The sequence below is a fragment of the Nylanderia fulva genome, unplaced genomic scaffold, assembly GCF_048542155.1.
Source record: "Nylanderia fulva isolate GAGA-0341 unplaced genomic scaffold, ASM4854215v1 Scaffold20, whole genome shotgun sequence".
Taxonomy (NCBI): Eukaryota; Metazoa; Arthropoda; class Insecta; order Hymenoptera; family Formicidae; genus Nylanderia; species Nylanderia fulva.
In genome coordinates, this window is record NW_028190264.1 from 2852616 (window position 1) to 3405303 (window position 552688).

The 552688-nt window shown below is 34.8% G+C and overlaps 29 protein-coding genes and 3 long non-coding RNA genes across 48 annotated transcripts; 20 read left to right on the forward strand and 12 right to left on the reverse strand.

Moving 5' to 3' along the window:
- Positions 1-1358: 1358 nt before the first annotated feature.
- LOC114944186 (uncharacterized) lies at positions 1359-194211 on the forward strand. The gene is made up of 7 exons (XR_003822126.2): positions 1359-1516; positions 7720-8145; positions 11081-11280; positions 11657-11856; positions 11999-12040; positions 110172-110323; positions 191848-194211. It is a non-coding gene; the product is annotated as an uncharacterized LOC114944186 (long non-coding RNA).
- Positions 3659-4839, reverse strand: LOC114944196 (cytochrome b-c1 complex subunit 7). Its single transcript, XM_029319993.1, has 2 exons — positions 4592-4839; positions 3659-3848 (listed from the first exon to the last, which is right to left on the reverse strand). The coding sequence occupies exons 1-2, from the start codon at positions 4837-4839 to the stop codon at positions 3659-3661; spliced, it is 438 nt and encodes a 145-aa protein (XP_029175826.1).
- Positions 9808-22020, reverse strand: LOC114944173 (5-oxoprolinase). The gene is made up of 22 exons (XM_029319961.2): positions 21852-22020; positions 20438-20626; positions 20120-20305; positions 19725-19963; positions 19439-19601; positions 19243-19328; positions 18959-19160; positions 18499-18759; positions 18254-18364; positions 17926-18127; positions 17590-17809; positions 17378-17516; positions 16968-17245; positions 16614-16874; positions 16372-16477; positions 16130-16297; positions 15733-15980; positions 15304-15415; positions 15010-15234; positions 14389-14570; positions 14055-14214; positions 9808-10362 (listed from the first exon to the last, which is right to left on the reverse strand). The coding sequence occupies exons 2-22, from the start codon at positions 20600-20602 to the stop codon at positions 10138-10140; spliced, it is 3939 nt and encodes a 1312-aa protein (XP_029175794.1). The 5' UTR covers positions 20603-20626; positions 21852-22020; the 3' UTR covers positions 9808-10137.
- On the reverse strand, positions 22674-36195 carry Fatp3 (Fatty acid transport protein 3). The gene is made up of 13 exons (XM_029319964.2): positions 35774-36195; positions 28824-28974; positions 28110-28347; positions 27303-27534; positions 26624-26825; positions 26008-26200; positions 25609-25752; positions 25211-25348; positions 25056-25122; positions 24759-24849; positions 24423-24576; positions 24261-24316; positions 22674-24189 (listed from the first exon to the last, which is right to left on the reverse strand). Exons 1-13 carry the CDS (start codon positions 35893-35895, stop codon positions 24094-24096), a joined length of 1884 nt encoding a protein of 627 aa, XP_029175797.1. The 5' UTR covers positions 35896-36195; the 3' UTR covers positions 22674-24093.
- On the reverse strand, positions 38055-40872 carry LOC114944181 (vesicle-associated membrane protein 3). 3 transcript variants are annotated; one of them, XM_029319970.2, is made up of 6 exons: positions 40672-40872; positions 40514-40563; positions 40133-40183; positions 39582-39814; positions 38534-38609; positions 38055-38224 (listed from the first exon to the last, which is right to left on the reverse strand). In XM_029319970.2, exons 1-5 carry the CDS (start codon positions 40735-40737, stop codon positions 38572-38574), a joined length of 438 nt encoding a protein of 145 aa, XP_029175803.2. In that variant the 5' UTR covers positions 40738-40872; the 3' UTR covers positions 38055-38224; positions 38534-38571. The 3 variants fall into 3 exon arrangements, with proteins under 3 accessions (XP_029175803.2, XP_085338480.1, XP_085338481.1); XM_085482354.1 differs by having other exon boundaries at positions 38534-38625; XM_085482355.1 differs by lacking the exon at positions 38534-38609.
- Positions 41425-82246, reverse strand: LOC114944174 (uncharacterized). Of its 3 annotated transcripts, none has more exons than XM_085482264.1 (8): positions 82019-82246; positions 79654-80934; positions 77384-77536; positions 69517-69694; positions 52643-52842; positions 49984-50096; positions 47325-47517; positions 41425-46974 (listed from the first exon to the last, which is right to left on the reverse strand). In XM_085482264.1, exons 2-8 carry the CDS (start codon positions 80630-80632, stop codon positions 46694-46696), a joined length of 2097 nt encoding a protein of 698 aa, XP_085338390.1. In that variant the 5' UTR covers positions 80633-80934; positions 82019-82246; the 3' UTR covers positions 41425-46693. The 3 variants fall into 3 exon arrangements, with proteins under 3 accessions (XP_085338390.1, XP_029175796.1, XP_029175795.1); XM_029319963.2 differs by having other exon boundaries at positions 49984-50075; positions 81937-82246; XM_029319962.2 differs by having other exon boundaries at positions 81937-82246.
- On the forward strand, positions 62584-68825 carry LOC114944185 (uncharacterized). Of its 2 annotated transcripts, XR_003822125.2 has the most exons (3): positions 62584-62713; positions 63413-65778; positions 66143-68825. It is a non-coding gene; the product is annotated as an uncharacterized LOC114944185 (long non-coding RNA). The 2 variants fall into 2 exon arrangements; XR_003822124.2 differs by lacking the exon at positions 66143-68825 and having other exon boundaries at positions 62600-62713; positions 63413-64214.
- LOC114944178 (arrestin domain-containing protein 17) lies at positions 87272-93518 on the forward strand. The gene is made up of 8 exons (XM_029319966.2): positions 87272-87610; positions 89282-89437; positions 89574-89788; positions 89965-90150; positions 90295-90503; positions 90804-91045; positions 91240-91368; positions 91453-93518. Exons 1-8 carry the CDS (start codon positions 87493-87495, stop codon positions 91467-91469), a joined length of 1272 nt encoding a protein of 423 aa, XP_029175799.1. The 5' UTR covers positions 87272-87492; the 3' UTR covers positions 91470-93518.
- lolal (longitudinals lacking protein-like) lies at positions 91909-242523 on the reverse strand. Of its 6 annotated transcripts, XM_085482373.1 has the most exons (7): positions 242318-242523; positions 240890-240966; positions 240462-240501; positions 173896-173930; positions 103931-104085; positions 96938-96969; positions 95866-95893 (listed from the first exon to the last, which is right to left on the reverse strand). In XM_085482373.1, coding segments are annotated over exons 1-5 (171 nt in total). In that variant the 5' UTR covers positions 242319-242523; the 3' UTR covers positions 95866-95893; positions 96938-96969; positions 103931-104067. The 6 variants fall into 6 exon arrangements, with proteins under 6 accessions (XP_029175807.1, XP_029175808.1, XP_029175806.1 ...); XM_085482372.1 differs by lacking the exon at positions 242318-242523 and having other exon boundaries at positions 240890-240999; XM_029319974.2 differs by lacking the exons at positions 96938-96969; positions 103931-104085; positions 173896-173930; ... (1 more) ...; positions 240890-240966; positions 242318-242523 and adding exons at positions 91909-94597; positions 95353-95566; positions 96524-96584 and having other exon boundaries at positions 95660-95893.
- Positions 100389-103987, forward strand: LOC114944179 (slow border cells). Its single transcript, XM_029319968.2, has one exon. The coding sequence runs from the start codon at positions 100975-100977 to the stop codon at positions 102022-102024; it is 1050 nt and encodes a 349-aa protein (XP_029175801.1). The 5' UTR covers positions 100389-100974; the 3' UTR covers positions 102025-103987.
- LOC146723395 (uncharacterized) lies at positions 116688-118111 on the reverse strand. Its single transcript, XR_014924600.1, has 4 exons — positions 117665-118111; positions 117516-117575; positions 116848-116896; positions 116688-116760 (listed from the first exon to the last, which is right to left on the reverse strand). It is a non-coding gene; the product is annotated as an uncharacterized LOC146723395 (long non-coding RNA).
- LOC114944180 (cilia- and flagella-associated protein 276) lies at positions 206968-208667 on the forward strand. The gene is made up of 3 exons (XM_029319969.2): positions 206968-207174; positions 207250-207390; positions 207467-208667. Exons 1-3 carry the CDS (start codon positions 206968-206970, stop codon positions 207704-207706), a joined length of 588 nt encoding a protein of 195 aa, XP_029175802.1. The 3' UTR covers positions 207707-208667.
- On the forward strand, positions 226453-257394 carry Ptx1 (pituitary homeobox homolog Ptx1). 2 transcript variants are annotated; one of them, XM_029319965.2, is made up of 4 exons: positions 226453-229081; positions 243634-243828; positions 244933-245186; positions 256591-257394. In XM_029319965.2, exons 1-4 carry the CDS (start codon positions 228757-228759, stop codon positions 257392-257394), a joined length of 1578 nt encoding a protein of 525 aa, XP_029175798.2. In that variant the 5' UTR covers positions 226453-228756. The 2 variants fall into 2 exon arrangements, with proteins under 2 accessions (XP_029175798.2, XP_085338497.1); XM_085482371.1 differs by having other exon boundaries at positions 226454-229078.
- Positions 257395-257624: 230 nt separating this feature from the next.
- Positions 257625-259775, forward strand: LOC114944183 (uncharacterized). Its single transcript, XM_029319976.2, has one exon. The coding sequence runs from the start codon at positions 257641-257643 to the stop codon at positions 257944-257946; it is 306 nt and encodes a 101-aa protein (XP_029175809.1). The 5' UTR covers positions 257625-257640; the 3' UTR covers positions 257947-259775.
- Positions 259776-276438: 16663 nt separating this feature from the next.
- LOC114944040 (progestin and adipoQ receptor family member 3) lies at positions 276439-285911 on the reverse strand. The gene is made up of 8 exons (XM_029319759.2): positions 284768-285911; positions 281550-281732; positions 279283-279437; positions 278997-279153; positions 278769-278921; positions 278319-278598; positions 278014-278178; positions 276439-277648 (listed from the first exon to the last, which is right to left on the reverse strand). Exons 2-7 carry the CDS (start codon positions 281694-281696, stop codon positions 278039-278041), a joined length of 1032 nt encoding a protein of 343 aa, XP_029175592.1. The 5' UTR covers positions 281697-281732; positions 284768-285911; the 3' UTR covers positions 276439-277648; positions 278014-278038.
- A 1475-nt stretch (positions 285912-287386) lies between these two features.
- On the reverse strand, positions 287387-290864 carry eff (ubiquitin-conjugating enzyme E2 eff). The gene is made up of 6 exons (XM_029319761.2): positions 290524-290864; positions 289105-289168; positions 288819-288850; positions 288380-288457; positions 288184-288289; positions 287387-288090 (listed from the first exon to the last, which is right to left on the reverse strand). The coding sequence occupies exons 1-6, from the start codon at positions 290545-290547 to the stop codon at positions 287951-287953; spliced, it is 444 nt and encodes a 147-aa protein (XP_029175594.1). The 5' UTR covers positions 290548-290864; the 3' UTR covers positions 287387-287950.
- Positions 290865-291727: 863 nt separating this feature from the next.
- Positions 291728-292643, forward strand: LOC114944221 (uncharacterized). Its single transcript, XM_029320027.2, is given in 2 exon segments — positions 291728-292334; positions 292336-292643. Coding segments are annotated over 2 exon segments (678 nt in total). The 5' UTR covers positions 291728-291827; the 3' UTR covers positions 292507-292643.
- Positions 292644-292922: 279 nt separating this feature from the next.
- jvl (javelin-like) lies at positions 292923-357840 on the forward strand. 3 transcript variants are annotated; one of them, XR_014924609.1, is made up of 5 exons: positions 292923-293873; positions 349851-351305; positions 351386-351484; positions 351604-353318; positions 354973-355037. XR_014924609.1 is itself a non-coding variant. In XM_085482394.1 (5 exons), the coding sequence occupies exons 1-5, from the start codon at positions 293829-293831 to the stop codon at positions 355285-355287; spliced, it is 2670 nt and encodes an 889-aa protein (XP_085338520.1). In that variant the 5' UTR covers positions 292924-293828; the 3' UTR covers positions 355288-357840. The 3 variants fall into 3 exon arrangements, 2 of the variants coding, with proteins under 2 accessions (XP_085338520.1, XP_085338519.1); XM_085482394.1 differs by having other exon boundaries at positions 292924-293873; positions 349854-351305; positions 351604-352362; positions 354973-357840; XM_085482393.1 differs by having other exon boundaries at positions 292925-293873; positions 351604-352362; positions 354973-357840.
- Positions 295034-301381, forward strand: LOC146723396 (uncharacterized). The gene is made up of 5 exons (XM_085482364.1): positions 295034-295186; positions 295935-296097; positions 296217-296426; positions 297406-297604; positions 301189-301381. The coding sequence occupies exons 1-5, from the start codon at positions 295034-295036 to the stop codon at positions 301340-301342; spliced, it is 879 nt and encodes a 292-aa protein (XP_085338490.1). The 3' UTR covers positions 301343-301381.
- Positions 357841-359059: 1219 nt separating the features above from the next.
- On the forward strand, positions 359060-367302 carry LOC146723397 (proton-coupled amino acid transporter-like protein pathetic). 2 transcript variants are annotated; one of them, XM_085482396.1, is made up of 9 exons: positions 359060-359582; positions 359659-359766; positions 360961-361111; positions 361392-361598; positions 362105-362547; positions 363840-364018; positions 364096-364277; positions 364620-365640; positions 366052-367302. In XM_085482396.1, the coding sequence occupies exons 1-8, from the start codon at positions 359572-359574 to the stop codon at positions 364689-364691; spliced, it is 1353 nt and encodes a 450-aa protein (XP_085338522.1). In that variant the 5' UTR covers positions 359060-359571; the 3' UTR covers positions 364692-365640; positions 366052-367302. The 2 variants fall into 2 exon arrangements, with proteins under 2 accessions (XP_085338522.1, XP_085338521.1); XM_085482395.1 differs by lacking the exons at positions 359060-359582; positions 359659-359766 and having other exon boundaries at positions 361105-361200; positions 361314-361598.
- LOC114944189 (proton-coupled amino acid transporter-like protein pathetic) lies at positions 366251-377949 on the forward strand. The gene is made up of 8 exons (XM_029319980.2): positions 366251-367302; positions 371252-371314; positions 372211-372303; positions 372827-373184; positions 374333-374608; positions 374701-374879; positions 374966-375135; positions 376801-377949. Exons 2-8 carry the CDS (start codon positions 371259-371261, stop codon positions 377046-377048), a joined length of 1380 nt encoding a protein of 459 aa, XP_029175813.1. The 5' UTR covers positions 366251-367302; positions 371252-371258; the 3' UTR covers positions 377049-377949.
- Positions 377950-378406: 457 nt separating this feature from the next.
- Positions 378407-389390, forward strand: LOC114944128 (uncharacterized). Its single transcript, XM_029319906.2, has 6 exons — positions 378407-378838; positions 379442-379594; positions 383947-384191; positions 384469-384758; positions 384879-385170; positions 385256-389390. The coding sequence occupies exons 1-6, from the start codon at positions 378698-378700 to the stop codon at positions 385530-385532; spliced, it is 1398 nt and encodes a 465-aa protein (XP_029175739.2). The 5' UTR covers positions 378407-378697; the 3' UTR covers positions 385533-389390.
- Positions 389391-390991: 1601 nt separating this feature from the next.
- CPR19 (cuticular protein 19) lies at positions 390992-392115 on the reverse strand. Its single transcript, XM_085482387.1, has 3 exons — positions 392101-392115; positions 391664-391921; positions 390992-391466 (listed from the first exon to the last, which is right to left on the reverse strand). The coding sequence occupies exons 1-3, from the start codon at positions 392113-392115 to the stop codon at positions 391026-391028; spliced, it is 714 nt and encodes a 237-aa protein (XP_085338513.1). The 3' UTR covers positions 390992-391025.
- A 4953-nt stretch (positions 392116-397068) lies between these two features.
- On the forward strand, positions 397069-399200 carry LOC114944218 (uncharacterized). Its single transcript, XM_029320023.2, is given in 4 exon segments — positions 397069-397117; positions 397475-397577; positions 397831-398075; positions 398077-399200. Coding segments are annotated over 4 exon segments (903 nt in total). The 5' UTR covers positions 397069-397105; the 3' UTR covers positions 398620-399200.
- Positions 399201-402063: 2863 nt separating this feature from the next.
- Positions 402064-406546, forward strand: LOC114944220 (uncharacterized). The gene is made up of 5 exons (XM_029320026.2): positions 402064-402110; positions 404197-404326; positions 404592-404828; positions 404909-405194; positions 405457-406546. The coding sequence occupies exons 1-5, from the start codon at positions 402099-402101 to the stop codon at positions 406142-406144; spliced, it is 1353 nt and encodes a 450-aa protein (XP_029175859.2). The 5' UTR covers positions 402064-402098; the 3' UTR covers positions 406145-406546.
- Positions 406547-409809: 3263 nt separating this feature from the next.
- LOC114944222 (uncharacterized) lies at positions 409810-412003 on the forward strand. Its single transcript, XM_029320028.2, has 3 exons — positions 409810-409943; positions 410889-410934; positions 411117-412003. The coding sequence occupies exons 1-3, from the start codon at positions 409848-409850 to the stop codon at positions 411659-411661; spliced, it is 687 nt and encodes a 228-aa protein (XP_029175861.2). The 5' UTR covers positions 409810-409847; the 3' UTR covers positions 411662-412003.
- A 13516-nt stretch (positions 412004-425519) lies between these two features.
- tll (nuclear receptor subfamily 2 group E member tailless) lies at positions 425520-433688 on the reverse strand. 2 transcript variants are annotated; one of them, XM_029320001.2, is made up of 4 exons: positions 433427-433688; positions 426948-427184; positions 426521-426741; positions 425520-426176 (listed from the first exon to the last, which is right to left on the reverse strand). In XM_029320001.2, exons 1-4 carry the CDS (start codon positions 433488-433490, stop codon positions 425520-425522), a joined length of 1179 nt encoding a protein of 392 aa, XP_029175834.1. In that variant the 5' UTR covers positions 433491-433688. The 2 variants fall into 2 exon arrangements, 1 of the variants encoding a protein (XP_029175834.1); XR_014924603.1 differs by lacking the exons at positions 425520-426176; positions 426521-426741; positions 426948-427184 and adding an exon at positions 431559-431640 and having other exon boundaries at positions 433427-433491.
- Positions 433689-452614: 18926 nt separating this feature from the next.
- LOC114944188 (uncharacterized) lies at positions 452615-489262 on the reverse strand. The gene is made up of 2 exons (XM_029319979.2): positions 488636-489262; positions 452615-456647 (listed from the first exon to the last, which is right to left on the reverse strand). The coding sequence occupies exons 1-2, from the start codon at positions 488690-488692 to the stop codon at positions 454824-454826; spliced, it is 1881 nt and encodes a 626-aa protein (XP_029175812.1). The 5' UTR covers positions 488693-489262; the 3' UTR covers positions 452615-454823.
- Positions 489263-507125: 17863 nt separating this feature from the next.
- Positions 507126-510665, forward strand: CPR27 (cuticular protein 27). The gene is made up of 4 exons (XM_029319912.2): positions 507126-507204; positions 507747-507844; positions 508079-508483; positions 509158-510665. Exons 1-4 carry the CDS (start codon positions 507193-507195, stop codon positions 509381-509383), a joined length of 741 nt encoding a protein of 246 aa, XP_029175745.1. The 5' UTR covers positions 507126-507192; the 3' UTR covers positions 509384-510665.
- Positions 510666-515402: 4737 nt separating this feature from the next.
- Cpr97Ea (cuticular protein 97Ea) lies at positions 515403-519809 on the forward strand. The gene is made up of 2 exons (XM_029319951.2): positions 515403-515495; positions 517586-519809. The coding sequence occupies exons 1-2, from the start codon at positions 515475-515477 to the stop codon at positions 518462-518464; spliced, it is 900 nt and encodes a 299-aa protein (XP_029175784.2). The 5' UTR covers positions 515403-515474; the 3' UTR covers positions 518465-519809.
- Positions 519810-525233: 5424 nt separating this feature from the next.
- LOC114944219 (uncharacterized) lies at positions 525234-541329 on the forward strand. The gene is given in 3 exon segments (XM_029320024.2): positions 525234-525342; positions 536943-538580; positions 538582-541329. Coding segments are annotated over 3 exon segments (1713 nt in total). The 5' UTR covers positions 525234-525324; the 3' UTR covers positions 538639-541329.
- Positions 541330-547171: 5842 nt separating this feature from the next.
- LOC114944091 (uncharacterized) lies at positions 547172-551484 on the forward strand. 2 transcript variants are annotated; one of them, XM_029319835.2, is made up of 3 exons: positions 547172-547204; positions 547736-547915; positions 548496-551484. In XM_029319835.2, exons 1-3 carry the CDS (start codon positions 547184-547186, stop codon positions 550449-550451), a joined length of 2157 nt encoding a protein of 718 aa, XP_029175668.1. In that variant the 5' UTR covers positions 547172-547183; the 3' UTR covers positions 550452-551484. The 2 variants fall into 2 exon arrangements, with proteins under 2 accessions (XP_029175668.1, XP_029175669.1); XM_029319836.2 differs by having other exon boundaries at positions 548631-551484.
- The last annotated feature ends 1204 nt before the right edge of the window (positions 551485-552688 follow it).

Here is a 552688-nt window from a genome sequence, read left to right on the forward strand (position 1 = left end):
CAAAACTGAATTTTCTTCTTGGGAAATCTCAATAAATATTACTTGATCAAGAATAATAAATGTACTATATATATTTAATTTTCTTAGATAGAAAAATGTTGAACTTACCAAAAAGATTTATCATTAAAAAAATAAAGCTGAAGAAGACATAGGATATATATATATATATAAAAGCTCTATTTTTTTAATGATAAATCTTTTCGTTCAATTTAAAATCGACTTTTCTGTAGAAAAACTAAAGTTTCAAAATCTTACGCATATTATGACTAAACTTTAAATTAAAATTCTATTAAACTTAATTTAAAATAAGTTATTGTTAAACAAGTATTTAGGCGTCTACGCAGAAATTTGTGCGCATATATGTAAACATCTCGTTAAACGGAACTCTTCCGGACCTTGTTTATTAATAAATAAATTTTTTTCTGTCGTAAATAATCTAAAAGTAAGTAACCATACTCATAATTTTTGGTACCAAACACAGGGGCGACTGTAATAAATTGTTAAACGAGTATTTAGACGTCTACGCAAAAATTTGTGCGCATATATATAAACATCTCGTTAAACGGAACTTTTCCGGGCTTTGTTTATTAACAAATAAATTTTTTTCTGTCGTAAATAATCTAAAAGTAAGTAACCATACTCATAATTTTTGGCACCAAACACAGGGACGACTGTAATAAATTGTTAAACGAGTATTCAGGCGTCTACGCAGAAATTTGTGCGCATATATATAAATATATTGTTAAACGGAACTTTTCCGGGCCTTGTTTATTAACAAATAAATTTTTTTCTGTCGTAAATAATCTAAAAGTAAGTAACCATACTCATAATTTTTGGCACCAAACACAGGGACGACTGTAATAATTCCATTCTACACAAATAAAATTTTGATTTAAAGTTTGTAAAGTTAATTCGAAAAAGAACTTTGTCTTCTCGTTGTAATTATTTATAATATGCACAATGTTGACATTTTGACAATAGTAAAAAAATGTTAAGTGTTATTCTGTTTAATTTATAATTTCTTTTCCTTAGCAGAGAAAAATATGCTTTATTTTATAATCTCTGCTAATGATTTCGAATATCAGGATTCATTGATATCTCCTCTTTCCTTTAAGATCTCTTTACCTCTAAGAGGCTAAAATCACTTAGCCGAAATATTTCAGAGAATCGATAGCTGCTGCTTTAATTTGACATGCCTTGCGCTTGACGCGAGCCGGACAAAGAGCCGAATCAAATGAAGTGAACGCAATTGAAGCGAACGTTGTCAGCGCGATTATCCTAGGCGTCATCGTTAGAGCTATCGAGTTATCAAATGAGAGCTGCGCTCTCAGAAATGCCTTAGTAAAGTTCCGGTCGTTGAAAGCGTGGCGCGTATTAAGTGTCCGAGAGATCCGGGGATTAACATCGTTCCGCGTTGTTTCTGACTGAATAAGCGCGCAAATTTTCTCATTCGGCACTTTAGAAAATTATTCATACTCATGTCATTTCGCTCAAGAAGAAAAGAAGAGAACAAAAAGTACGAAGCAAATATCACTTTATTTTGCAAAATCAATTGATGGCTAGCTTACGCGAGCTTTATTTTTAATTTATTATTTTATTGATTGTTTATTCTCATTTTCGTTTAAATACTACATTTAAACTTTATCAATGATAATAATTGCAAATATAGCATGTGACAAGTAATAATACTGTTATTTTTCAAAGCATGCTTTATAACAAATATTATAAAAATAAATTGCAAAAATTAGGTAAAATTGATTTGAACAATGTTACGTAAAAAATGACAATGACTACATATATACTCTTTCGCGATTTATGCAATGTCTTTTCGTGAGAAAAGTCGCGCCACTCGCAAAGTGAATACGATATCTTAGCGACAAACGCGTTTTCACGTTTCCATTCATCAGGCATTTCTGCGAGGACTCGAGATCATAAAGAATTCAGAACGCGATCTGCCAAGTATCGGCTAACTTATAGTAAGAGGGCGGGAACCATCGCGACAAACTTTTTAACTTGCATTCTCGCAAAGTCAACACTGATCGTGCGTTACTGCGATTAACTTGAATCTTTCTTGTCACGGGAAAAAAATTAAACGCAACGCCATGACATTCGTGATCGTGTTAAAATACAAAGTAAATTAAGCCTACTCCTAATCAAACATTAAATATGCTAATATCAGGATTGCTTTCATTTTCACATCCACGAGAATAAAGAAAAGTTTACACTTTATGAAACGTTTGCCTATCAAAAACGCGAGAAATTCGTTTCTAAAAGATTGACAATATCTCGAGGAAATATTTGTTGTAAAAAATAAACCAAATGAGATAGATTTATTTAAATTCTCTGAGCAAAGTCTTCGATGAAATATTATAACGAATTATATTAACGGGTCAAGGATAAATACAAATTATAAAATAGTAAAAAAGATATATGCAATTTGTAATAAAAAAATATATACAATACATATGTGTATAAAATGTTTTTAGGTATTGATATCGAAAAAAAATTGTCATGAAAATTTTAAAGTTTTAAAATACATATCAGATATAAAAATATAAATATATTAATAAAATAAAAAATATTTATAAATCATTTATTTTAAAATAAATTGATTACGCACATGCTACGTGTAATGCTTTGGTCGAAATGACAATTTTCCGATACGCTTGCGAAAATAAAACGCTCGGAAGTTCGGAAATCAGTAGTTGCCAAGTATACGTGACATCGATTTATTTTGCTATGCAAAACGAAGTCACGTTTTCCTGCCATCCATCGTAAACTCCGTGTAAACAGATCCGTGGATTATACATTTCTCGATGTAACATGCGGATGCAAATGAAGCAGCAAAGCGTCATACGCGATATACGCTTTTTTGCGGTCAGTAAATTGCATATTACATGTTTTTTCAGAGATATGCTTTTTTGATCAAATTTTGTCAATAAAATAGTTAGTTAAAATAAATGAGTATGCATTTACTTCGTCTATTGTAATAAGTATAATAAAAGTCGTGAAGTAAAATAAATTGTATATAGCAAACCTAAGTAGACAAGTTATTGCACGATAACGTTTGAAAATGTGTTTCATATTTAGAAATCAGTCAATTGATCGATTTTTTACGTTTAATATATTCCAAAATGGTATTACTGATACAGCATTACATGTACTTGCAGGTTGAAAAGTAATTACCAACTTTTAACTAACATCTCTATAGACTCGGATCAATAATTAAAACCAAATGTATTTATAAATGAAATTAAAATACATTGGAATCAAAATGCGGAAAAACTATTTTAGTATACAGCAGTGAAATAAAATATCTCTATTCTGTATATTAATTTCATGTGCATATTTATTCAACAAAATATTTCATCACCGACTTTATTTAAGAAACTTGCATGTACATTAACGTATTTTATTATTTTGTTATTTTATTTAAGTAAACATTATGTTTTAATATGATTTTATTCAAAACTTTTGTATGAGAGAGAAATTATATATTATATATTATATTTTCAACAAATTAATTTGTAAAATTAGCAAAAATTAATTTGTAAAATTAATTTACAATGATAATGTAATATTTGATTTACTGATATATATCAAGAAAGAGAGAGAAGAGAGAGAGCGCGCGAGAGAGAGAAAAATCAGAAGTTTTTTCTTATTTTACTTTGCTAGCCAGCGAATCGTCGTAATTGTGGCAATCAAACTCATTTATCTCAGCTTGTTCAGCCTTGATCTCTTCCATGTACGTACTGAGGTATCGATACTCCAAATCCTGCTCATACGTGACCCACTTTTCTTTAGGCAGATATATCTTCAGAAAACTCAGTTGCAGAGCACGTATGATCCTACAAAGCGTACAAAACTGCTGTGTCTTTATTCGATAAGCTCCGAAAGAGCTTAATTGAAAATCGGCTACGTAGCCGGAAAGCGATTACTCCCAAGGCTTGTAATACAAAAAACAGCATAAGAAATTCTTTCTCTTTTTCTTCCTTAATTCGCACGTAGACAGTGAAAAACAGCAATGTGAAGCAATTTTGAAAAAGCACGCACCCGAAATAAAACAACGCGTCACAAACAGGTATAAAAAATTTCTCGTAGAATACAAGCGCTGCGACTATCAAATTAAGATCTCGTTAAGCAAATTTAGCACTTAATAAAAGTGGCGTCTTAGCAAGTCTTTGAAACGTCGTGCAATACGCTGACGCATCTGACGGCTTTCTCGTCTATTCCCGGCTATTCATGTTCGAGATAAATCTTAAAGAGTCTATATACATCCTCGAAGTAAAGAGATCTCTTATAGAATATTAGCTAAGATTGTAAATTTCAATTATAAATTTTAAATATTAGTGAGATCAAGTTTTGCGATTTACAATCGTATAACTGTATTGTAAAATATTTTTAAAACGGAATATTCTCTCGTTTTCTTTTTCTCTTTTTTTCAAACTTTCGTAAATTTATAACTTGACGTATAAAATTGTGTATGATTTATATTTATTCTTTATTTTATTTCCTCAATTTGAGAACAAATATCTTGTCTTTTTTATTACGGAGAGAATCCATACTATAAGTCCACGATATATTAAAATACCTGAAATTCCTAGCGTCCAGTATATCCATTGGTAATCGACGCAGTGCTTTATATACTACAGGATCGGTGTAATCTATGACGTCATGTGTGTAAAGCCCGTATTTGTTGTATCCTGACCATTCGAATGCGAATTTTCTCACATTAAATCTCCACCTTTTTTTACTTTCGCACTGATTCTGTGTGAAATTTTGCCTTGATAACTGCAGATTTTTTATTAATGTCCAAGGAAATTTTATTCTGGCAGACATTTCCTTATCAATCTTATAAAAATAGTCTTATAAATTCAGCAACAGAATACGTAATCGAATCATTAACCTCTTAATGATGACTACACATGCTAGCCTGTAATGTAGATTCAAATGAAAATCATACATATCTCTCAATTGTTTTAACTTTTTTTAATATATGTAAAATTATTTGTGCCATTATCCATTATTGTCAATTACTTTTGACTATTAAGACGTATAAGTATTAATATTATAATATAAAAATATATATATATATATAATAATAGTTATTATTATTAAATATTTAATTACTAAATATTATTTTTAATTTATCCAATAAAAAATGCTTAAATATGTGCAAGTATTTAGCAATATTATTTAGCTGGTGTGTCACAATCATAATTAATTGAAATTATATATATTAATGCATATATTAGAATATTGAAATGAAAAATATTCATATACATTTTTATGATACTGAATATACAATAGTATACGTATATTTTGTTGCTATGTTATGTTATTCTTTCTTTTCATTCTTTATTTTTGTAAAAGCGGGCTTGCGAAACAGTTAGCTGAAAGTGAAGCGGATCGAAAAGCTACAAAATCTCGCGAAAATAAAACTAGGAACACTTTGTCGAATAGTTGAACAATAAAAAAATAGAAGGAAAACGAAGGAAAAAGTCAACGACAGAAAAATCCGCGTAACAATGCCTTGGCAAGCAATACATTTCTATTCCGTTCAATTTTTGTATTCCAATTTCATTTATTTTAATGCATACAAAAGTAAAATATATACATATGTAGAGATATAATAACACGTTCGGTATGCAGAAATTGAATCACGAAAAACAGCTGTGAAAAAGGCAAAACGAAAGAACCACATGTTTTTCTTTGCGTTTTCATGTAAAAAAAAAGGAAGCAAAGTTCGTTGCTGGATTTATGAAGATTGATTTCAAAGATGGAATTAAAATGGCTATCGTCGGTGCATATATTTCCGCAAACTAATTTCTACAGAAACGTACAAAACGTATGTGACTACGATTACATCCATAAATAATATATTACCTTTCGATCTGTTTGCACACAAATGCATACGAAAGAAATACACATATATATACATTTCTCTTTCCCATACTACATTAAATAAATGTTTGCACGCATATTTGTTCTGAGCAAATCGCGAATGCGTAAACAATCGTGGGTAATCTTTTTGTATTGTACTTTTGTATACATTTCTCGTGGAAAGAAGTATTACTTTTTAATACGTTTTCATTTTTACGATACTTCCGTCATGTAATTTATATACATATGTATAGATATGTGCATATATGTATATGTAGATGCAATTTACCAGATGTCCAAGATGTGATGCACGACTGTTAGAATTATTTCAAACGCGAGAGAACACTTTTGCATCCCGTATCGTGCTCAATGTGTTCTAATGAGTTGCATGGTGGTACTGACTCCATGTAATACGTGATGAAACTTTTTGATATATGTATTTTACGTCTGACTATGTTAAAGCATAATTAGATATGTTATTTAGAAACAGTATACACGATACACACACAAATATGAAATTAAATATTTAAAGTTAATGTATATTATATTATTTAGATATGAATGTAAATACGTAAATATACATATTCTTAATACTCTTTTGCAATTACATAATTATTAATCTCTTTTATAGATTAAATTTGTTGATAAGTTTTTTATATATCACATATTTATATAGCAATTTATAAATAACAGAGAACAATAATAAAAATTATTAAATTAATTGTATAAGAACACGCGTTTATATTTCATGGATTTTTAAAGTCTTGAACTCTGTAATTAATTTTGCATATTGACGTAGATGTTTATCGAAACGTGGATACTTTTTATAAACACAGTTTATTTTTTCGATATATAGACATTATTCCTATCTGTCATCCTTATTTCGCGTGATCAATTTCATACATTGCACAACTTTCTAATTTAAAGTAATGAAATTATAAAGTAGAATATAAATAGCATTGCTCAATATCTTTTACGACTGCCGAACAGTAGACTGTAGAGGATATAACATTGTCCCTCAATTCTCAAACGACAGCGCAAGAAGGGACTATCGCATCCATAAAGAGCACGCGGTACCATAAGAGTTTCAAATGGCGAAATCTCGATGAGATGAGATTCTTTTTTTGTGAATATAGCGTCGATTCCAGTAGTGTGGTTCGCGACAACTTCGTAAAAATCGCGCCATAAAAATTTGTTCGTAAATTTTTGCATTTCGCGTGTGCTTTCCCGCCCTACTGTCGAAGTGTTCGCTTCGATTTCCATTTCATTGTAAAATATCGATCGATGCCGGCTTTCGTCCCGAGTTCAGCTATCTTGCCCTTTTTATGAGAGACTATTTTCCGCGTTCTGGCTCGCCTTCTATTCAGCGAGAAGAATAATCACGTCGAGCTACCACGGTATATGTATATATCATCGTACGAAAAACGCTCTCGACGAAGAATACGTTTTTTCTTTCAGTTTTATTCGTTGAAATTGTCTTTCTCATCGAGAGGAATAAATTTATAGATTTTATTCTGTAAAAATATTGCGCGTGTACGATCAAAATAAAATTAGAAAAATAAGACGATATATACATATAGAAATCATATGTATCATCTCTATTTCTATTCTGTTCTGTTCTGTTTATATTTTTTACAAGCTTTGTTGAAAATTTTATACAATAATTTATATATGTATATTTTTGAACAAATTTATTGATTATTTATGAACAAAAATATTCCATACTATATATATTCTATAATTTTATATATGTATATGCATATGTATAATACACACACACACACATATATATTTTTTTAAATTTATTTAATCAAAATACCTCTATGTTTCCATTAGAGTCGCAAATCTCCCCCATATCCATCACGTTGCGCGTCTAGCGCGAGACTGATACGTAAACTCGCATTTCGATAGTCTCGATTCTCGATTGTGAAGGACACCGCTGCGCGGGCAGCTTGTGGTCACGTGGTCAAGCGAGGTACCGTCAAGTGGCGCCATCACTACGCAAAGTCACAGAGTTTCGGGATCGGTAGTGGGGATCAATCTTCCGCGAGATGCGCAGCGCAGTGGATTTGTAGGACGTGCGAGAGAGAAGGACGTTGGGTCCTGTGGTCACGTGGTCAGGCGAGGTGCTGTCAAGTGGCGCCGCGACACGCCACTACGCAAAGCTTCGGTCAGTAGTAAAGCTGTAAGGCTCATCAGACATCAGTCTACCGCAGAAGTGTAATGGATATGTCAAGATGCGTGAGTTCAATGGAAGCACAGGTATTTTGATCAAAAAATTGTTGTAGAAAATTCTATTTTTTTCTCTTAAAGATATAAATATTGACTTTATGCATTGCATAATTAATATATTTGTATGTACGCATCGCAATAATTTTTATGCATGCGTTGCAATTTTTAAGATTCTATTATCAAAAAATAATATAACTTTGCTTCGTGCGCGCGTAATTATATTCGATTAGGTTAAGGTTATAGATTATAAGTTAAACGAAATGAGAGAAATGTAAAGAGATATAAATATGGACATATATATAAAGTATAATATATAACAAAATAAAAAAGCATATATAAAAGGCGACAATGAAAAATTCTCGTTGCAATAATATAGAAATTAATTAACGATAATAAGTTAATAGAATTTAAAAGTGTCATTCAGCAGTAGTTTACTTTGCAGAGCAACAGTAGCAAATTTTTAAAATATTTAATATATTAGTATTACTTTATTAGATATTCATTCATGTCGGTGAATTTCAATTGATTATATGTGTAAGCCATTTGAATATTGCAATATCTGTGAACTGTATGATTTTGTTCTATTATTCTTCCTTTATTCCTATTATTCAAAAGCATAATTGGAAAAATTTAATTCGTTAAAAACATAAAATTAAACTTTTTATTTGCACTCTGTACACAAAGGTTTAATGAAATTTAGCAATAAAATTGTAATTAAAACGCTTTATTTCACTAATTTTTTATCAAATTAAAGATACATTTCAGAAATCTATCACATATACATTTATACATATATGTATAATAGTTACATTTTTAAGCAAAAAGTAAAAAGTATTTTTTATTTTTGCAAAGATCAAAATTTAATTTTTTTATCTTATATCGTTAAATTGATAAATTATGACTTTATTAATTAAAATTTCAATGCATGTATTTCACCAGTTATTGTGAGTACAATAATTATTTAAGATGCTACACATTATTATTAATAGAATTTTTGAGTCATTGAATGTTACGTATAGAATTTTGCGAAGGTTACTTTATGCTTTTACAAATCGATACAAAGTCTGCATGCGTTTTAACTCGTTTCATAAGTTTTCGAATGTATCGATAAAATAACAATAAAATAAATTAATATTTATTTACATCAAATATTCAAAAATTTATATTATTAAAATATTTAATATATACATTAAAATATTTAATATATACATTAATATTTAATGTAAGTAATTTTATTATTATTTTAAATTTCTATAAATAACGTTTACACATAAAAAGATAAATCATTTACTATGTTATCATATTTCGAATGCAAAAATAGAATCTTCTGCCCACAAATTGAAGATCTTGAATAATGTTTTATGGAAATGCAATCATAATTCTGCCACTATGTAGGTCACTGCGATGACATTTTGGTCAGTAATTACTCGTGCCGGAAATGAAACGGCGGCCATCTTGCACCTGCTGCAAATCGAACGGACTGGCAAATCGAGGAAATTAACCACAGCAGATTTAATTCCTCTGGGAATCGACGATTCCTCGAGAGAACGCGAACCAATCGACTTGGAGAAGTAATGGTACAAATCAAATAAATGATAAAAATCTGAAAAATAAAATCTGATTATTGAGATAATATTTTTTGTGGGAAATATTATTATAGAATAATTAGTAATTTAATAATTGGTCCAAAAATAGAATTCAAGAATATCTTTATTTAAAAATAAATGCTTACATGTATAATAAACAGATAGTAACATTCATAATTACCTCAAAAGTATAATATAACATAAAAACATAATTGTATATTAAACAACACCTCTTAATAATTATTTTGCCACGAGATAATTATGAAATATTGATATTATTGCATTAATTTTGATATTCATGAGCATTTTATTCAATGAAAGTTTATTGAATTTATTAGTACATCTCCGTATTTAATATTAGTCACATTCGTTCTTCCGGAATGTGTCTCTTACACCATAATTTATTGTGTTTATGGCAGTGTATCTATTAATCTTATTAAACGGATTCCTGAGCCATACGATACTCAAAAACGCTTCCGCGTTCTGTGAAATTACGCAAACTTTTGTTAGATCTTGAACGTTTGTATTTTGATGAAAATCTCGTTGCTAAACGCTGAGAGTCGTAAACTTTCGAAGATAGAACTGAAGATTTCTTTGCTTGTTCTCTTTTGCCAACGGGACCGTAACCACCACCCCCTGGAGTTTCCATAATGAATCTATCCTGTTAAGAAAATTTTATGAAAAATTGTTAGCTTAACTTTCTTATAACAGTAATTATATGTTATTGAATTACGGTGAAATAAAAATTCTATATTGACAATAGAGAAGCTAAAAGTTAATTTATGTCTTAAGTCTAAAAAAAGCATATTTCACTTTTATTACAGTACTAATTTCTTTAAAAGAATTAACACATTTTATTTTAAAATTTTATTGTGCATGTAAAGCTAGCGCATATCGTTTGTTGGAAAATCGTAAATAATTGAGAGCTTCGGTTTTATTTTCAATAGTTTCTAGAATTCTTGATAGTTTAAACAAATGTACAAATTCTGGCGATTAATCTATAAATGTCTTGCGGATGTTTGTAAAATAACAAATAACTTCGGCCATTACCGAATCAAGCTACAACTACTGTGATTAATTAGTAAACATAATCTCGTTTCTAATCTTTATACTGTAACATTTATCATATTGCATATCGTAATTTCAACGTTTATATGTAGTTATAATTCGAAACGCATATTTTACGAGAAATTCTATGCAAAATCTCTTGCGAACGATCAACATAATCCTGCTGCCTAATCTGTTTTTGCGCATGCAAATGTATTGCGATCCGTAGATATCTATCGTTAATTCAAGTTTACATTGTATTTTTATACTGTGTATGTTAATGCAAAATAATAAGATTTTTTTAATATATATGTATATTTTATTTGTTACAGGTAATATTGCGATACACAGTGTGATTTATAAGTCGTGTCGGTAGCGCCGTGTAAAGTTTTACGTGCCGCGTAAAGTTTCGCGAGTCGGAAGTGCCGCGTAAAGTGTCGGGCGATCGTAATTATTCGTGTTTTCGTGAGTTTTCGTGAGTGCTACGAAGGAGGCCCGGGGAGGCATCGAGTGACAGCGAGGTAACTATGAGGTATGCAAAATAAATATAATTTGTAGTATGCTCAATTTATAATTAATACATTTCTCTATATATTATATATAGGGAAATGCTACTAATGTACAATAATTATTTTAAAGTAATTAATATGCACAAATTTTTTAAAATTATATTATATGCAAATTTTTTTTGCGTTCTTTAAAGAGATATTTAAACAAATATAACAAAAATTATATGTTTCTTAAAAAAAATATTATTGCGAATGTGTGTAAATTTTTATAAAATATAATAACTATAAAAAAGTCTCTTATATAATGTTACTCGTGGATATATCTATTTATATTGTATATGTTATAATGTGAAATAATAAGATCATTCTAATATATGCATGTATTTTATTTGTTCACAGGTATTCGATGTACGCGAAATATACGTGCTATTTACGTATCGCGTCGGGAGTGTCGTGTAAAGTATTGCGCGTCGGGAGTGTCGTGTAAAGTGTCGGGCGATCGTAATTATTCGTGTTTTCGCGAGTGCCGCGAGTGCTACGAAGGACCAAGAGAGAAGGAAGCCCGAGAAGGCACCGGGCGATAGCGGGACAACTGTAAGGTATGCAAAATAAAGATATTTTTTTAAACTACATTAATATTCGATAGTTTCCAGACTTTCAAAATATTCTGTATATATACCTATATATCTATTAAAATATACATATGTATATTTATATATAATTTGAATATTTTGTTTTCAGATCAATGCGTTGTGTACTACAACTCTGCTGTTGCACGTATCGGTGAGTGAGAAATTGTTTTCTTTTTTACAATATTTCAATAGCGGTGTCATAAAGCATCGCCGACAGTTAAACTTACCATCATTAAATTATAAGTTTATAATTATTAAATGTAGTGAGAAACGCGACAGGCACCAAAGAGCAATAACGCTATGCGCTACTACAGGTTTTTACATGCGCGGCTATGTGCATCACAACTTTTGACCAAACCGCTGGAAACTATTCTATCGAAACTTCGATGCAATATCATACCGCAAAATAACGTCATCAAAATTTTTGGAAAATTGCTTTCACCCTTGCCGCAAAATCATGTCGCATATTAATCGAGATTTATAACCCAAATCACGCGCGATGTAGAAGCAAACTTTAATTTATGTGTAGAGAATTTTCAAATATATATCTAAAAAAAAAAAATATTTTTATACACATTTACTATTTGCTTGCAAAGTATATTATATTATAAAGACACAGAGCATTACTAGAATAATCTTTATAAATAATTTTTAATTACACAAACGTATACAAAATAATATCATAGGCACTTTAATTCAGATAACACAAAACGTTGCAACAAATAAAATTATAATTTTTAAATAAAGTCGCATCAGGAATTCTTTTTATCTTTACTCTTAGAATTATGAATCAATCCGCTCTTAATGAGATGCATCACGAACACGCGAAATATTTTCCGGCGATAACGACCGTAAAGTCGTTTTAAATGCAAAAAGAGATAGAAACTTTTCATTAATGTTTGTTTCGTCCAACACAACGATATGCGGAAAAGATTAAATAAAGAGCGCCACGGATGCGTCGTCTATCTCTCGCGAACGAGCTTTGAAAGAAAAAAATGGGTAAGCGAAAAAAGCAAAAGTAGCGGTAGATTCCGGTTTATACACCTGCATGATAATTGCTATCTATATTTTACAGCGCTACGAAATTTTCGGAAACGTAAATGCACATCCGTCGCCGGCTTTCATGCTCTGATAACTGCGCAAAGAAATTTTTCAGGTGTCGGCTAATGTGCATACTTGTACAGTTTTTATCGCCTCTTCCCTCTACTACTATTTCATCCATCTTCCCTTAACTCGTCTCATATTTTTTACCTCGCTTGAGAAAGCAAGTATTATAGGAATCACAGAAGGTAGGTTTCTATGAATGCACAAAGCTCAGCTTCTTTTAACAGGAGTCGAGAGAAAAATTTGCAGAGCTGAAAGACATACTAAGACATGTCTATGGGGTCTTTTGTATATCTTTTTAAATTAAAACTTCCGATATGAAGAATTCAAGTATTATAATAAATGCGCGCGTAAGAAATTTTCACCGATAATGTTAAGAAAATTATGCATTATGTATCTGTTTGATTAATACCACATGATTTTTTAAAACTCTCATAAGTTTTTTAGAATTAGATCATTCTCAAACTTATAGAATTGCAGAGTTTTGAAAAAGTTATTTTCACTCCTCTCGTTTTATGATTGAGAATGATGTATCGAAATTTTTTCGCTTATGCTGTAGAATTAGCTTAACATGTGGCACTTTCACGACAAACTTAAAACACGACTACTATCTAATAACGCGCACACAGCTGCAAAGGAAATTATTTTACCCCTTGCTGCGTGGCTATGTACAAGAGTACGGTAGACGGCAGATCCTATCTACCGGGATAAAATCTTTACGAGCCGACATAAACCATAGAGGATTTCTCCACTACTAAAGATAGAGTATCTTCATCTCTGCCTATCCCTTAAATTCTGCTACGCTGACTTTAAACTTTATTATGCAATTACTTCCCCGAGAAAACTAATGTACCTAGATCAATTGACCATTCCCCGATTGTCGGTGAAATATATTTTTGAACAATTAAATATTATTTTATTTTTATGTAAAATTTATTCAGTTTTTATCACAGCTATTGTAGCAAAATCTAAATTACTATCTCTTTTATGCAATTATCTTCTATGCAAAATTAATTATTTCCGACATGCATTATAATTACGAAAAATATAAAATTGCTTACCCCTGTATAAACTGGAATGGCAGCTTTCGGACCTAAGTTGATTTGTCTGCCATCAGCTCGCATCAAAATGTTTAAACCACATGCCCCTTCCTCGCCGTTATCAAATCCAGGTGGATGGTGCACCCTCCGTTCGGTTAATACCGATAAGGTCATTGGAGCTCTGTAAACAAACGTTCAACAAAACTTATGAATGAAGGCAACATTTGCCGATACAATGATTCGTCAGCATTTTCAAATTTTATTTTTTTAATTTTATTTAATTTTATTTTTTTCTTAAAAAAAATTGATGCAAGATATTTAGAAACATTTGAAATTGAACAATGTTTTTAATTACCTAAATATCATTTCACGCACAACACCGTCCCCACCAATATGCGTCCCATTTCCACCACTTCCAAATCGAAGCGAGAACTGATTAAGTATAATCGGATAGCGAAGTTCCAATATTTCTGGATCGGTGATTCTAGTATTGGTCATGTGCGTATGAACGCCACTTCTGCCATCCCATGTTGGTCCCTGCGAGAACAAATATATTTACTAAAACAGTCTGCTACGACAAAGTTAAATAATATATTAATTTTTAAATAAAAAAAATAAATTATAAATTAATATAAAATGCAATATATTATGTATATAAAAATTTATATAATACAAAAGAGATGTCTTGCATTTTATTTCAATTTATAATTAATTATTTGAATATACATATACATGTATACATATATGTATATCATTTGCTCTATTTACTAAAACAGTCTGCTACGACAAAGTTAAATAATATATTAATTTTTAAATAAAAATAATAAATTATAAATTAATATAAAATGCAATATATTATGTATATAAAAATTTATATAATACAAAAGAGATGTCTTGCATTTTATTTCAATTTATAATTAATTATTTGAATATACATATATGTATATTATTTGCTCTAAATTTGTAATTATCTTACTGCTCCACTACCACCAGCAACCGTCTCGTAGTAACCCCAGTCTTCGGTGCCAAGGGTTACATTGTTCATACAACCCTGTGAGGCCGCGCAAATTTCGAAAGCTGTTAAGATTACATCAACAATACGTTGAGACGTTAGAACATTCCCGCCAACCACCGCGGCTCCCTCCGAAGGGTCGAGCAACGATCCTTTAGGAATAATTATCTTTACCGGTTTCAAACAGCCCTACGAAGGAAATGACACAAATACAAATTTATCGTTGAATTTCTCTAAGAAGGCTCGGGAGGACGTTACCTGATTTAATGGTATGTCTCGACCGACCATACATCTCAAACAATAAATTATCGCAGACAAAGTTATAGCACGCGGTGCGTTGCAGTTGCCCCATACTTCATAACCCGTGTCACTGAAATTTCACAAATATCGCCTTGCAAATTATTACACAATTTTGGTTCGGTAACGTTGTATAAAATTATTACACATAAACTTGACATACAATATTTCTCACGAAGCAATAAAAATATAAGAAAGTACAGTACTATATTTTTTATATTTATGTACATATATATGTACATAGAGAACAAAAATGTCATTGTATAAAAAAAGAATAGAGAATGTAGATTATATAGAATGCAAATTATATAGATTAAAAAAATAAATATCGAGTAATCATAATTATTATAATAAGTGTACCAATATATTGATTTAATTAGAAAAACGTACCGAAAGTCAAAAACAGCCTCGCCTTTCTCTAGATCGAGATTTACATGTAGTTTGATAGGACTGCCATCGTCGAGATAATCAATGGCATTGATATCGGTTTCTTTATGTCTTCGCATCTTAATTCTCGTACCTATTGACTTTAACATTTCTCGAACAGCAACTTCGGCATTATGTTGAATATGATCCATGTACGCTTGAACTACTTCGAGGCTGTATACGTCGATAAGTTCGTTTACCAGCTGTGAGCCCTTATAAAAAAGAAAACCGACTTATTTGCCAATTCTACTTTCAAAAATATTTCCACTTAAAATAAAATTTTTATTTGTACAAAGAAAAAAAAGGAAGTAAAAATAAGAGAATGTAATGAGTTTTTTATAGAAATAATTAAATATTATACTTTTTGATTTGCTGCAATTTGAGCTTTGATATCACTAATATTATTCGAAAGGTTTCGCGTTCCCGAACTTCCCGGTATTTTGCCTGGTGCCATTAAAGCGTCCGTCAATTCTTTTTCTTGAAATATTCCCTTATGCACTAGCAGAAAACTTTTAAAAACAGCACCTTCCTGTACAAAAATATATTTTTCACATATATACAATTTTTTTTAATCTTTTCATTCGGTGGGCAGTATTCTCATACTTGATTCAGACTCGTTGAATGCGGTGGCATCGAGCCCGGTGTGATACCACCAATGTCAGCGTGATGACCTCTACTAGCCACAAAGAATACCGGCGTAGGCACATTTCTGCATATAATTTGTATTGGAATATTTAACTTTCATCAAACTAAATTTTTATTATTAAAATGTATCTAAAAGTGAGTACGGCGCTCGTATATGTAACATTTTTCAGAGAATTTTTTTATGCAAAAAATATACCGACTTGTAAAATACTGGTGTAATGACTGTCAGATCTGGGAGATGAGAACCACCTGCTGACGGATGATTAGAGAGAATAACATCTCCCGGTGAGAATTTGCCTTTGAATGCCGTTATCTGATATTGCACGGTTTCTTGCATAGCGCCCAGATGCACCGGGATATGAGGCGCATTTGAAACAAGACCGCCGTCAGGACCAAAAATTGCACACGAGAAGTCTAATCGTTCTTTAATATTAGTAGAAATCGAAGTTCTTTGAAGTACTCTATCGAAAATTAAAGACGCGAATATTATATTACAATTTCTAAAAGCACATTGACGAAAATAATATTACTTATTTTTATTTATTGATACGTACCGACCCATTTGTTCAGCGATGCTCATGAAACGATGTGAAAAGATACTGAGTTGAATCGTATCGAGATCCGTGGTAACTTTTCTTTGCAAACCTTTTCCAATTGTGATTTTTACGTCTCCGCGACAAGTAATTTCCGCAGTGCAATCTGGCTCTACTAAAAGTGTGCTCAAACTATCCATGATAATGACAGGACCGTGTAAGACATTTCCAGGAGATAATGAATTTAATTGATAAACGCTGGTTTCCTGATAACCGTCTTCGAAATATACCATAGTAGTCTAGAAAATTTTAAATATTTCGGAATTTTTCTTAGTAACATAATTTAATAATATTTAAAAAATTGAATTAAAATACAGAAAATATTGATTCAATAAATGTAAAATTATCGATACATCTATCAGTTATCTAACCTTTTCAGCTTTCGGAGAAGTTTGTGAAGGAGGTAATAAGGGATCCTCCGGAATTTCAGTTTTACCAGTTCCTCGAACTCTCACATCATTTACCAGAATTTTGCGGTCTGGTATTGTGAAACCAAACTCTGTTTGATATCTTAATTTTAAAAAATTTATAAGTAAATAATATAAAAAGTACGTTCTCAAATTCTCAAAATTAGAGAACTTACCTTTCTAGAAAAGGAGTAAGAAAATCTCCGTGTCTGGTAGAGATTTCTTCTAAATTTTGATTTACAGAAGTGCACATTAAAGCGCAATCGGTACCATCGTAACGTAAGTGTAAAAATGATTCCGTTTTTATTTGAGAATCAGCGAATCCTTGCGCACGGAGTTTGCTTCTAACTTTAACTTCCATCGCATCCAAACGCTCGTCCAAGCGTGCGAAACTTTCTACATAATAATAGGAATAGTATAAAAAGCATAGCAATAGAGAAACATGCAAAATAAAATTATCATAAATTATTAATAGACATATAATTATATTATGGAAAATTGTTATAAATTACCGGGCTTATAAGCTTCGGCGCTAGGCTCTTGTAGCTCCTCAACAACGTCTGCTAATGCCATTCCGTAAGCTGACAATATACCGGCATATTTGTGGACAAAAACAGTGCTTATGCCTAATGATCGAGCAATTGCACAAGCATGCTGTCCTCCGGCACCGCCGAAACACGCCAGAACATGACGGGAAGTATCATGCCCTTTTGCCTGTTTCATGAAAAAACACATTATAAAAAGAATTTGAGAACAATATGACACATACAATGCATTACTACATCAACACATTTTTAGTGCAAGAAAAATTACGAACTGACATTATTTAATTATAGTCACCTGAGTCAAAGCACGAATTGGTCGGCACATAGTCTCATTCGCGACCCTGATGAATCCCATGGCTACTTCATCAACCGACATTGCTTCATCCTTTTTCAGGAATTCATTTATCTGACATTTGAAATCAATTTTAAAAATTTATTCTTTTATAAACACATAAGATTAAATGGCGATATTTTTGCGCGAAAAAAAGAAACAAAAATGTAAATTTGAGAAAACTTTATCTTCATACATCAGAAAATTACCTCATATGTAAGTTCTGTGAACATGCTCAATGTGCGAGATACATCGAGCGGTTCGTTTTCTTGAGGTCCAAAAATCTTAGGAAAATATTCGGGTAGCAAGCGACCCAGTACAAGATTCGCGTCTGTCACAGTCAACGGACCACCCTTCTTGTAACACGCGGGACCAGGATGAGCCCCTGCGCTCTCAGGTCCAACCGCGAAGAGACCCGATCTGAAGAAAAGCATTGATCCACCTCCCGCCGCAACTGTATTGACATCCAACTTCAACCCAATTTTTATTTAAGTAAAAAAATCGAGAAGTGCTCTCTTGACGAGAAGTCTTACGATTTGAAGCAATATTTATGAAGTAAAAAATTAATTATTATATTCAATATATATATATATAATATTTTTTAAATCTTAAATTTACTAAATTTTTTTATATATTTACTGAAATGATTATCTTGAAAAGAATTTGTACCTGTGGGGCTTGTATAGCAATGCCGGCTGTAGTGCTCTCATAAACATGCTCGTAGCTTCCCCCGTATCGACTTACATCGGTCGATGTACCACCCATGTCGAATCCGATCACTGGTAAATCAGTCTCCTTTCCGTAAGTCGTCATTGCGTATCCCACGACACCACCAGCTGGTCCAGAAAGTATAGCACGTGACCCATTAAAACTTTAATGCGTCAACAAAACATAATTTTATTAAATATTGAAACGACGAAAGAAATTTTTTTTAAATAAATTTGAATACTTACGAATCCATAGGTGTTAATCCGCCATCGCTTTGCATAAACAATACGTTTACATTCTTCAAATTATCTTTAAATCCTGAGGAGAAAGCCTAAAAATTTATTCATTAAAATATATTTCTTAAGCGCTAGATTTTTTGCAGATTTCTTATATATATTATATATATATATATATATATATGCAAATATAAAAAAATATTACTTGTAAATAATTTTTAATGTGCGGTGTTAGATAAGCATCTGCACACGCTGTGAAACCTCTAGGAACTATTCTAGCCATCGGCATAACTTCGTGTGAAAGAGAAACTTGCGAGAAACCTGCTTCCCGGGCTAATTCGCCGATTCTGATTTCATGATCCGCATAACTATATCATAAACAATGCAATATCAATATATTGAAATATAATTAAGGTTTTATTTTAAATTATATTATAAGAGATTTTCTAAAAAATATTGCAAAAAAATTTTTATTTGAATGGTTTACTGACGTGTAGCTATGAGCCAGAACGACAGCGAGACTCTCGATTTCTAAATCACGAAGTTCTTTCAAATCTTCTTTCAATTGTGTCTCATCAAGTTCCTGAGTAACAAATAGATCTTCGCCGGTAGAACCTTTTACCCTTCGCCATGATTGATTCTCCATAAGACATTTTCCTGGCAAAGCGGGGATTACTCTACATTTTACCCCAACTACATATTTGTACAAAACTTCTGGCATCGCTATCTCCTGTCAATATTTCACAAAGAATAAATCAAACGCGAGATAGAAGTAAGAAACGTAATTGTACAGTGCCGTAAATTTTGAGATAGTTTATGTTGCAATCTCTGCTAAATTTTAAAACTTTGAATACTAATATTATTTATTAAATTTAATTATACGAACCAAATCAAAAATATTTGGCCGTGATTGATTACCAATATATAAAAGATCCTCAAACCCATTATTTATTAATAGCGCCATTTTCGCGCCTTTTCTTTCCAACAGCGCATTAGTGGCGACTGTCGTTCCCATTCTGATCCATTCTATATTAGAGATATCTACCGCCCCATCCATTTTAATACCAGTTTCCTAAAATTAGTACAACAAAATATATAAAAAATCTTGAAATTATAAAATTAAGGAGATGTTATATAAAATATTTTATATACATATATGCGATGACGCATAGTTTTCGTATTATTAGTACAATATAATACAAACCTCTTCTAATATTCTACGAATGCCTTCTGTCGGTGCATCATTGTAATTATTTGGATCGACTGAGAGTAATTTCATAACTCGGATTTTACCTCCAGGACATCTAGCATATATGTCAGTGAATGTGCCACCGCGATCTATAGAAAATTGGAATTTTTCGTTCTCCATTGCTCTTTGCTGACGTAGATTACACTAATAAAGAGAAAAATTCTTTATGCTGTTATATTGTAAGAATTGCAGTTCTTAAAATTTATGCAAACTATATTTGTTTCCCCTATTTGAATTTATAATAAAAAATTTGATTTTTTATTTTTTTATAACACACAAAGTATATCTTAAAAATCAATATTATTTTAATCTATTAAATATATTAAATATATTATATAATTTAATTTTAAAATCAATCTCTTTAATTTTTTTATTAAGATTTTAAATATACATAAATTTTTATATATTTTTAGAGATACGTATACATACACACACTTGCTTATGCAAAAACAAATATATGCGTATAATGACAAATCAAGTATGACTTCTGATAAGAAATTAATTTATACCGCTTGCGAGAAAAACAAAGAAGATGACTTAATTATTTGATAAAACACTTCAAAAATCTTTAACTACATCGTGCAATCAATATAATAAATATTTTTCCATATCTCAAAATTGTATTATTCACAATCCAGTCAAAAATGATCGGTCGAAAAGACATCGAATCGATATCGATTCGACCAATTCGGCATCTATTTGACATCGATTCGACGGCGATTTAATTATCATTTCTGACTGAAAATATGATATAATGGTAACAAAAATATATGAAACGAAAATATACTTTCTCTTTTAGATTTATAGCTTTAATTCTCGATAGGCACACAAATTTTAACAAGAAATAAGTATACAATAGACTTTATCTTCAAGAGATAATAACCAACAACTGATAAAAATTATGTGTCAAGATTTGTAAGAGACAAATAAACATAATGATAAAGATAAAAATAGAAATAAAAAACACAATTAAGTCACTTATGTCCAAATAATCTGATTGGGAAATGTAAACGTTTGAAATGTCTAAAATATATTTATTACATTCTTATATTTTTGTAAATTAAAATTGTATGTTTTGAAATGTTTAATTATAATTTTATTATATTATATAGCATAATTCATAAAATATACTCGCAACGATTTGATTAAATATGTAGTTTAGGAACACATTATATACACAATATAATTCACATTGGACACATAAGATACTAATAAAATAATTCTTTGAACATAAAAAGAAAGATTTTATTAAATCTTGAAAAATATCAAATATTTCAAAACTTTACAATTCTGGTTTACGTATGCCACACAAATCTGTATTTATATATCAATTATATCTTTATATTAACATTTTATCGATTTTCATTACCAATAATAAATATGGTTGTAATGTATAGTTTTATCACAAAATATAATGTCACGTGATAATATCGTAATAATTTATCATTAACGTTTTGTCTTGGGTTTACTATATTACTAGACGTTTTATACACAGTAGCAGCACCAATAGCAGACTAACACCGACTGAGAATGTGGGCAATCTCAACATCGAATAAGTCCTCATGTAAAGGTTCTCAATCAAAAACTAAAGAATCAACACTAATTATATACACAATCACATATACATGCGTACATAACATATATATATATATATATATATATATACATATACGCACACAGCATATACAATCATTGCAATTTTCTTTACAATTTATAAAAATAATGAGTAAGTTCTTTATTTTTTCATACTAAAACAATTATATGTTTATAAAAATTGCTTAATTAAAAATACAAGTAACAAACACAAAATTACGTAAAATACAATAAAAATCCTATATTTTTTAGTTGTACGATATTTTATTACATAAAAAAATGAAATATTATATATATTTTATATTAACTATTTTGTATTGCACTAATTTTTTTGACTTTGTCTTTAATGAAAATAATTGTTTAGCAAAAAGAAAAAAGATAAAATTAAAAATGAATATTATTATTATAAAATTATTTATTTATATAACGCAATTAAAACAAAATTAAAAGATAATATTTTGACAAAATATACTTGTAAAATATAAGCAATGAGAACCACTGGACAGATACGGCAACTGCGCATCTCGACTCACTGAGATAATATATCGGGTGACCAAACAGTAATATACAGAGATTTTATTGCTATTTTCAATACACCTTTCTTCGAGAAATAGAATTTTTTATTTATAACGATCGTACATTTTCAAAAATAGAAATCAACATTTCTGTAAAATACACCTCTGAATATACATATATATGTACATATATCTTCGCAGAGGCTGGAAGATATTGTCATTTACTAGTATGAGAATATATAGTGTAAATGATACATTTTATGTTAAACTATTTTTAACGGAAGAGACAACATACATATATGACTACTTATATTATAATGAAAAACACAACAACAAAAGTCGCAACACGGATCATTTACAAAATTAAAACTCTGCAGTCAGTATAGTACATACATTGAGTAGCTAAATTTAGAACCTAAACATGTAATTTATGCTGCCATATGCAAACATCAGCTATACGGCCATAGATATTTTTTTTAGATAATACAACATTCATTAAATTGTAATTTAATTAAATTACAATTAAATTACATATCTTAATTATCGAGAATTGAAACTAATGGAATGAATTTAGGAATGATAAGTAAATTATATCAAAATATTATACAGTTAAATATGTTTGTTTACAAATTGTCACTTAAAAATATAATTGCTATATAAGATTATGACATAAATTTGAGAATATTGTGTTTGTACATATTTTCGATGTGTCTCAGCATAAAGCTTATTAACAGCAACACATATAAATCTTAACAAATAAGTAATTAAATCAAGGGAACTTAGAGAATATTAAACCGATATAACCTTAATTAACAAATTATTATTTTGTTTGTGATTGTTATTCTTTGTCACCGATATCCATTAAAACTTCTTATATTCTTTGTGTTATGATAATTATACAATTTACAAAACTTTAAAATTTAGTATACCAAATTTTATCAATATCAAGAATTTAAAAATACATTTGTAAATTGCTATTAAATTCTCTTGCTGAACTTAAATAAGATAACAGAAAAGTATATATAACATTTTAAAATATAACTTTTAACTTTACAAGAGATATGTTTTTTAGGATATTCTCTTTTCTTTTTAACAATTTAATTTTTTAATAATTTAATAAATTCTTATTACGTGTATACATATTTTTTTATACGCGTTTAAATAATTATGACCGTTATGCAAACAATTCACAAATTATAAAATATTAATTTTAATTATAATTATATAATTGAATAATTATATAATTATATATAAAAAATATTAATTTTAATTTTAATTATTGTAATCAAGAATTACTTGAAATGTTCAATTTTTTAAATTATACGTTTTTGTACACGCGTATTTACGAAAGAAGACATACATGACAATTAATTGGTCCACACAATTAGTGATTATCGAATACTCTATGACTAACTAACACACTGGGGAAGCTTTTATAAACTTTTCCATCTATAATACCAAATTGTCTTGAAAAGGAAGTATCTTCGCAGGAAAACGTGTCAATTATAATCGAATTTTTTCTTCGATGATATCATTGTAGATTTTATCAGTCAGCTTCACATAGGTATCGTTGTTAAGAAAATATAATGGATCTTTGACCTGTAAAAATTATTATCGTTATAACTTATCGTTTCTATTTCTACAAATCAAATAGATAAAAGAAAACTTACTTTCTTAATATCAAAGGCTTCTTGTTGGAGATCCTTCTTTTTTAATTTGAATGTTCCTGTTAACAAACGAAACTATATTATTATAAATACATGCCTATTCGCTTCAAATATATCGAGCTATTAATAAAGAAATAAATAATTAATACAGAATAAAATCTTTACCAGTCATTGGCAATTCTGCCAAAATACGAACAAAACGAGGTCTAGCATAGGATGGTAAAACTTTCTTCAATTCTTCTCCTAATTGTTTGAGATTTACGGAATTCTTTGCGTCGTATATAGCAACCATTCCCGTTTTACCCTCGTTTCCGGGTACCTACATACATAATTACGTATAAAAAGAGATGTTTATCATTCTTTTTATTTTGACATTTCCATTAATCGCGTATAAAATAATTATCCATTGATATAAATTGACATTGTGTTTTGTCTCATATAAATTTTGTATTTTCCTCTGATAGAATCGAGTGACTAATAATTGATATAATTGATATTTACCTCGACACCATATACGGTTGCATCCTTCAAACCTATTACGTTACTGATGACGGCCTCTACTTCCGCAGTGGCAACATTTTCGCCTCGCCACCTATAATATTAAAGTTTTAAAAATAACATCATTAATCAATTTTTGTTTATGTACTTATATATATAAAAAATATTTGTAGTTTTTAATGTAATTTATTTTTAATTAATTTAAATTATTTGGTAGTTGATTCTCTTTTACTGAATTCGATATGCTTAAAATTTTAATTATTTGATTATTTTCTGTGCTATATAAATGTGCGTATTTGCCTAAATGTATCCCCGGTCCTGTCCTTGAAGTAAAAATACCCGAGTTCATCCATGACTAAAATATCTCCTGTTCCAAAAAGAATTCATGTTATTTAAATGATTCTCGACACATTAAATAAATAGGTTATGTATTATATTTTATATTAATCACTTACCAGAATTAAAACCGCGATCGCCCTTCTTGAAGACATCGCATATAATTTTCTGCTTTGAAGCCTTTTCATCCGCATAACCAGAGAAATCGTTAATCACTTTATTCGGATTAATCTTGCCCACAAAAACGCCAGGTTCACCTAAATGAATAATACAGCTACAATATGTGTGTGTGTGTGTTTTATCTGATTTATTTAAATATTGAACTAAGATTTCAACGTTTGTCATATTGTAATACATCATTTATTTAATAGAGAAATATTCTTACAAGAATTATTAAAAGAAATAATAAAATATTACTGCTGGATTATTTTATTATTTTAATTATTTTATTTTAATCAGGATAAATTTTAGATTCTCTATCCTGTTTTTATCGATATAAATTTTTGATAATACATACCAGGTTTACATGGTATACAGAGTCCATCTGTTCCCCTCAATAACTCTCCTGTTTCTTCGTCAATTTTTAACAAAGCAACAGGATACAAACGCCCGAGGTATCTTGGTATAAAACCAACAGCACCAGTTTTATTGTTAATATTTACTACAAATTATATAAATATTTATGAAATAACACCTATATATTCGATAAATATAAAATTTGTTAAACTAGCACACAGACATTTATTACTCTAATTGTAAGATATATTCTCACATTTTTAATGTCATAAAACTTAAAACATTATTTTGTTACCTATAAAAATAAATTTAGAAATTATTATTATATCTTCATTGTTTTCTATTTTGAAAGTATATTATTTAGCAAAATTCTAAAATTAATTAAAAGTATGCAAATTACCGATATTTGAGTTTCCTTCGGTGGCTCCATAAAACTCGCCTATTTGCTTTATGCCAAATCTCTTTACAAAAGATTCCCAAATTTGCGGCCTCAAACCATTTCCGAACATTAAGCGTATTTTATGCTTTCTATCACTTTGAGTTGGTGGAACCGTAAGAAGGAATCGACAGACCTCTCCAATATATTGCGCTACCTAAAAAACATTTTAATTTTATTATTATTTAAGAATTTGATAATGCAATTTAATGACATATTTGTGCACTCTAATTCATGATACTATTAACGTACATTGATAATATATGAATATAATATGCAATATGGAAAATGTCTAATTATTGCATTATCAATTTTATTATTAATACTAAGACATTTAAAAATCTCAAACATAAATAAGAAAACAGTGAAAAACATAGAAATTTAAGGTATTGAAAAAATTTCTTCATTTTATAACAAACTTTTTTTTTGTTTCTTTAGTTTAAAAATTAATTTATCGCTTGGAATATTTCTGCCGTAAAACAATTTAAAACAATTATTTTTTAAATAAGTATTACTGAACTACGAGTATTTTAGTAATTAAAGAACTGTGAAATTGTATAAAAAAATAGAGTGATCGTACAGTGCAATCGTAATGGATGCAATCTGACCAAAACTTAGACGCACTGAATCGTCTACGAAGCACGACGGTCACGCCTCGCAAAAGTGTTTGACCTACTCCAATTATTCCACCTGCAGTGTGATAAAGAGGTAGAGAGTTATAAATTCGATCATTGGAGCGTAGACGAAGCATAGAATGTACGCCACATGCTATTAACATGAACCTGAAAACAGTAATTAATTATTAATTCTATTTTGTTGATTTATATGTGAAAAAACATATATCATTCTTTCATTTAAAAGCCATCTCCTTTCTCACTTATTGTTACTATCTAATATCAGAAAAATTATTTAATTATGATATAAGCGTATTGCTATACTCTTTAGTATCTTATTAAATAATCTTTCGTAAAAAAGTGATAGAATCATAGGAGCCCACACAGCACAAAACATTTCAGAGACCTTCGCAAAATTTATTCAAAAATGTTTCATATACGTCTTAAATACGTGAAAATGTCTGCTATTTTGTCACAAATATATTTATGAAAGATCGCATAAATGTTTCAAAAGTTACTTTTTCTATATTATGTTTCTTATTGTTAGATGTTATAATGACGTTTCAGTGTTACTTGAAACTTTTTTGAAACTTTGAAACATTTCTGCAACATTTCTGTTGAATTTTATGTTGTGTGGGAGTTTACCTCAAATTATTAATGACGGCAGCCTTTGGCATTCCCGTCGTGCCGGATGTATAGACGTAAATCAATTTGTCCCGGGGACTGCCATAGTCAAGTTGGACAAGGAGAGGTGCAGAATCGATGCTACGAATTCCCGTTGTGAGATCTAGCGCCTTTTCTAGAATCGGTGTATCCTCCGACTCCGACCATTGGTAAAGCTCGATGTTGGGTATTTTATTCTTAATGTCACGAATCGCTGCACATGATACGCTTCGATAAGCAATGTAAACGAGTTTTAAGTTTTCCACTTACAAATAGAGAATTCATTAGAAAGCTGCATTTACCAAAAAAAAATTTAATGATTATGAAAGTCAAGAGACACGAACTAAAATGTTTAGGAATAATAAAGATTGACGTTAGTATGATTGATCCTTTACGCAGAAGATATGAAACCGTATGATTACTTGTCACAAGTGACAGGTATTATGTATAAAAACTGTCACCGCACAGTATGTTTAAAAAACTTGGATCGTGTTTTGCAATCAAGTCTCTTAAAAAAAATGTAATATACTTATATTTACATCCGGAAAATAGCACGATGCATTTTTCTCGTCAAATTATATAGGACATGAAAAAAGTTTTCCAAAGTAATTCTGTACGATACAGTGTAATAATGATGAAACACAAGACATGTTTCTTGGTTTAGTTTGTTCTGACCAGTGAATAGCAAACACGAATATATGTTCTATGCCTGCAAATGAAATCCTGCCCTTTTTCCGCTTTCGAGTCACGGATTTTAGCCATTTACAATGTAAATGAAAGTAGTCTTACCATCTTTAAATTCGGATCCAAAGATGATAGCTTTACAATTGGCGGCATTGATGCTATGTACGAGCATGTCATGACGGAGATTGGTATTGATGAGAGCCGCTACGAAACCAGCCTTGGTGAGGCCTAGCCAGGTACCGGCGTATTCAGGACAATTTTCCATAACCACAGCTATACTGTCGTAGTGAGAAAACGGTCTGGTGCGAAAGTAACGTCCGATACGGTTGCTGAAGAGATCCAGCTGTATGTGTGTCATTGGGACGTTGTTCATTATTATAGTAATAAAATATAAAAAATATATTTTAAATATAACGATTTTCAAGTGGAAGCAAGTAGAAAACAATATCATAATATTTTATTAATATTATTCATAATATTTTCTTTTATCTGCTATTTTTAATCGCTTTTTTTATTTTCTAAACGCAATGCATCTACAAAAAACATATCTTAAAAACTTGCTAACTTGCTACTTTTAAACTTGACAAATTTGCTCATTTTTACAAACATTGTTTGACTACTAAATTCGTCAATTTTAATCTATAATTAATAGAAAAATTTATATTTATACGTATTGCAACTGTAATCACTACAGCAATCAGTTAATTAAATCTAATAGCTTCGCCTTGACAATCATTGAGACAAGTGCTATAAGTGCGCAGCACAGTGCAAGCGTACGAGTGCAAACGAGTGCAAACTTTATCTCTTGATCGAACTTACTTCTTCGTATGTCCATTTTTTGTCTTCAAAAATAAAAGCGATTTTGTTCGGATTAGCCGCTGCGTATTTTGCGAAAACTTTCGGGACGGTATATTCACGCTTTTCCCACCACCAAAGGAGTATATTAACCTGAAGAAATCGATAAGCTCCCCTAAACAAAATAAAAGATATAAAAATCAACATTTTGATGTAAATTAATAAAAATATTAATTCAGCTTTATTAATCTAAGCACTTAATTTATTCATACAGAGCGTATTTTACGTACCATTTATCAATAGCTTTTTGCTCTAGATAGATAGATAAACATTTATTTGTTCCCCTTGGGGTTACAATTTACAAATTCACTTTTTGCTCTAATAAATATGGTAATCAACTTTATTGTTGAATAGAATGATAATATTCAAAAATAGTTTGCTTATTCAAACTTGTGCAAAGTTTATATTACTTTTATAATAAATTCATTTATCTCTCTTTTTCTCTTATTTCTCTTTCTCTCTTGTTCTTCTTTTTTTAATGTAATGTAACGTATAATAATAGTAATTAATTAAAAAAATGAGAATTAAACAATTAAATATAATTTACTAAGAAAAGAATTATAATTATATATCAACTTTTTGATATTTTTTTTTAAAGAAAATAAGGACTAGTAAGAGATAATATCCTATTTTCTTTTTGATAATAAAAAGAAAATTCATAACACATTCTTTACTCGATTCTTTCTCGTTATATCTTTTTCTCTCTTTGCAATTGATTAATATTGCTACACGACATGCGCATGTCACGCGAATGTACAACCGCTCCATTATTGCTGGCTTAACACCTGGCAAGACATGAGAGATGTGTGAATTCATCGTCGCAATTTTCGCGTAAAATATTTATAGAACATAAAACTCTATCTTTCTAATTTAAAACAGTTATCTATAATTAATTTTAATTTATATTGAGTCTTGTTTTTTTTCAATAATAATGTCGAAGAGAAGAAAATTTAAAGTAACATTTAACCACAATTGCTACTGATTAGGATAGATTTTTTTATATTCTAGATAACTTCATAAATGACTTAAATTGTAAGTCTCATTATTAGAAGTTACAAATTACATTCTTTATGGTTAATTATATATAAAAATATTTTAAGAAACAATTTGTCTTTTATCTATTATTATTAATAGATCTACATTTTTATTATAAAAACTGTTATTTATATATATATATATATATATATATATATATATATGCTATTACAAAATAATTATTCTTTTTCTCGATTCTTTTTCGTTTTTTTATATACTTAATACATACTAAATTGAGAACAAGGAAAGAATTTCATAAGAGAACAAGGAAAGAATTTCATAAGAGAACGAGGAAAAAGTTCAGACAAGTTATTTCTAACAATCTTATAAAAATGTAAAGAATACATACACAAAATATTCTATACCTACTTTATATATTAATATATTAAATAAATAATTATTTTCTTATAAAAGAATATAAAAACCAATATATATATATATATATATATATATATATATATAGCATAAATATTAATAATAATTACATCACATGCATATACCTATATATGTATATAATACACATAAGACAATACGCTCAATGCGCACATAGGAAAATTACGCGATTGATAATTTTAACGATTACATAATATGATTATATAATACATACATATATAGATATAATCATAAATCATAATATACAATGTGATAATATAAATATTATGCACATAATTTCAACACATATAAATCCAAAATAGATTATGTATGAATTATGTATGAGTATCTATAATAAAATATATAAAATATACATAATTATAGATACAGATAATAATACTTATATAAAAGATATAACTTTTCAAAAAATATTTCATGGTAATATCGATATTATCAAAATAGTATTATACAATAAAATTCTCTTTTTGTTTTTATATATGTGTATATAAAAACAAAAATAAAATGCCCATATATATGTGTACATAATATATATATGTACATATATAATTTGATATTTAGATCAATTTCATTTTTACATTTGTAAATTCAACAACATGCACGATCTTTAACGATATTGATATAGACATTAGATAATAAGGAAAGCACAACTAAATTTCCAAAATATACATTTAAAGCAAATTTACAATCTGATAGGAGATTATATGTATATTCAATATTTTAAATATTTCGCCCATTAATTATAAAGCGTTATAAAAATTAATTATTATAATATATTTAAGCGATATAATAATTTTATATTTTATAAAAAATATCTAAATTTTTAAAAGTATTCCTAAAAATTAAAAAAAATTCTTGCAATATAATATACTCTTATTATTTTAAATGAAAAGTTTTTGATTTCAACGACATTTGAGTTCAACGACATTTCTTATTATAGATTAGATAGCTACGTAATTCCTACGTTTGTAGAATTAAATAAATTACAAAGTATGCAATGCATTATGCACAGTCAACAATTGTCAACTATTATAATAATTAATTCTATCTTTTTTTTAAAAAAATAAATTAAATTTAAAAGGTTTGAATTATTACTCATAAGCTACTTAGTTATTGTGGTTAGATTATTTTATAATTATCAAATATTATCAATATATAAATACATCTAAATGTATCAATTTATTATCAATTTATATATAATTTGTATATATGTATACATATATATACCTATATAAATATATATAATATAATTGATAAAATAATAACTTTGCAATGTCAAATAAATTTAATAACTTAAATTTCAATTTTTACTTATATTATTTTTATAATCATATTAAAACAACAATGAGAAGTTGCAGTTAAAAAATAATTTTATTTTAATTAACTTAATAAATTATATACTTGAAAATTCTTATTTTAGTATAGGTATAGTAATTTAAAGCAAAAATTAAAAATACACTTATCTATTTCCCACGCACGAGAGAATTAAAATAATGGTAGGTAAATCTTTTTAATCGCTTAGTGTTATAAATGAAAAACATATATGCGCATCTAACTCTCATAATGCGATCTTTGCACTAATGATACGTAATATTCCACATGACCAATACAATGCATATAATATATGTATTATTGTATACATTATTGAACTGATAGCAATTCGAGAATGATTGATCCGCACGTCATACTCGTATCATATATACAATTATCTTTATTGGAATGTTATGTGTTGATTCGTGCGAAAAATAATTTAAAAATGACAAAAGAAACCGTCGAGAGTAAAAATATGAAATATTATTTAATAATTTATTATAAAAAATATTTTATTTTTATATTTGTTATATTATTGATATATATTAAAACAAAATCTATTTATACAAATCTATACTCTTATTACAAATCTTAAATCTGTTTAAGAACAAAGAAAGTTTCATTTTTTATTAATAATATTTTAATTTCTTGTATTACATGCTATTAAATGATGTTTCAAATATTAATCTTATATGTATATTTCAAACATATTGACACTAATTTATGTATAAATTTCTCTATTAATTATATTAAAAGAAGAAAGAGAAAGAGAAAAAGAGACCGGAGGGAAAAAGAGAAACAGAAAGAGAGAAAGAGAGAGAAAGAGAGAGAGAGAGAGAGAGAGAGAGAGAAATATTAAAATCTTATCTCTTTCTTAATTTAAATAAATTGTTCTAAATTTTTAAATTCATAATTGTTTAAATAGAAACCAAAACTAGATCACTTATAATTTTATTTTGTTAATTAAGATTATTATTTTTATCATATTATATATTTTATCAGATCATAATCATATTGTAATGTTTTGCTTTTATATTTATTTGAATTTATAATGATATAAATTTTATAATTTCATACATCGTTTTCTTTAATCTTAATGATTATATTATTTATTGTGCATATACTTGTAAGCTGCACAGAATGTGTAACATAATATATATTTTAATTCACAGGGTTAGTTTTACGGCTACAAATAAAACTGAATGCCAATAATTACGTAGTTCTATATAATTATATAGTATTAATTAGTTTTAGTTTTTTTATAAAAAAAAGATTAGAATATTACATTATAAAAAATTTACATTAAAGAAAAATTTTGTTAAATTATTTAAAATTGAATTGACAAGTTTAAATGCAAGATAAAATAATTTAACATTTTAAAATGACTATAAGTGAGACTAATCTTTTTACAGCAGGTGCTTTAAAGAAAAAAATTTAAGCTAAGAATATTCTTTTATAAAGCTAAAAATATTCTTTTATAAAACGAAAAATATACAAATGACTTTTATAATTTATAAAGACATATTTTAAAATCTAAATATAGCATGTATGATTATGTAGAGTGAAATACAGTAAAATTTATTTTTTGAACATTAATTTATATAACAATATAGCTACTATGAATATATTTGCTACTGTTATCTTATCTAAATAATGCATAAACATATCATTTTTCTGATATCGACAATGTTTAAAAATATTATCTTTCTTTTATACACGTACGCAAAATTAATAATTTAAACGAAAACCATATATATATATATTAATATTTTTTATAACTAAAGAAATTTTCTTAGTTATTGTATATTAATTAGAGATATATTATTCTTAACAATATCAAATACTTATTGAAATTGCAATAAATTAAAAATTGAATAAAATATAAAGGCTAAGCAACATGTGAAAATAAATGTATATATTTTAAATAATTACAATTTTTATCTCTCTTTAACAGCGTACGTACAGGGTGATCATAAAATTCTTCATCAAAATCAAGGATAAAAAAAATTCTTATAAAACTAATCTAAAAACACTTCCTTCAAGAATTACAATTTATTTAATTATTAATATTTAAATTAAATTAATAATTCTTAACTTTGTTCAATTCGACTTCAAGTTATTTAACTTGTAAATTAAATTAATAATTCTTAACTTTATTCAATTCGACTTCAAGTTATTTAACTTGTAAATTAAATTAAATTAAAATACTTTAATTTTATTTACAGAAGTTGTTAAAAATGTCTATTGTTAACTAAAACACTCTTTCACTCATCTAATCATTAAATTTTTCCTTTTGATTAATGCTTAGCGATCCCAGGAGAAGGTGACCGAGATTGTTGTGTTTTTAATTTTGAAGTAGGTATTGCCTCGTGTGCAGATCATGTTCGATTAAGCTTATTGAACACATTAATTAATAAAAAAGCATAAATCTAATATGATCAAAACTTTGAAAAAGATTTATTTTTCGAAATTGATAAAATTAAATGAGTTGAAACTTTTAAAGGAGGCGTTTTTGGACTAATTTTCATAAAAATTTTTTGTTTGATCCTTATGACAAACCCAATCTAATTCCTGATTTTGATCGAATATTTCAGGATCATCCTGTATAAGATATTTAATCAATAATTGTAAGTCTCAATGATGCGCAAATTAAATTTGATGAAATAGAGTGATTACTCCAATATAGAATATTATAACGTAATAAAAAATGGAAGGTACGTCAAGAACCCTTGCAAGTTCCCCCATCTTTTACGTTGCATTCCGACGTCAAACGAAGCATTAAATCGAATGCAACGAGCAATCATGCAACCCGGGCAATGAACGCAAATTATTAATCCATAACATAATGTAAAGCACGCAAGCCTCCTGCAACTTTAAATGCGGTTATATGCGGTAAAATATTATTCTAAGCATTCATACAAATTTTTTAATATATAATATAATATATATTATATAAATGTATAAAAATATATATATTTATTTTATCTAATTATGTGATATAATATGATCAATTAAATGATCTGCAACAATTATTTTATCAAAAAATTAAAACATGCATTAATATAAATATATAAATATTTATATATATATAAAATATACAATATAAAATTAAATCTATAATATATATTTTATTTTACTTAATTGTATTATTAATATTGATGTATCAAACATCTTGGAGTAAATATTTTCAAAAAGACTGAATGATTATCACCATTTTATACTTCGAATTAGATTTACCATAGAGAAAACTCCTGAAAGAGAGCAAAATAGAAATAGAAAAATATAAATAACACGACTTTTATCAGGACTTATATAAAAAATAATCTCCTTTTATTTCACTACCTTATGTTAATAACTTAGGCGATATCGATCGAATTTTTAAAAATATCGGATTTAATGTTGTTCATAATGTTCCTAAAAAACCGAATCATTTAATCACACTCGGCAAGGATAGACTGCCTACAGATAAAAAAACTGAAGTAGTTTACAAAATTAATTGTAGGGATTGCAACGTGTCAAACATCGGACAAACAAAAAGACATCTTTGTACACGTGTAAAGGAACATTTCAGCAACATTAAAATGCATTCGAGTAATTTATCAGTTATCAGCAAACATACAATTGAATTCGATCACGATTTTGACTGGATTTCACCTGTTATCTTGCATAGTAAAAAACACGTAAGAAAAAGAGAAATCGCTGAAATGTTCTTTATTAAAGGAAATAATAACGCTATTAATTTACAAAATACTGACAATCTAAGTAATATCTACGACAAAATAATAAAGGTCGTTTAGTCTCCAATAACTCGTCTAAGAGTCTTGACGTGTTGTCAAACCGACACTATGTTCGTTCTTGACATCTTAGAATTATAATTTTATTTTTAATTTTACAAATCACTTGATAAGGACTCAAAGAAGGGTCGAAACGTTGTGATTGAATAAATAATATTTGCCAGTACGGTCGAGAGAAGATTTTTACCTTTTTTAAATTCTGTCTAGCGATTCTCAAATATCTACGTTCTTATAAAAAATAATCTCTAAAGTTCTCTAACCTGTTCCCTATTTTGTACATTTGAAAAGATAGCGAATCTAAGCTCGCATCTGATTATACGCTAAATAGAACATATGTATCTGCGTCCTCTCCCGCCACACATGTCTACATTTTTTTATACTCACAGAATATCTCTAGGTAGAGTCTTGTAGAGCATATACATGATCCGTCGACGACTTCCGGTAAGGAGAAAGCCGCCGAGCAGGACGCTTAGCACGGTGATAACGACCTGGTAGAATTCTGTCATTATGATTTTCCGCACGTTTCGTCGTCTTCGTTTTCAACTCGGATAATTAACAGACTACGACTCAGAAATGGCGCCAGCGGCAACCGGTCGGTCGCTCCGTTCGCTGACAAACGCCGGTCGTGAAAACGTTTCGAGTTGATTCCGCACGAGAACTGATAAATGCGGATGTCGCGATACGACTGAAACGGGACTGAGGCGACTTCGACATATACTGCGAAGTCTCTGTCTCCCCACGTCCACCGTACAGAGAGAGCCGTACAACATATGAGTAATCATCGGGACTCGGCCAGCTGCCCTACGAGGCTACTCCGAGGCTGGTGGGAATGATAAAAGCTGATAGAGCACGCTGCTATGCATCACACATGCGCAAAGTCTTGTGCGAAAGCCAAGCTTCCGAAGGCGGGTGCTGTGAAAAACGAGAGAGGAGACGTGGATTAAAATACATCTCGGTCTTCCTTCATTGACATGCGCTACATTCTCTTACAATAATTCCAATCAAATGAATAGCTCTCTGTAGGGCTCTGTAGATTTCTTTTCCGAATATTCTGGAATTACACGAATTCGTCAGAATTTTACATAACAATTTTATATACTTTTAATTACTCTTAGGATTCAGCTTTCTCTGCAGTGAGATTTAATTTAAATGCCACAAACTAATAATTATAATACATTAAAATAATTTTAATATATTATAAAATAATTTGCTGATCATTGTCTTTGCGCTAATCAGCGGTATTAATATCCCGTGAATGTCTGCGGCTATCGAGAAAATACGGTACGAACGTATGACAAATAATTAATACATCGATTACATTCTTTTCTTTTTACATAAATTTGGATCGCTTGATAATATTTTGAATGCTTGTGAGAGATGACAAAATAAAAAATGCTTATTGCATATATTAATACAACATTGAAAGTTTTTGATGTAGACATTGATGATATAACAAATCGATTATTTTGATGAACATGATCATGAATTGCTTCGCACGCCTATTGCAATTTGCAGGTCATTGCATTACATAAAATATCACGTATAACATTGTATCACCTATAACATACTCGCTTTTTATTGCAAAACCTAATGAATTGCATTGATTAATGAAATTAAAGAATGAATTGTGTGCCTAACTTCCTAGTTAGATTGCAATTTTTCTCTACACATATCTCGTTTATACTCATTTACTTTTATATTTATAATTGATATTTAATAATGTTACTTTATATTACTTGATTTTTAATTTGTTTGCCCTCCAAAGTAAATATTAACTTTTTACGTAAATTTTTCGGTCTTTTCTTTAAGATACATAAGGCGAAAATAAATTCTAAAAAATGTATTAATATTGTGATTTGTGTGAAAATAATACGAAAATTAAATAATTATGCACATGTAATTCTATAAAAATATATACATTCAGAAATAATAAGAAATATAGAAGCCACTAATATTTTTTATATTAATTGATATGAAATAATATATATCGCATTACAAGTAATTAAATTTAGATATATATTAGTAATAATTATTAAATTTATAATGTTATTTCTTTCTACAAACATTATACAAACTATACATCAAGTCGCAGTTAATTATATTTAACTGATAACCTTGATATTTAAATATGAGAAATAAGTTGTGTTTCCTAATAGATTTGCATATTTTAAAACAGAATCTTTATAAATCTAAATACTTTATGCTAAAATTTATCGTGCATTACGCTTAAATATGCATTTGCTTTTTTTCAAAAAAATAGAATGTGTGATAAGGAAGAATTATTGGTACACATATTATTTTACGATTATTGATATTGATACTAAGCTACAAGATTAATGTTGAGAAAAATACGTATAATATTGTACATAATACATGAGAATATTCTTCATAATTTTATTGAGAAACATAAAAATAAAACACAAAGTATATATAAAATAGAAAAACTAATTTATGCTACTTAAAATAGCGCTCCTACATAAATAAATACAATCTTCTCGAAGTGAAATAATTAAAGATAATGTATTCTGTTAGTAACTTTTACAGATCCATGTAAAAGTTACAGATAAAATATATTGTCTCAAATTATTATTATATTTTTTGTGCAACATTACTATAAACAAACAATACAATCTTTACGATGATATAATGTATGAAAATGACAAGATTTACACAAAAATAGTAGAAGATATATTTATACAGATTATTATGTTAAATATAAATATACATATAATTAATTTATAGGAAGAAAATATTTATATACAACGATGTAGATAATAGATTGACGGTCCCTCAGGTCTAGGCATCACGTTTATGTATACTTCACGACGATGGATACTAAAAAGAAATAAAAAAGAAGATTAAAGATCCCTCACATCGCACCATAAACTCATTGACGATGATTACATAATGAAACCGCACCTTACTACGCTATTAAAAGACGAAAAATGTAATAAAAAGAAGCGAGCAAGAGCAGAAAATTTTGATATATGTGCGCAGAATAAATTGCAAATTACACGTGAACATTGCGTAACACGATAAAAACACTTTAACGACTTTCAAATGCGCGATTATTACTGTAGCCGATAGCCTCTGAACAAAAACCTTATTATGCGGAGTTCAGGGAAAATGTGAAAAGTCATGTACCTTACAGAGAATGATCGAGGCTCAAAACTTCGTGCTCGCTATCTGAGAACCAGGTAAAGCACCATGATGTCCAAAACTGAAAACGACACGCGCTAATCTAACTAGAGAGTATTTAACTCCAAAGGTTGACTGAATGAAATTAACATTAATTTAATATTTATATTTCAAAGTTTTCAAATCATCGTCACTTGGGTTTAAAAGTGAGCAGAAAGTTTTATACATTTATATATTGTGCCAAAACTTGTGAAAAATTAGAAATGTACAGAATTGGATAGGATAAAATATAACTAATTATGCATAAAATAAGTTTGCAAGTATGATGCGTTAAATTTACTTCAGATGCAAGTATTCAGCTTGTTGAATTCCAGACTTATAAAACAAGTATCTGTCTCTCAATTATTCATGTTGTATAACTTATTTTACATATTTTTTGTTGTTTTTTTCACATACCATACTTTACATACAATCTTTATACATTTATAAATTTAAAGTGTAAGACAGGCAATAAGAGCCAAATAGCGGATGACAGTGCGTTATTCCAACGAAACTAAATTTAAAATTTAAAACAAGATTTAAAATTGGCCGTGACCAAGTAAAATTTGGTTCCTTGTGCGCAGGTATTTAATTCTAACGAAAAAAATTTAGTTTCGTTTGAATAACGCACTGTCATCCGCGATTTGACTCTTATTGCCTGTCTTAGACTTTAAATTTATATTTATATTACAGAGCCTTGTTAAACTCTTAATTTATACATTTACTTTCGACTCACAAAACTGAACCGTCAGTAATTTTAATTCCCCATTATTTATACAGCATGTTATGTACTTGCGTAACAGATCTTATAAAATGAGAAGAAACCAAACAAAAAACACGTATGCAAATTGCGAGACACAATAAAGTCACAAAGTTGCTTAAAAAAATATTTAAAGAGTTATGTAAAAAAGTATATATGTAAAGAAGTTATATGTGAGATATATTACGTTAGCTCTTAGATGAACAAAAGATACATTCCACGCGTTATCGCGTTGCTATTAATATTATTTCTTACCAACAATGAAAAGCACGATTGTCGTAGTGATGCTGATAATAATGATCCTCGATTTGACATTCTGTAGCCACGCTTTTCGTTGTGCTCTTCTCGCCGCTTCTCTAAACTCGTTACCAGCCATATTCAAACGATCACTCGCCTCCTGTAGATCCTCCAGCCTCTCGCCGCGGTCCATCACTTTGTGAACATTATCCCGCATTATGTCTGTCACCTCTTCAATTTGCAGCTTGACGCTTTAAATGAAACGGATATTTACCAATCGTTTGCTTAATTTCACTTAAACATATTATGTCAACGCGAAATAATTTAAAATTAAAATTAAGCATTGCATTTCAAACATATTAAACATGCTGTAATTATATCAGTTAGAGGATACTGATCACAATAAATATAGTTTGACCATGTAATACTTAATTGATAAACAAAATTTTATCTTCTGATTTAAAGCATTTTATGCATTCTATTTGAGAGTATTTTAATTAGATAATATAGTATGCACTTTTTAAATTTATCGAAATTCTTAAAAGATAAGAAGTATATTATTTACTGACCTATCCATTTTATTGTCGACTCTTTCATCCCCATTTGACGTACTCGGCCGACTGTAATTATATCAGACATCAGTACATCTGAATTTATTGAAATAATTTCTGGAAAAATGTGACGAAAGCCAAATTTGTCAGATATAATACATTAATAAACAAACAATAAATTTATAATAAAATTAAGAACTTATATTGAAATTTAAAACAGAAATAAAAATAGTACTTTAAATTAAGGATATAATAATCATTATTTTGTTGAACAGACATTTGTATTGTATTAATTTTTGTATAGTATTTTCTCGAACAAATTTTGGCTCTTGCAACACTTTTACAGAATTTTTTTTAATGAATCACAAAAGTAATTAGAAATTAAATTTGTTATCTTACGTAAATAACATTTCCTCGTCGCAATCACTGTCATGTTCCAATAGCGTCTCCTGCGAAACAACAAATATAGATATGTCAAATTTCCCGCCAAGTATGCCGACATTTCAGGGTATTGCGTGTTTGACGTGCATGCTGGCACATTGATGAAGAATACTCACTCTCTCATCTTTATTCGCAGTTCTGATGTCCTCTTTAGATAAGCTGCGTTTACCGGACGACAACATGTCTCCAGGAAAATCAATCCACGCGTTGCACGCGGCCTCCAAATAATCGATTCGCACAATTAATTAATTTCTTTTACCATTCGCAATTTAACCATCCACGAATACTCAGCCATTTTGACAGAAACCATCCTGTTTTACCGGCTTTGGAACAGCTTGAATACACAGACTATATGGATCAATATACTATAGCAAAGTAGTGTTTTAGAAGTAGTGTCTGTAAGTAATTGACAAGTACAATAAGGAAATGACTACGTCTTTAACGAAATATACTTACGCGAACTATAAATATCTGCACATTTAACTGATCTTTTACCGTTAAGAGTTTTTTACTGTTCACGAATAGTCAGTCATTTTAATAAACACCATCCTGTTTTACCGGTTTTGTAACAGGTGTTCAGTATTCAGACTGTAGATCAATATAGCAGAGGGCAGTATCTCGTGGAGCAATTTACACATGAAAAGCAAAATTAATTTTTCATTATACTCAAACATATTTTATGCTAAATTAAATTAATAATTTTATTTTATGTAATAAAATTAGTTGTAATAACTAATTTTTAAAACATGATACGATGACAGAGTATGTGACATATTTAAGATTTAACGCAGGACTTAGATTAAGTATTAAGAAAATAATTATTTTTTTGTATGTTGCTTTTATTTTGACGTAAACATTTATATTTAATTACAGAGAAATACATAGTATATAGCGCGAACAATAAAAAATAATTTGATTGTCATATAGACGCGCAAGGGTTCGCAAAAAACATTACAGTACAACGAACAAATATTTTCTAAATATTTTACACGATTAAGATATTGAATTAAAACAACTATAATAAAGAGTAAAGTGTAAAGTGTATAGTTTTCATAAAATTATTGTAAAGTTTTATTACTAAAAATAAAATAATTTTTGTGTATATATACATATAAAGAACAACATAAAGAAAACAGAAGACAAATAATTATAAGATATTTGTTAAAAATGTTTTATATAAATTATATTATTATTTAAACTGTGCTTTTAAAAATTAAAGATAACGTTATTTGTATTCACGTCGTCAAATTACAAAAATGTAATGACTTCCCCATGCACATACTAGGAAACTTCCTTAATAAAAATATTTTTATAGTAGAGTAAAAATCGCACCTCACGTAAATATTAGATCACGATAAAGATAGAGAGAGAGAGTATGAGTATATATTTATACATAATTTTATAAAAATAGACGAGCTTTGGCGGGGATATCTTTGTTGCTGAGGTATGTCTATAGTTTCAGTTTCATAAGGTAAATGATACATGCGTCGATATTATTGATTTACATTGATTTGTTATTCTCACGGTTCTCTTTGGAAGAGATTGATATATTTTGCACACACACACACGCACACACACACACAAACACACTGTTTAAGTTCCACTGAAAATTGAAAGTCGGCCTTCACTTTTATATTAACGCACATATTTGCTTCCGAATTTTCTTCTTTTAATATATACAATATAATATTGTACTTTATAGAGGGATATTTTTCCAATTCGCATGAATAATCCAATTTTCAAAAATTATCATGTGAATCCACGTTACGTAGATGGAAAATTCTGTATAAAATTGCATAAAATTGCTCAACGCAAAAATTGCATATAAATTGCACAAATCTTGAACATTGTATTGGAAAAAAAATTTTAAATTACAAAGTTAACTTAATAAATAAAAATTTTAATAAAGTTCAAGTGAAAAAAAGAATATAAAAACACATTTTAAAACTGAAGAAAGAACATAGATTTAAAATAAATATAACAACATTCAATTTAAAGATTTTTCATTGATTGATATGTTTGCATTAACTAAAGCAATATGAAATTACAATATTACATTTTTGCATAATTTTTAGAATGTATTATTCATGCAAAACGATAATTATTCGTTCCTCGTTTCGGCTTCCATATAAATAATATATAAATAATACATTTTCAGTTCAACACGCACCGACCTTAAGATCATAGTAATCCACGAAAAGAATTACAACAGACAAAACATCTAAACTTGAAGCCAAAGTCACACTTCTCGTTTTAATACCCGCATATTGGTCTGTAACTACTTCCATATACACGTTAAAAAAACGAAAGACGGCTCTCTTGATAAGAGTAGCCAGGTGAACCGATATGTGTAGCACCGTTTTACAGCATGATTTTTCGATACGCGCCGCATTATCGCGACGCGATTATAAATACATTACGCTTATCTCAAAATAATATTTACGCAAATATTATAATCGCAATGTCTACAAATGTATGTATATGTACGTATATACGTATATAATTAGGTATATGTGCTCGTCAGAGACGTCTCGGTCTCCAATTCCATTTTTATACGACTTTAGGCCGCGTCTACTTGAACGCATTGTTTTCCATCAACAAGCGTGGCGAATGATATAATTAATAAATTACGCATTGGAACACACAGTCACATCTCAAGAGGGAGATAAAAAGCGAGAGTGTCTCGTCGATAGATCGACATCGCTCTGATAAAGTGCAAAACGTCTCAAATCTTTACATCTATCTAGAGAAATTCGACAGATAAATTTTACACAATAAATTTAGTGCAGTCAAAAAATTATTTTTTGCGTGCTCTCTGTATTAGAGTTGCAAGCTAAATTAATTTACGCGCTTAGTTTATTTATATACGAAGTTCATAAATTAAACTGGAACTTGCGAGCATTAGGAATACAGTCTTATGAGCGATCTTGAAGAAGAGTCTTAAATATATACTTATCTAAAGGACCGATTAATTCGGGATTATAACAACGATTGAGACTTGCCTCTCATTTATATAATTATAACAGATAATTCTTAGGAATTATTGAGTTGTATTAGATTTAGATAATTATGAAGATAAAACACAAAGAAAGATAGAATATACATATTTTATAAAACTCGACAAAAATGCATTTATATTTTCGCTCATATATTCATCAAGATTTAAAATAATAATTTAATTATTTCATCGCTGGAAAATATCAGGAAATTTAATTTTTATGAATAATCGTAATTTTCTAATTTAAACCCGAATAAGTCGTAACACAATAAAAAAATAATATCACTTCGTTTCTTTTATATTCAAATATGAGTGAAATATTATGCACATAAAATTATAAAAACATTAAAAGGAACAATTTACAAGCGCATATTTTTTCTGATAATCTGTATTTGCAAATGTGACAGTATATTTACTTTGCTAAATAGAAGATTATGATGATTAATGCTAATTGCAATGTTGGTGCGCAATGATGAAATACAGATAGCACTTTAGATTTGTTGGAGTGCATTACAACTTTAATTAAGTAATTCCAATTAGCTATTCCTATCTAAGAATATAATCATAGCTGTAAATATATGTGTAGGCAGAGAATGAAAATTTAGGTAATGCAATAAGTTATAAAATAATGCAGCAGAGAAATGTCAGACCTGACCTTTAACACTGTTCCATTTATAAACGTTATTTTATTTTATATGAAATGTATCGTTATTATAATACGACAGATTACATTTTATAAAGTGAAAGACGACCAGCGTCGCAATCGGACGAAACCTGCGTCCAGCGTAATAAAATGATATACATATACGTGACTTAGAACAGTTATTAAATATCATGTGATCATATTATATGGCCATCAATAATAAAGTGAATTTTCACTTTATTCCATTTTAATGATCAATTATGTAGACGACATTGTTTTGCAAATATCTAACGAACATCAGTTTTTTTATCCTTTTATAAAACGCTAGTTGTATATAATTATATACTTTACTTGATTTATTTGTAATTATAATTGGAATATAATTCTGTTATAATGTTTACTGCAATTCGAATTAATATTGAGGCATTTATGTATAAATAATAATAAATGATATTTTATATTTAATTGTTAGTTTATTTAGAAAGTCAAAATATTTAATAGTTCAAGTTATATATTTAGTACTGTAAAATGTAAAGAACGAAAAATAGTTATGGAAATATCATTTCTTATTATTTAAATTTTCGTTTCTCACTTATTTAGTTCTCATATTTTTACTTCCGCTATAATATTCAATGAACGACAAAATACGTATAAATATATTCAAAAAATTCTGTGAGAACGTCGTGGTCATCATTATGTAATTGCGATGCATTTATTTGCCAAATATTCGCTAAATAAAAGTTTCGATATGTGTACAACTCAATTTGATAAACTTCCTGTTGATCAATTCTTTAATTAAATATTTCACACACACATACTGCGTACACACATCATAATTACTCTCTACAATTATTTTGCATCTACAGAACGAGACGCGTTCCGCTATAAGAAAATTAAATTAAACTAATATAATAAATTATTCTAATTCAAAGATTCATTCTACACTAACTAAATAGATTAAAAATTAATCAACTTTTTTTACAAAAACAACGCTATATTGTGGAGCATCAACTCTTTTTTATCATCTCACCAGATTCATTATATTATTAAAAAATTTGTTTTGGAACATCGAGGAATATTTGGCCAGCGATCGCGTCAGTCAAAGGCTTTATTCACGAAACGCAATTATCGGAGCGCCGCACTTGCGTGGGATCGAACACACATGCGACTCTCATTAGGTTCTAATAAATAATCAAATCGCTGCATTGCAGAGTGACGGCACGTCAGTATTAAAAAAATTTTTTTTTTTTACCTGCGCCGTCATTCATCATCTCGCGCCCGAACGAAACAGATCCTGTCCAAGATTGTTAATCTTTTATACTCTAACTTCTAGCTCGTGCGCACAAACTCACATGCACACATATACATGTTGCGGGTCTTACTACTGTAATCACGATAACGTATATTGGAGCTCTGTATCCACTTCGTGCTCAATCGGCTCTCACTGTTACTCTTGGACTTTGTATGAGCATATATGAGAAGAGAAAACGAGACGGCGAAAGTTGAGAGCCCACTTAATCCTTTAATCAGGTACATCCACCTGTGTTCTTTTTCTTCTCGAGGCACGTTCCCAAGGGATACATTGCTTGGGCGTTTTACAAGGCTTAGTATATATATATGTATATTTTAATTCGTAATTTATTAAATCCATCACGAAGACTCATCTATTGCGAAAAGAATAATATTAGATAGCGAAACAAAATAATCTTTTTACCGGCCTTTATTTCTTTTGTACTCTTTTATTATTAAAACCTCATTATCGTATTAAACAAAACAAAATATGAAAAAAATAATTATGCTTGATAAGAAAATAATTTATTTATTATCAAATTTAAATATTTTTGTAAGCTGTCAGAAGTTAAATGTAATTTTACTATCACAAAATTGATATTCTTTGATGTATAAAATTATAGAAAACTCCTGTGATATTGCTAAATGTCATCTTCTTCGCAACGTTTAAAAAAAGCTAGAATGTAAAATTTGTTCGCCTGTATTTTTTTTTGTCGCACGTTAATTCCGATTCATAGAAAATGGAAGTGAAGTTAATGATACACAAAGGAAAGTTCCGCGTGTGTTTTAAATCAGTGCGAATTGCTGCTCTGGCGCCTCTCTGCGCGATAAGAATGCATTGGATAATGTCAGAGGTCTGTTGGTCGGGAACGCGCTGCAAGAACAAAGAAACAGGAACATAGAATACGTAGGTCGTAACAACGGCTCCTTACCAGGATACATAATCAGTGCGCGAGTCGTAAAATCGTTATACGACCTCTCGACTGAAAAAAGTTCTCTCCGAAGTTGGAGTGACACAAAGCTCATAATCCGCCTGGATAAAAAATAATGAAAATATCATGTAACACCTCGCGTAGAAAATCGCCGCGTTTACCTTCTCGATCTCGATTAGCGTTCACGTTTCCGTGGAACAATCCTCGATCGTAAAAAGGAGAAACTCTCCCCTTCGAATTCTGCTTTTCTCTCCCTTTTATCCCGTCGCAATATTTCACAGTACGTGCAAGTTCTCGCAGCTCTTGCTCTTGCTGTCGTTCAAGCACATCTTATTGAGAATTTCTCTAGCGAGGTTCAGGCTCAGAACGGTTTTGCTATTGTGCAACTTCGACAATAGTTTGCCCTTGCTACCTTGACGCCGAAGTTTCTTTTCGCGGGACTCTCTTAGGCGGATTTGCTTCAGAACGCCGACCAGAAGCTCGTCCACATTGTGCTTGAGCCCGCTGGATGTTTCAATAAACTTGCACTCGCGCGACGTGGCCAACTGCTTCCCATCTTCAACAAATTGCAATGATTAATTGAAATTGCGCGCGAAATACCGAATAAAGTCGACTAAAAGTCTGATTACATTCGGCCGATTTTAAATTATTTATACAAAATATAAAGAGTGGTTAAATCCAATAATAATTATCACTTTTAATTAGAAATTATTTACTTCAGTACTCTTTTTGTGCATATATAATATAATTTATGTGAATAAATATTATAATTTATTACAAATTAAATTTCCCATTCTTTAAAGCTAAAAATTATATAAGCACAGACAAATAGTGACAAGTACGTAGAAAAAAAGCGAAAACTTGGTCTGAAAATACTATTTCGTTTTATTCGCAATATCTTTTTACCATTTGCCGGAATTGTCCGACTTCTCGCGAGATCGGACTTGTTGCCGACGACGATGACCGTATGTTCTTGAGTGTAATGTTCTTGCCACAGATAATTTAGTATCTCTTCAGCCACTTGAAAGCTCGTACGTGAAACGATTGAATAAACCACGATGCAGGCATGTGGCTCGTATGTCGACAGAGAGTTTTCGACCTAAAGGGTTTCCCAAAAATTTTTTGTATTTTAATTGACATTAATCACATAAAATGAGATTGAATGACATTAAACGCTTAAATATCATGCGGACGTGAAATATCTGCTTTTATAAATTTAGGAATAATATATATGTATATTTTACATGATTTTCTTTTATTTCTTTTGTTCATTAAAAAGATAATTATTTATATCAAATTAGATGTTAAATATTATGATAAATTAAACTATTAGTTATATAGATGAATAATCCACAAAATAACGGAAAATATTATTCGAAATATATATTTGCAATTGATATTGAAATAGAAGAATAGTATTAAGAGTTTGACAATGTATTCAGCAGATATTTGCAGAAGAAAATAAAAAATAAAAAGTTCAAAATGCGTGACAGAAGATTTTAAAGTTTGACTGACAATGAGTTAAAGCTTTGACCGAATAAAACTCCATAATCTAGAAATAATATGACAAGTTACAGCATATTGTATAGGCGAGAAAATAAACTAGACGTCAAAAAAGTGTTTATTTTTTTAAATTTAAATCAACAATTACCTTTTTAGTTTAATAATAATTTTAATCACGACTTTTACAGCAATGATGATCACAATTTCATCTATTAAATAATATTATAAAGCAATCTGAAACTTTCGAATGTTTTAATTATGATTTATATTATTCGTATATAAAAGCACGTTTTACATTTTGGTTATTAAAAAAATCTCTTTAAATGTTCTTTTCCATATTGCTGTTTATAGGATCTGTATCACGTTATTCTTTGCAAAACAGCAAATTGCACAAATACAAATAATGTAACAAACTTTTAAACTACAATATTAAAGTTACAATCCTCGTCGATTTACGGCTTGGTACATGAAATTCGCATTAATGCACGCTGAGCGGACTTAGATAGGTAGGTAGCTCAACAAATCCCGAGAATGGTTCAGATTAAGGAAGTCGATTTAACATGAATGTCGAAGTACTCAGAAGGGATTTTGTTCAAAACTCAATTATATGAAAGCAAACTTTTAGAGAAAGTTAATTCCGTTGTTGCGACTTAATACAAACTATTGATGTGCATTTATATTTAGTTTCAAGAAATTATATCCGCTAATATACCATTGTAACGTGAAAGTAGAAGCAAGGTAATCAGTAAAAATACATTAGCAATTACTTTCTATAAAAAAGTTTTTAACAACTTGATGTTAAAGGCACTTTAAATTTATACATTTACAAAGGAAAGAATAATTCTTCAATATCAATTATAGAGTGCATTCTTTGTAACAAATTTCTTACAATTTCTTCTACGTATTTCTCTGAGCAATCCAATTCAAAACTTTCATACATTTTAAATTATCCCTCTCTTAATTTTACTCTCTGATCTTTTATTAATCACTTTTAATGAGTTTGCTTTTATCTAGTTTCATAGCAATTACGTAGGATAAACCATTATTGCGATAACGTAAGAAATAATTAAGACATTCTACGGCAAACAAGATGAAAAACAATTTTCACATAATTGCAGTAGCTCTGATTTGTGCATCGACAAAATGCACATGATATATAACCAAAACAAAAAATATTATTTACTTAATCTAATTCGACTAAATTAAAGAAATAATTCTGAAAATATATTATGTTGTAATAAAAAATATGAACAGAATACGAGATAACTTTAAAACCTTTAAAATAAAGATTAGCTTATTTTTTTAGATGATTAATTTTTTCATATATTATTATTAATTAATTATTAATTAATATATTACTTTATAAGCAGTGTAGTAGAAGAGAAAAATGAAAAAGGGACAGAAAAAGAAGATAAAAATATAATTGATAAGAAAAATTTTATACACACGCATACATACTACTCTCTTTCTCTCTCTTTCTCTTTTGTCTCTCTATTAATATTATATTCCTTAATTATAAAATAGCAATTATAAATTACGCCGCGTTAATACAGATTCCCGAGAAATCTGTCTGTATCACAAGAATTGTGAAATACTCGGGCGCAGCAAAATTAATTATTGGACGAGAAGAATCTATTGAGCGATGTTCTCATAACCATTTACATGATAAAAACCTCTAAATGTCACTACGAGTCTTTCATTTATAAACGAATTTATGCATTCCCGACAATACTGTACGCCATATTGACTCAATGAAAAGATTCTGTGTGTTACGAGAAACTGCGTATAGAATACCCTTAAGCTATTAAAACCGAAGCTAGTTTAATATACTAGTAATCAATGTTTATTCATGCTCGCACATAATGAGACTGTAATACCATGCAAAATTTGCTAAGTTATCTAAAACTTGGTAGATATATGTATTAATATGCAGAGGCAAAGCGTCGTAAACAGATTTTTATATAAAAATTCATTAATTGAAAGTATGTGAAATTTATATGTATTGTATATATATAAGACTATTATTTATACATATAAATTTCAAAAATAATGTAATACTTACGCTCATTTCTACGTGCGGATGATCAATAAAGATCATTTCCGATTCCTCACTATCTAACAAAATAGAAACTGTTTTTTCCCCAAACTCGTCATCTGCAACATAAAGGCGAAAGTCTATGCTAAATGTTGTTGAAAATTGTTGAACTTGTGCTTCACGCCATATAAAGAAAAATGTATTATATATTATAAAAATTTTCATTCAATTTTATTTATTTCGTCACAAAAGAAATGTTCTGTAAGTTTAACAATAAAAAAATTTCGTCGCTATTCGTAAAAAATCAACCATTGAGTTGAATTTTATTTCGTGTACTTTATTTATAATGATGGTAAATACCAGCATTTGATGGCACATAAACTTCAAAGAAAAGTAATAAATTATACTAAACAAATACAAACTATATGATTTTAATGCCAATCTTAATTCAGAAAGAATTAAAGTTGCTATTTGTCAAATTTTGTCTATTTTTCCTATTTGTCGTTAGAAGTAATCTTGAATTATTCCTTTTTTTAAGGTAAAACTTTGCCGTATAAAATAATTACCTAATCAGAATTATTTAAATAACTTACATCATAGAAGATATAACGATTGGTTCAAATTTGAACAAGCAATCAAAAGTTTCAAGGAATGTCAAACTAGTTTGGTATAACTAATATACTATGCAAACTCTCTATAATTTGTCGCGTACGAGTTTGAACGTCATTTACGATCTCAACTTACATTACATTTACAAATGGATGCACTTATTACTTTCGATCGCGTAAATATGAATATAGAATCAATATAAATACATTGGATGTTTCGAGACGCTCGTATGTCAAATAGTTTAAAGCCTCTACGATAATTGCTAAATATTGAAATGTCCATTATAATGCAAGTCATGATTAATTAATTTCTACTCAATATTTGTGTTTCTTCTTTATTTTTTTAAATATTTCTTTATCTGAGAGAAACGACCTTTCAGCTGTTTTTCCTTATCTTTTTATATCTTCAGATAGCATTATTGAATTTATTTGTTATAAATTATATGAAGTTTTTCGAATACAAAATAGAAGATAAATAAACACATGAGGGAAAATGTAAGTTACATTTGAGCTTACAGTATTGCAAAAGAGATTGTATAGATTCACTTTATATGAAATATCGAATGCAGAGAAAAATATGTAATAAGTATATATTCTGCTAAGTTAACGAGTTATTAAAAAATATGATTATTACTTAATATTTCTCCCTTGTCAGATTATAATTTTAATGACACTCTATTTTTCTTTTAATATATAGTGTGGAGAAAATTGTCTTTTTTGGAAAAATGTTTTTAGATGGATTAAAAAGATATTAATCTGTCTTTTAATAGCAAAGATATATATTTAATATTGTAAAATAAATTATAAAGAAAATGACTTTAATTTTACCAAGATTTCTCATCATATACAAATTCAGTAGAAACAGAATTCTTGTAGATCACTTTATCTACATCAAGCAGAAAAGAGAAATCTTACAAATTAATTAAACATAAAAACATTACTAAATTAAACATAAAAACATTATTAAATTCAAGACAGCAATCTAATGAAAAATTACTGTAAAAATGAATCTGTAAAAGATTGTTAAAATTAAATTTAGAGAACTTGGAACTTTTACTTTAACCAACTAGACGCGCAAAAATACTTTAATACGAAGTCATTTATAGGTAATTCGACAATGACTTGTATAATGCGAAGCTCTTGAATAATCAAGATTGACTGGATAGAAAGTTGCACATGCGAAAGGGATGCATAAGTTCTCGGTACTGCGCATCGCACGTTCTTACACGTGACATTCACGCACGTGTATGGAATGAATACGCGAAGCGCACAATATTGCGCCTGTGTGCGAAAGCTCGGTTCATATACTGGAAATTATTGCAACGCGAGTCCTATGCAACGTGCTATATGACCGGAATTGCGTGAGGATGCAGAATTGGCCCCTTCATACAGCGCTTGCCGAGTTTCAAAGCCGCATGATTCAGCAACGTGAATTTTTTCTCTCTCTTCAGCTTCCGCGTTATTATTAACTACCTTTGCTTTTCAAAGAAGTGGGCGTAGCGGTGTCTGTGTCGCGCGCGAATTGAGAGATTGGTTACGCCATATGTTTTTAAGCACGTTAGTTTTAATTAAAAGTTAATTAATTAAATCAGAAAAAGGTTAATTAAATGGCAAAAGTTCCATTTGATCGATTCTATTCTCGCGCGCAGTGAGACTGCGCTTAAACATAGTATGAAAATACGACTCGACGAGAGAAGATAAAGTCTTTATCAAAGGACATTACCGCAGGAAAAAAGGGATTTTTCTATAAATTAATTTTCTAACTTCTTTAGAAATATATAGAATATTCCTTTGCTTTTTTTCGATAAATAAAAGATTAAAAAGATAATTAAAAATTTTGATAAACAATTTACACTATGAAAAAAAGAGAAAGGAAAAAAATTCTTGAAATGATTCTCCAATACGTAACCATACTTTAAAGACACATTATATGTGGAATTACGTCAAGTGTCGTGATGCAAAATCCTATATCAAAGGTACAGGATAATCAATCCTTTTAATGGAAAATCTTGAGTTCCCACGTGTCTTGTTCAAGGGTGTCACGGCATTGTTCTACATGCGAGGGTGCACAGACTTACCTAGGCTGGCATCGTACGTGTTTATGTATTCGCTCGTCATGAATTGCGAGACCAGAGCCGTCTTTCCCACGCCGGAGTCTCCCAGCAAGATCACCCTATATTTTGAAATACTTTCCTCAATGTCGCTATCGATGCTAGCGTCTTGCCCGCTACAACAAGAGCCCTCAAATGGTGATCTCTCCCCCGATACATTGCTGTTTCTGAAAACAAAAGGAAAAAGATGTTGCGAATGGCGAAGATTATAATAAAATATTTCAAGTATTTTATAAATATAGACAAGTGCTATCAATGCAAAATTACAATGACAAAGAAAGTTATTTTCTTAATTAATATTATTTATTCGTTTATAAAAAAAAATTATTTATTTATTCGTATTCTCATAAATCGAATTTCATACTCGTAATGATATTAATTTTGTATCACGTATAGTGACCCTTTTTAGCTATCAACAATTATTTTAAAAATGTAGAAAATGTAACTTTTGCATGACAAATCTTTATATCCCTACATTTTACTTATAACATTATTTAAATCCATGCATAATTATTTTCCTCTTGCTTTCATCTGTATCATCGAAAATATGCAAAATACATTCTCGTTTTTCCCTGCCTTCCACATCCCTGACTTTCAGTGAAGTGTTATGGAAATTCGTTGGTAGGAAGCCTTTATAAATATACGATATAATCATATGTATACTTCTAAATACATAAATATATTTATCACACAAATAAGAATTAAAATTAATAATTAAAATACATTAATTTAAATAAACTAATTATCGCAATATTTTCTTTGATCTTCTCAGAATGAAATGTATATGTTGCTTTATCTATTCTTATGTTAAAGGTATAACCATATAATGCAAATTGTGATTGTTACAAATAAATTGTATGTATCCTTTTGAGACTTCTCTCTCGATATTGCAAAAAATATCAAATATATTTTGAATTGCAAAGGAAGAACAGAAGTTTCTTCCTCGCAAATTTTAGCAGAACCATTGTTTATAATAATCTTCTTGATATTAATTTTCTTAAAGTTAAATAATTTAACAAAGCCATCGTGTAATCCTTTACATTAATTTTTCAAGAATCTTTTAAGTACTTTATTGGAATCCCGCAACGATTATATTCCGTTACCAGGTAATATTGTGTACGTTTAGCCGAACATCGATTTGATCGCATAACAAAATACTGTTGGAATAAGCTACCGACGTCTATATGCATTTATATGTACATAGGTTGCATGTAACGTTATTGTTCGACAATACCACAACTTCGAGCAAGCCATCGGCTTTGGTATCGACTGTAATAATTATCGCGTTTATCCGTCCGCCAGTATACAATATCAATCCGGTGGGTTTCGGCGTTCCCTAATGGCCGAACAGGCTGAGCCAGATTAACTTTGATAAGTTCGTAGATTACAAATGTCAATCGTAATATTAGCGTAGGACTGTGATGCATAGTTATTCTTAAATTAGATCAAAATTCTACAAAAATTTAATGGTGCATATACAATCAATGCGACATATTTTATAAATGTGTATTAGTCATGCGAAGTATTTTATAAAATCACTAGCACAACATTATTAATTATCGTTTTCACGTAAAATAAACTAAAGAAAGAGGGGAAAAAAGATATATAGAAAAATATGGTTTGGCTTATCGTTAACTTGCTTGCTCGTTAAAGTTACGGCATGTATATACCCAAGAGTATACACGAGAGCCATCGTTATGTTTAAAATCAGACAATAGTACAAAAATAAAACGGAGCTGATGTTATATCAGAGTTTCCACGCGGGATTATTCCCGACGATGTGCTTGTCTGCAGTAAAAATACAGAAATAGCAGTAAAACATTTGTTATCAATAGAAAGAATCTTGTCAATGGAGTCTTAAATGATTTGTTAAATCATTTGTTTGTTTAAAATTCCTTAAACATACGCATCGACCATTTATCATTTTACGATAGAAAAAGAAGAAGAAATAGAAAATATAAAATTTTTATGTAATATTTAAGCTATATTATTTAAATTATAATATTTAAAATTTAATATAAATTTACAATGTAAGTTTATAATAAAATATATATCAGACATACAAAATATATTTTCCAAATATATATATTTGAATAATTATACGAAAGGATTTCAGTATTTACTAATACTTGCTTATTTAATTGGCATTTATACATATAATGCTCGATGCATTTAACTAAATTATTACACATCTTGTTGCAGTATATACATATTTACTATACAGTAGTGCATACATTTGCAATTTCATATTAGATTTACGGGTGAAACAATATTGCAAACAATAGGTATAATTAATTCTATTATTAAAATTATTTTGTCAACAACAATAAAATATTAACTTCTCTTATAAATAAAACACATTAAAATATAAATATCTCGAATTTAATTAATATAAGAACATGCAAATATTTTCTAAGAATTTATTCTTCAAAACAGAAATTACACTTAATTTTCTGTTGTATAAGGTCAAGACTACAAATCTCGATGAATTTACGCTATATTTCCAAGAACATTTTCCGTCTTATTTTCTGACGTATTTTCCGCCTGTAGCAATATCCAATTACGCGATTTACGTGAAGATAGATCGAAAGATATCCACATTTCTTTAGCAAGTAACAAGGCAAACTCCTATGTCTCTTATCTTCATCACCAATATTATTTCGAGCAAATGAATATGTTGTAATATCTCGAAGTCGCACACTATATGATTTTCTTTAACGTTTTTCCCGAAAGATCAAATAATGTGTTATTTTTCGAAAAAGTATTGCGAATTGTTATAAAATAATACAGATGTAATGTAAATTAATATTAAAAAGTTGAAACTAAAATATAATATTAATTTCTGTTCTGCACAAAAATAATTTTAAAATTGTCTCTTTTTTACTTATTTTTCTTTATTTTCCATATTTCTGCATTATTCATTTTTTTGATAAAATAAAACTTTTTGTAAATAAATAAAAATGAATTTGTAGAAAAAATTTGTATGAAAATAATAATTTATACAATTTATTTGTAATGATAATAATTTATTTTAATTTCATAAAGAATAGAACAGAAACAGAAAACTCAGCAAAGTATAACTGTAATAATTTTTCTAACGACTTCACGTCAATCGATTTTCAGCATCCCTCTCAACATTTCTTTCTCCAATATATCTATCTCAAGACAACCGTAAATTATTCACGCAAATATAATATTATTCATCGCAAATTAATATTAAATTAATTATTAATGTTAAAATATCGGAATTGGAATATAAATGTGTCGTAACACAATTTTAAATAATTTTATATTCTTTCCTTTCTTACTCTATTGTAAAGAATCTATTTGGATAAAAGAAGAATGTAAAATCGCGTCACTTGAAAAAATTAAAGAAAAAATTTTGCAGATTTGAAAACAATTTACAATATATTTCAATAATTTACAAATTCATATTAAATCAATCCAATATTGCTTCGAAAGCGATGTTTTTCCTAGCAATTTAACATCAATGCATCAGCATCGAGATATCAGTGAAGGTCATGATCGAACTGTGCAAAAAGTCTTCAAAATATCTAAATGGCTTGAAGGATAATGATGCGAAACTCCTCGGCAAGATCTTTGAAAGAATCTCGCATAAATAAACGCATCGATCCGATTGTTTGCCACAATTGTGAAATTTATTTTTTCCTATAATTAAATTTTAAGATTGCCAGGTACGTTCAACATCCTCTCGTTAGAAATACGATAAGTGACTTGACAAGAAAGACTAAATTTTTATCTTCGAAATATACTTTGTTATTGTAATTATTATCAAATATGCATATAATGTATGAGAAAAACGCGTCATAAAATATTTTAAAATAATGATTAATATTATGATAATATTTAATACTATTTTATTAGTTATTCATCATTTAATAAATGGAATGATACAAAATATATCTGTCGAACGCGACTATAAAGAAATAATAGCGCGTATCAATGATAATATGAGTTACACGATTGTACGAATATCTATTATTAATTTCAGTACGACCAGAAGTAACGATTTCATCACGCATCGTAAAATAAAATTTCTCGTGAATTTTTCACTATGTATTTTGATGAATTTGATTCGCCATACATGTGTAACACAATTACAACGACGATTGTCTCTTCGACTCCGATCCCAAAATAAAAGAATTCACTTTTCTGTTGGCAAAGCCATTAAATAAAAAATGTTGGATTTATTGAATAGCGTTAAAAGTAGAAACAATTCCTGAAAATTCTCTCTACCGATCGGCTCTGAAATTCAATTAAAAGTAACCATTACGCCATTGAACAAACCTCGTCCATAAAATAGATTAATGTGAATTTTTTGCCTACTCTTTCTCTCTGAGATTTCTATCGAGATTTCCACTTGACATACGTACAATTCTTATTTATATTAAAATCATATTTGCTACTACTACAATGGGTAATAAAAATCTCAGAGCTTCAAAAAAATTTAATTAAATTATTAACGATTTTTGCAAGCAAATTCTAAAGAGTTCATCAGTATAAGCTAAATTCTGTTGATTTTAAAATAAATGGTTCTTGCACAAATTTACACTGTTATAACATTCATCATGCATGTACAACTTTAAAGAAATTATTCAAGCAGCAATTTATGATTGGTGGTAAAATCTGATACTGTAACTAAAGGGATACACGATATAGTTAAATTCCTCCGTATTTCCTCGCTAAGCTCGCTGATCCGTAACCGTGTACAATCCAAAAAGGCTATTACTATAGAACCCCCTGGGCTGGATGGCTCATACGATCGCCAACGTCCGTGACCTGAAAAGGTCGCGCGGTTGATCTATGGTTCGTGAAAGTTACGAGATCTATGTTCCGCGTCAAAAAGCAAACGTGAGTTGAGCTTTTACAAATGATTTGTGCCGAAAGTGTTACGCAAAATAAAAAACTGCAATTTTTTTGCGAGATGCCAAAATAGAAATATAACAAAAAAATCTTTCGAAATATCAAACAGTAGAGTTTTTTTTTATCAAACGATTTTTTTTTTAGCTTTTCTAACTAACGAAAAATGTATGACTTTGTCAATAGTAAATTTAAAAAATTCTAATTATCATACTTGTCATACTCAAAGTACATATGTATCACATATTGAACAGGAATAATGGATATTTGCGAAAAAGTAATTCGAGATGCAAATACTAAAAAATATTATTTTACAATTTTATTTTTCCGGTTAAAAAAGAATCGTACCTTTGAGAATTTCCACCATATAAAGCAAAAATGTTTACCCCGTTCGGATTACAAATTGATTGCGCGTGTCGGATTAACTTTTTTTTTGATACATTATCCTCCATATGAAATAACACGACGAATTGTTGCTTTGTGTAATGTTATCGATTTTCACTCATACCTACTGCTATTTGAAAAGTAGAGAAAAATATATAACGACAAAGAAAAATTATATCATTAGTGCAAAGTAATTAATGATGTTACGAAGAAAATCTTCATCGTTCCGTCAAAGCAACCCTATTATCGAAAGTTGATCTCACTTCCAAGAAACGAGTATGGCTTTCAGAGACGGTCGGAAGTGTCAGATTAATTATGGCTCCAATTAAAACGACGTTGCTCTCCCTATAGACATACATTCAGATCCGTAGCTCATTTTCAGGTCGGGTATAAACGTATATTTCAGCCAAGAACAATTCGCAGCAGTTATGCTTGGCACGTATAAAAATATAAACGTGCATACATGTGCTTAGGTATGTCGAAGGAGGGAAAGAGAAAAAGAAAGAGAAACACACAGAGTGAGAGAAAGAGAGATGGCGACGAGAAAGAAGAAAACAAATGCAAATATTTATCTTGTCTATTTAGAGAGTCATGGAAACACATAGGCAAGAACGGAAAATCTGTGCAATATATTAAGCTTGAAGATAAAGCAGACGTTCAAAAAATTTCTTCCATTTTATCGTTACTTGGTTACAGAAAAATTCTATTTAGATATTTTGTGACAAATCAATTTATTGAATATTAAATTTTTACAGATTCGATCTTTTTCAGCTTTAATTATTCACAGAAAAAGACCATCTTATAACTTAAATTATGTACAATAAAAGAAGGCTTTTCTGAACATAAATCTTTATAATATCGTGCACTTTTTTTTATTAAAAAATGTAAATATACAAAATGTAAATTGCAAAGATATTTATATAAAGAATATATAAATTATAAATAAATTATTCTGTTTTTTTACAGTAAGATATTATGTTTAAGATATCATTGTAAACGAATTTTTTATTCTCCCTTTCTCATGAGATTGAGATCAAATTATAATTTCAAATAGTCAACGTCAAATGGCGATTCCCTTTTTATTCAATGAAATTGGGGGAAAAAAAGCTCATCGAATATTGTAAAATATAAAAATATATATCGTGACATCCATATAAAAGGGAGGATTAATGTGCGATTCCAATATGAAAAAAAAGTGAATGGTAAAGGATCGGACAGTAGAAGAATTTTTTTTTCGTGGAAGCAACTACAGTAAAAATGTCTTTTAATGCATTTTAAGTTAAAAATATTTCTTTTTTTGCTTACAACGAAAAAACCGCTTGGTATAATAAAACTAAGCTTACACCGAGCACCGGCAAAGTCGTGACTATTTTGAGAAACGCGCTAACGAGATGTTACTCATTTCGTAGCGAAGCTGGTGATGCTTGCATACCAGAAAATACAAGATACGATGTGAACGTGACCATTACACATGTAATTTTTTGCGCATTTAAAAAGATATAAAAATAAAATCGTCAAGTGCTTTTTCCTTTAAAAATATTATTTTTACACACTTGTTAAAGGTAATATTGCAAGAGCTGTTAATATTAGCCGGATTTATCGTTTAATCTCAGATTACTGTAAAACCTTGGATCGTGATTATAATAATAAATTCTCCGAACAATGAATATCTCGTCTTTGATAATCTTGCAACATTAATTCTTTACAACACAAATAAATTCGCAACCTTCAGTACCAAGATAGCGCATTGCTACGGCGAGGTAAGCCGAGCAGTTTATCTTACAGTTAGTGTCACCTGCAAATTCCGCCGAGAGAAAATTCACAGTTAGACGCTCGCACGTCAAAATAATGAGTAATTATTATATATTTCACAACGTTGGCCAACCGCAGCCGGCGTCGAAATTCATGCGTCTGCGTCGTAACGCTATTTTGGACGAAATCCACGACAACGTCAAATTCTCTAAGTTAGAAGTTCATGTCTTAGAATTCTAATCTCTGAGTCATCGATGACGATCTTGCTGCGCGAGAGTCTGTCGAGGAAAATTGGCGTAAAACAGCACTGTGAATCATCCTTTCTCGGGAAAGAAGAATGATCAAATCGATGATTACTGAGTCTTTAAATGGATGATTATTGAAATTTTGGAAAGCCGTCTTATGTCAATCAGAAAGCTCATCAATATTTTTATAATTTACTATAAAAACTGAGAGTAGTAGAAGATTATTTTTATTATCGTATTATACCATGCGACGAATATTATTTAGTCAAATTTTTCCAGGCGAGAAAATACAAGTGCGACTATTGATTCCAAAATTTATTATAACCTATCGCCAAGAAAACTGCGAGCACACAACATGAATGATTCCTCAGTTTGAAAAATAAAATGCACATTTCGCACAAAGTGCTCATACTAAAAAAAAAAAAAATAAATTACCTTTAAAAGTGCTATTCACTCTCTACAAGAATAGATTAAAAATGATTCTATTTCTATTCATCAAACCGAGCTTGTCACAAAATAAAAAAAATTTACTAAACGTGAATTTTAATTTTTCATATAATACCACCTCTCTCTTTCCATTTATTAAAAAAAAAACTTTCTATTAGAAATTTTTGGTTAAAAAAGTTATTTTTGCCATGAAGCCATATATAACTTTCCGGAAAACTGTCCGTTGCGTTATATATACATCTACGTGCCATTAAATTTTTAACCCATTATTATCTTGCGAAAAGAATATCTCAGATATTCATATTAGACCTGCAAACTCTCCGGGTGCAGTTTAATTCTCGCGGATTTGCCGTAGTAATGGCCATTTAGCGCGTTGCCTTCCATTCTGTCGACCGATGCCGCAACTTTTCGCCATTATTCAAGGCAAAAGCGTGCTTATCCACGAGCTTTCGAAAGCGTAACAACGCCGCAGCATGTGTGCTTGTTTACCAAAGTGATTTTCACAGCACGCATATGCACTTCGTATACACAATATATCCATATTTTTGGCATATGGCTATACGTTTACATCTTAAACAATTCTATTACAAAAAAAAAAATGAACATTTTAGTCTTATTATTAAAATTTAACCTTATTATCAAATTTATTATATTAGCGAAATTAATACGTCAGATAAAAAAAATCATAATTAATATAGTTAAATTTATTTCTCTCATAATTATCTCGCAGCATTACAATTAAAATGTAATTTCTTGAAATTACAAATTATGTACTTTATTTAAAAGCTCTGGTAAGAAAAATACGTGATTCATTTGCTTAATATTCTACTTTGAAATGGACCCTAATTTTACTAAGATTCTCTACAGGTTGATTTTATATAAAAGTCCAAGCAATTTCTCTTGTGAGATTCCTATTACGGGACAAGCGTACTTTTTCCATGATTTTCATTTATTTCTTGGTGCGTTCTGCACGAAATAATCAAATGTCCTCCCCATGATATTTCTATGCTATCGACTGCTAGCAGCAGAACAGGATTGTGTTGACGATTTTGTAAGGGAGCGAAACAAATCTTATGTCGTACAAAAATAAACTACGCTTTGTTAGCTTCAAATTATAATATTAAAATAATCGATTTTTTAGAAATTTACAGTTTTTTATATCTAACGAATCTCACATAAACGTTGTTGTTGTGATATATATTTTTGTCTATTTTTTCCCTTTTTTTCGTGTGAAACATCATCCGTAATATCATGACACGTTCTCTTTGTAAAAATTGCAAGCATCGTGCTATTTACAAGCTTTACAGAAAAGTACGTAAATCCATTTCTAATCAAATATATATAATAGAATATTTTGCACAAAATATAATTTCAATGACTTTATATATTCCATATACATATACCTATATATAGACATTTTCTATATTACGAGTTACTATATATGCACAAATTATAAAATTCATTAAATTTATTATTTATCAGACATTATATAAAATTTATTTTTACTGAAAGTCCACTTGTAATGTTTGCCCGGGAAACCTTTTATTTATTCATTTTATTCGACAGTTGCGTAAATGTGAAGATTGGATTAGAGAACCCTGTGTCGAGAAAGAAGCAAAGAGATACATATTTTAAATAATGCTCGAATAAATATAGATTAGTATAAATGGTCTAGTATAAAAAATAAATCAAAGAACAAAAATGAAGTTGCGAGCACATTAACGTAAATTATATTATGAAAGATTATACATCGTTCAAAAAAATGCAACAATTATCTCGTTTTCTAATAAAAATTACAAATTATTTATAATTCTCTTTTTTCTCTTTTTACACTAGAGCATTTATACTAATCTATGTTTACTCGAGCATCTCATAAAATATACAATTCTTTAATTTAATTAGATATTAAATAAAAATTATTATGAAATATATTTTTAAAAATTAATTTTGTTCGATTTATCGTGTTAGACGAATTTCGTCTCGCTATATTATTATTTCTAAAAATCGTCGGCGATGATTCGTCGCGTGTCATCATAAAACGTATAAGAGCATTGACTCAGAATTGCATCCACATTGCACGTTGTCACTGGCCGGGATTCCACGAATATTCTACATCGCAATTTTTCACGTTTCCCCCGCTTGTACATCTCTTGCCACGTGATCATAGACTTTCCCTCTCCGCCATCCACTGCTACCAGTTTAGAATAACCCGAAGCTCCGACATCCTTACCATTCGTGAGTTTAATCTTGGGTGGTTCGCATCATTGTTGTATTGTCCTCGCGAGTCCCATCGAAAGAACTGTAAGCTCCATCATGGAAGTTGCCAAAGGTAGGCTCACGATAAATTGGATTTTACATTTCAAGAAGTTCGATGGAAATTATTACAGCTGCATTTTACAATTTATCTGATTCGCAATTATGCTTTTAATTAAAAATATCTCTCTGGCGCTTTGCACTTTGTCTTTGAAATAGCTTTGAATAGCTTAGCTTTCAATAGACTGAAATAAATGGTGCTCAGTCGGAGTTTTCTGTTCAATACGATATGATATTCCAGGTTCACATATTGATAAGAAATATTGTAATTCTTACAACTTACTATATTATAGTGTTATCTATTCTATTTTTGTTCAATTTGGCAAGTCCTCTTGTTGCGTATTTTGTTGTATTATTAATAATAGCTATTTATAGTTTATCACTTAGTTATGATCATTATCATATCTAATATGTATATTGTCTATTGATTTATTTTGTAATTTCTCCATTGTGCTTATTTATTTTATTTTATATCACTTTCACTTAATTATTTTGAATTCACGGCAGATTATACCTTTTCCAATCTTCATATAATATTAACCGAGTCATTCAATTGAAATCAATTAACTGTGTTAATACCTATATTGCAAGCTGCTTAAAATATAACGTATAACAAATAAAACCTTCAATCGAGCTTCCATGCGAGTCATTCGAGAATCTTCAAAGTATTATACTCACAATCCGATTATAGGAAAATTATGCGATATTCTTCCAGTGAACGATTCGAGCAGCAGCCTCGTCGAGCAATCAATGAATGTAACGTCAGCATCAAAATCCGTCTCGACGTCGAAATCCGTACAGAGCGTACAGACGAAGTCAGTCGTGGAGTCGTCGACCTCAGTTAAATCCGTCTCTTCGTCATCCACCAGATCACACCAATCGGTAGAATACGAGGAATCGATCGAGTACAGCGATTAGTGCGATTAAAATAATAGAAATCCTCTCAATAAAAGACATCACGCGGGAAAAAGCTAAAAGACGCAACCAAAATCGGCTCGATTCGATTCATCGTGCATCTTCGGATTCGATCACGCTATTTCTTCTTCGAAAAGAAAAAAATTATGTTCGTGTTGGAAATGACAAATATCACTCGTAAGCTTCGAAGGAAAAAATTAACGACGGAATTCCGTGACCTCTTCTCCAATTTTGCTCCTCGAGGATCCACGATAGATGATCGAGCGGAAACGAGAGAGTCGAATTGACAGGTCAAGGCGTTTACTCGGCAGGATTGTGCACCGAAATAACGAGATAGTCGCATGCACAGTCTCGCTATGCGACGAGAAGAAATACCACGAGTCAGAGGAGACGGATGGAGAGGAAGAAATTGAAAATGTGCCCGCGAAGGAACGCTCGGAAGTCTCTGGCCCTCATCCAATCGATGTAACTCGCCGCCAAATAGCGATTCAACTTTCTTTTTACTTACGAGTTTTTTGTTTTCCTCATCGACGCATCGAGTAGATCACTTGACATGTATAACTACTCATTTGCCTTTGTATAATGAACTTTCTAAGACACTATATTGAAGTTTGCTCATTGACTCTTTCTCTCTCTCCCTCGCTCTCTCTCTCTCTTTAATTATATAGTTTATAATTAACTCTCTATAATAGCGTCGTGTAAACCAAAATTATTACAGAATCCTTCATTTTCTAATTTATCAAGTGCGTATTCACATAAAAAAATTGTTAACATATAACTATTATAATATAAATTAGTAAATATATCATTTTCGTATAATTTGAAGAGCTACGCGTATTTAAATGGAGATTTAAAATAACAAAAATTATTTCCGTTATATGTGATTCTTAAATTTTTAAGTTAATGTAAAACTAGTATGTGCACCAAGATGTATGTGACGAGGCAATTCTAGTCGTGATATTTATCGTATGTGCAATAAAGCCCTGTGGTATTAACCAACACAAAAATAACTCTGAAAAGATTTGGGGAAAGAAGTTTTTGCCACTAAAAATGAATCTCAACTTTCTCATATCTTCTACTTTATTTTCCCTACTTCTCATTCTCCGTATACTTTCTCACAATATGATACCAAAGCGAACTGACACGTGCGACTACAGCCCGTCAGGAAGAACTCCGCTGACGAAAGGAAATGTGGTTTGCGGGAAGACGGATATCGAGGGTGCCAGAGGGTGAGCGCGATAAAGAGAAGTTGCCAGCCAGAGGTGACACCCTAGATTAAACAGCACTTCCAACGCTCTGCGGGACCACGGCAATAAATAATGATGAAAGTTTTAGTATCACGCTAAGTTTGTGTAACGCATGCCTTCGTAATTCACAACGGATATAACTGTTTTCCGAGGGAAAAAAACATGCGTGGCAAGAGAGAGAAAGGAGAGATTGCGATCTTGGCGCAGCAAAACGAGGGTTTCAATTTTCAATATCCTGTCGCTCAGGCAAATGGAGCAAATAGCATATTCATGAAGATATGAGAATTCTCGAAAGCCTTAGCAGTCGCGGAATACGGATCGAATGGTTTGCGGGAAGTGTTTGCTTTCCGCGTCTTATAACGAATTGACTTCCATTCTCCGCAATTGATTTAAAACTCGGAAAAGCTGGCGGAAAGAGACGTTTCTTTGATCGTATGATATTTAGCACTCGGAAATTGTCGTGAATTAATTTTTGATGGGATTCACACCGCCATTTCAGGAATCTGTGATCACATTATTCCACAAAATTCCTTACAAAAGCAGCTGTTGCAAACATTAAATAATAGAATTTTTAAGCAGCCCCTTGTTTCTCTTATTATACTTATTTCATTTATATCTTATGGAACAAAATGACAAGTCAACTATTTTTGCATATACAAATTTTGAAAATAGCGTCAAGAATCATTAAGTTCTCCAATATATATTTTACTGGAATCATTTCCGTCGCGTTTTAATACACTCGCACTCGATCACAAAAGCGTGATGCTGATTTAATCGAGATGGATCATTTACAGGAATCCTCGTGAAAGCAGGCCACATACATCATCGAGACAACCTTCCAATATCCATTTAGAAATCCTGCGCGATGGAAAGAAATAGATCACGAATCGTCGGTGACTCGTTCTATTTGACGCAGAAGGTTATCTTTTATGTAATTCCGAATATTTGGTTGACAGAAGAAACGAGATGACCTTTAGAGCTTGATATTCATTTTAAATTAATGCGAATGGGATCCTTCGGAAAAAGAATCTTCGTAAAGTTTGATACATTTAAGTTAACTTTGTCGTAACCTATCTTATTCGCACTTTGAGAAATTCAAGACTGAAAAGTATATTTGAAAAAAAAGTTTCTCTTTTCGAGGGAATATTACGATTTTCTTTGACGCCTTTAACCACAAGGCAAACTTTTGGGTTTATCATGCGCTGTGAATATAACTTTGAAGGATGATTTCATCGTGAATGTCAAATGAATCCCTTTCACAAGGTATCTATCGCTTGTTACAGAATGAACTCAAGCAATCCATCATATTATATCATAACTAGACAGGATTGTTTAGACAAGAGTATATACATATATAATAGAAGTAAAATATGTCGATAAAAGAAACATTCGACAAAGATAAAATCGATTTTCAAGAAATATTCAATGCATAACAATTTTCATTACAAAATTGATTCGTTGATTCGAGAACAAACAATACAAATAAAAGACAAACATTTTTACTAATTGCAAATACAAGGGCACGTAGAAATTAGTGACCTTGTTCTTTTAAAAATTATTTATCAATGTATTTTTGTCACAATTTAGTAACAATTTCATCTCAGGGTATCGAAATATTGCTCCACAATAAACATCTTCACACATATTTTTGTTTCCCTTATCGTGGAAATCAGGGGTGGATTATACGTTTATTATATATATTTAATATAATTTTGCCAGATTATTTATTAAAATTTTATTTCAATTTTTATATTATATTATAGTTCAAAATTTATAATTTTCGCTTCCAAAAAAATAATAACAGACGAAAATATAAAAGATTGAAGAATGCGATCGCGTTTTCTACCATAAAGTTTCAAAACATAGTTCAAAGCAAATGTAATTTAAAAAGAAACAAAATAGTGATTACAAATTTAATTAATAATAAAATATATGAAAGATATTTTTGACTATAATATTTACTTTTCTCTTGAATTTTTTTAAAGATTTTATTGGATCGATAAGTTTCTTTGCACGTGCGCCAAAGTAATGTAAAACTTGTGCTTTCAACTCAAAATAAAAGTACATGTATAAATCAGTACATTTTTTTTTAACGATAACTTTTAATAACTGTACTTCATCAATCATATAACCAATCACTTATTCCTATAACTGATATAATATTTCACATGCTCTTATGTTTGGTATATAGATATAATGAACATAAAAACTTTAGAAATTTATGCCTGAATTATTTATCTATTTAAATAGTTTTTGTTTCATTAAATGCTACAATTATGTTAAACATTTCCAATTTCATTTATCATTAACACTACGATTATATCACAAAAACTATCATCAATTGTTTTAAATTGTCATTTTCGTAGCAAATATACGTATGTGTAAAAAAATATGGTAACAATCTTTACTATTGTCTTTTTAATTATTTAATTTTATTTTTTATTAGAAATATACATATAAAGGGATATACATAAAAATATTTAAATTTTAAAAGAGTAAACTCGATAAATTTCTCTTAGGCTCATATCTACAAAGTGAGAGAAATAATCACACAATCTTACGAGAATAAACTGCGGCTTTGAGATTTCAAGTTCTCAGGTGACATATCCACATTGTCACAATACTAGATAGTTCCGCGTGGAAAAATTTTTCCAATTTACTGGAGCGCACTCCTGACCTCTTCAGTTGCAATTTATTTATGAGTTATTCCGTTTCCGATGCAATTCACAAACAAAAATGATCTAGTTGCAAAATGTTGTACTCTGTCTGCAATTTCTGTGTAACCTCGTAAAGCACGTTTACTTTAGAACTCGTTTCGCTTAATTTCCTAAGTGGGAGACATTAAAATTTGAGTGCCGGAGATTTATTACGGGAAACGTTGGTTAAGATACTCGGGAAATAAGGAAATTGATACGCGCGTAAAAGTGAAATGCGACTGAAGTGAAATAAAAAATTTATCATAAAAATATAGCAATCTGCTTATTTCCACTTCCCTTAAATTGGTTAAAATTCTTATAACAATGCAGATAATTTATGATGAAAATACGTATATATTAAAATCTCATTATAAAACTACTCATAAAATCGAAGTAATAAATTGGCATAATAAAAACTTTTAGTTATTAATATAATAGCTGATGCTCTCTAACGATACAAATTCGTAATACAGTTACAAAAGTAAAATCAAATTTGACTAAAATACGCATTCTGGCCAATTTGTACACTGTTGCCATGGTATTGAAAGGCTTGGGGAAACTTTGCCGAAGTACCTTTCTTAGTGCAAAAATAAGAAATTAGGCCGGCCTAACAATCAGTCTCCAAATCGCAGGATTAGATCCCCCTCGATGCGAACTTTCAAAGAATTTTCTTTCATTTTCGTTTTGCTTGGGCGCTTCCCCAAATTGGTAGCATCAGAACTGAAAGAAAAATAAAAGAAAAGAGAGAGAGAGAGAGAGAGAGAGAGAGAGAGAGAGAGCGCGATGTGGTACAATAACTTTAAAAATAAGAAATATTTGTGAAAAGCATATTTTTTCAAAGATGGCATCACGTACTTATTACTATATCTTCACGTCTATCATCTGTCGACGCTGTAGAACTTGGTTTGTGCTATTGTATCTTCCTTCCCTTCATATATTGTCAATTCATCCCTTTCTATTTTTTTCATTTTCAGAATAGCATGCGAAACGAGGGTGAGACACGTTTTATCTAATTTTCAATATAAATATTGACGCAGAAACGAGAGAGATAGCTGAATTTTGATATGAATATTTGATCTTATATCCGAAGGAACACGTTTATATACATATTTGTATACATATATGTATGTATATTATACGTATCGAATTTAAGTATGCGTATGTGTCTATCTTACCAAGATTTGTAGCGGATATCATGTTATGAAATACTGAACGAATTATTAAAAGAATTAAATAATATTATTCTCGTAATATAAAATGTTAAAGCAAATTGCATAAACTCTAAGTTCTTATTATCAAAGCAATTTTCTCTAAATCCTTATATAAACTAAAATTCTCTTACAACAAAAATAATGTGTGAATATACTTAAATATGATTAAATTTTATTTTTAAAAAGTTTAGCAAATTCTCTTGAAACTTTACGTGATAACGTGATTACGTGATGTAACGAAAAAATATATTACAGTATTTATAATACTATACTTTATTACGCAAATAAGAGAGATAATTGAGGTAATTATTTAATATCTGATTTTCTGAAATCTTAAAGACATTAAAAATTTGTAATTTAAATTTTCAAATAAAGAATAAAAATGGGATTCTCTCTCTATGGCTAAAATTTATAATTACATGTGCGGCCTCAATATAATCGTATCTCCAACAATACTTATCTTCGGCAAAATAATATATCACGTACTTATACATGATAAATTTCGCCCATTAATGTACATATTTCCCGGTAATATTTTCCTGCAGCTTATCGTAAGATTCAGTAGTTGTCGCATGTGTGTTATATGCTTGCATATTCATCGAGCATAAATACCCAACTAACGTGCTACGCACAACAAACGTGTAGATACTTAGATATGCATGAGCACAGCGAGAAAATGAAATAATTGAACGTTAATTTATTCTCTTTGCGCGTATCGACATCACAGAGAGTCTCGGTCTATTAACTCACCTGCTACTATTGACGGAGGTATTGCTCCTGCTGCGTCTGGAAATGATGGAATCGCCCCGATTCACTACACCCTTGTGAGTGATACTGAAAGCTCTGAGTCTATACAGGTCGTCGCCTGCTCGGGGATTATATGCCTTTTCCGGGAGACTGTGCACACGTGGTCGTATATGATCCGGCACTGTAAAAAAAAAAGAATTGAAATTTATTTAGGAAATATTTCTAATAATTGTAAATATATATGGCATAATTAAAAATTCATATGAATCTATAAAATATGAAATCTATTATATGTTGCATAAAGAAAAGGAGAACGCTATATAAATCCATCTATTAATCGCACTGACAGTATTGATTAATTATATTCACGTTTAATAATCACAGTGGTAGATTCAAATTAAATTTTTCTCGGATATTAGAAACAGAAAAGCGAAAAGGGAGGTGTAAATGGTACCTACATATATTTTTTTAAAATTCTATAATATTTATATTTTAAAAATAATGATTTAAAAAATTCCTCGTTTTTCTGATTATACATCGTAAATGCGCACAAGCGACACGAATCACGATGATAAATGACTTTCATAATGTACCTGATCATATTTCATCAACATTCTACCAATGTTTAAAAGTGATTGCTAGGAATAATCGAAAGCGTATAGCGGCTTATAGCTCGCATAACAAATGTTGCGGCTTTTGATAGAATTACAATCAGTTTTGATTGACCTATAAATCGATATATGTTGACAACTAATCCATGTTGCACGCGTAGCAGGCTACAAATTCGTCGTAAAATTCCCCATCACTAAAAATACCTTCTTCTATACTTATATCCAACGTAATCCATTTAATTACTTAGCTGGCGATCACGTTCGCGTGCATTACTAACACTTATATATCCAACAAGGAGCACTTTACAGCGCATATGACAACGTCCCGACTTTTGTACGTCGTTATTACGTCGCTAACACGACTAGATAAACGACAATCGATGGTACCTAAACCAATATCGTCGAGTTAAATATTCAATTCCATTACCGAGCGATATCGATTCAACGTCGAACTGTATATTGCTCGGTAATAATTTCAGTATGCAACTCGAGTACTGACGATAACGCATAATTACTAGTCAAACACGGGAAACTGAATTTTCATCAAAAAAGAGTTATCAATTATCAGCATGTCGTTTTGATTCATTTAAATCGCTCCTCACGTTTTTGACGTAAAATACGCGCGAGTCGGATGCGGAGCAATGATACGTAAGAGTTTGTGTAAATTGCGGAAATAAAATGAGAATAAAAATAAAACAGGAAGATAGAAGAGACAGACATACAAATGAGATGCCACTCTCGACTTCATTACTTTCGAGCATGCTATTTTGTTGAAATAACGAAAATAAGAGAAGCGGGTCAAACCGTAGGCGACCTCTCGCCATAATTTGTCACCCAAACGTGTCGACGGACTCGGATGATTAGACAGCGAAAAGAATTGCCCCATATATGGCTTCTTTGTCACGAAGAAAAAGAGAGGGAGAAAGAGAGAATTATCACGATATCGTAAATCGCACGGATATATCGTAGCTAATAAATGTACTGTGCAAATTCCGCGATAATCAGTTATCCTACTGTAATGAAATCCTAGGTCGTATAGCGGATCTCGGAAACGTAATATTACCAGACGCATACTAATCGATACCCTTCCCAAACAAACGACATGCGTAATTAACCGAACGCGTAATTATCGGTTACAGTTTTTGGACGCGACAAATATGAAAGTTTTCAAAGACAGATCATTTGGCGTATTCATATTAAATTGTATGCAATAACTGAACAATGTGCATATAGGTATATGCGCGCTGTGAAATATATTTATTACAGATTTAATCGCAACGTAAACATAGAATGAATCAATACAATTTGATATATCTCTCCGTTAGAATACAATTAAATATAATATTAAAACGTGTATTTTATAATCCATTAACGCAAAATTACCGCAATTAACAAAAATTGAAATATAACAGAACAATAATAATTTCAAATTATATATATCTTTCCATATCTTTTTCAGCATATTGTTTTAAATATTTTTACAAATGCCTGCAGAATTAAAGTTCTACTAAAATAAAGTTGATCATTTTTAATGAAAATATTTTACAAGAGCTGGATTTATATTTAAATCACATATTACTTTCTTCTTCACTCACAATTCGGGCTTCCATAGAATTTGATTTCACTTGAATGACATCTCAATCGAGAGAATGAACTAATCAAGACGCATTTTTCGGGATTCTCAAGATTTCATTCTTTTGTCAGGACCGACCGCTGAGTCGAGCAAACAGAAAAATTGATCGACCGATTTGATTTAGTTTAGCAATTCTAATTCGCTTTTATGACCCGAGCGGAGCCTCGATTTGTACGGCTTTTCGAATGAATGACATTGCAAGGCGGCAAAACTGACCTGGAACGAGCGACGTCGGTCATTAGCGGTTCTTAACAGAATGATTTACGGGATCGTTTGTTATCTTCCACGACCGCGTAAGTTATCTGTCATGTACTTTCCACCTTATGCATTTTCATTTCTGCTTCTTCCACGCGATATGCGAAAGTGACACGAACAAAGCGATTAATAAAAGCAGGATTATTCTGTTTAAAGAAAGCCGAAGCTGCAGACTTTAAATCCGCTTCTCTGCTTTTACCACGATGGTTTCTCGCGCAGATTTACCACGCGCTGTTGGCATCGTGTCAAAACATATGTTTCTCATCGTTTTAGTTGAGAAAATATTGTTTATACTCACTGATTCTCAGTATAGTTATTTTAAATAAATCTATTTCTCTTAAAAGCATTGCGCTAAAATCATACAATAATTAAACTAAAACTGCTGCAATAAAATATACGTATTTTACATATTTTTGTTTAAAGAAATATTTTTATTATCTAATAAAATGGATGAAATTTAATCTTAAAGTCAGATTAATTCGAGAAAGCTTGTGCATCGTGCTTAATAAATTTATTCTGTGGATATTTTTGTTCTATCGTCTTTTAAACGTACCTTTAAAATTTCTAATAATATTTTCGAATATTTGCTATGTTTGCGCTTTTCGACATCTTGTTTGACGTTTGTCTGCCATAACACATGAAACACTTAGAGAGGCTATTTTAAACAACAGTTACGTTAATCTCTGCATCATAATAAACAATCAATATAAATAATATACTTATAACTTGCATTGTTTTAAAAATGAGAACGATATATAATTCAAGCATTGTTTAATCGATTTGATGCTTATAATTTCGGCAATTATTAAAAGTATACTTCTTTTTGGTTTATTTTTGTAAATTAGGGCATTTAAATTTTCAATACTTATAACCAATCTAATTATAGTCAATCACATATTCCAAGAGAAATTCCAAAATTCATCAATATACATATCTAATTACATTAATGGCATCGCTAAAAATTGGCTCGCTCGAAATTCCAAGAGGTTTCTTGCCATTTCTAATGAATCATGTATCGGGGTATTTGAATCTTTGATATAGTTAGACTCAACTGAACACTCGAGAAGTTTCAAGCACATGATCCGTGATAAGAAATTTACGGTTACGTCCAAAGTTAGTTGTATAATTAATTAAATTAATTGCTTATGTCAATACATTCTCTGTTATCGAATTTTTATTATTAAGTTTTTGAAAAGATTATTGTCAATTACAAGATAACAAAAAATCTAAAATATGAATAAAACTTAAAATGCGAATATATGTTTTATAACTTTATATATTTCATTTTTGTAATAATAAATTCCGATAATTCTTCAAAAATTTCAAATAAAAGTCAATAATTTATCAATTTATCGCATTTTTCCGTGCATATTTTCTCGTACATTCTGAGCAATATTAAACATACGATTGGTGGAATTTACATTTCAATGTATATAAAAAATTTTTAGTAATCCGCAATTATATAAAATGATTAAAGCGCTACATTTACTTTATGTTTCACTGGAATCCAATCCTGAGAAAAAAGAGGGTTCATGAAAAAACAGTGAATAATAAAACAGCCCATGTCGAAGGCAAATAATTAATCTGCGGAGAGTAGAAAGTATCCTGCCAGAGATGCTTGTAAAGAAGCGACAAATCTTCTTTAGGTATTTTATTTCGTTATACCAAGTACGTTGTTCGTTGCTGAGAGAATTTTACGTAGGACGAAAAAAATGTTATCTATTCAAAGAATGCGTGGGTTTCTGATTTCTAGAAATTTTGCGCAAAACTAAAATTGTGTAAATTCTAAAAGCTTCCAACACTCAGGAAAAAATAGACATTTTCTTAAATAATATATTTTTTCAATTAAAAATCCCAGATACGTTTAATAATAAAAAAATTTTGAATCTCTATATCCTCGGAATTTTTAACTCTCTAGTTTATTTTTATACAACAAATTTCTTTTAAAAAAGATTCGTTAAAATATTCTGATACAAATCATCACATTTTTAAATTTTTAATTAGTCTCTTATTAAGTATAAAAATTATATTATAGGAAACAATAAAAAATATCCTGAGAAACATATTGAAAGAGAATCATTGACGATTAATTTTAATTTTCTTCATGCCACACCGAACGATTTACAATCACAAATTATATTGCAGGAAGTATTATACTGTTTGCATATGACACGAAGTATTTGCAAAGATGACAGGCGAGTAATTAATTTCCGGCGCGTTAGTGCAGCTACTTCGAATACTTGGATAATCTGACAATTTCATGCGGTTTCCAAGTTACATCAGAATCTGAAGATAAATAACATTTCAGTGAGACAGGATCGTTTATTCAAATAGCTGTCGGCTGTGTATCTAAAGTCGGGAAAAAAACTAAATTAAATACTTAAACTTTCGGTTTAAAAGATTTTAAGTCACTCTCCAGTTTTTGAACTAATAAGCGCGCTGATAGTTAATTAAAAGAGACATAGGAAAATGCTCCATATATACTGGCAGCTATTTTAATGTAAAATTAAACTAATCTATTATTTAATGAAACAATCAGCCACGTAAACACAATTTGAACAAGATTGCATTAGTACAATTCGAACGTGTACGTACTTCACAAGATTTCGCAATCTATACGGACTTACTCTACGATGAGATTCAACCGAGCATTTATTAATTTCGTACTTCGCGCACGTATATTAAATTCAATATTTTACGGCTTTCAACTTGAAGTGGCGTGAACGATTAATTAAAGCATCGCAGACGGCGCGCAACTGCAACTTTTGCATTACTGTGGAGAACTTTGGGCGCTTCCAGATTATACGTGCTTATCCTCCTTCAACTCCCGTTTCTAGAAATGCAAATGCACGACGCGTGGTTTTCGTCGTTCTCTCGCGTGAGAGAAAGCTTGACATTCGCACAATTGAATCTCCTCGAGATTGGCTCGAAAGTAGGCCACGTTTAGGGACTAATTAGAGACATCCTCAATCCCTTTATATCAACTCATTATACCGTAAATTTAACACGCGCGCGATAGGGACAACATTTCACGTGCCAGAACTCTCACGTGCACGTCTGGACGCATTAATATTTAATTGCTTTACTGTCAATGTTGGACAATTTGACGCGGCACTATGTATGTTTACATTTATGGTGAAACCTAACAGGCCGTTTTACCCTTTTTACCTTTATTACGCGCAAAGAAAAGATTATCGCGAACTTGACGATGTTAAAGCTGCTTTACATTCGCTCAATATGAAAGTGAAACAATAATAAAGTGATGGATCGCGCAAACGAGAATAAATACCGTTAATTTCCTATTAATTTCCCATATTAAGTCATATACGTGATATCGCGCTATGTTTTATGATCGGAATATAAAAACAGTGATGTAGTGTTATATATAGTATAACGAGATGACAGTCTCTATTATCTTTCTGGTTTTTCTTGAATATAATAGAAATTTAGATAAGTAAAAACGAAAAATTTCAAAAGAGTAAAGACATTGTGCATTAAAAATTAAAATCAGTAGTATGATATTAAAAATTCGACGTTGCGAATACAATTCATTTCCGCACAAAGTCCAATAAATTGCACGATATTTTTGCAAAATGTACATAACAATATTGTATAGAATTGTGCTCACTCTTGAATATTGACAGCGAATTGATCAGCAATCATTGGAAAGTAGTGGACTCTGATCGATATATTGAGCTATTCATTTGGAAATAAACGAAAGCGTTACTTCTATCAAACCCTGTTCACAATACAGCTTATCAAGAGCTGTAATGATTTTATTGTTAATTATCGCAACCGCTATCATGTTTAAATGAAACGACTGATTAAGAATTCAATCAAAATCTATTTTTAAAAAATAAGCTTAGTTTTATTACAATACAAAATTTAAATAAAAAACGCTTACTAGAAACAAAAATTTATCACAACACACTAGACATGTTATAATAAATTGATTTGTTCTTGTGTCAAGAGTATTGCTATAATTTGAGTAGTTACACTTGTGTAGTGTCGGGCTATTTATATGCCACATTAAACATATTAACAGCAATGTCGCTAATCAACGTGTCGAATAAATATTCAGTCATAATTGATGCTGCAGATTGTTACATATTTAGATTTCAAATATGAAAGCTATTGTCGGCCTCTTGTTCAAATCAATCGCTTTAGAAAAGCTGAATTAGAAGTCGCATATTGAGATTTCTCTATAACGATTTTAAATATTTATTATATATATATATATATATATATATATATGTGTTAATTAAAATGTTGTAATTAGTTTTTCTGGGTTCGTTCATAATATTTAAAAAATAATAATTTAATTTAAATATTAAACACGAGAGAGAGAGTTTATACTCGGAATATACTCGACATTCTCAATACTCGGAGCTCTATAATTTTTATATGGATTACTAGTATCAATACGCACAAGTTTTTTTTAATGTCATAAAACAAATTTTATTCGACATCAATCGGCTAACAACTCATGAAGCACTTTTATCTTATTGTCACCGATCTTGCCTTCGATGAACGAACTGTGCACTCGAAGTTTTAACCAGGCCAAACGCAATTCATGACGTCAACGCTTTTGATAAGGTTCCGATAAATGAGAATATATGCACATGGAAAAAGTATGCAATATAAAACAACCTCTGACAATTGATATAAATATCGTAAACTACAGAAAATTAATAGTCTGATAATTGTTCGATATATGTGCTTAATCAAATTGCGTAAGTATCTTTTACATAGCAGATAAATGTAAAGAATAATATAATAAAATATTTATGGAAAAACGTTATCTTTCTAAAAAACATATAAAATAATATGCGTAAAAAATTGAAGTTTCTTGTGCTCAAAAAAACAAATTTTACATAAAATTATAAATATTAATAATTCTTCTTCCTATAAGTTATACTTAAGACAACGTTAAGATTTGTGTTCAAGGAAAAACATGATACTATAATAAGAATATTAAGTAAGAGAACGTACAAAAGGAAACCATAATTAACTAAAAAACAGCAAAGTAAAGCTTTGCCTTTTATATCGTTTTATGTAACATCGTGCAACGCGCAAGAAAAGTAGTTAGCAAGAAATTAATTATTGCAAAATTGCGCACATTCTTTTTCCTAATTTTAACATTATATAGTACATTATATAACTATAACGTTATAGTCTTTTTCGTATTTTGTACGAATCATATAACAAATACAAATGTACTCGATGTTAATGAAATGAATCATTTTTAATTTATCATGATCGTTACTACAATTCTTCAATTTTTGTGACTCAGAAAATATTTTACTTCACAATCTTGAACAATGTAGACATACACATATATAATTAATAAATAATTAATAAATACACTCACCGGGCAGCTCGAGAAAATTCGAAGTCCTGCGTTGTCGACCTCGCGGATGCGCGCTAAAGTTTAAAGGACCCACATCTTCGTTGGTAACATTGGATACGTTGGATATGTTTGAGCATTGACTATCACGGGAGCCGCGTCTGGATGCCAGATAGGCTGCAACACAATCGCGCAACGAGAGTTTCATGAAAATCCAACACATTCCCAGCATTCGCAGCATACATGCATTCAAAAGGGATCATCAAAGAGTAAACCGCATCATGATGCGCCATGCAATCCCTATGTGTTGTGCATCTGTGTGTTACATTACGCATATATCGATATACGATCGATTGAGAGCGCTTGAGGAAGCTCATCACTCGACACTATATGTGCTATTAAACTTTTATAACCCCGAGACCGCTCGCTCGAAAAATAAATTCTCGATGACGAGGAATATGAGGGTGCGACGTCCCTTTTTATGAATACCGACGAATGTATATCAGGAGCGAATTTCAAAATTATTATCGCTATAAACGCGGTAATCCAATTTCAATAACGATGATAATATTTTTACTACTGTTTACCATCGCGATATTGAAAAATATATTTTCATTGCTCGACGATGATAAATAAATTCCCGTGAAATATTTTAACGAAATGTCAGCTCGGTTCAATCTAATCGAGATTTAATTTTCCTCGAATCGAATAATATTTTACGAATGTTTACTACACGAGAAATATCTCGCAAATCTACTTTGGCGTTGTCAAATTTACGATTTTGCACCAACTCTGCGCGATCGTTTTCCCACCAAACCAACCAATGAAACCACCAAACTAATGAAAGGCGAATGGCCAATGATCGAAGAGAATTGGAAGATTAAATCTCAAGAGTATACCGCGGCTCTTTCATTTAGCTTTATTCGGGAGAGAAAAGGCCAAGAAAGTAAGAGATGAAAACAGATAAAAAAAGAACGCAATAAAGAAACTTTAGTAAGTGAATAACAAAAAATTACAGAAAAAAATCAGAAGTAAGAAAAGATTTAAGAAAGAAGTATTAAGATAAATAACACTAGATGAAGAGAGTGGATTAATTTAATTTATCGTCCGATGACGAGCCGATCTCATAGATTCATATCAAAAAGCAATAAGAATTTTTTGTGTGTATATATATGCCTGTATGAATATGTATGTGCGTGTATAAATTACGGATACGTTTAACACGTAAATTACAAAGCTTGCATTACGTTCGTTATTAATATGTGTTATGGATTTTCATCGATAGGAGAGTACTTGGGCGGATTAAAAGAGCCAAACTATGCAAAAGCTACGAATTTCACTCACACGGAGGCCAATTATTATCGATGGCCAGTGTGCACATGCCCGAGATTATCCACGTGTCGTAATTCTTGTTTCCATCCAAATCGATCTGTGTCACGCTCGTTACAACGAAAAAAAAAATCGCGATGTCCCTCACACAAAAAATTCACTATAATTGTGATGATCGCGTGATATCATAAATATTGGAATTGGAACGTGAAATTGACATTTAATTAATATTTCAAAAATTGTTTTGTTTGAATTATATTATTACAATACACTCAAATATTTTTGCAAATATAAATATTAACAATATAATTAACGATAAGAGAAAAATCTTATCGCGTTAATTATAATAATAAAGTCAATATAAATATTCTAAAAATAAGTCAGATAAAAAGATTTTGATGCAATTTTAAAAATATATGGCAAACGATATTTAATTAGTAAGACTCTTCAAGCAATTGTTAAACATTATATTAATTCCTGCTTCGGCCTGATGAGACATTCTCCATATGTAAGTTTCGAGATTAATTTATATATGGAACTTAGTGATCTCAAACCAAGAGATACAGTTCCGAATAATTAATTTTTCGTGCTTTGGCTCTGTTGGCCGATTTAAAAAACATCATATTTATATTCTTAATATTGAGAGCCGATAAAAATATTTCTTTCTAATTATATTAATTGTTAACGCTTGTCGCAAAATGACAGAGTTGAAATATTTTTCAGACATTTTAATATACAGCTGCAGAGCTACGCTTATAAAACCTCTAATCAACGAACCCTCATCAAAAAGACAAACTCTCGAGAACATCAGCTTTCGTTTTATTGCCCAAAATCTGGTCACGAAATTACAGAAGTAAAATACAGAGAAGGATATACGTGAGAACGAGAATTCTCCCTTGTTATAAGCAGGGATATTTTTATCGCGAAAAAAGAAATCGTGGAAAAGAGAAAAAAAAAAAACTCACCCAGACCACCCTTCATGGAGCCTCTTCTTCTGGGGCTGGATAACATGGTGATCTCGGTATCAGCCTCGCCCATGTCCGTGAGATCGCTGGTCGATCGTCGACATCGAGTCATGTTTCTCTCGCCCCTTCTGCGTCTCGAGCATTCCTTTAATCCTTCACGATGATCGCGACCGACTTCGTCGAGACAGCCCTGGCTTTTGTTCTTTACATTTCTCGACCTTTCACCGGGTCTCTCGTCGGCGATGTTTTCCTGCATACCAATCGAACCTTCCATAGATGTCGGTTTCCCTGTATCGTTGCCTTTATATCCCCCAGTCTCCCTGTTCCCGCCCTTCTGATCCACATCTGGGCTTCGATCCGTTTTCGGGCTGGTCGCGTCGTGCGTTACTATTGTCGGCGACATGGGATTATTCGGGCTCATCAGGCCGAAGCAGGAATTTCTCCGGCAATCGAAGGACTTCGGGCTCCTGCGACCGTAACCGGACGACGAGTTGACCGATCTACTGCGATCGATCGTCGATGACGAGGTCTCCGACATCGGGTAACTGGCCGCTTGTGCTTGCTTCATACTCTTCCGCGGACCGCAGAATTGAAAGATGGGCGATTTCTGGCTGGGCGAGTGCAGGATTTCGCTGTTGGGGGTCATGGGACTGCGTGGCGGGCCCGTCATGCGAGCGTAGTAACTGGGACTTCTGGGGCTCCTGGGACTCCTGGATCCGCGCTGCTGCTCGAGCTCGCCGGCGCGCCCGAACTCGTCGAAGTCGAAGTTCGTGTTGGGCGTCTCCGGGCAGTACTCGGGCGGAAATTCGAAGACCAGCGGAGTGCCGGGCGACTTGGTCAATTGGGTGGACTGACTGTGGGTCGGACTCCGTTGTTCCGCGATCGGCACCTGCTGCTGGAGACGAGGCAACGCCGGCAACTGACGAGGACTCCTCGGTGACTTTAGATGGATCGATTGTCCGGGACTGTTGGTCGCCATCTCCGACGCGGGATCTCTCTGACGGATTTACCTTCCTCCCGGATCGCGTTATCTTTGATGGATCGACCTTCTGAGTCGGGTATTTATCGCGGTTCTGTCATTGTCGCGTTTCGCAGAAACGACTCGCCCGAATCAAGCTACGTCCGTAAATCGTTCGCGTAATGCTCGACAACCGTTCTTTTCATTTCAATAGATTTACTGTCAAATTTAATTTCGATACAAATTTATATATGGTCGCAGATATTTATTTATCGCGCAATAAATGCGCTTGATTATCGTTTTGGATAAACAAATCTTCTGGACTGTCAAATAAAGCATGAAATTTAATGTTTATATTAAATTTTAAATAGGAAGTAACTAAAAACAGAAAATTAAATCATGTATATGTATTTTAACAAACATTCTTTTATATATGTATACATATAAGTTTAGTTGAAATAACTTTTCACATGCTTTAAAATTAAAAATGTAACATAGCTTAGAAAAAATATTTGTATCTAACTTGTAACGTTGCCGTTTCTTATTTATTTTATAAAAGAGATTTATCTTTCTCGTACACATAAACACACAAAAAAAGAAAGAAAGAATAAATAAAGAAGTTTAATGTTTACATACACTCAATTTTATATATCTCTTTAGACTTTCAATTTTGTACAGAACATTACCTTAAATAGATGTAATTAAACGAAAAATAAAACTTTATGTCATATTCAATCGATTCTTGATTAATTAATTATGATGGGATATGATGCTACTCTATAATATAGCGCGTGACCTATAACCGCAAGGTTAAAACGCACCTGTGTCAAGTTCACGATCGAAACCTGGCAAAAGTTGTATATTGATCCAAATAAAAAATAAAATAAAAAAATATAAAATATTTAAAAATATTACTTTAATAATATTCTTATTTTAGATAAAATAAAGACTCCATTACAAAATAATAATTAATGTAATAAATAACCACGGAGAGAGAGAGAGAGAGCTCATTCCTAAAAAAAAACAATGTTCAATCAAACAAAAAATTCAGAATTTATTGAATAAATGTTTATAAATGTTTTTTTACTTTAGTCAAATTTTCTGCTTACTTGTTGCCATAGAAAATGATCAAAAAATTCAAATTTGATAACAATAATAAAAACTTTCAGCAAAGAAAGATACCGCTTAGTCACTGACAAAGCCAGTTTACAAATCAAACAATAATATTGAAACAATATTTACCATGCGCAATATTATTGTTCATATTTGATATTATATAATAAATGACAGAGATGATAAATGATACCAACACAACTGTTGCTTACATCGTAAGATAAGCATACACGACGATACACACGAGATTATTGGCCAAAGCGATACGCCAATTAGCCGAGACTAGAGATTAACCTGTTGATCGTCGTTGTCACGAAGAATATCGTCACGTTGTCTAGCTGCGCCAAGACGTCAAACGGTAAACGTTGCGATGTACAAAACGCTGAAATGCGAAATCTCGCATCACGCTGACGGAAGAAAATCTGATCCTAAATGGAAGAAACGCACTCGTGTCGGCTCGGGCCGAATTTGACGTCGTGAGGGGAACGAAACGTCGACACCTCGAAGATGCCACTTCGGCGATGGCCGGCACGCTACTGAGGGGTTGCGATATAGCCAACCCCTCACCAGCTTCGCCGCAAGCCACCCTTCCCGCATCCAGCTCGACCCTGGAGCTTTCTGTTGTTCTCTCCCTCGCACATGCTCTTTCAACAATTCGCATTCGCGTTCGATGTTTTTTACAACTTTCATGATTTTTATCAAAATTTCATCATTTTGAAATATATTTTTTTCTAAGTATATATAATAGTATCATTTTATATTTTTATTTGCTTTATATATTCGAAGATTTATTTTTAAAATATTTTTATTTATATCGCAAACACGCATAACATTTTAGGAATGTTTTCACAGCAGTTTATTTGTTTTTATTTAATAAAAATATTTTGGAAATATCTATTTCCGTATCTAATTTGATTTTACGTACGAATCTCTGTTAAAACTTGTTAAGAATCAATGAATCATTCATAAAATCATGCATGTCATATATGTATATCGAAAAAAATAAATTTAATAAAATCACTGTGCTGGCATTCAAGTTTGTAATTAATATTTCTCCTGGTTTACGCAAAAGGTATCGCCTATCGATAGTCTATCGAAAAAGGTTGCGTTTGTGTTTATGCAGAGAATAAAGGCCTGAAGGTTTCGCGTGCTTGAAGCCCGCAGCAGTGGTTGAAGTCTGTTGTAACAGTATCCAACAGGTAGATGTTTAGTATATGCAGGTACATTATAAAATCTAATATACCTCTGATGTTGGTCCAAACCCGTTTACATAGCATAGTTTGGCCTTTAATCAGTAAGGCACTATAGTAAGGCACTATGAAGGTCTCGCGCATGGAGTAATCTAATTTGGCCTCTTAATCAATCAGTAACTCTGTCTCTTTGTCAGTTTTTGGCAAGAACGATGAATTGCCTCGATGCATCGAATGGAATTTAAATGCCTAGCAGATATTAAATATTTTAGATATAAAAAGGAAGAAGAGAGCAAATTAAATTATATCGAACTTAATTATTGTCAGATAACACTTTCAATCAAGCAACTAATCTCGTAAGAAGCAAGATTGTGTATACTCACAATATATCTCGAACTTTCCTTTTAATAAGTTCAAGATTGATTGTTTATATAAAATAGAAGAAAGTAAATTATCTATTATAATCTCCATGCATTAACTCTCTAATTAAATTTGACCTATTAAAAATATTGAAAATTCGATAGAAGTTTTTAATCAATTTTAGAAAACTGATTATTAAAAAATATGTTATACAATATTACTTTATATTTCTTGATGTTTGAGAGAAAAATTTTATAATTTATTTCAAATAACTAAAGAGTCTCTATATTAAATTAAGATTTAAAAATAATTATCACACACACACACGCGTCATTAATAAGAAATATGCGTATTAAGCTATAAGTTTTTTGATTCCAATTTATATAGAAAATAAAAAATATATATATAACAATTTTATTAAATGCGTTCTCATTCTGTAAATTATTTGTCCTCCAAAGTTAAAACATCAATCAAATAATTTTTTGACTTTTGATTTAAGAAAAGCATTGCATAAAATCACACAATATGTGCTGTATATAATTGATTCGACAAATTGAAATATTTTCTTTTACCACGATAATAATAATACTCCAGCTTTAAAAGAAAATGAATCGCTAGATTTTTTATAAATGTTTCTCATTTTTGTATTATAATTTTGTTTATTTCGTTTGCAAAATATTCTATAATCTTATGATAAAAATTATTTATATAACACTTACAGATATTCACAATTGCAAAAGGAAATGTGTTAAGGAAAATCATGTCAAACGAATTATATAACGTTCTCATAGTGAAATGTCGATAGAAATTGCTTCACGTTTTCGTTTAAAACTTTTTATCGAAGTCAATCAAAGTCTGCCAATTGTACTCATCATATTACATGATATTTCAATTGCTCGATCTCGATATAATTTGATAAGCAAAATCTTGGCCGAAGTGCATTTTAAAGATATCGTTGAAATCGTTGAAAAGTTTGCGTATCGAAGTCGATCGGTCGGATCAATTTTATATCATAGTTTGTTAAATGCCAAGTATATTATCTAAGAAATAATTAAAATAATATTGGAATCATTGGCGCCTCTAATTTCACTTTTTGCACAAAAATACACTTTATATATTGAAGATATCAAATCGATACTTCTAGAATTTAATATAACACTATAAATGTGCCTTATTCAAAATTATTACTGACAGTAAAAAATTTTTATAATAATACGTGATCACTCGACATATTCTGCTTATTTATCTAAAACATGAAAACTGTTTCCTCCTTATTTAAAAAGAGTATTCTAAATTATTTATGTATAAACACCTATTTCTATATTTGAATTTTGCTTATTCGAATTAAAAATTTTATTAAATTTTTAGTAAATTTATTATTGAATTCCAAAAACGTCGATTTGATTTTTATAGATATACTCTATCATAGAAATATAATTACGAATCATATTTCGCAGACATTACTAAAATGCTAAAATATAATTACATTTATAAAAATTATTGCACACTTTCAATCTAAGTTTTAGAAAATCTGTCAGATGAATATTCTTATGTATCTAATATCTTTATTGTACAAAACGTGTTTCATTAATAAAATAATAAAACTCAGCAAGTTTAAGCACGTGTGCCAGTAAATTTTTCGTACCTAAATATCTAATCTTAATTTCTAATATTGTGTATGTGAGAAATATAATTAAATTATATATTTTTTATGCTATAACTTTATATTTTTATCGGATTTTTGTATTATCAATATTTTTCTTACAGATTCCCTTAAAGATTATTGAAAAAAGAAAATTAATCTTACAACTATATATATTAAAATGAAATATATTTCGTACAAGTGATTTCTATTTAATATAAATAATTAATTTATAATAAAAGAATAAAATAAAAAATTTAGGATAAAAAATTTCATAATTCTTATCCTTATTTCAAGCTTCATTAAAAAATTGGTTTTACATAAAGATGCATATCATATATCATATGAGTATCGCCAAGAATATGTAAACTGCACTGGTACAATGTAGTTACCTATGTTTATTTCTTTTGTAGGTATATTACATATAATTTCTTTAATATAAATTTTATTCTCGGTTAAAAAACGAACTATAGTCAAAAAGAAAAGTCGAGTAAAATAAAGAAATATTCTAAATCAATTATTGTAAGAAGATAAAATAACGTAATCATTTAACTTAAATACTGCCTGACTATATCATACGAGATCATGGAAGTTAGTGGTATCGGAAACCGTCAGAGAGCGGATTCGTACAATGAGTTTCAGACGAGTTACCACGAAGTATGCATATTGATAAAAGCCATTATATCAATCGCAATCTATTTCAAAAGAATATAAAATTTGCAATATATCTATATATATAATAATAGTATATATGTAATATATTATAATAATACATATAATAAATATATATACGTATATATTTATAATATATAAATATTATATAGATAAAATTAAAAAAATTATTTTATAATTTATATCTCATCATTGATTATCTGTCAATCGATTAAAAGATAACCGAATGATAATCCGCAATCTGCAGCTCAATAAACTTGCATAGAAACGCGCAACACGCGATATAATTCTGCATACTCATCGATTGACCAATTAATAGGTCTGGCGCAAATTACTTGCGAAAATAGTTGCACATTTCCAACAACTTGACGAAGAACAAAAATACATCACTCGCGGCGATGTGTTCTCAATGAAAGCAAATACACGTGGCGCTAATGCATTAAATCATCTAATCATATCTGCTAATTATATTTACGTTCCCTATTGTTATGTAAAATATTTGGAAATCTGATCTTTGTAATTCTCATTGATAATCTTCATGTCGCAATGACTAATTATATACAGAGAAACAATAACCTTGCATTTTGACATTATTCTACGTCTCGTTATATTAATTAATTAATTCTATGTAAAACGTTGACGTTTTAAAGAGTTTTATTTTTAACTATACTATTATCGTTAATAGTTAAGAGAACAAAACATTAAATTAGTTCCTATAAAATATAAAAAACCGTGAGTCAATGTATAATTATATTACATATAGACGTCATACACATATACGATATATATAATTATACATTGACTCACGGTTTTTTATATTTTATAGGAACTAATTTAATGTTTTGTTCCCTTTGCGTGGGATGACTATTAGATGACTCACGTGTCTTGCAATTTGACAAATACATATTCATATATTAATATTTGTATTAAAAATTACATTAAAACTTATTCTTTCCAATTATTCACACGTAAATTTTTCTTTTTAAAATCAATAGCAATAATATTATTTTTGTTATCGCAGTTAATGGGAGTAATATTTTTTATCAAATATTTTGCAATATAAAAATACTTTATAAAATTATTATTTTTAATAAATTAATTTTATAATATGTTTGATTTATATGAAAATTAATTTTATAATATATATTTGTACACGTCATTATTCTAAAAAGTTGTTATTGTAGTATATCTTCTATTAAATATCATCTATACTAACGTCCTCATTCTATCATACTTACAATTAATCAATACTTTTTGTCAATATTTTGCAATATAAAAATACTTTATAAAATTATTATTTTTAATTAATTTTATGACATATATTTGTACACGTTATTATTTTAAAAAGTTGCTATTGTAATATCTTCTACTAAATATCACCTACGAACGTCCTCATGTTATCAGTTATCACACTTAATCAATACTGTTTGTCAATATTTTGCAATATAAAATACTTCATAAAACTATTATTTTTAATATATATTCGTATACGTCATTTTTCTAAGAAGGTGCTATTGTAGTATCTTCTACTAATTATCATCTACTAACGTCCTCATCATTCTATCATATTTTAAATCTTCGATTTACTCCTATCTAACCAGGAAAAATAGGGAGTGCAACATCTATTATCGTACTATCAGGGAAGCAACATGGCACGCACCCTGATGACGTTTCTAGTGGGGTGCTGATACGGAACCCACCCACAGTCTCAGCGTTAGCTCGACTACTGGCAAATCAGTCAGAACATGCGGAACCAACGTCGCAAGAGGTTTCGCATTCAGTCGTCGAGAATCCGGTTTGTCAGTTGCATCTAGTCTAACGTCTCCCACTTCGGGTCTTAGCTGACGATCACGAGGTCCCTGCCTCGATCCAACTCGAAAAGCGAGATCTCGACATATTTCCAGATGCCGTCGTTGAGGACTTTTCGGATCGAATTCGATCGACCGGGCGCTACTTTTGCCCCTGGTGAAATCGTCACCGGCAACGTCATCGTCGACCTGGCCAGGGAGAAATCTATCCGAGGTAAATAGCGCGTCCGGCATAACACACGTGTCGTGGCACGAGATCAAGTAGTATCGAACGGGTCTGTCGCTGGCGCCGAGTCGGATGAACGTCGGGCGCCAAAGTGCGCATTTGCGTGTATGTGTATGGAAGAATGCGTGCTATGTGGAAACAGTGCCGTGAAAAAGAGGTGCCGAATTTCGCGAGAAATGTGTTATCGTTTGGTTCCTTCAGACCCACTTGATTATCTATTCTATGTGGATGGATGAAATAAATCATTGAGAGGTTTGTGCAGAAAAGGCTCAACAAGTATCAGCACCGTGAAAGGATTCTTGTTTTTCGTAGTTTTAGAAAAGAAAAATTAAAAATTTTAATGAGAAATTGATTCAACAGAAACGTTAATGATGATTATGCAAGAAAAATTCATATATCCAGAATTTTCCATTACATTAGAACACAATTAAGGACGCATTTAAGTTCATTATAAATACAATTAATTAAATTGTGTTGACAGTTTTTGTATGATTATTATAACATATATGTCTTCACGATATGTTTTTGTATATTTTTAATTTTAATATATACATAAGATATATTAAATATAATATTTTCTTTCACTGATGCATCTCTGTATTGAGTTCTGTTAGCCATAACTCCCTATCAGACGCTTAGTATGACGTCATTTACAAACACAAGCTAAAACTACATGTGCCAAATATATCTCTCGAATACTCGCGTTTTTTAGCCCGTGCTTTAATATAGTATAAGAAGTTATGAAATTTATTTACTGTGCACGCATTTTATAAAAATAAAAAAAAATATATTCAAGGATTACGTAACAAATTAAATATATTAAATGTGAAGTGTTAATTAGATATGCAGTATATAGTTATCGATTCGCAGATAAATGTTTATCAGAAACGACATCTTGCCAGCTGAAACAAACAGATCTACTAACATTATATTTCACATTCATTTTAATAAATAATAATTATTTTCCAAGTAATATAGGAGTAAAATACATTAGGATGATATATTTCCCAAAACTCTGATTATTGTTCGTATTTGATAACAAGTCATGTTATTTAATAATTCTATGCATTTCTAAATTAATTTCTTCAATATTGCACATTTAGCAGTCTACATTTCAAAGTCATAAACAGACTAAAAATAAATTTATCAAAATGCGATTCCGGTTTCTATCCGTTACGTTGCACAAAATCTGATATATCTCGCTTTAATATTTGAAACAGCATCGTTTTACCACATTCTCGCATCTACTTTTTACATAACAGCTATAATTGATAGCTGTAATATATAATTGATTATGCAACGCGCGTTGTATACTGCGCATATTCGAGTTCTATTGATGCGTTTTCAATGAACATTGAATTTCGAACCCTGTAAACATAACATTGTTGTGTAATGCACAATTCCCTTTCTTAAATCGTTAATGTTATTTTTTAAAAATCTGTTTTTTATTTTTGTTAAAATCTTTAAAAATATTTAATAAACATATGGTCAAAAAAGAATTACTCTATTTGATGATCGAGTTTATTTCAATATTTAAATAAGAAAAAGAAAATAAAAGAAAGGGAAAATTGATTATTTTTTAATGTATATAACATTTTAATAAAAAAAAATAGATAACAATAAAAAAAGATTGGGGAATACATATTTTTTTTATTGCAGCGCTAAAATTGTCAATTAAAGGAGAAGCTAATGTTAGCTGGGAAAGAAGAAGAAGCACTAAGGATTCTCAAGGACACAATCACACCCACGTTGATCATTTTCGAGCGAATGAACAGTATTTTCACCTGACTTATTATCTATTCGGGAGTACAACAGGTAATATTTACAAGACTATTAAAAACTTGAAAATAACGTTCTGCAATGTAACTATGCAATTAATTCCAAGTAATTGCAAATTAATGCAATGAAGTATTTTTTATCAAATACATGTACATATCATAAATTACTACAGGTAATGGGGAAATACGGATGCCAGAAGGGTTTCACAAATACCCTTTTAATTTTACACTACCCTATAACATACCATGTAGCTTCGAACATAAACACGGTCACATCAGATACACGACAAAGGCGGTTATTGACAGACCATGGAGATTCGATCACGAGTGCAAAATTGCGTTTACCGTGGTTTCATCGTACGATTTGAACATGTTCAGTCAACAATGTGTAAGTGAAATCAGTATGCGAAAATTATGTGTATGCATTTCTTCTATCTCTATATTAAGGAATTTTAACTTTGCTATCAAATGACAACAAAATACGCGAAACAAAATGATATATTTGTGAATAATTTGTGTTTCTCACATATAATATATATATATGTCTGTATGATTTCTCATTAGCTAGGTGTAGACGACGAAGCGGCCGAAAGCTTTTGTTGTTTCTGCTGTTTCAATATGGGCTCGATGAAAACGCGCATTCGAATACCAGTAACGGGGTTTGTTCCGGGACAATCGATAGAAACGACGATCAATTTGGAAAATACCAGCCGTGTCAATGTGAACAGAATCTGCGTTAAACTAGAACGAGTAGGTTTAATGTCACTATCGTCACAATTTACTATAGTTATTCTATATCCACAGCTATAGCTTATCCATTCACCTATAATACACAATTTAATCAAATTAATTTTTACCTATACAATGTATAACTAATATTTTTCTTTTATAAAGTCCTTGGAATTCCATGCGAGATCACCGTATAATACGACGAAAACGGATAAAGCGGTCATAAAAACTGAGAAAACTGCGGGACCATTTGGCCAAATTTCCGAGATTGTGTCCAGATTACAAATTCCACCGATACCGCCATCCCAATTGGAATATTGCGGCATAATAGATCAGAAATATGTCTTACGCATTACAGTTCACGTATCAGGAATGTACGTACATTTCTCAAAAACACGATATTACTTGTGTCTAGTAGCCAACCAAAAATTTCTAATAATTTTAAAGAATTAATAAAAAAGAATGCTCAAGCTATAAATTTATAATATATCCATATAATTATATGTATAATAAATATATAAAATTATACAGTTAATAAATATAAATGGAGAATTCTTTTTTATATTAATTCTTCAAAATTATTAGAAATTACATGGATATAGCTACTTTTAATTGAATTAAAATAAAATTATATTGATTGGATAGTTCATTAAAAAATCGAATTTCCACGATAGGCATTGCAACATCACCAAAACTTATCCGATCTTGATCGGAACAACTCCACTGCGTTCAGTAATTTCACCTGTACCCTATACTCAAGCCATACCACAACCTACAGCTCCTGTAATGCCATACGATGATCCTCCTCCGCCGATGCCGATGTCCCCAGACTATGCTCCACCGTATACGCCTTATCCAGGACCCTCCATAGGCTTTGCGAATCAACCTAGCACCTCGGCTAATCAGTGGGACATACGTGAGTAGATTTTCTTTATGTTTCTTTGACACGCACAATTTTTTTAATCAATATTTGAAAATAAATATATATATGTATATTCATACCGAATATGCGATATAAACGAATATCGCATGACTTTATCTTGGAAGATTAGTTTAATGATATGTCATGTGTATATAAAGATAATTTTTAAAAATTATTATTATATCTAGCACCGCCCTCATATGAAGAGTGTTTGCAAAGAGCGGACAGCATTAAAGAAGAAGATGAATCTAATTATGTGCAAGGTGCCAACGAGCCCTTCGCACCAAGATATCCAGTTTTTAATTTCCCAACGCCATGTAAGCACGAAATAGAATTACCGTTAAATGCTTTATATCATATTTTGAAAAACGATAAGTATACCTATATATATTATTTTATAGATCCACCTGGTAAATAAGGTGAAATATCCATTTGGAAAATAAGACAGCGGAGGAATCCTATGTACTACCGACCAAATTACTTCTATATTTGACGCGCTTTGCCATAATGCAGAAGCAAGTATGCTAGAAAAACGCAGACTCCAATCGCTGCTACCTCATATATTTAAATATATTAGTGTTTTTTATGTATAAATTGTGATTGTGTATATTTTTATACTTTATAACATATTCTATTTACGATTATAAATGTAATCACGTTCTACATCAAACAAATAATACGTATTACATAAATAATCCTAAATAATAAAAAATCCAATTTTATATAATACGTATTTTGTACATCAACGTTTGTTTTATAACAATAATTAGCGCTTTTGAACATTGAAAAAACGTCAGAAGATGGAGATCCATAAAGAGAAATTTATTGCAGGAGCAATAAAAATAGTTACGCGAAAATAGTATATTTACACAATTTATTTTATATTTCAACATCATCATATCATAATCATCATCGAGTCATATAATAGCAAAAGTAACGTTAACAAAGTTTCGAATTTTTTGAACGGATAGATGAAATAACGCATAATTAAAATAACGAAGAGGAGAGAAGAAGGGGAGGATTCATCTCGATAACTTCACAAATCGGTTTGAAATCGATCTACAATCTTGAATGCGGAAAGTGGAGCATGGAAATCGGAGATATAAAGACATGTAACGAAAAAGAGCTTGTGACATAATCGTGAACTTAGCACGAACGGTCACTCCTATATATGTGAAATGTTCTATTCTACAATTGTACTCCTTTACAGTTTTACAGCATAGCAAATGTACATGGTACAACTATTCACATTCAGCCACCAAATGCCCGGCAAACTTATTTCATTGTAGGAACTGAACCCATCCATCTTGAGGCGATTAAATACGCCGCCTTAAATACTGCGAATATATCGAATATCTATCGCACGATGTTGCTATCGGATGATTGCGAAAAACGATTGAAAATGTTCTCATTCCGAGATCTCAAATATCCGCAAACTATTCTTACTTTGCTTTAATACCGCTTACACAAATGATCTTAATTATCAAAACTTATCCTTGTTATAACGCAAATATTGTCGACATCTATATATTTCTTCGATGGGATCATTTTTACAGCTTCTACACTTTTACACTTTCAATTTTATAGAACTGAAGTGTCATTCAGAAACATCCGAAGCAAAATCAGTAAGAAATAATGCGCTAATTCATAATCTGCGAGATATGACTGACGTTCGATGAATGTGTACGATCCTTAATACAGTGTCCATAGGAGTTCGTGCTAATTCAATATAATTCACAATATTGGAGTAATTAGTGCAATAAAAATTCATATCAAATACAAGAATAATTAAAATCGAAAGAAAATTCACAAACTATAGAGATTCTCAATGTGTAATTATATAAAAAAAAAAAATACCTAGCCAAGAATCGCAAGTGTGGGCTTATTTGACAATAAACCAAACAATGCTATGCAATGTCATAAAATCTGAAATTAACGAAGAACTCCAAATTAATATTAAAACATTTAATATAATGCAAAGATAATTTAAAATATTTGTGAACATACAAAGATAAGAGTATCAAAACATTTACAAAAATATTGTAATCAGAATAGAACAACTTTTTTGTCCTTGACTCGATAATGTTTCCTGACTTTCTTTCTAAAACTTTTCAGAGTATCTGGTTGTCGGGAGGGAAAAGGAACTGTGCGCTCCGACTTTACAAAAATTTACTTCGCTTATATTACAATAACCTTCCCTCGATTTAAAACACACACATCATTTTTTTCAACCCTTAATATATTATTATCATAAATAAATTTGGTCTATCGGTAATATTGAATACGCCGGTACAAATACTGGCAGTATTTGGTTAAGTAAAAATCATGATCACTAGAAGAGGTAACTTGTACGGGATCGATTGCGACATTGTAAGAACAATTCTTCTCGTAAGTATTTTTTAATACTTCTTTTTTTACATTTCGCGAGAACACGCACAGATACGTCGTTTTAATGTCATTTAGCAAATTTGACGAAAAAAATTCTGTATTGAATTACGTTAAATACGCACGTTACTACTTCCAGCAAACTTGATTTGATATTCTTTAATTGTCGGAGGTTTCGCAAATCTATCCACGACAGAAGCAGAACTTCCTGATTAAATGCCAATGATTTATACTTTCCTTTGTTCAACTATCATTTATATGAAATCTAGAGTGAAATAGAATCGTTAATGCCCTGTATGATTGATTAAAAAAAAAATATATACATGATCCCCATAATAAAATCTTTACTTTTATAATCGTTTCATTGGAAAATTAATATTTCACGAAAATGAGCTTGTACAATTATATATGTAGATATCTATCAAAAAGATGTGAAAGACTTTCATATTTCGATAGGTTGCACGGATCTCAAATGAACTTCATGATAAGTAATAAGTTGACACGCAATAAAGACAAAAAAAAATAAGGCTACTTCGTGAATAGATCTACCAAATGGAACCGATAGGGGAGTGCTTTGAGTCAAGTAGATCGATTTGAAAAAACGGGCGTTGTAACAGATGTTCTTAACATTTCCAACTTGATCTATCAAGACTGCCCCGGTCAATATATATTGTAAAACTATCGCGACCCACTTATTCGCGCCTCGTGACGCCTTGTTTTAAAAAAATAATCAATGTTGTTGTGTTATTGTTGCCGCTGCAATGTGGCATTATAATGGGTTCAAGACAAACATCAACATTTCGTATCTACTTATGGTGTACCGTCATACCGTCAGTACAATCATTAACATTAAATGAGATTAAGAAAAAGGCATTATTTTACATTGTCATCGTACATATGTTGATCCAAGTCATGAACCAGAGGATACTGGGTTGTGCACATGTAATGTTTATTTTATATATATAAATATATATATATCTACATGTACATATATATGTATATATATAATATATATAATATATACATTATATATATAAAATATATATGTATATGGATTTATGTATGTGTCTCATTGTGTTTATGTTGTATGGTATGTGTTTTGCGCAATCACTTTACATTATTACATTGTTTTTTTTTTTCAGTCCACACGCTTTCAAAGACCTGAAAAGAAAATTACATTTACTCTATTTGTAGATATAATAATAAATAATCATTACACAGTGTATATTAATATTATACACGAGAAGAGATATAAATAGAAAAAAATAAAAGCAAAAGTGTCATTAAAATTATTTTTAAAAAATTAATTGAAAACATAAGAACTCTAATTTTTTTGTATTAACAAAAAAATATATTTAAAGGAAAAATAATATATTTAAAAATATAATTTAAAAAATAAAATTGTTTTTTCCACGCTGTTTTTTTCTATTTAAAAAAATTATTTTGTACAATCTCTACACACACATTTTACACAAGACACTGTTTTTATTAGCTTTTATGAAACTTATTAACTCTTATTTTGTATGTTCAATATATGCTGTAACAACGTGTAGAATAAGGTCACATTTTATTCGAGAATAAAAATAGATTTGCACAATCAATAATTAAACAATGAATTCTTGTGCAGCATAAACGAATGTAATTCCAAAATCAATACTTTTGTTAAGTAAAATTAGCTAAATAACTTTTTGTATCATTATATAAATTCTGTGACTAAATGATTCCCTTTTCTTTCATTACATGAATTATATATGTGATTAAATTTAATTATTAGATATGTACAGTAATAAAAAAAAAAAAGAAAATTTGTAATGTAGTAATAGAAAAATTTGAAGATAAGAAAGCTGTAAAGAATAATAAATTATTCTTTTGGCAATTTTTATCTAAGATTAACTAAATAAAATATCAAAACATACCAAAATTACGTGCGTATCTTTAATTTTCTCTCTTAATGGCACCAGGAGCTTCAGCTAGTCCTTTAACTTTAAGCCGGTCTGCCGTTTTGAGAAATGCTGGTAACTGATCTTGTGAAACATTTACTTCGCCTGCATACATGAATTCTAGAATGGCTTGCAAATGACTGTACGCAACATCCTTTAGAATTATAATAGGATGTTTGGACGGATTTTCCTGTAATATATATATCAAGCAATGAATTAATTCAATTATATACAAAATATGTAGTAATATACTTCACTTAGTGTAATATAAAGAAAATTATACCTCTAACAATGATTTGAAGTAAGGACTACAGGCAGACAAAACCATTTTATGCGCTTTGCAAGTTTGACCATCGCAAGCCAATGTCACATCCGTGAAACTTTTTTCATCTCGCAAGTGTTTGAACGACGACACCATGTTCGACTGAAAGTCGTTCCATTTAAGAAAAAACTGCTGTTGTTCTCCCGCCATTGTGAATGCTGATATTGCCCTATAACTCCTACGTAATTGTGCAGTCTGCAAATAAGATTATATCAAAACATCAGTCAATGCCAATTGTGTAAATATCAGAATCGCCTAAGCATCTTCATACGTTTATATAACAAAAAAAAGAAAATTATAAAATAAAGCAAACAAAAATGAAAAAACCGTCTAATGAAGAGTCGCACATTTGATCGCAAACTATAAAATATGAAATAAAAAATATGCTCGCACGATTAGCCGCTATCGACCGCGATAAATGTTGAATATTAAACAGGAATATAAAGCAGAAAAAAAAAGAACGAACATTGTTTCGAGCTAAGCAAACGCGACAGGTTCTTCGCGCCTTATTCCAAGATATACCCTTAGATAGGTTAAGCCAGAGAAAATCTCGGCGGGACGCGACGACGCGGATCAGCCGAGTTTCGCCGCGAAACGGAGCGTATCATCTCACGACAGGCGGAATATTAATAACGCGATCTGTCAAACGAATATCGAAACGTCTACCGAAGGCGTTAAATTGCACGCCTCGTCACAACATGCGTGCGTCCGTCCGCCCGTCCTATCGAAACGGCGCACACGACGAGAGACCCTCGACACAACACACGGTGGCCCACAACACACTTCAGGCTTGTACGTAAGCGGCAAGGACGCCGCGAGTCTTACTTCGCGTCGTCGACGTGTCCTGGATGAGGCGCCGACGTGTTTACAACCAGCACCTTGCTGCCGAGGGAACGCGAAAAATACGCTGTGCCGAAAAACTTTTTGCGCGATCACCACCGATTTTTTTGTTGTGACTAATATCACACGATGAACAGGGAATTTCGGCCAACCTCGGATCCTTCCGCCGACGATCGGCGCGCGTATACGTCGTACCGACTGAAGTTGCTCCCGAACGCGTTGTTAGATGGCGCGACCGACACGATAATACAGTCGCAGTGCTCTCGTCGTCGCGCGTTTGCGAAGCGCTCTCGGTGAGTTGGAATGTTTAATGAATATTTTATATATTGATATGTACAATTGATGCTGCGTGATTTCGTAAATATTCAGTTAAAGTTAATCCATAACTGATTTATCTACCTTTTCGCTTCGCTCTTCTTTGGGAAATAAACCTAAAAGATATGAAAAATCGATCAAAATGCAGTCAACTTTAACCTACATTTAACGGCCCCTTTTGTGCGTTTATTTTTATTGCAATATATTTAAAATTTTGTTGACATTTAAAATTATATATATATATATATACACGTATGTATAAAATTAAATATCAAAAATATTTTTATTGTATATTACACTGCAATAAAAAATAAGTGGACATAAGATAAAATTTTAGTTGATTATATACATATATATACATATATATACATATATGTATATGTATATATATTCCAACTAAAATTAAAAATTATTAAGATTTATTATACAAATTCTAATATTTTTAAATTTTTGCAATTCTGATATTAAGAAACTCAAATGTAGATAAAATAGATTTTGCGTTTATAAATTTTGTAAGCAAACTTATATATTAAAAAAAAAAAAAAAATATATATATATATATATATATATATATATAAATTTGCTTACAAAATTTTTAAATGCTAAAATCTATTTTATTTACATTTAAGCCATTTGATCCTATAAATTTGCATGAATTCAAAAATGTTAGATTTTATATAATAAATTTTAATAGTAATATTTTGAAAATATTACAAAGAATTTACCTTGAAAATCACGATAATCGTGTGACAATATGGTATTGGAAGAATTTTATACTCAAAAAGAATTTTCTTTTAGAATTTACCCTAAAAATCAGGGTAATCGTAGGACAATATGATATTGGAAGAATTTTGTGAGTTTCTCTGATTAATATTTCCTAACATAAAAAATATTAATGTCTATATAACGATAAGATATGTTCGATTAATTTTATTGTGTACATATTAATATTTTTTATTATGATAAATATTAACTAAAAAAATTTTATTATCTCACATCTCACGATTACCATAATTTTCAGGGTAAATTCTAAGAGAAAATTCTTTCCGTGTAAGAGTTTCTCTGATTAATATTTATTACAATAAAAAATATTAACAACTCTATCATAATAAGATATTAAATATGTTCGATTAATTTTGTTATGTATATAAGAAATTTACTATGTACAAATCAATATTTTTTTCATCAATTTTTATATATTTATTTTTATAAAATTCTTTTATATACCATATTGCCCCATGATTACCATGATTTTCAGGGTAAATTCTAAGAGAAAATTCTCTCCGTGTAGTAATAAATTTACTTCGTATGAAATTATAATTTATTTAAATAAGCTATATATATAAATATCATATAAAATATATCTATTATTCATTAGTTATTTTCCTAAGGTATTTATTACATTATTACTTGTGTGTGTGTGTGTGCATGTGTGATAATTATAATTAATCAGAATTAATTAATTATTTTCTAAATCGCCATATACGAGAAAAATGCGCAAAAATTCATTTAGTAGAGATAAAAAAATAAATAAGAAAAAAATAAAATAGAAAAAGCAATAAATTAAAAAAATATGTGATAAGACATTTTTCATGGATTTTTTATTCCCGTTTTGTAACTCACTGTTATGTAATGTGCCTAGTGACATGCATATATGTATATAAGATGAATTAGAGCGCGTAGAAGAAAGAGAGATGTTTATGATTAGTGATGATGCACAAAAGGATGCGATATTAATCTCGACGGCAATCGCGCACAAAAATTGCTTTCATTTTTTTTGTCTGTCTTAAGAGCCACCAAAGTCCATAAAACACAAGTCGCTGATACGCAGTAACGTGTCTTTTTTCAATTCGCACGATTAATAAACGTCAGCGTGCGTTGGCTCGTATAGATCAACGCACGCATAACTACTGCGCGATATTAAAGATAAAAATCTGTATGTTGATAAACAATCAAAATATGACGCAACAATGACGATCGTTTCTTGAATATTGGCGACTCATCTCGCGTAGAAATCGCACATTGAAAAAAAAATAAATAAACAATCTTGAAAAAAATTATCTTCGATTCAGCAATAATACCGGAAGTGGATAAACGCGGTTCAAAAAGTTGAAAAATTCCGGGGCAATTCCGGAGAAAGTACAGATAAATATTTTAAAACGATAAAGCAATCGAAGAAAGCTAAAGTATAAATAAGGAAATGAGATATATATATTGCTTTAAAATTAAATAAAAACAATTGTAAATTTCTTAGAGAAAATGCAAAGATCCGATCATCAAAATTCGTTTTTTTATTAATCCACTTCAGTAAAACAAGTTAAAGAATCTTTCGTAAATCTTGATTATCATGTCTAAAATTTACGAATAATAATTACATAGCTTTTTTATGATAATTATATAGCTCTTTTCCCAATTTATTCTCATTAATTTTATTTGATAGCTCTGAAATCTTGTTTAAATGCAAATTAAATCTTCGCCAGCTAAAGCAAGGCGCGATATATTTCAGAATAATGAAAATCATTTTCATTTGCAAAATCTCTAAAAATTTCAACAGAGGTAAATAAATGCAACGAATAATTTTTCCTTAATTGATTACCGTCAATTGCGCAATATCGTGCAAACGGTGACATGGTTTTATCGACTGCAACAAAAGTACTGTTAACCGCATTTAATAATGAGTATTATACCGATTACAGCGATAAGTGTCATACAATATCACATTATGCATATTCTATTACACATACATTAAATTTTTAATTTTTTTGGTCAAATACAGAATACAGAATCGATCGAATTTAATCATCGTATATATCCCGCCAATTTTCGTGTCTGATTCAAGTTCGATTTCCATCTATTTGATAATTTTTCATATCGTAATCAATGACGAAAATTTAATTATTAATTTATAAAAAAAAATAATTTTCGGAAAAAAATTCATGCATCCTTAGCGAGTTGAAGCCGCAAACCACCTTTCGTACGCATCTCGCGCGAGCATTTAGCATCAGGGAGAATCAAAGCGGCGGAAAACTTTTTCCGCAGCGCGGAACCGTGACGGAACCGCAGCATGTGAGAGCACTAGGTAGGGCAAGAAAAAGAGAGAGAAAAAAAAACGCATGACGGAATCGGACCGAAGGGGGCACGCGAAAAAGAGAAAGACGGCCGAAACGCGTCGGAGATAGAGAGGGAAACGTGAAAAAAAAAAAAAAAAGGAGGACCAAAATCGGAGGAAAGCGCGAGAGAATAAGAGAAAGAGACGAGTGCGTAGATAACGGAGCGCGAGAAAAGCGAGAGCAAGAGTTAGAAATAAAACAGGGGCCCGCGGAGGAGAGCCAAGGAGCCAGGGGGAAGAATGGGAGCTGACTCGTACGAGGAATGACGGACGAGAGGAAGAGTGCGGTTCGGAGGAAGCTCCGCGCTTGCCTCCTCTCTTGCCGGTCCTCTTTCGGAGGGGACCAAAGCGGAACGTGAGGGAGAAGCGTGGAGGCGCGCAAGCGCAATAACGCACGGAACGGCGGTCGCGCGGGCCGCATTGAAAGCTTGTAACATGCCGTCGCGGCGAACAGTCGCGCGCTAACTCTCATGTGGATTGTATTATCGCATCGAACTCTCCCTCTTTCGCTTCATCTCGTAGCGGTGTCTCTCTCTCTTCTCTCTCTCGCGTGTATTCCGCATGCGGGAGTCAAGAGGTAGAATCCGGAATTGCGTTGTGCGTCAGAATAAACCCGCGGAGAGTTTGACGCGGAGCGGATATACACGCGACTAAAGTTAAACGTCGTCGTCGACAGACGGAACGTGTGACAACGTCGAGGTCTTCGTGATCTCGAAGTATATATATAATCCGTTAGATCCATTAACCAAGTATTTGGAACAGTGTCAAAAACTACGACGCGCGGTTTCAAGAAAAACGACGAAGTCCGTTTATTATCCGCGACGGTGATGGTGTGAATAAATAATATAGATTCACGCCGAGAGGAAGATATACGACCACCTGAAGAGGGAGATAGACAGGGGATAAAAAGGAAAAAGCAGCGAACGTGGAAGCAGAGTTTCCACATAGAGGAATAGACGTTACAGGTGGTTGCGGTGAAGGGGACTTCCATTCTGTGATGTGTGAGTGAACAATGGAATCACCGGTCATGTACGATTCGGCGGCCCATCAGGCCCAGGCCCAGGGTACGGCCGATCTAAAGAAGTCCCAAGTGCTCAACAATAACACCAGCAATCAGAACAACAACAACGCCGCGACGAATAACAACAACTCTGCACTGCAGATCAATCACAATCACAATCATAACCAGCAGTTGAACAGCGCGGTGGTGAGCAAGGTTTCCGCTAGCAAGGCAACCCTACATCAGCAATACGCCGAACACTGCGCCGCAGCTGGCGAACTCACCGATCTCAACACTCCGGAGATCTCGTTGGACCTCCAGAATCTGATCGACGACAACCACTTCAACGACAATCTACTGGACATGCTCAACGCCGGCAATGGGGTGAAACACATGAGAACGGGCAACTACAACACGCGTACCACTTTGGCGTACATGCCGCAACCGGTGCACAGCGGCGCCAACTATCACCAGGGAAGTTGTAGCGACAGCAACAGCTCGACCTCGGACTCGCCCAGCATCAAAGAGGAGCCCCTGGACCCGGCGGATTATCGTCGCCACTGCTCTCAATATCCACCTGGTTACAGCTCAGTGACGAACAACCCGTTCGCCAATGGCGGCCAGACCTTCACCACCCTGACACCATCCGCGTTACAGGGAAATCATCCGGGCACGCCAATTCATCAGCCACCGCCGCGGGGCGGCCCGATAAAGGGACAGGTGATAAACCATCAGCATCACGCGGCCGCTAACGTCGCCAGGAAGCAAACCAAGTCCATCGACAAGGCGAGCGACGAGTACAGACGGCGGCGGGAGAGGAATAACATCGCGGTGAGGAAGAGCCGCGAGAAGGCGAAGGTGCGATCGCGGGAGACCGAGGAGAAGGTCAAGTTGCTCGTGAAAGACAACGATCTGCTGAAGAAACGGATCGAGCTGCTCACCGAGGAGCTGAACGTCCTCAGGTCGCTCTTCGGCAACGTCAGCATGCTGCCGGAGCACGTTCACCGCGAGATCTCGAGGCACCTCGACCAGTTCCAGCAACACGCGGTCGGACCCATGTAGCAGCAACACGCGGACATGGTAGCGCGATGATCATCCCGTACGAGACGGCGTCGTCGTCGTCGTCGTTTATGATTCGCGTCCCTGGCCTATCGGGCCGCTCCGATTGTGAGACCAAGTCGTCATCGCGTCTTCCGCTTCCCTCTCGCGTTCCCGCGCGTAAATCTCTCACGAGAGTCGTCGTCCTCCTCCTCTCGCGCTCGTTCATTCCCTCTTTCTTCGTCTTCCTCCTCTCTTCGACGCGTCTTCTGCGTCGTATCTTATATCTCACTCGATTCGGAGAACGTGCATACGTCGTCGTCGTAGTTCGCGAACGTGGGAGAAGAGGAGAAGAGCGAGTTACTACTCAAAAGCGAAGCCTGCGAGCTGGAGAACACGAGCGATGATTCAATTTCGCGTGTTCGGAGAACAAGTGCCTTCGCCCCACGCAAGTCCCTCCCTCGAAAGGAAGAGTGCTTACTTCCGGACACTTGAGGGAAGGGTGAAAGGGGGCGGAAAATCAAACCGAAAACAAAATAGCAAACCGTGAACAAATCGATCGCGATTGGACCGCAAACGAGCTGGTGTTGCGATCTCTTGACGTAGCCGACCCCGAGAGTCGCGTCAAAAATTGACGAAGAACGCGAAAAAAATGCTGTCCGATCTTTCCCTTTTGTTTATATCTTTTCTTCCTTCGTCTCGTCATTTTTTTTTCTCTTTTTTTAATGTATTCCCCTTACTTTTCCCTTATCCTTTCTTCGCGCTTATGGACGCTCTAAGACTGTCGGTGATACCTAGATAAAAATTCAAATCCCTCTTGGTGAACGCGCAGAATCGCAACACGGAGCTCTCCGAGACTTCGAACAAATCATCGAACAATTATCTCACCTTTAATTATATAATATATTTCGTATACTACTACAGAAACGCACACACACACACACACACACACACACACACGGACACGATTCACCCCAAGAAGAAAAAAACACACCTTCAACGCGAAAGACACGTTAAACACACACGGCGTTGTATTTAGATTTCGGTTCTTAGATAACATTAAATTAAAATAATTAGTAGATTATATATTGCTCTCCAATTACCAAGTACCTAAAGAAAGAGAGTCACGTTGAAAGCATGACGATCTTTTTCAACGTGACTCGTGCATCGATATGTGTATCAATAAGAGAAGTCAATGTTCATTCTTTTCTCTCGATACGTATTCGCTTCCGCGCTCGCCCTGTTCGATATGAAAAGCGAAGTCGAGGAAGGCAAGCACGAGCAATCAATCGCGCTCTTGTATTATAGTTCTTTAATAGTAATTTTATTATTATTATATTCGAAATGTATATATATACATATATATATATATAAATATAGTATATATATATATATAAAAAGCTAATATATTTTGTTAGAAGAGAATGCGCGCGAGTATGTGCGAGAGAAACGGCCGGGAAAATTGTACGTGTGCAAACGCGAGCGTACGTCAACATCTATGTATGAGTACCTGTATGAATATGTGTGTGTGTGCGAATATGTGTGAACATATAGATGTGTAATTCTACGTGCGTGAATGGGTCGATAGCAACGACGATAAACGAATTATTGTAATTACATATTTTATTAGTGTGCGACAAGAGAGATAGAGAGAAAGAGAGGCCTGAATGGGTTCTATTACGTGCTTGCAGTCGTATGTAAAAAAAAAAAAAAAAAAAGAAGAATTTATCTTCACTCGTATATGTAAATCCGATGCCTTCAACAGCGGCAACCGGCTGTATGTACCGTGCATTCGTCACAGTTGCATGTATCGTTACGTGCATTCGCGCGCAAATGATTTAATTATGCGAAGACGCGCGATCGCGGTGTGAATGTGGAACGTTTGGCACGATGTATGACTGATACGTATGATATTAGGGTACGAGATTACCTGTCACAGATCACGGTCATCTTGTCTATGCACAAATATATTTTGATATGAAACGTATCCGCGATGTCTGCCTGGTCTCTGCTTCCTTCTCTGTCTCCGCGTCCAGCTTTCCCTCTCATTTTCGTAAATTTGTGCTCTCATATTTTCGATGCTACCTGTCAACAAAGAAATAATGAATATGTATTAGAATATATACTAGAAACTATATGGAAATTATTTTTTATTTTTTACATTTTTGTCAATGTGTCGTGTGCTACATCGTATGTCACGCACTAAATCCATGCGTATATCTATTTATCGCACGATGTGCATCACGTAAATATAAACATCAATCTTTAAATCATATTTTTCACGGGCAATTAAAAGCTAGACGTGGAAGTCCGTGCGTCAGTTTCGTGGAAGAATTAAATTTCTATTGAAATTGATTCGTTATACGCACTAACTTTCCTTGATGTGATACTAAGAAATAAAATTAAATTAATCTCAATTCAAAATTATATTCCTTTAAGGAAAAACAGACGGATTTATTAAAAATGAAATTTATTTAATCTTCTTGGTATCGTATCAAGGAAAAATGACCTGTACAACGAATCAGTTTTGACGAAAAATTCTTCCTTGAAAATGACGCACTGTGTCTGATTGTTATTTGTCTGTTAAATTTAAATATGATTTTCAAATTAAGAATTTAATTTTTTAACTATCAATCTCTTTAATTATTCTTATTGGTATTTAATTATTCTTAATTTTATTTTTACTTAGCGCGCTATGTTTTAGTTTTGAAACTTTTATCATAGAATACATTCAAGTATTCTCCTTTATTTTCCAGAAATACAAGGTTGATAAAATATATATATATCACTATTTTAATAACTTTATATATTTTTAAATCATTGTTAATACGCATGTTTATTTTTTCTGAGATTTAATAAAAAAAAAAAGGTATTTAAAAAACTGTGCGATATTTTTCCTTGAAATAAGGAGAGAAATTTCATCCTAAATAAAAATGACTATTATAAAATCAAAAATTTACTTAGTTGTTTGATAAGCTGAGAGATCCAGCCAAAGCATCATAAAATATAAATCAAAGTCGAGCGCATTATCGCATTCAAGCTTGATTTTAATGGTGTCACGTGCGCGGTCAAACGAGTTTCGCCTCAGGGAGATTTCTTTAAGGCACAAAATGCCACGTCCATACAAAGGTGGACAGTAGTAACCGACTATTAGTCCGTCGAAAAAATCCATCGGCGTACGTATGTGCACCCATACATACAATACATACACTTATAAGGTATACATATGAAAAGCTATTTTGCGCGCGAATCTAACGTAGCGAGAGTGAGTCAGGAGATAAGTTTGTTGTTAGTCAGATTAAGTAGATTAGCATTATTGTGTGACGAGCGTGACGCGCGTCATGGCGAGCACCGCGGAACAGGATACGACGTTTCGCGTGTATGTACGAACGCATGTGCTTGCATCTGAAATCGCACAACGCGCAGTCGATGCGCACGAGGAAGCGCATCGCCTGCTGCTGCGATGGCAAAACGAGTAATTCTTCATATCGCGATATAAAATCATAACGATCTATGCGGCTAAATATATATATATGTCGATTGAGAATTTAATGAGTTCTTTTGACAGAAATGGTAGAACAGAGAATGTCAAATGCACGGAGATAAAAATATTTAAATTAACTCTTCAAATACTTTAATTTTATATCATATGAAAGAATAGTCGCAGTGACATTATTTCATATAAAGCGTGTATATTTTATTTCTCTTCTCTCCTTTTTATTTAACTAAAAATTTTAATAAAAAAATGGGAAAATATGTTTGATACAATAGTTCAAGTATTTGAAAAATTTTAAATATATTAATGTGTAGCAATTTAAATCTTGAGCAATTTAAATTTGATTTTTGTTTTTTTATTTTGTTATCTCTCAAAAGCTATTCTTAAGGAATATATTCTTCAGGAATACTCGGAAACTTTGTTGTTCTCTGTGCGTACAGTCTCACGTGAATTCGCGAATTGATTAGATGAATCTCCTGGACAATTTATCGTATTTCTACGTGATACAATGCACAACGTTGCATTGTGTGCATTCGCACGCCAATATATTGTCCGGGTAAAGCGCAAAATGCACGCAGGCAAGTGTACGAGAAATGAAAGTGTAATGCCGGGACGGAATACTTCCGAAGAATTGGAATCGACATTAATGCAGGGAAATGCACAAAGTGCTTATATATGTTATACAAAATACAGCGTATCTTAGAATGAATAACTTAAACATAAAAAATGGCATTAGCAATTGTGCAATATGGAAAACCTCTTTCAATAATATAATTAACATAAATTAGATTTAAATTATGCGATAAAAATATTTTAGCAATTATAAATAAAATTTACTTTCGATATAATTTAAGATAAACATCAACCTGATTATAATTGATAGTCGTTTTTTATTCCTCAACGACAAGATTTAAAAAATTCTAAAAAATTTTTTAAATATATAGGTTTTTAAAATGTGATATTTATGATATATTATGTATTAATTCTTGAACGATGCTAAAATTACATTAAAATAATTACTAATAATCTTTTAGAACTTGAATATACTAAAGTAGCGTAAGACTATCAAAATGTATAGAATTTAGAAAAAAGAGATATTTGTAGCACACAATAATATTCTTTAACATTACTTATCTTATCTAAGATAGCCGTATGGCATCTCCCATTTATTATTAATTATTCGAAAGCTAGATAACTAAACATAAGATCGAATTATATGTATAATGTTTCTTTTAAAATACCTTCTTAAAAAAGACAAAGATATAGTTTAACTGAAAGTTAAAGTTAATTCACGTTGATGAATTTGGCCCTTAGGCTCGATTTAAATATTTACGCTCGAAAGAAAATGGAGCTCTCTAAAATATTTATAACTATTAATTTACTGTTGAATCGATAAAACTTATCAATTGAACATTAATTGATAAAGCCATATCAAATCAATTACTGATTTATTTTTATGTCAATGTTAACATAAAAAAATAAATCAATATTTTCTCAATGAAAATTTTTGGATAAGGTAATTGATTTGATATGTCTTTATCAATATGTCCAATTGATAAGTTTATCAATTCAATAGTAAATTAATAGTTATAGAAATTTTAGAGAGATTTTAGAGAACGCCACTTTCTTTCGAGCATAAATATTAAAATCGAACATAAGGGCCAAATTTATCAACGTCAATTAACTTCAACTTTTAGTTAAACTAAACACTTAATGTTAAGTGTTTAATTTGAATGAAAAAACGTGTGTTAGAGTATATTTTCAAATTTGACAATTGCCGAAATAAAAATAAATAACCGATTAACGCAATTGTAAAAAAACTTATATAATATAATATTGCTTTGTAATAGCATTCATTATGGATTGCGTTAGAATTCGCATTTAACATTTAGGAAAAAATTTATTTTTTCTTCGTCTGTTGAAAAATGCTAAATATACATCTATATAATCTAAGAAATTCCAATTTTCATTTCCAGACTTTTGCAGACTTAAACTAATCATGAAAAGTTCTATTTTTTCAACTGTGCATATAATGCATATATTTTAATAAGACATATTTGATTAATAAGACATTCTTTCATTATTTTGTTATTTTTTTATAATTAAAATAGAATAATAAATAGTAATAAATAAATTTTGTAAACTTTTATTATTTCGAACATTTCATATGCAAAATGTAAAGCATTGTATCTTTAAAGTTTGAAAGTATATGACATCATCTTGTGCTATGCTCGTACACTTGTGTAAAGATTTATTTTTATTAAACACAACATTATAAACAAATTAAATTCTCATGATTTGTTTTCCAACATTCGCCGATATTCTCGCAGCAACGTCAGCGGTTTAACTTCGTTGTCGCATTAAATTTCTGACATAATACGCCAAGTTTTGACGCCTAAATGTCTGCATGCACGTGTCGTTGACGATTCTAGTTTTAGATACAAGCTGTGCCAATTTGTTCGTACACGATACGCTCATTTTTCGAACGTTCCTTCGAACTGAACAGCAATTTCTAGAGAGACAAACAAATTCGCCGGGATGATTAATTCCATGCAAACATTTTAACTTTGCTAATACATCTTATTTCAATCTTAATATCGATGCTATTCTCATTATTGTTCACATCAATTCTATTTTACTAAATCATTTTTGTATGTCACATGTAAATTATTTCTATTTTACAAAAATCAATTAATGATTGATGAAACGATTACATTCGCACGTATCTTTTATTTTTATTTTTCGAATGTTATATATATGTATAATACTTTTATTTTTACTAATCTTTCATTCATCTAACATACACACAAACACACATAATATAGATATATGAGATTAGAATTCACATGTATGATACTATGATTTACTATCTGTCATTAGTATTTATTATCAGTATCATTGGCTTCATTTAATTTTTCATATTAACTCAATTAATTTGTTCACACTTGCGGTGTCAATTGGAATAATATTTATTCACGATAATTTTTCCTTTCATTTAACTTTCTATAATTGCTTTTAAAATATAATTTTTAGCATAAATCCAAATTCTATCTACTCTCAATTATTATCAGGATGTTTTTTTTTCAATTGCTATACACACATATACATATACTAATTACAATCACAATTTCTCGATATATCTTATTTATATATGTATGTATGGAAACTCATCATTCAACGAAGAACGCATTCATAATTTAATACAGAAAGCTCTAGTCGCGCCGAATGTTACCTGCACTTCTATTATCAATTGGCTCTTTGTTCTAGCTTGAGCGATCATGGCAGACTGCCAGTTCAAATTATAAAGAGACAACAGTCTTTAATTCGTATTAGCATTATCATTTGCTTCTTTCTAGACATTAAGTATCAGTATTCATTTCAGTTTATCTCTTATAGATATTACATTCCGAAGGAAATAGCCCGATAAATTGGGTTGTTCTATATATTAAAAATAAAGATATAAAATAAAATATTTTCCTAAATATTGATATTATTGTAAAATTATGGCAAAGTTAAGCAATTAAAACTTACGATAGTTTTCCAAATTATTTTTTTTCTTAGGGCCAGAAATAGTAAAATATTGTCAATTTTTTAAATACTAAATAATGCACTTAAGAAGATTGCGAGCTGTTTAAAATGATTACAAAAAGGATATATATATATATACTTGCATATACTAATCGTCGATATATTGTCGAACGATATTTCGAAAAAAAAGTGGAAAAGCATGATAAAGGCGCGCCGTCAGCAACACGATACTTCGACTTTCCCGGCCGTGTTTATAGTTACCTGCGTTCCTATCCGCTCACGACCGCCTGGTCTCTATTCTGGCTACGATGGTATATGGGTTAGGGCCAACTCTGCCAAGACCGCCTCGCACCCACGCGTATTCGTTTCGCGCCCGATTCTCTTTTCGCGCATATATGCACGACAAATAAACCTCACGAAAATGAGCGAGCGAACTTGTATATCTCGCAAATTGCACTGCAATGTTGCGCGAAACAAAGTTGCACTTGCTCGTGCATACAGATCTAGCAAAACTTCGACATGGCTTGCTAAATGCAACAGATGACATTGAGCCGACCGTTGGTTGGTGTTCTTGCGTCTCGAGCCAGATTCGCAAGATGTGCAGCGGAAACGGACTCCGAATTAGTCGCGACGCGTCACCTCGCGGCATCTTAGCCGTCGACATTCGTGACAGAAAATCTTGATCTATTAATTTTAGCTATATTAATGACTGGGAATGACAAATATTATTTAAAATTTGCGATATTTCACGCCGTTCATTATTGTCATTGAACAATATTTCTAAAAGAAAGTGGAAAAGCCTGATAAAAGCGTGCCGTCAGTCAAAAATTATCAGTTATTAAAATAGCATATTTATGCAAAATAATCCATTACTTTAATATTGAAGGATTTTAAAAAATAAAAAATTTTATAATTGAGAAAAATAAAAAAATTAGTCTGTTGTATAATATAAAATTATTTTATGAATTATATAAAAGTCTCATGATAAAAAAATAAGTGATAGAAATAAAGAAAATATTGTAACGAGGTGTTGACAATATGTATATCAACAAGTGTGACATAATATTAAGAATTGAAAATTGGATATTTTTTAGACTTTAATTAATTGCCTTGAAATTAATGTTTGCGTGTAAAATTTCTTGTGCAGAATTTCACGAACTGGATGGAAACGCATCTAATCCGGAGTTAAAAGAGGTCTGCCGTCGATCGGCATCGCGAGACTCAACGCTGCGAGCACGATGTGGGTGTGACCTGGTTTGCGAGAGTTTCACTTTCCTGTAACATCGTTGCACGGAGGAGGTAAGGAGGATTCGACCCCAGAGTTACGTCATGCATTGTTATGCCGGCCGTAACGGCTCGTAGTCGTACGTGCGGAACTTTGCGGGAATGAAAATTAACGAAAGGAACGAGAGAGAAAAAGAGAGAGAATCAGATCCCTCGCGAATCGATCGGCGTCGATGGACTCTGGGGATCTCTTGTATTTTATGCCGTACATTTCTTGACTGTCCGAATGAGTATAATTTGAAATATTTAAAGTCTTACAAAAAATCTAGAATTTGACATCTAGATATATAAAATAAATTTAAAATGATTTTAAATAAAAACCAAATCAACCAATTAAAAAAAAGTTGATCACAGATGCGTTTTTAATATAAAAAATTGGAATTTTTATTTCATAATCAAATTACAAATTATTATATATATATATATAATTTATAAAAAAAAACTATAACTCATTCTTGAAGTGTAAAAAATGAAATGTAACAATTAAAAGATTGACAAGATATACATATATCTACAAATTTACGCTTATATACTTATTATAATAGCATGCTTATTCGAGAATATATCCATGGAGTTTTTTCAGAAAAAAATTTTTACGGCTGTTTTTCCACAATAATTAAATAATCTCATTCTGCCGTGCGAACATGATAAGACATCGCGTCAAACTCACATCGTGTGTTGCTATATGAGTGCCTGTGACTATACGTATACATATATCTTCACTATGATCTTTGAGTGTCGGAGTAACAAGTACATAAAAGAGCGTTCTAGCGTGCGACCTATATTCCACGCCTGCATCGCTATATTAGACGCGTACGACGCATCAGGAACACGCCTGAAAGCATCTCTCTCTTTCTCTCTCTTTCTCTGTTTCACCTGCTGCCAATCAAATCCAAATTCGAAAAGCAATAAATAAGTATATTCATAGCTTCCTTGTATTTAGACGAAGAGAAGAAAGAAAAAAGGTAAGTCAATATTGAGATGACAAAAATAAATATTAATGCGACAATTGAATTATATATAAATAACGAGAAATGAAAGAAAATCATTTATCTAAATCTACGTGAATATCTGAAAATTCATCGGAATCTCAAATTTCTGACAGCCGATGTTTATTATTCTTTTGTGAAATTTACTTTGATGATTTTAAGACGGCGCGTTTTCCCTTACATCGGTATTACAAATAAATAATCAAGAGCGAGGTGCAAAAATTTTCCCCCAAAATAAAAGTGCACACGTTTGCATATTTAATGTCGCGCAGCATCCAAACGACGAGAGCGACAAATTTGTCACAAATGCAATATTTATAGTATAAATTATGTATACACGCGTATGAATAATGACGCGTTCGCTTCCCACGGGAGAGAAATGATGATGATCGTTCGATCGAGCGTTCACGAATTCGGAACGTGCAGCCGGTTCTCGTCCCACACGAATCGACGCGAGTATGTGACAGCATGCGTGCACGCACCGATGCGCGTTTACGCGAGGAAGAAGCCGGAGGATTTATTTTCGTCGCGGCCGCGTTCAAACGCATCACCCACTCGTTCTCGGTGGACTACCGCAGCCACATTCTAAAGGCCACACACCGGTATCTTTATACGGTCGTTTACTCTCCGGGACAACGGTAAAACGGGCTAGAGACGCTGCCTAAAAGTCAATGAAAGCCACTTCCGCGTTGGCATCTCATACGCACGCAATGAGTCATAATTTCATCTCAGGACGCACTCACATGCACTCGATCTCTGAAAAACCCTAATTTTTTTTCATTGCAAAATAGTCTTTATCTCAGCTCTTCTTGCATTTTTATATTTTATTTTATACGTACTTAGGAAAGAAACGTCAAACTATAGGTATAGTTATATTTATGTAAATTATAAATGCATTAAAGTATATATGTAAATCTTTGGACTTGAACTTTGAATCAAAGTCATAAAAAAAGTTAGTTTTTTTAATTGCGAAATAGTCTTTGTCTCAGCTCTACTTGCATTTTTATATTTAATTTTATACGTACTTGAGAAAGAAACGTCAAACTAGTTACAGGTATATTTATGTAAATTATAAATGTATTAAAATATGTAAATCTTTGGACGAGTATTTCTATAAATTTTTCACTATACTTTCAATAATTTAGTGAAATATTCTTACAATTTTTTTATTGCACAGAATATTTATTTGATTTATGATGTAATTTTGAATACACATAATTTGTGCGGATCCACGTTAGATCAATTAAGCACCGAGAGTATGCGAAAAAGTAGACCTTAATTAAACTTAATTAAGGAGGTTACAATTATAGTCGGCTACTATGCAACCTGGATAATCAGTATGAAAACACTCCAAAGATATGCATATCGCTCGCGGCATAAAAGGGTTAACGAGAGTGTTCTCATGAGTGGATTATGCCATTCGCTTAGTTAACGCTGCATAAATCTAGCAAATGACTAGCATAGTACTTTGTGAATTAATGGGAGATAGGAACATTCGTCGTGTCATCACTATAAAACTTCGATTTGCAAGGGAAACGCAAGAAATAGAAAGGATGCAGTGCCAAAGTGCGACAAACATTCGTAATATGCATAAATGCGTATAAAACGCATTTCAGATTACGCATTTAATTCTTAAATCTCGTTTCTGCTATAAATTCTCGATATATAGGAAAAATAGATAATTTTGTGTATTGCTGAATTTTTTAAAATTATTTCTGAAAGTATATATATATCAATCGAATCAATATATATCCCTACGATGTGTTATGCATTGACTGTATTTTTAAGAATGCATTATGCATATCGAGCAATCGATTCGATTGGCGAGAGTCAATATTTTGCAAGCAAGACAGCGCGATATTAATAACCGAGAAAGAAACGCGACAATTCCATATGGCCAACCTAAATTCTATAAGAGCTGAATGTAACTGACACAAGATAAACTAAATAGAGACAACGAAAAGATTAATGCAATTAGACTTGTATATCTATGATACTTTAGAAAATAAACTAACTTTTAAATACACACGTCAGATTTCTGAATAAAAAAATTTAATTTATATAGAAGCTTATTGGAAAATTTTTGTCTTTATACAAGCTTGTATATAATTATTTATGCATATTAACATTATTTCTTTCTATTTCACGAGAATATTATATACAGATAAAACCTTTACTTTCTTCTTATAGAAAACTGTGAAATTAAAGATATTTAATTGGAGTCATTATGACATCGCCCATAAATAATGCAAATATCTACGTTTTGTTTTATGATCGAGAAATTCTTATTTATACGCTGAAAAAAAAGCTATTGAATTCAAATAACTATTTACTTAAATAGTTCCATTTACATTCGATTGAAACAAATAAATATTTATCTGTTTTGAAAAGGATTTCTTATATCAAATAAATATTTTTTCACAGCAAATCAATATTATTAGTTTCAAAAAAAAAAATGATGTATAAAATAGTATTAAAATAAATATTTATTTGAACAATAAAATAATTTTTTTTTCAGTGTACACTGAAAAAAAATTGTTAACTTGACTACATCGTTCAACTAAATTACTATTTTGTTAATTGAGCATATATTGAATATGTTGCATTTAATTTAAATATTTCTACATGTTCATATAATATTTAATTAAACGATTTAGTGAAGTTAACAAAATTTTTTTCAGTACTTATATATACACATTCGATTCGTACGCGATATTGAAAAATACGCGACGCGCGGATCTTCGCGACTGCACTCAACTGTGCAGTCGATGTCCTCTCCCCGTCGAACGACCGCGATCTCTCAGCTCCTCTCATTAAATCACAAATGAATGACATTAGCGGTGCTATAATATCGTGCCGCTATTACCGTGACGGGTATTACGTGTCACGAGGCGTGCGCGCGCGTTCTCTCTCTCTCTCTCTTTCTCACTCTTGCATCCGTCTTGTTCTCTCTCTCGTTCCCTCTCACTCCATCTATCCTCCTCTCTCTCACTTCCTCTTTAGCCTCGCCACTCTCTCTTTCCATCTCCCTCTCTTCTTCTCCTCCTCTCTGGAAACGCTCTTACTGTTGCATGCAAGGAATCAGGTCACTGCGCTGCAAGAAAGCAAAAGCCGCGGCTACGCGAGAGAGCGCGGATTAGTATTATCGAATATACCTATATCCTCCGGAAAGGGACGATGACTAAGGCGCCGTTTCGACAGAACTTTCGCGCACGCATGCACGCGATCGCGGCCGAACCGCGCTACACTCGTCGTCTCATGCGTGAAAAACTTTATCAGTCATCACGCGGTGCGTGAAATACCGGCTCGCAATTGCCTATTTTCAATTTCCCTCTCGTCGATTCGGAAATATATTCAGAAAAAAACTAGATATACTTCGTGTATAATCAAAGAAACGTCACTTTACTCGCCATTAGTTCGACTTAATTATTTATATGTCAATCATCGCAGCATATTTTTCAAGTCCTATAATGACATGAATTAAGAGATGTTTTTTTTTATAAGTTATGTTATTTTGCACGGCAGTTATGAAATTTGTGCAATATTTGAAAAGATAGCTAATAATTGATTAAACTAGAAGCCGGCGCTCCGAATCCCGCGCGATCAGCTGATTCATATATAGAAAGAGCGAAGGAAGGGTCGTTCGCGCAGGTCATGGTTCAATTATTATATGACGCTGTTACTCGAATACGGTGCCGCATCTGCATACACACGGTCATCCTAAATGCTAATGGCGTTCTTCGCGAATCTTTCTCTCGCATATACGCCGAAAAAAAAGTTATTAAATTCGAATGTATATTTATTTCAATACTGTCTAATAAATATCATTTATTTGAAACTATAATAATATTGATTTGATGTGAAAAATATTTATTTGATATAAAAAACTTCTTTTCAAAACAGATAAATATTTATTTGCTTTAAATAAATGATTTATCAGGCAGTATTGAAATAAATATTTATTAATTTATCAATTTCTTTTTTTAGCGTACTCCGCGCTTTGCTCTGTGCACGCGCTTTTCTCATATTGCGCGTTTCGCAATCACGTGTTGGAGCCTGCATCCATTTGTCATTCAAGCGTCTCAACAATTACAACGGTATCTTGTAACATCACTGCAATTAGTAACCGTTTGATTGCGGAATAATCTAAATATACCGGCTAATTCAAGGCACGCGAAGAACACTTTCTTACTAAATAATGTTTAAATTAGAAAATAATGTTTAAATTAGAAAATAAATAAAAAAAAAATAATAAAAAAATTAGAAAATAAAAAATAAAAAACAATTAGAAATAAATAAAAAAATAAAAAACAAAACAAAAATTAAAAATAATAAAAAAACAAAAAAATTATAAGTATAAAAAATAAGCTTGTAAAAGTTGGAAATAATCACACATAAATAAAGTCTGTTGTTTATTATATAATTTTTCTTATTTAAATTTATTGTTATCATACATATTTAGCGCTATATAATTTACAAAAATTTCAGATTTTTGAATTCAAAAAATTTTTTTAATTATAATTATTATTATTAATTCTACAATTTACAAGAGCAGTCGGGAGACGCCGCGCGTCTAAAAACTGTAACGTCCGTTGAGTATCGATATTTGTGTTTGTGTCTATTTATTACATAAAACGTGCGCGTGCGTATATGTCTCAAATTTAGCGCGGCGTCTCCCGACTGCTCTTGTAAATTGTAGAATTAATAATAATAATTATAATTAAAAAAATTTTTTGAATTCAAAAATCTGAAATTTTTGTAAATTATATAGCGCTAAATATGTATGATAACAATAAATTTAAATAAGAAAAATTATATAATAAACAACAGACTTTATTTATGTGTGATTATTTCCAACTTTTACAAGCTTATTTTTTATACTTATAATTTTTTTGTTTTTTTATTATTTTTAATTTTTGTTTTGTTTTTATTTTTTTATTTATTTCTAATTGTTTTTTATTTTTTATTTTCTAATTTTTTATTATTTTTTTTTATTTATTTTCTAATTTAAACATTATTTTCTAATTTAAACATTAAAACTTTGTTGGCAGCAGTCGGGAGTTTTTTTTTTGTAAAAAATTTTATTATTATTTTCTAATTTTTTTATTTTCTAATTTATTTTTATTTTCTAATTTTTTTTTTTCTAATTTATTTTTATTATTTATTTTCTAATTGTTTTTTATTTTTTATTTTTTTTTTGTTTTTATTTTTTATTTTTTATTTTCTAATTTTTTTATTATTTTTTTTTTTTATTTATTTTCTAATTTAAACATTATTTTCTAATTTAAACATTAAAACTATGTTGGCAGCAGTCGGGAGTTTTTTTTTTGTAAAAAATTTTATTATTATTTTCTAATTTTTTTATTTTCTAATTTATTTATTATTTTTTTTTTTTATTTATTTTCTAATTTATTGCTGTTCTTATGCTGTTTCTTCATTCTTTTGTCTCTCTGCTTCTTCATCCTACACATGTAAAAGTTTTTATTATGTAATATATATATTACAATGTATATAATATAATAATAATAATAATAATAAAGACACACATACACTCACCATGTGACTGCAATGTTCTATATTCTTTCCAAATATTTTTCTGCTACAATTTTTTAAATTAATATAATATAATATAAATAGAGAGATAAATAAAAAAAAATAGCTAGATAGATAGATTGATAGATAGAGAGAGACAGATGACAAAGACAGATGACAACAATATCTTATATCAAATACATAAACTTGTACGCAGTTATAATTATGGCTTTGACAAATATATTAACTTTCTTATGGCTATATAAGTTTATACATTATGTAATCACAAGTAAGTTTATATATTTGTATAGCCTTAATTATTATTACATATGTGAATAATCTTTTGTAGTAGATAATTGGCTATGTAAGTTAATATATTTGTCTGCATTGCCATAATTATTGGTGCGCTAATATCTTTGTATAACTATAAATATATTTGTATACATATTTTTAATTAATTATATAATTATTATATAATATACAAATAAGAGAAAAAATAACTATATACATTTATACAATTATATATGTGGATATTTATAGCAATGTGGCTACGTAGCAAATTTAATAGCAAATAAGTGGCTACGCAGACAAATATAAATTCATATAGCCATGTTATGACTACAACAGATTAATTATATTATTAATTATATTATATATTTTTATTAATTATTAATAACAAGACTTACTCGTTTTCTATTATTAATAATGTTTTCTTCTTCAGATATCTTCAAGCGAGTATCTTCTTCCTACATATAAATAAAGAAACAATAAATAAATAATAATAACAATATTCTAAATAAAGAAAAAAACAATAAATATAAAAGAAGAAACTTACTCCTTTATTTATATCTTCTTGAGATATATCCATAATAATACACTTCACTTAATATTGTTGTTGACAATAACACGCAACAGGTGACAGCTAACCTATCCTATCAGTCCCGTCATTATTACTTCGAGATGTATATACCAATGTCACCAACATTCCCTATCCGGATACTACAACGAATCTCATTGGTGAATCATTTTTCCTCTTAGGTTCACACAGCAGCCAATGAGAGACCGTATTGACGAAATAATACTCATTTTTCACTTTTTATTAATAGAATAAATAACGATAATAATACGCTTTAAACCTTCCTTGATTAATAAGAAACTTATGTTCCAAAGTTGATATAAAACTATGCAGTAGTTATCGAGAATTAAGGTCACGACCGATCCGGGCTCGATGAAACGCATACTTCCTCTCTTTTCGCCAACCTACGGTTGGCAGCAGTCGGGAGAAAAAAATAAAAAAATAAAAAAAAGAATTACTTTCGTAAATGGTCGCGCAGGATTTACGGCGACATGTCGGTTTAACTAGAAAGTGAAAACAGATGTTTATATATCATGTTGGTGGAACACGCGAAGCTAGAATATCGCTTTCATAATTAACCCTTACACTCTAACCGACAACTACACCGTATAAATGATCGAGAGATTTCCATCTTTCCGAGTATACACGGTTAATTATAGCATCATCCATTCTGAGTGCACGATAAACAAACTTGTGTTTATTTCTGATACTCGACTAACGCTTAAAAAATTTTTTAAAAATATATATGTATATATATAACAAATAATATATAATTAATAAATTAGAAAAACATTTTCTCTCTACATATAAATAAAAACATGTAATGTGAATTTTTGGAGCATTGAGTGTTCATTCGCGCATCGATCATTCGGATATCCTTTTGCTGATCGAAAAATGCGATTTTTTGGTCTTTTATAAAGACTTTCACCGCTTAGCTACCTAATCTCCAACTAATACGTCATTAATTATAAAACTAATCATTATCTCGCGTGTATCTGAGACGAGCCGCGGACGCATGCAAAACGCGATATAAATTACAGGTGAGTATGTTAAGAAGAAGAAGAACCGACGTATTTTCGCTACGGAATACTACTGCGAAACCATAAGATGGGGTCAGTAAAAGTAGGGCCGCTAAGACGGGTCGCGGTTCAATGTCGTTTAGTTATGCGCGTCGTAAATGCATAATTTGCGACGATACCTATTGAAATGTGCGTATTTCGCTAGGAGAGAGGAAGAGAAACACTGAGATTACACTTCATTATTCCTTCCAACTATCTTGTTTAATGAATCGTAACGAATTAACCATTTGCTTTGTAAGAGATGCACGTCGAATCTTATAAGAGCAAATCGTCGAAATAAATTGTACATTAGAATATAGAAAAGTTTTATAAGAATATAAAATTTTATATAAGAATATAAAATTTTTTTTACATCACTCGTAATAAAATTTGTATCCTTAATTGCCATATGCATATACATATGCCGAGAGAAAGCAGAATCTATAATTATGGTGGAAATTAACATTCGAATGTTAAAACGCAAAACACCGTGAAATATTAAGCGCTGAAAGAGCGCAATCAATTTAATTAACCAGAAGAATGTCTGCTGCTATATCGCTCGGCGAAATTAATCGATTTATCGCATAATTATTATGAACGCGGTTAATTGATTGAATAGATAATTTCGAGAAATATCAAAGAATGGTTAAAATATATATGCAGTATGTGGAATGAAGTTTCAACGTGTCCAATATTAATGGCGATATTAGTGTGCGATGCCGGACGTGTGCGTGAATATATGCGGCTCAATCACGGCCGCGCAAACGCTTTAATTAATTAGAGAATTAAAGCAATTGTACCTCAACGCGGCACGCCGCGTTCCTACTTTCGCAAAGTCACGACTCGCGTAATCGACTCGCTATCACTGCTGACGCCGTTTTAATTAAACGCTATACAGCACATTTCGGGGTGTTCGGACTTCTCATCCTTTCACCTTTCTTCGCTCGTATTATTACGAGATTTTATAATATACATTTCGAGAAATGTGAAGTTCGTTGCGCGTATCACGAAGACGAATAATTATTCTTTTACTTTGAGAAATTTCTTTGACAAGTGAGAAAATATATGGATCGTTATATATAAATAATTTTGAAGTATACGAATGAACATTCTATATTCTGTATACGTAATATTTTTTTCGTTGCAGTTGCTAAATATATTTCTCTTACAATTAAACAAAAATTTACAAATAAAACACAAATTTCTGAAAAAAATTTTTATATTTGACATATACAGGCTATATCATACTTATTATGAGTCTAGTCATATTGCCATGTGCACTAAAGACTTTACTTAATGACAAGAAGTAAATTACATTCACTGCGCTGCATCAGTTTGCGAAAGTAAACATTATGAAGCGCAACGACATTATGTGTATTCCGCGAAATCAAGCTTCATAAGTGAAAAGATTGCATTTTTAAAAATGTATGTATCAAATTTCGCGTATGATAACATTTTTCTTTTTATACATATATTTATAAATAACTTTTCACGAAAAACTTTGGTGGAATATCAAAAAGTTATATTGGACATTCTGCTTTCATAATTAAATTCGACTATAAAACAGAGGCTTAATTGTCGAATCGACAGTTTCCTATTCAACAGTAAGTCAAATGTATTTCATGGTTCATCGAACTACCGATCAATGAACGATGAGATTATCTTTCATCGTATTGTTACCGTTCTAAAAAAAAAAAAAAAAAAATACAAAATCTCATGATAGAAATTGTTATCCAACATTTTATCGTTAAAATAATCGATATGAGTATATTTTTGTGTAAAATGCATTTATATAATATATACCTAATAAATTTATATATTAATAATATTTATTTATATTATTATATAAAAAATTAATATAAATAAAAAATTGTATAAATAATTTATATAATATAATAAATATTAAAAAATATAAATATATGTATGTGTGTGTGTATATATGTGATAAAAACATTGTTAATATTAATATTAATATCAACAAAATTTTTGCCTTTCAAAAAGTTGTGAAAATACATACATGAATAAAATAAATACATGAATAAAATAAATAAATGCATAATAACACATATTAATGGTTCCAATTCAAAAAACGGTTACGTAAACGTAAAAAGAAATTTTCTTATTAATTTTACCGACCATATTCTGCCAGTAAATGTGAAATATATTTTAGAATCGCTAATAAGCACCTGAAGAACGGTTTAAATTCATTCCTTCCTGAATTCCACGCGCGAGGACGAAAGAGTCTCTCATCCTTGGGACCTTCTAGATCTTCCTCGAGCATTAACGTCAAGTCATGACGATGGCACGAGGCCCCTCGGCCGCTTTGTTCCCGCACATCGTTTCACGAGCTTGGAACAGTCGTGCCACTTTTTTTCCTTAGCCCTGCTACTCGTCAGCAAATAGCAGTCGTTCCATTTTCTCGGTCTACGCGATTAGTTTTTATCTGACAATATACGTATGGCGAGGACGTGTACGCTAACTCTCTTTGTTCCTTCATTTATACAATTTTAATTGATCGAAATTGCATATAGATAAAAATAGACCATCGATTAAAAAAATATCGATATTTTTTTTTAAATTCAGAAAATTGTTTGAAATCTTTATTTTATTCTTTTTCACGTGAAATTAGAATTACGTATAATTTATACAAAGAATTATATGTACAAATTAATATATAAATAGACATATTAAAACAATTTTTCTGCCGTCAATATTTCTCTACTCGTAAGGTCTGATAATATCAAAAAGCGATTGGAATGTCGCAGAAATAATACCAGAGATAATACGATAATAATTTTTTTTACGCAACCAGATCAAGAATATCTGTTCTCAGATTAATATAATCGACGTTTTCTCATACTTAGACATTAGTATTTCAAGTTCAGTAAACTGTGCTCATATCATCAACTCATTCTTATCAATGCAACAGGGAAAACTCGTCCTATATTCACTGTTGTTTTATAACACTTTATAAAATGTTAGACTTAAAATTTGAAATACTGTCTAAATATTATACTTTGACTACTACCTGGAAATTTAAGTCCGCGATATGTTTTTTTTTCGAAAATTCAATTGTGTATAAAATCTTTCAAAAATATATAAAACCAAAAAATCATTACATGGCACTTTTAATAATTAAAAAATACGAGAATAAATGTAATGTTTGCATAACTTTTTGTTGAAAAATCGATATAAAGAAAAATATAAAATTTGTCTAAAGTCTTACACTGAAAAAAATGACTAAATTATTAATACATATTTAGTTCAATACTGCCAAATGAATCATATATTTGAAACAAATAAATATTTATTTGTTTTAAAAATAATTTTCTCATATCAAATAAATATTTTTCGTACCAAATAAATATTATTTTCAAATAAATGATTCATTTGGCAGTATTGAAATAAATACTTATTCGAATGAAATAAATTTTGTTCAGTGTATTAGTTCGCGGGGGCTGAATCTTCACGTTCAGAGCGTTCTTAAGCGCCAATAAGCGATTTGCAGTAAATAATTATAGATTCGCGCAGATCGAGTCGCGCGGAAATAGAGAAGGAGAGAAGCCAAACTGAGAAGTCGGTCTGTCATTATTCGTCGCCGGGATTCGCGAATTGCATAGCAGTGACGTTAATCGCGCGCTCGCTCGCGCGATCGCGAGAGTTCTCCGCACGCGCAATTATTTATAATCAAAAGGATAGGTCGGGTTACGATAGTAGCGATACGCGGCGAGTCTACAATTGACTCGCGATAATGACGGCGACGAGCAGAACGGCAGCGCCGAGCGAGCGACGACGATGACGACGGCGATCATAATAATTATTGCATAATGAACGCCGAAGGAGTCCTAGCCACTGGCAGACGTGGTAGCCGGCTACTTTCCTTTTTCAGTGGCCTGGATCATCCTGTCTTCCTCTCTCGGAGCCGCACAAACGCCACGGCTTCGTTACCTTTTACTCTCAGTTTCACCGATTTGTATACTCAACAATGTAGGAACTCTCTGCGAGCGTATATGCTACAATTCAACTACGTGCTCGTTACTCGAATAAAATATGAGAGGCTAAAATTAAAATTTATTTTCTTCTTATATTAACATTTGTGTATCCTGTGGAGATTAAATTAATTTATATCTATAAACTCTATCGTTTTATAATAACAAAAAATATTATAATAATTATTTGAACTTCTTTCGTCTAGTTAATTAATCATTTGCACATATTGTATAATATCCAAAAAATACACAATCAGTGCAAAGTCACAAATTAACAAACCATCTTAGGCTTGAAATTGTGCATATAGGTTTAAATGATATGGACATGAAAGAAAATTGCCACAAAAGATTAGAGACTTATGATTTGACGAGAAAGTCAGGATTTGAATAGAGACGAAAGCAACTTTTGGTGTGGATTGTAAGGGGAAAAACACACATACCGGTTACACGTGTACGGGTTTTATGCATGCGTTGAAACTAGCACTAAGGGATCAAGGTTCAAGTGACGTTGTATATCCAGTTCGCGCTACTCATCCACGTGTATGGCATAGGTATCCGGCACGTGTGTATCTAGGCGTGTACGAGCTATACGCACACGCATATATGCACGCCTTCCACCGACAAAGTCTCAGGAGAATGCTAATGCATGCCTCGTAGCAGTCGCTTATAGCAACAGCGACTCTCCAATGAGAGCTTCCGGTCGCGTGTAGGTTCAATGAAAAATCATACCGACGAACATTGAGGTTTTTCAATTGCAGAAAATATTTTGTCATCGATAATATTATTAAGATCATTTTTTTTTTAATATTTCAGCCTTTAACGATCGATAACGATTCGCAAACGATGCAATCTTTTTCGTTGCCCAGAAAGTCTTTTCATTGTTGTAAATTTATATTTTTGTAAATAGATATATATTAACACGTTCGTAAAATTATTCTTTAGAATCTTGTTTTATTATTTAGATTTTTCTAAATTTGAAACGATGCCAAATATTGCGCGATGCAAATAGCTGAATTGAAAAAAAAATCGAAGATATAAGGGGAGTGTCACACAAAATCGTGTCTGCATTACATCATGCTAAATATTACTTGGTATCGCGTCGGCAGGAAAGGAAAAGGCACAATATTACACAATGTAACCATCAAGCTTAAAGAAAAAGCCAATGTGCCAGCAATATCAGATGTTCGCTTTTATCATGCGTGAAGAGTAATAAATACGTAACTATGTTTATATTATAGTAAATCAGGCAAAAGATGAAAGTACGGCATATTGCAGCTTTTATGTGGGAAAAGCTTTTTCCTTGCTCATTTATGAGATTTAAATTTATTTATTTTCCATCTGCGAAAGTGTCGAACATCGTATTTTTATTTTTATTTCTCATTACTTTATTTTTTTCGTAAGTTTCTCTCAAACTTTTTAAATGATTTAATGATATAAATTCTTTCAGTATATAAATGTCAAATGAATGTTTTACATAAAAATTAAATGCAAATTTTAAATATCAAATTTTATTTTATTTAAAATTAAACAATTTTAATCTAACTAAAAAGATAATACTTCGTTTACAGCAGGAGTGCATTAAAATCTTTAGATATACAATCAGAAATTGCTGGTATCAGCAGTTAAGCGATGCATTAAAGCAACGAACACAATTTAAAAACATACTAGCAACCTTGGATCTGGCTACGTTTTACTCAGCCTTATTTGGGTTATTTGTATTTCTTGTTTGATCAGCAAACAGTCCTATCATAAAAGTGTAACGAGCAGAAGGACATCAATCAAAGCTTTTATTAGGAAACACTGAAAGGATTACCAGTAAACATTGTAACTAATTTCATATTTAATCTCTCTCTCTCTCTCTGAATTATTTTCATATCTGAATTATTATCATTTAGAGTATTTGCTGAAACAATTATTCCTGCTGTTTTTAAAACAAACTGCTATCTATAATAACAAAAGGTGGCAATCTTATGTGGGTACAGAAGAAACATTAGATACATATATATATCTAAAACTTTACTTATCCGCAGAATCATTTAAAGAGTCGACCGAAACTAAAATTTATCGAACATTTATTCAACCCTAAATATATGCCCCACTAACACAGTAACGTTACGTAAACGTTTAACAAACGTTTTTCATTTGTAAACCTGCCAAATGGTTTGTTCCTTTAACGATGAGAACGTCCGTGTAGAACAGTAAAAATCCAGAGACTTGTATCACTCAAAGAATTGTGAGTCTTTATATGTTTTGGTGCACAGAGAATATTGATGTGCCCAATTAAATTTGCAATCTTTTAAAACTCTTGCATAAGCCTCAATAATGAATAAGCATTATAACGTTTGAGACTAAATGGACATTCTCACATGTTTTACGAACGTTAAGGTTCGAACGTTCCTGAAACGCTTATATAACGTTAACGTGTTGGTGGGAATCTCTTTGCGGAATTGAAATTCTGTTCAGATAAAGACCACTCGGATTTAAATACGGAGCTCTCGAGTCCTAGGCAAGGGTAAAACGTAAGCCTCTTTAACAGCGCGCGGCTCCGCGATAGTTAACGACGCAGAGGTTGCTCGCGCTAGAGAGGCGAAGAATAGTTTCGGCTCATCCTTTCCCCGGGACCCCGCGGTTCTCCGTGGTGATTCGAAAAGTGGGTCAGCATTAGATACGAGGGAAGCGCAAAGCAGTTGTATAGGAGAGCCGCCGCGCGTGTTGTCAGGGCAACCTTCGCGACTATTTCGACGCCACTCTTCCCGTTCTCACGTGGGGATGGCGGCGTTTGTTTATCTCCCAGATAAGGCCTGCGACAGATATCTGATCGTATCTATATAGGAATACCATCCCAACAAATCAGCATCCCAACTTTGCTCGCAATATTTCATTTGATATCGATCGATGCTTTCATCATTTTCGAGAAATAATTAAAAGAGAGAACAAAAATAATTTTGCACGCCTGGTTGATGTAAAAAGCTTTAAATTGGAATATATTATTTTTAATGGGGAGAGGATTCATCGTACACTAATAATAAACCATTTATACTTTTCTTTGCATGTATAAGCGCAAAACTTCAAAATATTCTACTGAGGAAAACTAAAAATGCCACTTTTACTTTAACGTAAAATATAATTAGAGTAATTTATCTTCTATAAAGAAGCTTCAAATAAATTAATAAAAAAAAAATAAAAACTAAGACTTGAAACATATGTACAAATTTATTTAATGAAAGCTGCAATAATATTTTTTTCGGTAAATTCTAAATAAATTATGATTGTAGAGCAGATTGAATGAGATCATTGCAATGATATGCGATGATACGGCCTTCTTCGATTGCTTTTTCTGTTGCCCGCCACAACTGCTGTCTTACTTTCGCACTTTTGTTTGTTATTTTCTTCGTATGCCGGCCTCTACATGCCGCAATTTACGTCCGCTGGAACATTATTTGTGTCGCGAAGCAGCAAATTGCTTGGTGGCCTTCCGTCACCCTTGCTCATGCGCTTTTATTTCCAATTAGATATATCACTTTTATTCCTATTAAACCGCTTACATTACAAGTAATAAGCATAACGGTATATGCATACACTTTGCATTTATTTATTAATTATCATAATCGAAACGATATTCAAACTCAAAGTCGATAATCGTAATTATATTGACTGCCTTGTCATACTAATAACATTTATTGAAATGTTAATTAAAATAATTAATAGTCTCGTATATATATCTTTTTTTTTTCTCGTGATTCTCATAATCATTTGTGTATAAATCAAATTTTCAATTGTTAATTTTTATTTCATAAAATAATATGTAATGCTCACACTTTCGCAGACTGATTTCCGGGATTAATTTTTCATAGCGCACGATATCGTTCGGAACAATTTTCCAAGAATTCCGTCTGGACTGATGATACGTTCGTAAACGCATCAACGGTTTCTCTCCGTAAATCAACGGGTCGACGTACGATTTTTCCTATCACGAATATATGGCATGAATTTTAATTACTGCGCAGTAATCGCCGGATTAGACTCGCAAGAGAAAAAAAGGCGACGAGTATCGTCGTCTGTAGAGACGAACGAGAAAGATATATCGGGAGTGGAATAAAGATGATAAGGAACTATACTCGCATCCATACATTTCATACGAATGATGTGATCTCACATATATCACGAGCCAAATTACTTTTGAACTATATACATCTCATTAATTTAACGTATCTTTATCTCAATTAAATAATTATCTCAATTAAATAATTCGATCCATTTTTTTGCAAATTTAAATCTTCTATTGGGAATATCTCAATCAGACTGATATAAATTGACAGTTTATGAATTCGCAGACAACATACGATAATGACAACGACATGTATATAGATAATGCGAAACGTATCTTGTGGATGTTTATGTGGTTACTTCGATATTTCTCTCGTTATAATTTTATATGTGATACGTGATATACTATATAACATATTAAAGATAATTTCCAATTAACTCTTATCAGCGTAAATTTTCTACGTTCACCTTGTTTATCAAAAATATATAATTTTTTTTCTCTCTTTAACATGACACTTTGATCTCATATTTGTGCGCTTAAATTTTTTATACAAAATATTATTACGTCGATATAGACAATCATTGACGTCACGATAATTATACGTTGTCTTGTAAAAAAAAATCGATATCTACACTTCAATCAGATACTTTTCAAATCGAGTGCAATGCTGCAACTTTGTACTTCGTCCAGCTAGTATACCGCAGAGTCAATTTTCTCGCACGTACGATCACTTCTATTTAATGCATTGCTGCCAATTTGCAGCACGATATTGTCACGACCTCGGCAAACTTGCACACGTATCAAAAACTGTAACCCAGAAATGCCCAAGAATTTATACAAGTCGTGAACGTCTTGTCATACAACGCGATTGACTAAAATAAAATTGTGTGTAGATGCAATAGTTTTTATTAATTTTTTTCTTAAGTAAAAAAGAGGCTATTATTTAATTTAAAAAATTCATAAGATAAAATTAAAATTTACCATTACAAATTTATTTTTAATCTGATAATATTTTCCAATAATAAAATTATTCCAATTATATTCATTCATTATTTTGTTTAAATCCAAAATTATTCAAAGGACAAATTTTCATTTACGTTGGCGACCAATGTATGCGTATGCGTTTACGTTTTAATTCATAAATAAATAAACTTTCCGTACGTTCAAATTATTGTTAACATAAATTTATTGTTTATTTGGAAAAATGCATTATTGGTTCACGAATTCCTTCACGCGCAAGAATTTTCTTCTCAGACGAAAATTCGAGCAATGATTCGACTACATACTGCTTGATTTATAAATAAAGTCAATATTTGTTTACGTTCTTAAATAAAGTCAATATTTGTTTACATCTATTTTTTTTCTCTACAAATATATTGAAAAAGCCCCGAAAATATTTCAACGTATTCGACAAGAAATAATTTCCGTCCAAACGAGAAATTTCCTTTACTCTTATGCGACAGATATTTTATCGGGGAACGATAAAAACGCCAATGTTTCTCCAAACGTCGATACACAAACGGACAGGCTTATCGCTAATAATTAAGACTCTAAACAGCTCCTCTGAGCGCTTTCCGGCGTTTATTACTTATATATGCTGTTCAATATGCGATGCACGGACTATTATATATATGTATAGCGAGATATCCGATAATTCTTCTTGAGTAGAGGATCACGATATCTCAACTTATAATAATATACATGTAAATCGTAAATTTATCATTCGCCGGACAAGGCGACGTAAGTTGAAGTTCGGAAGGTCATCTAAGAAAATCTCGTTCTCGCTCGACTTCTCGAAATGATGTAACACAGAAATATTCAGTAGTCAGATCACACACTATTACATGAGTGATTTGATGAGTATATCATATTTCTATTTCTATAATAGGATTTATTTTTGTTTGAAACTATAGATTAATAATATAGAATGTAGAAAATAATGCAATTGTCTATTCATCGAATAAGTTCAACAGAAGAAAGAAAATACGCGTACATATATTTTTACACACAAATATAGCTGCTCGTTATGTTATATGAAAATCACATAAGCAATAATCTTCCAATATTTGCTAATCTGCTATGTTATGTTTGTAAATAACACGAGTGAATAAGCATAATTATTCCAGCCCACTTTTAACGGAAATTATCAATTTTAACTACATATATGCAAATATTTAAAAGTATTTTATAAATGTTTATTTTTCTATAATTTTCTTCAAGAGATAAAATGCAGAAATATAATCAACTAAAAATCATTACGATATGCCAATGAACTTTAGAACTGAATATTGATTTCAATTTCTGATAAAACATACAGCTTTTAAAAGCTCTCAATACAGTAGTTGATATTTGAAAAAGTCAATTATTAATCTCGTATTATTTATATGCACAACATATATGTATGTGATTATAATTATCATCAAAGATTTAATTATAAAGTTTATGAGCTCGAAATATTCATGGTTGATACACGATATCACGAGATATATTTTTACAAAAAAAAAGAAAAGAAAAAAGGAAAAGGAAATAACGAGACAAAAATGTCAGTTATGCAATTTATAATTGCATGAATTAAATGACGATAAATCGGTTGAATTTGTCACATATAATTATAAGATACACGCTGTCACATATATAATTATAAGATATATAGCCTGACTGAAATATTCAATAGATAAACTTTACGCGCGAAAGTGCCACGTGGCTATATTTAATTATATATTTTAGTCTTAATTTTCCTGGGAGGGAGAAAAAATTAATATATGAAACAAATTAACAAGGAATATCGACTATAATTAATTTAGCGAATCTTAATTTTGTTTCCGAGAGAAAGTATCATATATATTAATTCGAGACATCGCTAATTTATAAAAGCATATGTATATATCATTCTTTTTCCTTAATGCTCCGTCCTTAAAAATCATTAAAATGATAGATATAATGGAGAATAATGACTGTCGCGATACAGATAAGTTAACGCGGCGCCATGAGATCTCATTACACGGAATGCAGCTATATACGCACGATGCACCGCGATACTCGGTTGCAAGCAACGCGACGCGACGCGACGCGACGCCGTCACACGCACACACGTCATACGTAACACACGTGCAACATGCGTACTTAACACACATAGCGGCTGTGGACCGTTATTCGCGCGTGCGGGACGCGCGCGGCCCGCAAGGTCGCGCAATGTGCATCGCGAACTGCATTACGTGTACGCACATAGCTAGCATTACGCGCCGTTCACTCGCACTCTCTCTTTCTACCTTTCACTCGATTCCGCTGCAACTCTCTCTTTCTCTTCTCCTTCGGATCTCTTTCTCGCTCTGATTTCTCGCATCGTCCTTCTTGCATCATACTGCATTTCCGGTGCTACTTCTTCTCTTGTGGTTTCTTGTCCTACTTCGACTTGTCTCTTTTTTTTTTGCTTTTCTCGATTCCGCGGATCCACCTGTTGTTCACTTTCGGTCCTTCGAGAGGACGAATCCTCATCTTCCGGAAACTTGCACTTTATGCAATTTATGATGTTACATTTGATAATGTTTTGCGTTTTTTCGTGCAATATCCAATTATCTTTAATTTCAATTTATTGCATCATCTCTTGATTCAATTGGTTTCCAAAAATGCTCTTACGCCTTTATTTTCGTATGTGATTTTAATAAATGCGATTTAAATAAAATTGTGATTTAAATAGATTATTAACGTTACTATAAGCGTGAAAATGTTTTAAAATTTTGCTGCTTGATAAGGATTTATTTAAACGCATCTATATTTCATATCTTTCCGAGTAACTTAATAAATAACAATGTTAAATATGTTATTGGTTTAAAATAATACTGTGCAGTTCAAATATATAATATAAAAATATATACGAACTCAAAGTAAATGTTTTACGAACGTAATTAACGAATATAAAATTCACAAAGTTTTATGTCATCTAGTTTTTTTGAATTTTTATATAAGAAAATGTGACACACACGGCATTGATATTGTTATAAAAATACGATGTTACATGTTGCACAAATGTTATCTTCACATAATATCTCGATAAATTGCACGTGCCTGTTAGCACGTGCTTGAAAGTTGGAAATGGAAATCTGGAATTGCCAGAACTTATGAATCTACGTAAATGTCCGGTTTGAGAACCAATTTGTATCTTAATGATATGCGATGATATCCGTGACGCGCGCACGCACACGTGCGATACGATGAAGGAAAATAATGCTTGAAAGAAATTTGCATATATAGCACAGTGGCATGACGTAAAAGAACATCCTTAACGCATTTATCGCATAGTTTTTCAACAAGCTGTCTCCCGGCTTGATCATATAATCGTATCCATCATTTTTTCGACACGAGTGACTAAAAGTTCTCGCGTTTATATAAAATTCAGATATGCAATTTTTTTTGTCCTGCTTGTTCTAACATATTTATACACCTTGTTATATCGTATAGCTAACAAAAAAAACGTTTTTTCTTACTTTATATTGGAATATCGAACAGAGAGCCTTCTCTTCATATATCTTTTTTTTTAATTTATTTATTTTAAGATAACAAGAAATATTTATTGCTTCATTCTTTAAAAAAAAAAATAAAAGTAATGAATTATTTTATAATATTGCATTGTTATTACATTAAAAATGAATACAATGAGAGAAGAAATTTCTACGAAGAGGGGGAGAGAAAGGATTCAAAGTGTCAATCTTCGTAAGCACACACGCGCGCGGAAGTACACGGTGTCACAATGCAGAAAACTGATAGCATGTCCACGAGCCGTGTAACGTCAGCTTGATAAAGAAAGGAACTGCATGTGCCGAAAGTGACTCATCGAATTATTAAGAGCCGTAGGTGCAGCAAAGTCATTGACCCGCGCGTCATTGATGACCGGACAGCAACGTCGATCACCTGTCGGGTTTGTCGGACACATATCGATAACGACTTTTGCGATAATAACTCTCCGTCGCGTGATCTGCCGTGTCTCGAATCGACCGATAGTCGTTTCATTACGAAAAATTCCTTGCACTCCTAAAATAGTCGGGATCGCTAAAGCAGCTTAATTCTAATTGATCGTCTTGGCCAATGTGAGATTTATCAAGATGCGTACATATTTTATATAATTTTTTAAATCTTTTTTTAATGTTAAGTATGCAGATTTTATATTACAAAAAATTATTCGTCTTTTTTTCTTAGCCTCGATTTTAATTTCAACCTTGATTGGTTTTTACTCCAACATAAATTCTTTCAAGTTTCAAAAGGGGAAAGATATCTGTTTAATTGAAAAACTGATCTTTACATAACTATGAAGTTATAAGCTACAACTTCTTTTCATTTACAAAATCTTTAGTTTTTTATCTTTAAATGATAAATAAATTTAAATATATATCATCGTGCATCTTGCATATTTCTAAGAAAAAGAATTTACTTGGAAGATATATAATATAAGAATATATAAGAACTATGTTTTTCATAATTCATTCAGCTTCATATATATTTTCGTGCAAAAGAAACATTTTAAACGCGACTTTGCCTGGCAAGTTCTATCGATTTAGTGAAATTGCAACTATAAAAATTAAATTGCGATAAATAATTTTACTCGTCTGGCTTTTCAACAAATAAGTCAGAGTAAACTTGCGATAATGTATCTTTAAGAAAAATGTATCGGTGTGTTATGAGTTTCTGTTTAAACCTGATAAAAAGTATGAGGAATTCCGCATGAAAGAATTTCGCTTTATTTTTGATAACGCGAATTATTGGGACGGTAGCAAATCTTTCCGCGGATAACAACGTGTCCGAGAATCTGATACACCAATTAATCGCATTTACGGAAGTCGACCCACGTACTGGCCCACGTATATTTTCTATCGTGCTAGTAATTCAGTCGTCCATAATTTCATCTCTAACAATAATTACTTGACGAGATTAATCTTTCGTAGTTGCAACAAATCGCGAATTTGTCGGTGACGTCATTGTTGAAATTAGAGCCGAGTATCCAGCAAAGATTTAATCACCGTTATATATGAAAGAAAAAAGATTTAATTTTTGCCAGAATTAATAGATCAAATATTTTGATAACTAACTAAGTATAATATAAAGAATAAAATTCACTTGAATCTAAATAAATAAGATAAATTTTCACCCGTGTTAATTACAGTTTGAAAAAATCTCAGTTTATGAAGAAAGCTTTATTTTGTCAATCACCTCAGATAAATATATAATAGTAGATTTATAGGAAATAATATTATGTCTCGAGTTTTAATTCATGAAAAATCTAAATATTCATGAAATCTATAATCATTGAAATTAAGATTGGAGATTTTGTAGAATAAATGTTCTATAGAATAAAAAAAAACGTTTAAGCTACATCGCGTTTTAACACATAATATTAACGTTTAATGATTATCAGCTGTGTCTCTTATCATTTTCTTATTGACATATATTACATATATATTTAGATAAACAATCGCCTATGTGTATTTATGCTTGTACGTGTATATGTATAAAATAGTATACGTACGCGAATAATTATCATACAATTATATAAAAGTATTTTTAAAAAAATGTCTTCATATTATTTCGATATTTTAAACAATTTCAATCTTTTTCGATATATCTTTTTATCGCGTATATAATTCAGTTGATACATTTCTGCACGAATATATAATCCTTCACAATGTAGCTTTATGTGAGGTATAATAAAAAGTTCTCAAGTTTATACGTTCAATACTGCTGTGACGACTTCGCATACACGTGCGGGCATAATTAAAAAAAAGACACGCGCGTAAATAATTAAAAGAAGGAGCTATAACATATGTGTGCGTTCGGAGTATGTCGCGAAGATAATGACTAGAGATATCGCAAAATGTATTCGAAACGAAGTTAACATATTAACGCAATCGATTCAGTTGCGATTTGTAGCATTATTAATGTCGCATTTGACCATTATTAATTGATTATAATTAATGTAATGCGTCGCTATGATAATTATCGCGATTCATCGATTTAATATATTCAATTAATTCTGAGTACATCGAAACAGTTTCGATTTGCTATGCACGTGTGTCATGCGATAATAATATCTATATTTTACAAACTAAAAAAAACGTCTCTTTTCTTATTAGTCTGTTAATAGTTATACTTTAGTCTATCATTTTTTTAACGAGCGAAAATTTGTTGTGAAATGTCTCACAATTATACATATGGACATATCACTTATGAAAGATTATTACATAGATTAATACATATTTTTATTTACGTACATAAAGACATGATATAATTGTCAAATTATAAATTGATCCAAAATATTAAATAAACATTATAGATTATTACAATTTAATGGAAACTTTTGATAAAATTAAGTTACTATATTTACATTTAATTTCAAATAATTCTTGCTCTTTATTTTTGCAATCAGCTGCGCATTTAAATCAGAATCAATGATATATTTTTTTTAATTTATGCAATCAAAAATTCGGCAGCTGTTTCAAAGATGCTATCGAGCAGGAAGTCAAGTCTTGAAAGATATCGAAAAGGATATAGTCAAACAATCGCGGACGACGACTCGAACAAAGTTTCCTCGTTGTTCTTGATGAATTCGCGTATTGGAGTAAACCGAGCGTCGAAGGTATCTTTATGAAACACTTATTCTTATCGAACCCTCTCGCCGAGTATACCGACTCCTCGACGATGCATCGGTAGTTGTTCACCTGTTACGTGCGACGCAATGATAGCTCAGGTAAACACGTTTTAAAAACTGTCCCGACGCGACAGATTAGCGCGACGAGTCATGCTTTTTCTGCGAAAGTTTCGACGCGACAGTTTACTGTACTTTTGGCCGGATAACGATGCGCGGCCAATGACGGGAAAAGTCAATGACGGAGAACGAGTCGGTTATCCCTTATCAAAAATAGAGCGCAATTTTTGATGACAGATAACATCGCGTGGAATATATCTTAATGCCCCGCATATGAATCATTATTGTTAATCTACATTGTATATATGGCAGATATCTTTTTACTCGGAAAAGTAAGTAAGTAGTATTATATGCTATCGCGTAACCAAATTTCGCACAATGATTTTGTTACAAAGATAAATGAGATTGTGTATGCATTGTGTGCACAGATATAACAGATATTATTATTTATAAAAACTTTGCTGGTATTCGTACGACAAAAATTTATACAGCTGAATATTTAACTAGCGTAAAATTAATTCTAGAAAGAAATGCTGTCTAGAGAAAAAAAAGATTAATGACCAAAGTCGCTAAATGACGTGCGTCATTTAAACTGCACGTGCCGCGAGTTTTAATTTTATACAGAGGATAGATCTGCGTAAAATCTCGTTATAATAAAAGCGAATTATATATATATATATATATATATATATATATATTTATTTATAAAATGTTACTATGAAGAGAACGATTGATCGCGTACCGTCTTCGAAACCATAGATATTAATAAACAGAGTTTCGCGCAATTTACGAGGGAACGATGGAAGACGGCGCAAGTTGTGGCGAAATATACAATTACAATGCAATATTCGCGTAGATTTTTTAACCGCAGGATCGTCCTGTGACTAATGGCGGAAATCTGCGACCGCGAACTGCAAATCAGCATCGAAATGGCATCGAACATTGCGCGAGCTATCGACCGCATTTTCGTTTAAGCGGCCGCGCGTGCACGCATTTGACATGACTCGCGACGACGCGTTAAAGCTGACGTTGCGTTCTGTCACGCACAAATTTGCTGACTCCTTATATTTTTAAAGTAAATATCGCGGACCGAACCGATTCCGCTTGAGTAGCGAGCATATATCGATGAGCTCGAGCGGATGTTGTACATATCTCTCGCCTTATTTAAAATTCCATTTAATGCGTATGACATCATTAAGCGTTATATTTTAGTTTACGAGAATGCCTCCGATTATTTTTCCATTAACGCGCACTCAAAGTTACTAAGTAGCCGTATTTTGCGGTTTCTTGTGAAAAAAACAACTTCTTTCGTTTTATCTGTCGTGCCTTTTAATTTTAATGAACAAATGATCGGGAAATTTTCCAACATTCGACGCAAATCGCGAATTTCCACGAACACGCTTGATTCATCGTCGCATGTTAGACGATTTAGCATATATCGAGATAAAAATATGTTCATATTGATTGGAAGAATCGAATGGTCTTGATTTACGATAGCATTATCACATCTTTCACAGTTTTTATCCCATTAAAAATGTATTTTTTCACAAATGTGATATATTTATATTCATTACACATATATATATATTTAGCTCTTTATCCTGATATAATTTATTAGAGATTTAACTTATTTTAAAAACGCCCATAAGATACAATGTAATATAATATTTCTTATTGAAAGAATATTCGAAATTTAAATGAAGAACATAAGGAGACATCATTAATTTTTATTACACTGTTCTACTATGCAACCACTCATCTCCCAAAAAAAAAGCTATAAAAGAAGCTAGGATAAATTAAAAATTTAAAGAAGTTTTTAAAAAAATTTTTAAAAAAGTTTTTCAAGTAGTTTCTAAAGAAGTTCCTCAACAGAAACTCAGAATTTATTTCCATTTATTTTTTCTAGAATCTACAGCCGGCCTTCCTATACGCGTGCGATTCATCCATATAATATGTTTCTGTCCGAAATATACGCGATTACTCCGACTTATCGAACGATGACAGCTCGCATCGTCCGCGCGAGAACGTATGTTACGTACATAAGATATGTGTGTCGCCGACATTCGCGCACGTGTCGGCAGCTCATGAATGAACGTGGCGGCGCGCAAATGCGCGGTTATTTTTAAGTGATGCGCAGACGATTATCAGAACGATTCTCGTGATAGCCGCGGCGACGCGCTTATCATCCGTGTAGTTTGCCCGACTTATAGCACGCATGACTAAGAGAAAACAAAAAGGAGCCACCTCCGCGACACCTCGTCTTGCAGCGGAAGCTCCGCGCCCCATCGCAAGAACGACACAGTTAATTTCGAGCTTGAATTATCTCTTTTATCGATCACTTTCCCCCCTTCCCAGCTTCCCCTCTTAGATCCCCTCGGTCAAGTGCAATCCCTCGGCTTTTGAGGCGTGATAATGATTCGCGATAATGAGGATTTGTTATTTGAGTAATGATATACATGTCAATTAAAAATATTTATATACGCTAATTATGATATGTAACATTTATATGTACACAGAGAGAAGTTTCTCTTCGAATTTACCCTGAAAATCATGGTAATCGTAACACAATATAACATTGGAAGAATTTTTTTAGTTAATATTTATCATAATAAATAATATTAATATATACATAGAATAAAATTAATCGAACATATTTATATCTTATTGTGGTAGATATGAATATTTTTATTGTCCCATGATTACCATGATTTTCAGAATAAATTCTAAGAGAAAATTCTCTGTATAGCAAAATGTCATACTAGACATCACTAATAAAATATTGAAAATTAATTAAAACGCAAATAATAAATTAGAAAGTTAGATATTTTCTTTCCAAGTTGATTCAATCTAATTAGAATTGCCGCTTCGACAAAAAATCTGGAATTAATCAATTTTTTTCGAACCACATTATTCTTGAACTCAGCAATTGGACCTAACGAAAGTGAGCTCCGAAAAAAACGGAATCCGCGAGACTCTCGTTGCGAGGCGATGAAAATCCAATCCGGCCGATTAAGATTTCGCCGAATGAGAATTACCTAATTCGTTTGATTGGCCAATCATTGCATAATGATAAGGCCTCATGGCCCAAAAGCAGGCCCGGTGAAACTCGGTGAAACCACGGCCGCTCTAGTCGGCCCCGAACCGACGAGACTGGATCATGGAAATAGTCAAACTATATAGCCGAAACGCGCGCGATGCCGTAGGAAGGAAAAAAAATAAATTGACAAAATAACCGCGTACTTTCACTAGATCAAACTTGCCGCGCCGGGTCCGATTAAACTCTCTCTCTTCCTCTCTCTTTATACGTCTGTCTTTCTCTGTCTCTCCCGGAGCCCTATATATTAACCCCTCTTGACGCAGGACACACCGTGACAAACCGCATCAAGGTGTATCACGTTTTTTCGCAACTGATCCTTTTTTGCGCGACGCGAGTGACTCACTGGTCCATGTTGATCGCGAGAAAATAGATAAGGTGGGAAAGAGCCCGAGTGACTTATTTCGATGTAATGCATATTGCTTTATGCTATAATTGCTCAGTCGCAGAGAGCGTGGTTAAATTTGGGTAATGTTATGATTATGAGGTCTCTTTGAACGTGAGAAATAACATTCTAATTTATATTAACGGGTTGTAAAGCAATATTGACTTTGTCTTTTTATTTAAATTTTTTCTATGTTAGTATATTAATGTATTTGGATCTATGATCTTATTTAAATTATTGCATAAATAGAATCGGCAGTTTTTCTCATAAAGAATTTTGAAATATTAAATTTTTTTTTGCATATTTTGTACTACATGCTCTAAAAGTATGCAATCTCTTTCTTCTGAAACATATTGTATCTACATATGCATATAGAGTTGAGAGCTTTAATAAAATATGATAAAATTAATCGCACTGTTTATCATCAGAATTTCCGCACGTTTGTAGCTTCCAATTGTCATACTTAGGTATATATTTATTCGCAAACTTCGCAGTATCTTTCTATTATAGTCGGTGAAATTTGCGATAAGATACGATATACACATTTCTCTTTGTTGACCGATGACACGAGTTTCACGGGGGCTTTTATAGTGGGTATATGAGATTATCTGATTAATCTTGCTCACGTGATATTTTTTGTTGGATTAATTTCATCGATACAAATGTCATGGATTTTTATTTATCTAAAGCAAACAATTAAGATGTCATTAAAACATCACCAAGGGATTTTTTTCTTTTTTACATTTTTATCCCTGCTTTTGTACGGAATTATTAACGTGAATGCAACGAATATATAACCATTATGAATGTGCTTTATTTTTGCGAAATATAAGCAGTGGCCGCACTTAAAGTGTCATTAGTAACGACGAAACTTTCCTTCCTTTTATTTACGTATCTTACAATTTGGAGTAAAATGCTTTCGCTCGTCCTTTCTACAAGCTATAACTTATTCTTAGAAAATTTATATGCCTCTAAGTAAATAATTTCTGCTGTATTCTGCAAAATCTCTTCTTAGAATTTTCGAAAATAATTGTTTCGAAAATTTGTTTACGAAGTCAATATCTAATTAATATTTTTAATCTGGCTATAAGAGTTAATTCATCTGGAGATTAAAATCGAAAAAAGTTAAATGATTATCGATATTATCTTCAAAATATCATGTTACAATTCAAAAGCTTGTGTTGCTGGATAACAAGCATTAAATCAGTATTAATAATTACACGGCTATACACATATGTGGGTTCTCGTTTTCAAGTACAGGATGAGGAAGGAAAAGAAAAACGTATGACAGATAAGCTTTCTTCTTAAATGAGATTGATTCGCAATTAAACGACTTGACACGAGTGTATATAGGTGTGACGAGAATCTCACACAACTTGTTTCCCGCTAATGAGATTGTGAGATCAATCGCGGCAATTACAATGTGCCTTTGTTTAGTAGCGGCATCGGATTTTTCATCGCGAGAGAGAAGGTTCGGTATAAATTAAAATTTTTTACTCAACACTGTGCAAATTTTCTGAGGTAATTATATAAATTTTAGAATGCAAATATAATGAATTATATCTCACATCCGTGAATATTGCATAAATCGCAGAATCTTTATTTCAAGATCTCGTGCAACGAAACTCTATATGCATATATTCATGACAGAAGAAAAAATAGTACAAGCGCATTGGATACAAAAATTAATGCCAACTCTCTTGAATATTTCTTCGCGATAAAAAACCGCAGGAAAATCAGAGGAAGAATGCATATATGCAGTTAAAGAAAAAAAAAGAGATCAATGGAGAAGAAATCCCAAGTTAGTATAGAGGACGTTTGATGAACACACATAGTATATGTTAAATCTTTAAATTTGTCGCTTTCTTAAAAAAAAAAAAAAAATCGAGCGTATATTAATAATTTTGAATTTGAAAAGACTGCCGTCACACCGTGCGCGCACACGTCGCGTTTAAGCGAAGCGAGACGAAGCCAGGAAAAGTAAGGAGCTCGCGAGCGGAGGAGAGAAGCGTGCACTTCTGCCTCCGCTGTTATGTAACCGAGCGATTCTCGGAGCCAGCAGCAGCAGCCGACCGACGAGAGCGAAGTCAATTTGTGTGGAGCCCGTCACACATGCATATGCATACATATATATACCCAACACATGATATACGCAAACACATGCATATACGTTCGCGTGTATTCGTCGAGAACGAGAATGAGTTGGAATCAGGCGTAGAACGTGAAAGTGAAGCGGCCAACGTGCACGTGTATGCACGATATAGTGTGTGTATGTGTGTAACGACGAGAAACTGGCATACACGTGGCGTATGCGAGTGTGAAAGTGTGCGTGAGCGGAGCTGCGTGGAGCGAGAGAGCTAAGATCGGCTTACACCATTCACCAAGTCGGCATCACCGTTATCGAGGAAGAAAATGAAAAGGAAGATAATTTATTGGGAATAATACTACATGTGTGACCCGTTCGCGATATATGATCCCTCTAAGGGAGTAATTTATCATAAGCGAGATATAATATTATATATATATATATTGATAAGTCCCTATATAATTTATTTTTCAAAAGAATTGGTGCGAAAATAACGCGGCTTACAGCTGCATTTTCGTCAACATCTGCGTTTACCGGTATCTTAATCACCGAACAGTTAGCCAATTATAATATTATTATCGGTAACAAGCTTACTTCATAACATCAGCAGCAAAACTGACCGAATTTTTGCCCCATTACAATATTCGACAACTTTCACAATTAATATGTTAATTTAAATTAATATACTTATATAATATAATTTAGAGTTGAGATAATTTTTTAAAAAATTCAATTTAAATTTGCCTCCAATTATTAGCAATTATTTCCCTAGCAGAATGATAAAAAAAAATCTACTGTTCGCGAAATTATCGAGCAGGAACTAAAAGAAAAAATCTGTTGAAAAAGACGCGGAAGACAAAGGAGAGATAGCGGAAAGCGCGATCTCGAGAGGTAGGAGCGAGAGCGGATAGGCGCGAGTAGTGAATCGCCGCAACGCGACGTACCCGCGGACTCTCGGCGGAGCCGTGTACGGCGCGGCGGCACGGCGTGGGGTTGCGCCAGTAAGTGTGCCAAGGTGCACTTCTCGAGAAAGCCGGACCGACCGGACCGCTGCCGCACCGCGCCGCACCGATTTGGTCCTATTCCATCTGCGCTAAGCGCGGTTGTGCCTACGATACTCGGGGTATCGATATATCGATATATTCCGTTTCCGACGTGGAGAGTCTTACGGTACTTCGTCATATAGCTCAAATATATATATAATTAGACTTGCGACAATAAGTCATTGATATGTGCAATATATCATTTTGTTTTAATTTTTTTTTATATAATAATGCGAGCATTATTTATTTTAATTGATTTTTATTGATTTATACGCTCGTAGAATACGCCTTGCAGATTTTCTCACCCTACTTTTTCGATCAAATTTTTTAATCCCGCAATATTTTTTTATACATATTTAATTCTTCTGTTACTAAAAATGACTTTGAGAAATCAAGCGAAAAAATCTAGCTGACATTTAAAAACGAACATGTATGTAGGAAGACGTGGGCGATAATATGGCGATACTTCGAGGATTTAGGCAGTAAAAGGGGAGGCAGTAAAAGTGACCGCGGAGGAATAATTGAGACGATTGTGATAATGAAGATAATAACACGGGCTTATACTAATGAAGATAATAATAAAGTTGATCGAAAGAATGTCATTAGCGAAAATACGAAGAATAGCTGTCGTAACGAAAATAATACGGCGAAAGAGATGTTAAATGGAATGCGGGAATTTTACGACCGTAAATTTAACGTGGTGCATCAACTAAAATTAATGCAATCTGCACATCCTTGCAAGCGCGATTCGTCGGTATGTCGTGTTGTTTTTTTTTTTTTTTTTATTCACTGAGTGATAATTAAGAGGCGCTCAGACTACCTTAATGCTAAATTAATTAACGTACAAGCGGATACGAGCTTCTAAATTAATTGTCGTCTTACCATGCTCGCGAGACTAAAGATATCATTGCAGACAGCCGCACAGATCCGTAACGATTTAATCCCACTCCGCGATATATATATATATAAAATACACGATATAAAAGTTGTATCCGTTAATTGCGGGAGCGAGTTAGGTTCTGTATACGAGGCATAAAAATGTCGATCGCGCTATGGCTGCTGACGTAAATCTAAAATCGCGGTATTCCCGACTCGCTATCTATCTACAGAGATATAACAAAAAATATATCAACGCGCGCCAATTAAGACAGTATTTACAGTGTTGTGATTAAATAGCGGAAAAAATAAAGATGCAGAGATGCTATTCGAAAATGTTTAACGATCTTATGTAAAAAAATATGTGTATTGTGATTTTTTTCTATATGAAATATAAAAAACGTCAACTTGGAAACATTATATAATTGCACGCAATCAAACTATAACTTATCGAAAAGAAAGAATAATACGCCTATTGACTCTTAAAAATATAATAAAATGCAAATTATATATATTTGTATCTGATCAAAATAATAGTCCTGTTACCGTTTCATATACAACTCTGTCATTTTCATTCATCTCGAGAACTTTCGACCATAAACGACACCATTCACGATAACAAAGAAACCTGACGATGATATTCTCAGAGAAACGAAATAATACACGCATATCGAGAGAAAAATGAAACAAAGAACAAGAAAAGCGAAGGAAGCTGCACTGACCGCAAACTCTGGAAACGAAACTTCCGCTGTATAGAAATGTCATTCGATTCTTGAAGCACATTATCAAAAATTGACTCCTCCTTCGATCTTTGAGATCCAACTTTATCCCAAGCACGTATCAACTATTTCTTTCAATAATCATAATTTTATACCTGCCTTCAGAAAAATATTTCAAAAATTATTATTAAAAACATCATATATTTGCCCGTGCTTCGCAGGAGGAAAAACGTTCGCCATTTGTCACAATAAGGAGGCGCGAAAATCGGGAAAGAATGAAAGCGCAGAGCGATTTCCTTCGCGCTTAGAAGCACGGGCTTCTAAACTCGATTCTCTCTAAATATATCGAGCGAAAGCTCACGCGCCCGTTTCGTTATTCTTTCTCGATGTTCAAGGCGACCTGTGGTATCCCCTGCGGTGGCCGGTAAGGTTAGTAAACTGATCATTCGCTCCTCCTGACACACATCGGTGGTCCAAGGTGCCCTATACGTAGACGAATGCACGCGCGATGCGTACGTACACGCACACGCGTGATACCTGCACATGTGCGTATACGCGCCGAATATAGATGCCAGTATTGAGGGCACTCGCCCTAATAATAGAAGTTGAGAAAATTTTTAGCCCTTGATGCCGGCCGGCGGTCGCATCCCTCCTTGGAGAGATCCGATTTGGATCTGCGCGACATACAGGGGGATATATACACATACGGTGACGGCAGGAGGAAAATTCGGTCGAAATTGGTAGAAAAATAATGCCGCGATGATTTATAAATATACAGCAATATAGAGACAGAATTCGATGTAATAATAGTGTAGCTAAAGCTTGTTTGAAAATATGTTCTCGCAAAAATGAAATATGAAAAATATATAGAAAGAAGCATGAAGCTTTCATGAAGAGGATAAGTATTATTAAATAAAAGAGAATAATTAAAATGTACAGGAATTATAGAGATTTAAAATCGCGCGTAGGAATGATACAAATTCATCATTATTTAATTTACTAGAAGTAAATCGCATATCATTTACAATTCCTGTCAAACTACCTTTCTGTCATACTGGTTTTTCAGAAATATTATAATCTATTAATTTTAAATATATTGTACATATTATATATGTAATATACGTATATTAAGTTTATGTATAGGTACGTTTTATAACTTTTACTCCGATATTGTATCATATGCACATAAACTTCCACACAAGTCTCGATTAATCATTGCAATTATCGTAATCGTCGGATATTAAAGATTATAGAGAAAAAAAGATTATTGTTGTGACTGAATGTAGCAAGAGTAATGCCGGCACATATCAATATAAGATTATTTAAGAATATTTTAAATAACAATTAACATATTAACACATTTGTGTTCTGATTAGAACTATTTAAGAACAATTTAAAATTATTGCGATAGATTATTTTAATGAAATAAATTAAACGTTTGAAAAATTTCGATTGTATTCCTTATTTCTAAAATACTAATTTCTAGAAGAAAAATCGCATATGAGTTATTAAATTATATCTTTTATGATAAAAAGCTAATTATGAATCATTTAGCCATTATCTTTTCCTGAAAATATTACAAGATTTTTATTGTTTATATTGTTGTACTTGTTATTTTTTAGATAATAATATGACTCAATGCATTGGCACCAGCTTTTATCTTTCTCAATACAATATTTAACATAATAAAATTGTTCAAATAATTTTTATCATTACTTACACGAATATTCTCGTTTTCATTAGATATCATTGATTCGTTTTTTCTCTCTTTTCTCATTTACGTTGCATATTTTATATGTAATGTACACACCTGATTGAATCATATAGATAATATAGCGCAATCATTATTTGACTTTTATAACTCTTGTAAGTGATGTTGCTTGAAGAGTTAGTAACATTTCATACATCTTTACACATATACTAAGTATGCAGATATTGTGTTTGTCTAGAATTTTTGCGATGAAAGAGCCACTACTGCCTTATTGCAATTGTCATTTACCATAAAAAAATATTAGAAGCAACAAGTAATTTTTTCTTTTTATTATTATATTTTTAATATTTTTATATTTATAGTTTTAAATACTGTCTTTTATATCTAATAGTAAAATAAAGAGAAAAGTCTCACAAAAGAATCACAATGATTTTTCAGAGTATTGATTTGTCTAATGACTTGTTCGTAAAGATTAAATAGAGATTGACTTTGGTAAATAGTAAATACAAAATGTACATATGTTTTAATTTAACGCCGCAAATTGACTTGACGATTTTTATTTGATATAACATCGCACGTTTAATATAACATTAAAAAATTAAAGATTTAATTGAGCAATAACTTCCCGTAAAAAATCATTCGATACGATCAATTCTAACGAATTAACTTGAATCTTTATCAATGTATTAAACAATTTTATTGATTACAATTTTGATAATCTTTTCAATAAAAAATCTAACAATCAAGTAACAGCTACAAGTTTACTGATTCTTTAGTTTAGTGATAGATGCTTGATTCATGCTGATTATTCATTAATATTGGAATTGTAATATTGGACGTAAACTATTCTATGTAATCGAAATATTTATATTTATATTATCCCTCATATCAATCAAAATATATATCAACTGTTCAAATATATCTGTCAAAGAAATCTCTTACTGCTACTATTCATCATATCATTCCTGGCATCTGTCAAGATATTTTTTTAGAGAATCGAAAAGATAAAAGCCATTTCATGTTTGAATTATAATATAACAATTTATCATGGATAAACTTTACTATTAATTTTGGAATAATTCTCCGGATTCCTCGTTTGTTATAATTATCACATAATTGCTCTAATTTTTCTGTTAATGAGCGGAGAGATGAATGAGAAGATATAATTCATGCTAAATTATAAGGCAATCGCATGAACGTTTAATTGGGATACGAGTATCGCGCGTTTTGGGCCAAGAGACCTTTCTATCCCTCTCGTTGTCTATTCATAGTCGTACTAGAACTAGATTCGAGGGTGCCGCTGACTTTGATCCGAAAGAGAGAGAAAGACAGGAAGAGAGAGAAAAGCCTCGTTTCGGCTCATATATAATGCGGACTATCATTCCTTTCTGTTGCATTTCTCAACGAAGACATGCTTCACTTGCACGCTAATTCGCGAAGCAAATTACACGTCCATAGATCATTTGCACTATTTCATACGCGTGCGTTCAAAAAGAAAAGGGAAACCAAATTTCAAAATAATTTTCATTTGCATTCATCCAAAAAAACTTATTAAATTAGACTACATTTTTTCACAATATTTAAATTCTATCATTCTATTTTACTTGGCGAAATCATCTTATGTTCCTTTTTTTTTTACAGAATTTATTCGTTAAAATGTACTACTGTTGAGAACACTTTCTCACTGATTATTTCACACTTATAATTAATAGATAAATTTAAAAAATGAATAAATAAAAATAAAATAATAAAAAAAAGTCATACAATTTTTATATTATTTTCTGTATTGAACATCGATTACAGATGCGATCTCTGTACGACAATAGTCGGCATTCGTGCAAGCCTGAATGACTAGTTTTTAAAACAGGTTGAACGCACAATGAGAGCCGCGCGCTAACCCTTTCATCAGAGCCGATCGCTCTGTGAGTTGCGCGGAGAGCAAATGAGTCAGCTATAATTCACTTTCTCGTCCTTGATCGTCCCGGAGAAACATAAAAGCGTCCCGCAAGTTCCGGCTGCTGGCGAACACGGATTTCGTGAGTCAAGGGCTCATGATCGCGGACGAAATCGGATCAGATGGGCAATGTAATTGAAGTGGATCGTGTCTTCGAGATTATACATCGACACGATAATGCTTTGGCTTTAATTGCCGGTCGGTTTCGTGAGACGCGAACGTAGAAGCAAGAAGATAATTATTAATAATGCCAGAGTTATTCTAACACAAGATATATCAAATAATCGAGATTTTTACTGGATTTGTATTTTAATGAATCTTCAGTTTCTTTTCATAATTTTCATGATCGATTCTTTAATCAATGATTTGAAGAGATTTGATAGAATGCTGAAACATATGCGTGATATTAAAATTTTTAATTATAAAATCAAGATCTCAAGAAAACATTTGTTAATAAGTCAGCTACATTACAGTTCTTATAATTAGCACTCTTACAACTCGATCTAATACCTAGTCAACTTCTACCAAGTCTTATTACAGATTTCTGAAATCTTCTTGCAATGAATCACTGCGATTTTACAGACTTTCATAGAATACGCAGAATCAGCCTAAGGCGATGTTATTAGTTATCTGCTAGAAACTGTTTTTAATCAATAAGTTAGGCGTCTCAAGGCCGTTACATGGCGTTCTTCTAATAGCTTATAAGAAATATCATTAGAAAAAAAGCCACTTCGACAATCTAGAATGATGAGAGATGAGAAAATATATTTTTTCCATAATTATTTATTAATGTTTTTATTATGCTTCTTATTAAGAACGCAGAAAAAACAAGGAAGCTTTATTTAATTATAATAATGACAATTTATTAAACAGAAAGAAAATAGAAAAACTGATAAACGTGTAAGTAAGAAAAGGGAATCGAATGTTTTGCTGTAAAATTAATGATCTCCAGAAGATAAAAATCTTAGAATTTTATTTAATTAAATTCAAGTATGTAATAATTTCGTAGTTTCATAATATGATTTTTTTCTAATTAATAGTTTCATAAATTATTCTAATACAACTATATTTAATAATAATCATTGGAAATATTAAGAGATAAAATGACAACTAAAAATTAATCTCTAAGTGATACAGATAAACGAAAAAATGTGTTTATAAATACGAACATTTTGATATATTCGTAAATCACCATAGAGCTAGAAAACGGAAAAGTTCGCAGGCGTCAGTTCTATGCATCTAGAATTGAGAAAACGATGCACGCTAGAAACGCTCTAAAAAAACAACAAACCCTGGACGAGCCGAAATTGTCGCTCGCGCGCTAAATTTACGCCTACCGGCATTTCGACGACCGAGAGAGATCGAGGGTGATGCCATTCAAGTATTTCCAATTAAGTCACTACCGGCGAGAATGAAACCCTTGTAGCGGATCAATCGTCCCTGCTGCTCGAAGCTGCGCGCACGGAAATGAGAAACTGCCTACGTTCTGCGAACGTTGAAAATTAGAAGAAACCTGAACGCGACATGGCGACCGAATGACGAGGAAAAACGTGACGCAGAACGATCAAAAGCTTTTCCATTGGCACTCATATATAGCAAAGCTACCCACCGTCCATCCCTTATTGTCCTTCCTATTGATTCCTATTGTCCCAATTGTCTATTAATATCAGATTTCTTTTCCAAAATTTGTTTAATGTATATACATAATAACTGAAAAAAGCAAAAAAATGCAGGAAGAGAAAAGAAAGAAAAAAACGTGATGTAATGAGAAGTTATAATGAACAAAGAGAGAAGATAAGACGAAAGATCTGGAGATGGAAAAAGGAAGGAAGAAAAAAAGAATGAATAAAGAATCTGATTGAAGTAAATCTGTTAAAAGTATCTTCGCGAATCGGAAACGAAAGAAGGGCAGGCTAGGCGATGGAAAAGCATGCGTGAGCGAACATACGCGTGTGAGCGCGCGGTAATGTGCATTTCCATAATTTCTAATTAGTAATCAGTCGGTAGCTGTGTGCGCGCGCCCGTTTCGCCTTCACCTCATCAACTTCACGCCGCGCGCTCAGGGAAAGAACTGTATATGTATACGTATAGTTGGAGTGCGTGTACGCGTCACGTAGGCACGCAACGGCGACGGGGCAACGCGGGTACAAAGACACGCGTGTGGGTGAAACACGACGTGGTGGCGGCGCAGGCCATGCCTGACCAGTGTGTGCCACTTTCACTGCTTCGTATTTGGGTCATCGCATCCACCTTGCCTGCCTCTCTGGTCGCTCTTCTGGAGGGGTTGTTGGAAAGGATCCGCGCCAGCTGTTCGTGGCGCCGTGCTCGTAGAATGCGTCTTGTATTTTGACAGCGAACGAGTCATCTTCCATTACGCTTTTTCCGGATCAACGTCAACTGCCTTTTCCACCTGTTGCCTCGCATTGTCGCGATCTCGGGAAATGATCAATCAAAGGAAATTAATTCTCGATCAGCTGCGGAGAACCTGGATTTAAATTCTAATTTAGGAATTTTTATTTTCTTTTACTTTCTTTTATATGGTATCTTCAAGAATAATAATACTTGTACACAGAAAGAATTTTCTCTTAGAATTTACCCTGAAAATCATGGTGATCGTGGGAAAATGTATGGTATTGGAAGAATTTTATAAAAGTTTCTCTGATTAATACTTTACCACGATAAAAAATATTAATATTAATGGAACATTTTTTTATCTTATTGTGAACATTCATATTTTTTTATTGTGATGTAAATATTAATTTCGGCGAAATCTTAATCGGTCAGATTCCCGCGGATTCCGTTCTTTTTTTAAGAGCTCACTTTTGTTAGGCCAGATTGCTAAGTTCAAGAATAATATGGTTTAAAAAAATTGATTAATAGGTATCAGATTTTTTTGTCAAAGCGGCAATTCTAATTCAATTAAGGGTAAGCGTTAAATTCAAACGGAATCAACTTAGAAAGCTTAAGAAGAAAATATCTAACTTTCTATTATTTGCATTTCAATTAATTTTCAATATTTCATTAATAACGCCCAGTACTTGTTACTTTGCTACACAGAGAGATTTTTTTTAGCCTGAATTTAGCCTGAAAATCATGGTAATCGTGGGACAATAAAAAATATTAATATCTATCGCAATAAAAGATATAAAATATGTTCGATTAATTTTACTATGTACATATTAATATTTTTTATTACGATAAATGTTAAGGGTAGGGTAAATTCCAAGAGAAAATTCTCTCCGCGTACTCATTTCCGATTATTCTCAATGTTGATATAAGAAGAAAATTAATTTATGGATTTTACTTTCTCTTATTTTGATATTTAATGAATCTTTTATATTATTTTGTACTGTGTGTGAATATTAGTTATATATATTTAAAAAAAATGTATATACCCATCGTAAAATCTATAAGCGTAACTTTATTGAATTTCATGTTTATTGTGGCGCGGCTCGAATTAATCTGACTCAGTGAAAGAAGTTAAATACGCGCGACACGTTCGAGTACTCAACTTGAGCGAGGAACAACATTAAATGCACATTCGCTTCTCGCCTGAAAGACCGCACTTAAGTTATCGCCAATTATGTAGTTACCTCGTGTTGTGCGGCTAAGCACATTATGACGCTACCCGACAGCATGCACGCTCGATTTGTTGTGACTCCGAGACGCTCTTTTCTCCGCTTTTAATTCGCTTACGCAAAAATCGATCGATACGTACATATCCATGCACACACATATATATATATATATATACAGAGAGAGAACGCGAATGCAATAATAATGCGATTGCGGCGTAACCGCGCATTATTATTATTAGCGCTTAGTGGCTCCATTGAAAAGGAAAAGAGGACATAAATCTTTAATGATCGTGATTGGAGGCGCTCTTCAACTTTGCTCGCTTTAGACGAGAGCTCAGATCACGAGAGAACGATCATAAATCTCTCGACGGTGCCATAGTACCTTGCCATAAAGCGGATGCAGTGACACGTATGTGCATATGCATTCGGGAAAAAAATGGATAGCCATTTTCTATAATTCACATTGGGAAATCGCGCAATTTCGAATTAATCTACGATGAACTATAGCTCCGGATCAAATATTTCTCGCTCTAGCATCTACATTTGAATGTCTAAATTTTTCCGATCAGTATTACGTAAAATTTGCGGTCTGCCTCTTATTTATGCAGGCCGCATCAAACCGCATATTTAACATTAAATGTGACCTATCTGATTCACGGTTTATTATTACATTATAATGATATTGCAGTTATTATTGTAATGGATAATAAACTGCAAAGTCAGTTGCTAAATATTAATTATTGATCTAAAAATTAATTATTGATCACGTTTTATATTATATTTAGCCGATATTGCAAACTCTTTAATTAAGTTTAACACAGTCGTAGAAACTGTTATAGATACAATAAATAAATCAACTTTCGTAATTCGAAAACTACCATTTGTAATCAATACAGAGCCTGCCTATAAATTGATAGATCCAATAAATAAATAAATTATCAACTTCGTAATTCTCCAACGGACTTTATCCGACGTCGAAAAAAAATTTCTCCGTAATTGAGCTGACAATATCTCCACGATCAGTGCCTCCGTTCACGCCTCATTGCTAATATATCAGCACGTTTATTATCCAGAAAAGTCGTGGACCAGCCGTCAGACTTTGCAGCCGGTGCAAGACGAGAGATCGCGAAAAATGCAATGACTTGTATTAGTAACTCTATATGCATTTTCGAGACTTTCTACGGTCGCGATGTTATGCTCTCTCTAATGTAACATTAAACATTCTTCATGAATGTTTGTATCAATAAGGTTCAAGTATCTCGAAGATAATTCAAAGGAGATATCAGTTTGAAAACGGACAATTCTAAATAAAAGTAAATAAAAAATATTTCAGAACTGGCGGAAAAATTTTTAATGTCAGATTCCTGGTATCATTTGAAGATACGATTTTTCTTTAGTGAAAATGTTGAGGGAGGCCATCATTTTTAGCATGTTCCTAATTTTTGCTATTACGTATCTTTATAATTAAGTCTCGTATTAAAATTCTATTAAAGCAAACTCTACCTAAAATTAACTGAAGAGTATTTTATTTCCACAAGACTTAGTTTCCAAGAAAGCCTTTATCTTCAACTGTTTATAATTCGCAAATTATTAATGTCTCACATTTTCGCTGAGGAAAAATCGTTTCCGAATGATACCAGGAATCTGCCATTAAAAACTCTTCCACCAGTTCTGAAACACTATATAATTTTATTCTAAAATGACGATGTCTCAATGTTACGTCCCGCAACATAAATTTTGGAGAATCCATCGGTATTTTCGTCGGCTAGTGAGTGAAAGTATCGACAATATACTCTGTTAAGAACTTCAACCGTCCCTACTTAGGACACCAAAATCGTGGTGCTATACTACTCGCCGATGTCCTCTCCACGGTACGGTGATGCAGGCGGCGCAGAATCGTGTGGTTCTCCCATTTACCCAGTTCCTCTCGCTCGCTCGCTCGCTCGTTCGCGCGCGCACGAGCGTACCTTGGTTATGTAACCAAGTGAAAGTGGCACAAGCACCGCCGCCGAGCGGGCAAACCGACGACGACGACGACGACGACGACGACGACTACGACGACGACGTCGACCCGCGAACAGCCGCACACATCCACCGTGATGCATACGTATATTTTTACCACTACTATTTTACACCCGTATTACAACCTCCGACCATCCTGGACCGACCAAAGATATGATACGACTCGTCCTAACTTATTAGAGATTGCGTCGCGTCGTAAATTCGATCCTCGTCCACATCCTTGCGGTCTTGCGCGCTCTATAATTCGATCTAACGTCGTCTTTGCTTCTAATTGTAAATGCAATTGCGACTGACGTTAGATTTTATTTGCTTAGTTTGAGTGTCAGGTTGAATCGAACGCGTTTCACTTTACTACGTACTTTGTACAGCAGCTTTCATTAATGAATATTTAATTAATAAATTTAATTAAAATAATAATGATATAAAACGAAATTAATATCAAATTTAATTAATAAATGTCAGACGGTACATATTCTAGATAGATTAATGTCAACGTCAATTAAAAATTAAACTTCTACGTTTAATGCTATACGCGATTTTTTGTTTCTTGTTACAAATTTTCTTAAATTATTCATCAAATTTATGTAAGATTTTTTAATTAAATTATCTTTTTTATGCGTGAAAGTAAAAAAAAATTAATATGATAGATTTGTATGCCTATATGAATAGAATGCTCGAGCAGGAAATGATGTAAGCTATTACGGAAACTGAAGGCATGAATACTCGTATCGATTTAATGTTTGTCATGTCTTGATTTATTTTAAGTATTTCTTTATTTATAAATTTATATTGAATCTCTTTTAAATGTAGTTTTCATTTCATGCATTATGCACGCAATATCATCCATTTTCCATCTAGAAAAATAATCGACTACGTCAAAATTTATACATATATGCATTCAAATTTGCTTTGCCCTTTCTAATAAAAATTTCCTAATTAATAAAACTTTTTGTAAAATCTGATAATTAAGTTAAAGTGTATATCAGATTTAAAATATTTTTATAACAAATCAACGTCGATTACTTAGAGCTGGAATGCAATAAAAATGCAATACGACCCGAGATAAAAAAAAAGACTCAGGCAAAGTATGCAAGTTAAAGTCGAACGAATACGGGAGAAGTATTTGCATTTATAAAAATTCGAGTTGCACGATTACACTGTAGACTATCGAGGATCGACCGCAGACCGCGGTTACTTCGGCAATTTCTCCCCAAAGGCCGAGCGACCGCTACGCGGCCGGCGGCTACGAGCGAGTCTCTCTTTGCATTCTCGGTCGAAGTGGAAAAACATTTCGTGGCCGTGCGTGTAGTCGACTTCCAGTGTAAACAGACAGTGGCGTAATAAGTTTCTCAGCCGGTCTGGCTCGAACGGCTATCGAGGTGGATGTGTTGGCTTGCTACCACTTTGTTGACCACGTCGCCGAGAGCGAAAGGAATTCGCTGTTTTGTCGCGAGAACGCAGGAAAGAGGGAAAGGACAATCGCGCGATTACCTATGCATTTTGCACTGCGCCGAATACGAAGCGTCGTCCCATTTTATTGCGCAAGAATAAAAAGGCATTATCGAAAAATCCCGTAGAAAATATCTCGACTGATATAGAAAGAAAGAAATGTCTGAATACGATTTTTTTTCTGGCTACGAATGATTAGAATAATTTTTTGTCACATAGTTCTTAAAGTAATATAGATGGTTGAGATAATTTCATATGCAAAATAATGAAGCGCGCGCTGCAATTTCTAAAAATTTTATCCAAGTGCAATCCTCCTCGATGTTATGCAATTAGATATTTGTTCGACGTCATTCCAACGCGAGTAATGAAGGTGTAAATAATCGTTGCTCTAGATATTAATGTTCGACCGATCGTGCGACATTGAACATTTGCAGTTACGCGATAGAAAGAGCAATCGAGCGACCGTGCCGGAGATTGTAGATATCGAGATCTCAGGTGTATGCAAATCTCTCTACTATCCATCTGTCGGATATTCTCCTCTCTCGGTGAAAACGAGGGAACGTATTTCAGAAGCTGCACGCCAGATAAATCGAGCATAATCGCGGCGATAACCGGTTGCGTTAGCGGTGCTGTAATAGTAATGTGCATATACGTAGTTACGTAGACAAAGGTCGTTCGCATTCGATAAGGACGTCATTGAAAACGTCAATTTCATGAAAATTTCAACAAAATTTATCTACATTTAAATTGAAAGCCAAATATACCACAAATTAATCAGTCGATTTCTTTCGGTTAAAAAATAAGCAGTTTTATTTTATTTTTATTTTTTTTTAATTAAAAATCTAATTTTTATTAAAATTATACAGAGCTTTATATTCACTTTTAATTTGCATTTTTAAGTCTCAGAAATTTATAAAAGACGAAAGTACTCCTTCAGTCCACGAGACCAACACTATATTTTTTCCTATAGGATAGTTAGCGATCTGCGTGTAGGAGAGATCGATATAGACGCATTTATCCCTATCTTGGCTCCCTTTCTTAGGAAAAACAAGTAGCAAATTAGCAAAAAAAATTTCAACAAAATTTATCCACATTTAAATTGAAAGTCAAATATACCACGAATTATCTATTTTTTAAAAATCTATTCTTTATCAAAATTATACAGAGCTTTAAATTCACTTTTAATTTGAATTTTTAACTCTCAGAAATTCATGAAAGACGAAAGACCTCCTTCGATCCACGAGACCAAGATTGCATTTATTCCTAGGATAATTAGCAATCTGTGTAAGAGAGATCGATATGAATGCATTTATCCCTATCTTCTTTCTCATAAAAAAAATAGTGGCAAATTATCATGCACCCTGTTTGCCAACGCTATCGCGACACTCTGCCGTGTCTCCCGCGAGCTCCGGTTATATAACGGCTTAATTACTCTGCCCTATTTTCGCGAGCCATTGTCTCGACGGAGGAGGCGCTTACTTTCGAACCTTACGGCGCACCGAGCGAGGCTCTTAGGAGTTTAGGAGCGATTGCAGCCGCGCGACCGCGGCCGCCTTGCGCAACGCTCCTTCACTTGCGCATTTCGTTTCCCCGCATTTTCGGCTTTTCTTTTTTTCTGCCTAAGTCTCTCATCGACAGGTATTCATCTCTTCTCGTTATTTTGCCAAATGTTACTTCCTGTCAAATTTTGCAGATGTTAAAAAGCGATTAGAAATTAAACGATGTCAAATATCAATTCATTAAAAAATCTATCAATTAAAAAATATATAAAATACAATATATAAAAATACATAAAAATATATAAAAAATAAATTATATATAAAAATGTATAAATACAAAAAATATATATTTTTTAAGTTAATTGTCAAAAATCTTGATACGAGAATTTGTACGATGACGATGATAAAATCAGTCACCGAACGAGGAATTCTAAGAAGATAGTCACAAAATAGGTCTACGTGACTCCGAGCAGGATGCAACGCGGTCGGCAATTATAAATAGGGACTCCCGTCATATCCTGCGAGAATCTGCCCGCGCATTTTATTCTCCGGGAAAGTCAGACGTGGGTGATTGAATCATCATGGTGGTTTATAAATCGGTAGAATTTTATTTTCCTTCCTTCGCGCGGAAGGAAGATAGTCGCAGTATCCTGATTCACTTCCAGGACAGCGTGCGGTTTACTTCCGAGTAGCGATTCTGTTGCGTGTCTCTCTATATACATATATATATATATATAAATGTCGTAGAATTACTGTGTCTGTGCAATCGCAATCTCTCACATTTCATCGCTTCCTTTCGCTGTGTCATTATCAGGACGACGTCGTGATGATTAACGATGTCATCGAGGAGTGATTATTTGACCGCTCAGTCTAACACTTTCCTGTTCGATCTGAATCGTGGAGGAGGTCAGTGACGTTTAAACGGACGTGACGTATGCCGAGATAATTCCAATTTGCGTCATCATTACAAAAATAATTAATATCGAATGTCAAGAGAAAATGCTAAATTGCTAATATTATAAAAATAGCGTGAAAGAAGCTGATTCTCTTTTTCTAAAATAATCTCTAGTGATTTATTTATATTAAACATTTTTTCTGTGTATTATTAAGTCATCCACGATTTTCGACGTAATATATGGTTAACATTTTTTGATCATAAATTAAGAACTCGCTCGCTAATCTCAACCTCTTTCCCTGGGAACCATTACGTATTCCTATGCCGAATCGTCATACTTTCTCTAAGAATCGAGTTTTTAACTTCGGCCGAAATTATTCGCCGTTATTATTATGCCGCAGGCGCGTTGCCGCTTAAAACAGGCGCGCTACGAGGATGATAATCAGCAGCTTATACCAAACCGCACATACAACCCGCGTTTTTAATTTGTACGCATTGGTATTTCAAGCCGCCGCAGGTTTACGATCGAGAGCGAGTATCCGCTCGCGAAGCGGTATAATACTTAATTGAGTGCACTTCGCTGTGATTAACATGAATATTGACCGGGATCGCACCAGAGCTCTCACCTTAGAGCACGTATACGCGCCACTCGGCAATAAACGCGATTGCGGAATCGCTCAAGAAACCGACACGTTGCAAGGCTCGATTTATCGTTTCGTTCATCACTCGGTGAATCGCGATCGAGATTGCTCACTTTAAAGGTGTCCGAAAAGCAAGAGAGAAACAGACGTGATAAAAAAAACTCCAAAGATGGATCTTCATTCACAGACAAGTTCTTTTTTAATAAGATGCAACCGTAAAAAATTGCGATTTTTAAATAGCGATGTTAAATCTAGTGGTTTTAGAAATATGGAATAATACACTTGTAAAATAATCGCGTCAGTAGTATCTAATAACGTCACAGCAATATCTAAAACAACGTCATAGCAGTATCTAACAACGTAGAAAGAAATCAGTTGATGTTTATTGCTAATAATTATAAGTCTCATAATGCATAAATTTAAAAACTATATGTCCGATACAATATTACATATATTTTGCTCAGATAAAGTCGAAGGATATGAAATGCTAATTACTTTATCGCACTCTAACATTCTGCTATCCTGACATAAATCGCGACAAACATATGACTCAGCTAGCCATCACAATGAATTTTTACGCTATTGCTTGTGATTTTCATTATAACGATTGCCTTGAAAGGTTGGCCGTTTATCATCTTATTAAAGACGCCTGCCTTATTAAATTATAACGAGCTATTTTTATTTCATTACGTCGAAATAAATGTTGAAAATCGTTCTGACCGACGAGACAGGAATAAATATGCAATTATGCAGGAACGATTGTAAGTGCCTCTAAAAAAAATACAATAATTAAGAAAATAAAAGAAGCGTGCGTTCTTGCATCTAAAAAAAAACTGTCTGGGACAGGGAGAAATAGGAGGATGGGAGGGAGTTTAGAGCAAACGGAGAGGACGAAACGGCATGTCTGCTCTCCGGAGTGAAGGCAAAATCGCTGCGACTGGCTTGGCAGGAGCTCACGATCCGTGACGCTCCGTGACTCCTCGGGATCTAGGCCGATTGTATAATGCCGCGAACGTTTTCACTAAAATCGTTAAATAACAGTCTACTTTGGCGGCAACTCGCCGTCCGGAGAACAGGCGGACCGTCGCGCATCGATCGCGTTCCCTGCGCTTAGTCATCGAGTCTTCCGCTCTCCCGCGTTCTCGCGGGATAATTGAATTTTCGCTCTCGGTACGTCTGCTCACGATTCTCCGTTTACCCCGATCTGATCGCCGGGAAACGGCTCCAAGCGCAACGCGAAAGGAGCGAATCTCGATCTGCGCCGATACGATTCAACTACATAATCGATGTTTCATAGAATAAAAATCTGTAAATTTCATCAAGTCAACAATTTTTCTACATTTGTTTGATTTATTTTTGAACTTATTTCTGTGTAGAAAAAATTTATTAAAATAATCAATAATATAATTCATTAAAAATGTATTGATTATTGTCGGTCATATTTTTATGTAGTTTTGTACATGTCGTATTCTTTCTATAATATCTTTGTTACGTAAGCGACAAAACTGTTCTCGATTTGGCACTTTCCGTTTCGCACGGCGACTTTAGCTAGTCATGCTATATTCCTTCGTTCTCTCTCACTCTATCTCTCTCGTTTTCATCTTCCATGTTACACTCATGGAAAAAGAGACTTCGCCGATCCCACGGCAAAGACGAGGCCACACACGACTTGGCGGTGAAAAGTATTTGGAAAGTGACATGACGTACTCGCTTCCGGTCCTTCAAAGTTCCCCACGAATGGTTCCGCAGTTTTATTCCATCTCCGCTGTCATTTTTCATCTCCGATGTCATTTTTCACTTTAATATGCGTATTTCCCGTCAAAAAAATTAAAATTGCATCAGTGCGTATATGACAAAATAATTTCAAAAAGTGAGAAGAAATCTATGTGACAATCTGGAAGGAATGTTAAATATATTTTACATTAGTACTAATATTTCGTAAAATGGACCAGTCTATAAATTATTTTTCCTCTACAAACATTGGATTAGACATTATATTGTTTCTCACAATTCTCTCAATAAATTAAAAAACAAAATTAAAAAATTCAATAAATGCTTTTATAATTATATAAATTCTATTAAAATTTTTGTTTCAAAATTGAATTTTTTGGATTTTTTTTTTTAATTTAATTTCTGAATCATCTGCAATCGTTTGCAATTTTAAGGATAAACGATGAACGACTAAGACGATTAAGAATAAATATATATTATAAATAAACTTTTTTTCAGCAATTTCCTCTTATTATCACAATCACGCGAACATGGCCGACCAAGCGTTTTTTTCATTCCTTAATTCCAAATCGTAGCATCTAAACAATCGTCTGTCAAAGTCTATTAAATTTCTGTAAAGTTATAACGCAAGCCGTTCTACTTATTTGAAATTTACTACTTCTTCTTCTTCTTATGTTAAAGAAAAGATAGAGAAAGAGAACATAACCGGATTTGTAGAAGATGTTATATAAGATCTAAGCGACATCGAAAGCGTCTACCTTGTTAAAGATGTCCAGGATGATGTTCGAGTAAAACGTTAGAAAGAGAGAGCGGAGTCGATAGATATTTTTAGTTTTCCAATTTTCGTGATTATAGGAATTATGACATTACAAGAAAACGGAAAAGAGTACAGATGAAAGTATTAATATTATTGAACAAATAATATGTACATATTTATATTCAATAGAATCATTGTCGTTCTCTGACCTTATTAATAAATGTATGATATATCAATAAAATATTTTTTATGAACTTGCAGTGAGAAAATATCTTGAAGTATAATCTGAAATATGCGGAAAATTTAATCAGATATCTATTACGGTAAACAAAAAATTCATATTTATACATATTGTATAACTTTGCTCCGTGCTTAGTAATTAATAGTGCGATACAACAATTTATTATGCTCATTGTCAGTAAAGAATCTAGTGCTTTAAGCGGTCGCATTGGTACTCGGTAGACCTGGTGACACACTTTATTAAGCCGACTCACGATTCCCCACGGGAAACCCGTATTGCAGAGAAAGTAACAACACGATAAAACTGGGGAGGAGGGCAGTTCGTTATTGATCGTAATCAACATTATGTCGCCGGCGATGATGATGATGATGATGATGATGATGATACACGTCCGTATCACATTCCGTTGTTATGTACGTGGTATAATTAATTTTTTGTAGAACAATATTTGTGAACAAGCGAGAAGTTGTGTATATTGAGAAAGGTTTAGTTGTCACAAACATGGAAAATCAGATTAATATTTACTGATCGGTGATAATGCACGGATTCCTAGGATCTATATCACAAACATGTAATTATGAGAAATTTATAAAATTTAGATCAAGCTTCATATATATTTAAATTCCGAAATTTATTGTTATCAAGTTCAACGCTTTCCCATTGAATTAATGTAAAGATTGATCATCTCGGTTTTATGTCTCATTTCGCGAAATGTCAGTGCAGATGATGTCTTCTCTCGATTATCGTTACTTTTATGGAAATTCTGTGGAATTGGAGAGAGAGAGAGAGAGAGAGAGAGAGAGAGAGAGAGAGAGAGAGAGAAATATACAGTCTCCAATTTCTACGTCAGGCCGCGTAAAATGGAAAGGCATTTCGTGTTTCTCGCCGTCTCGCGGGATAAGCATTCTCGTTCGATGCGTGTCAGTGGGTCTTTACGGTGTTACATCAGCCACCGGAGGATTCGCTTCCGTCGGCCTACTGTTGCGACTCGACAGGAATGCCGGCCATCGAGTTCTGTTACGCGAATCGCTTCGACACGCTTCTCTCCTCACTTCCCTTATCTACGCTTATCTAACACCTTTGCCAACGTGACGGAGGTTACCAGTTTTAATAAATTGAGATAATGACTAAGCATGTATCTTCCATCATAAACTATGTACATAACAATCTCAATCATGTTAAATAATTAAAAGAACTAGAGAGAAAAAAGATTCTATATGTCATTTAGGGTAGATATCATTTCATGAATACATTAACAAAATTTTTTTAATAATCGAAATCTTTTGAGGAATATGAGGAAAAAGAGAGAGGGCTCTAATCATTATAGGTTTAATGTCTTCATGATATAAACTATGTTCTTAATAATTTCAATCACGTTAAATAAATACAAGAAACAGAGATAAAAGAGATATCCTATATATATATCATTTAGGGTAGATATCAGATCCTACATATATCATTTAGGGTAGATATCATGATATAAATGCACTAGAAAATTCTTTTTAATAATCGAACGAGAAAGAAGAGAGAGAAATCTAGTCATTATAGGTTCAATTTTTTCATGACATAAATTATGTACTTCATAATTTCAGTTACGTTAAATAAATACAAGAAACAGAGAAAAAAAGATCCTATATATCATTTAGGATAAATATCACTTAATGAATGCACTAAAAAATTAGAAAAAAATAATCGAACGAGAAAAGAAGAGAGAGGAATTTAGTCATAAGTTCGATCTCTTCATGACATAAATTATGTACTTCATAATCTCAGTTACGTTAAATGAATAAAAGAAATAGAGAGAAAAGAGATCCTATATAGCACTTAGGATAAATATCACTTAATGAATGTACTAAAAAAATGAGAAAAAAATAATCGAACGAGAAAAAAGAGAAAGGGATCTAGTCATTATAGGTTCAGTCTTATACCGTGACGATTATTAATACATTAAGCGCGCGCGATAGAGCGTATCTTCGTGTCTTAGATCGTAATTTAATATGCAAAGGGACATTATCGTCAAGAAAAGGATTCGAAGATAAACACGTGGAAGAGCGCCAAGTGGCACCTAATGATCCACGTGACAATTAGCACGAGTGAAGGATATATTTGCTTGTGCGCTCGCATGAACAAAGTTTCACTTTCCTTGTTGATTCGCTTCCGTCGGCTATTTTTGTATCTCACGTATCTCTTACACTCCCCCTACATATCGTCGCGATGTATACGTCCTCCCGTGGTGAAAGTTCAAATTTTCGAGGGTCACGGATGTGTTTTCGAGGGCCCGCGTCACGAAAAGAACTCTCTCACGTGGCCTCGTGGATCCCACGAGTGTCGTGATTTAGCTGGATGACGAACATGCTCGATGACTTCGCCACGGATTCGCGCAATCTAGTTGTGAAAAAATAGCAAACACGCGAGAAATATATACGTGTGAGAACGGGCCGAGCAATTGTTGGAACGAGCAACAGGTGGTCGAGGAATCAGGTTTTCCATTGATGGAGAGAACCTATTATAGATACTATAGTTAATATTTGAAGAAAAAGTATATATATATATATATAATTACATACGCGTTTTTTGTGTCTATAACATTAACTAATTGTAAGTTAAAAAATAGATACAGAATTCAATCATTTTTCGCCATAGATCAATCTTTCCTATTTTAAAATAGAAGAAATCTAGAAGATTGCCTCATTTAGTGAGCGGATTGTCACGTGTATTGTATATTCGAAATATGCTGTACTTGGATAATTTGAAAAAAAAATCTACTTTAAAGAAACGTTCTGCTCGCTCGAGCGATTTTTTTTCTACGTCGCATGTAAATCGTCAATGCCGGGGCGATCGAGGCTGCAGTTTAGAACGCTGAAAAGGCGATAGGATCGAGGACGCATATTCGGCGTCAGCTCTTTCAAAAACGAAAGTCCCGGGCTCTTCGCGTATTCCAGGCTCGTGTCGGCCCACGAGTTTCACCGAACATTCGCTACGTGTGCTAAGTCTAGCGCGGACGTCCAAGGAGAGGTCCGAAACTGACTTGATGGGAGAAACGAGAAGAACGAACGAACGACGAAGGGAAAACGGATCGAGTTTAAGATGGAAATGTTTGGACGCGACGATTACGACGCAAATCATCACCGAGTCGATAATAAATAAACCGACGATATTGCCGGGAAGATTATGAATGACTGTGGAAGAAGCGTATCTGTCAGTTTATGCTTGACGCCTAAACTTGATAACATTCATATATGTACATATATGTACATATATGTTAAAATTGATTCCTGTTGACTTCGAGAAATTCGTAACGTTTTATAAAAACAGGTAATTGGGAAAGTATCTGATCGGAGAAAAATTATACAGCAGATGATTCAGGCTTAAGGAATGTTGCTATTAGGTAACTGCGCAAATTCTCCAACCTTGGCGCAACACGAACTGCGTAGTGCTCTTCCAAAGTTTAATCTCTCCCAGTGTGTTTACTATTAAAAAATTCTTCCATCCCTTTCTTGGTGACGCAACTTGAATATTGATCATCATTTCGTACGCATATTCAGGTCTTTGACGAAACAGTATTTTTACATTAATTTAGCTTAACTTTTTGGGATGGTCCAGGTTAATCAAGAGTCAACAAGAGAGCGAACGGCCTCTGATGACTCTGACGACTGAAATATGTCATCGTAGCAGCGAATATTATAGTATATATACGTGTATATTTCTTCTTATGTGGATTTCCGCCCTGACTGGACGCGGTACCGCGATTTCAAACTGAATATACACGTTGAAGAACGCTAGACGAACCCCGGCCAACCTCCGATGGTCGCGGAGCGTGGCTTCGAACGCTGAAAAAGTGAAACTCAGCTCGCTGCGCGTGTAACCTAGAAACGAGGAAGCGGTGCTCAACTCTGCGGGCGCCCGTACATACGCTCGACGACATATACAATGTAATAGATCTGGGCGGATAGCCTTATCGCCTTTTTCCGCGATTAACTTCGATCCGGAGTAATTTGAACCGCCGGAGAAAAAAATGCAGGTCTCAATCCGTGCGCTCGAGGATATACACTCTTGATTTATTATTAATCGAGAAGCTTTTATACGTGACAAACGAATGTCTTTCTGTATCAGAATTGGGAAATAAATTGATAATTGTGTTTTGTCAGATAAATAGATATATAGTTCTTATAAATTTATAATTTTATAAATACAAAATATTGTTTTATGCATGAGCGTCTACAGAGAGATAAGAGGTTTAATGTTAAAAATATTGTAATAAAATAACAAAATAATAAAAAAATTGAATTTAAAAAATTAAGAAAGAATAATAAGAAATAATAATCATACCCTTCCCTGGGAAAATCCGACGGACGCTCATGGTTTTATGTATAATTTGTTTTAAAAAATGTGTAAAATTACATTCTTTTTTCCAAATTAATCAGAAGCTATTTTAATAATTTCCAAAATAAATAAAATATTCCGAGAAAGACAGAGAGAAACTAGAAGACTAGAATTATCCCTGCATAAATAAAAGAATCACTCAGAGACTCTCTTAATAATTCCCTCCGTTAAAAAGAAACGCGAACTCGTATCTGTACCTACATACGCATAGAGAGAGAGTCGCATTCCTACTCTTCGTGCCTGCGGGCAGGAAAGAAGAGCAACGCGCGTACAATTTTATTACAGCGTCAAATCTCTTTAACGGGACCGTTTGATATATAGAGAGATAGTCAAACGAGTGTGCGCGGTGCGGTGCGAAAAGATGGAGAACCGGTTGAGAGCCGCTTCCAAACCCGCGGTTTTAGCTAGGCTCGAACATAATGCGCAAGCTTATGTACATACGATTGTACATATGTATATGTATGTATGTATATATACGTATGTATGAGCGCGCGCGTTCAGGATAGGACAGCACACAGGACAGAGTACTTAGTTAGTGAAAGTGGCGAGTAGTCGGGCTCCGGGCGACTGCAGCACTAAAGGATCAAGGCCGGCCGCTTAGACGACGACTGCGGAACGCATGATAATAAGACGTTCTCCATCGTACCGTTTTCTCTATATATCGACGGTCCACGGAAGCTGAAAGCCACTGGCTGCCGCGCTCAAGTCGGCAGATCGGTCCCGGAGATACACGGGACGAATCGGGACGAATTGGTTCGCGAAATACACGCGGCAGCTTCGGATGGATAAGATGAACGTTTGCGTAATTCCTTATTTGAATGATGAAGCACTCTGGTTTCAATGCGAGCCGAGATAATGGAAGTCGGATGGAGAAAAGTTTGCATCCGAGTGAGCGATCCTGCAGGGTAGTCTATGGAGAGAAACGGGTGGACAACGATAGAAATTATTCTCGGCTTAACAATTGCGCCGGAACGCTCTTATTTGTCTTTGATAACTGAGATGCTTGGTCCACTATGATAAAATTATTGAGATATCGAAATTAATTAAATTAATTATGATTTTTGTTGCGAAATCAAACATTTGTTCAACACAATTTTATTCTAAATGTTGGAATCTGTATTATTTAAATGATTCTAATGCTTTACTGTATTATAATCCGCAGATCGCTTATAAATACGTCCTCCGTAAGGATGTCGTAACAAGCAGCTCGTCTATAAACTTAAATGCGTTCAGAAACGACACTTTGCTCCCCTCCGCAAAACCGCCATTTATCGTAAATCCTGCGTGCATCGATTCGCAACCGATTCCGCTTTATTGCGATTGTATCTCGACAGAGCAAGTCAGCTTTCAAAGACGAAGGCTGTTCAAGAGATTAAGAACTCTGGCAAAACGCACGGAAACACGTCGAATGCTAGCGAGAAAGATTAACTCCCCTGAGAGTCAATAGGTAATACACGTCCACGCATATGAATTATCGCATTATTATTTCAACGGATATTGTTGTTCGCTATACTAATGTTAGGTTTGCTGGACAACACGTTCCGCAACGCGTTTTATTCATATAGTAAAAACGAGCAAGAGGATGGAAAGAAATATCTAGAACATGTCAGAGTTGTTTCAGAATGTCATCCCTTGCATGACACATTATAAATTCGCTAATTAATTTAAAGAAAATTTCTGTTTAACGCAAAAATAAATTTATAAGCCATTGTAGAGAAACTACAAAATCTTGCGTTTTTATCTAATTAAAAATAGACTTGATATGAATATATTTTTTTAATTAAACTTAAGTATCATGGAGTGTATATATATATATATCATGTATTCAAACTCAAGAGTTGAAACAAATGAAAATAAAAAATACATATAGGTATTATTGTGATTAATTTTAATTTAGCTAAACCTTTCACGGTGCTCATTTTAATATATTCATCTAAATGAATAATAAATATAATTGTATGTAAAATTGGCGTCGCGCATAAAGCGTTTGTAGGTGGCCACTCGCGCAACAGTCCCTAACTTAAAAAAATATCGATCCTATTCGTAGTCCCGAGAGGCATGATCAAGCGATCGCGCTGATCGAGAAGAGACCTTCTTCTTTCCGCCCCCGTTCCACACCTAAGACTACCCACGTGTTCCCTCGCGTGTATTACGTAGCTACATGTACCTATGCACGCACGTACGCACGCACGTACCACAGCACGTTCACGTTCAGCGTGAGAAATTAAAGCGTCAAACAACACCACACCCTGATTTCCTACGCATTTTATCATTTCTAGGCGATTGGAGCACAACGCGATACGGCTGACATTGTTATGAAAAGAGTGCCGACTTTTCCGGAAAAATTATTTTTCTGATGCAATAATATGTATTTTAGAAATTTTTCTCTAAAAATTTTCTAGAGGACATACTCTTCTCTATTTTGGATATAATTCTTTATGACATCGATATAAAATATTTTAAATATTTTGTATTTACTATGACTCATACTTTAATTGTATTAAGCATGTTTTGTGTATTATATTATATTTTGTAACAAAAGATGCAGATGTGATATTTACATCCAAAGAAAATATTTAAGTTGCATTTCAGTTACCTTTTACTCATATCTATCGATAAGAGCTTATCTTATTAAACTGGTTATAAAATAAGAGATATATTGTACATTGAACTTTTTCATGGCTCAGATATTTATCAAATCACAGTCATTCATGATAGAACGCATAATATTATTAAATCGTTGTTTTATTTATGTTTTTCTTCTTGAATGAATGAAGGCTGAATACGTTCACCTAACAAAGCCGAAGGCTATCGACTGGATGACAATTAAAGAATAAATTGCAATATGCGTGTCAATTCAAACAAACTGTTTGTAAATATGAATGAAAATGGATTTTTGGAGAGATTACCCAATTTAGAATTATATACATGTACAAAAATACATATAATATTATGATGTCAATACAAATTATGTAATACACAAAGATATAGGCAAACTTTTTTTAAATATCAAAACTGATATCAAAAGTTTATTAATTAATTTAATTTTATGCAATAAGATATCAAAGTTATATCATGCATATATTTGTCAAATTTCTATAGTCTTTATCCGTATAAATATATTAATTCTACGTTCGAATAAAATGCTATTCAAATTAATATTAAAAGATTGAGAGGGATCATATAAGATAAAGTCATGTCCGTAAACTAAAATTTAATTATAAAATACCTCAATTTAATTATGCCTGTCACTTCAAGGGATGAATTCAAGGAAAATTTTTCAGGAATTATGAAAATTACACATTGACATTTTCTAGTTGTTATTCTTATCCTTATAGGATTCTCATGTATAGGATTATCCATGGATTAAATTTAAGAAATTGGGAAATAGAGACCAAAGTTGGGAGTAATACATAAAATAGGCTAATAGATGCGTTAACTGCGACTTAATTTATCCGTTGGTAATGCGTTATGTAAGAAGATTTTTTATACGCGTGCATACGCGTATCCGCACACGCGTGCACTCGCGTTCAAACGAACAGCCGTGCCAAAGGTCACGATCAGATCGCATTTTTCTTTTCGAAGATGCTAAGGCCATTTGCTGGTATCTCTTGTAAGAAGAATAATCGTACGTGACCTATGGCAGCTTGACAAAATGGAATCCCGAAAAAATGGTGTCCCGAACGAGAAGAGTCGCAAAGAAGCGGGTCGCAAATGCGGAACAATGCTTATAGTCTAGCGGAAATGCATTTATCAATTATTATTTTTGCTCATTATCTCTCTTCGTCATGCATTGCGATATTTTTTTCACTGAAGAATTTTGTCACTTGTCATAATTTTTAAATCAATGTCAGACGTCATATTTGCTTCAACAATTTTGACTAACAAATTTATACAATTAAATTCTTATTAGGAAGAAATCGATTCGAAATTTGTCAAAAATGTGAGAAACTAAAATATATATATATATGAAAAGATCTAGTATATCGAGTAGATGTATGTAAGTACCAAGGGAAATTGTACACAATGGCTTCATTTATATTTCTTCTTCCATCCCTATACCAACTTCAATTTTTATAATACCAATAAAAGGGAAAACTCTGAGAATTATAAATTCAGCTGTACAGCTCTGTAAATTTATCTTATATAATGAATTTATCTTAAAAAGAAAAATCAATTTCATATCGTCTGTCTGCTTGCATATGAAATATCTTAACGATAAGATATTTTAAGAAAGTTTTATTTTCTTTAAAATTCACATTATCTATAAGGGAATCTAATATGACCCCTAATACACACATTTTCGAATAACTTTTGAGTGAATTTATTATACTTGTGAATATTTCTCACGAAGACGACGTGACGATAGATAAAATGTTATATCTTCCAACTTTACCAACTTCAATTTTGATAATATCAACAGAAGGGAGAAATTTATCTTATTTATATAATAAATTTATCTTATCTAAGAAGGAAAATCAATTTTCTTGAAATCATTTAAAAAATATATAAGTTACATTGTATATATATATATATATCTTATGATATATGTAAGTTGTATATATATATATATCTTATGATAACCTTATAATATTACTTATAATTTATATTTATGATATACTTGATATTTAATATTACAGTACACATATATGTCTTTTTTCATATCGTTTGCTGTTTACATATCGAATATCTTAACAATAAGACATTTTGAGAATTTTCCTTATTTTCTTTTTTAAGAGTTACATACACAAAACCATCTATAAAGAAATCTAATAAAATCCCCAATATAGCACACAATTCCCAAAAATATTCAGAGGACATTCAGATAATCTTAAATATTTTTTTGAATGTATTTCGGACATGTTATGCTGCTAATATACAGGGTGTCCCAGAACTGGCGGAAAAGTTTTTAATGGCAGATTCCTGGTATTATTTGGAGACAATTTTTCCTTAGTGAAAATGTTGAGGGAGGCCATCATTTTTAGCATGTTCCTAATTTTTGTTATTATATATCATTATAACTAATTGTAAGCTTTGTATTACAATTCTATTAAAGCAAACTCTACCTAAAATTAATTGAAGAGTATTTTATTTCCACAAGGCTTAATTTCCAAAAAAGCCTTTATTTTCAACTGTTTATAATTCGATAATTATTGATGTCTCGACATTTTCGCTGAGGAAAAATCGTCCCTGAATGATACCAGAAATCTGCCATTAAAAACTTTTCCGCCAGTTCTGGGACACCCTGTATATTCTGTAACTGATTACAATAATGTGCAGTTTATACATTTATTTCTTGAGATTCTTAATTTAAACTGCACAAAAATGGTTCGACTTCCTCTATTGTTTAACGCGGATGCTTGGTTTACGACATTCGCCTTTCTCTCATCGCGAATGATTCATCGGCGTTGATTACGGACAGCGAACCGCGAGAGAGCACGAATTCACTTTTATACGCTCACAATAGGTAAGAGAGCCGGAGGGAAACGGACACGCGACAGGACCCGACGAATGCGGAAATGGGGCGGTATATATTCGTGCGCGAATACGAGTGCAAGAGTTTGTTTCACGCGCGTATGTGGGTTGAGTTAGGCCTAACAGCTGTTTCGCGAAACCCTGACCTTGCCTTGGCTTACGGCAGCGTGTGTACTCGTATATGCACAGCCTACGCCGAATGGACAAGTCAGCCCCAATCGGCAACACAGTCAGTCAGTCAGTCAGTCAATCAGTCTGTCAGTCGGAAACAGGGGCAGTTGGGCAAGCGAACGACTTTTCGCAATCAACGTCGTTGACTCGTAGGCTTACGATTTACCGGCGAGACAAAAGCTCCGCAAATCCGCCAGTCTGCATCTCGCCGGATAGAGAACTGCTAGCGCAATCGACGGCGCCGACCGACGCGTGTTATGTGATTACGTTCATTGAACGCGCTCGGAGATACAACAGCCTTTAGGAAAATTACTTACACGTGCATTCGAGTTCATTTTTTCGTTAAATTTTATTATTAAATTATGTAAGATTTTTAACTGGAAAAGAATTCTGTATTCTATATTTTTATGATATATGAAAAGTAACAGAAGAATTCTTTTAATATTTACAGTTTATACCAATTATTCTGTATTGCATTTTTTATTTATCTCGAAAATTAATTATATTAATTACCCGCGTTGCTATAGAGCAATGAATTTTTTTTTTAAATAAGAAAAGAAAAGAATGTATTACACACTCATATGAGAGTCACTGTTAGATGCGTACTTCTTTCAAATAAATCATCTTTCGCCTCTTCACAGCGGAACCGAGTGATTCCATTTAAATGCTCCACTCTGTGTATTACAATCAAGTTGCAGTGTGGGCGACACGATCATCGTCTAGGCTTTAGAGCGTCTAGAGAGGCGCCACGTTTATGCAAATATACACTCGTATGTGTTGTTTGTACGTCCGCTGGTGCATTTATATTTAGCGTCCATTAATCGCGTGCGAATGCATTGTCAGAACTCACACGATTGCCGATATATATTGGTACACACTCGAGACGAGCATTGAAACTGTAAACATTTATTCTCGTTGTGTAAAAATATTGAGAGAGTATATAGACAGATTATTGAATCTTCAGATTTTAATTGCCAAAAAATGTAATCCAGCCGTTTGAGATTATTTTTTTTTAAATACTCTATTTAAAACAAAGACTTGATCCTTTTCCAAATATTATTGCTGTCACATGACTGCTAACAATAAGTCTAACGAGAAACAAATGCAAATACTGGGATTCGTATTTTTATTTACAGTTTTGTTTGTAATTTTGACGAATAATTTCTGCATTTTTTAATTGTATATTAAAAATACGTTCGCTGACTATTTTACTGCTAAAGAGAAAAATATTGAACTTTACTGACGATCTATACATCACTAATACGCAAAAAAATCTGCACTGATTGAAAATATAAACGCGACGTATACTGCCATCTTTTATCCGATGAATCTATGTTTAGATGCGAAAATAAACGATATGTGCACAAATTCCAGCGCTGTGTATTTTTATTATCTTCCTCCACATGTAAAAATGCTCAGTGTGCTATCGTAGGTCAAGAACATCAGACAAAAATAGCTAATATTGAAAAAATTGTAAAACAAATATGGGTTTAATAAGAGATTTCAAACGGAAACAATTATCTTATAGACTAATAACATATTAGTTTCAATTAACGTCTAATGAAACATTTATCAATGTATTAAGTTTTTGTTTTCAATTTAAAATAACTTTAATACATGCTATTTAAATTTCTCTATATTCTTTTCTCATCTATTTTAAAAAATTTTATGTGCAAAACTACATTACACTCTAAATTGCTCGTTAAAAAGCAATTTATTTAATTTGTAGTGACACTTTTGAAATAACTTGTAAAACAGAGAACGAATTTTAGCCTTGGCAAAATAATAGAAAATCAATAATTTCACATTTCCGAAGAAAATTTTAGATTCCGCAGTAATACGAAAAATCCAAGAAAATAACATAATTATAAAGAAAAATATTCATAAAAATATACAAAACACATAAATAACATTACCGTGATTAATTGTGTCCAATGAATTTAATTTTGCGAGATATATATTGCCTGGAATTTACGAACATAGCACACCCATTTGTGTCCGAAAGTATCGCGTTGATACCAATCTCGAATTTGAAAGACGCAATACGAGATGTGCAGGTTTTCGTGAGCCAAACCACAAATATATAGTTATTTTATCGCTTGGGCGCTATAAATAATCATCGTATAGCGTACGCACTTCCGCATTTTTTCGACTCCATCCACGTCGCCTTCCACGAAGACAGAGGGCCCATCTTCTCGCATGATTGGGAATTAGATCCGGCATGGATAAAAGAAAGAAAGAGAGAGAAAGAGAAACGAATAATTCTCTCCGGGAGCGTTTCGTGCGCGTCTGACCTTAACGAGACGTTTCGTTCGCCAAGGTGCGCGCGTGCACGAACATCACCCACACGAACGCGAGTTTATTTATGCCGGACTGAAATTGGCGAGCGCCCAACAAAACCCAAAGCGACTGTACGAAAACTGAGGCATCCGCCAGCCCCAAATTTGCCTTTTGATTAGGGTCCCTACCTGTACCGTGTTATTTCATATCTTTTTTTCTCACGAACTGAAACGAGGCGGAAGCGGCCCCGGCTCTTTGGAGATATTTGACTTCGAGCGAAATAGGGCCGTCGACCCTTTCCCTATTTTCTTCGGTCGGAGAGTTTGTCCGACTCTCCGCCACGGGGATCTACGAACAAAGGCATCACAAAGGATGCCGAAGGAACACTATCCTCGGTTCGATTTCTAATGTCCGCAATATTCCATGTAGTCGTGCCAAGAGTTATGTTTCCCGACAAACGTGTGTTTATCACACAGATACAATATCAAATGCGAATAACAAAATTTGGACAATCAAGATGATAAGTCATTCATTCTCGTGCAAAAATATCTATCTGTGAAATTATGGAATGGGTGGCTAATAGAGATGTCATACGTGTCCTGTCGCGAATCTGCGAAAAGTCATAAACCGCGAAGAGGATCGCTCTAATTCGACCTACTTTATGCAAACACATTCGACGCGGACCGATCACAGTCACGAAGCTGCGTAAGAAAGAAAAAAAAATCATGCGAGTCGTGCACGCGACGGAGCTAACGGAAGAGGAAGAGTACAAGGTGCAGGCGCGACGGGTCGTTGGCCCGCAAAGAGTACACCGGCAGGACAAGCAAAAGCAAACGAGCAGACATGATCTTCCCCCTTGCGGGCCCTCGCCAGAGCTAGGAGGCGGTTCCTCCCATCGCCTTACCTGTACCGAATTCCTAGCTCTCGGGTCGTTGACTCTTCTAGAACACCTCTTGCAGTCTATTTACCGGAATTCGATAGAGTTCAGTTAATATACGCATCAAAATTGATTCATCATCAAAATATTGGATCTCTATGGCTTGAGAAAAACAGAACTTCTATAAAATATCACGTAGTTAATCTAATTCATATCTTTAATCAACAGGAAAGATTTTCTCCGTTAAATTCTCTATAGAAACAATTCCATAGAGTTCAGTTATTAATATACGCATCAAAATTGATTCATCATCAAAATATTGGATCTCTATGGCTTGAGAAAAACAGAACTTCTATAAAATATCACGTAGTTAATCTAATTCATATTTTTAATCAACAGGAAAGATTTTCTCCGTTAAATTCTCTATAGAAACAATTCGATAGAGTTCAGTTATTAATATACGCATCACAATTGATTGATCATCAAAATATTGGATATCTATGACTTGAAATAAACAGAACCTTTATCAAATATCACGTAGTTAATCTAATCCATATCTTTAATGAACAGAAAAGTTTTTCTCCGTTAAATTCTCTATACAAACAATCAACGAGACAAATCTATTTGATATCTATATGAGTAATAATCGACAAAGATAAAAACTTACCTTATAAGACACAATAATATTTACTCTAATTATAATAATGTGAAATTATGTTTGCTGTAAATTTCCTAGATTGTTAATAAAATCGCAACAAGAGGGAAAAGTTTGTTGCATTAACATCCTTCGGACGTGAATAATAATGTCTATTTTTTTCAAGCTGACACTTTCTATAATGTAATGTGATATTAAGTATGCTAAGAAACGAGACGTAAGACGATGAGATACACATTGCACTGTTCAGTTTACATAATTTCCCGTGCATTAAACTGTCATTAAAAGTCGACTCCGAGTCAACTTTTCTCGACTTTTCACAGACGCGGACGTGTAAGAATACGGGAAAGTTACAATTATGTGTCGCCGAGGTTCTCAAAATCAAGTCTCAAGAGAGATGTAACAAATTTTACCGCGCATAAAGTATCGAATCAAGTTCGCGTGATATTGCTAATAAATGCTATCAGATATCGTCATGCAGGACGGCCGAGAGTCCTTGAATAGAACGACCGAACGTCGTTCTCCGCACGTGGAATGATACCAACTAAGAGGTCACGGGTAACGACCTGACCCCGCGACTACGAGCTCGTCCTCATTATCGTCGCTCTATCAGTACAGTCGGTTACGAGGCGCTACTTCTTCGTTAAATATATATATATAGTACACTTACTCGGATTATATAGTGTTGTTCTATGTAATGTCGCGTTCTTAATATTTATCACTAGAAACGCGAAATAAAATTAAGCTGGCTTATGCCAAAAGGAAAAAAATGCAAAATACATAAAAAAAAGTATTCAAACTTGTATATAATAATTTAAAATTTTATAAAATAAAAAATTTAGAGATTACATTTATATGTATTTGGCATTTTTTATCGTAAAACAAAGATTTATTACTCACCGACCGATGCACAACAGCGGAATTTACTGCATGATCTGTAACATACAAATGGAGTACAAATTAAATTATATTATATTATATTACATATTTATATATTACATTATTGTATATATTATATATTCATATTATATATTTTATAATGAATATTGTATCATAAATCAATTTCAAGAAATTATTATTGTACATATTGAATTTTATACTCATATAATAAATAAACAAATATTATATAATAGAATAATTTTTTGAATTTTGAAGAGACTATTTTTATTAAATAAAAATATTTACAAAATTTATATAAAAAGTATAATAAAAATATTCATAAAAATATTTCGAAGAAACACACAAATACGGTTTGCTTTATCGTTATACATATACCTATATTCAGATCTCAATGCAATAAGAATTTGATTAAGCGTAAGATGAAACATCAAAATGCTATTATACGATATCATCAGGACAGGTAGACATTTTCGATACTAACAATCTAGGTAATCTAACAATAAGAAAATCTCTCTTCTAACAACCTAAAATCGACATAAGTAGTTTAGGCAACTGATCAACGCGACAGTGGACGCTAAGATAAGAGATCTATTAAAGACAATCCCACGACAATCGAACAAATAAATTATTTGTACTTGACTGTTATTCAGTTTTTTTCCTACTTTAATTTATAATTACTTTTTATTTTGTAAATAAAGATTAAGCGTAAGATGAAACATCAAAATGCTATCATACGATATCAACAAGACAGGTAGACATTTTCGATACTAACAATCTAGGTAATCTAACAATAAGGAAAATCTCTCTTCTAACAATCTAAAATCGACATAAGTAGTTTAGGCAACTCATCAACGCGACGGTGAACGGTAAGATAAGAGATCTATTAAAGACTTTCCCACGACAATCGAACAAATAAATTATTTGTACTTGACTGTTATTCAGTTTTTTTCCTACTTAAATTTATAATTAGTTTTTATTTCGTAAATAAAGATATATGTGAACATCTTGTTCCGATATTTCTATCAGAATATATCTGTAAGATATAAACATAAAGAAATGTAAACAGAAAAACTTTAAATTTAAGTTATTTATGAAACTATGGTATAAAATATCAATAATTTACTTATCAAATTTTACTTTATTTCCTTGATATTTATACATTTCGCAAACGATAAAGATCAAAACAACATGTTTATACATTATATATCCTTATATAAAATAAAAATTATCATTAAATATTATCTAATCTGAAGCAAGATATATGGTTAGATATATTTTTTTTTAATATACATATGCCAAAAATATAAATAAAACAAACACAAGAAATATTTCTCGCAGCACACAACATAGTTCAGCTAATATATTTCATAAAATACACAATAATCTACTAGTTGTATCTGTTCCATAATTCGCCAACTTTATTTTAATTTCTGTTAATTTGTCTTTTACTGCATTGTTTGACTTATTGTTAGTGAATATTACAAAAGATATGATAGCATTTTATTGTGTGTTAAAGTTGAATTATACTATAGTTACGCTCGCGTTACACGATGTCCCTGAAATAGGTCGCCTAACTTCAACAGTATTCTTATAGAATTCTTTGCCGTAAACAGGAAACGTTTAACTAAAGGTAGAAGAATAATTTTCAGCCCTATGATCTTTCCTTTACATTTTCAAGACGAATATATAAATCACTAAATTTTACAAGCATATAATATAATAACTCGTGAAGTGTAGTGGCCTACTATACTATTGAAAAAAGAGAAATCGTAGATCATAGGGCCAAGAAGGTATTCTTTTGCTTCGAGTTATAAGCATTTTAAAAATGTGTCACTAAACTTTTAAGCGTATAATTTAGTGACCTATTTCAGAAATATTTCGTATAATTATTCGTATATTGAACCGATTGCTTCGAATTTGACGTTGCGCTCGCAAGAACGATATTTCGTTCGGCCGTAGAAAACAACGTGATTTTACGTGATGCGGTGATTCGATGCGATGATTAAACACGCGAATATACGATTAAGTTCCGCGATGCTATTTTTATCTCCGGATGAGTGGAACCGGTCGATGGCGCGTCATCAACGACTATTGCCAGAGGCAACATCGGTATCGTCTTTTGACAAATGGCACATACATAAACACTTTATGAGAATGGCGTCAAAATATTTTTAAATTTAATGTCATTTATTCGAAGATTTTCAATAATTTCAGTTCTGTAATTAATATTAATTACTAGAGTTAATCATATTTAATTTCATAAGATAAATGAAGAGAAGAAAGGTAAAGTTTAGAGAGATAAATCTGTCTTAATATATTTTATGAAACAAATCTATAGCAGTAAGGGAAAAATTAGGAAATGTATTTAAGATGTTAATTAAAATTCAAATGTTGTGCTATTTATTTGAAATTAGTTCACGTCGCAGAAAGTAGTATTTGTTGTATTGCTGTTTTCGAAACTATAAAGATGATCAACGAGTAAAAATGTCACAACACGTTCGACATATTATCATGGAAATTCTCGAGGAAAAATTAACAGGAATCCCCGCTGAATCGCCACTGATGTCAGAGCAATGTCATTACATAATTAACGACATAATAACGCACGCGAGGCGAAGGCCTCGGGCAAGCTACGCTCGAAGGAAATCCCGTCATAATGAGAAAGCAGCGGCGATGCGTTTTTTCAGACGCGAATATTAACCCGAAGATACAATACAAATTGATTATGAATAATAACTTTATGTAATATGTATCTATAATTGTGACTGATGTTTATAAATTTATTTTACCGTTAAAGAGGATTGTAAGAGTTTTACAATTTAGAATTGGGGAAAAACTTTTTCAAGATTTGTTAATATTTTGGGTCGGTTCTCTCGCGCATTTTTGGCAAAATTTTTTGCAAATTTTAATATCTCACGAAAATGCACATTATTGCACAGCTGGTCGATATTTGAACCGGAAGAGAGATTCTTCGTCAGTAAAATAGAATCTCGAATTGTCGGAGTAAACGCGATTATATACGCGCGTGGGATGTGTATATATCTGCGATTCCCTCGGGTATTACCCGCCGATATTATATATATAGAAGCAACATATGTCGACGTAAACACGTATTCGCGTTCGGAAATAAGTATAATCGGCCGAAGAAAATCATCCAACGTAGCCTATATTCGCGGTAAGTCGATGCGTAATAGAAAATACGTCGCCTTGCGTCACTGCTCTGACACACCTACGATTTCTACGCCTCTAAAAGCGCACCTCGCCGAAGCCTTTAATTGCCTTCTCACCATCGGTTATTATACGACTATTATACGTTATGTGTGTATACGGTTATTGCAAGGAGGGGCTATCTCTAAACATTTGCCGCTTATTGTTTAGTCTCGCTCGCGTCAAACGATCGATCGTTTCCCAGAAATACAGAAAGATAATGTGATAATCTTCTCATCGCAGTTTCTTCTACGGTAAATCATTACGGTATCGTTGTTACGCGCGACGATGGATTCATCCTTGCAAAATTTATAGACGTGAATCAATTATCACTTACGTTCAGAAAGACAAGAAGAGAAACAACTCAAAGTTTAGATGTGACGTAGCGTTGATATAATTCGAACCTAACGACGTAAATATAAATTAGAGATGTGCAAATCAAGATTTTCTAATTCGAATCGAATCGAATCACCCATATTTCGAATTCGAATCGAATCAACGCGTATAGAATTAAACGATAGAATTAAACGGATTAACGACCTTCTTACGCGGTTCTTTGATTCGAATTCGAATTGCAGTGATTTGACGTTATCGAATCTTTCGATTTCGAACTACGTCGATTCGATTCGAATTCGAATAATTCGCACATCTCTAATATAAATAGAACATTTTTACACGATAAAAAAATTACTTTGGACTTAACATTGAAATATATTAATAATGTATGTATTATAGGTATGGAAAGAAAAAAATGGTCTGTCACATTTTTATTTTTATTAAATACATCAAAAATAAATGTCATCCCTATAATTTCAAATTGCAGATAAATTAAATGGAATCTCGCCGCGAATGTTATTCGATCGAGCCATCGAAAGGAAAGTCGTTTTGCCGAAAGCGAGTCTCATCGTGAAACTGTGAATCCGTTGCGAGAGTTACATAATCGATCGATTGGCGATACTGGATACCGGTAATACCGGCACCAATCGGCCGTTCTAACATCGAAATGCCATATCTCCTCGCGGGAATATATTCCGTCATGGGAAATTGTTCATATGTATCGGCAGCACACCTGCAGGTGTCATTGCTCATTTATCAGATATATACAGGCTTGATGGAAATTTGCGAAAAACAAATGCAATATATTTACGCAATTTTCAATAAATAAATTCGATATAAAATAAAATACATTTTTCACGTCTGCGTTTAAAAGAAATTAACATTTGGCTCAATTAATTTAAGAAAAATATTTTATTTAATAGAAAATAAAATGTAATCTCCGAAATAATTCTCTGAATGTTATATTCTTGAATTTTAATTTCTTTCACGGTTCTGGTCGAGATCAAATACCAATCGATTACTATATCTGCGATCTCTTTTCGCCGCGGTTTACGTTTTCGCGATCGAGCAAACTGCTGATCGCGCTCGGAAAAATGTGATGATCGGCGCTTTCGCTGGAAACCAAGGACGTGGCGGTCGATGCCTCCCGTATTTGGTGATTTTGATGTCTGATGACAAACAGCGATTGCGATTAATGTAATTATGATTATGCTCGATTAATTAAAATTCATATTAAATTAATCGACACAAAAAGCGACTCTCTCGATATTACGAAACTTTAAAATTGTCAGAATACGCAAACATTTACATCGTTTACAGAAGCTTTTATCCCCAATTATCCATAATTCTTTTATCCCCTTTTCACATCGTCTTCCGAAAATCAATGAAATCAGTGGATTGGATTTGGACAGTTTCACTTCGAGAGTTACTTAATTGTGCGAGTTTCTTGCTATTTATCTTTTTCATTTTCGATTGTTGCGAATGCGATGTCCATTGCTAAACTAATACCGACATGCAAGGCATCATTGAGAGTCACTGCGATGGCGAGGCTTCCTAAACAATACCCGACTCACTTTCACTTTGTCCCCACCGTCATGTCGGCGTCGCTTAGCGTCGTCATCGTCATCATCGTCGGCGTCATAATCGCTTGGTTACGCGCCAAGTGTAACACGCTTTCGATAACAATTAATTACACAGAAAAAATGCAAGTAACGCGCAATTGCCGATGCAATAGATGCGGTAAAAGTGTACGCGCGCGTTTCTTTTCAATAGCACCGAATCAACGTGATTAGATTTTCTTTCAGAGGAAAACACACGCCTTGAGTATAATTATGAATTTAATTTTGTAGCATTGTGTTCTTGCCGCCATTTTGACGGCTTAATACGATCCATAATGGCACTTATGCATATGTATCATTCTTGCGTACTTATGATTTAATGCGAGCATATTTTCTGTTACTTGTATATAGAACGATAAAACCTAATTAGTTCGTCGAACATTGATTACATAATATCATGTGCACTGTATTAATATGCTTAAATTGCCTTAAATATATTATCGTTATATTTTTAACTTGTTAACGCATAGGTATATCGATTTGTTCATTGCACTTTTATATAATTCAGCAAATAATAAAATTGTTACAAAAAATTGCCCAATAGTTTTATCTATAAATATTCATCTTTGCTGTGCCAAAAAAAGCAATATATGCATGACGAAGATAGATATGATGTTTGTAGGACGCGATCGAGATTTGCAAGCAATGCGCAATTAACGGCACTATCATTAACCTTTCCGATTGGAATATTCATCGTGTATTATCTGGCACAATGTAAAACGGATATCAACGTCGAAGTATATGGTGGAATTGAAACGAACGTAATTAGATTCAGAGGAACAATTGTAATAAAGAACAATTGCATATCCGACAAAAAGGGGCAGGAATTTTCACAAATAAAAATTTGCGTTATTGATACCTATTTGATCAAAAAATATTGATAATTAACATTCGATTTCTCATTAATATAAAAATCTGACTTATTTAAAAAAATTAAAAAAAAAAGAAAATAAATTAATCCAGAATATAAACGAACGGAACAGGTGATCACTTGACAGGGACATTCTATATATAATAAATCGAACTAGATCTAATGTAACGTTTCGAAAGTGCAAGAATTTATTTCAGCGCCATCGGCGCGGAACACGAATTGGGAGGGTAAAGAGCGCGAAAGATGAGGAAAATGATAGAAATTCCCATGCGACTTCTACACGGGCGGATTTTATAAGAAATATCTGGCGCCGTTTCGCAAAGCCGCCTCGGCTGGATTTGCAACGTTCGCTCATTGTTGCGCGAACTTTTGTCGAGCGTCGTCTTCCACGAGGCGCCGATTGGCGGGCGCAACTAGATCGGGCCTGGGAAGATTGCAAAAGAAGGAATTCTTAGCGGCCGGCCAACAATGGAGCGGTCGCGATCGTCGAATCCGCTCCAGATTCACGCGGGAGACACAGCGGGGCTCGCGCGAGCGTTCGCGCGACTCGCGCCGCTAATTGCCGTAATTAACTCGCCGCGGTTTGCGCGTCGCGCGCTTTCGTCCACCCTCCCGATTCTAACGCGATTAAGAATGCGGATGTCATTAAAGCACGACCGTGACGATCGCTTGCGACCGCTAAAAATCGAACGCCCGAATTTAAATAAATAATATTATGGTTCGAAATGTAGGAAAATTTGGTAAAATTTATTGTTTTCTTTGAAAAGTTAGCTATTAATATCTTTCGTAGAAAATTGTGGTATCTAATAATTTTTTATTCGTGCGGAGATACTAAGTAATCAACTACAACTCAAGTTGTCAAATAATTTTGGAAAAAGAAGAGAGAGAAAATTCAAACTCATTTTTCTTTTACTTTGATTCTCCTTTCTAACTTACAAATCTGACAATAAATCGTTTGAAATTTGGTAAGACTTGTTCATGTCTACAAAAAGAATATTAATATTTAATGGAGAATTGTGGTATCTAGCAATTTTTATGCCAAATATTCTTTTCATTAATTATTCGTGCGGAGATTAAATAATTAATTGCAACTTGAGCTGTTAAATGATGTCGGAGAAAGTAAAGAAGAACATTAGCCCTCAAATGAAGTTTCTTCTTTACTTTTCCCTGATAAAGATTCTCCTTTCGAACTTATAGATCTGACGATAAATCGTTTGAAATATTTTGATTGTATCTCAAGGGGAAAAAGTCTGAGATCCCGTGCTCTTCTTCTCGACACCAATTCATTTTCTGCGACACACCATATATCAAGATATCCAGCTGTTATCAGCATATCTCGCACGGTTCTCGCGCTACTCTTTTCGCCCCTCTTTTCGTTCTCTTTGTTTTTCCTCCCGCTATAATTCTGCATGGCGTTTTGTCCCGGTTACTCTAGCGGAATGGTGTCAGTTACATAAGGACTCCTGCCGTGCCCAGAAGTGTCGGAGAGGACTGCTAGAGAGGGAGATCCATTCTATAGAGGGGATAAACTGAGAAAAGGAGAGAGGATCCTCGGCGAGCGAGTAAAAACGATCACGCGGGTCGGAAAGAGATGCATTAAATAGAGATTGAAGGGAAAGAGTGAGACAAAGAGAGGTTCAGAGAAAGAATCGGATAAAGAGAATTCTATAAGAGAGGGAGACCCAATGAACGAGGAGACTGAACGAAAATCGACCAATTGCGAGTTGGTACCGCCATGGTACTTTTTAAGAACCACCATGAGAGGGGCGAAGAGGTGAAAAAAGTGAAAGTTTGCACCAACGCTACGAGCAGTCCTCCATCCCTTCTTCTTTGTCAACCCCCGTCCTTCACCCTTCCCTTCCACAATCGATGCTATAGTCTCTCTTTCCTCCTCTCTATCTCGTTCAACATTCGCTCGATTTTCAGCATTTTTTTCTAGACGATTGTCATCTGCGTCACGTTTCATTCCAAGTTTCTTCTTCGAGAATAAGATTAATGTCCTATTCCATGTTCACTTTCTAGCTGTCATTGATTCTTTCATGCTATCGTCATGGATGATTCGCTAACCATTATATAGCGTTTTATAACGCTGGAGAAAGAGTGTGTATCACACGTTTTAACTACATTTTTTAAGAAATATTACTAGCTGTTGTTCGTCGCAATTTTACTATTCAAAAATCAAGTCCAAAATTTTAGAAATTTTTGTTTTTCCAAAAATAAGATTTCGTAATTGATTGTATTTTTTATTGTATAATATACGCGCGTTTTTTATATTTAATATATTTTATATACAGTGATGTGTAAAATCTTTACTTATCATTTCATTAGATTTGAATTTTGAATCAATCTCTGACCTGACTCACTAAATTATGAATCCCATTACCAGAAGATAACAGAAAAAATTGCAAAAATAAAATAGAAACATCGTTGTTATTTCTCGAAAATCTAGGGGACCAAAAACTTTAATAATGTTTTACAAAAAACCAATAACTTTATGTAATGCCGTCATAATGTCACCGGCTACGTATATATTGACGTCGAACGGCTGCAAAAATGTTTCCCGCTCTTTCCATATTACATAGACGGAGTGTAATTCAACGCTTTAAAAAATAGACAAAATTTCCCCACATGAACATTATTAAAAAAAAAAAAAAAGAACGACGATACGTTTTCGTATTCGTAAGTGTGCCTTTCCCTTTCTCAAGTCGAGGTCGCGCGAGCGAAATCGAGTAACGAGATCAACGCCAACCTACTTCCGGCAGATATGCGGGCTACTCAGTAACCGCGACGTGCGAACTGTTTGTTCCTGTCAGCCGAGTGACTTCTCGGCGAAGTCTGCGTCGTCGGCGAACGAAACGACCACGGGACTCCGGCGCCCTCGATTTCACTTTCATTACGAGGCCGAAGCGAAGCGCTTCGCTCATTCACTCTCGTCCGTACGTACGTATGTACACGCGTGCACACGCACCGATATATAAATGCAATCGAGTACGCGCGCACTTAATGCCCCCTATGTTTTATTTTTGTTATCATTGATCCCGTTATCGTAATCGTATACGTAAAAATAGATACGCACCCTCACCGGGGAGGAAATCCGCGCTCGCGAGAGAGAAACAAGTTTGAATTTCGATATCTCGGAGTCGGAGTGCGAGGCGAACACTATCGTAGCAAGTTTGACAATAACAAAAGGCTTAAATATATATTTATCCGTTTTTATATCGTCAATATTTTTCGCATTATGACATTATCCCCTAACAGCACGCATATCTTGAAGATGTTCAGAGAACATCCTGAAGATGTTCGAGTCTTCTCTAGATAGACTCTGAATAGCTTTCGAAAATGTTGTGCTATTAGGGTCCGAACGAGCTTCTGAAAAGGATGCTAAGATTTCCTTGATTACGAGATAAGTGAGACCCTCGGTTTCGCGAGAACTATATGATGCATTCGAAACACGCTATTAACAATCGCGGATGCCCTTCTGTTTTCATAGTAGAAAGGCACTTTCTGGGTTAATGACGCGCATTGAATTCTAAATAGTGTTAGAGCATATCGATCGTACACCAACTGTTGATGCGTCAACTTCGATATTTAAGTGTTAATTACTTTAACCGAGTTAAAATTATTTTAGCGCGCCGTAAATCCGTCTTATCCAATAAATTGAATTGCTTGAAAAAATTCTTAGTTAAAAATCCTCTTTGTTACGTTTTGTTTTCCACGATTTCATTCCTCCGTACCATGGAATTTGACAATTTGACAATCGCCATCGAGGGTAATGTGCGATAAATAACAGTCCTTTGCTAGTATGCTGAAAGTGGCACTTTTCGCCAAGTCATCTAAACATCACTGACGTAATATCATCAAATTCGCAGGTGTCGCAATCTAATTGCAGATTGAAATTTTGTGCCAGCTACAACATTAAATTGAGTTCGAAGAAGATTGCACTTGGAATAAAACTTATAATACTATGTAATATCATCTTCTATAATGCTAATAAAAAAAATTTAATATTTACAGTGGTTTCCTATTTTTTGACAGATATTGGATTTCCAAATAATCTTATACTCTATTAATCCAAAATACTTATATTAATAGCTTCTTAATTATATAGTTAATACATAGTTTGTTTATTTATATATATAAAACTTGATTTGATAATCAGAAAATATTGGTTCAAACATTCTACAAAATATATTTCCATTATTGCAACCTGCAAGAAAATTACTATGGTTTTGATTAACTCGATTCACACCGTGTACAATTTGTTATTGAAAAATAATCAAGAAAATTCTTCGTAAACGTGTCTGAATATTTATCTCAAAAGCCACACACTATTACCATGAAAGTATATCTCTTGTTCTGAAAAGTATTATAACTTGTCTATATCAAATTTTGATAATAATTTATAATTTATTAAATATAATAAGTATAATAATCTATGTAAAATAATAAACAGAAAAATTGTTATGTAAATATAAAAATACGATGTAATATTTTATTTTGTTCGTGTGAGATAATAAAATAATAATTACTTTTAATCTTCAAACGACTTCTTCAACGTTTTAACAAATGATATTTTTTATCGACATTTACATATATTTAGAGAACAATTTTATCTTCTGTGCGTTGTCTTCAGATAACAGTAAATTGTTTCACTGCGCGAAATTTCAGTTATCAACAAATAGTCGGCAATAATCTCAGATACAGTCTTTTTATGACTGTTGAAACGGAAATTGTTCTAGGTAAACCGAGTGCTGAGTGATTTTTATTATTAGCCATGTATGTTTTTTAAACATATTCTTGAACATTCTTAAACATGTTTAAAAAAACTCGTTTCACACCCAAGTCTCAATCTGCCTATATTGAAATATTATGTACGTATTTATGATATAACAGAAATAATTATAAATTTGATAAAAAAATAATCTCTGCATTTAATATTCGCGGACGATATTAATTAATTCATTTGCAATTTTCTAAGCATGGCATATAATCAAGGCATTGTAAACATAATATCAGCGAACGAATTCATTAAGACTGCTACTCCAATCTTTTATTCGACTTGAAGTGTCGATATCGCTATTGTATTAATTAATAGCGAAGCATTTGTTTTTAATGGAAATACCCGTCGTTAAATTTCACGCGCTTGCGTGTTGCTCATTGTACGATCAATATTTAAAAAAATGAACATTATATAAAGTTATAAATTGTACATTAAAAAAATAAATATCCCACAAGTATATTGCTAATTTATCTCCTACTTACTATAAATATAAATATAATATTCGGTATTTTTCTGTTCAATTATATATGTACATATCTATATAATATAAAATCAAACAAAGATTATAAAAATTATTTTAAAAAATATTTAAATTTTTCAATGTAATTTAATTATTTAAAAAATTCAAATAAGATTAATAAAATTTCCAATAAAATCTAAAATCAGATATAATTAGTATATATATAGTTCGAAAACCGAAAAACATTTAAGAGACACGAATAAAATTTGATCGTCGAAAAGTCACACTAAATTGGATGGTGATCGTATAAGGGAGAGAGTGAGATTCTTTCTAATAATAAAACTAACAAAAACAGGATCCGTGCCTAATGCGGCACGATGACGTTAAGAGATGGAGGAGAGAGGGAGAGAGAAGGGAGCATCAAGAAGAATCGACATAATCGGTGAAAGTAACGTGCTCACTACCTTGGCCTTAAGTTAACGGATAAACGAAGTACGTATACAAGCCGGCTTAACGGCTGTATTCCATAACGGGGCATGTAACGTAACGTCACTGTATCGCTTTTACCGCAGGCGCGGACACTTCGCATACGAGCCCGCCTCACAATCGAAATGAATTGGCTCGCGAAACAAGGTTCGCACATGCGATTCGTTTTCATCTTATAATATATATATATATATATTTACGTATATGTATTTTATTCAAAAACGAAGGCCAAGGCCATCGTCGTTGTCAGCACTCAAATGTGTCTCGACTCAAAGGTATTTCTACTATAAAGCCTCCCCCATAAAATGATTTGTACATTGAAAAAATTTTAGTATTTATTTCAATACTGCCAAATGAATCGTTTATTTGAAACTAGTAATATCGATTTGATGTGAAAAATATTTATTTAATAGAAGAAAATCCTTTTCAAAACGAATAAATATTTGTTTCAAATAAATTACTTATTAGACAGTATATTGAAATAAATATTTATTAATTTTTTTCAGTGTAGTATTTTATATGTGCTATTAGCAAATAAAATATATGAAATGAGATAAAGAGACAAGATACTATGAAGCGTGAACAAGAAAAAAAATCATGAAGAGAAGCTGGACGAATTGGTGAAAAGTAATTTCATAGTTTGTCAATTTTTTAAAATTTACGCTACCTTTGGAAAACTTAATACAACAAATAAGATGCTAGAAAGCGGCATTAAATGAATATCTGATATCGCTGAAGTTGTAAGTTTTTGAGTCACACCCCGTCACGTCCTACCGTCTGACTAATAAGCTCATTTCTACTGATTTGGGATCCTCTCGTTTGAGTTCTCGTTCAGAAGGAGCAATCGGATATGTGCAACGCGACCGCGTGCATGATATCTACAACTATAACATCGACATGTCGCTAGTAATGCCGTAACCTTGACTCTGGCTAGCCAAGCAGCTGGCTGGCTAGGCCAGGAATAAGCTCAATGCGCGGTTACCATGTTCCGCTGCTAATATTAGCGAGTGCAGTCGTATGCACTGCGAGTGACCGAATGACCGACGCTCGTGCTCGTTGCATCCATCTCACAATTTCCTTCTCGGAAATCGCGATCTAGATAGGGGATAATCAATCGTGAAAACGATCAAGGGAAGGGTATCGTTCACGACTTGTTGCGAACAAGTCGTGAAAGATATACGAGAAGAAACTATTAATTCTCAAGTGCGTATTTTTTTTTTTTTGTCAAATACACGTCGATATTAAGAAATAAAAATAGAGTTTGGATAAGATATTTGGTTTAAATCACATCGATATGAATTATATCACACGAGATAATTGTTAATCAGTAGAGAAACAATCTTATTAGTCAGATAGTAAATGATGCATTTAAAAAAATGAGATAACTGAACTGTCTAAAAATAAATAACACTTTTAGAAATAATTGATTAAAGCAAATTAAAATCGAATGGAGTATATCACCTCAAAAATTCATAAATGATGGCTCTCAGTTATCAGATGCAACATATATACGTAAAGTTACGCGTAGCATTAGAAGCATTCGTACAGCACATGTCATTAAATTGCATACATAACAACTGATGCAGTTATATAATAGACGCATGATAGATCTCGCCTCATTAGCATACAAAAATATTCAAGAAATGAGAATCATTATCTATTGTGATAACAAAAAATATTTTCCCTACGATGAATATATTTACGAAGAATATGTCGAAGGAAGTTAACATATAGCGGTTTCTATCTGGAATAAAACGAGTTGCGCGACACCATGTGATGGAATATAACTTATATACCGATATACTTATTTTACGAATGGAATTGTCGGAAGGTCAAAGGACGTCGTCGTCTGTGCGGACAGACAGAATATATCTGCTAATTATATTGCTAATTATATCTTATGCTGCACATAATCTATCGCTCATTACGAACAGAGGTCAAAGGTAATTTATTCTTTTTTTTTTTTTTCAAATTTATCTCTGGTTTTATCCGGTTTCCTGTGGAATACGAAATATTTTAAAATTAATATGTTCGTATATTTGTTGTATAATTAAAAGCCTTATTATTGAATACAATTTTCTTGTGTCGTTCATTAAATTTGTAAATTTTTTGATGCGAAAAAATGCGATCAAAGACAATTTTAATATATTTAATAGTTATTTTTTCACGTCAAACAGGCGAACTATTGTAATTCATCTTTTATAAGTTTGATTGTTAAACTCATCATTATACGGATTCACCATTAAAAATAATGTTGTATCAACCAAATTATGGAAGATTCAATATCTCGTGACATGATAGAGCACAAACAGTCTTCTACCGTAAATAATATTACCACGATATTTTCCCAGTCTTTTTGTTCGTAAATGACTCACTATTAGATTTACCAAGTATGTATATGCGAAACAAGCAAGACGTATTAAAATACGATGCAAAGTAATATTTGTTTCGCTTACAATTGACATTTATTCATACAAATTTAATTTAGAATTAGAAATTTCTTTTTTTTCTATCGCGGTATAATTTTTTCTAAAATTATAATCGATCGAAATTCACGCATGGCATAAAATATTTTGAGATGCATTAAATGTCTTTATAATAGCAAATTAGATTATAGCGGTTGATAATTAAATAATTCATAACGCAATTCCGTCGGAAAGAAAAATATGTCTTTCTTTCTAATCAAAATATACGTGTCTCGCCAATCTTATCTGATGATCATATCGTTTCATTATTTCGTCCTGGCCTAAAATCTCATCGCGCAATGTCGAAATTTGCAATGCATCGCGAACGCGAGCGAATCTTCCTGAAACGGATGGCTGATGCAACCTAAGAAATACTTTCCAGGGACATCGATGCGCGCAATCGACGGCATTCGCGAAGGGACGTCGAGACGAAGATTGACCCTCTTCGAAGGGGTCGCAATATTCGCGCCTTCATCGGCTCCTCGATTTATCGCGCGAGTTATCGCCGACGACCGCGATAGGCGACGAAGACGAGAAAGAGGGGCACCTAGCGCCGAAGATTAAGAACGCCGAAGAGAACGAAAAAGAGCAAAAATACGGAACGATAACCCCCAGGGAGCCGCGTTTATTACCGCCAGCTACTGACGCAATGGAAATGAGTGATAGGCGTCGCAGGGGGTCCGCGTCCGATCGTTGTTATTGCCGTTTTCCACTGCCTTGCCTGTTGCTCTCTACCTCCCACGAACGTCCCCGGGACTGATAAACACTCGTCGCCTTTGAACCCCCTTTCTTCCGCGAGATCACGCAATGTGCATTTTTTATTGCCGCGGAATTATCACGGATCGACGTCAAACGTCACACGCGATCTCTCCTGCCGATGCTCGATGATGAAATCTCGAGGCTTAATTGCTGACTGTCTTCTTATACTGTCACATAGTGAATTCGGAAGTGTGAATCTGCTAATAAAGAGAGAGAGAGAGACAAGATACTTCTATATCTTGCACCTTAGAACTTTTTTCAACCGCAAGGCGCTTTGAATTTAATAGTGTGAAAAATATATTTTTTGTATAATAAAATATTACATTTTTTTCTAATTCTGAATGCGCGAGAACGCATAATAGAAAATTATGTTATACGTTTAAAAGGAGAATAAAACCTAATGAGAATTTATAAAAAGACAACTTTAATAACATATTGATCAAATTAAGTTTCTATCTATGTTTGTATCAAATTATTCAATTCCACTATTACATGTATGTTGTTATTCTCTCTCTCTATTTTTTAATGAGACGATATATCGATAACGATACTTAATGTTTAGCTCTGTTGTTCTTTATATACAGATTATGCATATTATTTTCTAGCGTTACGATAATCGTGTGATATGGTTTAATCTAAATCATCCCACGTGCGAATAATCATAATTACACAATAACATTTATATTTACAAGATTTCCGTTAAAGAAACGTGCGTCAACATGTATTATCTTCGATATAACACGTCACAAACGACATAAACGACATCACACCAATGCAAACGCGAAAATAAAGATATTCAATTCTCGAGGCAGCATTTACTAAATTAGTTTTCGCGATATCCCTTAACACTTTTACATACAATGATAAGAATAATTTTAACTTTAAATGATTAAATTATTTTTTATATTATTAATAATTTTTTTTTTATTAATAGAAATGGATATTTTTTTATTTATTTAGAATTTATTTAGAATAGCTAGATTAAAAGTTAAATATTTTTTAATTTATATTAATACAAAATTATTTTCGCACAATATTTACAGCTAAAATATAATTATAAGAAATCTTAATATTAAATTAATCTTATTAATAATTGATAAATAAATTATTAATCGCAAACTATGTTATGTTTTAAAAATGAGTAATATTTAATTTGCATAAGGAAAAACAGTTATAGGAGATACAATGGTATATTTTTGGATAAAAAATAAAAATGATAATCTCGTGCTTCCGATAATTCTTATCCGCGTTGCACGATAACTTTCCAGCCTGAATATAATTAATCATCTATTCTCTTATATCGCGCGCTTTTTTTACGTCTGCACTTGTATCTTTATTTCACGCCTTGACCCAATGCATCTATATCAAATTCGTCTGGTGATTATGTTCAAGCGTTTACTAATAATTTCCAGAAATTTTTGGATGAAAGCTGATGCAAATTTAAAACTTAAAGAACATCAGCAAAAGCCAAATAGAATTTGAACACATGATACACATGATGATTGTTTATTTGTGACGATTATAATATCGAACGTCTGTTGCCTCGTGTCGAGATTCTAGCTTGTTGAAAAAAAAATTTTATCATCGAATATTCCACTGCAAATAATATACAAATACTGATCCCGGAATTAACTGCTCGACCTCTTATTTCGACTCTCAAAGTCTTATATATAGAATGACGTATTAAAAACTCGTCGTGCGAAACTTTTCGTTACGTGTCGATGAAAATCGAATCGAATTCCAGGGAAGTCCTGAATTCGCATTGAAATGGAAGGTTGGCGAATTTAGCCGATGCAATTCTTCCAAGAATGCTTGCTCGTGCAAACGATGACCATACAAATTCCAGAGAATCGGAACGCACTCCGACCCCTCGATCCGAGTCTCGGACCTCGTCGCTCGAAGTAGGTTACGGTTCTTGCTGTTTCCTCGTAAAACCCCCTACGTGCGTGCTAGCACACCTACTTTTATGTAGGCCCACTCAGTGCCTACGTGTTCCTCTCGCACGACGTAGACACGTACACGCTTGTGCACGGTGTGACGAGTCAGCACCGGTTAGAATTTCGACACGAATCTCGAGGTATTCCCTGATGTGGCTACCGCTAATCGAATGCAGCCACTTCGCGTCATCGTCACTTCGATTGTCCTTGACGTTTAAATACAATTGTAGACAAGTATTACGTGTCCCATTGTATTGTATATTGATATATTCATTTGCATTATTATTTCAGCAAACTGATTATTAAAACATCTCTTCCGCTTTTTTTTTTTTTTTTTTTTTTTAAGAAAAAAATTAAAATATATTTCCGCTAAAGAAAAAGTTCCATCCTCTGAATATGCAATACACGGAATAAAAATTTGAATAGTGTCTCTTCTGTAATTAATGCTTTCGGCATTCGAGATGCGATCTATATAAAAAATAGAAATTGATATACGTAATAATGGTTTGGATGAATATTCAATTAGATTATTATCTTATGAAATAGTATATTGATATTTTCGATTTAGCCAAGAACTACGAGGAGAAATAATTGAAAATAATTAATTCAGCGTTAATTATCGATCATTTTTTCGCCTTATTTCCTCTCATTTTCAATCACTTCTCTCAACTCTTGACTAAAACCAGTATTTTGCTTATCTAAATAAAATTATATAGAATATAGATGATTATCTAGACGAAATTTTGGCAACAAAATATAAATTTTTATATCCCTTTTATAATTGTTTTATAACTGTTACATAAGCGGTCTTAAAAATAATATTATATGGAATATAATTTGATCTTTTATCTAGATATATATTTATAAAAAAACAAATAAGATGAGAATTTTCATATTTCCACACTGAAAAAGAAAACTAATATCACATCAATATTTTTCACAAAAAATCAATATTATTAGTTTCAAAAAAATGATGCATAAAATAGTATTGAAGTAAATCTTTATTTGAATGATAAAATAATTTTTTTTCAGTGCATCTCATCATTATCTAGCGAATTGAAAAATCACCCAAGCACCAACACTGACTGAAACGGCTGCCTATTCTATTCTGATTTTCGCGAAGTGGAGCGAAGCTGCGTAAATGTACGTGTTAGAGTCGCGCAGGTAAGTAGCACACGGCGTTGTTATCTAACAAACCGCGAGCGCAGAAGAAGCGGGCGCTTCGCGCGATGAAAGGGAAATTCTGCCTTTTGCCCCGCTTAGCGATCCGCGGAGATCACGATGCGGTTCCGGTCGTTGATCCTAAGTACTCTCCCGCCGCGTCGAGCGGATCAGCTGCAGTTAACCCTCCCAGGCGCGCACTATTACTTGTACTACTACTTTTCTCGGCACCACCGCTCACCTTCACCTCGTCTCTTACTCAACTCAATCGCAAGCGGACCCCCGAGTCTCTCTACCCCCGTTGCATAATCGCCGTGCACAATCATTACCGAGTCGGATCGTCACTCGAGCGGAATAAGTGCGCGCTACGGATCGAAAAGCCGGCGCATTAATCGCGTCGCGTCACGTCGCGTCGGCTTTGTCAGGCGCGAAGTTCAGGATGGCCAAAGCGAACCCGTGACATTTCGACTAAGGCAAATTCTCGAACCTTGATTGAATCTCGGTTCTTCATGTTCCTACAAAATATAGCGGAAGAATGCAAATGCCTTACGTGAAAAACGATAATGAGAGCAATTTCGTGCATTTAGAAAGCGTATTTAAGAAGCCTATATTTATTATCAAACGACAAAGGAAAATAACACCATTTTGGAGACACGATAAGCTTTAAAAAACATGTAACGTACATTAACATGATGAGCTGCATTTTAAAACTAATGTAATACGAACGAATTATTATAAAACGAAGTTGTTGAAAATATTTCACGTGACAAACGCCACAGTTATCGATCTGCTCGTTATCGATTTGAAAGAAAAAAAAAAAAAAAAAAAAGAAACAGCTTTTCCTGTTTCTCGCAGTTTTCGAAAATTACTAATGCAGCATATTTACTCGTGCTTATGCGGCTCAGGGTTAAGATCGCATTGATACAGCAAAAGCAACGTCGGCATCGCGCGCTTATCGGGGCTCGTTTAAGTGCCAGCTGTCAAGGTCTTATCATTTTTCCGCGTGCTAGGTAGTGGCTCCTCAGGCTCGCTCGTATATCGGCTGCAAAAAAATATCAGTGTTTTCACGTTCGACCGTTTCGCATCTTTATCGCCGCCGACATCGCCGTTGACGACGCGATGGCAGCCTTGCGTCCTTGCATGAAATGATGAACGTTGAACCCTGCGGATACGCCGGCATAGCGGCGCAGCCTCTCGACATCTCGCGATTTCTCGTGAATCATCCGTCGTTCGCACATATATTGTCGTTATCTATAAAACCGATTACTGCAATGCGCTCGCTCTCGCGTGCATGCATGTATGTGTTTCGGGTCTCGATGTAAAGATAACGGAATAATGCGCGAAGCCCGTTTAAATAATGACAGCACAGATCGTTCATTACGACCCTTCGTGGAAATTCATATTTGAATTAATAATAGAAGCTATAATTATTTTCTAATATTAATCCATCAGGTGTTTATCTTTTCTCTGATATAAAGATTAATGTAATAATATGAATTAGCAGAAGATAAATATATATTATATCATCTATTTCTATATCTATGTATGTATAGGCCAAGTATTATCACTCTGCAATAACTTGTAGATCACCTCATCTTTCACACTTAAGGAAAGATGAGAAAAATTACGGATATATATACTAAAGAGCAAAAACCTTATTTCTGTATCAATGTAGCTTTTCAAGAGTCAATAGCAGAGATTGTTGATTTCTTTTGTATAAAAAAACAGTTGAGAAATTTTAAATTTTAGTATGACAAAAGTATTGTAAAACGCAAAAACATGTTTTGATCGACGTGGACCATATGAGATCATCATCAAATGCTTTACTTTGCGCGATGCATATTATGCATGTTTTTCTTTGAGAAAGGTCATGATCCTTCTAAAAAAACATACATTCAAAATAGACGTAGACTTTTCATCTCGTTTCTATTATCTCTCTATTTGATCATATATTTGACTCTCACACGATTACGATAGTTAAGTTTACGATTGTACAATTGTGTTGAATAACAAGAGAATTGTCATCATAATATAAAGAGGAAAACGTGTTTTTATAATGTAAAAATAAATTAAGTAATCAAATAAATAAGAACAAAGAGAGAGAGAGAGAGAGAGAGAGTCACAAATAAAATCATAAAATAAAAAAAGATCTTCCATATAAAAATATAAAATTATAAAAATTAATTGCGTCTCTTTTTTTCTTATATGTATGTTTTTTTTCTTTTACATTATATTTATAAGTAGACTTACGTATGTAATTCAGATAGAAAAAATAATTAAAAGGCTACGTAGAAAGAAACAATAAATAATGCTAATCAAAATTAAGTAAACTCGACGTACCATACAATTGTAATCTAAGCGACATTAATTTTAAGCTAGATAATTATAAGTGAAATAATTGTAAAAAATAGATTAAGATAGAGAAATGTAATGATGAATAATAATAAAATGAATTGTAAGTAATCTCTCAATTTCGTATTGTGTAATGCGATCCAATTGACGTAGGCGAGAAAGCGAACAAGCGATTGACAGTTTGGCAGGATGATTTAAAGCGCGAATCATCTCGATTTATCGAAATCTCGCGCAGTACTATCGACTTATTGTGACTCTCAAAACTCGTACTAAAATATACATCTAATTTAAAACGTATATCTTATGATGTAACTGCGCGGATATGATATCTCCGAAAATGTCACGATATCTTCAGGTATAAACGATTATTCAGATAGTTTTCCGATTAAATAATACTTTGTCAATAATATTAAATCTTAAACGACTTCAAAAATTAGAACGTGTCACTATTGATCGAAATAATCTAATGTGAATAATAGAGCTAAAATATTAATTCTTTTTTACGTGCTTATGTAAATAAAAATTGAAATAATAATTATTTAAAATATTTGTAAAAATAATAATATATGATTAACGTATGGAGAATCGATCTTCTTCTAACTCATTTTTATCGAGAGCTCTTAAAGTAAAGAAACTTAATTTAATTTTCTCAAGTTTGTGCAAAATTCTTATTGGACTCTTTGTTGGCAAGAAGATAATTCGAGGGTATCTATCTCACAATTATATATCAATGCTTACGCTAATTATAACCCAATTGACGACAATGACAATGACGAGGAAAGCGGACGAGAATGATCGTGCGCATCTTTATCGTCAATGTGTTCTCCGCTGACAAACATCGGTTAGTCGCCCCACGTGATAATATACACAATTGTTATCGCGGATATGCAAGAATAACGACGTTGTATGGATGGTACGATGGTGTCGACCAATAGGGCTCGCCGTCCTAGTGCCTTACCCCCTTACACGTGACCCCACGAACGTTTACTACGTCATTATCGTGGCTCTGACCCCGCGGGGGCAAAATAACACGTGATATTTAATAGCGCGCGTTGCCCGACCGAAACATATTTTTTGCGCGGGCTATCGAAATGTGACGTGCCCTCGCGGACCGATTATCTCGACGTCCCGTAAATCATCCGATACGTGGGCCGCCTTGCCTCCACGTGGCAAGACGATTTAGGGATGATTACAACGCTCTCGATTCGTACAATTATATAGGACCGAGCCGAATCTAGTAAACACTCATTTTCGTAAGCTGTACGAAATTAGGAATCAGATTTCATGTGTGTATAGAAGATTGGTAAATATTCCTAATTATATACATCTTACATCTCGTTTTCAGATTCTATTGAATAGCAATTCGAACGGAGAATAGACTTATAATAAAAAAAAAAAAAAATATATGTAGAATATACGAGCTAAAAATCGAGAATAAAATGGATGTATTGTAATAGTATTCTTATACTATCGTAAATATGTCTAGATCTTTACTGTTATTATTTTACAAAGATAAAAAGAAGAGAGGAGGAAGAGATTCATCGATTTGATGAATCACATCTTCGAAGAAAAAATCAAAGTCATTATATAAGAGGAAAATCAATCAACATTGAGAATAGACAATCTATTCTATGTAAAAGATGGAATATTTTTAAAATAATAAAATAATACTAATTAATAAATTAATTAATAAATAATCAATATGTTTTATTAATTAAAAAATATTTATAATTTTACTCTTATTAAAAAAACAAAATTTTATTTGCCCTATTAATTTTCCGATTAATATTTACGATGTGTTATTATGTAATACATTTTTATTTTATAAAAAATGAATAAAATCACATTTTATATCACTAGAAATTCATATTACATGATTTGAAATGTATCGTAATACCGTATAGATGCCGCTATCATACGAGATTGCTTTGAAATGATTTTCTGTATTACAAAACAGTAACGCGCCGGTAAAATTGAAATCGTGAACGAATTTACCATTTCCATAAATATATTTTTTGTATCAAGTAAAGAAATTATAAATAATATGGACAATTAAACCCGAATTCAAATACAATATTAATTATTTATTGTAATAAATATCGAATAATGCAATTAGTAATTATAGATAATAATTTTATAATAGTTGAAAAAAGTTGGATTTTAGATATAGAGAGAATTCTATATTACATTACATAATATGAAATAGTTAAAATTGAAAATTAAAAATTGTCTTTGTACAAAATCTAATTATGTTCGATTAATTCAACGTAATAGTTTGATTTCATAAAATTAAATATATTAAGATTGTTTAAATTTTTATAGTTTTTGTAGTTTCGTGCAATTTCCTGTAATTTTATCAAAGCAAATAAAATGACACTTCATTCTAAAATACCAAGTACCAACTTTTAAGTTATCTACTGAGTGTGTAGTATCAAGCATCGATATTTTAGGCATTCTCGAACAGAGCGTTCCGAGCTCGATGTCTGTATTCTGATTCTGGATATGTTATCTACTGCAAGAAGATACTAACGAGAGAGTTAAGAATGTATTGAAAAGATGGAGCATGTGGAAAGTACTTTAAAATTCGCTTTCTTCACGATAGCAATATCGATAAAACTCTACGTCTCGTGTTTAGCAACATAAACGTTTCCATTCGTTACCAAGAAAATTGTCCTTTCGAGCGTTTGTAGTGTGTGTTTCGAATAGAGCAAGTGGTGGTAAACAAATTATTTAAAAGATCATCTTTTTCCCCTGTAAAGGTAAATCTTTTTCCCATAATTTTTCGCTATATAATTAGTCTACTTTTATTTTCGAAACAAATAATTATAACGTTCTGATCTTCCTCTAGTAATGAAATTATCATGTAATAAAATCGAAGCGCATTTATCACGGAAACTTTAAAATATTATCGATATTTTAAATACCTATCTATTGCTAAAATTAATTAAAACAATTCAAAATATTACTGCTTTTAACAGCCTCTTATCAAATTTATCAAAATATTAAATATGATACTATTTTAATTTATTTTAAATTATTTTAATTTTTTGTCAAATAAGAACATTGTATTCATTTTCTTGCAAAATTGATATCTAGTGACATAAATTATTATACGACAGATCCAAAACATTCGCGCTGTCACGAGAGAGTTTAAAGCTAGCTGTGCTTTTCAATTTGTACATACACATATACCAAATAAAATATCGTTGTAATAATAGCAAAGAGTGAAAAGAGCGAATTTATCGAGGACGATCGAATTCCTTATCGCGACTGCTGCGGGCGAGCACAAGTCCCACAGGTGAAATGATCAAAGTTTACTAGACGCCGCACCACTCGTGCCTGTCCACGTCAATTTTCGCGTAATATGTCACGTGGAAGGTACGGAATTGCCGCGGGGCGTCTTTGATCTTGCAACCCATCCCCTCCGGACTTTGCCGTGCCTCTCTGTCCACCTTCCGAAAACCCACCCTTCGAGTCACGCGCCACGTATGCGAGGTAAGGGTGGCCAAATCCAATTTTATTGTTTGCACGCTTAGGCGCAGCCGAATTACACGATTGTAAGCGTAAACGCGGAGAAATTCGCCCTTCTCTGGCGCATCCCGCAAGTAAGGTGCGAAACTTTCTCTCGCCTCCGTGTGCAGCAAAATTTCGAATTTTATATTTAAATGTGTGTGCGCGATACTTCACATGAATAAAAGTGAAGCGTACGTTCTTAGCATAAGTTAGAAACAATACTCTAACTATGTAAATGTATACGTAATTGTGCTATACATGCAATTTGTACCTTTTATTACTTACATATATTTAGATATTTTCACTTTTATTTTTAATAAATACTCTCATAAAGAGAAACAGAAACATTTGTCATCCGCGTGTTCTATCTTATTTTTGTGTAATTCAATATTAATGCATTTTATCGCGGATAAATTTTCTTAGAATCCATTCCAACAATGGGAATATTATCCGAAGGAAAATACAGAAAAAATATAGTAAAAAGATATCATTTTGTGTATCAAAATCGCATAATCTCCTAAACATAGATTGACAGGTCCGGATGTAGCAGAGTTGAAATCCGGATGCAGCCTTGCCTTTTTCGGCAAGCAAAAATGAAACCATGCGTTAAGAATATTTTCACTTTTATTTGTAATAATTACTCTCATAAAGAGAAACAGAAACATTTGTCATCCGTGTGTTCCATCTTATTTTTGTGTAATTCAATATTAATGCATTTTATCGCGGATAAATTTTCTTAGAATCCATTCCAACAATAGGAATATTATCCGAAGGAAAATACAGAAAAAAATATAGTAAAAAGATATCATTTTGTGTATCAAAATCGCTTAATCTCCTAAACATAGATTGACAGGTCCGGATGTAGCAGAGTTGAAATCCGGATGCAGCCTTGCCTTTTTCGGCAAGCAAAAATAAAACCAGTTAAAAATCTAAACAACAACGCAGGAAAATTTTACAGAGGTGCGAGTCTGAGATGTCGATTCGTATATACTCGTAGCGGTCCATAGATCATTCCATTGTACTAAAGGGGGTGTGTACACACACATTATAACAAGAGCATAATGGCAAACGCCGATGTGTACACACAGTGGGACCGGCGGTGACACAGAATGTGCGGTGTTTGGTCTCCATTAATTTCAGATCGACTGGATGGTTGCTGCAGGCCACCTCTCGTATCTCTCTTTTTTATGGAGCCATATGTCTGTCGTATATCGCGTCCCCGCGCTTATTTGTCAGTTTGCAATCTGCCGATCTGTTGCGATTTGATGGCAGCAGTCAAAACACATGGATCGATGTTTTTATTCGCAAACTACAAACTCACCGCGTTTCCGAATCTTCAAATTTTTACGAAGAGGAAAGCAGGTTTTTCGTTCGCGTTCGTAATCATTCTCAAATATACAGGGTGTTCTGCAACAGATGGGATAAAATTTAAGGGCGAATTCTTTGGCTAATTTGGAGACGATTTTTCCTTAGCAAAAATGTTGAGAAGTCAATAATTTTCGAGTTATAAGCGATTGAAAAAAATGGATTTCTTGAAAACTAAACGTTGTGAAGTTAAAAATGTAACATAATTACATTCTTCAGTTAATTTCAGGTGCAGTTTACTTATAATAAAATTTTAATTTGAGGCTTAATTACAAAGATACATAATGACAAATATGGGAAAGTTGTAAAAAATGATTACCTCTCTTGATATTTTTGCTAAGGAAAAATCGTCTCCAAATTAGCCAGAGAATTCGCTCTTAAATTTTATCCCATCTGTTGCAGAACACCTTGTATAACACTAATAAGCATTCATGATTATATTTGAAACACAATTCTATAAAAAAGTAACCGAACAAGTATAGTCGCTATTAATTTATCCAATTGCAAAAGATATTGCGAGAGAAACGTCCAATCGTAATGATCGATAGGTAAAATTTAAAGTTGCTCGTAATTGTTCTAGCCATATATCTTTCCTCTCAAATAACAATCTTCTGAAATCCTCTCACAGTAATGAGAATAAAACGACACACATCCCCCTGATATCGATAAGTCAATGAAGCGTCAGACCGTATCGTCGTCTCGCGGGCAAGAGAGATCGCGTAATGTACGGACAGTGACGTAGAAAATTGCGGTGCTCTGCGAAAAAGGAGAGCCGAAGGGGAAAGTGTTGCATAGAGCGAAGGCAGGGTGAGTAGGAAATACCGAAAGGGCGAGAAGGGTGCAAGCATCCCCATGGCGCGTATAATATCAATGGACGACTGGGTGGCGATGATCGCGTCACATTAGCAGTCGAGCGTTCTATGAGCCACTGCATGTATGTGTGTGTGCGCGCAAAACCCGCGGTGTATATATATATATATATATATATATATTCCGCTGCGGTGGCGATGTGTCACTCCCCAACGGCGCGGTGCCTTCGGATGTAAAATAAACGGCACCTAATTATACGCGGGCCGTCTGCGCGAAAAGGGCCGAACCGATGGTAAGGCACCGCAAGTGCGTGCGAAGGTGGCCGTCTGCTTAATGGGATTACGAAATTACAATTTAGATGGATCGTTCCGCGGGACGATATTTATGAGAGAGCGGAGATAATTTGCGATATTTTTGATATAATTTCCATGATATCGAGACACTGCCAAATAAATTACAATTCCTCCGCGGCTTCAGATAACATTCGTTAAATTATATTTACGATGCTCCCTATACCTTTTTTGTCTCGTTAACAGTGGCAATTTGTTTTATATCGCTTCTGCTCGATTATTAATTAATATCGCGAGAGAATCATTATCATTGGTTATTTCACTGAATTTATGGCAGCTTGATATATGTATTTATTTTTGGTATTAGCACTTCAGCTTCGATAAAATAGGGGTATTAATATTTAATATATATTAGACACTCCTTTTTCAAATTTTAATAGAAAGTGTAAATATCTTTTTACCGAATTTCATATATTTTTCCGCGAATTTACGCAAAAATCTCGCTACATAGTGACGACTTCGACATCTGGATATAACTCGTAATATATGGAGGTGCCTGCGTAACCGCGCTCGTTTTTTTTATTTTTTTTTTTTTTTCGTAGACTACCAAGGGGATGACTCGCCGTGGGTGTGCTGGGCAATGATTAATTAGCGTTTGATGAATATGTATGAGAGAAAGGCGACCGCGACTCTGACGTACGTATGCACGTACAATACGCGCGCATCAGCATTCACACACACATGCGTATACTACGTTGTCGGGCATATCCCTCGCGTTACAATATAACCACCCAACCCCCTTCGCATACCTCGTTTCAACCCTCCCCGACCGACGTCGCTCCGTGTTTATCCTCGGCGGATTCTGCGAGTCCTCCGTGAGCTGTTTAACGATTCGTTTCCTATGCAAGATAACGCGCCGGTTAACGTTACACGATGATCTATCTCGTCTCTATAAATTTGCGTGGAGAAAAAAAAATCACGTCATCGAATAATATGGGGAAAAATGCTTGGAAATAATTCGCGACGCGGAGGTTTGCTTTCAATTATTTTAATTAGAGTTAGAGAAAAGAGAGAAGGAAAAAAGAGAACAAGTTGTGTTCTCTATTTAAGATAATAAATATAAAAGATATATTATTTTTCGTATAATCACTATTTGTACAAAATACGATCGTATTAAAAGAGAAAAATGTTTTCGAAAAATTTGGAGCACACGACACAATGTACTTAGCACAGTGTGTGTGCAACATACTATTAAATTCGGAACATAATTTGATAATCGTTACAATTGAAAATTAGCGTCGTGCTTTGTGGAGCGACTGGATTAAAAAGCCCCTAGATCGATATTTCCAATCGAGCGGGCATTCGACGGACATTCATCACGCGCGTTGTTTTCGCATTCGAGGCGAAATATCATCGCACCGACGGAGAGAAGCGGTCCGAGGGGGTTTAGATTTCGCCAAAACGCGAGGCTGAAAGGCTGCGCGCCGAGCGCGGATTGTTCGCGCCCGGCGCGAGGAGAACAATGCAAACAATGGCCGGGACGTAGCGCTGCGGTGAGCCCAGGCTTATGCGGCGAATACAATTACATTATGAACTCGATTACCATTTAAATGGAAACAAACGTGAAATGCTAAAATACAGCGGCGAGTCTGCCCGCGCAGCGCACGAAACCGCGCCGCAAGCACCCCCTTCGATCATCGGTATGCAAATTGTGCACGAGCATTGTATACAGAATGTTCCGTACTTACCGAAAAATATTTTACGCGCGAACTCTTCGATGAACGCGAGAGAAGTCGATTTTTCTCAACGATAATACTATGCTTGACTATTTCGAGTTTTCCATGACAGTATTTTTTTCAACAAGAATTTCGCGCGATATAATAAGTTACTACATTCATTATTTATGTATTACAAATATTTATATTAATATTGGATGATATACATATATATATATATATATATATATATATAAATTTAATAAAATTATTCTTTTAATAAAAATATTTTTTCTCGACAAATAAAAAAAAAATATATATATATATATTATCATTTTTTAATAAATATATAAAAAGCATTTGTTTTACCAATAGTCATTTTAAATCACGCATAAATTAGATTGATTTAAAGGTGGAGATTGTATGACTGAGCGTTTAAACGTCAGCTATCGGTGCCCCGATTCTAATTATTATGCACTTAACTTCCTAATGAAGCGCGTCGAACGAGGGTCGTGGAAAACTGCGCGCTCGTGCACTGATTTCACGGGCCACCTGTCGCACTGTCGCCTCATCCGCCCTATTCGTTTCGTCGCATCGGTCACGCAGGGTGTAAGACATTATTCTACACGGCGGAGGGTCACGGACCATCCGCACCGTGGAAACTAGTTCTAATTTATCTGCGAAAAAATCGTCGCGAAAGCTTTTTTTCTCGACCGTGATCAGATTTAATCTCTTACTACACAACGCGTTTCACAATCCACCGTGAATCTTAATTCTTATATCTTATAGTCCTGTATTCAATAAAATTATTTATATATCTGTTTGAAATAAAATTGATATACACATATTTAATTATCCGTAATTATACGTGTTCGTATAATGAAATTAATAAAGAACTAAAATTATCAAGATTGCAGAGTTGTGAAACATTGAACAATCTACTTACAAAACCCAAAGATACATTTTTTGTTTCGCAATTTTTGTTCGATAAAATTATTTATATGTCTGTTTGGAGGATCTAATAAATATTAAAAAAATTAGTATACACATGTTTAATTATCCGTAATTATATACGTGCTGTATTAATTAGGATAATAATAAAATGAATAAAGAACTAAAATTATCAAGATTGCAGAGTTGTGAAACATTGAACAATCTACTTACAAAACCCAAAGATACATTTTTTGTTTCGCAATTTTTGATGACACACATTGAAAATTGTTACCCTAGATCCACGCTTGCGACGGGGCGTGTCGTTTGGATGTTTTCCGACAAAACCGCGCGTGTAGTCTTTCCCGACTTTTGTCATCATCATCTGTCGCTGTTGAAGCACAACACCGGCGAAACGACAAATATGTCAGATCGCGAGGAAACAAAGGGAAGCGCGCCGGGCGTCGAAACGCCCCTTGGACTCAATCGATTAGAAGCGTCCATCTTCTCTCGGCCAAGAACCAACTATTCGCGCCACCAGTTGGACCGATTCCCCTTTTTTTTTCTCCCGAATCATTCATCGATCTATCTCTCAAATGGGAGACACCCAATGTCGAAATGATCGTGGAAAAAAATGAAGAGAGTGTAAGAAACGTGTATGTGTGTGTGTGTATGTGTACGTGTATATAAACGAATCTCGACGACTCTCCTTTTCTTCGGCGCGGCATTATCGCGGAACAGACGGTCGTCGACAAAAAGGGGGGCGACTGAGGGAAGGGTAGGTGGATCTCGCCCTTAGATAGATAGGTAGGTGCGGTCAGTGTCACGAGGCCTGACAATGGCTGACCGCCGGTAGGGACGATTCAAATGGTAATCGGCTCGCGCGTCTAATGTACACCGACGCGCCCTATCCAACCCCCGGTTCAAGGGGGTGCGAGAACGGTGCGCAGCCCCTCGGCACACAGTCGAACACATTCGCACCAGAATCAAGCCAAATATTGGCAATATCATCCCCCGGCATTGTCCCTTACCGCGACCTGCCTCCTGCCACCGTCATCGCCGCCGTCGGTGGGAAACGATGTCCATTTGAATGCGCGATTCCATTACCGATGCCGGTATATCGGCCCGAGGATATTACCGGATTAGGATTTAAAGGGAAGCGGAATCTCGACACGGCCGCGGAAACTCGGTCATTCCTACAAAATAAACCCGCGATACAACGATAAGACAGGAAAATATATACTATTCGTTGTCTTTATAGTTTTTACTCATCCACGTGGCACCCTTATTTTTCCAATCAAAAATATATAGTATCGAGTTAAATATTTTTATCTGAGTATTTAAATGAATCTGTATATATATGTTATAAATAAAAATGATAAAAATATATAAGTTAAACATCCAAATTATAAAATAATCTCCTATCGCGTGGGGTGTCACAATGTAAAACATATTGATGAAAATTCACGTAAATCAATTGGTCGACTCGTCGGTTCGAAAAAATATGCGAAATTACGGGGTCGGGTAATTTCCGCGATCACATTTTGCTTAATTAGCGTCGTCATTTCGGTCGGAGCACACTTGATGCGCTTATGATAGTCGGCGATAATCCGATTCCAGGTCGTTGCGCCGATTATCTCTCGTAAAACGGATTCGCCGACGTTTGGATGGACGCGTCCGTTTGACGTTCACGAATAGATCTGTGCGATTCGCGATCGCTGTTGATTCAGGATGTGCTACGTCGCACGTGCGCCAGTGTAGACGCACGCAAAGCTCCCGCAACCCGAACTTCAGCACGCGCCACGATTACGCGATTACGCGATTACGCGTGTCGTCGTGTAGCCCGGGCTGATGCCCCGAAGGAGAGGTCGAACAAGCAATGACGCGGAAGATGATTCGTGGACCCTTCTTCTCCAACCCTCCGCGAGAAGAGGGATCCTACGATTGCGTAATAATAATAAGCGCGCATCTGCCCGCGGGAAAATAAAAGGGCGCCGCAGAGTTTTTCGTCCCGTCCGACATTTATTTAGCTAATGCGAGGATTACGATTATTCAAGAATCAAACGTCTATACGGTTCGTATATATATATATTAAACGTGCTGGAGATGCTGAGAAAAGTTTCGAAATTGTGTCGCTCTCTGCTTTGCTCTGACGAGAAATGTGTTATTTAAGATAAGAATGTAAGAATTTTCATTAACGCGCGGGATGTTATTTTCTCTTCTCGCGCGCCTCAGAATTCGAGGTGTAAGGATGCATTTGGAATGGCATGGGTACTCGCCGGGATTCTGCGCGTCGCCTACGCAGTGCGGCGGGAATTAAAGAACAAGCACAGGAGGGAGTGATACGTACGAGTCGGCACGAGTCGACACGTGGCGGTAGCGCTTTATACAAACAGCATTATGCACGCTCGCGCTAACATAAATTACCGCGGGTTTAATATTGGACGTCAACGTTGGCCCTGACCGACCACCTCCTGAGCACAACACGTTAAACACGGGGAGAAGCCGATGAATGCGAGCGAGATTCTTCGAATCGTTCGAGAGATTCCTCAAACATATCCGAGATGTAGAAATTGCAACAATATTGTTTCGATAAGATTTACTAGCAATGTGTACTTGGATGATTTTAAAATTAGCTAGATAAAGATGAGATAAAAATATCGTAAGTCATCTTAGATAAGATGATTTTGTTTCAAATATATCTAGATAAAAGATAAAATTGATCTAGATAATTTTTATGATTGCTTATATAAACACAGTTATAAAAAAAATATAAATTATAAAAAGGATATAAAAATATATGTATTCATATTTTTATTTATTAATTTTTATCGCTTACTGCTTAAGTTTTACTATTTAAGTATTTTATGTGCTATGATTCTAAACCAAAATTATCTGAAAATTATTCTAGACAATTTAGTAAAGATAATACTTTTTTTCATGTAAGATGCACAGGTATAGATAATATATATTTTTATTATCTATATAAAGATAAGATGATCATCTATATAATTTTATTTAGATAACAGCAAACACTGGATTCTAATACGGAGAAATCACAGAGAAAATTATTTCATTTGACGAAGAAACCCGTACCAAAATTGGAACTGCAACATTCAAGCGGTTTCAGATTTATTTTCCATGTCATGTTTTATTTTTACTCTTTCTTTGCAAAAGAAAACTGCGGAGATCGATTCGTATCTCACTGTTACAAAAAAAATTCGTCTGTCTACAGTCTACAGAATACGGATCGATCAATTGACCAATTAAATTTGAACAAATAGAAAAGAAACGCGTGGGAATTCGAGAAAAGTCTCTCGACCGAATTTCACAGCAAGCTCTTTCACAGCGCGAAAGCATGTCCGTAAAATGACTTCGGGAAGCTTTGAGCGCTTCATCCTTAGAAAAGACCAGAGTACATCGCGAAGGCGAAGAACGATAAGTGGAGAGTGATGCGATGCAGGCCGTTCGTATGAATTAAGATCGTTCTCGTTTATGAATGAGTATCGGAATCCACGCAAGTCGGCTCTCTCCCTCTCGAGTGTTGCTCTTCGGCAAAAGCCACGGCAAAGTCGTGCCTTAATCCCGAAGAAGCAGAGACCGGATACAGCCTCTTGAGTCCCGAACGGATTGATATTGTTTGCTAAGGATTTACGGGAAATTAAAAAGAGCAACGGGACAATCGCTCGTATGAAAGGGAGCATAACAAACGCTTTTGCTTCGATCAATTCGAAAAATATTTTGAAAAATAAAAATATTAAATTAATTCAGAATAAAGTAAAATAATAAAAATAAATCAAACAGAATAGAATAAAAATTAATTTGCACATAAATTTCTAAAACATAGGAATAACCGACCGATATTCTTGCATACTTCACGATGAATTAATCAAACGATTCGTTGACACAAGATACTTTCCAACTTTACTTTAATTCCCGACAGTGCTGTAAAATGTTTCGACCAGAAAATTGACTCGTACATATTCTCAAATAGTGTTGGTAGGTCGCGCTATAACATGGCGCAGGCATTCTACGTACGGAATCCTTATCCTGTGCCGGATGTCTCCCGGGAGGGAGCATGGATATCACGCGGACCCGTGTTGGGAGATAAAGTCTCGCCGTCGGATAGAAACTGGAACGTCAAGTTGAGCGCCCACGAGCGTCTTTTCGCTCATCATACCCTGAACAGCATCCGCAGGGATCGCAGATTCATCAGACCGCAGGTTTGACATTAGGCTACTTTTTGTATTTCATCGCGACTTTTTGTGTCTATTCTATACGCGCGAATATCCTTACAGGTTCCGGACGACGCTCTCGATTTAGCGCTAAACAGCGTTTATACTCACAGTCGAGACAGTCTAGTGTCAAAGCTGTACGTGCCTATGCAACCGGAAACGCTCGGCAAGGAAACTTGGCGCGTCATGAGAAACGAGATTAAGGTATATAATGTATAATCGTATTGCGAAAACTTTGATAAAAAATTCGATGAAAAATAAAATCGATGCACATTTTTAGATTTCCCCGAAGCCGCCTAAACCGGATAGACCGATGCACGTGAGCGGTCATTCGGACGAGGAACTTAAATCGATCGTTCGGGCACCTTTATCGGCGGATAAATCGAGGTGTCACAGCGGGCCAACTTTGCCGCGTAGAATTCATCCGAGCAGCGTGAAATTAAATATCGAAGGTCCTCATATGGACCAATCGAATCCCGGATACAGTCGCAAAATCGACGGAACTTTTTACAGTATTTAAACACGGATTTAGATAGTGTTTGAGCGGGGGCACGCTTGGAGAATATTCGGATTAAGTTGAAACCTGCCATTCGCCGAACAAAGTCCCCGCTTTTACAAATACCATTATCGCTATCGGCATAATCTGCCGAGATTTGCGCTTTTGGGACGCTTCAATACCAAATTCGTCCACGTCAAGATTCCTAATATCTACCACGAAGACGTTTGTACAACGAGATCGCGTCGATTGTTGCAATTACTTCCGCGATTACCCTATCCACGCTTATCTGATTGTGTCGACAAATTTACTCGGTGGCACTCGGGTGCTTCGCAAATCCGCCTTGGCTATCGCTATCAAAGATCTCCCAGTCGCCCCTTTGACAGTCCGAGGCTGCGCAGGCGGATCGACAGAGCGAGTTGGACGGATATAGGAGTGAGTCAGTGCGCACGAAACCGAGTTTCTCACTACTCGGCTCGCCTCGACTCGGCAGCGAACCGAAGGGACAGAATGTCCCATTACCCGGGTAATCCTTGTTTGTAATAAACCAGCGCCCCGCTGCCAGCGGGATGACAGCGGAGCCACCCTTGCCACGTGGGGGAGGAGGAGCCATCTCCGCACGCATATGCTCCTCATGGAATATCATTTATGCTTCTCATCCCGCGCGCAGACGTCTATCTTGCGACCCGTTTGACCCGGCTCGCAACCCTCCGACATCCCTCTCTCCGTCAGACACAGAGAGCTAGATAGAGAGAGAGAGTAGGCAGCACACGGTATCCTTATACATACGTCTAATCCGGCCATGATTGCCCCGCCAACCGCTTCGAAAACTCTACCTCGACTATGAGACGTTGCATGTCACCCTTCCTGTATCTCCGTGTGTGACCCCGTTCTCCCAGCTTCTTTAAAACACTTTGTGACAAACCTCACGACGTGATAAATTTTCGCGCGCTCCGCTTTCCTCCATTATTTCGCACTCTTTTTAAATTAGCGGATTTATTATATTATCGTAGATCCAGTTTTATTCATCCGAATTAATATTATGTACGATAATATTAGCTCGGATTAATCATAATTTATATATAAAGTCGCTTAGATACGCTGTAGCGATTGTTTTCGTTAATCGTAAACTCGGCAGCCCCGAAGATAGTAATTTTTCTGCGGATTACGTCGCGGCGCGTGTCTATTGACGCGGATCCTTTTCCTTTCCCGATCTAGCGACGAAGGGCGAGAGGAAGAGAAAGAGAGAGAAAGAGAGAGACATAGAGGGATGGTATAAGGGTAGAACGATCTCAGACGGTCGTCAGGCAACGAGCGAGGTTACCAGCCAATTACTTGGCTGAGCGGTTTTATTTGTATTTAATTCTTATTTAATTTACTTTTTACGGTCGTGTGGTTTTGCCGCCCCCGTTAAGGAAATGGAAGGTTTCTTCGTTATTGCAAATTAACGGTCGCTAGCCATTTATCCCTTGGAACACAATCAATGTAGATAAAAAGCATCAGTTGCGCGTTATTCGTATAACATCACAACAACAACCAAATTTGTACTCGGTAGAAGCTGCGCAAAGAATTCATTAGTGCTTATTCTGTAATTCAACTGATCAAAAATTACATTGGATCGGCTGATAATATTAAAAGAAATGGCCACCCAATTTTATGTAAATATATTTCAAGCATTAAAGATTTAAGAATCGATTTTAATTGGCAGAGTATCTTTAAAGATATTCTACATCTATATAGGTAATGACATAAACAATGATACATGATAATGCTATACTGTCGTGAAAACCATGCTTAGACTGACTTCACTCTATCTATTCGATTCTTTCACGCGTACACTTTTCCAGAAGGAAATTCTGCGTGAAAGTCGAAGCAAAGTCGCATTGATCCCTCCGGGATGAAGCTGTTATTCCACTGAACTTGTTACGTTATATTTATCAGCGCGGTGCACACTGGCACCACCCGTCGGGTTTTATCGTTCCTTTCGGATCCGTTCTTCCGCCGTCATTTCAGTTAAATAGAAGCCGCAAATGACATAGTGAATAATAAGCAGCGACACTCTAAATTAACCAGACGTCATATGTAATTTTCCATTTTTTAATTTATATCGCTTCTCAAATTATTAAATCATATATACATACGTACTCTAATTATTATATGAAATAATTTTATTAGAATACACGTGACAATTTTATAGCACATAACAAAATGATACTCGATAGAGAGAAAAATGTTAATATTTTTACTAGCAAATACTATTGTACATGATATTTTTTTATGTTTTAAATCGAATTTTCTTCTTTAGAGAATCTTTGACATCTCCATTTTATAATATATTTAACTCTTGACACATTTATTTTCTAAATAAATTTATGTCAATTCATACATGTATATCGAATTCTTTTGTCTTTATATATTTACTTTAACTGTATGTCCAAAGTAAATTTGAAATAAAATCTCATATCATAAAAACCTTATTGGTGTTTAAATAAATGGAACAATATACTATAGAACATTACCCATCGATCTCGATTTATTTTTTCGTTTCTCAGCCCACGCTCAACAAAGAGACCACCCTCCCTTTAACGAGCTAGACCTGTCAGAGAGTGGTAGCTTAGAAAGCTTATTTTTTAATTTTTACACAATATGGTCACACGCGCCGACGTGGTGTTTACTCAATGTTTTAAAGTTATTTTAAAAACAACTCGTCCCACGGGAAAGGGGTATTTCGCGTGGCACGAGTGTCAGGGGTTGACATCGTGATCACGAATGTAGTGGGAACAAACGTTCGCCGTGTTATCATTTCTCGTGCACGAACTTTAAAGGACACCGCTGCCGAACGCGAGAGAAGATCAGCTAGAAATATTTATTTCAAAACTTTATCACGACTTACAAAACGCAATATTTATCACGAACTCGCAAAGATCACATCTTACAAAATTTATTCCAAAAAATGAGTCTCTCCTTATTAGTCCCAAACATTTATTCTGAAATACAGTCTTTTATACAGACAAAATATAAAAAAATTGAAGTTCAAGTTCTTTTGGATAATCGCCGAACAAACGCACACCGCGGTTGTTCTAATCTCAAAATAAAAAAGAGCGAAAGAAATTTTAGTACCGCGCGCAGCCTCCACTTTTTCTTGATCTTCCGCGAGGGGGCGCAGACAGGGAAAGAGAAGAGAAAAGCGGATTAAAACGCGGGGCGAGAAAAGGCGTCTAAACGACGGTGGAAGGTCAAGCCCGAGATTACGACAGCCCCGTGCGACGTTTGCTCGTTAATTAGGGAGTTCTAATTATAGTAAATGCACGAGCCCGGACGCAGTGGTGGCGCGGAGAGATCGTGCCACGGCGGAAGCTCCAGGGATCAAAATGCAACCCTCCGCGAACGAGCCAAGATTACCTTCGAGGGTCCTCGGGCGCTTCCCTCGCTAAGGCTCGACCCACAACCTGCGCGACGACGACGACCCCACAGCTCTCGCGCGTTTCCTCAACGATACTCTCAGATATCACCTAAAATAACAACGTTCTAGAAGCGCGCCCGAGCAGATAGATTTTACTGCCGCTGGTGTATAACAAATGGATTAGTATTTCGGTAGACGCCTAATCCTCTCTCGTTGTGGCTCCGGAGATTAATTCGATTATCCGAACCTGATTTTAGTTAATTAACGCCTTCCATCGAAAGACCTGGTCCGACGAATAATCTGATGCTTCAAACTTATCTTTGATCGTCACATTGATATTGCAAGTACTGTTAACTGTACTATTAATTATTTAGCAAACGAAATCCTCCTTTCTCTGTATAGATGTAGTGAATAAATAATCTAGTTATATTAAAATTAATTTAACGATAAATTTGTTTAACAATTAATATTACGAAAACTCAAAAGTTATTCTCAACGAATATAGATGGAATACTACAAAATTAAATATATAATTTGAATATAACTTATATAATAAAATAATTGGTTTTTCAACGAATAAAAATAAATCCTCCTTTCTCTGTATGAATGTAATAAATAAATAATCTAGTTATATTAAAATTAATTTAACGATAAATTCGTTTAACAATTAATATTACGAAAACTCAAAAGTTATTCTCAACGAATATAGATGGAATACTAAAAAATAAAATATATAATTTGAATATAACTTATATAATAAAATAATTGGTTTTTCAACGAATAAAAATAAATCCTCCTTTCTCTGTATGAATGTAATAAATAAATAATCTAGTTATATTAAAATTAATTTAACGATAAATTCGTTTAACAATTAATATTACGAAAACTCAAAAGTTATTCTCAACGAATATAGATGGAATACTACAAAATTAAATATATAATTTGAATATAACTTATATAATAAAATAATTTTGGTTTTTCAACGAATAAAAATAAATCCTTCTTTCTCTGTATGAATGTAATAAATAAATAATTTAGTTATATTAAAATTAATTTAACGATAAATTTGTTTAACAATTAATATTACAAAAACTCAAAAGTTATTCTCAACGAATATAGATGGAATACTACAAAATTAAATATATAATTTGAATATAACTTATATAATAAAATAATTGGTTTTTCAACGAATAAAAATAAATCCTCCTTTCTCTGTATGAATGTAATAAATAAATAATCTAGTTATATTAAAATTAATTTAACGATAAATTCGTTTAACAATTAATATTACGAAAACTCAAAAGTTATTCTCAACGAATATAGATGGAATACTAAAAAATAAAATATATAATTTGAATATAATTTATATAATAAAATAATTGGTTTTTCAACGAAGCTCCAAATCAATCGCGCCTAATAAAGCTGTCATTTGGCGCGAATACAAGAACAACGACGAGAATGCAACGCGCACGGATTATTTGTGCAGAATTTCGAGATTGTCTGTCGTAGATCGGTCGCGCCCACTTACAGCCGCGAGTAAGGCAAATATCGGTGTAGAATCCGCGCGAGTGAGAAACGTGACGGAACAACGGCACACAATGAGGAGGGTGTACGTGTACGCCGATACGACTCCCCCGGCATCGGCGTTCACGTGGGAACGTGAACACGCGTCCTCGTCGTCGCCCTTCCGTGCGTGCCCCGACGCGACGCAACTCCGGGGGTTGTTTCTGCCATCTCGACTCCCTCGTACATTCGCGACACATCTCGACCATGCAAATTATTATTATGGTGAGAGGAAACGACTGTAAATGTATACGATCGGTTGCAACAATAATTCGCTCAAATTTTTATACTTGTCAAATCGGACCTGCACAAACATATATATTCTAAACAGCCAGGGTTGGGTAATAACTAGTTAATGTTAATTTTTAACTTCGACTAGTTATTTTTGATCTTCAACTTATTAACTTTTTTTCTAAGTTAAATTTTTTTACCTCTGAATACCATTATTTTGTTTTTTGTATTAAAAAATATATTTCTATATAAAAATCCAAATTTCTTTGTTTTTATCAATTTTAAAAGAATTAACAAACGAAATTCTAATTTAATATAAATAATGTTTTTTAAAAATTAACTTTTGATTTAACTTTAGTTAATTTAATCCTAACTTAACTTTATAATTGAGTTAATTTTTTGCTCATGCAACTTTTAACTTAACTAAATTAATTTTATAAGCAACTAATTTTAACTTACAATCAGTTAAAAAAATTCATTAACTTACCCGTATTATTTTATTAATAATTCATAAGCATTTTTATATTATTATTTAAATATTTCGTGTTATCATATCTCTTCGAGATATGAAGTAGATATCCATATCTCGCGTGAATAAAATCGCGGGATATTTCGTTTCCAACCGCCGCGCGGTGAGAAACGCGTTTCGACGGAGATTGCCGCCATCCCCTGCGTGTTTTCACCCCTAAAGTTTTTCCCTACAGTCGCCTATGAAGAGCGCGCGTCGCGTCGACTCACAGACGCGGAAAATCTGACGGATGCGAATACACGACACGAATATAACGTATCTATACGCCGCACACGTATGGCGTTTGGAAGGACGGACACGTAACAATTACCGTAGCCGCGAGGGTGATTGACGTACGTCAAGGTCGTCAAAATGAGCCTGCTTCTTATCAGACGATTACGGACAGTGTCATAAAAGGATAGAAGATTAATTAAAAATTAGCTGTTATGACAGATTGAGTAACGATAAGAGAGATGAGATATAATTAAATGTTAATATTGTATAATAATGCAAACAAAATGATAAAATAAAATTATTGTAATTTAAATTTCATTCATTCTTAGGACAAACGTTTTACAAACTATGTATAATATTTTAATTCGCGATAGCTAATAGCCCATTATAATTAATTAGTTTGTCACATTTGTTGTAAGATACATAGACCTTGTATTCTATTACTTCATATCAAAAACTAGATAAATTTAAAGTCATAAATGTTTTCTTCCAACTCAATGATAAAGACCTACCTTCTTATAGGGTTTTATCTTCCTGTTTGTTTTTTTTATTGGTTTTTTCTTGAGGCTATTTTTTTATTGTGCGTGTCTTTTAAAATAAAATATAATGTAGTGTAATTAAATTATTTCAAACAATGTTTTAAAACTGTTTAATAGTTTTAAATGCTGTTTGAAATTGTACCCTGTTGTTTAAAATAATTACTTTGTTATTATAAAATCATGAAGAATAGGTATTTGTTGTTCTGAATTTATCTGCGATTTGCATTATACTCGTATGCGAGAAATTCAATATTATAATGGGTTATAAAATCGTACACTCACACATAGCCGCCTTGTCTGCTTCGGAAATAGATGCCTCTTTATCTTTCATAATCTTATCGTTGATCGTTGTCATCTGACTCGCGGTTATCGAGAGCGCAGGAAAAATTCATATGCGTATATCGTAACTATCGTCAATGTTTATTATATTTGTTTAGCAAAAGCTCTGCCAATAACAAAATTACTCCAAAAGCTTTTTGGCGGCAAATATAGTATATATCCCCCAAGGATTATTAGAATATTAACATTTTTCTTTTAAAATAACAATGCTAGGGAAAATGGCGATTGTCTCAATATTAAAATATAAATATTCTATAAATTACAAACTAGTTAAAAATGAAAGAATTTAATATTACATGATGAAAATTAGATGTAATAAATAAAATATATACTTAAATATAAATAATCCTAAATAATATATTTTTTTTCTATTTAAAATAAAATATTAATTTTAGATATAATTTTTGTGTGTAAAAAAATATAAAAATAAAATTTAAAATTGCTAAGAAAATGACACTCTTGCTCGTTCATTTTCGGTCAAAAATATATATTTTTTTTAAGAAAATAAAATCAATTCACAAATAAAAATTAACAAAGAATTCGCGAACAAGATGATAATTTCGGGACGCTATGTAATCATTTGGCGACCCGTCGTTTGTTACAACACTCGCAAACATTTCTAGAATTGGCCAGCTCTCGGAGAGAGTGAGATAAAAAAAAGTTACGACGCGCGGTGGAATTTACGTCGAACGACGAGAATGTGTTTGGAAGCTGGCGTGAGGATCGCTCGCATTCTCTTAATGGTTTTTTTCGTATTTACGTAAAACCAAGAGAGAGAGGCGATAGCGTCCGCGGGAGGGGTCCGTTTGCTCGCGCCGAACAACAGATGATAAGGTTTTATGAGTTGTCAATCATCGGCAAGACAAGACGTTGCGCGAGTCGAACGAAATGCACGTACCACGTCGTCAAACGTGCCGACACGATTTTGACGTCACCGCGAAAATAAAGGTCAGCCAGATGACAATTACGCTGCGCGATTCCGATCCGTTCCAATTCTCCATCGAGCAATGATTTTTTATTACCCGAAGAATTAGAACAGAAAAATATTCTTTCGGTTACACAACATTTATATCTCGATGATAATTTCTCCCGAGAAACCAAGCTGTCTTAAATCGTCCCAAATTTGCCAAAGTGGCTTTGTTCCTATCGTAACTTTTTTTTAATCAAACGCGATATCAAAATCTGATAAAACGGAGTTTCCAAAACTGCTAAGGTTCCCGAAATAATCATATTATCATTTTTAAAAGTACGCATATAATATCGAAACTCTTATTTAAATACGTGTAAAATATTTATGTCAGATTTAGCTCTTTTGGTTTTTCAATATATTACTAATTAATTAAAATTAATTTATATCGTATATACAAGAATATAGAAAAAAATATCGCTTGAAATCGTAAAAAATGATTCCCTTTAACAGCACGTTTTCCAAACTGAAATATGTTGTAACGATCTTCGAAAGCGCCTAAATAGATGGTCTAAATATAGGTCTTAACGATACCGTTCGAACGCGCAACGTCTTCGAGCAATTACGTCAGTTGCCAATAGCGGCGGGTTGATTTTGATAAATGAGACCGAGGGTAGTTCCGCGCGGAAGTTTAAGGAACCGATGGTACGGTTCGCATGGAGAAACCGGTTCGCGAGAGGCAACCGAGCGTGAGGCTCTTCTTTTCGGTAGGAAACCGCCGGCAAAAGGCGCGAGTTGACGGCAAACGGGGGTGTCGTTCATCATTTCATTGCCGAGAATATTCATAGACTGCCGCCACCCTTGCAGCGTCGGAATGACAGAGAGATGCGAGGAGCAAAAAAGGAACGTGCGAGAGAAGGAGAACGGAAAGAGCCGTGATATATGAGCGCGTGGTAGAGAGCACGTGGCTTGTTCACACCTTCTTACAATCTTTGTTCCTACTATCTTCGTGGAAAGAACTTATCTTTATGTCGGTCCTTGAATGTATATCCGCGCACGCGGCGTTTGGAGAAAAAAAGTTGCATCTTAATTAATAAGGAAATAATAAGAGAGAATGTGGTAATTCTTTTTTATTTCCTAAAGTATCCCACGAATGTCCATTAAATCTTTTTTGTGTTATACTTCGAGTAACATTTCTCAAGCATTATTTGCCATTATTAGATGCAAATATTCTGATTGCATTAAATGTATGCTATGTACTTTTCAAGTTTCTGCCTCATTAACGCATCATATTTAATAAGAACTCGGGTTTATTCGATTAATATTAAGATGTATAGTGTAGTATATGAAAGACGAGTTAAGCAAAATTGTTGGCCCAAGTAAATATAAAGTTAACTCTGATCATGCGACAGGACAATTGCCTGGAGCATCGGAAAATTCAAGCGCGAGCTCTTAGCTTTTAAGGTATTTATAGGAACATTATCATTGGAGCAGATAGGACGGGGATAATTATTTTAGGCAGGCACTGCTTAATCCGGGCCACGGTGGGAAAATAATTTGCGATATCACCTAAGCCATTATAAGTTATGCGGAGCTTCAGGCCAAATGAATTTTCTGCGGGCAGACGTACACAATGCTTTTCCAGTCATTATTATATCTACATGAGAGATTAGCCGCGCGGTTCACACCAAAACTCCGTTTCCAAAGTCGTCTGAAATCCGGTAATGATATATTATTGACGCACCCTATACACTTGTTTACTTTCGCGTTCAGATCTGGAGAAGAAATATTTTGCAAGCTTCCGAACGAAGATTGTATCCGCGAACCGATATAAAAATTCAGAGGCAGGAGAAAAACAAATATATATATATATTATTAACTACCGCTGATTGTGCGTGTATTCTTCAATTGAATATCATATAATATCGGATCTTAATTGCGTAACTATTATGCAAGCGACGTATAGAATGATGTCTAAACCGCAAGTCATTATACGTTCATTTGCAATATCAATTCTGCGCATTTTAGGGAAACAGATATCTCTAAAATTGGATCACCTCGACCCTTTGATTTTCGTTTAAAATTAGTATAAGGACACATATTTGTCTTTGGCTTCACATTTGCTATTCCATCAAATTTTCTCATTTTCCGTCAAAGACAAATTTATCTTAAATTCATCCGACGCGATTTTCGCCGGAAATAAACTCCAGCGATCGATCAAATTAATCACGTCAAAGAGTCACGTCCAAGAAGATTTACTTAAGAGGGTCAGAGTATCGTGCGACAAGAAGAATTGGTGAATTTCGAGTCGGATTCCAAGAAACGTCGGATATCGAACACTCGGGTGATATCCCTGGGCGAGCTGTAAATTAAGAATGATGCAATTGCGTCGTAGTAGTCGCTTCACCTGTCGCTTGCACTTCACCTCACGTCCGGAGCGACGTGTGGAGCTCTGTCCTTTACCTGGCGTTTACTGAAAAACAATGCTGTAGACGTATCTCTATCCGGTCCGAATTACGTGGGTCACTGCATCGTGAAATTTCTGGCAGTTCGCTGGCAGAGAGAGCGGAGACGCCGCGACAATGAAACGTGCGAGGAACAATAGGTGGAACAGGCGGTATCGACGAGAGACGTACGAAGTGGATCTTCCTCCGCACTGTGTTCCGCCGGCGGACGAGCAAGATGAAGAGCTGCCATGTTGGCCGACACCAAAGGCACCGCCCCGGATGCGCGATTCCATTGGTCGTTCGGCGTTGTTCCGAAGGGGTCTATCTCTATCTCTCTTTCCGTTCCACCCTCTCTTTTCGACCCTCTCTTCATCTATCGCTCCCCGCCAAGCGAGATTCTTCGGCCGCGCGTGTGCGAGACCGATATACACCAGAATACGGGTGTGTGTGTGCGCGCGTGGTATCGACGCACATGATACAACGCACACACTCGTGCGTTGAGTAATTTCGAGTAGGACCAGGGACTCTTTCTCTCGCTTCTTCTCGAGGACCGAATCGAGGGCAAGAAAGCGGTCCCTCCGACTGGATAGATCGTAATTTCAAGTATATTTTGCGGCCTGACGGGTCGTCCGGAGAACCGCGGAGGAGACTGCCGGCTGGATTACGGAAGATTTCTTTGATTTCGGCGGCCCTCGATGTTATTTCGCAAAGTTGAAGCTGGTTTCGGCTCGAAGACGAGACACACATACAAGAGAGTCGGAAGAAATGGAATGATTTTTAGATCCAATCATTTTTCAATGTCGCGAGAGAGAGAGAGAAAGGACAAAGATCGCCAAATAGAAAAGATAAGGTCCTAAATAAAATTAATCAAAAGATAATAGCGAAGTAAGAGTGGATAAATGTTATGCGTAATAATTTGCAGTGATGGAGATCAATACTTCTCATTTCTCGGTCTTTCTGACAATCATGAAATAAACTGCGATATTTCTACTGATTTCATTTTTTATAATTACTCCATATGTAATGATTATAACATCGTCGTAATAATTTGATTTATACTGTCACTATTATATGAAATTTCTTGTTTCTGCGATGGCATTTTATCAATCTATCTATAAGACAATAATTATAAGTGAAAAAATGTGTTTATGGTCGAACCGTCGGCGCCAAAGGAGATGTGTAATTCGTACGATCGTTAATGTTTGCCATCCGCGCACATTTAATATTTCCATTGGCGTTTAAACACAACCAATGCGTGCTGTCCGCTTTCATTAGGATTAGTCACGCACGAGACTCGAGTTTTGCCAATAATAAAAAAAAGAAGAAAAAAAAACTTGCTTATCTTACACGCCTCACTTTATCCACGTAATCCCGTACAACACGCATTGGCCCACGGAAACACGACTGTAATTTTTTGTCATCAAAGTTATCATTTATTTTGTTTTCATCAAATTGTTATTTATTTCGTCGGGCGCATCGCACTGATATTTAAAATAAAAAATCAATCGCGAAGATAAATTGCAGCTATTTAAAAAAAAAAAATGGATCGAATAAATCGATAGATATAAAATTTTTCGCGATAAAAATCAAGATATTCGTAGACTTGAAATTCGACGCGCAGTTCGACAAAGATTGAAAAATATACCTGAAGATTTTCGCGAGCTAAGACAGGTGAACCACAAGTGTGAAAAGGGATATGGTGGAAGATAGAAGAACGAGTATATACGTAGGTAGCTATAACCGGCCAAAGAAGGAGCCGCGATAACCGTGGCGGTGGCAGAGCAGAGACTTCTTTGTGATTGAAAATTGATGGAGTGGAATCAAGGGGGCTGAAGGAGGTCGGGTAAGGGGATGACGGTGCTCGCGGTTCATTTATCAAAACACGCAAAAGGGTGACGCCGTTTACACGCGCGCGTTGAATTTTAGAGTAACAAAGAGAGCTTAGGTAGCGCGGAGAAAAAAAGAATTTTGCGTCCATATGCTCTTTTATACAGCGATGGAACAGTAGATTCTATAGATGTGTGAATCATAAATTAATACATTGCGATAATCTCCTTATTTATATGTATATATATATGACATCGTAATATGAGATTCTGCATTTTAAACATAATTAGCTTGATATCGCTGTTTAATAGATTAATTCCTTTCTTCTAATATCATCTATAATAAATATATAAAGTCTTAATATATTAATAAATAATCATATGCTCTTTTATACAGCGATGGAACAGTAGATTCTATAGATGTGTGAATCATAAATTAATACATTGCGATAATCTCCTTATTTATATGTATATATATGACATCGTAATATGAGATTCTGCATTTTAAACATAATTAGCTTGATATCGCTGTTTAATAGATTAATTCCTTTTTTCTAACATCATCTATAATAAACATATAAAGTCTTAATATATTAATAAATAATCAATATATTTCTCGTCATGAATTATAAATGAGATATCCGCGGATGTGCGAAAAATAAAAAAAGAATTCTTTTTTTTAGACATAATTAACTTGAGGAAATCGAGACACAAAGATCAGACGATAGCGATGTCAAGTTTATTGAGAATCGAATCCTATTTCGAGAATCGTATTTAAAGAAGCGAGAAACGAATCCGCGCGCGAAATCGTCTGCTCCATTGAAAGCTCGTTAACGAGATCGTCGCTTCTAATGCCACTAAGCCGCACTATCACCGGAAGGCTGACCGAGTAAGAAGCCAAGTTTTCGCCTACTTTCCGTCCATCTTAAATAGGATTAACCTTAAACTGGGAATAATCCTCGCCGTATAATCGGCCGTAAGCGGCATAGTCGCAAAGGACCGATCGATCCCTTTTGCATTGTGACTTATTATTCCGCTGCATTTTCTTTTCAATTAATCGCAATCCCATTTCTTACGGTTTTGACCAAAAAAAATATTTTTATAATAAGTAGCTTATAGAAATTATATAATATAATTCCGAAAAGAGAAAGAGATTATATAAGTTTAATATACATATTAATACTGTTGGTTATTCAAATTGCAACACTATACATACATAAATATATATATATATATGTATAATTGTATATATAATTCTGTGCTTTCAATTAATTAATTTCTAATGATTCACAATCATTACTATGGATTCTAAAGAGCTATATCTTCCGTTACTTGTTACACGTGTGTATTTCGATACGAAATAAATGTATTATATCGTTCGCCAAACTCGCGACGGTAGAAAAAAGCGAGATCGTTCTCCCGAAACTATATTTCGCTCTACGTTCTCTAAAAAGACGTATCAGCGATCGCGAATTTTTTAACAAGACAAGACACGAAGCGTTTCTCAATATACAGTTCGTCCGGCGAACTACAATTCACCGGCGCCACCCCTAACGCGGCGCAGCATCCCCTCCTGAGGGTCGTCGGCTTTCCCTTCTACTTCGCACCCCACGTCGACGAGGAAGCACGAGGGGATGCGAACCGCTCCGCCCAGCCACGTGACTAAAACGCCGACTGGCGGGGGTGGCTAAGGGAGGCCGAGAGGGATGATTTGGCGCTTCCCCTACGTCGCTCTCTCGCGCTACTCTAACTCTCTTTTGCTCTCTTCTCTCCTCGGTCGGCTTCTCGACGACTTTATGCCTCATAAAAATGATATAAAATTTGTAAAGACGGCGCGCTGCAACGACCGAACGGCTTGGAGTGGGAGCGAAGGGTGAATCGAGGGAGAAAGGAAAACGCACGAGGGTAGGGATTCCTCGAAAGAACGACCGGCACCAACGGTAAACGAAATCGAAACAGAGAGCAACCCTCCCAGGTCTTTCCTGACAGCAATCGATATGATTCCTTTTCTTACGAGAATAAACTCGGAACGGTTCGCGCGTGAAGACGTATGTTTCTTTTCGTTCATATATACTTGATAAACTTGTCCAAGTGTCGGAATTAATTTGGAAATGATCGTGAAACGACGCGTGGATGTTGTTCATTATCGTGTATTCGAAAATCACCGATAAAAAGATTTTGCTCGAAGATAAACTCTCGGCGCGTCCGATGGACGTGTTTTACAATCGCGAGATAGATAGATTAGCCGTTTTTATCGTGCTAGTTAATCGATATAAAAACAAAAATCAATTGACGATGTTGTAAATTATTGCGTATCTTTTTATGAGAATCATTCGATTTTTCAAAAGTATGAAAGCCTTCACTTTATTTAAATTGAGAGAATCGGTAAGATTTTTATAAACCTTTGTTTTTTCAAAAAAAATTTATTTTATTATGAAGTTTATTTGTTTGGATTCATAAAGCTTAATTATAGATTGCTATTTGATTATTAAGAACTATATTGGCTTAATATTTTCATTATAGAAAAATGTATTTCAAATTTATTACTATGAACACACATAGATAAAGAACAACATATGAGAATTGAAACTTTATATGTCTCAGGTACCCTATCAAAAATATATGCATTTATACTTAATATACATTTTGAACAATTTGAAAATGACAAAATGCAATTAAAATGAGATGATAGTTATTTTTCATAAAAAAAAAAAATGATTTATATATAAGAAAAGAATTTACTTTTCATGCAAATTCGCGGATTAATCTTAAGTAGGCTACATGAATAATATAAAATTTCTTAATCGATGAATCGATTACCCTGTAATAAATGTCGTGAGAAGCGTATCGTTCTGCGGGAATGGCGATAACGAAGGCTCGAAAAATCGGAAGAATACAAATTCTTTGCTTCCCTTCGAGGTCTCTTTATTGAGATTCGGCGACGGAACGCTGGCACAAAGGTGGGCGTTATCGTGAACTCAGATACGAATCTTGAAAACGATATTCCAAGTATCGATTGTTTGCGCAATGGGCACGTTTTACTATCGCTAGTAAAACACGAGCTAGTCACGTCGGCATTGGCGCCAATTGATCTGCTCTCTTGCGGTCATAGAAACGCTTCGTGTCGCCGATAGATCTTTTACGGCGACCGCGCCGAGACCGACTTATCTCACCTATTTTGTCGATATATTTCGAATATAAACCGGGATGAAATTTCTCGACCCGTAAGAAGTGGAGAAACGAGAGTGAATCCGCGTTTAAGAATAATACATGTCTGAATTCAAGAGTTTAGTGCGACAATCACTTTTAATTGTACGAAGTCGAGAAAACATGAATTAAAGATAATCATCAAGATTTAATATCGAATTAATATCACGTCGAGTGGGTGTTTCCTGAGAAATACTTATGCAAGAAAAATTATCTTCATACTGATCTTGTTATATATGATCGCGAGAAAAGGGTAGATAAAGTTTTTTGATCAAATAGTATTAACATATTTTTTCGCGTAATAAAAAACGATCATCAGTTAATGGAAATTTACAGCTATTTGCATAAGGATATGAATTAATATGTTCAATCTTTTTTATATTAAAATAATATTATATTAAATATCAAGATATAATTAGCTTTTGTAGACTAAGCATTAAAAATGATCTGTTTTCGAACTTGTTTTCGTATGTCAATCGCATATCTTGCACATTTTTATATTACGTTGCGAAATAAACATCTTTGTGGATAATATTTAACGTCAAATGCACGTTCACAAGTCAAGTTCTCATCGTTAAAATGAAACAACCGACCGCTCGTAGCTGATAAATGTCTATCTTATCCTTTTATGGCATCTTGGCAATAACTTAGTTTATGGTTGTTGCCGATATCGAGCAAATGACAAGTGCAAATAATAATCCCACGTATGACGCTGAGTAATAATTCCAATTACGAGTGTTAATTAGGTAATACGAGACTCTGTTTCTGGCGGCTCGTAAAACCAAAAGATACGATAAGATTTATGGGGACCAATACGAAGATCAAATATAGCATTGATTGTGCAATTTTGGCTTTATAAATATTATTAATATTTATTATATATTAATAGCAAAAGCTTCCTACTTGGAATATAAATAAATCATTAAATTTTCGAAAATTTTAATTCGATTATAAAACTCTTTCACGGATATGCTAATAAACTATCTATATGTGCTTTCTTAAATTATCTCTTATTCTCTCTTTATATATAATTAATATATTAAATATTTCTTTTTTACATTTATCATATTTATTCTCGCGAAACTCTCGCTACCTATATATCTTAAAGGATAACTTGTGCCAATTTGCCAATATATGAACACCTCGTATACGCACATGTCGGATTGAAAGCGTAAAGGAAAGCGATAAAGAAAAAACAAGGGCGACGACATGCTCGTGCCGTTACACAAAGTTTAACCATCGATAGAATGGGCCGATTGTCGAATCGCAGTCAGGGTTGAACGTCGATCGAGAGAGACCAATAGTGAATAGTCGATGCAATCGTGCGCGACAGCCACGGCATTGAGGCCAGCCGCAAAGCCGTGCCGCGCGTGGCTCTTCTATATACAGAGATAATCCGTAATCCTTCAATTATTATCGAATTACAATAATTATGGCCGGACGTATAATGCAAATGCCTGATTCTCCCGGTCGTGTCGAGTAGCGATAGAAACGGCACGTCGCAAAGTTCCATTTTTATTCCAGTTATCTTTAATTATTTATTAAAGTTACAGTCCTACCTGATGACTTCCAATACTACTGACAGGAAAACACACTTGGCAGTGGATCGCAAAAGGATATAGGAAACATCAATTATTTTTCTCGCATTACAACTTGGTAATTAAAGTTACAGCGCGTCAGTCCTACCTGATGACTCCCAATACTACTGACAGGAGAACACACTTGGCAGTGGATCGCAAAAGGATATAGGAAACATCAATTATTTTTCTCGCATTACAACTTGGACGCTTATATTTCGTCCGGGACCATCCCCGATCATCTCGGACTTTAATTTACCGAAGCGGAGAGATAGTTTCTCTAGCTTTTTCTCCCCGATGTCGCGAACGACGTCGCACTCGCCGTACCTTGTGTCCATATAACTTGGCCGACCACTTCAAAAATCAGGAAATACCCCGGCGAACACATCCTACCCCTCGTCTACCCTTGTACATAATCCGCTCTCTCACTCTAGTTTTCTCCCTTCCCTCCTCCTCTTTCCTTCTCTCTCTCCCTCGTTTCTGTCCCACCAGATCGCTACTGAGTCGCGCCGATGTGGTGCTCCCACTCTAGCTCTGAACTCTGGGAAGTCACACGCACACACTGGCAAATAACGCCCATGGAGCCAGTGTGGTAGGCGTGGCCATCTTGTCATTTGTCTCTTCTACTTTCCCCGAGGCGTTAGGGGATCCCCGGGATGGCGCTCTCTGTTCCTAGCTTGACGTATGTACTGCCGCTACAACCCCCGTTTTCGTATCGCGCTCTCTTCGTTTTCCGCCGCGTTCTCCACCATCGAGTGCTTTGGAGCCGCACGTCCCTCACCCACGTTTACCCATCATACCGTGCCGCCGATGGCCATTCTCTCCGTCTCTTTCCACATTTTCCCTATACGTTTATCGCTCTCTTCGGAAAAAACGCACCCTCCCACCTTCAACCCCTTTGGTGCCATTCGTTGTGTGACAACTTCTTGACGCCAGTCACGACGTCTTCGGCCTCTCTTACGAGAATCAGCGGCCTACTTTGTTTCTGACCCTTTCGTATCCTGTTCCCCTCATTCTAATAAGAAATCATGTGTCATGTAAGTAGGTGCAGAAATAAGCAATATGTGTTATTTGGTGTGCAATACTCTCTAAAATATAACCAAATCCAACTTGCAATTCGAAACTATTTTAACTCGATCGATTCTAAAGCTAGAAATATGAATTATTGTTCGCGGCTGACCATATATTTACCTTCTCTCCTTGCTACATTCAAAATTCGATCCTATAAAGTTCCAGATTAAATGTTATATGAAGAAATTAAAAGAGAACTTGAAAAAAAATACAGGTAACAAGATAAATAACAAATTGGAGCTTCAAAATGATCTATCTCTGGAACTTTTAAACATAATGTACTCTTTAAATTGTTGCCTGTTGCATCCAAGATTATTTTCGACATTATCACCGACAATGTATTCCTCCTCATTTAGGACAAGGAATCATGTGTCGCTAACATCACGGAATAATGGTATATATAATGAATTTGAAATTCTCAAACTAATCGCGCGTGAATGTCGCATCTGTATCATTTGACAGTAGACTAGACAACTGGGAATTCGTTTCTCTTCTCGAGATCTCTCGCGCACGCGTGCACGTACGAGATAAACTCGAAGCATTATTGTGTTCGAGTCACACCTCTCTGGAATCAAATAATACGCCCAATATAGACGACTGCATATGTCATTGCAGGCTGATATTTACTTCGACTGATAAGCCGAGCGATAACAGCTCAGTTCCGATTAAACATGACTTTAATGTCAGACAAATTCATGATCGCAAAATTATCGAATCGATAGCACGATTATATTCCAAATATAGCAACAATTTTATCAATTAACCAATTATAATTGGATGGATTTCCAAATATTTCCTAATACATAAATATTACTCTCTTCTCGCCTCCAGTTTATCTTTTTTTAACTTTCTTTCAACTGCCATTATTTTATTTGTGTGTGAAAATGTTTAAATAAATCAATAAATATATATATATATATGTGTGTGTGTGTAACAGCGTTCTCTCGTAAAGACAAGGAGTAATCATGAAAACTATTCCGACGAGGAGTCGCGATCTTTCGTGGTCAAGGCGGTCGGCTGCGAGAAACAACAAACAATAATCGTCGCAGTAGCGCTGATCCTAGAGAAGGGAAGAGAGAAGACACACCACGTGTGCGTGTGCGTTCGTCCGAAGGGGCGAGCACGCCGGCCACTGTCGCCACCGTAGGAGAGATGACGCGGGGTCAAAGGTGGGGTTGGAGTTCGAAGGTAGGGATGGACCGGAAGGGGTGCGCAACAGTGACACCGAACGTTGACCGCCGTGCGCGACCGCCTTGGCTGACTATCCCGCGAAAGATCGCGGCGGTGTATGAGAAAAAAATTGCGAAGTGATCGAGCTAAATAATGACACAGATAGAATCCTAGTTACGCCGCAGGGGGTGTAAATCGCGCCGTCGCTCTAGTCTAGATACGAGAGACGGAAATTTCGGCGATCGAGATGCGAAGGGAAAGAAGCGATTCTGGAAGAAGGGGTGCTGCGTGAGAGAAAGACGTCGCGGGAAAATCGGCTGGAGGGGTAAGAGATCGCGAGAGATAGCGGCTGAGAACTCGCGTTACGCGAACAAGGACAACGCGTGTATATGATCGCGGATGAACGACATCGAGAGAGAGAGAGAGAAAAGGAGCAAAGCGGCGCGGCGGCGCGAGCACAAGCGTGAGAGATCGCGCGAGGGGAACGATAGAGCGAGCGAGATGCGTTAGGTAGGGGGGGAAGTTCGGATGCGGCAGCGAAGAGAGAAGAAGTGGATGGAGGGGAGTAAGAGCGAGCGAACCGGAGGGAGAGACGCAGTCAGACAGTCAGGCAGGCCGCCCGGCAAGCAAGGAAGGCAGGCAGGCAACCAGGCAGGCAGCCAGGCAGGCAAGCAAGCTAGCAGGCAGCCAGTGCACCAGCCAAGACCACTAGATCCGCTTGGCTTACCGACTTAGAGACTTAAGCCGGCAGGCAGTCCGAAAGGCTCAACCGGCTAAGCCTGGCAGACCCACCTACCAACCGACTTACGCCCGCGGTAGCCACTACGCCGCGTAGTTCCATCCACCGAGAGGAAAATCGGGATACACCGCTGCGGCACCGCCGCCGCCTTCTTATATTTTCCTCCATCACCGTCTCCCGCGCCGCGCTGCTCCTCTTTCGCGTTACGTTAAGGGTTACGGAGGTTGGTGACGTGGTTGGTTCCGCGCGGACATCGTCGTCGACGCACGACGACGGCAACGTCAACGTCGTTGCCCGCGGCCGCGGCGTCGGACGACGGTCGCGGGAAGAAGGTCCCGTCGCCGAGTGGAGTCTTAAGAGTGGAAGACGAGATAGCTGGGAATCGAAAGTGGATAATATAGATCGTGGTATCGCGGAGGTGTCGCATTCGCGTTCATGTCGCTCGCGTCATTTCGTCGACGTGACTCTTGAATCGGTCACGAGAGATTCTTCGTTGGTTCTTGGTGAAGCGAGCGATTAGTGCTGCTCAGCGATAGTGTTGGGGATACTCGAACCTGATCTACGAACGAGAATCGAGAATGTTGATGGTAGTGATAGTCTGGAACAAAGTGACGGAAAACTGAGGATCGAGAAGAGCAAGAGAGCAGAAGCGAAAGAATTCGCTGGAGAATGTCACATCCGCGAGGATGATAGCGCTGGTAGTTTAACCTACTTGAACGACGAAATTTACAACTCTTCGCTTTTTTTCTTACGTAACGTGGCGACGGTTATCTAATTTATCTGTCCTTCGTAACGCGCGCCTTATCCACGTGTCTCGCGCTGCTTTTCGGAGCTTTGACGTGAATCTGCGATACTCTACGTATTTACGGCAATTAATCTCGAGTGCGAAACATCGCGAATGCATCGTTATTAAAAAAAAATTATACGAAGAGGCGACTACATGGTGTAACCATCTCTTGAAAAATCGCGCAATCAACAAACACCTTGCACAAATCTACAGCAAAAAATCCTCAACTCTGTCACCGACTACATCCGGCGAAATTCCAGCCGACGGAACCTGGTATCTCTCATAACTCTATTTTCTCTTCGGCAAAAAAAAAAAAGGAAAAAAGAGACAAATCTAATGTTCTCAGTTAGTTATCATCTTTGAAGACCGATTGCTCCGATTTCTCACGAGACCGGAGTCTCGAATGTGTCCTTAAGAGGAGACGGCGTGCAAATCCGGGCGCTAATTCGCGGGGCCTCTCGCGGGCCAGGTTAATCGTGTCATCAAGTTGTAAGGAACAGTCAACACGACGTTAACCTTCTACAGTATGGACCGGGGCGGCGGGGCCGGGGGGAGCCTCGAACTCGCCGGGGGCGGCGGCGGTGGAGGCGGCGGCGGCGGCGGTGGAGGCGGTGGCGGCGGCGCGGATCTGTGTCTTCAGGATCTCGTGATCGGGCCGACGAGCGGCCTCTCGGTGCAGCATCATCAGCACGCGGTCGCGGCGACCGCCTCGATGGCCAGCCTGCACGGCGACCATCTTCAGGGCGCGATGCACCACCACGATCTCCACGGCAACTCGCACCACGACACGTCGATGCTGCACAATTCCAGCCACCAGCTGCACCACGAGCCGCTGGAGAAACTTAAACGTGGTGAGTCGTTCACAATACTAAAGACGACCGAGATCTTCGAGATTCACGAGCTTATTGCTCGCGCGATCAGTCGTTCATTTGGTACGGCCATTTATTTTTAGGGAGAATTCATCAGTGTATCATCAGATTTTATCACTGTTTGACAGACCGGATCAATTAAATTTCAATTTGTACAAAAATAAAGGTTTTATCAATGTCTTTCTCGTAAAATAATCGATGTATCTTGATACACACGGGTGTATAAAGTGTTGAGAGATAATTTATATAGTTTGTCCAAACAATAAGTACGTCAGATTATGCGATTCTTCATATCTGATAGTGTAACACACACGTCTACATAAATACATCACTTTGGGATTTAATGTCTTAATTATGCTCGAATATGTCATGCATAAAAATGCATAATGTGCAACGAACCGAATTCCGTTCCTCGAGATAGTGATAAAAGGATTAAGCGCGATAATGTCACGGTAAAGTGGCTTCCTGAACGAGTTCGGTAATTACAAGCAACGTGTTCCTTTGTACGTATCGATTCCGACGAGATAGGAGATTTGCTTTTTCCACATTGTCGCTCGTTATCGCGATGTAATCGCTTGTAGCTGATTTGCCGTTTGATTTTGTTGTCGGCGATAACTATCGATCTTTTTCGCGCGATAAGCATCCGACATTTTTCCGCCGACGCTCTTTGCACCGCGCGCGCGCGCGCGAGAATTCGCGTCGAATCCGCATTATCTCGCCGAAAACCTCGCGTATCACGGACTGTCTCGCTTGCGAAACAAGATTGATGCGTGTGACATTGCACAAATGTAGGAAATTTTCTTTATTCCGCCCCGTTTTTGACGACGAATGTCGCGACAAACAAACAAACAACACGCGACGCGTAAACAACCGGGTTGAAAAACCCGAAATAATTCGACGAAATATAAAAAAAAAAAAAAGATTCGATCGACACGATTCAATTACACGGTACCTCGCCGAGATAAACCTCGATAAGAAGGCAAAATTTAATATATTACGGCTCCGTCATTGCGCTCTTATCGAACGATTCGTAATCCAAATTGCGTCCATCGCAAATACTTCCAATCTTGCAAGAGGAAACATTGAAATCGAATATTTTTGTTATGATCGATTGTAATCAAATTATAATGAATCATATATTTCGCGCTCAATTTTCTTAAACAATGGATGATTTTTTGGTAAACATGTAATTACACATTTAAATGAATTATAGTTAATAAATGAATAGGACTTGTGTGATTAATCTGTTTTCACATTTTTTTCTAATTGCAATATCAGAGAAAAATCTCTGACAAAATGGCGTTGATTCTTGTCAAGTACTAGACGAAACAGCGATAAAAATTTAGGAATAGCTTTGATAAGCACCGAGCCCGTTGTGTTATTTCACGCAAGATACGAGATAAAACTTCAGATTTATTAAGTGTGAAGTGGCAGTGTGTCGCAGCTGAAAAATTAGGAACTCGAAATATTCGCATTTTTTGTGGATATCTATTTCTTGTGACAAAGATCAATAATTCAAAGACTATACGTTAAAAAAGAATTGCTTGCTTAATCTCCTTAGGACTTATAAATATTAAACTCCCTCTCTCATAACTTATCGAATTTATTATACCATATTTTTTAACATTTCTTCCTTTTGTCACATATTACGTTAGTTTTCCTCGCATACTATTTTCCCCCTTAAAATTCTCAACAGAAACTTGATTTGAAATATAAATATACACTTAAAGATCGCGTAAAAATATTCAATATTATTCACGTTACAAAACCTCGATCGAAAATGCCGAAGAGAATATTTAGAGTATAGGTGGAGTCTGAAAGTCGAGTTTCATATAACACTCCTCGTTCATCGCGAAGCAATGTCGTTCGGCGACGTATGAATTCATGCGAGTATCTCGCACATACGGCGATCGACGAAGACGATTCTCTCTGGTGGCAACGCCACCACCTGTTTTGTGATTCATTAACTCACCGGCTTATCGGGATAAGGCAGACTTATCCAGGGCTCGAACCCGACACTGCGGCTAAACCCGATCTTATTCCAATGGCATCCTACCTATCCCCCTTTCGGTTTCATTCCCGGATCCGACCGCTCTCATCACTTTAGAATCGCAGGTACTCGCAAATACATCGAATTTTTTCCTTCCCGACGGTAAAGTGCGACCGACTCGATCCGCGCACGCAAATAACGTAGAAGATCCCGCGCGGATAAATTATATTGAATCCTATGATTTTATCGTCGCTCATGAGTCGGTTCGGAGAGCAAAACTCGATCGTGGCAAAATTCGCGTCAAGTTTTACGGCGACAAAGGCTATTCGGGAACCATTATTCACGCGCGTTACGCGTCCTCTCGATAATTTTTTATTTAACTATCCCATTATCATTATATTCGCGATTCGGCTCACTTTCGCGTTACGCGTTATTTGTCGTCGCGCTTGATCGGTCAACAAGTACGACAGTGATAAATCCGAAGCGGCCGCGGGCGAATTAAAATTTCTATCGGGAACGCTACCCCACATATTATTGTCATTAATATCGCGGCGGGATTACGCGAGCTCTATTAATACCGGCACGTCGATGGAAATTAATGCCAGCGTCGACCGCGATAAAAGCAACGCCGCCCTCTAATGAAAACGATGACGCGGAAATAGCGACGTCCGGTCGAACGATCACACCGAGATTACGGGCGAAATATTATATATACATTAAAGAAGAATCTCGCGGAAAATCTCAGTCTGCACTCTTTGTCTCACTCTGTCTCTCTTGGCCGACGGGTAGGCCCAATATTTTGTCAACAGAACGGCATACGGTCTACTCCGATCCACACACACGGCCCCTGTTAGTCATTAACTACCCCTTTATTATTATCGCACGGCCTTGCGATCGGACTAGCAGATGCGCCGAAGTCATCCCCTGGTTTACCCCTCTCTTCCGTGAACTAATGGTGTTGACAAATTGCTCGGCTAGCCTCTAGTCTCCCTAGGGAATGCGCCTGCAAAAGTCTCTCCACAAACTTATAGACGTTTAGACGGGAAATTGGACCGCGAAATTCAGATTTCCGCATTTGTGAAATAAACTTTGTCGTGCAACAATCTCGGATGAAACTTTGAATTTCTGAATGTAATAAAAACATTCGTGCAAAGAGCCAAGTATTGCATTTGTTGAAATTGTTTCATTGAAAGACATTTGCGACCCCGTATTTGGAAACTCGATAATGATAATAAGAACTGATCTATTGTGCAGATATTTTTTAACAAGTAAAATATATAATATAGGACTTATTTTTATTTGTAAGAAATATTTGCATACTTCTAAAGCATGATTATTTAAAATTACATATACATTTCTTTGCAAAACTAGTCTTAGTAAGTTTATTATTAGTAACAACATATTATTGACGTTGTGTTATTTTTGGTCTGCATAGTTAATTGAACAATTAACGGATATATTCTTTTGCATTTTACGGAATTGCTTCTTTCTTTGGATCATTCACGATCGACGGACACGATCGAGTCTTTCGATGAGCCGCGCTGATGTTACGGTTCGAATTTCTCGATCAGCCAGCCAATCGTGGCGATCCTTTAAGCGCCGGGGACCAAACTAGTGGGATCAACATAGAAATGAACTGATTTCCTTCCCATTATCTCAGCTGCTGCGGTAAGGCAGGTCTCTGTCTATCTCAACAACGAGGTTTTGTGTACTCAGTAGGCGGTTAGGAAGGCTCGTATCCGAGGGTTGGTCTCATCGAGAAAATTTCTGTGCGTGCCGATACGTGAGAACCAAACGATCGAGTCAACAACCGAAATGTATAACAAATGTCATGACCAAAACAAGTGCTGTCATTATATCTTATTGTCAGAATTATGATTCAGAAAACCTTTTTACATTGTTTTTTTATTTTTTATTAAATAATTGTATCATCTTTCTATATTTATAATTTTCATTTCTACGTTTATTCGTTTATAATGATTTCCAGAATATTCTATAATTTAATTTTTTTTTCATTTTTATAAAATTTAATTATACAATTTTGCTTTTAATTGCGATTATAATTACAATTTCAAAAAAAATTAGATTATACTTTTTTATAAATCTTTCGGAAAGATGATATGGTTAAATTTTCTCGAGAATCCTAATAGGAAGGAAAACATTCGTCAAGTTATAATTTCTCATTGTAATGGGATATTCAATACCCCGATCGTCTGTCCTCGACATCTTCTCAAATTCTGATGTTCGAATTTTCAAAGCGCCAGGCAGTCTGAACTTGCGCAACCTCTCAATCTGTAAAATTTTTGGAAATATCCTTGCCACGCCCCTGTAAAGTATACGAAGGAGCCACTAGTTCTCGGATTACTTATCGGTTCCATGTGCTTCCCCCGTGTCAAAATGAAATTAAACAATTTTCTTGACAAGCGACAATGAACCCTATCTAAAGAGCTGTAGATGCTCGATGACGTTTTCATATTAGACAAACAAACTAATCGATTGAGAAGAAGTGAAAAAATAGATTTCCACATAGGACAAACTCTAACAATAAGATAATCTATTTCGGACACTATACAATAATAAAATAAATCAAAATATATCACCAAGAGCATCAGAAGTGATAAAAATATATTTTATCTTATAAGCTAACGTGAGAAATAATTATTATATTAGAATGTGTAGTGTGTGGAAGAGAGAAAATTAAGATTTATTAAAATTTGTTTGATATTTTCCAACAATAGATTCTGTATAATGACATCGACATGACGCGCCACACGAGTGCACGTATTTATAGGCATAGAGCGATTTTAAGACTCCGGACACAAAATACTTTGCTCCGGTGACGCATAGCGCCCGGTTGCGGTTGACTAATAAACGACTTCCTAAGGAAGCTAAGGATTAGGAGATTAGGGACGGAGACCCAGCGGCAGACTAGGACTTTCTCTCGCCCGAGCACACAAGCTGCTGGGTCCGCAGGTGCTCTCACCATGCCGTCGTACCTCAACCCCTGACGTAACCCCGATGTTTCCTTCTCTTACGATCGCTTTAGTAATTATTGAACTCACGGCTGCGCTCGTCCGTCATTCTCAAGAAACTCTATCCCCTATATGTACGTGCCACATTTTGGTTTTCTCAGAACGCGCCAATTTAAGAAAACATGCGTCTGTCAAAAAAAAAGACTTGTACCTCGCTTTACATGGTAAGAAAAAAAATATACATGTGATAGATCAATAAAGGAAAAAAATTGAGAGAATTAATTTATTTCGAGAAAAGAATTAATTTTTGATAGGAAAGATATTTTTATTCAAATGTATAGTTGACCTCTATTCTATATGCAGCATGTATTGGAAAAAAAAATTGGATTTTAAGTTTTATTAGCATTGTTCGATGTAAGAATATAAAAAAGCTTACGAGAATTCTGGACGATCGAGCGATTTTTCGTGTGACTTTTCAAGTGCTTCGCAGCTGTGTGATACACATATTTCGCCAACCCTCGTAACCCCCTTTGTCATCGAATTATATCGCGTCATAGTCCGCTAAACACGCACAATTTTTGTACCACGTGTTACCTATTCATGTCTGCGTATTATCTTCTCATTGGCAATCAATGATCATCGAGCATTAAATGATCAAGTCTTTGAAAAGCATTACTTATTCCATTGGAATGTAACATATTATATCATTATATTCGCATACAAAAAGAATAAAAAGATAGACACATTTAACGATAATAATCTCTTAATATATAGTCTTAAGTTCCATCTATAGAAAATATAAAAAGATATTCTTTTATCGCGTTAAAACAATTTTTCTTTTTTATACTATTGTTTATACAATATATGTATGATATAAAAATAATTCATTCATATATGTATACCCTATAAATGGAGAATATAAATAATTTGAGCGATAGAGATATTTTCCCGTTTGATTACGGCAATAAATTAATAGCACCGGAATGTCAATTCGGCAAATATCTCTTGATCGATGTCCCGTATATTGAAGCGAGCTTTATTGCCCCGCGTGAGTAAAACTTGCGGGTGATGAAAGCAGCAGCGTCGAAATAACAGCACGTTGTTAATTTTGTATCGGAGATCGGACTACAGTGGCCTAAATCATAATCCACGGCTTTTATAGTTTCCACGGCTTAACGTCGGTGTACAGTTATCACGGCCCGGATTATGCTTGCACGTATATCGAAAAATTAACGAAAGTGCATTATTTACTCGCGTATTACAGACAAATATTAATTTTCAATTATATACACCGATCATATTAAAATTTTGCAAAATAAATGTTTTCATGATATTCTTTTATACTCTATATTAAAAATATATGTTATTATTTTGATTGTATCGCTGTGTATTATTTAAAATATAATATAAAAAGTATAAATCTTAACAATTTTTATAATTTCTATACGTCATCGATATAGTTATTGCAATAAAATTTTTCGAACTTAAGGAAAGGTGATTAAATCATTATTTTTCTTGGTAAAAATTTCGTAGTAAATTATGTTACGTCAATGCAGTTATATTTCACCCTGTTATTATACACTGAAAAAATTTCTTGAACTTGAATAAATATTTATTTCAATACTATCTAATAAATCATTTATTTCAAACTATAATAATATTAATTTGATGTGAAAAATATTTATTTGATACAAGAAAATCTTTTTCAAAACAGATAAATATTTACTTGTTTCAAATAAATGATTGATTAGGCAGTATTAAAATAAATACTTATTAATTTATTCATTTTTTCAGTTCAATATTTTATATGTGCTATTATAGTAAATAAAATATATGAAATGATATAAATACAAGATACCATCGCGTAAACAAGAAAAAAAATCATGAAGAGAAACTGGACGAATTGGTGAAATGTAATTTCATAGTTCGTCAAGTAATAACTATTATCTTCATTCTATAAAGAAAAGAAGTTGCAAAAGAGTTGCAAAAAAATGATTGATTAGGCAGTATTAAAACAAATATTTATTAATTTATTCATTTTTTCAGTTTAATATTTTATATGTGCTATTATAATAAATAAAATACATGAAATGATATAAATACAAGATACCATCGCGTAAACAAGAAAAAAAATCATGAAGAGAAACTGAACGAATTGGTGAAATGTAATTTCATAGTTCGTCAGTAATAACTATTATCTTCATTCTATAAAGAAAAGAAGTTGCAAAAGAGTTGCAAAATAAATGATTGATTAGGCAGTATTAAAACAAATATTTCTTAATTTATTCATTTTTTCAGTTCAATATTTTATATGTGCTATTATAATAAATAAAATACATGAAATGAGATAAATACAAGATACCATCGCGTAAACAAGAAAAAAAATCCTGAAGAGAAACTGGACGAATTGGTGAAATGTAATTTCATAGTTCGTCAGTGATAACTATTATCTTCATTCTATAAAGAAAAGAAGTTGCAAAAGAGAATGCAGCAAATCTTACCCGAATCCTAAAAACATACCGGAGGTTCTCGATAGCGCAATGTCGGCCGACAGAGAGTTCACTGTAACATCGCGATATCGACGAAAGGGCGCAAGACGACTTAGCCCGAGCGCAAACTCGGACATGGCCGAGGTCATGGGATCAGGAGAGAGTCGATGGTGCTAAATGGAACGGGATGAAAACGCGGTGCGTCCGTTGTACTCTCTCGTCGCTGTCGTCTTCGTCGACAACAACAACGACGACGACGACGACGACGGCGACACTCTCTCGCATGCACAGCCGCCCCGTAAAATCCGTGCGGATTAGCGGTCCACTAATATATCCCGCGGGCGTAAAAACGCGCGCGACGACGCAGCTGAGATATTCGTTCCCGTCGTCGTTTCTCCCTCTCGGACCCGGTTTGTCTTTGGCATAAAATAACTCGAAGCACGCAGGGAAAAGTAATAAATTTGTGAGTTACAACCTGTCTCTTTCTCTCTCCCTCTCTCGCGTCGTTCATCTCTAGTTTTACCCTCATTCTTCCCTACCACCCATCGTCATCCTAATTATTGCGTTTCTTTATTCTGTCCGTTCGAAAACGTCGCGATTTCTTTCACCTTCTTTCGACCTTTCTTTCAATGTGGAAACACGTGCGAACACAACACGACACTTGATGTGAAAGAATTCGCCTCTTTCTCTTGTTCCAGAATCGAAAATCCTTTAGACTTTTCTACACAGTTAGCGCAATCCTACCGTTCATTTAATTTCGAGTATCTTTCTTTTCAATTATATTCGTTTAACAGCTGTCACTTTAACGAAACATTATTCATACTTGTATTACAGCTGAAAACCGCGCGATATTTCTGACAGATGTCCAAAGTAGCCTTCGGTTGCGTAGACAGAAAGAAAGGTCCATATTGTTTCGACGTTTTCAGGTCGAGGGATCAATATATGATCTCTTTCTTCGAGGAACGAAATGCTCGAGCGCGCGAACGGGATCGGGGTGTCAAACGTGTTTGACAGGACGGGGTGGAGAGTGTCGGGGCCACATTCCGCCCTCTCTCTCTCTTTCTTTCTCGGGATCCTCTCTCATACCCGCGATAACTCCGCCACGAATCCATGGTGGCCGCCGGCGGACAAGCACACGGCCGTCAAACGATACGACATCTTAAGCCTCCGAGAACTCCGCAGGGGATCTCGTGGGAACGCGAGCGCTAGACGCGAGAAAAGTGTATCTCGCGCCACCCCCAAACGACATCATGGAAAATCATTGCGCGGTTTATTTATATTATTAGCGGCCGCGTGAAAATATTCGCTATCGTCATTTCGGCAAATTCGAAATTTTTTTCAGTCTCATGAAATTAATAATTTTATATTTTTACTTATATATAGGAGAATTGAAAATATTTTTTTATAAAAATGTACCAGAGATAAATTATGCGTAGATAAAAAATCATTGAATTTCCAAATTTTCTTATTCTAGTTGTTATAAAGAGAGTAAAGAAAGAAAATATATATGATGAAAGTTAGACTGTTGCATAAACACGTGATTATCTATTCGTGACGTACTAAAGCGTTGAGAAGTAATAGTCTATAAATTTCACTCGATAAGTAAATCGCTCTGTAATGTTCGTGAGAGCACGGTGTAGATTATATGATTAACTCTAATCTTGAAATAATATACAAGCAACAATATATAGAAGATTTCATCGATATATATTATCTTTATAGAAACAAGGAAGATGAACGTACCTGCGTATCCATTGAATAACATTCAAGTATTTTCGTAATAAATAGCGAAGAATTTCAATTGTGAATGCTATATGAAGTAAAAGAACTCTCTATCTTATTCTAAAAATTCCCTCAAAATTAAAACTTGGACATAAATATATAAACATAGAAATTTATGTTTGTAAATGTTTGCAAATATCTATTTTTTTGCGATTTGTTATATACTAATGGATTAACCAATAAGAATCTTCAAATAATTTCAAAATGATTATTTGCTTATTTGTCAAGAATGATTCCACGATAAAAGGCGACACGATTTCGGTATGCTTGTCTTTTATCGGGGAACAGCCTTAGCAAACAAGTCGCTCGTAACATGAGTTTATCCCTGTATTCCCATTCGTAGGGAAACACTTTTACATGTGTTTCGTGGGTCGAGTAACCATTTAAGTAACCAATCTGTTTGTTGAACGCTTCATAGGCAACCTATTTACAAGTCGATATCAAAAGTTATCTCGATCCTTTTCTAGATGAACGATACTGAATTGCAGGTAATAAATTTCGGAATAAATTTCAAGTGAGTTTTACATTTCCATGATATTACACACGGCGCGATTGCACTTTACCTCGTTGAAAATCGCGCTGCACTTTGTATCTTGCAAAATCCTGTCATCGCGATTCATCCACTCTCGCATTTCGCCGGCAAATTAATCACAAATTTCAGTGGACGAATCGCAGCATCGTGAGTCACGTTTAAATATTTATATGATGTAAAAATAAAGAGAAAGAGAAATAAATTAAACAGAAAAATTTTTAAGAGATTCGCATTTAAATACAAAGCAGTATAATTATAAATTCTATTTTTAATCAAAATATACTTTACCACATATTTCTTTCCTGCGCTAATCGTCTCGAATAAACATAGAGATTATTTCCGCGTGTATGCAGCACCGAGACCTGAATTCACCGAAATTATACCGGCTTCAATCCTCGCTACCAAAGCGATAAATAACAGTAATGATTGTGTAAACATACATGGCGTGGATCTAGCAAACGCACGACGGGAATCCATGCGTTTCGAGTCCAAACGGAAGATTGATTTATACGATACGAAGTCGCGATATTTGTCAATATCAATTTTCCGCGGCAGTGCCACGATTTTTCACCACGTACCCGTTTCGTATAGCTACCTTTCTACAAATTTATAACCGAGCTATAAATATACAAATTCGCCCCCGAGAGCGTTCCTTGGGGAATATGCACTCGATTTTTAATATATAAAGTTGTGCATCAACGAATCTGAAGCCGAAACAGAAATCGCAAAGCGGTCGCTTTCTCTGATAAATTCGCTCCCTAAGGACCAGGTATCAACACGCGAGAAACTGTTTGACGCTGTCGACATTTGGCCCACGTCCGTCAACAGTTTCGACGACTTCCTCATCGTGTAGACTATGTAACTCGCGAGCGACGTGTAAATTGGTACCGCAGAACGCACGTCGACTGAAATATTATACGCGCTGACAAGTACATCTTTCGTTGCCAAAAAAATCTTTCGGGACTATTCGCGCGAGTGCATCTCGAAACGCCACCGTGATAAACTGTACTGACCGAGGTGTCATAACTTTGCTTGAAATAGGCGCGAATGAAATATTATTCGACTGAAAGTTTCTATGAACGATTTCATTATCGCTCTTTTAGTCACTTTTATTATCTATTATTAGTCCCTTCTCTCTCAATTTTGAGATGAAAGAATAGATTATTTCAAAGCAATCGAAATTGCGATATATAGCAGATGTAATGTAAAATCACAAAAAATATGGCGATTAAAGAGAAACAGTGTTCTTCTATTAGAAGAACTAATCTTTATGTAAATATATTCTATAAATGATAATGGATCTCCAATATATTTACTTGTACCATTTTGATTTTACACTTAATTTTAAGTTATACATTTTGTATTTTTAATAATAATTAACTATGTAAAAATAAATATAAAATAACTTTTAACTATATTCACAAGAGAGTAATAATATTACATTTAAATTTTTATATTATCAAAATAAAATATATCTTTAATCTTACGATTCTTTTTTTAATATTCTAATTATCATTCCTCTTATACATAAATTATATGATATAATTTTCGCAAATCTATTATCATATATAGAAATTAAAATAATAATTTCACTCACCGATACGCAGCGACGGTTGTTGTATACACAAAGTTGTCATCTGCAAAATACAAATATTTAAATTATAAAGTAATATTCAAAATATAATTACGAAGTAAAAAATAATTATGCTTAATTAAATTTTTTATTTGAAATATAATAAATAATTTAAAATAATTAAATTTAATACATAATTTTTTGTAATTCCCCAAAAAATATTTTTTTATAAGTAATCTGGATAACTATTCATCTAAAATCGAAATATTTTGTATATGCATATCTATATAAAATATTTTGTGTTTCCAACATATTTTAAAATAAAATATTTTATATACCTTATATTATATAATGATATAGAATTAAATTACTATTGCAGAGAAGCATTTAGTTTTATAAATAACAAATAATAAATTAATTAGTAATGTAATAAATAATAATAAATTACTTACCCTATGGTTGTTCCGCCGTTGCCTGATGCCCCCAGGCCTCCTCCTCCTCTCTGTTTCTTCTTTGTGGCACTCATTCACTAAAAAAAAAAAAAAAAACATAAGTATAATTAGACACGAGAATGTGATACGTGACACATATTTTATTATATTGCGAAGATGACGCAAAAATTATAATTGCTTGAAAATCGTGTGACTAAATTCATTCGTCACTTGCCACATTGACACTGTTTATAAATAATATATTCTCTTGTTTTAGTACGAATATTATCTTGTATTAAAAATTATAAATATATAATTATATAAATATGAATATATGAGTCATAATTAAAGATAAATATACAGAATATAAGATCTTCTGAAAGTATATTCGTTCGTTTTGCCACTTATTTGTCCGAGAAATATTATATATAAATTTCGAAATAAATTGCATGAAATAATGTATTTTAACAAATCACCGTTGTACAAATATTGAACTTTTACTACGCGGTCGATCAATATATTAAAATAAGAAAGAGAGAAAGAGAGAGATTAAGTTCTTTCTAATTAAATTTATTCTAACACTCGACTCCGAAATCGTTCTGTATTTGTGACATTCAACATTCAATGTATGACATCGAAATTAATTTTGCGCGAATCAAATTGATTAATTAAAATACTATAAATTGTCCAAATATATATATATATATATATATATTTCTTATATATTACTTCTATTTCAAAAGAATAAATTGCGCGAAATGCTTTTTTGATAAATAATCATTGTTTACGTAATCACATTTACAAATAAAATTAATGATTAATTGTAATTATGGCAAGAATGATTTTGCATCTAATCTCCTAGTACTTGTCATAATTGTATTTCGCGAGAGACTACGACACTACTCCGAAACGACACACACTGCTGTCCGATCATTGAAACTCGCAGTGCGTCAATGATAAGGTCACTGAGAATGTCAACAACCTCGTACAGGTATGCCGCAAAAGAAAATCCGTATTCGTATTTACACAAATATGTGTTACAAGTTTCAAGACACATTTTAACAATCATCTTAAAACAATGAGATTGTACATATTTATTAGCGACAGACGTAAATTATTATTAAACTATAAACGTATTTATTAATGTTTCGCATTGTCACGATTCGGAATCGATCTATCCTATATCATTAATTTATATAAGTTCAATTAATGTTTAATTAATGATTAAATAAAAAACCATGCATCGTTTTATAGTTTTGTTTTGGCTTTTATAATTTAAAATTATCTTTGAAATATTGTAAAAGGAATCTCTTTTGTACCATTTCATACCTACATATGTATGTTGAAATACAAGATAATAATCATCCTAAAATACGAGATTATATTTGTTAATTCATTATACGTATATAATATTATTAAATATACAATTAAATACAACCGTATTACAACTTATTAATACGTCGCAATGTTGCTTGAAATCGATCTGTCCTGCATTAGCTATGTTTTATTTATGCAAATTTAATTAATGGTTAAAGTAAGACGCGATATATTGTTTTAGTACTTGTCGCGATCGCGATTCAAGGGATAATGCGATGATATATGGAGCAACTCTCGCGGCACTACTTTCCTCTTCAAGTCTCACTACACAAATGAGACAACATGGTGATCCCGTATAAATAATAGAAGCTGTACGTTATATACATATACATATAAAGTATATATTTAAATATATATTATATAAAAATATATATATATATATTTTAATTGATTTTGCTCTGTTAGATTTTCTAATATCTCGTTGTATTAATACGCTCATTTCTTGTAAAAAAATAAAATCTTTCAATAGTATTTAATAAATTCAAATATTTGTAAATTTAAATATGTTTGAAATCATTATTGAAATATTGTAAAAGAAATTCCTTTAGTTCCGTTTTGTACAAACACGTGTGCGTCTCTCGCACACTTGGCAGAGGAAGAGTGACACGAGCATCTCCGGGTTCGTAGGCTACTAAATCAACCCGAGTTATGCGCCGACTAATTGTGAACTACGCCCCTCCTCTTTGCTTCTCCCTTAGAGAAACCAAATATAACTAAACGGAGCGAAACTAAACGACCGAGCCGATTAACTTCTCAGCTTGCCTCGCGTACGCACACATACACGCGGACACGTAAGAAAGATACATCGAGCACCAGAAAGTGTGAAAAGGAAGCAACGGAGGCAATCTTTCTTTTTATCGCGTCTCTACTTCGTCGGTAGATAAATAATCGTTGATTAAGGAGCGGTTCGCCGCAGCCAGACAACTTTTATTTCGGCGGACAGAATACATACGTTTATTAATCATCTCATACGAATTATGTACTGCGATTTGTGCAAAATTACTATGTCTAAAGTTTCCTAAATGGTTATGTTTCGGAATAAAATTAAGGACAAGAAAAAAAAAGAATTAATTTTCTACCTATTTCAAAGGCAATTATTTCCATCAATTATCTCGTTTTATCGAATTACTCGGAATTATCAGATTATTATTAACAGAATATTAATAATAAAGCTTTACAACGAATCATTATTTCTCCAATTATCGCTGTCTTAATTATTTGTCTCGAATCTGGAACAGTAACATATGTCGTTCGCTAAATCGTGCGAAGATGACTTAGCGAAACGCGAAAAGAAATTGTCCCCCAAATTAACGGCTTCGGGCGAGAATAAATAAGGATTATATCGTACGCCTAAACGATGTTGCAAGAGAATGTGATATGTTTTGTAGTCTGGGCGCAGAGTGACTTTGGGGACGAAACCAACGGGGGTCTCGCAAGGCTCGATTCGGGCCATGGCGCTCATACTCCCGGTGGTAGCAACCCTAGTACCCCGGGGGCGACACCCACGACACCCTCTGGAGGATACTCTACCGGTCAGCCGAGAAACCGTACAAACACCACTCACAGGCCGGATATCCGAAAAGGTACGTTTCGATTATACAAAAATAATACAATAGGTATAAAATTCTTTACGCTGAGTGCATAGCGTCAAACGAATTCCAATCTAATTATTGAAGCATAAATAATTTAATATCTGTTTCGCATCGCTTGATATTTATTATTAATTATCGATTCGATTAGTTGTTGAAAAATATAACAATAGTTTTTACATATATTTTTAGCGTATTTTTTTTTTAGAACGTGGATATGCGATATACATCTCGTATATCCAAAAGCATACATAATTCAGAATTCGACATTAGATTCTGTAACGAGAGAGACGTGTTTGCTCGAATCAAAATTTAGTTCACGAGAAAGGAGAGGGAAATTTTGCCAGACACACCATCCTCTCTCGCGTTTACACGGAGTTCTGAAACGAATGCGCGAAATGGTGGATGGCGGCGAATGGGAGAAGAGACGCGGAAAAGGTCGCTTTCGTTTGTTTGCACGTTTGTTCGGCACTTAGTCGGAACACTCTCACCCGCGCCCTAAATCCCCGCAAATTGAAATATCTCCCGGAGTCTTACATTCCCGGTTAACAACAAACCTTCGCGCCACGGATCTCACTTCGTTCGTTCTAATACCGGTAGAAACGTCAGTTTCTGCATGTGCTTCTCACTCGAGTCCGTCGTATTTTAGTGACACGACGCGCAAATAAGTTCATTTTAATTAGCGTGTCCGATGGATCGAATATATAATCAAAAATGACACTTTTCTTAGGAATATGAGATTATTCCAAATCCAATAACAATTAAATTACACTGGATTAATCAATATATTTTACAATCTTTTGCCTGTAAAGAAATATATTTCAAGATTCTATTTAGTGAGTAATATTTAATAATAATTCAAAGTATTGTTTTCTAACTATATATCACTTTTAAATACATATATATATCGAGGAAAATGATACTTTTTTAATATTGTGAAATCTTTAAATTTAAACTTAAATATAATACAACAATGTACAATTAAATTGTGAAATTTTTTTCCGCGGATTCACCCATTCATCAATCTTAATTTATGATTCTATATGCAAGATATTATTAGTGGTTTCGTCGAGGATATGATACCTTAACACTTTGCAGGTGTACGATCACCACCAGAAGTGAAACACGAGTTGGGTGCTGCTGGCGGTGTCGTTTCCCCTGGAGTGGTCGGAGTCAACGATACCGATGACAAGGACGGCAAGAAGAACAAACGACAAAGGCGACAGAGAACGCACTTTACGCAGCACCAGCTACAGAATTTGGAGATGACATTTATGAGGAACCGATATCCGGACATGTCAACCAGGGAAGAAATAGCTTGCTGTACGAATCTTACGGAAGCTCGCGTCAGGGTAAGATTTATTACGATTTATATAATGAAAGATTAAATTTTCTCGTTAAGGTTACAAATATTTTAATCACCCGAGATGACTTTTCGTGAAAGAAGATGATTCAAACAGCAACTAAACAGATTTATTCAAGAATTTGATCATTTAAGGTTTGGTTAATAAAATAATAAAAAAGAATATATAAATTTTATTAAAAGTTCATAGATTTTGAAAATAAGTGTCTGTTTGGTGAAACATTAGTAATTTTCTGAATTGTCTTCTCAGGAATTATCTCGGAGAGTATAACAGTTATATGAGAACGGTACCCAAAAATTTGAGCTGGTAACAAAGCAGTAACAGATGCACACAATGGTTGCATTGTCGAAATATCGATTACAAAGGCAACAATCTGCTGACTAGGGATGATATCTTTGCGTCTTGCATTAGTGAACTTTACAAAGGAATTTTACAAGACAAGAAGACGATGATAATAAAATTTTAAACATTATTAGCTAATCAATTAAAGCTTCTCTATTCGCCATGAATTTTTAACACACAATTTCTATTTAACTATTTCACATAAATTCATATTGAGAAAAATAATTAGGTTTGAGACAAACATAAATCTGTTTTACATAATAATGTTGCTAAAAAGAATCATTAGCCATAAAAAAAATCTACTCTCCACTAACAAGTATTCCAATGCGTTCTTGCTAATTTAAAATTATCTTATATCACTATAATGATCCGAAACACGACAAGCGGTAATAATGTTTCTCTCCGAGAGAGTACTTTTGAAGTTGTTAAAGGAAGACGCTTCTCTCTCTCTCTCTCTTTCTCTCTCCCGCGACGAAAAGTGGTGGCTCACGTCGAAGAAACTAAACCGTTAGAAAGTTCGCAAATCCGAAAGCGCTTTATAAATCCTCTCGCCGTCCCCGCGACTTGATTCGCGAACAAACGACGGATCGCGCGCGGTTTAAGTCCGAGAGACTTCGAAGCGGATCAAGCGAGCGGCCAGAACAGAGCTCCTTGAAATCCCGGCGGCCTGCTTGCCGCCGTTTTCGTCGAGACGTTTCGCCGGCATGGCCGAGAACGGCGAAGCGTGAACGAAGTGTGCGTGAACACACGGCACGGAAAGGGTGAGAGAAGACCTAACCGGGGGATGGACACGCGGGGGTTGAAACGGAAGGGGCAGATAGGAGGTCACACACAGGGAAAGAGGTGAGAGGTGCCGCGCGCAGGCCGCAGGGGAAGCTTTGCGCCAGTAAGCCCCGGTGGATTTATAGAACCACACACAGCGTGGTACGGTGTTCCCGCCACGGTGCTATACGCCATGTACCAAAACGCTGCAGATCCCGACCGTCGCGGTGTCCTGTCGACCGTCGCTGTTGCTCGTTCGCAAACTGTATCGCCCGTTATGGAGAAACATTCCTCATTCTAAACCTCTCGTTGCGCGCACCTTACCTCGAGGTTAGGTGCGAATAAGGACCTGTCCTGCTACGCGATCGCCGCAGCCTGGAATTTCATTCCGTCCTTGGTAATATGGAAGTCGTGTAATATAATAGAGCTCGAATACTTGTCGAGAGAATTCGCATTCAAATTTCATTGCGGAGGCTTTCGTTTGGTAACAAGGGTGGAATAAATCTTTCATGAATTTTTTGAGAAACATATAGGTGTGTTATCGTATTCTCCCTGTGCAAGCGGAATCGTCATGTTTTAGGAGATCTAAATCATTAACAATTTTATGACTTGGAAAAATTAAAGACGCGCGTCGGTTCTCCGGCTTATTTTCACAGGCTAGCGTAACGTCATAGAGAAATCCCTGATATCGGATTAAAGGTCCGGAAACGTCATATCGGAGAAAAGAATGGACGAAGAGATACCGAAGAGTCGACGAGAGAAACAGGACGAGAGAGAGAGAGAGGAAGGGAGATCGAGCGCGCGCGAAGCTGGGTACAGTTATCTGCAAAGAGGCAGGCGTATGTTTCGGTCGGTGGCAGCAGAGCGCGGCTGTCCGAGATAATCCGCCGGTGATTAAGACCATAAATCCATCGGCGGATTAGTATGGTTGCACCGCACACCTCGTGGCGGCGCTCTGCCTGGTGCACGAGAGAGTTGCGCTCCGGCTTCCACCGGTAGTCTCTTTCTCTCGCTCTCTTTTCGCATCTCTGTCCAATTTCCGTTCTGTCTCTCTCTCTCTCTCTCTTTCTCTCGCGCAATCATCCACCTCTCCCGAACCCCTGATTGCGGCGCGACCGACACATATCCAGTGTCTGTACACCACGGCCTGGTCCAGGGGGTTGCGCGAATAGAGAGAGAGAGAGAGAGAGAGAGAAAGAGAGAGATAGAACGAGAGAGGGAGCAGGAGGAGGAAGAGGAATCGAGCTTACACGCTATGGGAATGGGAAATGGGACGCCGCGGAATATAGGTGGACACTAACCGGTATGAGAGTGAGGATTACCGAGTGTCATCCGTATTCGGCCGGGTTAGCGGCTGTCAGCGGCCAATGCTATCGCTATATATCAATTATTACCTTTGGCTGCGCCGCGCGCGGCTGCATTCCGCCGATGCACAAACTCCGCTGCATCGCGATGCAACGCGACGCATCGCATCGTATTTCGTTTGCGCGGCCCGATTTGCATCGCGACGTATATATATGTATATGTATGTATGTATATATATATATATATGCTTTGCACGGTTACAGCCTCTGTATGGGGCTGTTTTGGGCCTCGTAAGTTTTGGCGAACGCGAAAAATGCGCTGCACCGGCTAGCTTGAGCTTGTTTTAGAACGAAGCAATAATTAGCGGAAAAAAGAATAGTGACACGAGTATCGTAGCAATAATGTTTGTAAAATGATTGTGTAGTAAAGGTAGAGTATTCATATAATGAATGGCGTTATTAACGCTAGAACTGACATAATGAATAGATAATGACAATGCTCTTATAATGAACGATCTTATAATAAATGATTGACAGATAATCTCGTGCATATTAATAAATAGATTTTAGAATGCAATATCAAATTAAGTGTTGAATGCACAAATATATTACTTCTAAAATTTAGAACTGATTCATGGATGAGATAAACATGTTCTCATCGTCGTACACATATATATAATAAATTGATACGGTCAAATTCAATTCAACGTTAGGCATCATAAGTTTTTATCCCGCAAAAAGGCTCCCTTTCGCCCTAGCTTCGGCTTTAGAGCAGGTTCGAAGCGGAGATATGATCGGCTTTACGGTAATGTCCGAGAGCGGCCGTTTTCAAGTTAATATCACGTTGAACGAGATGAAAAATGGCAAAGAGCGCGCGTACTCTGCAGGCGAGTCAGGATTCGAATCGGTGGCAGTTAATCTTCCATCGGGTATTGTATTTTTGATACAGAGCGTTGCAATGCGTTCTGCGCAATTCCATCGCAAAGCGTGTTGGAATTCCCTTTCAAAGTTTGGTACTATCATTTTATAATATTGTAAAATATTAAATTACCTTCATATTAATTGTAGATAAATTTGAAAAAATAATTGCTATCAATATTTAATATGTGAAACATTGATTAGAAAAAAACAAATATATCAATTTTTCCTTGTAATATTACGTGTCTGATATCTCGATATTTATATCTCGCGATCGCGGTCAAAGTCAGAAATGTTATATAGATTTTCGGATAATCTCTTGAAATTGATTAATCATTCTTCCGGAATTGATTGTTTATCGCGATAAGAAATATTTTCGAGGTTTTAATGGTCAGTGATCTGAATTCGTGTCCACAACGAGAAAATGTGTACGTCGCAAAATCATTGTGATCATGGTTATTTATAAATGCATTAGCGATATACAAAGCACAACGAAATATAAATTCATTCAAGAATTAGAATAGATGCATCGATAAATAAATAGCATTGCGTTTTTTTATTTACTAATATAACAATGTAGGATAATAGTATAAAAAGTATTATATATAATATTCAGGAAAAGATGCAACAATATTTTCCAAGTTGGCATTTTCTATTCCGATATTTCCTGTGTGCAACAAGTCTTAATCGAATAAATAAAGAAAAGTAGAGAAAAATAAACTACATGATCTTGAAATACTAAAACTCTTTGCGATAAATTTACACGGACACTGCTCTCGCGTCGATATCGCGGAAGAATCGTTGCCTGACGGAATCCGATGCAGTAAAATGAATTTAAAAAAAAGGGAGGAACGGAAAAAAGTGTATTTAACTGGAAACGAATCGCGATGGCGAACGCGGGCAATGAGCCGTAACTATTTATAAATTACAAAGAAATGGAGAAGGCTCGCGAGAGAGAGAGAGAGAGAGAGAGAGAGCTAGCTAGCTAGCTAGCTAGCAGGACGGTGGCATTAAAAATCACGTGTTCCGCTTGAGCTCATAATCTCGTATAATCTTTTGCAAAGTTGTTAATACTCGCGGCTTACGGGTGTTAATTTAATATCCATACAGGTACGCCGACATTGAATATCCGAATCCCACCGGCTGCAGCTGTTACGGTCCACCAGCACAACGATAAAAAAAAATCCATAAAACTACTCTCGCCCAAGTGCGAAAGGGAGAAAGAGAAAGCCCAGCTTCCCATTCCGCGTCGTACGCGCCGGCTCGTATCGCCGTTTGTATCGTTCAGCGCCGCCCTTTTGCAACGATTTCCTCGGCCGTATCCTTCCGATTTGCATGAATACCATAAGATGCACGATAAAACACAAATAAGACACAGAGAGTTCAAATACGAAATCGGACGTGACTTTGTACATAACTTCTCAGATCTCAACTTTAAACTCTCAATCCTCGCATAGAGGATTTTTTTTCTCGCGTTTATATGAAACTCGTGCTTACTTTTCCCATATTTATTTCATACTTGTAGCGTCAATATTTAATCAGTCGAGTATAGAAATTATAGCGAATTCGGTTGGACGCACTAATGCACACCGAGTGCATATAAAGATATCGCACACAATTTTACAAATAATTAATGGTAAGAGCTATTATTATCATCATTCATATATCAACAACAATAATAATAGCTTTGCTATTAATTATTTTCCTCTTTTAATTACTTGTAAACTTGTGTGTAATAAACCTTTACATGCATCCAATCGAATTCGCTATTAGAAAATGCTAATATATCGGAAAAAAAGAAAATACACCCCACGTTTCTCTCTCTTCAGGGAAAGCGCGAACGTCCGATCATTCTTATTCCAAGTTGTTGATATACGCGGGATATTCGGCGTTGTCAGAGACGTGACGAATTTTCTCCGTATCCACTCCCAATAGCCGATGGTGCGCCCATTGCGTGTTCACCGACCTGAGCCGCATCCGTACCGATCTTATATCCCATCCCCGAACGTACATACATACATACATACATAGATGCAGCAATGTATATATGCGACGATACAGACGCAGCCGTGTCCCGTTTCCCCCATGTCGGACGTGGCCATTCTCGCTGATCCATCTCGACGTTATAGCGAGATTTATGGAGACGCTACTGTTGGAACCCAAGACTGCGACCAAGTGCGGAGGGAGGAAGTACGAAGAGGATGAAGAGAGAGAGAGGGAGGAACGACCAGAAGACGAAGAGTCTATTTCGCGAACGCGCACGTATGTGGGTACACGTAGAGGCGGTAAAAAGAAAGAGAAAGAGAGAGAGAACTGTTCACAGCGAGAGGAAAAAAAGGGTCAAAGCTAGGATAGAAAGAGAGAGTGAGAGACATACTGTGGGGAGGAAGCTGTGGAGAGAAAAGACTGGAAGGAGAATTTTCCTGGCGGCCATGATGGCCCTGGTAAGCGAGGTTGCCATAAACGAGAGCAGCTGCCTTCTCTCTTCGTGTACATCGAACGTATTTATTTTCTCCGCAAAAATGGAACGCTTTAAAATTACCGGGATGCTGTCTCGGCCAACTTGGAGAGTGAGATTAATCGTTCGCGGACAAATGACGGGGTAGAGTCGAGAATATCGACGCGGAAATCAGTCGCGCGATGAACCCTCCTGTTCCAGAGAGATGGAATACACACACATACATACATACATACACACACACACGGAGGCGGGAAAGCGGATGTTGTTATAAATCGCGGACGATGTCGCGAGAGCTTTCGCAAAGAGATGTAGGAGTAGTTCAAAGTTACGAGTGGTGAACCGCTTATTCCCGACAGACAAAGGTTTCCACCTTCGCGCCACCGTCAAATCCCCGCGAAGCCCCGGATATCCGGCGGTATACTTCACGGAATTTACTTTTAACGAAGTGGCGTCGCGACGCCGCTTTTGACGCGCAACTACCGATGCCATCTATTTGTTTGTTCGACGTGACAATTGTTTGCATTTTTTCCCCGATGACGATGATGATTTTTATAATATAATGCGAAACAATACAATGACAGGTATAGATAAAGAGTGACGGAATAAAAGCTCGGATGAGAATGATAATGCTAATAATAATGCATATCCAATATAATGTCGACGGCATGAGATATGACATATACGAATTATTAATTATTTTGAAAACAGAAGCTAAAGAAACGAGGATTTATGAGGACGTAATGATATTGACACGCGTTAAAACATTAAAAATCTTATAATATCTATTTCTGAATTGTACGTTAATCTTTGATTATACAAGAATTTTTTTTCAATTCTTAATTTTCCAATATACATTTTTCACCCAATTATAAATTTCTTATTTCTTTAGCAATAATTAATTATTTGTAAGACAAAGATGTTCAATTACTCTTTATTGTAAGAGCAATAACGTCCGAAAAGAATTGAAGTCCGAAAATTCCTATGAAATTCTACTGAAAATACAAAAGAAGTTAAAAAGCAAGCGACTAACTCACGGTACAATAAAAATAAAAAAAAAAAGAGAGGAACATTGGAGAAACGTTCACGAGACAAACGAGAGAGGTGCACCGAATTATGGATAGGCGAGTGTATGTAGAGAGAAAAGAACAACGAGGGTAGCGAAACCAAGGTGCGAGATAGAACGAGAGGGAATGAAGAAGCGAGTCTGCGGCGTCAAATCCTCGCGAAGCCCCCGGATATCCGTCGGCTCCTTTACGGAATTTATTTTTAATGAAGTGGCGCTTCTCTCTCTCTCTCTACCAAGATTTTCGGGCAACCTGCCGCGCGAATTCTCCGTGACCAGAGCGACGCTTTTCGTTCCTCCGATGTGAAAAGACGTAGGGGTTGCAAAAGGGGCGGATGGCGAAGGAAAGTTAAGAAAGTGGCGAAGACGAAGAGGATCGCGATCTCTAGGAACGTATCTAGAAGACGTACCTGAAGAAGCCTTCATATATCTCTCCCTTTTCGAAAGGTTCCTCTTCGAGCACATAGGACAACATGCGCGCCAGGACAGTTTCGCGAGTTTCAAGAGGTGCGCATACGTCGGGAAACGGAGACGGAGGGATGGTGGATAATATAATGATGGCGTCGGCTGGGCGAGGAGGGGCGGGGCTACGAGGGGATCAATATTATCCTCCTCCACCTCCACTTCCGTTTCCTCGTTCATGCATCTCTCTTCCTCCCATTCTCTCCCAGGACTAACCTTCCCTCGGACTCCCTCTCGGGGTTTTCCCCTCCGATGCGACCACCATCGCTATCTCCACCCTACACCCTACGAATGTCAGGTTGCTCTCCCTTCTACCGCCACCCGCAACTTCCTCCTTTCAGGCTCGTCCTTCGGCTCTTCTCTCTCTCTCCTTTCAACCCCCTTCTTCGTCTTGCGAATTCGCACGAACTCACGCGAACATTTCTCGCACGGAATGGGCGAGATCGTTAATCTAGACGCAAAAACGTAAAGGAACTGCGATTTCTCACGCCACGTTCGAGATATTTATATATTTTCTTGTTTACATTTGCGCAGCAAAGATACTTGAGAACTTTTTCAGTTTGCATTCCAATCAATATAGACTGAAAAGTTTTTTTATTTTTGAGAAATGTGTCGTTTAGACATTCTTGTCATTTGCATTTGTAATAATAATTAACCATCGAGGAGATTTGTCGACATGAATCTATGATAAATGTCTATTGATTTCGCGAATGTTATATATACACATTGTGTATCTATCATCGTTCTAAACTACAAGGTTCATCGAAAGTATTGATCTTTTCATATGTATGAAATATTTGATGATTTTTTTTATTTATTTGTTATAGCGAATTTATGTGATGTAAAAGAAAGGCTCAATTACTAATTTATTCGGAAAATATTACATATTTTCAAAAAAACAATACGTAAAATAAAAAAATAACAAATGTAATATTTATTTTGTCTTACATTTTTTCAGATTACACTAATCATATTACAAATGTCTTATAATTTTTCAAAAGAGTTTTATAGGTAAAAAAATTAATTTTCAAAACTTGAATAATATAACAAAAAGTAATCAGGATAATAACTTTTTATTCTATATTAGATATTCATGCTTTAAAAGGTGGTATGTGTATAGCTAAGTTTTGAAAGCTGAGAATTAATTTTTCTTGGCTATAGAGCTCTTCCACAAAGTTATAATACACATTTGTGATAAGATTACTGTAATTATATTATATTTATTGCTTTTTTAGATTACATAATATAAAAACGATTTCGAAAAAAAATAACGAGTTTTGAAAAATATATAGTCTTTTCGAAATAAATCAGTTGATTAAGTCCAGTGTAAAAAATTCCTCTTGCACACATATTTCAAGACTTAATGAATCTAAACATTTCAAGTTATATTGCAGTGTGCAGTAAATACAGTGGTGTGCTGTAGAATATAACATAGTGTCTGAAATGCATCATCTATATTCTAAAACTACAAGTTTCTATTATCAAATACTATAGCTCATGCCCCTTAAGTCAATTTTCTTGGCACAAATAGTATTTTTTAATGAAATAATTTTTCGATCTTAATTCTATTTCATCGCTAAAATAATGATAAATATCGTAATCACGTAAAGCAAGTATAAACAGTAGAAACGCCATAAAATAATGCTCCGGCTCGATAAGATATCCTTCGGAAACCGTTCCGTTTAAATAGGTCTTACTCGAGAGAGCTGGGCTCCAAGTAAGGCTCCGGCTATAAGACTCTCTCTCTTGACCGAGGAACTAACGGCGCGGCGTGGCGCGCAACTTCTGAGCGCAATGGAACAAATCGCGGTTACTCGGAGAGCCCGATGTTAAGTCACGGGATTACCACGGACGGGCCGGCGTTCGAGGGTGTCTATGTAGCACGTAAACGTATGTGCGGCGCGGAAGACGACCGTAGAAGAGGAGAGCGACGCCGCCGATGGAACGGAGGGTGCCGTAGGGGGTGTGATTGATGAGGCACCCCCGGTCACGGTCTCATTACATTTATATAAGCTTTCGTAGATTGAGCCGAGCGCGCGCGCGCGCGCGCGCGAGCGAGCGAGAGCGAGCGAGAGGCTTACACGGTGGCGAGGGGTCGTGATTTGATGAGGTTTTATTGCCTGAATGACGTGACGGGGCCATTGTTCTCCGAGCCAGGCGGGAAACAGCGGATTCGATTTATCGCGTCTCTCTCCGTACCGGACCGCCGCGCCACGCCGTACTTTGACATCTTTCGACGCTGTCGAGAAATCGATTGGACACGCGCCGCCTCCGTGATCTCGATTAATCGCCAAGAGAAATGCAGATTCTTGTGACAGACGAATGTGTTTTATAATCGCGCCTCTCTATGTTAGCCTTATTGATAGAAAAAAAAAAAAAAAACTTGCAGTTGAGGAAACAGATTTGATATATCACAGCTCAATTTGGTTGAAAATAGGTATTTTAAATTATTATCGGGATACAAATAACACTCGCCATAAGCGCGTTTATTTATTACATTCGCGAAAGATCATAGCTGGAATCTAGTCGGTCAAGCGATGGTCTCCGCTCGGGATTTGTGAGCATATACTACATTCGTCAAATTTACGATCTTATGAATCAGAGACATTACGATTCTCCCGATGGTTCCACGTGGTGTTAGTCGAGATTCCGTGGCGCTGTTAAACTTTATGGGCGCGGCACCTCTCTCTTGTGTGTACACGGGTGCGCCTTTGCGCGAGAGAGTTTATTGATTCTCGAGTCGCGGCATCTTTCGCCCGCCGTACCATTCTCTGTCCTATCGAGTTTACTCCCTCCTGGCTTACCGTCGTCGCCCATGGCGTCTCGCGGCTACCGGGGCCGCTTCGTAAAATTCAATGATGTTCCTCGTGCGGCTTATCGACGCAAAAAAAAAGAGACACGCCTATACGTATAAAGCTTTCGGGTCAAAAATAAAGATTTCATAGCAAAAGTAATAACAATGATAGTAATATCGATTAATATATCGAGAAAAAACGATGTTATAATAAGAATAACTGCTTCTCTTTACAACTGAAAGGATCTGGTATATAAAGCGAGCATAAATCAGCGGGTGAGATTTTACATTAAAATCTCAATGAATTTCTGATGCGTCTCTCCGCCTGCACATTTCACAAAATTATTCCAGTTACGTAATCGAGGCTACTAACAAATTCGAGCTGTTACGCGACATTCCGGGAATAATCGTCGAGAGGAAAGGACATTATTCTTCATTAGCTAGTCTTCCGCCCCTACTTTCAATGACCCGGCGTCGCGCCTCTTAGCGTTTCCACGGCGTGATCGTAGGGCCATCCATCTTACGGAGTATTCTCCCGACCTCCTTCAGCATTGCTTCATCCTCGGTACCATCCTTCGTTCCTTCCTCCCTATATAGCTACCTTCCCGCTCGCTCTAACCAACCCTCCCTTCATCGAATACTTACGCGCCGCGACCCTTCGTATGTCGCATTTTCCCGCCCCTTGCCTTACAGTTACGCGAGAGCGACGTGTATCTGAGCGCAACCATCCGTATAATTGTTGGGGACAAGCGGGGAACGAAAACGGCGAGAAAGAGAGACGACGTAGTCGGAGGACTCCGAGGTGGGTTCGAGGTTGAAGGACGAGCGAAGGGATGGGAAGAGGGTGGAAACGGCTGACGAAGTTCGCCGTGGTATCGAGCGCGGGAGAGAAGGGCCGCCTTGAATTAACGCCGTCATATTTCAGGATGGAGGAGTTCGCCGGGGTTTTCTTGCTATTTGTCTCGGGAACTCGCCTACCGTCTACCACGGAGCGGAATCGCCGCCCGTTGCTTTCTTCGTTGCGCTCGTGACTAATAACCCGTGGCGTGCGAGCGCTCGCGAAATCTCTGGCAAGAAACTCTACGGTTATTACGCCTTTCCTTCTTCACTACCGCTCATGCTCGATGTATAGACGAGCCGTACGAAAAAATATTTACCTAACGATGAGGAAATAAATCGCAGGGTTTCTTAAATCCCTAAAGCTCGAAATTCACCAGACTGTGACATATCTCTATATCGTATTACAATGAATTAAATTTGGCGACGCTACGCTTTTCTGCTTCTAGGTCTGGTTCAAGAACCGGCGGGCGAAATGGCGGAAGAAAGAGCGTAACGCGATGAACGCCGCCGCGCAGGCCGCGGCGGACTTCAAATCCGGCTTCAGCACGGCCAGCCTGAACGGCTTCATCGCGCAACCCTTCCCGGACCCAGACCTCTACAGTTCGTACAGCACGTACAACAACTGGGCGGCGAAGGTGCCGTCGCCGTTAAGCGGCAAGAGCTTCCCCTGGATGAATACTCTGGGCTCGGTGGTGCCTACGGCGTCGCACCATCATCATCACGCGCAGGTCAGTCCGGTGAATCCCTTCAACGCCGCGGCGACGTCGGTCGCGGGCAGCCACGTGGGCGGCATGTCGGTGTCGGTCGGCCAGGCGGCCACGTCCATATTACCGGGCATGGGTTCCGGTCTGGGTGTCGCGAGTTCTCCAGTCGCCGCGTCCGGTGCCGCGTGTCCATACGCGGCGCCGGCTGCGCCGCATCATCCGTACGGACCTCCGGTTTACACGCCGCATCATCGATCCCCCGAGACCTGCACGGTGATGACATCCAGCAGTATCGCGTCGCTGCGTATGAAAGCGAAGCAGCACAGCAGCGGCTACGGAGGTACCTTCAGCGCGGGTGGTGCCACCGGTGGTACCACGGCGGGAAGTATAAGTCCTGTCAGCTCAAGAGCGTCGTCGGTCGGCGGAGGTGGCGGCGGTAGTTTGAACGCCTGTCAGTACGCGTTAACGACGGCTGCTGGGGCGAATCCTCATTCCCCGGGTGGTCCCGAGGCGCACGCTAACGCTACCGCCAGGGCCCAAGTCTGAGGCGAAGCGGGGGCTACCTCTAGCCCCCATCACCACAGCGTGACGAATCCGAATTCCGGGAGTTCTCTCAGCGGCGGCGGCGGAGGCGGTGGTAATAATCAAGTGGTGCCGACTTCCGGCGCCGCGGTTTCCGCTCAGCCGAGCGACAATCAGCTGAGATCGCAAGAGTGACCCAGGCCTAGGTCCGCTGCCTCGCCGACGCTGTCGTCGACGCCGTCGTCGACGACCTCGCATCCGCATTACCTCATGTACGACGAGGACGGTGCCGCGGCGGACCAGAAGCTAGAGGTGGACGAGAGAGGTGTTATCGAGGCGAGTAGTATGGTCAATCCGGAGCAGGTCGTGGCAGCCGCCGCGGGTGGTATCGGCGTAGGGGTTGGCATCGGCGTAGGCGGACCGGGTACGGCTACGGGAAGTGGGACCGGATTGACCGGATATTGGCAGCACGCGACCACCGCCACCAGCTACTGGCCGTCGTTGTTCGACTGTTGGACGACGCCGCCGATCGCATCCGGTTCGCAGACGCTGTCCTTACCGAGGGACGATGATTGAGGCTAGTCAAATTTTATTCTTTCGCGAGGTCTCGTTCTCAAATGTCTAACTAATACGGCGCAAAATCATTCTTTAATTCTAGTAGGTTTACTAGAATTCGTATCTCTGCCGGAGATCGATTGTAAAATATATGAACCGGAAAAGAATTTTTTTTTACAAGTCTCTCTCATGTGTCTTTATAAAATTCATAAAGATACAGAGTCGTGTTAATCGATGCTCGATTGGAATCGGAAATAATGCAAGCTTCGTCGCGGAATTCGAAATTTTTTTAAAATCAATTCTACCGAGAGAGATGCGACTAATAATTTTCGTTCTCGTGGTGAAAATTGAGAATTAGAGAAACGGTAAGGAATCAGTGTCTGCGACAATGTTAACAAAACTTACAGTCGAGGAACATTTGCTTACGTTGTAAATACGAGGTATTACGCGAGCAATCAACTACGTCGGTCGTATTCGGCAAACTACAAGTTCGGCGAGTTCATCGGACTCGTATATATTCTTCAAGGCAAATAAACGTTGATGGAGTACAAATATTAAACTTTCGCCGCGATGAAAAATATGATTTAGCCCCTCGATCTTCTTTTCAATATTTTTAATTCGGTAAATATAATATATTCATTATACATATATATATAAATATATATATTAACGATGCTATTGTATATATGTCGCAATAAATAAACATGTAATATTATTTCATTGGAAGGAACGAGAAAAGAGGTATGTTTCCTCGCAAGTTATATATGCGCTAATTGTATACGATGTATGCTTTAATAATTTTGGTTTCTCGATACGCAAAAATTTGGGGGGTTAATTTCTAAGCAAAGAACAATGGCGCTAAATAAGATCACGTACTCACTATTCTGTAGATATATGTATAGTAGAAATACCGGCTCTTTATGCGCGGGGCGTAACTGTATACCAAAAAAAACTGTTACATTGTAATGATGATAATAACGATTATTTAAACAGAATACCAAAAATCTTGTAGGCTGTAAGTATAAGCGAGCGAATTATACGGATTGTACAGTGTATGCAACAAGGAGTATTCTATCGATTAGGCGTACGTTATAAATATGGATTAGTATCGTCGAATAATTATTAAAACACACAATATTCACAGCATCCTCGCGCGACGCGTGCAATTGGATTTTTCAAAAGTCCGTCGAATTTTTCTCTTCATACTCTTATCGTTCCAGCGCCAGCGTTTAACTTATATATACGTATATCCCTTGATTGTGCAATTAGAGAAGCGTTAACGTAATTCACAACAAAATATCCTATTTTTATAAGTAGCTTATTATTTGACGGATCACACAGATTTGTGTGAGAGAAAAAAACCAAAGCCAAAGTTAAACCCAAAAATATTGCATATGTATAGAATGATTATATGCCGCGCGTCGAGGTCATGGATAATTGTATAAATTATTATATATAACGGGGGAATGTGTTGTGTAATGCATCGAGAGAGGAGAGATTTCGAGAGTGAAACGACGACGAAGCACACGACACGAATCGATCGACTTCGAAAAGTCGATAGCGAGTGGTCGATCGCCGTAAAGAGAGATCGATGAGACATAGTCACGTAAGATAGGCGTAAGAAACGACCGCTATTTTGTATGAATCCCAATGTCGTACAAATGTTCGTCGTAATCACATATCCCAGTCCCTGCGGTGGGTGATCCGTAACGTCACGTCAGAATGTTTCTTCATTCCCGTTTGTCACCTCACTCACTACGTGTAAACGTTCCTACTGGGCGATATTGAAGCGCCGTAAAAAGGCCCCGTTTGTAATCTAGTCACAATAAAAACCAATTCTATTCTAAAAAGCAACGTGTCTCGAAACTATGCACCCTCTTACCCATACGCGACTTCGTCGATTATATATATATTTTTTTTTATATTTCAATCGGTTCGCGATCTCTGGCAACTTTGATGATTTTAGAATTGACTCTTTCATTTAAATAAAAATTCTCGAGTTATGACGTCGACATAAAAAAATGATATCCGCGGCAGAGGTGTATACTATGTACACCTCGTAACGCGACGATAATACTTTTATATCGCTCCTCGCGTTTGCGTGTTATGTTGCCGAATAGAAGGCGAAATGGGGAGAGATATAACGGGCAATGAATGCCGATACATGATCGCGCTATTTATAGATAGTTAGTTATGCCCCTCGGACATTGAGGGAGTATCGATAACCTACGTGGAATCCACATGCATGTAACGTATTGCATTACGGTGGTTGGGACGCGGCGATAAATTATGCACCCTCGCAAGGGGTCGGTGGCTCGCAATCACCCTCGTGCGCTCTAGCTAAACTAAACTAAACGTATATTACAATGATCGTGGTGCCCCGTTAATGGCGCAGCAGTTATAAGATGTTGCGCAGCCCGTATGTTCCCTATTATGCGTATATGTATATGTATATGACAGTCGCGTTTTAAAAACACGACGCCAATTTTATTAATATCCGATGAATAATAAAGAAGTAATATGCGTTAATCATAGCACAATTACATCGATTCATATTGCGCGTGATAAGCTAAACGTAGTCTTGATTATTATCGCGAATGCAAAGTTATCGGTACTTTTTTTTTGTCTTTCGAGAACTCAACAAGATCTCGTGCTGCTTAAATTTCTCTTAATTGTGTAAGTCCAATGTACAAAGAATACTTTATCTTTCCGCGACTTATCTTCTTCCGTAATCTTATCATTCGTACACGCCATACGACACTTTTTTCCTCAAAAATCTCCGAGCGTGACAAACTTCTTCGCTCTACAACATTTGCGGCCAGAAAAGAGAATTCAGAAAAACCTTCTACTCTTGTCATATTTAATAATATATTAATAAAGATATTCTGTTTGATAATAAATTCGAGGAAAAAATAATTGTTCTTTTTCGATTCTCTATTTCCGCGTTTGTTTTGGAAAAAAATGTAATAATACTTTGCGTCGTACGTCGTATTAAAATGATATCAAACACAATTCATTTCATATATATATATATATTTGGATAGAATTTTGAACCGCATGATACTAAATTTCGCGGAAAAGAAATGAAAGGGGGAACCTTCTCTCCATCAGACGTCCTACTTTCTTCTCGCCTCGCTTCGTAACAACGAGTTCTCCCCCGTCCCTACGCCGTTCTCCAATTCAGGGCAGGTAATTCGGTTCTCGTCCGCCTTCGTGCATCCCCGACCGAGCATTTGAATACGGACGAGCTTCGGCGAGACGTGGCAGGAAAACGAGAGACTGGGAAGAGCAGGAGGAGAAGAGAAGGAGGATGGAAAGAGATGAGACCAACCAACTAGACTAGGGTGGGCCATCCACGTTTCTCCGACGAAATGACCTTCGTCGGTAGAAAGACGCACCGGGGCTGTCATCGTCTTCGTCGGCTTACGAGCAGTCGCCGTAATTCCCGAAACTTCTTTCCGCGAAGTGAAAGCGCGCGCGGACGACAAGAAGAGAGAGAAGAACGAAGGAGGGTTAAGGACCATCACGCGGTGGGATGAATCGCGAGGGAGCGAAAGACGGGGATGCAAAGACAGAGAGACACGGGTCCGCCGAGATTCGAGGATTTACCCGCGGAATAAAATCCGATACAGCCTCGTGAATACGTTGTTTTTACTTACGGCATACTCGGTCTCCCATGGGGCGACGATCTCTTTCTCTACTCCGAGGCGTCGCCATACATATATATATATATATATATATATTATATATGTCGCTCGAGCTCGAGTAAACAAATATTACGATTGATACGTCGCCGTATATATAATTTTTCCTTCCCTCACAATCCATCTATCTATATTTCTACTATAATTACGTTTAGCGTCCGCGACGACTTATCCAAGGTGTCCAGCAGATTCAATGAAAAAAATTCCCTGATTTTTTCAGATTTTCCAACATCAGAAATGAATTTTTTCCCTCACTTTTTAGTATTATTTTTTCCAAATATATATAATTTGCATATATCTATGTGATAAATCAATTAAATGTTAAACTATGAAATCCTTGAGATATTTTTGTCAACGATAAAAAGGTTTGGAAGTTAAAACAAAAATTTAAATCGATTATGCAATCTACATTATGTACGATAATCGAAACAAACATGTCACTATAAACTATTTAAATAATCACCTTTTTTATTTATATTATATTAAATTTTTATCTCTATCAAACACATTGAAATAAAATAACACGACGATGAAAATATAAATTAACGAACACGCTGTAGATGAATCGATTTTTAACAACACCGAAAATTAGCGTGCTGAGAGTCAAGGAAAAGTTTATATTTATTTAATAAAAAATTCAATTTTTGAGACAAATGTAAAATAATGTGAAAAAATCCAGATAAATAGTAAAATTTTCTGACTTTTCCCTGACAATTCCAGATTTAATTAAAATTCCCTGACAATCCCCGGTTTTCCAGATTTCCCTGATTGCTAGACACCCTGGATGTTGAATCAACATCCGGATCGAAAAGAAAAATGAAGCAAAAATATAAAAATATGTATTTTTATTTCTTCTATAATTATTCTCAAGAATTAATATTTCAAGGTATACATCTCGATTATTGAAACGAGAGTTTTCTCTCCTGTCGCCTCTCTCATTTGCGCACCATAAAGTTTGCGAGAATCACGCGGTCAAAATATCAGGCGTCTGAGTAAGATAAAATGGCAATTAACATTAACTTGAGCAACGTGTCTCGCGAAGGGTAATAAAGATACCGGGCCGCATATCTGCGCTAACATCACTATACGAACCTTATCGCCGCTCTTATGCATTGGCGTAACTAACGCATTTATAATAGATTCGCGCAAACCTTCCTCGCACTTTCGTCGTTACTGATCTTGTCAACTCGCGTAGCCAAGGTCAGTAATGTAGCTAGAATGATGCTGAAAAAAATTAATGACGCACGACACGTTTAACATTAATACTTTTGTATAATATTGACTTTCTTTGATGTATCAAGCGTGTGTGCTTTTGTTTTTCTAATTATTATTATCAAAGAAAATTATCGTTTCAATAATTCGCCTGATGACTCAATGACGTGACTGTAAAAACTGCTTGATTTTACTTTCTGCGCGAAAGTTATTTTTTTTTTCCACTTTTCTTTTCTTGTTGTATCCTGTATGCAAACTATTGCACGCTATATAACTATTGCACACTATACTATATCTCGCATATATCATAAAGAGTAGATCTCGGGTGTTATTTATTGCCGGTACGCGACCCGATGGTGCCGTCGAATCAAGCGAACCGTTCTCAACTTTCAAAGTTGCTTCAACTAGTTTGTGTTGTATCATAGTTTGGTATTAAGAAACTCATTAGCGAAAAAATAATGTGTTTTATGTTTGAAAATAAATTGGATGACTAATTTTCATTAAAAAATTGTTATTCGATTCGTTGACAAGTTGGGCAATTTATTATCTGTCTAAATCTATTTTTATATAATTATTTTAACTATATTTATTTACATTTTTTAATAATATATTGGTGAGTGTTTTTTCAATTGTCTCCATTAAATTAAATATATTATACTAATTCATATACTAAAATATGATTATTTATTATTTATTCTTCAAAAAGTCAAAAATATTAATGCAGACATATAATAGAACATTTCTTAATATTACGCACAAAATCTCGCACATTGTAAACATTTTTATCGCGATACACTCAGAAAAGTAAAATAATAGGATTAACGAATGTGCGCGTGCATGAAAGAATATAATTATCGTTTCAAAAAATCAACTAGCATTTCGGCAACTTTATTTACTCCATTATAATTGTAACATCTGGAAGCCAACGTCAATCGGTCTATGGCAAAGCCGATTGTCTTCGCGCGTAGCAATCAGACAGAGTGTGAAACGATGTACTTACGTATGCACGTTGCCATAAAATTGAACTGTACCCGCATTTTCTTTCAAACAAGAGCGATGCGATACTTCAAGTGATTAAATGAATATAAAAGGCTCCTAAATTTGTGTAAAAATAATAGATCCTTCTCACCAATATTATATTAAAATTGTATAAATATTTGGAATTATGGTTGTACAAAACTACAACACAGTAATAATTTGAGATTATCAAAGAGAAATTTAAAAAAAAATACAAAAACATCACTTTAAAAATTTCACAAAAATTACATTTCTTGCTTTCTAAAAATAATGAAAGAACCATAATTACTATAGTAAATTAAGAAAAGAGTATATTTAGTTTCTTGAAAAAATATACAAGTCTGCTAAAACATTTTCGCGATCGATGCTGGTCTCGAAAAGACGAGAGGGAGGGAAAAATACACTCCAATTGTCAAAAAGATTTTTTTCCAGACACATGGAAGATATATTGACAGAATATGTCTGCGGTTACGTTAACGGCTCGCACCACTGGTAAGTGTCTTGGTACAGCACGCCTATAAAGTTGGTGCGTCGTGGAACCCATGCATAGATGCATATAAGGATCAGCGAGGTACTACATAATGCATCACCGCGATTCTCTCCTCTCCCATTACGTATGTGTGTGTGCGCGCGTATGTATCTGTCTATCCGGCGTATACGGCATCGACTAACGTGTTTCAAATGGAGCCCTTTGTGCCTGCGGCGTCGGCATCGAGATTGAATATAAACGCGGGAATAAGAAGCCATTTTATCACGCTTTCCATTGAGCTTTTACTCTAGTGAAATTGAGGGCTTAGGGCGGAGGCTTAGAGAATTGGGAGAATTCTTCCTCGGCTTCGTTTGCCGCGAAAATGAAATGACGTTGCCTCGTCGCCTCGGGGAGAGAACCCGCTTTCTCTCTCTCTCTCTCTCTACACGCATTTCTACCCGTATTTAATTCGTATGGTAATCGTTAGCCGCGGCGCTTCCGAATATTTTGACTCGCCCGGGTATATGAAACCGGAATGCTTTGCAATACGAAAATAACAACGCGTTTAAATTCGCTCGTATTTGACTGAGGAATGCTCTTAAAACTCGGGGTGGAGACGTTAACAAGTAATTCGAATTGAATTAATGCTTATTTCGGGATGGTGAATCAAGTAATTTTAGAGTGTACTTTATTAATTCTTATTTGTAAGAAAAGCGAGTTGATTCAAGTAATTCGGAAAGCACATATATTATTTCGGAATGTCTGACATTTCGCAAAATATTTCATCGTGCGTACCGAGTGTTAAATCGGAATGCCACAGTGTGAGTTTCGTGCGCGATACCTCCGATAGTGACAGCAGGAGGAAGGGACGACTGTCGGGATAAAAAAAAGCGCGCATTCGACGAGCACGTACGAAACGGTGTCGTTAAGTGCGACTGACGCATCATGATTCAACGTTCTGTCGTGGAAGAGGATTCGAAACGGAGAGCCTGCACCTGCAGGGCACTTTGAAGTAAGGTAGGTAATCCCTGCTCGCAAACGACGGCGACTAAGCCTCCATGATTTAGAAGCTCTTGGAGTATTTTAAGAGTCCCCTTTGCTCTACCACCCCCGAAAACAGCCGCTCGTATGAGCGCGTTCCGGCCCGTGTTTAGAGATGCAACACTGTCCACCGTTGTCTTGACTTGCCTAATCTTCCCATAATTATGCTATCGCTTTATCGCGTTTTCACCATATATATATATATATTATACGACAATCTCTGACGTGGAAGGATAAAATTACATTCCAGAAATCGAGATATTTACAAGCATCCATGACGTAATTCAATTTTTCACGATTATCGATTCATAAATTAAAGTTAACTTCGTGCGTTCGTTATTTCTAAAATTCGATTTATCTAAACAAAAAATTTATGATAGGTTTTCATAATTTTTTGTTCACAAGTATTTATATCCATATAATTGTAATGAATATTTGATATATACATGTATATAATATTTTTGTATCTTTAACTATGCGTGCAATTATATATTCTTTTTCAGAAACATATGAGTCTAATAATAACTACGATCGACAGATATAAAACACAATTATTTGATTGCTAAAAATGTTTCAAATATAAAACAAAAAATAATTATCGCAATTATTATTACACTAATTGACGTATAATGATATTGAGCGTCGAGCATTTCGTTCAAACTGATTCGAAAAAAAAAACTTGTTTACGGAAAATAAGAATACCGTGGTAGAGTAATAATAAAATTATTCGCCGTGCGAGAGCAAACGATTCCGGAAGCGTGTATGTGTATCTGTACGCGAAAACCGACTCGCCGAGGAAGGGAGTTCGGGTAAAGAAGAATGAAGGGAGTTGTCAGGATATTGTGAGGGAAAACGGGGAAACCTCTGGCTATCCTCTGGCAATGGTCCTCTTCAACGACGTACCTCGAGAGCAGGCTAACATTCTGGGCTACCACCTTTTCCAACCTAACAGCCACCCTCCGCCCTTTCCTCTTCTCGCTCGTTGAATCTAATTACACCCGCCAAGACCCTCCCGTTTTAGAGAGTGAGCGGAATTTCTCGGGGAGAGAGAAAGAAAGAGAAGGAGGGACCAAGAGGAGCAGAACGAGGGAAAGAGAGATTGGATCCAAGAGATAGGGAGAAATGGACAGAGATAGAGGAAAAGCAAAGAGAGGGAGAGAGAAAGAGAAAAGCGAAGAGAGGGTGAACGTAGAGAAGCAGAGCGTTGCCAGGCGACGGGAGCCATCTTGGAGGGTTGCAGCCACTAATGGCCTAATGAATTTAATGGAGGCTCCCCGATATAGAGTAGCAAGAGAACCGAGGTGGAGAATAACAGAGGCGAAAGAAGGGAAAAGGAAGAGACTGGACGTAGAAAAGAGAAGGATGGAAGTCGTCGTCGCACAGCGACGACGTTCTCCGCGCTTCTAATTCTCTTCGGTGTCGGTGAACACCAAAAGCAACGAACGGAGAAACGAGGAAGAAAGACGCTGGTGGGAAGCTAGCGGATAGGAAAAAGAGAAGGAAAAAGAAAATCATCGGTTTTCCGGACTGCCGAGCGCGACAGGGATGGTGCATTAACCGAGCGTAGCATCCAAAAGGCCGGGGATGGTCTACCTCTCGGATTTTCGCAATTAAGTAAAGAATGAGTGTCTGTCGCTCGCGAGGAAAAAAAAAAGCGATGACCTACGCCGTGCCATTCTTTCGCAAAAATCGAGAATAATGAATAAGATAAGAATCATAGTTCTGAAAAATCATGGTACATAAATTCTGAAAAAAGATGGATACGAATATAAAAAGCAGCAGCTTCGTGAATAATTGTGATACATTTTTCAAACAAAAGAGCAGAGTCATAACTTTTATGTATTATATTATGAATTTTCGAGTGTAAATTGCAAATTGTAAATTACAATTGCATATATGTATATATATTTCAGTATTGCGTTCTAAATATCGAATAATCATAGACTGGACTTCATAAGATTAATCGATGTACGCCATGAACGCGAGATGTACATCATCGAATTCCAAGCTCGTTTCTTCACGAAGGAAACTCAAAAGATTCAAGATTGATCGCCGCATGCTGCGCTCACGCGTGCGCGCGATGCATCGCGATGCAATGACTGAGAGAACGATTCTACGTTGAAAAGGGGAAAGACAGACTGCGTTTAAGGCAAGGACGTTGTTTGCAGATACGTGCGTGGCGAACGATCCGAGAAAACGAAAAAGTAATAACAGTTACAGGTGGCTTTTAAAACTCCCTCTCGACCCGTCCGCTCGCGAAGGTTTAACTTCGTTAATTATTTCTAATTTTATCCAGCTTCCGCCGCTTCGACACTAACGAGCGAGAAGATCGACTAATTAGCGAACGTGTGATTGCGATTGTATTTTTTATATCCGCGACAAACAAACTTTATTCAAATTGTGTTTTCAGTGAGATCAAAATTAACAAGAATATAAACGGTAGCATCTCTAAATTTTAAGATCAATTAGGAATATTAACTGATGCAATTATTTCATTAAACCTATATATCAGATTTCTTATGCTTTGATATAAGACTCGCACGTCTCGTAGAATCTGATAAAATTATCTGCATAGAAATGCATGTACAATAATTGCAAAAAGACAGTTGTCTATTTGCTTAACTATTCGGTATAAAAAAAAATTAAGTAAATGCTATCTATTCAGAATAACCAAATTTAATTTTGCTGTATTAAAAAATGTAGAAATATACTTTGTTTGTATTTAATCTAACACAAGCGACGACTCAATTTCTATGAGAAACAGAGCACGAAATAAATTTTATTATCACTTACATTATAATAAAATATATTGTATTAATAAAAAAGGCAATGTGTAAATGATCTATTAATAGAAACATTTTGAAGCAGAGTATCGTGAAACAGGATTACCTTAAAGCAAGGCCGAAAAATTTCTATTTTATGGTTAATAGAAATAAATTAGTAGAGTATATGATAACCGCGCACGTGCGCAACAATGATTCGCCACTAATGGAAAAGTCAATAAAACATCGTGCCTTCTAATGATGCAAACGCGCAGAAAACGATGCGCTTTTATATATATAAGTGCTGCGTAAACAGATGTCAACGTAATTGAAGCGGCATGAAAAAGCCCGCGCGATGATTCCTCGTCGTTCTTCTATCTCTCGACGCGCGGCATAGGTTACAACTGTACGTAATATGTATGGTTACCTATCTTTACAATAATCTCATATCGTATGCGGCGGTTATCAGCGTGTAAACAACCCTTTCACAGGGGGGGACCACGCGCGCACGTGTTTCACTCGAGATTTATCTGATTCGTGCGACGCGTATATGCGAGGCTCGTCTCTATTGCCGCTTTTGAACGAGCGTACTTTGCAGTCACGATCTCGTAAGCTCAATCAGCGTAATTGTGACACGGGAGTAAACGCAGCGCTGAGCTTTATCTCAATTTTAATCTCAAATTTTTCAGTAATAAACACGTAAAACTGTTTACGCAGAATATTGTTCAAAGTAATAACCCCTTGTTCGCCAGATATCACGACGTTGGCGAAACAGTAATAAAATTATCATGTTGTCAATAAATAAATTGATTAGATATATATATATATATATATATACTTACGAATCGACAGTTTTGTGTAAAAACATTGCGATTTTAAAAATGAAATATTATATCGCAAGTCTATAATAAAAATAGTAATGATTTTTATATTATCCTGAATTATCAAAATTTTACTTAATCTTAAACAGATTGAAGTTAGAAAACAGATTAAATATTCAACTTTAGGAGGGAGAAAATAGAATGTGAAATTTAGATAAGGAAATTGGATTTAATATTCATCTCATTATCATTCTTATTATTAAGTATTTTTCGAAACGTTGAACGCGTGCGAAAGTAAGCCGAGAGGAGAAAAGATCGGTCGACGCGTTTGCCGAATTAGAAATGAATGAAGGAGCTGGGCGGCCTAAGGGAAATAGGGCGATGGGGAGTCTCGGGTAACCTCTCGCAGATGAGGTAGGATTGAATGGACGTCGCGCAAAGGCGAGGGATAAGGTAGCGAGAGAAAAAAAGAAAGAGAGTATATATGAAGACGGCGGGTGAGGAAAGAAGGAAAATGTGATGGAGCTAAAATCAAGAACGAGAGAAGGAGAGACGGCACAAATGAGCAGATAACGAAAGAGAAAGAAAGAGAGAGAAGTAAGAAAGGACCACAGGGGAATACATGGGCGATGAGACGCGACCGGATGAGATGAGATGATAGTGTTGCATGTAGCGCGTGCGCGTACCGACTCAATAAACATCCGTGGAAGCCTCGGTAAGACCCGGGCCGCGCTCTGGATTACGGATGCTACTTTCCTTTATTTTTCCGGATGCAATGCTCACACCCCTTTCCCTTTCGTCCTCCCTTTCTCTGTCTCTCTTGCTCGTTTAACCCTTGTCCTACCTCGGTCGCGTTTTGCTTTCCTCCGGCATCCTACGTTTTTCCTGCTCTCTCACCCACGCACTAGTTTTCCCTTCCGTTCACATAAACCGTCATCTTTCTACTCCCCGGTCCTCCTCTTCATTCTCGACCTATCTCCACCCACGACTCCCTGCCCTTTAACGAAACGGACTCGTCACTCTCGACGACTCTACAGTTTCCCCGCTTCAGATTGTTAACCACCCGGTCGAAATGGAAACTGCCCCGGTGTTCTATTCCCGGTTTCCGTGTTCGCGAAATCGAGCTTTCGAATAATCCACTGATTTGTCCCGTAATCACGAGCTACTGGTCGTCGTCGATTTCATATCGCTATGCTCGGCGAATCCGCAAGTCACATGTCTCAAATCGCGCTGATATGTAAGCGATTATTTGTGTCGTACAGTAAATTGTTAATTGCTCCATCCTATGCCGGATGAATTCTCTATGATATCAAAATGTCGAAAGGTACAATTTTAATGATAGCTTCTTTAATGAATTCAGATTTCTATTATATCGTAAGAAAATAGCAAGCAAGAATAAAAAGTAAGTCCATCATTTGTACGCTCCTACATTAAGTGCGATCCATAATAAAGACATACATAATTTTTACTTTAAATTCACATTATTGCAGTTTTTAACATTCAACATTAAATCTGCATTAAAATCCCAACTTGGTCGAAAGGTCGAAAATGAAGAGATCGATAGATTTGGGTACATCTCGTTGAAGTCCGTGATATAAATCGAGGACTGTGTATATAGGGACATACTAGGCGAGGCGATTTCCCTTCGGGGCGCAAAGCCGATAATCGATGAATCGAACCGCGTTTAATCATTCTTTCGAGCGAACGGGCGAGCAAGCGAGCAGTTTTTAGCGAGCGAGCGACATCCCGTTCCTTCCCTCTCTCGCCATGCCGAATGAAAGACAACGAAGAGTGCCGCCTAAAACCGATAATTGGCGACCGAGATTAACGTTTCTGTTGTCTCTGACGACGGAATAATGTGTACACTCGTACCGGCCCGCTCTCTGCCATCGGCTCCGCCGTGTGACTGCCATTAAAATCTCGGGAAAGAGCAGTGAGAGAGCGTAGCGCCGAGCTCCCGACAGATAGGTACATAAAACCGCTTTTACGGTGGAGAGATTAGCCGGCGGATTTCGGCGCGATCGCGAGCGATTACGCGCCTTATAATATTTTAGTACTGACGATTAAAGGATTGGCTTTGCAACTGATTCGCGAAACCTTTTCGCGCTATTTTCGGAGCACTATTTCGGCAGAGGGTGTCTCTCCATCCGGGCGATTCGAGTGTAAAGCAAATTAATCATTATCGATGACGAGGTAAAGATTGAAAATCATCTGTTGTATGAAAATACGTGACAATTGTTTGATTTAATCGTATATATAAGATATTACGTCTTCTCTTTTCGAAAATCTATATTTTTTCACATAATGATATTTCTTTGTGATACTATTATTTTTTAAGAGATGAAAATTAAAGGATTGGCTTTGCAACTAATTCGCGAAACTTTTTCGCGCTATTTTCGGAGCATTATTTCGGCAGAGGGTGTCTCTCCATCCGGCCGATTCGAGTGTAAAGCAAATTAATCATTATCGATGACGAGGTAAAGATTGAAAATCATCTGTTGCATGAAAATACGTGACAATTGTTTGATTTAATCGTATATACAAGATATTACGTCTTCTCTTTTCGAGAATCTATATTTTTTCACATAATGATATTTCTTTGTGATACTATTATTTTTTAAGAGATGAAAATTAAAGGATTGGCTTTGCAACTGATTCGCGAAACCTTTTCGCGCTATTTTCGGAGCACTATTTCGGCAGAGGGTGTCTCTCCATCCGGCCGATTCGAGTGTAAAGCAAATTAATCATTATCGATGACGAGGTAAAGATTGAAAATCATCTGTTGCATGAAAATACGTGACAATTGTTTGATTTAATCGTATATACAAGATATTACGTCTTCTCTTTTCGAGAATCTATATTTTTTCACATAATGATATTTCTTTGTGATACTATTATTTTTTAAGAGATGAAAATTAAAGGATTGGCTTTGCAACTGATTCGCGAAACCTTTTCGCGCTATTTTCGGAGCACTATTTCGGCAGAGGGTGTCTCTCCATCCGGGCGATTCCAGTGTAAAGCAAATTAATCATTATCGATAACGAGGTAAAGATTGAAAATCATCTGTTGCATGAAAATACGTGACAATTGTTTGATTTAATCGTATATACAAGATATTACGTCTTCTCTTTTCGAGAATCTATATTTTTTCACATAATGATATTTCTTTGTGATACTATTATTTTTTAAGAGATGAAAATTAAAGGATTGGCTTTGCAACTAATTCGCGAAACTTTTTCGCGCTATTTTCGGAGCATTATTTCGGCAGAGGGTGTCTCTCCATCCGGCCAATTCGAGTGTAAAGCAAATTAATCATTATCGATGACGAGGTAAAGATTGAAAATCATCTGTTGCATGAAAATACGTGACAATTGTTTGATTTAATCGTATATATAAGATATTACGTCTTCTCTTTTCGAGAATCTATATTTTTTCACATAATGATATTTCTATGTAATACTATTATTTTTTAAGAGATGAAAATTAAAGGATTGGCTTTGCAACTGATTCGCGAAATCTTTTCGCGCTATTTTCGGAGCACTATTTCGGCAGAGGATAACAATTGTTTGATTTATTCATATACAAGATATATTACGACTTCTCTTTGTGAGAATCTATATTTTTTCACATAATGATATTTCTTTGTGATACTATTATTTTTTAAGAGATGAAAATTAAAGAATTGGCTTTGCAACTGATTCGCGAAATCTTTTCGCGGTATTTTCGAAGCACTATTTCGACAGAGGATAACAATTGTTTGATTTATTCATATACAAGATATATTACGACTTCTCTTTGTGAGAATCTATATTTTTTCTCATAATGATATTGATCTCAAAATGATATTCATATTTCTTTGTAATATTATTTTTTAAACGAGATAAAAAATTAGATAAATTATCAGAAATAATATCCAACAACACAACAGGGAAAGCAGAAAAAAAATATAAATATGTAACACGAAAGATCGATATCAGAGACTTGAATTTGTCAATTTGCTCACACAATTCCAGAATTATCTATTACAGAAACTATTTTGTTATATGTTAATTTTTATTCTTTCGTGCATTATAAAATAAGGCACCGCGCTAAAAGTGATATACGCTGATAAGGTATACTTTACGGAAATATCGCCGCTCTCAGCAGCTAATAAAAAGCGCGAACGCAGAGGTGCTCGAATGCGAAGCAAGGATGTTCACGATGATGAGTGGCGAAGGAGAAGGCGTAAAGGAACGGAGGAATAGGTACCTGAGAATGTGAAGTAGGGTGATTTTGCCGAGGCCTTCTAAGCGGCGGGATTAAGTGCTACGTAAATTCTAAGAGTTGCCGGCGCGCTCTCCGTGCGCACTCTTTCTTTTTTTTCTCGCATAGATAAAAAATCGCCGTAGCTCGGTTAGACGCATCGTCGACAAAAAGTGAAAGTTACTCGTGAATCGCAAAAGGATTGCAAAAGGGCTTATACAGGACTCTTAGTAAGACGGAAGGATGCTCTGCACATCTAACTTCCGCCGGATCATTTCTTTATCACAATAAAAATAGGAAAGAGAAAGATCATTTTTATATATTAATTATGTAAATTAATAATAAATAATCTTATTTTAATTTATAAATAAGAATAGAGATAGAATAATATTTTTTTTTATAGTAACCGAATCATAAATCAATATATAAATCATTATTTAAGCAGTTAATATTATATAAATAATATATTATTGCGTTAAATAATCATATTGATTTATGATTAATATAACAATTCCCCAAAAATTAACATGCCAATGAACAAAAATTATATTACATTATTTTTTTAATTACAACATTTATTAAATCTAGCTCTCTTCTTTCTTTTTAAATGTGTCTTTTAGATTTCTATTACTTTCGATTAATTACTAAATATTCATATTGATTTATGATTCGGTTAATATAAAAAAATAATGATTATTCTATCTAAATCCTTATTTATAAGTTAATATAATGTTATTTGTTATTAAATTAATATATGAATAAAATAGGTATTATATTCATTAATATTATTAATAATAAATAAAAATATATATAGATAAAATAATAACCATTTGTTGTATCAACTAAATCATAAAATCAATATGATTATTTTTAGTAATTACAATAGAAATAATAGAAATTTAAAATACAAATTTTAAAAGACAGGAAAGAGAGGAAAGCTAGATTTTAAAAATATTATAATTAAAAAAATAATGTTTTATAATTTTTGTTCATTGATATGTTGAGTTTTGGAGAATTATTATAATAGCATATTGATTTGAACAAACTATGATTTATGAAGTTCTTTTCAATTAAAATTTAAACGTTTCAAGAAATTAAATAAATATATAAAATTCAAATAGCAGATTTTCTTATTAGTCCTTTCATGAGAAAAAATTTATTATGAAGATACTTTATCAAAATAATAGTTTTAAACTTTTTTAGATGATTTATAATTTGCAATAAAATTCAAGATAAAATTTTTATAATTTTCAATTATTTTATGTAATATATAAAATAATATTATGTATAATATATATAATATATGTATTTATTGTATGTATATATATATATATATATATATATATATATATATATATATATAATTTTTCCTTTAATATACATATGTTTTCTCTTTTATATAATATATATATATATATATATATAATTACATAGGTATAGAATTCTGTCCTGAATTTTGTAGCAAATTATAGATTATTTAAATTTAAAATTTTTTTAAGCAAAAGAAAGTCTTTCGGTTATTTTAATATACATATAAATGATATAGAGCAATGTTTGTATATAATATGCTGCATAATTGCAGCACATAATCGTGGATGATATTCAATAATAATCAAAATGCAAATCGATCATAATGCATAATAATGTAAGAATTCAAAAAGTAGTTTCGGCCAAACATATACGAACATTTTTGTTCGATAAACATATTGGTTCGTAAAAATATGCACATAATATATAAAATTTACATACGCTATTATGTACCTTTTATTCATATTATCAGGAATTTCAACTTCTGCGTCATTTTCGGCAAATATTTCGCAAACGATTAATATAATTTTGCGATGGCAAGAACATACCTTTTTGAAGTTCACAGGAACAATGGTGCAATAATCATCTTCAAATGGAATAGAAGCGTTGACTTTTTATGCCGGCTGAGATATGCTACGATATCTGAAAAAAAAATGAAAATTTATTCAATAAATAAATAATGCGATTAGAGATTGTGATATTTTATAAAAATTTATGTACATTCACCGAAATATTAAAATATGAAAACGATAAGAGCCAAAATAGTAATAAAAAATTTCAAGAGATGGTCAAAGTTAAACGCGAAAATTGTACATTTTTCTTGTCGACAAATATTAATGTTGAGAACGCGTACAACTTGAAAATTTCGATGTAGCTATCGCATATCTTATTCGTGTTATTCGGGAATCGACTTCTGTATCATTTCCGACAAAAATATTTTTCACAAACAATTAACATAACTTCGCGATGTAAAAAAACGCGCGCGAACTGCGACATGTAAAGACTGAGAAATGAAATGGCGAAGATAATACTACCTTTTTCGGAAGGGTGGCGCCCTCTGGAAGCGAAGCGGAATACTCGCCTAACTTCACGTACCGACTGAAATACTTGCTTCATATATCAATGGAACGAGTACTCAATGTCTGAAAAAAATTCAAGAAAATTTATTTAACAAATTAATATACTCATAAATATTGCAATGGAGAGATATTTTAGGATTTATGCATATATTCACAGAAATATTAAGATATGAAAGCGATAAGAGCCAAAATTGTAATTGAAAATAGCAAATTAGAATTTCAATGGTCAAAGTTGAGCAAGAATCGCGAATATTTTTGGTCGACAAATATATTGTATTACAAACGCGTATAACTTGAGAATTTCGATGCAGCTATCACGTACCTTATTCGTATTGCTCTTGAATCGACTTCTGTATCATTTTCAGCAAGTATTTCACGAATAATTGATATAATTTCGCGTTTAAAAACGAGAGAAATATAAACGCGCACGATCGCGACTAATCGCGACTCGAGAATAGCGGAAACGGAAACCGTGTGAATGCAGTAACGCCACCATAGCAAACCGTGCATATACGCGGGAATTATGAATTGATGATAATAAGAGAGTTTACTCAATAAATAACAGGTTGTGTAAATAATATAGTAATTCTAAAAACTACACATGTTTTATACAAAAATATAGATGTAAATATCATATTTTTGTTCATTTCGATACCTTTAATAGATAATTATAAAAAGCAATTATTGCAGTATTTATTATATGTAATTATATGATGTATATGTATATATACATATATGTATGTAATAATGACAGTAAAAAATAATTATATATATATTAAAGAAGTAATTATAAAAGAAAGTAATTATAAAAAAGAGAAACATTGTTTTACAAAGAAGGAATTTTTCAGGCGGTAAATATTCTTATTAATAAATAAAATATTTATTTCTCTTATTTTCAACAATTCAGGAAACTATTGTTTCATTACAGCCGTTACCATCTACTTAAATAGTGTAAAAAGGCTACCTCTCCGAAACATGGAATTCTTATTGGAATCAGAGGTAAAGTATTCGTACAATATATATTATAATATCGTTATGCTTGTTTAGTACAACTATCCCGTCTGTACAGTTTGTAATTGGAAAATGTGCGAATCATGTGCATAAATATACGTTGGAAGTTTAATGGTTTGCAAAATTACGTAACGTCCCTATTTTAGCCGCATTGCAAAAGCAGTCGGTATCGCTTCACACTATTAATAATCACTCGCTGATATTTCACTAATACGTCGCACATGTTCGATATCAATAAACTCTCAAATAATAAAGAAAATACTTTTTCTCGTCAAATAAACCCACGTCTCAATATTTTTCCCTCTACTATTATTCTTAAAATATTTATAAAAAAATGCATACAAAACGCTGTGTTCTTATTAATCTATTTCGAATAATTCGAAATGTCCCAGTCTCCTTTAAATGTATAAAAAAAAACAAAAACAGTTCTAACAAAGATAAATATCCTTAAAAAGGCTTGCATTTAACCCCAGCAGGAAATGGTTACAAAATCTCATCTCTTCATTGTTACAATTCCTTAAGATCTGTTTATAAATCACTTATTAATAAATCTAGTTAGTTAAAATTTCTTTATATAAAAATTTTAATATAATATATATATATATGTTTCTATTTCTATTTCTATTTATTATATTTATTGTTAAATATATTTCTAATTTGGAATTGTAAATTTCAAGAATATTTTTAATGACATTGAATAATTAATTAATATTAACTTGTCTTTAATCCTGCTAAGATTAAGGACCTAAAAAAAGAACGTGGTTTAAGATGAAAAAAAAATTATTCTTGCAAAATAGGTATAAATATCGATGTTGAATGAACATAAATAGAGCTACAGACCATTGCAAATAATACCCACGGCGAGTGTTTCTTTCCATTTAAAAATCGCAATCTAATTATTCCCTAAAGACGTATCGAGACTATCGATACGCGTATACTCGCAGTGGATTTTGTATCTCGCAAGATGTATTCTTCGAGATACCATAAAACGGCGGTTCCGTGATTAACGACGACCAAGCCTTCATCAAGCAAGCACAGTCCATGGCGAGGACGGACGCTGTAACAGAATATTTGCAATTATAAACTTTGAACTTATCGCAGTATAATTCGGTGTAATTTTAGTAGTCATAAATTTTTTTTACGAGATTGTAAATGTTGTAATTACACAAAATATATCTTGAGCTTTTACGCTCTCATTCAAATATTATATCTATATGAATATTTATGTATTTTATCTATTATAAAATTAATATTTTTTTCTCTCCCTTTAATAAAAATTAAAAATACAATGCGTATCTTAGATGCGACCGGAGATATGGAATATACTGGATATTGTGAAAATGTGGTTAAACGCACATATACACATAAATTTATGGTACTAGTCGCAACCAACATTGAGTTATGACTATCATTTAGACGTACGTGGCTGGCCGTCGGAATCCGTATGTCATAATGGCCTACTCCTTGGACATCCATGATTCATTCTGTATTCCACATAAAGCATTCCACTGTTATGCCAGTAATAGAGAGCTAGCACGACCAATGCGTGCCACCATTGATGCGATGAACCGACATAGTCTACCCAGCCTACGGTGAAAGTATATTGTGAATTTGTTTATTTCAACACGCGACAATGAACAGTTATACTATTTTTTTTTTTTTAGTAAAGTATTATCGTGCAGAATGCTATTATGATAACGAACGCAGTAATCGCCGATAATAATTACCTGGGCAAAAACGTTCGGGTATCTTGAACATGTAGAACGCGAACGCTATCGCGTTAATAATGTACATTCCTATCACTCTGGGAATGAGTAACTTAACGATCGGATTATCGAAGCCGCCCATCGCGATGGTCCAATGCAGCGTTGGCAGCACTCCATATATCGCCCAAGACACAAATACAGCTAGCTTAATGTTGCCGTTGATATTCAGGCTCGGTATCTGCAGTATCATCGCGAAAATGAAGATTACGAGCACAGTTATCAGATAGAACCACTGTAATTCCTGTAAAAAATTCATGAACCAGTTTAATTTGTTAACTGTAATAATACAATACGAAATTATAGAAATATTTTTTTAACTTTTCACAATTGATATATGGTATATATATAAATTTAAATACCTAAAGTCTTGCTGAAATAATAACTAGATAAGAACTAATGTGTGCGCATTACCTGGTGACACCAAAAAGCATAATAAACACCAGACAAGTAGATCGACAACATGCTCAGAGCAATGCCGAACAAGTCGAAGGATAAGAAGCACCAGTAATCCTTTTCGCTTCGACACGAAAATGTGTGATATACGGACGAAAGAATCATACATATCTAAAGGAAATTTTATTAATTCATTTAGTCATTTTTTCCTTTTTCTTTTTTTTCATATTTTATTAATTTTCTTACCTGAAAACAAAGAAGCAGCAAGGACACGATCAATTTGTCGCTGAACGGCGCATGAATATTCAGTAAACAGAGATCGTATAGTGTCAGACCGAAGAAGAGCATCCAGCCGAAGATGTGACTCCATATGTTGACGGTCTCGTTTGTCCACCAAAATATGCTAGAAAACGCAATTTTTCCATCAAAAAGCGTATGTTCTATCGCCCGCGTTGAAATATGAATGTATCCATTATCTTCGAGACCCGTTTATTGCCTATTTTTTTATGAGTTAAGAAACATTAAACTCAACCTTTCGAGGCATAGTTTGGTGGTCAAGCAGCCTCGGTAACCACGTAGTATGTATGGATTATATTGAAGAAATTCGGGCGCCTCTTCGAACCGACGTAATCGTCTCATATCTTCTTCCTCTTCCGGTTTTTCCTTGACTGTCGAATTGTCGCATGCCTGTTTGAATAAGAAGAGAAAATTAAGACATATTTGATATATTCAAACATACAATTTTTAATAATATATCAAATTTTAGACATTTATTTTATATAATTGTCTTTCAGACTCTTTTGTTGTTCGGATAATGAAGTGTGCATTCAATATTTTATATAGTATACCTATATTAAAAGAGTCACGTATGTCTTCTTGATTGTAGCGTTCTTACGTGCTAAATTGAAAAGAATACTATTTTTTAAGTATTGGATAATAATGGTACTTGAATAATCATTTTAAGAATTTTTTTTTCAAATCAAGTAAAGGTGTTGTTGAAGTTAAAATTATACATATAATAAGTGATACTTATGTAAGCTACATTTTTTTAAATCAACTATAAATATTATTAATATATATAAATATATATATATATATATAGCATCAACTGTAAATATTAAAAAAAAGTTTCCTTAAAATCAGACAAAAATATTATGTCTCTTAATCATATTAATGAATCAAATAAAAAAATGTTGCAATTCCTCAATTTCTGACACAGCCTATAGGTATTTTTAGCTAATATATTCATACTTTTAAAAAATAATATCTGTGTATGAAAAATTTCACATTATATTGAACAATAATGTATTGAATGGAATAGAAGTCATATTTTCTTTTAACGTGATTGAATCTAGATTTCAATAATATGTAAAAGTACCTTAAGAGAAAAGACCGCATAATAACGCTTCGTTGCACTCGTAATATTCTAAACAATACGAAGTGCTTTCATCGCTTTCGTTCGTCGCATTCCTCAGCAATGTAAACTGTCTCACAATGATATGTGAGACGACTTTAGAATACAATGAGTTTCCTTTTTAATCTGACGTAATTCTCATTAAGCTACTTAAAATAATTCTGTTTCATATAAATTTTACAAATTTGTTTATAAATATAGTAAATCAATTCTTTGTATGAAATTCTAATGTTTAATTATAATGGAATAACATTTAATGTATCGATTTTAGTTGAATAATGATTGGGACTCATTTAATATTAATTTAGTGATCTATCTGTATTGTTCAGAATACAGATTAATATCTAGAATACAGATTGATTCCATATACGACTGATTTTATGATTAATGTTAAGGCACAAAATCGCTCGAGTAAATTAAAGATGTACTTAATTAGAAGGGAAACTTAATGCGTACAGAATACGTTCCTAATGACTTGCAAAAAATCGTAGACAAGGATGTATAAAACGTTTTAGTCACACTACATCTTGTGAAGATATAAATGCGGTAAGTAGGCCACAACGGGACCTGCCTTTCATCCGAGTGTGTCAAGTTTATACCGTCTGTTTTCCTCTCTCGGCCACGAGAGTCCATAGCTAGCGAAATCGATTCTCTCGTAGTTGTACTGGCATCCCACTATGATTAGAATGATTAGCATTGCAGGCAGAAAGAAAATAATGATCGAATAATGTCGGATTTTGCCGGAATATAATTTCAAAATATATGCGTATATATATATACCATCATCGTGATAAATACTCATCGAATAATTAATGATCAATTCCCTTTATCTGTCATGATTAACATAATAAGTTAACGCGGTTTTGTAATGATAAATTGTGAATGATTAATGTATTTTAACGAAATAGATTTTATTCAAAACGTTGAATTTTCACGACGATAAAAATAAGGATTAATCGCAATATATGGTACACAAGAAAGGGAGAAATGCAAAATTACAGTTTATGCGCAACCTAGAAAGCACCAATTCATGTCTTCAATTTATAAAATGGAAGAAAATGACTGTAGTAAGAAATAGAGCATTTCAACTATAATGTTCTCTTACGTAGTTCGACAGTTTCCGGAATTAAATTATTGATCTCGCGAGTTTTCCATAAAGCATACTATTTTTATCGTCATTCATTTACAGTTGCATATACCAAATTCGCGTGACGTATAATCGCTGCATAATCGTACCGCATTTATTTCTACCCATTCACTTTTAATTCCCTTATATGTTGTTCTTGAAATGTTCTTTCTTAAGTTTCTTTTCCCTGAATTATTTTTGATTTAATTAAAATCTTATGCAACACAATCAATGCATTATATGTGGAACGTCAACTGACCTTGTTGACGAGCGGCTTGCTTGCTTCTTGAACCAATTCTGTCGCAGATTGCTTTTCATGACTATTATTGTTATGCAGTTGGCCATTATTAGACTCTTTTTCACAGTGGTCGCTCACCTCCTCTACGCCCGCAAGTAGTTTCATCATTCAAACAGCGTGGTCCCTTTATATAACACCTGCTTCCTGAAAGATATAATAAGAGAAATTAAAGATAACTGTTCGTCGCAATAATATCCGCGATAATATTGCAGTCAAACGAGACTCGTCCTAACATATAATCTTCATTTGGAACACGATCTAGAATTAAAGACACGATGGAATGCACTTAAAAAATTACACTTGACAGCGAGATTAATTGTAAAGATAAAATTTCCGCATATCTCGAAAAGATATGTATGTACGGAATATGTATGAATGTTTAAGAAAATTTTAAACCTGATAATTTAACCCATATTTGAACACAAACATTATTAATTATTATTGTTCAATGAAATACGTATATTTAGAAAAGTATAATAATAATTTAATATAAATTACTGTCGATTACAAATAAATTTTTGTTTGCAGCAAGATGTGTGTGTCTGATCTTTATATGATATTCTTCATAGAACTTCAATATTATATTTTAGAGATTTATAATTAATTTTCAGCGTGATGATTGATGCACGTAACTTTCTCAAAAGGAGATTGTTGGCAAATGGAAGGTAAGTAAGAACCCCGTCACAAACGCTTTCTTACGCGACGCGGTCTAAATGGAAACGAAATTTTTTCTAAACGAATAAAGAATTGGTACATCATTGAGCGAAAAAGATCTTTTGTAAAGAGAAAAATTGCAAAACTGCGCAAAAAGAAAAATTAAAGAAGCGCGCAATTAACTTTCGAGCGCCGGCACGTAATCGAATAAAAGATTAGAAATCTCGCGGTTGTATATCGAAATAACGCTAGGTTGAAATTTTACGTATATATAAATTTCTAATCGGTAATTCAATGCGGACGGAAATAAAATGGAAATATGTGCAAATGTCAATGTACACATCGAACGGGGATAGTGTTAAAAGCGGGCAAAAAATGCATGTTCCGAGATTATTCGTGTTGTCCTCGTTGTCTTTTTATCTGGAGTCCACGTGAGAGGAGAGGAGGAGATACCTGTTCACTCTCTCTACGTCACGCGAAGTCTAATCTATGAGAAAGTTGAAGGCGCTCTTTGGAATCCGTTGAGATTGTACGTCTACACCCGGTGAAAAGTACGATCGTACAGATTATATTTTCACCATTATACGAGCAGGAAGTGTAGCATGTCTATACGTAACGATTCGTACAATTTCCGAAGTTTCCAAGATCTTTTCTACGCATTACAACGTTTCACATCCACTTATTTATTTATATTTTCTAACAATAATAATAATAGTAAAGTGCAGTGAATAGTTAGATCAGTACGAGAATGATAACGTCCACAAATACAAAAATTTGTCACGTATTTATATCAAAATTATTACATATGCTATTAAAAAAAATAATAGTATTTCCGTATTTATACGACCTATTTAAAACTCAATGTCTAAGAAGCTTATGATTTATGCATCAACTCACTAATAATATACTTCTATATCTTTTATCATTATTGTCGTCCTCGCTAAATCATAGAAATTGGTAAAAGTAAATTTCTCTTAACAAAACTCGATAAAATTTATTACCTCTTTTATTAAATTAGTTATACTTTATAAAACTTTACTTTTCAATTAAAATCTATTTTAAAACAAAATAAACTAATTTATATAAATTATACAGTTATATAATATATGTGAATAAATATATGGCCGTGAAAGTTATAATGCATTGTCTGTGAAAGTTATAATTGTTTGCTATTTACTCTGCACAGAAAGATAAATTTATTCTTTTAACTTTTGATTATAAAACAACATTGATGTATTCTGAGCAGGTAATAAATATGTAGTATAAAGTAAATACAATTTTAATACTACGTCCTTCACGAAAATTTCCACAAAATCTATATGCAAAACTGCAGATCACATTGCTAATGTGAAAAGACGCATTGCAGTAGGTACAAACTTCACACTCGTATATATGCTTTCATAGATATTCATGCTTTCGATACCTGCAAAATGAATAATTACGTTAATCATGCTATTATCTTGCGAGTAACTAAAAAAAGAATCAAACAATATCGTTCAATAACATAATTCTGCACTCTGTAAAATCGATAAAGATGCGTACAAAGATGCGTGTACATATTATACATACTATGAAATACTTATAGATTTTTAAATTGTCTGCATTAATTCAGAGAGGCTAATGTAAATAATTTATTTAAATGCTTTATGTATAATTATTTAAAGTTATTTTTTCTTAATACACGCTATTGCATGTAAATTATCAAATAAAAGTTATTTTTTCTTAATACATGCTATTGCATATAAATTTTCAACTCATATAACAATAATATATGAACAATCATATGAATAACTATGAAATAATAGTATGTAAATGATAGTGATTCGCTATCACGCATCATTATCGAATTCATGCTATAGGTCAAGCTAACGACTTATAAACGTGTCAGTTATTAAATCATTCGTCAGTCTTCTATTATGTTATCATTTCTTTAGATTTACGGGGAACAAAGTCCTACTATTATTGTAAAGCTGCAAGATGACATTGAATTCATCGAGCGAGATATGTGTTCGGTGCTAAGTTTTGCAGAGTTTGCTACTGTATTAAATTATTCAGGCATTACACACACATCTTAATCTCGCTCCAGAATGTAAGTTTAAATATAAACAAGACTTGTGCAAAGTGAAACCAAGATTTTCTCTCAGCACAGGATTGAAGATCACATGATCGCGCACGTAACATCCTTAAGAAATATTTAATTAATTTATCCTTAATCAATGACAATCATTACAAGTCTATTGTTAAAACATTTTCAATAATAATTTTTATATAAAAAAGGACTACAATATTTCATTACGTTGTTTGATAAATTTTCTCGTTTACAATATAAAAATTGTTTCCAATATTGCAAAAGAAAGTATGACATTATCTCTTGAAATCTGTTCAATTTGATTAATCAACGCTTTGAATATTATAGATAAAACAATGATCTTTGATAATGATTGACAAATGATTAATGTATTTAATTCTATTGCAATAACTTTCAAAAATGATCGAGTAAATACTCGATTAACGTCTTCACATACCCTGAAGAACAATCGTCAGTTTTGCAGATAAGTAGTCGAAGAGTCACATCGAAGTCTCGTAGTAGGTCCTATTGATACATTGGCGAACTCCTCGCATGTGCGAGTCTCCTCCACGATCGCAACACGATCGACCGCACTGAGCGCGGTAAACTGAAGACTGGCAGTGAACGGTGAGGAGGATGACGACGACGACGACGACGGCAGCAGCGGCGGCGACGTCAGCCAGGGTCGTTCCCAATGCGTGCCGCACGGAGAATACACGCTCAGGAACTACAGGTCCCCCTCGCTCGTTCCAGATACGAAAGGGGGACGCGTTAATACTTTCACTGTTGCTCTCGGACAGCAAAGTGTCCATTCTGTTCACCGTAGGTCGGGTTCGGCCGATCACCGGATAGCCTTCGTGTTATCAATATCATGACACTCTCACCAGTACACCTATGCACACATATGTATATGATGATTATATAAGATTAATTTGCAAAGATCTAGTTTTTTATCTAGTAGTATATATGCATACAGTTTTTTTCATGTATTCAACTCAATAAGATTTCCTTGTTGGAAATGGTTTTTCCTCATTTGCTACTTGCTAATTTCCAAGATTCTTCAAAACATTTTTTTAAAGAGTATAAAATTAGACATTTGTGAAAATTGTCCTCTTTTTTTACTCCAAATCACATAAATATAACATTTCTAAATTTAACATAAATTATTACTTGATAATTAAATCATAACATCTTTATCCATTTACATTTCTTACATTCTTATTTGAATTTTGATTTAATTATACATAGTTTTAGCAAAAGTTTCTTCGTCATTTTCGAGCACGAAAGACATTTTTTTCATTCGCAAAGTTCGCGTATAACAAAAATTTTAGCAGCATAAATAGGTTTCATGTTACTTTCACATAGAAGTTGCTTCACGCTGACATTGAAGATTTGAGAAAGACGGGTGATTAAGACTTTCGAACAAGACCATCGTTGGTACGATATTTTTGCAATTCTGGCACAAATATATCTTCAATTACAGTTTGTAAACGATAAGTAAATATGATAAATGCATAACGCAAGACGTGGTTGATGCATCATCATATTATCTACTAATCGTGCGCACGCTCGAATCTGTGATTGACCGCGAAGAAAAAAAAGATTCGCTATTATTACCTTATCATCATGTGGACTTTATTATATAAAGGGCTAATGCTAAAATATACACAAGATAAGTTATTAAAAATGTTCATTATTGCGGTAGTAATAATTAATTATACACATGAATAGTCATCTTCTACTAGAGGTGAACGATGATCAATTTTCTTCGAGGACTATAACTTTTAAATACCAGATTCGACGTGTTTACTTGTAATTAAATTACAGCAAATACACGTTCATATGAGACAAGGTCGGCGTAAACAGCGGGCCGCCGTATTACATACTAATCGATTTGTGTGTTGTGTATGTGTTGTGTTTATATGTGTGTCTTCTCTAGATTCCTTTAGTCGCCCCATCAGCTTGCCATATTTAAGCACCGATTACATCAAGACGCTTCGCTATAACGCGTGCTTTACATGTTTTCGCAAGACAAAGTCGTTTTACTTATGCACTAATTAAGTAATTGTATTTTATGACGTATCAGATTTTATTTATCTATGATTAGAAGCCAAAAACACATTGCTAGCACCATCAAACAGTGCAATTATGTAGATTTATATAATCTTAAACAAACTATCGCGTTGAATGACATTTCGCAATTTAACATAATTTGTTCATTTTATAGCTAGGTCTCTTTTAAGAAATATGTAATCACATCGCTTTACTCTTACAGCCATAATATGTTAGAAATACAATATTGAAATTGCAATGTTTAATGAGTTTATTTCAATCTATCGTTTGTTCAGCAGAATGAACAGTACGGTCATGTGTCGCAAATTTGTATTATATATGAAAAAAAAATATTAGAAGGAGCGATCACAAGAACTAAATTAAAATAATAAAAAAATTGCCGTTTAAACAAATGCAAATGTGCACGCAAAACAGCAGTAAAAGTATTGATGCGAGTAAAATAAAATGTCGCGACGGACTGCGAATTCCTGACTCGCAAAACGCGAACGCACTTAATAATGTATATTTATGCACTATAGTACGAAACGAATCGCCGAGATTTTAGGAATCCGATGGCAATCCATTCACGCCGTCGACATATTTGTCGTCTAATTTATAACGCGATTTATATATGAATTTAAATAATCGGAACTTAATCGCTCCTTTATTGATAGTGACACCAACAATTTCTCATATCAGCTTGAAAACTGACAGCTGAAATTGATTATGATCTTATGACACGAGCGATTCATTTTCGTTTTGTATGCCTCCGATAAATTATAGTTCTACAAACCCGCAAAACTGCAGGTACCAGAGGTTAAATAATTATACATATATACTTTTTATATCTAGCATTTGCTTATATTTCCGATTACTTAAAGTCGCATGGTTGCCATCTGCCGATTAACGATATGCATAATTAAATTACTACACACACACACACAGGAACCAAAAGCACAGATTTCGAGTTACTCGTAGAATTTGTCAGGTAGAGGAATTTTAATAATTGAACAAAGCATACACGTACAGTTTCAGTAATATTTATATATATATATAGCCCAGTCTTACAAAAGAGTGACCACATCGTTCCAAGGGACGGGCAAACATTGCTCACTTGCGTTAAGACTAACAATCGATGTGCTGTCAGTTCAAAGTTTCCATTTCCACTGAGAAAGTAGGTATCGTAATATTACAATTATTATAAGCACAATAATTCGAAATCAATCTATTAGATTTAAATACAAATCCTACTTTCACTCTCCTATATGTTACTTCCATTTTTTTATTTATGAAAAACAAAGCGGACAAGTTTTGTCTGATTCAATGTATATAATGCTGGGTGACCACCTTTAAAATTGCCTCCAAATTGCCATTGTGGCAACATTTTAATATTCGCGGGCTTCCCGAACCGCGGGAAGTTCAGATCGATCACGTTTGCCTGAGGATTCCTCGAGCCCGAATACTGACTTAAAAGTTTAAAAGTATACGAGCCATAGCTAATTTCAATCGGTGCTGATGCATAAGTGGCAATAGGCTGGGGCTGTTTCTTGGTGGTGTTTGGATGTTGAAGTCAACGGAGATTGGCGCATCACATGGCATACTTGCGCGTCCATTCACGTGCCAATTCATTGTACTTCTCCCTATCAGTTTTGTATATCCTGGCTATCTCTGGTACCAGTGGGTCATCTGGATTTGGATCACATAGCAAGGAGCATATTGACAGTAACACTGAAAAATAATGTCGTAATGTCATTTAAAATACACATTTAAAAGTTATAAAATACACATTTTTTATTAACAATTTAGAAAAATTATACATACCCTTTGATATAGTAAGTGCAGGAGACCATTGCGATCTTAGAATATCCAAACAAATACTTCCATTACTGTTAATGTTGGGATGATAAATTCTAGTCGTAAATGCGACCTATAAATAATTATTGGTAAGAGTTATAACTGAGGAATTTACTCTTGTAATGTAAAGTTAGTTAAATTTCATTTATATAATATAATGTACCTTAGGTGGTTTGAATGGATAATCTGTTGGAAAGTGTATTGTTAGGAAAAATACCCCTCCTTGGTACGGGCTATCGGGCTAAAAGAAAATTGAAATATATATGTCTAATATATTATATATAATATTATAATCAAACTTTAATATTGCCAATTTCTAATTGTGATGTATATGTTCATTAGCAATCTATTCAAGGAAAATTATTATAACATACAAAACAAAGTACATAAAATATAATCACAAGTAGATCAAAAATCAATCGCAAATCAATTTTTTTATATTTTAATACTTTAATATGTATACTTACTATTTTAATATGTAAACTTTGATAAACAATATTTTAATACTTTAATATGTATACTTACTATTTTAATACATAAACTTTGAGAAACAAAATAAATTCAAAATTATTAAAATTTACATAAAGATATATATTACTTACTGGTCCCATGATAGTTGCCTGCCAGTGGAATACTGGAAAAATATTCGGTCCAATAGTTACACGCAAATAATTAAATCATATATGTTTTTGTTTCAATATAATTAAATAATATTCAATACTCATTTAATAAGTTTAATATGATTGATAATCATATTTTAAAAAATGCGATTTAAATATATAAAATATTCTCTGAGATTTCAAGCCTGCGTGATCTATAATTTGTAATTTGGTATATCGATGTAATATTTTATTCTTTATATTTATTTATTTAGCACTCAATACTTACAATCATCTCCCACAGGTCCAGCCGAGCATTGTGCTGGCGGATCTCTACCAAGGTCCTGAAGTTCCTGAAATAATAAATACAGAAAATACATTAAAGAGATTCTAAAAATTAACCGCACATATAATATTGCATGTATAATACACAAAGGATTACATTATTTTACATTATCTTGATTAATATCTTTTAATTTATATGAGATGTATGATATTTCATTTAAACCATTTCAATTAAACCTTTTAATTAGAGATAGTATGTAAATTTATAATTAGAATGAATATATACCCATGTAGTTTCCTCATTATATATATACTGCAATAATTCTGCATACACTGCATCATTATTCTTTAGAAGAGCTTTGGTATTTATAAACACGTATATATAGTGCTATTTCTCTGACAACATATAGAACTTTCCAGATAATCTTATGCATATATAGTAATCAGTAATGAGATATTATTATATAAAAAGAATCAATTTTCATATCAAGTTATTCATTATCTATATAAGATCTCTCCGATAAGACCTTTATAATAATGAAAAATAAAAATAAAAAACCTAAAAATAACAATAACTATAGTTCATTATGTTATTAAAATATTAAATAACTATAGGATTACATCAGTTATTGATATTAAAGTGCCAAATAATACAAAATTAAGATAAAATCAAGCTACAGAGCTAGAAGAAGCCTTCCGCTAAACATAACAGTCTGGATAAATCTAAAACTAGCTCTTCGATGTTCCATATCATAGTCCATTCTGCGATGAATAATATGCATGACACATCAAATATTGGCATTCGTAATATGGAGACGCACTATGTGTCGAGTGATTCACTTAAATTGATTAATATACACTATTGACAAATTTACAGCAAACCACAAAAGAAAAATGGTCGTGGAGGCACACATGAGATATATGGATACGTGTGCAAAGACACAAAGGCCCAAGCAACCGAGGGGGATAGAATTTCAGGAGCTATCTACCGAGCCGATATATCGGAGCACCCGTGTGCATGATTAAAGCGCGTAGATGCACGCATTTTCGCTCGTTACTTCCGGCAATCTATCGCGTAGCAAAAGTACACAGAATCCCCTCGGGAATTCTCACTGTCACCGCATAGCCGTGGCCGGCTGGGTGGGCAAAGAAGACGACGATTCCGCGTCATTTCCGTGTTTCAGGCCCGGTGCACCCGGGTGATCCGGCGCGGTCGACGTCGAGGAAGGTCTTCCGGCCGAAAGTGGACCGGACCGCTCCGTCCTTCTTGCAAACGTTCGCTCACGTTGCTTCACACATCGGCTCGAGCGAGGAGAGCAAGTCGTTATATTAAGGGGCGTGCGAATCGAATCGCGGCTGATCGCGACAACGCCCGGTCGCGCCGCGACTACGACGCGTACGGCCGTCACCGGCCTCCACGTACCTTATTAATTCGCTTTAAAGCCATTTGACGAACTGTGTGTTGATATTAACTGGCCGCAAACCAGAACAGCGATACCCCGCTAGCCGTGGATCTTTGATTAGGGATTGCAAGATGGCCGCCTTCTAAACGTAGCCCGGACTGCGCTGGTCAAGCGCGCTGTCGCGAGTCTCGCGGTACGCACGATATGCGAGACCTGTCAACGGGGACGAGCGGCCGATTTTTCACGCCGCGGCACGCACGTCGCGTTTTTTTCCGCGACGCTTTTTCCACAAGGTCTTTGAGTCCCGCGGCCGCGTGAGCTTTACGCTTTTTTTCAAAATCTTTACAACCGGGCCACAAGGCAGCCGCCGCGAATTTCCTTTTATCGGCGCGATCAGCAAGAATCTGTCAAATAGTTCGCGCCGCCGCCGCCAGATGGCACGACGTGACGTTTCGCGCGACTAAGCTCGCGCGCACATGTTGTATGTGTGTGTTTTTCGCTTCACGAGTCATATTCGTATATGTATATGTATAAACTGATTATATCGAAAGCAAAATCAAAAGTAAAGGAGATAATATACATATGTGTGTTAGTGAGTAAACTTTCTCATTCTCCCTAATTAATATCTATCGATTTCTAATTACAGCGCTTAAAGAGTTTCACTACGATTATATATATATATATATATATATATATATAATAATTTAAGAAGGAACTCTGTTCATTTTATGTTTGTCATTGAAACTAATGTTTTTAATTACGTTTTTAATTGTTTTTAATTACAAAGATTAAAGATATTTCAGCTTTAAAAAAATAGACATCTAATATTTATTCTGAGTTATATACATATATATATAAAGATCAAAATGCAATAGTGCATATAAATAATATGCATACATATTATTTATATGCTAACCTGTTTTCTTTTGCACTCGAACGAAAATGAAATTTTTTACAAGAATTCTTTTAAAACACCGACTTCTTTGCATATTTCTTCGTCACGTATTATTAAACAAGCGATAGTATTGAACATATCTTTAAATTATCTACTGTAGTATTAAGATAATAATATGCACTCAAAGCCTCTTCGAGTAATAAAAAATATAGCATAAGAACAAAATAAATTATATATATATATATATATATATATGAATATATAATTCGCATATTTTATCGTAGTCTTTCGCATCACGTTCGATCAATCGATATACAAAATCGATTCATTTCACTCTCTTAACATGTGGGGTTAGAATATTAATGAGAATAAAAAATCGACGAGTAATGTACTGATATATTCATCAAAATTCATCGCGAATTATGCCGAATGGAGCGCAACCCAGCAAAACAACTTATTAAGAAATTGTGCGTTTGCCGCCACAAACTTATTTACACGCCAAAGAAGAAGGAACCGAAGGACTACTGCAAGAAAAAGAGACAGTTTTTCGTGCACGATCCGGGCTCGGACGAAGAGATAATGTGGCACGAGCCCTATATGCGGACCCTTCGTCGCGAGTTTTCAGACGAATCTGTAGCATGCGACTCCAACTTCGAGTTACCCTTAAAGGATATCGCCCTGCCTACGACAGGCGTAAGAATTCGGCATGACGTAACTTTGACAGCTGAGCAGGAAGCGGAGACAGAACCGGTCGAAACCGAAAAAGGGGATCCCAAAGGCAAGATGACTCTGCCGTGGCAGGATCTGCTCATCACGGAGACCCTGCGGAGCACCCTGGAGGAGCCGGAGGCTTGCGACTCCTTGGTGGAGTTACCCTGGGGCGATTTGGCCTTGGAGAAACCGATGGTGATACGACCGCCTAGGGAAGATAGAACCTTGTGCGCCCGAGGATGTCGAGATCCCGTGGGACGAGATCCTGGTGCCGGAGAATATCGTCATCGAGCCTGAAAAGAAAAGGAGGCATCCCTCATCCGGACGACCCCCTCGCACTCACGCAGATGTCAAGACACGTGGGGGAACTTCTATCTGGACCACTACGTGCATGTAGTAGTTGCGTAAATATATTTATTTTATTAATATTTATTTCATTAAATTTCGGTCTAAATACTTCAACATTTTACATGCATTTTTTCGATTTGTATGGCGTGTTTGATATGCAAAAATAGGTCTGAAAATTGAAGTCAAAAAATCATCTTTTATCTTTCATCTATAATTTTATTCAATAATATGCTAAATAATATTATCGAGCGAATATTAGAAATCAATCTTTTATATAATAAATTTATATAATATATATATTTTATATGTTATATATAATATATAATAATTATATATATATATATATAATTAATAAATATATTAATAAATTAATAATAATTAAATATATAATAAATATATAATATAGAAATTTATATAATACAAATTTACATTACATACATTGAATAAAAATAATATAATTATAAAACAATAAATAAAATAGTGCGTAAAAATGGCGTGTAATAGCGCGCGATTTTATCGACTGAATTATCGATAATGATGCAACTTTGAGGACTTGTTGTCGCCTCTCGACTGAGAGAGTGCGCCACCAGTCGAGCCGCGGCTCGGCAGTGTTCGGTCGCGGTCGGTTCTCCTGATTCGTGATACGCCAGCGTCATACTCTGTCAGTCGGCACTTGTCAGCGAGCGTGGATGGTTGTTTGTCGCAAGTATACGCGAAAGGTGCCTTGGGGAGCGTCGTGCGCGAAATAATCGGAAAATGGCGTAAGTAAAAAATCTGTCAGTGCGTCACCGCGCCGCCTTTCGTCGTCGCGCGTGTTCACGAACGAAACGATCTCGCGGCGATTCTTTCGTTCTCTCGCGTAGACAATCGACTTGAAGTGCGCCATGATCGAGTTGGGCCGACGAACCCGGCGACGTCGTTGAGTGAAATTTATACAGTGTGCGTTTCGAGTGTGCTATTGGTGGCTCGCGCGCGTCGTGATAACAAGCCCCGATGATTATTTATTGATAATGTCGTCGTTGTCCGAATCGTCGTTGTCGTCGGTACGTCCGCCAATGACGACGCTAACGCGAACGACCTGAACGGTCGCGCGACGCGACTACAACGTGACGTTACGTGACGCGTGACACGCGGGTCACGCGAGTGTGCATTTTTCGTCCGCGAGTGTGCATGAACCCCGAGAAGGAAGCGGCCGAGGAATGGCCTGCGCGTCCGCGATTAGGATTCGGTGATCCTACTCGCTCAACGTGACAACTCGACGACTCGCTCAAATCCGGGCGAGACCAAGATGGCGCCACCGGCGTTTTGACACTTGCCGAAGGACGATCCGTCAGCTGGACTTCACCGTCGCCAGCAGGCGATCCGTCTATTATGAGCAGAGAATTCTACGTACCGTGCACACCTTACACCTATCAAGTAAGTTTACGAGATGCTAATTACTTTTACCCCACACTCCTATGGCATCCTTGTCTCTCGATGTCGATTGTTATATCAATGCAATTGTTGAACCGATGATTCCCTGACTTCAGGGATGTGTTTCGCATAGAGAAAAACAAAATAAAAAATCTATACAAACATAATAAATCTTATCATGCTCAAATGGTAATAACACATGTAAAACTGTTTATAATATACCATAAATATTAGTCTCCTAAAATGTTTATTTGTACACTAAAAAAAAATTTGTTAACTTGATTAAACCTTTTAATTAAATATTTGGTTAATTGAACATGTAAAAATATTTAAATTGAGTATAACATTAAATGTAACAAAACGTATATTTGACTTAAATACTAATATATGTTCAATTAATAAAATAGTACTTAATTTAGTTGAAATATTTAGTCACGTTAACAATTTTTTTTTAATGTATTACCTATAAAGAGACTAATGATTTTTTGAAAAATGTAGAAAAATAATATAATTTTAATTTCTGTTGAAATTAAAACATATTTCTGAACATCTTATTTTACAATATAAAGTCTATCAACATTTAAAATTATAAAAAATATATTATTTTTTATTTAAATAGCATAAACTGTACAAAATATTATTGTAAGATTAAATTAAAAATTATGCATTTTAAGAATATTTTGTTTCAATAAATTTTTTTATTTCTATATACAATATATATATAAAATTATATACACTAAAAAAAATATGTTAACTTAATTAAACCTTTTAACTAAATTACTATTTTATTAATTAAACATACTAGTATTTAAATTCACACACATATATATATATTGTGTATATATATATATATATATATATATATATATATATATATATATATGTGTATGTATGTATGTATATATACGTTTTGTTAGATTTAATGTTATATTTATTTTAAATATTTCTTATATGTTTAGTTAACGAAATAATATTTAGTTTCAAGTTAATAATTTTTTTTCAACACAATATATCCATACAAGATTTTTATATCACGGTATAATTGACAAAAGCCACTCGACCAAATAGAATAGTCGATACCGAAATGCACGACGTTCAAATTGATAAGTAGAATTATATGTATCGTTAATTTGCTCTGCCTTTATCGGCAATATGATGCAGATATGAGTAATACGGCTACTAATAGAGAAGCTTCGAAATCAGAGAGTTCAGATACCTCGAGACAACGAGCTCTCAGGGATAATAATATAAATCTTACTGAATTCGGTCATAGAAAGCCCGATAAGCAATCTGTATTTTCCGTGATAAATCAGAAGGTGAGAATAAAATATTTAGAATTTCTCGATAATAGCACATTGAAAAATACTGAATTTTAAAATAGTTTAAAGATGCTTTTTAGTTGGCTTAATTTACACATGGAAAAAAATTAGTCACTATAGTTAAATTTTAGCCGTTCTTATATTACAACCTAAAATTTAATTATTGCCTAAATTTTAGCTACGGTAACTAATATTTTTTAGCTATAGTTAAACGAAGAATTCTTTATAGCTAAATAATATTAGCTATCATATAGCTAAAATTTAGGCATGATTATTAAATTTTATGTGTAATATACTACAGCTAAAATTTAGCTATATAGTAGCTAATTTTTTTTGTGGCAGCATTGCGCCATTTTTCTTCCATGGCAGCATTGCGCCATGGTGTATAAACTTTTATGGCATTGCAACATTACATAATTAATACGAATATTTTTGCACGTTTAGTAAATTATATATGAAAGAGGAATGATATCGATCAGAATTAGTAATGAGATGTAAACACTTGCATTAGTCATTCAATTGCTTATTACACAGCGCGTAATTATCAATCTTACGGTCGCATTAATTGCGGAAATTTCGATTTTTTACAAACGATGGCGGAGTGAAATTATATCTAGAGTTAGGCAATTAATTTATTATACAAACCGATTAATAAAACTTTAATTAAGGAACTTAATATATAAGATGAAATGCGTACTTTACGTGCAATAAAAAATGAACGTTGTCTAACGAATGTGATGCACAGATTAGATCGAAGCTGCCCACTTTTCGTAATCCTTTGAAGCGTTTTATAAAATCGACGAATCAAGGGGAAGTTGATTCCGAAGTAAAGAATAACATAAGTAGTCAGTGCGAAATTCAGCCTCGTGTTTGTCAAAAACCCGACGAACTCGCGAATCTCGACAGTGGTAAATATTTACATTCCTGACAAATTAAAATATGAAAAAACGAAAGAGAGAGAGAGAGAGGAAAGAGATATATCTTGCTTCTCTCTCTCTCTTCTTTTTCCTATCTCTCTCTTTGTCAGCTTCTACGCTGAACGAACAAAGTACTGCGAAGAGCAATTCCTCGATTTATCGATCCGAGCATCATTCCGTCGCGGATGCTGCAAGGACGCGTGAATCTTGCCAGGACCTCGGCAGTTATTTCTCCGAAGTCGACCCCGATGAACCCTCGACCTCCGCTACGAACACCATCGTGCTCTCCTCAAGTACCTTCGATCGCGATGTCGAACCGAGTAAGAAATGGAAATTCAGCCCCACGTTACCGGTTTATTCACGAGATAGATATAGACTCGCGGACGTAACATTTATGTGTTCGGAAACGGAAACGCAAAGTTGGTAGAAAATTTATCTACAATATATAAAATTTATCTCGAATTTTATCTATTATTCCAATCATTCGTTTTTATCGCAATAGTAAACCGATAATAATAAAAGACACAAATATTTGGTAATAGGAACGATATATTAAATTTGACCCAAACTAGCCAAAGAAAATTTTTATTTTATTTCCACAATGTTTCGACCATCTGTTTTTGGTCCTTTTCAAGTAAGAAATTTCTTAATAAAAGTGCAGTTAATTAACACTGTTGTCATTATTAAACAATGTGATTATATCGAAATTTTTGAAACATTTAAAAAAACTATTTTTGACGATTTATCATAACGATAAGATGCGATTTCTTTCTTTCAAAAGTTTTTTTAAATGTTTCAAAAATTTCGATATAATCACATTGTTTAATAATAATAACAGTGTTAACTAACTGCACTTTTATTAAGAAATTTTTCATTAAAAAAGGACCAAAAACAGATGATCGAAACGTTGTGGAAATAAAATAAAAATTTTCTTTGGCTAGTTTGGGTCAAATTTAATATATCATTTCAATTTTAAATATATATATCACTATAACGACGTTTTAAGTATTCAATTTGATTTGGTAATAGATTATAAATTATAATCGGCATTCAGAAATTACGTCATGATAAATTCTTAAAATATCTATAGGAAATAGAATTTTTTTTATTTACAAAAGATATTTTGATTGGCTAGTTTAGTGATTACTTTATCTTTGGCTGCTTTAAATCGATAAAATTTACAATCAGCGTACAACTTATTATTAGAACCAAGTAACTTTTAAATACGCGAGAAAACGTTAATCGCAGCATCAATTTAATATCTCATTTCCGTCTCGTACAACGCGCACGACGTTGCAGGCGAGAATCTGCAAAGTACGACAATGACATCGACGACTTCCACTTCGTTCGGAAGCTCGGAAATTACCGAAACCGTCTCGAATTCCATGAACACCGAGGAAGTGTCTGAACCGGATTTCATGGATGCGTTGCAACACGGTATCATTGTCACGACTCCTATGGAACTTCCTGTGGAACTGGCACTCACCGCTCAATTAGGGTACCGCTGATTCCACTTTTCACTTTTCTCATTCCAGGAAAATAACATTTCTTAAGCAAAATTAGCTTCTAATTGTCGTGAAAGTAAAGAAAGAAATCGTTTTTTTTAAGTATTGATATTATAGTACAGAGCATTTAAATATTCTACGAGATATACATCTCTCTTTCTCTCTAGATTCTTATCAATTCTAATTTTTATGTGCTTTGTTTTTCCTTTTTAATATCAATGATATCTTTGATATCACATGATCGATATGATATCGAATTTGCAAGTGCGTATAGAGACGATGTTGCGGCTCGCGAATCCGCTCGCGTGCTAACCGCGCTAAAAATCGGTAACGGTATCGCCATTGCGGTCGGTTTACATTCGATCAACAGTGTCGGCGACACTCGGTACGATACCCGCCGGAAACGGTCTCGACTGGTTGATCAGCTTGACCCTTATTGGCCCGCGTAAACGATATAGACGAATGAACTTTCGAAATGAGATGCCTTGCCGCTTAAGAATTGCACGCGATCGTATTTTGCGCTATCATTTTATGCTTATTAAAACAAGCATTCGATGCAAGAGATTAGAGGTCTAACTTATAAATTCTACCCTAGAATGAGAAATTGTATCTCTCTCTAAAGTTAATATTTACGGATGATTGATTTCATCCACGTTTCATCTAAACTTTCGAATTCGTTGCGATATATTCATATGATTTTTTTTCGAAAAATATTTTTTACATATCTATTGCATATTTCACATATCTAAAATATTTTGAAAAAATGCATGTCACTAAAATAAAAAAAATTCTTCAGAAAATATCATTTAATCATAATTCTTTTATATTGAGATATCTCTTATAGACATTTTTTATTTTCTTTTTAAAATGCAATCTGTATCGTCTTCGCGGATTCGAAACCGCAACGAGGTCCTCATAGGACACGGAACTGCATTTTCACAGCTCCTGTTCACTGGATCGCACGGAGATCCTGTTTGATTACAGGCTGTGCTATATGCGAATGCCGGTTACGTCTCTCGGCGTGACTCACTCGTTTCGCGTACACGCGTTATATGCCAAAGCGCTTATATCTATCAATCATCTCGTTTGAGAAAGTTGCGTGAGGTAACGCGCGCATTGAAACATTAGTTTTGCCATAAATATAAAATCAGCCGCCGCTGGCGATACATCGGCAATTTTCATTTCGCGCAAGCCTTTTATCTCGCTCTTATCTCGTAGGTGATGCGCTGCCATTCGCGTCATTGATTAAATCGAAATCTAGCAAATAAAGCTTATCTCATCGCTTTTCAACAATACTTACCTTTGAATACAATTTCTTCCCGCGTATAAAATTTTAGCGATGTTTTTCTTGCAACTTTTTAATTAATCGTTAAGCATTTTTATTTCATGTAAAAATTTTGGAGAAATTAAAATTTTTTAAACGCGGTATAATTACAAAAGTATCATTTTTTATTCTTCTTATTTTTTTTTGTCTTTTTCAACTATTGATATAAAGAGATCTGATAAAGATTAATAATATCGCAGTGACAATATCAGTTATAGCAATCCAGTCATATGAAAGTAGGAAGAGATGCACTTTCTCTGTGCGCGATATAGATAGGAATTCGAGCAAATTTCTCTTCTCGAGCTTTACTGCGGTTACTTTTTCGTGGTCTCGCCTTCTGTCCACCGCGAATTCTCTTTAATGGAAGCTTAAATTGCGCTTTACCGCGGAATAAGTTTGGCGATTTGTCGGGCAGGCAGGTGCATCCTGGCACGGAATATGGATTCGGGACATCGTACCACGGAGCGGTCGATGTCGGCTTATGTAGTATACAGAATGTTTCTCAAACTCCATTGAACGAAAAAGCCTTCATCCACGAACTCTTATCTTAATTTTGAAACTTGATATTTTGCAAATGATGAAAGTTCAACTGATACAGCTATTTTTCCATTTTCCAATTACATTTACAATTTCAATATTAAATAGATTGATATAATTTTAAATAATTATTTCTTATTAAAATAAAGATTAGTTGAAGAAAACTTTTTAATTCTCGAGAATGAATTTGCAGAAAATTTTTTATTTACACTTGATAGCATAAATTATTATTAGCGCTGAGATATTTTTATAAAAAAAATTTTTTTAATCTGTGTATGTAGACGCGTAGAAAAATTACGTGACAGGTTTGAAACACTCTGTATACTGGTGTAGACAGTTCTATGGCGTGCCTATAATAAATTGAAAATTTCGATCTCGCGAGTAAACGAGGAAATTAGTCGTCTCGTGGTTCGTACTGATACCATCGATCAAATCCAGCAACAATTTCGTGACATATCGATAATTTTAGTGAACAATTGCCGATGTCTCTATTACAGGGCAGATCTGAATCATGTCCATACAAGCTGATTTAAAGATACATGTTTACGAAAGTCTATTCAAAATATGTAAAGCGCGGGTGTATCACGTAAAATAACGGAGCAAGACTATTTTAACATTAATTCCGTTTAAGTAATAGCTGCTAATTCCTGCTAGAATGCTTCGGCCTTGTACATCAACATTCTTTGTTTTACAACATGATACAGTTTGTGAAACGGGTATGAGTCACGCAGCGCACGAATCGTTTTATATCAGGTGGTAATAAAATTAGTAAAGAGACGTGCGCGCGCAGCAGCTGATGATATAAACGCATGAATACGATTTTGCGTATATATTAATCGATAGCAAAATGCGAACGCTTGCACGGGTGGACGCACGTGCGTGTCGGGCATAATGTGTCAGTTGTGGTTACGTGCTTTTCGTGGGCGTCTCCTAATGTAATTTTAACCGGTAATACGAATGCCACATGTACATATGTATATTCATATATTCGTATGTGCATACGCATAAGTTTGTGCGATAGCGTCTCTTATTGCTTTAGACTTTAGAAAGTAAAAGTCTCCGTCCTACGATGAGCCGAGCGCATGCAACGCGTTCTATCGATGCAAAGTTCCGCATCAAATCACTTCGCGCAATTATCCATTGAATTGTCTCGTCCTTCGATAAATTCAATTCCGTTCGCTGCAATATGAATTACTGATAAAATTAGAGGAAAAATTTTAAGTCTCAAAGGCTTTTAATTCCTCGTTTATATATTTTAAAAAATATCTGTTTAGGAACTTGAATTTATAGCTTATATAAAATATATATTTAGATAAAATTTTGAAAGTTTAGAGATTTTTTTTTATATAAGGTTTAATTATACATTAGATTAATTCGAACTCATGTCTCATAGACATAAGATAAGCTAACGATAATTAATGAAATCACTTCTTCGCGCAATTATCCATTGAATCGTTCTCTCCTTCGATAAATTCAATCCCGTTCGCTGCAATATAAATTACAGGTGAAACTAGAGAAAAAAATTTTAAGTCGCAAGGGCGCAAATTTTAATTTCTCGTTTATACTTCAACAATATCTGTTTAGAAGCTTGAATTTATAGCTTATTTATATAAAATATAATTTTTTTTAAATAAAGCCTAATTACGCATTAGATTAATTCGAGCTCAAATTTTTCATAGACATAAGATAATCTGACGATAATTAATCAAATCTCAGGAACGAGATTAGCAACGTATCTGAGACGATGGGATCAAGAACGCAGGATCAAAGAATAGGCCGGGACGACCCACGGGAATTTTACGACAGATCTTTACGCATGGTGATTCGCAAGCCAATTTGTCCTCGGGATGACGAGCCCAGCATATACTGAAATTATATATAGGGCCGTCTGTAATTATCGTGAATTGTACGCGAGACATTTTTCTTGACGCGCAAAGTATCGCGTATACTGAAAAAAAATTTTGTAAGTTTACGATTAACTAAACGTTCAACTAAATTACTATTTTGTTAATTGAACACATATTAGTATTTAAGACCAATATACGTTTTGTTAAATTTAACATGTTACATTTAATTTAAATATTTTTATATGTTCAATTAAGAAAATAATATTTAGTTGAGAGGTTTAGTCAAGTTAACACATTTTGTTCAGTATACGGAATAATAAACTGTCGATGCAAGATTCATAAATAAAATTTTTGTATATATATAAACGCGTATATTTTTTGGGGGTCACCGTGCGCGATGAAAAGAAGATTATTCGATTATGCAAACAACAAGAAAATAACTTGTCAGAACTTTTTCTCTCTCTCTCTCTCTCTCTCGCGCGAACTTGCGAATCCCTTCAAATCCCTCGTATGTTTTATACGCAGCCTTGCTGTCGCACGAGCTGTCTCTTCCACTTGCATCGAAGAGGGTTTAAACGGCATTTGTCGCACAAGACACGTGCACGTAATGTGCCTTCGTTGCACCAAGCCAAACAGGCTGCGCGTGCGATCGATAAGGAAAAGTTTTCCCTTTGCAAATTTTAAGATTATATACTCCTCTTATATCGAGGCGCAGTTTCGTGCTACGCTGTGGAACTAATGATTTACATTACAGCTTATTTTTGTTACTCTGAAGCACGCGAGTCTTTTTATTGCAGTTGTTTATCTGAAAATCACGTTTATGGAAAAAGTTCGTCATAAATAGCCTCAAGCTTTTAAAACAAATATAAGCTTTTAATTATATAGATGCTTTATTTAATGTCGACAAATTTTAATTTCGAGGATTGATGCCCTTAGAAATATCTTTAGAGCATGAAATTTATAATATACAAATTAACAATGACACGGTTTACTTCCCTTGGGTTACACGGCCGATCTCGATAACGTATCGAACATCGATTTCTCACAAAAGCATATGCCAGAGTGCTGGAACAATAGAGTGCACTCGTTGATGTCGGTATTATTAGGCACAATTATGTAGCGTAATCAACGCATGCAGTGAGGTGTAACATTTATAATTAATCCTTGGCTAACTGCGTACGCGCGTGCATGCCGCGATGTAATCAAGAATTGTAACCGGAAGTAATCTCTCAGCAAAAAAAAGAATGAAGTATGCGTATCTGCTCATCTAACTGGCATTAATGTGCTTTTTCCATTGAATTTTTATAGAATCAACAAATCTCAATAATTATCTCAATAATTCATTCGCCTGATTATTATAACAACAAGAATCACGTGTATATATTAAAACTACAAGCATTTAATTTTTTTGATTTATTTAAAAAAATTTTTTTATATCAAAATATTTTTTATATTTTTTTAAAATAATCTATTTTATTATTTTGTGCATCTCTTGAAAATATTTGAAATTATTTTTTTACGCCGAACGTTTTATCATGCTCACGTGGCAGTAGGAAAAAATAAATAACAAAAAATACAGACATGTTAAATTAGTATCATTGTCTTAATAACGTTGGGCAAAACAACAATTCGTCCTAGTTTTAATACACGCGAACATCGGGCGCTCGCACATGATGTCCGAATGCCGGTGTTAGAAAGCGAGTTACGCGCGCACCTTTGTTCGCGCTCATTATCCATGCGGTGACGGTGATTCGACGGTAATTTCATTTTTTTTTGCCTGCCTATCCTTTTACATAAACGCGACGACGAGAGGGGCATCGAGACAATGACTGAGATGCCTCAGCGTTTTGACGACGTAGCGTATTAGTCGGTGTTGCATCGACTTGCGATATAATAATTTTGTTATTGCGAAATGCGATTATATTCGCAATTCACTTGTCATATATTTTTATAGTGTATATATTAATACTATGGTTAAAAAAAAATCAACGTCACGGTTTGAATCGAGATTATTTATTGAGAGAATTATATGAGATTTATGATAGACTTAGTATGGATTTATCCTATAGATATCGTCTTTTTTTAATATATTGAATGCCTCAAAGTATATAGATTCTTTGTCTATCCGTCTGCTGAAGCATAAAATCAGCCAATTATCCAATTTTGCAATTGGCAAATTTATTTCGAATGAATGCTCAGGATTATTCCGAGTGCAGCTTACGTCACCAAAGCTGCACCGATTACGCTCAAAGAAGTTTCGTACGATCAATGATACCTGGTTTGCAATCGAATGATTCGACATAATTACGCGTTTGTTATATCTTTCTTATCCATATAGCTTGCAATGAAATGGCGTCAAATGGTAATATTGCGGTTGTTACGTAGTCGCGTCCATTGTTCTCACAGAAAATGAGAGTCCTGACATTGAAAACAATTCACGTGTCAGCGACATGCGGCTTAAAGTCCTTTTTTTTACGTGATTACGATAGCATGAGATTCCAATTTTGATGATTGCCATATTTTGGCATTTAATTATTACGCGCGGCGGTAATTATTCATGTTTCGTGACATAACGAACGTGTTTCCAAAATGACACGCGAGGATGACGACAATTTTAGGTTCTTGATTATTGAATATGCGTATAAAATTTTGCTTACATCTCGTGAGTTTCTACTTTCTTTTTCTTTTAGCATGATATGTTATTCACGCACATTTTTATTTCCGCAAGACAATTATGTTTACTTTCATATTTCGCGGTTTTAATATTACACTTATTAGTTAGATAGATAGTATAGATATTCTTATTAGTAAATTAATCTTTAAGCGCTGAAACGCTTTACGATCTTTGCTCTATAATCGTTAATATACATACATATATAGGTTTATAAAAAAAATACTTGATAGCCGATTGCGTATATTTCCCTACGTGGTTTATATGTCTTGCATACGTAATTTTTTCTATCAAACACTACACATCTTTTTGGTCGCGTCTCATAATTTATATATAATTATTATATATAATTATACAATTTAATATAATTATTTTATATAATTTAATTTATATTATATAATTATATAATTTTTACTTGCTTCACTATATTAAAATTATTTGTTACAATTGCAGCATTTATATCTATCTTTCATAAATTTATCTATAAATATTGTTAAACCTTACAGCTAATTATAAAACTCTGAAAAATATTTAATCTCTTCTATCAAACACTACACACCTTTTCGCTCGCGTCTCATAATTTATATGTTAAAGCTATACGCTTTATTGATATACCGCTATTGTAACCCAAGTATATATGCACATATACATACAACATCTCGCGATGTTCACGATGATATGTACAACAAACGCACAGTAATGTTTATTGATAGAGGCCCAGGAGGTTTCACCGGCGCGCTTTCAGCACTGCCTATCTGCCGTATATAAGAATGGTTTGCATTTCACCGGAGAAACTCTTGCGAGTCGACGAAATCATCTTACGTTCGCTTTCCATCCTCCTCGACGTCTTTGTCCTTGCTCGCTGCACGCACTTTGCTCTCGCACAGAATGCTCTTTTCACGGATTGTCGCGTCGTCGGAACAGCATAATCCCGCGATTCGATTCACCATGTATGTATAATATATGTATACTATATTTTCGCCTTTCGCCGCTCTTTTCTTTTCTGGTAAAACCTGGTCTCCGCGTTCGAGCCCTCTCAAAACTCGATAGCTGATATTTGTAGAAAACGTACACTTGACTGGAAAAAAATGCAGCATCGTTTGTGAACGTTGGTAAGTTGCGAGAACGATCGCGCGAGTGCGGAATTAATTTTTTTATATAATAATAATGATAGTAAAGAAGACCTAGTTTAATCGAAAAAAGTTCAAGGAGAGAGCGTTTTAATCGCAGCTGCAGGTTTCTTTTATTCCCTATTTTCCCGCCTCGTCTCGCTCGACAGAATCGCGGTTGGAAAATTTATCTGTGGAAAGTGTGTCGATAGAGCTCTTTTCGCGACCCTCCTCATCCCGCGGGAACGGAAAGTGAGAAAGTGTTCTCTACTAACTTAAATCAGAAAATCGCGTGCAAACGCGGATTGCGATGACGGTGAGTCGTAAAAGCGCTGTTTGATCTGGACGATTCCGGAGCAGTATAGGATATCGTAGATCATGTCTTATCGCCCGTTAACGATGATTTATTTTTTATTTTCGAAAGCGTACATCCTCTGTCGCGAGAAAAGATTCCTCCCGTTTAACGATGCGTTAAGAGTCGGACGCGCACATTTATCATTAATGAAATTTTGTGACACGTACATACTTGTAAAAGTACAGGAGCATAACAAGTATAACACGTCGTGTTAATTTATACCAACTTATATCGGACATTTTGATAGATTACGACTTACATTTTATGGATGAATAATTTTTCAAGCTTTTACTTTTGGCCCACTAATTATTGAGTATATAAAACGATTGCGAATATTATTTTATCGCTGCCATAAAATTTACATATTATGTTTCATGACATCGACTTCTCTTTAGTACAAAAAAAAAGATTTTACTATCATTTATATTAGCTTTATAGAGACATGTATTGTATGCTTTGTAAAGAGACATATAAAAGGATTCACAATCCTGATGGCAATTAATTCGAAAGTTGCGCTCACTTTGAACACGCACATTTAATTTCATTAAAGCAAGCTCATCGAGCGCGGAGAATCCGACGCGGAATCTCGTTCTTTTTTTCCGCTGCGATGAAGAAATTTCCGCTTGCAAAATTGCGACTCGAGTATTCACTATAATTAAGCCCCCTTTTTATCGAGTGTCGCATGGCGAAAAGAAAGTGGAAGAAGAACTTTTCGAGAACGAGACGAATAAAATTATATTACTTTTACGAGGTGTTCCTAGTCGAATGTATACGCGTAATGCGTTAAATTTCATTTAATGTATTTTTTGCCTCAATGGTTAAGTATACTTTCTCATGTAATGAGCGAATATTACTCTAATGGTGATTATTTCTACATCATATGTAATTGATCTCGTCGATTTTTTATTAAAACCTAGTGTATTCTAACAAGACGCAATCGTTAACTCAGACATTTCATTTAATCTTGTCAGATGTTGCAAAATATAACAGAACTATCGCTTTTACTATTGCACATTTCTTAATATTTCTTACTTTTGGTCTTTGCAGAGGGAATTATCTAATTTTTAATACAAATGTGTAACAAATTTAATTTGAAATAATATTTAAAATTTACATAGTAAAATGTATACCTTTGCTTTATTTTTTACACTTTAATTATATATAAAATAAAAATATCTCTCTTTATTAGTTACTTTGAAATTACCAACTGTCAAAATTTTATGTGCGCAAAATATGATCTTAATATACAAAATTCTATTCTATTAAAAAACTTAAAAAAATCAACAAATCCGTAATTAAAATTCTAGATAATTTTGCTTTTCATATTTCTATATACATATTCAGCATTGCTGCAATAGATCTATTTTTTCTTTGATCACTAACGCGTTTCACTCGTGTAAAAGACAGCACTTTATTACGAGCTCAGTTTTACATTATCTTTATCTATCGTAAATCGATTTTATTCGCCGATACTCTGTCACGAAGAACCGGCGCGTATTAAATTATCCGACATTATCGAAGAATTTTCCATTCTCGGCATCGTCGATCGTGAAATATCTCGATCGTAAATGTGTCCGACTCGTGTGTCGAACTCAATGTGGCGCGACGGCCGACAAGTTCCTCCTCTCGCGACACGAAGTTTCAATCGTGATATGTGTGTCAGCATGTTAACTATACGTGCGCCGAGCTCGACGTGTCGTGCGACCCGTTTCCTTATTTTGCAGAAGCTACTTTTAACAAATCATTCTTGCGAATCCGCACGAATATCCCGGAATCGCGGAAGTTTACTCAAGGCCGATCAGAATTTTAATCTGTTTACTAGAGACTTAAATAAAAATCTATAACTTCGATCGCGTGCAATGAAACATAAAAAGCATAGAAACTTCCCGAAAAATCAAAGCTAACGAAAAACCAGCCGTGAATTAATATTTCTTTCGAGAGAGAGAGACCGCTCCTTCACGCTCTATCGCCCGTCCTTGATTCCGTTCGACGGTAAAATCGTGAGGAAAAAATATCCATTTTTTTCCTTTCGAAAACAGATTCATGGACAATTAATGTCTTTATTCGCTGCCTCGTTTCTTCGGAGCTAAAGAACACGGGTGAATGTCGAGTGATTTTTGCGGCGCACCTTAACGAGAGCCCTTGAAGATTTTGTCTGCACAAATATGCGGCGTGATTACGCTACTAATTCGCTCTCATTATCACGACATATATGTATACATACACTGAAAAAAATATTTATTTAAAATTACATGATTAAGCTAGGTTTTTTTCCGACCCAGCATAATCATGCAATATTGATACTTGCATGGAAGATTACAGATTATATGTAATTTCATATGAAATATATTCTTAAATATTTTCAAGATTAAAAATATTTCACTGGAACATGTAATTACACATAGGAAATGTTAGGAATATATAAATGCTATAAAATAATGTTATAAATAAAATAGATAAATACTTATAAAATAAAATTCTAATAAAGTAAAAATGGTAAATTTAAAATTACATATGATTTTTGCATAAAAATAGTAATTTTACCTATATTTTACATGTATTTTTACATTAATATGTATTTTAACTTTAAAACAAATGGAAAAAAAATTACAGTGATAAGCAAGTAACTTTTCCAGTTCTGAACTAGTAATTTCCATGTAAAAGTACATGGATTTTTTTCAGTGTATACACAGTTGAAAAATTGGTGTTAAATTTAACAGATATATCACATGTCCCAAACGGTCTACAAGAAATTTTTATATTAATTTAACATAATATGGATATATGTTAAATGGAGACACAAATATTATATTAATATTTTAACATTAAATAAATGCAAAACTTCAAATAATTTAAAATAAATTTTGTGTAAAATCATAACATAGTTTTAATGTAAAAATTAACTAAAAATATGTTAATTTTAGATTTTATCATCCCCACTTATATTATAAAATAAAAAAATCAACATTTTTCTGTAAATTTTAGCAGATAAATCTTGTCACTAATGAAGCAGAACATATTTATTGTGTAAAATTAAACATATTGTATTATTTTTACATCTTTTTTCAGTTTTTTAAATAATTTAATATTTAAGTTTAATTAACACAACAGCAATATGTTAAATTAATATAAATATAAATGTGTAAAATATTTAACAAAAAATTTTACCGGGGACCGTTTTTAACAAGAAAACATTTTTGTACTGTGTGCATATATATATATATATATATATATTATCGCGCGATACGAGCGAATTTATTATTTTACGCATTCCGCGATTGCGGCCGCGGCAAGTCGAAAAGCCGACAAACTAACTAATAAATCGCGATTAATAACGGTGAACAGGCGCGTGTAAGACTGGCGGTGTCTCATTGTCAGAATCGCTCTCGATCGCGCGATTAGCGGTGCGACCTGGCGCGATAGCAATAATGTCCTCGTGAATTGTGATCAAATTGAATAACACCGCCGACACGGCATCGTAAGGTGAAACGTCATCCGCGGATTATTAATCGCGCATACATATATCGCACGCGCGGTTCGCAATGCAATAATTTCCAATTATAAACCGTGGGGGTCAAGGCGTTATATCGACCTGCGAACGTAAAATATCCTTCGATCGCAAAAAAAAAAAGTTTTTTAAAATTAAATTGCCCTTTACGTACGTGAACTGCTTATTTCACTCGCTGCGAATATGCTTGTAATTATTTGCGAATGCATATTAATCCAAATTTTTATGAAATTAATTAAGAACTCAGCGCGTTATTGATATTTTAAAACCATGCAAGAAGCATAATCGATATCATTCTGGAATAGTAAAATATTAGAGAAAATATTTCAAAATATAAAAAATATATTTTAAAGATACAGATTTTCTACGATCACGTAACAACGATGTAAAATTAAGACACTGAGATTTAAATGCATTTTTAAAAATTGAGAATTAATTTTTCTCGGCGTTCCCCTTCCTCTTTCTTTCACAATTACAAGGCGTGTTTATTTGCGTCTCGCTGCTTCCTGAATATCCATTTCGAGTCGATTGGGCGAGAGAACACTGTCGTGTAACGTCTAATCTGCATTGAACGCGGAAGCTCGCTGTCCGGCGAGACTGGTTCTAATATGTCGGGCAAGATCAAGGCTCGATCACGTTGGCGATCATCTATTGATGATTTATCTCGAATGCGTGTCAACAGCGATTTATGAACGGTCGATGTCGGTCCAGATGGACCTTTTTCAATCTCGCGCGGAGTAGCGGATAATACTCGATCCGCACGCGATTCACGCATTCCTGAGGCCTAATGTATCGATATGCCTTACGTACGCTGTTGCCTTCTAACCGGTATGATGAGATTTCGCCTGGCTCGTAACTACCAGTTACCGAATCCATTTGGTAACTGGCAACATGCTATATTGCTATAATATCTTTCTCTCCGCTTCCTATTTTCATTCTCTGCATAGTATAAAATCATATTCATATTTTTGTTTTTCTAGATATATCTTTTCATTCAAATATAATTTTAATAAAATTATAATTTTATTTAATATGCGCTGCGCAATTTAAATATATTATTTCTAAATGTATTAATAAATTTAATTATAAGAATAAGGTATAAAATATAATTTATATTTTTATATTTATATTTTATAACTTCAAAATTATTTACTAAAAAATTTGATATATTTTATTTAATATTATTTAATACAGGAATCATATTCACACAATGTCGATAGGAAACGGATCAGACGTGTCTCATTCACATTTAGAGTTGAATGTCCGCTAAAAAACATTTGGGCCATTTCAAAACTTGCCACAAGTTTTAAACGGCTTGATTCGATTATGGGAATCTCATACGATTTTTTTCTTTTTGCACATAGTAGCCTTCGGAGAAGCATAAAAATATTTATGACAACGCCATAATATCCTACGTAGTCGTAAAATAGCAATGATGAGCGCAACTTTTCTTTCGTCATCAAAGATATAGACATGCAAATACCGTATTACTGATGAATATAAAACATTAGATATTTTTTTATTATACATTAATACTATAGGTAGGATTTTTTACGTAATCCGCGCTCGATCGATCAGAATTCGATTTAAAAAAAAAACCGTGCTATATTCGAGACAAGGCTGCGAATCATTCGCACTTCATGCGTTTAAAAATAAAACATCGGTCTAGGAGACCTTCTCGTAAGATACAAGGTTACGCGAGCAACGAACCAAAGAATCGTATATCGGCGACGTGTCTTCCGAGTTCTCTCACTTTTTTTCACCCACGTTCTGCAGTATTCGATCGATATAAATCGGTCGATTCATTCCCCCTATCGACTGTATTTTTATCGCTTATATAAATGCCAAACGAGATACATCACATTCTCTTTTTATATTACAGTTAAATTTATCTGTAACGTGTTATTAATAATTATTACTTTCTATTAATAATTGTCGCATTTGTGAATCTCGTACAATTTAATATTTTACGCAGCTGCAAACTTATTAGCAACGCGATATATGTCACGCGTAAATCATTAACAATTCAGATCTATCGCATTAATGACCGTGAACTCGCTCTCACGGCATTTTTATCTTATAATATACTTTTGGAATTTAATATTAAATTCTGATTAATTTAATTAGTGAATGTAACTCGCGTTACCGTTAAGTTGTCCGTTGTATACATATGTTGTTTCCAATTAAATCTCTAGCGTGCCTGGGATGCCTTTCGCGCCCGTGAATCGTGAACCACATCGCGATCCTGTGCGTGGGTATTGGAATATGATTGATACCGATCGGCGATTTTGCGATACTGTTAGGGCGCAGTTAACGGCGACACGGCTCGTTAACCGGTCAACCGCGATACTACCACGGCGGGGAGCCATTGCACATCTCCGTGCAATTCTGCATGCGTAATTAGCCGGCATATGTATGCACACGTGTGTTACTCGATGGACGTTTAGAGTTTCGTATTAGATTTTTTTCTATTCGACTTTAATATTATAATGACGGTTTTTTTTTATAGGTCTTTATCATTTCTCTTCAATCATTTTAATTCGAAACTAAATCATTTAATTTAATTAAATTTAATTTAATAATTTTAATTTAATAAATTAATAAATTATTTAATTAAATAATTAACGGGTTTTCAATTAAGTAATTAAGTAATCTTGATTTGAAATTAGTATAAAATGCAAAACTTAAATGATGAGAAGATATTGTGTCGCAAGTGCATTATTTTATAATGACGTATTTTGCAAATATTTTATGAAAAATTGTCGTTTATGCATGACAATTTTATGGGATACGGAGGAGAGTATATTTGACAGCTTCCTTTTACAAATTCCCCGAACACATTTGTATACTTAACGATGCAATTCGCGATGCAGCAAACGCATCTTAACGTTCGCATCGTTTACTCTGGTTTTATCATCTGTCTCGTCATTTTCAGAAATGTAAGGAATCTTCGATGCGTAGGTAAGCATTTCGTAAAACATATTCCTCGAGATTCACCAGGTGAGAAAACGCCTAAATTTGCATAATGCGGATAAATTATTAATCTTCGATGCACTCGCGTACGAATCTACAATATATACGATGTTTTTTAAACACACCGATGATTCTGTCGATTTGCTTATACAATATAATACAATATTGCTGCTCAAAACTATTAATAAGAACTATATATGTGAACCGGACATTTAAAAAATTAATATTTTTATATGAAAAAATAATAGGATTTTGTTTGTAATTGTTTGAAGTAATAACTTAATTTGTACTTTTATCAATTAAAAAATAAATTATTATTACTGCAAACAACTATAAACGAAATGCTATCATGTTCCGTATTAAAAAATTATTTTTTTAAAAGTCGAGTGCCAGATCACATAACTATAAATAAGATCTGTAAATAGGAAAAAGATATCAAGCTAAAATCGTATTGCAAGTGCATATCATTTTAAAAGTTCGATAAGTCAAACTTTTGATCACAATAAAAATAACAATGATATTTCAATAATAACCTTTAAGAGACTAACATCTAAAATATTGAAATTATGATGTATATTTTTAGCAAAAGTTTCAAAATGTAATCTATTTGAAATCGATCCTATTATTACCATTCTTATATTGATCATTTATGTGCAATTATATTCTACTACATAAATTTATAAATAGATCAAGATTCTTATTAAAGTCCATAATTGTGATGTCGCTTTGTAGCTTTAATATTTCTCGTCGCGTTTTTTATCCATTGGAAGCTTTTAGAAGAACGGAGTGTAATGTTTCTTTGGAACCGGACATGGCTTCCCGGGACGGTCCAAGGCGACGTTGGCGTATGCATATGCATTATGCAAACGACGAAATGAAGGTTCAGAGTTCGCGGTCGCGCGATCCGTAACGAAAAACGCGGGTCATCGTTTCTCGCGCGTTTAAACGTCGCCGACTCGGTTCGTAAACTGATGCACGGAAGATTACACGTGACGATAAAAAGGGGTAGATGAAAGAGGATAATGCATGCGACTCATCTAACAGGGTGTCTATAGCGGTCGGAGAAATCTAGAAAACCGGGCATTGTCAGGGAATTTTATAAATCTGGAATTGTCAGGGAAAAGTCAGGAAATTTTTAGATTTTTTCATATTATTTTCCATTTATCTCAATAATTTAAAATTTTTTCTTAAATAAATATAAACTTGTTTTTGACTCCCACGCTAATTTTCTGTGTTGTTAAAAATCGATTCATCTACAGCGTGTTCGTTCATTTATATTTTATCGTCGTGTTATTTTATTTCAATGTGTTTGATAGAGATAAAACTAAAAAATTTGATATAATACAAATAAAAAAGGTGCATGATTATTATTTAAATAGTTTATAGTGACATGTTTGTTTCGATTATCGTACCTAGATTGTATAATTGATTTAAATTTTTGTTTATTTAACTTCCGAACATTTTCATTGCTGACAAAAATATCTCAAGGATTTCATGATTTAACATTTAATTGATTTATTATATAGATATATGCAAATTATATATTTGGAAAAAATAATACTAAAAAGTCAGAAAAGAAATAAATTCCTGGTCTTGGAAAATCTGAAAAAGTCAGGAAATTTTTTTCATTAAGTCTGTTGTTAAGGAATTCCTGCTTGTGTCGGTGAATGGTGTCTTGAAGACGTGTCTTCATTTGCACGTACGGATTTCCTCGTTTCCGGTATAAAAATTACTTTCGCGTTTAACTCGAAATAATTTCAGGAAAACGATGTTATCTAACATCCGAGAATGAAACAACGAATGCATGTATATATATATATTTATATTTATATATCCGAGATTACTTTCTCCCCGCGAGGCGGATATCCTCTTTAATTAAAAATTCACGCACTTACATATATCAGTGTATTAAAATTTCATAGTATTTTGCAAGACACCGAATATGCATAAGACATATGTAGAAAGTGTTGCCAAAATTAGATAAAACTTGCCTCAGACTCATCGGCCAGTATTTCGAGGGTATATTTTTTCGTGAAATTGGGTTTAATTTTTTTTCTCGGTGATAAACTTTTATTTCAGAAAGTCTAGAGAGTTATACGAAGTGAGACGGTTCATACCGAGGATCGTAAATATGAGTTATATTTCAAGAAAGGATATATTAGAACGTGATACGAGTGCGCGATGTTTGGTCTTGATAGCTGCGATGTTAACGATAATAGTATATCTGAGAAATTTCCGAGGAATCTGTTGCGGAGAAATCGTTTGTGCGTCAGTTTCGCAATGGCCGGCTGAGTCAGGCGTAGTTCTTTTAAAGTTTTCTTTCAAGTTTCTATCGTGCACGGAGAGCACGGTCACCGATAAACTCCCGATATATATAGGATATTGTTTATTCCTCATTGTCAGAACAATGAGACATCGCTCTTCGCGTGATCGGCGAATACGATAATGAATATTTATCGTATCTCTGCTTTTATGTAATAATCGCCGCATGCAGAGGAATATTAATAGTGCGAGCGAGCAAACGCAAACTTCCAACAATATTCATAGTTGATCTAAAATGGGTCTATTCTCTCTTTAACTACACTTTCTACGCTTGTTTTCTATTTTCCTCTTTTCTTCAGAGCGCGAACGTACGCTCGTCTCGCGCTTTAAGTGTAGAAAGTGTTGAAAAAAAAAATTGCTGGATGAAACATATTTGTTGCGCTAACGAGATAGCTGGAAAAAAAGAGTTTACGTTAACGAATTTTTTTCTAATATAATTAAAACAATCAATCAATACGTACGAAAATTTTTGAAATATAATTAAAACTGCGCGAATCACTATATAATAATAAACGAGACGTACAGAGCCAATTATTCTTCCAATTTTTTCTTTATTTTTTTTTATTCTTGTAATCATTGATGCTGGAAAATTATCAGTCAAGGTTTGCGACACACTGTCTTACATAAGATTCCGGTATATATTCCCGAAATATGGGGCAAAGGATAAGTACGCATGCGTGAATGTATATGCAAAAGTCGATCTTTAAAGAAGAGCAGTCAGGATTTGAGAGTCAAAGCTGAATCATCAATTCCTGTCCGTTTCCTTTGTTACAGCTAAATTGATTTTTTTATTGCGAGGTTCACAAAATGTAGATTTTACATAGAGTTAACAAAGAATTGCAGTATTAATAAATATCACGATTAAATAAGTAAAGCGCAAATTGTTTTTATAACTAAAATTTTCTCTAACAATGTTAAATATCTCTAATAATGATTTATGAATTTAGCAAAGTATTTTTCACACATACAGGGTGTCCTAGCGGAGTTTTTAATGGCAGATTCCTGGTATCATTTGGAGACGATTTTTTCTTAGTGAAAATGTTGAGGGAGACCATCATTTTTAGCATGTTCCCATGTTTTTGTTATGTATATATCTTTATAACTAACAATTAAAATTCTATTAAAGCAAACTCTACCTAAAATTAACTGAAGAATGTAATTCTGTTAATATTTTATTTCCACAAGGCTTAGTTTCCAAAAATGCCTTTATCTTCAACTGCTTATAATTCGAAAATGAATGAGACGGGACACCCTGTATATACTGACATTATTATTGCACTGTCTTGAGAAGGCGAAGTGATTTCAGGTTTTATTACATATGTTTAAAATATACTCAGGATTATTGATGAGGCGATAAATCATGAAAAATCGAGAAAGTAAAATCCATCATCGAGCGAGCGTTATAGCAATCATTAGATGACTTAAGAACGTGATCTATGTGCGCCTTGAAGCGGCTAATCTTGACTGCGACTCGGAGCAATAAAGGCCGTTCTTTTTCCAGAAGAATTATAAAACAGATCGCCATTTTTGATTACGCATGGAAGCGACATATAAAATAAGTCATATAAAGTTTCCACAAAGAAACTAATTAGTGTACATTGCCTGACGATTGCATCATTCCTCGCTCATATACGTGGGACATAAATGTAAAAATAAATGTAATTCACAAATAATGACTCTAATTTTCTACCAATTGTGAATAGCTTTTCGCGAAACTAATCAGTAGCTGAATCAAGGTTTATTATTCGAGATGAGTTTCTCGAAGGGTTCCAAAGTTTCATAATGAATCTCCGTTTGAATTTTTTCCGTAGAATAGCGTTTTCATGCTCATTAAGGAATAAACTGCGCAACGTTGCTACCGATTTCTAGTTTTTACGAGACATTCAGCATAATTTTAAGATTGAACACACGCATATACACACACACGTGCGCTCAATGATGACGGTCCGAGGAAGTCGATGTGTCTGACAGGCGAAACGAATGTAGCATAACGAATTATGCAAGTATATTTCTCTCTCTTTCTCTTTCTCCTGCAACGCGATGCAACGCGCGCGCGAAAAAGCATTATTCTTCTTTGCGCCTGCGATCGCTCTTACTTTTTGCCAAAGAGGATCGCGGCTGCTTTCTTTTCCGCGTTAAGGGACCTGCTTATAACCGCGCTCGGAAGCGTGGCTCGATAATTATTACCGCTCGTGCGATTCGCGCGGCGCGACGTTATCTCTCGCTAAAAATGGACTTTCTCCGCGCGAATCGTTTTTCGAGAGCGATTTGCCGAACGGGTTTTCGCGGCGGGCGAGAGGTGTCTTTCAGGAGATCGAGGACATATCGCGATAGGGAAGGATTGATGCGAATCTCGCGACATTTGGAATCGTAACGCGCCGCTTCTCATCTCATTTCTTTCGCGACTCGCATCTGTCAACTCCAGTTCGCGCCATTGTGTATCGGCTCTGTCCTCCTTTTAATGCCGGGTGAAATTACGGGGCTGCGTTTAATTGAGAACCTCGGCGTGAACTCTCGGCTCGCTTAAGGATAACGGTGCGTTTTTATTATCTCGTTGGCCTGGAACAATCGAGAGAAGTCGGACTCGCTACAGTCAGGATTTTTCATTTCAACATTCGATGCGGAAGTTCAATTTTACATATATATATTGTATTTATAAAAAAAATATATATGTATATACCTATATTACACACGTACCTATGTACTTTCTTGAGGTTTAATTGGCGATCAACTACCTTTGCGAAAGTGTTAATTTTGACCCAATTGGATGAAATTTCCATTTCGTAATTGGTAATGAGCGCGTATAACAGGCTCGAAATTTCTTAATTACATTAATCTGCTTTAATTTTATTGAAATTCATCGGTGCGCGTGCGTTGCGTAACGCATTTCTCTTCTCGGTACTCATTTCATAAATGATCTTGCTTATTAAGCATATTGATATTACTCTTATACATACTTTATTAAAATAATGAAGGTAATCGGCATCAATTTTCAGCGTGTTAAATAATAGAGGAAAAAGGGTAAACTAGCTCCAGGTACTGACTGTAGAAATCGATATAAAATAAATGCAACGGAATAATCTCTCTAAAAAAATCTTATCTGACATAAAATAATTTAAAAAATTCTTTCGTAAGACTTCTCGTGGTTATATTAAAAACAGATTACGCTGAAGTAAAATAGTATATAATTTTATAGTTCTCAACTTTAATTGATAGTTACATTTATATATCATTGAAATGAAAAGCGAAATATCTTCTCTTATGAGAATAATTAAATTTCCGCTGGTTGTCTAAAGTTGTTAAATAAAAACGAAGGTAATAGGTATAGAAGATTGAAGGAGGAGCATATATGCTTCCGTTCTCCGTCCGAAATGACTTATTAGATCCTTGATGTCAATAAAGAGATAGTTCTGGACAATTAAGTTCTATCTACAAATTGCTCCATTAGATGCCATCTCGCTTTAATAATCGGGTGTCGTTCATTGTTCCGCTGTATTTATTATTGTCTCACAAGCGTCTGACATGACTAAAATCTCGGTTTCGTTTCCAGGACATACATTATCCCTTTCAATCATTAAATGCAAAAATCGTAAAGAATGCATTTTGGGAAATATACATATACAGTCTATAATTTTAATTTAGAAAATATTAATATTTTTGAAAAAATTATTACACTTGATATAATTGAATATATCCAGTTAAATCTAGACAACTCGCGATCGATACAATTAATCGCGGTCGATCCAGGAAATGCCCGAGTCGCATCTCGTCAAGATCTTATAGAAGATCGATGATCCTTTACCGGATCCCTCGATCCTCGTCTCGCGGATCAGAGTTTACGATTTTTTCGCTGCTCGACGCCCACCCCGACATGATTTATTCGGATTATAAATCGGCGAAACTCCCACGTCGAAACGCACAACGCCCGCCTTGCATTGGAGGTTGAACGCGTCAATTATAAACGACCCACGCCGGTCAAGCTCGGTTTATGCACATGAAAGTGTTAGCATGTCACGAATCCTCACGCACCGGCCTTTCCGCACGCGTACAATCTGTCTGATTTTTATCTAGGAAAAACGTTTCACATTGGAAAGAGACTTTTGTCGCAATAATTCTTTATGTAATGCGATTTTTTTATTTCCTTTAATTAATTTATTTAATTTATTTAATTATTTAAATATAGCATGAAGGGAAGAAATCACATTTCACAATTTCTAAACCGTACAACTACAAACGATATTAAAAAAGACCGCGCAATTAAATTTGAAATATTTTAAAGTAGGGTGCTGGTCTCATTTTTAATTCTTTTTTTAATTCATTACAAACGAAATAATATCATTTTCTGTATTAAAAAATTAATTTTTTGAAAGTCAGGTGTCAGATTCACACAGCTGAATGCGCGACATTTCTAAGTTTAAATAAGTCTTTAAGCGAAGATAGATCGATATCGATCTTAAAGCGAGAAACTTTAAAAGTGACCCTACTTTAAGATATTACGCTTATCCGCTTGCGCAGTCTTTTTTAGAATCGTTTGTGGTTGTTTCTATTAAGAATAATTTTGTTTGTTTATTTCGTTCATTTGTTTTATCAATTAAAATAGTTTTTTTTTAAATGACAACACTTGACTTGAAGATATTTGTAGTTATTTATTAAAAAATTCTAGTTATAAATGGCAATCGGAATTTGTCATAATTTCATATAATATTTTAATAAATATATGCTTAAATATATACATTTAATCACATCTTATATTTTTTTTCATTATTTTAAAATTATTTATTAATACTTTTTTAGCTCTCCCTCCCTCTCTCTCTCTCTCTCTCTCTCTCTCTTTCTTTCTTTTTTTCTTTTCTCCCTCTCTTTTATATAACCCTATAGAAATTTACATTACGCTTTTAATTAACGAACATAATCTTAATTACCGCAATTTATGGAAGGGAGTGGTTCTAAGACTGCAAACTATATTTCACTTTTATTTTCCATTGTGCAGATCGGTACGAAGTCTCTCATCTTATAATTAGAACATATTTCCTTTGTTCGCGCAATCGTGCGTAAATGTATTTAGAGGCGGAAGGTTTTAATAAACAAAGAAACAAAAGAGAAATTGTAAAAATCTTGCGCAGTTGCGTTTGTGCAGCGAACATCGTGAATGTGAGTATATCCGCAAAGGAAGTATTCTTATTAAAGTCCTATGGAATAGAAGCTCTAATAATCAAGGTAGGTACTTGCACCTGCGTGACTAGCTGCATACCGTTCTCAGTATAATGATGATGATGACGACTACGACGATGATGACGTTCTTGCAGTGAGAGATGTGAACTTGGCATTTTATTTTTAATAAATTAAGTTTTTTATGCGACAATATTGATATAGAGAGTATTATTTTTTTTGAAATATTACATATTGGCAAATAGCTTGACAATGTAACTTTGTAAATTTTAAAGATACCTTAAATGTTTGTAAAATAATTTTTCGCTCGTTATCTCAGAAGAAATCCATGCAACAATAAGTCATTTTATAAATATTAAATATAATATGTTATTATAAATCATCACAAATCAAATATTATTTTTTGTATGAAAAACTTAATTTATTAAAAGTATAGATTGGCAAGCTTACATAGACAAACTGATGCACTACATTAATTTTTTTTTTTTTTTACATCGGTCGATTATTTTCGTATCTGGCGATGGTATCGTAAATACTAACGCATACATATATATTACATTTACGTACACATATGCCCGAGATTGGATCGTACAAAAACTTGTACCTCCATCCTTACAATATTAAAATAATGTTAATCAAATATAATAGACTTTCAATATTTTACAATAATGTATAATTTATCAAAAATTTTTAATTACGTAAATTCATTATTACACATATGCAGCTACTAGTTATTCATAATATATTCATATATATTCTTTAATTTTACACTGATATACATAATTTTTTCGTCACTCTCATCATTGACGTACGCGTCTGTTTTTCGTTGCGGCTCGTCCCAGAATAGCAAATTAATTTCTCCGCCCTTCTTTTTCCTCCCTTCTTCTTTTCTTCTTCCCTCATCAGGCAGATAACTGTGCGATCGCGTCGTATAGCCCGCGGAACGAGTTTTATAACTAGGCGACCTCCGCAAGGCGAGCGAAGAGCTACGGAACGATCGCTTCTCTCTCTCTCTTTCATGACTCCGCAAACGAAAATAAGCGACGCGAAAGGCGGCTGAAAGAAGTCTCGCGCACATTTTGCATTCCGTGTACGGAAAGTAAGTACTGTCGAATGATCCGTAATAAAATAAGGCGATAGTCGTCCCGCGATGGTGCCGCGCCGCGAATCCCGTTTTCAAGTATGCAAGCGCGAAGAAGATCGGCTCGCATAAACGAATAAATGTTCCTCCGCCATCGGCGAAAGGAAGGAAAAGAGAGTTTGCTTCTGTGCGAGGAGAATTCATGAAGGTAATGCGCGAGTGTGCAAATCTCAAGATCGCGTATTTGCGATGTGATACGCTAATGAAGAGAGAGAGAGAGCATAAAGCTATACATCGTTTACGTGATCATAAATAAATGCGAGATGCGTCATTAAAGATACTGCTGACTTGTGCGCAAAGTTGCGAGCAAAATATAAATATACATTGATAAAAATCTAGCAAAAGAATTATGATATATAGTATATACAAAATATGAATGATAAGTCGTGTGAGTAGAAATGCTATTTTAAACGTGAAAAATATATGAATATAATCTGATATTTTTTTAAATTTTCTGTAATATATTATTTTTGGTTTTTATAAAAGACTGAAAAATCGTGAGATTTTATTTGAAAATTAGCAATTTGTATGCTAATTTTGATGTCGTCTACAAAGTTTCATGTCAACATATCTGGAAACGGTGCGTGTCGAAAATTTTTATACATGACATAAGATTCGTGCACGATGGTCAACGCACGCGAATTTGTGTAAACAGCTATACGTGGCTTTTTTTCTCACGTAAAGCTCAAACATAATTAGATATCTGCGCGTGTAGAATTATCTCTGTAATACGTACATCATGTATTACTGATGTAACGCGATACAAAGATAAAGATTTTCTTCGCACGTGATTCATATTACTAATGTTTTATCCTCTAAGGAAGACAAAGGTTTGAATTGCATAACTGCTTCTTTCATCTCTTACGTGCAAAAATTTTTCAAGAAAATTATATATTAAAAAGACATCTAAGGATGAAAGATTACGAAGCAGTTTCAAAAATGGAAAAAAGTAAAAATTATATTATTATATTACACGCACATACGATAAAATAAAATTGCGTACTGATTTTCCAGGGTGTCTAGCGGCCAGGGAATTTATAAATCTGGAATTGTCAGGGAAAAGTCAGGAAATTTTATTATTTATCTGGATTTTTTCACATTATTCTATACATTTGTCTGAATAATTTGAAATTTTTTATTAAATAAATATAAACTTTTTCTTGACTCCCACGCTAATTTTTTGTGCTGTTAAAAATCGATTCATCTACAGCGGTGTTCGTTAATTTATATTTTCATCGTCGTGTTATTTTATTTCAATGTGTTTAATAGATATAGAACTAAAAAATTTAATATAATGTAAATAGCAAAGGTGATTATTTAAATAGTTTATAGTGACATGTTTGTTTCGATTATCGCGTACATAATGCAATTTGTATAATTGATTTAAATTTTTGGTTTTTTAACTTCCGAACATTTTCATCGCTGACAAAAATATCTCAAGGATTTCATGATTTAACATTTAATTGATTTATTATATAGATATATGCAATATATATATTTGGAAAAAATAATACTAAAATGTCAGGAAAAAAATTAATTTCTGGGTCTTGGAAAATCTGAAAAAATCAAGGAATTTTTTTCATCGAGTCTGCTGGACAGCCTGGTACTGATTTTCGTTCCACATAACTTTGTTCCGATTGTTAACTGATCCGGTGACTCAGGAGAGCCTTGAATGAAATAATCAACTCTAATGACGCCCTGGCGCTCCTCTCGATTTTCCTCTTTCATTTCGCGCCGCCGTCCATCGGATTAATTTCCTCCGATCGATTTCGCGACGAATTAATCTCCGTGCGGATCCGCAACAATTCTCGCGTTACATTGAACGGCCGAATCCTGAAAAGGTAAAATGACAATCGTGCATCCTGCGGAAACGGATGCCGACCAGCACGCTTGGCTAATTTCCCCCTGTTGTTTCGCGGGCGGTCTCCCTTTTTCCCTTCGACATTGAAGTAGCTTTGAGTGGACATTTGCATTGCAGAGATATATGAATATATAGTATGCATGGTCTCGCAGTGACGTCGACATCGTCTTGAAAAAATTTGCATTCATATACAATCCGCTTTTAATGCTATATGACAATCATTAATATATATTAATATATATCATTAATATATTATTTCGCACCTTTTTAAATTTTAGATTTCTAGATAGACTATTTTAAATGAAGAATGTTGTAATCAATTCTGATACCTTAATTTCTTTTTACTTAACACTTAACATTTTTATTTGAAAATGAACAATTGAGTTTTTATATTAATGATAACACATCCAAAATAATTTTGCTCCGTATATTACATGTATATATTAATTCAATGCAATTATAAGATTTTAATTCGTGACTAGGTGGCGAGGAAACTATATAGTTTTATTATTTTATCGTTGTTTGGAAATATTTCGCAGCCCTGATAATACGATCTAGAAATTGTTTTAATTATAAGTTTTTGTAAATTAGAATTCGGAAATATTCCAATTCTACGACATTGCACCCTTTCCCTGTGCACCATGCACCATGTGCGCCATATGTGCACGGCCAGTTTCAATTCCAGGAGCCTAGTTTACGGATGCAACACACTATACTCGCGAACCGATACGCGTGCAGCGAACGTGTGCCGAGGAACGGGTTAAATCGAACATGCGTGTACACGGCTGTGTTTATGCGCTTCCGAGCACCATGTCGAGATCACTAAAACATGTACGGATTTGAACAGTACTTCCGGTAGCATTAAACAACTTTATCCACAAGAGGGTAGAATCCTAGATGAACAAGTAGAATCGGGAGCGTCTTAAGGAATTTTTAACAGAATTTGGTTTGGTCATTATGTGTTTATGTTATAGCGAACTGATAAATGCAAATTTTATAATTTCTAATATTTTAAGCAGGGTTGGGTAAGTTAATAATTTTTTTAAACTTCTTTCAAAGTTAAGTTAAAGTTAATTGCTTATAAAATTAATTTAGTTAAGTCAAGTATATGAACAAAAAATGAGTTAAAGTTAAGTTAAGATTAAATTAACTGAAATCAAAAGTTATAATTTTTAAAAACATTTATATTAAATTACAATTCTGATTTTTATATAGAAATATATTTTTTGCTAATTATAATTGATAAATGAACATAAAAATTAATAATACTTTAATTTAAAAATAATACGTTTATAACTTATAAAAAAAAAACAATAATGATATTCAGAGATAAAAGAAATTTAACTTAGGGAAAAAAATTAATAAATTTAAGGTAAAAAATAACTAGTTGAAGTTAAAAATTAATACATTTTAAATTAACTAAGTTAAGTTAAAAGTTATTAATTTTTTTAACTTTTAACTAATTAACTAGTTATTACCCAACCCTGATTGTAAGTATACCTATATCCAGTATGATTTTCGAACTTAAAAATATTCAGAAACTGTTTATTAACATCTTATTGTTAGTGAGTGCAGTTTAATGCTCGATATAAAAAGCACGAATATTTTTCCTCCTTTTCTCAAAAGAGACAAGAGATGCGGAGAGAGAGAGAGAGAGAGACAGAGAAAAAGGGGGATGACACACTTACAAAAAAAAATTACATACCAACCTCAGTCGTAATGATAGGCGATATGTGCCGCTTTCATGACAAAAATAACCTGTCTGAACTTCGGCTGCTCTTTGTAATCGCGATACGCAGCGATAATGTAATGCGCATACAATTGCTCGTTAATTGACCCGTTTACGTCTCATTGACATAACATTAGCATCCGTTTTCCCAGATTATGACGTACACGCGGACGCGAACGTAATCTGTTCCACATTAGTCTAAATGGCGGCTCTTTGAAACAATAATATTGCGGGAACGGTACACAAACTTGCTCTTCTTGCAGACGAGACCGAATTAATAGAATGAGAATGACACGCAACCTGCAGTCGACGACAATTCGATTCCCGTTATCGCGAAAGAATAACGCGTTATGCCGTCGTAATCCTTCTTAACCATTCTGCTATTTTCGCTATTTTATTGGGAGAAAAATATACCTCGGATATACCGTTCCTCGTTTAGCAAAAACATCTTATCTTTGTGTAAATCTTCGACTTCGCAAAGAATACGATGAAGAAAGATAATCGCGTGATATATATGATGGCAAGAATGAGGATTACATCTAGATTCGTGCGGAGAATGTCTTCGCCTAATTCGCACATTATTATATACGACTATTAATTTAATTTACTTAAATAAATAATTTTATATTATTATTAATTTAATTTAATTTAATGAATAATTTTACATTATTAATTTAATATTATATAATAATTAAATATCAAACATAATAATTAATATTAATTTATTAATTTTTTTCTACGTAATTTTCATCAAAAATGCAATATAGCATTCACAAGAATTATTCTAAATTACAATATCGATATTTTACATGTTGTTTCATGCGTTTAATTTTTGCATGACTATCTTGATCAATAAATCCTTCCGCGAACATGATTTTATATCGCAGTTACAAGATCCATAAAATATACAAAGCGTAATATTATTGATGAAAAAAATAAGCGTAGAGTATTCGCAACACGAAAAATGTGAATTTTATGCGTATTTCCGTAAGACGTATATTGGGCGTATATTATACACCTTCTCGATATTCCGGGATTAAACCGTCCACATGGACCGAGGTACGACGCGACCATATGCGAATCTCGCGTGTTATGCCGATCGCGACGAGCGAGATCTCTTACTCTGGGGACGCGGTTGAACGCCCTCGTAACGTCTTCGAAGGAGGAATGATTGAGCCGCAGCCACAGAGCTGCTGTCATTTAACCGGATTAGGAAGCCGGTCGGAGAAACGAGCGGGCGGACTCGTGTATCGCGATATACTCCGGATATCATAGCATCGATACGTGTATACATATATATATATATATATATATATATATGCGGGATATGATGCACGCGTGCATTTTACACACGTCACGCTTGTATGTACGTGCTCGTGCGTTACCGTACGGAGAGGCCGACAAACCCGGTGAACCAACCTCTCTAATACCGCTGTTTTACCGAGATATACACATGTCGAGTACCGGTTGCAGTTCGCCTCGATCCTTCCGCTTTCTGCATGAAAGCCCGACATTCACTTGGAATCGCATCTTTGTTCTTAAGTACTATGCAAATTAGTAGTAATTAATACCGTGATTACGTATGTGAATCCGAGCATGTTTTAGATTTCGGTTAATTAAAAAAAACAGTTCTGTGCAGGAATATTTATTATATTTTATTTATTTACAATGTTTGGAAATACAATATAAAATTTTTCTTTTGAAAACGGATATAATAATTATTATATATTCTGATACTTTTTATATTTTCTTTTCTCTCTAGTGGCAATTTTTTAAATTGAAATATCTTTTAATTCTACGCACATAATCTTTCATCTTGATATTTTGATACTTAGATTTGCACTCATATATTTATGTGTGTGTAAGAGCAATTTGTCCATCAATCGTTTGTAGATTGAAAGAGAATGCTCTATACGTACTTACAATTGAACTCAAGTGCTCGCAGCACTTGAGTATCGAAATAAATTATGCGGGTTGAACTTCCGGCGATGGCACGAATATAACTTGATAAATTTATCGCGCACATTTGAAATGCGCATATATTTAATTATTTGTTTTAACAGAAACAAATTATTAAAATTGTTAGACCATCTTAAAATATTAGAATTTTTTTTATACATTTTTTCTGTAAAATTAAATTTTTTTGTGTTGCGAATACTCTGATTGTGAGGTTTTTTATGAGTTACGTTTTGTATTTTTGATGAATCTTGTAAATGCACTAAAAAATGACTAAGTTAATATTTAGTTCAATATTGCCAAATGAATCATTTATTTGAAACAAATAAATATTTATTTATTTTGTAAAGGATTTTCCTATATTAAATAAATATTTTTCATATCAAATAAATATTATTAATTTCAAATAAATGATTTATTTGACAGTATTGAAATAAATACTTATATAAGAATTAACTAAAATTTTTTAGTGCGCGATATAAAATTATATGTTCGCGGAATGAGGATTTATTGATCAAGATAATCATGGAAAAAAAGAAGAAAATATTTTAACAGCGATTCGAATAATTCAATCGATCGATTGCACGTCACAATCGGCGATAAGACACGCGAACTTTTGCACGTATTTTATTCGCGTCGAGGTTTACGGATCATCACGAATGTTGGAAGTTTGAGGAGCGCATCGCGTGCGACAATGCCTTTTACTCGGGTAAAAGGTACGAATTTCACGTGACCGCATTCATTTGCCAGTCTAGCTTATTTATATGCTTTCGTTCTGAATCGAATAATCTGCGGTGATAAAACTTATTTAATCAAACTCGTTCAATCGCAAGCACAAAAAACCGCGACTACATTTGCTTATAAATTATATTATCGAGTACAAACAGGAAGTCATGTTAATTTTAGATAGCACGAAGGTATTTTAATCTCAAATATTTAATTTAATTAGATGATTCTTTAAATGAATTCTTTAAATTAACTTTTTTAATTAAACGATACGGGTAATGAAAAAAGGGGATTACATACATGCATTATAAAAACAAGTCGCTTCCGACTAGCATAAAATCCAATTTCTTTCGAGATAAAATTTTATTTACGATATATAATAAATGAACGTATAATTATCAGTCGCTACCTATATTAACCGGAGATATGACATTAACCTCGTTTTTGGCGTTGTATTATTACCAAAGCATTGTGTAAGCTATTTCTGCAAATGTTTCGACAGTGGATTCCAGTTGAACATGCTCCGATGATTTTCCCTCTCTTAACGTTACATCGTTAGTACCAACCGTCCGATGTATTTAAAAGCGATTACGACAGCACGGGGAAAAAAAAGAAAATCCACTGCCTTCGGCTGAGTACAAATTATAGCTGTAATCGGACGTGCACCTGTAACATAACGCAATATATATACGAGATACATACGTGTAATGGCTATAATTACAATAAGAAATGTGAAATGAATCGATCGTATGTAATCGTAGATTACTATTTTCATTTTCACTTGTTTATTCGGATTTTCTGTTTATCGGTAATATTAATTACATAATTATTGTTGAATAACATGTGTATTATGTAGTCTTTGTGCTATAATTCATTGTTTTCAATTAATTAAATAGAAAAACTTTCCAAGAAAAAAAAATTCTATTTACAGTATTAAGTGCAACAAAAATATTATATAAAATAATATATACACATGTAATATAAAATAAGGTATCACATAGGTGCAATAAAATTATTTTTAAATTTCTCTATAGAGGATTTCTTACTAGCTATTTTCATATCTGACAACGAATTTAAATGTTTAAGATAGAAACGTAGTGCGTGCCTCTCCAAAGTGCATTTTGATGTCGCTGGTCGATATCAAATTAATTGACTGTTGCAATTTTCTTCTCGCTTGGTTTTTTGACTGCATTTGTTCACAGTGCGTAATCAGCAACTGTTTTTTTCCTTCGTGAATTATCTCCACTTTATTTTCCGCTTCTTTGTATTCCGTAACAGTATCATCGATGCGAAACTCTAACTATGCACTGTGCGCACTTACGCGCAACCAATTGCTCCTCCATTTTCCGGGATAAATGCATATTTGTTGTACGCGCGATTTAATCGTTGCCTACCTTCGGTTCGATAAAATAAACCGAACAGCTTATCGAAAGAAAATACCGATAATTATGTATAAATATGCTTATACATAATTACGCATTTTCATTATGCGCATGAAATATGGTAAAAATTAAAATATACGTAAATATAGATTTTAGAATTTTGGAAATATATGGAAAGTGTTTCTATACACGGAGAGAATTTTTTCGTAGAATTTACCCTGAAAATCATGATCATTGTGGGATATAGTATTGGAAGAATTTTCTGATTAATATTTACCACAATAAAATATGTTAATATTTTTTATTGTGGTAAATATTAATCAGAGAAACTTTTACAAAATTCTTCCAATACCATATTGTCCCACAATTATCATGATTTTCAGGGTAACTTCTAAGAATAAATTCTCTTTGCGTATAGAAACACATAAGAAGTTCCAGATGTATTTTATGCAGCATATACACTCGAGAATTTTGAATTAAAAATCAGAATGGATATAAACGATTAACGGATGCTTTTGATGCGCCAAGAAGTATTTATCTCGCGTTTTCTGTACATATTTTTGAGCTCTTATAGTGAGCAAAATGCAGTTTCCCGATCGTCAGATTGCGCGCATAATTATCGCGGAACGATTAAGCGCTGACTCATCGGACGTCGTTTACTGAAGTTAACTGAATGTTCTTTCTCGACGAGGATCATAATGATGATGGTGATACGAGAGGAGGAAGAACGTAAGTAATCGGCGTTGGAGGAATCGATCCTAAATCATTCTTGATTCTGCTATGCCGCGGTTTAGCCTGCTGCACCAATGGCAGTGTGTTCAATTTCCGCTCGCATCCACCTGTATCTTTTTATTTATCCCGCACATGTTCCGAGATAACCTGATGCTGCGCACGTTGCAGGCAGGGCAACCGTTCGTAATATCATCGGGTCAGAGCAGACGTGCACTAGATAATTTTATGATCTTACGTAGCTCTCTTAGAGGGTAAAATTCTTAAGCCTTCGAAAGTGAAGAGTCGGAGCAAATTTCATGAAAAAAATTAATTATCTTTAGAATGACAATAGATATTTGCGTATATTATATAAACCAGAGATTAGAAAGTGATACCTTCATTTATCAGTAATTTATGAAATTTATTTAAAAATATGCTTATCAATATACTCCTTATCTGTGATAAGTATAGTCAACTCCTGTGTAGCGTGATTTTATAACGTGGATTCATGTAACATGATAAATTTATCCTCGTATAACATGATAGATAAATTTCAAATTTCGGTGTTTCTTTTTCTTTATAAGAAACATTTTCGAATTTTATGTAATCCATCATGAATACAACGCGGTATCATATACAAAAAAATATACAAGAGTATATTTATTTATAATTTTAATTAATTTACGTATATAAATGGAGAAATATTTCATTTCATATTTGTAGAACATTCTATTTTTATTGTCTTATATACATATAAGAAATGGTCTCCAGATCACGAAAATATTCTTTGACATATTTTTCTTCACGACACGCACAGCTTCTTTCTACATCGTGTTTGCGATGTACACCGCGTACGACCGACGTACGCCGATGTAAAAGTTGATAACATCCCATTATGGTTAAATAACTGCTGACCGGGAGTAGTGCTCGTTGAGTCTGACCGTGGATAAAATAAAGCGGCATGCTGCAGCTACGCTCTACAAAGCAGCGGAGAAAATGCTCTCGCCTAGCGCGATACTACATACGCATGTACATTTTAATTCATCGCCGCGCCTTTATAGTATGAAAAAATGAGAAAGAATCTATAAAATTTAAAAAGTAGAAAAATTAAGTCAGAAAATATACTATCGTATAATGTTTTTCTCTTTTATATCTGCTTGAAAATTTAACGTGTACCTCTTTGGAATTAGCAGAGAGGAAATTGCCATCAGAAGATTGAGCCTATGTGAAAAATATTACTGCTTCTTTTTTTATAAAATGTAACAATTATATTACGGATATATTCGCAATTTTAAATAATACTATCGTATAATGTTTTTCTCTTTTATATCTGCTAGAAAATTTAACGTGTACCTCTTTGGAATTAGCAGAGAGGAAATTGCCATCAGAAGATTGAGCCTATGTGAAAAATATTACTGCTTCTTTTTTTATAAAATGTAACAATTATATTACGGATATATTCGCAATTTTAAATAATACATCTCTCGATCGAGATGAAGCTGCGAGCGATTTCACTCGACTTATACGTTCCCACCATCCGCCATCTGTCACCTTTCGGGAACACCTGTTTATTGAGTGTTTAGCGTAAAGGAGTCATGAGCAAGTATTTCCTCATCACACTATTTTATCTTCACTGCCATTCGCGGTTATAAAAAAAGGAAAATATGTATATCAATTATAATCCAGGATCTTAATTTAATTTCTGCTCAAAATATCTTAGTTTGTCATCGACTTCATTAGCTAAGTCTTACGTGACGAAAATATACAATTTTAATTGTCAGATTTACATTAAAGATCATACATTAAAAATTCACTAAAGATTACACATTATAAGATCGTATCACCATTCTGACAGAAGTCTACAACTACAAAAAGTGAGCCGGTGATTCTATTCGGGGAAACATATTAGCGTAAAATTTGTATTATGCTTTTACAAGAAGTTGTGTGTTCAATGATAGTTTGCGAGGGTATCCATCGGATATATAGGATATCACAACAACCATCTCGCGCCCTTCTCTTCCGTGCTACTCGATAATTATATGCTGGCCCATTTCGCATCTACGTTACAGTTACTCGCAATCAGTGGCATTACGTCGCATCGCTAATTTCCGCGGCTCGATCTGGTATGCGTAACTCATGGAATAACGATCGCTTTCGTCCCGGGGAATTCATTAATTGCGTGCGGAAGGAATGTGATTTCACATTGCGAACCGCGTCTGTCGCTTCAATGCTTTGTCAATTCCGAGATCCTGAACGCACTCTACATTTGGAGAGTTTATATTTGAAATCGTAGTGTATTAAGATGTAATTAAAGAAATGAAAAATGAGGCTTGTGCGAAGCGTTTTTTAATATATTTTCAGGGTGTCTAGCGGTCAGGAAAATCTGGAAAATCGAGAAATTTGATAAATCTGGAATTGTCAGGGAAAAGTCAGAAAATTTTACTATTTCTCAAGGATTTCATGATTAACATTTAATTGATTTATCATATAGATATATGCGAATTATATATTTGGAAAAAATAATACTAAAATGTCAGGGAATTTTTTTCATCGAATCTGCTGGACACCCTCTTAAAGAAATGAAAAATGAAGCGTTTTTTAATATATTTTTTATCTGCAATTCTTTAATTTGTCCCATTAATTTCCTGTATTTATTGATGTCTCGAAATTTATGTTGTTAAATGGTTCGAAATGAGACGACTCGAACGCGAGTGTATTAATCAACCAAAAATTCTTTTTTTTCTAACAAGTAAAGTTTCAAAGGGCATCGTTTAGAACTATACCACTTAATTGCACGCGAGCCATTCTGATTGCCGCACAATGCGCCGAGTTGCACCGAGGGTCAAAATGACTTTGAACTATACCTGGCGAATCTCGCAATTAATGGCCGTGCACCCCTCGTCAAGAAGTAGTGCCTTAATTGAGCCTCTTCGATAAAAAAACGAACGCACAGACTATTTTTTCTATCGACGCAACGAGATCTAATTGCCGCAACGAGATTGATTCGCTTATTCATACAAGTAAATAAATATGTAAAATTAAAAATAAATTTATATAAATTATCACATATGATACATACGGAAATACGCGTTGCCAATTATTTGTAAGTGTTCTTCCAAGTTGAAGAAGGATATAGATAAGCTTAAATTCGAACACGAAGGATCGTCGACGAGCGCGAAAAAAACCGTGCCATTTATTCGACGACTAATCGAAGTATTCGTCTGATCGATTAATGATGTCGATACAAGCGGTACATCCGGTCTCGGTACACCTGTCCGTTTCGGCCGGCTGAAAGTTGTCGATGGAATCGAAATCGAGGCGGGGATTTGTGGTCGCGGTCGATTAACTTACGTAATCACGCAAACGCAGGAAGCGATACGAATATATAGGCGCCGTCGTTTTGCGCGTTCGATCTTATTTTTGCGACACATATAAACCTACAGAGATGCGTGTCGTTCGATCAAACGAGTTTTAACGGTGTCAATCGGAGACAAAGACGTGCGGCTTTTGTTACCCAATTATCGTAGCCATGCAGCTAGGTCAACGTACTTCTCTCGTCGCGCAGACACGCGAGAATTTCTACGCTTTACCATAGGATCGCGTTAATTGCCGCTTGTTGCTCCCTTCGTCGTTGCTGTAAAAACCGCGCGTGCACGCAGCACGCTTTGTTGCTGCTTTCCCGCCCGGTTGTCCTTGCAGGTTGCAATTTATATTGCCTTGTGAAGTTCGCGCTGAGTATAGCTATCAATATTTTCTGCTGAAGAATATTTTCTCTCGATGTAATAACGCATCGCGATACACTTTCATGCTACGTATTAATACAAAAGTAAGTGGTATAGAAAAAATATGTAAAAAAAAATTATAAGACAGCATTCATTGTCGAATGCATTTTTTATAATCTTTTTTTTAGAAGGAGTGAAGTATAATGTTTAAACGGATTTTACCTGGTACGATCGAACATCGCCTTGCTCTATTCTTTGCGCATATTCTTTGTCAATAATAAGGTGATTTATCACCGCGTATGTTTGCAAAAGTGATGCTAACCTGGGCAAATCAGTACCTACATATACAATTGTAGAGAATGGTTCGTCGTCACGATAGTTTTATTATTTTTTATTTGTGCTACCATTTGCGCGCGCACATTATAAGAAAGAGTTACGACGATACGTGCAATCGAACCAAGATGGATCGAAGAATACGACGGTACGAGCTGGCACCTCGTCAGCCTTGTGATATTTGTTAAAGTTAAATTATAGAATCGGTTAGTGTCAATCATTATTGTTTTTAATTGTAATTTCCTCGAAAAATAAATTATCGAGAATTTTGAGCAATAGATTGGAAGGAGTTACAATGAGACAATAATTAAATTGATAATAATAAATATAGGTATTTAATCTCAAGACATTTTAGTCCTGAAAAAAAATATTTCATCAATCTGAATGAAGTTTTCTATTATAAAAAATTAAATTGATAGTAATAAATATAGGTATTTCATCTCAAGACATTTTAGTCCTGAAAAAAAATATTTCATCAATCTGAATGAAGTTTTCTATTATAAAAAATGTATTAAATATTAAAATAATAATCTAAGAAGTAGAACACATTTTTCAACGATCTATTCGTCTGCAGTTTTTCCTTCCTCAAAGGAAGTATTATGTTTAAAGAGAACCTATGTATGTTCCATTCGACGAAGCAAGCATCACGTTCCAGGATAACCAAGAACTTAATTGGCTTCTTAGCAGGTTCACAAAGGCGCGACGATACATTTGAAATTAAATATAAATTTATATGATTTTAGGTAAAACACACATAATTATTGCATAAATAATTTCTTTTTTTAATTATCAAACCTCTTCTGAATATACAATTATCTCATAGTTAATTATTCTGATTACTTTTGCTGTCATTTAGAGGGAAATCACTTCACTAATATATACAATTTTGATTTAATAATAAGATAGTACTTACAAGAAATATTGACGTGTATCTATCTTAATGTCGTCATTAGAATTAAAATGAATAAAAATACAAAACTAGAATAAAATGCACTTGAAAAAATTACTTCATAGTTATTTTATATTATTTGAAGAATCTGTCATTAAAATAAAAAATAATAAGTATATACCTATATTTTTACTGCTTTTCTACTTTCTACTTTAGAGAAATTATACACTTTTCATCTAAATTTAAATTTCACATCAGCTATTGTTTTAAATTAAATACACCCATAGAATACCAAAGGGAGATATGTAAGATTAAAAAGGGTTTGCGAGCCTTTGTTCTGATGTATCACGTGCATTCGCTGCTCTGCAATCACTGCATATGCAAAATATACTCTCAAAATGCGTATTGAGTCGCATGCGACTGTGTGTGTGTCCCGACACGCACATTCTCGATGCTGCCTCACGTTGCGAATTGCCAATCAGCTGCATCCTGCGACCCAATTCCCTCTTTTTTTCTCTCTTTCTCTTTCTCCCTCTTTCTCATCTCGCACTTCATTATTTTGTTTGTTTTCAAGCTGCCGATAAGCAACGGCTATTAAAACTCGAAAAAAATTTAACGAATCTTCGTAATAAAAAAGTATGCGTATCATATGACTTTTTTTTTAATGGATGCTCATAATAAACGAAGCAAAGATATGTACATATATTTTATATAAATGACGATATACATATATATTTTAATGAACTATATTATAGGACCGATAATCACCGAATTTCTCGTATGCAAATAGAGCAAATTAAACCGAGTAGAAAAATTGCAATCTTTGCGATAATTAAAAGAAATTAATGAAAAAAGATCACAAAACGGTAGAGGCCTTTTCTGCTCCGGTTTAATCCGCTTTATTTGTACGCAATGGATGGGAAGATATTACTGGACACCCTTTATAAATATCTTGAATATTATGCAAGATAATATTATGTTCCAAAATACATATAGAACCGGTTTATTCTCTCTTCACGCGATTACGGATTCTCGTACCAAATTAAAGATATTTTTAACAAAATTCTGATAAAACAATTTTTTTTATATATTTAATTTTCAGTATATTAAAAAATACTTATTTTGATAAGCTTATATATATATTTCACGCTAACACTCCTTCTTTCTTTTGAACTTGTGTGTGTGTCAAGCGCAATAATCTCGTATCATATATTCTTCATGACATCTTGCATTATGTAAAGATGCTTTGTTATATGTATTCGTATTATATATATTCGGTTTAGTAAATTCTCTCATGTCAAATAAATGTTTGGTCGATACGATGCCTCCTGATATTGGCCTACATTGGCTTTCACTTTTGCCGTATCTTTGCTTTCCCATGGTCACGCCGCGAGGATTATTCGAGTTATATTGAATTGCTCTACCACGATTTGCGAAAGACTCTGGAGAATTGCACCGTGTAAAACAACACGACGTCGCGATTGCCACGTAGAAAAACGTAGAATAGAAACTGTTTCGACGAAATTGTCGGCGAATAATAATACAATCGGCTGGCGCAAAAATTACCTCCGCAAATTCTTTTATTCTTTTCACGCGCGCCTATTCTTTTCGCTCGATTAAATTCAATTCCGAAATCTTCCTTCGAAGATTTCGAACAATATCGAGACGCTAACCATTGAACGCAGCTGTGTAAAGCGCGATAATTTACAAGTATTATACGTATGTATTTTTCCTTGATCGAGATACACATGCCTTTCCTGAGATTTATCGCTAACGAGATGCTCACTGGCTCGCCTTCATACATAACAACATATGGCGTGCATCTGCCACCCTGTGAATCTCGTGATAAAAAAAATTGCTTTCGTCAAACAGCTCTTGCTCGATATTATTGTATTTTATCACTATATTATTTTTCCATTATCTCTCTCATATATCTATAATATATTAATTTATATATAATTTTAATTTGGATATTATATTATAAATTATACTTATTAATTCAAATATATACTTATTAAATTTAATTTATAAATCTATTAAAATTTTTAAGTGATATATTTTAATGTAATATCGTGGAAATTGTAATATCTCGTACGTATATATATTGGTACGTAATATATTGATTTATATATAATTTTAATTTAGATATTATAAAGTGTTCTTAAATTAAATTTTTATTATAAACATTAAATTTAATTTAATTTATAAAATCTATACAAATTTTCAAGTGATATATTTAAATGTAATGTCGTGGGAATTGTAATATCTCGTACGTATAATATCTACATAAATATACATAATCCTTTATGCAGCTTGCATTAATGACGAAGAGTTAGTTGCGTGTCAAGCAGGAGCGGTTTCGTTCATCTTCATAATGCATGTTTGCGCATATGACATTAAACCTCGTGCATGTGTAAGCGTGAATGAAACACAGTCGGTTGCAACGTTACACGCTATAATCGTCCATTATCCGAGGGCATCGTGAAAGCGAAATTGTGGGAGTTAGAAGGAACTACTACCGCTCCACTTTTTCGCTAATCCTTCTTCATTAACTCGAAATCTAAGTACGAATCGAATCGGACGAAGTTAAACGGGATAGATGAACATTTCATTACTGAAGAAAAGAAATCGACACTTTGACTATCTGTTGCACAGATAAGAAGTCTTATCTCTGTTCTTGCACGCAATTGCGCGTGATCAATTTTCCGTTTTAATAATCTGTCATCGGAGTCGCGACGTTATTGAAAATCCAACGTGTATAAATATTGTATATATGAGTGGCTGCGAAAATTCTCATTAATAATGCGGATACGGCCCCTTTATTTTGGGCGGTCGACACTTAAATTATTTTAGCACGTGGCAACCTACATGGGCCACTCTGATATTTTAAGAATTATCTCATCATTTATCAAGAATGATCTGACCGAAATAACCGTAACGTTATACAGACATCCAGAGTATCCATTATCACTCGTCTGTACAAAATTACTGCTTCAAGAGTTTTAAGAAGTTCATTAATTTTTAATATCGCTTTACGGTGAAACATATACAACAAAGTAACAAATTATTTGTATAGGAGTAATATATTACGAATCGTATAATAATTCTCACCGAAGTTTCGCTATTTATATATTTATAGAAACGCTGTAAAATTTGAAGAAAGTTAAATATATATTGTATGTATATATATATATATATATATATATAGCTTTACCAATTTTCTAGTTAAAAATTGGCAGTGATGAATGCGAACCGGAGGAAATAGTACGACATAAATTACTCTGAAAACGAGCAGTAAAAATATCCAGAGCAGAGAAATATAATTTCACAGTTGCACATTGTGTTTTTTATTGCACCACATAAGAATCGACTATTAGCCGAGGATATCTCGCGCGTTTCTAGAATCGCATTAGCAGCTAATTCGAAAACGTTCAATATAAACGGGAGCGACAAATACATCCGGCATTATATAGGATCTGCAATCAGGGTCGTGATCCACTATTACAAACCGCGGTAATTCGTTCGAGTCCTTAAGCACGAGCGAGAGCTGTTTCGAACGCAAACCACTCGTGCTAACGATCTGTGATTTGCAATGTTTTCTCTCGAGTACGGATCATGAAGGTGAGCGCCCTCGGAATTATTGAATCGTGCTCGAGATTTAATTTATCGAGTCCGCGCGACGGCTGGCGCAAGTTGTCCGACTTGTGCGAACCAGCTGTTGCATCTTCCAAGATACCGGCGTAGATATAGGCTGACCGGATAGGTGCAATTATTTTGAGACTAGTACACAATGTCTTCGGGCGATGCGCGCAGCAATATGCACTTGGAAGCCACTTTCACTGTGCAAACAATGAGAAATGATGATTGCTCCAATATGGGCGAACTGAACTGTGTATGAAGCTGGAGCGAATTTTTGCTACACGGTTCGCTCGTGTTTTTACGCGATCGTTACGAAGGCGTTGTCGATTCGACGTTATTGGAGCTTTCCTCGTACTACTTTTCTTTTTGCTCGTATGTAGAAAATATCCCAAGTTTTTATATTCTTGCTCCAATTTAAACGCGTTTTATTTGTTGGCACAGATTGTCAAAATTTTTGCTAAACATTTGCTGGAATAATTTTGAGGATAATTAAAATTGTTATCTTGATATTACATAGTGCGTACATAGCACTTTAATGCATTAATTCTTGAGGTTCTGATTTATCGCTAAATACTCGGCATTTTATAATCAAAGAGACTTCGTATTAAGAATCAGGAGGAAGATATTAATTAAGTTAGAAAAAATATTTAAGATTTCAAACATTAAATTAAATAGTATATTACATTCTCACAATACTAATTAAATTTTTATAAATAGTGAAAAATAGGACCTAACAAAAGGCAATACTTGAAATTTAATTTTATGAAAAGGGGTTGAGAATTGGGTCCATGGTCAGGATGAATGCAGAATCACAGACAAGATGACAACTGGTTAACATGTATCCTTACATTGATGCAAAGATCGATAAATTCCATAACAGGACGACGAGCAGTATTTATGTAAACCTTCGGGGACCGATCGATCGATCGATCGATCAATCCCCACTGCAATTCGTCAACGTTCGATCAGTCATTGTTGTTTAATCTATATGATCTAAAATAATTTTGAAAACTCCGACATCAATTACTTATCGATCGTTGAATGTTTCATTAAATTTCTTCTTAGGCCTTTCTTCGGTATCTATTTATGCATTAATATATCTGAGTTCTAATAAGAGAGTTGGGAGAGATTCGGCATTAACAAAGTTTTTGAAAGTCATCGAATATTTTACGCAATAGAAAGTGAAATCGTAGCGGAGTGCCAAAGAAAATGCGCTAATAACGTATCTTGTACTAAGTTTTTTTTTTTAATGACGGACAATGATCCTGCCTCTCACCGCTAACGGTAAACATGCGGACACTCGATTTTCTGTTCGGTTACATAAAATAATAATCTCTTGCAATATACATTTTTTTATTCAATAAGCAACATTTTAAATTGAATGCGGTTTCTTAATTCTCATTTCGTATCGAGATTCGACACGCTCGATATTAGAGAAATAATTTAAGAGATGTCGAAAAAGGCGCGTCGCCGCGCTAATAGAGTTGAAAATAGGGGCCACTTTTTAGCCGGAGTATGTATCACGCGAGTATATGAGATCAATTGGGCTGCGTAAACGTATAATAGAAAATCGGATGGAGTGGAAAGTCGGGTTCCCGACAGTCCTACTTCTCGCGGCATCGATTTTGATCTTATAGTATAGTCGGATCTCTCACGATTCGCTCGTCGAATCTGTTAATTTAGCCAATTGTCGAGACAAGTATGTGTCGTTTCGATGAGAGCCAAGATCTCTAACTTTGAAATCGGCATATTCGTTAACATATCTCGTGTCAACATCCACGGACGAACGAAGCATCGCGAACCGGTCGTTCATCAGATTGCCTCGCGGATTTTTTACGACTTGACATTTCACGCTCTTTGACGTTGATCTACGATAACGAAAGTCAAAGCGATCGATCTTCACTTAATCGAGACGGCTATGACTCGCTTCACAATTGTAACTCGAGTTTATTTGAACTATTATATATATATATAATAATTCAAATAAATAAATATATATATATTTGAATTATTTTTTTTTGCAGGAATAAAGTAACGACGAATATAACCAGAGTAAATTAATCCTTGTTGGAAATTTAGGTAAACATTATGCAGTCGAATAATACAAGTCAAGATCTGCTACAAAAATTATTTTCCGTTGAAAATCGAGTATTTTTAGGTGAAAATAATCTACTAAAGTTTTATCGGTTGCTACTTTAATCTTTTATATCATTGTTATAATGTTGCGCTGATCTATTTTAATAATTGTAATTTTAATCGAAATTTATGTATTCAGATATTAAATATGTAGTTCTCGTGTGCATTAATACATTAAACATTTAATCAATAATTAATTATTATAATTTCATGTTTCTCAATGGAAATAAATGCCATTGAAAGAGATAATCATCTGAGTAAGTAATTACATTTGTGCATTTATGACACGTATGTATGGAGTATTAAAGCATATCTGCTGTATTAATGTATTTTTTTGTTAATTTTTCTCATATACATATATTTATGCAATAAAATAAAGAATCACTAATTTTATCTGACGTTAATGGTTATTGTAAAATCGTGTTAAAATAAAATAAAATTTTACTAAATTTTAAATCTCTAAATATAAAATATTTTGCATTTTATAATGTTCAATTATATTGTTGTACTCCGTCATACACATATATGCAATATATTAATGTGTGTGAAAATTAACTTGCTGACATTTGAAAAAGTTAAATTTACGTGTGTCATTTGACTGTTTATTGCTTGCACAGAAACGCTTTTTGTGAATTTTTATTAGCATTTATGAGTATTTATTTTTAGTAATACAAAAGTTAAAAAAGAAACATATTTGAAGAGATCAACTCTCTTCACATTAGCTTATTCATTCTTTACAAATTTAGATTTTAATCAATACATTTGATAGATTTTGGAAAACCAAACGATTGCTCGTGTTTCAAAATCAAATTTATCAAAATTGAATTTGCTGCCAATTTTGCACGCTTTGCGCCGAAGAAGCGAGGCGTGTCGAAGAAAAGCAATTTACTCGACGGCAGACGATTCTTTTATGGGAATAAATTGCGTGAGAAAGTTCGTAGAAATTTTCACGGGTCAGCCTATAGAAACTGCTTCCTAGTTACCGATGTCTCGCGTGTCACAAACCCCATTACTCATCGGCGACTCCCTTGACCTGCATTACGGTTCGCCGCCGCCTCGTATCTATCGATGAATTTTCAACAATTAAGATCCGACAACTCGATTCGAGACTGGTTAGTAAGATCAATTGGAGGCCCAATTGGAGAAAGTCGCGTAATCAGCGCTTCTTATCAATTGACTTCAGTTCAGAAAGATTTCACGCGAGTTCTTGTTTATATATTACAGTAATCTCAATATGAGTGTTGCATAGTGCATTGTGATAGAATCATTCAACGACACATATACATAGATTAAACATTCCTATAGTAAAATCCGCAACTAGAAATTGACATGAAAGATTATTCTATCATAATTTATATAAATACTATGTAAATTATATAAATGAGTTTGATATTTTTCGAATAATGCGTTTTTTCCTAGAAAAATACACTTGCAAAAATAAATGTCAAAATGATTTTTTTATACGAATTTTTAAATATCGACTCAATAATAAACGCTTCTTAGAATTTCCAAGGAAAATTTCTGCAAAGACAATTATATTTGCAATGTGCAGCCGGCAGTTCGAATCCTTGAAGCTCGAACACGACCTTTCTTTGGTTTCATCTGGCACCCACGTATTCCCGCTAACAGATATAGTCTCCCTGAGACTAGTTCGTTACATATATACCATGAACTTGAAGCGTAACGAGTGCTTCCTCACGCAAGTTTAACGTGCCGATTCACGCGAGCTATTTGCTGGGTGAAATAATAGACGCGCCTTCATACCGAACATTCGCGAAAAAATGCAACATCAATAGCGAAAGAATTTTCCTCTTACGCCACTGCGTGTTCGCCGACGCCCATTGTTAGGTTCCAAGATTAAATAGATGCTCGTACACGTACCGTGTCGTGTTAAACCGTGTCCTTGAGACACGGTCCCGGGTTGACTACCATACTCGACGTACTCGCGAGTACTCCAAGTTTTTGCCTCTGGGGTTTTAGTCTGGCACGACGGACTCGTCCATATGCACTCTTGGATGCAGGTGGGCAATGTTCGCGATTTAGCAGATAAGACTGTTTATGGACTTCCATTTGGGAGAGACTTGTTTTCGCGAGACTTATTTAGATTTTAATACCAGATGTATCGTAAATTCATGTTCGAAATTGTCTCTCAAAAAGCGCTTCTCGCATATTAAAGATATTCTATATATTTGTATTATTCTCAGAGATTAATCTCTTTTTCTAAAATATAGAGCGCACATTCTTCCTTCACATATAATTGCCTATAATAGATCTCCATACGATATATGTAAAGCGTTGAAATTGAATTTACAAAGTAATCTTCGAAGATCTCGGTAGCCTCTCAACATAGCTATCTCATTTTTAATTGTGTCAGTACACATCTTGCACGGTTGCTTGCTGTTGCAACTTTCGGTCCTGCCGTACTTCAACGTCAATTACGACGGATTAATTAACCTCGAGCGAAGTCGCGTAGAGAGTGAGAAAGAGAGAGAGACCTCGCTGGCGCAAGTCTAAAGTTTTGTAATTGAGCAATCGGCTCGCATTAAGTTTTGGTAAAAATATTTAATGTTACGCTCCTCGTTTGGTGCGCTTTGCCTCCACGTAGGAGTTACGCGGGCTTTTAACACCCACGTCGATATCGGCTTTGAAGAGTGATCGAGACGATAAAACTGCCAGTCGGGCAACAAATTAGCGTCCCGAGGAATGTACCTTATTAGGGCTCGTACTTTATTTATACAAGTGAATTTGCTTTTCATCAAATAAATGCGGAATTTTTCTTCTTTTTATTATTTTACTGTCCAGGATGAAATTTTTTTACATTTATATTGATAAATATAAATTATTGCTGCTATTATTATTACCTACTATTATGAGATTTATTTAAAGAAAAATAGATTCTTTGTTCTTATATATTTTTTTATTATCGATTACATTAAGAAGAAGGAGATCGATCACTCGTTCGAAAATTCAATTTAATGTATCAAGTCATTCGCGCGCATTGTGATACAAATAGCTGACAGCGCTTATCTGCATGCTACGACCTCGGGGCACGTCGGCGCAATCAACACATGGGGCGTCTAAGAATCACGGCCCTTTACATCAAGATCTTCACTTAGCGAAGTCGAAGGCGGGTGAAGGTACATACGTGGAGCAAACGACGCGCGCGAACACGTGGAGGCGGACAGGATTCTGTCTTTTTTTTCCTTCCTTTTATTTTCTCTTCCCCTGCATCATGCTTTACTTTCTTCCATCTTGTTCTTCCCCATAAAGGCAGAGGCGCGATAGACACGAATAGAGAGAAAGAGGAGAAAAATGCGACGGCGAACGCGTAGGCATCAGCACGCTCCTTATAAGAGTGACACGCGCGTGCAATGACCGAGCCATTATTATGCGGATGATTACCGCGTGCGGAGGCCTCCCGTTGCATACAGACGGAGTCTAACCCGAGGTCTTATCCTGTGGGCCGGAAAGAAAAGCCGCGATCGATGAATCACACTCGTATATACTGCGAGGCATCCATTCCTTTTCGTTCTTGATGCTGACAATTATTATGTGATTGATGAATGGTTCGCGTGAATCTTAACAATATTTTTATTTCACGAATTTTATGTAAACTCGATTAAATGTTTTTAATTACTATAGACATTTGGAGATTGGAAATATTTTGAAATTTTTTGTTCTCTAATGTTTTTCAAAATTTGAATACGTTCAATCAATGTGCGTCTTATTATTATATCAATAAGATGAATAATTGTTCCTTCTATCTATATAATAAAATATTTTAAAAAATATATTTTTGAAAATATTTTATTATATAGATAGAATGAACAATTATTCATCTTATTGATGTAATAATGATAAGATGCATCGATTAAACGTATTCAAATTTCGAGTTAGGATTTAAAAGCAATGGTCTCGAAATCGAAATTACATTTGATTAAGAGAATTTAAATGTATCGAAATCTTGATGGAAATCTCGAGGCTGCGTATAAATTAGCGTCGACATTCGGAGGCTTTTGCCCTATCGAACGCTTTGTTTTTTCAGAATGTGTGTGAAAAGGAGGCCTTGAGATTAGCATCGACGTATCATAAATCACGCGAACCCCTCGGGTGTGTATATATACAGGCGGACCTTCTGTACACTTCCCTTTCTCTCTTTCTTTCTTTCTTTCTTTTCCACAGCGCTAATAAAAATTTGGCCCATCGACGTGGATTTACGCGCTAAATAAATTACCCGCACTGATGATATAATACTATTTTGCTCGTCTTGTACAATTTCATGAACAATTTCACTCTGTCAGTTATTCGCTAAATTCATAGTCGATAACGAGATGCAAATTAGTTTCCTCATTTGTTGATATCCTATTAAAAGGGATGCATGTTCTACGCGATAATTAACATAAAACAATAAACGTATAAAGCGACAACTTCTACTTGAAGTTGCTTCCGCAATTTTTAAAATTTTTAACTCTTTGTCTTAGATTTTCAACTTTTAAAATTACAAATTGAAGTTACACGCTGAGAAGTACGAGTATTAAGCGCTCTTTTTTACACGAATGAATATATAAATGTCTCGATCAAAATCGTGAACAGAACAAATCCCCAGACGATGATGGTTCCCTTATCAAGAGATCGATTTCAGCTTAATCAATTTTTTTGTTTTTTTAAAAGGCAGAACTCTTCTTAGAACTCATTTCACTTCTTAGAACTATATAAACCTTTTCAATTTTGATAATTGCTGATAAAGGCAAAGTGAGACGCTGCGGAAAGTTGACGTCCCAGTTTGTCCTAAGGCATTTTCGTTGCTTTAATGGCATGAACTATTTGTTTATACTATCAGAAACTCTAGAACCATTGTAAATAAAGGTTGTGTTCCAATATCCACTGCCAGAACTGAAATTCTATACTTTACGTCACGTACAATATATTTTCAGTACTGGCAATGAATATCGGAACGCATCAGCCAAAGTTAGCACTCTTAATTTATGTTTCCACAAAATGAGACATCAAGTTTACGCACACCTGATGTGTCTAACGAGAAACGTTTTAAAAGGACGTTTAAGGGGAAAACAATGGCGAAAACGTATGTGAATGGAAATTGCGGAGGCCGTGATGCCGAACAGCCTTCAATTCGAAAAGAGAGAATCGATATTTCAAAGGATCGCTGGCTCGTTATCAAAGACACTGAATGTACAGTGATTTGCAATTATTGCATGAAATGCTAAATTCCCTGATTAAATCTTGGTTTACGAAAGAATAAGGAAAATCTTCATTTATATTATATATAAATCTTTTGGGCAGTAAACATTTGGAATTCTATTAAAATCCACTATAATAATTAATAATATATAATATTCTAAATTAATTAAAGATTGAAGATTTATTATTTAATCGTAATTTTTTGTGACAATTTATATTTATTATAAATTTTTAATTGCTTAGACTTTGGATATTGTTTCGCTTCAATATTGTTTTATAAAGAAAAGAATGTGAATCTTTTACTTAATTTAAATAATGAATTCATTCTTCATGTTATCTCTTAATCGCTAATCATTTCGCATATAATGTATTTAAATTCCTACTTCTTTGAACTATAGATATTACACGTTGAATTAATTAAATTGACATTTACATCATGATTGAGGTATCTCAATCATGATCTTAATTTTTTATTTATAATCGATTAAAAATCAAAGGTTCTCTGTTTTTATATTGCAGTCATTCACAGAGTATATATCAACCTTCTTGATGAGAAGTATTTGAAGGTAATTCACGTGGAGACCTTTATTCATCGAATAAATAAACGATCGAACTTGTCTCAATGCGATCGCTATGTCACGATTCGAATATGCATGGCGAATTCTCGATATACTTTAAGTATATTAAATATACTTTAAGAATACTTTAAAACGCGTACAACAATATCATTTATTTTCTGACATCTTCCGGTTTCTCGAATAAATATACGAAGGTGAATTCGATCGGAAGTATCGAAGATAGATTAGACTATTTCAATGTTGCTTTGCGATATGATACTGTCTATCTAGCTTGGTATGATTCATCTGTTCATGGATAAAGATAGGATCCGTTTCCTTGCTTGGGGCGCATTATGACTTCCAAGTGACACGTTGCAACATCGCGACTGCTTAAACATTACACGGAGGTGACCATACAGATAAAGAAGCGTTATGCAAGTAGTGAGGAGAAAAATTTCTTTGCGCAAACATTAATAGATAATCGCCACACAATTTGCATTATGAAAAACATTTTGTATAACTACACAAGCGGGTAACATAGAATTAATGTCCAAGAGATAAATGACTGTAACATTTTTTTATTTACATTTTTGAAATAATTTTTTCACTTTTATAATTACTATCTGACTTTTTACACACATATAAACAGATATAAATTCTTTATAATTTTTTAATAAATCTGAAATGTATTAAAATTCCAGGCTCACGTTTGCTCTTCATCCTGAACGTTTGTCGCTCGATAGAGAAATATTGCGAGAGAGAGACTCTTTGACACGAAAGCCCCGTTTTCTCTCGCACTTTCCTGCCGCTTTGCCGCTTGACTAGTCGCGCTACGCACGCTAAATCAAAGACGTGACGGTGACGCGTATCACGCACAGCCGGCGCCGGCGTCTTCGGCGGCGCGAATTACACGACGATAAAATAAACGGGCGTGAAGTGCATGTCCACATTATGGGGGATTTCCACTTTCTTCCTCAACAATGAACGCTCTGCGGGAGACAATGCATAGACAAAATTCTAGACATGCTAATGCATCTCTGCCTCACATATTTGACAATGTGCGTGGATGATAAATTCTAATATACAATATTCTTAAAATATTCTGTAAAATATTCTCTAATATATATATATTAGATTTTAATATAGACATACAAATATTTTTTTATATATTCACACGTGATATATGCAATATTTTTATATATTATAAACGTTAGATATTACTTTATATTATAATGTGTAATGTTTCTTTGCTCTACAGTGATATTTATTCATGGACTAGTTAAAAATTTTATTTTTCGAATGTAATAATTAATAAGTAATATATATATATATATATATATATATATATATATATATATCATTTAAATTTTTCTTACCGCAGATCGACTCGTGAGCAAGAAAATAAGAATAGTGGCACTCAGTTTTGCACGAATAACGTGATTCTTCATGCAATTGTATATCTATCTCACAATCAGTATTCATTGTTGTGTGTCGCTTTCGATCGCACGTACTTTTTTTTTATAAGAAAAAACGTGATCAGACTCGAATTTGCATCTGTGGCGTGTTTAAAAAAATGCAGTCGACTCGCAGGCATGCGATGCAACAACCGGTGAAAGTAATCAAGAGGAAGATTATTACGCCACGTCGTTAGACGCATCGGCCTAAATTCGGGTCATTAAGCGAAGAGAATCGGTCTTCATGACCGATGTAATTACCGGGTCCGTTTGTAATTAATAGAGATCGGTTGTTCTCACCGTGAATTTCCATTATCACTGACGCTCTAATATAAAAATAAGAAGACTCATCTCTCAGCGTAATCAATATACGTAATTATCTCATTTGTTCCTGTAAGTGCATTTTCGGTGCAATCGGATCGCGGAAACAGCCTCTTTGCATTGCGAAAGAGAAACGACCGGATATTAGATCTCGACAACCTGATTCTCGTTGCTTTATTCTAGCCGCGGAGCTCAAGACCAATGGTTGCTATATGAAAAGTCTCAAGAATCTGAGCATTGTTTCACAATGTAACACACATCTCGGATCGTTTCCTTCTCCTTATGCGAACGTAATAATTTCTGTAACGAATCGCCTGAACTTCACATTCCAGAAATTTGGAATAACCCGATAATCTTATAGTCATGAATGGTTTTTCGATGGATAATTAAAAGTACAATTATAGGCTCGCTTGGTTTTGCATAATGAGAAAACTGTACACGATTCAAGACGTAAATTTGATCAATGCTCTCGTGGCTTCAAATGAATTATTCCCGATAATTACTGCATGCATAACGAAGTATATCGAATTAATAATAAGTACTGAGAAGCACAAAGGGTATACAATGCAACGTGTGCGTGTATAGATGTACGTATCTGCGTGCGCCGGAGAACTCTCGACATTAATTTTAATGAGGGATTCTTCGACCGATTTGTATGGAATCGATTTATGGCAGTATGTTCCAAACGACGACGGTTTTAAAAAATATATATGTATATCGCGCGAAAGTTCTACGTGATGCATCGAATGCATTGTGAGGAGCGGCATGCATCTGTCAAGAGCGTGAGATATCGGACGGGACATGATGTCCGTAGAATAGAATAGAAGGACCTGTTTAATCTCTCTCTTTCTCGCGGCAGAACGAGACAGAAATTGCACTTTCGAATGCGATAAATAAGGTCGATTATCGGCGTAATTTCCGCTGTCATGGTACGCTCGTGCGCGCGGGTGTGTTCCTTGGAAAGGAACGGCGAGATTGCCGACGATGTGCCAAAGGAGAGATGTGCCTCTAGACTTGGAGGATCGCACCAGTACACGCCCGTGTTGGGAATAACGCGCCTCACTTATGTAGAATTAACGCATGTCTTATCTTCGTGCAGGAAAGTGGACGGTTTCACCGTTACGCACTCGGGGCATCATTTCGCAAATCTATGTAGGTTTATAATACTAGAAAACGATCGGGTGTGTTAAGCAAGTGTTGTTTCATTGTCTGTTTAAACACAGCTCTTTGACCTGAATTCTTGCTATTAATAACCCTATAACAACCAATTTTTTTTTTTGCGGATATCATTAACACATTTTTTTAGTTATTATGTTTAGTATTATACAGTTAAATTTTACAGTTTTATAAAATAAAGTTTACGTTATTATTAGGAATAATTTTTAAATTAAAAATAGCTCTCTTTGATATAACTATCTTTTATGAAAATTAAATATGATTTCGAATTTTAATAAATATATAAGCAAGAACTGCAAAGTTTACAAATATTGTTACAATCACGGAAAATAATATTAATTATATTATGTTTAAATGTTAGCTATAGATTACTAATATTTTTATTTAAGCTATAAGTTTTTAAAGAATTCTCCGTTGACTTATAATCAAAAATATTAATTAGCGTAGCTAACAATAAAATTCAAACGTAATAACTAAATTTTAGATGTAATATAAAAACACCTAAAATTTAGTTATGATAGTTAATATTTATTTTCTGTGATAATAATATATTTTCAATTATTTTTATTACAATTTTAACTACAATTCATAGCAGAATTTTCTTTATAATTTTACGTGTTCTGACATAGGTATGTCATATACAAATTAATAATATGTTTTAAATAATATATTATAGCACTTTAAACTCGGTTAATATTTTTGACAGTTATCAGCTGATTTCTGTCAAAAAATATTCGCGGATAAGATATTATAATATATTTACTTTTATTGACAGAAATCAGCTGATTAAAACGTCGATTAATCTTTTTTGACAGTTATCAGCTGATTTCTGTCAAAAAATATTATTCGAGTTTAAAGTATTATATACCATATTATTTACAACATTATTATTTTAATTCTTTATAACACATTTTTATTTTAAAACTTAATTAACAAATTAACGCTCGAATAAATTGATTTCTGTAAAAAAATATTCGAGCTTAAATAAATTTATATTTATTTTAATTTGTTAATTAAATTTTTAAATAATATTATATGAAAATTAAAATAGTAATATGTTATAGTTCTTTAAACTCGATTAATCTTTTTTGACAGTTATCAGCTGATTTCTGTCAAAAAATATTATTCGAGTTTAAAGTATTATATAACATATTATTTACATTATTATTTTAATTCTTTATAACACATTTTTATTTTAAAACTTAATTAACAAATTAACGCTCGAATAAATTGATTTCTGTGAAAAAATATTCGAGCTTAAATAAATTTATATTATTTTTTTTTAATATCATTTTTTTTAACATTAAATTGAAGATTAACTCGTGTTGTTCTAGTCTTGAAATATTTTCTGTTATACACATATAAATTTGTAAATTAAATACAATAACACTATAAACTGTTTAAAATGGGTTTCACGGGGTTCTGGTAATTCTCTCACTTTTGTTTGAATTTATCTGAGCAGTTTACTAAACATATCTCTCCTTGATTGCAGCAGTGCGGTAGCGGCAGCAGCGGCGGTGGCGGTTCGACGGAGGGTGTCGTGGTGAGCGTCGGTGCCGGAAACGGCGTCGGCAGCAACAACGGCGTCGGTGGCATGGACTGCATGCCCCTACGTCCTGGTCCGTTCCACTACTTAATCAGCGAGCAAGCCAAGTCCCTGGTAGCCTTGCAGGAACTGCAGAATGAGGTCGGCGCCCTGCTCGAGTTCCGGGACCTCGTCATCGAGACGTTCCCAAACCTCCGGCACAAGATGGCCGCGACGGCGTCCGCGGGTGCGTCCGTGATGTCGTCCACGTGCACCCAGAGCTCGCACATTCCTCTACCGTTGTCGAGTCCGTCCTCGCGAAGGATCGGCGAATGGGAACCCGGCAAGATAAGACGGCGAGTGACCCGCGAGGCCGGCAGCAACGGAAGCAGCGGCGGCGGAGGCGGCGGTGGAGGCGAATCCTCGTCCTCGTCGCTGCCGAGGAGTCGCAGCAACTCGCACAGCGGCGGTACCAAGAACAACTGTAGCGCGACTGTCCAAGATTCCGGCTTTAGCACGGAGACCTCGTCGAAGGACAGTGCCTCGACGGCGATCGCACCGCGAGCGAGTAGTCCCAGGCCGAATCCGTTGGACGAGGCGGAGGACGAACTCTGGAACCTGTTAGATGTGATCCATCGCAAGGGGATCCGTCTCCGGGAAGAGGTCGAGTGCCTTCAGGGTCGCCTGGAAAGTGTGGCGACGGAGGAACTGGCGTCGACGGACGTGCTCGAGGTCGTGAGAAATATCACTGGGCTCGACGATGCCGATACGACGATCGATCGAGGTAACAATATTATTGTCGACGAGCAACGGCAGCAAAATAGCAGAGACCCGCAGGTGATAGCGCTCAGACGAGAGAAGGAACAGTTGCTGGATAAGGTGGCCGAACTCGAAGCGGAGACGATATCGAGTCGCGTTAGAGCTCAGGAACTGCAAACGGAACTAGCCGCCTTGTCAGCATTGAAAACTGGTCTGGAGGATCGGCTGCGGGCTGGATTAACCGAAAATGCCTCGGAAATCTTGGTGCCGGGTGTTCAGAGACTACAACCGATCGCGCCAGTGATCTCCCCACCGAAGAACGCCAATATTAATATCAAGAGCAAAAGCTCGGCGTTCGCGTCGGTCACCGGTAGTCCTGGAAGCAAGGCTTATAAGAGTCGCTTTCGCACGAGGACTATCGAGAAGAACGTGCTGCTGGACGTTGTCGGGTGCAACGATGAGCCGCGCAATATCGAGATCGATATCGAGGCCAGCGTGAACGAGAGGCGAGCCAGGTTGGGAGCGCTCGATTCCATCCTAGTATCGCCCACTAGGGTGGCTCACGTGAAGGATGTAGATTCGACAAAGATCGCGGCCATTCTTCGTGAGCACTCGCCCCTCGAGCTTCAGCGGCATTTAATCACTACTACCGTCCATAATCAGGTAAGCTCAGAGTATTTCCTGTATTTATTTGTGAAATTGTGTCTATGTAAATTAATTTATTAATAATCTATCGTTTGCAGGTCCTACAAAAAAGACTAGATGAAGTAGAGAAGAGTACGGAAACTCTCTCCGAACGATTAGACAAAGCGCGCGAGGAGAACGATGATTTGCGGTTTCAGGTATCAAATTGCTCTATTATGACACTAGAAAGAGTTCATCACGAATCTTAAAATACGTCGTATTCTCTCTCTCGAGAACATTTCATTCGATATTACAATATAAAATAATATGTTTTCAGTTGGAAGAACGAAACATCGAATTAGAAGGCACGCGGGCGCGAGTGCGCGTGTTGGAGCGCCTTCAACAACGACCGCCGACGGAACTCGAGCCCGAGACGGATCTGGAACAACCCAGATGCGAACAGAGCGGCGTCGAACCTGGCAGCAGTACGGAGTCCGCGCGAGATCATCATCAGCCGGTAGAGATCAAACCGTCGCCACGACGGCGTCCTAGTCGTATACCTTTACCTGGCAGCGCGAGTGGCAAGACGACGTCAACGACGCCTACGACGAGCGCGACTACGATCGCGCCATCGCGACCTAGTCACGGCAGGAACGACAGCAGGGAATCGCTGAAATCGCTGACGAGACTGCCGCGTGATTCTAGTCGCGACAGCCACGGCGGCGGCAAATCGTTATCGAAACCGCGCGACTCTAGCCGGGATTCGCTCGGGAATAGGAGTCTGTCCAAGAACGGGAGCAACGGAAGCGGCAGTAATGGTGGCGGCGGTGGCGGCGGCGGCGGCGGCGGCGGCAACAAGGAAGCAAATCGGGAGTCGTCCCTGAACAACCGATCCTTGCCTCGTAACAATTCCAGCCGAGATTCCCTGAATAAGTCCTCCTCGCTGTCCCGTACTCGTGACTCATTGGAATCTAACAACCTTGGCACACCCTCGCCTACGACTAACGCTCCTCCCCGACGACCGCCCGCTCCCGCGCGCCGTTCCCACAGCCTGGCGCGCGTGGCGACGTCTGTCGATGCGTCCGAAAACGGCAAGGTACGACCCGTAAAGCAATTCTTTTGGAGCAGCTGGCTGAAGTCACCGTTGTCCAATGGCCCGGTATAGTAGAAAGCTATCGACAAGCCTTCTCTTCCTATGAACAACAGGCCATAGTTGCTCTTTTTCTTCCCTCCTCTCTCCCCTTCTAGACACAATCATCGTTTCTAACAGCGTTTCCTTCAAAATCCGTTTTGCTTTTAAAGCGAGATTCAAGAACCGTTATTCCTTTCTGATAGAATCCTATCTCGGTCCGGGTTAATTTTAAGCTCGTTAAACCTCGGCTAGACAGATCATATGGCATCGCTCTCGTTGACTATCTATCTATAAATACTTTGCTACATTATCATTTCTATTTGACGATGAATCCCTCTCACTGTCTTCTCGCCATTGTGACTGTTCATCACTGTTACTGTCATTACTGTTACGTCACGTCGTGTACAATAACCGTGACTACATCAGCCGTGATACGAAAATAAGAATACGAAGATAAGAAAATCATGCGTTTACCGAGGGATATATCTGGTCCGATTTCCTGTAATGATACAGACAGATGTATGCAACATTGTCATTTTTCCTCGTCTTTCCCACGGCGTCTTTCTTCATATCCTTGTTCTATTCCACAATCTTTACCCTACCACGAACTTCGATACGGTACCGCCAATGTACGATCACATACAGGGCCGGAACTTTTCCGTTTTCGCTGAGAACCTGCCACTATCTTTGCCTAGTAAACCAATGTTCCTGAAAAACACATCTCTAACGATACGTGCAGAGACTCGAGCGAGCGAATCGACCGAGATTCTTGTATTAAAATCATCAATTGTCCGCCCGACCGTCCACCATACCGAAATCAGTCTGACCTGGAGGGCAGGCGAGCGTGCGTTCGAGCCCGTCCCCGGCGGTCCAATAAAGAAAGAAAATGGCCCCTTCTCGCGTGCCACCGGTTTTTTCTCGTAAGTTATGCTTCTTTTATTATCATTTGCTTCGATGCTTCTCTCTTGGATGTGGTGAGCTGCAGCCTCTGCCTTTTCAATCCACTTTCATATATCCTAGCTTACACTTATAGAGTATACACTATAGTTTTTGAACGTTTCCTCACTCTTGGATTTCAGCATGCGCACATACCCGTAGTTAAGTCTCCTAGGTGAGTGACAGTAAGAAATGCTTATGCTCGTGAATATTTATTACGTGAGAGTTTATTTGAACTATCAGAGAATGGATAACAACAGTTTTAATACGCTAAGATTTTGCCTGAACGTAGAGTTAATATAAACAGACTGATCGTGTTAATCAGTACTTACAATTAGAGATTCTTACCTTAATTTCTGCTTTATTTTTCTCTTTCAAGAAAGAATGCTAATAACATAAGTAAATTTAGAATCTGTAATACAACCTAATATATTTTTAATTTTCTAATCTCTAAGCAAGTTTCAACAATCTATAGAAAATTTTGAAAATTGCGTAAAATAAAATAAATAATATTTTGCATCGGTATATATTGCATTTGATTATAAAGGGTTATCAGGGTTGAATTTCGCTGCTTTTTCTCTTCTTTCAATCGTTTATTTACGAGACCCATGCATGCGAATATTTATTGAAAATCTATGCATTGATTGAAGTGAGACCGACCGCTGGAGAAAATTGAGAGACATCCTAAGCACGTTTAGATAAAAATCTCCAAATTTGCCTTTTGCCCGTAAAGACGCGCACAACCCGACACACACATGTCCAATTATTACCTCGACACTCCCGTTGATTTCTACATATTTTCAAGCATCTGACGAGATAACATTACGTTCGGCACGCATCTTCCCTACCGTGAACATTCACCTCGCGCTAGCGAGCCATCCTTCCCTCTTTCAATACATACATTTGTGTGTTCAGTTAGTTTGCTCTTTTCGTTTGCTGAGGTTTGATCTTATTTGCTAGTATGCGTTGCTTGTATGCGGATGTAAAAGCTCGAGAGAGCCGTCGCAGATCTACTACAGTCTTACAACGCGACCAGCAGCGATTTTGAGGGAAAATGAATCGAGCACACGCTTACCTGCTTGGCCTTGCGGTTCATTGTCCATCTCATATCCAGCAAATACCGCGCACGAAATACGATGCTTTATTTATTATATTATATTTTACGATATATTTGTCAACACAAATGTAATTCCATGAGACGCTCTCTTTTATACAATATTACGAGTCTTATGAACGTTTACATTTTTACAATTTCAACTCGAATCAAGTAGTAAAGCTCTGCTTCGTATAAGATTTTTACTTTGACCCATACAACATACTTTATAAATATGAGATGATACCTCATCTTGATACCTCAGCATTAAAACAGACAGTGGTGTCAGTGTTAATTGTAGATTTTGTTATCGTTTTACATTCATAATTTTTTTCACATGCAGTATTGACTGTTCTACTGGCTGTTCCAAATTCTTGGGTATTAATACAATATAATTTATTAATATAAAGTTTGTTCACTTCCAAGACGACATGAATCGTAGTCTTGGCAAGAGCACAATTTTCTTGCTTGTAATAGAACAGCAGGGCGTGCTTTATTCGTCCAACTGATTAAACTAATTAATATGCTTTTTGTATCTTTCCCAGAGCTGCACCGAACCACCAAGTTCCTGGTGCTCGACCAATAGCAGCTTCCGGCACAGTGATTCATCGCTCTATCCGGACTCCCTGAATCAAGAAACATCGTCTGTCACCGGTTCCACGCGAGTGGAATTCATAATCGGTTCGCCAACTCGACGCTTCCGTACAAGCACAGCCTGGCCTCATCGTTACTTCGACAGTATTGACTCGGCAGCTACAGTTCCGGAGAGTCTGTTAACCGACGAGTTTCCTCTGCGACGCGGTGAAGCTCTGGCCGAGTGCGACTCGCTCGAATGTCATCCGATCTCGAGCGAGGATTAAGTGCCGCGTAATCGTTGACGTTGCGTCGTCGACAGAAACAAATAGGGTGATGAGTCGTCTAGCGAGAGCAAGTTGCTATTGCTTCTTTTTGTTATTTTACGTTGGATAATTGGCTCAGCATACACGCGGCCTTATTATCCTAATATCGTGTCACCGACAAACATACGAATGTAGAAATAATAGGATAGGAGACACATATGCATTTTTAGATAACGACACGCTGAAAGAATGACACTCGCATTCTTAATGACCCTTATTCTGTGCCTTTTTAATATCGAAGTTGTTTCTTTTAAATCATCTTACAGTGATTTGAAAACAAAATTCTGAACAAAATGATGTGTTTCTAAACTGAAATGTAATACTATTTCTCGCTATAGGACATTACTATGTACTTTTCTCAAGTTACATTTAGAAAGCATTTCATACATCTTTGTAATATGACAAAAATTCTTTAGAAATCTTGTCTAATCAAAAATAATAATACTGACTTGCTTTACGAATGTACATCAACGAATATTAACTGACATAGCTAGTAATAATAAAAGCAAAAAGATTCATGCTATGTTTTCCGGTGATATAGAAATTTAGTCAAAATTTTGAATTCGTATAAATATATTATGTTTATTTAGTGTAAAAAAATGCAAAGACGTAATCAAAAATTATTTCATATCTTTTCACGAGTTTCTACAAAATGTATATTATTTTTTTCTATCCAGAGTTCTCGTATATATATGAAACATATATCTATTTTATCGAAAAGTGTGCACTAATTTGAATCAATTAAGAACATTTTTTTGAATATCTTATAGAATTATATATATCAGTAAAGATGTCAAACGATTATGTCTATTTATTTTGATATTTTTTTTTATATTATTTGATGTTTTTTTTATTATTGTGTGTAAGCGAACAACTTGGTTTACTTAACCAACGTCAAGAATGAGTTTGTTAATCAAACTTTCGATTACTTGGTCCACGTTTGGTAACTACTTTGTAATTTTGTTAATTTTGTGTAATCTACGTCTCTTATTTTTATATATTTTTCACAATATTAAATCTTATTTTATTTTGAACTTAAAGCTATTGTTTAGCAAAAGTGTCGTTAACACTCAGATATGTGCAAAGGATTTAATTGGATTATTAACTTGCAGAGAATATCACATAATCAATATAATTCACATTCCATATATCCAAGTTGCAATTTTATATTCCATTTAGCATTTGTATCTTCGATTTAAACCTGTGTTATGATTGTTTTTTTTTATATTTATTGCGTGTGTTGTAATAATATGGATAAATGTCTGATGATTTTTTAAACTGACAAGAAACGTTTGTATACTACGGGTAAGCGGATTACGTTAAAATCGAAATTCAGAAAATAAAGGCACTGAAATTTGAGTTCGGAAATATATCGAGCGCACTATTCGCGCTCTCTTTCGTATATGATACATATCACATTTAAACATTAATTTTTGCGCGCTCGTCCGCGAGATACAATTAACAGATAAAACATTAATGGATATACATTAAGCGCGTGAACAGCGAATATCTACAGAGCTACGTTCGATTTATGTTCCGTCCGATTTATTAGAGTATCGTGCGGTACATTAAAGAAGGTTTACATTCAATCTCGCTGTTTATTCGTGTTGTTCGTTCGCATATAATGTATACCTAAATCGAGAGTGATAAGAGTGAGCGATCTTATGTCCTTATTTGTCATAGGGAAGTTGAGGCTCGTCAAAGTTGACTTATAAATTAATTATTCGTCGAAATCGCATTTTAATTCGCGTAACTCGCGTCTTCGGGAAAACACTATGTATTACACACAGTTCCTCGCTTCTCAAGAAACAACCAATTTAATTATTTATAACTAACAATGACAATTATTGTGAACACTGAATAATGTATAATCACAGACGGAGCCTGTGATCCTAGTTATAAATAAACCGCGAAACATGTGATTAACATATAGTTTAAGGTGTAAACCACAGGACTGACGGACTCTACTTATTATTTTATTAGCGCCTAATCGTTTTTTTTTTCACGCGCGGCGAAAAGAACAGGAGGACGACCGATGCGCATTCGGTGTGAATCTTGCTCTTTATCTTTATCTTCTTTTTTTCGTACAAGGCAAAGGTTCGTTAACGCCGCGAATGCTCAGATATTATTGTTATTCGTACAGCCGGTGGAATCTGCTACCCGCATCAGCGTAGAAGGCTACCGGCTGGAGGCTATTATTTTTATACCTTTAATTAACGTTTAATATCGAGAAAGAGCGTGTAAAACCGGCTGCGGCGAAACAGCAGCCTCCCGACCGGATGCTTATTAAAGTGAAGCGCTGTCACTGTATTATACTTTATCTAGTGTCTAGATATATGTCTCTTATCATTATAGAATTATTAATTATTGTTTTACGGATATATATATACACACACCGACACATTTGTATATAGACGACGTCGCGATTTATTTAAATAGCTCTAATGTAAATAAATTATCTATAACAAATCTGCGATAATGTGATCCTATTAATAAAAATGAAATTACCTAAAATGTTTATTTATTTATGTCCAATCATTAATTCTCTTATGCGATTCTGAGAATTTTTGACATTAATATGATTACGAAGAAAAATATTTTGTAGCAAGACGCATATTATATTTCGTCATACGGAAAAATTAAGAAATCAGTTGCAATATTTTTTTATATTTTGCGATTATGAAATCACTACATTATCTGAATTAATATTTATATACGAAAATACGCTGAAATCTTTTATATAATAAAGTACAAGTTTAATTTATTGATAATTTTGATATTAATCTTATTAGATATATATATTTTTTTAATTACATGTATAAGCGTTAAGTTTACATGTTGACATGAAAAATTTGTGCCAAAGCTCATTTTCATTAGTCAAGAGCATTACATAAGAATGACGATACTTTTGAGAAAGATGATTAATTTGCGATAATGAGAAAATTTATTTATCAAAATTTTATGCTTTTATTTTATTTATATTTCGTTGAAATGCTGAGAGAATTCAATTCTTTTTCAGTTATGTGATTATAATTAATCAATGATACATTACATTTCCTGTTTCATTATTTGATGAAACTTTTCAAGAGATTTATGTAAGAACGACGATGCTATACTTCCGAGAAAAATTATCTATTTGCGATAATAAGAAAATTCATTTATCAAAATTGTATTCTTTTATTTTATCTATATTTCAGTTGAAATGCTAATAGAACTAAACAATTTGTTTCAGTTATGTGATTACGAGTGATACATTTCCTGTTATTGATGCAGTTGAAATTCCTGGAAATGGGTGTGCGATATTACATTCCAACAATTAATTACTTAGAAAATAAATTGACTCGTTGTAAATTTTTATTAATTTCTAGTAACAGCGACGTTTTTACATTTCCGATTTTGTAAATAATTCTCGTAGACAGTTGAATAAAAATGTATAATAATTTTATTATTTGTGCTGCATGCGTAATGCGGCAGCTGCAAGATATTTCAAATTAATAACAAAATAGAGAGTAGCCAAGGCAATATTATATAATATACGAAGAATTGTGCCTGGAGCAGTAATCGTCCAACAATGTTATTGTAGAAACAACAATTATATTCCACAATACCAGTCGAGCTCAATGCGACAATATTATCGCACTGTCGCGTTAAACGGTGAACATTGGTTTATATGCACCGGATGCTTTGTTGCGGAGGAGCATGTAATTATGTGGAAAATGAACTCTTAAAAGACTCCAAGTGTTTTTTAGATATTTAAAATCCTGATTGACATTCATACGCAGAAACCTGCCCAAGGAAACATTCTAAGAAACATTTTCTCATGCAGGCATATATAGCACTTCAGCTTCGGCTTCTCTATCCAGTTTCAGAGAATGCAACCGATTTCAGTTGATTAGTCGATATCGAGAAAACTTCGTATTTCTCGAATGCAAATGTCAAATTCGAGATTATCAAATAATTGTCAGTTTGTAATAAAATATAATTGTCTTTCAAACGCGATTTTTTTTCGACGATCAAGTGCGCGCATTTTTTGCTGAATTAAACACCGTCCCCGTTAAACGGTTCTCTGTACTGGAAAAGGTGTTAATAACTTGGAACGTCCTGCAAACAAGGTTAATAGGTAATTTATCAGTCATCGGTTCGCCGAGAGCATCCGCGAGCGAGAGATCCGGATGCTTCGCATAATCGAAGAGAAGAGATCCAGCGAAGGCGGAGGACCTTGTGGAGTTCTAGGCAACGCGCGATATGATCGACAAGTGAGACGACTCAAGAGGCCTCGTCACGTGTTAAGATGTATTTCGTAGTATCTACATTCTCCATTTATAATGACAGATCCGACATCTCAATGAAGCAAAATGCAGTAGACAGCGAAGCTGATCGGCGGATTCCAGAAGGGGAATACGATCCTTTCGCCGATCGTCCGTCTGCACCTCTGACCTCGTATGTGTTTTATATTTTTTTCTACTGTCATTGAGTTTCTAATTTGCAATTTTTATTGATTCATTCATTCGATATTAATTTTATAATTAAAATTACTATAAAATGGTACATTTTTTAGAATTAAATTTAATTATAAAAACACGCTGCGATGAAATGAAAAAAAAAGAACTATGATTCCAAGTAATATGTCTTTTGACAATTTTACCACAATAATGTATTCGATATTAAACGCTATACAAATTAATGAGAAATTTTCCATTAAAATTGAATATAATATTTACATACACACGGAGAGAGAATTTTCTCTTAGAATTTACCCTGAAAATCATGGTAATCGTGGGACAATATGATGTTGGAAGAATTTTATAAGAGTTTCTCTAATTAAATATTTACCACAGTAAAAAAGATGTACATAGTAAAACTAATCAAACATATTTTATATCTTATCATGGTAGATTATTAATATTTTTTGTTAATATTTTATAAAATTCTTCCAATACCGCATATTGTCCCATGATTACCATAATTTTTAGGGTAAATTTTAAGGGAAAATTCTCTTTCTCTCTGTGTATCTATATAATATAATAAATTAATATATTATATATATATATATATATATATATATATATAATATTAATATATTTATATTATTTTGTATATTTTTTATGTTACAGTCTCACAGCAGAGAGCGATATCAATTATATTCTTAAAAAACGCACAATTATAAAAAGAATTTTGCTATATAAACTATATGATACTAAAGTTTATATATTTGATATAAATTTAAAATATAATAAGACATTATTGTGGTAAAATTGTCAAAAGACATATTACTTGGAATCATAGTTCTTTTTTTTTCATTTCATCGCAGCGTGTTTTTATAATTAAATTTAATTCTAAAAAATGTACCATTTTATAGTAATTTTAATTACTAAAATGTGGATAACGTATTATGATCAGACATGTCAAATATATAGTCGTCGAATAGTCATGTTAAATTACGTGAAAAAATGTTTATCAGATCTCGTGAAACTAACAATAAGTTAATAACGAGTTTGTTCGAACAATTAAGTATATATTATCTTATTTGTACAATCGCGTATTTATTATCAAGATATCGTCAAATAAACAGGAAGATTGTACTCGTAATATTTATAATAAAAACCATTGAATTGATATAAAAATTGTTTGCAGAGATTTTGCCGCTTTCTTTCATCTGCTCAAGTGCGCGATCGGCACCGGTATACTGTTCCTACCCCACGCTTTCAGAAGAACCGGCTATGTGATGTCCATCATTTGCAGCATCGTCGTCGGTGCATTGTGCACTCACACGGCCGTGATCGTCGTACGTGAGATAACGTGGAAGGCAAAACTTTTTATTTCGAAATTTTATCGCTAATACAGAACGCGATGACAATAATTAGCAAGAAGGAGGTAAAAGGAAACTTCTCTTTCTTTCTCTCTTTTTTTCTCTCCTTTTTTTTCTTTCTCATTTATGACACCTGCCCTTTCTACCATGACTCAATTGTTTGCGCATCGCCGATGAGATAATCCGATATCAGAGGGAAAGGAAGTTCCTCTCGCATCTCCGAACGCATCAGGCAGGCTCTCTCTTCGGTGTACAGGTGCAGTGCTCTCAGGCGTTATGCAGGCGCAATCGCGTGCCCATGCTGGACCTCGCCGAAACGGCGCAGTTCTCCTTCCAAACAGGTCCGGAGAGGATTCGAAAGTACGCCAGGCTATTCGGCGTAGTTACCAACGTCATCATTTGCTTCGTACACTTTCAGGCCGCGGTGATATACATCTTATACGTGGCCACGTCGTTCCAGCAGGTATAACAACGTCGTGATTCTCAATCGGGATGAAACTGTAAAACGCGACGTTTTCATATGCAATTTTTATACGAGTGAACAATTTGACGTTTAACTCGCGGTACAGCCGATCCCGATTTTAAAGATAAAGTCTTTAACGAAATTAATCAACTTGTTTATTTCTTTATGGGAATAAAAAATTATTGCTCGTCATATTTTTTTCAATCGAAGAAGGTTTAATTAAAATTTCTTTCTTCGAGGTCAAAGATGTGTTAGAATATATGAAATCTTATATTAGACTTTTATATAGATTGACAAATTATCTGCGTTATCTGCGTTTTTTATTATTGCAAAAACAAGATTGCAAAACTGGAAAAATACCTAAGAAGCCGCGATATCTATGAGACATCGCGATGATATTTGCGTTACTTTTTCATTCGGTGAAGAGTTTTTTTCACAATATATATCTCGCAGATATCGGATTTGAAGACAACAACTTATTATACGTTCCGCTCCGATATTTCCAGGTGATCGAATTTTTCACGAGCCTGGAGATGAACCCACGAATTTACATCGTCATCTTTTTCCCCTTCACCTGTGCCCTGGGTTTCGTGCCGAATCTGAAATATCTGGCGCCGTTCTCCGTCATCGGGACTCTTTTCTTGGGCCTCGGTGTCTGCATCGCGTTCTATTATTTCTTCGGCGACATTCCCGATCCTGGTAGACTGAACGCTTTCACGGAGATTCTACCTGTGCCCATGTACTGCGCTATTTTTCTATTCGCCTTGCACAATATGACCCTCTATCTACCATTGGAGAACACGATGAGGCATCCCAATCATATGCCGCGCTTAATCGTTGCCAGCACGTTCCTGAACACCGTTATATACCTGACTTTTGGTTTCTTCGGCTACAACAAGTACCCGAATGCCTGCGACACCGTAATCAAGAACTTGCCGATAGCGGACACGTAGGTCTATTAATTTTCTTTGCCTCGCAAACTGCTCGCGTTGCCGTTTATTCGCATTTTATTGATAATTCATATCGATTACGATATCGAGTATAATTAATTTGATTGATCAATTTAAATTTTTCGGTTGGGCAACCTGTATCTGCTCTCTTTACGGACCCCATTCGTAAATGGGATTTATTTAGAGAAGTTACGTCATCGCGAACTTTTTTCGCAGAGAAATTCATCGTTCGTTAAAAATGGCAAATAAATCGTTACCGAAGGCAATTAAATTGTATATATCACCGTTCGACGATCGACAAATATATGCCGACTGTCTCTTTGAGATGACAGCTGTATAATTAATAGCGTGTAACCGGTGTGAGCCAGTGATCACCAAACAGGATACGCTTAACATTTGCGTGGTCGTGCGTACGTATATATCTCGACGCGTGTTTAGTATTCTCAATTTATTTCATACGTTTTGTATACTTTGTAAAGTCGTATAATAATACACGATATACATACATATATACCTGTGGCGAGTCCTTCAAATAAATTCAGAAATTTAACAAAAGCAGAATCAGCGAACCGTACAAAAGAATTACGCGTGCATACAATTGTGAGAGTTTCAGTTTCGTCAACCAGAAGGTCTGACATAAACTCAATACTGATTTATCAAATTACTAATGGACATTGAATCTTGATAATGTAAAAATTCGATCTGACAAGTCCATTTTTCTAGGAACCATTTGATCGCTTTGTAAGCATCGATCGCGATTTCGATCTTTTCGTTATTAAATTGTTCACACACACTTATCTACAAGCAACGAGAGATACAATTTTTATAACATGATATAACTCATCGTATAATTTCGTCATCAAAATTATTTTCCTTGATTTAATTACAAATTAATCAAGTAAAACTTGCGCGTATTTCTTCCTTCCTTTAAATTATATTTTTATATTTCAATTATATAATTTCAATGTATAATAGTACATATATGTAGACTATATTATGGTGTAATTACATATAATTATATACACTACAATTGCTTATTTTTATTTAAATTATAAACACAAGCCTTCAGTTGTAACACAGTCAATTCTATTTAAACGTCAATCAATCCCTGTCTTTTGATACACGATAATAATCCGCGCTGTGAAATTGTGTATCGTTTGAATGTACCTTTCAGACGAATCAAAATATTGCTCTTCACGATAATAATTCATATCGCAGACACAGGTTTGAAAATTCCAATTCATGGCCATTATCACCTTCCACACTCTCATAATATATACTTGTCTTGCAGCCTGGCTCAGATAGTCAAGATAGCCATTTCCTTATCGGTACTGTTTACTTTGGGTCTGGCGTATTACGTCCCGATCAGCGTGCTGTGGCCGATGATCCGTGCGAGAATCGCCAGCAAGAGCAGGCTGTATCATCGGCTGTACGAAACCTCGCTCCGGTTCGGTGGCGTAATCGGAACCAGTAAGCATGTCACGATACGACACGAATGTTGAATGTAATAAGCCCAGGAAGTAAGTTGTCCTTGTCCGGTCCCGCAGCGCTGCTGGCCGTCGCCGTACCCCAAATGGTACCTTTACTGGGCCTGTTGTCCGCCTTGGGCATGTCGACAATCATGCTGCTGATACCCATACTAATCGAAACGTCGACCAAGTGGGCGGACGCCACGAGGCCGATGTTCGCGAAGAACGTTGTTATTTTCGTCGTCTGGCTGCTGATCCTGGTGCGATTCTTCTCCGAAATAATAGCCGGGAATGAAACGCGAAAGAATAATATAATCTCGCAAAAGGTTCCACGGGACCTTGAAATTTACATAATTCCCCGTTAAATTTCTCTATTTTAGTCATTAGAATTAATTCGTTTTTGTTTTTCAAGTTTTTACCGAGTCTATTTTACATCTCCAAACTCTTCGAAAACAATTTATCAATTATTTCTGGGATTTTAATTAATCGATATCGTGTCAGATTATTGGTCGTATATAAATATAATTACTTTTTATTTGAAATATCAAATTCATTTTTGATACACGTAATGTCTGGGTGATATAATATATGTTTCTTTTCAGATTTTCGGGGCGATAGAAAGCATATGGTCAATTGTTAGAGAATATACAGGAACGAAGCAAGAAGAATGCTGATCGATAAATCGGCAATCAACTACTTAATAGGCTTTCAATGCAAAATTATGAAGATGCTGCTGTGTTACGCCAAGTTATTGGAATATCGAGAATGCGAAGAGCCACGTAACAAGCTATAGAAATAAGTCAAGCACAGAAGTTCAACACAGCAAAGCGAAAGGATGAAGCGAATAAAATATACCGAAGACTATTTATTTCTTCTTGACTGGACTGACTGGTCTGCGCCGCCTGATTTGTGTGAAAAGAAATATCTTTTGCACTCATCAATTTGTTTTTACGAGACAAGAATACAGATATCGGTTTGAATTACGCTTTTCTTCAATTTCGCTGCTTAAGCGTTCGGAACAAGCTTGATTGATATGGATATCGACGCTCTTTAAGTCCCGTAAAGACCGAAACGTGGCATTTGCAACATTCCGACGGGACACCTTCAATTTCCCTCGGCCAACGTTTACGTAAGACACGTGACAAGACGGAGTTGCGCCGTTTGCAACGTGGAAACAAGAGCGGCACAGCCTACAATGAGAAACTGCATCAGAGTGCAGCAATCAGAGATCAGGAGAGAGAGAAGGTGGGAGACTGTCGGAGACCTTCTTGCAAGGAGACGAAAGAGAGACGCCGAAAGAGCTCGTCCTGTTAATGGAAGGAGACGAGGATAAGGTGAAAGGGAACTTATACGAGATTCGCAGAGGCGCGAATCGAGGAGGAGCTGATCGCAGTCGAACAACCAACGTCCCTAAATCCGTGTATACGAGTAGAAGTCAACTACTCGACGTAGTTCTCTTCAGGAATCGGAAGTGTGTCGACGGTCTTTGATTCGAGCGGCTCTGTCGGTTTTTCTTTTCTTCGTCGATTTTAACATGTCAAAATGTTAATTGATTGATTACGCGGGTGTGCCAATGCTTGAGGGAGGATAAATGAGAAACGGAAACGTTTCCGCGAGTATTAGGTGAAGAAAAAGAAATGATTATTCCATTCGTCGAATCGTCGAAATTTGGATCAATATTTTTTTTTTTAAATCTGAATGTTACTTTGCTAATCAAATTTAGTCTCTATTTACAGAAGATCTGTAAATTAAACTTTATTTCATTCTTATTCATTATATAATTTTTCTATTTTATATAAAAATTCGAATTTTGACAGCGGTTCTGTAAACAAAATATGACTTAAACAGCCGCTATCTTTTTAAAATTTGTATCTTATATATTATGAAGGATACTTGAGAATTTTTCACGTGACAATGACAAATGACATTTATTTTCTTTCCAACATACACGAATAATCGATTGTTATGCGGGCATCAAGTTTTTTTATACATATACGCACACGCAAAATTATTAATAATTTCTAATAATTATAGAAAATACTGATAAATGTCAATTCGTCGAGATTACACTGGCTATAATTTCTCCACACACTGTTTATCGTCCGTACTCCAAAGTAACGTTCAATCGGGCCCATTACAGACCGTCACTATCTACTCCCTCCTTTCCTGGTGTATACGCACGAGCGAGGAAGCTTATGCTCAGGTAGTCACTCACGTGCACATTGACTGTTCGTATATATAAACCTGGCTAACTCCGAAGAAACTTGCCCAGTCGTGTGCGGTCTGTCACCATTCCGCTACAATATCATCGCCTTCGTCCCGTTACCTCGTTGTCGGCCCATCAGTACATCGGACAAGGGAACCTGACACATCCCGCAGAAAACGATCCCGGTTATTCATCAATTATCCTGTGCCAATCTATTCGATTTACCTGAACACCGGATGGAGAGAAGTCATCAATTTCCGGATGATGATTACCGATGAATCCATCCATCATCCGAAGAAGAAGATCCAGAAATATCACCGTAGAGGAAATATTAACGACATAATTCTCAACGGTATTTAAAAATATTATGCACCAAATGAGTTGTCGCCAAAATCGAAATTTTCTATAATAAAGGACTCTACGACTTTCCATCGTCATCGAGGAGAAATCTATCTGATCGTCATCTAGCAGCACAAAACACCGTGCGATATCTTTGAATTATCTCATTTCCGACACGAGAAATCGCGCAGAATCGCGACATCGAGAATAAACAGTGGCGAGTCATTAATCGTCGTCATCGTCGGGAAAGATCATCCGGTCATTGTCATTTTGCGTAATTGTGACATGTGCCGGATGTCGGAAATTTTATTTGCTTGGATTTTGCCGGATATCTCATAAATCGTACCTGGAGATATGTCTGCTGATCGCTTTATATTCCGGAGATAAATCATTTTATCTGTATTATAAATCTAATTTTATACATATAATAAAAAAAGGAACCAAAAGAAGACGAAACCTTGACTAAGAACGTATGGTTTCGATACGTAGGCAAACAATTTGCGTTTCACGAAAAGTGGGAAAGAGAGAAAGAGATAGAAAGAAAATAAAGGAATTTAGAAAAACAAGAGAAAATAAACAATTGTATTTAAATTAAATATAGAATTAAACGCAAGAACATCGAAGCATAACAATGTAAATTGGGAGCATTTAATGTTCTTCAACATCGTCTTGAGAAAGAAATTCAAATCTTTGTGATATCGAGAGTATTGTTCAACATATCTACGTCGTAACACACAAGAGTAAGTACGATTTTAGTATGTAAGGTCACGTTACGTTCGTTATACGAGTATTTCAAATTTATGTGTGGTCCCTAATCTTTAATTTATGAATTACAAAAGAGATTTGTCTAATTTGAGAAAGTCATTCTATAAATATATCGATAAAGATTCTCTCTCCTGTGTAACTTGCAAATGGTTTATTTAAAGAATAATCGACTTGGAATAATGTATATATTATTCTTTGTTGATAAGTTCAATTAATATAGCGTATAAAATAATAAGCATATAAAAGAGTGACATAATAAATGTCACGCTCCTGTTTCCGAATAACAATTTGTCGAATAATTTCTTAAGTGTAGAATAATTTTCAATATATAAAACAAATATGCAAATATTCTATTCTAATGACACGTATAATTTATTTAGGATGCTCTATCGAATTTTTAATATAAGAAAATTTTAATGGCAAACTATACCAAAAGGTTTTAATTGGGTTATAATTGACACACAAATATTTTTGTATAAATGTAAAATCAGCTAGAACTTAATTTAAAAAATAGTTTTAAAGTTTATATATATATATATATATATATATATATATATATATGCATATATATTTGATAAAATTAATTTATACAATTTTAATTTTAATTAGTTATCTCTGATTTACAACTCAACAGTTTTTGCAAATTAGACATTAGATATATTTTTCATTATATAGAAAAGTATTAAAAGTCAATTCCAGATTTATCGAAGAATTTGTCATTTCAATTAGATGTAACAAAAAATTATGGTATACATAAATACTACTTATATAAATATTACTATACTACATATTAGAATCATGACTATAAACATCGTGTGCTAATATTTGCAAAGAGATTAAATTAACGCGCGGTAGTTAATCCGTCTGCAAATGAATGTTCGTATTACGACAGGGATAAGAAAGAGTACGGATTTACGATATAACAGAGAATTGAGTGATAACAACTTCTATAGGTGATTACCCTGATAAGTACAAGATTAACAGCGATTTAGCTTTACTCGACGTATGCTTATACACTTTTGCATTAGCATGCGGTGAATGATCAATCCAATAAAAATTAAAGTCGTGTTAATTATTTTTTGGATTAAATAATTGAAATAATATTTAGATAACATTTAGATAATATCCAATGATCCCTGAAAAGTACAAGATTAACAGCGATTTAGTTTTACTCGACGTATGCTTATACACTTTTGCATTAGCATGCGGTGAATGATCAATCCGATAAAAATTAAAGTCGTGTTAATTATTTTTCGGATTAAATAATTGAAATAATATTTAGATAACATTTAGATAATATCCAATAACATTTTATAGATCTCTTAGTTTAATGCTGATGGATATATTTGATACAGGAAAGTTTCGTAATATTAGGAGTAATATTATTATCCTTTGTGTAATTAGTCCTAATTTGTGAAAGTTAGAAAGTTTCAACTTTCAGATACCTTAATTTTTTTGCTATAAGCAAAAATAGTAGAAAATAAAAATAGCATCCTTTATAATAATACGATCTCTTTTAACGAGAGACAACGATCGTTTACTATAGCAACGCGTGCTTATTACACAAGTAATTATTCGTTAAATAATTAATTCTTTAATAGAGAATGCAAGATATCAAACTATATTTACAGGGGTTTATGATTCATAGAAAAAAATGCAAATGATACAAAAGTTAAACATGTAGTCTGTTCAGTAAAACATATATATTATTTAAAATTCTTTCAAAATTACGCTTCAAGAGTAATAACATTTACTAATCCACTCAACTCTTGATTTATAATTTAACTGTCTCTTCTACAAATTAATCTTTCTTTCGTGGAAATTAATTTACTAATTAAATTATAAAGAATTTATATATAGATGATAAAATTCACTCACGTTCTCCTTTTATATATCTTGGTATGACTCATGCAGATAAAAATATTAATACAACTTTTTGCACAGAAGAGAAAAATATTTTCTTTTTATTTTCCATCATTTTATTAATATGCAGTTATTTTATTAATATAAAGTTAAATGAATTATAATTAATTATAACAGTTGTATATATCTTTTAATAAATTAAATATTTCCTTTCTCTATAACTATTAAATTAATCAATAAAAAAAGAAGATTTATATATATTTATCGTGGATTTTTAATTATTATAATTCTAAATTTCCCTATAACTTTTGTTATTTTTTCATATAAAATTTTGCTTGTGCAATTTGTAGACATTAATTACAAGTCTAAATCTCCTCTTTGCATTATTCTCGGTATTGTCCTTTGCGGTTTTCCTATAATGAAATATTTATGAGTATTCTCAAGTTTACGTTTTCTCGATTGTGTGACATTAAAATCTCGCATGTACAGACCGTACTCGTTCAAACGCGATCAAGGATTTCCCAAGGATTTTCAATTACAAATTCATTTGTTATCGCATGTACGATCACAGTGTATTCGTTCGCGTAACGGTGGGACATTTTACCTGCCACTTTTACGTAAAATGGCGAAAGCAGATCAAGTCAATTGGTCGCACTATCGACTGGCTACAATCTCGAGCGCAACAGATTCTCTTGCACAACTCCGCCTTTTTTATTTCCCATTAATTTCTCAAGCGGATTTCAGAGTTTAAATCCAGCGGGTCCGCGAAAAATTTTCGTCATCGTCGAAACAAATAGTGTGCTAGCTTTTATAAAGGCAAATAAATGTCAGAGAAACTTTTGAGAAAATTGGTCAAGGTGAAGCATCATAACTCTGACTTATCAGATACCTATTGCGTATACATACATCGTATCTATGTTTTTTTACATAACTGATTATTTCTGCCGATATAATAAGCACGCATCAAATTGCTCTGTTCGTTACGTGTTTTTTTTCACACTTGAATTTGTCATTGTTTTTAATAGAATCGATAACTTGGTAAATCAAGCCATTTAAATAAAAATTAATAACTAGCTGTAATTGAATATTTCTAATATCGTATATTTTGTTTATTATTTTTATACTACAAATTTTTATATTCTGATCACATATAATTATTAATTAATTATTAATTATTCTGCTTATCGATATTGTTTCAATTTGTTTGAAGTAACTCTTAAATAAAAAATGATATAAAGATTAATCTATAAGACTTTGTTGAAAAAGTGCTAATCTTATCAAGAATTAATTTCTAAGAGATTCACTTGAGTGTCTTTCAATATTGACATTTAAAACTACCAAGAGCAAAAAGATGAATCAATTTACACAATCTCAAAATGAAGCTTATACTAACTTTATCGGATTTCTTTTTCGCGATTCACGTTATTATAGACATTCGCGAGTGTAGGAACTTAATCAACGTATCGCGGATGATGTCAGTAGATAATTGCGCAAAAAAGCTGCTCTTAAAATAATAATTATAATTAACATATTTGTTTTTATTCCTTTTGCACGGATTGCTACATTGATTTACATCAGCAAAAAACTCACGATCAATCTGTTTTATTTTTTAGCTGTCGATATATTCTATATTTATGCTTAAATGTCAGTGAGAATCTTTATGTTTCCAAACAGCATGACTACATGCTTGACTCGTTAATGCTTATCAGATGCATGTGATTTGATGCATTGACGATTCACGTTGTTTTTAATTACGAGATCAGATAAAGTTCGATAGAGTTGAAAATGTAGTAAATATTGAAAATAATATTCAATATCACTAATCATTTTTTTAACAACTCAATGTGTCTATCTATGTAAGAAAATGAGAATAACCATTTTTTTATTCACGTAAAAGAGCTAGAAAATATTAATTAAAAATTATATATTAATTATCCTAATAACATATTTTTAAATAATAAGCATTTGTAATAATGAATTTCTATATATTATATATCATATAATATTTAGTTATTTTAAGACTAAATTGTTGTGATTTTCATATAAAATTGTTGTTTTTAGAAAAACCATGGGTCGAATAGAGAAAGAGGAATCGGCTACTGATATGAAGGAGTTCAGCAGCAGGTACTTTCGTCATATCATTAATATGATTATATTCGATACCGTTATCAATATATTGCTTTATATATATATTAATCAAACATTGATTAAAAAGTAAATGACGTTGCAAAAAAAATTTCGATACTGATACTTGCTAAAATCATGCAAATCATGATTACTACAGACAAGATTGACTTTCTTAAGAATAGTCATCGTTTCATTGTTTTTGATAAACGTCAATTGTAGATAACAAAATTTTTTTATACGCAGTGTCTGTAAAAGTAATCGTTATTGATCGATGATGATCATGGAATGCGATCATATCGCGTTTGCACGAAGATAAGAAATACTTTGTATAAAATTGGTTTTTCTCTCTACAATATTCTTTTTCAATGTCTCAATTTTTGATTATTAAACTTGGGAAACAGCGTAATATTGCAAATATTCACCGGAAATATCCTTCTTCGAATTATGTGTCATCATGTATAATTATAGGTATCGTACTTTATAACGCGTATATTGAGCGCCCAAAAAAAAATTATGTAACAACGAAACAAAAATATCTTCTAGAAATCGAATATCTTTGCATAAATATTTCCATGTTTATATGAAAAATATTATTAAAATATAATTAAAATATTATAAAAATTTGAGATTAAAAATATTGTAAAAAAATAAAAAACGAGAAGATATGCTACTTGTTAAATTTAATTAATCTTGACATGGTACTGCAAATAAAAAAATGTCAGAAAGATTAGAAATATCTCTCTCGCTAAATTAATCTTCATAATTTGTTGTTTTTCCAGTTATCTTTATTATCTCGTTATTTATTAAACTTAATTAATTATTTATTAAAATTATTTTATTAAAGCGTTGTCTTTTTAATATTTCTAATTTTATTTTCTATTTCCCATGTTTAGCACAAAAATAGCTCCGACCGTTATTGGCGAATACAAAGAAAAAGATGAACTGTACGATCCTTTCGAGCATCGTGATAAGCGGAATGCGACCTCGTAAGTTTCATTCTAGAGTCTTTATCAAGTTAATGTATATGTATTTATACTTTTCCTGATAATACAATACTGTGCATTGCGCAGCATTTTTTAAGACTCAAAATATACCATAGATTACGATATACTGCGTATATATTAACGCAAAAATACAAACTGACCGTTTAATCTTAAGAATAAGGATATTATTGTTCTTTGATTATCAGTACAAATATAAATTTGCAGTGTCCAATATTGTTGCGATAAAAAATGGTTTGATGATCTTGATAATAATGACCATGTATTTATTCATAAAGATTATTCATTTAGAATGACAAGAAAAAATTCTCAAAAGAATTTCATGTAAATAATTATTTTCAAAATAATTTTTCCCATAAATCATCACAAATATATTTCGAATTCTAATTAACAAAATATATATAATTTTTTATATTGCTATTTTTTTATACTTGTTCCGAAACGAGATAAATTTGAATAAAATTTCTATGAAATATGATTAATATCAGCTTTTGATCACGTGTTTCAGGGATCTAGGCGCCGCGACGCATCTCCTAAAATCCTCTTTAGGAACGGGAATCCTGGCCATGCCCTACGCGATAATGAACGGAGGGCTGCTGTTCGGCGGAATCGGCACGATTATAATCGGCATCATTTGTGCCCATTGTGTGCACATATTGGTGCGTACGTCCCACATACTCTGCCGGCGCACCAAGACCCCGCAGATGACATATGCCGAGACTGCGTACGCGGCCTTTTACTGCGGACCCAAATCGATCAGGCCCTTTGCGAACGCCAGCAAAATATTCGTGAATTGTGCGCTATGCGCGACGTACGTAGGCGGTACGTGTGTCTACGTCGTGTTCATTGCCACGTCCCTTAAGCAGGTACGCACTTTGCATAACTTATTATGATTGCATGATACCGGCCTTGTTGATAATCAGATGTGAATGCACAGTGAATGTAGCTTTTATCGGCACATTTTAGAACCTTACTATTATTTAAAATTTAATATAATATATGTACACATTAAAACAAAATTTCTTAACTCGACTAAATCGTTAAATTAAATATTATTTTGTTAATTGAACATATAGAAATATTTACATTAAATATTATTAAAACTCTAATAAAACGTATATATATTTGACTTAAATACCAAGATATGTTTAATTAACAAAATAGTAATTTAGTTGAATGGTTTAGTCAAGTTAACAATTTTTTTTCAGTGTATAAAAGTTAAAATTTTTCTAATAATTAGAAGTTTTTGAATTATTTACCAATATTAATTATTATAATTTTTTTCATTACTCTTTATAAATACTAAGCAATCTAATGATTCGCGATTTTTATAGTTTGTGCAATATCGAATGAATGATTTTGCTATATATAATGATTATTGCATTTTATAATTAAAGTTAAAACATTATTAATAAAATAAAATCTATGATAAATTAAAAATCCATTAAAATGATAAATGATATGAAATTAAAAATCTATGATAACATAGCGATAACATAATTGTTGTCCAGATACAGTCATTGCTCAGTTAGATCACTGTTATGTAATTACAAAAAATTTTGTTTACTAACTCATGATTGATTACGTTTAACAAATTTTCTAATTACTTTCAACTATCTAATCAAAAAATGATTTATTTAATGTTCTTTAGATTATTCAAACATAATTCATCTTCGTATTTTTGAAAAGAAATCAATTCAAATTACAATAATGACTACAAATATTTAAAAACTCTGCAATTAATTTTGAAAGTCTATAAATTCAAAAATAGAAAATATTAAATATTTCATTACTTAGATTTTAAACGATATATTATTTTAATAAAAAGACATAAGAGAAAAAAAATAATTCTTGTTGCATCGGAAGGAATGATTTAATTTATCCTCTTTTTATGGGCAAACGAGTGCCTTTTCCCTCTGCGAAACTATGCCGCGATCTTGCCTCGAGTCCTTCCATAAATCGCGCGATCGATCTTTCCTGCCACCGCGCAGTGCATCTCGTTTTCTCTCACCAGGTCACCGATTTCCACACCGGGAAGGACATAGATGTACGCTTGTACATCCTCTCGCTGATCCCGGCATTGATCCTGCTCGGCCAGGTGCGCAATCTGAAGTACTTGGTGCCGTTCTCGATGCTGGCCAACATCTTCATGTTCAGCGGCTTCGCGATCACGCTCTACTACATCTTCAGCAACGTCCAGTCGATCGAACACGTTAAGTTGTTCTCGTCGGTCGAGAAGCTGCCCCGTTTCTTCGCGACTGTGATATTCGCCATCGAAGGTATCGGCGTTGTAAGTTCCACGTTGTCAATGTATTACATCGCATTTTCTTTCAACTTCATCTTCCGCATTCTTAAATCACCGGTTCATGATCGCGATAACAGGTGATGCCTGTGGCGAACAACATGAAGACGCCGCAGCACTTTCTGGGATGTCCTAGCGTACTCAACGTCACGATGACATTAGTGGTGGCCCTGTACGCGGTGATGGGAGTGTTTGGGTATCTCACATACGGCGAGTCAGCCAAGTCCAGCATCACGTTAAACCTACCCACCGATGAAATGTGAGTTATTGGATCATATGTCTCTTTCTTGGATGTTTTTTTATCCGTGACATGCCGTTCACTGACGAAGGACGAATATGTTTCAGTCTGGCTCAAGTGGTGAAGCTTCTCATCGCCGCGGCTGTCCTCTTTACGTACGGATTACAGTTCTTCGTACCCCTCGAGATCATATGCAACTCCGTTAGGCACTTGTTCAGCCACAGATTCGCGACCATCGGTGAAACGTTAGTGAGGATGGGAATAGTTATGCTAACAGGTAATGTTCCATATTTGAAAATTTTACGCTAATTTTCCAATTTATTCGTAGTTGAAATTCAATAGCATAATTATTGCGATAAGCTTGGTCTGATTAAGCAAATAATTAGAATTTATGCTTGCTAATGCAGAAATTTTTAGCAGAATTTATAGACTTCGATGATAATATATCTATACAGGGTGTATCTATAAATAAGTGCGAAAATTTTTAGATGATCCTCTCTCTTTGTCGAAAATTAAGGGGGATTTCTTATATATAAACATATCCCTCCCTTAAGTTACACTTTTCTGAAAAGGGAGGTAAAAATTAAGTTTTTATTTTTTCTCTCAAATTTTAGACAAATTAAGAAAATAAAACGAAAAATATCTACTAAGTTTTATTTCTTCAATTTGTCTGAAATTTAATATATAACAGTACATGTTTTACATAAGAAACCTCCTTTAATTTTCGACAAAGAATCATTTCCTAAAATTTTTTGCGCTTATTTAAATACACTCTATATATGAAATAAATGATAGTTATTGAAATTAGGTACAAATAACTGATTCCAAGCACAGGTAATTTTCTGCGCGATTCAGAAAAATAATTCGACACGAAATGACACGATTGTTTTTAAAATCGTATGACTCAAGTTGCCTACAACATTTGATGACTCGATCTTCTTTCATATCCATAAATGGATCTAGGAAGATGTTAGAGATTTAGAAAAAAAGCTAAACTTGATTTTTTATCTCAGATTTATCTTAAAATTGTTTTCTTCGCGTTGAACATTTTTTGGTGGTATATTTTATTATTGATGGTAATATATTTTTAATTTTTATTTGATTATTGATTAATTTATGATTATTTTGTTATATGAGATACAGTGTTTCTGTCATTAGTCAAGAAATAATATTTAAAGAGGTGAATTTTTAAATGTTCAACGCGCTTAAGAAATTTAAAATGCTGCGTTCTTGTAATCTTATTTGATTAAATTCTTGTCACAAACTTTACCTTCCTATCATCGCGATAATATTATATATATCGCGGTCGCAAGGTTCTCATAGCGGTAGAATTTTTTTGTCCCTGGCGACGATGTTTTAGTGATCGCGAGACAGAGAAACCGCTATCAAACCATGATGGTTCACGTGTTCCCGGTAGAAGATCGATCGAATCTCCGATCGAACAGAAATGGTGTCACCCACTTATTCTGCGCGCGTATACGCGCGATACATTTTTTGTTACCAAATACACCGAGAAAGAAAGGAATCGCCTACCTTGTCTGTTGTCTTCTCAGCTCGGGTCAGTTCGCAGTAGACTTAATCCAGTTCGCGTTTGCTTCCGATATGATTTCTCATCGCTTCGTCGCGAATTTTTTTTCGCCCATTATGTCGAGTCCAGTAGGTCATGAATGATGTTAGATGCCTAAATATCGAAAAAAATATGCAACTTATTTTTAATTTATCCAAATAAATAGCTTCCTCATTAATTTTATTGAATGATACATATATTATTATAATGAAACTGGATGTATTATAAAAGTATTGCTATAAAAATGCAGTTGATTAGCAATAGGGCAGTTTTTAGAAAATTAAGAATTATTTTATATATGCAATTCCAATGTAAATATAATTTTTTTATTCGGTTACAAGATGATACCGATATACTTACGATATATATTTGCAGTGGTCGTAGCGTTGCTGGTGCCGACGCTGGACCCGTTCATCTCTCTAGTCGGCGCAATTTTCTTCTCCATCCTCGGCGTCAGCATCCCAGCTATCATCGAAACGATCTCGTGCTGGGAAAATCATTTAGGCATCTTTCGATGGCGTCTATTTAAAAATGGCTTTCTACTTATATTTTCGCTCTTAGCGTTAGGATTTGGTTCATGGACTTCAGCACAAGATATAATAGAGTTTTATAGTAAAGAATAATAAAAAATAAAAAATAAATTTTATTTATATAGGTAGATTGAAGAGAGAAATTTTTTTCTCAATTTTCCTCATTTAAAATTGCGGTATCGATCAAAAAACAATGCAAGATTTTTCGAAACATTAGCTACTCAATGCTTTTTATATGTTAAATAATGTGCAAACTAATTGATATTTTGCACCGTCGAGTTGACTATAAATTGTCTTTTGAATTTGCATACTCGATCGTCAACGAAATTGTAGAAATTGGAGTAAGAAAGTAATCGCTGAATTTGATACGGTTATGCCAGCAATTTTAATGAAATGAACTAAACAATATAAATGTATCAAAAGCAGCATATCTGTGAGATTTTATTATTTCTTTGATTTTATATATTATATACTTTTTGAATTCATGAAATTCTTGGAATTAAATTTTATATTGTTTTCGTTGTGTATATATAAAACAAAGAGAAAAGTTTTATTATATATAGATGTAATCATCGAAAACTTGTCAAAATAATGTTGTAAATAAATAGATATATATATTTTGTACAATTACTATAAGAAACAAAATTTACAATAATATCCGAAAGACGTTCGGAGAACATCCACAGAACATTTTTTTCCCAGAAGATTTTCAGATTTCCTCTGGATATCCTCTGAACGTCTTTTGAATATATATGTTGTGCTGTTATAGCCCTTGTAGAAATTTATCACTATAGTAACGCCAATTAATCACTTATTTCGAGTACTTAAAATACTGATATACAGTAATTTCAGTACTCGAAATAAGTGATAAATTAGCGTTACTAGTGATAAATTTCTATAAGGGAGGTTGCGATAATTGCGCGTACTTTATTTATACAAGATTAATGCATAATTTATAATGTTATAGTTTGAACTTAAACAAAAATGAAAAATATCTCGAATGAAATTATTTGAAAATACCTTCAGCAAGAATCCTCGCCACATTTTTTCCACAATATTATTACTTTTTACTACCGCAATCACTCCGACAATAAAGCGCGAACGTTATGGAAATGCCGCTCCGCAGTTCTGTGCATTAACGTCTGTCGCGCTCGACAGATGGCGCGTCAATAACGCATCAAAGCGTGCCTAGAGTCTCTTTATTCCGAGCGCCATATTCACTTCGGAGACGCCTGTCAACAAAACTCTTTATTACAATTCGTAGAGATATCTTATACAGCGCGATAACTTTATATAAAGTAGAAGTAATATTTGTAACAAATTATTGCTTATTGAAAGCTTGAAATTTCAAGCAAAAATAAATGTAATATTCCCGAATTCAAAATTGGCGGGAAAATTGGCGGCTCCGAGGGAGGCCAGCGACTCTAGCTACGTCATCGGGTGGTCGACAGCTACGTTCACACGACAGAGCGGAGTGGGAATGGTTGCGTCTGATTCTTCCGGTCGGGAGGCTGAATTTTCTCGATCAATTCTTCATATTATTCTCTGTATCTAGTTACTCGCGACCCGCGAATATTTACGCCCGCGAGCCTGCGATTCGTGTTCGAGTCGGAATTTTCGTGCCTATCCTCGCAAGTTCTTTCTCCGCGCGAACGCGTGGCCGAAGAGCGGCATAACCTATCTGACAATAGTCGGCCGCCAGGCGTTGTTACGTGTGTTTGTGTGCCACCCGAGACGACACAATGGCAATGAACGAGGATTTCAATTTCGCCGAGCTCTGCAGGCTCTGCTCGTTGAAGAGCAATCACCAGATCCAGATACTCGAGAAGGACGGCGAACAACGACAGCTGATGTTCAAGATACGCTCCTGCATTGCTACCTCGGTATGCACGTAGGAATTTGTGAGATATTGTCCTAAGCAGATAGCTCTCGAATTGAAATTTGTAGAAATATTGCATCATGAGATTTGAAAAAAATCTATGTAAAAAAAAGTGCGAATTTTTTCGAAATTAAAAAATTAAAAATCAAAGAAGATTGCTACGTTAGAATTGTTTAAAAGCAGTTTTAATTGCATTGTTTATTTGTACAAGCTTATCTGCATTATGATTTTTAAATTATTCCTACACTGCTCCAATATTAATATTATTAATATACTATTTTATTCTGATTTTATTAATGACTATTTCTCTATAAAATAATAAAACTTATTACTTTTAAAACATTAAAAATTTCTATAAAAACATGTTTGTATTTATAATTATTAAAGTGGTATTTCTTTCATTTCATATTTCATATTAATTTGGAGCTCGAATAAATGCAGAGTCTAGCTAAACAGCTGATTGTTATATAGACTTTTTAACAATTTTTTTTTAAAATTTATAATTTAGTAGAAATATTTGCTACAGGATGAAAACTGAAATCAGGCTCACAATTTTAATCAATTTTTTTTTCAATCGAAGAAAAAACATTAAATTAATTTTTTGCAGATATCAAAAGAGGATGGATTGCCAAAAAGTATCTGTCAAAGGTGTATCTACAAATTGGATATGTTTTATGAATTTCGTCTCAACTGCATTGCCACAGAGAGTGTGTTGAAGAATTATGCTGATAGTTTAAAGAACATTGCTACACACGATCAGGTAAATCGAAATTTTTTTCTATACAAGAGAAATTTTAAATTATAAGAAACTGAATGATATAATTTATAACAATATGATAAAATGATATATTTATTATTTATTGCTATACGAACACAAATTACAATGAAAAGACTGCATTTAAGTTCGAATTTTGCAAATATCGCTTTTCAATCTGCGAAATGTTTTATTAAAAACAATTAATGCGCTATATAAATTACTCTCGTCAAACACATGTTTCTCTGGTAAAAAAATCGCGCATACCAAATGTAAAAATGACTAAAATTTTTCAGAGAATCTGCTTTCTCGTAGAATGAATGAAATTTACATTTACGAGATCTTTTATTTGGAGTAATTTATTAGGATTGATTAAAGTATTTTATTAGTGCATAAAGTGCACAAGGCTCTTTCGTGATCTCGTAAAAATACGCCATAACATTCATAACTTATTAAAGCGATTTTATACAGATACAGTTTCACGTTTTGTACATTAAAAAGACTTGTTTTTTCTCTCTCTCTCTCTGCCCCTTTCATTTACTTTCTCCTCATAGTAACTTGGTAATTTAGAGAGACATTCAGTATCATTCTATCTTATTTGTGCGATAATTAGCCGCGACTTTTTTAAGAACAGTTAACTTGCGAGTAGAATTAATTAAACATCGAAGAAACCGGCCACGCAGAGAAAGAGCCATCATCAATGGGACGAGAATCGTTAGGCGCATCTATCCTTTTCATTCCATTCCGTACTTCACTTCCGACACCAAGACGAGGACAGGGATGGTCGGATGGGAGAGTACGGATCCAGTTCGAGAAGGGGAGAAGTTTGCGAGAGGGAAGAGAAGAGAAGAGAAGAGACGAGAAGAGAAGAGAAGAGAAGAGAAGAGAAGAGAAGAGAAGAGAAGAGAAGAGAAGAGAAGAGAAGAGAAGAGAAGAGAAGAGAAGAGAAGAGGAAACGGGCACAGAGGGGCGTTGCTGATCGGTAGCCGGAGGTTCCCGCTGACCTCACGTTCCCTTCCCTGTCTGGTGTACCCCGGCGGCGCGCGATCTCAATAATTCCACCCTCGCGTATGTAACGGAGATGCCGGCGGGGTGGCAAGGAGAGAGAAAGGGAGAGAAAGAGAGAGCGAGAGAGAGGGCGACGTCGCGGCACATCTATTGATCGGCGCGACGCGACCGCGAGTTCGCGTCGCGCGCACAGAAAGCGAAAGTCGTAGCCTATACTTCGTTCTTCCTTCCGTCTCGACTGTTCCTCCCTGGCCCCCTTCCCGTGTCTGCTTCTCGCCAACCCATTTCCCTTTTCCACCTGCCCTGTGCTCTTTCTCTCGTTTACGTCACCTAACGTCCCTCGATTATGTTTCTCATCTCATCCCTACCTTTTTTCTGTATCCTTCAAGAATATGTAATTGCTTCTCTATTGTGCTCTATATGTCATGCGATGCTATTATCTATACGTATTTCTTAGAGGTTTCTTAAGAAAGGCTTGCAATTGCTCAATTATAATTCTGCAATCATGTTGCAGTATCTTTATTAATTTTTTTAAATATTTTTTGCAAGCATAAATGTTATGATTACTCGCACGTTTCGAGAAAGCTTAGTCATAGAGTGATACAAATTCTATACTACTACTGTGCTCTTTATTATACTATAATTCTACTCTTCCTATCCTTTCTCTCTTCGCATCCCCTTCTGCCCTCTCCTTTCACCTCTTCTATCAGTCTCGTATTTTTTCTCTTTCGAACCTGGATCGCCCAGAATCCTCGCTCCTCCATTCCTGCCGATCCTAGGCACAGGTGCAACGTGAGTTGCCCGCGCAACCTCCGAGAAACCTGTTTCGAAAGCCGGGATATCCCGACGATCGACGCACAGCCTCGTTACGTGGGTGACCATTTCTTTCTCTCTCTCTCTCTCTCTCTCTCTCTCTCGGCGGCGACAGCGGCTTGTCGAAGGACGAGGAGGAGATCGCGGCGATGTCCTCGTCGTCCCTGGCGTCTCGCTGCCGTGTGCGCGCGCGCAAATTCTGCTCACCCATCTCCCTCTGTCTCCTCTCGAGTTTCGCCTTCTCTCTTTCGCTCTCTCAATGTCAGTGTCAAGGTCAGCGGGCCGACGCACCGGTCGCCGTCGCCGCCGCTATTGCACACACACAGCTCCTCCATGTATTTTGCTCTCGTCGGTGGCTTGTGTAACATATATATGCTGAGAAAGAAGGAGCGAGAGAAGGATTGAAAGTGAACCATATAAGATGTACATGTATATACACCCCTATTGGCACCCTTAGACGACACTCTTACGTCGTCTCCTACCCTTACATCCTCTTCCCACTCTCGTTTGCTCCGATCATTCGCTGTGCATTCCTGGGGGATATTCATCCGGTATATCTTCCAGAGCGGTCCTTCTTTTGGATCTTCGTCGTCCTCACTTCTCTCCCGTTCATTCTTTCCTTCTCCCTCATGCCGCGAAAGTGATACCACACGCATCATCGGTGTATGCATACACGTAAACACACACCTTTCATTCTTCCCCGACTGACCGCCCTTTTTGTGTCTCTCTCTTTCTCTGTTCCTGCCTCCCTCTTTCGATCGTGGTCTCTCCTCGTCGCGTCAGCGTGCCTGTGCGTTCGCCTCCTCTCCGTCGCATCCCCAAACGCGTTCCACGTCAGCCACGGTGCATTCCGCGGGGAACCTCCGCTCGGGATCGTTTGTATCCGCTCCGTTCGTGTGTGTCACCGGCTCTGTCTTACTCCGTTCTCTCTCGTTGTTTCCTCTTTCCACGTCTCCTCGTCATCATCTTCACATACGCATTCTAGCTTATCTCTCTCTCTCTCTCTCTCTTTCTCTCCCCTCTTTGGAATCCTCTCTCCCTTCACCTGGTTCCGTCTTTCTTTCTTCTCCTCTCGGAGTCCGACAGCGAGGGAGCCGTCTCGCGCTTATCCCCTCCGTGCGCTGTCGGCTGCTTTTTTTCGTCTCTTTGTCCTTGCATCCTCCCGCGCCGGGAATCAACGGCGGCGGCGGCCAGCTTCGCGGGTTCTCTCTCGTGAACAGCCGCGGAATTCCTCCGACGCCTCGCGAAAAACCGCCCAAAAGCGCGTAGGAAGCACGCGCGTGTCAGTGTTGTACAATCGGAGTGCGTCGTCTCTTGTGCGGGTGCATCGTCTCCTGATTCTGGATCCTTGATCCGAAAATGAACGCAAAGTTTCCGTTGTAGTTGCTTCCTGTGAAAATTAACAAAATATCTGAATTGGAAAGCCGTCTGGCTGTCTTGCTCTCTCCGATCGAAGGTATTCCTCTCGATTTCGGAGCTCAGCGGTCTCTTTGGAACGTGGACAGGACTCCGATTAGGTATATATATATATGCGCCTCCGAAAAGACGGCTGGCCCCGTCTCTTTTGTGAGAGAACGATCGACTCGTCCGATGGCTTCTTTCTCCGGTCTCTTTCTTCTTCCGGAACGTACCTCGCTTTTCGGCCATTATTGAATGTTTTCTGGGGTTTTTTCTGCTTTGGTGCACAGATTTAGAAGTCCTCAGATGCAGAAATAGTTTTTTCTCTGTCTCTAAGAGTTTTACGTTTGGATATTGATAATTCTTGGAAGATAGTTAGCTTTAAAAGATAAATTATATTAGTAGTGGATTAATTAGTAATTTGATTTAGATCCTTCTTGAGACTTTTTTTTAATGCATATTAATAATGTTTTTTCTCGTTGTTCTTTCGTCTACGAGAGATCTTGACAAAGTACAATAATAACATGAGATATATTGAAAGAAGAAATGCTAGAACTCGCAATTATGCGCTTTACTGAATTTTTACGTGAGAAGAAACAAGCTCGATTAAAATTGCCATTTTTAAAAGAAAAGAGTAATTTACTGATGTTAAATAAACATCTTACAATATTTGCTGTAAAATGAGCACAATAATTATTATATAAAATTTTGATTGATTCTTAAAAATTTCGTCTTACAGTCAGAGTACGCAGATTTTCGAATCTTTGTAAAATTATTTTGAAATGTCATTACACGACAATTTAACGACATAAAAAGAATAATACATAATCGGGATATATGCACTGACAACTAACAATTATTTACGAACTTGTAATCGCAATTCTATCTTAAGATAAAATTAACGTCAATGCTGACGAGCCCATTTATTTAAAAAAAATTATATTTAGTAATTTTAATCATGATTAATAAAATTTAAACAAAATTAAATGAAATAAGGAGCTTGATAAAACTGCATTTATTTTGCGTATTATTGGACGATCATAATTCTAAACCAGAATTTTGCAAAATAAATTCGCGTAGTAAGTATTTTTTATTTAGCAAAGAATTGCCGTGAATCATTACGAATGTAATGAATTTAGGGTACAGATAAAGACAAGATGTCAAACGGGGGACAGCAGCAGCAACAACGTTCGACTTATGTGGAATCGCACGCTTTAGCACACGCGACATTGCAACAGCACATGGCCCAACAGGCCGCTCAGGCGAGATTAGCCGGACCTGGACCACCCGCGGCTCCGCAACCATCCAACCCCACGTTCACTCTACCAGATGACGGGCTCGGCTATGATGACGGGGTGCGGGTGCTGCGTGCTCTCGGATCATGGTATGTAAAATAAGATATTTTATTTGGACGCTTCTCTATTAGAGTATTTCTGCAAACATCATCATCCAAAAACAGTTCCATCCGAACTCGAATCCGTTGTTGGATCTTTAGTTACAATAGTAAAATATACATATACTGTTTCCACTAGTCGTCTAGCTTCAAAGATGCTAAATTAAAATTTTATTTTGAGAAATTAAAAAATATGCAATTTGTTAACTCCGTATATAATTGCACTAATTTTTGAAGAGAAAGACCATAATATTGCAATTCGTTGCAGGTCGTCAGATTATCCTGCCGCAATGCGTCCCGGTAGCATGATGCCAGCATTTCCTGGCGCAACCGACCAACAGTTTAGAGCACCTGTAAATCAACCTTTACGGACGACGACAACGACGAATAGCGTAGGCGTTCGTCCGGGATCTGTTTCAAAAGCAACTAATACGGGCGAACCGACTACGAAAGCATTTTCTTGCACCGTATGCGGGAAAGGACTCGCACGTAAAGATAAACTTGTCATACACATGCGCATACATACTGGGGAGAAGCCATATTCATGCGAAGTATGCGGTGAGTGCAAAAATTATCTTTGTCGACTCGTTTTAGATAGAAAGAATTTTAATCCTATTAAAAAATATTTGATCTTAAAGTGAAGCAAATAAAAAAAAATAATTACGTTATGTGTTACAGGCAAAGCATTCGCACGTCGAGATAAATTGGTCATTCATATGAATAAACTTAGACACAGACCTGGCGTTTCACCTCTCTCGGCGCCTACGACACCGAGATCCGATCAACAGCAGCAACAGCAGCAGCAACAACAGCAGCAGCAGCAGCAGCAGCAGCAGCAAGCGCAACAGCAACAGCAACAGACATCACGCCAGGATAGCATTCATAAACTGAAGGAGGAGCCGGTGAACTGGTCTTGCGAATTATGCGGTCGGATGTTTGCCCTCAGAGAGGAATGGGCGCAGCATGCTCGGTTAGTATTAATTATATTTCTTTGTTTTTTTTTTTTTTTCAAAATGTCGATATATCTAGATCTTAATGTAATATTTTAATTGCAGATCTCATTTGGAAACATCCGCACCGCCTCAACATGCCGCCCCATACTTTCCCGGATCTGCGCCGCCGCCACAATCTTACCCGTCCGAGAGGAATTTCTGCTTAGTGTGTCGCACCGATTTCACAGATAAGGCTGAATTTTTGTTCCATATACGCACGCACTGCGACTTGCACGCGCAATCGTCCGCGGGGCAACCATCGAGTGGTAAACAAGGCGACGCTGCCACGGCTGAGCTCATTGCCAGAGGACTTGTCGATCCGTCTGGCTTATGCAGCTAGAATTACTCTTTTCCCTGTCAGTACGTACCGTCGATTTGTGTCTTACCATAGTACAAGTTTTCTGCTCCACTTTGACCAGAAACTTTTGCATAGGATGTCATGCATATTGTGATTGTAATGATATACATATATACCAACTTATCGATAATAGGTACACAGTAGTACGTTCAATATTAATAAGAGTAATAGATTAAATATGCAATGTTGTTACAATATTTATTTAATTGCCTTGATAATCCAGTGTCATTTTTCTTCTAACATATTTTTCTTAGAAACTTTATCACATGCAAATGACTCATTTACGAGACGTCTTCGTTGTTGAAAAACTGAAGACGAATTTTACGTATCAAACTTAATCATTCTCTTTTGGGATGACAATCCAAATTATCAGAAAAATTTATTTTTTAATATAATCTTGATATTTATAACATACTTTATATTAAAGAGACAGCAGTTTATGCATTTTAGAGCAAGTACATATCAGGACAGTTTATATCGAGAAATTATTTTCAGAAATACTACTGTGTATCTTGATACGAGATAAGATCTATCTCGTTATCGAGTAAAAGAAGTTTAGATACTGACGCGATATTGAGAATGCACTATTGCGTCAATATTTAAAAGCTATTACTTAATAATATACGTTCCTACATAGCTAGCTTCCCGCCATCCAGGTACCAACAGATTTATTTTGTAACTTTTTAATATATACATAATAAGTATATAAAGGTGTATTTGCATATAATCTCATAAAACAAATGCACAGAGAGATCGATTATTCGTAATATAAGAAACATCATATTGCAACATACTTTAAATTAGATAAAAATGTTATATTTAAAAAGTTACAAAATAGCAATCCATAGCAGAATGTACTTCCTGATGTACAGGTTTGTTCTCAATGCTATTATATTTTTTTATATATATGTGTATATACGTTTTACATTACAACGTTATAATTTAGAGAATTTATTATTTCGATGCTAACGCGTGTTCTTTGATAAAGATTTTGAAATTAAGAATAATGAGAACTGTCCGTGGTGACAGATTATATTATTTCGGAAAATTAATCATGTTTTATATTGAATTTTTATACAAGATGATTTACTTAAAGTAATAGTCTTAAATATTATTTTTTTTATTAAATGTTTTTTATATAATAAACATAAAAAACTGCATGATTTCGAGAACATCTTAATAGCGTATTTTGTTTTATTAGGTGTCAAATATTCTAGATGAATTTTATTTTATGCATAAGAATATTAAATTAAAATATAATCTAAAAATAATATTTTACAAAATAATTTATATTTAATATTAGAGTAAAATTTTATATACATATATTAAAAAAAATCAATTTTTGCATATAAAAGAAAAAATACCATATGGTCCTATATTTTAAAAGGTATAAATAATTTTTAAATATCGAAACAATTTTATTAAAAGTGCATTCCGTACTTGATGTTTCCACATATTTCAACTATTTAGAAACATTTAAAATTTAGCATTAATTTAAATGCACTTCAAAAGATATAGGCAAATCATCTTGTATGCAATCGTTTTTATATAATTTATCATTTAGCCATTCATTGATTATTTGTTTATTGATGCTAGACCATCATTGTCTAGTAAATTATACGATATTTTTGGTGGAAATTTATGATCTTCCAAAGACAGTGTATCTCTGTAATACATTGTCAATTTTTGTATACCAAACATAGATCGCCGTTGTGTATAGCATAAGTGTTGACTATGGATTATATGCTTAAAGACAAAGCTTAAAACAAAAATTGAAAAGCGAATGCTTTAATTTTAAATGCGCAAGAAAATTTTTCAATATTTTAAAATCAAATTTTTTAATTGACTTTAAATTTTTTATAAGAAATAGACTAGTTTTTATATAAGCTGCAATAATATCAAAAGAAAGAAAGAAAGAAACGTGAGACATATGCTAAAAATCTTAGTATTATTATTTGATCTTTTTAGTGCCAGTAGAATTTTTATTGCTGTTTTTTTTTCTATTATGATATACTTATTTTCTATTTTGTTACTATCATCCTTGGGACTTATAAAGTATTAGCATGTACTTAATCAGGGGTATTGAAAAGATTTATATTTAGTTATTATTTATAATATATACCATGACAATGGATGCAAAATTATTTCTCTGGTAGTTAATCATGAATCAAATATGATGGTGCATCCCGCGATAAAGAATGAAGAAAGATAGTTTTTCAAAATTCTATTTAATTATAATTAAAATTTTTTTTTTTTAATTTAAATTCTAATTTTAAAATTTTTAATTTTTTAAATTGTAATAAATTAAAAAGAACTTTTAAATTAATAGTAATTTAGTATTATTAAGTAATTACTTTTAAATTATATTTTATCTAAATTTCGGACAATGAATTTTAATTATGGGAATCAGGAAACAGTCTCATTGTTTTATTGATTTTATTTTAAAAAAACATGTATACAACTATGTATACAAATAGGTTTGTTATTTGTAAGGGAAAATTAGGGACAATAATCGACTTTCCAGCTGAAGATCGAATATACGCATGGTCAGATGTTCTCGAACATCTTATCGTGAATTTGCATTGTGAACAAACTCTATCTTCCAAAAAAAAAAAAAAAAGAAAACCGATGGAATCCGCTTGTTACAGCGCTTAAATTTCCTCTCTCTTTCATCTCTCCCTAGAATAGTACCCTAAGATAAGTCAGTAAAATGCGCTAAGAACGCGAGACTGCCGTGCCTCCTTTCCCATACACGTACAAATCTGCTTCCGGGTTGTTTTCCATTCGATGATCGCTTTTAGGACGACCGTGCCTCTGCGTGATGTAAAAAATCAAAAGTCGGAGCCTAACGCTGAGCATATATTTTGTGTAATATTTATACAATACTATGTCAGTAGGAGTAATCAATAGCGACAATAGCGACTGTCTTAGATTACCATGCGTATGACAGGTACATATGGGAACGTTTCGAATTTTTATCTGAATTTTATATTTGAGCTGAATATTTTTTAACGAAGATGTATGATGATTTTTAACGTGAGATTGATGAACACAGCGTAGTCTCGCGATGATGTCGCGGGATGGATTTTTTACTTTATGATGTTTGTCTGTGTCGCGTGCATGTGCCGTTTTGTCTTATTGCGCGAACGAAAGTGCAATCAAATTCAAATTAATGCCTTTGGAGTTGATGTTCGCGATTCTTCGGAGATAAATAATAATTAACTACTCTAATCGGTCATTACATCTATCACATTAATAACGTTCGATAGGAAACACTAGGAACAGCTCGAGCTAGAATATGTATACAAGAAATATACGCCGATATTACACGCTTAATCATGTGCGACATAAGCACAATAATATAAGCTAGTTCGCACTATATAACTTTGATTTTGTTTTGGAGAAATTTTATACGGAGAAAAAAAAACATAAAATGAGGCGTGCAAGAGAATAAATGCAATAATTTCCACGGCGATACGTAAATGTTCGTTGAGGATTTTAAGGAATAGACGTATAGTGCCTTTTCTCTGGGACTTATCCATACCATCGGCCATCATTTTGAATTCACGTGTTATAGGGAGGCACATCGGCATAAATAAGACATTGAAGTAAGTTAGTGACTTAGAGAGATAAGATGGCATTTATTTGATTTTCGTTCTTCTGTTATGAGGAGTTTATGTTTTTTCGATGCCACACTGCCTCTATAGCAGCTGTTTTAGATTACTTTTTTATACTGTTGATGTCACGCGCAGCTAATCAGAGTCTGTATATTACTGCCATAATTATATAAAACGAAATGTATACTCAATTACCTTTATAAATAAAACACGACCAAAATTATGTCGGATTTTATATATTAATTATATAACCAGTTGTATTTAAATAGATATTAAATAGATATGAATCTTTACATGCTTAAAGATTTATCGTACTGAAAAAATTATTGAATTTGAATAAATATTTGTTTCGAATAACTAGTATTGAAATAAATATTTATTAAAATTTAATAAATTTTTTGTTCAATGTGGATATGCAGAAGACATCGAGAGATCGATAGTAATAGTGCAAGGCGATGAAACTACGCTATCAATTGAATTGGCGAGGTATTATAATGCGAGTTTTCTCGGGCGACAACACACATCGGGATGACGTTGAAATCTTACGGTATGTGCATTTCTTTCTGTGCCCACCTAAGGTTGCCGAGTTCCTGTTCGGGATATACAGGCGGTTCGCCTTGTCGAATCGCGCCGCGCCCGTATTACGGGCTAACAATAATAATGGCCGGCCAACCGGCTCGACTTCGTTGCATTTTTATTTCTTCGCCCTTGCCCGACCCTTCTCGATGGCGTGGCACACTCGCATTATCACTCGCAAGCCTGGATAATAAGATAATCACTCCTTTGTCTGCTTTTTCTTCCCGTGATCTCCCGTGTCTTTCGCAGAATAAGAACGATTTTACGGTAGATGATCGCGCGCATTCAATTTGCACACCAATTTCAAATTTAGTTTAATAAATAAGAAACTTTCGTATAAATTTTAGTAATTATTTTATATTTTATAAAAACACGCAGATGAGAAAAAATGATTAAGAAGCGATTTTTCAGTTCGTTAAAATATGTAAAATATAACATGACTTATTTAAGTTAAATCGAGATTACAATAGTACTCGTGTTAAATGCATTTAATTCATAGTAATTGCGAGTTAGATAAAAAATTCGCATGTTGCAATAAACATATTTCTCCCTAGTATGTTGCACAAATATATGTATATATATTGGGCGTATCCCCTTATTTCCCTCGGTATCGTGGGATTCTCAGTTGCAACATCAGGAGAATGCAAAGGTTACCGGATGAAAGTGAATCGACCCTATGAAACACGTGATTGTGCTCGCATTTGTACGAGAAATTATGCGAGACATAACCGGGCGTTGCATTAACGAGCGAGATAAAAGTCATTCAATTCTATGCAGTTTTGACGTTTAATCCTCCCATTAATGACTTTAAACTATGATTAATATAAAATTTATTCCATTCGCAGAGAGATTCTTAAGATGCTAATATATCTTTACACATATTTTAAAAATAATATTAATATATTTCCTAATAGATACAAAAAAAACAAAAATAAATTATTAAATCAATCGCGTACATTAAATTTAAGATTGATTAGAGATTTGAGATAAAAACAGAAACGCGAATGTCGAAGATTATAATTTTGAAATAAATGATATTTTTCACACGATTTTTTAAAATTATAAATTTTACTTTTCTTATTCTTTGAGAGAGATATATACGGTCAAGTTTTTATTTAAAATCTTGAATTCTCTTTTAATTAATGACAGATCTTAATCAGCTAAGATTCGAAATTATGTATGTATTTTTTATCAGATCGAAAACTAACTTACGACTTAATATTTCGTGTCGTAGATGCATCGCCGCGCACATTTCCCATTGTTATTACAATTTACACGCCACTTAACTTTTGCTGAACGTGTAAGAGAAACCGTCGGGGGTCCGGTTGAAGCTGAGCTTCCCAGGTGGATAGAAATTGCGAGGCGCCGGGGTTGTTATCGCGTTGTACTGATGCGGCGCTGGACGAATCTGGGGCTGATACTGCGGTCTCGGGGGCGCGTACGTGGGTACGTCTTGTAATTCCGAGGGATGATGATGGTAACTGGGTTGCGGCCGCTGCCGATACTGATACTGCGGCGGAGGCTGCGGCTGATAAACGACAGGCTCCGGCTCGTAATCCGCCGGTTCATACTGCTCGTAGCGTCGTAGGTACTGAGGATGCTGAGGAGCTGCTGGCGCGTAACTCGGGGGTTGATAATCTGGCGGATTATACTGCGACAACGGTACGTATTCCGGTTGCGGTGCTACCTGCGGAGGTGCGGTGGGAATATGGTCCCCGGTCGCCTGCGAGAATTTGTTTGATAAATTCTTTCTCACAGATAAATTAATCATGAATTAATATATTGTGTAGTATTAATAAAAAATTAATTATATATAAATAAAATTAATTATAGAGAAATAAAATTAATTATAAAATGAAATAAATTTTTATATCTCTATATAAGAATTAATAATTTGAAGAAACGTGCATTTTTGCGTACCTGGAAGCCATTCTTTCCCGCCGTATAAGTCACGGTGCGCCGTTGTCCGGTTGGATCGACGTACGAATATGATCCACGTCGATTACCTTCGACATCGCTTTCCTCTTTAAATTCAACGCCGTCTTCTTGAGAGTAGGCCGCACCAAATGTGCCATCGCCTGCGAGATATCGAGCATCGCTCAATATCGCCGCTTGCTGCGACGATTGATAACGAGGCTCTTGACAAGAAACACAAATGATGGCAGTCAACAAAAAAATCTGCAAAAATCAATTATAAATTAGAAACATTGTAATCATCTTTTACCATTTATTATATATATTTCTAATATATTTTATATATAAATATATCATTTTATATTTGTCTTGAGATGAGAAGATTGTTAGATACATATTAAAGGAGGTAGGTATATATTTGCGAGAGAGAACAGAGAACTTACAAATGCAGCGCGCATGTTGAAGGAATAATGGATCGTTTGGCAGCGGGAAGTGCAACAATGTATCCAGAAATCAACGAGAGGGGCGTTTTATACGGCAACTTGGTTCAGGGCGACCCGGCGAAGAGACCTTGATGGCAATCCGTGTGGATCATACCGGTCTTCCACCACGCCCGATCAACGTTTTCTGTACAGGCTAGTCCTCGTACTTTCCCCTTGATAACTTGGACTGACATTTCTTCCATAGGCTCGCGAGAAGAATAAATAGCTTGCTCCCATATTTCATGCAGCGTGTCCTAAAATCTCCGATCTAATTTGCTTGTCGATAAAGTTTTCATTATTTGATTTTTTCTAATTTATAATAAATAAAATGCCCATTTCTATATATTTATATTTATTTATCTTATTTATTAAAAGAAAATCTTTGACGCGCAAAGCGTTTTTGAAATTAATATTTGGCATTTTTTTCTGAAAAAGGTATGTAATATTCATGAAAATATATTTTCTTATTTTCTATTTTCAGAATTACCTATATGTATAAAACTAAATAAGCTTATTCTTAAAAGAACTCAATAAAATCATTGTGAATATAGGTAAAGCACTCTTGTCTTGAAACATTAATTTGATCGATTGAAGAAAAAGCACATAAAAATTCAGAGAAGATATACATAATATGACATATTAATGTATAACAAAATGTTTGTTTAAAAAGGAGATTTTACTATCCATTAAAAAATTACAAAATTACAATATATATTATCTTCATAAATAGCAAAGAGAAAATAAAAGTAGAAAATTTGTGTACGTACAATTTATTTTACTAAAGACTCAAAATGCTAAGGATTCAGATATAAGGCTTTCTTGTACTCTACAGCAGATTATATATCGACGTTATTACAGAACGCTTACTGACTTACAATGGATTATCAGAGAAATAGCGTGTTGTAAGTTCGAGCATTCTTCGGAGTTGGCGTTCGGAATGCCGCAATTCTTGAAATTTTTATTATCTATACACATGCAATAATATAATAATTTTTATTATCTGCCAGAAATTCTTCGTGTATTCCAAAGCGCTCATTAAGGCAAAATTATTCCTCCTCATCGTAATAACCAGTTCTTCGATTGCGGTAATGAGTTTTACTTTCATTATGCTATCGCTAAATTGAAATCGACGAACGCAAATCTCACGGAAAATTAAGCCGAGTGTAATTTAATTTCCTCAAAGCATACGTATTAATTGTGACCTGTACTTTGCTCATTACTTCCGACTTCTTTAACTCGCAGCGAAAGCAGAGTTCTCATTGCTCTCGGCCTCGAAGTTATTAGGTATATTTTTCTCGTTTATGATTATTTCTACATATCTCGCAATTGGTGCAATGCGTTACGCAAATATAAGAAAAATATATATACGAACAAAACCTCTCGAACGATGAATTAACGATAAAGTATCCTGTATCACTTTCATTTGTAAATAAAACGGGTAGTTCTGTTGTGAAAATATTACTCGCGGAACGAAATATTTCTGCCGATTCTTACATTTTTGCAGGTTGCTCTTATGCGTAATTCTTTCTCTGCCGACCTGTGAAGCGTCTAATAAATCACTTTCTAAGCAAACTCTCAGACTGTATAGAAGCAAATTGCATTGAGGTGAATTAATCCATGCGTGTATGATATCTATCGAGCGTGATGATGAAGTACAACGTTGTCGAGATATCGCGTATCGCGAGGAATCGTGCGAATGGAAGGAAGTGCATTTCTTCGTCCGCGTGCGTGAAGTGAATTTCCGGCACACCGCGATATCAGACGTCGCGGACACAAAATCTTTTCCGTCGATCGGCCAGAAATAATCGACTTTCTCCGGTCGTTCCCTCCTTGTCAAATTTATCTTTTTTCTTCTCTCCTATATCGATCGCACCTTTCGAATCTTGTCGCGGTCGCGATTCCCTCGTCTATATTCACGCGGAGATCGACGAGCTCGTTCGGGTCCATGTATTTTGCCTCTTCAACGTTTAAAAATCCAAAGATTGTTGTCAATTTAACTCCAACGAGGAAATGGAAAAGCTTGTTAAGAACCGCCGTTTTATGAGATTTTCATAGATTTTTAATCGCGACGCGCGTTTCCCTGTCCGGTTTTTATATAATACTTCCTTCTAATCTTACATACATATCTAATATATAAGAAATTCTTCTTCTTTTTCTTTCCTTACCTTCAAATGATTTCTCGAATTCTTTGATAATCTGAAATTTTATTGCCGAGTGAAAAAGGATTCTATATTTAGAGTAGAATAAACACACACACATACAATTTTATTTTGTTATCAAAATGTATTAAAGAACTAATTAAATATATAACAATCTCACAATCTATTTTTTATATATATCTTATATAATAATCACGTAAAATGTAAAAATTGTAGATTATGCATGGAAGTTTAAAAAGCAACAGGATATGTTATTTGCGATTCATGAGTTTTAATTGACGTGATTTAATACGCATCAATGTGTAAAGAATAATGCTTCTTACTCACGAGTGGTTGCATTGCATTCGCATTAGAAGTTTGCGAACGTCACGCAGCTACGTAATTATCTCGTCGTTCCAGATATTTTTTTTGCAAAGCAATAAAACCGGCGCGATCCATTATCTCGCGAAATTTATCGATCAATACTAAATTTTTTTACCGTTTTTCACCCTTTAATTTTACTTAGATTAGTAGCTCGCTGTTACCGATGACGCACAGTAGGTAGGGCACAGCAGATCATTTGCACATCGTAAATTTAATTGTGCAACGCACATAACGCATATAATATTTGCGGAACATGTTAAAAGTATTTTTTTTTCAATTTTTTTCTATCATCGTTTAATTGGGAGAATCCGCATTCTTTCGAATTTAATTCACGTTCTCATAAATTTAATATATCCCCTTCAATTTATACTTAGTCAAATGTTCTTAACATTTTTATGTTAGATCAAAAGTGACAATCTTAAAATGAATAAAAATAGATATTTTTTCTAATATTATTTTTTTCTGTACAAAGAAATTATATTAGATACTCTAGAATTACGTTCACTTTACTGCAACAAAATTTCTGCATTAAATAATTTTTTTATACATACACGTATATAAAATTTCCCAGAATTGACCTTTCTCTTTTTCTTTTCTTATTTTTTTATAATTTATTTTTTTCTCATAATATAGAATCATATAAATTAAGTACCGCTTCACACAATTAAATTCAAAGAACAAATAATATCGTGCAGACTGCTCGTAACATACGGAACATAAGAAGTTCTTTTAACTCTTTTTCATTTCATACAATCCTACGTAATCCCATACTTTGTTATAATGTAATGAGAATTGTTACGGAAGTTTTCTTTTACGCCAAAGTGGTTTTTTCTTCTCGTTTCTGGCGCGTCGTTACTTTTCATTTGAGACAATTTAAGTGCATACCCTACGGCTTTGTTTTAGCGCTCTGAAATGCGGATTTAGCTAAAACATTTCGTCGATGTTTCTTGTTGCGCCACGAAGCCTCGTTAAAATCCTCGATATCGTATGGAGTAATTTTACTACAATTCCTCAAATGCAAGAAAAACTTGCTTCAGAGAACATGTGCGGTTTATGCTTTAGTACTCACTCCAAAAATGCGGTATACTTAAAATTTGGAAAAAAATTATCAAATTTTAAATGACGATAACTTTGTAAATAATAAAGATAGAAAAGTTTTTAACAAATGAAAATAAAGCTTGGAATCTCTACTTTAAGAATATATTTATTTCAATGTAGCAAAATAAATTTATGAAAAATGGCGGATGACGGAACGAAATTATGCAAAATTAAAAAATAATGCTCCGCGTTTTCTAAGCATATAGCATGAATCAAATGTCGCAACTCAATGGGATAAAAAGCATATAATAGTACAGAGTCTCCTCTTTAAAATGCTTTTTTATTCATTTCAATACGATGATTTTTCGCCGAGTTATTCACATTTAAAGTAAAAAGCTGTCTTTTTATTCAAATGCGAATATTTCGGCGAAAAATCATCGTATCGAGATGAATAAAAAAGCATTTTAAAGGGGAGACTCTGTACTATCATATGCTTGTTATCCCATTCAGTTGCGACATTTGACTCCTGCTCTGTAATTGAAAAACTCGGACCATTATTTTTCAATTTTGCATGTTTTTGTTTTATCATCCGCCATTTTTAATAAATTTATCTCGTTACATTAAAATAAATAGATTCTTAAAATAGAGATTCCAAGCTTTATTTTCATGTTTTAGAAACCTTTCTATCTTTATTATTTACGAAGTTATCGTCATTTAAAATTTGATAATTTTTTTCCAAATTTTAAGTATATTGCTTCTTTTTGGAGTGAGTGTATAATCAACCCTTTCGTCTGCTAATTTTAATTGTCTCATATTAGAAAAATTTTTTTAGTATTTTTTATCTTAAATTTGTGTTTATAATTTAGGATACATTTTATTAAATTTATGTAAAAAACCTATCTCTTTTGTTAAAATATTTTATCTTCATTATCTTTATAATTATTATACAATCTCATTTTCTTTTCAAGATACAAATGATATTATTAAGATATACATTTCTCAATAAATTTGAGAGATATTTTCGAGATACAGTAATTTCTGTGTAAATCTGTCAGATTGCAACTAAGAATGCAACAAGTGCAAAATTATCGCTTGTTGCCTAATCGCGAGAAGAATAAAATAAATTTCTTTTAATCGCTTCTGAGAGCAATTTTACAATTATTACGTCGGAAAGATGCATTTACTTGCAACGAGTGATAATATATCCTTGGGGAGGGTCTTTTACCGTAGTTCGCTCGTTAGCCGGAGCGGAATTACGCTAAAAGTAGGTAACCACCGGCCGTGTACCCTCGCCGCCAATTACGTTGGGGCGACCGCGACTATATAGAAGAGCCACGCCGACTCCGCCGGCTGATTTCTGCGAGTAAAGTCGACGCGATCATCCGCGCACATCTCTCTCCGCAGCCATGAAACTATCAGTGAGTGTCCAGGATATTTTGATTAATCGATCCGATTTTATACATTAATACAGTGACATAAATATTTCAGCGACGTGTAATCTGACAGATCTCATTTTGCTAAACTTTATCAATATGATTATTAAGAATTGATTGTCAGCTGATTGTTGGTGTCAATTGATCTATCATTAGTCTTAAATGATTTAAATTGAATTTTGGTGAAGTTGATATAATTTTATTAATTTTTTATTCATGAATAATTGTTTAAATCATATCTCACATTTATTCGAGTATTTTTGTTACTTTCAGTTACTTGAAATCAATTCTAGATGAAATTACCAGATTATATTAAGGTTGTTGATTACTAATTCGTTACAGATATTTCTTATTGCGGTAATTTCGACTGCGTGGGCGCAAACGCGAAACATAGAGAGACCCGGTCGCGCCCCGCAAGGGCAAGTCAAGTACGACGAAATTGATGGTGAGTACGAAAGAGGTTCTCTTTTTTTATCTTTCGCTAACGCTATAAAAAATACACTTCGGAGAACCTTGGCCCCGATGTCTCGCAATTAAGCGTTACCGCTATTATTGTTGCAATATGCACGCGAGGTCCGATTTTCACATCCCAGATCTCTAGAATAATTCCTTCGTGATGCGCTCGGCGTGAGGTCGATGTTGCGCAAGCACCGATAATCGACGACCGACATTAATCGCGATGGTCTCTCTTATTGCAGGCTCGCGACTCAACTGGAAATTCGTCAACCCGGAAACCCAATGGCGACCACAACTGGCGAACGCCCAGAGGCCCCAACGCGCCGAGGGTGGCTCGTCCCAGCGTCTTCGACAGATTCAGCAGCCAGCTCCTCAGCATCGTGCACCGGCGCCGCAACCTCAACCTCAACCTCAGCAGGTCCAACAGGTCCAGACCCCGCAATACTATAGTTACAAGCCGTATTCTGCGGTACCAGGTCACATCAGGACAGCTGATCGAGTCGAGCTATCAGCCACAGGCTCCCTACGTTGATCCCTCGTCCTTCCTCTACGGAGGTGGATATGCGTTGGAGCAGCCAGCTCCGGCTGCTTCCGACATTCCTCGAGGTGCTTATCTGCAACCATCGGCGAGATACCAGACGATCGATCCGAGATATAATGATCAGATAGAGCGTCAAGATAGCGTCGTCTACAGGGAGGATTACGAGCAGCAACAACAACAGCAGGAACAACAACAACTCGCGACGTCGCCCTTAGGAGCTCTGCCAGCTCCTCCGGCACCCACGTTATACCTCGATAAAAATATGCCTACGGAGCTCAAGCAGTTGTTACAGTATCAGGCGCAGATACCATATGACGTCACAGCGAATCGCATCCAGTACAGGCCGAAGAATATCTTCATCCCTAAGCCGTTGGGTGACGACGTCAAGGGACCTTATAACTATCGTAGTAAGATTTATTATTCGGATGAAGATAACGTTGACACGGGATATTCACAGGAAAAGCCGGTCGACGAGGGACAGCAACAGTAATTGTCTGGCCTTTAATGATTGTATAAATTGATATTTTGTCTCGCTTTTTGAAGAGGAATGGCTAGGTATAATTTCAAGACTCGCTCGAATCGAATTCCATTTTCATTGATAGAAATGGCTTTCAGCGTTCTAGCGTCATTAGGGCTTTATTAAGAGCATTTTGAGGCGCTTTAAATTATTGCGGCGTTTATGGACGCTTTAATGATACATTATCTTGCACCGTGTATTTTCCCAACGATGATTTTGTTGGAACTAGATGGAGTAATTAGAAGGAGTAGTTATTCGATTTAAAATTAATGTAAAACAATTCGTTTAAAAAAAATCAAACAAATATTTAATCAAAATTTTATTTGAAGAATAAAAATTTATTTGAAGTAATAATAACAACGGAACATTCATCGAAACGAAAATAAAATTAGCCCATGAGATTTCCTTCTGATCAATTTTTTCTATTCGATTTTCATTTCACTCAACTATAAGAATCAATCGATTTCTTGCATACAAAATAGAACATGCTTAACTACACGATAGCGTGAAGAATGTATAAGTTTTTTGTACGAAATAAATATCGTTTCCCGCTTCTCGCATCATGAAAGTCATTCACCTTGCTGTCGCGTAATCTTCACTTTTAATATTTCAGCTCGCGGAACTGGCGGAACTTCCGCTCGTAAAAAAGTGAGTTAATAAGCGTGCTAGCAAAAATTCGATAAAACTTAGATTGTCGTAAATTCACTCCTTTTTTTTCAGGAAGTTCGCGTTTTACGCGACGCGTGACTTGTTTAATTACATACGTGAGGAATAATTTCTACATTATTAGAACAAATAGAAAGTAAGACAATTTTTTAGCTTTCTATCGAATAAAGATATCTGATCTTCTCGTGATATTAGAAAGTGATATTGCCTCGTCCGGATATTTACGATGCGATGAGAAGATCGCACTCGAAGCACAGATTTTGCGAAAGAAAGTGAGTCGATATTAGCGTAATATGAGAAAATTATCAGACCGCATTACATTAAATCGAAGAAATTATTAGAAGATGTGAATATCCTGACAAGAGAAAAAAAATATTATACATACATGCGTAGATAGGTTGTAACATTTACCAACGGAATTTCTGATCGGAAATACATTAATATCTTATCAAGAATTGACACATAGTATTAGAAATCCAATCGAACGCACTTCATCATTGATGCGTGACGATACAAGATAAGAATATTTATGATGCGTGAATTAAAAAAAAAAGCGTATCATGTCTTTTTTAAATTTCACGTAGAAGATATTGCTTCCGAAAGGGGGATAGCATTTCTCCGGACAAGGCTGATGGTTTACTTTCGTAGCCTTCACGCTTCACGTATCGACGCATCGTCCAGGAGGTGCAATTGTGGACGTCATCTCGCTCGCATGGCACGATGCAACTTTCATCTTTTTGCTTCTCTTATGGCGTTTACACAAACAGACAATTTGCCAGGGTCACGTCCTTTGGATTCATTGTCCGAAGAAATCGAAGAAAATTGCAGCCATAAATTTACACAATGATTAATGACAAAGCGATATTATCAATTGATTAATTTCGTTTATTATAGCGAGATTTTAAATTTTTAGAAGTATAGAAGAAACATATAAAATACAGAAAAATATAAATGTCATAAATTTCTAAAATATGATAAATTTTAATTTATTAAATTATATTTCCCATTTTACTAGAAAATGCGCAATGATTTTATTTAATAATATAACTAGTCATACAATTGACATTTATCACAAGTGCAATGAATATTTTAATTTTTTCGAATATCCAACTATTTGATGTAAATCAGTTTCTAAAGAGTTATCCATTCTCTTCATGAATTATTCTACATCATATCATTGCTCCGTTTTATTTATCGGGTATCATTTCTTAGATAGATGAATCGTATCGTATTGTTTTCAGATGTCAATGCAAACCTTGGGATTATCTATAATTTCACGGGAGATCGAGTATTTGTCTGTATGTAATGTAATGCGACACGGTGTAACTTTCTACTGTAAACTGACGTAATGGCATTTCTGCTTATAAGTAAGAGCGACTTTGCAGTCGAGTAATTGAATAAAATAAAAGTGTGCTCTACGATATAATTACGCATGAAAGACAGGAATCTGTGGAACTAACAATAATGAAGCATCAGAGATCTATTATCAAATCTATTGCAAAAAATGAGAATTTATAATTTCTAGGATATGTCGAATCGAGAATGTAGTATAAAGAATGATGTTAATTTAAAGGTATATATTCTTATAGGAAAATCTCGGAGTAATGCAACACTTACATTAAAGAATAATTTCTCTTTAATGACACTTGTGTAGCCTTTACCTATAATTTATTGTGTAGTAAATAGAAAATTCAGAAATTTTCATTCTGTTTTCTCTTTTTCAAAACTTGGAGATCTGTATTATTTTTTTAATTATATATTCGATTCTAAAAACAATGGAATATAGCGCGCATTTATGTAACATGACAAGATAATGATTCAATTCAATGTCGGCAATCAATTACAGATGCGCGCATAGTCTTCGCACTGTAACCTTTGCAAGGAGACTGCCTGAGAAACTTTGTATTGAATCGCATTCCGCTGCGACTAGTTTGTCGTTTTCCACTATAGTGCACTCGAGACTTTTCACGATTATACATTACATAGAAGATGAATGCCTCATTAGTAAGCCGTTCCTCGTACGTTGCACGAAGAAAGTTTAAAGAGGCAAACAAAACTTGAGATTTTATTTGCAAATAAGCAAATATTATGTAGAATTAAACTTGCATTAAATTATTGTAAAAATAAAATAAAATTATTTAGGAAAAGCGTATTAATAATTTTTTAAAACTTATTTATTTATTAAAATTATTTTGTTTAAAAATCTTTGCTATTGTCATATGAAATATCGAGGCTTTCTTTATTTTCTATTTTATATTTAAAAAATCAAAATAGTATAGGTGAAATGAGTCTGCAATGAGCAAACTAATTTATTACAGGAATTTGTAGAATTAAATAATTTTTGAATTGCTATAGTAATTAACTCGAATTTATGAAAGAATTCATTATTAAAATTATACACCTTTCGCATAATAATAAATAAATAAGAAACTAAATACAAGACCAATAAATTTTAAAGCAGAGAAATTCACGCAAATAAAAGTTAGCAGATAGATCAAAATTTCAATTTATTCATGCTTCTGCAAATGAAATTTTACATCGGAATTAACGTAAGACTGTTACTTAGTGTCGGAAGTATTTTTTTTAACACACTAGCGTTTGAAAAGAGAATAGTAATTGTTGGATATCGGTCGGCTGGCTGGTCGATGATGGAGGTGGCTCTCGCCGAGTCACATCCCCGTCGTCGAAAGGTTCCTTTTACGTGGCCGACTATAAAGTTGTTCTGGTGATCGCGCGCCCGTCTCAGAAACACTCCACCCTCGAGCGAATCGACCAGCTTTCTCACCATGAAATTGCATGTAAGTACGACCTCATTATGTTTTTCCTAAATTCGAAAGTCTTCGTGACACGTCGAAAAACACTGTAGAAGATACAATGTAGAATATATGTGCGTGTTCCAAGAATCATAAAACACATGATTTCGACGAGATTTAATGTAGGTGAGATGAAGTCGCGTCCACTAATTATATTGAATATCCGAGTTGTACGAGCAATAAATTGTGCCATTATTAATAAATGTGTACTTCGTGAAAATCATCTTGTCGCATCATGAAGGCAAGAAATGTAAGACACGGTTCGAAACGGAGTGTCGGGTGCATTTAATTAAACTCATGTGCTTCGAATCTTAATCAAATGGATGATTTAATTAATATTTGCATACTTTTTTGCACTTTTGTTTTGTTTTTATTTAATTTTGTTTTCTTATTTCTAGATACTAAATTCATCGAATAATGGATTTTTGTTTATAAAATAAAATTATAAATATTTACTTTAAATTTCTTCAATATTATATATATTATTAAAACAAAATTTTCATAATAAAATTCTTTAATTTTTTTTATATTGAAATGTCATTTTATCCATTTAATTAATTATTTTTCCATCGCGAGCGCATGTCTACAAAAAATAAATAAAGTGTATTCTTCTAAAATATTATTTGCGCAAGAGATCCGAAAACAGAAAATCGCTTGTTTAATCAGCAGAGATACCATCTTACATTGAAAGGTAACGAGCTTGTACAAGGAAATGACAAATATCATGTACTTAATTACATCGTTTGATGTCGCAAAACGGGCGACGATTTGGAATGCCGCTTAATTACCACAGTCACTAGTCGGGAATGCATTTTGCGAGCCAATTATCAATGGCGGATACGAGCAATCAAGATTTCGAAATCTTGTCGCAAGTTCGCGGATCAAAGTTCCAACATCGAAAGTAATTCGCTCTGTCTACGTTTGCTTCGTTCTCCTCTATATAATTTTATCCGATAAATATTAAATCACATTGAAATGTAAAAAAAGATATTCAGCAAATAATAAATATATAAAAATTTAATTATATACAGATTATCTCTTATATAATATGATATATCTCTTATATACTTTAATTTTGGCCAAACAACAATATTTTATTTTTTAATCGTATATCTGTCTTTCCATTATTCGTGTCTAAGAATTGCTATCTTTTTATCAATTTTGTCAATATTATATACTACACGCATTTTAACAGCTATCTCAATTTTCTACTTTATCGAATCTTTTTTACTTAATCGAGAAAACTTGCAGACCTCAATAATCAACTTGCATGTCGCGACTTTCGTGACTCGCGAAATGTCACTAAAAGGTTTCTCGTTCCGCGAGATAAAATGAACGCGTATAATTCTGAAACGAAGACATTTCCAAGTGAATTCAGCTAATATAGGAACTTGTTTTCCCGAATATTAGCGCCACATGTGTTTCTGAATCGATTAGATATCTTACTTTCTACCGTGTAACGCCGGATAACTGTTGCATTCGATCTCTTTAGTCGTTTTACGACTCGCACCTTTTTTTCCACCTGCTTTTCTATCTTGCCATCGTGTTGCAGCTCGAGTGCGCCTTGAGACGTGCTCACCTTTTCCTGATTACCGCGGCTACCGACTGATTAAAGATTCATGCGCTCGCTGACTTTCGCTTCCAGCTTCCCGCTTGCTCGATATGCTTCCATATATAGTACACGTCGTAAGATACTAGATTCAGGTTTAGTGCCACGCGCGTTAGATAATGATCGTTGATCTGTCTGGTTACGAAATCAGCGATGTAGACGGTTGAGTGTAATTAATGTACATTCATTTATTTTAGTCTAATGGTTGAATTGGTATAATAACAAAAAGTATAATTCATCGAGGATAATATTATTTATTATTAATTATAAAAATTGTTAATATAAAATAAACTTATTCATTTCTTTGTTTGATTAATTATTTTCTCCTTTGGGACACAATATTTAAACCATTAAGTAACTTGTGGCAATAATTTTTGTCTTGCAAAAATCATAGAGCTCGTATTTTATTATAACATATCAAAATCTATATCGAATTCGAATTTATTTAATCCAATGTTATAGATTTTATTGTTGATGGCACTTCCCATGTGCCTGGCTGAGTTCTCGATCCAGGGACCTAGCGACGGCCATCGACGAGCCCAGGGTCTTAAGTTCAGTGAGGAGAAAGGAATCGAATACACAGATGCAAGCGGTAAGCGCAGATAAGCGATCGCTAATGCAAAACAATTTATACCTGTCTTCGCACATTTTAATAGATTTCATAATTTCATGAATTTTGATTTCGATTTTTTGGGTAGCCATTTTTTTGAGATCCTAATTTAACTTCCAAATTATCACTAAAAATCCTATCTTTAATTTTCAAGAATCACACATCCCTTATGATAAATCTCCAAACATGTAAATAAATATGTAGACTTAAAAAATTGATATACAATTTGCGTGCTTTCGATTTTTAGAAGGAGGGGGTCCTGGAGACTTCACCATTCAAGGGGCGACCGACGGTAACACCAACTTCAGGATCCAAGGTGCTTCGGATGGGCACTCGGACTTTCAGATTCAAGGGCCCTCGGATGGTGGAGCGGCTACCTTCAACATACAAGGGGCTACCGATGGGCATAGCCAGTCCTTAATTCAGGGACCGTACGATGCTAATCAGGGTAACACGAAGGCGCTCCAGTACGACGATCCCAGCGGTACAGTAGCAACTTTTTACCTTATTGTTATCTCGTCTATGCGTAACAAATTGATCTGACATAAATATGTATATCGAAAGGGTACAGAGTAAACTGGAGATCATACGACCGTCAAACGCGTCCGCGAGCGCAGACGGAAGTGCAGTACGCAACACAACCTGCACCAATTCAACGTGGCGCTCGACAGCGAGCTCATCGGCCGCAATTGCAGCAGCAACCGCAGCCGCAGCCGCAGCCGCAGCCGCAATCGCAACCGGATCCCATTCCGAACTACAAGCCTTACGCCAACGCACCGCAGCGAATCCAGCAGTTGCTGCAATTCCAACAACAAATTCCGTACATCAACATAATTCCGGAACCATACAGGTACCACAAGCAACAATAACGTTGCTAATTAATTTTTAACATCCCTAATAGCACAACATATCCGAAAGATATTCAGAAGATATTTAGAGGATATCCAGAGAACATCCTCAGGATGTTGTCTGAACATGGTATAAGGGATCCGTCTATATTTTTATCAATATTTAATTAATTTATATTTTTGTTTAAAATATTTGTAATATTATGCGCGCTTGTAAGACGCAAGTCGAGATAGGTAGCTTCAAATTTCCGATGACTGTCGTAGATTTGACGAGGCAGCCGCGGTGCAGGCTCAGTCCCAGCAGGTCCGAGCACATCTTCAGCAGCTGCAGCAGGAAGCTGCGACCGCACAGCCACCCACCCCGATACAGGCGCCCGTATATACCCCGGAACGGCGTCAACCCAAGTCGCGCGGTCAATCGAGAAGCAAACGTCAAACGCATCCTCAACAGCAGCAGCAATACCGCAGGATATCTCAGCCGCCGACGGAGCCGCAGCCGCAGTACTCCACCAATCTGCCGACTCAGCTGCGCGATTTGCTTCAGTACCAGGCGCAAATACCGTACGACATCATCGCCAACCAGATCGTGTACCGTCCGGACAAACCGTACGTGCCGCATCGCGTGGATCCGCCGCAGCAGCAGCAGCAACAGCAACCGATACAGCAAGCACTACAGCAAGCGCAGTACCAAGGTCAAGGTGGTGCTTACCAAAGTCAAGGTGGTGCTTACCAAGGTCAAGGTGGTGCTTACCAAAGTCAAGGTGGTGCTTACCAAGGTCAAGGTGGTGCTTACCAGGGTCAGGGTGGTGCTTACCAGGGTCAAGCCAGTTCGTACACGCAGGCTCAAATACCTGCGTATAATCCGGGTCAGCAGTATCAGCAGGGTGGATACAATCAACAACTTGGGTACAATCAACAGCAGCCTGGCATTCGACCTGTCACCGAGAATTAGTACTGATTGTTCGTCGTTTATGTACGGTGTGATTACTGTACTTTGTTTCTATTTAGCGAAGCGAAATCAATTTTAGGGGGAGACTGAGTTTTAATTTGTAATATAAATTAGATGCTTACACTTTTTATACTATTTATAGTTAAAAAATTGAAACAAAGTTATAATTAAATTTTTTATTATAAAAAGAATTATAAACAAAAATTACACAACAAATAATTTAATGGAGACTATGACACTTTGAAATATTCTAAAAATATTTTTCTTGGTCTTGCTAGAATAAGGATATGATAGGGGAAAAATGATTTAATACATGTTATAATAATAGAAATATCTATGATTCAAGGATACATGATACATGCAATTTAATTAATGCAGTGTGAGAATTTTAGAGTTTTACTGTTTAAGTTTAATATTATAATAAATAGATAAATATATTCTTTTTTTTATATTTTACTGAAATTTGATGTTATGAAAACAATTAGTTTACTTTTTTTTATTCAATTAGAAGTTGAAGCTTATAATGTGTGAAAACCTCCAATATTCCATGAACCTGTACTCGAGAAAGTACATTCTTACATATAAATGCGTTTAGAAGTCTTAATATATCGAGGCAAGATAGAGCGCAAGTACCGTTTGAGAATCAACAGTTTTTGTAATTCTCGCTTAATGAAAAGAGAGTGTAACGCTAAAGCAAATCGTTGCACACGAATGCATCAATGTACTGACATGAATTCCGCTATGTATGTACGAAATAGAAATATAATTGTTTGTATATGGCTTTTTACGTTTTTAAATAAAACATTTACGAATGTGTTTTTCTAATTTTTAATGCATCAATCCATTACAATTTCATAGACGTATTCCCAGAATATAAAGCCTGCTTTAGCATTTTTTAAGTAGTTTTAGTCATTAGAGCAATAATTAATTTTTTCCCTAATTTAGGTCCCCATTTACGTATCATTATATGTTAGGTCAGCACAATGATTTTTAAATATTTTTTATTATCAAACTGAGGATCATTTTATAGACGTATTTCCATATTTTAAAGCCCGCTCTTGCATTTTTTAATTAGACTAAAACAATGAAAAAATTAATTAGACTAGAACAATGAAAAAATACATTAGAACTTGTCAAAAATACATTCTACATAATACTAGTTTTATTTTTCCTAATATTAGTATTATAATTTCTAGTATTAGTTTCATATTTCCTAATTTTAGTTTGTCCGGAAGACAAATTTTAAAAAAGTCTCCTTTTTATTAAATTAATTCGAAATAATTGTTCATAATAAACATATAATAATTATAATTATGATCCATCTCTCCATTGTATTCCCATTTCTTTGGTATGCAATTTCTTGTATTATTACACTTTACTCGGTGAGCATGTACGCTCTCTATCTCTACGATGATTATTTATTTCATCGGAGAAATCGAGACAATTATTATACCCACATCAAGGGATTCGATATACAAGTTCCGTCACATTAAAATTTCATCGAAAATTAATCGAACACCGATTTCTCGCAATTTTTTCTATTGCAACACATTTTACTTTTATGTTAAGCTGTCACGATACGAACTGTCATTATCAAAACCGCGGTCGCGATCGCTCGGAATCAATTATACACGCGTATAAACGGCACTTTTTTCATAAAAGATAGAATGGATATAATCTTTATAAATTTTAATTAAGTCTTAATAGGTCAACATTGAATTTGTTCAATAAATTATTTTATCTATTCATGATTTCTCGCACGCATATTCGTATAATTTACCAGATATTGACAATCAGTTCAGTTTAATCAAATCAAATTATTATTTAATTAGGCGATCAATCAAGAATAGCTAAATATAGCGTTGTAAATATATTGAGTTGTGTGTGCAACGAGTTCGGAATAATGAAAGTAGAATGCCAATTTTTTTTACGCAATCATATGGCGTATATACGTATGTATACATATATGTTCGACAATAAAATCGTGATATCTAATAATCACGAGTGCCGTTTTCACAAGATCACACTCCTTGATTAAGTTTAACGATTTTTTTACGAGATATTAAATACAGTATTTTTCCATCTTAAGCAATGTGTGATATATTCTTAGAAATTTCCAGCAGAAAGTCCAAATGATGATTGATTTACGTTAATTTATTATTACTTGAAAATTATTAGTGTCTTTATTAACATTGTGTTAATATGTAGTAATTATATATTAATTTTTCCTTTTTTGTTGTCCATTCTCAAAAAATATATAACACGCTAATGCATTATACTGCAGCAATGCACTTAAACTGCGTTCGATTTATAACTTATGACGAATACGGAAACGCTGCACGTTTCCTATATCAGAACCGTTACGTGATTAGATGTATATGCACACATTTTTCTTTTCTACGAAGTCGATATCTATTAGCATGCACTTCTACTTAGTTGTCGAACACGCGAAATGCCGTTTCTATCGCGCGAGTAATCGATATGCATTCGCGATTACAAGTCTTCAAGTACAACCGTGAGATTATTAGTCTTCGAAGATAGTGTTCGGCGCATTTTATGATACACGCAGAGTATAAATTATGAGGCACGAGTCATAATTGTGTTCCTCGGAAGCTAAAACATTGAAGTCATTAAAATAAAAATGATATAATTGTGTTAATTTAAAAAAAAAAGCAAAAATTGCAAATCAAATATCTTTTAATTATTTATTTAATTAATTATTTATTTAAATATTTATTTCAAAAAGTAGCTGAATGTTGAATTTTAAGAAGTACACTTTCAAAACTTTCCTTAGACATAGTCATGTTAATCAGATGATAATGTAGGTGAAATTTAAGTATAGGAGCTCATTAAATATAAAAGTGATATTGATATACTCGTACAACTGTATAAGTATGGCATGCAACTGTAATTGTAGACAAGCCAACGACTTTCACGCGAATCGAAAATAAATGGTGATACACTTAATGATAAGTAGCGTGCACGAAATTTCGGTTCTAAAATTTGACGTTTGATATAGTTGCAAGGAAAACGCAGAGGAAAGGGACACGGTATAGAACCACTTTCACGTAATAATATCGCCGTAATCAAGCGCAGTAATATAATATGCGGAATTACATAAATACCTAGGATATTAAATTACATATGAAAAAAAATGTATAAACTATGCAACTATATATTTTATATTATAATTAAATTTTGTTATTTGCATCCAAATAGAGAGAAATAAATCATTTTATATGCAGTTAAGAAATCTGATGGTTTTTATCTCCAAAATTTTTATTTTGTATATTGTATAAACTAATTATTATGAATTATGTTTCTTTCTTTATTACTGACATCGTGATCTTTTCCCAATCTCTTACAAATATCTCTCAAAAATTGTTGGTGTTTTATTAGTATTTACTATAGTCTAGCAAGAAATTTAAAATTTTGCTAAACTAAAGTTGGAGCGAAAATTCTCTCATAATTCTTTGCAGAATGCTTTGCATACGAAGGAGAGACAGACATAGCCGTGCTCCGACTTTTCTGCTGCCACCTCACTATCCCGGTCACTTCCTGGCTCGCCGCAGCTACGGGACGCGTTGGTTCGTTATATCTGGTTACGTGACCAAAGGCGGGGAACCTGCACGCAAAAAAAATCGCTTGAAAGCCGGCCAGCCGTGAAAGCTATGGTGGTGGACTCGACGACGCGGTTCGGCTCGCGATGGCTGGGGCCCATATAGAAGTGCGTCGCGACGCGGACGTCAGTTTTGTCTCGCCGCCCTCTGGATATTCGTCGTTCGGCACCATGAGATTCCTCGTAAGTCCCTTACACCCAAGTTCGATCGCGATCGTCATTCTAAAAAGTCCCGCGAAATTTCGCGATCCACGATACGCGGAGAGAAAGTGCGATTAAAATCATTCTGTCGGCGCGAGTACTTCGTTTTGCTTTCAAATCTCATATCGATCATCGTGATGATTTTATTCCGTACACGTAATGGAGGAAGAAAAAAACGTACGAGAACGATCGCTCATTAATCGCGGAGTGAAGAATGTTTCCGAGTATTTATTTCTAAATAGACAAATTAGACAAAATCTAGTTTAATTGCGGATTAATATTTTTTTTATTTCCTCCTAAACGTGATTTTCTTTGACAATTTTTTTATGAAAATAACTTCGTAAATTAATGTTATTTTTATCCGAAAATAATCGAAAAGTTGAATTTTATTTATAGTCTAAAATGAGGCACACGAAGATTATTCATGTAGATTCATAAGAAAAATGTTATTACATGATCGAAAGTTTCTTAATTTTTTATTTTTTCTTAAGAATATTTAATTTATCACTTTTCGGAATTAATGTAGACACAGTTTGTCAAGCTCGGAAAATTTTGCAATTGCATTTCTGTATGATCATTATAATAAATTAAGTTCAACTGATTTACATACGTAGCGATCCAACTCGATCTATTATTACTTCGAACGCGATTATTTCACATCTCGCGATATGAAACACGACATTAATGCATTAATAATCGATACTAGCTAAAAATTTTATTTGCATTGCAAATCAAAATATTTTAGCTTTCTAAGATCACTTTGCAACATTTATCTTATATTGTATATAGAACGCATAAAAAATCGCAAGCACTTTCTCTTTCATTTTCTTCAAACTTATTTATGTAAGAAAAATGCGTTTTTCTCATATCAAAAGGTAAACGCATTATTGTTGTATGATTAAGTAATTTTTTTCTGTTGTCCTTTAGTTTTTAATCCTCGCCATAACACCGGCGTTAGGAACAGGATTGCAAAGTAAGTAACAATATAGTTCTACTTCATGCTTCTCAAAAATATCTTTTGCATCTCAGAAATACCTATCTATTATTCTATCGAACTGTCAAAAATGACATAATACAAGAATAGTGTACGCATAAAATAAATTTTTCCGCCGATATAAAACCGAACAAATTTGCACTTGTCTCCATTACTTTCAGGCCACATTCGTGAACGAAGGCAACAACCTAATTACCATCAACCTAATTACAATCAAGCGCCGGCTGCGATAAGACAGATATTGGCGGCTCAGCAGGCTCGCGATCCGATCGTGCATCTTCCGCCGCAGCCGATACCGAATCTAGGACCTGCCAGACCTGTCGAGCCGCAATACGTCAGTCAGTCCCAACTGACTCAGTATCGGCCGCAAGTACAGGTCGGCCAACAACCTCAGCAGCCGACCTACAACCAGATCCCTGTGAAACCGGCCCAATATAATCCGCCGGCCTCCGCTCGACAACAATACAACCCGGGTGCCGCCCAACAGCAATATAATCCGCAATACCGCACTAATTACGCGCCGCATCCGCAGCAGCAGCTACAGCAGCAGCAGCAGCTTCAGCCGCGGTTGCAGCCGCTGCCGCAACAACAAGTCGCGCAGCCGAATTATCAATATTCTAAAAATCTGCCACCGCAACTCCAGCAGCTTGTGCAGATCCAGCAGAACTTACCCAATGCGATTCCGCAGGGACAACATCAAGGATAATCGACCACCTCTGTTGAGGCATCAAAGTTATAATATCAATCTTGATGTCATTATACTTTCATCAGATCATATCATTTCTTATGTATCTATTTCATCCACTCATTAATTCATAATCATTGACAATGGAACGCTAAATGCGAAGATATATAGTATACTTCGTCATTGTTATTCGTCTTCGTAAATATTTTTTATAAATTATGTGTATGTCGAACTGCGTTGAGAAAGGTAGATTACATTGAAAGAAAAGATTTTAATAGAGTTTTTTTTAAATAATTCTATAGGAAAAAATTAATATTATTGTTTCTTGATTAGTGTCGTATTTTTATATCCATTTCATTTCATTCCTACATCATTCTATTTGTTTCATTAATTGCATTGATATTTTCATAAATCTTGCAACATGTAAAAGAAGTCTGCATAATAAATCTCGTTCGATTTTCTCGACTTAAAAATCCCACGAATCATCTTACTACCCTCCGAAATTGCTCTTTGAAATTTAAGGCTACGCTGCAACACTTACGTCACATTAGCACGCTTAATTATGTCCCCTATCGGTTCGAACTTTCGAATGCAAGGCTCAATCGCGTCTGTTAAATCCGAATCTTTTCCAATGAATGCATAAATCCGCCGGTGGCATATTTCTATATCGACGAATGCAGTTGGAGCAAACTCTCATAACGCGTAGCTCGGCCGGGAAATCCGAGGGTATCACCGCACCGATGGTTCCGTACAAGGGGCGTATCTGCACGTCACCACTCTGGCAGGACAGAAGAGAGAGAGAGAATCATCCCCTTGTGCGTCACCCCCTTCCTGACGGCCCGCACGTCGGGCGAATGCAAGTCTTCACTTCGTGCACCCCAGAGAGGCGCGCACGCACCGCAGTCACACTATCCCACCCTGGCCTCTCTCGCGCCAATTCTTACCTACGTGCATCCCGTGAATGCGTGCCCCCTCGCCGACAAACAGGGAAGAGGATTAGCGAGTCCATTAAAGTCGCGGACTCTATTATCCGGAGGGCACAGCCACGGTGACATCAACCGCTCGTCATTGGCGTAGACTATATTTGCGAATGGAACTGCTTTGATCTGCTGGAGAGAAACTACCCTTACGCAGAGAGAGAACAATTTTAGCGATTTCTTCACTTTTTTTCATTCGGGATATTTTTATTCTGTTTACACGCGTAATGTGTATCTAAAAAATTTATTTGGATTAATTTAATTTAATTCTGTCATCATTAATAATCTCTATTTTCTATACTGTAATATTTTTATTTATTTACCAACTGCATTTTTTTTTTCATTCGGGATATTTTTATTTTGTCTGCATACGTAATGTGTATCTAAAAAATTTATTTGGATTAATTTAATTTAATTATGTAGTCATTAATAATCTCTATTTTCTATACTGTAATATTTTTATTTATTTACCAACTGCATTTTTTTTTATTCGGGATATTTTTATTCTGTCTACATGCGTAATGTGTATCTAAAAAATTAATTTGGATTAATTTAATTTAATTCTGTCATCATTAATAATCTCTATTTTCTATACTGTAACATTTTTATTTATTTACCAACTGCATTTTTTTTTTCATTCGGGATATTTTTATTCTGTCTACATACGTAATGTGTATCTAAAAAATTCATTTGGATTAATTTAATTTAATTCTGTAATCATTAATAATCTCTATTTTCTATACTGTGACATTTTTATTTATTTACCAACTGCATTTTTTTTCATTCGGGATATTTTTATTCTGTCTACATACGTAATGTGTATCTAAAAAATTAATTTGGATTAATTTAATTTAATTCTGTAATCATTAATAATCTCTATTTTCTATACTGTAACATTTTTATTTATTCACCAACTGCGTTGTTATAATAAAAATACAAGTGCATTAAGATTTGTGTGAAAGCGGCCGATTAGAGAAGGTTGTTGGAAAAACGGCGCGATTGTCGACAAAAGTTGATGAAAAAAAAATCGACGCCATTGGAGGGAGGGGGGAGGGTGGTCATAGAGGCAAATTACAAAGGGAGGATTACCGGCAGCTGGGCTACCAGGCAACCATCTCTCTTCTCGTGCTCTCGCTCGCGAGAGCAAGCGGGCCATCCATGTCGTTCGAGAGCTCTTTGTTCTTCGACGCATTGGTAACATAATTATCGGAGTTATAGCAAGCCAAAACCTAAGCCGCATCCAAAAAAGGGGTTATGAGCGGTTAGCGTTGCGACACCACGTGTACGCGCGCGCACGTGGAATGCGTCTAAACATTGACGATTCATCGGCGAAGCTGCGCGCGATCGAATTTAACAATCTGAGGGATGTTCTTAAAACGCATATCGTCAAAAAAACTGAATATTACTCCTTTCTATGTTGATTTACGTAGCAAGTTTTTTATAAAATAATAATGTATGCTTTTATACGAATCGCGATCATTCGTTAGGTAGTTTATTCTTTCATTTATATATTCAGTCAATAGTAAAAATAAGAAATATTATTATTTATTCTTGTTTTATTTATGCTACTTTATGCATCGTAAACTTTATTTATTTAATCTAAATATCACGTTTTAACAGTAATATACATATATGTGTGTGCGAGTGAATAGAATAAATCTAAATACGAGTTATATTAAATAAGAGTATAAATTTATTTGAATATATATTAGATATTTCGCTTTGTTTCCTTGAAAAAATTTCTTGCTTAATATTCACATGCATAAAAACGTCGGTGCAAAAGAAAAAAGCATTAGGAAAACTGCATGTTTTAACGGAACTCGCTCGAAATGCGGTCGAGATTAAGTACAACGCCTAGCAATTAATTTCGTGGATATTGACTGAGAGCATAATTATCTTTGCATGCCTTTTGTACGGCTAATTGCAAGACTAATAAGATGTAGGTACGTATCCTGACCCGCTAAAACACACGTGTTTAATCTGTGAATTTTGCAACCGCGCCATTGAATGTCACGTTTCTTTGGTCGAGGTAATACGAGGAAAAAGAGAGAGGCGATTGACTTTCATGATCAGAAATATTTTAGCTGCGTAATTTCGATTGTGCAACGCGATATCTATAGTGCGTCCAAAGTTTTTCACACAATCGATTATTTACGATTTTTTGGATTGATTTGAGTTGAAGTTTTCTGATTTTTTAGCGCAGTATTATAATATTAATATTATTTAAATCATAGGCGATTCTTACTTTCGACAATCAAAAGTTTACTGCGTTAAAAACTATAATTGTATTAATTTAACACGTGAGTAAGGGAAATATCGGCCACACCTTGTATGTTTGACACTTTGCAAATTGCAGTGTACAAAGGGCGATTACTCTGTGTATATTAGACACTTTATTGCAATCCATTGAATCGTACGTTCGCATGTTGTACATAAATCTTATTTATTAATTATTCTTTTGCAGGTATACAAGATAATAAAAATATTCTAAATTTTAAAAAATAGAAGCGCTAAAATATTTTTTCTTTATATAAAAATAAATTTTTTTTACAGATCAAAGCAGCACGAATATTTAAAAAAATTAAACACACGGTCTTTTTATGGTATACATATATTTAATAAATAATATATTTTTTAATACAATATTATGTGCAAAATAAAACGATGGAAAGGAAAGAAAGGTTGAGATAATATAATATTATATTCTTATATATTTCTTGGCTTCAAAAATATTTATAAATTGCAATATAATAGTTTTGAGATTTCTGGCATTGTTGTGAAATTTAGTTGAAGTTTATTATCAAGTTTTCAAATGCAAGAGATAAGAAATTTTATAAATATAATTTTAAAGAAATCTTATAGTTTTTTAAATCGAATTTATATTTGTTCCTTTTGAAATATGACGAACGGAGCAAATTTTTGTAACAGAAAGGATGTAAGGAGCGTGTGAAACGGGTTGTGGTCTGCCGGAGTGATTCCAATAATTGCGCTTAATCCTTAGGGTGGCGGCACGCGTATCGACAATCGTAAACGTGTCCCCATCAACCCTCTCTCTTTCTCACTTCGTCTCTCTCGACCACTTTCTCCCACTACTACCGGTTCACTTCAGATTCCCTTCAAAAGTGCGTTAGCGATGATTATGACGGGATTTATTTCAATAACAGAGACACGCCGCGTTCCTGTTTATTATAACTGACACACTCGTTCTACGTGGAATATATTCTATGTGTCACCAGCAAACAGTCAAGGATGCTGCCAGAGACTTTCGTATCGTACGTATAGAAATATATAGCTCGTTCGTTTATCTTTGTATAAATTGTTCATATTTAAAAAGATAAACGCTTCTCACAGCTTCTCAATAATCCCTCTCCAGGATCATATCTTTATTTATTAAGAGATAAATCCACGCACGGTTGACTCGACATTCATCTCATACAATTTTATTGAGTTGACGAGCGTTGTCAGACGAACAATGAATAGCAAAACGCTCGCGGGTACAGGAACGAGATGTGAGATTTTATTGGGTGACCCTGATCTTTAGCAAAGCTAACTGACCCTGTTTCAAGTCTGATACCATTGTGAGGAGAAGCCAGACCGGAAAAATCCAGCATGGCCGTCTAATGGTAGCAGCCAATCGTTGCACTTCTCATGACAGCTGCGCATCCCTCGAGAACTCGCTCGCTTTATCATCCCTCTCTCCGTTACGCAACCGAGACGTAGTACGAACGAGGCCCTAACTTTCTGATTTTTGCCTTACGAAGTCAGCCATTGTGAAAGGGGCCCGTTTGCTCGAGTATCGAGCTGACGTGTGTGAGTCTTCGTGTGGTCTTAAGTCGCGTCGTCCTCATCCTAGCTGGTCCCATAATTGTCTGTCGCACACACGTGCTTTTTTAGCGTCTTAAACGCGCGTTGAACACTAAGGGGATAGTCCTTTGAACATCAATGTGTCGTAACACACAGAGAGAACAAATATTTCTGAAAAGGCGTTACGGTATCGTGTGACGTTTCCATCTTATACATTGCGAAATGAAAGCGCACGCGGTATCGGATTCTCATTTTCAAACGTCAATATAATATTTTTATTATAAACTATTCTTGGAAAAATTACTTGGAAATCATTCAAATATTTTGCATCTTCTTCCACAAAAAATGTAATAGAAAATTTAACGTTTATTCAACTCTTATTTTATTTATAGACCTCTTTCGAAAGGAAATATTGGATTATAAAAGGATTTACGGTTTCCTATTCCCGAATAATGACCGAAAGGGAATCATAAAATCCACTATGGTATGTAAAGTCAGAATCAAAGGGTCAAAGTCAAAGTCTTATTATGTTAGTCAGATACTTCAAATTCTTTTTTTTATTATTTTAAAGGATATTCTCTTTGAGAAGGAAATTGAGAATAGTATTCTGTTTATTATTTTTATCGTTTTCTCCAGATTATGTTTTTCATTAAAATTAAGAAAATTTAGGACGAATCTTTGCCAGATATTTTAATAAGTGAAATTCTATTCCTCCAATTCTTTTAAAGTAGATTTTTAATTAGAGATTCCAAGCTTTATTTTCATTTCTTATAAATCTTCCTATTTTCTATTTTTAATCTTTTGCTTTAAACATTTTATTTATCCCCGATTATCTCATTATTAATTAATAATTAGATCATTATTAATTAAGAAGAATATATCAAAATATTAATTAATCAACTTATATAAAAAATGATACAAAATTAAATATAAAAATACAATAAAATAAATAAAAATAAAATTACATAGAATGTAAAATGTTTGCTATATTTAAAAAGTTAATATTTTATAATTAGATATTTAATTTTTCTCATCTTTCTCTTTTATTTGATCAAGATTCTCAAAGTATTACATATATATACACATTTTTGCTAGATCTTGATTATATTATTTATATATTTTACTTTTTAGCTTTGATAATTACTTCCTTAAAGCATGTGAGATAATCATGATAGAATTTCACGATTAGCATACTGGATATTAAAAATTTTGCACTATGTAATGCACTGATCTAACCTGTTTATGCAGAAACAATTTCTACTTTTCATGTCAGATTCGGTTATATAAGTTATTGCTAGATATAATGATATAACGTGTGCCTTCGCAATATAGTTTAATTTTAAATTGGACATATGTACGTGCATGCGACATATGAACATGTGTTATGTATAAATATGTAAATATTATATTTCGTTGCAATATGATTAAGATTAAATGTCTATTTGCGTATTTTTTTTTAAATTTGAAATGAATTAATTAGCACATTAGCAGTACCTTTTGATAGAGATTTAACTTATGATATGTCACCCAATTAATTAGCACATTAAGTATCAAAGATTAGAATATCCAGTTATATATATATATATATATATATATATATATATAATAATGATTACTCGCAAAATCTTTAAAACCACGTTTATATATAATAGTAATAAAAAATAATCCAATCTCATATATAATTATATTTTTAGATATATATGTTTTCTCTCGATTTATATATGTGTACTTTTGAACATTTGCGGAAGAAAATTGACACAGCAGTTTCGAAATACTCCGCACACAGGGATTTGTATCGTTGTTTTGCCGAATCGCATCGAGCGACGAGGAAAGCCGCGGCAGCTGGAAACGTTCCCGCGACTCCGGCAAGGCTTTTCGCGAGTCGGCAATTCGGGGTCGGTTGGCTGCCTGCGAATTTAGCGCATCCGTCGTAAGAGCAAGCACACCCCGCTTCTCGCTCGGCGAATACGAATATTTGCACGTGCCGGGCGTCTCTCCTCGCGTCAGGAATTTAATAAAGAGCGAAGCGTTGCGTTGCGTTGCGTTGCATCCGTATATTTTGAGCGCGCCACTAGGAAACAACGACGATGACAGCGACAATCTCATCCCCGTCGAATCCCACTTACTAGCCACCCTCCTTTTTTCGCCACCCCCGTCATTTCTCGGCGCAACAACCACGCGCGCTCCTGTAAAATGCTATCCTGCCCCCATTGTCGCTTCCCGTCGTTGATGCGTCCATTATGTCTACTTGGCTGATGGGAACAGATTATGTTGGTCGCTGTCATTGAGGGGCTCATCACCCATGCCTGACACTGATGCCCGCGGCACGACCGAGGGTAGAATGCCAGCTAGATGCATGTGCTTATTGTCCGTATAAATTATATCGAGGGCAAACCGAACCTCTTTATAACGGGGTGTGCTCGATTTCAACCGAGCCATTCCTGTTTTTTGTCGTCCCAGAGTGGTACGAAGGTGAATAAAAATTGATTTTATTTTATTTTTCTTTTTACAAAAAACTCCTGTAAAAATTAGTCTTAAAATTCTTGAAGAAATTCAAAACGCTTTCGCATTAATTTATTCTGGTTCTTAAAAAAACAGGATCAATGTTGTACCGCGTTATCTCCACTTTAGATTACAAGAATGCGTTAAGTAGATATATAATAACGTTATACACGAAAATATAAATTTTAGATTAATGATCAGATGTGCTTGTAAAAGATCCCACTGTAGCGCAACGTGAATCTATCTGGGATCACATGGTCGCTAATTGACTACAATAGCGTATGAAGCGCGTTTTCTATTTTGTTACCTCAAAACAAAGCCAACAAAGGCGTATAAAGCAAAGCGCGATTCCTGAGAGGTCACTTGAGCAGCATCGACGCGGTCTCTCCGGACTTTTTTCTCTTTCTCTCTCTCATATCCTCGAGGATCGGCGACGAAATCGAGATTGTAACATATAGTCGAGTGCCCTTTGTACGTATGAGCACCGGTCGCCGCCATGGGGCGCAATTACATCGTCGCTCCATTGTGTCCCAATCGCGTTTTGTTACTGTTATTTATGGCGATATACCTCCAGGAGAGATCGCGGTGGAGGCGAGCAATGGCAGATCGACGTTATTGTTTGATTGTTTCCGATATTGTTCAGCGGATTGAGCCGCGCGGTTTGTGCGGTGTGTTTTCGTCGCCCGACAAGGTGCTGTCTGATATTTCACTGGTGGGAACCACTTGCACATGCACATGCAGCCATGCACTAACCAGTGGAATGCGCTAATAAAATTTTCTAGAAATGATCGAGATCCACGAATTTCTGAACTGCCAGTCAAATCTCGTCGCGTTGTACAACTTGTCAAACTTTGCATGTCTTCTAATTCGTGAATTTTTTTCCATTTAAAACTAGTTTTCTGATTTTTTTTTTTTAAACACAATAAAATATGAGGTAACATTTCAAAGATTGAAGATCTAATAAACGATATATTAGAAAACGCCTTTTATTAACATGTGTCGCGTACACATTTACACATCTGTCTAGCAACTTTTATTTTAACCAGAGAAATTCCACAGCATCGGGCTATATAGCCCTGTGATGTAACAATACCGCAGTTCTGTTGCCATCATTGTTACAGTAGTTGCAGTCGGAGTGGCTCGTCATCGTTGAGAAGTTCCGGGATTATTATTCATTCGTCCGGAAACGTTACATGTTACTTACTGAAGAGCGTTGGCCTCCTCGACTACGAGAGCAGGCACCCCTTCGAGTGGATTTTCGCTTTCTCTCTCACCGGCAGACACTTTGTGCGGGAAATGGTAACATACGGCAGGCTTGAGGGCTTGATTAAATCGAGATGTTAATTGGGCGCCGTGATATCATTTCTCTCCGTTTCTCTCGAGCTGTTCACGCGCCCCTCGTCGTTCTCCAAGTGTTTAATAATTTGTGTAACCACGACAACGTTTGTAGCTCGACGAAATTTGCAAATATTAAATCGAGCAATTAATCACATATTTATATTTAAAGAAAAATTACTCTATACTTAATTAGAATGCGGAATAAATAAAATTTATATATTTATTTATTATTTAAAATATTGTCTGAAAGCTTTAATAAATGTATTTGTTCTTTACAATTTTAATATAAAAAATTCTATAGAAATCAATCTTAAAAATTTTAGTTTACACGTGTCTCTTTCTCTCATTTAATTTATCAAAAATTAATCACCAAATTTATAGACAGAAAATAATTAGGAAATCTATCAGACGAGTTAATTATTCAGAAAAACAAACTGAACAATCTAACAAAATTATATCAATTTGCAAGTAAGTTGTATGCTTTTGCAAATATATATTTTCAAACGACTGAAAAATCTTTGTGTACACCATTTGAGCAAGTAAGAAAATGGAATTATGGAATACGTGTCGACGTAAACATTTAGGGACGAAGAAATATTAGCATCGGTAAGTGGAAACATTCGAGAACCCGCTCATGTGAGTAACGAGAGTCACTCAAGCACGCATACATTCCACATGTCCCGCATCTCGCAACTTCGTGAGAATATTCCTTCGCACTTGTCAAGCGCGTCGCAACACGAGTGCAAACAAATTATATTCCGACTTTCTTACATACCCGAATAATTCTGTCACATGATTCACGCTAAAAAATAACTAAAGGATAAATGTAAATGTGATGTTAAAGTTAATGCAAATAGAATTAAAATAAGAGCCTAGGCGCCTGTTTGGCGAGACGATGTAACAAAGCCAAATGTCGGGAGAAAATCACTAAGGATCATCGTTAAAACTAACATGCTTGTATTTTTTGTCCGACAGAGCTCGACAAAGGCTTCTCCGTTGACACTGACTACACTCGTAGCTGCCGACTGTATTTTGTTGACTGAATTATATTTGGTTGGTCTATGTGTCACTTTAAGAAATAACTTCGAAAATTGACAAAGGGGGGCGTTGAAGAGAAAGAGAGTTTGATGTGGATCCAGCTCTTTGTGCTCCCCGATTATCGCGCAAATCACCGTAAATTTCTTTCAAATACTACGCATTCTACCGATTCTGCTGGAAAAGAAACTCTGAATTCTGAGATATATCTTCTGTAATCTTTCCCCAAATATAATGACCCGAGCATAACTGCTTTTTACCTTTTCCTTAGCTACTGTTACATTTTTTCATCCAGATTAATTATTTCGCCTTGTTGCTTTCAACATCCGCATATGTTTGAAATCATGTATAGGTACATTTGAAAGGAAAATAATGTCAAGAGATAATGAAGATGTTGTAACGTTTTATATATTTACATACTTTATAATTTTCTATTTACAAGTACTTATGTGTTATAGAGATGTTTTTTATATTATCAGAAAGAAATTTTTATATATATTTGGCGATGCTTTTGCTTGGTAATACTGTTGAATTTCCATTTTTTATCCAAATATCGGGATAAGTTATAAATTGTTTATATAAGTATATATATATATATATATATATATATATATATATATATATAATTAACACACACACATGCATACACGCACGCACTCACGCATACACGCATACACGCGCGAAATGTCAGCAAACAAAAACTATACAACTAAGATTATTTCATTATTTTCTTTTCTTGCACAACAGAGTAAAAAGCCTCTTTGAAGCCTCTTTGAAGCCTCAACTTTGAAGATAAATGTATAAAATTTTGTATTGCTTTTCAAGCTATAATATATTAATAAAATTTAAATTTAAATTTATCACAACTTTTTACATTCATTTTTACATCAATTTTTCATGTGTTTCATATTTTTTATATTCATTTAATTGTTTTACATTCTCTTTATATATATGCCTCTCTCTCTCTCTCTCTCTCTCTTTTTGATAGTGAATTTGATTAAACGGATTACTAATATGCATTGATGTAGATTAAAATTCTTTAAAAGTTGTAGAATTGTTGCATCTGCCATAGCATGTGTAGAAGAACTATAATAATATAATAATTATTATATATTAAAAATTATAATAATATAAAATTTGAATATTACATTTATCTATATATACTCTATTAAAATTTATTAAAAGTTTGTTCTTATCATAGCTCGCTTTTATTCTTGCGCATCTTTATAATTGCATAATTAATGAAATGATTAAAAATTTATATTTTTTAAAATTATTATATGTTAATAAATTGTGTGTTAGAAAACTCTTAAACTAAAATTAGATACCGTATTAAAAAATTTGTAATTATTTCACACACACAAGCAATGCACATGCAAACTCAATTTTTAAAAATAAATTTGCGCAAGATATATGTATATTAGAGACGAGAGAGACAAAAGTGTTCTAAATCTTTTGTAATACCTGTTAATGGTAGATTTTTGAGATCATTTGCCAATAAAATCTTAATGTCAAATATATTTAATATACTAAAAGTACTTAGAAACGAATGACATCTCTTATATCTTGTGATTGTACAAATATATAAATAATGAATTAGATTATATTACATTTTTATTAAATAATTATTTAATAATTATTTAATAATAATAATATAAAGGTATATCAACATTGATTTGTACACTTTTGTCATGACAGATGTCATTCGTTCGTGACACATTTTCTGTGTGATAGTTTTGATAATTCTATATACATCGCGTTCTAAGTTCTAATTCTTCTACTAGATTTTTTCTAGATTTTTATTAAGATTCTATTATTAATACAATATTCTATGAAAATTTTTTTATCTATATATAAATAAGAGAAATTAAAAACTTTTAAAATATAACGATCTATTATATATATATAGGTATATTAAGTTGATGTTGAGAATAGAATTAAAACTTTCGAAAATATTTTCATTATGTTATATCTGCTATTAATTGATATTGCAATCTGAAATGTATATTTGTATGCTCTATGTAAAACTTTACATTTATTTGAGAAAATTGAATTAGAGTTTTCTCTCCATACATCGTAATACTATTATGTATATTTATAGTCTTGTAATTTGATTTTTCTTAAAATGTGAAATAAGTATGATTAAAGTATACATTAAATTAATATAGCGGAAAATCGTGACAAACGTTTTAGTCCTTCGCTGGACTCTCTTCAATGTAAAATGAAATGATACAAGGGTTATACAAATCCGTTAGAAATTAGAAATTAAATTTATACAATTAAAAACACAGATTATAAGCGCAATATAAGGTGTAATTAATAAAGAGAATAACGCCGAGAAGATTCCGATGTGCATTTCGAAATCATTTGTCGGGAATCCATCCACAAAATTATTCCAAGAAAATTGCGGTAACAACTTCAAACAACTCGAAATAACCGCCTATAAGATATTACAATTAAACTAAACGGATGGCCCGAAAATAAATTATTAAATAAAATCTATTAAGATAGACTTACATCAGACAGGTCTTGATATTAATCCAAGTTTCAACGTTATTTCTTTATCGATGTTGACAGGTGAACAGTCTTAATATCTGCGTTTTTAATTGTAATTATTGTAATATTTAGTTTCTAATTTCTAACAAATTTGTATAACCCTTGTATCATTTCATTTTACATTGAAAAGAATCCAGCAAAGGACTGAAACGTTTGTCATGATTTTTCGCTATGTATATCTACCAAAAATCAATTAAAAAAGATTTTTTTTTGTGACTACATTTTTAAATTATTTTATATAAGGAATGTAGCAATCGATTAAGCAACTTTTCAGGAGTTAGAAAAAATTTTATTATTGTCATTTTTTTACAAAATGGCGGCGGTAGGATCGCATAAGAAATATAGGAGGTCCTCCGCGGCGAGCAGTAGAAGTCTCCTAGATCACCATCTGGAACCATAAAAAAATTTTTTTCATTAACTACATGAGTATAGCTAGTGAAGTACACACGATCATAATTTTAGAATTTTTTTTCGCAAAATGGCGAGACTTAGAAAAAAAATCGAATTTTCGACGAAAAAATGCATTCGATTTTTTTCTCTAAGTCTCGCCATTTTGCGAAAAAAAATTCTAAAATTATGATCGTGTGTACTTCACTAGCTATACTCATGTAGTTAGTGAAAAAAATTTTTTTATGCTTCCAGATGGTGATCTAGGAGACTACTGCTCGCCGCGGAGGACCTCCTGTATTTCTTATGCGATCCTACCGCCGCCATTTTGTAAAAAAATGACAATAATAAAATTTTTTCTAACTCCTGAAAAGTTGCTTAATCGATTGCTACATTTCTTATATAAAATAATTTAAAAATGTAGTCACAAAAAAAAAATCTTTTTTTAATTGATTTTTGGTAGATATAACCCCTTAATTTAATGTATACTTTAATCATACTTATTTCACATTTTAATAAATTCATGTATGTTTTTGATTAACTTTTTACATTGTTAATACCGTGATTTTGTTGCTCCTTTAGCCTTGTTTATATATCGTTACTTTAAACGGAGCCTTTATTTAATTAAATCATTTTTATGATTTTTCTTTTTCAGAATGACTTCCAACACATTGTTAATAAGTTGAAAGTTGGCTTATCTAAAAAAAATAGATTATAAAACTGCTGTATGTAGAATCGATGCATGTAAGAAACTATTCAAATTAACTCATATATCGAGACATGTAAATTGTGAATTGTGCATCGAGAAGAACATAAGTCGCGATAATTACATAGAACATTTTTCTATTTCCGATAATGATTTTAGGGCATTTTGTTAAATCTAAACCATATAAAAAATCATTATTTGTTCCTTTCGAAAATAAGCAAAGTGATCTTATTTTTATTAATAATTATTTTATCTTCAATAATAACTTATCCGAAAAGAAGTGCAATCTGTGCGATAAGAAACTCGATTGTATATCATATAAGACTTGAAAGTCATTTAAATGAAACTCATAATACAATGAAAATGATTTCGACTATATTCTATTTAAATAAAGATCTATATAAATTAGAAAGCTAAATAAATTAACGACTGAAAAGAATGTATCTTCTTTCCATGTCTTCGTATAAATAAAATAGCTCAATATAAAACATTAGAATAATGCTAATCTCGTAAATAAAAAAAAAAAAAAAAACATAACACACTTAAAACTCTCTACTTCGATGATTTCACTACGTTACGATGCCTTGTACATATCACAGATGATCCTCTCGATAGGAATAATACCGATAGTCCGCCTGAAGAACAGTTCTTCAATAGCGTGCGCTGACACGGACCGCAAGCTGGGCAGTAATAAAAGTAACTTACCGAACCTGAGAGCCCCCAAGGAGGCTCCACTAAGTCGCTGACCCAGGGTCCACTGGGCACTGTCCCTTAGCCGGGCAACGGAAGCTGGATCTCTAAGTCGACTTCCAGGACTGGGTGAGTTGGAGCTGCTGGTGCTGCGACCGCTAGACACCGGCTCGCTGTCCAGTCCAGCCTTGAAAAGCACTATCGCCCTGATGCAGGCGAACTCGTGCTGATCTAGATTCATCGCGTTGAATCCGGCCAGGGTCTCGCGGAATCGAGTCACCTCGATCGCCAGCTCGATATTCTGAGGCTGCAGCAAAGGCGCCGGATCCAGAGTCGGCAGCATCTGAGCCGCGGCCAGCAGAAAAAGCTCGCGCCAGGAGGATTCGAGTAAGGTCAGCTGGTCTTCCATCATGAGATTCGTGTTCGCCGCCAAATTCCGTGCCCAATGAACGTTCAAGAACAACAATCTTGCTGCCTGCTCGCACACAGACTCGGATGTGAGGGGAGGAATAATCGGCATTGTATGTAAATTCGGTGGCATCTGCAAAAAAAGATTTCGACGTTCTCGCTTGTAAAAATCAAATTTTTCTTATCCGAAACTCTTATATTGAAATAGGCGGGTATAAAAGTGTCCGAATTCTGTAGAAATCTTGAGAAAGAATCGACTCACACATTTATATAAATCCATTAAGAATTCGAAGGCTCTCTATGATTCAAAATAAATTTGAATTTAATAAGCTAGAAGAGCCATACGCGGATTAGCTATAGTGCGTTATCTACAACAATTAATTTTCCGTTGTAATTCAATAGTTGTGCACGGAGCACGAATTTTGCTTGGTATGATGACTTTTGGATTTTTAATTTGATATAAACACAGACGTATACCTTTGACATTTCCAACGCGTTGCAATGTGCGAGATGGACGAGAGGATGATGAGACGACGGTCCGGGGACAGGAACGCGTGATTCGGTTGGCCCTTTGGGCAAAGCTAGATCTAAAGCTACCGACGGCGCTACTATACTAGCCATCATTTCAGGTTCTTTGAAATATAGCGCCATTTGTCTACGAATTGTCGAATTTCGCGGGCCTCGTTCGTGCTGTACGGCTAGAAAAGGAAGAGTTCGTAATTTCTTCAAGATCTACGTAATTAAGTAGCAATCGGCAGAAAACGGAAGTCTGACTTATTGGCTATGCGACTTATCGGCGAGATAAGTCATACCTTTCGAAAAGGATTAGCTAAAAAAGCTACCAAAGAATGGACTTATGGCCTTGTGTCTTATTAACGTAAGAAAACGACAACGCCTTAATTACCATCTTTGTTCATGCCGGATTGAATGCACTTTGCCAGCCTGCAGGCTCGACATTGATTTCTATGTGTCTTATCCACCGTGCAACCCCCTTCGGATTTTGCTTTGCACACATATTGACGATTCCTTCTAATCGATCGTTTAAAGAAGCCAGCGCATCCATCGCATGCAAATATACCGTAATGTTTTCCTGATGAGTGATCCCGGCAAACTTTACAAGGTATATCGTAAAGAATGCGACCTGGAACGATAGAAAAAAATATTCTTTACGCAATAAATTTTTTTTACCTGAAAAAAATGTTTTACGTTGTTAAAGAAAGTAATCGAGCTTCAAAATATCTGCACTTATATATACCTATATCAATGCAAGTTGATCTTTTCTAATGATAGACACATTTTCGTGGAGAACATCAACTTCATCAATTTGGTCAAGAAATACATTGACGCGAAGAGACACCTCATCATTCCTTCGTCACTCTATTCGATACTCGGGCTTCGTGTCAACTTTCTCGCGGAAGAGTCGTCGCGAGAAGCGAGTAAGCACGGCATTGTCGATAACAATTGATGGAAGGGGCGCGTTAATCTCGGTCGGCACAAGATGTATTTTGGTTGGAACCCGTTTACGAGCGACAACAAGAATTCGGTTGAATGATGCTTCGGACGTGAATGGATCGATTTGTCGCCAAGTTAGTTCCCCGTTAGCAGTAGCATAACACACACATATACACTCATCTATATACTTGCTTCTTCGGTACGCGGAGAATGATGAGGGAGAGAAAGAGAGAGAGAGAGAGAATGGGGGTGCGTGCCCTCGCAATGGGGCACCAACTCCTTGTCATGGGCTCCGCCTACGCCATTGAGTCCTATCCTTGTGAATGGACCTGAATGGACCGGATGTGGCTGCTGCATTGAACGACCCTAAGTGAGCAGCCAGAAACACGACACTTTGCGCGGTATCAGAGCCCGATCTCTCCCTCGATCAATCTCGCGTCGCGTTGCTTTCTTCATCTCCGTCTCCCTGTGGCTCCGCGATTACAGCGATGGCAAATGGCGCGAGAACAATTCGGCCAGAATTCGTCCCGACTGACGCGATAAATAATCGTGCGACAACCTGTTGATTATGGCGCGGCTGACGATTTTAAGTCAAGATATTATCGCGTTCTCCATTAGTCTCTTCGTACACGCGAGCATGAAAATTCTGAGGGACCAACACTATTTCTTGCGCACCTTGATTATCAATAATGGCGATAAATCGCAAAGTTTGCTGCTACAAGCCACTTTCGTTTCTTTGTAATGTCTATACTTATAAGGCGGTTTTCCCCTTTTCTTTCGATCCCGAGAGACAGTGTCTCCGAGGGTATAAATCATTAATGAGGGTAATGCGCAAAGTGCGGCGCACATGTTCAAGCACAGAAAAGTAGACGGGTTACGACCGAATGACAGGGCTGTACGCCCTTTGCCGTCAGTACGAGGAATGTCCACTTTTCCTTTTTTTTTCCCTTCGAGCAGGAGAGGGAAACTCGAAACTCGTGCGTAAACGTTTCTCATTGTATGCGGCACACGCATCGGAATCACGCAATGCATGCGTTTCTGCACTCGCCGTCACGTGGCTGCATGAAATTTGCATTCAGGTAGGCTCGCGAGTCATTCGCGATTGAATTTTTTATCATTACCGAGAAATCGAGCTCCGTCTTCTTCTCTGTCGGGCGCCGATCATCTTCCTTTTCTGTCAAATAATCACAGGATTTTTATAGTGCGTATTGTAAATGCGGATTATATTCCTCCAGGTATATTCACCTCACCCTGGAACGGGAAAGAGGGTGAGGGTGAGTTTAGGGAGACGGAGAAAAGGAAGTCCCTTTGCGCGGTATTGCTATAAAAATCGCATAAATATTTGACGAAGCGCATGAATGCGCGCAAGCTCGCGTTTCCGATCGAGCATATATGCGAAAAATACTGTCATTAGCCAGACCGAAGGTGTGGCTCGAAAAAAAAGAGGGGAATGTAAAATCGTGCGGTGTATACGCATCAATATAAGTATTGCTCTAAAGCGCGAGCGCATATGCACGTCTGCTCCTCCCCCATATCAATTATTTCATTTGTGTCCGTCGACGAAAAACCTGCGACCGAAAAATGTGCACCCGCGCGTCAGAATTATAAACTTCGGCCAAAATATCCCGCACGTGAGATATCCGACATAATGGTTAAATTCGTAAAAGAAGGGAAGAGGTCGCGCGAACATGGCCGGATGTGATTCACCGAATTGCGGGGTGGCTTTACTTTTCGGCCGGAGTTCTCTCCTGACAGTGCCGCGTGTTTCGTGACCACGAAATTAAGGGAAAACTTTGTCGCGAGCGCATCACCGCGGGCTGCGCGCATTCGCATGCAAAGGGTGAACAAAGAGAGAGAAACGTCTAGGACCGAAGAGCAGCCTTGGTAAAAGCCTTGTTCTCGGATCGTAGTCTCGCGTGCAAAATTCTGAACTTCTCGATATAATTGTAAGGGGAGTGACAGTCCGAGAGTCCTCTTTAGTATATGAAACGCACCCTCTTTATATGCTCGGCGTACGATGGCCTCGCCGTTTGGACGCCACGAATTTTTTTTGTCGCCAGAAAATAGCCATTCTGCCGTCAAACTTTCTCTTCTGCGAAACTTTACTTTGTGATATGTCTGCGTGCGTCCTCGGCAATCGAAAGTCAGATATTGTCGCGCGGTTATCGTTATTGTTATCATTATTTATCAAGTTGTAAAAAGTAATTCATAAAATGCAACTAATAGTTCAGAATTTCAGTGATACTCTCAATGTAAATTTGTAATTAATAGAATATTCAGGTATTAAAAGAATTACATTTTTAATTTCACCGAGAGATATTGTCGCGCGGTTATCGTTATTGTTATCATTATTTATCAAATATAACGTAGATATTTGAGAATCGTCAGACAGAATTTAAAAAAGGTAAAATTCTTTTCTCAACCGTACCGGCAAATATTATTTATTCAATCACAACGTTTCGACTCTTCTTTGAGTCCTTATAAAGTGATCTAGATATACATAGACAGAGATTAATACAATAAAAAAAACAAAATTACTTCACTAACAATATTGCAAAATGATAAAAAGAAAAAGAAGCGAAACATACTTGTAAAAATAAAAATAAAATTATAATTTTAAGATGTCAAGAACGAACTTTTATTATTTATCAAGTTGTAAAAAATAATTCATAAAATACAACTAATAGTTCAGAATTTCAGTGATACTCTCAATATAAATTTGTAATTAATAGAATATTCAGGTATTAAAAGAACTACATTTTTAATTTCACCGAGAGATATATTTATTACAACGTTATAGGGTTTTACATGACTTTGTTCTCGTCATTTTGTCATTTCACGCCCCATCAGGTGACACGCAGTAAATGAGCATGGGAATATAGTGACATGTGTTAAAAACCAGTCGTTTGCTATCAAAGTACACATGCACCTATGTGTATAGATGATCTAGTATAAGGGCGATAATTATCTACGTCATCTGCTTATTTCATTGATGCATTCTTTTGCGTTAGAACGCAAAAATATATTTATAATTTTAATACTTAGAGCCACAATTTCATGATAAGAGATTATTTGCAGTCTCTTTAAACTCCATAATTAAATAAGTAAATTCTTTAAAATTTTTTAATTAGATAATTAAAAATCCGAGTATTTTGTTTTAAATATATACTTCATATATATAAAATAAAAGCGGGAACGTTAATGTAACTACGCATCTTTAGCTCTGTAAAGCCATGCGCCAGTTTGCATAATTAGCCCGATGTGTTGCACTGATTGGGAACCAAATGACGCTGCACTCAACCATCCGCGACAACCTGTTAGTCGATCATCACGGTGATTCGTTTCCGCTGCATCATTTCAAACCATCTGTCGTTATTTTCTCATGGATGACTTACGCTTGGGGATGGATAGTTTTTAAATGCACGATCGTCTACTATATTTAAAGGTACCACATGTTTGTTGTTTCACACGAGATAAAATTAATCTGCAGTATAAGATACCATAGAAAATATTAAAATTGATACGCCGCGATCGATTTCTATGTAACAATGTTTATATGAAATTTTATTTCACGGGAATGTGGGCATTATAAAATTTTATTACTTATTGACATAAGTTAAATGCGAGTGCTATATATATATATATATTCATTTTTATTGAGAGTTATATAAAATACGGTCGCAAACCGTTCTAAAACCTTTCTAAGACTTTGAGAGTAATAAAATATATTTCAAAGAACGACGATATTTCAGGTAAGAATTTCGAGTTAATTACATATATATATATATATATATATATAACTTTAAATGAAAAATTTTTACATTCCAAGAATTAACTTGTGATAATTAACGAAAAAGTGCAAAAAAAAAAAAAGAAGGTAATTATCCAACAGATCGTAAAACGAACAAAACTGAACACATTTCTCTTTCTTCACTCCTAATACATTTAATACATTTATATTATTATAATACATTGTTATAATACATTTGTTACAAATAAATTTTTATTTTCATCTTTAAGAATTCAGCAAATTCGAGAAATTTTTAATTGTCATACGTATTAATCAGATAAGAAAACAATTTTAACTGCTGTTAACTTCTTACTTCGTTGTCGTGACTTCTCATCAACTCCCCCACACTATGACTCTGAACGAGAAAGAAAAACACATAACTAGTATCATTAAAACTAAGAATATAAATCAATAAAACAATAAGGTTCTGAATGTGTCAATTTATAAAATTAAAAAAAAAACTAATAAAGCTAAAAACACTGGATGAAGACTATGAATAGGAAGTTACTAAATAATTTTAAGCACTGTTTATTAATTTAAACTACAACTGTAAATTAATATAAATTAACAAACACAATTAAAATTATTTCCCAATTCTAAAATAGGCATGTTATTGACATTGTCACTTTTCCACGATGCTGATTAGTTGTCTCTATTCGCGTTATGCGTTATATTTATAGCCTGGAGCAGCTGTCACAAAAGTTAACAGTTTGACAGTTGTTCAAGTAAAATTAAATATTGTAAAATTACAATTATTAAAAAGTTAAATCATACGCATGCACGCGCACACATATTACATAAAACCCCACGCAAAGCACGCGCTTGTGTTAATTTCTTATCAAAAGAAAACCTTTTTTTATTAACATATATTTTTATAAAAAAAAGGTAAGAATCTTCTCTCGACCGGCAAATATTATTTATTCAATCACAACGTTTCGACCCTTCTTTGAGTCCTTATCAAGTGATCTAGATATACATAGACAGAGATTAATACAATAAAAAAACAAAATTACTTCACTAACAATATTACAAAATGATAAAAAGAAGCAAAATATACTTGTAAAAATAAAAATAAAATTATAATTTTAAGATATCAAGAACGAACATAGTGTCGGTTTGACAATACGTCAAGATTCTTAGACGAGTTACTGGAGACTAAACGACCTTTATTATTATTATTTTTTTTTTTTTAATTCTGTCTGGATTCTCAAATATCTACGCTTCTATATATTTTTATATCAAAAATTTTTATATCAAAAAATTAAATAAATGTTCTTTTTTGTTATATAGGATGGGGAGTTATAAACCATGCTAAAAGAAACTTTCTTTTAGTTTAGAAATATTGCGCAAATACTTTTAAATTATTTTACGCGGGGGCACTTTTCACCCTCTTATTCGGTTATAGCCTTTTGTGTTTTGTCGATTAATTGGATTCCGTTCCGAAAAGCTCAATATCGAATTTTCAATCCGCTCGCCAAATTAATTTATCTTTTCCGAGGAAAGAATGAAGCAACAATAAAGGAATGAATTATTATTATTTATCACCCGCAGTTTGACTGGGAAATGACGTTCCAGTATTCATATCTTGTATTAAAGTAGAATGAAGAGGTTTTCTCCACTTTGTCAATGGACAAATATCTTTTTTTTTTTTTTAAATTGATCGCCAGCGATCGCTTGCATTGTACAACGTTTCAATTTATTAATAAGAAATGCGATTGATTTTATCGTTTATCGCCAAATATTTTAATCCGTTGACCATTATTTCCAAAATAATTATTTAAGAATTATGTCTATTAAATCGGTAATTTCGAATTCAAATTAAATTTCTCCAATTGAAGATTTAATTGAAAAAAATTCTCAAATATTGCTTTCAAAAAATGATAATTTATGCAATTTATTCTGAATTTTCTGAATAATGCAACATTATTTTTATAAAAATTAGAAATCATATTTTTCCGCTATTTTTCACATAAACTGTACATGCATATTAATTCCGATTAATTTGCATATATTAAGGACACATCACTGAATTTATGATGCTTTATAAGCTTTTTATTGTTACACGTGAAACAAGAAAAGTCAGCATGCTGTAGATAGAATAAAATAAGTGTAAAGGATGAGAATGAAAGATGTGTATTTACTTGAAGAAGCTGGCATCTTTGGAACTGGTGGTAGGTGCGGCAACTGTGTCTCTTGATTCTGCATTCTTCGTGTCTCGACACTACACAACTGCCATTCAGCAAGGATGAAGATAACTATGATGAACCGCGCCGTCCACAAAGAGTTTTTGTCAAAGTCGGACGTTTCCTTTGTCCAAAGGACTATTTATTTTTCCGCATTTATGGCATCACTCTTTCGGACTACACTGAGGACTAACTCCGGGGGTTGAAATGTGACTGAAAGTCATCGAGACATCGAGATAGTCCGACGAGACTTTTTGATGCCAAGCGCCAAGACCTTAGACATCTCGCTATGGTTCAAACTCATCTCATTGGCTGAGGGTTTCCCTACCCTCGGCAAAGGGCGGATCTGACGAAAGAAAGCGGTTCGCTCCCGGCTCGGGGGTTGAACGCCGAGGCTATAGAGGGGTGCATTATCCCCGCTACTGCACTGCTTTGCGAGAGTCATCTCCCGCATGAAGGTGAGAAGGAAAGGTAACTTTTTCGCACCCCTTCTAGCATTGCACACATGATGCTCTTTACGTTGCTTCTTTGTACAGACCTTAACTCTCGAATTTATTCCCGATGCTGGTTGTTTATATTAAAAATCTGTACGTGTGCTCTTTTCTTATCTATAATATTTTTCGAATATTCTTATTTTTGGTATGCCTATTCATTTACACTTACAAATTTGAAACATTGAAACAAATTCAAAGATAAAGGTTGAATCACAAAACTGCTGTTAAATCAAAAGGTATTAGATTTTATTATAGCACACATAGTCAGATATCTTCATAAAAATTATGTTATGCGAAACATGTAATTTAGCAAGAAAGTTAATTTAATTTAATATTATATAATATCTTTATATAATTGTAAAAAATATTAATTTTCCTTTTTAAAACGTGCAAAAGTATTTCCGATGATAAAGTCTATAACAATTAAATAAAGAAATTGCTCGTATATTTCTATAAATATTTCACAAAAATTTAATTCGAGTTTGCATAACAATCAAATAGTTTTGCATTAAAAATTCTCATAATGCCATGGCGTGTTATAATAGTCTATAATTTTGCGGCACGACAAAGTGCGGTTTCAAAAAGAAATGCTGTTTAAGTATTAAATCCCTCACTTCCGCGGCCGTCGAAAAATCATTGATGCGTGCACTTAGAGAAGGCTCAGGTAAAAGGTAGACTTTTGTTAAAATTTCGCCATTAAATGTGCCGGTAAGAGATACGCAGCGGAGTGCATATCGTTGGAATAATAGCAACGTGGGCAGATGCGCCGCGGCTGACTCCCTGACTCCATCTTGAATTATCTCGTGCCTGATCCCTTCGGGATTCCCCTTCGTCTGTCTATGTGTGTGTGTAAACGCGAAACCGGGTTGGGGTGCGAGTTGTTCCTGCACTCGATGAATTACGCCAGGAATCCGTCATAACTGATGTAATATCGCGGAGATTGGATCTCTCGATGACGTATCGCGCTCCCCCTCGTTCAAAAGAGTCCTATTCGAGTCGATGCTATCTCCGTAGATTACACCAGGTGTATTTTGTGATGCGTCGCGGGAGAAAACTCGGGGTCCTCTTCAATAATCCTAATTAATGCACGTTATTAATTCTTTGTGCGCGTGTACCGAGTCTTTAATAATTGAAGATGAAGCATTCAAATTCTTTCTAAATTATTTCACTAATAATTATATTATCGGAAACCCTGTATAGACTTGGAAAAGTCAGAATACTTTTTTGTTTATAAAAAGTTGTTTCGATCCTTTTTATATTATTATATATTTTATATCTTCATCGGATACTAAATTAAGTAAGATAATTGTAAGTCACAAACGGCTAAGAGAATTAGCGGCGCTCATCCATAATCTTTTCATCGATCATAGATACGAATATATTTTACAGCGCCTCTTTGATCTTTTCTTGGGAAACATTGGCAAACATTATTTCGAGGGTTCGCGTGGCGGAAAAAATTTTTACGAATAGAGACGTATCCTCAGTTCGAGATGTTTGCACCCTCGACTTAACCGGCATTGAGAGGCAGCAGGCCCGACGAGGCCGAATGCTCGTCGGACCATGCACAGTTTTGGCTTTGGCGCAATATGTTGGGATAGGAGATTATCTACGTAACTGTCCCGGGAATATGGACCCTGACAATGGCCACGGCGCGCTCCTCCGATCTGCACCGTATTCACGAAGGGGGAAAAAGTTTCGCGGACCCGAATAAGAGATTCGAGTCGCTTTGTCAAGAAGGCAAACGCGCCTAAACAGCTGGTAATGGGACCGGAATCAAAATACAATTGTCCGCCACGACGGCAACCGTGAAACCGTGGATTCTGCGCTGCACGGAAACGCGATGCAATAACAGTTTGAAGGGAACGATGTTGTTTTAGGGTGACATTTTAGGGCGTGGATTGTCCTTGATTCGACGACAATTTTATTTGCGATACGGTGTAACACGTAGGCGGGTTGAGAACCCAGACAACACCATGTCTAAAAGTGGTTTATAAGATATCTTAAGTAGTCTTTAAGACGTCTTATGATATGAAGTTTTTGAGAAATCTTGCAATATTGATAAAGTAGTCTTTAAGAAATTTTATGATATGATATCAAAAGACGTTTTAAGGTGTTGTCTGAGATAAGGAGGAAGATAGGAATGGCTTTAAAATACATAGAATGTACATTTTCGTCTTATATTTATATTACAATATCAACGTTACCCTTTACTTTTATTCTTTTATCTGTAAGATCTTAAAGCACAAGGACAAGAATGGAATAAGTCAAGAATGAAATAAAGTTATCGGAAGCGAAAAAAGATTAAAATGATTGGCGCTTATAATAGGGTCAGTAAAATAAGAAAGAGTTTTTCTCGGTACGAATAAGGTCAGTAAAATAAGAGTTTTTCTCGGTATAAATAAGAATAAGTGATCCAGCAACTACGACATAGTACATAGCAGGGTAAATATTACAATAAAAATCAATGAAAATGATGCGAAAAACGAGCTCAGGTAGCTCTGCAGCTTCTATGAATTCCTGCTGTTATTGTTAGGGAAAACCTTTCAGATTATCCCGTCAGACTCATTCCATTATTACCTGTGTTTGGTAGTTATACGAAAGTTTTAGAAGATTCTATCCACGTAATATGTAAAAATTTTTAAACTATATTCAGCTTTTTTTCAACCATATCAAACATATCACTTACTCTCTATCCTGTAATTGTAATTGATTTGAATGTTATTATAATGTTTTTAGAAACTTTTGGTAACATCTTCAAGATCGTGATTTTTTTATTATTTAGTATAATTAAGCGAGGTAAAGAGAAAAATCGATAATGCGATTTTATTTTGCTATTCCTATATTGCTTGTAAAGTTTCAAAACTCGATACTAAATTTTATTTTACTCCTACACAACTACAATTTGATCCCATTTTTTTATCTCATTACAAAAATATTTTTTTGATATTTTGTAGAATATATTTTTATGATAGAAAATCTTGAAAATAATTTGACAGAAATTTAAATTAATTAAAATTGACTTGAACTTTTTGTAAACGTTAAAAAGATACATTGGAGCCTTGTTTCCACATTTTCAAGTTAAATAATTCAATTCCTTAGTGAAAAGTTTATAAAAAAATTTTTTTATTTATTGTCTTTGATAAAAGTCTACCATAAATAAAAAAAGAATCGCCTATTACTCCTTAGGTAGTAGGTTCTTGCAAAATAAAATTGATAGTTCTGTAGATATAGCGGCTTCTTTGTCAGAATTTCTAGGCCGGAATTCTGTGTCTATAGCATGGTTGACTTATTCACTATAGACACCGTGGGTCAGTCAACTAGAAATGGTATGTCGGTATTATTTTCTAGTAATGCTGCCAGAAAGAATGAGCAAGTTAAGAACACTGTGTTAATGGGAAATATAAGCTCAAGTTATGAGTTGACTTCACTCTTCCAAAATTCCTTTTCAACTTTTCAAAGATTGCCAATTCTTATGAAGTCCTTAAAAGTCTATTCCGTCTTTATAAATTATTGGTAAATAATTCTCGTATAATAATACGTTACAGTGAAAATATACGATCAAAATAAAAATATAAATAAAGAATAAAAAAATCTTGTTGTACACATATTTATTTCTGCATATCTATTGATATTTTCGATTTAGTAATCGAGACCTCTTTTGCAGTGCCCTAACTAGCCTAAGTTGCGCCCGATGCAAGTTTAACATTTTCCTTTTCACTCTCCTTTCCAAATACCTATAATTAAACTTCTATATTATTTGCTGCAGATAAATATATTTTTTCAAAATATTTTTTCAAAATATTTTTTCAAATTTTTTTATTTTATTCTCTCGACTGTGGCCCTTTGAAACTTGTGCCTGGTACAGGATATCAACAGCACTGTGCTAGTTACAGTACTGTTGTTAGAAAAGGAGACATTTATTAGCGAATATATTATTTTAGCAATAATGTATTTTCAAATGTATTTGATTTCAAATTATTGCAATTTGTGATTTTATTTTAACTTTAAAATTAAAAAAAGTAACTACATTTAAATTATTCACAAAACTATAATTTATCAAATATTCTACGAGATAATAATTTTATAAAAGAGTATTTCTTTCTTTCAATATATTATTTTTTTAAATAATAATATATGATATATTGTATAATAATAATAATAATATATAATATATAATACATAATGGATTTATATATCCTTTTCCATTTTCCTTCAATTATTTTATTATTGGAATACATATATTAATTCTAAAATCATGTGTGCATATTTTGTATATCATACAATTAAAGTTATTTTATCAAATTTTTAAATCTTGCATATAGATTATGATTTTATATATTAGATGTTTAAAATTGATACAATCGAACAAATTGTTTGCTACCCCGTAACAATCCGAATTAGAACAATGATGTAGCTACCTGTTGCTGCCTCCGTCTAGATATCACCGCATGCATCAGCAACTTTGGGATGGCAATATTATGGGAACTAACGAGCATATGGTCGGGTCAATATCGCATAAACGCGAGCATCGGTGATGACTCCCGCGTTTTACCTGACTGTGGGGGAGTAAAAGCGGGTGCCCTTTGACGGTGAAACATACGAAAATCCGCCATATGCGCGAGCCCAACGCTCATGAGAACACTCGAGGTTTCTGGTTAAATATAATTTGACATGGGAAGCTGGTACGGAAAAAGCAGGTTGCGCAATGTATCAGCGATTCAGAAAAAAATTTTCAGTGTACAAGATCTGGATCGTCATTAATCAATTATAGCTTTATAATAGCCTATAAAAAACATATTTTAATTGTGGTCATGAAATTTTATTTTTACCAGAATACAAACGAAAGAATGGATATTCAGGATAAAATTGTCTCTCGAGTCAAATGGTAAATTTTTATAGCAAGATTTACTGGACAATACGTAATGTCGAGCCGACTTTTAACCCCTTCCGGTTACTCGACGACCATAAATTTCTTCATCGTGTAATTATGTGTAAATATAATTTGTATTCGTGTAAATATAATTTGACATGACCATTTTGACGATCATAAATTTCTCCATCGTGTAATTATGTGTAAATATAATTTGTATTTGTGTAAATATAATTTAACATGGAAAGCTGGTACGGAAAAAGCAGGTTGCGCAATGTATCAGCGATACAGAAAAAAATTTTTAGTGTACAAGATCTGGATCGTCAAAAATCAATTATAATAGCCTATAAAAAAACATGTTTTAATTGTGGTCATGAAATTTTATTTTCACCAGAATACAAACGAAAGAATGGATATTCAGGATAAAATTGTCTCTCGAGTCAAATGGTAAATTTTTATAGCAAGATTTACTGGACAATACGTAATGTCGAGCCGACTTTTAACCCCTTCCGGTTACTCGACGACCATAAATTTCTCCATCGTGGATGACGATACTGATGTAAAAAATGAAGACGCGAAGACGTCGACGTCCGTTAGTCGGCCGGAAGTTCAGTGTTATGAAAATCAGACGTCGGTTGGTCTGGTACCCCGATGATACGTAACGAACTTTCCGGCGTTTTCGTATTCTCCTTTCGTATTCTCAAAGTGGGCGGTGCAGAGCAGAGCGACAAGTTGCACCGGCCAGCAGATCAGAAATCAGAGACGGCGCACCTTGAGAAAGAAGAAGGAGCTCCTTGAGGAGTACCTTGCAAGACGCGCATCCATCCTGGGCGGAGACATCCGGCCTCTGGTTACGCATTCATCTATGCGCGAACTACGAGGCTGTTTGTCATTATATCAGAAGAACGAGAAAGAAAGAGGGAGAGAGAAAGCAAGACGGTTTCGGTGGGAACCGACTTGCCAAGGAGGACTTCTTGATGCAACGTACTTTTGATGGGCGGATTGTTCTCCCTCTAGCTATAGTTCGATTTTTTCGTCAAAGGATTTCAGTTAATCCAAAGAAAAGAAAGAGAGTGAAAGATCTTACGCTCTTTTCGAAAATTATGCAGCAAAATTAGACTGGATAACGCATCACTTAAGCTGATTTGCTTTGATCTCTGCGCTTTCTTGCGATGGTCGTCCATTTTTACGCTCTTGCAATGGCCGTTTGACGGGACCATTTCCATTTTGAACGCAAAAGAAATATGTCTTCTCGTGCGGATCACTCCGAGGAGCAAACATCCCCGTCGATTCTCGTAATCGTTTGTCCCGCATTGACTGTAAAGCGCAGCTTTGAATGGACTCTCTGAAAAAGCGCAACGTCCCCGACCAAGTGACGTAACTCGAACCCGCTGTCACTGCTGACAGTACTCTGCCAGACGTTCCTTTGTCAGCATTCTTCATCACCCACTCTTATATTCTCCTTTTCTCTCTTCGTCGTTCGAGATAAACATTTATTTTTTAGACGTGCTTAATTTTTTTAAGTAATTAATGTAATAATTATTTAAAGCAAGAGCGAGAAATTTAAACTAAGGCTGTATTTTATATTCTTATTAGACTTTAGGTAAAAAACCTTTTCCATGTAAATTTGTATATCAGTAGAATATACGATATAGTGTAAAAAAGTAATTTCAATGATTTAAAATATTTATTATTTTAAGAAATAAAATTGTGTGAATTGTCTGAGAGAAAATTTTAACACAATGTTAGAGTTTAAGGGTTGTTACAGTTTCATAATTATCCTATCAATTTATATATATATATATAGTTCCATTTATTATTTATTTAATGATTACATTTAGTATTTTTGATTTTTTGTATGGCTCCGCATTTTTTATCCATTCTTTTCTTTCGAAACATAGCGTCTCGTCTTCTTTTGACAGAACCTCGTCATCCCTTTCATAAGTTGCGCGCCTTTTTTTCGCCGGTTCTCCTTGCCCTGTTAACGAGTGCCCCGTCTTTCGCTCCCATTTCGCTCTCTTCGGCTTCTCGAATTTCCATCAGCGGCGTTTCGACGCTCGCCTCCCCCTTTTCATTCGTGTCCTCGCCCGAACGATTCGCCTTTTGACGAAGTGCTTCTTTAGTTTGAAAACGCACGTTATTCAATACTCCCGCGCCAAACAAAGCGCTTCCGGAAGCGACGTGAGACTTAACTATCTCGCTGCAGGTAGTTGATGCTGGCTGATTTACCACTTGAGTAATGCCAATGAATAAAAACTCCAAAATATGAAAGAGAAAACGTATTTCTTGGTAAGAGAAAAACAAGTAATCAATCAGTTTAAGATTGCACGAAATGTTGAATAAAAGTGCTTTTAATTATTTTTATATTGTAGTCACGTCAGGAAAATCAGTTTTTTTTTTAATATTGCGTATAAATATATTTTATAATTTGACATTTTATGTATGCTATGTTTTTTAAATTTGCTTTGATTTTTGTAACAAAAAACATTTTTTTCTTATAAGTGTATATATCTTCAAATATTTAGTTAACGGATATTCGTGTTGTCTTAAAAATAGCAGTTTAAATATCATAAAAAATATGAGAATGAATCGTGAAGCTATGCAAGAAATCGCACGTCGAACCGCTGTAAAAGACGTCATAAAAATGCCGACACAAGAAACTTGGAAAGTCATAAAGTGTTGAAAATACGAATATAGCTTATTGATTTCAAAGTTAATATTATAGTAAGTAAAGATTCTATACTTATATCGTCATATTTATTGTCATGAAATGAAACTAACGCACCAATCACAAACCAGTATATTTTTCTTGATATAGAGTAATATAATTATATTATACTATCATGCACAATTTTTAACATTTAACATTTCTACGTGTGTGTATATCTATAATTATTAATTTATTAAAGTATTTTTCCTTAGAATTATTATAAATTATCACAAATTATCAATTACACAACAAGTCATAAATAATTTTTTCAGTTAGAAATGACTGATTGTAAAAATACTACGGGGTATTTAAAAATTGACTAAAAATATATATACATATATATATTTTGTAAATATTTTTTCAATATTTTAAATTATATAAAGTCATTTTTATACCTACAAAGATATACATACCTTCTTCTTGAAAATAATTGGTTCTATATAAATATTGTTATATTTAAAAATTTCTATTATTATTTCTTTTAATTTATTCAGAAACAAATAAATGATTTGATTTAAAGATATTATAATTTTCTCACAAGTTATGAATGATTAAAATTGCCAATAAAATTGATTTCATTCTAACAATTAAAATGTCACAAAAATCTTTTTCAACAAGAAGCGTCGCTCCAAATGTTACTAAACACATGAGAAAAAAAATATAAAAATTATTTGAATATACTAATTTAATATTTGAAAAAAAAACCAAGATAAGCAATTTTGATATAATAATTACACAATTATTTCTTAAGAGTTTTCAGCGGCGAATCAAGCTTCACGCGAGACTAACAGATACGCTAAATGGATAATAAGATTTTTCTCATTAAAATTGTGCATCCTACGTCATTAGGGAGCCGTATTATTGATAACTGCTAATCAGGCGTCATCAATCAATTTCCCAATTTCGTCGACGGAGTGGCGCGAGATAAACGGAGAAAAGAAGGTATCACGGGGTGAGAAACGCGTGATTCATGCGGAGCATGATGCGCGACGATCAAGGTAGGGAATGGTGCGACGATGAGAGAGAAAGATAGAAATTCGATGGAAAATATACGAAAAGAGGAAAGAAAACGGAGCGCACGTGTTCCTTTTATGGGAACGTTCACACGGGAACCATCGTCGACGGTTAATCTAATCATTCGAATGTAAGGTATGTATACAAGGTGCTCTTTTCCATCCGCGAATTCTATTATAATTATCAGTTCAATTCTTATCTCAATTGTAATTCAGTTTTTATTTAGCGTAAACATTTGTAAGTAACATTTTCAATTAAAATTGAATTATATAGTAGAGTGTTAAATTCAAAGTATGAAGAAAGGAAGAAAGAGGAAGAGATATCTTACATATAAGATGATTAATATCTTTCAATTTTTTTTTCCACAAATAAATATTAATAAAAAAACTTAATTAGCTCTTATTGCCTCTTATATGTATATTAATTTTTAAAGAGCTGTTACAAATTATATTAATATCTTTCGATATACAATATATGCGTATTTTTGAAACATATATTTTTTCAAAATCCATTCTTCATATTTATTTATTTGTTTGAATCTAGCTCGAGAAAAACCTGCAGAGCACCTTGTATACTAAACCATCGTTTCTCCAACATAGTCCCTCATCTCCGCGACACCGCCCTCAGTCGCGACGCCTGATCTCTATTCGCTTCCCTCGGGTGCGCGACATTTTGCAGCCGCGTCAATGCGACCCCCGTTGAGAATTCCATTATCGCGGCCACGATTTATGCCCGTGCCGGATCGCGAGCGACGAATGCGCACTCCTCGTTGAAATGGAAGCGAGCGCCGTCATTCAGCCTCCCTTTGTGCCTTGCCGATGGCGCGCGAAATGTATGTCGCGAAAACGGGGGTGGTTTTCATAAGCGACGCTATTTTCGCGCCATGCGACCTTGCGCGATTGGATTATGGTGTCGTCTGATTTATAGTGATCGAAAGAAGGTGACGAGCTGGGAAACGCATGCACAATGTAAATCCGATCCGCCACATCATTTATCGAAAATTAATGATCGATTTGATCGAGAAGATATTTTATTATTCAATTGAAATCATTTTCTCTGACAAATATTTTTTTATAGAAATTAGTCGTTTGTTTTAATTTCTTGTACATTAGTTTGCATACGTGTATCTGAAAAGTTGATCGTTTTAAGAAATCTACTTCTAGATGAAAAAAATATTGCTATATTATTAAATATTATTACATAATTTTCCTAATATATTAAATTAATAAAAAAGAATTTGAAATATTATTAATAGCCAACTTGTTGCATTTGTTAATTAAATTTCGAAGTCTTTTGTTTCCGAAATGCTTTCAATTGAGACACATATCTCTTTTGTCACACTTGTTTCTTCGAATTTACGTCGATGTTACATTAGTTTGCATATGTGTATCTGAAAAGTTGATCGTTTTAAGAAATCTACTTCTAGATGAAAAAAATATTGCTATATTATTAAATATTATTACATAATTTTCCTAATATATTAAATTAATAAAAAAGAATTTGAAATATTATTAATAGCCAACTTGTTGCATTTGTTAATTAAATTTCGAAGTCTTTTGTTTTCGAAATGCTTTCAATTGAGACACGTATCTCTTTTGTCACACTTGTTTCTTCGAATTTACGTCGATGTTACATTAGTTTGCATATGTGTATCTGAAAAGTTGATCGTTTTAAGAAATCTACTTCTAGATGAAAAAAATATTGCTATATTATTAAATATTATTACATAATTTTCCTAATATATTAAATTAATAAAAAAGAATTTGAAATATTATTAATAGCCAACTTGTTGCATTTGTTAATTAAATTTCGAAGTCTTTTGTTTTCGAAATGCTTTCAATTGAGACACGTATCTCTTTTGTCACACTTGTTTCTTCGAATTTACGTCAATGTTACATTAGTTTGCATATGTGTATCTGAAAAGTTGATCGTTTTAAGAAATCTACTTCTAGATGAAAAAAATATTGCTATATTATTAAATATTATTACATAATTTTCCTAATATATTAAATTAATAAAAAAGAATTTGAAATATTATTAATAGCCAACTTGTTGCATTTATTAATTAAATTTTGAAGTCTTTTGTTTCCGAAATGCTTTCAATTGAGACACATATCTCTTTTGTCACACTTGTTTCTTCGAATTTACGTCGATGTTACATTAGTTTGCATATGTGTATCTGAAAAGTTGATCGTTTTAAGAAATCTACTTCTAGATGAAAAAAATATTGCTATATTATTAAATATTATTACATAATTTTCCTAATATATTAAATTAATAAAAAAGAATTTGAAATATTATTAATAGCCAACTTGTTGCATTTGTTAATTAAATTTTGAAGTCTTTTGTTTCCGAAATGCTTTCAATTGAGACACATATCTCTTTTGTCACACTTGTTTCTTCGAATTTACGTCGATGACATAAGAGATAGTGAAGAGAGGGATGCGGCGAGTACCAGGTGTTAATGGAGCCATTAAGAATCAGAGAAGGGGAGATCAAATCACACCACGCCTTCCAGAACATCCGCCTACGAACGCATGCGCGATATACCTTACGAGTCTTCTGGTGGTCGTTGGACACTAAATACAATGATGTAACGTGACATACGGCTTAACTATACACGATACGCGACCTGTTCGAAGGCCGACTCCCTTTTGTACACCACGTGTGAATTTCTGCCGGTGCACTTCAGATAACAATGACGAATTCTATATCATCACGTCTAATAAATTACATATCGATGTCTCCCCGAAATAGTATAATTTAGAATCCCCAATTATAATTAAATGTGGATAACGTGAAATAGCTACTATTGTACAATAGATCTATTGTGTAATCCATTAATTAGGCGCACGCGCGGTTGCATGTCTTGTATTAATAGATTGAACAAATATTTTAATTCTCTATATATTTTCATCAATACACATGACTTTCTTCTTTCTTTCCTCGGAAACACAATTTTGCAAAGTCGGAGCAATAGAAAGAGGGTATCGGAAGATAATTTTTATACACATGTTCAATGCGAAAAATAATGTTGTTGAAAATTGTTGAGAGATAATGCATCGGCGATTATTAATGCATCAAACTATCATGTATATGAAAAACTACGAAGAGTCCAACGGGGGAGGTCGCCCCGTGTTTTTCGCGGAGTACAAAGTTACGACGCAAATTGTAGAGCGCAACATGCAACCCGCTTGCACGAAACGCATTCACCCTCGTCACCATACACGTGGCTCACGTGAACATCCATGAGAACTCGCGACGCCAACCGCAATGCCGTGCAATCGTCATATGGAGCTCATTAGTCAACTAGCTGATGACGCGTAATGCCACGCTTGAGTACTCGTAGGAAACGCACGAACAAAGCTAATCAATGCGCATATCTTTCTGTTGGGTCAAATAGAAAAGTGAAGAGAAATTTGCGTGTAAAAAATTTTTAGAATTACTTTAGACATTAGTTTTTCTTTCATTTATGGCATATACTTGTGAAATAATTTTGTATTGAAACATTATTAAAAATTTAATTTTATATAGCATGACATAAATATCTGTATAAATTATTTATATAAATAAATAAATGAAAGATTTAGGATACTAAAATTTAATAGGTTTTCGGCGAACTTGTTATAGATTAGAGATCACAATAGAATACAATAGAAAGTAAAATCTCCTACATACATAGCATACAATAAAGGGATTATAAAGGAAAAATGAATTAACGCTACAAAATTTTGAAATAAGAAAGGTAAAGCCACGACAGAAATCTTACTACAATGCTAATAAAGCTTCAAAGAAAAGTATTTGTTCTAAATAAAAGTTATAAAATTATTTTTATATATTAGTAAAAATTACAAATCTATTCTTTCCATGTTTGAATGTTGTCCAGCTGTGAGGATGTTTGTTTTTTTTGAGGAGAGGACTCTTTGTTGGAATGCCTGAATTCGCGGGTGTCAGGAAAGCCGCGGGAGAGGCGAACAAAGGGGTCTTGCTCATGAGATGGTTGTAATAATTGTCACACCACGTTTAACTGAACTAATCTTTATTATCCCTATCCATTTGTATGAAATTTAAGAAAGAAATCCCAATACAACAAAGAAATTAAAAATACTCCCTCCCTTTACACCTTTTTTTATGACATATTATATATTTTAGTAAAGATTAGAAAAACATTATTTCCATGTCCAACATTATCATCCCTCTGCATTTATATCGAATTTAAGAAAAACATAGAAGAAAAAAATTCTCGCTATCATATTGAACGGAGAAATAGAGTGCGAAACAGCAAAAGTAAAAGATAACTCGCTTAGAAATTAATCGGAACAGTAGCCGACGCGGATTCCACAATGGCGCAGCGGGTGCTCGTGATATAAATATTTGTCTCGGAATAAGGGAGCACGAGGGTGCCGGGGCAAGTGCGAGTCGACGTGAGGGATGAAAAGTGCCTCGCGGAGGGCTCGAGAAATAATGGCGTGCGCGCGTGTGCGCGCGCGTATGCGTGAATACGCAACAAAAGTTGGAGTTGTACGGTTGAGAAAAACTCTCTTCGGTACTTGAAAGACAAAACATCTTAGCCGATATCGACCCGCATATCTTCGTCTTTCAGGAGAGCTATGTGGGAAAGTTTGCTCGACCTTCTCCTCGGCACTTGATCCTTCGTGGAAAGGTTTTTTACGCTTTATTTTTATAATTTACGCGTCAACATTTATTTCCCAAAATCTTCGATAGTCAAGAAGATAGAGCTTTCATCCGTTTTCCAGTCACATCACAATTTTCTGCTTATATGAGGTTTTGCTTGTTTATTATTAATTTTTATTGATTTTAGTATTTTATGTCATTGAATAAATCCATTTATTATTTTTTATTCATTCCTATATGTAATAAAAAAGGAGTGGTGTAATTTCTCGTTCTTCAAACATAACTTTAATTAATAAATAATTAACATGGAAGAGTAGGACGGAATTAACAATGGAAGATGATTGATTCGTATGAACAGCGCAAGTAACATCCAACATTAAGGTCCTCGTTTTACTTACCAAATCCATTTTAGGGGAGAAACGATTCGCTCCGTCTCGCCAAGCATCTATATTCACAATGGCGGCGGTTCTTCGGGATGGCAAGGACAAATCACTTAACGCGGTCGCATCCGATGTGGTGTCGGTGCTCGATGTGACAAATTACTTCTCCATTATAGGTCATCGATGACGCGCAGAATCGGTGATAAAATATGAAAGGTGTTCGCTCACATCGGGACTTAATTAGCAGGATACGAGTGCCGGAATGCGCAGCAGCGATAGTCCGATGAAAATGCTCGTGCTTTGCTGTGTGACTTTAATTACCAGGTGAGATAATTATGATGGATCGAGCATGACGTGTATTCACGCATTCGTGTACGTAGATCGAGAGAGAGCAAGAGAAAGAACTAAATTCCAGAGCCACAATTTAATTATCGTTTGCTCGAACGATACGCTGAATTTATGGCAGTCAATTATTCATAGAAGTCCTCGTCGATAAATTCTCTAGAGGAATACAAATTCGATTGCAGTTCGGATTTCTTTATCAAAAGACGAATGTTGCTCTCTACATTTTATATCGCAAGATAGTTTCACAAAATAGATTGTCAATCGAATTTAATACAAGTAAAATGATAATGAAAGATGAAGAGATATCTCACGTTAAGATATATCGTTTATATACTTTAAGGTCATCAACTTTTTCTTTAAAGTTATAAATTCATGGCCATCGGGTAATGTAATATCGAATTCTTCATCTATTGAACAGCGTTATTAAAAGATTTTTAAATACTCGATATAAATTTGAAAAACATTCTCGACTGCTTAAAATATTATGATTAATCTAGTTTTTTTTTCGTATGCAGGTCATTCGTCCGACATCAATGACCAGTAAAACCAGCGTCATTTTAAAATTCGTCCATCTTTATGGCGTCTTATATATGGCAAGAGCCATTTTTCTCCGGATTACAAACTAAGGCAGATTGTGGATTGAGATACGACGACAATTCTTATTGGTTTTGTAGGCGTGCATCTTAAAAGAGAGTTCATGGAAAGGAGAACAGGAGCGTTCGAAGAAACGAGGGGATATAAGGATGAATATATTTTGAATAGACGCAGTATTCAATGTTTTATCAAAGATCTATCTTGGCTCTGAATGCCTCCACCGACTGCTTTTGTATAGATCGCGTCGCAAACCGTAGATCTTTTATTCCAGGAGCAAGCACAGAAGAGGATTGACGAGTCGCAAAAAGGAAGATAAGCTAACCTTCTTTTTTTCCCTATTTATCACATTGTTGAGTGGATTCTCTTTCTTTTGGATTAATACGCATTAGTAACAAGGCATACCTTGTAATGAGCGGGAAATTAGCGATGCGTATAAAGATACCAAGGTACCTTTTCGCATCGCTAAGTTCCCGCTGATTTCCCGCTCGTTATCTTCTGTACGTGGTCATTCAGAGCTTTTTGAGATGTTTCTTCCTTCTGCGTTTGCCCGATTACTCTTTGCAATTGTGTTAATTTGTAGCAATTATTATAGTAATGATATAATATTAATATTGGTTTCGGCCAGCCATTAAATTCTTTAAATACTATATGTATATTATATACATATATTAACTACTCTATGATTGAAATTTATATTTAAAATCTAAAAACGCTAAAAGATCTGATTTATTCTAGAACTTTTAGAATATAAAATCTAGAATTATTTGTACGAAATATCTGTACTTCACAAAAGATATTAAAATATATTAGAATTCAATTTATTTAATCTTTTTTGAAATTTTTTCTTTTCAAAATAACAAAATTTCGAAATCTTTTGTATAAATGTTGGAATCGTAGGTTGTAAATTATTCTATTATAAATTCTTGTAAAAAGAAAAGATTTTACTCTACATTCCATAAATCTATGTAGTCCACAAAATTTTTCAACATTCTGCAATCTCTCTTCAATGTCTCCGAAAGGGAGGATCTTCTGATTTCTATAATAAAATTTCGAAATCTTTTGTATAAATGTTGGAATCGTAGATTTTAAATTATTCTATTATAAATTCTTGTAAAAAGAAAAGATTTTACTCTATATTCATAAATCTATGTAGTCCACAAAATTTTTCAACATTCTGCAATCTCTCTTCAATCAATCTCTTCAATGTCTCCGAAAGGGAGGATCTTCTGATTTCTATAATAAAATTTCGAAATCTTTTGTATAAATGTTGGAATCGTAGATTTTAAATTATTCTATTATAAATTCTTGTAAAAAGAAAAGATTTTACTCTATATTCCATAAATCTATGTAGTCCACAAAATTTTTCAACATTCTGCAATCTCTCTTCAATGTCTCCGAAAGGGAGGATCTTCTGATTTCTATAATAAAATTTCGAAATCTTTTGTATAAATGTTGGAATCGTAGATTTTAAATTATTCTATTATAAATTCTTGTAAAAAGAAAAGATGTTACTCTATATTCCATAAATCTATGTAGTCCAAAAAATTTTCAAGATTCTGCAATCTCTCTTCAATGTCTCTGAAAGGGAGGATCTTCTGGTTTCTATAATAAAATTCGAAATCTTTTGTATAAATGTTGGAATCGTAGATTTTAAATTATTCTATTATAAATTCTTGTAAAAAGAAAAGATTTTACTTTATATTTCATAAATCTATGTAGTCCACAAAATTTTTCAAGATTCTGCAATCTCTCTTCAATGTCTCCGAAAGGGAGGATCTTCTGATTTCTATAATAAAATTTCGAAATCTTTTGTATAAATGTTGGAATCGTAGATTTTAAATTATTCTATTATAAATTCTTGTAAAAAGAAAAGATTTTACTTTATATTTCATAAATCTATGTAGTCCACAAAATTTTTCAACATTCTGCAATCTCTCTTCAATGTCTCCAAAAGGGAGGATCTGGTTTCTAGCGCCTTGATCCTCTAAATCCTTCACCCTCAGAATCAGAGAGCGCGACCTTTCTTTTTTCGATTGTAACACAATCTGGAGTCTCCTCTGCTCGCGTGTGCAAATATACGAGATAGTTTAGAGCGAAAGCGTATCGGAGTCACGTGTATCCTTATGGGGTGGGTGCGTGTCGCGCGTTTACGCTTCCACATCCCGTTCCGGGCTCTCACCCTCTCGAGTACGCGCTCCTAAATAGCGGGTCGTCGCGCCACGTCCGATCACGTCCTGACTATCAGCGCGAGGATAAAGGGGATTAGTATTTCAATTATTTGCACAATAAGAAGCGTGACCGGGCGGCGCGCGTCGACGGACGATATATCGAGTGGCGGAGTCGCGTGACCATGTTTATTCGCCGTCGAAACCCCCAACGATTGGTCCTTTGAACGCCTCTCTTCTCTTTAATCCGACACCACCCTGGACACGATAATCCAACCGTACAGCGGTAAGATCTTCTCCTAGCTTACCGACTCTCACCTGAGCCAGGTGAGAGTCACCTGGTTCCATCTACACGGCAAAGCGGTGGACAGATTGTGATCGATTGAAAACAATTTTGTAATTTAAAATTTTTTACAAATATATTTTTGGATGGAGAGAAAATTACTGTAATTGAAAATTTAAGGCATACATGCAACATACATTTAATGCGCGTCGCACATGCATTATTGATTTAATCGATTCTAAAGTATCCACCTCTCACAACAGATTCGACGGATTTATTATCATAATTTATGAGAGCGTCTCTGCTCGAAATTTCGAAGATAAGAATTTCAAAGATGAACGATCCCGGACATCAATTAGACATAATAGAATTGTATATAAAAAAATAAACAAGCATTAGATATATACTTTAACTAAATGGATTTACTTAAGGAGAATTTAATTAAAAAAGGAGAAAGACATAAGAAAAAGAAAATGTGTTTTGGTTAAAAATTACATGATACAGTTGCAAAATTAATATTAATTAAATATGCAGCTGCAGTTTTATAAGATATATTAGACAAAAATTAAAGATTTAATATAATTCTATACAGCTGATGACCATCGAGGTGTTTAGATTTGTTCACAGCATGCAGAATATTGTTCGAGACAGAAGAACACGTTGATCGCGATTTCAGCAACGATCGTTGCTCGAGATAGTTGTAATCACCATCGGTGTAAACGTCGGTTTATCGAAATACGAGCGGACATATTCGAAGGAGAAAATTGCCCGGCCTTCAAGGACGTTCACTGCTCCGAAAAGTAGTAGTATCTCGCGTATAATTTCTGTCTGGCGCCAAGATAATGAAGAACCAGTCACATAGTGTCGTTTGCTCAGCATGGCTATCAATCCCGTCCAACGCAACTATTTGGATTATTTCTCGAGTTCCGTTTCGATCGCCGCGAGCAATATTTAACGGATACGGTGGAATTAAGAACGGCTTAAATGTTAGAGATGTCGTCTGCGGCGTAAAAATGTTGGCATGATGAAGCGACTCGATCTTTAATACGATCATCTTTACGTCGATTGACGCTCGAATGTGCGAACTTTGAGGTCTTTGAACTCTACCATTTCTAATCTCAAAGGTTTGTAAAGTTTAGAATTCCTTCACAATCAATCACTTTTTTTCCGTTGTGACGATGTCGAAATAAAAAATGTGTGAAATGTATTATATAATCTCTACGCTCTTAAATTTTTATCCGAGATTATTTTCCGACTTTTACAACTTCTCTGATCGTAAAATATGTTGTACAAATTTTACGAGCGTAACAATTTTGCGAGTTATTAAAAGTTTGAAATATGAGTTTGTACCTTCTTTTGTAGCAAACAAACCAGCGAGCCTTTCAATGAAAATTATTGCGAAGAAATATTGAATTGCTGTCAATATATTTTTTATTATTTTATACACTATCGGATCCTGACATCGATGGGAGGAAGTTTCTACAAAATTATTTAATTAATATTTTTTATTTCATACTTAGCTTTTACTCTAGGATCAACGACCAATTTTTTTTAATTTGCAAGAGGGGATTTAATCCCAAAATTCCCTCGTTCAGGATCCGCTAGTAATTTTATACGATTAAGGTAAAATAATTGAAAGATTTCATCTTTATGGCAATGGATTTATTACAAAGTTGTGAAAAAATGGCGATGGCTGTACATGCAGCATTATACATGATACTTTAATAGTAAATGTTGTCTAGGATACTTATACGAGAGAGAGAGGGAATTCTTAGAGATACTGTCTGTAACATATCGGAATGCTTTAGAAGTGTACATACGGGAGAGTAAAATAGAATAATCGAGATGTTACTTATAATCTACGAATGTGAGCAATACGATACTACGAAAGATATTCGTACATAGTGTCCAAAAATTACACATGTGGTTCCACATAGTTACTTGTTCAAAGGAGAAGCGGCAGTGATTTTGGAACACCTGTACTTGCTTCCCGCGAGTTTCGCGGAACGTTTAGGATGTGCTTGCTCGCTTGATATTGCATGGCGAGAGGAACTATCTCAAAGGACTGAGGTAATGAGAGAGAAACGAGCTAGTTTTAAACGCTAAATAAAATAATCGACGCTACGCGATAAAAAGACGAACTTTCTCGCTGATGAGATACTTCCTTTGACGCGGGAGCAACCTTAAGATTCAGGGAACTTACAATTAGAGCTAGGAGACATGCAGAAACGCTGCCACGACAAGTCAGTCCATCCATCGCAACTGCGGGGTCCGGTTTTTCATTCGGAGGGAGAGGGAGTATCCTTGAAGGACCCTGGCAGCTGCAACTTTTTCGTTTACCTCTTCATCGCAGAAGCGTAACCGCAATAAAGCACACGAAGGGAACTCTTAGTCAATTTCGGAAGCTATTAACGTTAAAACATTCAGACACATTCGACGATGTTCGCTGACGACTTTGATATCTCAGTAATATTTTTCTTTTTAATATCGTTGGAATATAAATAATATAGTTTATTGTGCTGTGTATGATTTGACAATAAATTAGATCTAGTATAAAAAAATGTGAAGAATTAAATGTTTGAACTGAATTTTCCTTAGACTTTAAAGACGATAAGGAAAGTCTGAATGTTTTAACGTTAACTTTGGCATAATAGCGAGTAATTCGTAAATCCCCTCTTTGACAATTAAATTAATCTCTAATCAATACAGATCTCTTGCCACATACATACACACACTCTTACATTGATAGCATCTTTCTAACACACAAAAAATTATTTTCATTTTATGTCTTGTGAATTAATAATCTCTGATACTTCAATTTATTATTTGAAAGATCACCAATGTAAAAAAAAATATTGTGGGTTTATATTTTTAGTATTGCAATATAAATCTTTTCATAGAATGTAGATATTAAAATATACCGTTATTTTAACTTCTTAGAATATTTTTGATGTGCTTCGATAGATTATTTTTTTACCGGATATCAGAGATTAAGAATCGCGAGTTTGCCGCGGATATTATCTTCGACAAAGGTATGATTATAATTTTTCTTTATCTATAAAACATTCAATTGCAAACATATACATAAATGCATATTTAAAAATCTGTCAAAATAAAAGCTTCCGAGATATAGTTGTGCTGATATCGCACTGGGATTATACATTTTGTCATGCATTTCGTATATCTCTTTTTTTCCAAACATGCAATTTTCACATATTTATCTAATCAAAATAATGAAGCGGCTATTATCAATTTATTATCCTATTTTTAAAATACCAAAGTATCGTATAATGTATAAAAAAAATTAGAAACTCCAAAATGAATAATTCTGTTGACGTTATAATTGAAAATCGTACAAGATAATCGATGCGTGTCGTCACTCAAGTGCAAGCTCTCACGCACCAGAAACATTGTAACGGTTTCGTTCTCGCTTCGAGAACCTTTGCGAATAACCCGTAAGAAAACCATAACATTCGACAACCACTTCGATCGGTTGCCACAATCGTCAAAGGCCATCGAGCAGCACCGCGCACAAAAGTTCGTACTTTCGCCGTCCAAAGAATAACTTTCATCTGTCAGCATTTCGCAATCAGAATCTGAACATCGAGATTCGACTTTCGTACGTCGGTTTCGGTCGACCTTTCGGTCCTCGGTTCAGTGATACGCGCAACAAGTCGCCTCGTTGTCGAACAGGCTCATCCTTAGATCCTAAAAAAAAATATCGTCCTTAAAATTAATTGTTGAGGCAGTTGAGTTGGCAAGAGCAAAAGAATCAGTCGTGTTCGTCTCGTCGACGACGTCGCCGAAGCCACCTCTCGTCCACCTTCATCCTTCTCTTCCTACTACATTATCGATATGATTTTGTTCACAGAGAGAGAAACTTCATCAGAGCGTCGTAGATCAGCTGCGGATTGATGGTTCCATCAGCGGTGTATCTGACACCGCGCAACGAACCATCATCGTGACTGACGACACCGTATTCGCCCACGATGAAGCCGTCGGGTGTCCTCTCCTCGACCCTGTACTTCCTATAGTTCCTGCCCTCGACAACGTAGCCGACCTTGTGTCCGTCCTCGGACGCACCCGGAGTCTCTTCCGTGACGACCAACTGAGGTCCGTGAACATTACCGTTGCTGCCGACGCTGACCGATTCGTCGATTTCGTAATTTTGCTCGTCTGGTTCACCACCCTGCTGTTGCCGATTCACCGGTTGGCCCTCGGAGTCGTACACCTTGCTAGGTTCGCCGTATATCTTAGCCGGCTGCGAGTAAATTTTGGCCGGCTCGGAATAAACCTTCGCCGGCTCCGAGTAGATCTTGGACGGTTCGGAGTAGATCTTTTCCGGTTCACCGTAGATCTTTGCGGGTTCGCTGTAGATCTTGGCGGGTTCGCTGTAAACCTTGGCCGGTTCGCTGTAGACCTTTGCGGGTTCACTATACACCTTAGCCGGCTCTCCATACACTCGTTCAGGGTCGCTGTAGACCTTGGCCGGTTCGCTGTACATCTTGGCAGGCTCGTTGTAAGTACGTTGCAAGGATTTATACGTCTTGGACGATTGACCGTAGAGCTTCGGGCCTGATCGATTGTAAAGCGGCGCGTCGTAGTGACGTCCCATCTTGTGCCCTTGAAGCTGCCGGTCCGACGACACCTCCGGCAGTTCCTCGTTCGACTCTCGCGGTTCCGAGTTCTCCACAGGCAGCTCGTAATTCTCCTCCGTCGGAAGGGTGATCGCGTCAACGATCTGCGTGGTCTCGTTGGTCTCCTCATTCTTCCCATTCTCCTCTACAAACGCGGCGATCTTCTCGATATGCGGCGTCGTGGTCACGTGACCGCGCCAGCTGGTCCCCAGCGAGTCCTCGTCGACGGAGAACTCGCTTCTGTTGGACTCCGAGACGATGTTGCTGAGCTCCTCGGTGACGAATCGGACCGGCGGCAGCGTCGTCGTCGTTGTCGTCGTCGTCGTCGTCGTCGTCGTCGTCGTTGTCGTCGTGGACGGCAACGTGGAAGGTCTATTGGTGCCTCTAGTCGATTCCTTGCCGATTTCTCCGTTCACCGGAGACTCCAAACTCGGTGGTGATCGTGTTACCACCGCGGAGTCAGCGTTGCCGTAATGCTCAACGCGCACCTTGTACGGGGTAGCTTCGACCGTAGACGTGACGCTCACGCCGATCACCTTCTGGCGGCTAACAATTTTGTTGGATCCACTGGCGGTCCCGTTCGACCTCGAGGTTTGATCGCGGAGGACCGGCGACGCGCTCGTCGTCGTCGTCGTCGTCATCGTCGTCGCGCTCGACGGTGTCAGACGTGTCGAGCTTATGTCGACCGGCGTGCTCAGGACGTCGATCAACGACGCTAAGTTCTGCTGCCGGTGCTCCAGGCTTTTCTGGCTTATAGGATAGAAGCGCACGACGTCGTCGCGATTGCCCGTTTGCGGCCTCGAGATCAACCGAGTAGGATTTTGAGATATTCGATAGATGGACGCCTCGTGCTGATGCGACTCGGCTGGCGCGCTGTCATCCCTGGGCGCGGTCACGTGCTGATTGCGCCGGAAACCTCGACGGCGCCCCGGCGTCGGTGCCATGGCACCGTTTATGAAGACAGAGAGAAATTCCGTGCCGGCGAGAACTTCGCTCTTTTTCGCCGGAGCACCGCGCGTCTCCTCCCAGACCAGTGTCGCCTGGAACACTATCTGAAAGATAGATATTGTATAGTTTTAGTATAATGACATTTATAAGTAATTTATTGTTAAATTTTATTAACCTCTAATTTTAATTGTATACGCTGAAGAAGGTTGGAAAAGACAACCGAAACGTTCGAACGAATTTATTTCTGTTATGATATTTAATATGTTGTACATCCTTAGACAAATAAATTATTAATTGATAGAATTTAATTAGCTCTTATTGTCTTTTAGTTGTTGATTAATTTATTAAAAAGCTGTTTACAAATTATACATATTGTATGATTTGATTATATTTTTTCAAAAAATGCGCCAATGAAGAATATAGATTTTTCAAATTATTGATTTAAAAATAATTTTAAAGCAAATTAAAATAAATGAATATAAATGCACGCGAAATCGTTGAAACAAAAGCACACTTTAGATCAGTCGGCGCTCAAATTCCTGTTGAGGGGCGTTAGACTGCTTTTACGTTTGCGGAGATGTACGAAGGACGCAGGCAGGTGTGCATTCGTGCGATTTATAAGTCGTTCAAGACGCGCTCGCTCGTAAAGTCCTTCAAAGACACGCCAGCCATTCTCTCGATGAAAATCTCGCAAATTTTTTTGCAGTCTCGTTGCAATTTCACGACGCATTACTTCCTGTTGTCTGAATTTTGATATTTTCTGCGCAGCTATATATACGAGACTCGCGAGAAGAATGAAAAGAGGAGATTTCGATTTGTACATCCATTTAAGTTTAAAATATCTTCCAAGAATAACACTACACGAAGTTTTTATTATAAATTATTATGGAATTTTAAGAATAAATTATCAGATAATAATAAAAAGCTTTTTATACTTAAAATTTAATACAAAATCAAGTATGATAAGGTTTAATAAGAAACGACGCGCAAATATTAAGCACAACGAGAGAATTATTTCAATTTCATTATTATTTAATTTTAAATATTAATGTAAAATGTATTCTTGGGAAATATTTATATATACGTATTTTGTAATTATTTTATGTAAGATTTATTTTATATATATATATATATATATATATATACACAACGAAATATGATTTTGTAAGATATTTATGAACTATTCACACTGCAATTCTGCGCTCTCGCGATTTATTTGCAACGTCCCGTGACTTTCAGCTATTCAGCATGAATTACGCGGCTAATTATCATCCATCCTGATTTTCAGCCGCTAGCTTATCGATCGTGTTCTTAATCGATTTCCAATCACCGCGCGTATAATAAGATACGTGACTATCGCAACTATAATAAGGTACTTGGATGCTCGAGTTCTTTGTAATCGCGACCTTGACGGATTGCAGGGCATAAGGAACAACGTCACGAGTAGGTACGATATTTATGCGGGAGTCAATGGTTTATCAGAGTCCTCTGCCTCGTAAAGAATCGCGAACGATGAGCGAGATTATCGAGTTTAAACGTAACAGTCCCACGTCTAATAATGCCGGAACCATTATGCGCTCGGGATTCGCATTTGCAAACAATGGCGAGAGAGCCGCTCTGATAGAACGCTCGACGAGAGCAGAAGGTGAATCGTCGCGTAGATAATCATGCATAGAAAATTTCATAATAAAACAAACACGCATAGCAATCAACGTTAATGCAAAGCGTGAAAATCTAGTCTATGTTAATCGACAAAGCACACTGTCTGTATTTACGCTCTTGCTACTTGTAAGCAATTTTAGCCGATACAGTAGTATGAAAAAAAATATTCGTACACGCCGAACCAATATATTCACATGTTTTTCAATTATAGTGATCATCATGGAGGCTATAAATGACTTGGATGAATTTTGCTCAACAATCCGCGCCGACAAAGTTCAGAAAGAGGAAAAAATGTGAGGATATATATTTTAATATCTATGCCGCGAGATACGAGAGAGCGAATCCCTCGATATGTCGGCGTTCGTAATGAGATTCGCTCAACATTGTGAGCGTTTTGAAGCAAATTCGACGGCAATTAGGCATGCGTGTCTCTCACGTACCATAGAGATACCAGTCGCCGCCGGCGAGCGCGGAGCATAAATGCTTAATTTATCTCTTATTACGCGATTGCGCTACGCACATTAGGAGAAAGAACGCACAGGGAGGAGTCGAGCTCGCGAGAAGCGTGTGACGATACGCGGACTGTTTCACATCTTCAGGCGAGGAGCAGAAAATTTATGCGAAAGGTAAGTGTTCTTTTAGAGAGAGAGAGAGAGACACATTTCTTTAATATTAAACATGAGCTTTACATATATTAAATATAAGCTTATTTATTATTAAATGAATTTAATTTTGTGACAAGATATAAAAAATATAAAATTATAAATATAAATTTTCTCCATATGTAAGTTCGAGGATTAATTTATATATGGAACTTAGTAATCTCAAACCAAGAGATCCGAAGAATTAATTTTTCGCGCTTGGGCTCTATTGGCCGATTTTAAATTCATATATTATTATTATTAAAAAATATAAAAATTATATTTAATATTCGTCGACGTAGAAAATTCTTTCAAAACGTGCAAAAGATTATTGAATTTAAATTCTAGAAAATTTTTGAAATTAAATCTGACATCTATAGATCCTCTTAAAATCGCGGTGATGTTTACTCGTCAAGATAACAGCAAACATTTTGAGAATAATTCCGAATATGCGTTGATAGATTTAACATTAAAGAATTAAATTGGTTCCACTTTCAATTAGTTATTAATATACTCAATTCGCAAAATATATTTCGTGACGTTTAATCGTGTTATTACATGACACTTTATGACATGGTGTGCCTGTGCGAAAAAGTAACGACATTTTTTTCTTATTACACACACACACGAGAATCTTCTTGCGGATCGTAGCGGCATAAAATGTGTATACAAGGTTGTGAATTTAAGTTTCCGGACCTCCCCAGTTCGATTTTATTGCCGAGCTTGCTGCAGCGCGCGATTACAGTGTGCTGTTGATTTTTACGACACTGAGAGGATCGCTGCGGTCCTTGCCCTTCTACAAGTATTATAATAATCCGGGGGAGAAAATTAAGAATTAAGCTCGCAGTCCTGCAGTTCGTTTCATTATTTTCACCATCATATATAATTTGAACTTCATTAAGATCGGATACAACCAAATAAATTTAATAAACAATTTATTTGATCGCTTAAATATTATTATAATTTCGATATAAAAGATGGCGCGCATTGATTTTTTCGCAAGCATGACAGCTAACTGTCCTTCTCCTTAAGCTTCTTATGCCGCGGAATTTCTTCAATCGTAAGAACGGCTTTGTTCTATTTTTATGCACGGAACGTGAACATGCAGAGTGCGCCTGAAGCCGCTACTGATCACGTCGCGTTCCTCGCCAACAGGAGAAACGAAGGTGCAGAGAAAGGGCGGGATACGGTGCGAGAGACCTCGCAGCGTGGGTGTACAAACAGCTACTTTACGATGCATGTGGCGAGGCATTATTTTCGCTCGGCTCCGTCGCGTCGTCGAGACTTTTTCACACGAACGGCAAATTTTTACGCCGTTGAACGAAAAAGAAGCGTAATAAATATACGGTGTGATTGATAATATAATGCGCGTGTCAAATATTTATATATCGCCGAATCGAATCCGGACTTGACATTCGAAACGTCACGCGGTTTCTCGTCTCGGCGAATTTTTTTTTTTTTTCATCGACGACGCTGCTTCATCTCGGCAATTATTTCGCGACGATTTACAGTCCCGCTCGCAGGACTTTATCCTCGCCTTTATTACTTATCGTGCCCTCGCGATTGCGAAACGGAAGACAAAGAGGCGGAGGAGGAGTTGTACTCCGAATAAAGCGGCCGAGATCCGCAAACCGGTACCACCAGTACCATATCCTTGCACCAAACGGCGGGAAATGCACCAGTGTCTCGAGACTAGACGCGCTACTTCTATGAACATGTGTTACGAATGCATAAAATTCTGTATGCGACGCTGGATTTTATCGAATGATTGAAGAATCAAGTCCGCTCTTTTAATATTCTAAATTAAAATTAATTACACTGTCTCATTTCATCACTAATAAACTTTTTTTTCGAGTTATTTAGTCGAGCAATTTTTTGTGCTCAATATATATCGAAAAAAACAAGAATAATCGTGAGCCATCGACGAGACTCGAAACTGAAGAATTTTTCTCGCTCGATCTCGTCGGGGTTTTAAAGTACAATTCTCGCGTGTATCATATCGGTATGTGTGTTAAGGTAAGAAAAAATTCTAGCCCATGGGCGACATGCTAAACGGCCGCGCTCGGTTAATTCTTTCTGGGAGATTAATACTTCCCCCGGGATGATTATCGATGCCACAACGGCGGACGATGTTTGCTCGATACTTGCGTATCGGGGGATTAATCATACTGTCTTCGGCTCGTGCGCGTTCTCATAAATTTCGTTTCGCGTTACACACGCGCCCGGGAGAATTATAAATATGCGCAGGATTAATATCCGCCGATTTATAAGGCGTACGGCGAGATGTTAAAAGCAGGCGCGCGCTGCGCTCGAATAGAGCGCGTTGGGTTTCCTGTTGAAAGGAGAACACACGTACTCTCTGTGTGTCGTGCGCGGACACCTCGGGTGAGGTCACCGCAACGGGAGTCGAGTCATTCCCGGGTATGTGCGTCGGATATATCTGCACATGGTCTCTCTCTCTCGCGCGCGCGCGCGTGCACGCACGTTCACGGGTATGCATTCTCTCATAATCGATGCATCCCACGCGACAGCGTCGTTTATTAAATGAAAGAGCGACGATCGTGCCGCTCGTGTTACGAGACTTAATATGCGCGATGATTAATGACGCTTCGACGAGGCTAAATTAGACATGTCGCCCGCGCTTTTTTTTTTTTTTTTTACGCGGGATATATATATATATATAATATATAAAAAATATTATATATATATATATATATAATGAGGATATTTCCTCAAAAAAATCGATACATTTACGCGGGAAGAGAAAGAAACGTCATAAATAACGAAATAAAAATATATATTTGATATATATTTTTTTTTCGTTATTTATGACGTTTCTTTCCCTTCCCGCGTAAAAAAAATGTATCGATTTTTTTTGAGGCGATATCCTCATTAGCGAGAAGCGCGAAGTTCACCACGTCAAGGTTCATAATTAATTATTATAGTCTGTACGTGCATAGGATTGTCTTTATTGATGTTTGTTTTTTCTTCTCTCGGGATAAGTTCGATAAATTATGTTAATATACATGTACCAACGGTATCGGGAATAACTTGTTTCGTCACGCTCACATCTAAGATCGAACGATTCCTTTTCGCGCGCTAACAAAGTCGTTATTTCTTTACATTGAATTATTCTTCGTCGTTCTCCACACACATTTATCATACAAATATATTATCCCTTCGCGTACGGTACCTGAGAGAAACCTGGTTTATTCTCGATCGCAGATATTGAAAATCAAATTAAGAAGAATGGCGCTTTTGATGTTGAGTCATTGCAAATATCTATGAGCTACGAGTTAAATAATAATTGGAACGTTGCTTTGACACTTAGATTATAAATAGATAAGAACAAAATTTAAATTTAAGACTCAACAATCGAGAGACACTTATTATTACTGTTATAGAAAAAGAATGTCATATATTTTATTACAATTTATCTTGACATTTCATTATATCGTATCGCATAAATTGCTTGTAATTTTTCGCGCACACGATATATCAATGACGGGCAACAATTACTTTTTCTTTCGAGCATCTGCGCGAATGTCGGAATCAATTAAAGTCGAGTGCCCCCAAAGCGCTCTTCGAAGGTGAACGTATCCCTGGAGCAAAGTCAGTCGAGACATGCGATTGTGTGATCTATATCCCGATATCAAATTCGTATGAAATGAATGACACGGCGATACGCCGGGTCAATAAAGAGCCCAGAAGGAATTCGCGTGGGTACCACGAAGAGACGATGTCTCCCTGGACGGATGATACTCAGCGAAAGTTATAAACAATATGCAGGTGCGGCTCGTCTTAAAAGACGAATCCCGTCATCGCCAAAGAATCACGGATTTGTGAGCAGACCCAAAGTGGGCGCGAGTTATTGCCCTCGCTCTCGTTTCGACACTTTTTTCGACCGTCCCTTCGTAGGTATACCTGCGCGTTTTTATTTCAGCCAGACGAACAGCAAAAAACTGCTCTCTTCAACACCTGAACATGTCGTTAGTTGTCAGTTTTTTTCGCGCAAGCTCTTTCATAAATCAAACGTCGGAATGAAAATAAATGAAGTGACTTTATAATTATGTGTATGAAATTTGAGATAAATTTCATGAATGGAGGACCTGATTTAAACTCATAAATTTGCTATTTTTATAAATTAATGAATATATAGTATATGAAAAGTGTGAAGTGTATATATTAAATTATTAGAAAGATTGATCGCTGCCTTTTGGGATTCTGCTCGCGTATATCCGGTTCTGTGTGCGATGCGGATATAAATACGTGAAGCATATGATCGAAGGATCGTTCGAGTGGTAAAGTAAATGACACGAGCAGGTTCTGAGGAATCTGCGAAAGAGATCGACCAAGGTTGCGGTTGGGTGTGGTACGCAAGTGTATGAGTACCTACCTTTTATACAGTATACGTGTGGTACACAATTGTAGAGAACGAAATAGATATCACGTATCTTTATTGAGTTCAAAGTCAATTTTCGCTAAAAATATTAGCTCGGAATCATAATTTCTTGCCACTTATTAATAATCAACATTTCACTTTTTAAATAAAGTTTTATGAACATTAATTTTTTTAATTAATTTAGTTACTCTCGATGCTTAATTAGTTTCTTCAATTTGCAATAACATCTTAATTGCAATTTGATGTAACTTATCAAGATAAATATCGGTTTTGAATTATTCAACTGATATTTTTTTATCATCCACGTGCATTTACTTTGCATAAAAGTCTGTAGAGACATTCTCCATTTATGAATGTCGTCCATCTCGTTTGTGCCAATGTAAACTCCTTTCCAATTTCAACTAATTGTCTTCTTATGTCTTCTCGCGATTTTCTTTCAAAAATTACCTTTCTCGAGCTATTAATATTGCATCGACAGTTCAATTAATATGTATCGCTTTTACGATACGATACACGTGTATAAAATGTCCCGACTAATTTTATAAAAAGAGGATATTTATAATTTTTATATTCATTTTGATTGAACATTATTTAAAATATTTTAAATTACAATATTAATTTAAAGTACAAATTTTTTAATACCGTTTAAAGATTAAATATTGTATAAAATATATTTGCTCTCTGTTCTTTCTTCAACTCTATATTAAAATATAAATATGTTAACTATTCTATATATTTTGTAAAATTCTTTATACTATAACCGTTTTCACGGTTTTTCACTGTTTCACCATTCACTGATTAAATTACTACGAGATGTACGCGGTAAACCGTTATCGTCAGGATCTGTACGAGTTGAGATAAGGCGTGGGAGCCAACATAATTTATAATTTGTATTTATGACGCGTTGCTTATGCGAATGTATGTTCTATATATTTGCAGCGAATATATCATTCATAGATTTCTATGTGATTCGCTCCATATCGAGATGCACGCGCTTAGCGTGAGCGTGATATAATGGTTATGAGATATCATTCGAATTGATCTTAAGAGCCCGCACGAGCGATAGGGGAGCTTAAGGATGCGAGATGATACCTTCGGGGAAAATGTGTGTCGATACGCATGCATTTAAATATATATACCGTACATACCATACATTCATAAGCAGTACTCGTAAATAGTACGAGCGCAAAAGATGTAATTAAATTGTGTCGAAGCACGACGTAAGATATATTTGCGCTGAGATATACGAGTAGGACTTGTAAAATCGTTAAATATCTTAATCCGAAAACATATGATCCCGAGATTTCATTTTTAGTGTTTGTCGGTTTCTTTGTACGCCATTATTTCGCGTACCATATTTTTGACGAAGGATAATCCCCTGCAGTTTTATCCGAAGAGTTTTTCCTTAAATCAACATTTTGCGTAAACATTTATTTCGGATAATTTTGGAGATTGCGAATGCGATTATAAAGCGATTTATTTGCGCGATTAACACTATAGGGGTTTGTAAAATAAGATTTTTAAATATAACGTGCATTAATTTATTTTTCATTATATTAATATAAGAAAATTCTTTGACGCAGAAATTCTGAATAAAATAAAATAAAAAAATGTATAATATCAGCTATCATATTTTTTCTTTTCGATAGATGTAGATATAATTGTTTTACTAGAAAAATAATTTTTTTTCATAAAGGTTCAAGTTGAGTAAAATAATTTCGTAAGCAAGTCGAATGCATTTATTTGCGTATCGGAATGATGTTTACCTGTGTTTGAGTGATTTTTTTTCCATTACAGGTATCCTTCGATCGGTATCAGATATCCGTAGATTTATCGTCAAGACAGTCAAGGGTCAGTTTTCAATGTCCATCGAGCGAAAGTTTAACTTAACTAGCGTGCGTACGTCGACAATGCTTACACAATGGAAACAGTGGCGTAATTTCGTACTCTCCGAGTCTTGCCGTCGATATAAATACGCCCTCCCACACGCGGCTTCTAAATAATTTACGTAAGAGACGGGGGTTTGCACGTCTTATAAACGCGACATGACAAGCGACGCCCGAAGGAACCGCGAGATTTTTAAGCGAATCGGTTGTGCAAGTTCGGAAAAAGTATCCCACACGGAAATATTATTATTACCATGCAATACCTACATTTCGATATTATAGAATTAACGTATCCATTTTTAGCAAAGTGTCTAAATCTCTTCACACAATTTCTAATTTCTTATTAACTCTGAAATTTTTAATTGAATCTCTCTACCGACGAGTTCTTCTATCTCTAGCTAGATAAGATCATTTGTCAGATCAGAATTCAACAAAAAATCTATTCTCGGGCAAGATTAATCAATATACTCGGACACGCCTGAACAAATATCGTTGCGATTTTATTTTCATTTTGAGAGGACAGATTACTTAAAATAGATAAGATCTATCTTCCGTCATTACAAGGATCGGAGTAAAAACGTATATATTACATTTTCGAAAACGCGTATTCTTTCTTCAGCATTAAATAATCACGAGGTTACAGAGGTGTCTTGTATGTATAAAGAAAGTTATAACGAACGCACATATCGAAGATATTCGAATGATTGAGTCGAGTCGCGACGCCTTATATCTTATATCAGATACATCATCCTAATGACTTCCTTGTGCATGGGCGTGTATTTGTATTTTCGTCTGCAGGGTGAGATTCGATTGCGAATTAAATGTCATCTACATCGAATTAATAAGTCAGAGAAAATTAATTCTAAGGCATATCTATTAAATCTTAATTTCATTCATTATATTTCTAATCAATCAGATTTAATGCAGAATGTTAAAAGTCTAAAAAAAAAAATATAAATTTATTATGCGCATTTACATATGTGTCGTTACATTTTTTAAAATAATTAAAATCTTTCGAATAATTTATTGCATTTAGACATAAGACATAAATAAATTCGTAGTTTGTTACAATGCTATAATTTTCTAAACGTTACATTTTTTTTACGTTTGCGTAATGTTTGCGCAAAAATTTTACCGTAACGTTTTCACGCTGTTTCGAATCAAAATGCCAATGCGTTCGCAGATCAATTTGCGGTAGGAATCGTCAGAGTTACATTCTTTCGTTCGCATTCGATACGGAGGCGTTGCCTTTGAAAGAGAAAGTTCGGAAATTACGGTCGATTACGTGAAAAAAAGCTTGTCCTTTTTTTTTTCGATCGGATGAAAAAGAAGATCCCTCGACCTAAAGCGGACGAAAACGTGCTTCGGTACAACAATAGCTATGGGCCTTTTAAAGTAAGACAATGACTTTTAAAATGATGCAATATATATGACTTCCATCACTTTTTTAATCCGTCTTTTTCTCATTCAGGAGATGTCACTGACTTTTCGAATATGTCTCGAAGATGACAACAAAATATACAGATTCGGTCAAGGTACTTTTAATATGCGTTATGTTGCAAAATATTACTGTACAAAAAAAAGAAGAATCTTGGTTTTATGATAGATATAACTGCGAATTTTTATAAACTAAAATCTTTTATATTAATTGTACTCAATTTTCTATTTTACTGAATTTCAAAAATTGCAAATTTATCACTTTGCTGATGTAAGACTTCTTAAATTTGAGAAATAAGAGAAAAATTGAATGATCTTCCATCGTATGACGCAACCCTATTACAGATTATTCAGAAGCTTCCTATAAAGCGACCGAAACGTGTTTGTTAGTAATGAGATATTAAATATGGATATTATGGATGTTAAGAGATGTAAAGGAGGAAGAGGCAAGAGCAAAAAGCACATATATCGTATTTTACATGCGTAAAAGCAGGACAATCGCAGGATTTATGCGCGCTCGTGTAAACAAAATCGGCTTAATAATACGGCGCGATTGAATAATAAAGAAATTCGCATTCATCATAACGCGAGTCAGAATGCGAGGGTGGGCTTTTTCTCGCATGTCCACGAGAGAGACAGGTTGATTACGCCGCATTATAGACTCATCAAGTAATTACTGAGGATACGATATCGGCTCTCGCGCGCGGCGAAACGGACTCGATATAGAGGGGTTAATAAATCGTTCGCCTTCGATATCCCTGGCGATGTAACTCCTGGCAGGACGATATATGATCGCAGCGGGAGACGTTATTACCGCCGATGCTTTCTTATAATGGTCGGCGAATGAAGCGATAAACGATTATTGTACCGGCCAACCGGTGCACAAGAATTGGCAAGTAGCCTGCCATCGGTTTGCTGCAGCCCTTGTCGATCCTCTCTGCAACTTCGACGACAATGGAGTGGCAATTACTGGAGGAAATGAGAACGAGTGGCAGTAAATATGTGACTCGCGTACAGTCGGTGTAAAAAATGTGAATAGCTAAAAACATAATTAAAAAAAGTCTATATGTCATACGAAAAGTTTCTATATTCTATAAATATTTATATGTATGAAATTATATATAAAATAATATATAAACATATTTATATATAAAATTATATATATATTATAAAAATATTTATATATATAAAATTATATATAAAATAATATATAAAGATATTTATATATAAAATTATATGTATAAAATAAAAATATTTATATATATAAAATAATATATAAAGATATTTATATATAAATTGCATATAAAAATATGTATATATAAAATATATAGACACAGTAAACAAATAATGTAAAAAAAAAAAATACTAAATTACGTGAACATATCTGACAGATGATGTTTTTCGATTGAAAGAGCAAACATTGCAGCTTGGAAAGGCAAAATGACCTAATTTTATTCTGTTTTTCATTAATGATACTAGTGATACGCGGAAATATCGTAAATGGCGGTTCATGATTATGGTAATGTTGACTGTCATGATGTCGCCGGGTATCATTGGGAATTATTCCAAGTGTCTTGTAAGTGGACAAGCGTCCCGCTCGGAGCGATTTCTCGTCGCGGCCTTGCGCGGTTACGTCAGGAAAGCAGAGCAAGAAGAGAGACATTTAGCCACCGCGAGACACGGCATAAACGCGATTCGTGTGCGTGTGCATGCGAGCGGAGCGAGTACACGGCTCGGTTGAAGGTAAATGCGATTATTACACGAATTGCGCTCGTGATCGTGAAAGGCTCGCCGTATTTGCATCTAAGAGCACCTACATAAGAAATAAGCCTAAAGTTGATGCCTCTTATTCTTCAAAATTATACTCTCGTAGAATTTTTTTAGGCAATCAACGTGACTTAAATACATGCATCTGAGAATTATATTTTTTCTTTCTCGCAGAGAATATTTTTTATACTCCTCTCCTCCTTTCTTGAGACGTCAGAGTCTCACGATTGCTGGTCACATTTAACATTGTGCGCACCGATCTTCCATAAAAAAAAAAACTCCGAGGGACATGTATATCCTACTCATTGACATAAAATTCTAGAGGAACAATTCTTGTGTTCCGTCGCTTTATGCGAGGTGCGGAATCTCGCGAGCGTGTTCGGTTTTCAACCAGATTTTAATTGAGACATGGGTACAACGGCATAACGTTCGCGCAAGGACGCCGAGAGTCTCTCCCGAGAGGATGTCGCGTTTCTCGTCAACGGGCACCCTACATCGAGAGAGACCGGAGAATTTTTCTTCAACTTCTTCTCCCACCCTACGATCTCGGCACCTTCGAATCGAACAAAGTGAGCCTCGTTCGCGGTAGACACGTGTCAGACGATCATGACGTTGGAAGGACAGCGCGCGCGAGATGAGAGAAGAGGAGGATAATTTCGCCAGCTATATCCTTATGCGGTCGCGCGCCGCAGGACGTTTTAATAATCGTTCTCCGGGATAAGAAACCGAAAGAATTCATTAAAACGCTCGCCCCGGTACGGTAATGATCAATTACCATCGGTCCTACTTTTTTTTTTCTTTCATTTTATATGCACCTCGCTTAATAGAATCCGCGCATTATCCGGCCGTCCTTCACGCGGCGCTAATATAAAGATAGATAGTTTGAAGAATTCCTTATTAAATTGTCTACGCTGACTTATTACAATATCTCCTTGTCGTACTGTGCCTCCATTTTTCCGTTATTTTGGAATCTTCTATCGTATCAAATCTTAATATTTTTGTATTATATCACTGATGATCTTTCAATCACCTTATTATATTAGAGGGAACGATTGTTCCGTAAATAAAGAAATAAAGGCGCACGTGAGGTGAAATCTATAACAGGATATCCGATTCTATATTTAACGGTAGCTTTGTTTGAAAGAGAACGAGAGAGGGAGAGATAGAGAGCCGAGAGGCTGATACTGATTTGCGTTGCGCAAATGTCACAAAGAAAATGATAACTTACCTATATATTATGTAGGTTGTTTGACGTCAAATGTGTGAGTGGTGATTTTTTAATTACAACGTTCTTAGTTAGTTTTAATATATGCCGATTACATCATTCTCTCTGATCTGATCGCACATTGATCCTGGTGGGTTGTAATCTCAACTCGGCCAAAAATCTCGGGTGGTCCAACGTGATCGTTATTGTGATTTCGCAAAATACTTTTACCATTACGTGGAAGATCAGGAATCTCCCGGAGGATTCACGAGTGCGGCTGCATCGCGCCAAGTTATGCGACTTCGTGATGTAGCCTTGTTGCAGCAAATCGCACTTTCGATGGACAGTGTTAACGTTTTATTTCACTCGGCATTTATTTGTTCAATTAAACTGACTACGAGCAAACTTCATTCCCGTAAACACAGAATGATCAATATTTTTGTACATTTTTCTTCAATTATTGCTACTATAAATTAGCGTTGTATTTTTCTTTTTTTAGAAAATACTCGAATTTACCTGATAAAACTTTACAACTTTATAATGAAACCCTTCATTATTGTAGCAAACGTGTCTGGTATCATATATTAAGGCTTGTCGCACTAAAACCTCATTGCATTGAATTATACGCGATGGACATTAATTGAGAATTAAATACAGTCTTGTTCCATCTATGTCCGATATAATAAGATTTCCACGACGATAAAGGATATATAGTTACGTTGTGTGCGGCGAACTTCATCAAGATTTCAAGGCAATTCTGCTTCGCGTTACCAACTCGTTTGTCATAATAAAATTGTATAAACGACAATTTTACACTGAAAACAATTAGTAAATTAATAAATATTTATCTATTTTCAAATAGATTTTCTTATATAACAAGTAAATCTTACATCAAATCAATATTAAGTATTAATTTCAAATAAATGATTTATCAGGCAGTATTGAAATAAATATTTATTCAAATTCAATAATTTTTTTTAGTGTAAGAATCCATATTAAACTACTTTGATATGTCAAAAAAGCGACAGCGTCGGAAAGAACTCGCGGATTGGAATCGGATACGGGTCTCTGGAGAAATATAGGTCAGAATCGTAGCTTTTCGTAGCTCTCGAGAACAGGTTTATCGCTTATTACTCGACGGGATAGACAGAGGATAGGTCTCATCTAGGAGGTAGAGTACGGAGAGCCGCGCTTACTACGGCCTGGCATTTACTCACAGTTATGTGAAAGGCATATTCGCCCGGTGTACTCAAGGTACTTCTACATAGTACGCACATACACTTGCACAATATATACACCGTGCACCGCCATTATCGCGGCCGACCGATGTCGTCCCGACAGCTAATAGTCGTCCGGAGAGAAAAGATGCTACAATTAAGCGAGCATCGCTCCGTCGTATGTTTCGGTTTCACCGACACGAATCGGGTATGTCGATCGCGTGTTCCTTCGCGCTGCGAGAAACACGCGAGGAGGAGGATTCCTCCAGATGACACGTGCTCGAGTCTCTATATAGCATCGTATATATATATAGTTTTCGCGTGATATAACATATTCGATTTATTGGAGAGAAAAAATTATCAAATTGGAAAGTACACGTTTACTTCGTTTCTATAAGTATAATTATGTACCGATATATAATTATTAGGCTTATATAACGAGGGCTATTAAAACAGATATACTCCAAAATGGCGAAATGTAAATCGTAAAATAATATCAGCTGTTGATCTAATCGCTATATCGCGGAACGAAGGTATATAATTTAACGCCGTTCGTTTTATTCGCGCTTTTTAGAATTGTCGCAGCGACGTACGTCACTTTGGGATGTGGATACATTTTTCCGGTTGACATTTTAATTAACGCAGACAGGCCGCCCAAGTTGTCGAGGGCAGAAGAAAAAAAATCGTCTCTCTTTCTCTCTTCCTCTCTCGAGCTCTGATGTGTTGGTATATATATATATATATATATATGTAGCTTGAATAATCATGAATTAATCGCGATAACGGACGTAGATCTCTTGTTAATTGTCCGTTGCAGTAACTCAATCAGGATAGGCGGGACATTAATTGTGCGTCTGAAAGTTGCAAATCGCTATCGTGTAAAATTCATACTTAAGCCGTGAAACACGGTAAAGTGATTCTCGATATCTGCAGTTTAACAACCCGTCGTATCTCTTATGAACATATCCGACCCCTCCTAGAACTCGTTGCAAAGTAGAAACCGTTAAAACAACCGTAACGACATTGCATTGGTCAAGATCTAGAATTTATTCCTCGCATCAACCCTCTCTTGTTAATCCTCTATTTTCTAATCAGCGTTTTACCAAATTTTTAAATACGTATGGCAGACATGGAGAGACCGCAATTGCGTTGATTTGGAATAAAAGCGTACAAACAAATTTCATTGCAATTTAATTTAAAAAATTCTTCGTTTCGTTCTATCTCCGAGGAGAGAGAATAATACAATATAATAAAGGTATTATTAAAATTTATTTAAATTTATTTGAATAAAGATAATTTATAATTGTAAGAAAGAAACATTCTTTCGTCCTACAGTTCGTGATCAATCAACGAGTGCTAATCTTCAGAAGAATGTTTATTTTCACGTCATATCCAGTCTCCGTAGCTCGTTGCCAGTGAGTACCAGACTCGCCACGGCGATTACAGGTAGTATAACGTTAAGTGTGCTGGAGGCGAAGTAGATACCTGTGCTTCAATGCACAAAGCTGCAGACGGCGGGTCGCGGACCTTATCGGTATCTTATACACTCGAATAAGCGCGTCATATATGCCTCCACGAGATTCCCATTCCTTCGCGCAAAGACGCGAAACCTGAAGATGCTGCGCTTCGCGGAATTTCGTCCTCGTATACGTGAGAACTGACGTTTGTTGTGTTATAAAAATGCCGATCGAAGAATTTCGCGCGACGAGGAGAATTGATCTTTAGCGAGGAGACTGATATATTAGCGAAAGTACGATTAAAATAGATTGAATTAAATAATCGAATATAATCTCGATGGCGTATTCACGTGATATATATGTATATATTTTTTCATACATATAATTATCTCTTCTTTTTGATGTGCGTCGAGTCGTAAATTTATTTCTATAATTAAATTAATAATCTACAATCATTATTATCGCTTGTATTACATGTACCCTTTTTTCACGACAGCCATTATGTCACTTGTGTCTGACGAGGAACAAATTATCGAGGTCGTTTTTTCTGTTCCCGTAACTGCGCGACATGTAAATTTATTAATACAGTCTAGAGAGCTGATTATGCGTGCGATGGATGGAACGACCGATCACGTCGTTTCGATAAGAGGTTCTTTCGTCGTTTCGATTTTTTTTGATGACTGGGCCAGATTTTGGCGTGACTGATGAGCAACATTCCGTTATCTGGCGCTTAAGATATATCGTTGCTCTTTACCGTGACACGAACTCGTATACGGGACCTAATTTTTGTAATTTCAAGAATTATCTCCGAAGACTTACGAGAATCAAAAAGGGTGCGAAGATTTTCGACAGAAAAAAATATCGTTCGAAAAACATTTCGACGTCATAAGATGAAAGATGTAATGGTAGCTTTGTTTATACTCTAAACTGCACCTTTTTACAAGAGTTGAAAATTTGAACGCCGGTTTCGCTGAAAATGTAATCTCAGCTTATATGCATACGATACATGTAAGTTGTTTTCAAAAGCCAATATATGCACATTACTTAGCGAACATCGATGCAATACGTAGCGAAGAACGACGAAGAAATATACATACATATATATAACAGCATTTGTGCTCCGAGCGTTGCGTGCGGTCGTAAATCACAGGAAATACGAGGTGACTTTAATGGCGACTGCGATTTTTATCCCGCATCGATGTACGCCGCGTGTATAGAGACGAGCACCAAAAAAAAAAATAATTCGCTGCACTTGAAGTGTTAAAAATATATATTCTACGAGAAATACGTGGATCTCTCTGTCTGGACGAGAGATCGTGGGTGGATATACATATATGGCTTGTTTACTCCAAATCTGAACGAATGGATTAATGTTGCACGTGTGATGTATTTAATCTCCGAGATTTTACGAGATAATCTCAAGGAAATTAAAAAATAACATTCGCGATGTCGCATTTTTCATCATATTTAAGAGGAGGAAGTACTTTGCGACACAAAAATATCTAAACTTTTATTAGACAAATTTAGCGTTGATTATACATTATATAAGAGATAAAGTCATATAAATTTCGATGATAGGATTGTAAGAAAGCAATGATTGTCGATTAACGCAACTTTACCGCACAACAAACCGATTCTTTATCTTTACAATTTCAATAACGCGATTACGCAACATTCTCTGTATCGTAATATTTTGCTGAACATTCTTCTGTATCTGTCAAGTGTCGAAGAGTCGCGCGTAATCCTCTTCTTTTTCTCTTACGGCAAACTTTTTAAACACACATCGCTGTTTATACGCGTTCAAAGATCAATGTACGACACACGCTGTTAATATGCACCCTTATTGCGAACTCGCCGGCATATTATTCGCGATTTATGAATAATTAAACTCCTCATAATGGGTCCGTGAAATTTATTGAGGAAGCGAAGGATATTTATCGGCCGACCGCGTAACCCGATTTGTTTTATGCAACGTAAAAGTTGGGCTTTTACCCGCGTAATCATCGCGGATCATCCACCTGTCCTGGCTTTTTTCAGCCGAAGACGCATTTTCGGCAACGCAAAGCGCGCCGTAAAATTGACAGGAATGCTCTTAAATACAGACCACGGATGCCATGAATTAATTTAATGACATAAATGACACCTTACGGCATCTTAAATCATTGTTTCTCGTAAACGTACATAGGGACTCTTGATGTAAACGCACTTAATGCGCACATTGTGCAAGGGCCAGGAACTTCCAAACCGGTATAACTGGAGTATTAATACGTTCAATTATCACGCTACGTAGACAGAAGAACGTTTTAATCTACATAGAAACTTTTAACGGCACGCAAACATCAGCGTTCTTTAAATTATATATTTTTACGAATAACTCATTTTTGTGACATTCGTGAAAAAAATGAAGAAATTTAATACAAGTATACTCATATAAATCATCTCGCGCAATTGAATAAATCCATATATGTCTCTTCTTACAGAACAACATCATAGTTATTCGTGAAATAAATTTTCCCTACATGTTATCTGTCCCGATAATTCGTGGGACTGGAAAAAGATTTAACGTACCAATTTCGCGAACGTATTGGCATAAATTATTCCACGTTCTGACGTGACGTGCAACGAGTATAAATTTAATATATCTCGATCGATTTATTCGCTCCAAGGTTGCTTAGGAGCTTCTAAAACACGTCCGCTCGTCCAATTAAACATTCGTTCTTGTGTATGCATAATTGAAAATCGCGTCGCGCTCGAAGAGTTAGGCTCCATAAATCGCGTGCATTATGTTACTCTGCTCCGGACGCGACGCGTCTATAACAATGTATCTCGAGAGGATCATCATGTGTCCATCCGGATCAAGGGTCACTAGCCGAGCAGAGTTTAAACGGATGAATCAAGGGAGAGCCTAATCATTCCTGCGGTGATGCGATGTCTCGACGATTCATCTCGCGGCGAATGCACAGTTGAATAAGAGAGAATTGAATAACTTAAAATCTCTTACGCGGCGAAATGACGAATGAGTCTCTCTTCGTCATTTTTATTAATATCAAATGCCAACCTGATATTTGCGTGCCGCTTGATAAATATCGTAACATTTAATTTTATTAATTTAAACTAGACTTCGAAGAAGCGAATTTCTCTCAAGATAATAATCAGATCCATTTTTTAATAAGCCTGAAGTTAGTTTTTTCTTTAAAGTGATCCTCCTACAGTTTTTTTTCTGTTGATAAAAAAAAAAGCGCGTTGATAAAGTGCTCCCATTTATAACGATTAGTGTACCACGTCAGTTCTACTGAATGGGATTAAATATCAAGAGGATGATATATGCGGAATCCGCGCCGAATCTCGATGACATCATCGGTGCTTTCGATCTGCTAAATTAGTAGTCGGCTTTACCTGTTCTCGAACGCCACGATATAAATCTATTTTTGGCGCGTGTTTCCCCCAACGATCCTTATTTAAACCCCTGGTAACTTAGAACTGGACTTGTATTATACCGAGGCGTCGAAAAACGACACATATTAACTACTGGAAAGCTGCGAATTCCTCCGACCGACACTTTGTCGCCGATGGAGATATTTATAGCCGCGGGCCCCGCAATATTATGTTCTAAAAGCTGATCCCACTCGATGTATAGGTAATGTATAGCCCGATATCGGTGTTCGTGTTACGATGCTCGCCTGTGTGTATGGCTGAACGTAAAAATCCCCTTCCTACGTGGAGCTGTTCATCGGACAGGGACCCCGATTTGTCAAGGTCGTTCAATGCCGCCGGAGTACCGGGTGGCCCTATATAACTTCTTTTGGGTTTCCGAGGGCTCCCTAAAGGCTCCTAAGTGACTTGTATGTGTCAACGCGTTTCTGTCCGTGGGCGAAATTTTACGGTAACCTCCGCTTCTAATTTACGTAATTTTTATGGATTTTTATTATCGACCAATTTGAATGCGAGTTTCTTTTTTTCACATTTATTTCGATAATATTTCAAAAATTTAGCAGTAAAAAATATTTAAAAAATATTTAAAATAATATTTAATATTTTAATATTTAAAAAATTTAGCAGTAAAAAATAAATCAAAAAGCGAAATTATTCCATCGAAAGATGTAGTCATCTAAGTAAATATATACTTGTTATTTTGTGAAATGTATCGAAGAAGCATCTCGATAGCAAGTAGTTGGAAATGCTCGCGCGGCTTGTTTCGGATTAAATTAATACGAAATTATATCGCGCGATTACTATTTCAACATCGTCGCGCACTTACGCGAGAATTTTGAGGATCCGGTATCGTAATCTTTCGGGGAGGCATTGCGCGAATTCCTTGGAAACGGATATTTGCACAAAGAGAGATACTAAAAGGAAGAAAACATCATCCGTGACGCATGATGCGCGCCAGAGAAATTACACGAGGAGAATATGTCACATTTAAAAACCACTTAATTGCCTACAAGACTATTCGCTCGGCCAAAGGTTATCCATCCGGTTTAAATGCAGCCCTGTCAGGTTCACCTTGAAGTTGTAAGGTCAATTCTTTATTTCGCCCTCTCGTAAAAAAGGGGCAGAAAAGTCGGAAAGAAGCGTTTCGTTATTTGTCACCACCGTTCGACAAATTTCGTAAACAAACAACTCGTATAGATGTTACGAGTTACAAGGCATATAAGAAACGCGCGAGAAACTTATCTCAGCTCTGGTGTCAAAAACCCCTGAAAACACTGTTGATTATATTCGAAAATATTAGCAGCAAAGAGGTGAGAAATATTTGGTCGATGACACATCCGCGAGAATAAAGAAATAAACTTATATGGAATGTCACGTAAAAAATGATACATAATTTTACACAGAATATTTAACTTTTAACAAGTAATTTAATTTAATTTCTTATAATTAATTAATAAAAAAACTTCATAAAACGTCGCATGTGCACATAAATAATTTTATGTAAAAAAAATAACAAAACATAAATTATTTTATTTTATCCTCGAAAGCATAGAAAATTACGGAGCTGGGTTTCATAAACCCGGGATGGCGATTTTTTTCGGGCATCGATGGGATGAAACCAGGCTGGCGCCACGAGTATAATTTGAATTTATCTCAAACTGTGAACGCTTTCGAATATAAGAAACGATATGCCGCTGTCATCGGCCGATCGGGATGTCGAAAGGGAAAGTACTGCGGAAGAGAAAAAAATGCAAATGGGAAGGAGAGATGAACACACGGGACACACGTGGTTGATCGCCGAGAATTTTACGTCTTCAGCTCGCGTCGTCCTTGCCGAGGTTCTCCAACCCGGCTGAAACGAGCGGCGTCAACGGCCCCCAAATATATGACGCAAGAAATTAGCCCCATGGCGAGATAAGGGTACTAAAAATCCCTCGAAATTCCCCGTAAGATCGATTCCCGATGTTGATGTCGCGGAAGGCGAGGAAAAAAGAAGAGAAACCAGGGATAGAATCCGGACCGACACGGACGACGCATTCCACGAGACCGTAATTGCAATCGTTAATTTGCGGCTGGAAAGATCTGCACATGTATCGAGAAATACGCTGTTATTAATTGAAGTGTTAATAGTAATCAAAATAGGCAGAGAGAAAATATATTTTAGAGACACATATAAATACTTGTATGATTTATTTCTAATTATTCGATGGGAATCTCTTTCTGCGATATTTTTTATTAATAAAAACTTACCTCCGAATTTTAATTCGAGCATAAAATTAAGATAAAAATTCGACGCGCGATCGAAATTGAAAATTCAGTGATCGAGAAGAGGGATTTCAGTTCGGGCGACCTTAGAACGGAAAAGATTGGCTCTCGACCTGTCTACCGAGAGAAAATATATTTTAGAGACACATATAAATACTTGTATGATTTTTTTCTAATTATTTGATGGGAATCTCTTTGTACGATATTTTTTATTAATAAAAACTTACCTCCAAATTTTAATTCGAGCATAAAATTAAGATAAAAATTCGACGCGCGATCGAAATGAAAAATTCAGTGATCGAGAAGAGGGATTTCAGTTCGGGCGACCTTAGAACGGAAAAGATTGGCTCTCGACCTGTCTACCGAGAGAAAATATATTTTAGAGACACATATAAATACTTGTATGATTTATTCTAATTATTCGATGGGAATCTCTTTGTGCGATATTTTTTATTAATAAAAACTTACCTCCGAATTTTAATTCGAGCATAAAATTAAGATAAAAATTCGACGCGCGATCGAAATGAAAAATTCAGTGATCGAGAAGAGGGATTTCAGTTCGGGCGACCTTAGAACGGAAAAGATTGGCTCTCGACCTGTCTACCGAGGCTCTACATAGTATACGGTCGACATAATCTTCGATCTGTGCTTCCCAGTGAACGCAAGGATTTACGAGCTAAGGTCGTACACGGAGAGCACGAGATGTAGGTGCCCGAGAACATTTTTCCCGACCTTGCCTCGAGGGGTATAAATAACGGGGCGACCGTCAATGAGCTCAACGCTACCATTATATTGGCGATCTCGAACAAAACAAACAGCCGCGATATATACACGGAGACGACATTCCAGTCCTCTTTCTCCCTGTGAAACGATCGAATTGATCGGACTGTGAACTTTCCCTCTCTCTCTTTCATTTTATATACGCGAGATCCAGCTTTAGGACGCGCCGCGAAAATATCACCCTATATACGTGTATACATAAATGTCCGAATGTTCGCCGGACGATTGACGCAGACCATATCAGAAAACCGGTAAGAAGCGCAACAACCCTCTCGCGAAACTGCTACATCCCGCGGCTGCATATATATATATATATATATATATATATATATATATATATATATATAGCATCCGATATGAGATAAGCTCGGTCCTATTAATAGCGCCACTCCTCGCCCTTGCTAACAGATTTCTTCGCCGACAAATGTTTTACTGCTTAAGGGAGGAGGGAGATTTGTGTACCACAGGGAGGCGAGAATTTTTACGCGCTGTCGTATTTTCTGCGGGATGTTATCCCGGAAAAATTTATGATCGACGGTCTGCCTGAGAGACGTTCCATGCAAATGACGCGGGCGATAAGCGCGCTCTTGAGATTAAATGAGCCTCTTAATGCGAGACTTAGTACGTTGCTACGTTAAATTGTTAGGCCAACGATATACGTTAGAATCATCCAGAATTAATGATGCTTCTTGAGCAAGGAAATACCGCCAGGTAATCCCTCGTGAATTATGTTAAACGATGAAGCCTCTCCAGCGATGGGCTATAAAATTAACAAATAATTCAAATTCGTCAACATTGTAGGGCAACTTCCCTCGAAGTCTCTTCAGCTTTTTTTTTAAACGAGATATCAAAATTGAATATTTTCAATTCATTTCGGATTTGAAAAAACCGTGATTTTGATCGAATGCATCTAATCTGACATAATATAACGGCGCCTGTCGCGATCAATCCTTAATCGCATAACGCAGACAATCCATCTCGGCAATTTCGCAATGATTAATAGACGATATCACGCGAGTGCTAGTTAGAGATTGATACGTGCATTCGTACAAACAATGCATCGCGATTGACGGGATTGCCGGCTTATTACAGTGGTGCGAACGTAGGTAGGATTTTTTCAGCGAAACAACTCTGCCTTCGTTCAATAGACAGTGGTCACAAAATTACGTAGGTGTGCTCGCATTTTTCTAATAATTCGGAACGTTCGACAAGTTCGTTAACTAAATTGTTGCCAGTTTGTTACGCAACATCGTCCTACGATTCAGAAATTAAAAATAACTCTTTAGCATTTATCATTTTATATACTTCATTGATTTTCTTTCTTATTGAGGATTCTGAATTTAGGACTCGCAGAGAATGTTTCGATTTTTTTCTCGTCAATATGTTCTAAAATTATTTAAATTTATATACTATCACTTATTTTTTCATTTTTTTAATAAAAATAATATATGTTAGAGATATTGTTTTAAAAAATGCAAATTTTTGAAGATTTTGGGGAAATTTGTAGATAATGTGTAAATTCAAGCGCATTTTTTAAATCTTGTCAAGTTTTAGAGTGATTATATATATAGAAAATTTCTGATATAATTTAATTGTCCTATTGTTGACAAATCACGCGTTTGAGTAATACGGAGCTGAACGCTTTGATTGCCTCTTAACGATTTTGATTTCGCAAGGTGATTCCTCCTTGACTGGAAACAGTTTGATCGGAATCCGGTCGGTCCGCTGTTATCGTTCTGGTTTAAAAATATCTGGCGCCATCCGAATCGATTCGAAACATACGTGTGAACGAGAATGCATTGTCCTTTAAATTATCCTACCGGTGAAAGTTTTGCACGTGCAGGAGACGATTGACGACGTTACCGGAATGGGAAATCGCACTCTGGATTTTGTTTAGGGTGCACTAAAGACATTTTTTGAGAAATGTCAAATATGCATTAGTGATACAAGCAAATATTGTTTTAAATATTACATTTAAAGTTGCGGAGATAAGATAAAAAACAGATTTGATTCACAAAAAAAAGAAAGAAAAATTATCAATATTATTTAATATTATTTAATTTAATAAAATCAATATCATTATTTATAAAAAAAACGATATATCATTAAATGTTGAGAGAAATCAAAGAAAAAAAATACAAAGGACGATGACGATACTTATTTGGTATTGATGTAATAATTAATTTCAATCAATGGATTAGTTGTATAAAATAAACTATGTAAAACGAGAATCCGGATCATCCGTAGGGAAAAACATTTCCTACGCTTCATAAAAAGTTAACGGAAGTTTCCTGTTAACTTCACAGGAAATTGGATGAGAGGCATGATTCGTTCCCCGGCTGATCCCCTCATAGAATGCGATTAAATGCTTGATATTTGTATACGGGATATCCTGCAGCGAAATATTTGAGTCAATCATATAACGTCATGCTTGTTCTGTCTGCGAATCGAGGCTTTAAATAAATACAAATAAGAAATATATTTAAATATTAAAAATGTTACAGATTATAAACGTGCAGCAAATGTTAAAAAATGCATTATTAAAAATTTTTTAAAATAAGAAACAGAAATAATTTGCATAAATTTCTATATTCCGAGAAAAAGTGTAATACGTCAGTGAATAAAAGCGGAAAAGGAATAATTTAGCGTGCTCCGCCTCGATTGGATTCAGGAACGCAAAAAGGCTCATTAAAAGTACATTTATGACGCGCTTCGATAAATATCTATTAAAGAGAGACGTGGGATAATATATCGCGAATTCCTTGAGAAATCTGACATGTCATTCGTTATTATTGTCCTGTCTGCCACATTTCGTTGATAATAATTCGCATCCGACTGATATACATCCAATTAACTTATCGCTCGTATATCGGGATACCATTGTAAATTCGATTCTTATCTCTTCTTGAACTCTCACAATCAACTCTGAAACGCATGTGTACATAATAATATCCATCGGTAAGCAAAATTGTTTAATAACGCGACTTCCGGCGACTCGGCACCCGAGAAAACTGAAACCCAAGCAAATCGGATAACAATTTGTTTCTCATTACCGATCTCGACTTTTTTACAATCTCGCCTGTAATTGATATAATTATACAAAAATTTTTTTTTTTTAGTTTCACCTTATGCCCCTAATTTAATATTCTTTCTTCGCCATGTTCGGTTATCGACCGATCGCTTTTTTACCGCGTTTTTTTTTTTTACACCGATTTACGGAGCGGCCAGAGAACGCCTCGCTTCTATTTCGATTCGAATGCCGTCGATGGGTCCCATGCAACTCTGTTACCGTTTTTTCCTCGAGATCGGACAGCGACACGCAAGCCGGAGCTCTATCTGTTACAGTGTACCGTTATCTCGAGGGACCATCGTGCTTTAAACACGCGTTCGCCACAATGCAACGTGTATTCCGCGCGTCTTTACGTCCGTTAACGGTATATTTTCGAGATCGTACAGCAGAGCTATCCTTCCGGCTCCGTTTGTGTTTGTACGTTATATTTCCCCGACGCGATTAGTCGAATCGTCGTGTTGAAAACGGGCGAAGAATTCCTGCGCGAATGCGCCTTCTCTCTCGTAATCGTGATTAAGTTCCACCGGAGGCGTGAATGAACGGTCACCTATGACATTATCATAAACGATTATACAATAATATCATCACATTCTGACGCGGTATCGTCATATCTGAATATAGGGCAGAGTACTCGCGGCTTACGTCATAATATTTCGAGATCAAAAATCATTTATTCATTCTTCTTAAACAATCACTCGCAGCATTCTCAGTAAAATAAGGAATTTGAGTATATATACAAGATGGAAAGTTTATTTGAAATAAAATATATAGAGATATTACGTGATAGTAAATAAAGACAAACTACTGTTATTAAAAATAAAAAATCTAATAATTATCATATTATCTGAATAATTTATTATCTGTTGTAAAATTAATTAATTTTGTTCATGTAATACCCAGTCATGTTTCAATAACCAAGTCGGGGCTGCATACCGACTCGCGACAACCCCGACACAAAAGGGGTATATTTTTGCGTGCCATCGCCGGGAGATTTACAGACCGGCCGTTCTGAGGTTAGCGACTTGCCACGAGGCTGATCGTTTCGAGCTGGTCGCCAAGCGAAATATGTGCGCGCGTTGCGTGAATGATTCGTCCTCACCTTTGGTCACTGGTTCATTGGCGATCGGTGCGATTGCACAATGCAAAATAAAATAATTTAAATGCGAATGAGGTACGCTTGGAGACATTAGAGGTTGAGGAGCCTTTGGAATAAATGTTATTGCATCTCGAATTATTGTCAATTCGACGAGAAACACATGAAGTTTATTTTTCAATAATACAGATTTGGAAAGTAAAAGTTTTATTTTTATTCAAATCTTTTTTATCATCGCTAGCATGACACGTCTTTCAATGCAACTGATTAGCGATCGACGCAATGATGTTATGGTGATTTCAATGCGTAATATTGTGGTGCAATATCGAGTCACAAAATCCTTGAGACGCAATTTAGGCATTCAACATTAATGCTGACATGGGCTTTTGATATGGGAAATAATTGTAGGAAAATCATATATTTTATTCCTTTATTGAATAAAGTAACATTCTTTCGAAATGTATACTGAGCTATAATTGGTTCAATTTCACGAAATAGAAATCTTTGTATATTAAATTGTTTCAATGACATATTTATACTTTATTTTTGCATTAAAAAATAGTAGTCTTTCAATGTATTTTTTTATTATGGAAGGAAATAATATATTAAAATTTTTTTAAATTTATTTTTCGCAAAATAAATTCTTCACATGTATAACATTTTAATGCTATGTACAGAGAAAATATAAAAACACTGCGCAATGCTCTGATCATGTTACCGAGACCGAAATTTTTATATCCTACTATCCTAGATTCCACGACGAGAGTTTCAGCGAACGGTGCATGGTTTCTATCGATTTTCTCCCGATCATTAGCAATCGCATTAGTATCGTAGCTCGCAAAACGATAACGCACTTTCTGCAAATTACTTGATGATTTCGACAGAATTTTTCTCCATTACATTTGGAGCGCTTCCATGATGGGATGACCATGAGGATTGAGAATAATAAATTTTCTATAACATTATTAGACCGGTTTTTAGTGAATAGTTTCTCATAACAATGGGTGTCTCGGCCTGGAACGCCGTTCGAATAAAAAGTTTCTTTCTTTCTCGGGTTCAGAATGGCGTTCTTTACGGAATAGACATCACCTTATGGCAATGATTGCTTCATATCATCGATCGAAATTTTTTTTTGCTTAAAACTATTTTATGTTGCAAGAACACGCTTTATATCTCAATAAGACTGCACGTAAATAACTTTAATTTATTTAGTAATAATACAAAATCGAAATAGTTTTAATAATTACATCGTACAAATCTTGATTGAATTTATCGCATAAAGTCCATATTTGGAATAAGTAGATTAATTATAATACACGATTATAATTTTTACTGATTTATATGATATTTCATGAACATTCATTACCTTTTTGTATAATTCCATTTTTTTAATGTCAATATTCTTTCGTGAAAGTTAATTAAATATTTTTTGTTCCAAAAAAACATCAAATTAATTCGCGTGACACGTCTGAAAAAAATATTAAACTATGCGCACGGTATGACTGTTATTCAGCGAATACAAAAATTATCTTTGGAATTCACATTTTTCACGTAAATTCTATTCCAAATGTTGTATGTGTAAATACCCAAAGAACATGAAAAGAATTAATTATAATGAAAAAAAGAGGTACACGTAATTGAGGAGAAAAGAGGGACGTAAAGGATCGAGCGATCAGAATTGATAATTTATAATAAGCCGCAGAGTAAACAAGATACGGGGTGAGACATAAATTTCGCGGAGAGTGCATCGATCGTCTGTGGAAGCCTAACGTTATTCCACTTGGCCGTGACCTTGGGTCGCAATAACCGCGGACAAAGATCACGTGTCGCAATGCACATGGAAAAACGGTCATCCGTTATGCGAAATCATAAATTCTCTCCGCCCTTTGTTAGATAGACGTATTTGTGCCTACCCCCCGTCGAAAAGCCGCTTATATACGCGGGCGTGTCTCGTTGAACAATTTTTCAACCGACACTGTATTCAGATGGTAAATCGCTGTTTAAGAATCAAATTTACATCCTCGCTGACTTTCGTTTGATAGCAATACACGGCGTATTTATCGCCTAGTATAACGGCAATTCCATAATTTATTACTTGCAAATATGATGATGATTAGCTTTACGTTAAAGTTAATGAATCAGCTTTACTGTTTATATATTTATCTGATAATATTTGTCCGAAAAATATTTACCTTATTAATCTCGAATATCTAATGTGGGAAAGTTATTCCCATCAATCATTTGCACGCTGTTTGTAGCGATAAAAAGGCAAAAAAAAATAGTAAAAAAAAACAGCAAAAAATATATTTACAATTTATCAGAATCATTAATCAGCCTTGTAGGTCATTTTCTCGTTAACGCTCCGGACGGTATCTTTTCGTTCTGCGTCGGGGTTTTGGCCGACCGATACGCGTATCTAATTAAGCGAACCGCATGAGATGCTACTGCTATAGCGATTTTCATCACTTCCGGTCTCGATTCTTACAAGTACATTGATTTTTAAGCCACTCATTATCCGATTACCTTGGGCCGTTTTAAGGAGCACGCTAATTAAAGGAGACTGCGTGGTCGGTCGGCATCTCTGTGAATTAATAAAACCGCTTCGAGGATTCCAGAGTGTCATCAATACGATTTCCCTCGTGTCTGTTACCAGTTCGCTCCGTGTATCTTAATTAAGCGTAGCGTACCGAAGGCGGAATTGTTTCATGTGGTTAATCTTTGTATATCTTCATTAGCGATTAACACAAAAATTTGCGAAAAAATGTTGAAAAATCAAGTAATCACTTATTTGTGGTATAAATTAATTTTGAAAAAATTACAAAGAATTTTTCTGATATTACAAATTCCTTCGAAAATATTTACAGACTAGCGGCTGTAAGTAACAGACCTGAATACGCTCCTGGAAAATGGAATAAGAAAATTCTCTTGAAAACGTCCTTTTAATAAAGGACATTTTCTATGCAGTGGAACCCCTGTTCCTTACACGATCGTATCTTAATGGCGCGTCGTGTTTGTGCACTTTGTGCTAGAATTATGCACGTAACGTGGTATTAAATGAGATGGCTAATCGTCTATGAGAAGACCTTTCTTCAGTTCTTAACTGGATATTATCAGTCTTGGTCGAGTGATTCTCTCGTAAGCGCTGGAGCGTAGTAACTTTTCGCGAACGTCTGCAGATAAATGACTTATTGTATTTTAAATTTGCAATTTTTTAAGTACGCATATTCGTCTACCGTTCATTATTGCATAAAAGTAAAATCGGATGAAACAATCATTTAATCTTAAAACTATATGCGCGTACAATATATGTGATCAAAATAAATCTTATAACAAATAATCAGAAATAAAAGCTCAATATATTTCATTTTCTAGCTAATTAATTTTTTTTATTAAAATAAGCTTTAAATTATATAAAATATTTCAAAGGAAAATTTTTATGCGTTTTTCGAAATTAAAAGTTTTTTATTTATCAATTCCCTAAGTCAATTCTAGTAATTTTTACATTATAATATTTATGTTACATAATATCCGATTTCAAATATAATAATATATGTCACGTCTTCAAGTCGTGTCACAAATTTAACGACTTAATTATTTATTTTATGTATAACTGTACGAGTCCATAATACATGCGTGCTCCGAATTCAGCAGCTCTCATTTTTCTGGCAAACAAATTGTATTTTACGCACCTATAAATCCCGTTTTATCGCGCACAATTTTTCAACAACGCTGAAAAAAATGCGATTACTTGTATCCCGCGCTTCAAGTGTAGGTATCTTAAAATTTCAGTCGGAGCATCATGCGAATACATGTCATAGGAAATTTGAACAGATTAATTGCCGAGAACAGGACCATAGTTTACGATTCCGTAATTGTCATATGGCCGCGATCGTTAATTATTGAATCAGGAGTTGGATACGTCGACTCGTCAATATAATTAATATATTTATGCAAAACATGTCTTACTTTCAATTCGAGACAGGCAACAGATGTAGTGCAAATAAGAAAGAAAAATATATTTTCGATTGATCAATTAGAAGAATAATATCATACATAACGAACTTATACAATATTCGTTGCGATCCGATAAAACTGTTGAATATTAATTAAATTTTAATTAAATACGGGAGAGAAATCTGCTATATTATTGCAAAGTTAATCCGTCTGAATTTTTTATCGATTAGAAAAATATTATAATTTGTTTAAAAAAAAACAAGCATAAAATCATGAGCATTTAAATCTATTATTATTTTAATTTTCAGAAGCGAACATGTCAGTTATAAATGATCAAATTGAGTTATTCGTAATAATCGCAATGTGACCAAATATTTATTAATTGGATCGCTTTTAGACTTCTTCTAAAAAGAAGCTGATTATACGGTTAATCCGTCAGAAGACTTAATCACAAAATAATGTATCTCTGGAGAAAGACACATTAATTATCCTTAATCTCGAAACTGACTAGTGACGTCGCTAATTACATTCAGTTTGCGTGATTATGTCGCGCACAGAAAATTAACACGATACTCGCGTGAGTCTCGACACGTGTTCGTGTTTTAATTCGCATACGATCCTTGTTTCGAATCCCTTCAAAGGTATATCTCTCAATCCTCGTTCTCCTTGAAAACTCATTCTCTCTCTCTACATCTGTTTTATCAACATATTTCTCTGACCAAAAAATTATAAATCTGTCTACTTAATATAAATAAAAAATGATCTGTTCGAATAAATAATTATTTCATTTGTAACATCAATTTTTTAAATCTTTTCTCTGTGTTATAAATTATCTATAATTATAAATTTTTAATAAAATATACATATCTATTATTAATGACAAATGATTTATATAATTATATAAATCAATTATTTATTTGTTAAGATTTAATTTAGATTCAGACATTTTCGATTACATCAATCAAAACTTCACTTCGATGCAACTTGTATGTAAATTCCGTATGCACTTTCCCTCTCTTCTCTTTTTTCTCGGCTGTACTTAAATTGTGCGTGACTCACACAAAATTTTCTCGTTTGTCTCATCTTACGTTGCATTGCATAAGAAGAAAAAAATGCATAATCGTTCGCAGGAACCGTGATAAGTTAAACATTCCGCGCTTGCATAACGAAAGTAGCATTCGCCCGCGACAACTACGTGCATTGTATATATGTACGTATGTATATTTTCCAGGTATACCCAATGTATGTATGTAAGTATAGCGAGCACACGGGCTAGATAACGATGGTATCCTTGACTCCAGCCGTGTACTTACATACGTCGACGCGTGCACGTTCTGTGTGTGAATGCCACTCTGCATACGAAGGTGCACGCGTCGAGTTTTGCGACAGCCGGGATAACGTGGCGCGTTTATAATTGATAATATATATGCGCATCTTTTCTTGCCAATCAAATAATCATGCGATTGTTCCTTTGCGCAATTTTACCCTCTCTTTCCATTCTTAAAATTTTGCTCATTTTATTATATAACAGCTGCATTCAATCTTAAATCAAATTAAATCTATATGACAACATCTGAATATAGTACAATTTTGCGATATTATTAATTTCGTTCATTAGTCTTCCCTAATAGCACAACATATCACAAAAATATTCAGAGGATATCCAGAGGACATTCGAATATCCTCAGGATATGTGTGCTGTTACGATTCTCTCAATCGCAAGAAACGACTTAGCATTCGAAGAGCTTCGTGAAAAATATTGTAAGTAAACGTCGTGAGAAAAATTCGAAGGGTTCGATCGTTTTTAAAATAAACGGAGGCTCACCAGCAGGAGAAGCACCGTGCTCGTGACGGTCACGTCGACCGATATGCAGCACGCCATTTCTCGAACACTCGGAAGTTCGTCTTCTCTTCTACCAGATCATCCTGGACGCGTCGTCAGCTCGCAGCTCCCCGGGTTTATTCGCCACCCTCGGGGACTCTTCGAGGCTCGAAGCCCGATCGACGTTCACTTCTTCTCCACGAGACACAAAAGACGAATATATATATATAAATATATATTTTAGAATCACCAACAACAACGTCCTCGATTCGAGCCCCGCTGCAATTTTTGCAAATTTTTGACAGCTGTCAGTCGACGACGACGACGACGACAACAGTTTAACGACACGCTGAAGCTATTCTCCCTCGCGAATGAAGGTCGGATTACGGTTGATCACATTCGCTCTCGCTGGCCTTTCGCCTCTCTCGGATACTCCGCTCGTCCGTTCCTGATCTCGTAACGAGGAGAGACTGAAGGACGGGCTCGGCTGCTGAAGACGACACGGCGCGATGACCCGTGGCCGGCTCCGGCTAAGTCGTCGGTTTAATAAGTGACGATTATGTGCGGTCCTAACCGTAGCACAGGGCTCGGGCAACTGACAGCGGATCAGAGCCGCGGCACACGGCGCCACGCCGCTCTCACAGCTGATCCGAGAGAGCCGATCGCCTCTATCCACGCCTCCCCTCCTTCTATCTCTTTGCAGAGGGACCGCTCTACCCTCTCCTTTCTAACGCGCGATTCTCAATCGACGCTCCCTTCGAAGACGACGCGACGCTTCGATTCATCCATCTCGCAGGTGACTTACAGGGTGTCCAGCAGACTCAATGACAAAAATTTCCTAACCCAGCAAATACAGTATATAAATGTTATATACTTAAGCATGTTACATGTAACGTATATGTTAGTTGTAATTTCCTATACTCATAGATGTAACATTTTTAATATTACATATATTACATTGTAGTTATATTGTCATTATATCCCAAGATAGCACTGACTTATCAATATATCAATGTGCTATTTGGTATATAATTACAATATAACTGCAATGTAATATATGTTATATTAAAATGTTACATCTCGCAGGTGACTTACAGGGTGTCCAGCAGACTCAATGACAAAAATTTCCTAACCCAGCAAATACAGTATATAAATGTTATATACTTAAGCATGTTACATGTAACGTATATGTTAGTTGTAATTTCCTATACTCATAGATGTAACATTTTTAATATTACATATATTACATTGTAGTTATATTGTCATTATATCCCAAGATAGCACTGACTTATCAATATATCAATGTGCTATTTGGTATATAATTACAATATAACTGCAATGTAATATATGTTATATTAAAATGTTACATCTCGCAGGTGACTTACAGGGTGTCCAGCAGACTCAATGACAAAAATTTCCTAACCCAGCAAATACAGTATATAAATGTTATATACTTAAGCATGTTACATGTAACGTATATGTTAGTTGTAATTTCCTATACTCATAGATGTAACATTTTTAATATTACATATATTACATTGTAGTTATATTGTCATTATATCCCAAGATAGCACTGACTTATCAATATATCAATGTGCTATTTGGTATATAATTACAATATAACTACAATGTAATATATGTTATATTAAAATGTTACATCTATGAGTGGGAAATTACAACTAACATGGATGTTACATGTAACGTACACGTTATATTACCTGTTATATTCCGTTTTATTATAGCCATGTAACAATTATATATCGGTGTTTGCTGGGAACTTTTGCAGATTTTCTAGAAATTTATTTTTTCTCTCACTTTTTAGTATTACTTTTCCCAAATGTATAATTTGCATACATCTATATGATAAATCAATTAAATGTTAAACCATGAAATCCTCGAGAGATTTTTGTCAACAACGGAAAGGTTTGGAAGTTGAAACAAAGGTTTAAATCAATTATGCAATCTGCATTATGTACGATAATCGAAACGAACATGTCAGTATAAACTATTTAAATAATCACCTTTTTTATTTATATTGAATTTTTATTTATTTATATTGAAGTTTTTAGTTTTATTTCTATTAAACACATTGAAATAAAATAACACGACAATGAAAATATAAATGAACGAACACGCTGTAGATGAATCGATTTTTAACAACACAGAAAATTAGCGTGCTAGGAGTCAAGGAAAAGTTTATATTTATTTAATAAAAAATTTCAAATTATTGAGATAAATGTAGAATAATGTGAAAAATCCAGATAAATAGTAAAATATCCTGACTCTTTTTACTGACAATTTCAGATTTATAAAATTCCCTGACAATGCACGGTTTTCCAGATTTTCCTGATTGCTAAACATTCCGACTTACAAGGATGCTTGGATATCCGAAATGTCAGGGAAGACAAACATGAAACAAATTTTTTGTTGACATGTAGGTATACTTTATTAGAAAAATTAAGATAATTTTTTTCTACAAATTTGATTATCACAAATCGCACTAAGACATAGAGATTTCTTCAGGAACTCAAAGCTGTTAAATATATATAAAGTCTCCGGGATTAATTTTTATCGCATACACTTGCATAATTTTTAATGAGCTACGCTGTATTACTAAGATAATTAATCTTTTTCTGCATTTAGACACACAACATCAAACCCCCTTCAAAATTACTTCTACTTTCAAAACTACAAAAAATGTCCTTAATGGTTGAAAAGATGAATCTTCCTTTGCGCTCTTTCGTAATTGGATGTCTATATTACAAGTCTGGTCTTCTGTCGGAGAAAATGTAATTATAATTGTTTGAGGGAAAATAATTCATAAATATTAATCCAAATGTAATAATAATTGTTTGAGGGAAAATAATTCATAAAAATCTACGTACGTCACACCTGCGTCCCGGATTTGCAGATATTTCGCTGTCGGCTTTACGAGGTTGCAAAAAAGAATGGCATATTAAAGCACGTTAATTAGTCATGTAGCGCTCGTTACCGTAAACCGAAGGTCGCGAATAAACCGCAGACGCTCTATAAAACCTCCACGTTCTGGAAAAAACAGGCTCACGTGCCCTTAACAGCGTCAATACTTTTCTTAAATATTGTTTATACAATCCTTATATGTACTTATAATTAAATTATAATTTTAAATCTAATTACACTCCAAGATGTTTAATTTAATTACATCTGAAAAAATGACATCACATCTTTTCGTTGAAAAAAAAATATCTCGAAATTCACATCGAAAGCCACTCTCTGATGTAATACATATATAGTAAGTTACGAAATATTTGTATCTCGAAGAAATGTAGCGAAATGATGAGAGCGAATCATTTGAGTGAAATATTCTATCTTAATCACGCGATGGAATAACCGATAATTTGATGACTAACTAAGATCGTTTTTGCACGAATCATTTCCGATAGTATCACAACTTGCACGTGTCTGTCATTATCCAATAATTCTTATTTCTATACAATATTTCCAAATTTCGTATACAACGTATCATTACGATACCAACAAAAAATTCGTACCTTGACAGGCTCCATAAACTTCTCCAAATTACCTAAAATTGCAAGTTTATATTGTATCTTAAATTATCCGATACCTGTCACTTTACGGTACCACCTGGTATCATTTGTCAAAAATACGATTCAAGAGAAGAGAGTCTTAAATTTCAAAGACGGACGGATCTCTTTCGAGCGTCAAAAGGATAGAATATAGGATATCGTTCTTTCAAAATCTTTTCTTTCGCGATCGATAATCACGGGAAGGGCGGTTTCTCGACACGCAAAACTGATTGCACGCGGCGAAATTCCCAGAACAAGAGCGCGGCGCAACATTTCGTTACGATACAGAATGACGATGACTGGCGAGGAATACAAAGAGCATTTAACAAAATCCTTGTGCAACGGGCTGCGGATGAATAACCGACCTTGCGAATGAGCGGGACGACCTTCGTGGCGAGCTCGCAAAGACAGGAACATATATATATATATATATATATATATATATATATATATCGTATCCTCTTCGGGTTTTTCACACCGAACACGAAAACGTTCCGCGAAATCGACTCAAGTTACATCGGGCTTCTCGATCGGATCTACGGGTCTGCGTAACATGCGTGCGAGAATCACCTGGAACGTCGCTCGGGATGATTAAGCGCACACGGATTTATCGGCGCCTGGCCGTCCCGACGCGATTTTATTTCTGCGATTTCATCCGGCTACCGCGCGATGAAAAGGCAATACTTTGTGCCTCAGAATTCGCATTCAACACTGCAATCATGTTATTTTCCAATTAACCCTCTTTCAATAATACGGTATCGATCAGAAATTTATAGCTTCTCGTGAGAATTCTGTTCCAAAAATGCTTGAATAATTTTTTCAAGTCACTCACATATTTATTAATCATATATATTGTATACAAAAATTGAATTTTTTTTTTTTTTTTGAAAAAATAAAAATCGAAATATGTTAAAATTTCTCAGATTCTCTAAAATTATGACATTCGGATTTTTCTACAAGCGAACGAATGAAATTTTGAATCGCTGCTTGTTTGAAACAGGGCATCGATATATTTATACCTACCATTTATCGATTCGTTCCTCGCGATGTTCGTGTATCTCAGGAAGATCATCTGTAGAGAGATCGCACGAGCGGCGCTATACGGTACATAACGCGCACACGAGCCGCTAAATTTCCCCTTTACCTGCATTATTCGCGTGCCTGTGCCCGTGAGCCCTCTCGGAGGAATTCGATCGGGAACGCGACGGCCAGGTCTTATATCGGAGGTCAACTGCGGAATCTAGGTATATGTCCGCGCGCGCATTGTTCCCGTGCGAGCGGCGGCATTGTTTCGCGATTTCGCCGGCGAAAGGTCAAGATACGAAGGACCGGACCTGGGGATCCGTATCTCGCGGAGAAAATAAGAGGAGCTTTTAAATGGTCCCGCGCAAAAATTACCGCTGCCGGATGCTTTGACGCGATACCATCGCGGCCGGGCGATATTTTCAGTCGTATCCAATAAATTATCACGAAATATGCGCGTAAAATATTCAAGCAACCTTTCTGTCGTTGTAAAACGAGCGATTGTCGATTAATTTTAATTTTAATATAATAGAATTATTATATAATTGAAAGAGACTCGTTTATCTTATTAAATAAAAGACCAAAAAAAAAAAATAGCAATACGTCAGATTTAATTCGCATTTTGCGTAACTTATTTTATTACATATACACATAGTATGTATGTACAAAATAAATGTACATACATATGAGAAATATATATACGAATTTGCTTTTTTGGAACTTTTTTAGAATGCATGCTGCACATGCATTCACGAACGATGCATCGGAGAAGCAAATGTTCGGGCGATAATGTCCCTGCGAAGTCATAAATTTCGCGGCCGGACGATTTAAATCGCGACTTTATTTCTCAAATGCGACGTGTGCATTCAGCGAAATTATTAAACGAGGACCGCTTTTAACAGGCTCGCGGGATATCATTCAGTGCGCGCAGGATGATAACTATTAAGTTGACATAGCCAACACTGTGTGCGAAAAAAAGGCAAGCTTCGAATAACTAATTGTATGCTTTCTCTCGGGCCTCTCAAATCTCCGACTGCGGTTTTTAATCAAACACACCGTAAAACTTGCTTAAGAGAATCATTAACCGCGTCGTGAAATAAACTTCAATATAAAAGAAGAGCTTTCACGTCGCGGGAATTCTGCCTTTCCACAGGATGGATTTCATTTCTAGCGCATATTACGCCGGAGAAAAAAATGTGTCAAGGTTCCGGAGAATATTAAGTCGCTGAAAGAGAAAACGCAATGGCGGGTCCTAATGGGATCCAGGAAGAATGTATCTTATTCGGTGATTATGACATCCTCGTCTTTTGAATCATCGCGACATGTCGTTCATCGTGATTCCCAAACCTCGGAATCCGTTCAATTTCGCGCTCGATCAAGTATCGAAATATATTATTGAAGGTCACAATTCTGGATCTCGCGAACAAAGATCAGATAGCTATGCGAAATAAATGTATCACTGGATTTCGAGCAGAATATTCAATTATTATTAATTGTGCAAAGATCAAGAGATCGATCGAGTCGTACATTTATTGGTTCTTCTGAAATGACATGTCGCAAATAAAGGGGGACGATTTCAATACTCGATATAAATTACCAAGCCAAGAAATAAGAACTCATCAACAAATGGTTCTAGAAAATTGTCGTGAGAAACTACACCCCGTGAGAAACCAATCTGGAATCTAGATATGTTTCTTGATTTAGAGGAATGTGCCGACACACAGATCTATATATTAAAATTACCTATATCGGCTCGTGTAAAATATATTCCAATTATACGCATACATAGACACATACGCGCACGTACAAGACATAAATATAGCATAAATTGAGCATTGCATATTTCCAGTTTTAATAGGATATTACATTAGACATTTCTGCGAGATGACCTTGAATAACGCGACATTCAGAGAAACTTTCGCCTCATTGGCCGATATCCGATGATTCAGCGAAAATTGGCCCAATTACGTCCAACTTGACCGCGAATAATCCGCGAAGCTGAATCACTCCGTAGTACTGAAAATTTTTGTGAAATAACATACCGGACTTTCAAACGTGGATTGCGTTAATATCTTAAAATGAAATGCAATCGCAAACGAATGAATCACATCATGCTCTCTCTCTCTCTCTCTCTCTCTCTCTCTCTCTCTCTCTCTCTCTTTGATCAATTAATATAATTGTTACTAATTGATTTTCTTCAGCCGATTAATTTTCAGAAATGCTTAAAATTATTTTTGAAAATTGTTTTTATTACAGACGAGAGTATATCTTTAAAATAAGATGTTTTTGCTTTTTTGTGGTCATTATTTTGTTTCAAGAAGCTGAAATCTCTATGAACACTGTTAGCAAAGTAGCGTTGTACTTTGCCGGTCTGTGTATGAAAAATGATGACGCATATACGAGATGCAGTTGCACGTACGAAGTCGGAGCTACAGGCTATCTGTAACCATTAAACGAGCGGAGACGCCGGCTTGTTATAAATGGCGATGCATTCTTGAAATTAATTGGCGCGAGAATGTGAGACCGGATCTTCCCGGCCGACCCACCGATCGGTCTCGTGACACTTTTCGTTATGTTTTCGCGAATCTCTACGTAAGACGGTAGCAAATGCCGGATCGAAGAATGACATTAAGATATTGGAGAGTTCAGCATTTACTGGATAGCTGTATCTTCGTAAAACAGAGATTGTGTATGCATAAATGTATAATTGCACGTGTATGCATATATGTACTCGTATAATTACATGTGTATGCGTTCAGAATTATAGAGGTATGTACGGACATTACAGCAAGAATTTAATGTATGAATAACGTAAATTAAATAAGAAAGATACACACATAAATAACTTCAGTTATTCGAAAACTGATGTATTAACAAGTTGATTGTGTCAACATTATTTTTGAATTAAAAATGATTAAAAATGAGAAATTGAATATATTCTTAATATTTTCATTATGTGCAATTCGTTAATCTTCTATTTTTTTTTTACCTAAAGTTTTCATTGTATTGTTTTGCAATTTAAGCATTATCGATTATTTGTCGTATTAAAATAAATTACAATTTTTTATTTTTAATATTTATAAGTAAAAAAAAATGCAGAATGTAAGTGTGTGTGTGCTCTTAATTTCATAAGCAGATATTTAATATCTGTCAAACTTTATCGATAATTTATAAGCAGATCGGCGACGATTTTCAGATCGTATTAAGATTAAGCGCTCGTAATGAACGCGATTAGCGTCATTCGCATCGCGAAGGCGTTTCATCGTGGAATGTACCTGCTGGAACAGTTAATAAAATCGGTGCAAGTACGTCGAGAAGTAACAAGATGCTTGCGACGACCTTGTCGTTTCGGTAAACATCAATGATAAATGGGAACGAGTCTGTTAAATCGCGGCAAATGAGACGACATACAAGGTCGCTCTAAATGGAGACGCCTTTTTAAAATCGATCTGCATCAAAAGTGAAAAAAAGTGATCCGGCTTTCTTCCGCGATATATACACACACATGTTGCATTATATAATATATTTTCATATATGTTTCATATATTCAACACTTCGTAAAACAGTAGCGATCCGGTTGGGATTCGACTAGATCAAGATTGCAGGAGGTAACAAACTTGTGGCATTCACGAATGAAATAATGTGGACTAAAATTCGCATTTATATTATTACCGCAATAAATTAATCCTGATTAATTGTGATAATTAATAAATTGCTGCTGATAAAATATTAATAAAAAATATTTGACAACAAAATTCAAAAACTAATAATTGTACAAAGTAACATAGTGTAATATCAAACGCTAATTAAATTTCGGATTTGGACGCTTTTCTAAAAAAAAAAAATTTTTTTAATATAAAAAAACCGATACTTTCTGTAGAAGGGTAAAGAAAGTGCACTGCCCAAGAAGAATTCGAATCTTCCGTACGTTGTAGCTGACATTGACTTTTACGTGACCACTACCAAAATACCGAATTTTTATCCTCTCACGTGTTTCGTCCCTCTATAAATAGTATCAATATTTGAACGAGAATGTCGGGGGTGGATCGGCCCAAGTGTCGATAAACCTTCCTGTATTTCTCTGATCCTTTTAACGTTCACGATTAGGTCCATTCAAACCTCCACCTCCGATCTAAAGAAACAACCATCGCACGCTCCAATATATGTGGCCTCTTATGACTAAAATAGAATTTCACGGAATTCCGATGCGCATTCCGACCAAAGCCCCTAAAAAACTCTCGACCCTTTTCACGCGAGTGTCTCATGTGTTCGTTTCCTAATTTTGTGTGTAAAAAATGCAGCGACATCGAATTAAATACGTAACATGTTCGCATATCTTTTTCTTTACATCACACACAGAATATCCTGCAACGTAGATAATAATCGGTAATAATTAATAACAGACAGTAACTTATGGAAGATTTTAAATTAAGCATTTATCTTGTTTCAAATAAAAAACATAAAAGTTGAATATAATAAAGAATTATAATTTATAATATAATTCAGAAGATAATAACATACAATTATAAAATCTTTAATAAAATTAACAATAAAAATATATACAACAATTTAAAAAAACACATTACATAATTAATAGACAATATTAGAAGCTTAGTGTATATTTTAATTTGTAAATTTGCTGGTTATTTCGATTGTTTCTCGCCTATGCACTTTTCACTATGTACATACATACCAGAGATGTTGATTAATTAATTACTTTTTAAATTAATTATGACATTTAATTACAAACAGATGTAATTAAATGTAATTAAAATATTTTGAATTGACGATTAATTTTAGAAAGATTAATTAGAGATCGTTACAATGACGATTGATATAAGCTAGATTAATCGAAGATCGCTTAATTAACGATTAATATGATCGAAGTCAATTGAAGGTTATTTAATTGACAATTGACATAAACGAAATTAATCGGAGAGCGATCGATTAAACGATTAATACAAGCTAATTTAATTGAAAGTTTTTCAATTAAACAATTAATATGAGTTAATTTTAATTAGAAGTACTTTAATGGTCGATTGAAAAAAACAGATTCGATCGAAGACAATTCAATTGACAATTGATTTGAGCAGAAACAATTAAAAAGTATATAATTGACGATTAAATATAACAAATTTAATGCAAATCTCTTCCATTAATGATTGACTTAAGAAAATCGATATAATTTCTCCATTTCCATTATTTAACTATGTGTAACGATTAATAAAATTTAAATAAATTTAATAGAAGATGTTTGATTGATGATATTATAACATAACTGAATTTAAAATATTTTCTCTTCCGGGCTTTGTTTATTAACGAATTAATTTTTTTCTGTCAGAAATAATTTAAGAGCATGTAACCCTATTCGTATTTTTTGGCACCAAGCACAGGGAGGACCGTAATAAATTGTTAAATAAGTATTTAAATATGTATGTGCGCGTATATGTAAATATCTACTTAAGCGAAACTCTTCCAAGCTTTGTTTATTAACGAATTAATTTTTTTCTGTCAGAAATAATTTAAGAGCATGTAACCCTATTCGTATTTTTTGGCACCAAGCACAGGGAGGACCGTAATAAATTGTTAAATAAGTATTTAAATATGTATGTGCGCGTATATGTAAATATCTACTTAAGCGAAACTTTAATTGAAAATTTCAATCAAATTAGCTTGTATTAATCGTTTAATCGATCGCTCTCCGATTAATTTCGTTTATATCAATTGTTAATTAAATAACCTTCAATTGACTTCGATCATATTAATCGTTAATTAAGCGACCTTCGATTAATCTAACTTATATCAATCGTCATTGTAACGATCTGTAATTAATCTTTCTAAAATTAATTGTCAATTCAAAATATTTTAATTAAATCTGGTCATATTATTTGTTCAATTTTAAAAAATTTAATTGATATTTTGCCAACTCTGATACATACATATATCTACAATATTTATCAGGTAACAATCTCTCCAATTACTGCATGATCTTGGAAACTAATTCATGTCATCGCGATCGTGAATTGACACGTCCCTGGAAACCTGCTCTCGTGATCGTAGATGTTCAAACAAACTACTCGCGCAGAGGGATTAACATGTCAATCTACGACGTTGTGTCGAGAGATGTTGCAGAATCGTAGCCGGTCCAGTCTCCGCGATCGATATTGTTCCGCATAATTTGGGATCGCGCATTACGAGAGCCGCGCGGATCTGCATTTTTTACAAGGTCAACCGGTAATTACACCCCTTGACACACGAGACGGGGTACACGATCTGATCAGCGGATCGAATTTCTGTCGGACGGGTGATTTTTCAACGGCGCAGGAAAAACCCGAACGTGGCGACGATCGGTCGCGTTCGATTTGCATAATGCTACTCTCCTCCGATTTTTTTCGTGCCTCTTTTGTGGCTCGTGATAAAATATATATAGAATCTTGAGTGATACAATTCTATCTTTGAAAAAATATACGGTGCAAAAGAATTTATTTTTTTTTCCAAATTTTTTTACATCCTGAAGTTCAGATGGAAATTATGTGTCAAATTAGAATGTCATGTTGAATCATTTTTAAATATTTAATGATCCTCCATTTAATATTAATCATTGCACCGTTCTGTAAATAAAGTTTCATTAATTATATGTGTTGCACACAAATGTGAGATGTTTGTTTGCAATATATAAAATAATATACGTTACAGTAAAAATATAGGTATAATAAGAGTTAATTGGACGAGCTTAATTTACATAGAGCGATCAGCGAGAACAAGTTTACATAGTTTCTTACATGCAAGCGCGAAAAACATTACATTTAACAACCTATCTACGTTATATTACATTCTATTACATATGATAAACTCATTTAATCCAACAAATTAATCCATAAACAATGTGTTGGTAAATTTCTCTCCGCTAGCCTTGACTTCTCGTTTATAAGACAAATGAGGAACTTTATGAAACAGAATATGAATTCAATGTCAGACGGATAATCTTAAATTTATCAACGTTAACTTCCTTAAATATCCAGGCACATCTCGTTCTTTATTATAGTCTTTATTACAGCGAAAAATGTTATGGCAACGAGTAAAATCTCACGGGGCAATTTGTTTTGTACCTAAAATGTTGGATAAAGCACTTTCAATTAAATTAATCGGCAGTTTTACCGCATCATCTATGCAACGATAATCACATATCTTCTTTAATTCGACAAAAAGTGATGTTCACTAGCGGTAGCAAAATCGCGTTGTAGTAAAAAAAGAAGGCTCCTTAAGCAAGATCGTAAAAGTAATCGAGATAATACAATCTGAAAATAGAATATCCTCCAAATGCGATAGAGCCGCGATCACCTGCTGAGAAAACGATCATAAACAGAGGGTGGCAGCGTGTGGCAATTAATTAGCATAATCTACAGCCGAATATATCGCGTCTATGTACGATCATTAACGCGGAGTAAGAATATCAGAGAGCTACATATAGCGCCAGCTTGTCCCGTTGTACATTTGTGAATTCGAGAAATTCCGAGTTAATCCGACGAAATCTCAACCGAGAAGAGATCAAAATCGACAAAAAAAATCGACCGATTATCCACGCGCTTTACATAATTTGGTAAGAAAAGTTGCCAGAAAAAAGCGAAACGAAACTCGAAAGGGCACTAACTTTTTTATGCGTGATTTAAAAATCTATATAATTTGAAATATATTACTCCAACAAGACACCTCTCGCAATAAAGACGTATATTCGAATTATCAATGAACTTTGAGCCACTTAAAATTACACCTGACATGCATATTCATATGTATATACAACTTGTGTACACACTTGAAATTACCTTGTTACACTTGAACGAATCTTAGCAGAATGCTCGATAAAATATTTTTACAAATATCATATCCAATGAGAAGTAGATATCTCGCTTATTAATAACGCTTTTCTCGGCGCTGAAGCTAAAACATCTCAGAAACGATCTCGTGTTTTTAAATTTAACTCGTCTCTTAGACTTTCGTATGGTAATCTGGGATTTTTGTTGCACCTGTTGTGTGCGCTGCCGAGGACGAATATCGCACATACACCATAATCATAATTTTAGTGCTTCATGGTCTCGTAATCTCCTGTGTACCGTAACCAAACTCTTGACGCGAGCTTAAACAGAGATATAAAATAATTATAGCGCCGCGGCTTAACCTTGCTTCTATTATACCTGATCGAAAATATACGCTAATTACGCGCAATTAACAATAGCAAATTTATATATCGTTGCTATATCCTTGAGAATAGTCTCGTTCCTTGCAATTAACAACAATTTCACATCAAATAATCGCACAATTAATTATGTTGTCCTTCGTCGTTGTGTTCCTCCTTCAGCATCGTGACGTGCCGTTTTTTTTTCAACCGCTTAATAATCACTAATTGGCGTCCCCGAACGATCAAACATTAAGCAACCCGATTTATTAACAGCGGGAAGTTCATGAAGATTTATTCCGACACGTTCTTACGCGAGCCCGAAGCGATCGCGAATGGATTGTTAAAGCAACGGCTGCCTTTTCTCTTTCCGAGACAGATGTTTTGGATATATCGGCTCAATCCTTCGTACGATCAATTGTGACGTATTTTTCGGGCGACTAACAATCGCTAATTGGCAGCTTGGTGCGCGCGCGAAATTGGCACTAATATATTATTGGCGTCGCTCCTCGCGAAGGATATCGTTCATTCGGCGGCGCCGAGACAGAGAGAGCGCATTCAATTGCAGGTGCAACTTAATTACAAATGGAATATCGTCGCGCCGGGCGAACAATAATAATTGGTTCTCGGCGATGATGAATCGGGACGAAATAATTTGAATAAGATCGCGAACCGGTCGCGGAGCCGTCCGTGATTCATCCTTGATTCAAGAGCTTGAATCGATTGGAGAACGCGACGACAATTATAGCTTTCATTATCTGGTGGCAGGAAAACCTTGAAGATAGCCCGCTTTGACGGTCAAAAATTTTCGTTATTTACGCTCACGTCGTTGTAAATTACATCGATATACGAAGAAGGTTTTTCTCGTTGCGTGCGCAGATGGTTGCCGACGATACAGGAATAAATGGGACCCGACTCGTTACGGAAATCATGCAACTGGCTGGTGATGTTAATCGAATTGCTGTGTTATACGGTATCGGCTCCGCAGTTAATTACGACGTCGAACGTCGATTATGTCTCCGCACTGTGATTGAAACTCCCGTAATAATCAAGTCCGGGGGCTATCATCTCTCTTTCGACCTCACGTGAGAAATTATGCGGATTTTTAATTATTTAGAAAAGAATGTCACGCTTGAAGACCTCTGTCGCATTAATTCTATTATTATAACAGAACGAAAAATTTTCCGCACGCATTTATTAATTATATATAGCTTGAATTTAATGCAGAAGATAACACAATTTTTTTTAATCATTTCTTTCTCATTGTATTTTTTATCAAAGCGATATTTCAAAGAAAATTTTTGCTGACCACTCGCTATCGCGATTTATTTTCTCTGGTGTCGTAAATTACATTAGTCGAGTTTGAATTATCAGAACGTAATAGGCAAGATATGAGAGCAAGAGAACGGTGGCAGTTGCAACAAATTACGAAAACAAAAGATAATTTAGCACAGACGGTTTTTCATTCGCGGAAATAATTCGCGAGCTGTCAAGCAAGAGAATCAAATGTCTTGAGCGAAAATGTATTTATTGAACCATTCTTTTTCCTCCAGCCATTCGGCCGGACACCTCCCTTTTTTCATTCGAAACGAAATGCATATGCCAAAGTGCACCGACAGAGCCGCATACCTGAGTCGTTTTAAGTTTTTAACGCGATGACAAGCTGACGCTTATTGCGCTCGGAATAAGAGGTATGCAAGATGCATATGATATGCGATGATAAAATAAACGGAATGCATGTACGGATGATAATTGCCCTTTCATTATGCGTCAGCTTAATCTGTTTTATGTGACGCTTCAATTTCGTATATCATACTCGGCGCGCAGCGGGTGCATGAAAAATATCCCAGAAAGACTAGGTAATCAAGGTTTGCGAATTAAAAATGTGGAGAAACGAGCAGATATTAACGTACGAGCACGTGCGCTGTCATTTTCATCAGCGGGTAGACTATCGACGAGAACAAAAAATGCAGATTAAAAATAATAGTTTCTGAAATGATTGGAGTTATAATTGTATCAATCGCAGAAACAAAAATTAAGAAGATTTCTCAGATCTTTAAATACCAGACAAATCCAAAAATATTATAAAAAATATTTGAAGCGCTCTTTTTTTAAAATTATTTAAAATAATTAAAATATCGCAAAGCGCGCGCACACTTAGAAAAAAATCACCAAATTTCAAATGACGATAACTTCGTAAATAATAAAGATAGAAACGTTTCTAAAAAATGAGAATAAATCTTAGAATCTCTACTTTAAGAATCTATTTATTTCAATGTAGCGAGATAAATTTATTAAAAATGACGAATGATAAAACGAAAACATGCAAAATTGAAAAATAATGGTCCGAGTTTTCAACGTACATGACGTGAGTCAAATGTCGCAACTAAATGGGATAAAAAGCACATGATAACACAAAGTCTCCTCTTTAAAATGCTTTTTTATTCATCTCGATACGATGATTTTTCGCAGAGTTATTTGCGTTTAAAGTAAAAAGCTGCCTTTTTACTCAAATGCGAATATCTAGGTGAAAAATCATCGTATCGAGATGAATAAAAAAGCATTTTAAAGAGGAGACTTTGTGTTATCATGTGCTTTTTATCCCATTTAGTTGCGACATTTGGCTCACGTCATGTGCGTTGAAAACTCGGACCATTATTTTTCAATTTTGCATGTTTTCGTTTTATCATTCGTTATTTTTAATAAATTTATCTCGCTACATTGAAATAAATAGATTCTTAAAGTAGAGATTCTAAGATTTATTCTCATTTTTTAGAAACGTTTCTATCTTTATTATTTACGAAATTATCGTAATTTGAAATTTGGTGATTTTTTCCAAATTTTAAGTGTATCGCTTTTTTAGAGTAAGTTTATATAGAATCACATATTAAAAGTGTTTTTCACTAATTCATTACTAGTTTAACGTGACAAAATTTTAATAATTTTTTTAGAACATCAAGATGCTTATTTTTTATTTGACAAATATAAATTGAGTTCGAGCCTATCGATTGACAGGCCTTATACAGCAAAGTCAAGATGAAAGTCTAAGGTTGGGAGTTCGTTCTGCATCGCAGTGCCGGTACCTCACGGGCTGATGGTGAACTTCGTTCCCTTTCATCGACTAAAATATACGAAAAATATTCGCGGTCGAATATACAGCAGCAATATAATGCATCTACCGTTCGCGGATTTCATCGATACACAACCATTTATTTCCACTTTCATACTCACGAAAATTGCCGGTTATTATATAATAATTGAATCAGACTTACATTTTTATCTTCTATTAATTACATATTATACATACTGATTATTATCATTATTCAAATAACAGAATTTCTTTTCATGAAATATGGACATTGTAAAAATACTTAACAACATTTTTTGATGACATTATAATTGCGGGAGAACAACGCAAAACTAACTAGTCGCACTTATATAATGTTAAGAAATAGTTGTACGTAATCGATCGGTGTTGCGAGCGAAAAGCTCGATGGAATTAAAATTGTTTTCGGTCTCGGAATTGCCGCATCGATTCGCAGGATTTCGTGAAAAGCGGATATTCATTGTCTTCATCGACATGGCCACTCACGTGGCGAGAGCTGTCGCGTAAGAATTATATCTTACGACACACGCATCCACGTTGCATAAAGATAACGAGTGTCACATGCGATCAATGAGACGGGCAATAAACTCTCTAGTTACGGCTGTCACTCAATTGCGACGGAATTCTGTCTGCTTTGTTTGTCATTGCTCGAATGTAAATTCCGTAGCACTGTCCTCTGCGTACTTTCACCGTTATGTTCCGCAAGAAACAATGCAATCGTAATATTTCCTGACGATAACTTGCTCGAAAGAAATTTTTTAATGCATCTGTTTTTATTGTTAAATTTAATAACTTAAAAAACTGACATTATGTATTTGAGAAAGCAACACTATTTATATATATATATATATATATATATATATATATATATATATATTAATAAAACAATGTTAAATAAATAATATTTCTAAAAAGTAAGAGATATTTTTATAAAATTTTGCTCTAAATTCAATAATTATTATTCATTTAAATTTATAGTAGCGTTATTAAAAATGAGATAATTACATAGCGATTATTTATTAGTGCAATCGATGTTATTATTTTCACGCCATAAGATTCTCACGCCATAAAATTCTGTTTGTTGCAAGATGGAAAACAAGCGGGACGCTTCACTATATTTCACTGCGATATTCCCTTATTACTGCCACGCTAAATGTCAAGAAGTTCTCTTCTCTTATATGATCGGGAAAGTTTTGATTTAACCTGACGATTCGTATAATTACATAAGCGATTCTCATCGCTTTTATATGATTGTGCATCACAAAATGTGAAATCGCTACAATAATCTCATTTTCCGATTTTGAGATTATTATTACGATAATGGAAAATGACTTTAGAGATTATCGCTACGATAATCTCCTTTTCGCAATAATGCTGAAAAGATTCGGTTCATTATCATCCATCTGTTAAAAATACCCATGTTTAAAAAGGTGAAAAAAAATAATTAGTACATTAAAAATAATTTATTATTATATAGAATTATTATAATATAGAAAAATTAAAATAAATTTTGGGGTAAATAACCTATGCAATATTTAAAAAAAAATAGATTTTTAGTAGCAAAATTTTATTTTTCCAATATGTTGTATGCTATTTTGTCGACGGATATTTAATATTACGTTTAAATGCCAAATCAACAAATAGTAATTAAAAAGTTCTATAGCGAATAGTAATTCACTAATTACTGTATTGCTATCTTTTTGCATCGAATGAGTACTTAGCATTGAAATCTCTGAATTGAAATCTCCGAAAAATATATCTTGCAAATGCAGACATCCTTGAAATGAAAATACACGAGAGGGTCTTATATTGCAAAACCACATTTCTGAAAATCAAGGGCATTTTACGTGGTCAAGGGCTTCCCTCGATCAACGGTGGGTTATACTTGCATGTCATTTAAGCAATGTCGAGGTAGAGTTACTTATCATCAATCTCGCAATATGCATCCTACAAGGTAATACGTACTTTCGCATCTTTAAATTCTTCGTATCCTGAGAAAAATATAATAGCGCAAAATTATTATAATAAAATACAATCTTCCATCGTTGTCTCGTTATACCAATCATTAATATCAATAATAAGCGCAAATGTAAAGTTTCATTGTTTAACAGTATCAGAATGCTATTTATATTTGCACGACAAAAGAGTTAAAAATTTGTTACCGAGAACAAAGAAAACTTTCAAAGAAGCACAAATATATAATTGACATAAGAAACAACTAATGGTAATATATGATAATATCGCAAAGGCAGCGCAATAAGCGCGAACTTGTTTAGTTTACGTATTTCAATATATTAACATATTCGAAAGTTAGAAAGAGCGAGCAGCAACTCTGAGAATCATCTTACATAGCAATTTAAATATGTGATTATTGTACGATTGTACTGCGCCTATCACAACATTAATTGAATAATCATCGATTCGTCATTCGCTACCGGTATTACGGTATTACGCGGCGCACGAGATATTGCGTCACAATGCGTAGTGAAAATTGGAAGCTAAAAGAGATGCAATAGAAATTTTCAATCTCTTTGTATGGCGAATCCGCGTACTAAGATCGGTGCTGAGGTTGAGGCGGAGGTCGGGCCCATGGGCGGGTCTCGCCGCTCCCGAAGGAGGCCTATATAAGTAGACTCGCTCGGCGTTATAACGCGATCCTACACAATCACTTCTGCCTCATCAACTACCAGACATGCGTCCTCCCGTGAGTATTGTCATTTTTTTTTATTTCTCTCTCGTCTATGTTTCGCTTGTTCACAATGTTAATGTCACGCGGTGCTACGACGTGTATTAATTAGTGTAATGTGTGTATAATATGTATAACATGTGAGAAATTTCTTCACTGCAGTTTTTATCAAATTAAAAATCCTTTATTCGGCGAATAAATAAAAGATATATAATCTTATAAAAATCATATCATATTAATTTTATTATAATGTTTATATATATAAACGCGCGATGTTTGTATGTGTAAATTTTATCGATATTAAACGATATATATTATAAAACTGTAGATATTTTTAAACGCAGCTTCTTGATAAAAAAAAAATCTCGCAATAACTGTCCACACGTAATAATTAATGTAACTCATTTGCTCTTTAGAAAAGTGGAAATATGTAAAGATTATTGTTCGATAATAACAGAAGAGCGTGACATCATCGCGTCATTCCGGCTTTCCTCGAGAATGCGAGGCCATTAGAAAGTGATCCGAATGCCAAAAGTTTTTATGCAAATTCATGTCACCAGGTGCTGTTTCTCTTGTTTTGCCTCGGCCTTGCGGTCGCCCAACACAATCAACCGTATCATGCGACTACCCCAGTACCTATCTTGAAACAAATCAACAAGTAAGTGCCATAGATTATGTAATTGCATGAAAGTGACAATGCAACGAATGCATCATCGAATTCCTTCGTTGCAACAATTATATTTGATTACATCAAATAATAATATATTTTTTTCATAATTTTTTATTTTATCAGTTTATATTATATTTTTATTAAGTGCTCTTTAATAAATGAGAAGATCGACATTTCGGAGTAAAATTAGCATTTATAAGTGGCATTTGTGTTTTTCGGCAGACACAACGAGGACGGTAGCTACAGTTACGGTTTCGAGGCGGCAGATGGTTCGTACAAGATCGAATCCAAGTATCCGACCGGCGAGGTTTATGGCAAATACGGCTTCCTGGACGACTCCGGTAATTTGCGCGAGATCGAGTACGGCGCGTCCAGGCGCGGCTTCGAACCGGTTGGTCCTGGGATAAACGTGCCCCCGCCGACCTTGACCGGCAACAGCATCTCCGGCGTCGGGAACGAGCCTGAGGATGACGGACAGTACCGCGAAGACCCGTCCATCTATCACACCGATCCGCGATACACCAACGGAGAACGTTACGAGAATGCGCCTAAACACAGGCAGCCACCGATCGTCTACAATCAGCAGATCGCGTCAGCTCCGATTCCGAAGCCTTACAATCAACAGAGGTGAGCATATTTGCGATAAACTTTAGCACAGATTTCACATTTTCAAACACAACTTTAATTATTAATTTTTATTATTAAAATATATACATAAGAGTTTATAGTATAGCTTATTTTAAAGTTAAGATACTCTAGTGTCGTCTATCAAAATAATTGAGTAAAGAATTAGTTTTCTGTAGCTTCAAAAAATTTTTTATCCCAAAAGGATTATCAAATTTAATCAATATTTATGTCGATCGGATTAACTCGCCGCGCAAGAGGATAACTAAATGTCAAGTGAATTACTTGAAATTTTTCAAGCACTACTTTAATTATGAATTTTTACTATTAAAATACATATATACGTAAGAATTTATAGTTTATTTTAAATTTAAGAGAATCTAGTGTCTTTTGTCAAAAAATTTGAGTAGAGAATTATTTTTCTGTATCTTTAAACAATTTTTTATTCCAAAAGAGAAGATAAAAAAATCAATGTTTATATCGCTCGGATTAAAATGCACGCGGGAGGATCAACTCGCCGCGTGAAGAGCGCAAGGAGAGAACTAAATGTCAAGTGAATTACTCGAAAGTACCAAGATCGTGACTTGCTCAACTTGACGGGGAATCGGTCGCGCCTTCACGGCTTTAACGGGAATGGAAAGAATCGAGTCGATTAACCTAATTTCTTAACTTTTCAGGTATAAAGCGCCTGTCAATTATCAGCCGGCGACGATAAATCCGGCGCGATTCCAGCCACAATATCGACCACAGTATCGATCCCAGTATCAACCGCAGTATCAAGGTCAGCAGTTACAACCCGCGTATCCTTCACCTGCGATTCCAGCCAGTCCCCAAGGACACTCCGCGACTAATGTCGACGTTCAGGCCGGTTTAGCGTCTTACACAGTTAATTACAAACGATAAGAAGGAAAAAGTAAGAGAAAGAGAGAATCGTGTTGTGTGTACATACGTCATTATTTATCGATATTTTGTTAGTAATTAGTTAGTGTAAAGGTTCATTTAATTATTACATATATGTAATTAATTAATATTATCGTCCGAATTTCGGTGACAAACTAATTTTTCATGTTAATTTAGCGATAGACGATAGCGATAATGGCACAGTTGCATTAGTAGATATTTATGATAGTTTAATTGTATTTTGGGTTGTACTTATCTTTCATCCTAGCGAGAGTTTCGAATGAGACAATATTTTCTACCTCTATTTTTTTGACGTTTCCTCTACCTCTTTTACTTCAAGAGTTTCCATCACTCTTAATTGAAAAAATTATAACTCTTTTACACATAATCTACTTATTTTTTATTTCAACTTGTACATGTCTATTTTTTCTTTCTTTCATTTGCAATGACACATCAGCACGAAATTGATTTATGCATTTGCATTTGTAGTTATGTACTAAAAGCCTTCTAGCATTTTTTCACATAAGTTGTATTTGATAACTTGAGATTCGTCAACAGATCGATATTGCAATTTATATTTTTAAACATGTCATGTATGACACGCGAATACATATATCATGCAACGCAATATTAAGCGAGGCAAACCAGTAAATAAGATGCAGTGCAATCTATAAGATCAATAACGGATTTGACGATTCGAAGAACACGTCATTGAACGGTTTTTGGACGGCCTTGTAATGAAATTGAGCAATATATATATAACCGAATAATCTTTAATTGCAACGTAAGTACTTGGCAATAAATTCCAGTTGCATATGCCAGGTGCATACAGCGTCATGATCGAACTTCCTAGAGATTATCCTATTTAATACAGTTGAAAATGCAGTTAACATTTTTTCCCCCGCATACAAGGAACGCCGTCGGGCTATACTTGACACACCCAAGAATTTTATCGTTGTGTAACACTTAAAGACACCCGTACGAGCTACCTTCGCAATTGGTTTTTTCCAGAATGTGCGCTTAATAAAAATTTGCATTGTGACGAATCGAATCATCAACAGATACTATAATCTTTTTTTATCAGTATTTTTGGAAAGAATTTTTTTTTAATTTCTTAAAAATTGTTCATCGATTCTAACATTCATCATAACAATATTTTATCATTATAGGAAGATATGTTTCGCATTTGTGTATAAAATTATAAAATTTGAAACTTTTAATTACAACACTGTTAATTATTGACGGAAGTGATATCATAAAAATGCTTGGAAATATTAATTAAAATATAAAAATAAAAACAAACTTTGTATATATGAGAGATACAATATATTTAATAAAATAAGTTACCATGTATCATCCTTTTATTTTTTGTATGATCAATGAGGATAACTTTCTGTATTTCATCAATTTTTTGCGTGGATATCAAAAACTCTTGGCTCGTGCCACTGTCATGTTTCAGCATCTAATCTAAGATCCTAAACTGCACGTACGAGGATTACGCGTTACGCATACCTGATACGTGGAGAGTGTCGTGGACCACCGCCCAAGTCCACCTTTCACAATATAATCCACGATCTTGTTGCGCGATCAAGTGCCTGCTGTCCAATCGAGCACATGTGTATCAAGCTATCCGTACGAGAAAAAAATATTTTATTCTCTTTCTCAGCACTTTTTACTTTCGAATTTCTTCACAAATCGATCAGAATCGTATCAATTATTAAAATACAAAAATTTGTGGAATGATTAAAAACGTGATTAAAATAAAAATACACGCGTATATAACATTTGGAAAAAATTAAGTCAATTTGTTGTTCATATCGTTAAAATATTTTAGCTAATATTGCATAAAGTAGATAGCGTAATGCACTGCGAGTGCATATAAATTTCATATACATCTCGTAATGATATTTTAAAATGGCAGTCTTTTGGAAAAATGCAGATATGATAGCATAATAGTTTGTTGACTTTGATAACGAGTGAGTTTTCATTTCCTCGTCTTTTATATGCATTTTATCACGATGCGATACGCGTACACATAGTATCCGCGTTCACTCTCGAGACATTCTGATGCAAGGCGTGGTGCGCCAGATGTCGGCAAAACTTGCTTTCCTTTACCGGCGTAATGAACACGTATAGCTTTCTTCTTTTTTTTTTGGTTGTAACCAAGTAATTATAAAACGACTCGATTCGCTAAGTTCGTCGCGAAAAAGTCATCCGTATCTCTCATTAAAACATAATACGACATCGCATTAAAATAACTCGGTTTTCAACGTTTCGAATTTTCACATTTTATTTCCTCAGTGTTTTAATTTGCTGAAAATATGTTATACGTTCGTGCGAGATACGTGAGAAGATGAATAAAAGAGAATATATATATATATATATATATATATATATATATATTTATAAATATCCGTTTCGTCATTTACACGTACCGTTGTTGATTATTATTCACGCAATTCGCACATGCGACCTTTAATCAATTACAATTAATTATAATGAGTCAGAACACAACATCTTGGTACACGCCCATTTCTCACGTTAAAAAATATACATAAGACTAGTTAATTAACGTGGGTAACGATACTTATGTTCTGAAATTTATTATAAACTATATCATTTTTAATTTTTTATATTGAGTAGCTTGTTAACTTTATAAAATTACATATTGATGACATAATAAATTATCACGATTTAATTTTATTTTTGAGATAATTCTTTTTCTACAACACACATTTCGATACAAAAAAAATAATTATTGATATTATTTAACGAATGATTTTCTATATATTACACTTTCAATACCACACTTTTTTCAATATTAAGCTTACATCACAGAAGATATAATAAATGTAATAGGTTGAAATTACATGCAAAACGTAAATAAGATGAAGGCAGACTTGTACGTAACAAACCCATATTGGTTTTTCTCCAAACATGCTCACGTGCCGCGACGACAGAGAATGACTCTTTTTAAATAATCCCGGCGCTAATCACATCACCTTTTCTTACAGTAAGCACCAACCACATTATCGAGTTTTTGCAGATCGGAATTCCAATTGCCGCAAATGATGTGATCGAGTTGTTAGATACAAGCAATTGCTTTTGACTATTGCATAAAAATAGAAAGCGTCGTAACATTAATCTCGGATGAAGCTGCGGAGATATAGAAAAATCGATAAAAAATCGCATTTCGAAATTCGGAAAAAATTGTTATCGAACTTTATTAGAGTGCTAGGCTCATATAGATGAAAGAAGCGACATCTTATTGTTAGACAATATTCCTGGATACTCTTTGATCACATGTTGAGGAATTAATTTAAATGATTTATATTAATAAATATAAAATACATTAATAAATGTGAATGCTGATTTTTCAAATTAAAAAAAATTACAACGAGATCCATTTGATCTTTCATAAAATAATTAAGAATTTAATTAACATTTTGAAGAGATTCTTATAAATAATGCATTAATTTGTTCTTTGTTAAATTTCTGTGAAAAATATTTAATTAAAAATAGCATCTGAAATTTCTTATCAGTATTTCAGTGATGCTAGTATTTAGTTTTAAATATATACGTCACTGCTTTTTTAATCAAACAATCGGCATTGATCGAAATCATTTTAGTCGATTGATCGACGATTAATTCGACGAGACTTTGAAGCTAAGACATCGTATCGTTAATACAACCCGGGAGATTAGATCATTTTACCTAACTAAGACTAGTGATTAAGCTAATTGATTCATTATAGGATCGACGATTATACAATTTTTTCGATGGTCACACAAAATTGACCGATCTTGAGCTCCCTTTCACCGAGTGGCATTGGAGCATGCCACAAGATAGATCTTTGGCGGAACGAAATTGTGAATGCAGGCATAATCTGGGTCGTTCGCAATCATCGTCGGTCTTAATCGCGAGGTACGCCCCGTGGAAGTCTTCGTCAAACTGCATCGACGTAATCGTCTTTGAGGCCTTGAGGACATAATTGCGTTACAAACATGGGAAATAAAAAGCTTCCTTGCTCCTCTTTCTTCATTTTTATTTTATTTATTTATTTTTTTTATTTACACGATACATATTCACACTTTACAAATTCATATTTCACATTTCGCACATCTGTCGTGTATCTCGTATAAGTAATTTAATTATAAAATTAATGTAACAAAATTATAAAACTTATAAAATATGAAATCGAATACAGAACAGCGTTGACGTGTTGACATATTATAGATATATATATTAATTAACGTGACGGGAAAAATCAGCTGACGAAATAAGAAGCAATATCGATCGACCGACTGTCTAACATGCCGATAGAAAGTTGCAAAATGTCGATCCATCGGCATAATTTCATAGGCGGAACCCATAGGCGATCCGCAGCGCGTTTCGCAAACTCGGGTGAAAACACGAGTGATCGGCCAGTATGCAAAGGCCGTATTCCATTTTACCGAATCGCCGCTCAACCTTGCATTCGGTCAGTTTCAAGGAGAATGGGAGTCACGCCATCATATTTTGAGACCCAGTGCCGTAATATCCTTAAAGACTGCGCGAAATTTCATGCAAAAATAGATATAATGGAATTTTTTAATTTTCAATCGGAAATGTGCGTATAAATCAAATCGAACTTATATGTAATGACACTTTCTCTCTTTCAAGAGACTTACTACTTGAACAAGAAAGTACGTGTCGAGGGGTAGAACGTTATTGTTAAGATTGCTATTATGTAAACTCGAACGCTTCGAATCGCGGTCAATTATACTTGAGTCTTCAATGAGGACGGTCTTGTATAAATTACGCGCTTGCAGAAAGATTTTGATGGAAAGTACTTTCAATATAGCATAATCAGTAAAAAAACTTACGCTTCCTTATTAAGTTTAATAACTGATATCGTTAAGCATGAAACTCACATATAATAAGAGATCGACTGTTTGATAAATACTAATTTTATCTCTTAACAGAAGTCTTACGAGCTTACTTATTAAGAAATATACATTTGATTATACACGTTGATAAAGAAATTACCAGAAGTATTGCAATAATATTTGCTCTCAAATTAGATGTAATTCTTAAATAAAATAGGAGATAATTCTTAAGTAATATATTTTAATGTCAAACTAATATTTATTTTACAGCAAATAATTTCTTATCGCTGTAATCTTAAATATTTAGTTTCTAAAAACGGGCGCGAGTAAAATATTTAATTCATAAAGCAGATTAATTTCGGATTCGTATAAACGAAAACATATGTGCTCCGAAACGGCTTACATTAACATACGTGATACAGGAGTTGTAGAACCCGTCAAAACTGGATTTAAAATTGTTCCGACAAATCAATCAACGACGCGGCGTTGATAAAGTAGCTTGTTTTTTAATATATTATTATACCTCGACAGTGAACGGCGAGGCAAAAAATAAGAACGAGCGCACTTGTCAAAATTATTCGAAACGGTGCTCTTGCCGTTTCTCTTTCGTGCCCCCAATCCCCGTGTCGCCAGTTTTACATAATATCTCACCTTAGAAACTCGGCACACCAGTTCCATAAAACCGATCCAATTTTTCATCCAAACGGGTTACATGATCGACGTCGGGGCTGCTAATTTATACGTAAAGTGTGCTCGCGTTCATCGCAGAAAAATATTATCAGGCTAAAGAAATCTTTCCAAGCCTGTCACATCGATTCTTGAAACAGTCTCAGTTTTTTATTCGCACAGAAAAGCTGATGGAAACAATATTCCTTTGTAGTATCGATGGACAGCTTGCAAGGATTAATGGCGAAATTCTATCCGCGTTGTCGAACAACGCGGATCAATCAACCGAGCGACGATTTTCCAGATTCCCGAGAAACCAGGACAAGCTGGTGGGGAATATTTAGGGGATATAAGGTGTAACGAGACAAGGCGACCGTATATACGTACAGGAGTACGAATAGATAGTGAAAGTCCCCCGGAGCTAACAGGAGAGCAGAGAGAGAGAGAGAGGGAATCCAGTAAGGTATATGAGGGCCTCAGTCCGAGCAATCGCCGGTACTCTAGCCTCGCTGTCTACTTATATTCACACACACTAACACTACCACCGACCGCGGGGAAACATGATGCACACCCTCGCGACGGTACGTATCTGAGTGCATCTCATCAGCATCACTGACGTTGTCCTTCTACTCTTCCGGACGTAGTCTTCCTCAATCGCGCCAAAAAAAAAAAAAGCGGAAATCGCGTGTGATGTGATTGTGACTGTGATCAGTGCATATCCATATTGTGAGCCTGACAAAAGTATTCGCTTGGAAAATTTACACGCGAAAAGTTCTGATGAAATTTTATCCTGATTTTCAATTATCTTCTCATTCAGCGGATTTTTTATTTTTTTATGTTTTATCCTCTGTGATTTTTTTACGTTATTAGGAATAAAAATTATTTTATAAAAATGTTATGAATATATAACTATTGCAATAAAAATGCATATCGTAGTTCTTTTTATTACAAAATTATACAAATTTTTGCAATTAAAAATAATGTAAGAAAAAAATGGAGACTTTTACGTCGGAAAAGAATATTAATAATTCATTGAAATTCCTTTCAAGTTCTTGCGTCAATTCATTAATATTTAATATTTCATTTTTTTCTGTCATTTATGACTCTGTAATCACCAAGATAATCGACATTAAATTTACGGTAAAAGATTAAACGATCGCAATCAATGGCGTTAAACGTGTAGACTTGGTCGCGTTGCGCAACTCTCTCGTGTGTGATCTTGTTTCCTACTTTCTTCTACATGTCGAGGAAAAATTTATTAACGTTTCACCGACTATAACACGTCAGCATCGAGGCACATTTATTTTTATATCGCTCGCGGAAAGAGGATTATATAATTCGCCATTATGTTCGAGCGCGATCGCGTGCGATGGCTGGAAAGTATGTGTAATTGTTGAGATCGGTTGCACCAACATTAGTTAACCATGACAAATCAACCGCATGATGCGCCATACAAGGCACGAACTAATCTTTTTCATCTTCCTCTCTGATTTTTTTCCTGCGGTAAAAAAATACTATGTATTTCGAGTATTTTTTCTCTCGCAAAAAAAAATTATATAGGGATAGAGGAAAAAGAAAAACCTATTTCAGTTTGTAAGTTTTCCGAGAACATGAAGAAAAATAGAAACGGGGCATAAAGATTGTATAAAATACAAATACAAATTATGAATTAATCAATCAAGTTAATAGTGCAAATATTTGCGCGTACATATAATATTGAATAATAAGTGTCTTAAAAAATAGAATAGACCTACTTTAATAAGCTAACAGCATAATAAATAGACATAATAACACGGCATAAATGATGGACGTAAACGTAAGCGAATAGTATATATACGAAAGGCGGATAATTAATTAATAGCTAATTTAATTAAAATCGCAGTTGCTTAATTGAATTCCAATTTTATCGCGGCATTTCACGCTCGTCCATTTAGAATTACAGGAAGCTTAATATGCAGATCGACTGAATTAATTATTTGTTCTTGTTAATTTTAGAATCGCGCACGCGTCTCATAATCGGGCGCGGTCACGCGTGAGCGATTACGCGATTAATAACTTGATTTATTGACATTTCTATATCGACATCCGCGTACGTTCGTAACGCGAGTTCCGTGACTCGAGAATCCGGTATAATTTCTCGAGCTGTGTGCGGTCCATTCTCGATTGTGTCGCAACGCGCATGTTAAAGTTCCTCAGCTATACAATATCGTTAAGTTCACACGTCAGCGCATAGTGACACAACAGCATTGTCATGAGGTTAACGGTTCATAACTTCGTGACATTACTTACTTATGCCAAGAAATTTCCGTTTTATTTCGCGTCAAACCTTAACGTTTCTTTTTGTGTGCAAGTGACAGACATCACGATGACACGTCAAATTCGATAAAGAAATATCTGATCATCTTTGCTCAAAATTTCTGCAATATTTGTACATAATTTTTGTAAACTCTTTCACTCTAAATTAAAATTTAGTCTAAAAATTGAATAATTAAACAATCATTTTTGTAACATAATAATTAGAATTGAAAAAAAATCAAAGCTGGTTAAATATGCAAATAACAAACTATAAAAAATCGCAGCACTATTATTTTCTTGTCACATTGACATCCAGACACAACTTAAAAATATAATAATACTGCCATGAAAAATTGACAGCATTTCTACGTTTCAGGTAGCAACAGTGCTTGTCGCGCTGCTGGCGGTGTCGGCACAGCAGTACCAGCAACCGGATCCTAATTACGCCGACGATTACGCCCAGTATGACACGCAACGACCTAGCCAGCCGACCCCACGTAGCTACGCGAGCAACGAAGTGCCGGCTCGTCAATCGGCTGCTGCGAATCCGAAGCCAACCCCAGTGGCGATCCTGAAGCAGATCAATCGCCACAACGAGGACGGCTCGTACACGTACGGTTTCGAGGGCGCGGACGGCTCCTTCAAGATCGAGACCAAATTGCCGACCGGCGACGTCAAGGGCAAATACGGCTTCGTCGACGACACCGGGAAGGTCCGCATAGTCGAGTATGGCGCCAATCAATACGGCTTCCAGCCGGCCGGTGATGGCATCACCGTCGCTCCGCCGACCTTGATCGACGAGACCACCAGCAAGGAGGCTCTCGAGGCGCAGGCTTATCAGGAGTATCAGGAGCAACAGCGACGGCAGCAGCAGCAGCAACAGGCAGCCGCGCGTCCAGCTTATCAACCACCACCACCGACCCAATCGCACACCCAGGCCGTCTACGCTCCGGCGCAAGTAGCTCCGAGCAGACCGGCTCTACCTAAACCACCCATCTTCACCCCAGCTGCACCCCAGACGCCGCGACAGTCCCAGCTGGTGCAGCAGAGTCCGATCTACGACGAGCCCGCGCCGCCCTCGCAGCTCTATAATCAGGGACCAGCGCAGTTCGCTCCGGTGCCGAACCAGGAACGTCGTAGTCAGCCGCAGCCTTCCAACGGCGGCAACGGCATCCTGGACCAGCTCGCCAGGGACTACGCTTTGCCTCAGGGAGTCGCACCACCGCTGCACGACATCAGCTTCGGCGTTTACTAGTCCTCTACTCCTTTTTTTGTCTGTCGGAGATGGAAGAGTCCGGGATCGATCGCAAGAAAATTTTGTACCGTTCAGAAGCTAGAAAAATTATTGCTTATTTTTTTATAGAAGAGATCTACTTTTCATATTATTTTATTTTTAATGTTTATTTTGTTTATAGACAAATTGAAAGAGCTAGAATTGCGATTGATCTTGGTCTCATCCATGTTTTGATTGCGTGTTGGTCTTGTATTTTATTCGTGAATGGGACGCCACGATGACTAATTAACCCGTCAGTGATCACGGCGTAACCCGCTTTTCTCAAAGTCAGCGATAATGTGATTCATGATTGTCGCGAATAGATCGTCCATTATTTAAAAGTCGAGAACTACTGTATTGATATTTGAAATCGCGAGTCGAAAGCTAAGATTCCATTTCATTCATTGCACAATTTCTTCATTAATTATATAATATTTCTCATTCTTCATATTAATTATATAATATATATTCCATCGCTCTGTTTTATGTTCATTATATAATATCTATTTCATTAACAATCAAGATACGTTTTAAGGCAGAAATCATAGATCTCATCTAATTTTCATAATATAACAAAAATTTAATAAATAATGTTAAAGATTAATTTGCATAATTATATCAAATAAATTTTAGCTTTATAGTATTTTTTTTTTAATCCAAAAGTTCAATGAAATGATATAAATAAGTTTCTCAAAGTATCATAAAATTTGAATCATTGACTTTTCGAGTAAGCGCCAATCTGGGTCTTCGACTTTTTACACTTCAGCGATTACCATCAATTACTTTTATGAATTTATCAAGTTGTAATGTTAGAATGTTTGACGTCATCTTTTTATCAGTTATTTAAATTATTGTTATAATATTTCACGATTCATAAAAAATTATTTAAATAAGCAGTGGTAACGAAAGAAGTTGTAAAAACTTTATATTCTCTATGTGTAAAGTAAAGGGTGTAAATACAATTTTTCGTCTCTCCCCCTTTTCGATGAATGTCCACGTTCGTTTTTACTCTAGAAAACGTGGCTCGCCTTAACAACTCACTGAAAGTGAAGTATCGTTGCGTATTCACGATAGACTCCTGCAAGAATATATACCTTAATTGGACGCGCTTATTACTGTAATTAGATTATTGTAAGGTAATTCGAGTGGAATAAAGTAAGGCCAATACTAAATTCCGTCACCTACTATGGACCGCGTAAAAAACTCCCGTACAATGTCGGCGTAATAAAATTTCCTGATTTCACCTTTCCAATTACGCTCCTCGTTAGACATAAAGGCTTTCGATGTACATATTTGCTGAACGCATAAAAGAAGACTTGAACCACACTTCCGCTATATAATAGTAATCCATACTCAATCCTAATTAATCGCTCTTTGCATATTGTGAGAACACAGTAAAGAAACTTAATTGATTTGCACACAACAATCACGATGCAGACTTTAATTGCGTATTTTGCCAAGCAAAATATCAAACTTCAATGCTCGTAATAAATTTTTCTAGCTTATATCTCAAGATTAATATTTTAATTTTAACAGAAAAAAATTACTTGTTCTTATTACAACCAATTTTATTCTGTTTGCAAAATGCACCTATTATCGAATACTTTAGGTGTAATTCGGTAGATTTTTATCTTGAAAAAAAGAGAACTCTTTTGCCAGAAATTTTAAAAATTTTTCGCAATTTTTTTATTGCTCGATGCTTTTATGTACGAGCATAGTTGAAAAACGCCTGATGCAATGACGACCAAAATCACATTGTTGCAGAAACGGCTGCATGCGCGATCGCGATTTTATCTCTATTTCTCCTGTTTTACTTCCATAAAGATATTGCGAAATACCGCAAGCAAGGACGGGTCGGATTTCTCACAGGATAAATTCTCGCAGAACCTGGCCTTTATCCTCTCTTCTGCCTTTGGATTACCAAAATTACACGTTCCCACGCTCTGTTTACTGTTTGCATACATACGAATGGGAAATATTTCGCGTAATAATTTCGCCACAATGGCGATTCGGCAAATATTTCTAGAGAGACATCCGTCATTTCTAGAAATATCCATCACAATCGGGGCTTGTGTTGCACTTAACAAAGACGAAGTTCTACTTTCATTCTGGGAAAGTCTCAAGGTAAGCAAGGCCGCGTCGTGTTTGTTATCTTCAGAAATCTTTTCAACGATCGATTCGACTACGCAAAATTCCAAGCGCGTATGCTATATGTAAATTATATTTTAAATTCTCGATAAAATGCGGTCTTGCAGATTTTCCGCAGTTTTTATACGCTTCTAACTTCCGACATCTCTCGCAACGAGTAACCAGAAATAAGCTTACACAAAGTAGACATGATAGACATTTTTGCCATTTATTTATTATAATTATATGTATCTAATAATGATCTATAATTATATATAATTATATATGATTAAATTATTTATGTTTTTACATAACTTACAATTATTTCACATTTATATAACTTCTATAGCATAATTATTTTGCAGTCTTTTTTATCTATTATTTGAAGATACAATAATCTTATTTTCGTTTGCATTACTTATGCCGTTGAATTGCACATTTCAAGGGCCGCGTTCCAAAGCGCATAATAAGTACCTTCTTTCTCTCTCCCATCACGTATCGCGATTGCAAGGTGAAGACTCGCATACTCGTGCAACGACCTGTTAATGAAGGGCGTCTTTTATATATTAACACGAAATGTAATAGTAAGTGTAAGATCGTCTTTCGCGATTACAGGACAAATTGCAATGAATACCCTGGCATCGCGCCTAATAATCGCGTTGTAACGCACCTTTTTATGCAAGGCAAGGCATTATACTTGATGTGCATCGACCTTCTCGTATGCAAAGAAACTGTCGTATGGATGCAACAACCTATCGAAGATGGTGGGGGTTTGCGCAACGGTGTTTATACATTATAGTGATATATTGCCAGATGATAAAATGTGTCTGTTGACATTTATTCCTTAGAGAGTGGAAATGCTTATCGAAATAACGTCAATTACCGCGCGACCTTAATTATCTAATTAAAATCATTATTATTCTCATTGAATTGCAGAGTATCGACTAGCAAATAATGATTCGATGATAAAGTAATTATGATTGTTCGTGCTTCGTACGAGATTTGTAACGTAGCAAAATCACGCGTCTTTTACGAGATTACACGCGCTTAAAACTCGTAATCGGGCCGTTGACACTTGTCAACCAGGCGAGTCACGCGTAACGTTTCATCGGATTTCAACATTAAACGACGACAGACTGGCAGGCTTCACCTACCTAGCTCGATTGAATTTATGTTCTCCATCGGAGTTGCACGAAATCTACGATAATGCAACCGTTGATGCAAGCGATCGTGACTTTCGATCGAGACTCGGCGAAAATTTGGAGAAGAAATAATTAAAACGTTCCTACGTTGTTTTACAATTTGCAAGAAGCAGTTCACTTATATTTACCTGATCTCCTTTTCTTTTTGTTAGTCTTAGAAATCGAATTTTTTAATTATCTGTTCAATTTGTATTTTTTAAATTTGTTTATGTATATCGTCTACGCATGATAAACAATCATCAAAAAATGTGCATTTAAATAACTTATTATTAGTTATTCGAAGATCCCAAACGAGAAAACGAAAAATTGAAGAATAACGACGAATTCCACGCAAATACATAAAAGAGTGATAGTATCCGCCCGAATAAATTTTTGCGTAATACCAGAAATAATACTGATCGACTTGCGAGTTTGCACGCAAGTTACGAGAGGGTAACGAAGATATGTAATGCTACCGTAAAGACCGGATCTGTAGTGTAGTGCGAGTGTGAAAATAACCGCGTGAAAATAACTTTCCCCTTCGAAAGTTTTAAGACGGTCAGCTGAGCGCCGCGAAATCTGCTCGCGATCAGGAACGCAGCTTTGATAATGTGAATTATGTATGTACGCGCGGACACATAATCAAGATATCTATCACATCACGCGATATGTATATGTATAGTTCTGTCAATAATTATGAATTATATTTTCTTCTTCGATAGACAACTCTCTAAAGATTCCTCTTCTCAAATTTTTTTCTTATACACGTTCGAAAATTTGTATATCTATTATACCCAGTTTGCTGAAATACACTCGTATAATACTTTGTGAATCACGTGGCGCGAAAATTTTGACAGATTATAGAAACTGAAAAAAAATTTATTTGTATAATCTTTTGCGTAAAATATTTTAATATATTTGTTCACAAAATACACGCAGATATTAATTATTAATAGCAATGATTATTTAATATAAAGACACGTCTTGGTTGTTATAATAACGTAAATCCATCAAGTGATTATACAAGCTTTACTCATTACTGCGAGCAACTTTCATATTCCCGTCACAACATTGTATACAGCTGGTAGCCGAGCTAAAGACGATCAGCTGAGCGTGAGGCAGAAAATACCGCAGCATTGATAATGAACCGAGCGTCTAGGCACGTGCCACTGCTCCGATCCTCGCGCGGAGAGATGAATCGATGCTCCGAGAAATAATAACATCGTGTGCCGCCGGCGCCGGCGAACTCATCCATTCGCCTCTCGTCTTCTTTCCATTGATGATACCGAGAGCGAGCTCGAATTATACGCCTCTGTTCGATTTAATGAAAGCGACTGTGAATGCGATTTCTTCCGAGAAACCGGCTTCGCGCTATATTGACATAAATTTCGCGATTAAATTTAAAGCTGTTGCTGCACATCGCTATAAAATTCCTATGAAATTTTACGATAATTTCGCTAAGTTTTGACACAATCAATTGCGACATGAAAATCAATGATTCTCGCGGGATTAAAGTATCTAATTTTATTTCATACTACGTAGTTGCATGAATGTAGAATGAAATTATAATGCAAAACTGCAGTGGCATTTAATTACTATTCCTCATAGAATTTTTTTTTATTTAAGTTGATTTTAGAATTGATCGAATTTGAAAGTAAGGGAGAGGCAATCGTTGATAATTATTTTTTTTTGTTCCACCAGCTGATAGATGTGTGAAGAGAGAATCAACTATATCAATTACATTCTATAAGTATTCTTCTGTCCATAATATATGAAAGCGAAAGCGCGTCATCGTCTTTTACGTTTTACTTGAAGACGGTGCGAATGTTAGTTGCTTCGCAACTACCGTAAGAAAATAGAAACATCAATTATCCTCTGTGATTCTCCCAAATTAATATACATCGTTCTCGCGGCATTCAAGACCAGCCTAGCCACAATGTTAGCCACTCCACACGTCCGTCACTTTCTTCTTCTCGCCTCTGTATATGCGCGTGTATTATTATTATATTTACGATCCAGTAGATTAACACTTCACAAGACCATTTCTGCTAATATGATTACTCATATTTGCTATATTATAATATCAGCGATACCGTTAATAGAAAACACTGCGTCGTTTCTATTTTATTCAATCTCACAAAGCTGAAGATATCCGACGATAGCCTTTTAAGGAGAAGAAAAATAAATTTTCTTTTCTATTTGAATTATCACAAATTTTGTAAGCAATCATTACTATAAATACTCTAATTTATATCATTTATTCATTTAACTATTATTAATTGTTATTAAATTATTAAATTATTTGCATCGGATATATTGCATCGTATTTTTTAGCACACCTTTATAGTACTGTATCTTGATTAATGTTAAAATATACAGTGTATTTGTCAGAGCTTAATGCAACAAAGCACTGAAAAGAAGGCTATTAAATGGCTTCTATAGAACGTATATCAGTCACGAATGTATCTCGAATATATATCCGCTTACGTGTGCAAATTTTTCTCACGACCCTGCTCGATCTGGTCTATCGCTCGATCTAAACTTTCCGTACCAATCCGCCGTGCGCACTCACACAATACATGTTATTTGCACGCACTTATAATTAGGCAATGTAGAATTGTGGGTTTTGAATTGATAATGATTGTGCGATTATATGAGCACACATAAAGAAAAGTGGAATATTATTATCAATGAAACTCCGATAGAAAGAACAAACATATATCACATAATCATACTTCGCTACGTAATTAATAATAACACGACTGTAGCTTTTAACTATACTCGCAATCGGGAACAAATGATTCGATAAATTTTATATGACTGATTTTAAGTGTAAATTACATAAATAATTGTAAATTATTAATTACGCGCAAATTATTAATTATCTCGACAATCCCACGATAGTATAAATATTAAAGTAAAATATATCACATCGAAGAAACCTGCTATACATGTTGTAACATACGTTAGATCGATATAATTAATACCGCTATAGCGTGCTGATTATATTTCTGCCGAATACCCGGAGGATACCATTACTCCTAGACCAATCCTATCTTTTCACATCGTATGCTTCGATACGCGCTGACAATCTAATTTGACACGGGGCACAACGGAACGTTGTTTGAAGGCGCGCGCGTAGAAGCGGGTTCTCACGACCCTGGCTCGATCCGCGGTACCTTTCGGGTGTTCGATGCGACGCGACGCTTCTCATCCAACATTACGCGCGAGTCAAATGCGACCCGTGTATCGCGTAATCGGAAAGAGATTTGGCAATGGCCGCCCCCCTGCGCACCCCCTAGAACCTAATTCGCGGGTGTCGCGGTGTCGAAGAGGACGTAGTCTCGCTGTATCCGCGGCCCGACGAGGCCCCCACTATAGACAAAAGCCTTCGTGTAGGTTATAAAGGACCGAGCACCGTACTATACGGCTGCACTCTCTCAGTGAAACTCACGGAGGACCGTTCCCCGGCACACAAAGTAGTATACATATACATATAAACCTCCCCCTTCTCGTCTCGGCAGCGCGTGCACCATGAGGATTATATTGCTGGTATGTACGAAATTATTCAAGTTTGTCGAGAAGGTGAAATTTACGGGATGTGTGTCCTCTTTTCTTAATTAGCTACTTTATCTTTGAGACTTAAATTTTTTTTTTTTTCGAAAGTTTAGTATATACGTTCTCTGTGTGTTTCACTTCTTTCTCATATTAATCGGATTTTATTGCGCGTAATATGAATGAAATGTTAAATTTGTGAGAGACTGACAGACAGAGCATTCTCATTTATTAAAAGCACAATATTTCAAATGTATATATATATATATATATTATAAATTATAATGTATTAAACATTGTAATATATATTATCAAAACGTTATTCAAGTGCATAAAAAAGTCTAAAAGAAATCTAAATAATTTGTTCAAGATTTGCAATAATTTCATTTATATAATCTACTTTATGTGATGTATGCATTATTATTAAATACACTAATATTTATTTTTAATATTTAGATAAATTAAATATAATATATTTAACCTTTTTCATGCTAAATTATATATACACGTACATAATAGATATATTTTTATTATTAATAATAAGTGATAAAAAATCAGTATCATATTAATTAAATTGTATCATATAAGACATAAGACAAATTTAAAAAAAAAAAAAAAAATCTTTTACGGTAATTGTGATTTGTAACTCAGCAGCGTCTCTTAAAAAAATGTCGCTCGTTATCCTGTGACCTGTATAAAATTAACCATGCAGGAAAGTCCGGAATTCGATAAGATCTACGTGGTTCATTGTTGCAATTCGTGCGCACGCGTGTGAAGGCACTTATAATTCATAGACGACGCATGATTAACAACAACGGAAAGTGAATTGTGTCCGCCCACACACGCGGTGTTCCGAATATGGTTACGAGAATTTCCACTGGAAACTCCCTTCTGTCGTGAATTCGTGCGAAAGACGCGCGAGGAAAGTGCTGAAGAAGAATCCGAAATTGCAACTGTTCTTCTCGCGAATAGTCGCGAATTAATTGTATATCCCAGGCCGCGAGTTGTTGACATCGTCGGTTACCTTAATGAACGCGCAGCCGGGCGACGTAATCTTTTGTTGAATGGGAAAACGGATTCGCGCCTCACACAGCAGAAACACACTTTACTTAAGCCCTGCAAGCCGCGAATATTCTGCTCTGCAATCAGTTATAGCTTCGACATTTTTTTTTCCGATTATTTTATACTCATTACGTGATTCTCTTGATTGATAGTGAAAGTTCTGTCTATTATATTCCGGTGCATTGTTACCAGGCACGCTAGGTTTGCCATTTTCGAGTCGGGTTGCTTCGCAGACACGACATTATACTTTCTTTATCCGCAGAGGCTTTTGTGATGACAGTAAGTCATTATCAAATGAGAGTCATATCCGAGACTAATCTAGATTTCATCGCGCACCTACTCAAAAGCTCATAATTATCAATTATCAAGCGCGTTCTTACACCTTATAAGCGACCTGTCTGTCAAGATCTTGTGAGAATAATATTTAATAATCTCAGATTTCACTTCTATGCTCTGTGGGCTTAATTTGCAAATCGTGCGAAGAAATGCATTAAAATTCGCGAATATCAACGCGATTTCTCTCGATTCCCTTCCCGCGACTCGGTATTAACGCGATAATTAAACGCTTGTTAATCATTCACGCGTATTTTCCATGTGACGTTTATTTCTCTATATGGTTTTTTCTTAGCTGATCTCCCAGGGAGATTCGTTGCGAGATAATCGCGAGAGGAAACGCAAACGATCTCGCGTTTCGATTTTACATTACCGTGATGGAGACCAGATTGCTCTGCCAGATGCGTGCGCGTTTCATGGCGGAACGCCTCGAGTTGATCGAAATCGGGCACGATCGTGTTCGATCGATGGCCTAAGTGTCTCGACTGGTACGATTATTGGCACTTTCACCGATCACACAAATATGGAACGTCCGTGTTTTCGCGAAATTTTTGCCGACAATATGATCATGGGCGTTCGCAGAATTTTTTTAGAAGGGGACATAATTAATTTTTTTTTTCATTTTTTTAAATTTAATTTATTTTATTTTAATTTTTTTAATATTAAATATAAAATAAATTCCAGTGTTTATTTAAAAGGAAAGCAAATGTTTATTTCTTTTATTAAATCCAAGTGGGAACAGAATCCTCTCTTGCCCCCCTTTGCGGACGCCCATGAATATGATACCTCAGATGTTTCGACCAATCAGTTTCCCTCTCGATGAACGAATCGTTCGATATCGAAAGCAGAAAGTGTCGGAAAAAAAATATGTTTTAAAAAATGAGAGTTAAACATTTCTCGCGCGAAAATGGATCAAGAGCACGGATCCGACAGCGAGAAACCGCGACGAATAAGACGTCGGTTTCCAATGACGCAGCTCATCGTCTATCACGAGACCGAATAAACTCGCGCTTTTTCCCCCCGTTCGATCAAAATCATTCGAGCACGAACTGATGATGTGCAACGCGTCAAAAAGATGACCTATCCGCGATCGTCATCGAGAAACCCGGTTTCCCGGCGCCGTTAGAAACCCGACGAGACGACGACAAGAATCGACAAATGGAGAAACTTCACGGAATTGCGAAAGCGAAGCTAATATAATATAATAGAAGCAAATCTTTCACTTTGACTTTCAGCGACAATTTTTCGGCGATAAACGATTCTCGAAGACTTCTATTCGGCGGTGAATCCTTTTGCAAACCTTAAAGACAAGATCCGAGCCAGTATTATAGTCTCTCTTTAAGACCACCTTTTTACCGTCGTTATGTAATAGAAAGTCGGATTGTCGCGTGCTTCTTAATTATCCCGTCTTATCAATTTACAGATATAAATGCCTTCAACGGGAAACTGACAGCATTAAATACCACAACTTGCTAAACTTAGTTTTTTCCTGCAAATACGGGATAATTAATATTTGTACGCTTTTTAAAAGTAAACCGCGAAGTTTCAGCGCGAAACATTGCCGTAACTGCCCGGCTAATTAGCATTCTAAAGCGGGCTTTCCCGTTTTTGCGCGTGGCCATGATGGCAATATTCTCGTAGTCTCATTAGGCAGCCAGTTGAAAAGAAAATGTGAGAGCGAGAATATATATCGCGCAACGTGAGGCTGGCAAATCCATAAATTAAGGGCATGCCGATCTTTCGAGCGGTCGTACCTTTCGAAACGCATACGGCGCCGTGTTGGTATATATTATAATTACACCTGGTATTGTGGATGCACGCAAACGCATTAACTAAGTTTGCCGGATAAGGCAACAAATATTATGTAGGGTAGTTAGTTTAGAAATATCAGACACTATTGCAGACATTGTTGAGAGATCGCGTCTAACAATAAAGCTGAAACCCTCAATTACAGTGATGAGATTACTCGATTCATTTCGAGTGGAAAAATCTTTCGCGCGGAAATTTGAATGGATATTTCATTTCATTTATAATCTTTCACATTCAATATTAATCTTTAGATCGAGATTCTATATAATTACAGTTTCAGCTGGAAATTTAACTGTAGATTAAATTTACCTACTTATCAAAAATATACACTCACTCCAAAAGAAGCGGTACATTTAAAATTTGGAAGAAAATCAAAATTTAAATGACGATAATTTCGTAAATAATAAAGATAGAAACGTTTCTAAAAAATGAAAATAAAGCTTGGGATTTCCACTTTAAGAATTTATTTATTTCAATGTAGCGAGATAAATTTATTAAAAATGGCGGATGATAAAACGAGAACATGCAAAATTGAAAAATAATGATTCGATTTGCCAAGGTACATGATGTGAGTCAAATGTCGCAACTAAATGAGATAAAAAGCATATGATAGTATAGAGTCTCCCCTTTAAAATACTTTTTTATTCATGTCGATACCATAATTTTTCACCGAGATATTTGCATTTGAATAAAAAGGCAGCTTTTTACTTTAAATGCGAATAACTCTGCGAAAAATCATCGTATCGAGATGAATAAAAAAGCATTTTGAAGAGGAGACTCTGTACTATCATATGCTTTTTATCCATTTAGTTACGACATTTGACTCACGCCATGTATCTTGGCAAATCGAACCATTATTTTTCAATTTTGCATGTTTTCGTTTTATCATCTGTCATTTTTAATAAATTTATCTCGCTACATTGAAATAAATAGATTCTTAAAGTAGAGATTCCAAGCTTTATTTTGATTTTTTAGAAACGTTTCTATCTTTATTATTTACGAAGTTATCGTCATTTAAAACTTGGTAAATTTTTTTTCAAATTTTAATTATATCGTTTTTTTTTGGAGTAAGTGTATAATGCTAAAAAAAACTTGAAAAATTGACGAAAAAAAATCCATATCGTAAAATAAAGTTGCGAGAAAATTGAGATACGCCGAATTATTTATTCACTTTCAACTTTCCCGCGGTACTTAAAAAAATATATATGAAACCGAACGCTGACCGAATGACATTCTAATGATAAAGAAAAACGAAAGTTAGAGAAGTACGAGCGCGCAAGGCTGATTAGTCTCTAGTAAATGCGAATCGTGGCTTGGCGCGGTTTCGCTGGCGAGACGGAAGAAAGTGAGAGCGAGAATAAGAGCTCCATGCGGAACGCGCAAGTAGAGTTCTAAGCGAGTCCGGTCAGCGAGCTGTCAAAAGACAAGGGCGCACACGCCGAACGCCATCGAACACACAGCATACCAATGCGCGACCGACGCCCATATACACTCGAAATGAGTCACGCGTTCGCTCTGGCATGTCGCGAAATCACTCTCCATGTATAGATATACATATATACGAGTCTGTCATTTTTTTCCCTCGTAGAGCACCGCCTTTGTTACCGCCGCGAGTTGCACTTTCAAATATTTGTTTCGGCCTTACACGTGAGAACAATCGCACTGGGACTGTTTATAGGCGCGAAGAAACAGAGTTCTCTCGCCTCGTTCTCACTTCCGGCGGATACCGAGTTAACCAGACGACAGGACGACGCGTCCGGTGTCTCTTCTCTTCTCGATCGCACGCGCGAGACGTCCTCACCTCCTCGAGAAAGTCGTTCTCGTTCGCGGCTTAGACCGGTTCAAGAAAATAACGGGCGCCTAGATAATGAAACCTGTCAGACTGATTCTTTATTATGTCGCGATCCACATATCCTTATGGCGTCCTCGTCGGGGTCGAATTGACGTAACCAGAATACTTTATATATCACTTTCGCTTGTGATAAATGTGTTTTACAACGTTTGTATACAACTTCATTGCACACACGTCCGGTTATTATCGCTGAAATATTTACGCGTCGTAAAAACAAGATGCAAACAAGTGATGAAAGTGATAAAAAGTATCATTTTGTTGAAATATATCATTTAGTATTTTTTAGAACCACAGATGCGTATCTAAACAGCCTCATAAATTTCTATACGCTGTTTGGCATTTTTTTTCGTATAGAAGCGTGTAATCTCTTTTAATTTTATTTATTATTGAGTAAATCAGTTCTGCTATAGATAATTGCTGAATCACTTCTGAAGAAACCATTCGTTTTTAAATCGAAACGAAACAGCAGGTGTATAACAACTATGAGTACAATAACAATTACAAAAATGCGACCAGCTCTCATTACTCGCAGCAATATGATTTTATTTGACAATACTCAATCACATATGACTAAAACAGCCGAATAAAAAAATTCGGAAACTTTCGTAATCCATCCTCTTAATTTTTTTAACCTTGCCCCATCAGATTTCTTAACCTGCTTATATAAGTCACTCCAAAATTTATTAAACAGAATAAATTTGTATAATAATGCTAAGACCAATGAATGTATTAAAAAAAAAATTATACATCAAATCCTTTAAAATTCTTTGATAAAAAAACATCTAAATAGAAACAAGTTCTATTTAATCGAAAATAAATAACAAATTAAAATGTATTGCAAATAATTTAAAAAATTCAATTTGTTAATTAAAACGGAACTTATTTATAAATTAATCCAATACATGCCTGATTCCTCAACAAAACTCAGCAGACCTTGAGATGCAACCCTCGAACTCTCTTCATTCGAGGCAATCTCTCAATTGTGAGTTGCGTCGATTGGAATTACATCACACAATACAATTATAAAGACGATGGATTATTTGGATTGCTTTCATCATCCGTCTATCCTAACCGCTATTATTATTCGTTAACGTTCGATTCTCGTGACACGGCAGATTTTGCACGGTTAATTTAATTTGCCTTTGTTACATGCACAATACTTATCTACCAGTATTACTACGATGAATCTGGTCAGTAATGCTTCGGCGGTTCCTAGATATGTGAGAAGAAATTCAATCAGCAAGGTCAAACGTCATCTCGTAATTATATACTCTTAGGATTAATTTCTCATCTTCGTCATAACTGTTCCACCTTGAGCATCGATTCTATGAGTAATAATCCTAGACTGAAATTGCATCTAAATGTATATACTTTAATCACCGCATAACCGTTCGAAGATCCGACACGGATATCGCATTTCCTTTTCAATTATCTTGCACCTGCATCTCAGCCACATTTACACTTCCACTTTTCATAATCTACCTGCCGGAAGCAGCATCCTACTATGAGTACTGTTACTTTCCACGTGGTTATTTTCACACTGACATATAAAAATATGAAGAGCAAGAATAGAGAATTCATACGCTTCATTCTCATAAGCTTCATTAAAGCTTATGACATGTCACAATTACGTCATTCATTCTCTTCATTCGTAAAAAGAACCTACTGATATCTGTCAGCTGGAAGGATATGCATTCTTCCTGTTACGCGTAATGCAATTAATCATGTCGAGTTTGAATTATATTATATAGCAGAGATCTAATTCTCTCATTAGTCGCCCACTAATTGCTAATCGTAACGCGGAGTTAATCAGGAATAAATTCGCGTCGCAGCAGCTTCCTTCCGGAAATTTAATCGATGAAAGTTGCGAACGAATTATTCTAACTACTTCCTGGTATGAATATACATGATTGAGAGGAACATTTTCCAGAGATCGGTGTCTATATTATACGCATATCCGGATATATATGCAGCGCATTTTGTACATGTACTTATTTGTATAAATAAAATCAAGAACGCGACCGGCCGCCGCGTCAATATTTTATTTTATTTCTCTCGAAACTGACAAGTCACCTTCACCGTGAAAGGGACCAGTTGCTAATTCCGTTCCTTGACGTAGTACGCGCGCTTTTACCGCTATTATATTTAGCCTCTATTAGCTTAACCGCAGTTGCTATTACAAATATATATGATATATGTATATTATATTTAGTAAGATTTCTCGGCGCGCGAATTCGCCCGTATAACGACTTCCTCCGGCTTTTTTTTCCGCAAAACGTATCGATAGAACGGTGCGCGTTACGAGACCGTCGCTAATCATAGATCGGTAATTGGCTCTCTCCCGCTTGCATGATTGATCCCACGCGCGGCGCAAGCGACTGCGAGGTTCTTTTATTCTCCAAAAGCCCACGATTCCGGCCGAGTAAAATGGTTACAGCTTATTATTAATCGTTTCCCGCCATCAAATTGTACTCGGCGTAAAATTGAGTGATTACTGGTCTTGATGGCAACGATTTCTATATCAGCTGTAGCGTATAATTATTTTGCTACGCGACGTAATATATCAAGGATTTTATTTCTCTTAATTAGATTTTATATAAAATATTTTATCTTTCTTTTTTTTCTTGGTATGTTAAGCACACAACTTTTAAGTTAAGTATTCACTTATCAGCATAGTAGCACTTAGTAATTATTTTTTTAGTCTATTAATTAATATATGTTTATATAATAATTTATATCTCCATATCTTCATGCAAGGAAAAATATCGTTGCTCGGTAACTTGCCGTTCGTTCGGACTTTCGAAAAACGTCGCGGAAGTGATCGAAAGATCTCGGGGACTCGCGTAAAGAGCGGGACGTATGTTTATTAAGCGCGGCAAAACGCGGATCTTGCAACGATTCTTCCTTTCTCCGGACGGCTTCGGGGCCTCACTTAGACAAGGCGTGGTGCTTAGACTCGCCGTGGTCGATTGCCTCCCAACTGGATCGAGGGATCGAATGTGTCTGTGCCTCTCACTGTGTATATATGACTATGGAGGCATGCCACAACGTTGATTACAGAGCCCTAACACGGCGTCACGATTTTCCTCTAACCCGGACCAGATGGCAGAGTCATTAGCCTGTACACGCTTTCGTAGTGGCCCGGACGGACGGGTTAGGTTTGTGCGCGCGTTTCGTAGATAATGACGACGTTGCGACGTCTCCGACATCGTCGATTTCGTCGATTTCGTCGGACTGCGTGCGGACCCGCACGGCTCTTCGATAATCGCGAATCAGCTTACCCGACCGACCTTTCCAATTTTCAGAGAACGCTTAGAAAAGCGTAACCGATTTCGTTTGATTCTAATCGCCAGTTAGACAGAGAGACCGAGCAGTTTATTCCAATGTATGAAAGATGTAGTGTGTGCTCCTCTTTAGCACCAAAAATAAAATATTTTATATAAACTCTAATTCCTTCATACGTTACGTCGGAAGAAAATAATTACACGCCACACAGCTGATCGTTATACCATCAAAACCCGTAATCACTCGGTTTTACGTACAATGTACAATGATCGAGAAAAAAATCATACAAGAATCTAGACTAGGAAAAACTTTGAAGACAGTTGAAAAAATTTGAAAGCGATAGCGTTCGCTTCGGCGATCGTAATGACAGCTAGTTACGAGTTTTACCACTACTCGCGAGAAATTATACGTATCGATTCTCGCGTGTTTTCTCTCGCGACACTCTGATTAGCGGGTGAACGAAAATGAGAATGTGACAAGATAGAATTGCATCTCCGAATAGCTAATCAACTCGTTATAATTCCTACGTTTCGCGATCGAATTCGCGTCGATTGCGTCGCCGAATATAATCAGTTATGAGAGACAACTTTCGCGTATATTCCTCAAGCGATATGTGCTTGCGACATCGTCTCGTCGGCCCATTTATCACGTATGCGCCGAATTCGGTCCGGTGTTTCGTCAGTTGAACGCCACGTCAAGGAAAGGTGCCGGTATTTTATCACGGGGTCGCTTCGGCTGAAAATTAATCGGCGCACGCCCAAGAGAGCACGCAGCAGCGTACCGTATCACATTCGAAAGTACCAGGACGACGTGCCTTCCTCGTCTCAAGGACGATGTGCCAATTCGCGCTCGATCGTCGAATATTCTCGATCGGGTCATCGCAAAATCAAGCGAATCGATCCTATCGGTATTCAACCGGAGTCGTTTCGTGGAGCGAAACATTATCGAGCGAGGATCTAACATCGACTGCTTAACATGTATATACATAAGTTATTTTCTTCGTTATGATTTATAAAAATGCTCGACAATAAAAGGAGAGATCGATTTGTGGCGACGATAAAAATTCTACGGCAAAATACTAATTATGCGCGCATTATTAATAACGTTAATTGAAAGTTGGAGATGTAAATCTGTATAATGCCTGGGAACCTAAAAGGCTCATTAATTTTCCACGCATCATATCACGTATAGATGCATTAGATCCGTGTCCCTGGCTCTTTCAGTTGATCCGACATCTCCGATATTATTATATTAAATTTAATATACAATTATATTATATAATATATCACATAATTATAAATATTCTTTGATAATTCAAAGAATGTGGCAATTATATTAAAGAGAATATAAGAGAGTTTTTTCTTCGCGTATTTATAAAGGTACTCGGAGAAGAGCGATTAAGAGAGCCCCACGACGTTTCCTGTAGGTCATCGTTAGGTGTGGTACCGCCTGTCTTTTGTGCGCGTTTTGCTCTCGGCTTGGTTCAAGGAGATCCAGAAGCGGTTGGTACGGCGGCGCGGCGAAACATGCGCGCCGAGTTACGACGCTCTGAATCTAAATCTCTTTCTCTCTCACGGTAGGCACGCCAAGCAAGCCTGCCTCGCCCCGTATTCGGGTCAGCCGAGAAGTAGAAATTACGTAACACGTGTGCGCCAAGGCGGTTCCCACCGAGAACCTTTCCTTACCGGAAGTCGAGACCACGTTTTGTCAGCTGTAAGGACTCTCGCGGTCAGCCTTGCGAGAAAAACGCGTGAGCGTACCGATCGTACGTAGGATACGAAGAGTGTCGGAGAAATGTCGAGAGAGATTGTTTGAATAATTAATCGGCGATAACGAGTTTGTGCACGCGGAGAAACGATAAGAAAATTGTCCCTTATATAAGGAAGTGTCTCATACTTTCTTGATTAATTTGGAAAAGATATAAATATTTATATCGCCCTTTTTCACTAAATTATATAGTATATTATTAATATAAAACAATATAATATTTTAGTCATATAAAATTTGACGAGCAAAACAGCGTTCTATTTTTCAATAAAATGTTTGCATGACCGATAAAAATTATATCGATATATTATTAATACAAAACATTATAATATATATTTTAATCATATAAAATTTGACCAGAAAAACAGGTTTTATTTTTCAATCAAATATTTGCGTGTCAGATTCGATCGATAAAAATGATATTGGCCATTAATTTCGCCGAGAGGTATCTGAAATATTCATGTCAACAAAATTCAGGTTCGGGACGACATTTCTCGTAAGTTTATGAAGCTGGAGTGAAATTCAGATGTAATCTAGCTGGGCTCCACCTTGTCGCGGCTGCCGTAAACCATTCGTGCTCGCGTTTAACAGCCGCGAAGCCGAGCGTTCGGTCGCGATAAGGATATTTCGCCGCGTTCACCGATCCGAGGAGAGAACTCGTTCTCTCCTCAGCTCCATCTTCTCGCTTCCTACAAGCGAGTATCTCTCCGTGATGCAGATCCGGCTTCGTGCCTGGAAAGCCAGACTAACCGGGGCTGGCCAACTCCACCATCTATATTCCGCCTCTAGGTCCGGCAATTCTCCGATTACGTGTCTCTATCGCGTGACACGATAAAACTACTTCCCTCTTGGTCGCGAGTAAAGAATCGCGTCGGCACGCGAGAGTAATATATAGAGCGTCTGACATGTATCGTCCATTTCTACTTAACGCCGCCGTTTCCATTGTTTCTATTCATTCGATGCACACGAATGCCGGTATTAAATGTCAGAATTCCTTCTCTCGATTCCTTCATTATCTCACACAGACACGCATACCTTGCAAATTTATTTTCTCTCGTTAAAAAAATTACATTATACATGAATATATGTTAATTACATGTCATTAAAGAAGATTGAAATATGTAACTCTGTCTTCTCTTTTAACGATTAAACTGATGATAGAATACAATGTCAGAAAAATTTTTGCGAAAGAAATTGGAAAGTTTTCGAAAGCGGATACGCACATTGATTTTTTACGTATTGATCCTACTAATCTATTTTTTAACAGAATAAACACAAAAGTATACAAATCGTGATTTTCACCGAAATCGTTCATCTCCGCTTCTAGTTTTCACTTCGCGAAATTTCTTTAAAAACTTGGATCCGGCGTCGACCTCACTTTCTTTCGTGCCCAACACGCGTAACGTCGTATCAACATGTTAATGATCACATTCCTTCTCTCGCGTTCACAACCTGTTTCTACTATAATTGATCCTTTTCTATTTGCCAGGTAATCGCGGCGTGTTTGCTCGCGACGGAAGCGCGGCGAGTGCAGATCCGACCCCGAACGGATACTCAAGCGACCTATTACGAGGAACAGCAGCAGGACAACCAGGCGGCCGAGGACGATTTCGAAAACGTGGCGATCTATCAACCGCGTACTCGCGCGCTTGCCTCGCCACGTTCCAAGGACGCGTTGCACGCGTCGAAGCCGCCGCCGGTACAGACCATCAGGAACTACAACAAGGTCAATGACGACGGGTCCTTCACCTTCGGCTACGAGGCGGCCGACGGTTCCTTCAAGGAGGAGACTCGCGGCGCCGACTGCGTCGTACGCGGAAAGTACGGCTACATCGATCCGGACGGCAACAAGAGGGAGTTCAGCTACGTTTCGGGCAATCCCTGCGACCCGAACGCGCCCAAGGACGAGGAGGAAGAGCTGCCGGAGAAGGAGGACGAAGATCTCCCCGGACCGGCGAATTATCCCGTCGTCAGACCCGTGCAACGACCGGTTCCGGTGAGACCGACGTATCATCAGCCGGCGACCACTCGCGCGCCGACCACGATATTCCAGACGGAATATCAGCTGGACGACGACGCGAGCCAGGAACTGACCGAGGAGGACGTGAAGCCGCAACTGCGACCTTCGGCCTTCAGGAGACCGAGCACTCTGGTGCAAATTACCCCATCCACCTCCATTTACGAGTCCTCGCCGTCTCCTAGTCCCCAATCCTTCTATAGACTAGCCTCCACCCCAGCGGCGCAATATCAGACTACCCCATCGCCGATTCTTCGCGGCCAGTCCACGGTCGCCTCCAGCGTCTATCAGTCTCTCGAGCCGACCACTCGTCGACCGGTAACCCGTCGGCCCCAGTCGGTCGCGATCACTCCGCGACCCCACGTCGCCCAGGTGGCAGCGCAATACGTCTCCCCCAGCAGCACCGAGCGTCCCAACAGTCTGCTCTACACCCAGACTCACCCCACGGTATCGCCTCTACGTACCACGACTGCCGCTAGCACGCCCCATCATCTCGACTTCGCCGCCGAACTCGAGCGTTACGTGAACACGATCGGCTCGCACGTTTCCGCCAGCCCGACCGCGAGGCCGCAAACCTCCTCGCCCCAGACCTCCTCGAGAGTTAAGTTGACCGGTCAGACGTCGGTCGCCGCAACAACCGCAAGCTCCGCCGATCCCATCTACCAGTCGGAGCTCGTGTACGATCCCTCGACCGGTCAGTACAATACCCAGCTTTATCAAACACTGCCCCAAACCGTGGGTGACTTTAGTCTCAGTCACAAACTCCAACCGTTCGTAGCCCATCCGTCCCAGTCCCTAGTCGGTCTGCAACAGTACGGCCAGCAGCCTCAGCGACAGAGCCCGGTTTACAAGCAAGCCCAGTCGGCTCCAACCCCGGCGGTTACGCAGCCCCAGGAGGTGCTCTACAGGAGGCAGCAGGCGCAACTGTTGCAGCAGTCCCAGCAGCTCTACGCGCAGCAGCAACGCCGCCAGCAGCAGCAGCAGCAGCAGCAACAGCAGCAGCAGCAGCAGCTCCAGCATCCGCACAGACTGCAATTGTTGGAATCGCAGAGGGATCCCCAGGCATTCTACTACGTGGCGCCTTTGAAAGCCTCCGCCAGCACCGCGTCCTCTTTCAGTAGGTCAGATCGATCAGTTTCTCCGAGGTAGCAACGCTAATAACTATTGATACGATCTGAATCGCAGCGTTAAGAATTAACTCTCGGATAATTCTCGAATCGTCGCTATTTATCATTCGATATTATCTCGAGAGCCTCTCGCGAGCTAAACCGCCGAGGATCTCGGAGCTCTGGTAGATCGTAAATGTTGGCCCATGCGTATAAAGGGTATTTTATAAGTATATGCAATATATTATACATAATATATATATTATATATCGTGTGGCGGCGCTGAAGTTAATATATATGAAGTATATTGCCGAGTGAATGGCATACGAACGAGCGCTTTGATGCATGCGTTGTACGCGGAGAATGCGTGTGCAATATATTTGATATAATCGGCGCTCCGCGAGAAAGGCGCGCGAAAATAGTTACGGTGAAAAGTGTTGCGACGTCGCGGATTTATAAAACGTCACCATCAACGGCTCCATCGATCGCAGGGAAATTTTCCCCGTCGTTGAATTTTCCGTGAAACTCATTATACCGTGTACACAAGTTTACTATTACAAACAATCATTCCGTGACTCTCTCGCGAGAAACTTCCGGGGATTTTCCGAAATTACTTTATTCTCTTGGCAGCGCTTTTCCATACTTTGATAATCGTGTGTAATGTATATATAATATAGAGTATCCGTTTTTCGCTTTTTTCCGTTCAACGCGTGTCTCGAAGCGTTCATAACGATAGATAATAATATTTTATTCGTCGACGATATGCAATCGGAGAACGAAAGTTAAAGAGATTAATGTATGTGATACACTGGATGGAGGAGCCGCGCGCGATTTCATGGATGAGGGTCGGTGACAAAATTTGACATCTTTCTCACTTTATCGAATGTTTTCCTTAAATGATCTTGTCGTAGATCCGCAGTAATGTCTTTTCGGTCGACGACTCGTCGAAATAATTTCGTTTTCGTGGAAAAAAAATGGTGAAACTTTATTTATTCGCTCATCTCGTCGATAGTTAGAGCGAAACGAGATTTCTTCCGTTTCTCAAGCCGATTTGCACTTCTCAGTCAGTCTGTAGTATCGTGTAATGTTTACGAGGCACGTTAGAGAAAGAGTGAAAGCCAACGACCTGACGCAATACTCACACACGCATGTACGATGTATTACCGTGGCAATTTCTCGCGGGTCCCTAACACCGTGTATATATATATATATACACTATCGTAAAGGTCCATGTGGTTTCGCGATAGAAAACGAAACATCTCGTCGCGCGGACCTTTTTTAAACACAATCCCGTAAGCCCAAACGGCGTAATAATGTCCGACTCGATTACAAAATATCGATCTCTAATGCAGCATCGAGTCGAATGAAACGCGATCAAACGAAAGGGGATAATGAGTCGAAATCAAATTCATTCGCGCAATATTTCGAGGCATTTTCAATTAAACGTGCAATGCTGAGCCGTTGTACTCTTGTGTCATATAATGCATTAAGTCATTATTTAATATATGTTCTCTATGATTAATTCAAAATTATTAATTCGAAATATCCATTTAATATTATCAATTTATAATTAAATGACATATGAATCTCTGTTCTGAAATAGTACATCTCATGACATCGCGATAAAAAATTTCAATTCAATAATTTTTCTTATTTTTTGGAGTAAATTATTAAAATTAAAATTTGAAAAAAATGTTTATTTTATTATGTCTGTCTTTAAATTTCGTGGCGCAAATGTGTATCGCTCGCGTTTGAACTCGACAATAATTAACTCAATGTCCGATACGTCAATGTCGATAGGAAGTGGAAGAAATTTGGTCTTTCCAACGTGACATTTTGCAAGTTTGCCGCGAGTAGGGTTCACCATAAGTCGAGGAAAATCGCAATACGCTCTTATTGGCGTGGTCTCGTTCGTAAGGACAACATTCTATTCGCGCTGGACTTTCTATTTGCATTCTCTGTCACAAGTGTGAGAATCGATTCGAGTTTAATGCGTTCCGCGACTCGATCTATTCAGGAAATGTGTATCAAATCGTATCATCAGAGAAAGAAACGCTCGTACACGTCATTTTCGTCGGGATGTCACAGCCATTCATAATCTTTTTTAATTATAGATTTTTTTAATACAAATAAAACTAATTTTTCCTTAAACAAATTTCTACCGCGAGAAAATGTTCAAGCAAAATTAATTTGGAATTAATTAGATAATTTTTATATTTTTAATTTTTTTTAAGTTATTGATTCTGCTTGATGTTGAAGTAATGTTTTAACAGAAAAATATCGAGTTACAAATTGATCACTTTGCAATTACTGTACAATTCATATTCCCCCGTAAAATACAATTCGATTGCATATTTTGGAAAGTTTTCGTAATCATCGGCATGACTTAATCGATGATTTCGTGATTTAATCGCAGTCACGTCTTTGCTACAATGGGCTCGAAGCGGCGGTTGTCTACTCTCATATTGTAAATAATACTTGTTAGCTTTAAGGCATAGCGGCTATTTAGCAATTCATACGCATACTATTGCGCATAAATCTTCGTAAAGAGGAGTCTTACGTTACAGTTGTTTTCTTTTTGTATTATTTGAGAACATAATCGAAAGAAAAATATCACTGCGAAAGTTTGCTGCGTTGTTACTTTATTTTCCCGCTCTTCCCATCAGTATCATTTACTTTCGCTCGTTGAAATATATATACACTGCACGAGACTGAAACATCAGCACGCACGAATAAAGATTGAAATAGACGCATTGAATGTGTATGTTTAATAAAATCACAACCGTGGCAAACATTCGCAATAAAATGCGATCTACATTATTTCCGCATTCCGTAAATCTACATTTAATAAAAAGAAAAAATAACCGGCATATAATAATCAAGAATTCATTATGCATGTCGTAATTATAGCGCATCAATATTTCATATTTTGATACTAAATAACATGAAAAAGAGAAAATACATTTATTTAATATTTGATCATTAAAGCTATACTATTATATTTTAATTTGGTGTTCTATCGAAAATCTCAATTATATATTATCTTCAGAAAATTCGCTCATTAGGTACATTTTAAGAGAAATAATTACAAAGAAATTTTTTTATAATAATAATTGTATAAATTTAAAATAATTAAGCTTTTCTTTAAAGATCTTAGAATTTTTTAATAAGATTTCAAGATTTTTGATAATTTTTATATTTGTATGAATGAGATGTTATTCCGCACGATTTGTTCCAAAACAGATATGTTAGTTTACAGACACTATTAGACACGCAGCAATTCTTATGAAGCGAATAAAATAGGTTCATTCTAACAAACCGTCAGTTTTTCGTGCCGCGGCTGAATCACGCGCGGTCAGGAATCGCTTCCGCGAGAAGAAATTAGAAAAGTGGAAAAGGCAACGTCGTCGTGCACTATGTACATAAATGTCGTTACGTCATGAACGAACGGCTACATGTTATCCACCTGCGGCGTTTTCTCCGCTCCGATTATAAACCACGTGCCGTCGTGAAATCGCAATCGGCGCTCATAAATCCAGACGAGATTGTTAACGCGTGTCAATATCCCGCAAGTGATTCTCGATAAAAAAAAATATTTAGGCGCATGAGTTACGAAAATAGAGATCTTGATTGCTGTTTTTTTTTGTTCGAAAATGCTTTCATTATTCATCCACGTCATTCCATCTAACTTACCTTTTTATGAAAACGATTGAAGGATTTCTGAAAAGGTCAGATATAGATTAGGTCGTATCTTTTTTATATATAAATATATATATTATATATATAATTATATACTCGTCACCTTGCATATCTAATCAACATCGATATGCATAATGTATGATGTTAGTTTCACTTGAAAGGTAATCTTAATGAAATGTCAATTTTACTGCAAAGCATTTCAAACTGCAAGATTTGCGTTTCGTTGCATGCTTTCATAATGTTGTTAATGATAAATGTAAAACTTTTATGGCAACTTAAATATATAATAAATATTAAATCGCACAACGAAATTGATACTTTAATAAAGGATATCCATTATCCGGCGTACTCGATTTTGCGAGTAAAAGTGGATTATAAGCGCCTAAGTGAAAGTCATTGAAAATGAAAGGGTCGAGCGAAGTGTTAAATTAAACCACGCCAGACTTATATACATGTGTGTGATTGACTGTAGCTAAATATATTATCTAATTTTTGAAGCATACGCGTGATGGATATAATCACGAAGGTAAATTGAATCGATGATTTATTTTCAGTATTGTATCGACAAGCTGTATCATGCTCCATTAAATGACTCGTAGAATAGCTAAACTTTCATTGCAAAATCCACACAATTATATCGGAAAACAAAAACAAAGTTTAGAATATTCTAAAACGAGATTTAGGCTTTCCTACCTTTATTGATATGTAATTAAATATAAATGAATAACTTCATAAAGTAATATTGAAAACAAATATTGCTACAATTTTTATTCATGCTGAGATCTCTTTAAACTGTTATAACGAGATATGCAACCTTGAGCTCAATGTCAGTGAACCGTAATAATATAGTTTACGGTTTATTTATCGTTTTGTGGTTAACACAAGACGCAGATTGTTAGCGAAAGTTTCACTGCTGCTTTCTAAACAGCTGTTCTTCGTTTTGCCGGTAGAAGATGAGCGAGACAATTGCTATCGTTTAACAAACGACTGCGTTATCTCTACAATCATAAGCAACCTCTGTGTTTTATGAGAATTCATAAACCATTCCCGCAACTATGTAATTGCCATAAATAGTACTTTACTTAGTCGAGTGAATGATAAATTAGTCAACATAAAAAGAAATGTGTATCGCGCAATAAAGTTTCTCGATAAAAAAATGCAAATTTAAGATCTTTTTTATTCTTTAAGATTAAATAATTCCATCATATTTATCAATAAAAATTATAATTTGACATAAAAATAAATTTACAAATTTATCATTAATATCTATTTAATGAAAACATTGTTTGAAATTTTTATTATAAAATTATATTAACAAAAATATTCATATATTATATGTTGTATATATATATATATTCTTTAAAATAAAATATAGATAAAATTTTATATAAAAATGTACTAATAAAATAAATATTATACTTTGGAGGTAAATTCTCTTAATAGTTATCCAATACAGAGAATAATATATAGTCGTTTGAAACGTGTAACAGTTGGACAGGTGGATGTGTCATTAGCAAGTGTCAACGCGCTTCAATACGCGAAATGGCAAAATGGAGAATACAGGAGATAGCGCAATATCCTCTATCCTACATGATAAATGTCAGAAGGATGTGACAATCATTCCGTTTTGCCATTCTCGCGGCAGATATAAATACGTAAAGATTGACATAACGGTGACGTTTATATCACTTATTGTTAGATGCGCTATGCGCCCGACGTGACGCTTTTAGCTCGCGAGAGAACCGGTACAAAGATGACAATTGCGGCGCAATCTCCTCTGAAGTAATCTAATTACAATAATTTCGCTTCGCTTTCATTATATAGGTACGCGAAGTCAGTTCCTCATGCTTGCGTCCGCGGAAAGAAGACGAACAATATGATCGTTAACGGCGATAATATTAATATACCTCTATCTCTGAAGAATCTGTCGTAATTATGTTATATGATATCTCCTATTACTTAGCATGCAACCCAACACCAATATATAATCATTATCATTTATTTAGTAGTGAAAACAATTTCTAATTAAATTTGCGATCTAAGTTTTCTCAAGACATACATTGCACTTTTTAAATTATGAATTACGCCACTATTAATCAAAGCATTGATCCTATTAGATATAAGAAAATGCATTTTTTAATCTTTACTTCCAAGTTTTATTTTTATTTTCTAGAAGTTATATATAGACACACTTAACGGAAATCGTAATTTATATGATTCGATGTGTATCGGTAATCAATCATGTAAAAAAAAAAAAATACTTAATGCTTCTTTTTTCTACGTTACAGCGTAGTTCCTGATGCATTTCATCACGCTGTGCAATGCCGTACGGAAGGCAGTATATATACGAGGCGTTGCACGTCACAACATCAATGAGTCATTACTGACACGTAAGAACTAGTTCATTACAAATGATAAAATATGTATTTAGGATGAGAAAACAGTTTGCAATGACTTAGTACTCCTTCGGCTATGTAGAAGTAATGAGTCTACAAATTATAAAAGGATGCGTGATTCGCACGCATGATAAAATAGGTATAAAAAAAATCAATTCTCAGAAATACATGGCTCTTTACACTATCTCGTTGATGCTGTAATTAGTCTCTATAGAAATGTAAATGATAGAATTTAAGATTAAAGTATTTTACAAATTATAAAAAGAGAACATAATCATAAATTCATATTATTATATAATTGTGTGAAAAAAATTTTATTTATCTAGAATATATTTCTCGTAGAATCTTTAACAATTTAAAAATAAATTCATCATTTGCATTTACAAAGTCACATTCTAATATTTGTATTATGTATATCTTAATATTGATTTATTTGAATTAAAGTGCGTTTCGCAATTCATTCGCGGTACGTTTCGGCATGTTCATATTACAATTACATATTACATAATAAGAAATGACATGATTTCAGTGAATTTTCAGCATTGTTGGTAGCCGAAAACGAACTACGAATCTGTGGTTTCCACGGCCATAATGTGAGACCTTTCATATGTAACGATGTAGGCGTGTCAGGTCGAAATATTACCGAGGTAATATGTAACTGGTGATTGCGATACAATTAACTCTGTACCCACTACTTACTTCCAAAGAAATTCTATCACGCAATTGTTTAATTATTTTAAAATAGCTTATAAAAAATAGATTAAAAAATTATAATAGATTAATAAATTATAAATTTAATATAAAATTATAATTTTTTCAAGATTTTAAATATCTTTAAGATATAAATGCATATCTCAATTTGTAATAATTAAAATGCTTTGTACTTGCAGCTTCAAAGTAAAAATATTACATTAAAAAACAACTATTAATAATAGTTTCCAATGTACTAGAAATTGATTCTGTTTTAACAAGAATTTACCGAGAAGTCCAATTAACGTTATACAACGTTATACAATGAAAAGTACAGTGTTTTGGTGAATTAAGCTTCAAAAGCGTAAATAAATAACGAGATCTGATTTTTCGTTCAATTTCAAACGTATTTTGCTGCGATAGAAATTCAGTTTGAGACTCGACTATCAAGTTAACGACTATTACGTTAATCCCACGATTAACAATGATGAAATCGCTTCCAACAAACATGTAAAAAAACATCTTAGGTAATACTTTATCAATTAAATAGTTGAGTGGATAAATGCGTTAAGAAGAGATCGCCTACGGTTCTGTCAAGCAATTAGTAGAGAAAGTACGAATAGCTCCCGACGCATCCCGGACGCTTTTCCCGGATATCCTGCATATTTTATTACTTAGATTTCAATGGACCCATCGACTTGCGCTCGCGCAAACCCTATATGGGGCCCCGGAGGAGAAATAACAATTCCTTCGCAGAGAGGAAACGGCGCGACGCGAGGCAAGATGGACAACCGATACGTCCACGAACACACGAGGCATATCAAGGTGGCATCAAAAAAGTGAATACGAAACGCGGAGGAAATTGCATGATGTAATAATTGTCCTGTGGGAGTGCCTAGAGTGGAGCGAATACCACAATACACCGAGTGTTGCACACTCTCTATGGGAACTATTGTTACAGATTTTACAGTTCTACCACTGTGTGGTAGACTATCTTGCCCCGCTCGTCAACTCCCACGTGGCTTTCACTCGCGTGTCCCCGCGAAACCGAACTTCTTCGCATATATGTGTCCCATTCCGTCAGGACGACGGCGCTTCCGCTCCTTCGCGCCGTCATTATCGGCGGCACTTTCTTTCTACGCTCTTATACACAAGGCGTGTGACTTTTCAGACCTCTAACAGAGTATGTGACAAACTCGAGTCTTAGTCGCGCAAGCGAGAAAAATGTGTAATTTACTTGTAGAGCAAAGAACTTCGTAACATCGCTAGTTTATGTCAGTGTGAGACTGACAACTTGCGTATATTTTAGTGGGAAAGAAGGAACATTTTCCATGTAGTAATCAAATTGGAGCCAGCGTAAAATATAAAATTTAAATGTTGATCAAGCTGATCAGCTGATTTTCCTTAACAAAGACAAAAGAGTAGCTGATTGTCGACTTTTTCAATTCGCGTAGCAGTCTATCACATCCAACGACATATATTTCCCGTCTTTCAAATGATCCTGCATTGATGCAATTCCTCGTGACGAGAGAGAACTCGTAATCGAGATGAGTAAACACAACCGCGGTAGCTTTATTGTCATGTATTTTCTGCCGAAGCGCGCGATGTCTTCCGTTTTTTGCTACCGCCGTCCAAGATAGAGCTGTCATTTCGTATTCCAGCGTCATAATGAACGTTTAGGGGTCATCAAGGTTGAACGTGGCGGCGCGACGCAACGCGCCGTGGAAGGGGCGCGGCGGTGGTTGCCTATTGTGTCACCCTATATATAACGGCACCCGACACCCCACGCGGTATTAAGAACATTCACCGCATCCGCGGTAACATGGTTTCCAGTTCCAGCAAGGTATATTCACCGTGCATTATACCGAGCGGCCGCGAGTGCGCGAAGTACACGTTTATTGTGTATACGCGAGGCGATCGATTTCAATCGCCATGAATTGAATTAAATTAAATCGATCTCTCGCTCGATCTCTTAATGTCCCGGTGATTTTTCGCGAAACCGATATTGCGGGAAAGTGTACGTTCGTGGGAAAGTGCGCACTTCGGCGAACGACTGCGCGTTTCACGTTTGACGTTTCGCCCGGTTATGGTCAAGATTTATTCTCAACCTTAGGCGATGCATTTAAATAGCGAGAAAAATGCCGTGGAGTGACAAGTGTATTTTGTGTATTAAGGAAGTATTTTACGTGAACGAAAGAATTAAAAATATAAATGATTCTTTTTTAAATCGCGCGAAAATTTGAGTTTGACGTTTCGAAATTCGTTTATTCGATGCTTTATCAAAATTTTTAGTATCTTCCGCTTTTTCGTGATAATGCGTCGTATCTATTTTCGCATGATTTCTCACGGTGAAAAATCACATTTTGCTTTTAAGATGACGCCATGGCTGATGGCATTCTTTTGTCTGGCGACAGCCAGCTGTTCCAACGTCACGGACCAGCAAACGTCGGAAACTCAGCATGATCATCAAGTGGCGATCTTGAAGCAGATCAGGAAGGTGAATGAAGACGGATCTTACACGTATGGTTACGAAGCCGGCGATGGATCATTCAAGGTAATTATGTGCGTGATTACTTCAGAGCATCATAATGTCGACCGCGCCTATCGACTTTTTCTTAAGGAATCGTATCGCTTTAAAAGTTCCCACAGTATTGAACACTAATTATTCACGGAGATTTCTTTTTCTGATTTCATTTAATAGTAATGTTATGGTGTGCACGCAATGCCGCAGACAATGTTAATGCCATTCCAATGTCAATAGCAATTGATTGAAACTTTCTAATTGCCTTTTTCATTATTTTACATATAGATCTTGTTATACAATATATTTTCAATTTACTTATTTTTATCTCTAATAAAATTTATAATTTTACTAAGAGTATAAAAAATAGATGTAGAAACAATGTTCCTTAAAATAAGATAACTTTTGAAATAATGATTTAGGTAATCTTTAATTATCATCTAATATAATGTACGAGATAACTTATTATATATAATTTATCTCGACTTTATGATTATATCCCGATGTGTGCGTTAATAATGAAAAATTTCGTTTATTCCTCAAGATGCGGATACTTGAAAAAAATCGCTAATTGACTTTCGCGAAAATTTGAACGGCAAACTTACTTTGTTAGGTCGAGAGTCGCGACGTTCTGGGCAACGTTAAAGGCACGTTCGGCTTCGTCGACGCCGACGGCGAGATAAAGAGGGTCTCGTATTCCTCGTCGAACGGGACGGGCTTTAAAGCAACCACCATGTCACCATTGCAGGAACACGTGTCGGTCGTGCAGAGCATACCGCGTGTCAATCGTACATTAGCTACTTCTACGAAGAAGCCGAGCATCGTGTACGCCACGACGACGGAGGGTTCGACCAAGTCGTCGGTTGTACAGTCGATTCCTCGAACGAGGAAGACGACCACCAGTACCACCACGACGCCGACGACGACAAGCACCACTACGGAGGCTCCAAAAGCGATACTCGGGCAATACTTGAAAGGGACGTTAAAGAACAGGCCGCGTTTTATCATCAACGGCCAGCAGAGACCGATCGTGATAGAGGAGACAACCGACGAAGACTCGCAAATAAATCGACCTAGTACAGACGACAAAACTGGCGCTTACAGACGAATCATTTTCGCCAAGCGACCGATTGAGCACAATCTGCCGCCGATATCCGAGGACTTTGTGGACAAGGAAGACGAAGGCAAGATTACAACCGGAAACAGTCTGAGGAGACAATTACACGACGAGACCAGCAAGTCAAGTGCAGACAATAACGACGATCATTCCGACGTTTACGGCGGATCCTTGTCAACTACGCGACCTCTGTTCACCACTTCCGCTCCGCCACGGGTCATCCAGAGAGTCTCAAGCACTCCGCGTCCGGATCGACCGAAGATCTATGTTAATCGAGACAATCTGGGAGCGGCCGGTCGATTCGACAACCCGAAATACGAGGATTCCAGGATCTACGAGACCGAGACGACGAAGCCTACTCAAGAAGAGCGCACGCCTACACCGCAGCTTCTGCTTCGCACTTCCACCGCTCGAGTTCCACCTTCGGAAAATCGAGAATTTCTCAGACAGACGACGGAGCCTGTCTTCGTGAGACCGCCACCCGAGCAATACCTGCGGGAGTTGCCGCCTAGATTACTCGTACAGTCTCAACAACAGGGCAACCTCGAGGAGGACAATGTCTACCGAGCGATACCGATCGGCAGAATCTTGTTCCGGCCGCCTGCCAACCAGTCACCGATCTACTCGAGCACGACGGACGCCAACGTTCACTATCTGACGGAGAGTCCCGAGCCCAATCAAGAGGACCAGCCTCGAATCGCGATGAACGGGAATTATGTGCGCGCGCGTCCCATGATGCGACCGCTGATCTATTCGGAAACCGAGCAGAGACGACCCGCGCTTTTGCGACCGATTCCAGGTCCGATTCATCCTGATGACAGAGATTATCAGGCGACCACGCCGGAGTATCCTTACAGACCCGGTGCGCTGGCGCTGCCACCTGAACCGCCAAATCCGATTACGCCACCTCTGAGTCGACGAGACTTCCAGACATTGCTGAGGAGGCTGCTGGTGAGCCAGTACGGCGTGCAAGCTCTGTCCTATCCGAAGAGTTACCTCGAGGACGCTTTGTACGATCAACAGCCCTATCCGTCATATCCGGCGGGTTACCAGGCGCCACTTCCGAGACCGGAATTGCCGTACGATCAGCAGGCGCAATATGGCGAACGAGTGCCTCTAAGACGTCCGCTGTACCCTCGTGCTCTGAATCCGGCCTATCATTACGACGACTATCAGGACGGCAGATACTCCAAGAGAGTATATAGGCAGAAATTCTACGCGCAGGACGTAGCGGATGACAACGACGAGGTTCTTCCAGCAGCCATCAGAGAAGCCTTGCTGCTGAGAATGGTGAATCTGGCGATCAACGCGGAACGATCGACGATGATGCCGACGACCGTGCTGTCCTCCACCACGACGCCGACGTCGAGGTACAGAAAGACGGGCCCGATCAGGAGTGTGCAGATCATCACGGACGATGAGGAAGAGAAGGAGATGAGAAAAAAGATGTAACGACGACGAGTAGCGTAGAAATAGTTAGGAACTCCGTCCGCAAAGAAGTAGTTGTTGCAGGTAAAAAAAAAGAAGAAAAAATACGAGATAAATTATTGTAGAGTTTTAACTATAGTGTTTTGTTACAATTTTTTTTATAAGACGAGACAAACTTAATCAAGGTCAACGAGCAACCGCAAGTATGCTCTCTCTTGCAGCAATCTTTAAATACTACTTACTCTTGCTAGGCATTACTAAATATCCTGGAAAGGTATCGCGAATTCTCACGGTAAGCATGTTTAAGCATGACGAAGCGGCTTACGTTATTAAAGGTAGAGGATTTTTTTTCGGTTGTAGGAAATGAACGGATATGTCCATCCGCGTGTAAGGACCAATATTGCACACGAAAGTCGCACATTTGTGTCGTTAATGAATCGGATCGGTTTCATTTCACCGAAAGAGAAATCGTCGCCGATTTTCTGCACGATAGCTTTCCTAATGTTCGCCAAAACGCATATTTATTTCTACTGAAATCGATGCATCAGCGTAAGTATATGTATATTCGATTAAGAAATTTGTTGTGAAATAATTGAATTTTTTTCTCACATATATATCATTTTTTTATCGCCTAAATTTATCGCGAAATTTCATTTCTCACACGCTGCTGATTTGCTTGCAAAATTATACTATTTAATAATAAAGAAAGAACAATAGAATGACGAAATTGATGCAAACTACCTCCAAGATTGTAATTTACACTGATATAATGATATTGTAAACATTGCAGCATAAGTTTGTTGACATTAATTCAATCACAAAACAAGAAGAAATATATATCGATCAATAAAATCGCTGATGCGTCTCTACTTAAACAGGTTAATTAAAAAAAAATCTCACGATTAAAACGTAAGAACAGCATCTGCGAAAGCGTTATTAGCTCCTAAGACATCTCTAGCGTATTCACTACTTACTGACTGTAAATACGGCATTACGTAAGAGAGACTAGTGTGATATATACGCATCGCGAAATAAAGAAAGAGTCAGAGAGACGGTAGACGAAGAGTTGTGTGAGAACTCATTTCATAAGTCCCTGAGAGTCGGCGCTAACCGGGAAAGAATAGTAAAGTAACGCGTCTACTGTCGGTAATTAGCGTCGCGGATTGCGAGACTCTCGTGCCCCGGTCGGAGATCTGCACAACAACAAAGTTGCACAGTCTCGGGGGAATATATATATATACAATATATATTATATACAGAGTCGTGGACGGGGATCATGGGATCTCGAAGTGCGGTTTCCATGCATTCGGACTGTTGTCCGCGTGTTGTCCGCGGGCGAATTCTTCGTTCGCAAAAGCGTTACGTATGACACGTCACGAATATCTCACGCGTATCACGGCAGAAAGCCGTGAAGCGGAACAATCCGACATATGTTCGATTGGTCCATTTGTCGTGGATGCGGAAAAAGCGAGTCAATTCGAGAAAAAAAAAACATTAAAGAGATCAATTTTATTAATAGCACGGTGAAGTATTAAAGTATAACTCGATAATCATATATAAGCGTATGAGCGAATTATCACAAATAAATTTAGTTTAATAATTATTAAAATAATTATTTTTTCATTTAAATATAATTTTTTATTTCAATTTTATTTTTTAATTTTCGAATGCGAGTATCACGAATAATTTTATCGAAATTGTATCACAGAACAGAAAAAAAAATCTAGATAAATTATTTCAAGTTTATTCCTGAGTTTCGCTTAAAAATATATTTCTGTAAAAATATAGTGCGCGTTCCAGTTATTAATAAATAAAATCGAACATGCCTGAATAATCGTCGAGCCAATATTATATATTGCGCTTACGGGACACGTTCGAGAATGTAATTAAACGAGTTTTGCGTATAACAAGTGAAACAAACGAATGTAAAAAAATAAAAGCGCAAAGTACATATATACATATATCTAAATTCACGGTGAATGGCAGGTCATTTTCCGCGGTTACCTAAATAGCGATTTCGATTTTTTTCGCGCGCGCTCGCGCCGGATATGCACGCGTGCATGTGAAAGGCCCGACGTTTGTCGTTAGAACGCGAGGACACTCGTTGAAACGGACAGTGATCTTACACACGTCTTCCGGTATTCCGTGCACGCCGGTAAAATACAGTGGCGTAGACGCGGTCTCCTAGATATAGAATCAAAGCGATCGCGATAGGGATAATTGGAGCGCGATCGTCGCATCCGCGTCGGCTTGTCTCTCGT

Excerpts from the sequence above, each read along its gene's own strand:
- LOC114944188 (XM_029319979.2), bottom strand. The coding sequence starts at position 488,692 with ATGGCGTGCTGCATATCGGTCGACGTGACCGTCACGAGCACGGTGCTT. Across the intron at positions 456,648-488,635 it reads GCACGGTGCTTCTCCTGCTG|ATAGTGTTCCAGGCGACACT; the intron begins GTGAGCCTCCGT and ends TCTATCTTTCAG.
- jvl (XM_085482393.1), top strand. The coding sequence starts at position 293,829 with ATGAGCAGAGAATTCTACGTACCGTGCACACCTTACACCTATCAA. Across the intron at positions 293,874-349,850 it reads GCACACCTTACACCTATCAA|CAGTGCGGTAGCGGCAGCAG; the intron begins GTAAGTTTACGA and ends CCTTGATTGCAG. Across the intron at positions 352,363-354,972 it reads ATGCGTCCGAAAACGGCAAG|AGCTGCACCGAACCACCAAG; the intron begins GTACGACCCGTA and ends TATCTTTCCCAG.
- LOC146723397 (XM_085482396.1), top strand. Across the intron at positions 362,548-363,839 it reads AACTTGCCGATAGCGGACAC|CCTGGCTCAGATAGTCAAGA; the intron begins GTAGGTCTATTA and ends CTTGTCTTGCAG. Across the intron at positions 364,278-364,619 it reads TCGTCTGGCTGCTGATCCTG|ATTTTCGGGGCGATAGAAAG; the intron begins GTGCGATTCTTC and ends GTTTCTTTTCAG.
- LOC114944222 (XM_029320028.2), top strand. The coding sequence starts at position 409,848 with ATGGCTGGGGCCCATATAGAAGTGCGTCGCGACGCGGACGTCAGTTTT. Across the intron at positions 409,944-410,888 it reads TCGGCACCATGAGATTCCTC|TTTTTAATCCTCGCCATAAC; the intron begins GTAAGTCCCTTA and ends GTTGTCCTTTAG. Across the intron at positions 410,935-411,116 it reads GTTAGGAACAGGATTGCAAA|GCCACATTCGTGAACGAAGG; the intron begins GTAAGTAACAAT and ends CATTACTTTCAG.
- LOC114944183 (XM_029319976.2), top strand. The coding sequence starts at position 257,641 with ATGTACGACGAGGACGGTGCCGCGGCGGACCAGAAGCTAGAGGTGGAC.
- LOC114944040 (XM_029319759.2), bottom strand. The coding sequence starts at position 281,696 with ATGATGAAACTACTTGCGGGCGTAGAGGAGGTGAGCGACCACTGTGAA. Across the intron at positions 278,922-278,996 it reads TGCTGCTTCTTTGTTTTCAG|ATATGTATGATTCTTTCGTC; the intron begins GTAAGAAAATTA and ends AATTTCCTTTAG. Across the intron at positions 278,179-278,318 it reads ACCCGAACGTTTTTGCCCAG|GCTGGGTAGACTATGTCGGT; the intron begins GTAATTATTATC and ends CTTTCACCGTAG.
- tll (XM_029320001.2), bottom strand. The coding sequence starts at position 433,490 with ATGCAGAATCAAGAGACACAGTTGCCGCACCTACCACCAGTTCCAAAG. Across the intron at positions 427,185-433,426 it reads AAAGATGCCAGCTTCTTCAA|GTCGCATTCTTTACGATATA; the intron begins GTAAATACACAT and ends CTATCGTTCCAG. Across the intron at positions 426,742-426,947 it reads ATCCGGCATGAACAAAGATG|CCGTACAGCACGAACGAGGC; the intron begins GTAATTAAGGCG and ends TTCCTTTTCTAG.
- Ptx1 (XM_029319965.2), top strand. The coding sequence starts at position 228,757 with ATGGACCGGGGCGGCGGGGCCGGGGGGAGCCTCGAACTCGCCGGGGGC. Across the intron at positions 243,829-244,932 it reads CAGGCCGGATATCCGAAAAG|GTGTACGATCACCACCAGAA; the intron begins GTACGTTTCGAT and ends AACACTTTGCAG. Across the intron at positions 245,187-256,590 it reads TTACGGAAGCTCGCGTCAGG|GTCTGGTTCAAGAACCGGCG; the intron begins GTAAGATTTATT and ends TTCTGCTTCTAG.
- Fatp3 (XM_029319964.2), bottom strand. The coding sequence starts at position 35,895 with ATGACAGAATTCTACCAGGTCGTTATCACCGTGCTAAGCGTCCTGCTC. Across the intron at positions 25,123-25,210 it reads CGATCGCGGTTTTAATTCTG|GAGATATTTTAGTCATGGAT; the intron begins GTAAGTGATTAA and ends TTTTTGGAACAG. Across the intron at positions 24,317-24,422 it reads GGCAGAATTGCCAATGACTG|GAACATTCAAATTAAAAAAG; the intron begins GTAAAGATTTTA and ends GTTTGTTAACAG.
- LOC114944196 (XM_029319993.1), bottom strand. The coding sequence starts at position 4,839 with ATGTCTGCCAGAATAAAATTTCCTTGGACATTAATAAAAAATCTGCAG. Across the intron at positions 3,849-4,591 it reads CTGGACGCTAGGAATTTCAG|GATCATACGTGCTCTGCAAC; the intron begins GTATTTTAATAT and ends TACGCTTTGTAG.
- LOC114944189 (XM_029319980.2), top strand. The coding sequence starts at position 371,259 with ATGGGTCGAATAGAGAAAGAGGAATCGGCTACTGATATGAAGGAGTTC. Across the intron at positions 374,609-374,700 it reads CCATCGAAGGTATCGGCGTT|GTGATGCCTGTGGCGAACAA; the intron begins GTAAGTTCCACG and ends TCGCGATAACAG. Across the intron at positions 374,880-374,965 it reads AACCTACCCACCGATGAAAT|TCTGGCTCAAGTGGTGAAGC; the intron begins GTGAGTTATTGG and ends AATATGTTTCAG.
- CPR27 (XM_029319912.2), top strand. Across the intron at positions 507,845-508,078 it reads ATCTTGAAACAAATCAACAA|ACACAACGAGGACGGTAGCT; the intron begins GTAAGTGCCATA and ends GTTTTTCGGCAG. Across the intron at positions 508,484-509,157 it reads AAGCCTTACAATCAACAGAG|GTATAAAGCGCCTGTCAATT; the intron begins GTGAGCATATTT and ends TTAACTTTTCAG.
- CPR19 (XM_085482387.1), bottom strand. Across the intron at positions 391,467-391,663 it reads CGGGAAAGAATGGCTTCCAG|GCGACCGGGGACCATATTCC; the intron begins GTACGCAAAAAT and ends AAATTCTCGCAG.
- LOC114944173 (XM_029319961.2), bottom strand. The coding sequence starts at position 20,602 with ATGGAGAACGAAAAATTCCAATTTTCTATAGATCGCGGTGGCACATTC. Across the intron at positions 20,306-20,437 it reads TTCGTAGAATATTAGAAGAG|GAAACTGGTATTAAAATGGA; the intron begins GTTTGTATTATA and ends TACTAATTTTAG. Across the intron at positions 19,329-19,438 it reads ACATTAAAAATTATTTACAA|GCTTTCTCCTCAGGATTTAA; the intron begins GTAATATTTTTT and ends ATAAATTTTTAG.
- LOC114944220 (XM_029320026.2), top strand. Across the intron at positions 404,327-404,591 it reads CGAATACACAGATGCAAGCG|AAGGAGGGGGTCCTGGAGAC; the intron begins GTAAGCGCAGAT and ends TTCGATTTTTAG. Across the intron at positions 404,829-404,908 it reads CCAGTACGACGATCCCAGCG|GGTACAGAGTAAACTGGAGA; the intron begins GTACAGTAGCAA and ends GTATATCGAAAG.
- LOC114944174 (XM_085482264.1), bottom strand. The coding sequence starts at position 80,632 with ATGGCGACCAACAGTCCCGGACAATCGATCCATCTAAAGTCACCGAGG. Across the intron at positions 77,537-79,653 it reads CTCCATGAAGGGTGGTCTGG|CCTATCTGGCATCCAGACGC; the intron begins GTGAGTTTTTTT and ends ATTGTGTTGCAG. Across the intron at positions 47,518-49,983 it reads ATCCGCACGTAGAAATGAGC|GTCGAAAACTCTCTGTCGAC; the intron begins GTAAGTATTACA and ends GAAACCCTTTAG.
- eff (XM_029319761.2), bottom strand. The coding sequence starts at position 290,547 with ATGGCTTTAAAGCGAATTAATAAG. Across the intron at positions 289,169-290,523 it reads CTTTAAAGCGAATTAATAAG|GAACTTCAGGACCTTGGTAG; the intron begins GTACGTGGAGGC and ends TTATTATTTCAG. Across the intron at positions 288,851-289,104 it reads TGGACCTGTGGGAGATGATT|TATTCCACTGGCAGGCAACT; the intron begins GTAAGTATTGAG and ends ATATTTTTCCAG.
- LOC114944178 (XM_029319966.2), top strand. The coding sequence starts at position 87,493 with ATGCCGTCGTTGAGGACTTTTCGGATCGAATTCGATCGACCGGGCGCT. Across the intron at positions 87,611-89,281 it reads CAGGGAGAAATCTATCCGAG|CGCTAAAATTGTCAATTAAA; the intron begins GTAAATAGCGCG and ends TTTTTATTGCAG. Across the intron at positions 90,504-90,803 it reads ACAGTTCACGTATCAGGAAT|GCATTGCAACATCACCAAAA; the intron begins GTACGTACATTT and ends TTTCCACGATAG.
- LOC114944180 (XM_029319969.2), top strand. The coding sequence starts at position 206,968 with ATGGCGCAGGCATTCTACGTACGGAATCCTTATCCTGTGCCGGATGTC. Across the intron at positions 207,175-207,249 it reads GCAGATTCATCAGACCGCAG|GTTCCGGACGACGCTCTCGA; the intron begins GTTTGACATTAG and ends ATATCCTTACAG. Across the intron at positions 207,391-207,466 it reads TCATGAGAAACGAGATTAAG|ATTTCCCCGAAGCCGCCTAA; the intron begins GTATATAATGTA and ends GCACATTTTTAG.
- LOC114944181 (XM_085482354.1), bottom strand. The coding sequence starts at position 40,737 with ATGTTGTCGTCCGGTAAACGCAGCTTATCTAAAGAGGACATCAGAACT. Across the intron at positions 40,564-40,671 it reads CTGCGAATAAAGATGAGAGA|GAGACGCTATTGGAACATGA; the intron begins GTGAGTATTCTT and ends GTTGTTTCGCAG. Across the intron at positions 38,626-39,581 it reads AATCGTGCTTTTCATTGTTG|CGCGTGTCGTTTTCAGTTTT; the intron begins GTAAGAAATAAT and ends TAGTTAGATTAG.
- LOC114944091 (XM_029319835.2), top strand. The coding sequence starts at position 547,184 with ATGGTTTCCAGTTCCAGCAAG. Across the intron at positions 547,205-547,735 it reads TGGTTTCCAGTTCCAGCAAG|ATGACGCCATGGCTGATGGC; the intron begins GTATATTCACCG and ends TTTGCTTTTAAG. Across the intron at positions 547,916-548,495 it reads CCGGCGATGGATCATTCAAG|GTCGAGAGTCGCGACGTTCT; the intron begins GTAATTATGTGC and ends TTACTTTGTTAG.
- LOC146723396 (XM_085482364.1), top strand. The coding sequence starts at position 295,034 with ATGAGTAATACGGCTACTAATAGAGAAGCTTCGAAATCAGAGAGTTCA. Across the intron at positions 296,098-296,216 it reads ACTCGCGAATCTCGACAGTG|CTTCTACGCTGAACGAACAA; the intron begins GTAAATATTTAC and ends TCTCTTTGTCAG. Across the intron at positions 296,427-297,405 it reads CGATCGCGATGTCGAACCGA|GCGAGAATCTGCAAAGTACG; the intron begins GTAAGAAATGGA and ends ACGACGTTGCAG.
- Cpr97Ea (XM_029319951.2), top strand. The coding sequence starts at position 515,475 with ATGATGCACACCCTCGCGACG. Across the intron at positions 515,496-517,585 it reads TGATGCACACCCTCGCGACG|GTAGCAACAGTGCTTGTCGC; the intron begins GTACGTATCTGA and ends TCTACGTTTCAG.
- LOC114944179 (XM_029319968.2), top strand. The coding sequence starts at position 100,975 with ATGGAATCACCGGTCATGTACGATTCGGCGGCCCATCAGGCCCAGGCC.
- lolal (XM_029319974.2), bottom strand. The coding sequence starts at position 95,848 with ATGGCGGGAGAACAACAGCAGTTTTTTCTTAAATGGAACGACTTTCAG. Across the intron at positions 95,567-95,659 it reads ACTTCAAATCATTGTTAGAG|GAAAATCCGTCCAAACATCC; the intron begins GTATAATTTTCT and ends TATATATTACAG.
- LOC114944128 (XM_029319906.2), top strand. The coding sequence starts at position 378,698 with ATGGCAATGAACGAGGATTTCAATTTCGCCGAGCTCTGCAGGCTCTGC. Across the intron at positions 379,595-383,946 it reads ACATTGCTACACACGATCAG|GGTACAGATAAAGACAAGAT; the intron begins GTAAATCGAAAT and ends TAATGAATTTAG. Across the intron at positions 385,171-385,255 it reads GAATGGGCGCAGCATGCTCG|ATCTCATTTGGAAACATCCG; the intron begins GTTAGTATTAAT and ends TTTTAATTGCAG.